The 576,716-nt window shown below is 44.8% G+C and overlaps 1 protein-coding gene across 1 annotated transcript; it reads right to left on the minus strand.

Moving 5' to 3' along the window:
• Positions 1–124,066: 124,066 nt before the first annotated feature.
• On the minus strand, positions 124,067–476,344 carry F13A1 (coagulation factor XIII A chain). The gene is made up of 15 exons (XM_085607215.1): positions 476,215–476,344; positions 473,438–473,598; positions 466,855–467,043; positions 387,354–387,605; positions 366,167–366,285; positions 359,338–359,445; positions 346,534–346,708; positions 318,292–318,430; positions 266,209–266,312; positions 262,056–262,144; positions 194,994–195,147; positions 183,139–183,423; positions 173,471–173,631; positions 145,563–145,699; positions 124,067–125,353 (listed from the first exon to the last, which is right to left on the minus strand). Exons 2-15 carry the CDS (start codon positions 473,595–473,597, stop codon positions 125,200–125,202), a joined length of 2,226 nt encoding a protein of 741 aa, XP_085463341.1. The 5' UTR covers position 473,598; positions 476,215–476,344; the 3' UTR covers positions 124,067–125,199.
• Positions 476,345–576,716: the final 100,372 nt, after the last annotated feature.

Raw genomic sequence — 576,716 nt, forward strand, 5'->3', positions numbered from 1 at the left:
ATGTATGTCTTAAACAAAATATATTAAATATTATTAATATTTTTAACAAAAGAAATTACATTTAATATATATTTTAACTAAATATAACAAATAAACTTAAACACACAAACATAAAAATGTATACATATACATATATTTACTTAAAAATATTTTATTAACTATTATTTGTATTTAATTTATAAACTTTTTAAATTATATAAAAATAAAGTATATACATATATCAATAATCTAAAATAAAATAAAACATTCTATAATTAACTAAAACATTAAAATATTAAAAGAAAATGTAAGCATTCATTTTGCAACACAATAAATACAACAGTAGGGAAAATGTTGGATAGCTGAGGGGTAAAAATTACAATTCCCACTCCAGTGAGTGCAACAGCAGGGAAAGTGTTGGATAGCTAAGGGGTAAAAATTACTATTCCCACTCCAGTGAATGCAACTGTAGGGAAAGTGCTGGATAGCGGAGGGGTAACAATTACTATTCCCACTCCATTGAGTGCAACAGCAGGGAAAGTGTTGGATAGCAGAGGGGTAAAAATTACTATTCCCACTCCAGTGAGTGCAACAACAAGGAAAATGTTGGATAGCGGAGGGGTAGAAATTACTATTCCCACTCCAGTGAGTGTAACAGCAGGGAAAGTGTTGGATAACGGAGGGGTAAAAATTACTATTTCCACTCCAATGAATGCAACAGTAGGGAAAGTGCTGGATAGCGGAGGGGTAAAAATTACTATTCCCACTCTATTGAGGGCAACAGCAGGGAAAGTGTTGGATACCACGCCAATAAAAAAAGACATCAACATTTTTATTACATTTTATTTCCATAATTAACATAATTAATATTGAATTTAAATATATTATTATTAAAAAAGATAATAAACATTCATTAATTGCACATACTTTAACACTATAATATCTACAACACACACCTAAAATGTATTACACAATTACAATTAATAATGACTAATTAATTAATTTAACTTAATTAATAAATAATTAATAATTCATCAATAAAAAATAAATGACTTCCCACCATTTACACCTATAAACACCACAACACACACCTAAAATTAATTAAACAATTACCATAATTAATTAATTTAAATTAATTAATAACTAATTATCAAACAATTATTAATACATTAATTTACACATTTAACTCTATAACATCACAATTATACAAATATGAATAAATATAAATTATTCAATACATTTAATACAATTAAATTACTTCCCACCCTATTCTCCTATAAACCCACAACCTGCTTCGGAACTAAAAACGCAAAATTCAATAAAAAAAAAAATGATTAACTACTATAAATAATAAATATATAATTAAATTACTTCCCACCCTATTCCCTTATAAACCCACAACCCGCTACGGAACTAAAAACACAAAATTCGATAATAAAAATCTTAACTACTAAAATATAACACATATAATAAAAATACAAACAATTTTCATACAAAAAAACAAACAGCCCACACAAATCAAATATATACTAAAATACATACCATTAATAAAAAATCGATATTTTTATCAACTATATTTTTACAAACGATATTTAACATTTCGATATTTTTTCAATCGATATTACTTACCTAAAAATCAATATTCTTGACCACAATATTTTTTCTGTCGATATTTCTGACCCACGATATTTTTACCTCGACATTTGTGCAAATCGATAGTTTTACATCGATATTTTGGCTCTGCAACAGTGAGATAGCTCTGACGGGATCTTTGCAGTGGTGTGTCTCTGCTCACCATTGGGGTGGCGAACATATTTCCTTGCTCTTTCGTAAAGGTTTCTTATGCGGTTACCTGGTTTGTGAAGGTATCTTGCAGTTTTTTTAAATATATTCTTGGCGGACCTCAACATTCAGTCTATGGAAGTGATGCTGCACTTAATCCTTTTGCTGTTTATAGTGTGTGCAATGCAGGCAACTTCAGTCAGTTGGCAGGCATCTTCGGAGCTTACTCTGAGCGTAACTACCTGTGGGAGATGATAGCTGGAGTCCTCCTCAGCCAATCAATCAATCAATCAATCATGGCATTTATATCGCGCACTACTCACCCGGACGGGTCTCAAGGCGCTTGGGGAGTGGGGTCTGCTACTACTCGAACAGCCAGGTCTTGAGCTGTTTCCTGAAGGCGAGGTGGTCCCGGGTCAGCCGCAGGTGGACCGGCAGGGAGTTCCATGTCTTCGCGGCCTGATAGGAGAACGATCTTCCTCCGGCGGTGACTCTCTGGAAGCGGGGGACCACGGCGAGGGCCAGGTTCGCGGATCGTAGCTGGCGGGTGGGTGTGTAGAAGGTCAGGCGGTCGTTGAGGTACCTTGGGCCCAGGTCGTGGAGGTATTTGTGTGCGTGGGTGAGGATTCTGAACGTGATCCTTTTGTTGACCGGGAGCCAGTGCAGGTCTCTGAGGTGGCTCGAGATGTGGCTGCGTCTAGGGATGTCCAGGATGAGCCGGGCGGAGGCGTTCTGGATGCGCTGGAGTCTCTTCTGAAGTTTAGCTGTTGTTCCGGCGTAGAGGGCGTTTCCATAGTCCAGCCTGCTGGTGACGAGGGCCTGGGTGACCGTTTTCCTCGTCTCGGTCGGAATCCATTGGAAGATCTTGCGGAGCATGCGGAGTGTGAGGAAGCAGGATGAGGAGACGGCGTTGACTTGTCTGGTCATTGAAAGGGTGGAGTCCAGGATGAAGCCCAGGTTGCGTGCGTGGTCTGTTGGTTTGGGTGCGGTGCCTAGGGCCGGGGGCCACCAGGAGTCGTCCCACGCGGAGGGTGATGATCCCAGGATCAGGACTTCTGTCTTGTCCGTGTTCAGCTTTAGGCGGCTGTCTTTCATCCATTCGGCGACATCTCTCATCCCTTCGTGGAGGTTTGCTTTGGCGGTGTCGGGGTCTCTGGTGAGGGAGAGGATCAGCTGGGTGTCTTCGGCGTAGGAGATTATGTTCAGGTTGTGTTGGCGAGCGATGGCCGCTAGAGGTTTCATGTAGATGTTGAAGAGCGTAGGGCTGAGTGATGATCCTTGCGGGACGCCGCAGATGACTGTGGTGGCCTCCGAGCGGTACGGGGGCAGGCGTACCCTCTGTGTTCTTCCGGAGAGGTATGAGGTGACCCAGTCCAGGGCCTTCCCTTGGATGCCGGTGTCGTGGAGGCGTTGTACTAGGGTGCGGTGACAGACCGTATCGAATGCTGCGGAGAGGTCTAGGAGGATGAGTGCTGCTGTTTCACCGTTGTCGAGCAGGGTTCGGATGTCGTCCGTGGCTGCGATGAGGGCGGTCTCGGTGCTGTGGTTGGTTCTGAATCCGGACTGTGATGGATCGAGGGAACCGTTCGTCTCGAGGAAGGCGGCCAGTTGCTTGTTGACGACCTTTTCGATGACTTTGGCCGGGAAGGGAAGGAGCGAGATGGGGCGGAAGTTCTTGAGGTCGGTCGGGTCCGCTGTTGGTTTCTTCAGCAGGGCGCTGAGTTCGGCGTGCTTCCAGCTCTCCGGGAAGGTTGCTGTGTCGAAGGAGGCGTTGATGATGTCTCGGAGGTGGGGTGCGATGGTGGGGGCCGCTTTGTTGAAGACGTGGTGAGGGTATGGGTCGGTCGGGGATCCGGAGTGGATGGTGTTCATGATGCGAGTAGTATCTTCAGGGGTCACCTCGGTCCATGTCTGGAGGGTGGCGGCTGGGTGCATGGGTTCGACCGATGGGCGCGGGGGGTGTGCGCCGAAGCTGTTGTGGATGTCGGCGATCTTGCGGTGGAAGTACGAGGCGAGGGAGTTGCAGAGGTCCTGTGAGGGGGCGATGTCGTTGTTGCCAGTGCTGGGGTTGGAGAATTCCTTGACGATGTTGAAAAGCTCCTTGCTGTCATGGGCGTTCCTGTCCAATCGTTCCTTCAGTGATTTCTTCTTGGTGGTGCGGATGAGCTGGTGATGTCTGCGGGTGGCGAGCTTGAGGGCGGTCATGTTGTCGGCGGTCTTGTCGAGGAGCCAGGCCTTCTCCAGGGTGCGGCAGGCCTTCTTGGAGTCCTTGAGTTCGTCGGTGAACCAGGGGGCCTTCTTGCTCCTGGGCCTGGTAAGTGGGTCCTTCAGTGGGGCGAGGTTGTCGGCGCTTGCGGACAGCCACTGTGTGAAGTTGCAGGCTGCAGTGTTAGGGTCCGTTGTCCTGCCGGGGGGGTTCTGGCTGAGGGAGATGGTGAGCTGGTCGGCGGTGATCTTGCTCCAGTTTCGGTGTGGGGCCTGCTTCGGGTGGTGGTGGGTCGTGTTCTTTGTGAAGCTGAAATGGACGCAGCTGTGATCGGTCCAGTGGAGCCCGGTGGAGTGACTGAAGGAGACGTGCTTGCTGGAGGAGAAGATTGGATCGAGCGTGTGGCCGGCGTGGTGCGTGGGGGTGTTGACCAGTTGTTTGAGTCCGAGGTTGGCGAGGTTGTCCAGCAGGGTGGTGGAGTTGTGGTCGTTGTTGTTCTCCAGGTGGAAGTTGAGGTCCCCGAGGAGGATGTAGTCGGTGGAGTGGAGGGCGTGTGGGCTGATGAAGTCCGTGATGTCATCGCAGAACTGTGCCCGCGGTCCCGGGGGTCTGTAGATGAGGGTGCCTCTGAGGGTCGTCTTGGGGTCGGTGCGGACCTGGAAGTGGAGGTATTCGGCAGCGCCGAATGTGTCGATGGAGTCAGCCGAGATGCGAATGGTGCTCTTGTGTATGATGGCGATGCCTCCTCCGGCCTGGTTGACGCGGTCCTTCCTGATGATCTTGTAGCCGCCCGGGATGGCTATGGCGATGTCGGGGGCTGAGGAGGCGTTCATCCAGGTTTCCGTGAGGAAGGCGACGTCTGGGGATGCGGTGTCGAGGAGGTTCCAGAGCTCGACGGCGTGTCTGTGGACGGAGCGGGTGTTGAGCAGGATGCACTTCAGGTGGTTACTGCTTCCAGTTCTGGCGGGTGCGGTGCAGGATCGGAGGCAGGAGAAGTTGCAGGATCGGCAGACGAAGGGTCCATGGGTGCGTCGTGGGGTTGCTTGGTAGCATCCGGGGGTTCGGGCGGTGTTGAGTGCGATGAGCGTGGCGAAGTCGTAGGTCCTGCGGGGGTTCTGGCACTGAGTGCGGGGGCCAGGGGGTCTGGCGCTGGGTGCGGTCCAGGCACGGACGGGCGCAGACGGGCTTACCTTTGGCGCACCTTCGGCGCACATAAGGCGCGCCCGCTGCGCGCGTCCGCTGCGCGGTCGCTGAAGGGGCGTCATAAATAAGGAGCCGGGAGGGAGGGTCAGCAGGAGACGGGAGCGGGGTGGCCAATGGGCAGGGAGGGGGGGGCGGGACAGTAGGTGGAGGCGGGACTGGGAGGGTGCGCCTGGGGCAGCGGCGGCGGGAAAACGTCGGGAAGCGGCGGACACCAGGAGTGACCAGGTGAGCAGCGGGGGTCAGCTAGCGAGAGGAGTACAGGCAGCGGCGTGGGGGTCGGCCAGGAGGCAGCAGGCGTTACCTGGGAGCAGGAGGCAGGCAGCGGCGTCAGGTAAGTGAGGAGAAAAAAAAAATAATTAAAAAATGTGGCGGCGGCAGTCAGGCGTCAGGCAGCGGAGGCAGGTAAGTGAAGGATGCGGCAATCAGGCGTCAGGCAGCGGAGGCAGGTAGGTCAGCAGAGCGGTGGAGGGGAGCGTCCGTCTGTGGGGGGCACAGCGCACAGACGGTATAAGGAGACCTTAAGGTATGGTGTTAGAGTAACAATGTGTAATCTAATGTTGATTAGGCTGTCATGGAACGAAAGGTTGCTGGAGGTGGGTTATCCCCAGAAAGCAGCCATTTAGTACCCGAAAGTTGAGATGCTCTATCTCTCTCAGGAGTTGCTTGCTTAGCTTTCTGTGCCTTCCCGTCATGTTCTCTTCTTCTGTTGTGATGTACCACTGTGATGATTGGCCAGCTATAAGTTCTTCATCTGCCAGAGTGCCGAGTAGATGCAGGTTGAAGTCCTTTGGATTTCTAATCTAGCCTTCTCACAGCCCTTGTGAAGTAAGGTGTTTTCATAGATGTGATCTTTTCCCAAATTGCTGCACTTCCTTCAGACTCTAAGGGCATATTTACAAGTGGGGCGGTGTATACTGACCCATGCTTCAACATGTGTGCTGGAATTTTGAGTTGGAAGGTATTTAATGCATCTGATATTTATCGGATGCATTAAATACCCCGACCATCATTATATTTAACAGTGGAAAAGCATATGGTATTTACAGTATCATGCAGATTTTAGTGCGTTAAACACTAAAATCTGCATGTTATCCCCCATGAACTCGAATAGATGCCATTTTTTGTGCTTGATGACTAACGTACCTCATGGTATCTGTACTTATCAGGTTTGAGAAATAGCATGAATTCGGATAATCAAGCCTATAGTGGTGAATTGTACATGCTTTGAACTGCAAACGGTTGCATGGGTTTTCCCCTACAGCATTATTACCTCTTTGGGTGTAAGACCTTCATTCTTCTTCCTGAAACTGTACTGCAATAATTCAGCAGGTCCAACGGCTCAACCCACCTGCCTTCTTCAAGTTCTGTGGTGTCTTCGGTCTTACCCATCTCTACATCTTCCAGCGCTAGTGTGGCAGCACCAGAACCAGACTCACCACTTCCACTGACAGGCTCTAGTGCTGCAAAGCTGCCACCAACCACAGAGCCTCCATAGGCTCGATTGGCATTCTTCAATCTGGGCACTAGCCATTTGTATCACAGAACTGAACCAGTCACCGCAAACAGGGCTGGAACGTGGGTACGGGGGCCAGTGACAGGCAAAAGGTGGCGTACTCCTCTATGGCCTGCTGCATTCTGGACACATGCATGGACCTCTTTAAAACCGCCTTGCAATAGTTAATTTCTTACCTCTTCAACCACCGTCAACTCTTACACATAAGAACTGCAAAGTCCTAGAAACTCCCCCTCTCCTGCAGAATACCACAGGGGCTCAACGTCTCCATCCATCTTCAGCCGCTACCTGGAACACATTGGATCAATACACATCAACAACAATATTATGATCCTTCGAAAAATTACAACATTAAACTCTACCCTAAAGTTTCATTTACCAAGAAGACGTAGCAACTTAATATCTGCCTCAGATTGATCGAGAATTGGTTGTGAAAAGCTCAGTCCAATGAAGGCTGAATGCCTCTTGTTTGCTAACAGCTTTAAACCAAGACAGTATGACACAAGCATTCACTCCAAAAGAAAAGGAAAGCCTTTCTTTCGGGGGCCGATTTTAGAGCACTTCCACAAGCTCCAGTCCTTTTTCAGCTGTTCATTGTCCCCTCAGATACCACTTGTGTCCCTAAAGGACATTCTATATATTGTGGTACATCTCATCAAAAACCAAAGTAATTTGGCAAGTTCAGCCAACGGCCAAGGAGCTACAAACACCTGCCCTCCAGACCTGCATCATCTTTAAAAGGGGCTGCATGAATTACAACATGAGCTACGAAGTGATAAATCCACAGTTGTACATGTATAAGAGTGAGAAAACAAAGAAGCCGGCCTTCTCCAACTTTGCATCCAAGGGCTGGAAAAATAGTGCTGTAGACATCAGAAATGCTCCAACCATCTTGCAGTTCAGAAAGAAGTTGAAAACCTATTTCTTCAAGGAGCATTATCCCTGCACACAGTAACGCTTGCCTACTACCCGCCTTCATATAGAGAAATGTGCAGCCAGACATAAGCATCAATATATATATATATGTATATATATATATATATATATATATATATATATATATATATATATATATATATATATATATATATATATATATATATATATATATATAGGTGGGTGTTTAAATGGGGTGTCACTCCAACCAGGTGCAACAGAACTCTGTATAAGGCTAAGGATGTCAAATATTTCAGAACCAAAACTCAAAGAGAACACCCTCCAACTTACAACCTATAGTGAACCATAAAGGTTTGCAGAGATGTCCAGGTTATGGCATTACAGATATCCTTAATGGTAGCTCCACCAAAATTTGCTCATGAAGAAGACATCACTAGTAAATCTACTTTCCACTCCTGACAGGAAATCTACCCCAGCTGACTGATACGCAGTTGAAATGGCAAACTTATTTAATCGACTTACAGAGGCTAAATTAGGACATCTTCCTCAACCTGGTAAACTAAAAGTAACAGACAAAAAACCCTTGTTCCTAGAGGGGGCTGATCTCTTTAAATATATAGAACGTGCTCCCTGCACATCAAAAATGTGCAAAGATGCCTGCAAAGCTGAGAAAGGAGTGGGAAAAATGACACAAAGCACTATATAGGAAAATATGATGTTATTTTAGGTATAAAAGACAGAGTAGTAGTACTACCTAGTCCAGAAAAAAAACCAAGAACTGGAGTTGTAGATAATAATGTTCTTAACTCTCCTAAACAACGAGCAGAGCGCATCACCTCCAAAAATAAAAACACTGTAAAAGTCAGAAATTTGAAGTTAATCCTGTTTAAAGACTTTAAAGTGATCCTACCACAGAGCTTCGAAGACCAATAGTAGGTCCAAAGGAGTGACTGAAGAATGTACCTATAGCTATTGAGTGTATACCTGTTGCAACAGAAACAAGAAACAGGAAGTAAGAAGGGAGGTTGCTTTTTTTCTAGGAAAAAGGAAGGGGCGTGGACTGCATGGGATGAAAGGGGAGGTATGCAATGGAAATATATATATTTTTTAATGTAGTTCTTATCTCGGTGAGACAAGTCTTTTACTTTTCACATGGCAACTCCAAGTAGTTAGGACTGGGACGAGGAAGGCAAGCAAGTATTATCCAGAAAGTGAACATTATCACTGGCAGAAACAGCCCCATTGCATGTCCATCGTGTCCAGTAGGCATTTTTGAGAATGTAGACACGTTCCTCATCGCCTTGTATAAATTCAACAAATACTATCTACTAATAAATAAGAGCTTAACATCTAAAACTGCGTGCATTATGTACAAGGTCTATGATGATCAGAGATGCAAAGTTTTCTCAATGAAATTCCCTATCAACTGTGCTCTGAACATCTTCCTGCCTCTAAACTACTGTCCTATTAGCAAGAGTGAGGTGTAAAAAGTGGGGAGCCAGAGCGTTCAGAATCCAGGGTATGGCTATGTGGAATTCTATCTCCACCAAGATCAAGCAAGTAGTTGATCATGATATATTTTGAAGGAAGTTAAAAACTACATCTTTATCTTGTAAGTGTTCCTTTCTGAGCTGAAAGCCTTTTGGCCACAAGAGGAGAGTTAAGCTTCAGTTGGAAAAATTCTACTGTGCCTTTCGGGATGGGTGGCACACTCAACAAATATACTAATAGCAATAATAAGAATTGATATTATTTCCAATTTCATTAACAGTTCTCTAATGTGTATGGCCATGGGAAAGCCTAACTGCTTTTTCTCTGTAAATTCCAGGGCAGGAACTACTCGAAAGTCTGGACCTTAACAACAGCGATTGGAGTGTAATAATAATGCATTTTAGTCTGCTGCTGGGGGCTATACCAGTTTTAAAATCCTTCTCCCATAGTTATAGGGGCGACCAGAACGAGACCCTGTTACTGAAGAGAGGGGATTTATTAATCACGATTGCTAGTGGCAGATGGCCTATAATGCTATTATAACATACGCAGAATGTACTAACTAAACAGAAAGAGAAGAATGCAATGTGGAAGCCAGGAAACCTACAACAGCCTTTAAAGGCCTTAACACCTTATCTGTAAAACAAAAGGACCTGATTTCTAAATGCGGATGTAGAGCTGGGTAAATAAGAGGAAAAAGGGGATGTCAGTGTTTGTGTCCTCTTTATCCAGAAGCGAAAAAGCAAAAGCAAATATGACTGGTCTCAGAGAGACAAAGAAGAGGGCTCACTCATAGGGACTTACCCATCATTTCCAAGCCCTTCTTAACCATATTGTATCTCTTTTGGGATTCACAAACAATTGATAGGTGGGGCCTCACACACCTCCTTGGGTCTCATGCTTCATCACTGTGCATGCCTCCTTCACCAGAGAACATTCTAGTGATAAATGGGCTCCCTGTTGTTGTGAGGAGTAATTTTGAGGGTGGAGGGCTACAACATCAAGATCTAGAAGATATAAAAATCCCCAAGCCCTAAACATAAGAATTTCCTTTTATCAATGGTGAACCTAAGGAACATGTTTCGGCCTATATAATGAGTCTACACAGGGTCCCAAACTTTCATCAGGACCCAGATCCTTATTTTCCTAACTCATTTCTCTAATGGTGTCCATTCATCCATCAGCAGGCATCAAACTATACCTCTTAGTACAGTCCTGTTGGGTAATATTCACTGAGTATGTGAATTTTGATGGTCCTACGGGATTATTAAAACATAGAACACAAAAATCATAATTATACTGAGGCAATACACATAAATAGAGACACAAATGGGAATAATAATAAATATATATGACACAAATCACAAAACGTAGCTTGTTTCATTCTATTCTCATGATAACTATTTGTGTAATTTGTTGTGACACACCTGAAAGGTACACACTGCAAACCAACTGCAAATCCATGAAAGTGAAAAATCTTTCATACGTGTTGTAGAGTGTCTTACCCTAACTTAAACTAGTGAGGGCCCCATGTGCAGGGATTTTTTGATGTCCTCTAGATCCTGGTTCCGTAGCCCTTTACCCTCAAATATACTCCTCGTCACTTTAGGGAGCCCATTCATCAGTAGACTGTTCTCTGGTGAATGAGGTGCGGCCAATGATGAAGCTTGACACGTGAGGGGAGGGAGGTAGGCCACACCTATCAATTTTTTTTGATTCCCATTGGTCCTCACACATCAGGAGGCACAAAATGGATAGGAAGTGCTCCCAAATAATGGGTAATTCCCATTGAGTGTGCTCTCTTCTTCGTCTCGTTGAGACCAGTTGTGTTTGCTTTTGTTTCTTGGCATATCACCATATCACAGCTGCACATTTCTAACTTAATTACCTTCTGCCTCCAGATCAAGCCACTTGCTGTGCTTACTAATAATGTTTTGATTCCAAATGAATTCTAAGCTAGTGGCAGGCTTCAGTAATTTCAATCACCTTCGCAAATATGAAAAAAAAAATATATGGGTTTTCTGGTTGCATTTACTGGGAGATATTTTGTTTTTAAAGATGTAGATACAGATTACGCATTTCCTAAGCAGTTTTCAAAACCATAGCTATACAGTGTTCTTGGAGTAATTGAAACGTCATCCAGAAACACTATTTTTTTGGAAGCACTTTCCACCTTTGTAGCTGAGTTTCCCCCTCCATTTCAATCACCAATTTCTTTAAGATGGAATACTTCCTACAATAAATGATCAATTGAAATGCTCATTGAGGCCTTTTGTTTGTTGACCAGTGCTACAATTCCAGTAAGCTTTAAAATTTACCATTTTTCGAACATTTTCCTAAAATGTCCTTGGTGGAGAAGGCCCTTCCCCTGTCAAATTGTCTGTATAGCCTTTTTAGATTTCACCAATGTTACTGGCCGAATGTGACTCAAAATGTGTAATTTGCAAAATATGTTATTACACTTACTTCATGGAAAGTTCCTCAAAGCCTCATTTACATTTGCCTTTAAATCATCCCCAAGTTTGACCTATTGTGCTTTACAAATGCTCCCTAATATATTTCCAAACCTTCACCTGCCAGCTTCTACACATTGCTTGCAATAAGTTACAAATCATAATTACAAAACTACTGCCTGATCACACTCTTGCTGGCTTTGACCTCAGTATTGGAAAAGCATCTGGCTGAAGCAACATCTAGAGACCTATGTCCCCTTGGAAGGAAACTCATGGGGAATTATTTCGAGACAGTGGCAATGATGAGGGAGGGGAGGATGGTATCCCATTGTTAAATCTGTCAACCACTTTTGATATGGTTTACCATAACATCTTGGTCTCTTATGGCAGATGCTGGCCGGCTTATCAGGCTTCACATTTTGCTAGTTCGAATTGTTTGTATAGACCCTATCCCAGACTGTTGCAATGACGCCTTTTAGATATGCACCAGGCGGCCTGATTTGTGAACTGTCACATGGTTTTGCCCCAGTTCTTATATGTCACTGGGTTATTTGGTGATGTCTTTTCTCTTTAAGACCTTTCATATGGCAATGGCACACAGGTACTGGTTAGATGTCAGCAAATGGCTGCTAAAGCCTTCAGCTGCCTAAATGATTGCCTATATGCCATTTGAATTGGATGGCAGCAAGCTATCTGGAGCTTAATGAGGATAAGACAGGTGTATTTGTAGTTGGCAATGTTTCCATGCAATGGATCCCTCCATTCTGGGCTCAGGCTTTGGTCAAGATCTTGGTGTCCTGTCCCATAAATACTTCACATTTGACAATCAATTGCAAAAGGTATGGGCTTCAGGCTTTCTACAACTTAAACTGCCGTGAAAGACTGTAATTTCCTCTCCCCCTCTTTGCTTGTGACAGTGACAGGAGCGTATGTCTTGTCACATATGGACTATTGCTATGCCATCTACTTGGCTCTCCCAGCTAAGTCTGGGAATAAATTGCAGCGATTACAAAGTCTGATACCCTATGGTGAACGTTTCACTTTATAATTAAATAAATAAATACATTTGCAACTCAAGTCCCATTCATGTTTTTTTTTTACCTTTGCCAACATATGCCCCAGTCTGTCTCCATACTTGCCAAATATCAACAGAAGAAAAGATAGACAACTCAGCAGAGGGTACCTGCTATTTTTTGTATATATATGGCAGTCTCTGAGGGAAATTTAAAAGAAGCCTTGTGGCACTTGGGTTAAGGGGCATGCAGCCAAAAATCATAAACAAGAATTATAAGAGTTAGTTGTTGCCTTGTCAGTAACCCTATGGCACAGGAATCCCTTCAATCTTTAATCTATGGGCTCAAACGAAAAGAATATAAAAAACACATAAGGGAAGCTAAAGCTAACTACATCAGCTCAGAAATTGACTTTCCGAAAATTGAATAGAAAAATGTTTGATTTTGTCCAAAATCTAACCAATTCAAGAGCTATCCTGCGAAAAAGAATACTGCACACAATTTTACAATTTTTTTTACAATAAAATAAAAATGATCAAGCTTTCTTTTGAACCAATTTTGTACACAACTCCAAATAAACTACTTTATTGCAAACCACCATCACAATGGGTGTTCTCTAAGGAAGTCTCATACTTAGTTGTTCTACCTACATTTGATAACCTCAAGCCATTCATTCACTTCCTAAACCTGTTATTAGCCAAAATACTCAAATACATCAGTATCTCTTTCTTCTCTCTTCTGAAAAAGATGCTGAACATCTCCTATCAAATGAAATTGTCCCATACATTCTCCAGGTGGATCAAATCTCCCAGCTCCTGAAAAACAGCAAATGCGTACCCGGAGACCAAAAACCTTTTAAGCAGTTTCCATTCTCCCTTTCTTTGCAAAAGTACTGGAATGCTGTGTGGAGAAATAATTGAATCTTCATAAAAGAAAATAATCTGCCCAACCTACATCAATCTGAGTTCAATAATAGCTGTGGTATGTAACCAGTGAATCTGCACATATTCAACGGTGTACTTTCTCTATAAAGCAATTCCTCCCTTCTCGTTAGTTTTGACCTATCAGCATTGTTTAACAGTTAACCATCCTTTCCTATTAAAAGTCCTCAAAGACCATGTTGACCTTAAAGGCAGTGTTCTATCATGTATTACACATATGCCGAGGCACATCCAAAGTCAGTCCAAATCTGTAGGGTAGGCAATAGCCATCATCATGAAAAAGAGGAAGTCCACAAGGTGTTATTTATTTCCTTTTATGTGTCCTTTATTTTCTTGCCACAGTCCATAACATAAGCAACAGGCAGCCGACACGTGTTTCGTCCGAAAGGACTCTCTCAAGGCTAATAATGAAAAATGTATTTCTTTTTTGTGTAGGGCAAGTCGTAGCTTCAGATAGAAGAGTATCAAGAAATGAGCGTAAAAATGTAAGTGACAGGAGACCTGTCGTATGGGAATCGGTTCGTAGCCGCTCCCGCTATGGTAGTTCATCAGTCGCAAGCCTTGATAAGCCTTAATAAGCCTGCAGTTCTGGCGACTCTGGACTCGTCCTGGTATGAAACCCCGAGGCACCGCCAGACGTGTTCTATCATGGTTCAAGTCATATCTTTGCGACCACGCGCAGCAAATAAAACTGCATAAACAACTTCTCATCCCTTCAAACAAGGGGTGCCAGAAGGGCTCAAGCTCCTTTTAATATAGTCCATTTCCAGAAACCAAATGTGATTTAGAGGCTTAGTCTTCAAAGATTATGTTGGGGGTTGCTTCCTTTTGAAGAGCCCATTCCTATGCCCTGCTCTTCCTCCAGGAAGCAGTCTATCTCAGCAGAAGCATCCCCGAGCTATAGCCCCACAACACAGATCATGGGAGTTACAGAGGGTCCCACTTTTATTTCACACACAGTGATATGTGTATCAAAAGGTCACCCCAGGGCCTCAGCTCTACTCTTTATGATTCTCTTATCAGACCCCTCTCTTTCTTGAGATGTGCCCAGGCACCTTCCTAGTGACTTCTCTGAATCAAAGAGCACGCTTTGAAGTTCACCAGAGAGCCTGGCTCTCCCTTCATCCAGTGTGTCCCACCCAGCTAACAGGAATGCAGCAATACACAAGTCTGTCTGGGGAGGATCCTCTACCCATCTCCTCATGTTCCTCCAGTCAGTCCTGGTTGTCCCAAAAAGTACCCAGAGACTTCCATGTATTGTGCATTTCACAAGCACACATACACACAGCAAATGCATAGAGCATACATGCACTGCACAGCACCACATCCTTATTTTTTCTTTTCAATAAACTTTATTTAAAGTTTTACAAAATAACATAACACAGGTACCCATACCGAAGTCCATAGTTAGAATTATGAAAACATGCCTCATCGTGGTTACAGTCCCTTCGATTGGTTCATCCGCAATCCCCCCCTTCTCCGAGAACTGTACCAAGTGTAAAGACATTTAGTCCCCCTCCCCTTTAGAACTTGCATGGTTACTCCCTGCAGACGTGCTCCGGGAACCATCAGCCAGTAGATTGTGATAAAGCTCCCTCTAAACCCTCACATCATCCTCTAATTTCTCATCTCTGCGGCACCTTTTCATGTGCATCTCCTCAGCCAGGGTCCATTTCCGCACATCTCTTGTCCATGCCGAAATCTCGGGTGCCCACAGCCCATCCAAACAATTGCAATTCGACTTTTTGCTAGCACCAGCAGTAGTTGCTGGAGCCTATACGCCATTTTGCTTTGCTTTTGGGGTTTTCGTATTAACCCCAACAGACAGTGGGTGGGTGCCAACTGTACTTGTCTGTTAACACTGCCTCATATCCGCTCCACTACCACTGACCAAAAACTACTGACCATGGGGCATTCTCAGGCCAAGTGCAAGAAATTGGCACCTTCTTTATGGCACCTGGGGTAGGAGTTTGACCTATCGGGAGCCATGCGATTGCGATGTAACTCTCCGGTGTCATATATGTGCAAAGTGTGTAGTTGCAGTGGACTAACCGGAAGCAGGCATTACAGGAAATCGTGTGCCTGAGTGCGACCGCCATCTTCCAGTCCTTGTCTTCCAGGGGCGCCTCCATGTCCATGTTCCAGGTGGCAAATGCCCCTGGGGGAAGCAATGGTGTCTGCCCTCATGGCACTATACATCAGTGATATGATGCGCCTACAATCTGTGAGTAAGATGTCTATAGTCTGTGTGGGCTGTGAGATCGATGGATGTGTGGGCCAAATTTCTTTGAATATATTGGTTAATCCAGCATATTGATGGTATTGTCCCTGCCCCAGTCCAAAATCGCCACTTGCCTGCTCAAAGTGATAAAGCTCTCTCCCGGGTACAGATCCTTGAGCACACTACAGCCCCCCTCCTGCCACACCCTCCTGAACAGCGCAATATCCCAGACCAACAGCTCCCTATGTAATGGAGCATGCTTCAAGATTAGTTCCACAAAGGTTAGCCAAATGCGCTCGGTCTGTCTGACCACATATGGCACCATGTCAGATGAGTCTGTACCCTCCAAAAGCAGGGAGGGCTAGCCTTTTCTCCCAGTTGTCCCCTTCAGCAAACCATATCGCAGCGTGCTGAAGTTGGGCAGCATAATAGTGGAGCTCTAGTCTAGGTGCCTCAAGTCCACCAGTCTCATACGTTCGATTCAGTGTGGCGAGCTCCATTCTGCTGTGACGGTCCCCCCAGTATAGATCTATCAGTGTAGAATCCAGTGGCCGGAATATTCACCAGGGTATGGGGCAAAGGGAGATCTGAAGCAGGTATAAATAGCGGGCAGCACCACCATTTTGGCTATCGCCAGTCTGCCCCTTAAGGAGAGCGGAGAGTGTTCCAAAAGCCCACTGACCCCTTTTGTGCATCTATCGTCTATCTTACAGACGTTAAGCTGGAGTGTCTGCGAGTCCTCCCACGCAACCTGTATGCCCAAGTACCTGAAGTGCTCCATCTCCCATCCTAGGTCCAGTTGGGGAAGAGCGTCCGCGGTATAGCTCGCCAGTCGAGCCAGGGGTAAAATCAGTGATTTTTGCCTATTAAGTTGCAATACAGAACACGCACCAAATTCCTCCAAGACCTGTAAAAGCCTCTGTACCGCCTCCTGCGGTGAGGAGACATCATCCGTGTATAGTGATATATGAGAAGTCCCACCGATATAGATTCACAAGCGGTACAGGTCCCTGCACGTCCATATCACCAAGGGCGTGGAGAAGGTGGGCAGCCCTGGCACGTCCGCCTCCCTAGACGGCACACGCTTGACCTACTGTGCCCCACCCGAACTCTAGCACTGGGTGTCATGTATAGGATCTGTACCCACCGTCTGAACTGCAGCACAAACCCGGCCACCCTGAGTACATCCAATAGATACCCCCAGTCCGCCGATTCGAAGGCCTTTTCCAAATCAATGGAGACCAAGGCTAAGTCTTCGTCTCTTTTCCGTGCGTCGTGCAGAATGTGCGTCAGTCGCCTAATACTCATGCACGTGTTGCAGGTTGGTATGAAGCAGCATTGATCCTTGTGGACTAGGTGTACTATATGGGGTGCCAGCCTAGCCGCCAGGACCTTACATAAAATGTTAACATCTGAATATATCATCGTAAGAGGTCCGTATGCTGAGGATCCTGGTCGTTCCCCCCTGGCTTAAGGAGCATGACTATTTCTCCTTAGCGCATTGATGGGGTAGTAGCCCTGCTTCAAAGGCCTCCTCCTATACTTGTAGTAAGGGTTGCACAAGCTGATTTGAAAAGGCCTGGAGGAAGGCCATCAGGAACCCATCAGGCACAGGGGCCTTGGCTCCCGGCATGGCCTGAAGCGCCTCCCGCACCTCTTCTGTGGTGTCTTAGCGTCTAGCTCCGTCACGCCTGTGGGCGAGAGCTGCGGGAGCACCAAACCCTCAACAATGGGCACATACCTCTCTGCTGTCACTCTGGGGTCCGCAGCATAGACCCATTGTAAATTGTGCTGGAACACTTCCAGTATCCCTGACCTGGTGTGGACTAGGTTCTCTCCCTCAGCTTTCAAAGTGGTGGTCAATGTGGGAGCCTGCTCCCTTCAAAGAATACAAACCAGTAGGCGCCCTGATTTATCGCCCTCGGCGTGTAGTCTCAGGCAGTAATGTGTTAATGTATACTTATCCAGCCTGTCCCAGATGTCTGCTATAAGCTAGAGCTGTTCCAATTTCCTTCTGCCCACATCTGGGTCAGATGGGTTCCCTGCCTGGATGGTGGTTAAGGTTTTCTCCTCACTGTCAAGCTCCCCTAGAAGTTGTCTCCTCACCCCGCACGCAAGTCCCATATCCGCCGCACGTGCCATTACCTTTAAGGCCTCCCACTCAGTAGCCCTCCCGGTAGGGCCCCCAGTTTCCCTCCAGGCAATCTATTACCGTTTTAGATAATGCAGCCCTTCCCGCTTTGTCCTTGAGCACGTTGGGTGGAAATATCCAACGTCTCGGCCCCAGTATGGGAGACCCCCACTTCACCAAACAACGTATTGGGAAATAGTCCAACAGAAATTGCTCCAAGTGGGTCACCTCTGCCTCTAGGAAGGCCGGCATACCCGACACCAGAACACTATCTAGCCTACTCTGTGTTCCATATGTAAATGAATGGCATGTGAAGATAGTAGGGGTAGGATGGGCCTCCCTCCACACATCACGGGCCCCCAGTTCATGCATAACCTTCGGAAGCCTCTGGGACCTTCTTGGTTTCGTTCCTGCCTTGGGGGGATGTCCATCAAGGGCAGGGTTAGAACACAATTAAAGTCACCCATCCATATGTATGGGGCATCCAATTAGTTGGACAGTAGGTCCTGTATGACCTGGAAGATCGTAGGGTCATCTGTGTTTGGTGCGTATGTGTTTAAAATAGCAATTTCCCTGCCATCTATCGAGCCTCGCCGGAGTACATATCTGCCATTCACATCGGATTCACTCTATATCGGAGTAAATGGTGTACACGGAGCCACCCTGACCATAGTGCCCGTGGCGTATGTGGAGAAAGAGGAATGGTAAATCTGACCTCGCCACTTCTTGGCTACTCTGACCGCACCACTGTCATCCAGGTGCATTTCCTGAAGGCAAGCTATGGATATATGATGGCGTTTGAGTAAAGTTAATACCCCGTGCCCTTTGGTGCATGTGTCCAACCTCCGCACATTCCAGGTAAAGAATTTGAACTCAGTCCCCTTCGTGGGCTGTCTTGCTTCAGCTACCACTGTTGGACCCTGCCCTCCCAAGACTGAGCTACTACAGTGCACAGCTACTAAGCAAACCAGATCAAAAAAGCTTTTAGCAACAGAACCCTTCTGCCTCCCTCTGACATTTTGTGAACAACAATATTATCAAAAATGCCTACCCCTATGTCGTGCCAGGTCGCGCCCTTCACCCTGTATCGCCCAACTGTGGCACAACCATCTTAAGCCGCCCTGCAGAAAGAAATCCGGACCCACCCATGATTTAACTTAATCAAGCGATAGAACCCAGGGGTGAGAGTCACCTTGCCCCAATAATAACATCACCATGTTACCAGCCCCAGAATATATGGCCATACACCTGCCCTTTCAGTGAAGCAGGCCTCTCCGGTCTTTGTATAGTTCTCTTACTGAGGGCCAATACTCACCGCCATCCCAGCTCTGGAGCTATCCCAAGCCCCTCGTTCACTGCTCCTCCATAGCCTCTGCCACCTGTTGGATCTGTGTCTGGAACCACATCCACGGATGGATTGAGCCATTGAGTCTGTTCCCCATTATTCATATTAGCAGAGTCCCCCTCGTCCTCCTATATCAAGGGGGTGTCTGTGCTCATCTGTAATGTGTTGTCACTTCCAACTGTGATCCTTTTGTTCGGGCCTTGCCCCCAGTGCGATAGCCCTCAGATCCCACACGCTGTTCAGTGCCCCATTTCATGCTCCGGTTTCGTGGCTCTCGCAGTGAAAGTGCATCCCCACGAATCTCCAACCATTCCCACACCTCCTCAGGGCTCGCAAAGAAATGCGCCTGACCCTGTGCCAGGACCTTCAGTTTCGCTGGATACAAGAACATGTATTGTAGGTGCATGTCCCTTAGTTTCCTTTTAACGCCTAAAAACAACTTTCTTTGTTCCTGCACCTGCTTGGTACAATCCGAATAAATGGAGATCCTACTGTTTTCAAAGAAGATGTCCTCTTCCTCTCTGACGGCCCTAAGGATGCAATCTCTGTCTCTATAATTCGGCGGGGGCACCAAGGCCCTGTGTGCCCTCTCTATAGCAAACATGTCCGACAGGCCTGCTGGGCACATCTGGGTTTTGATCCACTGCTCCAGAAACGGATCTGCTGACTTCCTTTCTGCTCGTTCGGGGATGCCCAGTACGCGGATGTTACTGTGTCTGGCGCGGCCCTCTGCATCTTCTGCGCGGCACTCTAAGATCTTTGTTGTGGAAGATAATTGCGATACCTGTTTTTTCAAGGGAGCCACTTCCCCCTTGAGGCCCGATACGGCCTTCTCCACCACTGTGACCGTATCAGCTACTTTGCGGAGGTCAGCCCGCAAGAGATTAATGTCGATGGAGATGGTGTCAATCCGGGCCTCCAGGGCCTTACGGAAACCTTGAATGACAGCTAGCAGCTGCACCCCTGTTGGCTCCACGTTCACCCCCATCCCCTTCATCTGTCCCCTTAGTTTGGCTCGTGATGCGGTATGGGGCACTGCATAGCTTACTGGGTAATGGTATTGAATGCCCTTGCATTAGTGCCTTTGTCTTTGCCCACAGTGATGCTTGTGGGAGACCAGCCGAAGTTGGACCGTGCGCGTCACCCTGCCCCTTGGTAGTTCCGAGGCTACCTGTTCTCGCTCCAACTGGCATTGCCTAGGTCCCTCTCCTCTTGTGTGATCTGCCCCGACCTGGCAAGGTTAGATGCCCACGGGTCACCTCCACCAGGATTGTCACCAGCCAGTGTCACAATACAGTATGATGCATTAAAGACGCTGCGCCGACCTTCCCTTTATTCCTCTAGGGAGCTGGGCCATAGGAGAAAGCCCTCAATGCGCAGCACACTCCCAATCAGCCTGAGTTCAGTAGATGCGCAATGACCTTCCTCCGCGAGCACACCAGATGTCATCCAGCACTCAGGCACACAAAACGTACAGTTCTCTGGTGGCCCCCTGGCGAACAGCACTCTGGATCATCTATCCTTCAGGAATGTCAGTGGGGGGCCATATCTGGGCATCAAGCTCCCCTGGCAGGGCCCACTGAAAGATGCGGAGAAGGCTCCTGCCCCCGCGGCCCACACACCACTGCTGCACTCAGGCCAGCAGCGGAGCAGGATCAGCGTGGTTCCCCCTCGTCTGGCATTGGCTCAAGCCAGGCCCATTTGCACCACTAGGCCCCGGCTTCAGGATGCAATGGAAATCCCAGTTCAGGGACCCGTCCGTGCCTGGCAGGACCGACTGGGGCCCCACCACAGTCCACACTCCGGGCCAGTAGTCTGCGCCCCCACCGCCGCTGCCCAGGTCACACACGCATTCTCCACTGCCTCTTTTCCTCTTCTGCATGTCGACTGGAGGAGGACGGGGAGGACATCAATTTTGCAGCACATCCGGGCGGACAGTCCGAATCTAGCCCCCGGCAGCCCCGCTGGTGCACCACAGATGTGTGCACCAGTTGCGCTCCTTGCAATGCCGGGCCCTCGCTGCAGGTATGTGTGTTTCATTTTGTTGGTGGGTAGGACTCAGCAAAAAAGGCCCACCGGCATAACGGAGGCAGTCCCACGGCCGACAAGGTCGCTACCTCCAGCCTCACAGGGGTTCTCTCAAGTCGATGGCAGTTGAAAGCCACCTCTCCGCCTCTATACTCGTGCAGCCTCCATGCCCAGCCCCCAAGTCTCAGTCACCGGTGGGCCCCGAATCCCTGCACTGGGCACGCTCCACGCCACGGTGGGAGGGCCGATGCCACTCACTTCTCTACAGCCGGGGACATCCGGCGCCTCAACCAGACCACACCCACTCTGCCTCAGCCGATCCTCCTCAGTAGGGCCTCCCCGCGGCCGGGATCCGTCCTGATGCCGGCCGACACTTTCCACACCAGCTGGGAGAAGAGGGAGAAAAACTCACAGAGACGCAACCTCACGCCCCAACGGTCTCGGTCCCAGTTGGCGTGGAGGCGGTCCTTGAGCCTCCGCCGTGCTCCCCTTCGATTCACCACTGCGACACAGAGCTCAGCCTCGTTTCAGGCCTAACTAGGCCCTGTGCCCATCTCAGTCAGTTTTACATTTTCGAGCCGGCATGCAGAATTTCAGGTTCGCCGTAGATTATTTCTATTAAAACAGTGTTCCAGGCTGGTGATCGGGTCCGGATTTCCGGAATTTAGCAGGATTTCATGGCAGGCTGGCAGAGAGCTGAAAAGCTCACATCCTGTCGACCATGTTGCTAGGCCACGCCAACAGCACTACATCCTTTATGTATTGTACCATTAACAGGCACATATACACCCAGTATATGCATAAAATATGCAATCCCTGTACAGCACTGCATTATACCTGTATTATTCCACTCCCAGCCATACATACATCCAACACAAGTGTACTACACATGCACTGTGCAGCACTCCACTAAAAACCGATGTAGGCCAAAGGTGAGTTAAGCACACAGCAGTGGAACTTTAAATGAGTGAGTCTGTAGGCTTCACTCCATTGACAAAGGAAAAGGCCTGTTCACTCCTACTTATCACTACATGGTGTGCAACCACCACCGTGCTTGTGCTGTTTAACTCCTGGTAAAGGCAGTAGCCTTTCACCACTATGAGGTTAATGCTTTGGGCACCCCTTCAAGTCCATAAAGTCTACATTATGTCATGGCGCACATGCATGATCCATGTTCTCCAATGACAACAAAAATCAGCATTAAGTAGCCAGACATCTTTCCAGTTGGTGCACTCGGGGCAGGGGTGCATGTCGATCACCATGCGAGGAACTTAAATATACTTAAGACTCTTATCTTCTGAGGATATCAATGCGAACGTCCCACAGAATGTAGAATATCTGCTGATCTCTCCTCAACACAGCAACTTTCCTATACAATCATAGTTAGATGCAAACCAACAATTGGTGGTACAGCGGCATACTTAGATTTCGTACTGAATAAGAATCTTAATCCTCACACACATTAACGCATTACAAGGAATATGCAACACCAAATCAGGCTCTACGGTAAAATCAAGCCCTTTAACCTAGCAGACGAATTTAATACCATAGTACAAGCTCTTGTCCTCCCTAAGCACAGCTATGTGAATGGCCTACTGCCAACTTACTCAGACCATGCCTTGCACCTCTAAGAGCGGCGCTTAAATCAGCCACCTGCTTTGTATCAGGTTCCAGACGTTATGAACACATTTCCCCCATTTTCTTCCCCTTCTTTTGGCTCCCCTTAGATGCCAGATGCCAGTTCAGACAGGACTTTATTGCCCAGAATGCTCTACGCAAAGGATCTCCGAACTGCCCCTGAACTCCAAAGCTCAGACTCCCTCCGACTTGAAATTCCGCTCTTCAGACAGTTCCGCAATTTTGAAGTTTCTTCTCGGCAGCACCCCGAAGATCTGGAACTCCATCTCCACAGCCATAAGAACGAACCACTCAAACTGCAAACTAACGAAAGAACTTGAACACTTTCTCTTCTAGCGCTTCTTTCAACTGTGATCAGTCCACCCTCTGACTACTAGGGGGTCAACTGCGTCACTGAGGAAGGACTATGGAGATTAGAAACATTATGAACTGGGTGAAGATTTAGAACACCAGGTGGAGAGATCCCTGTCCAAGAACGTCCAATCGTGATCTTTAACTTCTACCAGCATTGATTATTGATTCACGTAGATTTTATACCTCACCTTTCCTATGCCATTAACTATGTGAAACCCTCCAATACCCTTGGATCCGGTTCGCGCTATATAAAAAAAACTCAATAAATAAATAACCTTACGACTGTAACAATACCACACCTCTAAAATTGAGTACTTCACGATCAAAGCAATTGTAAGGTATTTATGCATTTTTTAGGTCTCGCCTTACCCAGCGCATGCGCTGGTCTGGCGAGACTTTTTGAGAGGGCTCCAAAAAGTGCTACCATCCCAGCCTAGAGCTACAGTGCATGTGCGCGGGCGCGCGCGCCGTGCTTGACCGGTATTACTTTCAGTTTCACGGACGCACGGCCGCTTTGATGTTTGATCGCGATCACTTTCTCGGCCGCACGGCCGCTTGGCATAAATAAAAAGTCTGCCCAGCCCTTGACCCCCTTTAAAGTTACATTCTAGTATACCTTTCCTTACAACCAACCTGCCAATTACTAGTCTTGGTCAGGTGGGGGAGGGGAGCATCATTATTTAAATGACAAAGAATTTCTCAAGATTGATAAAGAGGTAATTCGCATCACTTTTAAAAAGGATTTTCTGAGCGTGAACAGAGTTTACGGCCAACAGCATTCTGATCAGAAATGCTCTACATATGTGCGGTACATAGGTTAGATGTGGATGGACTGACATGACACAAAACAAATGAAGAAGAGAGTAAAACATTTTATTATGCTATATTATATACAGTATATTTGTGAAGAGAAATTATTATATGCAGTATATTAATAAAAGACGTACATGAAAACATATTACACTACTTTGCATGTCTACCTTGTTTGCAGCTGGAAAACAATTGTTTTGCTTTGATTCAAAGCCTTATACTGCATTGTGTTCACCGACTTTGCAAAGCCATGATAGACCCAGGAACCATTATGTCCCATGTACTACTTTGCACATTTTAGCAAACTTAAACTAGTTTTTAAACCTGGCAAGGGAAGCGGGGTTTTGTGAGAAAAATAGAGTCTGTATTTGTGGATATTAATGCTATCCTCTTTCCAAGGGCATTCAAGTGCTTCCTCAGAGGAAAAGTTCCAGACACTGGCATGTTAGATGGGGTTCTGCTGAAAATAATTAATTGTGGTCACATAATATTCTTGCATTGTTATGCTTAAAGTGAAAATGTATATACACCAGATCAAAACATGCATATTTTAGCGCAATGCTCCAACTGACCAGATTTTTAGTGTGAATCCTAGTGAGTTCAAATGACAATTGTCTTGGATATTTTTTCTTTGCTGCCTTTTTAAAACGAAACACTGTTTGGACTTGGGCTTCCCTAACCGTTGAAATACATTTTTAATATATGATTCATTGTGGCAGCAGAAATTGCTTCCATGAAAAGAGACAGGAGGGTGCGGGATCAGACTCCAGAGTCCAGACAGCGACCCTTGATGCCAGAGTAAACGAGCATTTGCAATGCAAAAGGTCTCGCATTTACGCGAGTTTGAGCTATTGACATTGCAAATGACAATGCCTTTCATTTTTGTTTTCATTTTTAAAACATAAAAAAAGGCATTGCAGAGACCTATTGCATTGCAAATGCTTGTTTTTTTATTTGTTTAGCCAAGGAGGTATGGATAATTAATGCAACTCCAATCGCATTTATGTGCACACTCTCCCAAGGAAATTAACTGCATTTTTTCAAAGACTGGCACAATGAAAAGAGGATACCCCCAAAGTCGCAAGGAAGGTGTAAAATGCACTTTTCATCTGACACTGCGGCATGGAACATGTTCCTCTAATCACTGGAGAAAGTCCTGATTTGTACTCCCGTGTGGTTCTTAATGCACGTTTTTCAAATTATACACTTGATCTGCATGTTACAAACACGTTTTAGGACATGAGATTTTGAACAGTACAAAAAAGTGCTCTTGTGCATTTCTCTTTTCAAGCGATTTGATTAGTATTTACGAAATGACAGCATCTTTGAGGTAGTCCAATCCACGGTGATGCACTAAAAAGACTAATTCCCTGGACTCGCAACTAATTGACTGTGGGCTTAGCGCCACCTGCCGGCTAACCAGGGAAACTGCTGACGGACGGCTGCCAATTGATCCTAAAAATAACTGAAGAGAATGCATCCAGACTAAAAGGAATCTCATTCATAAAGAAATGCCACAGATTCTCAAACTGATCCTCCAGCAAGGCTCATAATAAGTAACAGATTTGGTGTCTGCTACGTCTCTCGCAGAGGGTCTTTTCCAGCCAGCTTGCGCTCATATGGCAAGTACACCGCGCGAAGTCTGTCTGGGCGAGGAGAGTGGGTGATTCTGTTACTTTATTAAGCAATTCTTTAAATTGTTTAGTAACAAATAAAACAACTTCCTACTCATCAGATCCTATATTACTCCACACAGAATAGAACGTAGATTTATTTTCCATTGATCGAATGTTTTGAAGTTATAGTCAGAATGATTTTCACTGCACACTTTGGGTCTGGTCCAGCAAGTCAATATTCTCCAAAAGAGGTGCCAAAGCAGACCCACAAGTCGACAGAGGTGCAATATCAAGACAATTTGCCAAGCCTACTTCCAATTAGAGAAACTTATACTGGGCTTGGTCACAAATCTAATAGTTAAAACCGGAAATCTACAGATTAGCACATCAAAGTTTTTTCTTTTTATCATGATGTGTGGGCGTTTTTCACCTCTAGCAGAGTAAGCCTGATGGGAAATTTGTTCCTGTACTTTTTCCTTTCTTCTGCTCCCTGGAATAGTTAATCTTTGTAGAAAAAAATGGATTTTCCTACACCCACTAAAAGTAAATTTGCATATTTACTCTTTCCATTTGGTACTCGGTGGACATATTTACTAAAAGTTCACGCAATGCAGGGTAGCAAGCACAGTTGCTGTGCTGAATGAACGGGAGAGAGCTTAACAGAACCAAATCTACTAAGATATGGTGCTCTTCCTTTTCAGCTCTCCCTGCACTGGTGTACTTCAGGATGCCTAGCGGCAACGCAGGCACCCTTGCACCATTCTGGAAGGGTACCTGCATTACAGGCAGGAATGTTTTTGTGCTGGAAGGGACACTAACCTGCACAAAAACAATCCTAAGAAAATAAAGAGGAGAAATAAACATATCTCTCCTTGTTATGTCTGTCCATAGTAGGCGCAAACCAAGGTTTAGTATCTTTAGTAAATTTGGGATTGCATCACATTCCATGAGAGGATGCATGGGAACGCCGATGATCCAGCCATGGAATGCCTACACAACTGTGGACCTCATTACGATGTCGGGTGGAAAGCCTCTGCCAGACAGTCGGAATTTACTAGTCCGCGTCGGAACCCTGCCTACAATCTGCCCAACCGATTACGATATTCGCGGTCGGAAAGTAAACCGCATGGTTATGCCTAATCTATTCCAACTGCCTCTCAGGATATTCGTGTCAGTCGGACCTGCATTGTACACCTCTACGAACAGCATTTCCGACCGACCGATTACGATGTCAGTTTCCAATAGCCTTTCCGAGTCGGCCTGTCCGACACGAAAAGGTTGTCGGAAAGTGGCTTTGAGTCCCCTAGCAGGGCCCCCTTCATACTGTGGCCTCCGGTTGGGGGCCGAGGGCGTACCTAAGGGACCCCCCTGTAAAACTATGAAGTGTGTGGCAGGAACATGTGGGGTGCCTGTGTTAGGGTGCATGGTTGTACACACCCCATTTCCCCATAGGAGCCTGTGCTGTTGGGCAGAACACAAGCTCCCATTGGGGACAATGGGACTCAGACCTAACAGTGTTCCGTTGCATCATTATCAGTCGGGCAGAACTGCTAACCGCGAGTCGGTCAGTTCCCGAATCTGAGATTGTGTTCGGTGAAAAGTTTCTGCCCGACATCGTAATGAGACCCTAAATGTAATGGAACACAGCGAATACTGCTAAATTAGGTTGCATTTCTTTTCAAAGTCGCTCAAGGTGGTGCAAATAGTCCCTTCCGTGGCTTTGTACATCCCATTTAAGTCTTGGGTTTCCTTACAACGACTTCTTCACACAAGGACAATGCAAGTCCTTAATAAATCTAAATGTTTATGCCCACATTCGTTGCAATACATTCTTGTAAAGTTATTTAAAGCGCCATAAAGTTGGAAATTTCTGGTTGTTTCTCACCTTAGTCTGGCCACCTACTACTTTTCTGTTATCAGGAAATATTGTTCCCAGTCCTACACAAGTAGTATTAATGCAGAAAATTCACCTGACAGGCCGATCTCACAGGCAGTAGTTCCATCTATGGGTATGGTTGTCTTCAGATCCTGATTGTGTAAAAGAGGAGCTGCCACTTGCGTCTGCAGTTGGGATTTACGGACCTAAGATAAAGTGAGGTGTGTTAAAAGTATGAGAGAAGCAGGTAACGTGATAGAGGTGAGTTGCTAAATTGGGAAAGAAAACGTGTAGATTTGTAGGTCAACAGTTGGCGAAATTGCTGCCCTTTGCATCCGTAAACTAACTCAAGATTTTTTTTAAACTTCATAATCTTTGTGACCATCAAAAAGCTTACAAAGTTTTAAAAAGTTGGTAGCAACCCTAAGATGAGTAGATTTTCTGTGAGGGGGTGACTGAAAATCCTTAAAAAATCTTTGGTGAGAACATACTCTGGAAAAAGTGATTTATTTGAGAAGATGCTAAGAAAATGCAAAAAATAATTGATCTTCACATGGACAAAAGGCTCATTGTATTTGCACATATTTGTTCCATCTACACCCTCTTCTTTAACTGCAGATTGAGCTTTCAGAGTTGGATAGCTCAATCTAATTAAACCACATGAAGAGTCAAACAATCAATAAATGTAGACACCAGCCAACAAAAAAAAATAAGGTACCAGTTGTGGTACCCACCCAGCCCCCATGGCAAACCATTTCAATGAATCACTTTCATCAGGCACATCTACCCCTGTAAACACCATGTCTGGGACTGGACGACCTTAAATAACACTGATAAGGATGACACAGGAACATCACTTGTAGATCCAACTTACCCAGCTGCCACTCCAGTTCACCTGTTTATAATGACCAAATAGGCAACGTAGGCACTGGCCTATGGGCCCCACGACAACAAATCAAAATAATATTGATTTTATCTTGAAAGAAAATTACAATCAAGCTTTCTTGAATTGTTTCCAATTCATTTTTGTTTAATAACATTAATAATTGTTAATGTTTAGTTTTGTGTAATAAAATTGATTTATTAAAATTGTTGGTTGCTAGAATTTAAAACGTATTAGGAGATAATTTGCAAAGGGGGCCCAGAAATGTCGTCTGCCTTGAGGCCTCCACATGGTTTAATCCGGCACTGCAGTTCACCCTTGAACATGATGATATAATGGGGTTGACACTCAAAAATTCTTAAGGTTCCAAAAGTGGCTGAAAGGAAATAGGCGGGTGCTGAACAAAGTAAATAAGTAAACCCCACCAGTGGAATTTTAATTCTGCACACTCGTAACCTTGATGCTAACTTCCATGTGCACGCCTCAGCTGGTGATGACAAGAGGCATAGAGCAAAAATAAATTTGAGCTAGAACATCAGCACTTTGTGTACCAATCTGGAATTACAGTAAGGCTTTCAACATAGGTGACAAAGAGATCTTTTGGGTAGTGCCGACTTTAGGGTGGTGAGACCGGTGCTGCAGTATCAAGGCACTATGGTCAACGGGGCGCTCTCTGCATGATGGCTGAACTGAAATAAGAGCAGCCTGTAGAGATGTTTGTGTGCATAGCATTTTTCTGGAGATATTACTATGGCATGATAAGTTTGGTGGTTAACGCACTTGAGGGAAAGATCTGCGATTTTTTTTGTTACAGTTTTGACTCGTGATAAAGTGTAATAGAGGGTAAATATCCTACTGCAAAGCACAACATGTGACATGCAGATCATAGATTAGTATTTTATGTTGATTTCTCAGTGGGTTATTGCTTTTATCATAGATCCTTTTGGTACTTGGATTTCAGAAGTAATAATCCTTCTAATATAGCACATTGATCTATGAACTGGCACCGAAGTGCTGCATGCAAATTGGAAGAAATAGATTTAGAACCTTATTGTGTTTTTGTCCTCGATCTTTCTTCATTCTAAGGTTGCTAAAATGGGTGCCTTTGGAAAGCAATACAATTTTAATAGTGTGACACCCCAATCATTGTGTTGTATTTATGGAAAATATTAACTAACACTTTGCTCAAATACCGAATTGCATTGGACAGTATCCCTAAAGTAACACAAAGTACCACTATGTGCTACTTAATGTCAAGCAGGCATACCGTGGGTGGCATATGATCTTTCCCATGCACCCACCCATGGATTTTGACTCCAATCTCTATCTACTAACTTCGGTAGAAAGGGACTGGCATGAATAAATTATGCCTCCTCGAGGCAGCAAAAAAGTTTGAGAAGAGATTTGTTTTCTCCAAACCTTTCCAACTTTGTATGTGTGCTGCCCGTACAGCACACATACAAAGTGGTTAAGTGTTCAACCTTGCCAAACAATAGAATTCTGTTCTGGAAGGGTACTCTTCCAGCATAAAACCAAAGATTGACATCACTCACACAATCCTGCTCAATGATGCCATGGTGTGTGTATTGGAGCAAGGCAACTTAAGCTACGTCAGCATTAGAGGAAAGAGTAACAGCACCATATCTAATCAAATATAGTACCGGTATGCTCTCTGCTTTTCTTGCAACGCGGCACAGCAACTTTGGTTTCTGCGCATCGTAAAAATGTAAGCCCTGATTACTGGTTTGGTGGTCATCGTGTAGGACCACCACTGCGGCGGTTCCAGGAAGGCCTCCAAGCCCATGGTGAACCCGCCAACCAGATTCTGAGTTGAATCCAGTGCTGGAGTTGCGGCGGCGTTGTGGCAATGTGTATGTTTGGATGGATATGAATGGATATGAATACGCGCTACAACCTGAGTCTTTTTGCGTCGAGTTTGTGATCCTTATGAAGTTGTTTGCGACACCCTGTTGCACCCCTGAAATTGTGATGTGCACCCATGTTGCGCACTCCCATGCCCCAAGGGCATGTGTGTGTTTAACATGGGACTTTGAAAAGTGCACTTTCATTTGACGGTAAATTGCGATTCTTTGTTGCGAAATCCCATTTTTTTAAACTTTATTGCATTGCATTTAAGGAATCGCAAATTGTGATTCTTTAAATGCAATCGCACTTAAAGTAATCACAATTTTGCAATTACTTAAATTGCGATTTTTGCATTTGGGAGGATGCATCCCAAATGCAAAAATACAGTCCGCAAAGGGGCAGATTCTGAGAATCTGCCCGTTTGCGACCGGTTTTTCCTTTGATGCATATGGGCCTTAATCTTTGATAGTGTTCATACTTCAGAAATGTTAGTGGGCGATTTCAGTTTTCACTTTTGCGCTAAATGTTGTTTCTTTGAAGTGGTTAATTGGAGAGCATTATATGTAACAAACCACATTTCATTCATTCCGTGCAGGGTAAAAGATTAATTCTATTATACATGATTTTCATTTTTCTCTTATAAATCCTTTTTGCCCAGAGTTTATGCTAAGTAGGGATATCCCTATTTTACTGGTAGAGGTTGTTTAATAGCGATTGATTTTATTTTTGTTTATTGAGGTTTGAGGACACTTGGAGCGACCATAATCCTTTAACTGCATCCTTTACTTGGGGCTTAAGAACAAATCCTCATACTTGTCTTGTTAGTTGTGTAGTGAAAATTCAAGGCCATGGTCACAGACTTAAATGGGCAAAGGTCTTCCCGGACATTTTTTGTTTTGGGTTTTTAAAGGATTGTTCTTTACATGTTGACATCAGTGGCGGCTCCTCGAGGGAGTGCTGCGGGCGGTAGGGCGGGGCGGGGGAGGGGCAGGGTGGGGGTTAGTAAACACCGGCATACGGCTGACCGGAGTTAAGTAAATAAATAAATAAAACGAATTACATTGCGCGCGCTGCAACGCAAATGGCATTGCAGCGCGCGCAATGTAATTTGTTTGACTTATTTATTTATTCACTTAACTCCGGTCGGCCGTATGCCAGAGTTTAGTACCCCCCATCCTGCCCGCCCTGCAGCACTCCCTCGAGGAGCCGCCACTGGTTGACATATGTTTAGATGATAATTTTCCAGATAAAGTGATTGTTAATTCTTCTATATTAATTTTGTGATAAAGTCAAGTCTGAGAAGCACAACGAAGCCTACATGGGCCATGCTCTTCGGATGGTTTGATAATTTGTGTTCAGGGCCCATTGTGATCTTATTAAGTCTTTAAAAGAGAGGCCCAGGGACAATTGAAGAGTATCCATCTGTCATGCCATGTATAACAAAACTGTCAAAGATCGCAAAATGTCCTTGCAACTTGAGACATGGGACCCACTCATTTGTTCCAGCAGTATCAGGGACAGATCTGTATTATGGGAGATAATTAATCACCCACTATTTAAACAACAAGCAGGGCCATCATTATTTTCAAATATTCTGCCTGCTTCTTGGGTCAGACATTTTTAAGCCATTTATTACACACCCAACTCTGTATCCGAGCCCCGTGGTTACTCTTTGACCGATGGCACCACAACAATCCATTTTGAGCGGGAGGAGGTTGGGGCGCCATTATTGAGTTGCCTAAGAATAAAGCCCCGGGCCCTGATGGAGTTCTTGTAGACACATTAGGTCCAGCGTACCACTCTAGGCCCTGCTGATCACTATTTTTTATCAATGCTGCAATTAGGCAGGCACTACCATCATCTTGATCGAAATCTGTGATTGTACCAGTATTCAAAAGTGGGAGTAAAACAGACTCTGGTTGTTTAAGTTCAATATTTAATATATGCTGTAGTCAAAGCAATTGGGCAGATGGTTTTGAACAGACTGATGATATGGGCTAAAGATCATAGTATCCTGTCAGACTTACAGTTTGGTTTTAAACCCAGTCTATTGACCATTGCTCAATATGTAAACCTTCGTTTCATTGCCATTAAATATAATGCTGCTTAATAAGGATCCAAACATATGGCCTTTATGGACCTGAGATCGCCATTTGACAGGGTTAATGAGGATAAACTCTGCGGCGTTATGCTACATATGAGATTTGAGGCCAATATTGCTAATTTATTGTGTGATTTGCACTTCAACTTGTGAAACTCGGTCATATATGGTGAGAGTGGGGAATGCGCAAAGAAATTTGCATCCTGGTACCTTTCTTGTTTACTTTATATATTAAACATCTAGAACAGGCCTTGGTTGACAAGGTCGGGGGTGGGGATATGCCTTTGATTTGCATGTGTTCGATGTCAGCATTGTTGCATGCTGCTGATGCTGTCCTTTTTATTCAGAAGCGAGTTCAGCCTACAGTGCCTACATGATTGTTTCATGAGTTTGAAGGATAGCATTGATTTAAGTACTAACTTCAATAAATCTCATGTCTTAATGGTTGGCCCTAGATCAACTACATCTAGATTATTTTTTGTTAAAGGTAATCTTATTAGTCATATCGCCTCATTTCCCTATTTTGGAGTGAATTTTGATTCTTTTAAATCCTGGCCCCTTTTAGTAACTTTTAGAAGGCATGATGTTGTGCGCCCAGACACAGGATACCATCACAGGACACAACAAGTAAGTCTAAGTACCTTATTTGTGGGATCAACAAGCCACCAACTGACATTCATGGAATCCCCCACACACAAGTACTATGGCAGCACATGGAGGTTCTAAGTAGAACCATGAAGAAGCACATCTAAGTTCAACACATTACCATTTTTTGTTTATGAAAAGGCAGAATATAGAAAGCAACAATTTGAACAACTCCCCAGATGAGGAGCAACAGCAAGGCAAAAAAAACAAAGAAAAAAGGAAACTTACAAGTGTGAACAAACAACAGTATGAATACAAAGATGGTATCTAAGGTAATACAAAAATGCAGATAGGATTTAAAAAAAACTAGAATAATTTATCTTAGCTTTCAAGGGACACGTCTAACCCGTCTAGAACTCCTTGGCGCTTCACTTGGCACAGAGGAATCAGAAGTTGGAGAAGAGGGCACATCAGCATTTCTGCTAGTACAGTTTAAAGAGCCAAGGTCTCTATTGTCCGGCTGCATGAACTCTCACAACTTTCCCTGCATTCCACCAATGCCCACCTCGTACCATAATAGCACCGCAACATACTTTCTCGACAAAGACAGGATCACCAAAGGACGCACCACCCTTTTTAACAAAATTGGTGTTTCTGATATTAACCATGTCCTCAGTGTGCAAATGAACAGACTTCGTAAACTTCTTTAGATTATACCTGTCGGATATCTTCCTCTGTGCAGCTTCAACCCTGGATTCGAAGCAACATGATCCACCCAGCATGACACTTTGTCACAAACAGTTCTTAAAAGCCAAGCCGGTTATTAGGCAGAAGTGGGTACCCGACCTCTGAGGGACACAAAGGGTGCTACCTTGGTGAGAGAATGTGGCGTTGTGCGGTAAAACCACAACATGAATCTGACTGCACCTTCCACATCGTATCCATTGTGTTTTGCCCACTTAATGCATTCCACAACGGCCCTGTTCATCCTCTCAACCAAACCATTGGTTTGAGGATGTCCAACCGAGCTTCTTAAATGTTTTACACCAGATTCACTCAAAAACTCACTCATTTCCTGATTCACAAACTGCACACCATTATCAGAAACAAGCGCTTCTGGGAATCCTTCCCTCATAAAAATCTCTTTAAGGAAATGAATCGCACTGCTTGCCGTGGGAGAAGCACAAAACCGGACTTCAGGCCACTTGCTATGAAAGTCCATCAACACAAACGCAAAACGTAGATGGTGAGGAAGAAAATTGAAAGGACCCACCAAATCAATCCCCACCTTAAGCCATGCCTTTTATGGAAAAGGAGTGGGCTGTAAAGGAGGTGTAACAACTTTAAAACCCTTCTCAGCGCCACAACAGACAACACACTCTTTGACTCTTAACTCAATATCATTGTCCATAGAAGGCCACCAATAGTGCAGTCTGACTCGCCTTTTTGTCATGGTTGCCCCTAAATGTCCATCATGTGCACAGTCAACCAACTTGGTACGTACATTAAGAGGAGGAATGCACCTACCATCCCTCATGATGACCCCATCTTCAATGGACAGTTCGTCAGCAACTTTCCAGAAAGGCTGAATTTCAGGAGAGATTGAGACAGCATTAGAGAAGGTAACATGGACATCTCCCACTCCAGTGTCATTCATAGTGGAATGCGCCACTTTGACATTACCAGAAAACTTTTTCGAGTACAAAACCCAACTCTTCCACCAGTCTCAGGGGACTTCTATGGGGAGTACGTTTGCCCCTAGTGTGGCCTGCCTTTACATGGCAGCATTTGAAGAGAGTGTCATCTTACACCCTAGTAATCCCAATGCAGAAAATCTGAGACTGTGGAAGAGGTTTACAGACAACATACTCATTCTATGGAAAGGAGACATGACCACGTGCAATGAATTTTGTCGGTAGATAAATACCCAGAATGAATTTCTGAAATTCACCCACACTATTTCATCCACCAGCATACCTTTCTTGGACCTGAACATCAGACTCACTGACGGTCAGCTAAGCACCACCATATATAAGAAACCAACTGATCGTAATAGTTTGCTTTTATACAGCAGCCACCATCCACGAGCCCCTGAAAGACAATTTACCATTTGGTGAATTTCTTCGCATTAGGCGAAATTGTAGTTCTACCAGTGACTACAAGACGGAGGCCGAATCCTTAGCAAAGAACTTAATAAGGAGACAGTACCCACAAAGACAGGTGGCACAATCAATGAAAAGAGCCAGGAACAATCCTCGAGAGGCCCTATTAGAAGTCACTCCTAAAGAACCTACTGACATACTGACCTGCGTCACCTCCTATACACCGGATTCCAACCAGATAAAGAGTGTCATCAACAAGCATTGGGAAATTCTGAACACAGGGTCTCTACAAATTCCCAAACCCCGATTTGTCTTCAAAAGAACAAAAAACCTGAAAGACATGCTAATACACACAAGACCACAAACAATAAGACCAAATGAACAGAGATCACTTTGGGACCTTCCGCCAGTCCAGGGCCACTACCCTTGTGGCTCCTGTGCGGTATGTCCCCAGACCAAACCCACAAAGGAGATAACCCTTTCGGTCTCCTTTACATGGAAAATCATGAAACACACCAACTGTAATACCACTCAATGCATGTACTTGATGACGTGCCCCTGTGATATGATGTATATAGGCATGACTATGAGGATGGTCAAAACTCGAATCACAGAACACAAGAGTAACATTCGATGCCAACGTACAACCATGAAACTGTACAATCATTGCAAAGAACTCAAACACTCCCCTGACAGTCTACGGTGGCTAGTCTTAGAAACCCACCCCCAGACAACACAGGGGGCCCTCTTTAGGATTGAACAAAGATGGGTGCACCAACTTAATACTGATCAGCAGGGACTGAATGATGAGATTCCATGGGGTTCCCTTACCAACAACTAACTAATGGTAGGGACCAACACCTAGGACTAAGTGGTGATATTAGTCACACCAAGGGAGCATTTTCTCATGTAATACACAAGAACCATGCCACACTACCATGTGGTAACTCTCCTCTATTCCTCATGCCTAATGGAGTATGGAATAATAAACTCACTGACTCCTGTCAATTAAAAACACTCTCACCTGTTAAAACGAATAATTCATTAGCTCCCATGACCTGCCCAAAATAACGCGAACACTTAACACTCCGCTACCTATTTCCGCCTTAATAATAAAACAACCCACTTGGTAATAGGCAGTCGCACCACTCCAAGATGGCCGACGTGTAAATCCACTACACTCTGCCTTCTCATAACGCCGCAGAAAACGTCGAACCGGCATCCTATATGACTAGCTTTCTATCCACACTGAACAATAGAAACGTAAGCAGTAAGCATATTGAGTGGCCATCCTTGAAAATAATTTGCCTGGACTGAACACTAACCGCCACGCATCTCTCTTGGTAAATAGCACAACACTCTAAGATGGACGACGCTTCACCCCATCTCTCCCGGTTGTCCATGAAGGTCATGTGACACACCCAGTACACAGCTGAAACCATTTGGCTCCCCACGCCCCGCACCTGCAGGAACACCGGCAGGTATAAGAAGGACCCATTCTCAGAGCTAACTACCATCCCGGTTCCAGCGCTGCAGGGTAGGTCTACCACTCGGTTTCTACTTGAACCAGGTTAGTCAATGAAACACTCTCTAAGACTCCTCCGAGTATCAGCAACAGCAGAGGTAAGCGGCGGGGGTTATGTTTGTTCGAGTCTTCTAATGAGTGACTCTGTACCTACCCAGTTAGAAAAAGGTACCTTTATATCCAACCACGGATTTGTAATTATGACCACAACTCCATAGCTCCAGGGAGACAACCCATACATGTTCCGGGTCCCCTGACGACCTGTGGGAGTTGTGGCTGTTTTTTCAGGAAACCGGAACCGTGATAGGGACCTTTTCTCTACCAAAGCAGGACAGATGCTCTACCAGCCGCCCCACCCCTCCATGCTCAGCACCACTGTCTGGCCTCTGTATCACGGGGCTTTTTAGAGGCCTTTTGAAGGAAGGTTTTCTGACGAGCCTCACTAAAATGCTTACCCCCCCTTTTTACATTCTCTAGACACATATCTCCGAGGTGTCCAGAGCCTGCTGGAATTGATGAGGCACTTACTAAATAGCGATTAGGTGAGTTCTATGACTGTGGACTCACTGTTACAACTGAGGACACACATTCAGCCAATCCTTCACTGGTTTTAACCAGCACCATGTCTTTAACTTGCGCCACGTTTTTAGCTTGAGTCACATGATTGATATGATTTACACCACTTGGTATGCACATACAATGTGTATTATCAAACAGGCACTTCTGCTCACCAGAGCAGCCACCATTGATCTTCACCTAGGTATGACAGCAGAATACCAGTATATGTTCACAATTGTATTTAAGACCTATCTTGTATTTGAAATTTTGTATCTCCCCTGCAGGTTGCCCATTGAACTCTCGGGCCCATTTCCTGCTGATCCACTAAGTGGTACGTAAGTTCTCACCGTACCACTGGGTGCAGATAAGTTTCACATTAAGGTCCTGAAGAATCGCCACTGATCCCCCAGACAAATAGGCGAGAAACATGTTGACTCACCAGGAGTAGAGCTCCCTTATCGTGACCCATTATAGTCAGATAGTCGCCTCTCCCTCCCTTTTTAATCAGGCAGGGACACTGCTAGAATAAAGTCGCTTCCATAGGACCCCTGACCTGTTTTAATCATCCTACTCACTACTACATCCAAACACACTAGGGCCCTCACACCCACGGCACCAAACGGCAAGGAACAAAAGATCTCCAATAAAGAGTCCCTTTATGGGTGACCGTCGGGTACTGCAGCGCCGACCCGACCAGGAGTAGGCTCATATGATGAAGCATGACACCGAGGTTGCTGGGTGTGTGAGGGCAACAGTTCCGAAAGGAAGAATTCCTCTCCTCCCACTACTGGACTGACAGGTCAACCTGCCACAAGTAACGATAACAAGGTCTCTAACCAAGATTTTTAAGGCACCAAGGAACTTCGTACCCTTCTTTCTTTTGAATTTCAGGAGACACTCATCTCTCTCTAGGCCAACCTTTCCCAATATGTTATTTAACTCTTACAAGAATAGAGGGGGAACAACCTTTACAACGCAACTTTTACAACGCACTGCCATTACAACGAAACTGTTACAACGCAAGTGGATTTACAACGTAGGCCATTAGAACGCAAGTCTTTACATCGACTTGCGCTAGATGGCGTGTTAACATTACAAATAGTGTAGTTTACTATCCCAACACCTTCCCTACTGTTAAGTGGACTGGAGTTGGAATAGTAAATTACACTTTTCTAATGTTAGCACGCCATCTAGCGCAGGTCGATGTAAAGACTTGCGTTGTAATGTCATGCCTTGTAAATCCACTTGCGTTGTAACAGTTTCGTTGTAACAGCACGCGTTGTAACAGCACGCGTTGTAACGTCATACATCCGAATAGAGTCTTCACACAACGCCTTTTTCCATTCACTCTAACTGCAAGCCTTATTTTCTACAGCATCGACAAAAGCAATAAAACAGTCCTCCTTGTCCTTATCCACATCAAGTACATCATCCTCACTTATGGGAAGTTTGGACAGCAAATCTGCTCTGACATTTTCCTTTCCTGGGATATGCTTAACCACAAAATCATACTGTAGAAGTTTAGTAGTTAGCCGTGCAATACGAGGCGTGGCATATTTGAGACGTCCCCCCCCCCTCCCCCAGAATGTATACAAGGGGCTTATGATCAGTTTGGATGATAAATTTCCTGCCCCAAATGTAAGTCCTGAACTTTTCACATGCTCAATAGCACGCCAAAAGCTCCTTTTCGATCACAGAGTAATTTAGCTCTGGATCGCGCAGTACTCTGGAAGCGTAACTGATGGTAACTTCACTCACACCTGAAGATTGAGTCAAAACAGCCCCTAAACCATAGTTACGGTTCAACTGTAATGGTACAGGGAAGAGTCAGGTCACATGCACTAAGGGTTTTCGCATTAACCATCTCTAACTTGACCAAGGCAAAAGTCTCTTGACAGTTCTCATCCCACTCAAAAGTGACATTCGTCCTTGACATATTTGAAAGGACCTTCATTTTACTGGCATAATCAGGTATGAAATGTGAATAGAATTCACAGAGCCCCAAAAAGTAGCGTAACTCATCCTTGTTTTTTGGACATTCAACAACTGCCTTCACCAGACCTGGCCTCGGGCTGACACCTTTAGCAGAAACTAGATGTCCCAAAAATTCTATTTCTCTCTTCCAGAACTCAGACTTATTTTTTTTTACAACAGTCCCCTTCTTCTCAAAAATACTAAGCACTGTCCTCAAAACCTTATCATGTTCTTCTAAATGTTTAGAAAAGATAAGCACATCATCTTGAAAGATGACTACACCCTTTACATCCTGAAGCATTGTCTGCATTATGCTTTGGAACACGGAAGGCAAGTCCAAAGGGCATCCTACAAAACTGAAATGAACCAAACGGGGAGTTAAAAGCTGTCTGGTGGCGAGACTCATCATCCAACAAAACGTGATGGTACGCAGAGGCAAGATCTATCTTGGAAAACCATTCTGTGTCCCTCAGTTCTTCTATTCTTCTAACAGGTCACCAATTTTTGGAAGAGGATGTGAGTCAACTCAAATTTCTTTGTTAAGACTTCTCATGTCGACGCACAAACGGATATCGCCATTCCGTTTGCGGGAGACAACCAAAGGACTTAACCACAAACTAGATTCTACAGGTTTAATGACCCCACAATTCTGTAATGTATCCAATTCTATCTTAATATCTCCCCTAAGGCTAAATGGCACAGACCTGACCTTGTGCTTCACTGGTATAGCGCCTTTCTTAACTTTGATCTTGTTCTTGAATCCCACTATCTTTCCAAGAGAGTCTGAAAACACTTTGGGGAACTCATGTTCTAAACAGAGAGATTCAGGATTGTCTTTGATAATCAGGACCTGTTCGCTGGTACCAGGTCTTAATACAGTGCCTGTTAGACCTGGAATCCTTGGCATGGTTTCCCCTGACTTTTTGCCTCTACCTCCTACATTTTTGACACTGTGATGGATTTCGTTTTTGCTGGTTTAGATGCTTTGAGCACTTTGCCACTGCTGATCAGTGCCAAAGTGCAAGTGCTCCCTGGTTAAATTATTACTGTGATTGGTTATCCATGATTGGCATATTTGTTTCACCAGTAGGTCCCTAGTAAAGTGCACTGAGTGTGCCAGGGCTGGTGATTCAAATGCTACTAGAGGGCCTGCAGCACGGATTGTGCCACCCACATGAGAAGCCCTAAAATGGTGTCTCAGGCCTGCCACTGCAGTGCCTGTGCGCAGTCTGTGAACTGCCATGTTGTCCTGGCCAGTGTCCACACTTGCCAGGCCTGACCCTTCCCTTTTCTTACACATGGGACACCCCTATGGTAGGACCAAGGTACCCCCTTGGGCAGGGTGCAGTGTCTGTGAAAGGTAGGACATGTATTAGTGTGGGTAACATGTCCTGATAGTGAAATACTGCCAATTTCGTTTTTCACTATTGAAAGGCTATCTTGCCCATAGGATAACATGCGCAATGCTGTGTATATGTTTACCTGCATATCTTCCCATAACGGCAAGATAGACATATGGAATCTGGTATCCCTGAACTACGAATTTAATAACACACCTTTCAGTGAAGATGGTTTTTAAATTCTAAGTTTGGAAATAGTACTTTTAAGAAAGTGGCTATTTTCTTGGTCAGCCTTTCTGTGTGCCTCTGCCTGTTTGTGGATTGACTGTCTAGTTTGTGAGTGACAGGGGCTGGGGTGGCTCCAGGAGACTGGGTGAGTCAGCACTAGGCTGAATAGACCCATCTGCATGTAGAGTGGTGGGGAAGAGTAGCACCTGGGTCTGAATAGGGCTGTGTATGCCTTCCACAATGCTGGCTCCACCAGATGGCCCTGGCCCACACTCACAAAGGAAGAAGATGTGCACTGGCAGAGTGCACCTACATCTGGTTTGGACTGGGTCCAGAACCCCTCACACAAGAAGAACAAAGACTTTTGGGGTATAAAAGTAGAGCTGAGACACCTGTAAAATTAGATTAGGAAACTTTGTGATCAAGAAGGAATCCCTGCCAAAGAAGAACAACCAGGAAGACTGTGGAAAAGTCCTGCCATTGCTGAGTGTCTGGGAGCTGACCTGCAGTTGCTGTGATTACCGAGGAAGAGGATCAAGGGACTGTCTGCTGTGTGCTGTGTCCCCCTTGATTGAAGAGGAGCTGTGCTGTGTGCTTTGCCCCCCCTCTGAAGTCTACCTGTCTCCAAGGGCCTGAGAAGAGCTGTCCTCCTGTTGCAAACTCAGGGATATAAAAGTTTCTCCTGCAACTCCTACCACCTGTCCTGCACCGTGCCCTGCTGCTGTCTCTGAGGGTAATTGTGTGCCCCCAGGCCACCGTGAAGCCTGCCTTTGTGACCTCAACTGTGCTTAGGAGGTGCTTCGTTCCATGACAACGCTGTGTGCATCTGCCGGGGCTCAGCGTGTGCCCTTCGTGAAGTCTGAATCGGCCCCGATTGTCTCCGAAACTGAAGCATGTGCCTGCACTCAGTAGGGAACCGCCGAGGAGTAAAACCAGCCCCGGGGCCGAGTCCATTGTCGGAGCTGCAGCCGCAAAGAGTGTAAAGAGCCGCGGGCCGTTGCCTGGCAATGGAGGACTCCATGCCGAGGGAAGTCGATGCGCGGCGAGCCCCACCCAGCAGGACGTGAGCTCGAGCCGAGGGAGAGCCACGCTCGAGTGCGAGTCTCAGGGCCAGTCGGAACCAGCCACGGTAACGCTCCAACTCACACCGCTGCATTACCTGGAGCAGGTTGAGAGTGAGCACGTGTGCGGGGGGAATTGTGCAGATAATCCTTTTTAAGACCGCTACGGCCCAAACCGGCTCACAGGGGAGCTGCGGGATTGTAGGCCGTCCCTCTTTTAGATTATACTGGCATCCCCGCGCTACTAAGGAATTCACTGAGTGAACGGCAACAATTAAGGACCGCGTCCTTTGTGGTCTCGTAAAATACAGCGTGGACAATAGTTGAAGGCACTGTCCTGTTGGTGACTGGCGCCCGCCCGCGCTTTTGTAAAGGGGTGATTTCCCAAAGGTGAGAGTGAGCAAGCCCAGGTAGCACATTCCGTGCTACAAGTACAGCAGGGCGGTTATCGATACAGGCACCATTTTTAGAGTTTCCACACGCTAGAAAGAAGGGCTCACAGCCAGTCTGAGCCTACCAGTGTTTTTACTATTTCCAATACGTTTTATAAAGTGAACATTGCTAAAGAGAACTTTCTCAACAAAAGAACATTTCTAAGGAAAGGATTAAGTGTCTATGTGATTTTTATGTCGTTTTGATCTGCCTAATCTATATAAAGATAACTTTATTTGTATAAGCAACTTGTGTAGTGTCCATTTGTGGTGTTTCACTATATTACTGTGAGTGTTGGTACAAATACTTTACACATTGCCTTGGGGATAAGCCTGTCTGCTCGTGCCAAGCTACCAAGGGGGTGAGCAGGGGTTATCAACAGTGTGTTTCCCCCTTTCCCTGACTAGAAGCAAGTGTCCCTATTTGTACAAAGGTACTTACCTCTGCCAACTAGAGACCCCCAGATCTAACAATGCCAAAAAGCCCTTGATGGCACCAGCCAAGGATGTTTAATCCACGAACCGCCACATAAACTTTACCCTGTATCTTGCGCTCCCTGAATTTAACACATCCTCAATGAACCCCTCCAAATCAATTTTATGTCCCTTGTAAGAGACGGGGGCTCTATCAGGAGGAAAGAGAGATCTGTCCCCCTAAGATTTCTTGAACAAATCATATGTAATCATTGTTATGCAGGCACCAGAGTCTACCAGCAACTTCAAACAAACTCCACCCACCAACACATCTACATAGGGGTCTACACAATCAGACGGATCACCAGAGACTACCCCTTCATCTGTGACCGCTACAATCATGTCTTGAAAAGTTTGGACCTGATCATTTTCACATAACAGTTCATCCTGTATTACACAATTAACTTTGTCAGTTGTACCAACATTAGACTGACACACTTTTGCAAGATGTCCAACTCTGCCACACTTGTGGCACTTGACATTCTTACCAGGACAAAATCTGTTGTCTTTACCATGTGGAGCATACCCACATCTATAGCAAATGTTAGTTCTTTTAAATAACACTTTCTCATTTGGTTTGACTTTACTCAAAGTGTTGCTAGTGGCATTGGCAGCGGCAATCGCATTTACAGATTCCTTTGGGGTGCAATTCACATTAAGATCTTTGATCGATAGCTGTGCTAGTTCAACACTCTTTGCTACCTTTATGACATCTTCAAGGCTAGGGTTGCCCATAGTAAGCAATTTCTGTTGAATCTGCTTGTCCCAACAATGTGCAATGAAATGGTCTCTGACGAGTTGGTCACGATATTCCCCAAAATGACATTCAGACTCAAATAGGAATCAACATTCTCACTTTGTAGCTGTGCGCGCATAAAAAATGTGTGCCTTACCATAACTAAACTAGGTTGCACATCAAATATGATAACTAATTATTTTACCGCATCTTGATATTCATCAATGACTTTGCCCTCCCCCAACACAATATCAGGGAGATGTTTGAATACTTCTCTTCCCTCAAAACCTAAGGAGTGAAGGAGAAGACACTTCTTCCTTTCTGCCCTGAAACGTGAAGCCCCAATAGCACCCAAACCTGTTTTGAATGCGTCAAACCACTGCCTCCATTGGATGTGAGGAGCACCTGGACTTTCCAAAAATGGTGGTGGAGGATTGACAGAATGCATATTTGTAAGCAAAAACGTCTAGTGGAAAAATTCAACAAAACCAGCACAATTACTTTTAGACTTATAAAGTAAGTATAGCAAAGTATATGTACTATAACCAAATCAGCGCAGGGAAAAAAAAAATGGCACACATAATTAATAATGAGATAATGTCACACTTGCATTTGCAGAATAAAGGGTAGACTTATAAAAAAATATCTACAATTGTTAATGTCAAAGCTTCACCACGTCCAGACCTTGACTGCAAGCAGATTTATCTGTTACCGGCAGGCTCAGAAGCGTGATGTTCACTTGTCCGTATACCACACAGCTGTAAAACAAACAAGAACTCCGTATAAACGTAGTCCTTTCTGACGCGCAGCCACTCCAAGAGAAGGAACACTCACGACGCTGAAGATCCACCAATAGCACTGCAGCGCGTCAGAGTGTCATCGGTGGCCACACACAGGAAGAGTTGAGAGGACTGATGATGCTGAAGAATCACCAAATTCCCTTGCAAGATTCCAATGCATCATCAGTTGTTTCAGGCAGAACAAGAAGTAAGAGCTCCGGCTCCGAACGATCACAGGCAAGCTGGGCACAAGATGAGAAGCTCAAAAGAAAGCAGGCACACCGGGAGGAACTCAGACGTGCCCCAAACAGATAAACAGCTTTAAATGTATTCAACAACAAACCCCTCCCATGGACCTCCTCACCAGATTCTTCCTTAACGTTTACTGGATACCTCTAACAGCCGAGGGAGAACTGAAAAATCACCTTCTCATCAGGTATTCATACAGCCGCTGGAGGAGGTTCGAACAGGGGTGCCAGGAGATAAACATTGAATATAACTATTCGAAATGTCAGCAAGTGTGCTTTTAAATCAGCAGACATCTGACAGCACACTCTTCTGCTTCTGAAATGTTGCGGTGGCTCGTCCGCTCGTCGCCAAAAATGATGTTGTTCCCCCAGACACAGGATACCATCACAGGACACAGCAGATAAGTCTAAGTACTTTATTTGTGGGAACAACGAGCCACCACTCCTCTCACAACAGGCGAGAGGCACCAACTGACATTCATGGAATCCCCCTCACATGAGTACGATGGCAACACATGGAGATTCTAGGTAGAACCATGAACAAGCACATCTAAGTACAACATATGTCTTTGCCAGGAGTATAGCATCTGTTTTTGATTTTACCACCAGGTTGTGTCACCAACCCCTAGAGGTTATACTGAGTATTTATAAGGGCTAAATGTGTCCCCATCGCTGCTCATGGCAGCAAGATCTCAGGGTATGCAAATGCCCTATTGCTACAAACAGTCAAAAACAGTCAAACAGATAATTATCTCTTCTCCAATGTCCTGCCTCTTTTGTTATTCACGAGTAACTGGGCCAGGGATATTTGTCACATGTTTTGCAACTATAACCTTTGGTTCTATGGCTTTCAGTTTAGCCCAAACTTGATACAGGGTTAAATCGTCTAATTATAAAAGATGGAATGCTCTATGACTTTGTACCTAAAATGTCCTAGCTGAGATAAGTAAAATTTTGTTTTTAAAAGTTGGAAAGCCCTTTGATTTTTGGTTTCCTTGACACTATTGTAAAAGGTGATATGGTATGGACTAAAAAGGCCTTAATTGGCTGGATGTCAGATGAGAGAGAATCGTGTGCTAAATAGGCCATCCGCAACAGCCCATGGTCTGTTAAAATCTTCAATGTCAATTGAACTATACTTATTGTTTATTATGTGTAATCATCACCGTTTTTTATTAACTCATTTTGGGTTGAATATGTTACATTTCTTATTAGCTATCCCTGAGGGCAGTACAAGTGACTCCAACTCTGTACCTTGTAAATGTGATCATGTTTTTACTTAAGACACTTTGCATGTTGTTATGTTTTAAGCTTTCTACAAATCTCTCCGGAAGTGTTTTATATTTCCCTTGTTGTTTGATATGAAATTTAATCAAGTGAGACCTGCATTGCTGTATCTACAGTCATTACCCGATAAGCATACATGTTTTCATGTGGTGCGATTATTAACTTGCTCTGTTAGACTGACAAAGCGTATGGGCAATGACTGATGTATTGTTTCTTCTTTTTATTTCTGTCTTTTATGCTTGTACCTTGCCACTTGGTATGACTTTATAGGGATTATATAAACTACAGGACCAATCGGGCCACTGTCATAACATCACAATGCATAGTTAGAGAAAACAACTAGTAACTACTGGAAAAGGATACACTTAGCATAAACCTAGTAGTCATGAAATATCTTAGCATTACCTAGTAGAGCATGTTATGCAAAACAATCACATCAGGCCCACCTTAGTTCCCAGACCTCATAAGCAGCAGAGCACTGTATCATTATCACTGCACACATGGGTACTCAGCATAGCACATTATGCCTTAGCATCAGAAACAGTGTAGCAAAGTAAACACTTGCAAAATGCATACATTTATAAAATCCCCATCACGGTACAAGCTGTCACACAAGGGTACTCAGGGCCTCGTCCTGGGCTCGCCCCAAAATGCCCCTTCCAACACGAGGCCTCCAAACTGGCCTCTCAGCTGCCGATGCAGCAGAAGCAATGCCCATAATGCAAAGGGGGGGGGTGCAACTCACCCTTGTCTCCTTCACTGGAGAATGCCCCTGGTGCTGAGATAAGTAGGCAGCTGCCCGTGATCATGCGGCGCAGCTGTGTCCATGCCAAGGATGCAGAGCAACTCTGCTCGGGTACCTCCGTCGAGGTTTCTCCCGAGATGCCCACAACACCACAATGGAGAGCAAAATGAGGGAGGTGCCTGCACTGCTCCTGCACGGCGGGAGCCCTCCTCTCCTCAAAGGCTGGTCCCCGTGACCCCTCACTTGCCTGAAGTGCTTTCCCTCAGCATGGCCACCCCAGTGACTTCCTCGAGCGGAAACCGGGTCCGGACCGGCTCGGTGTGGCTTCTCTTCTCGGCGGCGCACTTTGGGCTGCAGGGCTTCCCTCGCGTTCTCACTTGTAGGACTTCGTCCACAATCAAGCACAGCTCCTGCCTGGCTTCCTTTACGGCTGTAGTTTCTCCTGCCGGTCCCACCCACGGTCAGGCATCCGATTCTACCTGACCTCCGAATGCAGTTCGTAGTTTGCCTCTCCTCGGTAGTGCCTAGCAACGGCACAGTGGCTCGGCGCAGGCCCGCTGTCTGGTGGCCACGCCTCTCTCTCTCTCTTGTGAGTCCAGGCACTGCCCCCTTAACGAGGTGGGGGAAACCTGCGGGGCTCGCCTCTTCCGCCCGGGAGCCCCGCCTAGGATCAGGCTTCCTTGGGCAAAGCTCCGCCCTCAACCAGGCAACACGGAGAAATCCCAGCACCGGGATTCCTTCTCAGCAGGATTTCAAGATGGGACTGGCTTCCTTGCACAGCGCTTTTGAGCGCAAAGTCCACGAAACGCTCCTCACGCTTCAGGTCAGTGTGAGCCCACACCTGAGGCTCAGGTCACATAGGAGAGGATGGCGCTGCCCACGCTGCAGGGCAAAAAGCGCTCCTCACTAAATCATCCTGCTCTTTGGGCAGCAGGATTAGAGAGCGCTCACCACTTGCTAAGACAGGGCAGAGCTGGGCCCAGGCAGGCCAACTCACAGGGCCCTCCAGTAGAGGGGAAGTCCTTTGTGGCGGTTCCTCCTGGTGCCCAGAAGTCCTCAAGTAAGTGCCAGTTTAACACAGACATGGGGTCACAGCCCCAATATTTATATCACAAATGCCTTTGTTCTACCCCCCGGCACAGGGCTCTGTGCCCAGTCCAAACCAGTTCTGTGGGGCACTTAAACATCTCTTTTCAGGTGCACAACAGCCCTCATTGTCAGTGTAGGTTCTGGCCACAGACACACCACAGGGGGCAGAGCCAGCATTGTGGAAGGCAGACACAGTCCTATTCAGGGTCAGGTGCTACTCCTCCCTCTACTCCAAATGCAGATCGGCCTATTCAGCCTAGCACTGATTCACCCAGCCCCTCTGGAGCCACTGCACCTCCCCAGCCCCTGTCATCCAGAGCCAGTCATGCAATACACAACAGGCAGGCACAAAGACACATATCACACAGAAATGGCCACTTCTAAAAGTGGCATTTCTAAAATAGTGATAATAAATCTGCGAACACCAGTACGCAGCATTTATCACCACTCTTTCAAACATACCAAACTTGATCATGCTACTCTTCTTATGTCAGGAATTACCACTGAAACACATATCAGGGAATCCCCAATGCATTTCTATGAGAGGGCAGCTTCAAAGTAGTGAGAAACCAAATAGGCTGTTTGTCACTACCCGGACATGGCACACAGTTAAGGCACATGTCCGACCTTTTACCTACACCAAACCCTGCCCATAGGGCTAGCTAGGGCCTACCTTAGGGGTGACTGATATGTAGTAAAAGAGGAGTCACAGGGGTGAGGCCAGGCAAGATGGCTGAGTGATCTATAGCTGTTAATTGCCATTCCAAACCTGATCAACCAGCCCAGGAATGTTGTGGGAGCAATTGGAGAGGCTGCCTGTGTGGAAATACAGCCAAGTTCACCGCTATTTGACCACGAACGCAGAGGCCGAGGGGCGACAACAAGATGGCGGCAGTGCTGGCGCTTAGAGAAGCAGCAAGCGAGGTCTGAGCCTCACCCGCGATCCGGCGCAAAGGAGCAGTGAGTAGATTCACCGGTTCACTCTTGTTCGACACAGCACTCTGGGAGGTGCACATTCTGTGAGGTTTGTTGCCTGATGACGACGCTCGTACACGAGCAGCAGCGTCTGTGGCTGCTGAGAGCCGCAAACATCCGACCCCCTGCAGAAAGCGGAGGTAAGGGGGATTGCCAAGCGCAACAGCGGGGCCGGCCCAGGAGGGCAAACCCCCAGCAAACACCTATATAGTCCGAGAGACTTCGAGCTGGCTGGTGGGATGTTTCTAGAGGCCTGACCTCAAGATGGCGACAGGAATGGGGCCACAGACTTCTGAAACACAGGCGCAAGGACTGATTGGGGGTCTAGAAGAGAGACCCTGATCCCTCTCACTCCATAGCAAGAGTGCGGCCTACAGAGATATGTTACGCAAGTCCCCACCTGACCTTAAGATGGCCGCCATGACATATAAATAAGGCGATGTGCTACTGACTTGGCCTCTGCTTATCAAACCCCCTCCAGTGCGCACCTACTCTCCGCCCAGAAGCTGCTCACAGACAGGGTATCATGCTGCCCCAACGAAGCGTGCGCGCTGAGCTTCACATATGCCACCGAAGAAGGCAACAAACAAGGTCTCCACCTATTTTGCTGCGGCAAAGAAAAGACATGTGCAAGGCGAAGAGGGATACCCTGGTTCAATGGCACTCATTAGGGAGGACCTGATGGCTTCGCTCAGAGACTTTAAATCTGAATTATGTGCAGAAATTAAGCAGGACCTGTGGTCCTCCATGGAACAATTGAACAATTGAAGACGGTTCTTTCCAAACGCATGGCGACCCTCCAACACGACGTGGAAGTGGTGGGCTCTCGAGTCCTGGAGGTAGAAGAACAGTCACAGGAGCTGGATGTACGTACCAACCAGTTGCAAGTCAAGCAGCAAGAGCTTCAGACCCAGCTTCAACAGGCACTCTCAAAGGCAGATGACTTGGAAAACAGATCTCAGAGGTAGAATATTTGCATAAGGGATTTGGAGAAAGGGCCAGAGGGGCCAGACCTGGAGGCCTTTGTGGAAGGGCTCTTTGCCAAGATTCTCAGTCCACCCAGTTAATGATTAAGATCGAAAGAGACTATCGCGTTGGGAACCTGCAGTCGGGCGAAAAACGGCGCGTTAGGGACGTCTTAGTTAAGCTACACTCGTTTAAAACAAAAGAAGCCATTCTACAAGAAGCGATAAAAAAGGTAGAAACTGCCTTTCAGGGGTACAAGTGCAGACTGTTCCAGGACTTGACGCCCTCTACACTGCAACGCAGGCAGCAACTTAGGCCGATCACGATGAAACTCAGGGAGGCCAATATTCATTACAGATGGACGTTCCCATTTGGCCTTGTCTTCGAACTGAATAATAAATCGCACCATGTCTCGGACTTAGGGAAGACCTGCGTGCTCTGGGCCTCCTGCTGCCTGAGGGAGAAAGCAGCCAAGGACCTTCGAAAGGCTCAGACGCAATGGTAAGGCCAAGACAGCAATGGCGAACTATCACCAAGGGCAAACCCAATGGGAATTGATGATATGAGATAGCCGCACCGCTGATTTGAAGAAAGACTGCAGTCCAAGCTGGGAGAGAGAGATAAGAAGAGACGCACGATGGACCCAGGCCGAGTGCTGAGGAAAGGGTCCCCTGCATATTCGTCACCAGTATCTGCCTGTGCTGACTCAAACACTCAATGGACTCCTTCTAATTGGATCTGTTTTTTGGAACTTTTTTGGGGAAGTTTCACTCCGGGCGAGGCTCCGGGCACGGTCCGAGTATCCCACGAACACATCTTGTCTTTCCCAGACTGAGGCGGCTGGTGGCCCGTTGGCTGTCCAGCAGAAAGATGTTGAGGTTTTCTGTGTTTTTTTTGTTAATCGGGGGGAGGGTAGTACCTGGTGGTGGGATCAAGAGTTGGGGGGATTCTCCCTGCAGGGGGATGCAGTAAGATCATGCCTAGGGGTGGGCAGGAGCATGTTTGGGGAGCATCTGGGGGGCTGAGGAGACCTTGCAGATTCACAGAGGAAGCCTTGAGAGGGACAACACTCAGGAGCTTGCAGTATGGTCTCAATAGCCTCTTGGAATGTGAAGGGTCTGAATTCACCCCTTAAACGGCAAAAAATATTGAAATATCTTACAGACCACCAATTTGAAGTAGTAGTGCTGCAGGGAATACATTTCGCAGCTCTGCCAAATTTCAAACCGAGGCCATTAAGACAGACCGGGAAGGCAGAATAGTAATGGTAAAGGGAAAACTGAGAGGCAGATTTTGTACGTCCCCAATATGGGCCAAACAGGGTTCTTGACCTCAATCTTGGACCAGATTGGTGAGTTTGCAGAGGGACCGACAAACCCTATGGGGGATTTTGATTTGGTATGGCAGGCTGAGATGGATAGTACACATGCTCAGAGGGGTGGCGGCAAGCACCTTCTCTAAGGGAAACAAGCAGAAACTACAGGCTCTGGACCTCCCGGACGCATGGCGGACGCTACACTAGACAACCAAAGATTTCACCTTCTTTTACCATGTGCACGCAACTTACTCCAGACTAGACCATATCTTTATAAGCCAGGCACTCCTAGGCTCTCTAAATGCAGCAAAAATACTCCCCATCACAATGTCAGATCATAGCTTGATAGCTACTAATTTGTCCTGGGGCCACAGTGGAGCGGGCAGGCGTAGATGGCATTTCCCAATATCGGTGACCAGGGACAGACTCCTAAGGGAAGAGCTGAGGAGCTCAATCTCGGAGTTCTTTTGTCAGGAACCTGGTGAATGCCCTTACCATAGGGCATTGTTATCCCAAGAGACATAGAGTAGTAATCAAACCCGCTACTGTGAATTATTGGTTTAATGTAAACCCGGCGAAAAAGACCATTTCAAGATGGCCGCCGCGTTGCCCACAAAGTATCAGAGCCTCCGAAAGTGACGTTCTAGTCTTGAAGGCTTTTCGTAATGATGCGGCTCGCTAGCGCGCTCAACTGCGCACTTCAATTTGAACCTGAGGTAGAGAAGTCTGAATTCGAAGCGCGCTTCTTTTTAAGTAATTAGCGGAAGCGGCGCTTACTCAAAGATATAATTTCACAGAGGGAATTATTTCCCATTCAAGTGTGCAGAGTACTAGTGTCCAATTATTAATTGGGACATTGCTAATCCGCATTGTGAGAGGCCAGTTGTTGAAGCTTTCCAGGAATTGCGAGAGTCCAAGGTTGGTGTGTCCTGATTCTTCACAGCCAAGTAAGCCAAGAATTTATCCTGCTACAGCGCTAAGGAGACTGCAAGTTTGGAGCAGCACATTTGCCTCTGTACTCTTCCTTCCTTGCGAACTTCCTTTTCCTTTCCTTCCATTCTATCCTTCCTTGATCCTTTTTGCGCGTACCTTCCAGAAGCCATTTATCTTCACTATGTCAAGGTGAACTGAACCAGACTTCAGGAAGAGAGACTTCGTGAGAGACTTCCATTCAATTAGACTAGTATCCTGAACATTTAATGAGAACCATATGAGATAGGTCTAGCTACCATTTAGGTAGGAGACGTCCATTTCCCAGTTAGTAGAAGAAAGGTAGAAAGTTGTGCTGTGATATTAATGTAGTGTCTTCTATATGTGTTAGGAAGCTGCAGTTCCAGGCCAGTTGGGACTGAAAGACCTCAATACAGAAGAGGAGCCTATACTCCAGCCATACCTGGTAGGATAGAGTAAGAAGTGAATAGTTTAGTAATGAGCAGTACTGTTATGTGTATTTGAATGCTTCTTTTCCCCTTATGTGCATTAGGAATCCCAGAAGACAGGAAAACAGAAGACAAGGGAATTCAGGTCCAGCTCGAATGTCTTTCTCTTCTCTGTCCACTCCCCTTTCCCCCTGCTTAGAGCAGCTGCTTAACGCAGTGTGCTCTGAGAGGAAGGAATTGGGAATAAGCTTCTTCTGCCTCTGTGGAGAATCGACGGCCTTGACAGATTGAAGTGCCCACGACTTCACTCCACCCAGGCAGAATGGCGGAGGGTTTTAGTTTGAAGGCGTTAGGGGACATGTTAGAGAGAATTCAGCGGGATGTAGGACATCTTAGTGCTGAGAATAAGAGTCTTAAACAAGAAATGGTAGCTTCGCAGCAGGAAACAATGATGCTATCCCAAAGAGTTAGTGAGATGACGTCCCCAGCTTCTCCTCCTTCCGTAGCAGAATTAAAGGGTTCCTTGCCAGATACTAACCCCTGAACTGTGGCCCAAGTTGTTCATTCGGTTTCCCCTCTTATTCCATTAGCATCACCCGAAAGATTTAGCGGGGATCCTCAAAAGGCCCAATTGTTCCTCACACAATGTTCCCTTCATTTCATGTGTCGCCCAACCCTATTTCCAGACGCTCAATCCCGGGTGGCTTTCATTTTGTCTTATCTTAACGGGGATGCCGCCAATTGGGCTATGCCTCTGGTTTCCCGAGATGATCCTTTCTCATATGATTTTGATCGCTGCAAGACTGAGTTTCTTCGTATTTTTGACAGGAGAAGAATTTCCCAGGCCACTGACAACGAACTTTTGGAACTGCGTCAGGGATCCAAAGATCTCCTCACGTACTTAACTCAATTTAACAAACTGTTGGTGCAAACTAACTGGCCACCGGAGAAGAGGGCTGCACTGTTCTATAGAGGATTACGAGATGAGATAAAGGACACGCTTGCACAGATTCCAAACCGACCTACTGATTTTACAGAATTTGTAGATTTAGTGTTAGAAATCGATTTTCGCTGTGCGGAGAGAAAAGGAGAAAAGAAGTCTAGAGATTTCAAATTGAATTTTTCACGTTTTGACAGACCTAGAGTTGAAGGGATAAAAACGAATGGATCCACATCAGAGAGTGAACCAATACAGATAGGAACGGTGAGGGGTCCCTTACGTAAAGAAGAAAAGGAGTCGAGGAGAGCAAAGAAATTATGTATGTACTGTGGAGCAGCAGGACATTTCGTGAAAGAGTGTCCAAAAAGACCTAAACCCGTTGTGCCGGGAAACTCTCAAAACCAGGAGCCGCTCAGATGGCGAAATGTGAGAAGAAGGTTCCAGAATCTCATTGTATAATGAACACCCTTCAAACTCAAGCGCCACATTTGATTCTACAGATGACGTTGAAGTTCCGTGAACAAGAAATCACAGGAGTAGCCATCATGATTGACTCCGGAGCTACTGGGAACTTCTGTGACATCAAGTATGCGAAGAGGATGGGAATCCAAGCGATGTTAAAGGAAAAGAAAGAGTTGGTTCGAGCCGTAGATGGGACCAATCTTTCATCGGGTCCCATCACCCATCACACTGAGTTGTTAGAATTGGTCCATTCAAATGGACATCGAGAATATCTTCAGTTTAACCTGATTGATGCCCCACAGTTTCAGATCATTCTGGGTATTCTGTGGCTCACCACACACAATCCGACTATTGACTGGGAGAATCGGACTGTTGAGATGACTTCCTTGTTTTGTTCTGAACATTGTTTCTCTTCAGACGAGAAGAATCTTGAACCTTCCACGGCCACCTTTTTGTCTTACGGGGGAGATTCCATTGGGGTTGTCGAGTCTATTCTTGTTCCGGATGAATACAAGGAATTTGGAGATGTGTTCAGTGAATGTGAAGCGGAACGATTGCCCCCCCATCGCTTTTATGATTGCGCCATCGACCTCGAACCCGGGGCCGTTTTGCCCTGCAGTCGGATATACGGATTGACGGAGGCCGAGAACCTATATTTGAAGGATTATTTGGATCGTTACTTGGCTAACGGGTTCATTAGACCATCCCAGTCTCCGGTCTCTTCTCCCTTGTTTTTCATTCCAAAGAAAGAAGGGTCTTTGAGGACTTGCATCGATTATCGAGCAATCAACAGAGCAACGATTAAAAACCGCTATCCATTACCTTTGATTTCCGTTCTTTTGGATCAGATCAAAGAGGCTCAGATATTCACGAAATTAGATCTTCGGGGAGCTTACCATCTTATCCGAATGAAGGAGGGCCATGAGTGGAAGACTGCCTTCAGAACCAAGTACGGGCTTTTCGAATATCAGGTGATGCCCTTCGGGCTGTGCAATGCTCCCGCAGCCTTTCAACATTTTATTAATGATGCCATGGGAGATTTGTTGGATAAGGCAGCGGTGATCTATTTGGACGACATCTTGATTTTTTCTAAGAACCCCCAAGAACATGTGAGGCATGTGAAGTTGGTCCTCGAAAGACTTCGACAACATCAGCTCTATGTAAAATTAGAGAAGTGTGCGTTCAGTGTTTGCACAGTAGAGTTTCTGGGGATTGTACTGTCACCAGACGGAATCACCATGGACACAAGGAAGGTGCAGGCTGTGGTAGAATGGCCATCCCCCACAGATGTTAAGGAGGTACAGCGATTTTTGGGATTTGCCAATTTTTATCGTCGATTCATTCAAGGTTTTTCTCAAAAGATTCTCCCCATCACAAGATTGTTAAAGAAAGGAGAAAAAATTCAATGGACGGTAGAGGCGGAACAGGCCTTTGTCTATCTCAAGACCAGTTTTACATCGGCTCCAATTCTCCTTCATGCAGATCCTGCTGAACCTTTCTTTGTTGAAGCGGACGCCTCAGATCAAGCCATCGGTGGAATCCTGTCTCAGCGACACCGATCTACTGGACAACTACATCCAGTAGCTTTCAGATCGAGAAAGTTGAATGCAGCAGAGCAGAATTATACTATTGCGGAGAAAGAACTGCTAGCAGTAAAGGATGCTTTTGTGGAATGGAGACATTATTTATTAGGAGCCAAGCATACTGTCACAGTATTCACGGATCATAAAAATCTTCAGTTTCTGAAATCAGCCAGAACTTTGACTCCCCGTCAACTACGTTGGTCCCTTTACTTTGCCGACTTTGATTTTGTGATTACTTATCGCCCAGGCAGTAAGAATGGCAAAGCGGACGCACTGTCCCGAATTCAAACAGAGGCCACAGAACATCTGGTGGAACCACGCCCAATTATTCCTGAATCCAAGATTGTATGCACTCTTAGTTTCACGAACTATAAGGAAGAAATTGGAAGACAAATGACTATCGAGGAAATTTCAGAATGGGCGAATCTAGAAACAGACCGAGAGATTGTCAACTCTTTGCCTTACCATCGAGGTGCGTTATATTTGCCCACCAAAGCAATCCAAGAACAAGCTTTGAAAGACTGTCATGATCAACCATTAGCAGGGCATAAAGGCATGGTCAAGACTCTTGACTTAGTCCAACGATACTTCTGGTGGCCAAATATGAGAGCTCATGTAAAACGTTATGTGGAATCTTGTGATATCTGTGCTCAAGGGAAAACCAGTAGGCAAGCGCCCCAAGGATTTTTACAACCCCTACCTACTCCCACAGAACCCTGGCACACAGTCACATTAGATTTAATTGTAGACCTTCCAGTCAGCAGGGGTTATGATACCGTTTTAGTTGTAGTGGACACCTTCACTAAAATGAGTCACTTCATTCCTATAAAAGGGGTTCCCACAGCTAGAGAAATAGCCAAACTTTTCAGTGAACACATAGTTAAGACTCATGGGGTGCCTAAGATCTTGATATCTGACAGGGGCCCTCAGTTCGTCTCTCGATTCTGGAAGGCCTTCATGCTGGGATTAGGGGTAGAAATCAGACATTCTACCAGTTATCATCCCGAGACAGATGGTCAAACGGAACGAGTAAATCAAGAGTTGGAACAATACCTTCGCCTGTTCCTTTTGGCTCGGGATGGTGAGTGGTCGGATTTGCTGTGGATGGCAGAATTCGCTCACAATAATGCGAAGAATGTCTCCACTGGGTTCACTCCATTTTACCTCAATTTTGGAAGACATCCGAATCCTTTCAGTTGTGGAGAAGAGTTTGGGGTTCCTGCAGCTGATCAGTATTTGAAAGAACTATCCCGAGCTCACAAATCTGCAGAGTCCAATATTCTAAAGGCTAAGGAGAGTTATAAGCGACAAGCAGATAAACACAGAAAGAAGGCCCCTCAGTATCAGGTGGGAGATTCAGTGTGGTTATCCTCTCGTCACCTGCGATTGAAGGGGAATAGAAAATTTCAACCACGGTATATTGGTCCCTTCCCAGTAGAACAGGTGTTAGGGCCAGTGACAGTTAAGCTGAAATTGCCCTCGCAATTAAAGATTCACCGAGTATTCCATGTATCCCTCCTTAAACCAGCAGTCTCCCATCTTCGCAAAGGTACTCCTCCCCCTCCAGTGAGAATCAAAGGACAAACAGAATATGAAGTCAAGGAAATCTTAGATTCAAGAAGGATTCGAGAGAAGCTATATTATTTGGTGGACTGGAAGGGGTATGGACTTGAAGAGAGATCTTGGGAACCGGCCTTAAATGTACATGCTTCCCAATTAATTAAACGCTTCCATTTGCAAAATCCTCTCAAACCTAGACCGATAAATCGGTCATTGAGTGGGGTTACTGTCAGGAACCTGGTGAATGCCCTTACCATAGGGCATTGTTATCCCAACAGACATAGAGTAGTAATCAAACCCGCTACTGTGAATTATTGGTTTAATGTAAACCCGGCGAAAAAGACCATTTCAAGATGGCCGCCGCGTTGCCCGCAAAGTATCAGAGCCTCCGAAAGTGACGTTCTAGTCTTGAAGGCTTTTCGGAATGATGCGGCTCGCGAGCGCGCTCAACTGCGCACTTCAATTTGAACCTGAGGTAGAGAAGTCCGAATTCGAAGCGCGCTTCTTTTTAAGTAATTAGCGGAAGCGGCGCTTACTCAAAGATATAATTTCACAGAGGGAATTATTTCCCATTCAAGTGTGCAGAGTACTAGTGTCCAATTATTAATTGGGACATTGCTAATCCGCATTGTGAGAGGCCAGTTGTTGAAGCTTTCCAGGAATTGCGAGAGTCCAAGGTTGGTGTGTCCTGATTCTTCACAGCCAAGTAAGCCAAGAATTTATCCTGCTACAGCGCTAAGGAGACTGCAAGTTTGGAGCAGCGCGTTTGCCTCTGTACCCTTCCTTCCTTGCGAACTTCCTTTTCCTTTCCTTCCATTCTATCCTTCCTTGATCCTTTTTGCTCGTAACTTCCAGAAGCCATTTATCTTCACTATGTCAAGGTGAACTGAACCAGACTTCAGGAAGAGAGACTTCGTGAGAGACTTCCATTCAATTAGACTAGTATCCTGAACATTTAATGAGAACCATATGAGATAGGTCTAGCTACCATTTAGGTAGGAGACGTCCATTTCCCAGTTAGTAGAAGAAAGGTAGAAAGTTGTGCTGTGATATTAATGTAGTGTCTTCTATATGTGTTAGGAAGCTGCAGTTCCAGGCCAGTTGGGACTGAAAGACCTCAATACAGAAGAGGAGCCTATACTCCAGCCATACCTGGTAGGATAGAGTAAGAAGTGAATAGTTTAGTAATGAGCAGTACTGTTATGTGTATTTGAATGCTTCTTTTCCCCTTATGTGCATTAGGAATCCCAGAAGACAGGAAAACAGAAGACAATGGAATTCAGGTCCAGCTCGAGTGTCTTTCTCTTCTCTGTCCACTCCCCTTTCCCCCTGCTTAGAGCAGCTGCTTAACGCAGTGTGTTCTGAGAGGAAGGAATTGGGAATATGCTTCTTCTGCCTCTGTGGAGAATCGACGGCCTTGACATCTTTGAATTAAACCAACCCCAGGCTATCGCACCCCAGAACAAGTGCGACGCCTTTAAGGCTGTACTCCGAGGCAAATGCATAGCATTAACTTCATATTAAACCATAGCGGGATTGCAGCAAGGTTAGCGCTGGAGGAGGAATTACAGATGATTGAGAGAGAACATAAGAAAACACCCACACGGGTCTTACAGGGACAACTCACTGCTTTGAAGGGGAAAGTAAAGCAATTTACAGAAATAGGGCAGAATACACATTGCTAAGACTTCGGAAAGTGTCATACGCACAGGGAGGGAAGGTGGGAGCTCATTTGGCGAGACAGTTGAGGGAGAAAAGGGAGCGAGAATACAAAGGTGGCATACAATATAGTGTTGGTACGCTTGCTCACAGAGATGATGACAAGGCAAGCATTTTTCGAGGTTTCTACAGAGACCTCTATACAGGGACGCAACCAAATTTGGCAGAGCAACAACATTACCTAGACTCAGTGGATATTGCCAGCAGAGGTAGATCAGTTAAATGCACCAATCACTGAGGAGGAAGTGGGGATAGCGATCTCAAAACTCAAACTACACAAATCTCCGGGGCCGGATGGCCTAACGGGCCCATTTTTACAAAATGTTCACAGCGGAGCTAACACCACACCTCACCCTAATATTCAATGCAATAGCGGATAAGTCGGCTGTCTCAAAGTCTATGGCAGAAGCGGCAATCACGGGTATTCCCAAACCGGGAAAAAATCCACACAACTGTGCCTCGTACCGGCCCATTGCACTGCTAAATCTTGATGCTAATCTCTTCGCTGCCATCTTAGCCGCACGAATTGACACATTAATGCCCTTACTAATCCACCCTGATCAATCAGGTTTCATAAAGGGGAGGCAGACGCATGATAACATCTGTAGGACTATCCACCTGATCGAAAAAGTCTCTAAATTTAACATTCCAGCAGTGTTGGTGGGATTGGATGCCGAGAAGGCCTTTGACAGGGTGGATTGGTCTTTTCTTTTTCTCACCATGCAAAAATTTGGATTTGGGCATCGGTTCATCAACATGGTTCGGGCCAATTACATGCACCCACAATCGAGAGTATATGTCAATGGGTCGCCGTCACCGCCATCCGCTTTAAGCAGAGGGACGAGACAGGGATGTCCCTTATCCCCACTCCTCTTCGCCCTGAGCATTGAACCCCTAGCTGTCCAGTTTAGAGCTAACCCTGAATTCAGGAGTATACCCTTTGGGGGTACAGAGCACAAGGCCTCACTCTTTGCAGATGACATTTTGATGACGCTGACTACCCCAACCACCTCACCACAGGCGCTCCAGCGAGAACTAGATAAGTTTGAGGGGGTGGCAGGTTTTAAAGTCAATACCACAAAATCATTCATATTAAATCTTACCATTCCAGAGAGAGAGGTACAACAATTACAAGGTCTGGCCTTTCAGTGTGCCAAAAATTCCATCTAGTATTTAAGTATTCAACTCACCCCGAGAGTGGAGAATCTCTATAAGGTCAATTATCCCCCAATGTTGATCCAAATGCAACACGACCTCAAACGCTGGAAACCACTTTCCATCTCCTGGATGGGCCGGATCAATGCTGTCAAGATGACGTTACTTCCAAAATTGCTCTATTTACTTCAGGCACTCCCAGTAGATCTAGATCGCGAGCTAATGTCCATACTACATTCACTGATCACTAAATTCATATGGCAGGAGGGAGGGGCTCGACTTCCATTTCATATGTTACGCCACCCAAAAAAGGACGGAGGGGTGGCACCACCGGATTTCTCAGTATACTACAAGGCGGCCCAGTTGAGAGTGTTGGTGGAATGGTCCATGAGAGAATCTGATTAACATTGGCTCCACATGGACAGGGCAATAATGGGGAAATCAATGTGGGACATACCATGGAGACTGAAGAGAGAGAGACCCGCCAATGCGTACCTTAGCACTCCCACCCGCACTACGCTCAAGGTCTGGGATGAGGTCACAAAAGAGGGGAGGCTTACTTCCTTTCCATCACTTTACACTACCATCCACTTTAATCCCGACTTTCCGCCAGCTGAACGGGAGGGCCCATTTGACACGTGGCGGGAGTGGGGGTGTTGGATGGTGTCAGACATGTTTCATAACTTTGAGGTGCTTACCTTTGAAAGCTGTCAAAGGAATTTAGGATCCCACCAACAGAACACTTCCACTACGTTAAACTTAAACATTGGATTTCCCAACCACGGGTGCGGGAGGTGGCCACTAGAGAGCACACCCTGATAGAGCAATGAGTACAGAAGGCAGGCACCATGAGGGGGGCGATCTCCTTTCTATACACGCTGTGGCTCTTGGGAATACATGCTCCACGAGCGTGATACCAATCCTTCTGGGAGCATATAGTTGGGAGAGATATCTCAGAGGAAGAGTGGAAGCATTTGTGGTCAGATGTTACCAAGAACAATCACTCGGTAACCCTAAGGGAGGCCCATTACAAGACTCTCTTCGATTGGTACCTATACCCGACTAAATTCCAGAGGATTTTCCCTAACTCCTCAGATCTCTGCTGGCGCAGGTGTGGTCTTCTGGGGGACTTCCGTCACATATGGTGGGACTGCCCTACTATTCGTCCCTTCTGGGAGGAGATTCTCACTCATATCAAAGACATGTTGGGCTACCCCATACCAACCTCTATTGCGTAAATGCTTCTGGGGCTCAGGGACCAGGAATTAGAACACCAGACTAAAGCCATAATGTGGGCCTGCCTGGGGGCCGCCAAAACGACAATAGCGGCGGCCTGGAAAAAGAGAGAGGCACCAGCTCTGTCACTTTGGCATGTACGTCTCTGGAGAATCCTGACGATGGAGAGATTAGCAGACATCTTTAGAAACTATCATAAGAACTTCAAATACAAATGGGGTCCGTTGGTTTCCTTTCTCTCGAGCGGCCTCCCCTCGATACAAGAACTACACCTCTTCCAGCTTTAGGTAGGATCTTCTCTCCTGACTATAGGTTCCCGGATACATCGGGGCAGCGATTGAACTGACTCCAGTCCTAATATCCAAAGCTGCTCTGACTAACCTTTGACGAGTAGTTAAGTGTTTCACCACCCCAGGGAAGGGGAGGGAGGAGAGGGTTACGGGGGGGTTGTTTATAGCAAGAGGGAGGTTGTCTTTTCCATTTCCCTCTTTTGCTTACATATGGTTTTATGGAAGTTTATTGTACCAAAATGACCATGACACGAAAGAGGGGAGGGAGGTATGGAGGCCTCACAACTAGAGAAACTGGACTTCAAGTAGATCTCTTTCACTGAGTGGGGTTCTCTATGTTATCCTTCTGTGAATTATAATGTTTTGTGATATGTATCTGTCATGTTGAATAAATAAAACGTTGACAAAAAAAGGGGAGTCACAGACGTGGCACGCACTTTATGTGCCACGTCACAGCGGCAGTAAACTGCGCGTACAGGGCCTGCAATGGCAGAGGCCTGCGACAGGTTTCAAAGGCTACTGTGGTTGGTGGTGCAAACAGTGCTGGAAGCCCACCAGTAGCATTTATTTCACACCCAATTGCGCTATCTCCTTGGCATGCTCCAACCTGAGCCTTTCCAAAGCCAGCTGATGCTCCCTTTCTTCCCTCCTATCCACCCACTCCTCTGGGGACAGGGAAAAGGATGGGGCACGGCCCCCGGCACTGGACCTAGCAAGAGAATCCCTCTCTACGGGGTCCTCACCATCTACTGGAGTTCCTGCCCTGTCATTTTCTCCCTCCTCTTCAGACTCTTCAGGCCCTTCCTCAAAACCACCACTTAGGTATGAGGAGGGGTAGTCTGTAAGGTCCCCCCAGGGCTCTAGGACTACTCCCCTGCAGGCTGCTTCAAAGAAGAACAGTTTTCTGTGGAAGTTGCCTTCTTTTGGTATCCCCCTTTCACTGCAGTAACTCTTTACCTCCTCCTCAGTGTACTCCCAAAGGTCATCCTCATTATAGGTCAACCCCATCCTGGCAAGATACACAACCCACAGTGCAAAACAAGAGACCGACGCATCTGAGCTGAAGTAGTACACAATTCAAAAATGTACACTTGTGCGAGCAAATCAAGAGAAAAAATAATCCCAAAGCACGTGGTGTCTAAATGCAGAGTTTGTAGTGCAACCATGCATCACTGTGGTACTGCCCACACAAGTCCTATCCCACCCCTGCCACCAATGTTAGAAATGAGATTTCTGGTTGGCCTTGGCAAGCGCCTAAGCCAGGCAGAAACCACCACTCTAGTCAGGGCAAGGGAGTTACCCACTGAAGATAACCCCTGCTCACCCCCTTGGTAGCTTGGCAGAGCAGTCAGGCTTATCCCAGAGGCAATGTGTAAAGCGTTTGCTCAACACACACACAGCAGCGACACACTAGGCACACCACAAAAGAAACTCCACGCAAGGTTAAATAAAAAAAAGCCTTTGTATTGCTCATAAAATACATTAGAACGTAATCACATATACACACTGTGCCACCTGGCCAATCGGGCCACTGCCATAACATTACAATGCACAGTTAGAGAAAACAACCAGTAACTACTGGTAAGGATACAATTAGCATAAACCTACTAGGCATGAAATATCTTAGCATTACCTAGTAGAGCATGTTATGCAAAACATAATCACATCAGGCCCACCTTAGGCCCAAACCTCATCAGCCGCAGTGCACCGTATCATTATCACTGCACACATGGGTACTCAGTATAGCACATTATGCCTTAGTATCAGAAACAGTGTACCAAAGTAAACACTTGGAAAGTGCATACATTTATAAAATCCCCATCACGGTACATGCATTCACACAGGGGTACTCAGTGCCCTGTCCTGGGCTAGCCCCAAAATGCCCCTTCCAACACAAGGCCTCCAAGCTGGCCCCTTAGCTGCCGATGCAGCAGAAACAATGCCCGTAATGCAAGGGGCGGTGGGGGTGCAACTCACCCTTGTCTCCTTCACTGGAGAATGCCCCCGGTGCTGCGATAAGTAGGCAGCTGCCCGCTATCATGCGGCGGAGCTGTATTCATGCCAAGGATGCAGAGCAACTCCGCTCGGGGGCCTTAGTCGAGGTTTACCCTGAGATGCCCACAACACCACAATGGAGGGCAAAATGAGGGAGGTGCCCGCACTACTACTGCACTGCAGGAGCCCTCCTTTCCTCAAAGACTGGTCCCCGTGACCCCTCACTCCCCACAACACCACAATGGAGAGCAAAGTGAGGGAGGTGCCCGCACTGCTACTGCACTGCGGAAGCCCTCCTTTCCTCAAAGACTGGTCCCCGTGACCCCACACTTGCCTGAAGTGCCTTCTCTTCCCATGGCCGCCCCTCAGGGGCTCGGTGTGGCTCTCTTCCTGGCGGCACACGTTGGGCTGCAGGGCTTCCCTCACAATTTCGCTGGTGGGACTCAGCTCACAACCAGGTACAGATCCTGCCTGGCTTCCTTTCCGGCTGTACCTTCTCCTGCTGGTACCACCCTCGGTCAGGCTTCCAAGTCTGCCTGACTTCTGGCTGTAGTTCGTGGTTTGCCTCTCCTCGTGGTACCTTGCAACGGCACGGCGGTTCAGCGTGGGCCTGCTACCTGGCAGCCACTCCTCCCTCTCTCTCTCTTGTGAGTCTGGGCACTGCCCCCTCAACCAGGTGGCGGAAACCCGCAGGGCTCTCCTCTTCCACCTGGGAGCCCCCTAGGATCAGGCTTCCTTGGGCAAAGCCCCGGCCACAACCAGGCACCACGGAGAAATTCCAGCACCGGGATTCCTTCTCAGCAGCATTTCGGGATGGGACTGGCTTCCTTGCACAGCGCTTTTGAGCGCAAAGTCCATGCGTTGGGGTAGTGTCAGCCCACACCTGGGGCTCAGATTACATAGGAGAGGATGGTGCTGCCCACGCTGCATGGCAAAAGTGCTCCTCTCTAAATCAGCCCACTCTTTGGGCAGCAGGATTAGAGAGCACTCACCACGCACTCGCACAGGGCAGGCTGGGCCCAGGCAGGCCAGCTCACAGGGCCCTCCAGCAAAGGGGAAGTCCTTCGTGGCGCTACTCTTCTCATGTCAGGAATTAACACTGAAACACATATCAGGGAATCCCCAATACATTCCTATGAGAGGGCAGCCTCACAGTAATGAGAAACCAAATAGGCTGTTTGTCACTACCAGGGCATGCCACACAGTTAAGGCACATGTCCTACTACACCGCACCCTGCCCATAGGGCTAGCTAAGGCCTACCTTAGGGTGACTGATATGTAGCAAAAGGGGAGTCACAGACGTGGCACCCACTTTATGTGCCATGTCACAGCGGCAGTAAACTGTGCGCGCAGGCCCTGCAATGGCAGAGGACTGAGACAGGTTTGAAAGGCTACTTTGGTGGATGGCACAAGCAGTGCTGCAAGCCCACCAGTAGCATTTAATTTACTGGCCCCAGTATATGAGATACCACTTTGCAGGGGACTGATAGGTAAATTAAATACACCAAACAGGTGTAGACCAATCTTACCATGTTTACCATAGAGAACACATGCACTTTAACACTGGACAGCAGTGATAAATTGCCCAGAGCCCTAAAACCACCAACACCAGGTCGGAAAAAATACCCGGAGAAAGGCAAAATGTTCAGGGATGACCCTGCAAAAAGGGCCAAGTCCAACAGGATGTGTGAGTAGCACACAGCCCACATACTTGTTACCAGGAAAGGGAGGTAGAGTGATGGCACATGAGTTTAAACAGTACCCAGGTTGCAAAGTTAGTAACTTAACCAAGAGGGAAACAGAATTCATCCAGAGATCTTCAACCAGACTACTGCAGCTATCCAGCTTACAGTTAGCAGATGTTTTCATTCATGTCTGGTAGCCTGGAAAGAGACATAACAACAAACATTTTGAAGGTGATTAGTTGGGATCTATCAAAGGGCATAGCTTTGTTAGTAAGATTGGTTGGGGTTAGCTTCAGATTTGCCAACAATCAGGCTGGCATACAAAATTTAAATACATTATACGACAAGCAGGATGCACAAGAGGGGCCTAGGTAGCAGTGGAAAGGGAGAGGAATGCGGATTGGTAGGAGTACTGAGAGAGAAAACACAATATTTTGTGAAATAACACATTTTTTAAGGACTTTCCAAAGTGAGAGGGATAGAGTGTGTGTGAATTTTTGTCTGTGTCTATGTACAAATTCCTGCTGAAATCTGACTGACATCTCAAAATACCAGACTGAAAGCACCTGTGTCCAACTATTTATCAGAAAATACATTTGTCAGAGGGTGTAACAACGCCCCCACCCCCTTCTGAAGTTATGCCCCTGGACTGGATCTAGCTGCTTTGTCCATAGTGGAGTTAGAGGTCTCGTAGACCACAGAGTAAAAAATCTTTTTGTCTCTGAACAGATACCACAATTTATGAGACTATTCAGCAAAAGTATTAATCCTGGTTGTATCTACCAGTGAATGGAGCATTCTCAAACTGTTATTATACACAAGAATAAGGCTTAGAGTCCCAGCTACAAACATACATCTCTCATGTATACTGACATCCAAATCAACTTGATAAATGTTTAGATGATCAAACTAAGCCAGTTGTTGCCATTTGTGTCTAAAAATCAATCCGGATCCATTAGAAGAAGCTGATGGGATTCAAACATTCTGCTAGGCTTAAACATAGAGAAGGCAACAAATAATGTTTGATTGTCTTACCTGTTTATTGTATTAGAAAGGATGATTTTTGGTTCAACATGTTGGATGATGCTTGCATCCTTATACAAACTGTGACAGATCAAATCATCATGGAAGGGGGGTGCTGAAGAACATTGGCCGTGGTTACTCACCCCACCTGATGGGACTCTAACTTCTCCTCTAACACTCATGCTGCTTACACACCTTTCTAAGCTCCACATGTACAGAGAGGCAGCATATGTCACTGAATGAAATTAAATTGTGGGTCACAAATGTAGATGTAGTCATTAAAGGGGTTCTTTGAGAAGACATGGCGCATAATGCAGAGTAAATTAAGTGGGATGTTGGCCACAACCTGGAGTCAGTGGCATTAGTTTCTTGTTATCACCTCAGAAAGTAAATATTGGGTGTTGGTAGGTGTGCAACATTATTATGATGTAGGCTGCGACATATGCAGTTGCCATAGTCTAGTTCACTGTTAGTCAGGGAGTTAAGAAGAAGGGGGTGATTTAGAGCTTGGTGGAGCGGAAGCACACTGTAAATTGTCAGCGCTGCCGCCCCACAAAACTCATGGTTCTCCTCCGGCTTTAAGAGATAGAGAATGTACTGGGTTTATACTGGCAGAGACCAAGCTGGATCCGCCAGCTTAATCTTTCCACTTGTTGACTTGTCTGCCACAGGGCCTTCAGATCACAGTGAAGACCACCTGATCCTGTTGATGATGGGGGAACCGTCAAAAGCATTACTTATTTTATTTTATTATTTTGGTCTTTGGTTTGTGTCTTTTACACCCAATTTTATAAGCTCTGTTTTTAAAGAATTTAATATAATAAAACTGTTTGGTATCCAGATATTAACATTACATTGACATAGGACTAAAGTTACTTCATGTGTTGGTTTTTCAAAAATAAATTTGGATAATATATTCATGGAAGTGGAAGTGAATTGTGTGCATTGATTTTTATGTTGGCAGATGGTGCAATAGATATTGAATGATATTTAAGAGATAGGTCATCACTTGTGAAACCCAAAGAACAAAGTTGCTGAAGCAAAGAGGTATTGGTCTATATTTACTTTAATGCTGGGTACGTAGGGTCCATTTGACCGTTTGAGCACTTAAATGTAACATGGATGTGCACACATTTCTTCTAATTCACAGGAACAGGATTTGCTGATTTTCCTGCCCTCAAAATTACAATTAGGAAATGCCTACAACTATGACATCTTTTCCACAGTTGTGGTTGGCCAGCAGTAGAAAAATGGTTCTGCGCAGGGGGACGTAGGCAGTTGGTATTTGCAGAGGGACTTGACATTCATAAGCTCCTAACATTATGGGCATTCACAATGTTTTCCAGTATATTTTGCCACAAAATGTACAATAGTGAATTTACTCTCTAGAAACTTGGGTTAAGTGTGCAAATGAGGTGAAGATGTACCCTTAGCAACCCAATTACTTAAAGTAAAATGTCACATGAACCATAGAACATTCCTACAATACTTACTGCGTGGATTGCCGGAGTAATTATGTGTCCATGAGTATGAATGTACTTACAGGAGTATTGAACTTGTATGTTTTACACTAATAGTCAAAGATTTATGTAGACATCACACAATAAAATATGTTTTATTTTCTTAAGAAAAAGTAGTTGAGACTGGTGTCTGAAAAGATATGATATATGTAATGTTTTGTTATACAAAGTAACAAAAATGCAGTCTGCAAAGAGTGAACAGAGGCCACGTTTGTTGGTGTAAAAGAGTGATATAATTACAGATATCTAGTAAAATTATAACTATACGGAAGATATTTGCATGAGCATGCTTACACATTGAATGGGTTATTATTACAGGTATTTATGAACAATATTAACAATAAAAGTGCAAAGCTGCTGTATACCCATAATAATGCACAAATAAGCATAAAATTAAAGCGAATGTAACAATAAAAAACTTCAAAATGGCATATTGCTTATTGCATTTACATGTGTACTTTGTTTAAAGTTAACATTTACACACAGTTTGAAAAGAACATACAAACTAATGGATAATCCACACAATTTCTTTCCTGCACTATAGCAATATAAAACACCTACTACAAGAAACCCAAAAGGAACTCAACAACCCCTAAGAGATGAAAGGCGTACTCCATCTAGAAGTCGAGTAAATTGTAATGGGGTAACCTAATTGCATGTCCAAGTAAGATATGCCCAGCAGTTAACATTTACGTCCATCATTGATTATATGATCTAAATTTGCACCGCAATCAAATTGTAAGTCAGAGGGGACTGTATAGTATTTTGTAAATTACAGACAGCATGGGGGTTTCTTCATTTATGAATTACTTCATACAGCCTTCAGTCAGTCAATTAAATATGCATACATTCTTTTTGAAGTATCAACTCACAGAGTTTTGACAGCTACAGAAGCATAGACAGAGTTCTTAATCATTCAAGTTGTAATGTTTTATTTTTTATTTAATTCTGTCCTTGAATCATATGACGCAGAGGCAAAATTCCCAGTCCCTTATTTATGTAGCATGTGCTTTCTTAGAAAACTAATCAAGCTCTGAAAATGATGGCTTGGAAGAAAGTGTGTAGCCATATTTTGTGTATTCAAACTGTATCTTCTGTGATAATAAATAAAGAAATAACAAAGCAACACAGGTTTAGAAATGAAAACACATCATTGTAGATATAAAAAATGAAATATTCCACGCTGTGATTTACAGAACAGAAAGGCGTGCTAAACCATCAGTAAAAATGATTTACAGGAATTAAGTGTTTTCACTCTTTTGCATTTGCACATGATATTCTATCGGGCTAAACACAGATTTAATCCTTAAAGAGAAAGGAAGGTGACACCCATTTTTTTCTGTAACAATATTCGAAATGTTTACAGAAAAGAGAACGTATGCAATATAATACATTGTGAGGCCTTCATAGAGGAGCAGCTGATTTTAAAATAACAACCTCATCGTTTAACTGTTCAGAAAAGAGTGGACAAAGAGTTGTTGCAGCAATTGACTAAAAATAGATCACATGCACAAAATACGCATATCTTTTCGTCAGACTTTAATTTTTTACTTCAGGGGGATAGGGTTTGTTTGGAAGACACCCAGATTAATGGAAGGTTATTATTTAACCTTATACTGATTGTGGCAAACTGAGCCTCAGTGATGTCAGCATCTTCCCTCGTGCAGTTCTAGAAATAAGCGACGGGCCAGATGTATAGAAATTAATTATATTTACTTGCGTATTGAAGATTAGACCCAGTATACTTATGAAGAAAGCGCATTTCCAGCCGATTGATTCAGGGATATGTAAGTAGGCATACTTTAAGTCTAAGGTGGCCATGTGGTCTCCCCTTTTTAAGAGTGGTGTCACTCTCTGCAGAGTTGTCATTCTGAAGTGTTGTGTGCGGATAAACTTGTTTATGAATCTAGGTCAAGACTGGTCGTAGGGTGAGATCCTGTTTTGGGACTGGGAAGTATGGTGAATAGTTTCCTTGGTTTCTTTCCCTCATGGGTACCCTTTCTATGGCTCTCTTTAGCAAGCGTTCATTGACCTCTTTTCTGAGTTGTGTTATTTTGTTTCCGCAAAACCTTTTTGGTTTTGGAGGCATTTGGTTCTATGCAATATCCGTGGCATATGACATTTAAAATAAGATTGTCAGTGGGGATCATTTCCAACTCCTGTGGATAGTTCCCTATTCTTCCTTCCACTGGTGTTTTGTAGGGGTCTATGCCTGTGAGCAAGTCATTTGCAGGAGGCTCCTCCTCCTTGGGGGGATATGTCCTCTCCCCCTACCTCATGCATAAATGCTGGGTGTTGCCACTGTTCGTAGGTGGACAGTAGGCAAGTGTTGGCCACATTTTACCCTTCCTGCATAACAGCTTTTGCTCTTTTCCTGTATTCCTCAGGGAAGAGTTACATAAGGGATTGAATCTCATCCCATTGCTGATGTTCATATCTGTTCATCAGGGTGTTAGAGTTGGCAATCTGCCACTGTGTCGCTGCTTCTCTCTCCAGCTTTCTACCCACCAGAACAAGGCACTTGCTGTCTCTCTCAGGTGGTGTTCCGGTGGAAGTATGGGCTTTATTGCGCATTCTGGCCATAGCCACAGTGACAGAGTCTGCGGTCACATGGAAGTATTTTGGGTCCTGTGTTGAGGGCTTGGGTTTCTTTTCAACCCTTGCTGTTACCACTTTAATAGTTGCAGGTTCTTTGAATGCCTCCCTGGCTTGATCTAAATTGCTGGGCAACATTGGCAGGTGCAGGTTATCCTTGTTGGCAGGCATTAAAGTTTCCAACAGGAAACATGAGTCTCTTTCTTTCTCTTCTAGTTGTACTCCATACGTTTCCGTAGCCCTCATGATGATGTTGTTATACATCGTGAGGTCATCGGGTGGTGATGGCCTCGAGGGGTAAATCCCCACCTCCTCTTCAGGGGATACTGCTTCGAGGTTGACCCATGATTCCTCATGAAACCCTGCTCCTCCTTCACGCTCCTCAGGCTCATAGGGCTCAGGTGTCGCTGGAGCATCGAGCGCAGATTCTTTATATTCGCCCTCAAAGGTCGTTGAAGGTTTCATGGGAATTCGATAGTTTTTTAAGGAGTCATCGAACTCCTTCTTCTGCTGAAGTAGCGCTGCCATTTCTGCCTAGAGCCTTTTGTTTTTCTTCTTGACCTCTTGCGCCCTCTGTTAGGCTTCAAGCGTGGGTGATGGCCTCTTTTTTGGCATCAATGATTCTGCAGTCTCCAAAGGCTTGCTCTTTCCTTTCACACTCTCTTGCCCAGCAGGGACCATCGATATCTTCGACGTCTTGCCGGCATCAGTATTCCGGGGCTAGGATCTGTGGGCATCTTTTGCCTTTGGCTAACCATCTGTCAATGTTTTATTCGACACCAAGGCTGCCTTTTGGGGTCTTTTCTCAAAGGTTTTATTCTCTGGGCCTTTCGGTGCTCTTGTTACCTTCTGGATCTTATTTTTGGTGTCTCTTGCTGCTTTCTTCTCAGCCTGTTTTTCTCTGCATTAGTGTCAACGATTTTGATGTCTCTGTGGGCTATCTCAGCCTCCTTGACGTTGTCGTCATAGTCGCTGGCCATTTCCTGTTCTCTGTGGGCCATCTCTTCCTTGCTAGTGCTTGCTGGCCCCAGCGTGGTAGAATTCCAGCCCCTGTCTTCTGCGTTCCTTCAAGGTTTTCTGGGTAAATTAAGAGCAGGCTTCACAGTTCTCATCTCTGTGGTCTTTCAGTAATTTCATTTATCATTTATATATAAAGTGCAAACAAATGTCCAAGGGTGTATTGGCGCTGTTCCAAACAGCAGATTAAATAATAAACTGGAGAGAAAAAACGGGGATAGTAATTGTGAAGAAGTACAATAGGCCCAGAAGTATACAATGGCTATCTTCTTTATTGAAGTTGCTTCCAATTTACAGAAACGTCCTATCCACAGGGCACCCCATCAGCAACTGACACAGTGGAGTTCTGGAGCTCACACACTCCAACAACACCAACACTCTTAAGAACACTGAAGGCTCCAACATAGAATGAGCTAAGGCTAAGGCCCTGCAGCAGCAGGCTACATACCAATTACCACACACCTTCCCCCAACACCTTAGAGAAACTAAGAAAGAAAGAAACAAAGAAAACTCAGGCCAAAACAAAGTCACGCAGTGCCTCAGGAACTTTACAGGTGCGGGAGCTACTGCGCAAAGGTGACGGAATGTCAGGGCACACCACAGGAGCGTCCAGTTTGGTTCGATTACTAGGATGCATGAGAGCAATCCTGCCAAGATTCCATATAAGGCCATTGTCAAGTTTGACTGCATTATAGAACAACTGTGTCTCCTTAAAAGGTGGAGAGTATCTAGAGGCAGCAGAATTCTGCAGATATCACACTCGCATCCTGTCACCCATGCGCACATTCGTGTGAAACAGCATGCCTCACATTAAAGTTCTCTTTCCTCTTGAAAGTCTTGAGATCTTGGCTACCCGCCAGGGGTCTCCCGCACTCATTTCTCAAGAAGCCCCGCCAGTTGCCCAGGTCCCGGGGGCATGCAGATATTCAGCGCAGTAAATGCAGCAACACTATCTTGGAGTGCCCAGCCGGAGGTCCTGAGCAGACCATAGCAGGTGCAGTGCAGTAGCAGGTACAGTGCCTGCTGTAGCTTCGGCTTTGGAGCTCAGTATGGTATCAGGTGCATCGAAGAGAGGGTTCTCGGCTCTAAAGTTCACAGCGACGTGTCATAGGCCATGTGGTAAATGCAGTGGCCACACCTTCCTTAGAGTTCACAGCGTGTTAGCAGGTGCAATGCATGCTGTGATTCCGGCCCTGGTCCTCACAGCCTGGTGACACTCCAGTGAAGCCAGTAGTTTGGGCCCTAGAGTTCACGTAGTCATGCGCTAAATGCAGTGACCTTATCTTTGAGTTCATGGTGTGAGCTCCTGGGCTGTAGCAGGTGTAGTGTAGTGTGTAGCAGACATAGTGCAGTACCAGGTACAGTGCATGCCATGATTTCTACCCTGGAGCTCACAGTGCTGTGCCACGTGCAGTCAAAACAGTGGTTTTGGGCCCAGAGTTCGCAGTGGAATCTCATGTACTATGCAGTGAATGCAGTGACCATCTCCCCGAGTTCTCAATAGGATAAAAGCTGCATTGCATGCAGTGGCCTCAGCGCTTATGGTCACTGGTGTGCCAGACTGTGTGCAGTGCAGTCAATCAATCACGGCATTTATAAAGCACACTACATACCCGTGAGGGTCTCAAGGCGCTAGGGGGGGGCGGGAGCTGCTACTGTTCGAAGAGCCTGGTTTTGAGGAGTCTCCTGAAGGTTAGGAGGTCTTCGGTCTTCGGTCTGCCGCAGGCGGATGGGGAGGGTGTTCCATGTCTTGGCGGCGAGGTGGGAGAATGATCTGCCGCCGGCAGTTACTCTTCGGATGCAGGGGACGTGGCTAGGGCGCGGTCTGCGGAGCGGAGCTGGCGGGTGGGGGTGTAGAGGCTGAGTCGGCTGTTGAAGTAAGCTGGTCCGGTGTTGTGGAGAGCCTTGTGTGTGTGGGTGAGGAGTTTGAAGGTTATCCTCTTATTGATGAGGAGCCAATGCAGGTCTCTCAGGTGGGGTGTGATGTGGCTGTGGCAAGGGATGTCGAGGATCAGGCGTGTGGATGCGTTCTGGATGCTTTGGAGTCGTTTCAGGAGTTTGGCCGGGGCTCCTGCGTAGAGTACGTTTCCGTAGTCCAGTCTACTGCTGACGAGGGCCTGGGTGACCGTCCTTCTTGTTTTGGTGGGGATCCACTTGAAGATCCTGCGAAGCATGCATAGGGAGTTGAAGCAGGAGGAGGAGACGGCGTTGACCTGCTTTGTCATGGAAAGGGTGGAGTCGAGGGTGACCCCTAGGTTGCGTGTGTGGTCGGTGGGTGTGGGGTGTGCTCCTAGTGCCGTCAGCCACCAGGAGTCGTCCCAGGCCGAGGGGGTGGATCCGAGGATGAGGACCTCCATCTTGTCCGAGTTCAGCTTCAGTCGGCTGTTTCTCATCCAGTCGGTGACAGCCTTCATTTCTTCATGGAGGTTGGTTTTGGCGGTGTGGGGGCCTTTGGTGAGGGAGAGGATCAGCTGGGTGTCGTCGGCATAGGAGATGATGTTGAGGTCATGGTGTCGTGCGACGTGGGCGAGTGGCGCCATGTAGATGTTGAACAGCGTTGGGCTGAGGGATGAGCCCTGGGGTACGCCGCAGATGATCTGGGTGGCTTCGGAGCGGAAGGGAGGAGGCGGACGCTCTGTGTTCTGCCGGAGATGAAGGAGGTGGTCCAGTCCAGGGCCTTCTCTTGGATTCCGGCGTCGTAGAGGCGTGTTCGTAATGTGCGGTGGCAGACCGTGTCGAAGGCGGCTGACAGGTTCAGGAGGATGAGGGCCACGGTTTCTCCGTTGTCGAGCAGGGTCCTGATGTCATCTGTGGCGGCGATGAGGGCAGTTTCGGTACTGTGGTTGCTGCGGAACCTGGACTGGGACGGGTCCAGGATGCTGTTCTCCTCGAAGAAGCTAGTCAGTTGTTTGTTGACGGCTTTTTCGATGACCTTGAGCAGGGAGATGGGTCGAAAGTTCTTGAGGTCCTTGGGGTCCGCCTTGGGTTTCTTGAGTAAGGCGTTGATCTCTGTGTGCTTCCAGCTCTGCGGGAAGGTTGCTGTCCGAAGGAGATGTTGATGGTTTTCCGGAGATGGGGTGCGATGGTGCTGCTTGCTTTGTTGAAGATGTGGTGTGGGCAGGGGTCTTCCGGGGATCCGGAGTGGATGGGGTTCATAATCTTGATGGTGTCATCGTCGGTGATGTTGGTCCAGGCGAGCAGGCGGTTGGTGTGGGTGGTGGTCATGGGAGCAGGGGTTTCAGCGGCTGCCCGAGGTGGTGACAGCGTCGAAGCTGTTGTGGATGTCTGCGAACTTGCAATGGAAGAAGGTGGCCAGTGAGTCGCACAGGTCTTGTGACGGTGGGATGTCGTTGGAGTTGGAGCTGGGGTTGGCGAGTTCCTTCACGATGTTGAAGAGCTCTTTGCTGTTGTGTGCGTTGTTGTCTAGGCGGTCTTTGACGGAGGTCCTTTTGGCAGATCTGATGAGGTGGTGGTGTCTGCGGGTGGCGTTGCTGTGGGCTGTGTAGCTTTCCGGTGTTCGTTCGCAGATCCAGTTTTTCTCGAGTTTTCGGCAGTTTCGCTTGGAGGCCTGGAGGTCTTCGGTGAACTAGCTGGCTCTCTTGCTGGTGTGGGTGTTGGAGGGCTTCTTGAGCGGGGCGAAGGTGTTGGCGAAGTCGTTGATCCACTGTCTGAGGCTACGGGCGGCGTCGGTCGGGTCTATGGGTGGGCTCTGGGCGAGGGCGGTGGTTAGCTGGTCCTTGGTGACTTTGCTCCAGTGTCGTGGGAGTGGTGCTAACCAAAACAATTAATACTGTTTACTAGGCTTCTCCAATGAGTAGCTTGTGAGCTACTGGTAGGTCTCTGACCAACTGCAAGTAGCTCTCCTGTGTCCATCCCAGCCTACTAAAATGCAAAGTTTTTTGGGTTAAATTAATATATGCATGCCAAAATTGTCTGTTCAAGATGACAATTTGTGTGTTTTCTGAATTCATAAGCTGATGTTTGGGGAAAGTGGCTGAATTCCCAAAACATATTTAAAGCTGATTATTTTAGTGATGAATGAGGTGAGAAGACTTATTGCTAATGTTATTATGTTTGTGCCAGAGACACCTTGCTGTGGCTGGTGTGTATGACCTACGTAGAGGCATTCTAAATAGACAAATTCCTTTTTACATCATTACTGGCAACTCTGTCTGATGCAGTGAGGTGGGCAGTGCTGGTAATCTGGTGTATGGTGGCCAATAGCGTAATCGTGTCTGATGTGGTCATTATTACAAAACTAATAATAGTAGCTCACAGTGATTTTAATGCAACATAAGTAGCTCTTAATACGAAAACGTTTGGAGATGGCCGGACTGGCCGCAGTGGTGGGCTGGAAGAGTGGGGGACTGTTTTTGACCCATGGGGGCCAGTTTTCTCACTGGGGGCCGGGTTTGCAGGCAGCAGTGCTGCAATATCGACCCCCTATTACAAAGGCAGCAGTGGTGCTTTACACTAGCAACCCCGCCCCTCGCCCCCAGGCCAGCTCTTCTCAGTATGAACGGAGAACATACAGTGCTTAGAAGCAGCCAACTGTGGCATTAATCATTCTACGTCTTCTTATTAAACAACGGTGCAAGAAATTAGCATGTATCTATGTGCGCAACCAGTGACATCGTGCGTGCCCCTGACAGACACGTGAACACAGTATGACATTTGGCACAGCTCACTGACACGTGTGCACGCAGGGTGAAATATACTGCACCTCTCTGAAGTGCGCATGCACACGGGGTTTAAGATAATGCATTACACTGAAGCACACGGACACCAGGCTGGCATATCCTGCATCTCATATGATGACACATGTGCACAGAGTGTCATATACTGCACCCCACAAAGTGAACATGCAAAGGGGCGGAATATACTGTGCCACTGAAAAGTACAAATGCACGCACGATGTAGTAGTCTACACCTTGCGCAATATTCTTGTACACAGAGTGGCATATACTGCACCTCCTCAAAGAAGATATGAACGCAGTATGTGGTGGGATACAGGTCAGTCACATGTTCTCCAAGTTCACATATACATGCCCATACGATGGAGTACACATCACCGCCATGGAGTACACATGCACACGGGGTGTTGTCATGTGCACTACCCTTAAATGCACATGCATCAAGGTGTAGGAGTGTACACTGCCCTCAAAGATATAATACAGAGGGTAGACTGTAATGCACCTCTCCCAGGTACTCGTACACACAGCAGACAGTACATACATCGCGCACATACCCATGCCACATAGGGGAATGTGATTCATCTCTGATGCACATATGCACACATGGTACAGTATTGCACACCCCTCCCTCATATGCATGCACACATCTTGCATGTGTATGCACGATGTGCGTATGTATATGCGCGTGGTACACACACATATACATGCATGCAGTATATATGTGAGTGATTGATGTGAGTATACACTGCACAAGTATATATGCACACAGGGTGTAGTTGTGTACAACTCAATCCCTTCTACAAGCGCACAGAGTGAACATATTGCACTGCATCTCAAGAAAGTACACAAGCACAGAAGGTGTACATTGTACACAACACTAACATAAACATGCATATGGAGAAGGCGCGGGCTGACCAGGGCGCGCCGCCAATATGGCGGTCGCACCAGTCCCCGGCCTCCCCGAAGGGTGGGGAGGGGGGGAGGCGCGTCAGCAAGTGACGCGGCTCCCCTCCCCGCTGCAATCAGCCAATGTAGGGCCAAGGGTGTTTGTGCGCCGGAAGCACTCCAGTGCTTCCGGCGCAGAAACGTCGTCCTAGCATCCAGGCTGACCGGTCTCAGCCGGTTGGCCTGGGGGCGCTCTCTTTAAAAGAGGTGGTGGGGAGCAGAACAGTCTCTTGTTCTTGCTCCCCACCGATAGCATCCACGGGCCGGCTGCGGGCCCGTAACGTTTTCTCTCTTTTTTCCCACCCACCATCTCCTAAGGCAGGTATTGTTTGAAGGTTGTTTTTTAGGTTTTAGGACTTGAATTTCTCTTTTATTTAGATATTGTCGTATTTAGAGTGTCTCTGGTCAGGCGGTAAGGTCATGATGGGTAAGCATAGTCTTCGGTCCTCAACGGTCAGCACCATAGAAATCCAGGGGGTAGTGACAGCCGGTAGGTAGGCTGTCAGGGTGCGGGGGCCGGGGGAGTCATCCTTCCCAGTGGGCCTGGGGCCACCCCAGCACACGCATGCACATTAAGGCGCCACTATGCAGAAGTCTGCAGCCCCCACATAATGGAATGTAAGGCACAGGACGTAGGGGGGGCTCGGGGGAAAGTATCCATCCGATAAGCTGTAACCCCCTGCGCAACCTTAGTAGGTCATAGGGACCGGGGAAGCTGCCAGTCATTGACTTTGCCGTAGGCTCTAGAGGGGACACGCAGAAAGTAAATAACATGTATTGATAGATTTACGGCAGGAGTGTCTTGTGTATTAGACTGTGTTAAGGTTAGCCGTGGAAGATATGACTGTCTAAATTGTATCTGTAAATGTATCTATACTTTCTGCGTAAAGTTTCTGTATATAATGTTTTTTAATTTGTTTTGTTAATTGTTAATAAATACGGCCGGGGAGGGGGTTACTCCCCCCTAATCCAAAAGTAAAACTATCTTTGTGGTCTCACAAGTGTTACACTAAGGGTGAGGGAAATGTTATCCATAATCACAGGGTCGGTCGTGTTAGAGTAGGGGACATGGGTAAGTACCAGACCATATAGGAGTTACCACGATTTACCGCTCCGACATGGAGTAATAATATACATCTCACTTTGATGTTCATGTACCCACTGTGTACCAGTGCACACGTATAGATATGCACAGATATACACGCACATAGGTTCAAATAACCTGCAACTTCCTGGAGCTATTAAGCATGCATTCACACATCTTGTAGTAGTGTACACCAAGTACACACGGACACAGAAGGTAATAGGCACCCTGCAGAAAGTAGTGAACGCCTCCCACACACTAACAAGATGGAATAAACTCTAGCTTTCTAAAGTGCACGCGCACACAAACTGTAGTGTACACCTCACCTACATATACATGGACACTGTATAGAAACTGCTCACCCCTAAAGTAAACATACCCGGTGGCGCAAAGTACACGCACACATAGCTTGCCACAACCAGCAGCTGTCATAAGTACACACACAGAGGGCGACACAGTCATAAGTTCTCTGAAGTACACACACTCATACAGGACGGCACAGGCAGGAGATTTCTGAACTACGCACACACAGAGTGACACATGCTGTAGTTCTCGGAAGTACACGTATCTGTGTCCAGGAAGGACCTCCTGCCACCTCGAGGGCAGTTCTGGATGTAGCAGGTGGAGGAGAGGGCCAAGATGCAGAGGAAGCAGGGCGGCTTCGGGCATCTTGAAGTTCACGAGGCGAGAGGGGGACGGCGCTGTGGCACCTGTAACCTCGTTATTAGGTTTTCCTCTCTGCCGGGCCTACCTATTTATACCCCCTCTATTTGGTCTGATGCCGACGTAGTTGCTTTATGTTGCTTTGCTGTCCTTATCATGTGTTTGTCATGCCCGTGTCACCACATAATTGGCACGTTCGCACCGTGTTTGTTCCTATCCCCTCCCCTCCCTGCTGTCTTGCTGCCTGTGACTGCCTGACCTCGGGTCAACTGAAGAGTCGAAGGCCACACCGCAGATCGCATCTCTGCCCACAAACCGTGCCACGGGAAGTGGCTTTTGTGGCTACAGAGAACACTTATGTGCTAGAAAGATGAACGGTATGGAAAGCTGTTTGCACTATTGTTAGTGAACCTTGGGGGTGATAACTCTGTTCCGACCATGTGGTATATTTTCTGGCAGTCAAGTATTACTAAGGCCATTGGAATTATGCGACAGTAACGGTCTAAATTATGAGGCAGGGTTGACTAAATTATGCGTCAAGAAATAACTAATTGGGCCTCATAATGGGGCATTGTTTGTGATAGTATTATTTCATCATTTTGTCATTTTACCCATATAATCACTGCCTTAGCAAATGTTTCACCTCATTAGAACCATCTCAACACCCAAATACAGCAATAAGCTGATGAAGGATGAGTAGCCAATCTTTGCAAAGGTCCTTCTACTACCAAGCAACACATATCACAACTTTTTAAAGTAATTTTTGATCCGTTTGAGCTAAGAAAAGATTTTTGTTAAAAGCTGCAAATTCTGCAGCAGATGATGGATTATGGGGCAAATCCAAAAATGGTGCAAAGAACTCCACAACATTGCATAATTCCAGTTGCCCTGGGTATTAGACACATATGTTGAATGTACTGCACTTCCGTGTATCTAGGTTGTTAGAGCGAAGATATGTGTTCACTTCCACACATTTGGCACTGGAAGAACCCGCTCTACATAGCCATCTGCCATGCACGGCTGGCTCTGGTAGCAGGGTCAGGCCTCTAGCCAGTTTGTGAACACAGTGCCTGTATATTAGAACCCGATGCACACAGGCACAGCACCAGAACCAAAATAGTCTTTGGACTTGTGCAGTGGCCTCTGAGAGGAGGGTTGGCGTTCAACCATATTCTTTTCCATGTGCCCACAGAATCCATTGTACATGACCTTATGCAGTGGGCTCAAACACAGAACATGACCTTTAGCCATACCCTCATTCTGCTGGTTTGTTTACTAAGTCCAAGCAATAGAGCAACAGGAAGAGGCAATCAATAGCAATCAACCACCGGCATTAGAGTGCTTTCAAATTCCCACTCAGGAAATATTTAATAACTTAGCTCTAAGTGTGTCCTCTGGTTCACCGTTGGATCCTCTTCCGCAGAGGATATGGAAAGAATTTCATTTAGAATTATCCCCTCGGTTGTGGCAGATCTGCCGCCAATGACTGGAAAAAGGAACTGTTCAAGAAGGTTGGAAGTAGGCAATAGTGACTCCGCTGCTTAAGAAACCCTCACTTGACCCTCAGTGTCCATCAAGTTTCAGACCTATCTCCCTACTGCCGTACCCAGTAAAATTTTTGGAGCGGGCAGTTAGTAAATCACTGTCCCTCTATTTAAAAGAAAATAATTTGTTAGATGAGGCTCAATTTGGTTTTCGGCCTGGGCACGGAACGGAAACGGCCCTAGTGACTGTACTTGAAACCTAAGAATGCGGGCTGACAATGGTAATCTAACTGTATTAGTATTATTGGATATGTTGGCCGCATTTAATACGATGAATCATAGTATTTTGCTGAAAAGACTCGAGAACATTGGAGTGAAAGGACTGGCACTGAAGTGGCTGCAATCATATTTGACGGGCAGGGAACAAGCGGTGACAATTCCACCTTTTACATCCCCAAAGACCCCTGTGCGCCATGTGGTACCACAGGGATCAGCAATAAGCCCAATCCTATTTAATATCTATATGCATCCTCTGATCCCTATTATCAAGTCCTTTGACATTGATTTAGTCAACTATGCAGATGACACGCAATTGGTGTTCTCTCAAGAAGGAAACCAGGGAGTTTCGCTAGATAAGTTCCAGGAGTGCATGCAAAACACTACAAAATGGCTCAGAAATAACTCCCTACAATTCAATGGAGATAAAACGGAGATATTATATTGCTCCACAACCAAAATTGTGCGGCCTTTCCCCTCTGAATTCAGACTTACCCCTACGGATAAACCGCAGACTCCAGCTAGAACAGTGTGCAACTTAGGGGTTTTGCTGGATGACAACCTTCAGTTGGAGTCACAAGTTAATAAAACAGTTGGTATTTGTCTCTCCTTGATAAGAGCATTATGTCAGATCCTTCCACTGCTGCCTGCTACTACCAGATCACAAGTAGTGAGGAGCATAATACTGAGCAGGCTGGACTATTGTAACTCATTGTATCTGGGAGCACCTAACTCAGTGTTACTGAAGTTGCAAAGGATTCAGTCTATAGCAGCCAAATTGGCTTTAAATAGGCAGCGTAGATCCTCAACTACTCTAGCCTTGAAGGACCTTCACTGGCTACCAATAAGTCAGAGAATACAATTCAAAACCCTCTATATTGTGTTTAGAGCAGTACATGGATTGGGTACGACATCCATGCAGGGAAAATTTACGTGGTATACTCCCAGGAGAAACCTCCGCTCATCAAATGCAAATCTGGTAACCACCACAAGTGTCAAGAAGACTAGGACGGGTGGCAGGGCATTTGGTGTAGCAGCTCCACGACTCTGGAACAATCGCCCCTTAAATATCAGACATATCCAAACTCTGCTCCCATTCAGGAAGAGTTAAAAGACATGGCTCTTCCCGAGGGAAGAGTAACAGGAGCTACTTAATACTTGCAAACAGGTCATTTATATGTACACTGACAACAGGGTAAGTCTCAGCGCCAGGATACCCGTGGGGTGACAGTTTGCGCTATATAAGTTCAAGTTACATACATTACATGACCAAAGGCAGTACAGAGCAGTCTATGGGAGTGGTCTTAAGCCCCAGAACCGGCTGTGAATGGCCTTCACCTGCATTCAGTGGGCTCCAGGTAAACGGTATTGCCTTTGCGACCGCTGTATGACATTACAATGCGTGAAAAAACACATGCATTTTTTACCACACAATTTTTTACCATGCATATGCCTTTACCACGCATTGAAAGTCTATTTAAGGTAAGTATTATTAAGGTGAGGATATATATATATATATATCTGCAACAACCTGAGAGACACAGCACCCATTTGGGCAGGTATTTTTTGGCACACACTACAGATCCCAGAAGACAATGCTCATTAGAGGTCGGGTAACTAATCATTCAAAGGTGTGTCAGCTTGTGAAACTCAGTATTGAGCCTTTGTGAAAGGAGCAAGGAGCTCTGAAAAGCATCAGGCTGGAACTTTAATTGGAATTCAGGTTGCAGTTTTTGTTGAAATAAAGGCTTTCTCAAGCAAGCTGCTGTTCGAGGGCATCCTTGCTCTAGGGGCAACTTGTGGAACGATATATATATATATATAGATTTTCACTGAAAAAAACACAGGTTTCACGGACGTTATAGATAGTTGGACATTTCACTCGTACAAAACCATAAAAAAGTTGGCCGTTATAGACAGTTGAGCTAGCTATAACTTGCGCCCCCGCAATGCACTGCTGAAAACGTGACATATTACATCATTCATGACATGACCAGTGACATCACTGATGACATCTCAAATTACATCACTGATAATGTCACTGGTGACATCATCCAGAGACTGGGTGATTTTTTAAAGTTTAAGAATGTTATATATATAGATACGCAAAGGTGTATTGAAGAATGAGTGGGTGTATGAGTGTCTGAATGGATGATTTAGTGGGTACGTGACTGACGGGATAAGTGAGCGATTAAACGTGTCTTAGTGAATGCATGGGTGAATGACTAATCTGTGTTATAGTTACAGTTAGCTCAACTAACTATAACTGCCGAATGTCTCTGGTTTTGTAGTGAAATGTCCAACTAACTATAACATCCCTGAAACCTGTGGGTTTTTCAGTGAATTTCTAGGTTTTTTAAATGCTAATTACTAACAATAACGTTCCTGAAACCTACGTTTTTTTTCAATGAATTTCAAAGGTTTTTTAAATACTAATTTCTAACTATAAGGTAGTAGTCGCGTTTGCAGAGTGGTGCAGAAAGGGGTCTGGACCTCCGCCGAGCGCTCAGGAATTCCGCTGCGTAGGACTTACAGGAGGTACCAAGAGGGCTTCTTGGACCCCAAAATCCCTCAGGAGTAAAGTGGACTTCATCCCCCAACCTGTAGTGTGCCAGGAGGTGCGTTTGCAGAGTGGTGGAGAAAGGGGGCTTGGTCTCCGTAGACCTCTTAGCAATCCCACTGTGCGGGTCTTACTGGAGTTAACAGGAGGGGTAGTTGGCCCCCAAGGACAACCTCGGGGGCCAACTACCCCTCCTATTACCTCTAGTAAGTCCCACATAGCAGCATTGGTAAGTTCTCATAGCAGGCCACACCCCCTTTGCCCACCAGTCTGCAAACACACTCCCTGGCGCGCTCTTGGATGGGGATTAAAGTCCCCTTCGCTTTTGGGGGTCTTTTGGGTCCAACTAGTCTACCTAATGCCTCCAGTAAGCCCCTGATAGTGGGATTGCTGAGCGGTGGACAAAGGCTACACCCCCTTTCTCCACCACTCTGTAAACGCACCTCCTGGCGTGCTCTTGGTTGGGGATGAAGTTCCCTTGCCTCCTGAGGGTCCCTGGGGGCCAACTAGCCCTCCTGTTATCTCTAGTAAGCCCCACACAGCTGGATTGCTGAGAGTGGTCCGAGGCCACTACCCCATTTTACATCACTCTGCAAATGCACCTCCTAGGGCACTGCTGCTCGGTGGATAAAGTCCACGTTAGTGCTGAGGTCCTTAGGACACAAGAAGACCTCATCACCCCACCAGCGATGCACCAAGAGGCGCATTTGCAGAGTGGTGTAAAAAGAGGTGTGGCCTCAGACCACCTCTTAGCGATCCCACTGTGTGGGGCATACTGGAGGTACCTGGTGGCTTAGTTGGCCCCTTAGGACCCTTAGAATTCAAGGGGACTTAATCCCCCAACCCAGAACTCGCCAGGAGGCGCGTTTGCACACTGGTGCAGGGAGGGGCGGGGCCTCTGGCGAGATGCCTGCTTCTGGTTTTTTTACTGTTGTTAGAAGGGCGGCAGTGTGGCCCCTCTTCTCTTAATATTTTGTGAGACCTAGGGACCCCATCCCCAAGGGCATGATGCATGTTTACTGAAAAAGAAGTTTTTGAAACGGGAAGGGGGAAGAGGGGCGGATTTTGGCCCCAGGGACCCCACCCGTCCACCGGGGCATGGCTTCGTTTTTTCTTTTTGTTAAAATATTTATACGGCGAGGCCGGTTGACCCCCTTCCCAGGGCCACTTTTGGCCCCTGGGACCCAATCCCCCGGGGCCTGACCTCGTTTTCTTTTTTAATTATTCATACGGGAGGGGGGCTCATGGCCCCCCTTCCCATTGCCACTTTTGGGCCAGTGGACCCCATCCACCGGCCTTATTTAAAAAAAAATAATAACAAAAGGGAGGGGGGCCACGTGCCCCCCTTCCCTGGGCCTCTTTTGGCCCCGGGGACCCCATCCCCGGGGCCTGGCCTCACATTGGGGACCACGGGGTAGTCCCAATGCCCTCGCGGTCCCAGCCGGCTCCCAGTCTCCTGCGGGAGCCGGCATTGCTCTTGGACAAGGGGAGCTGCTGATTTGCAGCTCTGCTTGTCCAAAAGCAATACTGCTTAGCTTCATAGAAGCGAGAGCAGGTTTTCTGCTCTCACTTCCTAGAAGCGAAGCAGAGTTTGCAATGACAGTGCGGGAGCAGTGCCCTCGTGCTGTCATTGTAAACTGCAATGTCCTGGGGGTGGGCGCCCGAGACATTGCCGGAGCCGGCACTGGGGAGTGGTGGTCCCCAGGGCCAAGGAGGGCTCCAGGAGGGGAGCCGCGTGGCCCCCCTCCCAACATGAACATAGCCCCAGAGAGGTGGTGGTTGCCGGGGGCCCACAACGGACCCACATATTACAATAATTAGTGCCCCAGGGAGGTGGTGGTCCCTGGAGCAGTGTGGAGGGGGCTTGAGCCCCCCACGTGTATTATTTGTAATAGCCCCAGGGAGTTGGCGGTAGCCGGGGTTTGGGGGGGGCCTGCGGGGCTGCCCAGCCCATATTTAAAGAAAGCCCTGGGGCTGCGGGGGGCCGCATGCCCCCCTGTGCATAATTAATAAAGCCCTGAGAGGTGGCGATCCCCGGGGCTGCGGGGGCCCTCATGTCCCCAGCATTTAGTTGGCACATTGCCTCTGGGACCTGGCCCACCCCGGGGGCTTATTAAAATGAAGCGCGGAAGCCTGCGCTTTGTTTAAAAAAAAAAAATTCGGACGGATTCGGGTACTCAGCGTGAATCTGGGCGAATTGTTTTTTTAGAGATAAAGCTTTTTTTGGCCATGGGGTCCTTGTGGGCCCCCTGACCAGGTCTAGGGGGTCAGGGTGTTTCTACCCTGCTCCGTTTTCTTCATTTTTCATCTTTTTTCCGAGTTACAAGATGGCTACCAATATTTTCTGGTTTGGAGTGTTGGCAGCCAATCAGAAACAAGCTCATGCTCGGGAGGCTTTGCAAATCCACGGTAGTCACCAGAAATCGATATTTTTTATTTTGAATTTCTAAGGCGCTACTGAACGGATTTACACCATTTAACAAAAAGAACGCTTTCTGAACCAAGAGCTACCTTTTTGCCAAATTTGATGGAATTCCGTTCAGTAGTTCAGGCTGCAGCTTTGTCTAAAGTTTCATTTGGAAATTAACATGGAGAAAGCACGTTTTGGGACCCCACTTTTTTTTTGGCCGCTGCTTGACGAATCACCCCTAATCTTTCAAGACAGGAGCTGACCGGAGTGCCCCATTAGTTTTGAAAAATTTGCGAAGATTTGTCAACCGGCGCCAAAGATATTGGCAAATCAAAAAACGCTTTTCCTATAGAAATAGGTCCTAACTATAACTACCTACTGGTGACCAACTTTTGCTGTTACAAAAGAAATCCAGGACACACAGGAGTCATTGTTGAAAGGATTTAATGGGCAAGTTTGCGCCTCACCAATGCGTTTCGCTTGACAGCTTTTTCACGGTATGGCGGACATCTTACTTTCCCGTATTTACATCATGCCTCAAACAATAACATTGAGGAAGGACTAAAAAGGTTCTATGGTTTCTCTCTTGCAAATGTAGGCGCCATTTTGGCATGTTGTGTTATGCTCTAATTTGCAATTACAAATTCAAGGGAAACCATCCAACAAAAGGCACAAGTCCTGAATACTCGGTCACACTTAATTACTTTAATACCATATCTAGACATTGTGCGTTGGGACATCATTGCGTCCATAATTGTGTATGCAGTAATATCGGCGCACAAACAAACCCTCCTTTGTATTGAGCAATAAAGCATTGTTGACTCTCTATATTATTGTCAATGCGCCTATAACCAGCTCAACATTTTTGACTGTACAATTGATGGTCATCACAGGACTATATAGACCCCAGTGGGTTACAATTCAGACAATCTAATTGGAATGTAAGATCAAAATACGATCCTACTTTGCATGCTGTTTCAATAAAGCATTAGTAACATCAACTGCACGAGAAGAATAGACCATTGATTAGTCATTAACTACAAGGCTGGTTCTCAGATCTTTGAAAAATTATAAACCCTAGTGGGTTATGAATCTGTCCTCCGCATATTACTAGTATATGGCTGCCAATCTCGCCCAAGTGGGCCAAGATTACATTATAATCAATATCCATGAATAAAGTTTAACTAACAAGCACTTATTGTTTCTGGTTTATCAGATTGACATAATGACAATTATCCTGGTCATTTATCAAGAATCAGCCCATAACCATGGTCCTTACATCTTGGGAAGTAAAGAAATCCACCTCAACATCAATTAATTAAACTGCAATAGCTAAATCCCACATACTAAAATAGTACTGAATACATCAAGAAACTTGTACAGAGATTTGTGCACTTCTAGCAAAATCTCTTCTTTTTTTACAGAAAACATGTCAACTCGTAATTTTTACAAATGTACAGCCATCTCTTCGCTCGAATTGAGTCCTTCGGGCATCACGGTGTCGAAGTCAATTATGTACCTTGATTCCAGGCATCTTAACTGGCGCTCTCTGTCACCTCCTCTTTCGTATCGTGCAATTGCATCTACAACAACATAGGATAAAAGTTTTTCATTTTGCTCATGTATGTTGAAGAAGTGACGGGCTACAGGGTATTGAATGTCATGTTTTTTAATAGCGCGTAGATGCTCTAGGACTCTTTTCTTAGCTTGGTGTACTGTGCTGCCTATGTACAACTTTCCACATGGGCAGATCAAACAATATACACAATATTCCGTTTTACAATTAAAATTTCCTTTGAGTATGAAATCCCTTTTGGTATCTGGTAACTTGAGTATCTTACAATCTGTACTATGAGCACAAGCCTTACAACGTTTACATGTTGTGAAACCAATGGGACTTGTGCGCTGGCCAGCTTCTGTAGCAACTACCATATTCTTACATAGATCATATTTCAAAGATTTACTTCTACGAAAAGTTATCTGTGGAGTGTCATTCAAATACTCATTTAGAGTCAGATCACTCTTCAAAATGTGCCAGTTTTTATCAAATAGTTGTCTGATTTTAAATGCATTTTTCGAAAAGGTAGTTATAAACCTTACCGAATCCTTAGATTCAGATAACGTAGGTTTCGAATGTAAAAGATTCGATCTATTCAATGAATCAGCCTTAGCAATTGCTTGTTTAATGATCTTATCACTGTAACCACATTGTTTGAATCTAGTGCTCATGGTTCTTTTCTCTTTATCATACTCCTCTATAGTGCTGCAATTGCGCTTGGCCCTGATTAACTCCCCATAAGGAATACTTTGAATTAGGCTAGACGGATGGGCACTCTGAGCATTTAAAAGACTGTTCCCAGCCATCTGCTTTCTATGCAACTTGGTAACCAGTGTATTGTTGGAAACTGATACCTCCACATCCAAAAACACAATCATGGATTCACTTATTTGGGAAGTGAATTGTAAATTCTTGTCATTGTTGTTAAGGGAGTCAATAAAAGTTACAGCTGACTCCTCATCACCTCTTCAAATTAAAAATATATCATCTATGAATCTTACCCATATGACAATCCTGTCCTCCTGAGCTTCCCAATCTTGGGACACCTGCTCCTCCCACCAGCCCATGTAAAGATTGGCATAGCTGGGGGCGAAGCAGGTGCCCATTGCAGTACCTTGGATCTGTTTGTAAATATTGTTATTGAACAGGAAGTAATTATTAGTTAGGCAATACCTCGTCATTTCCAATAGCATTTCAGTGTGGGCTAGTAATGAGATTGGTCTAGCTCTCAAAAAGTGCCTGATGGCCTGGATCCCCAGGTCATGTGGTATACTTGTGTAAAGACTGGTAACATCTAAGGTTACCAGTAAAAGGTCATCTTCCCACACCACACTGTCAATCAGCGTTAGAAAATGTGTGGTATCTTTAAGGTATGCTGGTAAAGCACTGACAAAAGGTCGTAGATAATGATCAATAAACTTAGATGTTACTTCAAGTTGAGAACCCATAGAAGATACTATGGGTCTACCTGGGGGTTTCTGGGAGTTTTTATGTAACTTGGGCAGTAAGTACAATATCGGGAGTCTAGGGTGTTTGCAATACAGGCTGCGAAATTTGTCCCACTCAAGCAAACCCGAATCATTCCAATTAACCAACATTTCATTATATTTGGAATATGAGGCTAACACTTCCGAATGGTTGCTGGCAGTGTAACAAGTGTTGTCATTGAGTTGTCTTAACCCTTCCTTCAAATATTCAACCTTGCTCCACACCACCACATTGCCTCCCTTATCGGAACTTCTGATGACAATAGAGCTATCATTGCGTAGATCATCAATCGCTTTGTATTGCTTTAAGCTCAAATTACCTCTAGAATTACCTTTCAAATTGAATCTCATTTTCTTAAGTTCTTTCGTGACAGTTTTATCAAATACCTCAATTGCATCACAATGTATAGATGGCATGAAGGTAGACTTCGGTTTGAATCTGCTTGGCTCAGTGGAATCAATCACGGAGCCTAGTACATTCAGATTCCTCACAGGGTCTTCATCATGCAATATATCTGCATTTAATTGTGCCAAGGTATGTAAAGTTTCAATATCCTAAATGCATAATAACCCCGGATCTACAATTGTGCTGATGTTTGGCTTAGGTGTTGCCTGAGTATGTAACCATTTTTTCAATTTGAGCTTCCTCAGAAAACAAAAAATGTCAATACGAGTCTGTACATAATCCAAACGTCTAGATGGACAGAAAGATAAACCCAAGGAGAGTAAATTAATGTCAAGAGCTGATAACTTACGGTCCGATAGGTTCACCACTTTCATTTGGCACCCCTCTTTGCTCGTGTTGACACTGTTGTTGTTTTGTTTGACTCTCCTCTTTCTTCTCCTTGACCTGGCTTCCTGGTTCCTGCGGTTCCTCCGCGCCCTCTGGTTCTCCCTCGCACGCGCCGCGTCCTCGTCCTCGCCAAAAATCCTGGTCACCTTGTGTTGGGTTCATTTTGGCTCTAGTCATCATTTGGAATTTTTTTTAGGAAATTACTCTTACCCAAGTCGCTGTCTTGTATATTGCGTGCCAGGGTCTCTCCTGAGATCTCAGAAACATTACTATCCGATACATCGCTTTCTTCTGTGAGTTCCTCCCTCGGTGGTTTCTGAGGAATTTCATTAACTTTTGAAGTTGTCGATTCATTGAATAGGTAGTCGTATTTTTTATGAAATGTCAGAGTTCTACCTGCCTGGTAGTCTTTGAAATCTCTGATAAATTTTCTTTGTTTTTTGGATGTAATTTCATCTTCCAATTTGTTAAGTTTCAATTGAACCTTGGCCATGAACCCATCAAATGTTTCCTTAGAGATTAACTTTAAAAGTTCTTCACTAATCCTGTCGATTTCTTTGAAAATCTCTGCCCGATCTTTTAAGGCATACTTGATAAGGATTCTCATCATAACTGTAGAACACTCTTTAGAGTTCCCTGCCCATTCTTCAAGCATCTCTGGGTCTGGGTTCTCATGAGTAGGGACTGTGTAAATACGGAGTCCTCTAGGAACACGGCCAACATCGATATACTTCTGCAGGGATTCAGCCTCCCACCACTTAGACAGTTCTTTTTTATGAAGCTTCTCTAATTTATCATAGAGAACTTGGATCTGTACTTCCTGATTAATGAAAATGTGCTCTTGGCTGTGTGGATTTACATTAGATAATCCATCAGACATTTGTGTAAAAAATAACTTGTTGGATGTTTCCTTGCGTTTCGCTTCTATTAGGGATGCCATTGCTTAAAGGCGCTCTTTAAAGCCCACACAAAATGTTCTTTTTCCCAAGTTCTCCTGTGCCCGCTGACTGACTTGTAATTGCAAATTAGAGCATACCGTGAAAAAGCTGTCAAGCGAAACGCGTTGGTGAGGCGCAACCTTGCCCATTAAATCCTTTCAACAAAGACTCCTGTGTGTCCTGGATTTCTTTTGTAACAGCAAAAGTTGGTGTTTGATATGAGGTTGACGGAGCCCATCCAGGACCGCCACGCTTGAAGCTCCGGACTTCCGTGATCGCGTGTTTGGATATATATATATATATATATATATATATATATATATATATATACACACCCAGTGCTAACCTTAATAAAAAGTCAGCGGGACACTTGCTCCGGGTACAAAACAGAGGATTTGTTGAGCACAGTTGCAGCGCTTCCCTGCAGTCCGTGAAACGCTTGGGCAGACGCGTTTCTGGCTTGAATGGCCGTCCTCAGTGCAGGTCTCACAGGCTGATTGATTCTCCTGGATCTCAGAGACCCCTCCCTTTTAAGTAGTCTCTCGGCTCTTCCTCCCAAAAGCAGGTGTGTAGATTGCGCTGAAAGGTCCAAGTGCACTGCATGATGGTAATTGCAGTCATTCAGTGATGTGGAACTCTAAACATCAATGATGACCCCAAATTATTGGCACTGGACTGTACACCACCGCAGAATTCCTGGATACTATAGTCCCGCTCACACCTCTAAGTTGCTGATGCTCGCAGGGCTCCAGACCGAGAGGGAGTGTCCCATGCCGGTACCAGTGAAAACCGGCTATACATCCACACCCAGTGCTATATATACAGTGCTTTAAATGTGCCAGTACAGGCCGGTACTGAGCACTTCTTAAGAGGAATGTAATACATTTAATTGGAGAGTACCAGCACTTCTCAAAAACAAGCAAGTACTCTGGTTCAGAGTACCTGCACTTCCATTTTCCATTTCAAGCACTGTATATATATATATATATTCACTGAAAAAACCATAGGTTTCAGGGGTGTTATAGTTAGCTGGACTTTTCACTTGTACAAAACCATTTAAATTCCCCCGTTATAGTTAGTTCAGCTAACTATAACTCGCGCGTCCGCAATGCACTGCTGATGACGTCACATATTACATCACTCATGACATGGTCAGTGACATCACTCATGACATCACTGATGACATCTCAAATGACATCACTGATGACATCATCCAGTGAATGTCTGTTTTTCAGAAAACTAAATATGTTTTATATATGTATATCTAAACAATGATGGAAGAATAAATGGGTATATAAGTGTCTAAATGGATGATTTGTTTTTGAAAAATTGATTGTGTAACTGACTGATTAAGTGTATCATAGTGAATACATGGCTTAGTGAGTAATGTTTAAATATGTAAATATCTGTATCAGTCTCTCACTTTGTGTATAAGTGGCTGCATGGGTTGGTGAGTAGCTACATGGGTGTCTATATAGGTTATTAGTTGGTTTTTTGAGTATCAGTCTGAGTGTCTGCATGGTTCGGTGGGGGGTATTACGTAGTGCATAGGTGCATGAATGAGTGACTCACTGTTTGTATGTGTTGAAGACAGCATGTGTGCAGGACTGTATGGGTGGATGAGTGTGTGTATGGGTGTGTTAGTGAGTGAATGACTGTCTCAATAGTGTCTTTATGAGTAACTACATATGTTTTAAACTAGTATATGTGACTATTGGTGTATATAAGTGAGTATATGTGAGAGTGAGAGATTGAAAGAGTTCCTGTATGAATAAGTATGTGTTTCTATAAGTGATTGTTTAAAAGACTAAGTATGTGTAAGTTTCCGTAGAAGTAAGTGTGGTGGTGTGTGTATAACTGTATATGTAAGTAAATGTATGTTTGATTCTTTATTAGCATGAATGACTATGTGTGTGAGTAACTCTATGGATGAGTGGCATTGTGTAACAGGATGTATAGGTGTATGAGTACATATGATGAGTGAGTACATGTATGAGTGACTATATAGGACTGTTGGTGAATGAGTGGATGTGTATGTGGATCTTAGAATTACTGAAGAGGTTGTTGTAACTGGTATTGGTATGTCCATTGTTTTGAACATTTTAGTCTCTATTTTTGAATGTGTGTATCAAAGGTTATATTAGGGTGAGAGGAGGTCTGCCACTCTATCACAAGGATGATGTCATCAGTGATGTCATCAGTGATGTCATTTGAGATGTCATCAGTGATGTCATGAGTGATGTCACTGACCATGTCATGAGTGATGTAATATGTGACGTCATCAGCAGTGCATTGCGGGCGCGCGAGTTATAGTTAGCTGAACTAACTATAACGGGGGAATGTCAATGGTTTTGTGTGGTTCCCCTTCTTATTCTAATTCATTGGCCCTGATGACCCCATCCCCCAGGGCCTGTCTCCTAATTATATTTTTTTGACCCCAATCCCCAGGGCCGGCCACTGTTTTTTATTATTTTTAAAAAATATATATTTATAGACACACCTAGGACATGCTGGACAAACCGTACGTACCTATCACCATGACGATTTGCGTGATATTCATTAAAAGGCGACTATGCATACAATGAATCCATGTGGAATGTATTTACACCACTAGTGAAGCTCTGACATGTCTGATGCCCTACCGTGCCTAATCCCGGTAGACACCCTTGTCGTTTATTTATACAAACATGGGTAGCTATTGACGGGTACAGTTAATACACATGCAAACCAAGCCATTCAAAGGGGATTCGACAAGAATTTGACCAAAACTATGCAAGAAACCCCCCTCACGGTTAATAAAACACACATCCACTGCCGGATGTGTAATACTTTTTATTTTACTCTCTGGAAAGGGGACGAACATCACTTGAGAGTCACAGCGCGCTCCTGGCAGAGCCCAATGCTGTGTTACACCCACCATTGCCTGCCGAGTGCCACACACCTCTGTGTTGTATTCCACCAGCTAGTGCATATGCTATGACACTCTCTAGCCCATGTGCACTGTAACACCACCCCGTGAATATGTCATGCCACACTTGTCTTCGCACAGGTTATATTGCCCCATCTAACGTGCCTTCCTCGATGCCTATGTTATAACGCACAGTGCTATGCCATACATATTACAATCTGGGATCCATATCTTTGTCACAGTGCATATTCAATGTTACACTCCCCAGCACATATTTTATATTACAACTTTAGAGACTAGTTAGGTTACACAACACTGCCCTGTGCATATTACACTCCAAGGCGCATATCGCATAGCACGCGCTAGTGCCTGTGCTATCTCGCGCTCTCCAATGAATCTGTCATTGCGCACAATGTATTGCATATTGTATTTCACGCCCGGTTCATCTTATATCACACTTTTTGGTGCATAGTTTATACCATACACTATATCTAGTTTTAATTTTCAATCGTGCTCTCAGGAGTATGTTCTATATAACACTGTGTTCACCTACCCTTTTCACGGGCATTACATTTTGCGATAGGGGGTGGAGGGTCAGGGGGTGTTTCTGCCAAGTGAGCCCGGAGTCACAGTCACAAACGCCCTCTTCTTCCTGAATAAAAGTGAGATTATGCTGCATACTTGTTCATATTTTAAGTAGTTCGCACAGACACACGTTTTAAAAACAATAAAGTTCCTAATACCCGCCTTCTCTGAACAGTTAGCTTGCTGCCCCATCCCCCTCCTCCCTATCCTCTGTTGTGTGAATCCATGGACTAGCCTCCTCCCTCCTGCTATGCATGGTCTGATGTGCTGCCACTGCCCTCAATTTAGTATGATGTACCAGTCCCCTCCTCCTGCCCTCCATTGCCCAATTCTATGCCCCATCATTGACCTCCTGCTTAAACTCTGTGCTTAGCTTGCTGCCCCTATTCTCCTTCCCCCTGCCCTCCGATGTCTTTGTGCATGCCCCTGCTCCATCCTTTTTGCCCACCATGTTCCATGGACCTGCAACTCCTATCTACTCTGAGTGTTCTGTTGAGCTGCCACTCCCCTCCCACCTGCCTAGCATTGTCAGATGACTGTAACCTGTCCCTGCCACCTCCACCCTGCCTGTCCACATGCCATGCCCTATCCTCTTCCTCCTGTCCTACATGGTCCATTGTACTGCCACACCCTTCTGCCCTCCCTGGTCTGTTGTGCTGCAACTGCTCCTCCTGCCTGCCCCGTGCGGTCTGATGTGAGGCCCCTTCCCCTGAACTTTCTTGTCTGTGCACAGGTCCTGACCCTCCCTTCTATCCTCCATCGTCCTTTGTGCATGCCCCTGCACCCTCCTTCTTGCCCATCATAGCCATTGTGCTGCCACTAACCCTCCCACTTGCCATGCATGGTCTTCTGTGCTGCCATGGCCCCTCCCACCTTCCCTGTGTGGGCAGTTAGCTGCCCCTGACCCCCTCCCACCTTCCCTCCATGGTCTGTGTGTATGCCATCACAGTCTCACTGTTGCTCTTCATGGTGTGTCTTGCATCTAGTGCCCATCCTGCCTGACCTCCATGGCTATCTTGCTGCTCCTGCCCTGCCCCTTGCCCCCAGCCCTCTGTTTACATGTGAAGACCCCTACTCCCTCCCTCCTGGCTTGTCTGTTCCATTGTAATTCCCCTGATCCATCCCTCCTGCCCTTAATGGTCTGTTATGCTGCAGCTTTCTCTCCTGTCTGTCCATTATGGTCAGCTAGCTACCATTGCCTCTTGCCCCTCTGTTCTCTGTTGTCCATGTGCATGGTCCTGTCCCCTCCCTCTTGCTTTCTATGAATTGTTGTGCTGCACTCCCGTCCCGCATGCCCTGTGTGGTGTATTGTGCTGCTGCAAACCCTGATGCCTGCCCTGCAGGGTCAGTTTGGTGCACCTCTCCATGTCCCTCCTGTCCTCTGTTATCCAAGTCCATGTCCCTACCCCATTTCCTTCCATGATCCAATGTACCATACTTGCGAACATTTTGAGCTTGGTAAGAGGGAGATTTTGAAAAAAAACTGGGGTATGGATTTTCCCCTTTGAGTTACATTGAAAAAGAGGAGATTGTAGACAGGAGACAGATCAAATAAAGCCCATTTGAGCTTAAAAACATTGGACGTTTCCTGGCTGAATCGGGTCTGTTGGCATGTATGGTTGTACTACCATTGCCTCTTCCTTCTGCCCACAATGGTCTATTACATTGCCACAGCCTCTCTTGCAAGTCCTGTATTGTTGGTTTGTTGCCCCTGCCCCCCTTTCCACTGCCCTCCATAGTCTGTTGTGCTGCCACGGCCCTTCCTGCCTGCTCAGTGTGGTTAAATTGTTGCCTTTGCACCCTCCTACCTGCCTTCAATGTTCAGAGTCCGTGCCCCTGGCCTCTGCCTCTCAACAGTATCCTAATGAACAACTAGATTGCTAACATTCTATATTTATTACAAAAGTGTGGAACGCCTGACGTCATCTTGATGTAATCAAAACTGTAATACCTAGAGCATTTCCTTTAGAAATTACATATATGAGAGGGTCTTATTGGCATCAAAATTATGGTTAGTGCTCTAAAAGACTAAAATAAGGACATATTTTCTGAGTTTTCAAATAGCGACAAAGCACTTTTAAATTATTTGTTATCTTTATGTTTTTTTATCCAGTTGACCACTGGATTAAATGTTGCACTTAGGGGAGAGGATGTGGTGTTACTTTCAGAACTGCAGACTTTGCAACTGGGGAACCAGGTTGGAGTTTCTGCTTCAGCTCGACATTCTGTGATTCTGGTCAAATCACTTAGTCTCCCCATGTCTACAACCAAAATGAATTTGTTCTTGTGTGATGTAACCAATGCTCATGTAAAGCACTCCAATACCTGACAAGTCTGCACTATATAACACTGCAAAAACACAAAATAATAAGTGTTTTGCACACTTCTGTCATTGGGCTATATTTGGGCTACATCTGGGTGATTTTGGGCTACATTTGGGCTCTTTTGTCTCCGGTGGCCATCTTGGAAGATTTATTTGTTATGAAGTTTCCTAATTTCCTCATGTACTGCAGTCTCCTCAGTAGGAAATGCTTTCAGTTTTTTACTTTGATTCCATCATGAAGGTATTCAGATATGTCACACATTTGCCATAAATTCTGAAAGTTAGCACTCTAGTTGCTCATTAGATCACTGTAGTAAAACTACTGTTCACCATGGAAGTCTGCTCCTGGTATTAAAAGTGCATGTTTCAGTCTGCATGTCAGAATTTTTTAATGAAATAGAAGAGGATTTGAGAAGTCACTCAAAATGTGCCCTCATTTTCTTTCTTCAGCATTAATCATAATTTGTATGGCAAAATGAACCCCCTCATTGTGTTCCTTTTTAAATTAAATGTTTTAAGTGTTACCAGTTTATTCCAATCAAGATGGCTTCAGGTGTGCCATACTTTTGTCATAATGAAGACAGTAAGCGCTCTAGTTGTTTTTAAGAACACTCTGGGACATTCTGTCATTGGGCTATACTTGGGCTACATCTGGGTGATATTTGGGCTACATTTGGGCTCTTTTGTCTCTGGTGGCCATCTTGGGAGACTTATTTGTTATGAAGTTTCCTAATTTCCTCATTTACTGCAGTCTCCTCAGTAGGAAATACTTTCAGTTTTTTACTTTGATTCCATCAAGAAGGCATTCAGATGTGTCACACATTTGCCATAAATTCAGAATGTTAGCACTCTTTTTGCTCATTAGATCACTGTAGTAAAGCTACTGCTCACCAGGGAAAACTGCTGCTGGTATAGAAAGTGTATGTTTCAGTCTGCATGTCAGAATTTTTTAATGAAATAGAAGAGGATTTGAGAAGTCACTCAAAATGTGCCCTAATTTTTCTTTCTGCAGCACTAATCATACTTGTTATGGAAAAATGAACCCCCTCATTTTGTTCCTTTTTAAATTAAATGTTTTAAGAGTTACCACTTTAATCCAAGCAAGATGGCTTCAGGTGTGCCATACGTTTATCATAAGTAGGACTGTTAGCGCTCTAGTTGTTCTTTGGAACACTCTGGGAAGCTGCAGTAGAACACAAAGGAATCAACTGACAGTCTCTGCCCTTGTTGGATGTACATGTTTTACTGAGAATGTCAGACTTCATTCTCACATGACTGAGAAAGATAATGTGAATTTACAGAAAATAAGCTCTCAGTTTAGCTTATAGATCACCTTCCAAACCTCTGTGGGAAAAGCATGAGAAAATATTTTTCTCTCAATCAGGATATCCCAGCAGAAGGCTTTTGCACATGGTGAAATCACCTTAGAACATACCACAATTCCTAAAATGAGTATGGTACCATCAACAAATGATTTATAATGTAACTAAAGTCTTAAAACCTTCTATTAACTGCAATGCTTTTTAATGAGGTGCTATCATGTATATTGGTCCCAAGATGGCTGCCAACACTTCTTGGATGAAGGGCTGGCAGCCAATCAGATCTCAGGATGAGATGTGTGGTTAGGCTCCGCCCACATATATATATGATTTTACTTTTGATTTTCTCAGGAACTACTGAACAGATTGACACTAGACCTGCAAAAGGCACATCCCTGACCTGAGGACTACCTCTTTGCCAAATTTAAAGTTATTCTGTTCAGCCGTTCGGGCTGTACCTTGGACTAAAGGTCCCTATGGAAAATTGCATGGGGAAAATGCGTTTTGGGACTCCCTTTTTTCTCAGCCCCCGCTTGACAAATCCCCCCGAGACTTTCAGGGTAGGAGCGGAGCGGAGCGCCCCACCTATTTTGAAAATTTCGCGAGGATTCGTCAACCGGCGCCAAAGTTATTCCAAATAGAATGTTGCAGATTTCCTATGGAAACATGGTCCTAACTATAACTATCTACTGGCGACCGCCAGTAGATAATATATATATATATATATATATATATATATATAACACCAGTCCCGCTTTTGCCATTAAAAACGGGTCAGACACATGCTTGAGGTGCTCTGCAGTAAGTTTTAATGCCACCATTAACACTTTAAAAACAAACGCGTTGTCCTCATATAACAGCTCCTGGCAGACGCGTTTCGGCGGATGCCTTTATCAATGCCGGTTTTCAGCTGGATAGTCCAAAAGTGAGGATTTTGGCGGGGTGATGTTTAAAATGTCTGTATGGAGGAATCTCATTGGCTGACTGGTGTACCTATCGAGAGAGGACAGAGAAAGTTCCCAAAAGTCAGTACTTTTCCTCTCCCAATATGTCAATCAAAGTTCCTCTCAATACGCCCAGTGCGACGATCTCGCCAAAAGGAACAAACAGGTACAAAATTGCGAGTGCGGTATAATAACCCGCCCGTGCATACAATTTTGCCCTGACTTAGTCAGCCTTTGTTCTGCTCGTTCCTTTAACTGGCGTGGTCGATGGCGGACTTCGTCACTGCTGAGCAACTCTATCAGCAGACCAGCTGCTGCTCTTTCCCCAGTGCCTACGCCACAATCCAGGCTGAGGGGGCGCCGCGCTGTGCAGTCCGTGCACTCAAACCACAAAGTTTGTCGGCAATGCGCGGAGCTCCAGATCAAGAGGCGTGCCTGAATGCGGAGCCGACCTCCGCCTTATGTACAACACCAGTCCCGCTTTTGCCATTAAAAACGGGTCAGACACATGCTGGAGGTGCTCTACAGTAAGTTTTAATGCCACCATTAACACTTTAAAAACAAACGCGTTGTCCTCATATAACAGCTCCTGGCAGACGCGTTTCGGCGGATGCCTTTATCAATGCCGGTTTTCAGCTGGATAGTCCAAAAGTGAGGATTATGGCGGGGTGATGTTTAAAATGTCTGTATGGAGGAATCTCATTGGCTGACTGGTGTACCTATCGAGAGAGGACAGAGAAAGTTCCCAAAAGTCAGTACTTTTCCTCTCCCAATATGTCAATCAAAGTTCCTCTCAATACGCCCAGTGCGACGATCTCGCCAAAAGGAACAAACAGGTACAAAATTGCGAGCGCGGTATAATAACCCGCCCGTGCATACAATTGTGCCCTGACTTAGTCAGCCTTTGTTCTGCTCGTTCCTTTAACTGGCGTGGTCGATGGCGGACTTCGTCACTGCTGAGCAACTCTATCAGCAGGCCAGCTGCTGCTCTTTGCCCAGTGCCTACACCACAATCCAGGCTGGGGGGGCACCGCGCTGTGCAGTCCGTGCACTCAAACCACAAAGTTTGTCGGCAATGCGCGGAGCTCCAGATCAAGAGGCGTGCCTGAATGCGGAGCCGACCTCCGCCTTATCTACAACACCAGTCCCGCTTTTGCCATTAAAAACGGGTCAGACACATGCTGGAGGTGCTCTGCAGTAAGTTTTAATGCCACCATTAACACTTTAAAAACAAACACGTTGTCCTCATATAACAGCTCCTGGCAGACGCGTTTCGGCGGATGCCTTTATCAATGCCGGTTTTCAGCTGGATAGTCCAAAAGTGAGGATTTTGGCGGGGTGATGTTTAAAATGTCTGTATGGAGGAATCTCATTGGCTGACTGGTGTACCTATCGAGAGAGGACAGAGAAAGTTCCCAAAAGTCAGTACTTTTCCTCTCCCAATATGTCAATCAAAGTTCCTCTCAATACGCCCAGTGCGACGATCTCGCCAAAAGGAACAAACAGGTACAAAATTGCGAGCGCGGTATAATAACCCGCCCGTGCATACAATTGTGCCCTGACTTAGTCAGCCTTTGTTCTGCTCGTTCCTTTAACTGGCGTGGTCGATGGCGGACTTCGTCACTGCTGAGCAACTCTATCAGCAGACCAGCTTCTGCTCTTTCCCCAGTGCCTACACCACAATCCAGGCTGGGGGGGCGCCGCGCTGTGCAGTCCGTGCACTTACACCACAAAGTTTGTCGGCAATGCGCGTAGCTCCAGATCAAGAGGCGTGCCTGAATGCGGAGCCGACCTCCGCCTTAAGTACAACACCAGTCCCGCTTTTGCCATTAAAAACGGGTCAGACACATGCTGGAGGTGCTCTGCAGTAAGTTTTAATGCCACCATTAACACTTTAAAAACAAACGCGTTGTCCTCATATAACAGCTCCTGGCAGACGCGTTTCGGCGGATGCCTTTATCAATGCCGGTTTTCAGCTGGATAGTCCAAAAGTGAGGATTTTGGCGGGGTGATGTTTAAAATGTCTGTATGGAGGAATCTCATTGGCTGACTGGTGTACCTATCGAGAGAGGACAGAGAAAGTTCCCAAAAGTCAGTACTTTTCCTCTCCCAATATGTCAATCAAAGTTCCTCTCAATACACCCAGTGCGACGATCTCGCCAAAAGGAACAAACAGGTACAAAATTGCGAGCGCGGTATAATAACCCGCCCGTGCATACAATTGTGCCCTGACTTAGTCAGCCTTTGTTCTGCTCGTTCCTTTAACTGGCGTGGTCGATGGCGGACTTCATCACTGCTGAGCAACTCTATCAGCAGACCAGCTGCTGCTCTTTCCCCAGTGCCTACACCACAATCCAATATATATATAAACTCAACTTCTCAGAATTTTATTTTACCAAGAATGACCGAGCCCAAATCTATAAGCGTGATGAAATAATTGATTAAGTTATGGCAAAATCGCCTGACGTGTTTCGGAGCAGCCGCTCCTTTCTCACGGGTCCTACATATATAAAACCTTACCTTTATATATATATACAAGTAAGTTATAGTTAGCTCAGGTAAAATAACTGCTGGATTTCACTGGTTTTGTATGAGTGAAATCTGAGCCTAACTATATCGTCTCCTTTGGTTTTTTTCGCTATAACTTATGCCTTGCAATGCACTGGTTATGACCTCACATATTATGTCACTCATGACATGGTTAGTGACATCACTGATGACATCATCTACAGAACCACTCACACAGCTACTCACACCCCCATACAACCTCTCATACATCTACTCACACACCCACAAAACCACTCACTTACCCATGCAAACACTTGTATACCCACTCACTCATTCATAGACAATTTCACACCAACTCACTCACCCATATATCCACTAAACACCCATTCACTCATCTACACAACCACTTAGATACCCATTCACACATCCATACAAGCACTCATGCACCTACTCACTCACCTATACAGCAACTGACAAAGAAACTTATGTTGTATTACAGCCACTCACACATCCAATCACTTACCCATACACCCACTCAAACATTTGCTTACTCACCCATATACCCACGTGTACACCCAGTCACTCACCCATAGAGCCATTCACACAGCCACTCAGTCACACAGCCACTCACCCACCCATGGAGTCACTCAGCACTCAGTCAAAGATGCAACCACTCACATACACACTCACTCACCCATACAGCTGCTCACACAGCCACTCATCTACCCATAGAGCCACTCACTCACTCATACAGCCACTCAAAGAGTCACTCACTCACCCATACAGCCACTCACACAGTCACTCACTCACCCATACAGCCACTCACACAGCCACTCACTCACCCATTCAGCTACTCACACACCCACTTATCCACCCATACAACCACTCACACACCCAGTCACTCGCCCATAAAGACTCAACAGAGCCACTCACTCACCCATACAACCACTCACACACCCATACAACCACACACATGTACTTTCTCACCCATACAGCCACTCACATAGACAATCACTCTCTAATACAGCCACTCACACAACCAATCAATTAACCAAACACCCACTCAAACAGCCACTCAGCCACTGACACAGCGACTTACACTCCCTCGCTCACCAATACATACACTCACACACCTACTCAGTCATCCAAAGCTGTTCATTCACCCCCTCACTCACCCATACAGCCACTCACATGTACCCAAGCAGCCACTCACACACCCATTCATTCACCAATAATGCTAGTCACACAACCACTCCCCCACCCATACAGTTACTGACACACCCACTTATTCACCCATACAAGTACTCACACAATCACATATTCACCCATACAGCCCCTCACACACCTACACAGCCACTCAGACATCCACTCACACATGGATACACACAGTCACACAGACACTCACATAATATATGTTAAAATGGTATCACTCGTTAGGAGAACTGTAAGTATAATAATTAAACTTTTGTAGTTCCTAAGTATATATGTTTAACACTCAAAAACCTTTAGAAAACACTAACAATTACTGGAGGATGCCATCAATGATGTCATTTGAGATGTCATCAGTGATGCCACTGACTATGGCATGAGTGATGTAATATGTGATGACATAAGCAGTGCTTTGGGGGAAGTAATTTAAAGTTAGCTCAGGTAACTATAACTGCTGAATTTCTTTGTTTTGTATGAGTGAAATCTGAGCCTAACTTAAATTCTGTTTCATAACTATTACGTCCCTGTAACCTTTGTTTTTTTCAATGAGTTTATAGGTTTTTTTTAATGTTAAGTAAGATGCCCATCAAAAACGAACAGGATTGAACACAGGGTCTGGCATTGTGCTGTCCTTACCCAAGCTTTCTGCTCCTGTCCCCTCCTCCTCGCCATCCATTGTCCAAGTCCATACCCCCTCATTATAGCTCTCAGTGGCCATTGCCCTGCCACTGCCCTTCCCGTCTGCCCTGAACAGTTAGCTTTCTGCCCCAACCACCTCCTACCTACCCTCTGGTGTCTGAGTCCATGCACCAGCCCCCTTCCTCCTGCCCTGCATGGTCCAATGTGTTGCCACTGCCCTCCATTTAGCTTGATGACCCTGACCATTCCTCCTGCCCTCCGTTATGCTCTATCATTGCCCTCCTGCTTAACCTCTGTGCTTAGTTTGCTACTCCTACTCTCCTCCACCCTGCCCTCCGATGTCTGTGCATGCCCCTGTTCCCTCCTTATTGCCCACCATGTACCATGGATCTGCCACTGCCCCTGCCACATCCGCCCTGCCTGTCCAAGTTCCATGCCCCTATTTCCTCCCTCCTGTCCTCCATGGTACATTTTGCCACTCCCTTCTGACCTCCATGCTGTGTTTGGCTACAACTGCTCCCCCTTCCTGTGCTGCATGGTCTGTTGTGAAGTCCTTCCCCTGCCCTCTCTTGTCTGTGTCCAGCCCCTAGCCCTTCCCTTCTGTGCTCAGTGGTCCTTTGTGCATGCCCCTGCCTACTCCCTCTTGCCCACCATGGTCTTCTGTGCTACCACAGCCCCTCCCACCTACCCTATGTGGTCAGCTTTCCGCCCCTGACCCCCTCTCACCTTCTCTCCACTGTTGACCTCTATGGTGTGTTGTGCTTCCAGTGCCCATCCTGCCCGCCCTCCATTGTCAGCGTGCACTCCTGCCTTCTTGCCCCCTGCCCTCCGTTTTGCATGTACAGACCCCAATCCAATCTCTGCTGCCTTATCTGGTCCTTGGTTATGCACCTGCCCCCTCCCTCCTGCCCTTCATGGTTCATTATGCTTCAACTGTCCCTCCTGTCTGTCCGTTATGGTCAGAATGCTGCCCTAGCCTCATTCCCCTCTGCTGTCTGTTGACCATGTGCATGGCCATGTCCCCTCCCTCTTGCTTTCCATGGTCCGTTGTTCTGCACTGCCGTCCCGCTTGACCTGTGTGGTGTATTGTGCTGCTGAAACCACCATCGCCTGCCCTGTAAGGTCAGTTTGGTGCCCTTGTCCATCTCCCTCCTAACTCCTGTTATCCGAGTCTACATCCTACCCCATTTCTCCTGTCCTCCATGATCCAATGTACCATACTTACCAACATTCTGAACTTGGTAAGGGAGAGATTTTGAAAAAAAACCTGTGGAATTGATTTTCCCTATTGACTTACATTGATAAGAGGAGATTTTAGGCAGGAGACTTATAATAAAACTTAAAAACATTGGGAGCCTCCTGCCTGAATCAGGTCTGTTGGTATGCATGGTTGTGCTGCCACTGCCCCTTCTTTCTGCTCTCAATGGTCTGGTATATTGACACTGCCTCTCTTGCCTGTCCTGCATAGTTTGTTGCCCCTGTCCCCCTTTCCCCTGCCCTCCATGGTTCACTGTGATCCCACAGCCCCTCCCGCCTGCCCAGCGTGGTCAACTTGTTGCCTCTTTACCCACCTCCCTGCCCTCAATTATTCGAGTCCGTGCCCCTGACCTCTGCCTCCCGAAAGTATTCTAATGAACAACTAGATTGCTAACATTCTTGTGGTGTCTTGTTCTAATGACATGCAGAATATAGAACTAAGAGTGCGTGTAGCAAATTTTTGAAAGAAGGTTTGGCGGTCTAGCAGGAAGAGGTTGTGACTACGGACCAGCTGAAGCTTGCGGCTAAGGTGCTAAAAGTGCATTTGCGATGCAGCAATCTTCACTCTTCATGCAAAGTATTTGTCTGAGTGTTGGCAAGGGCGACATGGTGGCGATCAGCACACATATCAGAGCGGCAGACAGTGTTTAAAGAGGGAGTGGTGACAGGCACACCTTTTGTGCATATTATTAAGTACTATTATATTTTTCCCTGTATTCTCATTGATATCAGTGCTTGATTTATCATGCTGACAGGCACATCATTACGAACAGTGCCTGCTTTTACGCAGTGATAGGCACACCTTTCACAATTCCTTCAGTGCCTTTATTTTGCCAGCCGTATTGGTACCTAGCCTATCGCGGTGTTAGCCACACCTTTCTATACCTTTGGAAAATAATTGCCTGTTGCTGGGGCATACGAGATATAATGGGTAACCCAATCAACCCTTGACGGCTTGGGTAATACAAGATAAGCAGGTAAGTATGCCAGCAAGGGATTTGTTTATGCAAATGATTTGAATTATTTTTACTTTTTCACTTAAAACAAGCTTTTATGATATGCTTGCAAATTAATCTCTTTTGGAATAATTATCTGTGCATAAACAGCTCATATAGTTTCGTTTTTAAAAAAAATATGAACACATCAGTGTATGTCAAATATGGAAAGAGTTTACCAAAGAGTAATATATCTAAAACACGGGTGTATAGTGAAAAAAGATTTTATCATAATTAAAATATATTCATGGGTACTAGATCATTAAACACACAATGTAACAGGAAGTTGCATACATGAATAGTTGTTTTTTGTACTTATCAGTAACAATTGTGTACACTTTTTTCAAAGTATAGATGAGGCAGACCCACAAATAAATGGATTTTGTCTATATTGACATTATACAGAAAATAAGTGTAGTTGTCAACATTTCGGTCAATGGGCTGTCGTCTATTCTACCATCTTCAGGACTCTAGGAGTTTGCAATGGTTGACCCTCAAAAATCTATTCGAATAGAGATTATCTTTTTTGTCTGGAAAATCAGGTATTTGTTGGATCACAAATCCTGTTTGAAGGATTGGAACCAGGTCTGAATAATATGGTAGTGGTTTTACTGCAAAATCTGTAATCGCCCACGTTGTCGGCACTTGTTAGTATTCTTATAGATATATAATGCTCATAGCAATTAATGCACGATGGAAAGAAATCTGAATAGTATTGTGGCAATGCACTTCTAGGTCTATGCTCACTCGTCGAAGTCTACGCTCGCTTGTAAAAGTTGCTGGGGCAGGCATATCAGATCAAAATGTTTGGGGACTAATATGAAGTACAGCCTGTGTGATGACGGGCATGTCATTTAAAAGACAGGTATGGGAAGCTCATTGAGGAAAGTATTGTCTGGAATATACAAAAGAAGGCTAGGCTACAGGCTGAGTGGATATGTAGTGACAGTCTTGAAGATTGGACAATGCAAAATGTAGTGCCACCACTATTTATTTTGAGTACCTCTGGAGAGCCAATGGTACGATGGGGAAAGTATAAGAAGATGTTTGGGCCCTACGCAAAAGTATGTGGTACTACTTTGAGTACCGAACGCAAGTGTACTCTATTGCTTCATTGTTTGGGTGGGGGATGGACAGAAGTTTTAGATAATTCACCAGAGATGAGCAACGTAGAACAAACCGATCTCAGTGAATACGGGATTTGCATATTGAAGCTTGATAAGTATTAGGTGCAGCGAATTAGCACCATTTTGGAAGATACCATATTGGGTTGAGAAAGCAGGGTACAGAACAGTCCATAGAAGAATTTGTCTCTGCACTTAGGAAGTTGGCTTCAACGTGTAAATTTGGGGATCCATAGAGTAAAGAATAAGGGATCAATTGGTGACAAAATTTGAGAGGAGCAATGGCTCAAAAATGAGTCGCCATTAGAAGAAGTTATATTGGTGGCAAATAGGGTTGAGCATATGATGAGATGTGTTGCCGAGCTAAAGGTGGAGAAGAGTAAAGTTACAGATTCCGTACAACTGGAGAAAGTTAATGAAATAGTATGTGAAATAAAAAAGAAACGAGGGGTGAGGGAAGATAATGTGGACAAAATTAAATTTGCAGAGGAATGTTTTAATTGTGGCAGGAGTGGCCACAAGGCTTATGCTAGGATGTGTCCTGTGGCAAATGTAGTTTGTCATAGCTGTGGGAAATGTGGACCTTTCGATAAATGTTGCAGATCCAAGATTAAAAGGGACCAAGGAAGAGAAATAAAAACAAACACACATGAAGTGGTGTTTCAAGGATGATGTTTGGAGAAAACATCTCTGTAGGGTAGTGAAAATTGATGGTGTTAAGGTGAATATGAAGTTTGATTCATGTTCACACTTAAGGATTATCTCAAACAGTACGTACAAGCGATGGTTTGAAAGTAAAACAGATTTCTGGCTATGGATGTGTGGCTATGGTGGACAACCAATTAGTATGTATGGCTATTTTAATGCATGTATTGAACGAAAATATAGGTCTGTGTTAGGAAAAATGTATGTATCAAAGCTCGGTGACAATTTAATTGTATGGTCTCATCAGCTCCTTCTTGATGTGACACTCAATCCTAATGCAGAACTCCAGATACAAGTACAGGAGGTGGAGGAAAAAAATGAGTATTTTGTGTCTGAATTTAAACAACTGTTTAGAGAAGACTTAGGATGTTTTAAGGGGGGTACAAACATCAAATAAGAATAAAAAAAGAGCTGTGCTGACAGTAGCTAAGGCAAGATGTGTCCTAGTAGCTCTACAAGAAAAAGTAGGACTAGAACTTCAAAGGTTGATAGATTTGGATATCATAACACCAGTGGAAGCAACAGAATGGTTGGCACCAATTGAAGTAGCCAGACTTTGTGTGAATCTGAGGTTGTTAAATAAAGAGGTCTAAGTTCATAAATATCTGTTCCCAAATGTTGATGAGATTGTATCCACATTAGATGGGGCAAGATATTTTACTACACTGGATCTTTGCCTCAGCGTACCATCAGGTGGAATTGGTAGAGGCTTCTCAGGAGTATGCGTCGGTCATTACACCCATGGGTGCATTCAAGTTTAGATGTATGCCTGTTCGGTTGGTGTCAGCCTCTGTTTTTTGGAGAGCGATGGCACTGGTTTTGAAAGAGATGAAAGGTGTAAAGTGTTACCAGGAAGATCTGCTAGTATATGAAAGTACCATGTCAGGACACAATATGAGGGTGAAACAGGTGTTACAAAGACTTCTTCAGGCGGGGTTAACTTTGAAGCAGGATAAGTGTTGGTTTTTAGTGAAGGAAGTAAATTACTACGGAAATTTGATCACAGGAGCTGGTGTGGCGCCTAAAAAAGAGCTAGTTGACCAGTCTCATTTCCAGAGAGGAGGTAGTATCCTTTCTGGACATGGTAGAATACTATGGGAAGTTTATACAGAATGTGGCAGAGAAATCCTTTCATCTGTGAGGGCTAGTTGTGAAGAATAAGGATTTTGTGTGGACACCTGCTTGCCAGAGTGAATTTGTGAAAATGAAGGATGAATTAAAGGCAGCCCAAATATACAGGTTTGCACTCCAGGTGAGGAAACATTCATAGTCACAGATGCCAGTTCCAAAGGTGTGGGTGCGATTTGGAAACAAAGAAAGGATGGGATGGAATGGCTGATTGCATGTGCTTCAAAATGTTTACATCGAGCTGAAGCAAACTACTCGGTGATCGAGAGGGAGGCTTTAGCCATTTTCTGGGCTTTGAACAAGTTTTGTAACTTTGTTTGGGGCACAAAGTTCCTAGTTTGCACAGATCATAAACACTTGAAAGAGATCTTTTAGAAAAAGGGTTTAGATTCTATATCATCATGTATACGACATTGGGAGATCATGTTGCAAGAATTTTAATTTGATGCGGAACATCTACCTGGTATTAACAATTTATCAGCTGATTGTCGACATTGGTGTGAACACAGGAACAGGATGAACCGATTGAGGAAGAGTTGGAAGACAGTGTTAATGTATGTGAGGTACCACTAGGTGTGCGGTCTGAAGAGAAGTGTCAAGAAGAACTAGGGAAAGATAGTGAAATGCAAGGGATTATGCAAGCAATTCAGTTTGGAAAGTATGGAGAGTTTACTAAACCTTGGGCTGGCATAAAGGATGAGTTGACAGTGGATAGAGGATTACTTTTGAGGGGAACAAGATTGATTCCTCCGGTGACCTTAAGGATAGGGATTATTTCAGAAGCACATCAAGGTCATTTAGGCATGGTAAAAACCAAAGAGAGATTAAGAGAGAATTTTTGGTGGCCATGTTTGAATCTAGGTATTGAGAAGGAGGTAGGGGACTGTGTGGACTACAAGCAGAGAGACAAGTTATTGTTATCACGCCAGATGCCAATGGTGTGTCATAAATTCCTAACAAGTCCATAGCAAGAAGTGGCCATTGACAAAGTAGGTCCTTTGAGGGGAGAACAGGGTACACCGTATCTTATTGACCTGATGGATCTGTACTCGATGTGGGTGGAGGTCATGGGAGTGTGTGAAGTGACTGCAGGTGTAATAAGCGGTTTTCTAAAGGAGATTTTCAAAAAAGAGTTTTCCTGTTTCTCTGCTCTCGTATATTGGCCCTCAGTTTGTCTTGAAGGACATTGAGGAGTATTTGCATATGTGTGGTATTGTGCATAAAACTTGCTCAATTTATCATCCTGAAATGAATGGTGCTTTGGAAAGTTTTAACAAAGTCATCAAAGAAAATATTCAATTGCAAAAATGTATGCACATAGGATAACACCACATACTTCCACCCGGAAAATCACCTTTTGAGTTGGTCATAGGTAGGGCTCTCAACACTGTTTGGTGTCCAGGGTGGATGGATTGGACCAAAGGAGTAAAGAATAATGATGTGGGTGTGTGGAGATAATGGGAATTGATGTTACAAAAGAAAAGAAAATAATATTTTGATGATAAGAACGCTGTGAGGAAACATACAGTACAGGAAAAACTCTGGTTAAGGATAAGGGCGTTTGTAGGGTGCATGCAGTGGTCAAAATATACAAAGATGTTTTGCGTAATCAAATGTTTTGATAATTCAGCTATGACCGAGGATGGCATAGTATGAAACAAAAGGCGTGTGGGGATATTTAGGAAAAGTCTGAATTTGGAAGAAGAGAATCAAAAGGTAGATAGTGATTTTCAGGAAGGATGTAGAAGATGCCTATAAAACCCCTTTAGGTCAAGGCAATGTGGGCATAAGGAAAAGGGGGCAGGAACGTAAATGTCCAACCTTTTTGGAGGATTATGTTCAGTGATGCAATATGTTCAGGTACATTGTAACCATTTGTGTGGGGCTTATGTACAGTTATGTATTTTGTCAACTTTTATGTTCAGTATATTTTTACAGTTATAATACCCCGCAGGTTCTATATATGATATCTATATATTTTCACAGTAATCTAGTATTAGCATTGTGTTTAATATGTTTCAAATGTTTTTATTAAAGGGGGAGAAATATGGTGTCTTGTTCTAATGATATGCAGAATGTAGCACTAAGAACGCTAGGCACACCTCAGGGTCAGAGTGATGGTTGCTCCGCCAGTTGTCCCCAGGGCCTGGTGGATGAGGTGCATTTATAAATACCTCTTATCTTTCTAATTGACAAAATGAGTTGTGTGAGTTTTTATCTCAAATGAGTGGCACGCCTGACGTCATCTTGATGTAATCAAAACTGTAATATCTAAAGCATTTCCTTTAGATATTATAAAAATTAAAGGGTCTTATTCCCATAGAAATTATGTTTAGTGCTCTAAAAACTAAAACGAGGACCTATTTTCTACGTTCTCAAATAACGACAAAGCACTTTTAAATTATTTTCTATCTTTATATTTTTTTTATCCAGTTGATCACTTGATTATATGTTACACTCAGGAGATAGGATGTGGCATTATGGCCAGGGCTGCAGACTTTGCAACTGAGGAGCCAGGTTCGAGTTTCAGCGCCAGCTCAACATCCTGTGATTCTGGGCAAATCACTTACTCTCCCCATGCCTAAAACCAAAATTAATGTGTGTTTGTGTAATGTAACTGATGCTCATGTAAAGCACTCCAATACCTCTGGGGCAAGTCTGCACTATATAAAACTGCAAAAAAATAAATAATTAAGGGGCATATTTACAAGCCCCTATCGCCACCAGAACCTCACTTTTTTGACGTGGTGGTGAGACGAACTTTACCTTATTTACAAGAGAGTATTAAGCCACTTAACGTGGCTTAACACTGCCTTGTAAAGAAGGCAACCTTTCACGCTATACTTAGCATGAAAGGGGTGGGCAATGGATGTTGCTGTGGGCATTCTGCCACAACACCCATTAATTTTGATGCTGCCCAATATTTCAAGAATGGCGGAAATATAGGGCAGCGCCAAAATTAAGACCAGGGAAAACCTGGTCTTAACAGGGCGTAACATAGAGAAATGCTTTATTTCTCCTAGTTTTTGCTGTTTTTATGTGTGCTGCATTGTGCAGCACACATAAAAACAGCAAAACGCCATGCTTGATTGTTTATGTGCAGGAAGGTGTCCCTTCCGGCACACACACAATCTTTTTAAAAATTACCTGTTGCAACTTCTATGTTTGCTGCACAATGCAGCACGCATAAACGTTACAAATTGCCATTTAAGATTGTTTATGTGCAGGATGGGACACCTTCCTACACATAAACAATCATACCCCACAATGCAGGCACACTTGCACTATGGTGCAAGGGTGCCTGCATTGGTGATAGGCAGCTAACTTTAGCCCCAGTGTAGGGGGAAATGCAGAGCTGCACATATTGTTGTAAATACAGTGCAGCCCTGCGTTTCAGAAGTAGCGAAGCTAACGCTTGTGCTCCGTCACTTCTTTGTAAAAATGCCCCTAAGTGTTTTGCACACTTTTGAAATTGGGCTGTACTTGGGCTGCATTTGGGTGATATTTGTACTATATTTGGGCTCTTTCTTCTCTGGTGGCCATCTTGGGAGACTTATTTGTTATGAAGTTCCCTAATTTCCTCATTTACTGCAGTATCCACAGTAGAAAATGCTTTCAATTTTCTACTTTGATTCCATCAAGATGGTGTTCAGATGTGCCACACTTTTGGCATAAATTCAGAATTTTAGCACTCTAGTTGCTCATTAGAACACTATAGTAAAACTGCTGATCACCAGGGAGTTGACTGGCAGTCTGCTGTTGGTGTTGAAAGTGCACGTTTCAGTCTGCATATCAGAATGTTTTAATGAACTAAAAGAGGAAGATATTTGAGAACTCACTTAAAATGTGTCCTAATTTTTCTTTCTATAGCACTGACCATAATTTTTATGACAAAATGTACCCCCTCCTTTTGTTCTGTTCTAAATCAAATGGTTTAAGTTTTACCAGTGTGATTCAATCAAGATGGCTTCAGGTGTGCCATACTTTTGTCATAAGTGAGACTGCTAGCGCTCTAGTTGTTCTTTAGAACACTCTGGGAGGCTGCAGTAGAACACAAGGAATTCAACTGACAGGCTGCTCCTGTTGGAAGTACATTTTCTACTAAGGATGTCGGACGTCATTCTCATATGGCTGAGAAAGATAGCATGAATTTAGAGAAAAAAAGGCTCTGGTTTTAGCTTTTGGAGAACCTTCAATAACCTCAATATGAAAATCATGAGAAAACAGTTTTCTTGCAAACGTGATTCATGAAATCCCAGCAGAAGGTTTTTTCAGAGGGTAAAATCACCTTAGAACACACCACAATAAAAACAATTAGTATGGTACCATCAACAAATGATTTATATTGTAAATAAAAATGTGTTATCACCCTTTAAATGTTCTCCTTTTTGAGACCCTCAAAACCTGCCATTCAATACAATGCATTTCCATGGAGTGTGATCATGAATATTTGTCCCAAGATGGCTGCCAGCACTTCCTGGCTGAAGTGCTGACAGACAATCAGATTCCACCATAAGATCTGTGCTTATGCTCCGCCAAGATATATATATTATGTTCCTTTCTCTCAAAAACCTCTAAACGTATTTACACCAAATAACAAAAAGGTCGCTTTCTGAACCAAGACATATCTTTCTGATAAATTTTGTGTAATTCCGTTCAGTAGTTCAGGCTGTAGTTGTGTCCAAAATCTCTATGGGAATTAACATGGGAAACACACTTTTTTTGTCCCTCCACCCCTTTTTCTCGGACCAGCTTGACTGATCACCCTGAAACTTTCCATGCGCAAATCGAACCAGGAAGGCACTTTTTATGGAAAATTTTGTGAAGATTAGTCAAACGACACCAAATTTATAAGCAAGTCAAAAAACGCTTTTCCTAAGGAAACTAGGTCCTAACTATAACTACCTACTGGCGACCGCTAGTAGGTATTATATATATATATAGTCACTGAAAAAATCAAAGGTTAGAAGGACGTTAAAGTTAGACTCCGATTTCACTCGTACAAAATCAGTGAAATTCAGCTGTTATAGTTAGTGAGCTGACTATAACTCCCGGCCTGCAATGCATTGCTTATGATCTCACATATTACATCACTCTGGGCATGGTCAGTGGCGGAGGCCGTAGGGCCTTCCCGCATTATTTTGTCAAACAAATTTGTGCCCTGGAGAGATGGCAGTCCCCTGGACTGCAGGGGAGTCTGTAGGGCCACCCTGCATCATCTTTAATTTAAATCTGTACCCCGGGGAGGCGGCGGTCCCTGACGAAACGACACCAAAGTTATTGGCAAATGAAAAAAAGCTCTTATATAACTTACTGACAGTCACCAGTAGGTAGTTATAGTTAGGACCAAAGGTTCCATAGGAAACGCCTTTTTGTTTTGCCGATAACTTTGGTGCCGCTGACGCATCTCCACAAAATTTTCACAAATTTCCCCTTTGTGCTTCAGCTGCTGTATTGACAGTTTTGGGGGGATCCATCAATAAAGGGCCGAGAAAAAAGGATGTCCCAAACGCATTTTCCCCATGTTAAGTCTATGGGGATTTTTCATTTTTTAACACAACTACAGCCCGGAATTACACCAAATTTGGCAGAAAGCTAGATAATGGTCCAGAAAGCGTGCTTTATGTGATTTGGTGAAAATCCGTTCAGTAATTTTTTAGATAGCTATCTTTAAAAAATATAGATATCTGGGGACGCAAGTCCTTGCAGTGGACTCGTGAATCCTATGAAAATCTGATTGACTGCCAACACTTCAACCAGGACTTGTTGGCAGCCATCTTGGGACTCGTCTTTCTTGAAGCTGAGTCCCAGAAAAAAAGTATTTAAAAAAAGAAGAAGGAGCAGGGTAGGAATACCCAGACCCCCCCAGATATGGCATGTGTTCGCGGATGGATCAGCTTATCAGTGGCAAAATTTTAAAAAAGCAAGCGTGGTCTCCCACACTTGCTTTGGAAAAACACCCTGGTGGGGCAGGTCCTGGGGGCATTGTGGAAATGTAGGAGGGAGCACAGGGGCCCCCCTCCAATGACTATTCAAAGCTACAGGGACAGTCACCTCCCTGGGGCAGTATCATTAATATATGCGGGGAAGCCTCGCTGCTCCCCCACTGTCCCAGGGCATGAATGTAAATAGGACCACCCCTGCAGCCTCGGAGACTGTCACCTTCCAGGTCCAGTAACTTAATTATATGCTGGGAAGCCTTGCGGCTCCCCGCTGCCCCAGGGAACACCACCTCCCCATGGCATTGGTGTATAAAAATGTGGGGGTCACTTAGCCCTCCCACTGCCCAAGGTATTCCACCTCCCCGGGGCACATACATTGAATAATAATAAATAAAACAATTCGGGGAGACCCTTCGCCTTCCCTCAGCCCTGGGAACCACCACCTTCCTGGGGCTAAAATAAATAGGAGGCTCTGCCCCCCCACGCAGCCCGGGGACCACCATCTCCCTGGGGTACACATACAACAATTAAGTGGGACGTTACAGAACTCAGAAGACCGCCACCTCTCCGGGCTTACTTCATAAAGGAGGAGGGCTGCGCACCCCCACTTGTGGAGCCCTACATGGCCCTGGGGACCACCAGGGCGGCTCCAGCAATGTCCCGGGGTGCCCTCTCCCAGGACATTGAAGGTTGCAATGGCATGGCGGGAGCACTGCTCCTGCCATACCATACAAACAGTGTGCTCCGATTTGAGCAAGCGAAAGCATTTTGCTCTCACTTGCTCAAAGCGGAGCTTGTTACTTTTAAACACAGGAAGCTGCATGTCAGCAGCTCCCTGTGTGTAGAAGCAATGCCAGCTCCCGCAGAGGCAGGGATCTGGCAGGGGACGTGGAGCACTTCAGGCTCCCTCCGCTGTCCCCAATGAAGAGACCTGGCCCCAGGGGATAGGGCCGAAATCGGCCTAGGGAGGGGGGCTGAGCCCCACCTTTTTTAATTAATTATTTTAAAAAGAGGCAGGTCCTGGGGAATGGGGTCCTCAGGTCCCAAAACAGCCCAGGGAAGGGGGCAATGAGACCCCCTTCCCAAAACATAGAGGGTAAAAAGACGGCAACTTGCCCGAGTCCCCGTCCCCTTTCTCCACCATTCTGCACTGATCATGTCATGAGTGATTTAATATGTGAGGTCATTAGCAGCACATTGTGGGGGCGTGAGTTATAGTTAGTTCACTAAATATAACATCTGAATTTTTCTGGTTTTGTATGAGTGACACCTGAGCCTAACTATAACATCCCTGTAACCTTTTGTTTTTTTAGTGAAAAAATATATATATTTTTTTCACTGAAAAAAACAAAGGTTACAGTTATATATATATTCACTGAAAAAACCATAGGTTTCAGGGGCGTTATAGTTAGCTGGACTTTTCACTTGTACAAAACCATAGAAATTCCCCCGTTATAGTTAGTTCAGCTAACTAACTCGCGCGCCCGCAATGCACTGCTGATGACGTCACATATTACATCACTCATGACATGGTCAGTGACATCACTCATGACATCACTGATGACATCTCAAATGACATCACTGATGACATCATCCAGTGAATGTGTGTTTTTCTGAAAATTACATATGTTTTATATATGTATATCTCAAGGTCGATGGAAGAATAAATGGGTATATAAGTGTCTAAATGGATGATTTGCTTTTGAAAAATTGATTGTATAACTGACTGATTAAGTGTATCTTAGTGAATACATGGCTTAGTGAGTAATGTTTAAATATGTAAATATCTGTATCAGTCTCTCACTTTGTGTATAAGTGGCTGCATGGGTTGGTGAGTAGCTACATGAGTGTCTATATAGGTTATTAGTTGGTTTTTTGAGTATCAGTATAAGTGACTGATGTCTGTATGGTTCGGTGGGGGGTATTACGTAGTGCATAGGTGCATGAATGAGTGACTCACTGTTTGTATGTGTTGAAGACAGCATGTGTGCAGGACTATATGGGTGGATGAGTGTGTGCATGGGTGTGTTAGTGAGTGAATGACTGTCTCAATAGTGTCTCTATGAGTAACTACATATGTTTTAAACTAGTATATGTGACTATTGGTGTATATAAGTGAGTATATGTGAGAGTGAGAGATTGAAAGAGTTCCTGTATGAATAAGTATGTGTTTCTATAAGTGATTGTTAAAAAGACTAAGGGCCTCATGTAGGTGGGCTTGCATTTACCACTTCATAAATACCGAATCATACCGATTCGGTATTTATGAAGTGGTAAATGCTATGTAGGTAATGAGTCGGTAAATATTACCGATTCGGTAAAATTCGGTAATTACCGAATCGGTATTTACCGATTCGGTAATGAGGCATACCTTCCCATTGATGGGAAGGTATGCCTCATTACCGAATCGGTAAATACCGATTCGGTAATGGGGGGAACACATGCAAGGGTGGCAGGGTGTCACATTGACACCCTGTTGCACCCCTGATTCGGCCATGTGTGCACATGTGGCACACATACATGCCCTAAGGGCATGTATGTCTGCCACATTGCACACTTCTAAGCGCTTTAAAATGCTTAAACACATCCATTCATTATTTACCACCAACTATTAGTTGGTGGTAAATACCGACTCCAAACAACACCCACACACTCCCCCTACATCTCATTTCTGTATTCGGAATTTACCGAATCGGTAAAATTACCGATTCGGTAATTTTACCGATTCGGTAAATTACCGAATACAGAAATGAGCCCCCTACATCTCAAAAGCCAAAATACCGGTCGGTAACGGTATAATTACCGAAAATCGGCCGTTACCGACCGGTATTTGGCTACCTACATGAGGCCCTAAGTATGTGTAAGTTTCTGTAGACGTAAGTGTGGTGGTGTGTGTATAACTGTATATGCAGGATGTTTGATTCTTTATTAGCATGAGTGACTATGTGTGTGAGTAACTTTATGGATGAGTGGCATTGTGTAACAGGATGTATAGGTGTATGAGTACATATGATGAGTGAGTACATGTATGAGTGACTGTATAGGACTGTTGGTGAATGAGTGGATGTGGATGTGGATCTTACAATTACTGAATAGGTTGTTGTAACTGGTATTGGTATGTCCATTGTTTTGAAAATTTTAATTTCTATTTTTGAATGTGTGTATCAAAGGTTATATTAGGGGGAGAGGAGGTCTGCCACTCTATCACAAGGATGATGTCATCAGTGATGTCATCAGTGATGTCACTGACCATGTCATGAGTGATGTAATATGTGACGTCATCAGCAGTGCATTGCGGGCGCGTGAGTTATAGTTAGCTGAACTAACTATAACGGGGGAATTTCTATGGTTTTGTACGAGTGAAAAGTCCAGCTAACTATAACGCCCCTGAAACCTATGGTTTTTTCAGTGAATTTCTAAGGTTTTTTAAATGCTAATTCCTAGCTATAACGTGCCTGAAACCTATGTTTTTTTCAGTGAATTTCAAAGGTTTTTTAAATGCTAATTTCTAGCTATGCCTACAGAGATAGGACATGTGAAGAAAGAAGGAAAAACGCACAGAAAGAAAAAAAAGAAATGCAGAAAGAAGCAACAGAAGTCCTCAAAGACGAAGAAAAGTGCAGGAAGAAGTATAACGTGCAGAAAGAACAAACAGAAGAGCAGAAACAAGCCTTGTTGCAAAATCATCCTGTACCCTCAACTTTTTCAGACGGATACTGGTGGTAACTGAGTCTGACTAACCAGTCCTAGAGCCAGTGCTATGTTAAAAGACACTCAGAATACAGTGAAAACACCTACATACACTAGGGCACACTATGTGTTGGGGTCCCCCTGTGATTAGCATGACCTCCTCTGTAAGCCCCTAGTATATAATAGGGCAGGGGATTAAAACTACCTCTTAAAACACACCACAGGGCGTGTTTGAACACGTCACCTCATGCCCCGTCCCCTCCCTTCCCCACTGTGTAAACACGCCTTGTAGCCGTTTTAAGTTGGGAGATTAAGTCCCCTTGAATCCTGAGGGTCCCTAGGGTCCAACTAGACCACTAGGTACCTCCAGTAAGCGCCACAGAGCTGCGTTGCAGAGAGGTGTAAAAAGTGGCACGGCCTGCACCACCTCTCTGCAACGCAGAGCAGTGGTGCTTACTGGAAGCACCTGGTGGGCTAGTTGGACCCCAGGGTCCCTCAGGATTGAAAGGGAATTATTTCCCCAATTTAAAAACGCGCCACAGGGCCTGTGGGCGTCCTGAGTTGAGAGATTAAGTCCCCTTGAATCAATCCTAAGGGTCCCTAGGGTCAAACTAGCCCACTAGGTACCTCCAGTAAGCGCCACAGAGCTGCATTGCATGGAGGTGTAAAAAGGGGCGTGGCCTCAGAACACCTGTCTGCAAGGCAGCTCCCTGGCGCATACTGGAGATACCTGTTGGGCTAGTTGGCCCTCAGGGACCCTCAGTATTGAAGGGGAATTAATTCCTCAACTTACAACTGGCCAGTGGGCGCGTTTGCAGAGTGCTGCAAGGAGGGGGCGTGGCCTCCGGCGCGATGCCGGTCTTTTATTTATTTATTTTTAAGAAGGAGGGCTGTGTGGCCCCCTTTCTTTTTCTAATTTATTAGCCCTGGGGACCCCATCCCCCAGGGCCTGCACCCTAATTTGTTTTGTTGAAAAAAATTAATTTGGCCCTCCCAAGGCCTAAATCGGCCCCGGGGACCCCAACCCCCAGGTCATGGCCTTTTTTAAATTTTTTTATTCTTTAGGAGGGGGGCTGTGTTGCCCCCCTCCTCAGGCCACTTATGGCCCCGGGGACCCCATCCCCCAGGGCCGGCCTTTGTTTTTTATTTAAAAGAAAATATATATATTTATAGAAACACCTAGGACATGCTGGACAAACCGTATGTACCTATCACCATGACGATTTGCGTGATATTCATTAAAAGGCGACTATGCATACAATGAATCCACGTAGAATGTATTCACACCGCTAGTGAAGCTCTGACATGTCTGACACCCTACGGTGCCTAATCCCGGCGCCCCCGCTGGTGGGTACTCTCCAAGTAGACACCCTTGTCGTTTATTTATACAAACATGGGTAGCTATTGACGGGCACATTTAATACACATGCACACCAAGCCATTCAAAGGGGATTCGTCAAAAATTCGACCAAACTATGCAAGAAACCCCCTCACGGTTAATAAAACACACATCCACCGCCGGATGTGTAATACTTTTTATTTTACTCTCTGGAAAGGAGACAAACCTCACTTGAGAGTCACAGCGTGCTCCTGGCTGAGCCCAATGCTGTGTTACACCCACCAGTGCCCGCCGAGTGCCACACACCTCTGTGTTGTATTCCACCAGCTAGTGCGTATGCTATGACACTCTCTAGCCCATGTGCACTGTAACACCACCCCGTGAATATGTCATGCCACACTTGCTTCGCACGGCGTTATATTGCCCCATCTAACGTGCCTTTCTCAATGCCTATGTTATAAAGCACAGTGCTATGCCATACATATTACAATCTGGGATCCATATCTTTGTCACAGTGCATATGCAACGTTACACTCCCCAGCACATATTTTATATTACAACTTTAGAGACTACTTAGGTTACACAACACTGACCTGTGCATATTACACTCCAAGGCACATATCGCATAGCACGCGCTAGTGCCTGTGCTATCTCGCACTCTCCAATGAATCTGTCATTGCGCACAATGTATTGCATATTATATTTCACGCCCCGGTTCATCTTATATCACACTTTTTGGTGCATAGTTTATACCATATACTATATCTAGTTTTCATTTTCAATCGTGCTCTCAGGACTATGTTCTATATAACACTGCGTCCACCTACCCTTTTCACGGGCATTACATTTTGCGATGGGGGGTGGAGGGCCAGGGGATGTTTCTGCCAAGTGAGCCCGGAGTCACAGTCCCAAACGTCCTCTTCTTCCTGAATAAATGTGAGATTATGCTGCATACTTGTTCATATTTTAAGTAGTTCGCACAGACACACATTTTAAAAACAATAAAGTTCCTAATACCCACCTTCTATGAACAGTTAGCTTGCTGCCACATCCACCTCCTCCCTATCCTCTGTTGTCTGAATCCATGGACTAACCTCCTCCCTCCTGCCATGCATGGTCTGATGTGCTGCCACTGCCCTGCATTTAGCATGATGTACCAGTCCACTCATCCTGCCCTCCATTGCCCGATTCTATGGCCCATCATTGACCTCCTGCTTAGCCTCTGTGCTTTGCTTGCTGCCCCTATTCTCCTTCCCCCTGCCCTCCGATGGCTTTGTGCATGCCCCTGCTCCATCCTTTTTGACCACCATGTTCCATGGACCTGTCACTCCTATCTACTCTGAGTGTTCTGTTGAGCTGCCACTCCCCTACCACCTGCCTAGCATTGTCAGATGACTGTAACCTGTCCCTGCCACCTCCACCCTCCTGCCTGTCCACATGCCATGCCCCTATCCCCTTCCTCCTGTCCTCCATGGTCCATTTTACTGCCACACCCTTCTGCCCTCCCATGTCTGTTGTGCTGCAACTGCTCCTCCTGCCTGCCCCGCGCGGTCTGTTGTGAGGCTCCTTCCCCTGAACTCTCTTGTCTGTGCCCAGGTCCTGACCCTCCCTTCTATCCTCCATGGTCCTTTGTGCATGCCCCTGCACCCTCCTTCTTGCCCATCATAGACATTGTGCTGCCACTAACCCTCCCGCTTGCCATGCATGGTCTTCTGTGCTGCGATGGCCCCTCCCACCTTCCCTGTGTGGTCAGCTAGCTGCTCCTGACCCCCTCCCACCTTCCCTCCATGGTCTGTGTGTATGCCATCATAGTCTCACTGTTGCTCTCCATGGTGTGTCTTGTTTCTAGTGCCCATCCTTCTTGACCTCCATGGTCATCTTGCTGCTCCTGCCCTGCCCCCTTGCCCCCAGCCCTCTGTTTCCATGTGCAGACCCCTATTCCCTCCCTCCTGGCTTGTCGGTTCCATTGTAATGCCCCTGATCCGTCCCTCCTGCCCTTTATGGTTTGTTATGCTGCAGCTTTCTCTCCTGTCTGTCCATTATGGTCAGCTAGCTACCATTGCCTCTTTCCCCTCTGTTGTCTGTTGTCCATGTGCATGGTCCTGTCCCCTCCCTATTGCTTTCTATGGATTGTTGTGCTGCACTCCCGTCCCGCATACCCTGTGTGGTGTATTGTGCTGCTGCAAACCCTGATGCCTGCCCTGTAGGGTCAGTTTGGTGCACCTCTCAATGTGCCTCCTGTCCTCTGTTATCCGAGTCCATGTCCCTACCCCAATTCCTCCTGCCTACCATGATCCAATGTACCATACTTGCGAACATTTTGAACTTGGTAAGAGGGAGATTTTGAAATAAAACTGGGGTATTGATTTTCCCCTTTGAGTTACATTGAAAAAGAGAAGATTGTAGACAGGAAACAGATCAAGTAAAGCCCATTGGAGCTTAAAAACATTGGACGTTTCCTGGCTGAAACGGGTCTGTTGGCATGTATGGTTGTATGACCACTGCCTCTTCCTTCTGCCCACAATGGTCTATTATATTGCCACAGCCTCTCTTGCCAGTCCTGTATTGTTGGTTTGTTGCCCCTGCCCCCCTTTCCACTGCCCTCCATAGTCTGTTGTGCTGCCACTGCCCTTCCTGCCTGCCTAGTGTGGTCAAATTGTTGCCTCTGCACTCTCCTACCTGCCTTCAATTTTCAGAGTCCGTGCCCCTGGCCTCTGCCTCTCAACAGTATCCCAATGAACAACTAGATTGCTAACATTCTATATTTATTACAAAAGTGTGGAATGCCTGACGTCATCTTGAAGTAATCAAAACTGTAATGCCTAGAGCATTTCCTTTAGAAATTAGATATATGAGAGGGTCTTATTTGCATCAAAATTATGGTTAGTGCTCTAAAAAACTAAAATGAGGACATATTTTCTGAGTTTTCAAATAGCGACAAAGAACTTTTAAATTATTTGTAATCTTAGTTTTTTATCCAGTTGACCACTTGATTAAATGTTGCATCCAAGGGGAGAGGGTGTGGTGTTACTTCCAGAGCTGCAGACTTTGCAACTGGGGAACCAGGTTGGAGTTTCTGCTTCAGCTCAACATTCTGTGATTCTGGTCAAATCACTTAATCTCCCCATGTCTACAACCAAAATGAATTTGATCTTGTGTGATGTAACCAATGTTCATGTAAAGCACTCCAATACCTGACAAGTCTGCACTATATAAAACTGCAAATACACAAAAAAATAAGTGTTTTGCACACTTCTGTCATTGGGCTACATTTGGGCTACATCTGGGTGATATTTGGGCTACATTTGGGCTCTTTTGTCTCTGGTGGCCATTTTAGGAGATTTATTTGTTATGAAGTTTCCTAATTTCCTCATTTACTGCAGTCTCCTCAGTAGGAAATGCTTTCAGTTTTTTACTTTGATTCCATCAAGAAGGTGTTCAGATATGTCACACATTTGCCATAAATTCTGAATGTTAGCACTCTAGTTGCTCATTAGATCACTGTAGTAAAGCTACTGCTCACCAGGGAAGTCTGCTGCTGGTATTCAAAGTGCATGTTTCAGTCTGCATATCAGAATTTTTGAATGAAATAGAAGAGGATTTGAGAAGTCACTCAAAATGTGCCCTAATTTTTCTTTCTTCAGCACTAATCATAATTTCTATGGCAAAATGAACCCCCTCATTGTGTTCCTTTTTAAATTAAATGTTTTAAGTGTTACCAGTTTATTCCAATCAAGATGGCTTCAGGTGTGCCATACTTTTGTCATAAGTAAGACAGTAAGCGCTCTAGTTGTTCTTAAGAACACTCTGGGACATTCTGTCATTGGGCTACACTTGGGCTACATCTGGGTGATATTTGGGCTACATTTGGGCTCTTTTGTCTCTGGTGGCCATCTTGGGAGATTTATTTGTTATGAAGTTTCCTAATTTCCTCATTTACTGCAGTTTCCTCAGTAGGAAATACTTTCAGTTTTTTACTTTGATTCCATCAAGAAGGCATTCAGATGTGTCACACATTTTCCATAAATTCTGAATGTTAGCACTCTAGTTGCTCATTAGATCACTGTAGTAAAGCTACTGCTCACCAGGCAAGTCTGCTGCTGGTATTCAAAGTGCATGTTTCAGTCTGCATGTCAGAATGTTTTTATGAAATAAAAGAGGATTTCAGAAGTCAAAATCTACCCTAGTTTTTCTTTCTGCAGCACTAATCATAATTTATATGGCAAAATGAACCCCATCATTTTGTTCCTTTGTAAATTAAATGTTTTAAGTGTTACCACTTTATTCCAATCAAGATGGCTTCAGGTGTGCCATACTTTTGTCATAAGTAAGACTGTTAGCGCTCTAGTTGTTCTTTAGAGCACTCTGGGAAGCTGCAGTAGAACACAAAGGAATCAATTGACAGTCTCTGCCCTTGTTGGATGTACATGTTTTACTGAGAATGTCAGACTACATTCTTACATGACTGAGAAAGATAATGTGAATTTACAGAAAATATGCTCTCAGTTTAGCTTATAGATCACCTTCCAAACCTCTGTGAGAAAAGTATGAGAAAATAGTTTTCTCTCAAACATGGTTCGTGATATCACAGCAGAAGGCTTTTTCACATGGTAAAATCACCTTAGAACACACCACAATTCCTAAAATGAGTATGGTACCATCAGCAAATGATTTATAATGTAACTAAAGTCTTAAAACCTTCTATTAACTGCAATGCTTTTTAATGAGGTGCTATCATGTATATTGGTCCCAAGATGGCTGCCAACACTTCTTGGATGAAGTACTGACAGCCATTTAGATCTCACGTTGAGATGTGTGGTTAGGCTCCGCCCAGATATGTATGTGATTTTACTTTTGATTTTCTCAGGAACTACTGAACAGATTGACACCATATATGCAAAAGGCACATGCCTGACCTGAGGACTACCTCTTTGCCAAATTTCAAGTAATTCTGTTCAGCCGTTCGAGCTGTACCTTGGACTAAAGGTCCCTATGGAAAATTGCATGGGGAAAACGCGTTTTGGGACACCCCTTTTTTCTCAGCCCCCGCTTGACGAATCCCCCGAGACTTTCAGGGTAGGAGCGGAGCGGAGCGCCCCACCTATTTTGAAAATTTCGCGAGGATTCGTCAACCGGCGCCAAAGTTATTCCAAATAGAATGTTGCGGATTTCCTATGGAAACACGGTCCTAACTATAACTATCTACTGGCGACCGCCAGTAGATAATAGTTTATATGTATGTATGTATATATGTTTATATTTATTTAATGTGCAGAAAGGAGGTGGCCATCATGACGAAATTAGAAAGAAGTTTGCTCAGAAATCTAATTATTATATGAGAATCCTTATACAAGAGGAATTCGCAGAGGAAGTCTCCTACAGGAAATATAGAGAAAATATAAGTAAGAACAAATTGACTGACCAGTTAAAACATTATTTTATGTGAGAAAACAAGACCTTTTTTGTGTCACAAGTGTGCATTCAAAGACTTCTTAGCCCTGAAGAAGCAATAATTTGGTCACAAAGCATCTGTCTGCTTAAGCATAGTTATTTTTCTATTTTAAAGTCACAGATATAATGATTTTAAATTGCTTCCAAAGAACTAATAAACGGAGCTGACTAACATTTCAGAATGTTACATGTAAAGTAAATGAGATTTATTTTAATTATGAATACCATTTAAAGAGTATAAAGATAACTTTAAAACAAAAAACATTATTAGTTTTACATTCCAGTGCCCATGAATATTTTTTGTATAGCCATAAAAATGAATGACCAGTTCTCCTTGGAAATCTTCGAATGCTCGTTGAGATTTTATCACCATTATCAGGTGTAAATAAACTTTTTTTTATTTTTCCTCTTGCTGCCTTATGTTGATTACCTTTTAATTCCATGTTACAGAATGGTCACTCCAATTGTTTTACTTATATTTAATTCAAACCCATGAACCAATTTGTTTACAAAGCCGATCGGATGAATGAGCAAACTAAACTCTGAGATCAAGGTGTGATAGGGTCAGGCAAGCTTACTGTATAAAGTATTTGCCGGACCTCTAGAATTAAGCAGAAATAGAGGACCAAATTATTCCACCATGGTGACTAAATTGTGGGGCAAAAAGGCAAAGTATGTGGTGCAGGATGGAATATTCTGTGGTGATATTATTTTGTAATTTTGACATTTTAACACAGATTAAGTCAGTCTGGACGAAGGATGGATTGCATTGGTATCAGTTTAGCATCTGATTACAGCAATCAGCAACTGTAAGGTGATCAATTACCTCTGCAAAAGGTCTTCCAAAACACAGCACCACATGTGTTTTTTTATAGTAACCTATTATAGCAATCAGTTTGAGCTAGAAACACATGTTTTGCCAACATCTACAAATTAGACAGTAGATATAGGATTATGTGGCAAAAGGGGTAAAACCACAATTAAAAATACAGCACCTGCATAATTCCAGTGGCCCAGGTTGTACAGTTAGGAAGATTGAAACATTTTTTTAGGAATCTAATTTTCTGATTATTTTTTTATTTTATACTGATACTGTTAACTTTATACTCGGATGCTACCACCTAAGAACAAAAAAGATGGTAGCATTTTCTTGAGTAATGTGCACAATCTTTTTCGGATATCATAAGTAGATGCCATTGAAAGATGTAAATGTTTAAGAGTCATACAAGTAGACATGTTAGTAGCAGTAAATTACAGCATGTTTATAATGTTCCTGTTGCAAGAATCCAAATACAAAGTAGTAATCAAAAAAGAGCTTCAGGAAATTTGTCCATCTTGAATCTTCAAATCAATTTCGCCATAGACATGTCTCAGGGAATCACAATCCAGGCTTGCCATTATCTTTCGATGTCCCGATCTCTGTGGGGTACATTTCCCCTCCCAAGTCAAAGTTGAATTTGCTGCAACTTCACTGAAAATAAAGAATAACATAATAACTATTAAAAAAAGCATACTAGTTGCCTACCAGAGCTGACAAAAATGTTCCACATTTTGCGACTTTCTATGAAATACTTAACATTGTTTGGATTCAGAAAAAAACCCTTCCTAATTTTCACCACATTTCACCTCAAAGTAAAATTTGCAATGTTGCTCGTTTCACTTTTTGGGTAATTGGATAGGTTTCTTATCTTCTCTCCCTGCTGGATCCAGTAAAAATATTAAGCAAAGTGTGTAACTGTTTACTTTTAGTTGTTGGTAGTGACAAATTATTATTCAGTGGTAGCTGCCTGCGACTTTTTCGATGTAATTTCTACCACAACCAAACCTTTTTTCATATTCTTGTTCCCACTTGGAGGACTTTGAAATTGGATATGCACTGGAAGTGAGTTTTTATTTATGTTTCCAAGGGCCCGCTTCACAAAGCACAGGAAAAAGTCAGAAGTGTAGCTCGGCGGGATTACTCCTGTGTTTGTACAAAGTTTCTGACATTTTTTTTTTAGATATTTTAAACAATCTCAGGAGTAGTTTTGGAAATATGCACTGTTGTGTTCTTGAACTCCTCACAGAGGTAATATTGACTCATGTAGAATTTTAACCTCAAGGAAAACTCTGCAGAAGGGCACGTTTTACGTTTTTGTTCCCATATTGGGAAATAATGTTCCATTTGAGAAACTTCTATGTCAATACAGCCATTAAATCTGAATTCATTTACTCCCTATTCCCATTTTGTGAAGAACTCTGCACAGAGAAAATAGGTTTCACCTGTGTAAATGCATATTTTTTGATTTTTTTTCCTCCATACAGAAAATATATTAATTCATGGAAAAATGCCTTCCCTTGCACCCCTAGCAAATCTGTGAATGTCCCGTTCATCCTCCTAGTCTTGAAATTGATTTACCCTAAAAAATTGATGGTGTACATTTCTGACCTTGTCAAGGATGGAAAGGGGATGGATTTCAATTTGGGAATGTCCACAGACGTTCAAGTCTATGGTTATTCCCAAAATTCCAAGGCCAACCAGCCTTGGAATGCCCATTTTCCCACCGCTTGAGTGGGATTTGCGGTTGCAGAGATCTCCACACTCCTCTGCTCATATAAAGGAGTTTACACCTGGCAGGTGTAAAAAAAAAGGTAAATTCTCTCATAATTCTACATTGAAATATACCCTTGTGAATAGAGCATACATTTCCAATTGCAGAAATTCACAAATAGTGATCAACTTTTTTTTTATGGCAAATGCCATTTGTGAGGACAAATTGATGTAAGACCTCCGACCCTCGGTCTAGGTCCACTCTCTCCCCGCAGCTCTGCTGTGCCCTCTCTTGCCTCCAGGTTCGAGGCTGCTGTCTGCTCCTGCGCCTGCTGCCCGCTCCAACTGCGACCAGACTACCTGCAACCACCGTAACCTTTCTCAGCTGTTTTCTTTCTTAATTTTTCCCTGTTGTTCCACTGTTATTGTGCCCATCTGTGTCTTGCTCTAATTCCACCACTGTTTTTATTTTCTCATGCCTGCCTGTTCCTTTCACCTTTTGCCGCTGCTGCCCCTGCGGCCCCTCCCCCTGGAATTCCCCTCCCCTGGAATTCCCTTGCTCCCGCCTCCCAGCCTCTCCTCCCTCCCACCTACCCTACTTAATGGCGGCCGCTGCATGGTCGCGCAGCGGACGAGCGCAGGATGCACGCCACTGGCACGCCAAAGGCAAGCCCATCTGCGCCTGTCCACAACCCGACCACGGCCAGCGCCAGGAACCCTGGATCTCCCACTACCCATCGCTACGACACCACCACCCTCCTCGCACTCAAACCTGGAAGACTTAGAGAATGCCAACAGGCCTCGCCGAACACGACCCACGGCCAGTTCTCCTGCCTCCACTGCCACCACACCCTCACCGCCACCCCGGCCTCCAACACCAGCAGCAGCGACACCCTAAAATGCATCCTCCTCAATGTACGCTCCTTACACAAACACGCCATGGAAATCTGGAACCTACTCGACTCTCTCTCGCCCGACATCATCTTCTTCACTGAGACCTGGACCAAAGCATCCTCCGCCCCGACATCAGCACCGCCATCCCAGACGGATAGAAGATCCAGAGGAAAGACCGCCGCAACCACCCAGGAGGAGGCCTCGCCATCGCCCAAAAGAGCACCCTCCGCCTCAACACCTCCAGCGAAACCTTCCCCTCCGCCCAACACCTGCACTTCCAGATCCAGACCACCCCCAAAGCCACACTCCGAGGAACCCTCGTCTACAGACCCCCGGCCCCCGAACACCCTTCGCCACCACTATCACCGACTTCATCGCACCCCACGCCATCGCCTCAACAAACTACATACTCATTGGAGACCCGAACTTCCACCTCACCAACCCCAGCGACCGCCAACTTCACTATCCTTCATGACAACCTCGCCAGTATCGGACTTAAACAACTCGTCAACACACTGACCCACAGAGCAGGACACACCCTCTGCCCCATTTTCGCAGCAGGAAACAGCATCCAATTCAGCCACACAACGCAGCCGCCATGGACCGACCACCACTGCGTACACTTCGCCATCAACAAACCCAAGGCACCCAAACCAGCCCCACGCCCACCACGAAGGAACTGGAGCAAGGTTACCGCCGAACAACCTAACTCCACCCTCACCCGAGGCAACAACACCTGGGCACTCGACACAAACGACGCTGCCAGAGAACTCCACACCCGAATCTCCGACTGCGCAGACGAGCTCGCCCCGCTACTGAACCCTGACAGACAACGCACCAGGAAAGCCGCCTGGTTCACCACCGCTCTCCAAGAAGCCAGATGCACCTGCAGACGCCTGGAGAAGAACTGGAGAAACACCAAGATAACCGAAAACCACACCACCTACAAGGATGCCATGACGGAATACCACAACCAGATCAGAGCCACCAAGAGGAACTTCATCCACAACAAAATCCTGGCCAACTCCACCAACTCCGTGGAACTTTTCAGTGTTATTCAAGAATTCATCAACCCACGCAGCGAAGCCACAGACATCACTCCATCCCAAGACCTCTGTGAAAAGCTTGGAACCTATTTCCACCTCAAGATCAAAAACCTCTATGACAACTTCATCGACCATCCACCAGGTGCCACAGATGGCCCCCCGCCCCCCAGAAACACCAGCCAGCCCACCATCTCCAACTGGACACCGATAACGGCCGAAGACACCACCTCGACCATGAAAAGCATCCACTCGGGGACCCCCATCGAACCGTGCCCCCTCACATCTACCACAGAGCAGCGGCTGCCATCGCACCCGAACTACAACGCACCATCAACACCACCTTCAAAACAGTCACCTTCCCAGATGATTGGAAGCACGCAGAAGTCAGACCTCTGCTCAAGAAGCCCACAGCTGACCCCACTGACCTCAAGAACTATCAGCCCATCTCGGTCCCCCCTTTGGCTACCAAAGTTGCAGAGAAAACAGTCAACAGGAAACTGACACAATTCATTGAAGAGAACGCCGTCCTCGACCCATCCCAATCCGGATTCCGAAGCAACCACAGCACAGAGACCGCCCTACTTGCCGCCACAGATGACATCCGCACCCTCCTGGAGCAAGGCCACTACACAGTCCTGATCCTACACGACCTATCAGCGGCCTTCAACACCATCTCCCACCGCACACTAGTCGCCAGACTACACGATGCAGGCATACAAGGAACAGCCCTGGACTGGATCCGATCATTCCTCACCGGAAAAAGCCAAAGGATCAGACTCCCACCCTTCCTCTCCGACCCCACGAAAATCACCTGCTGATTCCCAAAGGGTTCATCCCTGAGCCCCACCCTCTTCAACATCTACATAGCCCCCCTCGCAGCCATCGTCTGACAACATGGCCTCAACATCGTATCCTACGCTTACGCCCTCACCAAAGACCCCACCACTGCCAAACTCAGCTTCCATAAAGGAATGCAAGACATCGCAGTCTGGATGACCAACAGCTGCCTGAAGCTCAACGCCGAGAAAACAGAAATCCTCGGTACCATCCCTTCTGCATGGGGCATGGGACAGCACCTCGGAAGTCCACCTACCCCCTCAGACCATGCCAAAAACCTCGGCATTGTACTCGACTCATCACTCACCATGAACCGACAGGTCAATGCCGTCACCTCCAGCTGCTTCAACATCCTCCGCAAGACCTGCAAGTGGATCCCCCCTGAGTCAAGGAAGACAGTTACCCACGAACTCATCACCAGTAGACTGGACTATGGAAACGCACTATACGCCGGCATCAACAAGTCCCTACTCCGCAAACTCCAGACAATACAGAACACCGCCGCAAGACTCGTCCTCGGCATCCCCCGACACAAACACATCAGTCAACACCTACGAAGTTTCCACTGGCTCCCCGTGGAGAAAAGAGTCACTTTCAAAATCCTCACTCACGCCTACAAATGCCTACACAACAACGGACCCAAATACCTCAACGTCAGAATCCACTTCCACGTACCCAAAAGAAACCTCTGATCTTCCAACCTCGTGCTGGCTGAAACCACGTGCATCCACAGAGCCAGTGCAGGCAGAAGATCCTTCTCTCACATTGCAGCCAAGACCTGGAACGAGCTACCGGCAAACATCAGATGCACCCCCTCCCTGAACACCTTCAGGAAGACCCTCAAGACCTGGCTCTTCGGCTAAACAGATCTGCGGACCCCCCCTCAGCGCCTTGAGACCCTCACGGGTGAGTAGCATGCTTACAATTCCCTGATTGATTGATTGATTGATGTAACTTGTAAGTTTATGAAAAAAGATTATAATTTTATTTTGAAATTGTATTTATTTGGGCACCCAATTTGAATTTGGGAGTATGAATACATTTGCAAATCTTTATTCATAATTTTCACTGTATAAGCTTGCACAGCAGTACTTTGAAATTAAAATACTCTTCACATGTACGAGCAAAAGACATTTATTGATAAGATGTCACAAGCTGTCCACATCATATTGAAATACTGCCGCATATTACACATATTCCGCTTAGCAAAAGAAATACACTTACAGCAAGCATTGGCCAAGCACACAGGTCTGAATTTAATGCACTAATGCATGCAGTGTAATCACATTAAAGCAAGAAAAAGGAATGCAAAGTGGTCTGTATTGACGGTAAAGGCATCCTTGTCTTCAATGCAGTTCTGTTTTATATTTCTATATCAAATAAAGTTCAGCTGGAAAAGGAGTTTTCATGATAGCCTTTAGTTTCTATAAAATATTTTTGTTTATTTATTTAGCACAATCAATAAATTGGAAAAAAAGCACAGGTGAATGTCATAAAAAAAAAGAAAGACTATAAAGAAGGTTTCCTGGCCAGCCAACCTACATTTGACATAGAAGCAAAAACAGAACCTTGTTGAAGGCAAGGGGGCCTTCAATACACACCACCTTTTGTTTAGGGTTGGGCGGAATTTGCGTAGTCGCGCTGCGTAAAGCTCCGTGAAACAGTAAAAAATCTCTGCGAGCTCGCAGAGTTCTCCAACACGTGGAATTGCTTGTTCCGCCTGTTCGTGGTGCTTTTTTCCTGTTCGCAAACGCTGTGTGCGTGCTCGGTGGGAAATATCTCACAAACACGCATTTTGAAAGCACAAACAAACATAAATTTCCATGAAGTCACAGAATTTTTGGCAATTCTTCGTTCTCTGCGGAACGCGAAATTACCCAAATTCCGCGAGCGGATCGGAATTTACTGCCCAGGCCTACTTTTGTTTCAAGCAAACGAAAAAAAGAAAAAAACACGATCCTTGGCAGAACTATTGCAAAACCGGCAGGAGGCAAAAATGGGTGGGTGGTAAAAGAGAGGGTGATGAATGAGGAGACTCTTGTGCCACAGTTGAAGGGGGGACAGATGGGGGAATGAAAGAAGGTGGCAAGCTGGGGAGGATGAGGAAGACACCAGCCGCGGCCCGTGGAGGGAGTTCCGTGGGGCGGTGGGGCGGGAGAGGGGTAGGGTGGGGGCTTCTAAAAACCGGAAGATGGATAATTGCAGGTAAGTAAACAATTAAATTAAAAAAACGAATTTCGTAGCGCACGCTGCATCGCAAAATGCGATGCAGCTCGCGCTACGAAATTCGTTTTATTTATTTAATTGTTTACTTACCTGTAATTATCCATATTCCGGTTTTTAGAACCCCCCACCATGCCCCTCCCCCGCCCCGCCTTACCGCCCCACGGAACTCCCTTCACGGGCCGCGGCTGGAAGACACAGAGAGGTGAAAGGGAGAAGGGAGAGGTGTTGGTTGGCTGGTGGGGGACGAGGAGCACCAAGAAGAAAGAGGGAGGAATGAGCAGGAAGGGGAAACATTGATATGAAGAGTGAGGTCCACAAACGGGTGCAGCACCGGACAGATCAGCCCATTGTTGTGTAGTAGTCTCTCATGCAGTTCAATGGAAGCACTGCATTAGAGTCCGGAAGATACACACTAGCAGCCAATATCATCAGGTGAGAGAGATATACTCCTCTGGGCTAAGCCAAGATGTGATCGACACAATTTTAAGCCAATCAATGAAAAGGCATGGTCTAAAAAAGCAGGCAGTTGAAGGGCCATAACTTAAAGCCCAATTGACATACTATGTAAGTAGAAGGTCTTTTTAGCCAGCTGCATTGCCAACCCAGGGCTAAAAACGGAAGCAGGCAGATTCGCTGATGTGCTCAAAGGTAGGTAGGTTCAAAGGTGAAAAAGGTCTGAAAATTTGAATTAGTACCGCGTTACATACATTGATTGGATGGCGCTGATTTACACGGCGGTGCTAATTAGTTATATTACTTATTACAAGGGTGTGCTATTTTGCTTCCTTTGAAATCGAAATGAAATGAAGCAAAACACACCATAATTGTAAGTAGCCCGTAACTAAATAGTAAATTGCAGAAAATTAGAGACACTTCGAAAAGTTACATAATTCAATCTTTGTCTTTGACCCTGGGAAGATGTGAAAAGCCACTGAGAATGGGAAAATGAAAGGGATTTTCCAACAGTGAAAGCACCTGTCATATATATTCATCACTTACTCCCGTGATCCTGCTGGAACAGATGGGAAGGTAACGTGCCATGTGATCTTCCCGGCATTGCACCAATCTGACAAAGCTATGAGAGGTGCTTGTCAAGGAAGAAAAAAAATGGGGAACCGGAAAGAGTGCACGTGAATGAATGATCAGATATTGGGACGAACAGATTCATGGGGAAAAGCCAAAACACTTAACATGGGGGAAAAGGCGAATCAGTTAAGAAATAATCCTGCAAATTGAATAAAATTGCAATGATCCCTTTGCCAGGGAGTAAACATGATGATGAATGGCTCTGTGTAATGTGCTGAGCCATCAGCAGGCAGCAGTCATCCGTCACCTTCACTGCTCAGACGTAAATGGGATTATTATTTAAATAAACTGCACCTAGCGTGTCTTCGGCGCACATTTACCCTGCAGCCTTTATCAACACAAGGGGATATCACAGGAGAACCCAAGCGACAAAATCAATAAGTTTCCATTTTGAATAAATTGAGACTTAACAAGAAAGACTAGCGCTGCCACACAAAGTGAAACCATCAACATCTGCAGATGTGTCTGTGGGAGGGAGGTCCACCGCTCAATGTCAGAATATCGTATACAGAAATATCTTCCGCGTCACATCATCAATGTCATTTAGAAACATATGAGGCCCGATTACGAGTGGACTGCCAAATTCGTGGTGGAGGTGCGATGGCGGTCAGGGACAGCAACTCCAGCGGTCCAACCACCGTATTCCAAGTACGGTGGTCAGATCTCCAGGGCACCGCCACAACAGCCAAAACTTCCAAAACTGCCAGAGATCTGCGATCCTTGGCGGTCTTGCAGCTGTCTGGGGAACTCCTAATATGCTTAGCGGTGCTGCAGTGGCACCGCCAAGCATATTACAAGATTCCCTACCCCCAACCCTTTTATGGCCGTGAGCCCACCATGAAAGGGTTGGCGGTGGGGAAACCCCCTGCTGTCCCTGTGCAGGGATATGCATACAGGAGGGTGAAATGTTGTGCCCCTCTGTCTGCAGCCCCCCCTTTCCTGAATGGCATGGACTGTACAGTCCAAGCCATGCAGGAACATTAGTAGGCGCTCCCATTGCGGTGCCTTTGTAATAAGCACAGCAATGGGACTGCCGCACTGCCTGCCCACCAGACAACGAGGAAATTGGTAATCTGGCAGGCGGCAGTCGACTTTGGCAGTCTGGGAGCGGGGCACTGCCATGGGGGCCGGCTCCCAGACTGCCAAATTTGTAATCAGGCCGATAGTCCCTTTGAGTGTAGATTCTCTTATTAACTGCAATGGGGTGATATTTTTGTAAAGCATACTTAGGACACATATCTATAACAGACAATACTCTGACAGCACTATACCTCGATGGGTTTTTTAATGGTTTGCAGAGTTAGAATATGTGTTTTTTCTCCCTGTGCTTTCCACAGGGTATCCATATTCGTTCCTATGTCCCCTGAATAGGTTTATAATGAAAAGCTAACCAGTAATTGTATTCCTGGTAATGTGTTTTGGTTGAAAATCTTCCATAGTTTACATAGCATTCATAATGTTTTTAAATGGATATAGTGCAGGCACTCCAGCCCGACCAGGCCCTTTGGTCGATATGAAATAGTCCTCAAAACCATGAAATCCATAGGATAATGGAATAAGATAATAGGTCATATTGAGCCAGAATTAATGAAAAGCAATAAGTTATGTAACAATCATCATGGGCAGAGCCACTGGAATGGAGAATGAAATTCTGTGCTAGGGTTGACTAACTAATGCGATAAGAAAAGGCACATTCAGTGAATTTATCATCACACTGTTTTCTCATTTTCACACGTGTTAATATTAAGCCTGGGCAAAGCACTACGCTACGCTTGCGTAGTTTGTGAAGGTCGCGCTACTTCGCACTACGCGAACTGCACGTAGCACGGTGCGAACACGCGTAGCGTAGTGTTGCGTAGTGCTGCGGTCATTTTTTGCTTGCTCGCGGTCCTCAACGTGAAGTTGGCGGCCGCAAGAAAGCTAAATGACATCCCGGCGAGACTTTTTCCTTGTTCGCGATCAGCAACATCAAGTTGGCGATCGCGAGCATGGAAAATAAACCTCCCGGCAAGATTCCCAACGCGAGGAGGTCAGGTTTCTCATTGCGAGTGGTCGCGTATGCTCGCGACCGCTCGCGATGAGAAACTACCAGTTCGCGTTGAGAAAGCTGCCGCTCGAGTAAAAATCTACTCGAGCAGCAGAAAAGTACAGCTCGCACTGTGCACGATGCCATTTTCAATGATTGCACAGTGCCGGTTGCTTGTCCGCACTGTGCAATCATTGAAAACGACATCTGGCACAGTGCGAACAAGGTACTACGCAGTTCAGGAAATGCTACGCGTAGCTCGCGTAGTGCGAACTGCACTTTCGTAGCTTCGCGAAGTGCTATTTCGCGAACTACGCCCAGGGTTAGTTAATATGCTATGGGCATAGGTTTCACCTCAATTAGTATCAGGTTAACCCCTGAATACAGCAATCAACAAATGAAAGGTGACCAAGTAACCTTTGCATAGGGTTTGCCACTGCAAGGCACCATGTGAGGCAAATTTTCAGTAACTTTCTATATATTCGAGCAATAAACATAAAGTGGGATGTTTGGCAAATGTGGAAAAATCCATTATTATGCGGACTAATGTTGCAGCAAAATAATCGCATAATTACAGTGACCATAATCATGGGTCGCAAAACTGGTCAAGCATATTTCTCTCACATGGAATTTCTTTCCGAAGTCTATGGGCCATCACTAAGAAAGAGTGAAGTTGCACTAGGGAACCGTAGGATGTGAAAATAAAACAAGCATTGGAAATGCATTAAATCACGCATTTGCTTTAGTTAGAGCTATTGGCATTGTAAACGACAATGTTTTTTATTCATGTGTTATGGAGTGTGTGTATGTAGTGGAATTATGTTGGTTGTATTGGAATTGTTAGTTGTGAAATTTTGTTGCATGAAATTGTTTGGTGTAGAGTGGATTTGTATTGTTAGATTAAGAAGTATGGTGTGGTGTGCAGTGGAATTATGTGGATAATTATGTGGTATTGACTGTAGTGCAATTATGTGGAATGGCATTTTGTGTTGTGGAGTGGTATATAGTAGAGTTTAACTATGTGGTGTGCTGTTGAATTTTGTGGCATGATGTGGAATTTTGTGGAATTTATTGGTGTGGATTGGATGTATGTGGTGGGTTGTGTAATTGTGTTGATGAGTTGAATTATGTGGTTTAGTGTCACATTATGTGGTGTGGATTGGAAATGTGTTAAGTTGAATTCTATGGCCTGGAACTGTATGGATAATTAACACCAACTTTTGAAAAGCAGCACACCACAGAAGCAACCATGTTTAACAATTACACCAGATGACCTGCGCCAAATGGTAAGTATTGAAGAACACACACTCAAAAGCACACATCAAATGGATACAACTCCAGTACTATATCCCTATTACACTAATCCCCATGTTATTGGTGTGTGCATACCAAAACTATGCAGCAACCCTAAATTCAGGCAGCACAGAGTACACTGCTGCAAAACATATTTCAGACAGGTGAAAGCCATGCCGCACCAAGGCTCAACCAGGGGCTCTCCGTGCAGCAGTGAGAAGAGAGACTAGAGTATAGGGAATCAAGCCAAGGCAAATGGTCATAGGATAAAGTCTTAAGCCAAGTGGCATCATATTTATACAGGCGAGTTAAATGTCACGACAGGGCTTTCAGGGGAATTAAACAAATAGGGGGGGTCTCAAAGGGGCGTGGCTGATGTAATTAAGGGTGTGGCTTAAAATACGGAAGGTAAAAATCTGTGCTTAGCATAGTGTGCCGTCCAACTGGTACGTTGCTGCTTCTGTCATTGCATACAGATATATAATACAACAAATACCATTACACCTACAACAAGTCAGGGCTATTAGGTTTGCCAATGGTTGCTAGTTGTGTAAGATTAATAAACAACAAGTGTGACTTTGTTGTGTAGAATATTGAAAATGCTTCCATTCTAAAATGATCAGACTGTGAAAGAACTATAACGAGTCTCTCTGAAGCTAGCTCAAAGGCAGTGAAGGGTGGTACTGCTGCAGAGGTAAGATGTTTTTTGTACACTGAGTGAAGGACCCGGCCCACCAAAAGCCCTGCGTCACTGGTAGTCATATTGAGTGGAGCCACAATGTGAGGAAAAATAAGATCAAAGTAAAATAATTCTGGTTGAACAGCACTCTAAAAATAATTCAAACCAGTTTCAAAGTCTACTGAGGTGTGTTGGAAAAATAAGGGCAGAGAACGCAGGCAAGTGGCGCAAATGAGGCGCAGTGAATACTGACAGGTGGAGAAATAGATGAGCGGACAATTTTCAGGCAGAAGAAATGGTAACGTAGCACACCATGGCGAATACCGAAAAGTATATTGTAGTCTGGGGATGAATGGAGGTAGAGAGCGCAGTGAGGTCAAAGATGAATAGAAGAACAGAAGAAGAGAAAAGTACTGCTGCGAGTGGAGAAAAGGGGGAGCAAAAAGTACCAAGGGGAATGGAGAAAAGGAGGAACAAGTTGCCGTGAAGTCAGTGATGAAATATGAACTGGAGTAGAGGGAAAGTAGAGGATAAAGAATGGGTGCACAAAATTAGGAGCAGAAATATTGAGATGAATGGAGAAGAGGAGGAGCCGAGAGTACAGATGTGAGCAGGATACCAGCAACCCTGAGTACAGGCAGCACAGGGTACTGCTGCAAAACATATTGCAGACAGCTGGCAGCCATGCTGCACACAGAGCTAAACCAGCGGCACTCCGTGGAGCAGTGAGGGGAGAGACTGCAGTATAGTGAACCAAGCCAATGCACACTGTCATGATATAAAGTCCTAAGCCAAGTGGCATCCCATTTTTACAGGTAAGTAAAACGTCGCAGGTTGTTACATTTAGTGGGGCCACTAAGTGAGGAAAAATAAAATAAAAATAAAAAAATCTGGATCAATAGCAGTCCAAAAATAATTAAAACCAGTTACAAAGTCTACTAAGGTGTGTTGAAAAAAGAAGGGCAGAGAACCCAACCCGGGGGAGCAAATGAGGCGCAGTGAATACTGATAGGTGAGGAAAATGATGAGACCATTTTCGGGCGGATAAAATGGGGACGTAGCACACCAGGGTAAATACTAAAAAGTAGATTGTAGCCTTGGGGTGAATGGAGGCGGAGAGCGCAGTGAGGTCAAAGATGAATAGAAGAAGAGAAAAGTACCGCTGAGAGTGGAGAAAAGGAGAAGCAAGAAGTACAGAGGACAATGGAGAAAAGGTGGAAAAAGTTGCCTTAAGATCAGTGAGAAAACATGAACGGGAATAGAGGAGGAGCCTGGGAGAATTATTGGGTGCAGGAAAGAACTGAGATGAATAGTGAAGAGGAGGAGCAGAGAGCACAGAGGTGAGCAGGATAGCGGGGGGCATTGCTTCAGCTTTCCAGCGCTTACAGTGTAAACTGATCCCTTCTGAAGTTGACGTTTAATCGAGAAAAAACTTTTCTGAAGAGTTGTGTTGGGAAATATGCTCTTCCCTACCGTGTCTTCTCTTACTCACCCCTTTCCATAGCTTATTTCAGTCACAACCACAATGCTGTTAAACATCCCAAAGAATGCCTGACCAAACTTTTACTGTTCTTGCAATTACCATATTTCAATCACAAAAGTTCTGTGAGCAAGCCAGCAGCTGAGCACACCCTTAGCAGCAACAAACCAAAGCAGAGCTGTTTTCTGTTTGTTGGTTTAAGGTCCTTTAATCTCAGCACATTAAGCAGTCTGGTTTGTCCTCTTGACAGACGAACCAAATGAAAATCCCAACTGAAACAGTAGCCTGTGTTAACAGGCACAAAGTTGGCCACAGTCTGTGCATGCGTAGTGTTTTGGAAACCTGTTGAATGGTTTTATCACTGGATGTGCGTGAATTGTTTCATCTCTTTTGCTTTAGTGAGATGCCCCGTATTCCTTCTCACATGTAAAATGGGGTCTAGGGCAGGAGTGTGCACTAGATACCTAGGAGTCTCTTTAAATACTGCTCTCCGGGGGGGGACACCTTCGTGCCCATGGCTTGCCAAGATGTCATTGCCTCACATGAAGCGAGGACCTGCTGCCTCGCACATGCTAACACCGCCTGCCTGCTCATTTCACAGAGTGCTCACACGCACCATGAAGTTCTGATTCCTTGCTTCACGCACAGCCATGACCAACGTTCAACCATGTTTGGGATGGTTAGCGAGTTCACCTGCATTTGTGTCAGAGCTTGGTGGGAGGGCGGAAGCAGCAATAGGACAAAAACAAACTTTTAATAAAAAAGTTCTGCAAAATACCAGACTCAGCAAGTAAGTGCACTACCCTCCCGGACACACACCATCCTGCCCGGTACTTGCCAAGACGCTACTGGCTTACATGAAGCAAAGACCTGATGGCACACACATGTAAACACTGCCCACCTGCTCATTGCACAGAGTGCCACACACACCCCATTAACATTTTAATGCACTTATTATGCTTTACGCAATTCATTTCACTGCCGGAACGAATATACAGAATTTTACAGTTAGCACTGTATACAGAAATCAACACCAACACGTTAAAAAAATTAATTTATTTTCACTTTGAACGTTAAAAATTGTGTTTCTAGCATTTTCACGGCGCAATGTTTGTTCACTAATAACAAATGTGTTTATTTCAGGACTTAAGCACCCTCTATTGGCTTTAACTACGATGTCACCATATCCGTATTAACATTGTGTAAAAAAAAAAATGCAGCTATCTCAGCGCGTTTTGCCCCGCACACCAAAGGAGGCAAAATAAACAAGCAGTGCTACAGCCAGCAAGCCACATGTAAAAAAAGTCACCAAAATAGGATGGCAAAGTGAATTACCATATTGTGAAAATACACGCCTTGCAAAAAGTGCACGGGGGAATAGGAGGGGGTAACATAAATAGTACTTACATTACCGCGGACGGCCACTAATCAACGCAAATAAATATGTAGTTGAGCAGTGCGCCTCAGGTAGAAACGGAAGTGATCTACCGGGTGTGTGAACCAATTAGAACGCAGGAAAGAAGAAGGACGCTGATGTCAGCCTATGGTAAGCAGGGGGAGGCACTACCCTCAGTATAGTGATTGCAGCAGGTATTACAGACAGCGCATGCACGCTGATGCTCGACCTAAAAATAAAAGAATAACCATAGCCACTATCCATACTCCTGAAACTTTAGAGTCAGGGTATGTCAATGTCAGGTTGTGTCCGGGAGAGCAGTGCACTTACTTGCTGAGTCTGGTATTTTGCAGAACTTTTTTATTAAAAGTTTGTTTTTGTCCTATTGCTGCTTCCGCCCTCCCACCAAGCTCTGACAAAAATGCAGGTGAACTCGCTAACCATCCCAAACATGGTTGAACGTTGGTCATGGCTGTGCGTGAAGCAAGGAATCAGAACTTCATGGTGCGTGTGAGCACTCTGTGAAATGAGCAGGCAGGCGGTGTTAGCATGTGCGAGGCAGCAGGTCCTCGCTTCATGTGAGGCAATGACATCTTGGCAAGCCATGGGCACGAGGGTGTCCACCCCGGAGAGCAGTATTTAAAGAGACTCCTAGGTATCTAGTGCACACTCCTGCCCTAGATCCCATTTTACATGTGAGAAGGAATACGGGGCATCTCACTAAAGCAAAAGAGATGAAACAATTCACGCACATCCAGTGATAAAACAATTCAACAGGTTTCCAAAACACTACGCATGCACAGACTGTGGCCAACTTTGTGCCTGTTAACACAGGCTACTGTTTCAGTTGGGATTTTCATTTGGTTCGTCTGTCAAGAGGACAAACCAGACTGCTTAATGTGCCGAGATTAAAGGACCTTAAACCAACAAACAGAAAACAGCTCTGCTTTGGTTTGTTGCTGCTAAGGGTGTGCTCAGCTGTTGGCTTGCTCACAGAACTTTTGTGATTGAAATATGGTAATTGAAAGAACAGTAAAAGTTTGGTCAGGCATTACCTGGGACGTTTAACAGCATTGTGGTTGTGACAGAAATAAGCTATGGAAAGGGGTGAGTACAATGCCAATAGCTCAAGCTCTTGTAAACGCGAGACCTATTGCATTTCAAAGAAGTGGCCGCCCTTTTCCCAGGCTGCTTGGACAGTGAAAGCCCGCATTGGGCACTGAATGTTGCAGGAAAGCATGTGGTGCCTGCAGTAGGAGAAACTCATTAAAGAAAATAGTGCTTACAGACTAAATAAGACATACAGTGTAACAACCAAAGTAAAAGGGCCAGTCCTCATGGGAGGTTACAAATGAAGACAAGACGGTATTAAGGAGGGACTAACAAGCCTATTAACAAATCAGAAACAAGCATTTACGAAGGACAATGACGCAAGCCAATGACAAATATGGGCAGAGAGTGGGCGGGGCTTCAAGTCCATACTCCAATACAGCATGCCTCGCAGAGCAGTGCATGCGCTGCCCAGGCTCGACCTAAAAACTAGGTGAAAGGAAACCGGTGATTCCATGATGATCCTCGACCTGCTCGGTCCTGGCACTCTGGCCAGTTTGTGTAGTTGTCCTTTGACAATGTTTTGACAAAGACAGACACATGAATTGGACGAAGCCCACGAAATGCCAAAAGTCAGCCTATTTTTCTGATTCATTGTGGAGCAGATTTGGGTGTTTTTAATAGACAAATTTCACTCTGAAAATGGGTTAAAAAATAGTGAATTTCTTTCGTTTTCCAATTCAAATATTTTTTTTGAAGAAAATGCTGGTTGTGTATGTGTTTTTGAAATATTGTGATGTGGCATCAAAAATGTTATTTCTGTTTGGTTACATTATATATTAATGGTAACCTTCTGCTAATGCAGTGATTATGTTTTTTGTTGTGTTTAACCCAAATAGCAAGAATGGATGGGTGTAAATACTTCTTGAACTGCAGAGCTGCCTGTTTCTTGATCAATGCAGCACTAGCAATGAACATGTACTTCTTTTTTTTTAAACTCAGAAAACAAACATGCTGCCAGTGTAATTTTAGGTGGAACGTAGGCCTGCTTTTTTTTAACCCTTGTTTATTTCCTTAACATTGTCTGACAGGCCCACTGCCAGTGCTAGGCAAAGTAAATGTGTTTGTTTTCTGCAGCTTTCTCGTCAGGTATTACATTTTCAAATGTTGGCCGTTCTCCTGTATCCATTAAAGTTGCATGTGTGTACATTCGGACAAAATGTCCCCTACATGGTAAACAGGCATATCCTGAGTACCTGACTGAAAGTGAAACTGGTATCCTGACTTCTTTTTTATTCTCCTGGTTTTACAATAATCTTGCCTGGACTCAGAGACTCAAGACAGGCTTGATAATGTGAGGCCTAGGACCTGTCCTGTGACCTGAAGGGGAGAACACCAATTGTGTCCTCATAGTACGCAGTGGACTACTGTCCATGTCCTAGGTGTAAGACATTAAGCAGGAGGGCAATGTGCTGTATTTTTAATCTATAGTGTGACCAGACCTTTTTTGTGTGTCAGTGTGAGTGCAGTCTAGTGTCTTATGTCATGTAAAGTTCAGCTGTGAAATGTGGGAAAGCGTTATTTTGATTTCAATGTGAGGTAACGTAGGAGCGCATCATGTTCACCTATAGTTGGCACTCACATATTATTTGTGACTAACTTTACGAAAAAGGGGTATCATTTATCTAGAATATTCCATGTAGATGTAGACTTGAATAGCACTATGCATAAAACTTGGCTAATGAAAAGTATTGTTTATGAGTAAATAAAGGGCTAACATGATACTGTAATTCTGGTAATTAACATAACTGGGTAGGTTAAAGTCTAAGCATTTGAATGTGAAGTTAGAATTTATTATTAATAACTTAGTGGAAAATGATGTAATGGCGAATTACCTACATTAACTACAGAGAAAATGTGCACGTTTATGTAACCCAGAGAATTTATTAAGTTGGCTATTATTCAGGTTTAATGTGTGTTTATTCAACTTCATGTGTGAGTTATTTTAGCCTAATGCTGTATTTCAGTGCAAGTATCGGATATCATTAAGATTTGATGTGTGCTTAACCTTCAATGTGGAATTTATTTGCTGTATTTTGTCTCCGCTGCAGGTGTGGATAAAGCCTTATTAGTTAACATAGAAGATTTATTGTTTAGTTTGCTAGTGAGACATGAAAGGAGAAAGTAGCCAGAGAGAAATGTGGTAACAAGCACAGGGATGAGTTCCCATGGAGGAGAGGAAGAATGGCCAAGGACGAAGAGGATCGCTGATCTGTGTGAGAAGGGAGTTCGAAGAATCAAGACTGGCCAATGGAAAAGTGCTCGAGGGAAGGTCACGTGGGACATGCTCCTTTCGAATGCAGTTGATATTGCCTGTTATACTTGGCAGGACGCACACCTTTCGAGACTTGGTAGGATGCAGACCTATGCTTGTCTGGCTTTATACTACTTGATTCATACTTGGAGTACTTCTACTGAAGACTTCATTACAAACACCTTTCTTTCTTTTTCTCCTATTTTGGTCCTGAACCTGACAATCATCTGTTAGAATAGGCGATACTTGCTAGGATGGTGTAGGTAAGAGTAGGATTAATGCTGTCAGTTGAGACCCAATTAATGCAACTTGACTCTTCTTTCTTTTTGTTTTTTCGTAATAATTGAACTAATCATACTTTCCCTTCTGCATCGATCACATCACCTCAGGAGATTTGGACACTTCTTACTAATTTTGTATTTTTATATGCTTATGTGAGCCTATTTTTGAATTTGTAATAAACCCTACATTTTTCCAGTGGTGGACTTGTGCTCAGATTTTCTTAATTGGGAGTAATCTGGAACATATGAAACACAGAACTTGACGCTGATGTCCTGTGTGCATGTTGAGTGTGTGTTATCACATGTATGGTAATAGGACTCCCCTTTTTGATGGAGTAGATGGGGGACTGCCTAGAAGCCTCCCTGCCTTCTGAGAGAGGGAAGCAGTGTGTTTGGCCCTGCAGGAGGAGAGACTGATTTTGGGGAGAAGCCAAGTGGGTTCCTGATATGTTAAAATCTAGACAGTGAGCGACTGCCAGGGAGCAAGCCACGGGTGACACATGTGTGGAAGTATTCATCTTCAGCTTGGATCCATAATTACCGGGAATAATGTCCCAGGAGCTCAGGTGCACAGTTGCACAGGTGCAGGCAATAACGCTAAATTAGAACATTGGAATGTTGGGTGCTCCATTAAATTAATGTACTGGCAGAAGGCTAATAAGGCTGGTGTAGTACTATTCAAATATTCCAATGTTTGTTTTACTATTAATGTTGTTTAGGTTAGAACCCTCTACCCCCAGTGGCGCAAATGCTCTAATAGAATCATAATCCCTCTGCCTCAGGCCATACCAGTCGTGTAAGACACTCTTCCTTGTTTTATGCCTTTGCCTCAGGCTTGGACCTTTATCTCGAATAGAGGCCTTTTAGTGACCTGTATCTCAGCAGTGAGCTATAATGCTTGTATATAATCATGTATTTTAAGGGTGATCCTAAAGAGTCTTGTACATTCAGTTTTAGTTCACAGAAATTAGTATTCATTTAAGGATTTTCTGTGCACAGTATGTTTTTTGGGGGGGGGGGCAACAGGCATATTAGACACTTCTCTTTTGTCTTCTTCATGAGGGCAATAATTCGAGGAATGAAATTAAAGGGCCAGTAGGTTTTAACCCATGGAATCAGTAAACATTTTGAAAAAACACCAGAAGTGGGCTGGGGCTGGCATCATAATGTGGGAAAAGGGCAGAAGATGGAGAACTGGTGATGAGTGGTCAAGAAGGAAGAAGTAGCGAGGCAGGGGAAGGGACATATGAGAGGTTACAAAAAGGAGAGTTTACAAGTGTGTCACCTGTGAAAAGTAAGGATGGAAGGCATTAGCTTGGGCACAATGAGACTGAGGTGTCCGAATTGTTCCATTCCCTGCCATTTCTTGTTCAAATTTAATTATTATGGGTAGTGATTAACCTTTCAGTGAGCAGGGTTTTCACTTTAGAGAGGGAAGGTTCTCATTAAAGGTGGCAACTTGTGTGAGAGTTTTCCAGAGATGGAAGAGGAGCAACAAGACATTTAACTTTCCCTAACTATGTCATCTGCCAACTTAGCCTCCCTTTCGAATTTATATTGCACTTACTACCTGATCATGATAACAATGTGCTCCACAAGCAGTCATAAATATTGCACGCCCTGCGTCCAGAGCATGACCACATATTGAGAGGCATAGGGCCAGATTTATACTTGGGCAGCAATGTAAAATCCTCCTATTTATGGAATAAATGCAAAATTCCTAAGTACGTGCACTGAAATAATTGTGCCAGTTTAGTCTCTTTGGTTTTCCCACTTTTGGTGATCTTCTATTACCGCACAGTTAAAAAATAAGCCCTTGGTGTATTGCACCATCATAAATGTAAGGAAACATGGTGCAGTTTCATTCTTATGTTTATTGAATGAACTCTAGTTTCAGTACCACGCACTTGATCAAGCAAAGTTTATTTAAAGCCTGGCAGGCAGCATGCCAACTCGCTAGGTCAGCTAAGGCTCTCACCTCTGAACCACTAGCCGGCACCATCTGCCCTATCTAGGGATTCTCGCCAATTTTGAGGGCTCTCTGTGGCAACATTGCATCTACCTGTATGCAGCAATCTCAGCATTCTTTTTAATGTCTCTTCAATATATGCCCAAAGCTGTTGTTTGTAGCAGATACAGAAAAAAACAATGCCCCTGGTGCACAGGGTATTTACTTCCTGAGCTTCTAGGGTATTTTTTTTATTTTCTTGGCCAGGTCCACCATGCTTCTGCTGTCATAAACCCAGCGGCCTCTCCACCACTAAATGTGAAGCGGAAACCATGTGTTTGACTTGCAGGAACTGTCCCGCTCAACCAAACACTAAATGACCTTCCTTAGTGAGAGTTAGTGGCTGGGGCAGAGGGGTATCAACTCTGTAACAGCCATGATGTTAGGTTTAAGTAATTTTCAGCCCACAGCTTCACATGTTTAAGCTCCTTTTGTTCTACGCACAGACCAACAAGTTTATTTAACTTGGATATAGAAGGTTACAAATGCCATTGTATTGGGTGTGCTGAAACCTCCTCCACATGTCATCCTTACCTGAACGTCTGTGTGCTAGTCTTCATCATGCCGGGACCACCCACGCGCAACATGATGTTCTCAAGATCTTTCTTTAGCGGGTTGGTGAATTCCACACGCACTGTCATTTCTTGGCCAACCACCTTCTGTCCTTGAACCTAAATCAGAGTAAGGAATTGGAGGAGTGGAAAGGAACAACAATGAAAAATATTTAACAATTAGAAATGTTTAATAGTTTTTGATTTTTCATGTGCATTTCAAAAGTTTCAAAGGAAGTTTGTGTTTATATTATTAGTTGTTCTGGAATTTTACCTGGAATTTTACAATTTGGGTGAAAAAAGTGCTTTCTTTTTGCTGTTTACAGAGGATTTTCCTTCTTTGTGTTATGTTTTCCCTTACTGATTTCTCTAAGCAGCGCAAATGTGTCTTTTCATGGAATTCCGGAGTGAAATATTTTTGTAATAAAAATACACATTTTAAAGTTCTGTCAATACAAATACGACAGGATTGTTCGCTTACTTTTTGACAGTTCATTGGCGATTGCAACAAACGTATGAAAGCGTTCAATAATCCCTCAAGATCTTGAATTTTACTTGTAGAATATTTCTGACGAACGGAATTTTGCATATCATTAACATTTGATGGGAAAACTGGTTCACGCATCTTTACTTTTTGTTCAACATACATGCAAAAGTACATTGTGCTGGTAAAGTGACAGCAAAGATAACTGCGTTCTTTCATTCGTCTGATGACTCATTAATAAACAAAAGCAAGTAATGAATAGGTTTACAGCGCCGCTTCGACCTCCATACATGGGAATAGCATGACATTTTGTGGCAGATTTGCTGTGGATTGCTTCCATTGATCATGCCGTATACAACATCATAATTCCTAGCCATCCACACTCCAAACTAAATACTTGGCAAAACCATAATTTCCTACTTTATATATGTCTTTTCTGCTAAGGTGATCAATGACATTGCTATGTTTAGCAGCAGCATATTGCTTGAGCATTAAAAATAAAGATAATCTTACCTGCCCCTTTAGAGTCAGCCCAAAAGGAAATGGTTCTCATGACACATTGCATCATATTAACATTTGTGTAAGAGACAATGCTATATATTCCCGTTAGAATGAAACTGACTTGAGTTACAGTAATGCTGCAATGGTGGTCAAGTCCGATCCCCCGCAGAGGAGTTCAATAGGTCAGGCTCCAGAGACTTTGTGAGAGCACGAATCCTGGAAACTACTTAGTTACAAATGAGAAATTTGCAGCATTTCACGAATTTTAAGAGAAATGTGTAAAGATGTTTGGTTGTTCATGCAAGTTTTTTCTCAAGTATCTTCAGTTGCGGGGTTGATTTACCAGGAACTTTAAGTGTCTCGGGACAATGAGCTAATGAATGATATCTAAAGCTAAGACATCTTGTAAGGGTATATATATATATATATATATATATATATATGTATAATGGTCTTTGTGCTGTCCTTGCGTCACGCAACACTAAGGCTTCAGTAAGATGTTCAGAGCAACAAAAGGGGCGATTTACACCGCTTGGCGTGACTTTGTGAATAGATACAAAACAACCCAGTGTCTTGCACTGAATTGCCTTACATTTCATAGCTCAAGAGAAAACAGGGGAACCCTACTCACTAAGGAACCAGGGTAATAGTTATATAGGAAAAACAATGGTTCCTGTGGAATAATATACTATGAAGTTATGATACATAAGCGCAATCGCGATATAGAGGGTTAGATAATGGCAGAGCGCGAAGGGACCAGTAACAAACCGATTACAGTGTAGTATATTTTATGGATTTTTTAAACAATAAAGTTAGGAGTAAATATTATACATCAAAACAACATTTGTGCATAGTGTCCCAAGTAACAAAGGGAACCTAAACCTAAGTGACAATGTGAATATTAAATACAAGGTTTCCACAGTTTGTACAAGTCGACCTTTATCATAATAATTCCATGTGAACAGCAGCTATATACAGTGATATGTGCTGGGGAAATGGTTCGCTTCTTCTGTATGTCGACGGCGATTTGACCCTCAAAACAATGTCGGGTCTCTTCAGGACTATTGATGAAGGGACATGTAAATGGGATTGAAATAAAAAGAGAGCATAAGGCCCATATTCCGGCACAAATGCGAAAAATAGGAAAAATAAATAGAATAAGGCAGTTGGATAAAAGGTACATGAATATATGGTTGTGCAGCCTTGTGAAAATGATGTGCCACACGTGAAGAAAAGAGGAAAAATGTTTACTCACACGAGGACCCGTCCAGGTACTGTGATTGTGAGAAAAGAAGTAAAGAAGAATGTTGCAATTATTGATAGTTGGACAATGCGCTATGTATAATCAATTACAAGTTTCACCGAAGTTCTTACCTCAATGTGAGGACAGGCTGTCAATCCAATGAGGTATGTAGGTGGGCCAGAGGGGCTCAATTAATTATACGCCACAGCCGTAGCGTTGTAGAATCCCTTTGTGGATTAACAGTGACAATGCACTGAGAGTATTTCCGAAAATGAAAATAATGAAGGGGTCAGATTACTGAATTAAGGGCTGAGCGCCAGGGCTAAGCGGCCTGGATGTGCCATTTCTTACCTCGGTAGAAGAATAGAAAAGCGGGACAGCGCTCCGCGTGTAGATTCAGAAAAAGCTGCGTCAGTCAGCTTGATCGGGTACAATGACAGGGATCCTCATCCAGAGAGGATTGTTATATACAGGGTTTCCCGCTCTTTTTGCCAAGGGAAACCGGCAGACCTAACTAGGGAAAACCGCTGCACCGAGCAATCCAGTGCTTCGTTTCCGTGATCGGTAAAGAGTGAAAAAAGACCTCAGTGGGAGGTGAAGAGATAGAATGTGTGGTACAAAGGTGGGGCTGTTGCGCTAATGACAGTGGTGAATTCTCTGTTAAGGCACAATACCGGTGATGGGTACTAAATAGGGAAGAGCAGGTAAAATTACATATATACTTTGTATATTTACAAAATTCCGAATTACGCCAGTGTTTATAATATGCAAACACGCATGCTGGGCACTTCAGGGAGTGTGGACATTGTATGTGGGCAGACATTTCACAATTATAATTCTTAGTTAATGAACACATATTGCATAAGAGTGATTCTAATATATACAGTTCAAGTGTTGCAGCAAATATGAAGTAAATCAGCAGTATGAGCTTTTACATTGTAATGATACACAAGTGGTGTGTTTTCAACTGATCAGCGTATACGACTGCGATGTTGGCCAATGCGAGCCTTGACCGGTTGTTGTGTTTGTTCAATATAGGGGAGGCCACACGGACACCATATGCAATAAACAACATTCTTTGTATTGCAGTTAGAGAATGATTGTAAATCGTGTTTTACACTACCATGTTCAAATGTGTTGGTATTGAACGTGTCCTTTCATTTTGGGATGCCCAATGTGTTTGTCCTGTTGGTGATTAAGTCTGTAGATGACCTGACCAGATGATCTTTTATATTTTTTCCTCGTTTGTAGGCAAACAGAGGTGTGTCTATTGTGGGATCAATACTCTGGATAATATTCAAATTTTTTGTGATCAGGTTGCGGACTTTGGGACACTATGCACACAAGTTGTTTTGATGTATAATGTTTACTCCTACCTTTATTCTTTAAAAAATCCATAAAATATACTACACTGTAATCGGTGTGTTAGTGGTTCCTTCACGCTCTGCCATTATCTACCCACTATATCGCGATTGTGCATATGTATCATAACCTCATAGTATATTATTCCACAGGAACCATTGTTTTTCCTATATTACATTTCATAGCAGCAGACATTTTATTGGTGGAGCATGGACGTTCCAGTGCATCTGACTGTGGAATTTGACACAGTTCAGTCCCAGATTTACTGAAATCAGTATACCTAGGATTGCATCAAAATGGTACGCCACCCGACCATGGACTAACAAGGAGAAATATGTTTATTTCTACTTGTTACTTCCTCTTTCGGTGCGTGATGAAATCTGCATCACACATAGAAAGAGGAAATTGCCTCCTACAATTGTTTTTGTGCAGAAATGTAAATCTTCCATCATAAAAACAATCCTGGCCATAATGCGGACAGCATTGCACCATGGAGCAATGGTGCCTGCATTGGCGGTACACAATCTCAAGTGCACCAGTGCAGATAGATAGCTGAAGAGCACCACATCATAGTATATATGGCATTGTTCAGCTCTCTCCCATTCATGCAACACAACCTAGCATTTACCTTGCTGCCCTGCATTACATGAAGGTTTAGTAAATATGCTCCCAGTTTATAATGCAGTGAAAGCGTTCCTCTAATGTGGCTTATAAATGGAAACTAGAAGGTATGGAACTCAAAATAACCCTCACATGGTTGATCTGCTATTTTTGCTTTTTAAACTGTATTGCACTCAGAAGCAATTGCCCAATCAATATTCAGATCATAACCCTGACAGCACCTGGTACCAAATGGAAGCCAGCATTTGGGAGTTGTTAGGAGCTACCTCTTTTTAGGTTGTTGTGTCAGGCTTTAAGGAATGATATACTCCTAGATGATTCTACAACAGCTTTGGTACAATAGTCTTTGATATGATATTATTTATGGCCAAAGGAAGATTAGTTTAAGTAATGTTGTCATGGGCATTGTTGTAGCAAAATGTGTCTCTCAACCAATCCAATGCTTCTGCTATTGTTGGTGTATACCAATGCAGGGCCTTGATTGACTCCAAATTGTAAAAAAAAAACCAAAAGCAGCTATTGGTTCATATTTAGAAGTAATCTTAGAGATTCAAGTAGTTGCAAAGCATTGGCATCCCCATTTCAAATGCCAGATCGAAAATTAATTACAAAATCAAGCCTACAAAGAGCAACAATCATCTAGTCTACTTTTGGTTCACACTTTTCATCATCTACAGGTACACCAGATTCTAATGATCCATATTAATCCATAAACATTGTTCTGTATCCTCCAAATACTGTTGCCATTATTTGCACATCGGCTCAGTAGCCAATATGGGAACATGAAATACTTTATAACTGCACTCTGAAGGATGCAGCCACTTTGAAAATATTTAAATGCTGGAGCATGACTCCATTCATAATTATATCAGGATGTATCGAATACAATACACATCACAATGCAGTTCTCACGTGACCAGCATCCAAATAAGTACTTGTTGGCAAACCTAGTTATTGTAGAACAGCTTCTGAGCAGCAGGCTTGCCATCATTTCTGAAATGGGCACTCTTCTGTCTCACTGTAAACACATTTCACTCTTTCCTAGTCAATCGGCTTAATCAAGACATCTACTGGAAATGATTTGCAACACATCTTCTGTGAAAAAAAGCAAATTCAAAGGAACTTTGAATCTTCCTTGCATTTTTAGCTTAAGACTCTCATTCCAACACGCCAGTTACCTCTTATTTAGCCATAGCAACTATCCCAGGAGAATTACCACAGTCAACGATGTCTAGACTGGGGGGGGGGGCATAGTCAGACCACGCAAGATGGCAGTGGCGGGCTAACAAGACTCCAAATCTCCTGCTGCCGATCCTTCATCATCCTCAAGACCCGTGTCTGAAAAAGCCCCCTGTGTGTGCCGGTTAGCACGGCATGGGCAGGGCCTGATCGGATGAGTGAAGAGGAGTGGCCGGTCGCAGTCATGAAGAGTGATGCACCGGCCCTCCAGGGAGCTTGTAAGCTGCTGAAGCGCGGCCCCTGAACAGAGGATTTGCCCAGCCTGTGAGAGGCCCTGGGACTTCTGGCTGTCCAGTGTGGCAGGGGCTGCTAGAGTGCAGCGAGAGCTGCGGATTACGGCAGGGCCCAATGGGACAGCTTGGGAAGCCACAGTTGGCCTGTGCAGTGAGAGGCCATGTCCCCCTCTGGCTGATTGGCGTCTACTTCCCTGATAACACTAAATGCGTTTAGGACCCTTTCTGGCAGAAAAACAGAGACTGAGAGACTTGGGGATCCGCTATGTGCTGCTTTATCCGGCTAAACTTAATGCAATCTACCAGGATAAGGCTAATTTCTTTGATACCCTTGAAGAAGTCTTTCAATGGTCTGAAGAAACAGTCACTGTCTCTCCCCATCCTCGACCGCCCAGAGCTGTGGACTCTCCATATCAAAGGATGAGGCGATCTCCCCCAGGATGCCCTGGGACTCGTGGCAGAGATGGGAATCGCTCTCGCTTGTCCTGGAGAGACCGGCCAACATTTGTGGTTGATCTACTGGGGAATGGAGACTCAGAGGCTGCCAGTAGACCACACTGGGGTGATTGGCCTGACCCGGTTTTTAACGAGGTAACAATTTCTGTACACCCTGTGGGGGACGTTGGTACCTTTGAGGCCACACATCTTTTTTGTTCAGGTGATGGGGCATACTCTTTCTTTCTGATGGCTCAGCAGAAGAAATTGAGACCTTGTGGAGGAGTGACATGACTGTCTTAGTTGCTCGCGAGACAGGGATTGGGTGTGACCGGCACCTGGGGAGACCTGGGGCTAAATGCTGGGGTCGGTTTCATTTGGGCGTACTGCCACCCATGCCCAGTTGGCGCAGGTGGCCATCCGGCCCTGCGAAAGATGTTTCATGGTTCTTGAAGTGTCGGGTGGGTTGGGGATGTTGGAGGGTTTTGGTCTATCTTGTTTTACTTTATTTTGGTCATAAACAACTATAAAATTACAATGCAACCAAAATAAATCACTAAAAGATACATCTTTTTACATAGAATAAAAAACTTTAGAGCAAATGAATAGATTTTAAAATAATCCAATGTTCCAAATGCAAAATGTCATAAATCCCCATATTATCATCAAATTGCAAAGAAAAAGCCAGGCAGCTGTAAAGTGTCTAGTGCACCTGGACCTATGTGCAAACATACAAAGAGGTCAGCATGTGCTAAGTGCAAGCTTTTGTAAAAAAAAACAAGTGCAACTTTTGATGGAATGGTTCTAGTGGCAGGACACATTTGGTTTACATACCAAAATCATACTTCAAAGTGGCGCATTACAGTAATTCAATATATCAGTAGTCAAATAAATATGATAATTTAAAATGCATTAAGAATGTATGTGTGACGTATTTAAAAGGGAATACCATATATAAAAATGTCACACTTCCCCCATCACCATCAAAAGAAAAAGCCTATCAGCTTTAAAGTGTCTAGTGCATTTGGACCTATGAGCAAAACATGCAAAGAGGCCAACATGGGCAAAATCCAAAATTTTGTACGAAAACAAGTACAACTTATTGAGGGAAGGTTTCAATTACAGGTCACATTTGACTAATATACCAAATGCATACTTCAAAGTGACACATTTCAACAATTTAAAGTAGCAGACGTCAAATAAACATTACAGTTCAAAATTCATTCAACATATATATGCAACATGTTTGAGACGTGACATCGTTCTTGTGGGGGCACAAGTCCTGGTTTGGCAGACGCCTAGAGTATTCGGGTAGTCAAAACAATATAAAGCTACATGTTTCAAAGCAGAATTATATATTAGAATGCCTACGTATAGGTAACAATAAATTAATTAGTAGTGCAAAGGTCGATGGCGAGTGGCAATCTCAATACCATGCCTAAGCAGAGCTAATTCTTAAAGGCCATGTCCACTTTAAAAATCTTGACAGGGCAAAAACGATTGCTTCTGATGTGTCAGACTTTAGTAATCGTAAGGCCTCAATATGTCATCTTGCTCCTAAGTTGCTCCATAGTGGAAGGATCCACTTTGACCTTAGATATGTATATCTATGACAAAAAAAAGTGTGCCTTAGTTTCCAAAGTATTGTACTAAAGGGGGCACACCCCTCCGGCCCCTCCCGATTTATCCCACTTGACTGAAAATGCCTTATGTGGCAATGTGCCACGTCTACAACAAATATACAAGGTCTTAGCTTCAGAAGGAGTGATTCTGGCAAGAAATAATTCAAAGTGCGGTCTGCATTTGTGAGTTAGAAACTCAAACCATCAGACCTTGGCTCACGCCATATTACCTGAAGGATGTGGTCCCAATAAATTCTCTTAATCCGGATAGCTGAGTTTTTCCCATTTTACTGGGCTCTTCCCACACTCCTCTATTTTTAGTAGGCTGCACAAAGCTCTCAGGGCTTTCAGCCATGGCATAATACAATGTGTGTCAAAGATAATTAACTCCTCAAGAGCAGTTCTGTATGGAGACACAGCTGGCGTTATCCAGATTCTAACCCAATAGATCAAGATTATAAGTCTTCCAATGTGATCAATTGTTTTTAAATTCAAGTCCCACTTTAGGGGTATGAGAGGTGTACTAACTGGAACATTCAAGGGAGATCTCACTAATTTGTTTTCAGAGCGAATCAGTTGGGTACATCCCCCGAGACCCAATTTACTGCCCCACACAAAGTTCCTCCACGGGCCACAGCTCTGTAAACATCAAGGGCTGGTGAAACTCTCCTACTAGAAGTTGACTTGAATTTTTTCACAATGGCTGACGATTTTTACAGGAGGGTAGAGTTACTTTATGACAGCTGGAGAACCCAAGAGAGCCTATCCATAAGCCTGATCTTTAGATAATCGAAGTTCCTGACCTGCTCAATAGTGGTTCCATCCACGAGCATTTTATTCCTAAATGTATGGTGGGGTTTTAAGGCCATGAATTTAAACTTGTCAGCATTGATCTCCAAGCTCCTAAACTTACTGAATTGTACAAAATAATTCAACTCCTGCATGTCCATTGGTGTGTGTGACAAAAGCAAAGTATCATCGGTGTGGGAGCCAAGCCGCACCCATGTCTCACCCCCCACTTAATAGGATCATAGTAGTCAACTCCCCTTGGGCATTCCACCTATCTGTGCATAAGTGGTTGAATGTATGACATGAAGGGGGGGTGTGGCCAAGCAACATGGACAACAGGACATGAGCCCTCTGAGCTCCCAGCCAGCCCACCCAAAGATCTTGCCAAATCCGCTTAATCAAATCCTCAGACGGGCCTGGAAAGTACGACGCCATGCCGTGCTGCTTCCCTGCTCGCCCCGGGGCCGTTCTGCGGCCGCCTGGAGTGGGCGACCAAGTGGATCACGCCATCACTGGCTGGGCCATGCTGGAGCACAGTTGCCAGGCCTGAGGGAGCGCGGCCTGTGACGGGCAGAGCTCGCCTGCTGCGTCAAAGAAGCCGGGGCTGTCTCACCTGCTGGATCGGCATACAGTGAGGCCGAGCCCCACCCCCCCCCCCCGCTGGAGGGCACTGCACATCGCTGCACAGATGGTGGAAACTGACCTGCGGGTCCTGCGGATCGAGTGAGGACACAGCTTGGGCCTGCTTGAGGCCCTTGCAGGCCGCAGCTGATCCCGGTAGGAGCACGCGGACTGCGGCGCCTCCTCCTCCACCGGACTCCTGCATTGGGACTTGCGGGGCCATGCGGGTGTCTCCCGCGGCCCTGCCCTGATGCCTGGAGAGGTCCCTGAGATTACCGGTGGCGAGCAGCCAGGCATTTTGGGCCCAGTGACTGCATTGAGAAGATCATCTGGGCCCTGGCCATGTGCCGATAGCCTCCTTCCCACCCTCCAGGAAGTATGGACACAACTGAACAGTTTTGGAGCCGGGCAGGGCTGCTGCGTGGGGAGACTGCCTGCGGCAGTCACTCTGTCTCCCCACCCGTTGCAGCCCGCAAAGGGGTGTCAGGTGCCTGGCTGGACTGGTGAGACCCGGTGTGGCCTTGGGGACCTCAGCCCTGGTGGCTTGGAGCCGTGGGAGACTGCTTACTTGAGGATAGTGTACCAGGGCTTGGTCCAGGGGTATCCTGAGGACTATTGGGGCACAGGTTGGTAGAACTGTTGTGGCTCTTGTTCACCGGTCCTCCCCAGCAGAAGCAGAATAGCATCAGGAGCGCAGACATTTCAGGATCTCATTATTCCACTGCTCCACCTGTCTGATTCTGGGTCCCACCCTGCTCACCCCGGCACAGCACGGCTTGAGGATCTCCTGGAGAGGTGGGCCACCAGTGTGGGGAAGATCGCAGTTGGCTGACAGGGTGACTGTGGTGTCCGCCGAGGGGCTGACACTAGTCGGGCCCTGTGCAGGGGCTCCCTGAACTGCCAGATTGAAAGGGGCTTGAGAGTCCGATCTGTCAAGCCACCGCGGTCAAGGGCAAGGACAGGCAGCAAGAGCAGCCGAGCCGAACACCATAACTCAATATACCACGCTGAGACACCCTCCCCAGTGGATAACCAGACAAACGGGGTGGTGAGGCAGATGAGGAAGGGGATCGCCTGAGCCGTCCTGGGTGGAGCTCCTGGCCGCTATTCAGGGTTCTAGAAAGACCCTAGAAGACCGCAGTGAGACCATCTCGATAGATGTCAATCTGCTCTGGGCAGATCTGCGGAAGGTGGCAGACAAGGTCACGGTGGCTGAGGGAGATATAGTGGATCTGCGGGGAGAAGTGACAACTCTTAAGCAACAAGTAGCCCAAATGACGATGGCCACAAGAGCACTGGAACAACGGGCTGAAGACGTGAAGGGGCATGCCAGACACAAAAACATCAGTGTGCTTGGAATCCCTGAAACAGTGGAACAGGGTTTGGTCAAGCTATTTCTGGAACACTGGATTCGCACACAATTGCGCCCAAGAGGCTTTCCAACCTGTTTGCGATCAAGAGGGCCCATAGGGCACTGGTGCCCCTCCACCCCCGGGCACACAGCCTCATGCCATAATAGTGAAGGTGTTAAACTACTGGTGCCAGGGAGCACTAAACCTCCAATTTGAAAACAATAAAATCACCATATATCCAGACTACACTAAACAGGTCAAGGAAACGCGGAAATCCTTCTTGGGGGTCAAGCAAAAGCTACATGAGTCATAGCTGCAGTACATGCTCCTTTATCCAGCCAAGTTGATAATCCAGCATAGGGCAAGGTCCACTTCTTTCAGTCCGTGGGGGAAGTTTGGGAGTGGCTTGACATTCGGGGAGCTGGTATCCCCCTGGCGGGAGCGGCGTGGCTAGAAGCGGATATGGGGCTCTCGCCCCATCAGAGGGTTCTCGGAGGCAGCTCGGCCAACTCCATGTGTGGCTTGGATATATGGGGGTAGGCGGGGGACTCGCAGCAGGTACCTGGGGTTGGTCGTTTGCTGCCTGTTTCGGGAACTAAAGGTTGCTTTGAATGTGCTGCTCTGTGTTTGGGCGGGCGGCTGCGGAAACCTGTTATTTGCTTGCCCCTGTTGGGCTATTTGGGATGCTGTGTAAGTCCTGGCATGAGCATGGGGTGGGCAATCTCGACTGTGATGTTGTGTGTGTATTGTCCATGGGCGGAGGGTGGGGTGTTTTTGTTCTCAGTTTGTTGTTGGTTGTGAGCTGTGCGGATGTACAGCGGGTGGAGGTGCTGGGCGGCGGTTGCTGCAGTTCGAGCAGGGTGAAAGATGAGCAACATTTCTATGATACAGGGGGTTAGGTTTCTCAGTTGAAATGTCAGGAGACTGGGCGCTTGCACAAAGCAACACAGGGTGCTCTCCTTCCTGAAAAGCGATGATATAAATGTTTGCCTGCTTGCAGGAAACACATCTGGATGATACTGGGAGTGCAAGGTTAGCGAAAAAGTGGCGGACCAGGTATTCCATTCCTCCTATTCTACGTATACCAGCGGTGCGCTGGTCTGGGTGGCCCCAGGAACTCTGTTCACCCTTTCGTACATGGAAGGATGAGTGAGGGGTGCTATGTGCTCCTGTGTGGCCAACTAGAGGGCCAGGAGACAAGTTACGAAATGCTACAAACCCATTTGTGCAGATGTGAATCCATTTTTTCATGTATTTATGTCCAGTGAAGTGAAAGATCGATCATTAAACGAAGCTATAACAACCAATTTATTGCTGCTAGAGATGCAACTTTAAATGCTGTTGTTGAACATTGTCCGGTTTCAACCGATTGGATCAAAATTAATAACTGTAAGCAAAACAAATGGGAACCCCTTTAATTGTTCGAAAGATGTGTTCATCATTATTCTGGGAATTGCTAATGTTAAGGAAACTACTCAAGAATCTGTTGGAGTGGGATTTGTACAGTGTATATTGCTCAAAGTACAGGAGCCATTGCATAGTGTCCACATGGGATGGCACACTTAAGGCTTTCCGAAGTGGTTTCCTTTGCAAATCATTTTGTTGCTCTGCAAGAGTGGAAGAAAGAATCCACCGACTCTAAATTGATATCTTTGCGAAAGCAATCCTTCCTGCAAATGGTCAGAGGGAGGGGCATCCCTTCTGCACTATCCATACCCTACTTTTAAGACAGCCCGATGGGGCAACTGCTTAGTGAATGTTTTAACCCCTGTTGACCAAAAGAGGACATATATATACGGTCATACCTCATTGATGCTGGTGCTCGCAGGTTCATACTAGAAACCTATGAATTTCCCTCACTACTGCTCTCAAGCACAACAATTGAAGAAAGTGGTATTTCAAATACACGTCCCATGTCTAGGCCTTTAGGCCCAATTACAGACCAACACACTTTTCTATTTTTCTTTTAAACCCTACCTCACTGCCATCCTCCTGTGAAGGGACCTTTTGTGTAAACTAAATTGTATTTTGTTTACTACTATTGATTTTGTTATTGTGATTGTCCACATTAAAAAAGGAAACTCCCCTCTAGGTGTCCTGTGTAAAAGTAATGGTCACTGTCAAACTGAAAATATTGTGAAACACTCAAGACAATCAGTTTCTGAGTGCTTGATTGGCTACCTTCCACTTTATCGTCCAAATGTGCTAATGATTTAGGGTCAGTTCTAACAAAATCTGTAAAGATTGGAATTATCCCTATAAAAAGCTAACCTACATACCACAATACCCATTGCACCTCGAGGCAAAGGCGGGATTAGGCCAGTCATTGCTGCTTTACTGAAACAAGGGCTTTTAGCAGCAACTGTAAGTTTTGGCAATACTATTTAGCCTATCAAAAAAATTGTTAAAGAAATCTATCATTTTATGCAAGATTTACGCGCTATACATGCTATTGTATTGCCAATTTTTCTTGCTGTACCAAATCCTGCCACTATTCTGTCATATACACCAGTGACTGCTGCATGCTTCACTATTGTAGTTTTGTGGTCTGCTTTCTTCTCTTTTCCTACACATCAGTACAGCCACTTTCTCTTTTTCCCTGGCCAACTCACGTGGTCTTGACTAACTCAAGGGTATAAAGAGTCACCTTCAATCTTTTCACAGACACTGAAATAGATCTGGAACAACCTCAGCTTCCTTAATGTGTCTATGCTCATTCAAAAGTTACTAATTTCTTTTTTCTCTAGCTCCATGAACAAAGCAATGTTAATTCTCTGTATCTACTGAATGGCTAAAAAGGGATACAAGGTGTCCAAAGAGCATTTTTCTTCACCCTGTTTCAATGTTTAGGTCAGTACATCTGAGCAGGCGAGCATGACTTGACAGCTGACTACTTCACAGCTGTTTGTAAGCTATCCAGACATGTTGCTGTCTCCCATTTTTGCACTCTTTTGGGGACTGCATGGTACTACAAGCCATGGGCTTTGGCTTTTCTAGCTTTGTTAAGGGCATCCCTGAACCTTTGATTTAGCCCAAGGAGGCAAATCAAACATTTCTATCTTGGAAACAAGTCCTTTGCACCTACATTAGGATTGCCTGATTATGACAAAGCTTTTGTGTTATATTGCTATAGTTTAGGTATGCTGGTACAGGATTAATTCAACAAAAATAAACTGCTTGCATATTTATTCCTTTGATGTTGATACTGTAGTTGCAGGGCAGCCGCCATGCCTGCATGCATTGACTGCTGCCGCCCCTATAGTTGAAGCATCTGAAAACATTGTGGTAGGATCACCTCTCACTTTGGTTGTACCCCATGATTGTTACCAAGAAGGGAGGAGTAGGCTCCCAGAGTTCTACCCCCAAAATCAGTCTGATATTAACCATATCAATCCGGATGGTTTGATGCTTGCTGCAGGCACCCAATGGTTTGCTCTCTATTTCTCTTCTATTGTCTTACACTACTGTTATCCCAATGCCACTTATCAAGCTTTTAATGGGAAAATGTGTCCAGACAACCCTACTCCACACCGACCTCCATGGTAGCCCTTTGTCCATGAAGAGATAGATTTCATTCAGAATCCTCAATATTGTTCTAAGGTCTATGTTTGAGTTCTAATGTGCATGTTCTCTGGATGTATTGAATCCTACCCATGCGCCTGAGCTGATACTGTCACTTTAGCAAGGAAACTGCTCCAAGAAGCCATCTAGAGCTTCCTTTCCCTGGTCAAACCCAGAGTTCTCTTATGGTTCGAAGAGCTCCTGCACCTACTGTTAAAAGCGTGAAAAGCATTCCTGACTCTCCATTTGTTCTCTTGCGTCTGCAGACATAGTGCCTCTGTTCCTGCTGCTGCAGTGCAACAACCTCATCATAATGCTGCCCCATCTGCTACACGCAGCGATGGCCTGTGTCCCTGGTCGCGGTAAGCTTCACAGCTCACGAATCCCTCTCTTTGCTACGAGCCTACTTGATTAGCTCACTGTGTGACTGTTTCTGGAGGTGGCCGGTGAGAAGCCGTCTACTTTACTGAGCCTGCTGTCCAGCTCCAGGGCAAACAATCAATCCACACTCCTGGAGTATTTGGAGCTCTACAAGCAGTACACAAACCTAGTCGCATGCTGGATATGCGCCCGCCCATCTGAACACTGACTCTAACTGAAGGATGCCCATTGTTCTGATTCTTTTTGATGAAGAGGAGCAAGAACTACACGTACATGGGCATTTAATTCCTGTATATGACAATGTCACCTCTCTGGTTTCTTTCAAAAACAAGCATCTGTGCCTGCCTATACAATAGATTTTGCCCTCTGCTATTAATGCAGATACTGCTTATGGCCTGGCTTGCAAAACTGAAAAGGGCTGTACCCTTATGCGACATATTGATTGTGATGTGTCCCTTCCTGCAATCACTAAATCAGCTTTTCTCTTACTCTTATGTTAAACTTCTTTCTGGAGTCCTGTTTATCCACAGTGGTGCAGCTGATCAACCAGGAACTTGCTGTCTGTGGTTATCATACATATGCTTTGCCCCCGAAGGCCTAGTTGAGATCCTTTTATCCTGCCAACGTAATACGTATCTTCAGAAACCCCAAATCACCCCCTCCTTGCACACAAGATTACCTATAGACATATCCAAGACTTCCCAACGCTTTGCCATTCTGTTTCTTAGTTACGGAACAGGACTGTCTTTCTAAATAATGCAATCGAGTAGCCAAGGAATTTGAGGAGGTAGCAAACTAATATACCAAATGCATACTTCAAAGTGACACATTTCAACAATTTAAAGTAGCAGATGTCAAATAAACATCACAGTTCAAAATTCATTCAACATATATATGCAAAATGTTTGAGACTTGACCTCGTTCTTGTGGTGGGCATAAGTCCTGGTTTGTCAGACGCCTAGAGTATTCGGGTAGTCAAAACAATATAAAGCTACATGTTTCAAAGCAGAATTATATATTAGAATGCCTACGTATAGGTAACTGTAAATTACTAATGCAAAGGTCGATGGCGGGTGGCAATCTCAATACCATGCCTAAGCAGAGCTAATTCTTTAAGCCCATGTCCACATTAAAAATCTTGACAGGGCAAAAACAATTGGTTCTGATGTGTCAGACTTTAGTAATCTTAAGGCCTCAATATGTCATCTTGCTCCTAAATTGCTCCATAGTAGAAGGATCCACTTTGACCTTAGATATGTATATCTATGACAAAAAAAAAGTGTGCCTTAGTTTCCAAAGTATTGTAATAAAGGGGGCACCCCCCTCCGGCCCCTCCCAATTCATCCCACATGACTGAAAAGTGCGGTCTGCATTTATGAGTTAGAAACTTTTCAATCAAACCATCAAACCTTGACTCACGCCATATTACCTGAAGGATGTGGTCCCAATACTTTTATTCCGAATAGCTGAGTTATTCCCATTTTACTGGGCTCTTCCCACACTCCTCTATTTTTAGTAGGCTGCACAAAGCTCTCAGGGCTTTCAGCCATGGCATAGTACAATGTGTGTTAAAGATAATTAACTCCTCAAGAGCAGTTCTGTATGGAGCCACAGCTGGCGTTATCCAGATTCTAACCCAATAGATCAAGATTATAAGTTTTACAATGTGATCAATTGTTTTTAAATTCAAGTCGCACTTTTGAGGTATGAGAGGTGTACTAACTGGAACATTCAAGGGAGATCTCACTAATTTGTTTTCAGAGCGAATCAGTTGGGTACATCCCCTGAGACCCAAATTACTGCCCCACACAAAGTTCCTCCAAGGGCCACAGCTCTGTAAACATCAAGGGCTGGTGAAACTGCCCTACTAGAAGTTGACTTGAATTTTTTCACAATGGCTGACGATTTTTACAGGAGAGTAGAGTTACTTTATGACAGCTGGAGAACCCAAGAGAGCGTATCCATAAGCCTGATCCTTAGATAATCGAAGTTCCTGACCTGCTCAATAGTGGTTCCAACCACGAGCATTTTATTCCTAAATGTATGGTGGGGTTTTAAGGCCATGAATTTAAACTTGCCAGCATTTATCTCCAAGCTCCTAAACTTACTGAATTGTACAAAATAATTAAACTCCTGCATGTCCATGGGTGTGTGTGACAAAAGCAAAGTATCATCGGTGTGGGAGCCAAGCCGCACCCATGTCTCACAACCCACTTAATAGGGATCATAGTAGTCAACTCCCCTTGGGCATTCCACCTATCTGTGCATAAGTGTTTGAATGTATGACATGAAGGGGGGGCGTGGCCAAGCAACATGGACAACAGGACATGAGCCCTCTGAGCTCCCAGCCAGCCCACCCAAAGATCCTTCCAAATCCTCTTAATCAAATCCTCAGACGGGCCTGGAAAGTACGACGCCATGCCGTGCTGCTTCCCTGCTGGCCCCGGGGCCGTTCTGCGGCTGCCTGGAGTGGGGACCAAGCGGATCACGCCATTACACTGGCTGGGCCATGCTGGAGCACAGTTGCACGGGCCTGAGGGAGCGTGGCCCATGACGGCCGGAGCTCGCCTGCTGCGTCGAAGAAGCCGGGGCCGCCTCAGCTGCCGGATCGGCATACAGTGAGGCCGAGCCCCATCCTCCTGCTGGAGGGCACTGCACATCGCTGCAGAGACGGTGGAAACTGACCTGCGGGTCTTGCGGATCAAGTGAGGACGAGGCTTGGGCCTGCTTGAGGTCCTTGCAGGCAGCAGCTGATCCCGGTAGGAGCACGCGGACTGCGGCGCCTCCTCCTCCACGGACTCCTGCCTTGGGACTTGCGGGGCCATGCGGGTGTCTCACGCGGCCCTGCCCTGATGCCTGGTGAGGTCCCTGAGATTGCCGGTGGTGAGCTGCCCAGGCCTTCTGGGCCCAGTGACTGCATTGAGAAGATCATCTGGGCCCTGGCCATGTGCCGATAGCCTCCCTCCCACCCTCCGGGAAGTATGGACACAACTGAACAGTTTTGGAGCCGGGCAGGGCTGCTGCGTGGGGAGACTGCCTGCGGCAGTCACTCTGCCTCCCAAACCGTTGCAGCCCGCAGAGGGATGTCAGGTGCCTGGCTGGACTGGTGAGACCCTGTGTGGCCTTGGGGACCTCAGCCCTGGTGGCTTGGAGCCGTGGGAGACTGCCTGCTTGAGGATAGTGTACCAGGGCTTGGTCCAGAGGTATCCTGAGGACTATTGGGGCACAGTTAGGTATAACTGTTGTGGCTCCTGTTCATCGGTCCTCCCCACCAGAAGCAGAAGAGCATCAGGAGCGCAGACATTTCAGGATCTCATTATTCCACTGCTCCACCTGTCTGATTCTGGGTCCCACCCTGCTCACCCCGGCACAGCACGGCTTGAGGATCTCCTGGAGAGGTGGGCCTCCAGTGTGTTGAAGATCGCAGTTGGCTGACAGGGTGACTGTGGGGTCCGCCGAGGGGCTGACACTAGTCGGGCTCTGTGCAGGGGCTCCCTGAACTGCCAGATTGAAAGGGGCTTGAGAGTCCGACCTGTCACGCCACCGTGGTCAAGGGCAAGGACAGCCAGCAAGAGCAGCCAAGCCAAACACCATAACTCAATATACCACGCTGAGACACCCTCCCCAGTAGATAACCAGATAAACATGGTGGTGAGGCAGATGAGGAAGGGGATCGCCTGAGCCGTCCTGGGCGGAGCTCCTGGCCGCTATTCAGGGTTCTAGGAAGACCCTAGAAGACCGCAGTGAGACCATCTCGATAGACGTCAATCTGCTCCGGGCAGATCTGCGGAAGGTGGCAGACAAGGTCACGGTGGCTGAAGGAGATACAGTGGATCTGCGGGGAGAAGTGACAACTCTTAATCAACAGGTGGCTCAAATGACAATAGCCACGAGAGCACCGGAACAATGGGCTGAAGACGCGAAGGGGCATACCAGATACAACAACATCCGTGTGCTTGGAATCCCTGAAACAGTGAAACATGGATTGGCCAAGCTATTTCTGGAACACTGGATTCGCACACAATTGCACCCAAGAGGCATTCCAACCTGTTTGCGATCAAGAGGGCCCATAGGACAGTGGTGCCCCCCCACCCCCGGGCACACAGCCTCGTGCCATAATAGTGAAGGTGCTAAACTACCGGTGCCAGGGAGCACTAAGATCCCCAATATGAAAACAATAAAATCACAATATATCCAGACTACACTAAACAGGTCCAGGAAACGCGGAAATCCTTCTTGGGGGTCAAGCAAAAGCTACATGAGTTACAGCTGCAGTACATGCTCCTTTATCCAGCCAAGTTGATAACCCAGCATAGGTCAAGGTCCACTTCTTTTAGTCCCTGGAGGAAGTTTGGGAGTGGCTTGAGATTCGGGGAGATGGTATCCCCCCGGCGGGAGCGGCGTGGCCAGAAGCGGATATGGGGCTCTCGCTCCATCAGAGGGTTCTCGGAGGCAGCTCGGCCAACTCCATGGGTGGCTTGGATATATGGGGGTAGGCGGGGGACTCGCAGCAGGTACCTGAGGTTGGTCGTTTGCTGCCTCTTGCGGGAAATGAAGGTTGCTGTGAATTTGCTGCTCTGTGTTTGGGCGGGCGGCTGCAGTAATCTGGTATTTGCTTGCCCCTGTTGGGCTATTTGGGATGCTGTGTAAGTCCTGGCATGAGCATTGTGTGGGCAATCTCGACTGTGATGTTGTGTGTGTATTGTCCATGGGCGGAGGGTGGGGTCCTATTGTCCTCAGTTTGTTGTTGGTTGTGAGCTGTGCGGGTGTACAGCGGGTGGAGGTGCTGGGCGGCGGTTGCTGCAGTTCGAGCAGGGTGAAAGATGAGCAGCATTTCTATGATACAGGGAGTTAGGCTTCTCAGTTGAAATGTCAGGAGACTGGGCGCTTGCACAAAGCAACACAGGGTGCTCTCCTTCCTGAAAAGTGATAATATAACGTTTGCCTGCTTGCAGGAAACACATCTGGATGATACTGGGGCTGCAAGGTTAGCGAAAAAGTGGCGGACCAGGTTTTCCATTCCTCCTATTCTACGTATACCAGGGGTGCGCTGGTCTGGGTGGCCCCAGGAACTCTGTTCACCCTTTCGTACATGGAAGGATGAGTGTGGGGATGCTATGTGCTCCTGCGTGGCCAACTAGAGGGCCAGGAGACAAGTTACAAACTGTTTTTTGAATGCTACAAACCCATTTGCGCAGATGTGAATCAATTTTTTCATGTATTTATGTCCAGTGAAGTGAAAGATCGATCATTAAACGAAGCTATAACAACCAACTTATTGCTGCTAGAGATGCAACTTTAAATGCTGTTGTTGAACATTGTCCTGTTTCAACCGATTGGATCAAAATTAATAACTGTAAGCAAAACAAATGGGAAACCCCTGCCAATTACCTTAATTGTTCGAAAGATGTGTTCATCGTTATTCTTGGAATTGTTAATGTTAAGGAAACTACTCAAGAATCTGTTGGAGTGGGATTTGTACAGTGTATATTGCCCAAAGTACAGGAGCCATTGCATAGTGTCCACATGGGATGGCACACTTAAGGCTTTCCGAAGTGGTTTCCTTTGCAAATCATTTTGTTGCTCTGCAAGAGTGGAAGGAATAATCCACAGACTCTAAAATGATATCTTTGCGAAAGAAATCCTTCCTGCAAATGGTCGTCAGAGGGAGGGGCATCCCTTCTGCAATATCCATACCCTACTTTTAAGACAGCCCGAAGGGGCGCAACTGCTTAGTGAATGTTTTAACCCATGTTGACCAAAAGAGGACATATATACGGTGTTTATTGGCATAAAGCTCACATCATACCTCATTGATGCTGGTGCTCGCAGGTTCATACTAGAAACCTATGAATTTCCCTTGCTACTGCTCTCAAGCACAGCAATTGAAGAAAGTGGTATTTCTAATACACGTCCCATGTCTAGGCCTTTAGGCCCAATTACAGACCAACACACTTTTCTATTTTTCTTTTAAACCCTACCTCACTGCCATCCTCCTGTAAAGGGACCTTTTGTGTAAACTAAATTGTATTTTGTTTACTACTATTGATTTTGTTATTGTGATTGTCCACATAAAAAAGGAAACTCCCTTCTAGGTGTCCTGTGTGAAAGAAATGGTCACTGTCAAACTGAAAATATTGTGAAACACTCAAGACAACAAGTTTCTGAGTGCTTGATTGGATACCTTCCACTTTATCGTCCAAATGTGCTAATGATTTAGGGTCAGTTCGAACAAAATCTGTAAAGATTGGAATTATCCCTATAAAAAGCTAACCTACATACCACAATACCCATTGCACCTTGAGGCAAAGGCGGGGTTAGGCCAGTCATTGCTGCTTTACTGAAACAAGGGTTTTTAGCAGCAACTGTAAGTTTTGGCAATACTATTCAGTCGATCAAAAAATTGTTAAAGAAATGTATAATTTTATGCAAGACTTACACGCTATACATGCTATTGTATTGCCAAATTTTCTTGCTGTACCAAATCATGCCACTATTCTGTCATATACACCAGTGACTGCTGCATGCTTCACTATTGTAGTTTTGTGGTCTGCTTTCTTCTCTTTTCGTACACATCAGTACAGCCACTTTCTATTTTTCCAGGGCCAACTCACGTGGTCTTGACTAACTCAAGGGTATAAAGAGTCACCTTCAATCTTTTCACAGACACTGAAATAGATCTGGAACAACCTCAGCTTCCTTAATGTGTCTATGCTCATTCAAAAGTTACTAATTTCTTTTTTCTCTAGCTCCATGAACAAAGCAATGTTAATTCTCTGTATCTACTGAATGGCTAAAAAAGGGATGCAAGGTGTCCAAAGAGCATTTTTCTTTACCCTGTTTCAATGTTTAGGTCAGTACATCTGAGCAGGCGAGCATGACTTGTCAGCTGACTGCTTCACAGCTGTTTTGTAAGCTATCCAGACATGTTGCTGTCTCCCATGTTTGCACTCTTTTGGGGACTGCATGGTACTACAAGCCATGGGCTTTGGCTATTCTAGCTTTGTTAAGGGCATCCCTGAACCTTTGATTTAGCCCAAGGAGGCAAATCAAACATTTCTATCTTCGAAACAAGTCCTTTGCACCTACATTAGGATTGCCTGATTATGACAAAGCTTTTGTGTTATATTGCTATATTTTAGGTATGCTGGTACAGGATTAATTCAACAAAAATAAACTGCTTGCATATTTATTCCTTTGACGTTGATACTGTAGTTGCAGGGCAGCCGCCATGCCTGCATGCATTGACTGCTGCTGCCCCTATAGTTGAAGCATCTGAAAACATTGTGGTAGGATCACCTCTCACTTTGGTTGTATCCCATGATTGTTACTGACCTCAACAACTCAGCATCTTTCTATGTCAAGATTGTCGAGCTCCAAAATACTCGTATCTGCTTCTGTTATATAACGTAGGGGCGATATCCTGCTCTGACCCTGCTTCACTTTTGCCCACAGCCCTTGATGGGGAACCTCATAAAAGTTATCCTTACAACTGCTCTCTTAACTAAACCTCATATGGATCTTACCGATGCAACTTTAGTAAATTCTGATCTTGTCTATTAATTGATAGGTTGTGCTTCAGTAATGACGAAGGAATTTTGGTTGCCGTACACAAAGTACTTGAGAGTCGATGTTTACTGCATGGATATTCTACTCAGGGAGTTGAACTGGTAGCTTTCACTTGAATCCTAATTGCACATTAGATTGTAACCATTTTCACTGAGTACATCTTCGGGTAGCCATGATCGTGTCCTTCTCTGGATGCAGCAAGATCCCTCAACGCTTCATGTACTCCCGTTAAAATGAGTTTCATGAGTTTTCATGATGCTCTTCAAGTACCTTCTAAAGTGGTGCACATCACCCCACTCAGGAAGAAGTGTGCTACGTCTTTTGCTGATCTCACTGCTAAAGAGGCTGCTTTCTGTCCCAAGTCTGAAGTTTCTCTCTCAGGTTTCTCTCTCTATTTATCACAGATTGCTGAGTCCCTTTGTCCACTCTACAGGATCTCATTGATTACAAGAATGTGCTGCCAACAGAGCAAAGAACGTATGGCTGAAAAAGAATTGCAAAAGAATTAACCCCAATAGAGTTTGACTGGACAAGAAGGGAGGAGTAGGCTCCCAGAGTTCTACTTCCAAAATCAGTCTGATATTAACCATATCAATCCGGATGGTTTGATGCTTGCTGCAGGCACCCAATGGTTTGCTCTCTATTTCTCTTCTATTGTCTTACACTACTGTTATCCCAATGCCACTTATCAAGCTTTTAATGGGAAAATGTGTCCAGACAACCCTACTCCACACCGACCTCCATGGTAGCCCTTTGTCCATGAAGCGATAGATTTCATTCAGAATCCTCAATATTGTTCTAAGGTTTATGTTTTAGTTCTAATGTGCATGTTCTCTGGATGTATTGAATCCTACCCATGTGCCTGAGCTGAGACTGTCACTTTAGCAAGGAAACTGCTCCAAGAAGCCATCTAGAGCTTCCGTTCCATGGTCAAACCCAGAGTTCACTTATGGTTCGAAGAGCTCCTGCACCTACTGTTAAAAGCGTGAAAAGCATTCCTGACTCTCCATTTGTTCTCTTGCGTCTGCAGACATAGTGCCTCTGTTCCTGCTGCTGCAGTGCAACAACCTCATCATAATGCTGCCCCATCTGCTACACGCAGCGATGGCCTGGGTCCCTGGTCGCGGTAAGCTTCACAGCTCACTAATCCCTCTCTTTGCTACGAGCCTACTTGATTAGCTCACTGTGTGACTGTTTCTGGAGGTGGCAGGTGAGAAGCTGTCTACTTTACTGAGCCTGTTGTCCACCTCCAGGACAAATAATCAATCCACACCAACAGTACACTCCTGGACTATTTGGAGCTGTACAAGCAGTACACAAACCTAGTCGCATGCTGGATATGCGGACGCCCATCAGAACACTGACTATAACAGAAGGATGCCCATTGTTCTGATTGTTTTTGATGAAGAGGAGCAAAAACTACACGTACATGGCCATTTAATTCCTGTATATATGACAATGTCACCTCTCTGGTTTCTTTCAAAAACAAGCATCTGTTCCTGCCTATACAATAGATTTTGGCCTCTGCTATTCATGCAGATACTGCTTATGGACTGGCTTGCAAAGCTGAAAAGGGCTGTACCCTTATGCGATATAATGATTGTGATGTGTCCCTTCCTGCAATAACTAAATCAGCTTTTCTCTTACTCTTATGTTAAACTTCTTTCTGGAGTCCTGTTAATCCACAGTGGTGCAGCTGATCAACCAGGAACTTGCTGTCTGTGGTTATCATACATATGCTTTGCTCCCGAAGGCCTAGTTGAGATCCTTTTATCCTGCCAAAGTAATACTATCTTCAGAAACCCCAAATCACCCCTCCTTGCACAAAAGATTATCTATAGACATATCCAAGACTTCCCAACGCTTTGCCATTCTGTTTCTTAGTTACGGAACAGGACTTTCTATATAATGCAATCGAGTAGCCAAGGAATTTTAGGAGGTAGCAAACTCTACAACAGTTTCCCTGGGATTGAGCTCTGACTATTTGAAAGCCCAACAAAAATTGATTTCACAGAACAGAATTGTACTTAATTTTCTCCATTGCCATGCTTTGCTAATTACCCCACATATTACATCTCTCATGACACCTTCTATGACATTATTGATAATATAACTGCAACATTTGCAATTGAATTATTGATGAGAAAACTGTGCATGGTGTGGGCACGAGTTATAGTTACCTTAGGGCATGAGTCATAGTTACTTAAGATACCTATAACTAGGACTTTCTGTGTCTCCTAGAGTTGAATTTGTTACGCTGTTACTAAACCTTTCACCTCACTATAACATTACTTTAACCTTTGTTTTTTCAGTGGATAATATACACACACGCACACATACACACACACACAGGCAAATATATGTTCAGCTCTTTGGAATTAGGGTCATGCTGTAGAAAACACTCTCAGGATTAAATAAAAATAACCTTGATGTTTCTTTCTCTCACACACACATACGCTCAACTTCCCTCTCTAGTTACTGGAACCACTGAGCTGCATGTTACATGCAGATCACTTCAGGAGAGGCTTGATCTGTCTCAGTTGGACTGCAGCTTATAACCCGCATGTTACACTCATTATGTGGCATGTGCCAAACTCAACAATGTGGCAAAGTGCTGCTAGAATACAGTAAACTCTTTTTATACAGAAACATGGAATTAATGCATAGATTAAATACAGTCTATACAGAGGGCTATACAAGTGTTTGGAGTAGGCAGACAAAATATATAGCATTTATATAGCTCAAAGCGAAATGCCTTGAGGTACTTACAACTATTGTTGTTACTAGCTGGTACCCATGTTATCAACCTCGAAAGGAAAATAAGGTGAACTATTCTTGCCCTGATTGAAAGCTGTGAAGCTCCAGTGTAAGTAGATCCATTAGAGAAGCCCTGAATCATTATAGGTGAATGGGTGATTTGCTTCAGATCCTTAGTGAAATGTGCTGAGTCAGATTTGTTATGAGTGCTCGAGATTCTCACATTCCAGCACATGATGTAAGTTGGGACAGAGCTGCTCTGCAAGAGTACAGTGCATGTGGCAGTAATCGGATATCAGTGCGTCCTGCACAGTGGTGTAACGCACAATGATAGGGACCCCTGTAGAATGTGATGGGGCCCCACTGCAGAATGTGATGAGGGCCCCACTAAGTCTAACATATCTCACAGATACTCAAGGACCTTCGACTGGGGGGCCCCTAGAAGGGCGGGGCCCCTTGGAAGGTTGAAGACCAGCTGCGCTGCAGGGGCCTGTGTTACACCCCTGGTCCTATAGATCAGGATATAGGTGCAATGTGAAAGCTTTGGTGAACTGCAATTGGTTGAACAGGTACTTAGAAATCCCTATGAATGTAGAATTAGTGTGTACACATGCACTCTCAGTGTCAGGATGTAGGTGCTTCATTAGCGCTCGTTGGCCACTGCATGTTTTAAATTAGGATATGTGTTATGCGTGAGCTTTGTATTGTACTATAGTGTATTGTATTAGTGTTTATCAATCACGTTCCATACTCCTGGGTCTTCCCAGATGTGCAAGTTAGCAGATACTCTGGTTGGTAGATTCTTGCTTTCCGAGTAGTCTACTTTGGAAGAATTGTGGTGGGACCCCGATACATATTCCCACCTTGCCATTGTGAACTTGTACCTTTGCTCCAGTATGGCATGGAGCAGAAAGATATGTGAAGGATATAGTGTCATTTGCACGTCCATATCAAATGTACTCTTCTTATATTTGGGTAAGTAGATATGAAGTACATGGTCTGGTGGCATCCAAGATCAGCATTGGTGCACTGTGAGACGGTACCAATGGGGACCCGTAGTGTATCTGCTAATTCGGAGTGTCATGTCCAAAACTGTCCTCAATCCACGTGAAACCCAGGGGAGTACAACGCCCCTAAAACGCCGTCAGAAAGGATAACCCCGCCCCCCTGTCGTGTATCCCTACAGGAACCAACTAACCTACAAGAGGACCAGACAGACGGAAGAGACGGTGAAGAGCAGTGGAGCGAGGAGTGGTGGTACCCACCGGAGGAGGCTGGAGGGCGGCCGCAACTCAGGAGAGTTGCGGCAGAGCCGGTGAGTCACCGTGAGAGAGAGAGACAGCGGGGTCAGGGTAGGCGGGAGGTAAGAGAATACCGGGGGTGGGATAGGGGAGGGTGTGGGTGTAAAGCAAGTTGTACACACAACCCTGAAGTACATTACCCCTCATGCTCCATCAATAAGCACCATTCCAAAGCACCGATTGGGTGTGGTGAAGGGTAGCCTAATACTCCCACCATACGGTCAAAGCAGCGACTGACAGCTCCCTTTTGTTTCTCCCCTCTTTATGAGCCTCCGGGGACGCTCACTGGATTCGGAAGTGGGAAGAGACTAGACTACAAAAGAGACCGAGGCCACTGGACAAGAAGAAGAACCAAAGGAGAAAGAAGAATCATTCCCATACCGCAAGCCCAGACAGCCTGTTGTTCACAATAAACCACTTAAAATTGTTCACTACATACAGCCTCCGCGTCTGTTTATTTGGCCCGCACTCCCACAATGTTCACATGCGCCAACAGGAAAAAAGGCATTTATCACCATGGCAGTCGCTATATTGTGCCAACCATGGAGGGAAGATGACAGAAGATAAGGATAACTAGAAAAAACACTGGAGTAGACCAGCCAAGAAGCAGAGATGGTGCAACCAAGGACAGTTTGAAACACCACAGAAGTGTGGTTAGATGTCTAATCGCTGATAAACTGCTGTATGAAGCATGTCAGGGTAGAGCTGCTTGGGGGTCTTGGGAACCCTTCTGATGTATCACTAGTGGGATGGCTCTGCATGCTAGTGAAGACCAAATGGCACACTTTATGGGAGACATGCCTGTCCAAACATTCCTGGTAGGCCCTGTTACTCATGGGGCTGGTCCCAGTCAAAAGGAAATCCCCTTTGGGTAAATTAGTTCACCAAGACCTATACATCCGTACATTCATACACAAAATCATATCACCAGAACATAACCCAACCACCAGAAAAGGTCAAAGCTAAGAAAATACAAGTATTTTATTCAATATTAATAAAACATATAAAAAGGTTAAAAACACTGCATTCACAATAATTGTAAGCAGATAGTAAAAACCACACAACTTAATACAGTAATGGGAGAAAACTGCAAGAAAAATATTTCTAATCATCACAACAGGCCAGTACATCAGACAAAATTGATAATACTGACTTTTGAATTTTGTGCAAATAAATGTAACAATAATAACAAATGTCTTTCCCAGTCTACAGTATGCCTGTTGCCAAAGTGCGTCGACGCGTTTCGGTGGGTCTCACTGCTTAAATGCCACCTATATCAGGGCTAAAAACGATGTCTCCCAGAGCACAATAAGAATCTTTTCTGGATCCACGGTATCTGTGCCGTGTGAGCTACAGGTATCTGATTGCAGTCAGATCTAGAGGAGTTGTTGAACCTCACTCATCATTAGTTACCCTTATTGTAATGGTGAGATATTCTCCATATATTATGTATCTCACATCTAATAGTCGAGGGAGATTGATCCGAATTGTATCCCTTCCTTATATATTCTCAAGCTCAGTTATAGTACCACTTCCTGTTTTTCTTTTTGTGGGGTTTAAAACTGTACTGCAGTTCTACTCAGAAATTGTTCTCTCGGCATGGCAATATGCAATAGATCTTATTGCCACTCTGAAGTCGGGGTAAAGGCACCTCCGTGGTCAGGAAAATCTTTCCTCATGGGGCTGGGGCAGAGCAGGCTAGTTTGTGGTATGCCCATCCTAGACTGCTCTGCTCCCCGGCGTTCTCCACTCACCACAATAACATCACAGGCGATAGCTTTAAGCCTCTAGATCCTTTTCTTGTTCATGTTTGCACTGACCTGGATGCGCAGCTCAGGGATCAGGAGCGCCAAGCTTTTCTGTAGGGCTAGGATCTTCTTTGTCTCGTTGACCCGGGCCGTGACAAAGAAATGCAGCGAGGCCTGCTCCACCAGCTGGCTCATGTACTCCTTGGCTTTGATTATCACCTCCTCTTTGTGAGCTGCCAGAGAGAGAGAAACCATCATGTCTCCACATCTAAAATGATTGCATCTGGACATATTTTTAGCACAGTTAGGTGTAGATATCAAGTTATCAAACAGGAATGGGGGAGAGACGCTTTTGATTCTTGCTTTGTTATATTATCAAACTGAGTGATTTAAGGCAAATCAATAGACTTCGCTTTTTTTTTTTTTTTTTTTTTTTTTTTTTAAAAACCTTTATTCGTGCATCTTAAAAGAACAAATACGGGCCTACAACCGTCAGGCCGGCCACGATACAATGAAGCACTGATACCCACATTAAATCCCCCGTGCGTCAACAGTCAGGATTAACAACAAGTTATGGATCACATGCTGGAGATATCTTTGACACCCGGGGAAGGAGAAGTGAAGGTTAATTTTAAGTTTTTTAGATAATTTTATCAAGAAAAAAGTCAATGAAGGATAGGAACAAAGGAGACTCGAGTCCGCAAGATAGCCTCACCACACGGGAGAGCAGCAACAGCAGTAAGAACAACAATTGAAGTAAAAACTCAAACAGTGAGGCGGTGCAGAAATATAAAAGGATAGTCACATGAGCAAGTACGCACCCCTCCGGAGCCGCCCCCACTCGATCCACCCCACACCCGGACCCCGAATCGAAGAAAGTAGAACGCAGAGACATAAAGGAAAAAAGGCCCATAGAACTAATTAAGAACAGAGTATTACCCCCCCACCCTACACCAATGCGGAGGCTACGGCCTACCCCCCCCCCAGCATAGTGCCTGTCGCCCAATGAACCCGAAATATAGAGGAGAAAGAAAGTAGGAATAGAGGAAAGAAAGTAAGAAAACAGAAAAGAAGGCGGGGAGGAGCCCACGGGACACCAGAGCGCCCCAAACCATCAGCCAATCATGGCCCCCACACACTGAGAGCCCACTACGCCAAAAAACGGCATGCGAAGATACCATGGCACCACAGTGTAAGCGAAGGGATACAAGTCGCAACAGTGCGCGCATAACATACATACAGTTCCAGTCCCAGGCCAGCCCGTCCATAAACCATGACAATAGAAATCAGTCTAGCCCTGGCCCGATCGCGGGCTTGGGATTAAACCAGCCCCTGCATGAAGGCCCCGTGTCCCGAACAAACAAAAACAAGATGGTCGCTTGTGAAAGGATGGTGAAGTAGGATCACGAAATGGCCGCCGCCCATCGATTAAGGTCCCTCTTTGCACCACATAAAATCCAAACCTGGCAAGTAAGGTACAGGAGTTCCACAAAAAGTCAGCAGTGGGCCACCGCGAACGGTTCCTCGAAGCCGTTAGGCATCTCTCAACAGGATAGTCCAGTGGACGCGGTGAGGCAGGCAACAATGAAGCAGGCAGCCATGACCAGGGGGACAAAGCATCCGCAGTTGAGGTGTAGAGCGGTGTACCCTGGGCGCCGGGAGCGCCAGGTGAAGGCACCAGTGTAACACAGTCACACACCGCCGTTGCGTCCCCGCAAGCGGACAAAAGCACCGGGAGACCCACGCCCTGTAGATGGCACACAGTGCGCTCACGACCCGCGGCCGACAGTATGGGGTCAAACCGCTCACTCAGCGCCTGCAGGCCAGCGCACATCTGTAGTTGGAAGTCCCGCAGGGCAGCCAGAACGGAGCCGCATGTAAGCGGAGGCTGGGCCCCCACAGCGGCAGCAATCCGGGACGGCACCGTGGAGCTGGTGTCCGGAAGAGGGGGGGCGAAGTGGGCAGCAGGCGAGACCGGAGTATCGCCCCCCAGCCGCAAGCAGGCACTAAACGCCATGTTTTGCCGCTATACGGTGCAATGGCCGGGGGGGGGGTCGTAGCAAGGAGTCAATTCCCCTCAGGTCTACGCCGCAACGGGAAAGGCCAACAGTCGCTTCTCTTCTCGCAGGTTCCCTCCGCCGCTGGCTAGGCAATAGGTGAAGGGGGCAGCTGCCTCCCACAGCGCGGTCCTCAGAGCGGGGCAGGGGACCCGCCGCACCGGGGCCCACCCCACAGCTCCAGCCCGTCCGGCACAGGGTGCAGAAGGTGTCCGGCCGTCCCTCTCCGGGCTCGTCCGGCAACGATCCGTGGTGCGAGGTGAAATCGGGACCGCGGGGCTCAGGTTAGCGCTAGCTGGTCCGGCAACTGCGGAGCTTCCAGGGGGCCAGCAAAGGCCGTAATGGCGCAGGGTTTCAGTGCAGAGGACAAAAGCACCCAGAACTCGGGCATCCGGGCGGGCTGAGACTCCGGGAAAGCGGCAGCGCGGTCAGCGCGTCTTCGCACACGTTGCACCTCGAAAATCGGCGAGGATGGGCATCAGGATAGTAGTCCGAGGCCACGGACCGACGGAGCCGGGCGCTCAAGCGTCTGCTCCGGTCGCCATCTTGGCTCCTCCCCTAGACTTCGCTTTTAAATTTTACAGATAGTTCTAGGACTCCAGGGCTACTGTGGATACAGTGTTCAGTCCATAAGCTATGCTTTAACAAACCATGGAAAACCAACATCTACAGCTGCTGTATTGCAATGGAGGTGTGTGGCTCATGGTCCCACTGGTGCACACTCTCAAGAGGTTGGGTGTGCCAAGAACCAGATTGGAAATGTGTGCATGAGTGCTAACAATGTGATATCGCATGCACACTTGCTACCTGTCGGTAGTGCATGCTCTGGAAAAGTCACATGAAAGTGAACACTGCGCCTTTTTCTGCAGGTGGGACGATTCTTCAGAGAGACAATGGGTTTGGGTGTCAGTGGTATAGTGCAGGTGTATAGCCATATGGGTTCCTTTATTTGCATGTCAATGTCGTCATGTTATTTCCAATGCAAATTAGGGTACACCCACTTTGCCTTGCATAAGCATGATTGTTGCTCCTGCACAATGAATATTAGATAACAGACTGCACGTGTCTGCGTCATCTTGTGCAAAACTAAGTGATACAAAAAAAAACTGATAAACCACCCTTTGCTGTCCCTGAATGCTTTGATAATATGAGCCTGGTTAAACTGGTGCAATTTATGCATTCCAAACCTGTATACCAAGAATGCACTGTTCTGCAGAACCAACGCATATGCTGTTTCCTCAACTGACCTCGCATGGAAACAAGTTAAATGGCACCATTATGTCATGGGTGATAACTGAAAATGCATACATGCCTAAATTCATAACAAAGGTAGCTAGCTAGCTGTCTGGCACCTCACCTGAACCCTTCCCCACTGCAGTCACACTTGCACTACAATTTGATATGCGTCATCGTAGTGACAGGGAGGTAGTGGCATCCTCGTTTGCGCCTACCCCTCACTTTCAGCGGCGCGTTTTTTCTCTCACCGGGCACACCTCAAGTCTTCCTGTACTTACCGCGCGCCGCCGCCACGCCAACAGCAAGTGTGGTTGGGGACTACTCTCCCCAAGGCAGAGTGCGTCTCGAGCACCGCCAGGATCGAAAAAAGTGCTCAACTCATTACCCATGAAACACTTGTGCCGCTTGTTCGGCCCTCAGATGGGAAATATTGAAAGCAATTCCATTTCCCACTTTGGTTGCGAGCATAAGAACCATTAATTGCAACCGTATTGAATTGCTGCTCCCAGGACAACAATGCTTTTAAGATTCAAAGATTACTACAGAGCCTGCGTCTTCAAATGAAGTTCGATGGCAGTTTTCGTTTTTGCACATTAAACGCTATCAGCATAGCACAGAAATAGTACAAGTATAGAGAAGTTTATGGTCTTCGTAATCTACATTTACGAAGTTCATTTCGCGCTGTTCAGCTTCTGAAAAGGGATCAGTGTGTAAAGAGGGCACCGAGCCCACTGCCTCTCCACCTATGAGCTCAGAGAGCAGGGTTAGCTATAGTGCTTGTGAAACCATGCGACAATCATCTTTGGCACCCCCGCCCCCCTGACCCCCTCCTCAGATTCTCTCACTACCACCGGGCAAAAGGGCCCGAATCTCTCCAATCATAAGTTATTGCTAAACAAAGCACAACCTCTGAGGTCAGTGCCCCCGTCCACAGGTCAGTGCCCAGTGCGGCTGCACCGGTTGCACTGCCTGGCCCTGTCAGAGAGAGCCTTTTGCTGCACGGGTCATAATGAAGCATAACGGGATACAAACCTTCGTACCAGGGTCGGACTGGAGAGCCAAAAGCAGCCCATACAAAATTGCTCAAACCAGCCCCACTCCCTTCGTCTTCTTGTGCAATTTTTCGCTTTCCATCCATCCATTCTCTCCTCTTCTGACTGCTTTTCTCTACCTTCCTCCACCTCCCTCTCTTTGTCTCTCTCTTGAAGCCCCCTGTGATTGATGCAATTAATCTGGGGGAGCTGAGGAAAGTGACAGATTCACCAAAGGCGCCCCAGGGCTTTTACAACCTGCATCCAAGGACTCCAGCCCACTGTGGAGATGCCCATTGGATCAAAAGGCCTGTCCAGCCACGCTTCACACCTGTAATGAAGGTGAAGGAACGTGTACTTTTAACTGTGGAGGAGAGGCCTGTCTTGAGGTGAGCTGTTACTTACTCCCTGGAATCTAGTGGAAGGGTACGCCTCACAGAAATGGGAAATTATACAACCTGCCATGGTGAATTCTCTGAGGATGCTGTAAGCAGTAACTCCATTAGCAAATAATAATCGACATTAACCGACCAGACACAGTATATAGTGGACCATGGAGTAACAGAGGTGCAACCATTATATGACCAGGCGTTGTATATGCCTGAGCAGTGCACCCCAGGTGAAACCCATAGGAATGGGCATTATATAGCCAGCCATGGTATGTGTTTTGGAGAGTCAACCAAAGAGATTTTGGGTCAGATGTATAAACATTTCATTTTGCGAGTCTCTAATTGCAATTTTTTGTGACTTACAATTAGAGGCTCACAAAATGAAATGTACTAATGTGTCTCAGACACATTAGCGATTCCCAAATGGGTCGCAAGGGACTTGCCTCACCAAGATTCATGTGTCAGGTCGCAGTTTGCGACCAATTGGGAATGGGCTATAACACACGGATGGTGGCCTGCCATGCTGGGAACAGCAGACCACCATGTTTGTGTTTGCTTTTAATAAAGCAACTTTATGTTTTTTTTAATGCAGCCAGTTTTCCTTAAAAGAAAACGAGATGTGTTTCAAAAAGAAAAATGAAACATTTCTGTTTAATTTTTTAAGGGTAGGCAGTGGTCCCTTGCTCTTAAAAAACGTTTTTGCTACCATTCACAAAAGGGAAGGGGTCCCCTTGGGGCCCTTTCCCGCTTGCGACTGACTTACTACCTACTTGAAGTAGGTAGTAAACTGTGATTGTTTTGCAACCGTATTCCAGTGGCAAAACAATTGTACATTCCCCTGTGACTCACTAATAGGAAGGGAAGCCCTTTGCACGCACATTCCTAATAGCGACTCGCAAACACTATTTTTCGAGTCGGTAATCGGTTATCATCTTGCAAAATAGGGTTTGTACATAGAAAACTGCAATTTTAATGGTAAATTGTGTCCTACATCTGGCCCATAGAGAGAAACCCAAGGGAAATTGAAAACGTATAGTTTCTTAGCTTTCGGTGTAGTTTTACAGCTTAAAGAATTTTCTGGTTTCACTAGCGAACCCACCCTCCTCCACCAGAAAGATGAGACAGGAGGAAGAGATAAAGGAAACAAGAACGAATGATGAAAAAAAAAAAAAAAAAGAATCTGCAGATGGCGACCAAAGGTGTGAGCTTCCAGAGGAAGCACGTCGACGTCTCAGAAGGACACGAAATGGTGGTATGTCGACGCACACCGGCCACGAAAAAAAAAAAAGAGAGAAGAAATACTACAATTCCGGACCCAACCAATTGATGGCGGAATAATATGGAGCCAACCACTAGATGGCGGAATAATGCACAGCATAGCGAAGCCAGAAAAGATTCATGCTGCAAAGCCATAGAATCAGCCGAGGGGAGTCTACCCAAGAGTGACAGAAAGCAACCCACAGCCATGCCATATGGCCTCAGTAGTTCACGCAGGAGTGGCAGAGTAAAAGCTCATGGGAATGACTTGTAGCCAACCTGTCACAGTATATTCTCAGAGAAGTCCAAAAAGGAGCAGCATCAGAGCAAACCATGGGAAAGGGCTGTATACAGGGCCGTATACAGAATAGTGACACAAAATGCTCTGAGACATCAGCTTAGGAGAGGCAGGGAGTAATTAATTGAAATGGGTATTACAAGCCAGCCAAAATGTATGCTCTGAGGAGCCCACTCAAGAGTGGCACAGGAGCACCTTTAGGAATCAAAAGGCACCATAAGTGCTTGAGTCTGTGGGACCACTCTGAAGTGATGATGGTGTGACCCAAGAAAACTGAAATGGCCCAATGAATTCAGCAAACACCCCACGTTAATTGTCTATACGTCTGTGTAGTCCATCTAGTAACTGTGATTTTTGTGACCCAGGAAATCCTGGGACGCCATTTGTGCTCTGATGTTGCATACCAAAGGAGACAAGTAGGTTCTTAATAGGCTAGATTTAGTGAAAATGGGCCAGAAAGAGATAAAAGGAGCAATAGCATGTTTGGGGGTGAGCTATTGGTTCTGTGTCAAACTCTTTAGTATACACTCTGGAGAGATGACTGTGCTACCCAGAAGTATGGCTGCCACTTGAGGCCTGGGGTGAGGCTGCATCCATGAATAGTCTTGAAAGAGAGGATGGGAGCGAGTGAAAGGAGAAGGACTGGATGAAACCATATCAGAAAGGGATTAGAGAAAGGGAACCTGGGCCCATTAACCTTTCCAGACCATAACAGGCCAAAACAGGTAATATCAACAGAAGAGTGTGCCTTTATTATAAAGGTGGAGCACAACAGGAGAATCCAACTAGGTTCTTAATAAATCCGTCACTCACCAACCTAGTTGGTGACATGCTTCATCATCGGGCTCCACCAGGAGAGGCCGAATGCCACCCTGGTGTGCTACAATACCAGAATTACTGCGGAGCTGGTAGTTCGTGTTCAGTGAATGGGGAAAAGTGATCGTTAAAAATGTCACAATTGTGTCAAAAAATTAATTTTATTAGAAGCCAATCTGACATGGTTCAAAACAAAGTGTAGGACATTAAGGCTGAATAGATTATTTAGCAGAGTCCACTAGGAAGTGGTCAACATGTTTCTGCCTATGTGTTGTAATTAAACAGGCATTCGTCAGGACAGTAAGGAAGGTGTAAACCTCGGCGGTATGGGCGCGCTTAGGCCCACCCTAACCAGTGGTTATGAATGTGAAAAATGAAAAATATAAATAGATCTGGTATCCCTCGTGTTGAGAGGAACCGAGTTTATTCTGGATGATGTTGACATACACAAACAAACATGGAAAGAAAGACAAACATATAATAATTAGGCATGGTTGTATACGTTTGTCGTAGTTGGACATACAAATACTGGTGCTCTACGCGGTGCACTTTAACAGTAACACTGGCCATACGTGCAACTGTGAAGAAAAGAGTGCACTCAATACGATTAATCAACCTCTATCGAGTGAGAATAATTGACAAATAAATAAAATGTATGGTATGCCCATCACGGTCTCTATCCGTAAACAAAGAACTGTGTGTTAAACACTATGCGTAAAGCATTAGACATGGTGTTGTGGGAATGTAATATTTACAAAAAGGTAGAAGGAAGGATCTCACGTGTGATGTAGTCACTAACTACATCATGGGTCTCTGGAGGAGGGTGGTAGCAACAATGGCACACCCTAGGGATTGTAGAGAAAGAGAAGGAAAGGGTATCAGTTACATCAGCAAGACAGCAAGAAAACCCCCGTTACTTATGGCCTGGCAGTTCAAATTTACCACTTGCTCAGAGCAGGTAGTAAATGGGAGCGGATTTGTCCATGGATTGAGGTCTCCAAGATAGCACATGCAGTGAAATGTTAGTTAGCAGTCTCTCACTGTTCAGAGGCTCAAAAGTCAATGTTTTAGGTCCATAAAAGTGAAATTATGTGGGGGAGGAAATACAAAAAGGCAGATTACTATAGTAAGTAATCCAGTAAACAATTCTTGTGCCTCTTACACACTGTGGGGTATTGCTATCTGTATCACACCTGCCCCTTCAAAACCATGCTCCTGAACTGGGCTCTTACAGGTGAAGCGGAGGTGACTCGGAGATCCCCCGGAGTATCTCTCACTGTAATGAGGGACGCACACAGACATTCCTAGACCATGCCTTTCACCCCTGTTTGAATAATTGAACTCAGTACAAAAGTGGAAACAAATATTTACCAATCAAGTATGGAAAGATCACTTGTAACTGCACTTTCAGGAGTAGATTGGACTGTCCATGACCCCTAATAATTTGTAACTACTGGAAATATATGCTTACTATTAGAAAGCGCAATTTATTGCACAAAACATGCAAACTTGTGTCCATTTCTGAGATTTTAGTCCCCAATTCCAAACGTGGATAGATATGGAACTTTATCATTATTGTGCAAATTGCTGATCCCCTACATTACTCCTACATGATTAAAGAGAAGTTCCGGTATATAATAGCCAGCAAAAAATTATATGTTTAGTTCACAGGCTCATTGAACACAATGATCGGATTATCAAATAAATGTGTCTCCTTCTTTCTCAAAAAGGCATCAATAAAACTCACAATCTGGTTTGGAAATGGAATCTTTCTCTGTAAATCCTGTGCAAAATGAACCCCTCAAGCGCCCTCATTTCCCCCCTCAAGTCCATCTGGGTCCCTGTAGGGCACCACCATGTCATGAGAATGTGTTGTGGGTTCCTTCCCTTCTTTTTCTTCTGCCACCTCAACTATTCAGGTCCAAAAGATACGTGATTGCTCATTTCTTTACTAGACATCCTCTCTCTCTAAAAATGTCAATATTTTTTGTCTGTAAATTATTTGTAGTTAAATTGTACAAAAATATGTTTACTTTTCATTTTAAATTGTTTTTCTTTTTTAATGTTTTATATTTTTGTTATATTTAAATCTGTATCCATATATTTTTGAAAATATTATATTATTTACATTAAAAACAAAATTATATTAATATTTAAAATATTTGTTTATTTATATTTTTATATGTGCTTATATATGTGGGCGTTTACATTTTTAAAAGTAAGTTTATTTGTTATATTTGTTCAAATATACATTTAAATATGTTATTTCTATAAATTAATGTTAGTATTTAATATATGTTTATTTTAATATTTAAAATTATATATATTTAAAAATTGATATTTAATACAACTATATTTTTCCCCGATATTTTTGTACTTACCTTTTTTAAGTATAGGCAGTCAATATTTTTGTATCTTATATTTTTCCCTTGATATTTTTTACATCTATATTTTTGAGATTGATATTCTGTCAGTGACCTGCTTGACTTACTACCAACTAAATCAATAGTATCACACATATTCACAGAAAAATGGTTATGAATTGAAGCCTTGTTCCCTGGCAGTACTTGTGAGGATAAACATATTGTTTTGCATTTTTGGAAAGTTATGTGAGAAATCAAACAGTGTGAATGTCTGAACACTTTTGAAGGCTTACAGTTATAAGGGTCCAATGTCACTTCAAGGGTCTCGTTCTTGAATTCTGATTTTGGGACGCCGGTGTAGAACACAATATTCCCATTGAGATGAGCCGTTGCAGTGTATAGGTTCGGACTTCGGTTTATGAAAGTGATGATGACTTTCAAGTCGCTTCCTAGGACCACATTTTCCACTTCAAAGTCCATTTCAGCGTGTTGCCCCGGGACTGGGATTTCTTGCAAAGTTTCTTTTTTAACACCATACATCAGGGCGGTATCCAGAGCCAGCCTCTCTTCTTCAGTGCCTGTTGGAAACCATAAGGTTTAGATGAAAATAACAAAAATTATATTTTTGAGAAAACCAACATGCAGAAAAATAACTTCTTTACCACCCCATCGCAATCAGACAAGGAAACATACTTTGACGGTTTTCAAATGAAGAGGATGATTTAAAATAACTTGGTATTACACTATATCCATAGCTTTCAAGTATGTACACACAAATACAAATGTACACGCTAAGGAATAAAATACCTTTATTTTCTTCTTAGAACAGGACACGCATTTGTGCCAAAACAATCAGGTTATGTGCAACTTCTCTATTATGGTTAGCGCTCTACAAACCAAAAATGAGGTCACATTTTCAATGCATTCTGAAATATCTTCCTCATCCATTTCAGTAAAACATTCTGACATGTAGAGACAAACATGTGTTTCCACCACCAGCAGCAGTCAGCCAACTAACTCCCTAACAATCACTGCTGCACCACCACAGAGTTTTAATGAACAATTATAACACTAACATTTTGTATTCAAGACAAAGGTAAGGGACTATTGAACACCATTTTGTTGGAACAAGAACTGATGAATTTAAAGTCTTTCCTAATGAGCAGGCTGATGTAAGTTAGCATTGAGATGTTAATGTAGGCATGACACCAGAAGGTTAAATGTGTGAGGGGAGGTGTGTGGGCTTTTAGTAATTTGAGGCATAATGTATATTTAAAGGGGCTAAAATGAGTTAAAGAGAGAGACACCTGCATAAGTACAGCATCCCCTACTCAACCTATCCATCTACTGAGCCGCTTAATAGCTCCCTAAAAATAAAACTCTGAAATTAACCATTTATAGTTCACTAAGCTAACTATAACCTGTGCCCCTTCTATGCACTGATTATGATCTCACATATTACATCACTCTGGACATTTTGATTGACATCATTGATGACCTCACTGATGACATTTCAAATGACATCATTGATGACATCACTGATAACAACATAGTCATATACATCATAGAGTTACTGAGCATAAATGTGTGGGTCCATAGCAAGGAACTAGAGTAAGTCTTGAAGGCAAAAGTGATTGTGCATGTTGAAAAGTTAATGGTGCACAGTTTACAAATCACTAAGGTTTGGGGTGCAAGATAAACAAGGTAAAGGCTGAGAGGACCTGATGTGGGTTCTAGAGGTATGTTTAAAAGTAGGTTGAGGCTTAAAGCCAAAGCCTGCTCCAAACGATCTGTGAGAAAGGCCAAGTCTTCAGTTGGCAATAGGTTATCCACCATTGGATATCTGGGCACACGTTCATGCTAAACAGCTGTAATACAGTGTTATAGACAAATTCTATGTAGAAAGACGTTCATAAGATGTGAATACTTATTCCCTGAACTTCGCTGAAGAATTTGAAACATTGCAGGTTGTTCAATAATGTAAAATGTAGCAGTGTCCCTCTTAGAGGTGGTTTATTGTGCACTGGTGGTGTAAGCAAGGCTCTAAGATTGTTTGCCATTGTGCCTATCTCAGGAATGTGTGTATTGCATTTTAATTAACTACGAAGGGCTGTCCATAGGGCCTGAAAAAAGATGTCTTTTCAGTAGCAAATCTATACCTGTCAATGTCATGATTTAAAATTGTGAGCTATGTGAAGTCTTTAATAGGCGAATCACATTACCCCAGGCGAATAGAAAATTGTCCACATTACATGTTGAATTACTTCAAGTCAATAAAAACTATAGGACAGTGTCACAATGATTGTATGATGTCATCCGTGATGTAATTTGAGATGCCATCAATGATGTCATTTAACATGTCATGGGTGATGTAATTTGTGAAGTCATAATTAGTGCATGGAAGGAGCAACAGTTATAGATAGCTCACTCAGTCAATTATAAAGGTGAATGTTTGTGATTTTTTGGATTTTAAACGTTAGTTGTTATCTTATTTCAACACCTAACTATAGCACCGCATTAACCTTTGTTTTTGTTAATGAATTTCTAGGGTTTTTCAACATAAACTAAAATCTTATTACATACCTAGCTGTAACGTCACATTGGCCTTTGTTTTTTTCAGTGAATTTCTGTTTTTTGTCATTCATATGCAGCCAACTCTCCCGCGACATACATCCTTCAGCCGTGTGCAGCAGGGGGTAGTTTGCAGGGCCCTGTCTCCCAAAAGACCCTGTGCCCAACCCACCCCTGCCCACAACCATGTGCAGCGGTCAGTTTGAGCATGGCCTAGCACTCGCTAACCCGGCCATAGGTGTCCAACTCCCCCTATGCCCAGCCGTCTGCAGTGCACAGTGGGAGGTTGGCTACAGGGGCTAGACCTGCAGCCACCCCCTGCGACGAACACCTAATGGTGGTCAACCTCCGCTGTATAGGGATTTAGGTCATGTGGAGCTGGAGTTGCCTGTGGTATCCAACCCTCTGCTAACACCCATAGAGTGGGTCTGGTCCTGGAGGACTGAAATGGGGAGAAAAAATTCCCTCAGCCAATCAGAGGGCCCTATTTTAAAACAGTTTTGGCTCCACAGGCCTCCCACTCGATCAACCATCTAGATATATCTACATTTTTTTTAACTCCTTCCAGCCCAAATTGAGCACTTCTTTAAATGCAAATTTCTCTTAAACGGCTAAATGGATTTACACCAAATCCCAAAAACACTTTTTGAGTGAAGCCATATTTCCTGCATCAGAGAGCAAATTTTCCTCGAGGACTTAACCTGGGAGATCATAATTTTGGGACCTTCCCTCGATTTGTTTTTGGCCTGCACTTGACTGATCAGCTCAAATCTTTCCAAGAAGGAGCTGAGGTAGATGATCTTTTTGGGGGGAATTCTTGAGTAGATTCATCAAACAGCACCAAAGTTATTAGCAAAAACAAAAAAAGTCTCTTTCTTTTAAAAACTAGGGCCTATCTGTAACTACACAATGGCAACCACCAATATGTTATTATTTTTAGTCCCAGACATTTGCTTTGCTTTTCATGAGCTCTTCAGCAAAGCAGCATGAAGAGTGAAAAACGTGTTCTGGGCTAAGAAAAATAAAATATTTGAACGAAGTTATCAAGCCTTGCTCCATTTAAAAGACTGCAACTTTGCCATTGTAAGGGCTACTGAGTCTGGTTTCACTTGAAACTCACAGATGCAGACTATTAGAGCATGACATCCCTGTTTCGAATGCAGCCAAGGTTGTTTTGCACAAAATGGTTCCTGTGGTCAATGGATCACATCAAAAGGGGATGATCCTTGCAATACCATGCTGTTCGTTGAACAGTTAAGAAGACGCTGGTCTTTAAGTGTTATGCTGCAAACATGTTTGGTGCTCAGTTCCTGCTATGCTTCCCCAAAGAGCTCATGTAGAGCGAAAAATGTGTCTGGGGCTAAGAAAAATAAAACATTTGAAAGATGGACCACGTGGACCAAAATGCATAGGGAGGGCTACTTAGTCTGGTTTCAGTTACAACTCACAGATGCACACTGTTGGTGAATGCCAGTCCAGTTTTGAGTGCGGCCACAAGGAAGTAATTTTGCATAATATATAGGGCTCTGGGAAACTGCTGTTGTTCTGTAGTCATGGCTCACCTCAGTTGCAACTTTCCATAGTAAAAGGTTTTTCAGATTTGCTTGGGAACTGTTTGACAAATCTTAATGAAATAGGACATATTTTAACGCATCAAACAAAGTTTCTTCATCTCTATTGTGCAAATCGATCAAGAGTGTGTGAAATCTTATGTAAGGAGGTCCAGAAATAGTATTTCCCTTTCTAAATTTCATAGGGGTTTTTGCACTCGCTACAGCAAAGCATGCTGAACAGAATACTCTACACTAGCCATGAATATAGAACTTTACTTGGAATAGGCCTTTCTTATGATTTTGTGTAAATCCATGCAATAGTTTTTGATATATATATATATACAGTACAAAAAGTGATCAGGTGTGCTTAGAAGGGTTAATTTTAGCATATATTGTCAGGGATCTAGAACCTCCAAGACTATTTCTACATTGGCAAATGATCTTGATTGGTCCAGGGGGATAATCTCATCCACGATTTCAGAATCCCAGATTCCTGAGTACTGAAAGAATGCAAAGATAGACAAAGCAGCCATTTTGTGAAATATTGGGCTCGCAAACGATGCTTAAATACTAGTGTCAGGAAAAATAATGATTGGAAGCACATGGACGTTAATTGAGCATACTGCACTCCAAGGTATAACTAGAGCACACTAGAGGTGGAAGCTCTATTGAACATTTCTTCATTTTATTTTTTAAAGCATTTTCATTCCATTGTCTGTGCACTTTAAGGGAATTCTGATGACATTGCTTTTGAAAATTAAAATAAAATGAAACCTCTGCTCTTTTCCCTAAACCTTTTTTTAACAAAGAGGAAAGACTCTTGATTTGTCTAACTCATGAGCGAGAGAAAAGATAAGAGAACATAAGAGCATTAAAATATGTGGGGCTCCAACCAGGGAGACATCCGTTACATCGCTGTCTTCACACCGCAATACCTTTACAACGCAGGCATTTCAACGCAAGTCATTACAACTACTTGCGCTGGATGGCGCTCTAAGCTAAGGAATAGTAGGGTTTACTATTCCAACAACTTCCCTACTGTAATGAAGGCTGGAGTTGGAATAGTAAATTATGCTATTCCTAAGTCCAGCGCCCTGCAGTGCAAGTCGTTGTAACGACTTGCGTTGTAATGCCTGCGTTGTAAAGGTATTGCGGTGTGAAGACCACGATGTAACGTTACATATTCCTCCAACCATGGCCAACAGTTGCTGGGGTCCCACATAGCTCTGCTACCAACAATCCCCCCCCCCTTTACTTTACACCATCTTCAGTCATGAAATGGCAACCTGGAAAAGTTTACACGAGATAGATGAACTAGCTCCATCAATAACCCTGGTCTGCCTGGGACCATGGGAGGGGTGGATTCTACATGCTTCTAGTGTTCTCCAGTGGTTTTGAGCACATACCAGGATGGCTTACCCACCTCAACTACCATGTTTCTATCTCACTGACCTGGCTTTGTGGGCAGAATGTGTTACATCCCATATAATCTGTGCATACCTGCAGCCTAGCCCAGGAAGCTGAGGGCCATTCGATGGATTTCCTCTCACCTCCCCCATCACTGCTTCCTGGGCCCCCACCCTTACCCAGTGTTGATTGGGGCAATATGTATGCAGCCCACACACCTCCTCAGCATCTGACACTGCTACAATGCAAATTGGTATAGTGAATATCTGATTACTGGTACTAGTTTCTCATAAATTATTCAGTGTCTCAGTGACAGCACAAGCTAGAACGATAGCACTCTGATCTGATGTCAGTGGGATTTACCAAACTTCTCCATATTATAGGGTGGCTCCTGGATTCCCTGTGATCCATAGTATTAAAGCCTTTTGATGATATTGTAAAGAAAGACAGCTGTCACCCAACATCTCTGACCTTCTTCACTCACACTATTGGTGGTGGGGCAAGATGGACTGAACCTCTGATAGCTGTCTGCAGGCTCCTCAAGCAGGAGACACAAATGTTCTGCAAGTTCCCTAACCATACTATTAAAACAGTATTCGCAACAGTATCATGGGGCCTGTTCACACAACACAAATGTTTTGTGGGGAGGCCTCAATTCCTCACAAAACATGATAGAAAAAACACAAACAGTACAATACTGCTTAAGTGTCATGATTAAGTGAAAACCTATTGCCAAATCTTAGTTGTTTTATAATTTGAAATTTCATATGTTCATTATCTGCTCAATGGGTAAAAGAAAGGAGGTCTAAACAGCAGGCACTGGTTTCCTCTTGTGTAATCTGTATACTCTGTAAAAGCTTTGGGGTCTGGCAGTATTGAGACTACATGCCCTGCGTTATGCTATCTAAAGCTTCCAGATATACTGTTGCTTTCTCTAGCATCTCACTGTCAGGTTCAACCTAGCATGACAAAAAATTAACCGTAAGTGGGTCAAATTTCTGGCAGTGATATCACTTCATTAAACTATAAAAGACACCATTGACTCATTTTGGAATTTGAAGGCCTCCAGTAGTGCAAGGATTGGAGCCGCGTCAGTGTGGTGCGACACCAGGCTGGACACCTTCTCCCAGGTGGCCTGCGAAAGATTTGTTTCTTGCAGCAAATATAGCTCAAAGCAGTTCAGACTAGAAAATCTTACCTGCTGAGTTCCACTTATCATGGAGAAAACATGGCTCTACCACCCACATCTTATGTCCAGGTTAGCGCTCAATCACAGCTGCCTTCTGGTCATACAATTGTTTGGTCAGCTCTTGACTAGTCTCCAAATTTCTGTTGGACGTTTTCCATGTACTGGGCCGTCGTGGAGTTTGCAGTGGCGGCTCCACTGCTAAGGTGGAGGAGCGTCGCCCTACTGCTTTTTTACAGTGTCTCAAAGGGAAAATAAAATAATAACTTGCGTTATTATCATTTAATTTTCTCCAACTTCCACCCACTTTACGTTATGGGGTGGGGGCAGGGGAAAATGGTAGCACACTCCTAAAGTGCCCTTCGGGCCGCCCAATACAGTCTTGCGCACTTCGCATGCTCTCCATGCAGGCTTCATTACAGCCCAGGTGGAAAACATGCCCAGGCCCCCAGTCAGCGTCTGAGCGCCAAAACACGGCTCTCAGACCAATCACAACACTGCTACGGCAGAGTTGTGATTGGCTGACTGGTTGTGTGGGTGTGCTTCCAGTAAGGCCGAGTGAGGGAGGACTATGGAGGTGAGGAAGTGGCGAGAAGGTGCGTTTTTTATTTTTTGTATTTCCTGCGTCCTTCCCTCCCTCCCCACCCCCTACCTTCTGCGCCCTCCCACCCCCACCCCCCTAACTTCTGTCAGTGCCAGTTTGGTCACATTGTATACTCTGCCACATCCTATGTGGGCTTCTTTGGCGCATTTTCCACCTTTCACACATAAAACTCAAGGGACCTCTGACAGTATGCCAAAATATAATGTCAATTAAAGTCATAACCGAACTGCGGAACCTACCTATATACAACCAACAGCAGGGTAACATGATATTCACTTTTTATATGTAAAAGGCTCTTTCAGCCACATAATCATACCTTTTAGGATCTTGATGACGCTCTCAATGGGCCTGTTGGTCTGAGGGTGATAAGGCATGGAGAATTTATAGGTAACCCAATAATCATCCCACATCACATTCATAAAGGCTAATATGAAGGGTTTCCCCCTGCTTGAAACAACCTCTTTAGGGTGGGTAAAAAAAACAACAAAAAACAGCAAGGCTCTGGCCTTTATTGATGCCATCCACTGTGGTGCTACATAGGTGAGATCCAGAGAAGACCCTAGTAGGTGAGACAGGTGGGCGGTCAGCCTTGATGAATGTTTGACTACAGGAGTCCGCTACTTCTGGGATCTAATGTAGCTACTGCAAATACGTAGCTAGTGTTTTAACCAGACGGTGGTTCCGTAAGTATGGTTAAACCAGCGCACCTTAGCGCGTTTGCTGAAATATATACACGTGGCTTATTTTTTGCCACAGCACATTTTTTCTCAATGTATGGTCCTGAAGAAAGCCTCACTATTGTTGACGAGGCTTAAACATGTTGACCAGTTTTTGAGCGATAACGAAGACAAATTGCCTGCTTCACTCTATCACCCTTTTCTCTTTTAACTACATCCTGGCCCGCTGGGAATACAACATTTTGTCAGCAAGGAGTACCAGAGGCATTTTTAAACTTCACCACTGTTTTGAGCACACATCACACTGAAACAAAATCCGCTCAGCTGTAATTAACCCCTTCAGCGCGGCGGGAATTCCCCCGCGGTGCTGAAGGGTTCGAGCGCGGGCGGGGCCATGACGGAACGGTTCCGTCATGAGCACAGCGCAACCGATGCTCATGACGGAACCGTTCCGTCATGGGCATGGAAGGGGTTAAGACGTCGAAGCACAGCTGGGTTGCATTTGGCTGCCCAGCTGGGAACCCGATGATGAAGCATGCCACCAACTAGGTTGGTGGGTGAGGGTTCTTCTTAAAAACCTATGAGGTTCCTGGCACTCCAATACTTCCAACAGATTCTTCCTTGCTTAAGGATTAACTAGTGGGTCCGTCCACGTTGTTTTTAATAGATGCCAATTGAGTGACATCATTTATTGTACTAAAGAAAAGAGGAGTTGGCCTAACGGCTAGGGCGGTCGACCTCGAATCTGGGAAACCGGGTCCGAGTCTCGGCAATGAACAATCTGTGGTGCTGGGCAAATCACTTAATCTCCCCATGCCTAACAAAAATTAATGAATGTGTCCTCATGTAACGCAACTAGTGCTATGTAAAGTACTCTGATACCTGATACCTTCGGGTCAAGTTCGCGCTATATAAAACTCCGTAAAAAAAAGAACACCAGCATTCAAGAAATAACCTATTTTTTATCTGGAAGAGTCTCTGTCTTATTTTTATTTGCCATTGTCTGTATCAGTTAAGTTCTAATCTTTTGATGGCTTGGCTCATGCTTTGGCTCTGGGAGCCAAGCCAGAGCTCTAGCTCGGTTCTCTCTAGATTTGCTGGCTTGCCCAGCTACACTGTGAAATCAGGAGGTTAGTGGTCCTACGTCTACGTTCAATAACACAGTATATTGCTTCTCTCAATGGTGCCATAATGTCTCAAAAACATGACCTGGCACAAATGTCACCCCTCCCTTTACTGAATTCGGATTGTTTTCCGTAGTCATCAATTACAACCGGCCAGGTTTAAGATCGCTTTTAAAAATCAAAATCACAATTCTCAGGTGCTCTAGTAAAATTGCGATTGCACAAATACAGTAGAAGCGGTATGTAAAATCCCATTCTGGTGAATTAATAATTTTATAAAAAATCTTCCTGGTGGACATAGGACACTCTGGAATAAACGTGATCAAGACTAGAAATATTGATCTACAGCAAATTTGGGGATTCTGTCTGACAAAATCAAATTAAACAAACACGTAATCAACGAAATCATTTGTGACTCAAGCTGAAGCACTTAGTGCCATAGAAAATGAAATTTGCAGAACAGATAACAGACGGTTTCGCTCTGAAATTAGCCTATGTATTGTGATCCCTTCAACAGATAACTGCCTGTTGACCTCTGATTAATTGTGTGGGCGCAAAGCTCATTTGTAGGTACTTCCCCGCATGGTAACCCGCACAGCCTCAGGCAGGACGGTGGTGCAGAGTATTGTTGATTTGGACTTGTACTGGCCTCACCCTTTTGTCAGGACTAGGCTATGATTCTCTGACGTAGTCTAAGCTGCTTTTTCTCATTCCAAGTTGGTCTGGGTGTGATTTTACCACTCCGAAGCTATAATACTGGGATGGTAAAATGACTTTGGCATTATTTGGTTTGGCGTGGGTAGCACTTGCTAAAACTATGCTTAAAGGCTTAGATAAGCAAGCTTTGGCAAAGCCAATAGGTCTCACTTCTGTGTGAGCTATTGCCTTTGGCAATGTGTTTTAACCATTATGTACCCCAGTGTGGCTGCTGTTCAGCATGACTAAACGTTAGTGGCGGGGAGTGGGGTGGGGTAGGTTGAAGCGGGTTTGATTATGGTAGACCAGAACGGGGTAGATTGGGGAAGAATGGAGTGGGTTAGATTGGCATGGAGTGGAGTGGGGGTAGAGTGGGCTAGAATGGAATTGGATGGATGGGGTAAATTGGAATCGGGGAGTTGGGTAGATTAACATGGTAGATTGGAGTGAGGTAGATTAAATTGAGGTAGATTTGGGTGGAGTGGAGTAAATTGAGGTAGATTAGAGTAGGGTAGATTGGAGTGGGGTAGCTAGGATTAGGGTAGATCGGGGTAGATTGAGGTAGAGTGGAGTGGGATATATTGGGGTAGATTGGTGTGAGGTAGATTGTGGAAGTGTGGAGTAGCGTGGATTGGGGTAGATTGGAGTGGGGCAGACTGGAGTGCAGTCAGGTAGATTGGGGTGGAGTGGGGTAGATTGGGTGGATTATAGTAGGGTGAAATGGAGTGGGGGTAAATTGCGGTAGTTTGGAGTTGGGTAGATTGGGATGGAGTGGGGTAGATTGTGGAGTGGGGTAGATTGAAGTGGGATGGGGTGAGGTAGATTGAGTGTGGTGGAATGGGGTGGATTGGGGTAGAGTGTAGTAGAGTGGGGTAGATTGCAGTGGAGTAGATTAGGGTCTATTGAGTGGGTAGATTAAAGTGGGGGAGTGATGTACAATGAATTGGGAAGATTGAGGTAAAATAAAGTGGGATAGATTAGAGTGAGGTACAGTGGAGTGGGATATATAGGGGTAGATTGGAATGGAGTGGGGTAGATTGGGGAAGAGTGGAGTGCAGTGGATTGGGGTAGATTGGAGTGGAGTGGGGTAGATCAGAGTGGGGTAGAGAGGAGTAGATTGGAATGGAGAGGGCTAGTTTGGGTGGTTTATGGTAGGGTAGATTAGAGTAAAGTGGGGCAGAATGGAGTGGAGTGTGGTAGATTGGAGTTTGGTGGATTGGATGGGGTAGATCGGAGTAGGGTAGTTTGGGATGGAATTGGGTAGGGTAGATTGGAGTGGGATGAACTGGGGTGGATTGGGGTGGAGTGGGTTAGATTGGACTGGGATGGGGTCGTTTGGGTGGCATGTGGAACACTGGATTGAAGTAGAGAAGGGTAGATTGGATGGAGTGTGATAGACTGGGGTAGAGTGGAGTGTGGTAGATTGGGTGGATTGGAGTGGGGTAGATTAGGGTAGAGTGGAGTCAAGATTGGAGTGGAGTAAGATAGACTGGGGTAAATTGGAGTGGAGTGGGGTAGAGGTAGATTGGGTGGATTACAGTGGGGTAGATTGGAATGGAGTGGGGGAGATTGGAGCGGGGTAAATTGAAGAGGGATTATTTTTAGTGGGTTAGAGTAGGGTGGTGGGGTGGAGTAGGGTGGGGTAGAATAGGGTAGATTGGGATAGAGTGGGGCAAATTGGAGTGGAGTTGGTTGGATTGGAGTGAGTAGATTGGAGTGGGGTAGATTGCAATGGGGTGGATTGGGTTGGAGTGGGTTAGGTTTGAGTGGAGTGGGGTAGATTTGAGTGGAGTGTGGTAGATTTGAGTGGGGTAGATTGGAGTGGGGTAGATTTGGGTAGAGTGGAGTGTGGTGAAGTAGAGTGGATTGGGAGTAGATAGAGTGGAGTGGAATGCCAAAGGTAAGCAACAGGCAGAATGCATTCCTTGATCAGCTTTCTGAATGTCTCTAAAATGTCCTTGGATGGTAGGCTTCAACCTAAAAATGACAAAAGACTGTCACCCTTCTAGCTCACCATGGATGGCATTGTATTTATCCAATGCTGACTAATTCTGCTAGAAAAACAGATATGAAGTGAGCTCATTGAGAGTGTCATTAGTGTTGTAGATACGCTTCATATAAAGAAGTTGCTCTCCACCTAGGGACCGTCAACTTCCCAGACTTCCCTATCTCTGTTTTTCATGATTTATGAAGCACTGTAAGTCTGGAAAGGTACGGTTTGGATTTAGGCTAAGATATTTGGTAGCACAATACCTTTGTGCTCAATAGTCGGAAACCATCTGGACTAACAAGCACACCAAAATCCCAAATATTTGTCACATCAAGCCTACCTTCGGAAAACTTATATTGATCCGTAATATCCTGTATTTCATCAGATCCAATCGCTTTTGTCAAAATCTTCCTCCCAACGTGTGTTTTATCAACATATACCAGTTCCTTAGAACCATCCTTCATTGAATTGTAGTACACAACATCACTGTTAACCTGCACGAGAATAAGAAAATGGCAATTAGGAACATCGTTTTCATTTATTAACTCTAAATGTAATCAGCAAATGCGCTACAAAGGAGACATGTTAAAGACAAAATAAGATATTAGACTACTATAATACTAGTGCACCATGTAGTAACGCAGGTCAGACCACGTCTTGAAATAATGTCCTTATCGTTGAACAGTTCTACAACAATAGATTTTTATACAAACGTACTATGATCAGAGACATAGCTATCAATAGAGCAGCAGGGGCTGTGGTGCCAGGGATCAAAGGTTAGAGGGGCCTCTGCACCTTACTTATAGCTCTATTTCAGAATCTAAACAGGAGATAAAATATCAATTTTCCATGCTGGCTTTAGAGTGCAAGGCACTCTTGCTGCTAATAATCCAGCCTGCATTGTAACATCACAGTAGCATCTTCCTCTGAGTCACCCAGTGCCTCTGAGTCACCCAGTGCTTAATTTGAACCAGTAGTTTATGGTAGCGAGCACCAGTACTGGGGCCTGGGACTCTTCTTTGCAGGTGAGTGTCACTGGTCAAAAAGAGTAAATTTCAAAGTATACACCATGGCAGGAGGAGATCTTCATTCTCGCCTACTTTGCTGATCCTCTCACATCATTGCCGAGCCTCACATTTGCTGAGGGCTAGCTCTGCTGGGTGAAACGTCTTATTCAGCCTAGGTATGGAATGCACGTGCACATATTCTCTTTGTCCCCGCTGTGTGTGCTCGCCCTGTCCACCCCCTCCGCTGCTTTCCAATCTGTGTACGTTTTCAACAATATCTACGTCTCTTAATATTTGAACTAGCTAACGAGGTCATGAGAAAAATCTGAAAATTAGCAGGCAACATAACCATGGGTGTCTGTTATAATTAGTTTGTAGTTTAATGAAGCTGCTGCTTTAAACATTAGAATGTATGTACACAGGCATTCCTTTTGCATTGTCATCTGTTGTGACTGGTCAGGTGCAGGATGCACCGCGTTAAAAGCTCTTGGCTATTCCAATAACGTATAGTTTCTTACCTGTCGTGTAGTTTTGCAGCTTGAAGACTTTCTGGATTCACTATGCTGTGCATTATTCCGCCATCTAGTGGTTGGGTCCAGAATTGTTGTCTTTTCTCTTTTTTTTTCGTGGCCCAGGTGGGCGTCGACATACCACCATTTGGTGTCTTTCGTGACGTAGACGTGCTTGGTCCGGAAGCTCCCATCTTTGGTCGCCATCTTTAGATTCTTTTTTCTTGTCTTGTATTACTGTTTCTTTTCTTTAAGCTCTTAAAGTCTTATTCCTGGTTTAATCCTCATCCTCCTGTCTCATCTTTCTGGTGGAGGAGGGTGGGATCGCTAGTGAATCCAGAAAGTCTTCAAGCTGCAAAACTACACCGACAGGTAAGAAACTTTACGTTTTGCAGCGTGAATCTTTCTGGATTCACTATGCTGTGCATGGACTTTGTAGCGGTTTGTTGTTACTGTGGTGGCTGGGTGGAAGATGAGCTCTGGTTACTGAATATGTGTTGCAAGACCTTCTGTCCCACTTGCGCTTCTTTGTTCATCTGAATATCTACACAGTAGTGCTTGGTGAACGTGTGCAGTGAAGATCATGTTACGGCTTGGCAGACATTTTTTTTCAAGGCAGTGGGATTGAAAAAGGGGTTAAAATAAATCTATCTATCTATCTATCTATCTATCTATCTATCTATCTATCTATCTATCTATCTATCTATCTATCTATCTATCTATCTATCTATCTATCTATCTATCTATCTATCTATCCACGTACTCAAAAATATGGTTCTTGTAACATGAGTGCCTGTAATTCACTGACCCTGCGTAGTGAAGTTGTGGCACTAAAAAAGCTGATTTTAGAGTGCGCATTTGCAATGTTTCCTTGTGTAAAGATTCAAATGGTGCCTTCATCATTTGTGTGAGCACTACATTCAAATTCCATGTGGGTGCAGGTAACATTTTTGGTGGTGCAATTCTCTCTGCTCATTCAATGAACCTCCTTATTAAATGTGCTGTGAAGAAACATCTCCCAATGTGTCCCTTGTGTAACCCACTATTGCTGCTAAATAAATCTTTAAAGATGCATATGGCAGTTAGCAGTCTAGGAGATGCATGATATATTTCAGCACAGTCTTGTCTCTTGTGTTTCTTCTTAATAGTCCCTCTTTAAGACATCAAAATGAGTATGTTTTCCATTAAGCCATATACACTTTCTTTTTGTTGGCTTCCTTGCCTCTCTTAGGACAGCCTTTGTATTCTCTGGTAGCTTTAGGTGACCACATTCTAAGTGATTAGGAGCCATGCTGCCAGGCTTAAAGACTCTGGTTCGGGTGTAGCACCCTTCCTTGACAGCCAATCTGGTCTGTTTGGTAATCTGTGAATATTCCCATGAGATAGTTGTATCAGCTCTGAGAACCATGATTCTCTCGCCCAATGTGGAGCAATTAGTATCAGGGTCATACAGCTGAGCTTGCATTTGCAGATCACCCTGTGTAGTCATGGTATTGGGGCAAAAGCATACACAAATTTCCCTAATCAGTCTATCGACAGTGCATTCCCCATGGATAGCTGGTAAGGTTGTCTGGAGGGAAAGCGTTGGCATTTTGCATTCAGTGGTGTTGCAACCAGATGTACTTCTGTATTGCCCGATTTCTTGAAAGATCCTCTTGAGTACTGTTTGGTTTAGTTCCCCATTTGTGGGACCATGAGGCTTGTCTGCTCAGTCTGTCTGCCTTGACATTGTCTTTTCCTGGTAGATGTACTGCTAAGATTTCCATCTTTCTTTGAATCATACATTTCCATAGCTCTTGTGCTAATTTCAACCGTGGAAGTGATTGTGTCCCTCCCTGTTTGTTGATGTAGAACATGGTGGTTGTATGGTCCGTTTGGATCAATATTGTTTAACCCCACAGCTCTTTCTGAAAGGCTTTTAAAGCTAGGAACACTAAATTTAGTTGCAGGGTGAAGATATGTTTTACAGCATCTTTTTCCTACCATACTCCCTGCACTTTGAGATTGCTCATGTGTGCTCCCCATCCCATATGTGAGACGTCTGTTGTAATGGTCACTGTGGGAGTTGGTTGAGCAAATGTTCTCCCTTGTGTTATATGTGACTAGTTTCACCATGCTATCTCTTCCCTTATTTTTTGTGTGACAACAACTAGATCTTCCCAACTCCCTGTTGCTTGTGACCATTGATTTTCTAGGCATTCCTGTATTGAACTCATGTGGGGTCTTGTGTTGGGTATCAACGGGATGCAGGATCTATATTTCCTAGCAACTTTGCCACCATCCTCACTGTTAGAGCTTGCCCCTTCCTGTACAGCTTGTTTCCTTCAAAAGTAATTCTGTTCTCTTCTCACTGGGATACACTTTCCTTTGGACTAAATCGATCCTTGCCCCCTGAAACATCTTCTCTGGTTCAGGTTTTGGAGAGAACTTCTCCATGTTTAATGAAAACCCAAAACTGTATGGAGTTCTCATTACTTGCACAATGTGCTCTTTGCACTTCTTGTGTGAACTTGCCCTTACCAGTCAGTCGTCTAAGTAGGGACAAACGTTTATGCCTTGTCTCCATAGTTAAGACTCAAATAGGGAAGTGATTCGATTTAGGTAGGGAGAGGCTGGAATCTGCAATACATTTTTCACAAAAAAGGGGGGTACCATAGGGATCCCACTGACTGCGTCGTGCTGCACCCGCGAGAAAAAGAAAATGCTGCGAAGAAGACAGAGTGAAAACCAAAGAGATAAGAAGAACAACACAACACACAGGATAAGTTCCCTTGCCACCACCGATAAATCTCGGTTGAAGTTGGACTTCCTGCACACGCCCAAGAATTCCCCGTGTCCTACAAAAAGCTTCTCCTGCCCTGATGAAGACCATCTGCCAAAATATCCTATGGTCCCACTATGAATGTTGAAATGCGTGGGCATCGAATCTTTGAGGCCAAGAGTTAACAAACTTAATTATAGAGTAAAATAATGGACTGTCTAATCTGAAGAGTATCGGTATAGACAAGAAACTACTCATATTTCACTTTGACCTCATTAGGACCACCTAAGAAAAAAGTATTGTGGAGTCAAAAGCTGATAGGCCCCGACATGTAAAAGCAGAGTAGGACATATAAGATTTAGAATTGCTTTCACAGTAACAGCTCATGTGAGTGTGACATGTTTGTAATGTTTAATGTGTTTACCAAATGAGTAGTGATTTTTTGTTTTGTGATTTAGATGTTGAAGTTTTGTCTTTAACAATGCATGAATTGCTCTATGTTGATATATGAAAGCTTTCGAGTGCTTTTTTACTGTTAAAAAAGAAAATGTTTGATACAGCCAAAGATATGGCACACGATTAAAAAGTGATTTCATCCATTCAAAGTGTTTACTTAAATTCAGTACATGGAAAAACATATATGTATATAAAGCAACATCGGACATTAATTGACTAGACTTGGAGTTAATAGAAGGAACTTCCAAGGCTGAAAGAGTCTTTAAGTGATGGTGAGAGAGGTACCCCCTTTTTGTGTAAAATTGTTCTCCATAATTATGCTGCAACTGTTGCTAGGCACTTTGTGTGAATACTCAGTGCAGATTTGATCCGAAAGGCAAGTACCTTGAACTGGTAGGATGTTTTGTCCTTCACAAATCTGAGGTATGTTTTGCGTCCTCCATTCATTGGAATATGCAAATAGGTGTCTTTTAAGTCTATTGTTGCCATGTAAGCCCCTATTTGCAATTGTGTTATGACCTCGTGTAGGGTTGCCATCTTGAATTTTTTTGTTTTTTTAAATTTGTTTAGAAATCTTAGGTCTAGAATTGGCTGTAATGTTCCATCTACCTTTGGGTTCACAAAATATATTGAGTAGTTTCCATTGTTGATTGCTATTCTATTATGTTTAGAATCAATTTATCTGAAGTGATCTTCTTCCACTCCTGAAAGAAGTTTTTTTATTATGCCTTCTACTAGCGTTGTGTGTGGGAGTCCTTATTTGCAGGTGGTGCTCCTCCTGTTTGTGGTTGTCCTCTTCCACGTGCTCGCTCTCAAAAGGACTACCTTCCTGTTGGTATTGCCAACTCTGCCAGTATTGAGTTGCTTGACTGCTTCCTTGGTATGTCTGGTTGGACAGGAAGCTCCCACTGACTTGGCTGTCTCATTGTCTTTCTTCAGCTGATTTATTGTTTCGCCGACAGCACTTTGAATCCTGAAATTCTCAACCAGGCATGACGGCATTGAGTTATGCCTAACAGCATTCGTCAGCTAGATGTTGCTCCCGCTTCTATAGCTGACTTTAGGCGCGTATTGGCTATGTTCTTGCCATCTTCCACAAGGTGCGCCGCTCTCATCCAGTATTGTTCCGGCAGATGTTTCATAAGTTCCCCTATCTGCTCCCTGTGTTTGTAGGCATGGTGATTCAGTAGTGGGTTAGGATTTGTGATACACCACTGGTTCGCAGCACTCCTTACAACCTTTTGACCCATAAGGTCCATTCTTGTACACAACTTGTCTGGAGGTCGTCCTGAAGTAGTTGGTACATTAGCCCTCTTTCTCGCTGTTGATGTGATAAATCGAGTCTGCAGGCACCGTACCCCTTATGCAGGCCCGATCTTTGGACGAGTACTTATATTTTTTCTCTGCCCTTGGTGTGATGGCTTGACATGTTATAGGTTCTTTAAAGGACTCCTTTCCTTGGGAGCATAGGCCAATGAAGGGATATTGCTGTCTCTATCTACGTTGGCAGTTTTTCTCCTGATTTTCTTAAGAGGAGGACTTTCAGGCCAGGCTATGGACTGTAGCACTGTCAGCGCAGATGAATTATAAGCGACGCACACATTTATCTATACAGGCTTAATTGAAGCCCCCACATGAGATGGACCAAGTTCCATTACTATTGGGCCATCTGGCAAAACTTTGGGGATGACCCTCCTGAGATAGACTGAGTAGATGCCCAACCTCTAATAGTCTATCCCCAGGGTTTCTGGAGTTCCTTAAGGTGACTGCCACGGGGTGCAGGGATCAACATAGGGGCACCTTAGGTGCCCACCCAGCCTCCAACCGGAGGCCGTGCACCCATGGGGGCCCTGCTGGAGCCCCCAAAGTCAAGTTCCGAAAGCCTTTCTGTGTCAGAAAGGCCAACACGGAAAGGCTGCTGAAACCCGACATCGTAATCCCAGGGGTGGAAAGAGCCGCTCTTGGGATTACTGGCTGCATTCCAACTGGTGGATGGGCTCTACACGCCTGTCCGAAGCCAGTCAGAATGACCGGTCAAATTCCTTTCCGACTGCCTCCATCGTAATGAGGTGAAGAGAATCGGACCGGCATATTATGATGCGACCGGAGCCGTTTCCAACCACATCGTCACCAGGCCCATAGCATCTTTCCAATCCCTATTACCACTTTACTAAAGTGGTAATAGGGATTGGAAAAATATCAGACCTAATACTTACCTAGATTGCAAGGTATAACGCAAAACACAGGGAAACTCGAGCTGAATGCAACATGGCTGCCTTTAACTTTTGTAAAGGCAGTCATTAGCCAATCAGGTAATGACGTGTCATCATACTATACCTCGGTAGTACCGCGGTACTACTGCAACCACATAATCACTAAGTTCAAAACACTTAAAACATATAAAATACTTACCCTACTTACCTGCATAACCCCCTCAGAATCATCTGTTCACCATAATCTATAATCCTGCCAAATTTCGTCAAAATCCAACTGACGGTTTTCACTGTGCGCAAAATACAATTCTATGTAATATGCATTGATTATATGCCCGTTTAAATTTTTTTCTTTGCACCCTCTTCACCAAATGCCACAAAAGCTTCAGTAGTGCAACAATGAAACGAGTGCACTTGGTCTGCAAAGTTTCCTGTACATTCATTAAACAGGTGCAAAGTTAGTAAGAACAAAAATCCCCAAAATCCCCATCTCTGGTGACCCTATCTCTAACTGCTGCCACTCTGTGTAATATATATAATTACACAGAGTGGCAGCAGTTGCAGTTATAGCTAGGGTCACCAGAGATAGGGAATATATATATATATATATATATATATATATATATATATATATATATATATATATATATATATATATATATATATATATATATATTTCCACACACATTAGGTTGCCCTGCAAGGAAACGCCATCACAATTGGAAATCTTTCCTTCTTTAATGTGGGAAGTGGGTACAGCGCATTCACCCTCCAAACAGAAGCGCCATACGCGTTTCGGGTTCTGCACCCTTAATCATTGGCTGTAAGTCGAAGTTCAAAACTGCATTTATGGACTGTTCATTTTAACCCCGCCTCTTGTAGGATTTCAATGCAGGTAAGCTTTCTGGGTCATGTAGTCCTAGCCTTCCCATAGTGAGCGCCATTCAGAACATTATTTACAATTGCTTTCCCCAAGTGGGTTCCATGGAGGGAAAAGTTTGCTGACACCACACTTGTCCAGTTGCCCACAAAATCGGCTTTCCAATTCCTCATGGCACCTCTGATTCAAGGTGCTGCCGGCCCGCTGGATGAGCGACGGGGCGTTTCAGCGGCGAGGCGCGCCGCAAATTCAATTTCCACACACATTAGGTTGCCCTGCAAGGAAACGCCATCACAATTGGAAATCTTTCCTTCTTTTTTTTTTTTTTTTTTTTTGAAAATTTTATTGAACAATAAATCAATTACAAGCATGGGCCTACAACCACCAGGGCCGGCCGCTAGATTCAGACAGGATCATACAGATGTTAAGGCAGTAGTCGACTCCCGGGGCCCAGCCCCGTACATGGCTCCGGATAGTCCTAGGGAAGCAGGATACATAGGTTTAACATAGATAACAAATAAAAACAAAAGGCGAGGCGTAAGGGCAAAAGATGTGGGTCAGGCTACATCCGGGGGACTCTACTTCAGACCTTCAAATAGCTATCAGGAGAAAGGAGTACTGATAGGTCGGGGGGGGGGGTCACGGGAGAGGAACGTCTATATTCGGTTATTCCAAAAGTCGCAAGGAACCATCAAGGGTCAGGGGGACAAAGCAATATCGGTGTCCACTAGGGGGGGAATACAGATACCCCCACGATACGCGTTCCATTGCCCCCAGATTCTACCCCATGCCCCCGGTTTACCACGAGCCACATACACAGTCTTCTCCCTGAACATGCACCAGTCCATGTTCTCCTTCCATACGGACACGGTGGGAGGCCGCTGGGAACCCCAAAGCTGCGCTATATCTCTCTTGGCAATCATGTTCCCCAGGGCCGCCCACCGAGTCTGAGCCGCGTTATAATCATTGGGCTCCCACACATTCAGGACACAGCGACGCACCTCCGGCAGCAGCACAACCCCGGTGACTTGTCCCATGACCACGTGAACCCGGCGCCAGTATTCCGCCACCTCGCGACACTCCCAAAGGATATGGAGAAAGGTGGCTCTGAGTCCACATCCCCGCTTACAGAGCCCGTCTTCAGAAAATCCCATCGAGACCAAACGGGGACCCGTCACATACACCCGGTGGAGAATCTTGAGTTGGACCAGGCGGAGACGGGCTGGAATGGCCACTTCCTTGGGGGACGACAGTGCGGACTGCCAGTCCTCGTCGTCCAGTTCCACCCCATCCCCCGTCCACGCCTCCCGGAGGCGCACCAAGAGGTCAGCCCGATTATTGATAAGTTTTTTATAAATTAATGAGATAGTACTGTCGGGAACATGACCATCGAGTATGCGGTCCTCGAGGGGCGAAGAAGCCGGGATCTTGGTCCCCTCCCCAAAAACAGAGAGCAGGGCGTGCCGAATCTGGGCGTAGCGGAAGAACTCCCTTTCCGTAAGTTCGTATTCGCTCTGGAGCGCCGCGAATGTTTTAACCGCACCCTTAATCCATAAGTCTCCCACTCTACTAATACCAATCGTGTCCCAATGTTCAAACCCCTTCGTTGTCCAGAGGCTTCCCAGGCGGTCGGAGGCAAACAGAGGAGTGGCACATGTTAATCGCTCACTCCAGCCCAAGGCTACATTGGCCGCCTTCCAGATCCGTACCGCAATCTTAGTAGGGCCCGTAAGGGTCCGTCCAGCCGAGCTGGAGTAAAGTGCCCTGTTATAGTTTCCGCCGGGAAGCAGGAATTTATCCATCTCATACGCCGGATTCAAGCCAGGCGCATACGTGGCATGGTTAATGGCCGATAGCTGTGAGGCCCAATAATACCTGCGAATGTCGGGAAGCGCGATGCCCCCGTCGTACCAGGGGAGAGTAAGCTTTGCCAGAGCGACACGCGCCCGTCCGTCCCACACCAGTCTTCTCTGCAGGCTCTCCACCTCCCGAAAGTAGGACACAGGAATAACATCGAAGGAGTTCTGAAGTGCATAGAGAAATCTGGGAAGGGACATCATTTTAAACAGTGCTGCCCGACCCAGCGGGGACAAGGGCAGCTTACACCACCGAGCCGTGTCCTCCCTCAGACGCCGAAGTGGAAGCAGGAGATTCTGCTCATAGCGAGCCACCGGGTCCATCGAGACGTATATTCCCAAGTATTTAAAGCCGGACAGAGATAATTGGATCGGAAGCCGAGGCGGCAAGAGAGGAGGGTCACCGGAGATAGGATAGACACAGGATTTAGACCAGTTGATCGTTAGACCCGAATTTCTCCCAAAGGAAGTCAGAACATCAAAGAGAACATCAAGCGACTGCCGCGGCGAGGTGAGATACAGGAGAATATCGTCCGCGTACAACGAGACCCGATCCTCGAAGCCCGGGGCCCACCGGATCCCTCTGATCGAGGGCTCCCAGCGGAGCCAAGCGGCGAGCGGCTCCAAGGCAAGAGCAAAGAGCAGAGGGGACAACGGGCACCCCTGCCTCGTACCCCTACAGAGAGCGAAGGGCCGAGAGACCCGCCCATTAACTACCACCTGAGCCATGGGTCCCGTGTAAAGAAGCTTCACCCAGCCAAGAAATCCCTCCCCAAAGCCGAATTTGGTCAAGACAGCCCAGAGGAATGGCCACTCGATGGTATCAAAGGCCATCGTGGCGTCTAAAGAAACCAGCACGGCTGGTTCGGAGAGGTACTCCGCCCTGGCGAGGGCGCCGTGAAGACGCCGCAAGTTAAGAGCGGTGTTACGGTGAGGGATGAAGCCGCATTGATCCGGATGAATCAAATCGCAGATGACGCTCAACAAACGATTGGCAAGGACTTTAGCCAGGATTTTAGGCTCTGCATTTAGCAGTGAAATAGGCCTGTAGGAGGCACAGCGATCTCGTGGCTTACCGTCCTTGGGGATCACGACTATCGTAGCCAGACGCTGGTCGTCAGGAAGGGAGCCTGCCTCAAGGGACTCCTGAAACATACGACGGAGGAAGGGCGCGAGTTTATCCGGGCGCAACTTATATAATTCAATAGGCAGCCCGTTGGGACCCATCGCCTTGCCCGAACGAAGGGACCGAATCGCAGTTGCAATTTCATCTACAGACAAGGGGGCGTCCAGCTGCTCACGGTCTTCGGCGGACAGGCCGGGCAAAGCAATATCCCTAAGCAGAAGGCAAGAGTCTTCTTCATCCCTATCAGTCACCGGGGAGTACACGGCCCGGAGGTGGTCAGCGAAACATTCCACAATCTCACCAGGCTCAGTCACACACACTCCATCCGAGACACACAGCACCGGGACCACACGATTCACTCTCTCCTTCTTATCCAGCCACGCAATCAACTTTCCCGCCTTGTCCCCGGCCTCATACAATAGACCCTGTTGCTCCCTATACATCGTTTTGGCAGCGTCAGTGACAAGAGACCTGTATTCAAACTGTTTCAGGCTGAGGGCATGGAGCCCGTCCGGAGTGACACCCGTCTCCAAGGCCGACTCCAGCCCCGAAATGTCAGTCTCCAACTTCACCACTGCCTCACTCTTGAGCTTCTTAGCCACCACTATCTGGGAGAGGGCGTGTCCGCGGATTACGGTTTTAAAGGCTTCCCACAAGGACATTTCGGACGACACCGACCCCTCGTTTTCAAGGAAGTATTGGTCCATAGCCTTAACCAGGCTGTCGCGAGTCATAGGGTCTCGCAGGTACCACGGGTTAATAGGAGCAATCCGCCCTGCAGACCGCGGCTCGGTGTCAAAGAGCAGCCACAGCGGGGAATGATCAGAAATACCCCGCGCCAGTCTGTGCCGCGGGCATAAGGAAATAGTCTAACCTAGAAAGACTCCCATGCGCCCCAGAGTGAAAGGTGTACTGACATTGGGTCGGATGCATTAATCTCCAACTATCCACCAGGCCGAAGGTCTCCAGCAGGCCACCAAGCCATGCCTGGGCAGCGGGGAGGGCCCTGGGTGGGTGACGATCCAGGTCACCCGAAACCACCGAATTAAAGTCCCCGCCCATAAGCAAAAGACCTTCCGGAAGTTCAAGCAGCATTCGACCCTAGTCAGCGAAGGTGGAGTTCTGGAGGCCCGGGGGGACGTAAACTGAGACCAGGGAAAGGGGCTGCCCCTCCCACCTCCCAGTCAGACACACATAGCGCCCTCTGTCATCCGAGATTACCCTAGTGATATCCAACGGAAGTGAGGATCGCAGGAGAATGCCTGCCCCCCTGGAACCAGTTGTGAAACCAGAATGGGCCACGAGGCGATATCCCCCCCTGTTCATTGCATGACAAACATTGCCAACCAGATGCGTCTCCTGGATAAACACCACATCAGGAGTCAGACGACGCAAATACTGCAGTACTACCCCCCGTTTGATACGATCCCCCAACCCATTGACGTTCCATGACATCAGTCTCAACCCGTCCCCCCCCATCCCCTCCAATAGATCAAAGGCCCCCCAGTCAGTAGCACAGTTCCCGAATCTGGATAAAAATCAATACCTCGCTCTGCGAACAAAAAACACACAACAAAACAACCCCTCCCTCCCCCCAACCCCCCCCAAATCCAACTCCCCCCACCCTGCACCCCTGCGGGCCAGAAAACCCCCCCAACTTGCAGTGTGCCTGTCGCCCTACTAACCCCATTCTACGAAAAGACCCCGGAGGAGGAAAGGGACCCGTCCCCGCCCGCCCCCCACACAGGTCCTAGTGAGACAAAATGAACAAAAGAAGTAAAACCCAGCTGAACAATGCAAAATGGCAAAATCAAGGACCAAAAGTCACTCCAAAGGGGACCCGTCACCTTCGGCGCCTGCAGAGGGCCCGGGACGGTCACCTCTGTCCGGCAGCGAGTCCAGCCAGTCACTCACGGCCACAGGAGAGTCAAAAAAGGCAGTCCGATCCTCATGTTCCACTCTGAGTTTTGCAGGGTAGAGCATAGAGTACTTTAGGCCCAGTTCACGGAGACGACGCTTCACCCCCTGGAATCCCATCCGCTGTTTCTGGACAAGTTGAGTAAAGTCCGGATAAAAGTTAATGGATGAGTTCTCATGACGAACCGGGCCGTGGACCCGTGAGGCCTGCAGAATCGCATCTCGGTCTCTATAGTGGAACAGTTTGGCCACGATAGGCCTCGGGGGGGCCCCCGGCCGTGGCCGACCGCCCGGAACTCGATGGGCCCGCTCCACAGCAAAGAACTTACTTAGGCCTGCAGGGGCCAACTTTTGGAGGATGAGGTCCTCGACCAGGAGGTCAACCGGGCGGCTGTCGGAGGACTCCGGTACGCCTATGACACGGATGTTGTTGCGTCGGGCCCGTCCCTCGAAGTCCTCCAGCCGCCGGGCCATCCGATCGTTGACCGCCTTAATGTCACCAAGCGCGGCCTGCAGGTCCGACACATCCGTACCAAGGGTGGAGGTCCGCACATCGAGAGCCTGAACCCTCTCGTTAGTTTTGGAGAGATCTGCCCGAATTAGGGTGACATCAATTGCCACCGTGTCGATTTTACGGGCCAGGGCCTCGTATTGCGTGGCGATGGTTTCCCTGATGCCATCAATGGCGCCCATGATGTCCTGCAGGGAAAGCTCCGGAGAGACGGTCGTGCCACCACCGACGGCATCCGGGGGGGGGGCGGTCGCTCCAGGGGACCCTCTGCCCTGAGTGTAGCGGTCCATGTTGTTGGCCTGGACCGGTCCCCCGCGGAGGGAGGCCTTAGTCTTACGCCCCTCGGGGCCCCCCTTGCCCCCCATGTGGTCACGGACACCGAAGGGGACCGCCGATCAAGAGTCGTAGGGGCACCGGCACCGCAGACCAGCGCCTCACCAGAGACCACAATATAGCGGTGCGGGGGGACCCAAGGCAATGGGCACACTAGTGGCAGGTGGAGACAAGGCCTCGCGCAGAGGCCAAGGAAACACCCCGCCACATCAAGTGCATTCGCAGGCCAGCCCCCCGAAGTCCGAAAGTGAAACCGAAAGTGGTAAAGCGGCCACTGGCACCGCACTGCAGCCGCTGTTGTTCAATTACGACACGGCTCCACGGTTCACCTTCGCCCCGGGCACCTCCGTCGGGTGGGTCCCAAAAGTTCGAACAACGACAACTCAGGATTCCCAGGTCCGATTCGAGTTCTGAAAAGAGATACGTGCTCAGCCGGTCTTCATCTGCCAGATTCCATAAACCACATCAGGATATTCTCAGGATATATTCCGAGGAGCAGCAAGGGTCCGGGGAGCCCTGTGCTCACGCGACCATCTTGGATGCGCGCTAGGCTCCTCCTCAATCTTTCCTTCTTTAATGTGGGAAGTGGGTACAGCGCATTCACCCTCCAAACAGAAGCGCCATACGCGTTTCGGGTTCTGCACCCTTAATCATTGGCTGTAAGTCGAAGTTCAAAACTGCATTTATGGACAGCCATTGGCTGGAGGAGATAATTAGACTTTCTGCAAAAAACACGCCCCCCGATCCGAAAAGGACGGGGCCTGATCGGAGTGACGGGACCTCTTGTCCAATGGCTGGCCAGCATTGAAGAGGCCAGCCAATGGAGAACAGGGGAGAAGAGGGGCGGGTTCAAGCCCCTCTTCTCCAAGTCATTAAATCTCGGATCGAGACTGCGCAAGCGCAGCCTTCGAGCCGAGACCTAAAAAGCATTGCAGTTAATAGAAAATTTTAAGACTTTAGTTACATTATAAATCATTTGTTGATGGTACCATACTCATTTTTGGAATTGTGGTGTGTTCTAAGGTGATTTTACCATGTGAAAAAGCCTTCTGCTGTGATATCATGAATCATGTTTGAGAGAAAACTATTTTCTCATGCTTTTCCCACAGAGGTTTGGAAGGTGATCTATGAGCTAAACTGAGAGCATATTTTCTGTAAATTCACATTATCTTTCTCAGTCATGTGAGAATGAAGTCTGACATTCTCAGTAAAACATGTACATCCAACAAGGGCAGAGACTGTCAGTTGATTCCTTTGTGTTCTACTGCAGCTTCCCAGAGTGTTCTAAAGAATAACTAGAGCGCTAACAGTCCTTCTTATGACAAACATATTGCACACCTGAAGCCATCTCGATTGGAATAAAGTGGTAACTCTTAAAACATTTAATATAAAAAGGAACAAAATGAGGGGGTTCATTTTGCCATAGAAATTATGATTAGTGCTGCAGAAAGAAAAATTAGGGCACATTTTGAGTGACTTCTCAAATCCTCTTCTATTTCATTAAAAAATTCTGACATGCAGACTGAAACATCCATTTTCAATACCAGCAGCAGACTTCCCTGGTGAGCAATAGCTTTACTACAGTGATCTAATAAGCAACTAGAGTGCTAAAATTCTGAATTTATGACAAATGTGTGACACATCTGAACGCCTTCTTGATGGAATCAAAGTAAAAAAACTGAAAGTATTTCCTACTGAGGAGACTGTAGTAAATGAGGAAATTAGGAAACTTCATAACAAATAAGTCTCTCAAAATGGCCACCAGAGACAAAAGAGCCCAAATGTAGCCCAAATATCACCCAGATGTAGCCCAAAAATAGCCCAATGACAGAATGTACCAGAGTGTTCTAACGAACAACTAGAGCGCTAACAGTCTTGCTTATGACAAAAGTATGGTACACCTGAAGCCATCTTGATTGGAATAAAGTGGCAACACTTAAAACATTTAATTTACAAAGGAACAAAATGAGGGGGTTCATTTTGCCATAGAAATTATGATTAGTGCTGCAGAAAGAAATATTAGGGCACATTTTGACTTCTCAAATCCTCTTCTATTTCATTAAAAAATTCTGATATGCAGACTGAAACATGCACTTTTAATACCAGCAGCAGACTTCCGTGGTGAGCAGAAGCTTTACTACAGTGATCTAATGAGCAACTAGAGTGCTAACATTCAGAATTTATGGCAAATGTGTGACATATCTGAATACCTTCTTGGTGGAATCAAAGTAAAACACTGAAAGCATTTCCTACTGAGGAGACTGCAGTAAATGAGGATATTAGGAAACTTCATAACAAATAAATCTCCCAAGATGGCCACCAGAGACAAAAGAGCCCAAATGCAGCACAAATATCACCCAGATGTAGCCCACATGTAGCCCAATGACAGAAGTGTGCAAATCACTTATTTTTTGTGTATTTGCAGTTTTATATAGTGCAGACTTGTCAGGTATTGGAGTGCTTTACATGAGCATTGGTTACATCACACAAGATCAAATTCATTTTGGTTGTAGACATGGGGAGATTAAGTGATTTGACCAGAATCACAGAATGTTGAGCTGAAGCAGAAACTCCAACCTGGTGCCCCAGTTGCAAAGTCTGCAGCTCTGGATGTAACGCCACATCCTCTCCCCTAGGTGCAAGATTTAATCAAGTGGCCAACTGGATAAAAAAACATAAAGATTACAAATAATTTAAAAGTTCTTTGTCGCTATTAGAAAACTCAGAAAATATGTCCTCATTTTAGTATTTTAGAGCACTAACCATAATTTTGATGCAAATAAGACCCTCTCATATATGTTATTTCTAAAGGAAATGCTCTAGGTATTACAGTTTTGATTACATCAAGATGACGTCAGGGGTTCCACACTTTTGTAATAAATATAGAATGTTAGCAATCTAGTTGTTCATTGGGATACTGTTGAGAGGCAGTGAAAAGGGGGGCAGGGGCAACAAACCAACAATACAGGACTGGCAAGAGAGGCTGTGGCAATATAATAGACCATTGTGGGCAGAAGGAAGAGGCAGTGGTAGTACAACCATACATACCAACAGACCCGTTTCAGCCAGGAAACGTCCAAAGTTTTTAAGCTCAAATGGGCTTTATTTGATCTGTCTCCTGTCTACAATCTCCTCTTTTTCAATGTAACTCAAAGGGGAAAATCAATACCCCAGTTTTTTTTCAAAATCTCCGTCTTGCAAGTTCAAAATGTTCACAAGTATGGTACATTGGATCATGGTAGGCAGGAGGAATTGGGGTAGGGACATGGACTCGGATAAGAGAGGACAGGAGGGACATGGAGAGGTGCACCAAACTGACCCTACAGGGCAGGCATCAGGGTTTGCAGCAGCACAATACACCACACAGGGCATGCGGGACGGGAGTGCAGCACAACAATCCATAGAAAGCAATAGGGAGGGGACAGGACCATGCACATGGACAACAGAGAACAGAGGGGAAAGAGGCAATGGTAGCTAGCTGACCATAATGGACAGACAGGAGAGAAAGCTGCAGCATAACAGACCATAAAGGGCAGGAGGGACGGATCAGGGGCATTACAATGGAACAGACAAGCCAGGAGGGAGGGAATAGGGGTCTGCACATGGAAACAGAGGGCTGGGGGCAAGGGGGCAGGGCAGGAGCAGCAAGATGGCCATGGAGGTCAGGCAGGATGGGCACTAGAAACAAGACACACCATGGAGAGCAACAATGAGACTATGATGGCATACACACAGACCATGGAGGGAAGGTGGGAGGGGGTCAGGGGCAGCTAGCTGACCACACAGGGAAGGTGGGAGGGGCCATGGCAGCACAGAAGACCATGCATGGCAAGCGGGAGGGTTAGTGGCAACACAATGGCTATGATGGGCAAGAAGGAGGGTGCAGGGGCATGCACAAAGGACCATGGAGGATAGAAGGGAGGGTCAGGACCTGGGCACAGACAAGAGAGTTCAGGGGAAGGGGCCTCACAACAGACCGCGCGGGGCAGGCAGGAGGAGCAGTTGCAGCAAAACAGACCAGGGAGGGCAGAAGGGTGTGGCAGTAAAATGGACCATGGAGGGCAGGAGGAAGGGGATAGGGGCATGGCATGTGGACAGGCAGGGTGGAGGTGGCAGGGACAGGTTACAGTCATCTGACAATGCTAGGCAATTGGGAGGGGAGTGGCAGCTCAACAGAACACTCAGAGTAGATAAGAGTGGCAGGTCCATGGAACATGGTGGGCAAAAAGGAGGGAGCAGGGGCATGCACAAAGACATCGGAGGGCAGGGGGAAGGAGAATAGGGGCAGAAAGCTAAGCACAGAGGCTAAGCAGGAGGTCAATGATGGGCCATAGAATTCGGCAATGGAGTGCAGGAGGAGTGGACTGGTACACCATGCTAAATGGAGGGCAGTGGCAGCACATCAGACCATGCATGGCAGGAGGGAGGAGGCTAGTCCATGGATTCAGACAACAGAGGATAGGGAGGAGGTGGAGGGGGCAGCAAGCTAACTGTTCAGAGAAGGTGGGTATTAGGAACTTTATTGTTTTTAAAATGTGTGTCTGTGCGAACTACTTAAAATATGAACAAGTATGTAGCATAATCTCACTTTTATTCAGGAAGAAGAGGACGTTTGTGACTGTGACTCCGGGCTCACTTGTTCAGAAACACCCCCTAACCCTCCAACCCCCATCGCAAAATGTAATGCCCGTGAAAAGGGTACGTAGACGCAGTCGTATACAGAACACAGTCCTGAGAGCACGATTGTAAATGAAAACTAGATATAGTATATGGTATAAACTATGCACCAAAAAGTGTGATATAAGATGAACCGGGCGTAAAATATAATATGCAATATATTGTGCGCAATGACAGATTCATTGGAGAGCGCGAGATAGCACAGGCACTAGCGTGTGCTATGCGATATGCGCCTTGGAGTGTAATATGCACAAGTCAGTGTTGTGTAACCTAAGTAGTCTCTAAAGTTGTAATATAAAATATGTGCTGGGGAGTGTAACGTTGCATATGCACTGTGACAAAGATATGGATCCCAGATTGTAATATGTATGGCATAGCGCTGTGCGTTATAACATAGGCATCGAGGAAGGCACATTAGATGGGGCAATATAACCCGTGTGAAGGCAAGTGTGGCATGACATATTCACGGGGTGGTGTTACAGTGCACATGGGCTAGGGAGTGTCATAGCATACGCACTAGTTGGTGGAATACAACACAGAGGTGTGTGGCACTCTGCGGGCACTGGTGGGTGTAACACAGCATTGGGCTCAGCCAGGAGTAGCTGTGACTCTCAAGTGAGGTTCGTCTCCTTTCCAGAGAGTAAAATAAAAAGTATTACACATCCGGCGGTGGATGTGTGTTTTATTAACCGTGAGGGGGGTTCCTTGCATAGTTTGGTCGAATTTTTGTGGAATCCCCTTTGAATGGCTTGGTGTGCGTGTGTATTAAATGTGCCCGTCAATAGCTACCCATGTTTGTATAAATAAACGACAAGGGTGTCTACTTGGAGAGTACCCACCGGCGGGGGTGCCGGGATTAGGCACGGTAGGGCGTAAGACACGTCAGAGCTTCACTAGTGGTGTAAATACATTCCACGTGGATTCATTGTATGCATAGTCGCCTTTTAATGAATATCACGCAAATCGTCATGGTGATAGGTACATACGGTTTGTCCAGCATGTCCTAGGTGTTTCTATAAATATATATTTTTTAAAACTAATAAAAAACAAAGGCCGGCCCCAGGGGATGGGGCCCCCGGGGCCATAAGTGGCCTGAGGAGGGGGAAAACGCAACCCCCTCCTAAAGAATTAAAAAAAAAAAAGGCCATGACCCAGGGGTTGGGGTCCCCGGGGCCGATTAAGGCTTTGGGAGGGCCAAATACGTTTTTTTCAACAAAAAAAATTAGGTAGGTAGGTAGGTAAAGCTTTATTCGATAAAAACAATCATAAAAGCACAACATACAATACAAGATAAAAAGGATCAAGTAAAACATTGACGAATAAAAAAATTGATCATAAATGTATCTAAAAATGGACTATGTTTCAGAATAAGACACTATATACAAAGGGACACAAATTTCATTGTAAAAGGATTGGTAGAAAAGGATAAAAACCGGACCACAACAGCATTTCAATGTGCAAAAGTGGCAAGTTTTTTTTTTCTCAATAGCCAAGCGCAACCCAGATACTTGGCCTTTTAATGAATATCACGCAAATCGTCATGGTGATAGGTACATACGATTTGTCCAGCATGTCCTAGGTGTTTCTATAAATATATATATTTTTCAAATATTAAAAAACAAAGGCCGGCCCCGGGGGATGGGGTCCCCGGAGGCATAAGTGGCCTGAGGAGGGGGGCATCAGTGATGTCATGAGTGATGTCACTGACCATGTAATGAGTGATGTAATATGTGACGTCATCAGCAGTGCATTGCGGGCGCGCGAGTTATAGTTAGCTAAACTAACTATAACAGGGGAATTTCAATGGTTTTGTACGAGTGAAAAGTCCAGCTAACTATAACGCCCCTGAAACCTATGGTTTTTTCAGTGAATTTCTAAGGTTTTTTAAATGCTAATTCCTAACTATAACGTGCCTGAAACCTATGGTTTTTTCAGTGAATTTCAAAGGTTTTTTAAATGCTAATTTCTAACTATGCCTACAGAGATAGGACATGTGAAGAAAGAAGAAAAAACGCACAGAAAGAAAAAAAAGAAATGCAGAAAGAAGCAACAGAAGTCCTCAAAGACGAAGCAAAATGCAGGAAGAAGGATAACGTGCAGAAAGAACAAACAGAATAGCAGAAAGAAGCCTTGTTGCAAAATCATCCTGTACCCTCAACTTTTTCAGACGGACACTGGTGGTAACTGAGTCTGACTAACCAGTCCTAGAGCCAGTGCTATGTTAAAAGACACTCAGAATACAGTGAAAACACCTACATACACTAGGGAACACTATGCGTAGGAGTCCCCCTGTGATCAGCATGACCTCCTCTGTAAGCCCCTAGTATATAATAGGGCAGGGGATTAAAACTCCCTCTTAAAACGCGCCACAGGGCGTGTTTGCACACGTCACCTCAGGCCCCGTCCCCTCACTTCCCCACTGTGTAAACACGCCCTGTGGCCGTTTTAAGTTGGGAGATTAAGTCCCCTTGAATCCTGAGGGTCCCTAGGGTCCAACTAGACCACTAGGTACCTTCAGTAAGCGCCACAGAGCTGCGTTGCAGAGAGATGTAAAAAGGGGCACGGCCTAGACCACCTCTCTGCAACGCAGCGGAGTGGTGCTTACTGGAAGCACCTGGTGGGCTAGTTGGTCCCCAGGGTCCCTCAGGATTGAAGGGGAATTATTTCCCCAACTTAAAACACGCCACAGGGCTTGTTTGCACACGTTAACTCAGGCCCCGTCCCCTCCCTTCACCACTGTGTAAACACGCCCTGTGGCCATTTTTAGTTGGGAGATTAAGTTCATTTTAATCCTGAGGGTCCCTAGGGTCCAACTAGCCCACTAGATACCTCCAGTATGCGCCACAGAGCTGCGTTGCAGAGAGGTGTAAAAAGTGGCACGGCCTGGACCACCTCTCTGCAACGCAGCTCAGGGGTGCTTACTGGGAGCACCTGGTGGGCTAGTTAGCCCCCAGGGGCCCTCAGGATTAAAGGGGAATTATTTCCCCAACTTAAAACGCGCCACAGGGCTTGATTGAACACGTTAACTCAGGCCCCGTTCCCTCCCTTCACCACTGTGTAAACACGCCCTGTGACCGTTTTTAGTTGGGAGATTAAGTTAATTTGAATCCTGAGGGTCCCTAAGGTCCAACTAGCCCACTAGGTACCTCCAGTATGCGCCACAGAGCTGCGTTGCAGAGAGGTGTAAAAAGTGGCACGGCCTGGACCACCTCTCTGCAACGCAGCTCAGTGGAGCTTACTGGAAGCACCTGGTGGGCTAGTTAGCCCCCAGGGGCCCTCAGGTTTGAAGGGGAATTATTTCCCCAACTTAAAACACGCCATAGGGCGTGTTTGCACACGTCACCTCAGGCCCCGTTCCCTTCCTACCCCACTGTGTAAACATGCCCTGTGGCCGTTTTTTAAGTTGGGAGATTAAGTCCCCTTGAATCCTGAGGATCCCTAGGGGCAAAATAGCCCACTAGGTACGTCCAGTAAGCGCTATTGCAGAGAGGTGTAAAAAGGGGTACGGCCTGCACCACCTCTCTGCAACGCAGAGCAGTGGCACTTACTGGAAGCACCTGGTGGGCTAGTTGGCCCCCAGGGTCCCTCAGGATTGAAAGGGAATTATTTCCCCAACTTAAAACGCGCCACTGGGCGTGTTTGCACACGTCACCTCAGGCCCCGTTCCCTCCCTTCACCACTGTGTAAACACGCCCTGTGGCCGTTCTAAGTTGAGAGATTAAGTCCCCTTGAATCCTAAGGGTCCCTAGGGTCAAACTAGCCCACTAGGTACCTCCAGCAAGCGCCACAGAGCTGCGTTGCATAGAGGTGTAAAAAGGGGCGTGGCCTCAGAACACCTATCTGCAACGCAGCTCCCTGGCGCACACTGGAGATACCTGTTGGGCTAGTTGGCCCTCAGGGACCCTCAGTATTGAAGGGGAATTAATTCCCCAACTTACAACTGGCCAGGGGGCGCGTTTGCAGAGTGCTGCAAGGAGGGGGCGTGGCCTCCAGCGCGATGCCGGTCTTTTATTTATTTTATTTTTTTAAGAAGGAGGGCTGTGTGGCCCCCCTTCTTTTTCTAATTTACTGGCCCTGGGGACCCCATCCCCCAGGGCCTGCACCCTAATTTTTTTTGTTGAAAAAAATTAATTTGGCCCTCTCAAGGCCTTAATCGGCCCCGGGGACCCCAACCCCCGGGTCATGGCCTTATTTTAATTTAAATTCTTTAGGAGGGGGCTGCGTTGCCCCCCTCCTCAGGCCACTTATGCCTCCGGGGACCCCATGCCCCGGGGCCGGCCTTTGTTTTTTATTATTTGAAAAATATATATATTTATAGAAACACCTAGGACATGCTGGACAAATCGTATGTACCTATCACCATGACGATTTGCGTGATATTCATTAAAAGGCGACTATGCATAGAATGAATCCACATGGAATGTATTTTCACCTCTAGTGAAGCTCTGATGCGTCTGACGCCCTACCGTGCCTAATCCCGGCGCCCCCGCCGGTGGGTACTCTCCAAGTAGACACCCTTGTCGTTTATTTATACAAACATGGGTAGCTATTGACGGGCACATTTAATATACACGGACAACAAGCCATTCAAAGGGGATTCGACAAAAATTCGACCAAACTATGCAAGAAACCCCCCTCACGGTTAATAAAAAACACATCCACCGCCGGATGTGTAATACTTTTTATTTTACTCTCTGGAAAGGAGACTAACCTCACTTGAGAGTCACAGCGTGCTCCTGGCTGAGCCCAATGCTGTGTTACACCCACCAGTGCCCGCCTATTGCCTCACACCTCTGTGTTGTATTCCACCAGCTAGTGCGTATGCTATGACACTCTCTAGCCCATGTGCACTGTAACACCATCCCATGAATATGTCATGCCACACTTGCCTTCGCACGGGTTATATTGCCCCATCTAACGTGCCTTCCTTGATGTGTATGTTATAACGCACAGCGCTATGCCATACATATTCCAATCTGGGATCCGTATCTTTGTCACAGTGCATATGCAACGTTACACTCCCCAGCACATATTTTATATTACAACTTTAGGGACTAGTTATGTTACACAACACTGCCCTGTGCATATTACACTCCAAGGCGCAGATCGCATAGCACGCGCTAGTGCCTGTGCTATCTCGCGCTCTCCAATGAATCTGTCATTGCTCACAATGTATTGCATATTATATTTCACGCCCCGGTTCATCTAATATCACACTTTTTGGTGCATAGTTTATACCATATACTACATCTAGTTTTCATTTTCAATCGTGCTCTCAGGACTATGTTCTATATAACACTGCATCCACCTACCCTTTTCACGGGCATTTCATTTTGCGATGGAGGTGGAGGGTCAGGGGGTGTTTCTGCCAAGTGAGCCGGAGTCACAGTCCCATCATTGACCTCCTGCTTAGCCTCTGTGCTTAGCTTGCTGCCCCTATTCTCCTTCCCCCTGCCCTCCGATGTCTTTGTACATGCCCCTGCTCCATCCTTTTTGCCCACTATGTTCCATGGACCTGCCACTCCTATCTACTCTGAGTGTTCTGTTGAGCTGCCACTCCCCTCCCACCTGCCTAGCATTGTCAGATGACTGTAACCTGTCCCTGCCACCTCCATCCTGTCTGTCCACATGCCATGCCCCTCTCCCCTTCCTCCTGTCCTCCATGGTCCATTTTACTGCCACACCCTTCTGCCCTCCCTGATCTGTTGTGCTGCAACTGCTCCTCCTGCCTGCCCCGCGCGGTCTGTTGTGAGGCCCCTTCCCCTGAACTCTCTTGTCTGTGCCCAGGTCCTGACCCTCCCTTCTATCCTCCATGGTCCTTTGTACATGCCCCTGCACCCTCCTTCTTGCCCATCATAGCCATTGTGCTGCCACTAACCCTCCCGCTTGCCATGCATGGTCTTCTGTGCTGCCATGGCCCCTCCCACCTTCCCTGTGTGGTCAGCTAGCTGCCCCTGACCCCCTCCCACCTTCCCTCCATGGTCTGTGTGTATGGCACCATAGTCTCATTGTTGCTCTCCATGGTGTGTCTTGTTTCTAGTGCTCATCCTGCCTGACCTCCATGGTCATCTTGCTGCTCCTGCCCGGCACCTTGCCCCCAGCCCTCTGTTTCCATGTGCAGACCCCCTATTCCCTCCCTCCTGGCTTGTCTGTTCCATTGTAATGCCCCTGATCCGTCCCTCCTGCCCTTTATGGTCTGTTATGCTGCAGCTTTCTCTCCTGTCTGTCCATTATGGTCAGCTAGCTACCATTGCCTCTTTCCCATCTGTTCTCTGTTGTCCATGTGCATGGTCCTGTCCCCTCCATATTGCTTTCTATGGATTGTTGTGCTGCACTCCCGTCCCGCATGCGCTGTGTGGTGTATTGTGCTGCTGCAAACCCTGATGCCTGCCCTGTAGGGTCAGTTTGGTGCACCTCTCCATGTCCCTCCTGTCCTCTGTTATCCGTGTCCATGTCCCTACCCCAATTCCTCCTGCCTACCATGATTCAATGTACCATACTTGCGAACATTTTGAACTTGGTAAGAGGGAGATTTTGAAAAAAAACTGGGGTATTGATTTTCCCCTTTGAGTTGCATTGAAAAAGAGGAGATTGTAGACAGGAGACAGATCAAATAAAGCCCATTTGAGCTTAAAAACATTGGACGTTTCGTGGCTGAAACGGGTCTGTTGGCATGTATGGTTGTACTACCACTGCCTCTTCCTTCTGCCCACAATGGTCTATTATATTGCCACAGCCTCTCTTGCCAGTCCTGTATTGTTGGTTTGTTGCCCCTGCCCCCCTTTCCACTGCCCTCCATAGTCTGTTGTGCTGCCACTGCCCTTCCTGCCTGCCCAGTGTGGTCAAATTGTTGCCTCTGCACTCTCCTACCTGCCTTCAATTTTCAGAGTCTGTGCCCCTGGCCTCTGCCTCTCAACAGTATCCCAATGAACAACTAGATTGCTAACATTCAATATTTATTACAAAAGTGTGGAACGCCTGATGTCATCTTGATGTAATCAAAACTGTAATACCTAGAGTATTTCCTTTAGAAATTACATATATGAGAGCATCTTATTTGCATCAAAATTATGGTTAGTGCTCTAAAAAACTAAAATGAGGACATATTTTCTGAGTTTTCAAATAGCGACAAATAACTTTTAAATTATTTGTAATCTCTGTTTTTTTATCCAGTTGACCACTTGATTAAATGTTGCACCTTGGCGAGAGGATGTGGTGTTACTTCCAGAGCTGCAGACTTTGCAACTGGGGAACCAGGTTGGAGTTTCTGCTTCAGCTCAACATTCTGTGATTGTGATCAAATCACTTAATCTCCCCATGTCTACAACCAAAATGAATTTGATCTTGTGTGATGTAACCAATGCTCATGTAAAGCATTCCAATACCTGACCAGTCTGCACTATATAAAACTGCAAATACACAAAAAATAAGTGTTTTGTACACTTCTGTCATTGGGCTACATGTGGGCTACATCTGGGTGATATTTGTGCTGTATTTAGGCTCTTTTGTGTCTGGTGGCCATTTTAGGAGATTTATTTGTTATGAAGTTTCCTAATTTCCTCATTTACTGCAGTCTCCTCAGTAGGAAATGCTTTCACTTTCTTACTTTGATTCCATCAAGAAGGTATTCAGATATGTCACACATTTGCCATAAATTCTAAATGTTAGCACTCTAGTTGCTCATTAGATCACTGTAGTAAAGCTACTGCTCACTACGGAAGTCTGCTGCTGGTATTAAAAGTGCATGTTTCAGTCTGCATGTCAGAATTTGTTTATGAAATAGAAGAGGATTTGAGAAGTCAAAATGTGCCCTAATTTTTCTTTCTGCAGAACTAATCATAATTTCTATGGCAAAATGAACCCCCTCATTTTGTTCCTTTGGAAATTAAATGTTTTAAGTGTTACCACTTTATTCCAATCAAGATGGCTTCAGGTGTGCCATACTTTTGTCATAAGTAGAACTGTTAGCGCTCTAGTTGTTTGTTAGAACACTCTGGGACATTCTGTCATTGGGCTATACTTGGGCTACATCTGGGTGATATTTGGGCTACATTTGGGCTCTTTTGTCTCTGGTGGCCATCTTGGGAGATTTATTTGTTATGAAGTTTCCTAATTTCCTCATTTACTGCAGTCTCCTCAGTAGGAAATACTTTCAGTTTTTTACTTGGTTCCATCAAGAAGGCATTCAGATGTGTCACACATTTGCCATAAATTCTGAATGTTAGCACTCTAGTTGCTCATTAGATCACTGTAGTAAAGCTACTGCTCACCAGGGAAGTCTGCTGCTGGTATTCAAAGTGCATGTTTCAGTCTGCATGTCAGAATTGTTTTTATGAAATAGAAGAGGATTTGAGAAGTCAAAATGTGCCCTAATTTTTCTTTCTGCAGCACTAATCATAATTTCTATGGCAAAATGAACCCCTCATTTTGTTCCTTTGTAAATTAAATGTTTTAAGTTTTGCCACTTTATTCCAATCAAGATGGCTTCAGGTGTACCATACTTTTGTCATAAGTAAGACTGTTAGCGCTCTAGTTGTTCGTTAGAACACTCTGGGACATTCTGTCATTGGGCTATACTTGGGCTACATCTGGGTGATATTTGGGCTACATTTGGGCTCTTTTGTCTCTGGTGGCCATTTTGGGAGACTTATTTGTTATGATGTTTCCTAATTTCCTCATTTACTACAGTCTCCTCAGTAGGAAATACTTTCAGTTTTTTGCTTTGATTCCATCAAGAAGGTATTCAGATGTGTCACAAATTTGCCATAAATTCAGAATGTTAGCACTCTAGTTGCTTATTAGATCACTGTAGTAAAGCTGCTGCTCACCAGGGAAGTCTGCTGCTGGTATTGAAAGTGCATGTTTCAGTCTGCATGTCAGAATTTGTTAATGGAATAGAAGAGGATTTGAGAAGTCACTCAAAATGTGCCCTCATTTTTCTTTCTGCAGCACTAATCATACTTTCTATGGCAAAATGAACCCCCTCATTTTGTTCCTTTTTAAATTAAATGTTTTAAGAATTACCACTTTATTCCAACCAAGATGGCTTCAGGTGTGCCATACGTTTGTCATAAGTAGGACTGTTAGTGCTCTAGTTGTTCTTTAGAACACTCTGGGAAGCTGTAGTAGAACACAAAGGAATCAACTGACAGTCTCTGCCCTTGTTGGATGTACATGTTTTACTGAGAATGTCAGACTTCATTCTCACATGACTGAGAAAGATAATGTGAATTTACAGGAAATATGCTCCCAGTTAGCTTATAGATCACCTTCCAAACCTCCGTGGGAAAAGCATGAGAAAATAGTTTTCTCTCAAACATGATTCATGATGTCACAGCAGAAGGCTTTTTTACATGGTAAAATCACCTTAGAACACACCACAATTCCTAAAATGAGTATGGTACCATCAACAAATGATTTATAATGTAACTAAAGTCTTCGAACCTTCTATTAACTGCAATGCTTTTTAATGAGGTGCTATCATGTATATTGGTCCCAAGATGGCTGCCAACACTTCTTGGATGAAGTGCTGACAGCCAATCAGATCTCACGATGAGATGTGTGGTTAGGCTCCGCCCACATATATATGTGATTTTACTTTTGATTTTCTCAGGAACTACTGAACGGATTTACACAATTTAAGCACAATGCACATGCCTGACCTGAGGACTACCTCATTGCCAAATTTCAAGTAATTCTGTTCAGCCGTTCGCGCTGTACCTTCGACTAAAGGTCCTATGGGAAAACACGTTTTGGGACCCCCCTTTTTTCTCAGCCCCCGCTTGACGAATCACCCCGAGACTTTCAGGGTAGGAGCTGAGCGGAGCGCCCCATTAGTTTTGAAAATTTCACGAAGATAAGTCAACCGGCGCCAAAGTTATTCAAAATAGAATTTTCAGATTTCCTATGGGAACTCGGTCCTAACTATAACTATCTACTGGCGACCGCCAGTAGATAATATATATATATTACACATTACACAGCCATGTATATACATATCTATATATATGTGTAATTATATGCTTATCTTTAGCTGACATTTTCAACTAACGATAACCTCACATCACCTTTGTTTTTTAACATAAAATAAGACATTATTACCGGACCTAACTATATCGTCTAAAGTCACTTTAACTTTTACTATAGTATAGTACAATATTCCTATAATACCTAAAGGTATGTAGTAGGTTCTTGGTTGCGTAAGGAGGCTCGAGTATGTGGAGGGAGTGCCCTCTCAGTGAAGAGCTGCACAGAGAGCTCAGCCTCTCCATAGTAGTAGCTTGCCCAACTAATTGGCCTTGCGTGTCTGTAGGGAGCAGTTTCTCCATGGAGAGAGACTCAGAGGACAGGCGGTGTATAGCAGGGGCTTGTCCATCTTAAGGGCCTTTGGTGCCAGAAGTCAATGGGCTCTACACACAGTCTGTGCACTGAGCACAGACTGCTGGACTTGCCCACCTAATGGGGCTTGGATGGTGTGTGCTGTATGCTAAGTATGCACACTGAGCGCTGACTGTGTAGTAGGGGCTTTCCAGTTAATAGTGCTTGCCTAAGTCTAGGACTTGCAGCCAACCCCACACAGGCAGTCAACTCCCGCCACGCACAGTCTTCAGCCCCCAACCCTCATTATCATTTTAAAAAATATATATTTTTGGATTCCACTGGACTTCCGCTGGGGTCCCACTGGACTACATAGTAGAAGCGCGCTGGCTTCCACCAGAATACTGTTTCGATGTGAGAAACTTGCAAATTTTTTCATTTTGTCCCCTAGGTTAGGGTGGCCCTCTCGGACACCCAAACAAGGGCTGGGTGGGGGTCCGGGTATCCCTAGCAAGCCCCCTTCTATATGCTTTAAAAAGAAAAATCAGGATTCCACGACAGAGTTCCCAGGACCTGTGATGGCAGCCACAACATTTTGCTTTAAGTTGTAGTTAGGTGAAATTACCAAGTGACAACCTAACTTTTAAACTCACAAATGCACTGAAATTCAGCAGTTATACTTATATCAAGGAACTATAACTAGTGCCCTAAAGTATCGACCACTCGCGACTCACCATGCAGTGTTGTCATCAATGATGTCATTTGGGATATTGCAATTATGTTATTAATCATATCATAGAATGTGTAATGAGTGTTGTAATATGTGAGGTCATTAGTAGTGCATAGCAATAGCCGTGTGTCCCCATCCCAAATTATTGATTTTAACCCCAGTGGATGAGGTACCTGGGGCCTTTAAAAGGCTCGGGGAGAAGAGCCGCATGCTCCCTTCCCTTTTTATTAAATGGGAATCTCTGGGAGAAGGGATCCTTGTGACCAAAATCAGCTCAGGGACGGAGGCCCAACACATATTGACCCAAGGCCCACCCCATGGCTCATATTTATTTTTTTAAATGGCACCTGTCATTTTGTGGGAGTTTTTTGCTGCGATCCTGAGGGAGTCCTGCAGGATTATGGCCAAAAAAAGTGCTTTTTTATGGGCCCTCCTGGGACCACCCCGCTAGACATAGAGGGGCAGGGTAACCCTACTTTGTCCTCATATATATTTATTTTAAACTATTTCAGGACAGGGGACTAAGGGCCTGATTAGATTATGAGTTTGGCGGTGTGGGAACGGGCCACCATGCCAGCGCCCACTCCGCCAAACTCCACCGACACCCACCTGACAGATTAGGAGTTGTCTCCTTGTCTGGTGGGTGGTGCTTCGTCAGTCCCAGGCAGTGAGCCTTAGAAAGGCACCACAATGGGAACATCAACGCCCATTCTTACACAGCATGGACTGTGAAGTCTACTCACACACCCACTTTTTCACCCATACAGCCACTCACATACCTATTCAGCCACTCAGACAGCCCCTCACACACAGATACACACAGTTACACAACCACTCACATGATTTATGTTAGAAATAGTATCACTCAATAGTACAGAAAGGATAGTAATGTAACGTATGCAGTGGCTCAGAATAGGTTTTTAACTCTCAGAAATACTTACAGAACACTTACACTCACTGGATGATGTCATCAGTGATGTCTTTTGAGATTTCATCAGTGATGTCATAAGTGATGTCACTGACCATGTCATGAGTGATGTTATAAGCAGTGCATTGCGGGGGCGTAAGTTATAGTTATCTCAGTTAACTATAGTGAGTAAGTCTGCAAATAAAGCAAGTATTTTTGTATCCATAAAGTTAGTGAGATGCAGCAATTTCATAAGTGTAAAGAGAAAGTTTGTGAACATCTGTGCATATCTTTGCATCAGAGGGACTCTGATGTATGAGGGGAATACATTTTAACAACCAAAGGTAAAAACTGTGAAATCTGACCATTTTAGTGTTGTAAGAGAAAATATGTTTGTTCACTGAAAATGCAGTTCCTTGATGTTTAGACAATTGTAATGATCAATTCTAATGTTTGCATATTATAAGAATTCAGTGTTCCTTACAAAGCTGTAAGGAGCATAGCATTCATGTTCGTTTTGTTAATAGCTATATTAGTTATTTTTATATTGCTTTCCAACAGCCATTTAAAAATACATTTACTCATCGAAGAGATTTTTTTAGATTATTTCAGAAGCTGTTATATATGTCACAACTCACAAGGCATAATTAAGGCAGCTGTTTAAAGAACAAAATGCAGAAAGCAGATATTTATGGCAACATGTATATTTATGTACTCCTTAGATAATTATAAAACAATTGTGAGACTCTTTCTGCATATTTCTCCACATTCCAAGCTGCTGTGTCTTTTTTTAGAAAAAAACGGACTTGTAACAAACTAATTCAATTATCTAAGTGTTTTTTTGATGTGTTTAATTTTGCAGCAGAGATTCTACTTTTATTGTTCATGTTTGCAAACAAACTCTCTCTTTCATATGATATTGCAAAGAGTGAGGCCCCCTGCTGGAAGAGTACTGTCCCTTAAGGCAGGGACTAATCAATCTAGTGTACAGACTTAAGGCAACTAAATTATAGACATGACTGAAATTTCAAGCAATTAATACCAAACCAGTCTGGATGAAAGGGGAACCAACTAGATCTGGGTATATTTTACAAAATAGACATAATTTTTATTGATAATAATGTAAGAAAATTCATTTTTTTTAAAAGACAAGGTACCATACAAACTCAATCATTCATCTTCATTCATACTTCAAAGAAACTGATGTACATTAAAATTGCGACTGTTCTACATTTCAGATAAATGCAATAATAACAATTTCAATATTAATGAAGAGAAAACAGTGCGGCACACAAGTAGTGATCCCTTGCGTTCGACGCGCGTTTCGGCACTGAGCTGTGCCTTCGTGAGGAAAATGGGCCACAATGGATTAGAGTTGGTTTCTTGTATTTATCAATCTAGCGATTTCAGCGATCCTTTTAAATGTGGATGGCTGTGAGGCACTTCTTACCTGATAGTCGAAGCTAAAAAATATACTCAGTTGTAAATATGCTGGAGCAAGGTATTATTCTGCGATTTCTATTTTCTAACTTTGTGTCCCTGATTACGGACAGGTTTGGCATCCAGTGAAAAACGTCCTTTATACAATTTCTAATATGTATATCCAGAGATGCACACATTTATTTGTGTATCAGCTTCTGTTACCAGATAGGGGAGTCCACCACATGCTACGATCGCCACGTGAGGTCTCTCTTTCATATGAAACAGCTACGCACCAAAGATTTAAGTGGTTTGTAGGAAAGGTGATGGTGTGACGTATTATAAGGAATAAAGTACCCTGTGCCATACATGATAAAGATTTTGCAAGTCTCCTTGCAGTTCCATAACCTTATAAAGGAACTCAGCTTTCAGCCTTGTTCCTCTATAGGGTACTGCAACTCCTCAGTGACTTGCAATATTCGTATAATGTACAGCAAGGGGTACTCTATTCCATTTATAATAAGCGACTGGGTATGTCACAAGTTGCCTTTTATCAAGTAATTATAGAAAGATTTTTATACAGGTATTGCAAAATTGCATGTATTACAATACAATATTTATGGGTATTTTGCATCTTGTTATTTGTTTAAAAGTTCTTAATTTCCACATGATGTACACTTTTTTTATTCACAAGACCATTTTTTAAGAATGTCCCCAGTTACGTAGGAATTATTAAAACAATGAAATTGCTAACCATATTTGTAAACAGAATAACTTAAAATATGCTGGGATTGGTCTGTAAGCTTTCAAAAGTTATTTTTAACTTTTTTGCCATTAACGTTATTTTTTTTTAAAGTTCAAAAGATATTTTAAAGATATATAAAGTTGTGATAATTTGTTAAAAAGCGTCAAATGACCGTGTTTACTAATATTTAAGTAACACTAGTTTGTTGAAAAGCTTTGAATGACCGTGTTTATAATTATTTAAAACAATCCTATCAGTTTTAACAATTTTTTAACTGTAGCGAGTTTTTGATGGAAGTGAAATTTCACTCTCTTGTGCGGGACTTATCTCAGCTCTTCCCTTTCAGTTAACCAGCCTGGGTCCAATTTTTTTACTGTGGTATCTGCTAAAGGAGACATATTGGAATTCTTACCCACCCGTACTAACTGGGGACTGCTCAAATACTCATGAACCTCTAACAAGTATTGTACAGCGATCATGAATATCTCAGTAAAAGGCAACTGGTGGGTTCTAAGGTGTGTAAATCGTCATGGGGAAAAATATGTTTTCTAGGACACTTTTCAGACATGGAATGACAGCAATGCAAAAAAAACATATGACTGCCAAATGTTTGTGGCTATTTCAAGCTCACCTATGTTATACAGCAAACAAAATGTGGGAGCTATTTACTCTTAGCAGATATATTGAAGCATATTATTATTAATATTTATTTATTTATTTTTAAATGAAAACATGTTTTTTGTATTTTCATTTCTTCAGAAGGCCAATCGTTACCAACTTAGTAACATATTCAAATGCACAAGTTGTGCATAAAGAAACTATGGAATATGATTTCCAAATCTGATTTCTCAGTCACTGTAATAATTATTACTGTGCTTCCTTTGTCGTATACGGCAAAAATTGATAGTTTAAAAAAAAAACAACTTTGAGGGTTTAAGATCTATATAAATGCTGGATATTCAAAACATCCCTTCCATGTGTAGATAGTAATTTCTTTAGAATTTCTCCCCCCCCCCCAAATAAATCACTCTGCAAACTTCTATATAATAATTATCTATATGGTTTTAAAACAATTGTCTGCAGATTGTAATTAAACAGCAACTTCACTTGGAGATCCACAGTGTAATTTCTACCTATCAAAAACAGATTAGTTACAGTAGTTCCCTTCCTGAGAGAAGACACTGAGTAGGTCACGCCTAACTCACAGCAGAAGCTGCCTGGTTGCTAAAAGACCTATTGTCAATGTACAGTGGGCTTAGGGCACGCCCATTGCTTACCACTGGTTGACTTTACTGTCACAGCCATTTGTTTGATTTTTATTTGATAGGGCTGTCGGGGCTTTCCTTCCTCTTCTTGTATCTGACTCTCCCCTGGAGCAAAGCTTCATTACTTGTGTCCTTCCACTGCTTACTTTTCAGACAGTACTTTTTTCTTCACTGTTAAGCACTCCGAGAGGGTGCATGTGTTTTCGAACTGCCCCCTTGTGTACATCTCTTTCCCCCCACTCCGCCTCGCTCTATTTTGCACTCTTTCACCAGCGTTCTATCCCCGGACCCCTCTGTGCTGCGCTCGCCCTCATATTCCCCACCTCACTGGAATTGCTTCTTGCCTGTGTGCTTCTCCCTCAAGTACTGTTTCCCCTCTCACCTGCCTGCTCTGTTGCTTCTACCTCCCACCCACCAGCTCTCGTTGCTGAACCCCTCACACCCTCCTGCTCCCATTGTTGCCCCCTCCTCCACCCTGATCATTATAGTTATTATATTTTTTTTGACAGAGGACGAGCCCATCTGTCTTAAAAGCGCTTTTGTGCTACTTTACTTCTTTTTTTGAATTCACTGATCCATCTCCAATCAGTAAATAAAAGGAAATGGCATAATAGAGCATGCACACATCTCCAAAATGATGCAGTTGCAGGGCATTTTTATCATTGTTTTCCTTCTTATCCAGCACCTTGAAGGCAAAAATCGTTGGCAAAGCCAGCAGGTCCCACAGGCAATATCTATTGGCTTTGCCAACGCTTGTTTTACAGCATCCTTAGCTCGCTGGAAAGATAAGTCGGACACAACTGTATGGCCAAATTCAGTTACTTTATACTCAGATGGCATAGCGAAGGTACATTTAGCTGAGGTTGTAGTTGGCAATTATGGCTTTAATAAAATAATTCCTCTGAGGTTAGCATGGCACAACTGCCCCCATCTTTGAAACATGATGAGGGGCATTGCCTCATACTGAATCTTACTGTAAGGCGACGGTTCTGTTGTCGCTGTAGGATGGTTTGTGGACAGTGGAGTGGAATTCGCGATTGAGTTTTAATCACAAAATGATTACTTGCCTTCCCTTCCTGCTGGTGGTATAGTATCACAAATGCGGTGCAAGAAACCTACTTAGGCTTTCATTCCTTTAGAGGACAGAAAGGCCTTCAGGGAATATGCGCTTTACCAGTTCTTATGCGCATTCTTTTTAATTGAAAACAAAGGTTTTTTCCCCCTAATCCACCAGGATACATTTACAGCAGAAGGACTCATTCGGCCCCTGTGACGTCACACGTTTTGCATCGCTAAAAGCTTTTCTTGTTTAAATTTTATTTCAACAAGATTACAATTAGTATAGAAAGATATTTGTTATCTAACTCTGCGGTGTACACTCCGTTCCTTTCGTTTGATTCACCTACCCTATCTGTGGTGTACTCCTTTATTGCTGTGTTACAACTCGTCTTGGGGCTGCCCTCGGTACCACAGAATTCACAATTGGATAAAAAAGAAAGGGGGGGGGGGTAGTTTAGGGAGTAATCGTGTAGGGCAACAAGAAATAGCTAACATTTCCGTGAGTGTCTCTTTTGGGTGGGCTGCTACTGCGCAGCTATTCTGTGAAAATAAGTTTGAGCGGGAAGCCATTTTAGGTCCATCTATGGCCGGATACACGTCCAGTGGTCTTCTAGGGAGAAGTGTTTCCTTTAATTTTGCTCCCGGACTTGCTGATGGGCCAGCTACAATCAGAGTACAACATGCAGCTATGAAAAGTCCATCTAAATGGTGTGTGTCAGTTAACGCGAGTCTCTTAATTTTGCTTCATTTTCTCTGTGTCTACAGGGCTTGATTTACGAACCTATTTTTAAAAGTCTAAAATCATTTCACTGGAGGTTTACTTCCAGAATTTGCATACATTCGTGAAATGCTGGATGTACCACTTTCTTTAGAGCGCTCAGTATTCAAATAGTAATGTCCCCTTTTTCTGTCAGTGATGCCCTAAAAATTTGGCGGATTCTCCCACATGAACGTGGCTGGACTGGGTGTTCAGGTGATCTACATGCTACCTCCTTCCAGTAAAATTCAGATGAGTATATGTGGCTTCCCACAAAAGGCTTTGTTGCAAGAACACAAGGCAGAAGTTTACGGGATGGTGCCCATACCCTTAATGTTAACCCACATCAGGAATGCAATGGGCTGTAAGGCTGGCACGCTTGGTGGGCTCGTGGATAAATAGGTGGACGGTGGCCCTTTGCTGTTGGTGATCTGCCCTCGCCTACACCAAATGTAAGAGCATAGAAGGAGTGACAGGGATTGGCAGCGTCCCACATTCAAAGGCAGTGCTGCTCTACCATCGTCAACAGACCCTCAGCCATAGGAAAGCGGAAGACATTTCCAGTACTTCATTGGAAAGTGGGACCTGCCTGAATGGAAAGAGGACTCCAGCCCTTTGCTGTACCATTTTGAATAGGAATGGTGTCTAACTTCTGTCTCAAATTGAGAGCCTGGCTGCTTTCTACACAGTATATGCTCAGTACTGAAGTGATTCCTGCCTACAACATATTGTAAGGTAGAAGATGCTTTCACGTCATGTGGACAGTAGGACCATGGGGACATCTTCTCGACTCTGGACACCACTTACTGAGTGGGAGAAAGGAAAGAAAGGAAGTAACGCAAACAAAGTACATTCTTGTTTAGGATAGCATAAGGACAAGGGTGGAGCCAAGCTCCCCCAGAAGAGGAGAAACAACTGTGTGTGAAAGGGCATTCAGAAGAAGCCGCACCCTTCGTGTTGCTTGAGCTCCCATTGGCCCATCATGCTGTTTCTGTGCCCCCTGTTCATGTTTCCTTGCCCACCCACTTTGACCCTGCGTTGCTTCCACCTGCTGCCCATGTTGCTTCTCCATACACTTTCCAAAAAACCCTCTTTGGTGCAAGTTATTTTTTTTTATTTGCCAATCTGAGTTGGATCGGCAAATAGAAAGTAAAAAAACAGCTATGCCATTTTGCAGGCATGCACATGTGTGGTGAGCACACCTACAAAATGATGCGAAAAGCTTTTTTTCGGGACTGATGTACAGCATGGCTAACAGGCATTGGCAAAGCCAATAGGTCTGAAAGGTGAAACCTATTGGCCTTACCAATGCTTGTTAAAACTAGGCACCATCAGGAGTGCTTAGGCTAAGGAATATAAGCAACAAAGGCAGTGCTGGCAAATAAATCACTTATGCCACACATGGAGACATGTAATAAAGCAACTGTTACCATTTAAATGTAGAAAAAGGAAACAAGTGGACTTTTATTGTTTGGTAACTGAACAGCATGGGAAACAATAAAGGAAGAGATCATGCAGAGAAAAGGTCAAACAAATAAAGGTTAATTTAAATGCAGATAAAAAGGCAGATCAAAAGTCAGTGGATGATAGAAGTGCCAAACGAAGCCATCTAACAAAGTAGATTTGCAAAAGGTATCTCCTTGCACAAAACCGAAAGTGTAAATTACATAAAATAAGGTAAACGCAAGAGCAGATATATCAGGCAAAGAAAGAAAACACTATAGCCTTCTAGCCTGCTGCCGAGGGCTATACCGGTTTTTAAAGGCCCTGAGCCTGAGTTATAGGCCTGAGCCACAGGCTAGGGACTATAAAGAGGGAGAGGGCCTTTAACAATCGGTATTGTCTGAGGCAGAAGGACTATAAGGCTGCTAGAACAGTCCACCCACTGAGGGTAGAATGTTCTTAGTTAAAAAGGGCGACATAGAAAGACAATCATTTGAATGTTGGAGCAGACGGCTTATACCAGCTATTATAATCCCTGAACCACTTCATTGTCTTCAATTGAGCTCCCAACATTCCAATATTCTAATGTAGCCTTATAGGCCGACGTAGCAGGCTATACGGATTCTTAAAGGCCCGCTCCAGCGTTAAAGGCCTGAGCAAAAGGCGTGGGCCTTTAACAAGGGAGCGGGTCTTTAATGGCCATCATAGCATGCTATGGCGGGCTATACGGCTATTAGAACATACTTCCTTCAAGCAGTAGCGGCTGCTAGTTAACAGGCGTGGTGAGGCATGGAAGGGGGATCTGAGGTAGGGGATGGTGCAAAATAATTAAAAAAAATACCACTTACCTTTATACCGCCGACCTCCAGCCGCTGCCTGTTCTTTCTCCGTCCTCCTGTCTGCACTCAGCAGGAGGCACACAGCCTCCCAGAATCCCCTGACCAATCACAACGCTGCCTTACAGTAGAATTGTGATAGGTCTAAGTGCCGTAGTTCGGCGCTCAGACAGGGGCTGGGAGGCTGTGCATGTTACCCACACACGCTATGGTGAAGCCTGGGTGGAGAACATGCAGAGTGCACATGAAGGTATGGCCATCCCGAGACGGCTGGCCAAACCATCATGCGCACTTTAGGTGCTGCTACCACTTCTCCTCCTGTGACGCAGGGAGCCCGAACTGAATACAAAAAACGAAATGATAATAATTGTATTCAGCTTGCAGTTGAAGTAGTGGGGCGACACTCCTCTTCCTTAGTGGAGGAGCGGCCACTGCCCTTGTGGGCAGAATCTCCTAATTTTTCAAACAAAGGCCTCTCATAGTTCGAGGGGGTTGAAAACCCTGTTCTCCAAAGCCTTTGATTCACAGCTATTGCTGTGATTGTTCAACAGCTAGCAGCCACACGTAGGGCCATGACCTTTAGCTGTTGCTCATTAACAGCAACAGCTGTGAAAGGGGGCTGAAGTCAGACCCTGGTTCTCCCTGGGCTCAGCTCAACTGCTTTTTCTTGTTCAGCTGGGCTAGGGAGATTCAAGAGCTGAGCAGTATTCCCCCTATAGCCTTCTGAGGCTCAAATGATTCTGTGACCTACGGGAGTAGAGAGGGGGAAAGCTCTGATGTGCCCTGCACCACAGTCTCTGCCTTTGACTGTCCCCTGCCCACTCCATATATTTTGGAGAGGCAGGGGAAAGAGGAAGGATTTGGATATCATCCGCTTAGGATAAAACAGTCAGCCCCCAACGTTCCACTAGGTTGGCCAGGGGACGGACATAGATGTTAAAAAGTACCGGACTAAGCACAGATCCCTGAGGGACCCCAGAGGTCAAAGACTGCGCCATGGAAGAGGCATCAACCGAGAAAACCTGAAAGGTTTGGTCCTTTAGAAAAGAGGATAGCCATGCATGTGCTGTTCCTTGAATACCCAATTGAGACAATCTTAGCAAAAGTATATAATTGGACACAGTATCGAAAGCAGTGCTGAGATCAAGTAAAATCAGCGCAGCTGTCTCACCCTCATCAAGAAGCCATGTTAGATGTTCTGTGACCCTGAGGAGGGCGAACTCAGTACTGTGCCCAACTCTGAACCTGGATTGGGAGTCATGAAATAACTTTGGCATTCCACAAAGGCAGAGATTTGTTTGCAGACGTGTTTTTTCTAACATTTTTCCAACATGGGTAACAGAAAGATATGTCGATAGTTGGACCAGATGATAGGGTCCTAATTATATTTCTTCAAAAGCAGAAATATCATGGCGTGCTTCCAGGTCTGAGGGCTGACTTCCTCTCGTAAGGAGCAGTTAAGGAGGTTCACAGGAGGAAACATAGTGTCGGAATCTAGAAGCCGAGCTTAGGCCTTCGGGAGGGGATCACTGGGGAAGCCAGAATTTAAAGCAGGTGCCAAGGATTTAAACAAGGGTAGGTCCAGGGCATCCCAACTGTACTGTGTCTGAGGGACAGAAGGGGAAAATGATGAGGGGGAGTCCTCGGAAACATTTGCACTCCCAACCATCTGTAGTTTCAAGCTTTCAGATGCCAGATTCATCGAGCATGTCAAAACAATCTCAGGGCAACAGAACGAACAGCCACAGGTGGTCAAGAAAACACCTGTAAAGGCAACCATTAATGTGCACACCAGAATCAGAGGACCTCCTCCAATCCGAGAGGAACACATCATACTCCAATGATTCAAATCAGCCACCAACTACACAACCCAACACTTAACGTCAGCTGGAGCCACACAAGAACATGAGCATCACATCACTCCTAGAGGCAGGAGTAGCTTCACTGACTCACTGAACACTGAGTTGGCAAAACCTGATGCTTGGAAAGGCCTATCTCCACAAGTGGGGAAATGGGGGTTTGGGAATACTATGTTATAGTTCTTTAAGGAATGAGAGATTTCATGTCAGAGTTGTTTTGTTTTCTCTAAGAAGGAGGAGATGTTGTGTTGTAAGGACACTAGGACCATGGGGATGCAATCAGACCAGCTGAACACTGGACACCACTTTTACTGTGTAGATGGGCAAAGGTACGAAGTAAGGCAAACCAAGTGCACTCCATGTTAGAGTAGTCAGTGACAGTCTGGGTGGAGACAATCATTCCCCCCAGAAGTATAAGAGCAATTGTAATAGAAGGTGCCTTCACAATTAAGAAACGCTTGGGTCACAAACTCATCTCTGAGTCCTCTCTTCACCCCTGCACACAGGCTATAACAGATGCTTGCTGATCTGAAGCCTCCTTACTGTATATCACCTGGACTTCTCCACAGTGACAATCACGAACCATGGCTCATATTTGAGTACTACCAATTTAAAATGTAACCTAAGTCATTCTCTTCTGCGAATGCGGAAAAGTTATTTCCCCATCAACCTCACAATGGGTACTGTGAAGGACACCAGGCCCCCCTAAAAATGATAATTGAGTGACACCAATTATGCAATAAACTGCCATTTATCCTGCCAAATTCTACACCAAAACCTGGGCTTCTATGGGAATTCACAAGAGCATATTATCAAGCCCATTATCGCCGCTTTAGCGGTAGTTTCCTGCCGCTAAAGTGGCAATAACATTATCGCCGTTCCTGGATAATATGGCCCCTAGTGATCCTTACAATGAGGGTAAATCAGGTGAAAGAGCTACCCGGTCATCTAAACTGGTTTTAGTTAGTCCTTTGTTCTGAAACACAGCACTGATCACCAGGATGCAAGTGTGGCTTCTTCCATTCCCTCCAGGTGAGCTGCAGAGATCAGAAAGGAGAAGCAACATGCCAGTTATAATGTAAAGACTCACCATTTAAGGGAAGACTACATCTTGTGCTTCAATCCCACTGTCATTACGAGACACTATTCACACACTACGTGGACACCCTTGCATTTAACACACAGTGGAGTACCAATAGCCCCTGCGGTGCAGGGGGCCTGAGCTCCAGAGAGCCCCCTACGGCACTGTGCAGTGGTTGGCCTGAGAGCTCCTGAATGGGCCCGGAGTGTAGGGGGCCTCCTCCATGCATTTTTCAGGGGCGGGGCCATATGTTTAGTTACGCCATTGGTTCCACAATCTCTCCCCACATATTAAACACCCTGACCCACATGTGCACTTAGGAAAAGGGAAGGGGCACTCATTGGAAACTGAACAGATGCTCCGCAAGAGTGCTTGTACGCCCTCTCCTAGGTACCGCTTTCTGCACTAAATATGCAGTTGCCACCAATTAACAGTCTCCTTCTATTTTGATGAGAGAACAGTAGTTCTCTTCCACTGTGTGAGGGGATACATTTTTGATGTAACCTCTGTAGAGCAGGGACCATCTCTTGTGGTCCTACAAGTGTCAAGTCTCGTGGGGAAATAGTTACATAGCATGCCATAAAAGCAACAAGCATTGGTAAAGCCATTAGGTGTAGCCTAGGCAGGCCTGAAATTCTTATTTATTTATTTTCTCCACACATGTATAGTAGGCATTCAAAGTGTGCAAGTAAACAAAAGACAAATGCCACCATTTAAAGATGCATATATTTGCAGATTTGGGAGGGAGTGCAGTGGGCTGTTTCAAAAAGATAAACTGAGTCCATGCACCCTACACTGTCAAAGCACAAACTACCACTGCGAGGGTTAATTAGAGCTGGAGCTGCATCAGGACAAAAAGACACCATTATTTCCTCAGATCTGGGTTCAGTGCCAAGCATTGTGTTTCCTGCAATGGAGTCATGGGAAAACAGAGCTGTGGCTGTAGATAAGGAGAGTCCTTATTGCAAAAGAATCCCTACTGTCCCTTTCCCACAAAGGACATGTACATGTTAACATTCTGAAGGTAAAAGGTGGTAGCAGTTTTCCAAAGCTGCTAATTAGCTCAATGATGTCACTTAAAATTGCATCACCTGACTGGCCTGATGAAAACATGACAAGAAACCCATTGCAGGAAATGGAACCCAGATCAAAGGAAATGAAGGTTATTTTATGTTAAGTTACAGGTTTTATAGAGCGCACAGCTGCCCCAGCAAAGGGGCGTCCCAGGTGTGGCCTCTAGCCATGATCAATGTGTGTGTACCCTGGCACAAACATGAGAGGCATATAGCTAAGATGGCAAAAGGGCTATTGCATTACGTATAGCCCCATAAAAATATCGAAGACCTTCTACCAGCTGCACACTCTGTTTTTGGATTTGGAGGCTTAAAGTGCAAATTAAATTCACAAAGTCTTTTCACAGTTGACAGCACTGTGTGGATTGCTCCTCTGATCTTGCCACTGGGAAGGCGCGCTTTAAGATGACAGCAGAGAAGGAGCTCTTGGTACTAGCAGCAGCTAGGCTGTTGAAATAAAAAGCAGAAAAACCTCAAAAGTAATGCACTTGAGCTATGCATAATATTTTTAAGAGAAGCAAACATAAGCGCTTAGTAACCATTTTGTAAAATCTACAGTAAAATTGGGCAAATCTAGTGGAGGCTATTTTTTTTCTTTTGTTACAAAAATGGTGTGTAAGAGTTGACAAAGCACATGGTCCCTGTACATGAAAAGAAAGAAACATCACAAAGACAAGGAGATGATGGACAGAGCACTGAAACTTCTCAGGCACTCACACCCAGTCAGAGATCTGCGTTGAATCCATCATCGTTCTTTGGCTCAACTTGCCACCCCAGTTCAAACCCAGCCGTATGCAAATTAGTATTGACCCTGTTCCTCATGGTAACAGTCCAGTCCGAACTGCCAGGCCTTCCCTGGACCAGAAACGAGCATCCTGGGACCGGTATCGGGGTATTACCCCCCATCAGCCAGGCTAGCTTTAATCCAGTGGCAAAGTGAGCAAGGGACCCAAGTCCGGGCATACCCTGCCAACTTGGGGCGTAAGAAACATCGGACACAATCTACCGTCTTGTTAGGTTTGATCCTCAGACGTTCAATTGTCACTCAAAACCTGTCTTTAAACTGTGATAAAAGTACACTAATTTGAAGTCCCTGAGACACAACTCTTCACATTTGTGAAAAAGTTATTATGCACACTCCCAAAGTGTCAACAGAAAGGCATTCAAAGGAAATCACACATTGAACCATCATAGAAGCTAGATAGAAATCTCCACGGTGCCCTCTTGCTGCAGACACGGCTGCCAAAAATACCATATCGTGTGTCACGTACGATTCTTCCAGTCCTGAACTTTTGCCCAGTAGCCTGAAGCATTCTGGGAACTGTAGTTTACATTTAACACCAGCAAGGATTAAAAGATTAAAACATACAAGATGATGCAGGCGAAATTGTTAAAGTGTCATGCAGCCAGGCAAGGTTTGAAAGCTACGCTGTGCTGCAATCTTTGAAAACTTTGCTGTTGCAGATATCTGAGCATTTTAATCGTAGTTCCGAGCCTGCAATTGGGCTGGTGATATCACTGGTCTCTGTTGTATAATTAGATACATTGTCAGAGAAATCAAGTGCATTAATTTAGCATATGGTTGTGTTTCTGCAAGTTAACAGCTCGAGAAATCTGCAGATTGTTGAAAAAGTTGTGCTTTGAGACCAAACCAGCTGGTTGGACTACACTGCCTCAGTCTTACCCACTCGCTGTGAATCAGTTACTTATGTCAAGTAGTGTATTGCAGCTGTGATTAAAGACATTCTTAAGAAGGTTTAGAGAGTGATGCAAGCTGCACACCAAGATGGCGACTTAACAGAAACTCCACCCACCTATGTCAGTGCCGAAGTGCAGGACACCGGGTGTCCGAGCTCCCTGGCTGTGCTCCTACAAGCATACCGTGGGTCAAGCGACAGAACATGAGAAGGCCAGCCCCATCAGTGTGGCAGGAAGTACATTATCACAGTATCACAATCCCAACCTTGACGTAGTACAACACATGCTCTCTCTCTCTCTCTCGCTCTCTGGGCACAGAACTAGCTCAATCTCTCACCAGAGACAAATGCACAGCTGCAGAGGAGGCATCTAAGGACACAAAGGAAAACTATTGAAGGGCAAACAGCACTATACAGACTCTTAAACGCCTGTAAAGGCAAGCAAGAATATCAGCATAATTATACTTTAAAGAAACAGATAAAAACAACCTCCGACATACATAATAACAATAACTGTCAGTACTTCGCTGGGAGCAGCAATAGTTCAGTAGGTAAGAAATATGGCGGCCAACAATTCTTTAGGCGGAAGACAAGGACAAAAACATAAGGAGTGGGGCAAAAATGTATTTACAATGGCCCCTCTGAGACAAGATCTCGGCACCACTGGACTAACCTAAGAGAGAATTTAATTCCTGGACCCCTTTCTTCCCAAATGCACCTACAGTGAAATGTGCAAAGTATACAGTACACATGTGCATCACAGTGACCTTCCAACAAATATTTAGATGTACTCCCTGGCAAGATCATTCCACTGCGCATGCACCGGTGAGTTTCAGCAGAATAAACAAAGGCATAGGAAGGTTTCAGACTCTCAGTTGCTTTTGTGATATTGAAGCTACTTAAAAGGGCAGCAGAGAGTCTCCATGCTGACACCTCACATTGTACACCAGGTCTGGCACTGTGGTGCATTTTTTTAGGCGGATGTGCATATGTGAGCAAACAAAATGCCGTTACACACTTCTCAAGGAAGCCAATGGCTGAAGTGGGCTGACCCTTTCAAATATGATTATGGTTTTCGAGTTCCAGTTAAAATGATGATAAATGATAAAACACTACCAAACGGAATATTAGCTTTTCAGTAGAAACCAGAAACACTGGATTTTGCTGCATGTTTACGGCTTTGGGGTCACTTATGTCAAAGCAGCATAATTGTAGCCTCTTCCTCTAAGCACCTTTCTATGATAGATGCACCCGCTATGGGCCATGCAAACCACTTACAATGTCCTTGTGTCCATCGGCAAGGTCCATGGACCCCCAGGGCCTACTTTCACTCCCATTTTGGGAGAATGGCTCACGTTGTAATTCTGTTCAATTCACGATGCTAGGCAGTGGCCAATGTGTTCCCAGCTGAATTCTGAAGGAGGTCTTAGTCCATGGTAAGCGGCACCACCATATTGCCATCCTCCTTCACTCAGAGCAGGATGGTTTTACTTTCCTAGAGCTCAGGTATCAGGATTGTGGCAACAAAGATCATTGTGGATACAGTTTTTTGCTGAATCAATGTCCTCCCATAAAACTCTGCCCCAACATTCCTGATTTACGTTGTGACTTCCTGAAAAGCATGCCTATTAGAAGCCTTGAAAAAGGGCTCAGGAAGTCCCTCTATAAGCCTTCCCAACTAACCAAGTGTGTGCATCAATTCAGTACCTGGTGGACTTCTGGAAACCTGTAGCTTAGGGAATGACTGTAAGAGCTACTGACTTACAGGGAACTTAAACTGTCCACCTTGCCAGCCTGGGTGGCAATTAAGGTTATCCAGGGGTGCCCATGCTACCCTTGGTCTCAAAGGCAGCAACAGGAATAAAAAGTAAACAGGGCTGGAAGGGCCTTGATCTTCTTGCAGGTCCTATTTAGCAAATAGGATGGTGTTAAAGGGCTACGGGCAGGACAAGACATTGAGGCTGTGATATCATTGATTAATAAAAGTCACATGAAGTCACTTTTACTTCCCCAGGCATTTTCATAAATTGATGTACCTGTATGTCAGGAAAGGTTATTTGCTGATAGGGAAATTCCTCCATAACTCTTGAATGTTGTTCCACAAACGCAGGTTCAACTGTGGTAAATCAGAATCCTGAATCACAGGAACCGTGGGGTCTCTGCCCAGCAGATCTCATGGAGTGTGGGCAAAATCCTAAGCTATGGTTTGATTCAGCTATCTCCTAGACTCTTCTTTAACCTAAACCCCAGTTTATTGAGGACTTTGTGGAAACCTCTGGAAAAGGGGTCGCCAACATTTTTTTGTAGTGAGAGCTACTTTAAATCAGTGAAAATCATTGTGAGCTACTGAAGGCTAAACAGCTTGCACATTGTTACCAGACACCCCAACGCCCAGCTTAATTGACTTTAAGCCTAGTGACCATAGATCCAGATACTATGGTTCGAACAAAATACTATGACTAAGGGCACTATGAAAGGGCTGGCATGTGAGTCAGTGAGAGCCCAATCTTTGGAGATTTATCAAACTGTGGGTGTATGAATAGGATATATTTGTACTGGTGACTGAGAGCCTGTGTCGCATGTACTTGCCGCACAGGACCTACCTTTCGCCATATGTGACAGTTACATGTATTACACAAACATACAATATATCCTTATAGGTCGCCGTAGCGGGCTATACCGGCTATTAAAGACCCTCGACTCGGGCCTTTAACAAGGGAGCGGGACTTTAATAGCTTGTATAGCCCAGCTACGAAGGGCTTTGAGGCTATTAGAACATTCTGACATTAGAGGGCAGAATGTTCTAACAAATAAAACAAAGGCTTCAGGGAGCGCGAGGGGATTGAAATCCCCTCAGACTCCCTGAAGCCTTTGTTCACAGCCACAGCTGTGAGCAAAGAAACATTGTATTCAATGGAGCTCCCAACATTCCAATGCTCTAATATAGCCTTATAGCCCGCCTTAGCGGGCTATACCAGCTATTAAATGCCCGCTCCAGCATTAAAGGCCCGAGCCGAAGGCGAGGGACTTTAACAAGGGAACGGGACTTTATTAGCTAGTATAGTCCTGCTACGCAGGGGTATAAGGCTATTAGAACATTCTGCCACTAGAGGGCAGAATGTTCTAACAAATAAAAAAAAGGCCTCTCGAAGCTCAAGGGGATTTAAATCCCCTCGAGCTCCGATAGGCCTTTGTAAAACATTGGAATGTTGCTCTACGGGCCTTTACCTGCCTGTAGAAGCAGGGAGCACTCCATTGTCTTCAATGGAGCTCCCAACATTCCAATGTCCTAATCTTTTTTATTAAATGGGAAAAATGTCAAGTGCAGAAAAATGTTCAGCAAAAAAATGTCATAATATAGATAGCCCACCGTAGCGGGCTATACCGGCTATCAAAGTCCCGCTTCAGCGTTAAAGACCCGAGCAGAAGGTAAGGGTCTTTAACAAGGGAGCGGAACTTTAATAGCCGGTATTGCCCAGCTACGAAAGGCTATGAGGCTATAAGAACATTCTGCCACTAGAGGGCAGAATGTTCTAACAAATGAAACAAAGGCCTCTTGGAGTTCGAGGGGTTTTAAATCCCCTCGGGCTCCGAGAGGCCTTTGTGAAAACAATATTGGAATGTTGCTTTGCGGGCCTTTACCGGCCCATAGAAGCACGGGGCACTCCATTGTCTTCAATGGAGTGCTCCACATTCCAATGTTCTAATGTGGAACATTTTCCTGCACTTTAAATTTCTCTCATTTAAAAAAAATGGCTGTATCTTTCCGTTATACTTATGGCACACTGTCTACTGGGAGTAATGAGCCTGTTGTTTGTAAATTAGACACTTTGAAATGGGAGAAAATTGAAGTGAAGAGTTAACTTAATCATTAAGGTAACTTTCCATTTTAATTTTCTTCCATTTAAAAGCATTCAGAAACATAATTTTGTTCACAGCTCCAATATTGACTTGACAAGGACTTTTATTTAAGAGTTAAATACCTCAGTGCTTCAGTTGTTCACATGGGCAACCCAGCCCCAGCCAGGGTCAAAAATCTGACAGAGCACTGCTCATTATCAGGCCCTGCTATCTGCAGCCTGATGATAATAATGTAAAATGAACACAGCTTTCCCTTAACTTTAAAAGGAAAATATGACCTTGTGCTAATTGAAAAATGAACTAAAGTCTGTGAGGCACTCCGAAGGTGCCTGGGAGCTTGGTAGCTCTCGATTCACTGGTTTGGGACACCTGTTATGGAATCTTCTCATTGGATCAGTGATGATTATCCTTGGGGCTCTGAAGAATCTGGACAAAGATGGTGCAAGTGTCTCCTGAAAGGCAAGCAGTAACACCTACATGGGTCTCCGAATAAAATACTAGACAGTGCAATTAAAGGGATGCTGTAGAGCTATAGGACACCACAACTTGGGTCCTCAAGCATCCCAAAAATGTATGCTATTTTATTTTATGTAAATGGTTTAGGGAGCTCTATAGTCATTCAGACAATATGTGAAATAAATTATCTCCATGTTGAGGTGTTGCTTCCACACCGGTTTCCTCTTCACACGTCGCCGGTGTAACGTAGTAACGCTTGGAAAGACTACGATTAAGCAGAAAATAGGTGAGTTTCCATTTATTAACACATCAGCCATCAGTCGTTGTGACTGTCACCTCCTACCATTCTATCCCTTAACCTTGCCCCCAGAATTCCGAGATGGAACTTTAGTGATGTAATAGTCATGACAGCAACACACTGATGCTAATTCTATAGCATAAGGCATCACATAACGAGCAGAAGCATGTACAACAAATGTATTGTTTTTTCAACTAAGAAACCAACAAACTAGGAAGGAGATCTTTGTGAGTAAACAGTTTTAACTGCTTTTCATGGAGACAAATATGCAGGCAATTTCACCCTGTTCTATCTAGACTTGCGAAGCCTATCTCAGTCTTCTTGACAATATGTGTTACACCACTGAGAAGTATACAGTACGTGTGGAACCACCAGAAATTCAGAGTTTTAATGCAAAGCAAAGTGCAGATTCATACTAAATACTTTTTTAAACTATGTAGAAGTGCTTAAATGTCATGTTATGCTTTGTTTCATCACATTAATTTACATAGAGTATTTTCTGGCACTGGCATGCCTTTGCAGCAGGTTTGGTAACTTCCCACCTGTTTTTATGAATTCCATTCTGACCTTGTTTGTGAGTTGTGTAAGTAGAAGGAAGTGTTGGGTATTTGTTGTTTCGTTGTTGCTAATTAAACGCTGGTTGTTGCCTTTAGGTATTAACCAATATTCTTATGTTCTAACTGGGATATTTGGCTTCTGCATTTCCTGGCAGGTGTGTGTATGTATGAGTTAACTGTTAGTATTGGGTGGTGCTTTAGGGTTCTGATACCCATGTTGTGGTTTATCTAAACTAAATGTAAGCCTTGTATTCATGGTCGGCTAAATCAATCTCAGTCGAGATACAGTTTAATTCTCTAGACTGAAACACTTCTACAAGTTAAAGAGCTACACTTTTGTGGATTTTGAAGAATGTCATTTTTTGTGTGGTGTTTGTTTACATGAATTATATGCTACATGTAGGACTGTGAGTAATTCAAATTACTCCAGAGTAATTGCAGTAATTTTGGTAATCACGCTTTACTCTTGCGATACAAAATTACAAAAAATTACGCAATTACACCGCTTGCATAATTAAGAGTTATTTGAGGCAAGAAAACTACTGCAGGAGTTATGCACACCTACAAATATGCTGACTTCCGTTTTCATGAAGCTCCCAACAAGTGGCATGGAATCCACCAGAGAGGAAGAAAGATGTGAATACAGAGTTAAAGGCTGTCACAGTGCTCAAAATTCACTCATTTATGTTGTTCTGTGCCAAAAGCCGCTGGGTTATTTATTCCGACCCGGCACCCATGTCATGTGATGTAATTTCCCATAATATCCAGGGGTGGCTTCTCAGAGGAGTGTAAGGGGCGTTGCCCCCCTCCCCGATTCAAGCCTTTATGAGCTGCCACATGTATTATATTAAAGTGGCAGCTATTTTTCTCTTAATGCTTTAATCCTGCCACTGTGCTGTGTTCATCTATGGTATCTTGCCTGAGAGCAGTGGGAGTGGAGCCAATACTGTTAAATTGGCATTAGCAGGTAGTAGGAATGAAGTGCGCATGTCAGGTTGGACAGGTCTCTTACTGTGACCAGCCCGATGCGCTCTTCTATCCTCTGGAACCCATGCGGTGTTAAGGAGCCAGGGGCACACAGCATAGCCCCCTGTTCTCATTTGGAACGCTCGGTTCACCTGCTCTAACCTATCCATGCATTGCTCTCATGCTGTTTACAACTGTAAACAGCATGAGAGCAATGCAAGGATTGGTTCTGGACATGTTAGGTTGGCCTGCACAGGGAATACGGAGAGAGGCCAATGACTGTGTGGCTTTATTCTGAAGCCTCACAGTGATTGGCCATGTGTATGTACCTTGCAGGAGACACATTGCTCACAGCACCACCAGTGCATGATTTCATTGTGCAGGAGGGGAGAAAAGATGTGATTGATGTGGCATCTTGTTCCCCGTGTCCTTGCCGCAGAGCAAGTGCATTCAAGTACTGCTTGAGATAGTCCTGTCCAGAGCAGTCACAGAGATTTACTTTGGTTCCGGTCTTATACTGGTAAAAAAAAAACTAAACTTAATCAGGCTGTTTTTATTATTGTTTCAGAAGGCCTGAGAGGGTGTCCTCAGACACCCCCTCACACTCTTTATGTAAACAACGGTTGCTTTTCCTAGCTCCAAGTTCAATTTCTGAGTAGAATATGTGTGCGTAGATTTGCAGTTGTGATAATTGCACTTATTTCCTATGTATTAAGCTGGGAATAAGGGAGTGGGAGGCAAAGGCACAAAAGTGACATAAAGGATGAACAAGTAAATGCATGGGCTGTAACTGGTATAGAGAGAAGTGCTGGTGAGTGTGATTGAGGAGAAAAAGGCACTTATCGGTTGTCCCGAGAGCAGTGGGAAGAGCTAGTGGTAAGGTGTAATTAACAGTGGATCCTAGCTCTCAATTTATTTAAGAAGGAGCAGAAAAGATGAGTTAGGAAGGAGGGGGTGAAGTATGAAATGAAAAGAAATTAAGAGAAGCCAGGCAACAATATGGATAGAAAAGGAGGAAGAAGCAGTAAGACTCAGGGGTGAGGAAGGCAGGAGCAATATAAAACAGAGATAAGTAAGAAATTGGTCTCCATCACCAAGTGTAGCACAGGATTGGCTGCACAGTGTGCTCAAGAATAGTTAGTTTCACTTCCTGTGCTGTAGATCACACATGTGCCCTAGAATGAGAGAAACAATCCTGCTTCACATCCTGGGAGTTTCTGTGATGTACAGTCTTAGACTGCCTGTATTCCACATATTGTTGTTCCGAAGAATGCTGGTGTGCAGCTTTTTCCCAAGGAGGCTGTGAATGGCACTGAGATTTCAAAACTAATCTTGTTCTTCTAAATTAATTACATTCAGGGTGCTTGGAGGGCTCTGTTTTCTAATGCCTCTAATCCAAACCTGCACTGCACATCTTGAAAGCACTGTTATTTTCATTGATCTTTCCAGGTAATCCAGATTTACAATAAACATGTATATGCAGGGTGCTTAAATATAAGTATGGCTGGCACGTGTCAAAGTTGCTTGAATAGGGGGCGTGGCCAACTGCTGAGGAAGATGGCCACACACTAGCGCAGCTCCGGCACAACACGCCCAGCAAGATCCAAAATCCGTTCACTAATCCGGAATGTAAGAGTCACTATACGCGACGCCAGTGCCCGTGAGCACCAGGAAGTCCCCGAAACAAGTGCAGTGCAGATCGAGCGCCGAGGACCGGAGATATGCCACAGATATCGGCGTTGTGGTCCGGCAGTGATGCCCGTAACAATGGCACCGAGGCAGCCCTGAGAGGCGCTGCCGCTGGGAGGAATTACCGCCACCTACGGAGCAGAGGGAGAAGTGAGCGTGGTTGTCCTCTGCAGCGATGGAAAGTTAAAGCGGCACCGACGGAGGGCTGGCCCCGCGGCAGCAATTTCTGAGTGAGATGGTGAGCGCCAGTGGCAATTCTGAAGGCGGACGGCCAGTGAAAGGGAGGGGAGCGGCTGGGCCCAAGCTGTTCAGATCCTTCCCGTGCTGCTGCTAGATATTGACAAGTCCCTCCGATCTGATAGCAAAGGGACCGGGGACAGCGCAGTGTCTACCCACAAGAGGCAGCGTGGCACAAGAACACAGCCTAGGCCCAAGAGGGCCTGGGGAATAAAATGGACCGTAGACTAAATTAGCGATCTACGCCCATGTGGGGGTGGTGGCGCTGGCCCTGGCAGCAGCAAGAACTGAGTGAGACGGTGAGCACCAGCGGTAATCCTGAAAGCGGGCGACCGGTGAAAGGGTGGGGGCTGTCGGATCTGGGCTGCTCAGATCCTGCTTGTGCTGCCAGATATTGATTAGCCCGCCGAACTGAGAGCAAAGGGTCCGGGGACAGCACAGTGGCTACCCACAAGAAGCAGCATGGCACAAGAGCACAGCTTGGCCCTAGAAACCCCTGGGAGTAAAATCGGACCGGCGACTAAATTAGTGATCTCCACCCACATGGGAGCGGTGGCGCAGGTGCATACGTGGGCTTTCGGATCTGCTCCTGGGTCAAAAAAACAACCCTGATGCGAAAACATCACGAGAGTGGTGGCACCCCTCCGCTGGGAAAAAGGTACGCAAGGGGGGCAGCGCCAAGGACGATACAGGACTTGGCTGGCGAAACCCGACAGGCCGGATAGGGCCTAGGGCCCAGACCAAGCGTCAGAGAGTATCCGGTCAAGCCCGAGCACCCAGGCTAACTTTACGCACCCACTAAGAGAAGCAATGGCTGGAGGGAGAAGTGGCCACGCAACAATGCAAGCAAAACTTTACAAATATGCATGGCAAAAGGGAGCTGACACAAAAGAAAAAGGATCTGAAGGTGCACACGACATAACGCTCCCGGCTGAGGGGCAATCGGACCCGACCCTACAAGATATAATGTTAGCCATCACTACGGTCCGAACATCTCTGGAAGCCAGGATGGACACAGTCTCAACCGAAGTTTCCCTGATTAGGGCAGATATCCGCAATTTGAATGCCAGGATTAAGGAGGTGGAAGCCACTTCCAACGCATTAATCAAGGATTATGCCCTACTCAAAAAACAGGTCAAGGAACTCCAGGCCAGCAACGATAAGATGGAAAATCAGCTGGATGATTATGAAGGTAGGGCTCGAAGCAACAATGTGCGAACTTTAGGCGTACCTGAACGAGCGGAAGAACAGGCGATGGACTTGCTCATTGAAGAGCTCATAACGAAGCATTTGCAACCCAAAGGCCTGTCCCAATACTTCTCGATCAAAAGGGTGCACAGAGTCCCAGGGGAGTGACCGAAACCTGGAGCGCCACCCAGGCCCATTATACAAGCGGCACGCATCGCACCCTCGGTCCACCTAGAAAACAGCAAGATAACATTCTTCCCAGATTTCACACTGCCAGTGCAAAAGCAACGCCGCAGTTTCCTTGAAGTCAAAAGAACGCTGCGTAAAAAAGAGATCAAGTATGTTATGATGTTTCCTGCCAAATTATGGTTCGAGTCAGAGGGGAAGGTGTAGTTTTTCAACAGTCCAGAGGAAACATGGGACTAGCTTGATGAATGGCGCACGGTCGGGAAACGGCTGCATCTGGACCAGCGTGTGCGAACAAACAGGACCAGGCCAGAAAACGAAACAGCGGACATGTCAGGCACCAGCCCGGAGCGAGACCCTCTGGACGGGGGCAACAGTGGATAACAAAATACAGCCAACAGTGCAGCGGTGAAAGATCCCGGGGGCTCTCCCCATGCCGACGCAACCTAGAACTCTGTTGGACTAAGAAGATGGATTGAGGACGAAAAAGACACAAAAGGACACCCTTGAAAATCTGAGGGCTAATACGCATAATGAAGGGACTTGATTACAATGTTTAACCAGGCTCTTGAACTGATGGACGCCGGGGGTGGGGGGGTTGTATCACGCACCACCCTTTCTTCAGTGTGGGCAATAGGCACTCTGCACAGTTGGGGTGGTGGTACGTTTAGTTCCCATCATGCAGGGAGGCAAGGAGGGGGGATGGATAGGGCACATTGGGGGGGGAATTCAGTTAATCAACATTTCAGTCTACAGGGTGGGGAGGGAGGGGAACTCACAGCAGCAACCCTGCAATTGGAATGCGGAGGGTAGGTCCTAGTCCCAGAGTCAAAGCACGATAGATAGCACCGGCATGTCACGCTATTCAGTTGTTCCCGCCACACGCAGGACAGATGACACTTAACCAGAAGGGTAGGTCCCTCTGATTCCTCACGTGGAACATCAATTGGCTTAAGGACTAATTAATAAGAGGGCTTGTACTACAATACTTAAAGTGACAGGCGCCTGAGATCGTCCTACTACAGGAAACCCACCTGCTGGTCAATACCTGCAAGGCATTAGACAGGTGGGGATATATGCTAGCAATCCATTCGGGATTTACCTCTGGCTCTAGAGGGACATGTATACTTATCCAGAAAAACTTCCCCTACGTAATATACAAAACATTGACAGACGCCTAGGGTAGATAAGCTGCAACAGTAGATTAGCTGGGAAGAGAAATCGATCAACATACTCTCAGTATATGTGCCCCCTGCCATGAAGAAGACGACACTCGCAGATCTCCTTAGACTCCTACTAGCCCTTCCGGCTGGTATTTTGCTGATGGGAGGAGATTTTAATCCAACGGTAAATGAGCAAGTAGATCATCACCCCCTCCCCCCCTCCCCCGAGGGGGCAAACATGACACATCGCAACTCGGTTTTTGGTCTTGCAGATATTTGGAGGCACATCAGTCCACAAACATACCAATACACATTCCACTCGGGGGCCCATGATAGCCAGTCCCATATAGACTACCCACTGACACACACAGAGGACATCCCCAATTTTACAGAGGCAAAGAACTTAGCGAGGGGTCTCTCGGACCACTTCCCAGTCGTCACTCAAGTAATAACACACCCAAACACTGGACGCACTGCTCTTGTGATCAACCCATGGTGTCTGCAAATCCTGCATGTAAAAACAGAACTCATAAAAGACACAGACTGTTATTACAATGAAAACACAGGCACAGTTAAGTTATCACAGACCCTGTGGGGTGCATTTGAGGCAGTGATCAAGGGCCGAGCTCTCGCTCTCGCTCTCACAGTTGGCTACAAAAAAGAGTTAGGGGCTCGCATAGAGATGCTAGAGAGGGACATCCTGAGGAGAGGTAAAGATTGCAAACACTGAGGATGAATTAGCTAGGCACACCCTTAATATGAAAATACTCGACTACGGGCAACTATTAACGGAGGCAGCCAGAGCCAAACAGATTGCCATACAGCATAACATATACGAGCTAAGTGGCAAGTTGTTGGCTTGGCTGTAAAAGCAGGACTGGGCCCAGAGATGGGTTCCCCTAATACGAGGGGAAAAAGGGAGAAGAGTTGAGAGATCCACAGGAGAGTGCAGAGGCCTTTGCCTCTTATTTCGCCCATATATACGCATCCACAACTACAAATACACCCAAGGACTCTAGAGACCTACTGGCCACCATCCCAGTTCCTTCCTTGGCCACGGAAGACAGCGAATCCCTGGTAGGGGACCTCACTGATGAAGAGATATTGATGGCCATACGAGGTATAAAGTCAGGTAAAGCCATGGGACTAATGCGCTCCCCATTGAACTGCTGAAGTTGACGGCCTCTAAGATAACACCTGCCCACTGTGCCATGTACCAAGAAAGTTTTTATTGGGGTTTCCTACCAGGAGATCTAAGATTAGCATCAATAGTGGTCATCCACAAGCAGGGTAAGCCAGCGGAGGAGTGTGGGTCCTACCGACCCATCTCTTTACTTAATGCAGAAACAAAGATTTTAGCCAAAGCATTGGCCAATCATCTAATCCCTATCATCAGCAAACTTGTACTCCCGGACCAGTCGGGCTTCATGCCCGGACGTAACACGGCCCTTAATCTCCGCCGACTGCACGGAGTGCTGGAAAAGGCAGACACAATACAGGAAGATACAGCCCTGCTTTCATTAGACGCTAGAATGGTGTTTGACACGATCGAATGGCCCTATTTCTTTGCGTCATTAAAAAAACATGGGCTTTGGCCCTACGTATATCAAGTGGATCAAACTCTTTATAGCAATCCGACAGCAGAAGTAGTTGTCAATCGCCACACATCCCGGCAGTTCCGCCTCAGGAAGGGTACCCGACAGGGCTGCCCCCTGTCACCTCTTATATTCGCTTTGATTCTCGAACCATTGGTGACATGGGTGAGGGGGGACCCCAAGATCAGAGGGCTGAAATGGACAGAACAGCATAAAGACAGAATCTCGTTATAAGCCAATGATATACTCTTATATGTCGCGGCCCTGGCAGCTTCGATCCACCGGATCCTGCACATATTTGCGATCTTCAGCAAACACTCAGGCTGCAAGATAAATTGGGCAAAATCCACACTGTATATGATTCGGGGACCCACACAGCGAATACCTTTAAACCACAAAATTATGGTGGCGACGACAGGATTCAAATATCTTGGAATCTTTATAACACCTGACCCACTCCTCTTCTACAACGCTAATCTTCATGGCCCTCTGAAAAGGTTAAACAATGACGTGCGACACTGACAAGCACTTCCTCTCACCCTTCTGGGCAGAGTGGCACTGTTCAAAATTTTGGCACTGCCCCGGTTTCTCTACGTGTTGCAAAACACCCCCTTTGGTGTCCCGGATTAGAGGGTGCTATGATGGGGGGATCGCCCTGCCCGATATCAAACAATATTACTGGGCTTCCCAACTAGCAGTAATTAACCAATGGATCTATGGCTCGCAACTAGACTCAGCCTATCAAATGGACAAATGGTTAATGAGCCCGGGAGGCCACCAAAGAGCCCTCTACACAGACCCTAAACGCCAGCGGCTCACAAGACCCACGGCCCATACCATAACAATATGGCACCAAGCATCCAAGAAATTGGGCTGGCACAGGAAGATAAAAAAAGCAACACCGTTATGGGATGCAGAGCAACTGAGTAACTGTCCCGGGATCGATAGATGGGATATGATTGGCATGTCATCCATCAGTGATCTGTAGAAAAGAGACGGTGTAGTCCCGTTCAGCGAGTTACAGGCAGTGTACCAACTGGCAAGTACAGAGGCTTACAGATACCTGCAAATAAGACATGCCATAAAGTCTCTGGTCCCGAATGGGGTGGCCCTTCCTGAGGCATCCCCACTGGAGGACAGGCTCCTTGCAAACCCAATGACCAGTAAAGCAATATCCCTGACCTACCGAAAATTGATAAATAATAGACCCGATCTGCTTGTGTGCCTTAGGCACCATTGGGAGGCAGATATAGGGAGTTTAGAAGATGATGAATGGCAGGATGGCCTCTCATCCCCGCAGGAGGTAGCTGTACCAATGAGGTTAAGGCTTATTCAACTTAAAATCCTCCTTAGGAGATATTTATTGGGGGGATCCTGTTCAGGATTGGGAAAAGGCCAGACGAGTGTCTAAGGCATTGTGCCCAGGAGGCAGCTTTGGGACTGCCCCGCAATTCAACCCTACTGGGAGGGAATTATAGCCAAACTCAAAGAGACTTGGGGGAAGGGTATTCCCGGCTCCTCAAAACTTTTCTTGCTTAATGTATGGGAGGCCACCGACTTAACACAAATTTAACAATCCTGGGTCTCCGTGGGACTGGCCCTGGCCAAAAGAAACATCGCCCAAAAATGGGGCATGGCTGACGCACCATCACTGAGGGGATGGGAAAGAGACATGGACAGATCCATGATTGCAGAGAAAGAGGTTTTCAAGATCAGAGGCTGCCCGAAGAAATGGGATCTAAAATGGGCAAAGTGGGTAAGGTGGAATGTAGCCAGGGGCGGGCTGTGTATCTCCCCCACTGAGGAATTGCGAGGAGGGAGGATGGGGATTGCCCTAATGCAACTGTGATGTGTGAATAGGTCATATTATAAACGACAAGCCCGGATGACATGTAACACTGACTATAACGCAGGCTATCTGTATATCTGGAGCTCTATTGCTCAACTGACTCTATGACTGATGTTTGTTTCAATAAAAAGTGTTTTAAAAAAAAGTTGCTTGATTACACCTATGCCCATTTTATTGCCCCATGAAGAGTATATTGAATGCTGTGTTGTTTTTTCTAAGTTTTCTCTTGGAGAGAACCCCTCCCAATCACCTCCTTATATCAGTTCAGCTCGCTCGCTTTGCTCACTCACTAAGTCCAACTAACATCCAAAGTCGTTTACGCCACACTACTGAAAAGTCAGCATCCACCACTGGTAACATCATCCTTGGCAAGAGACCTTGTTTGCTTGCTTACATCTTATGTTGCCCCCAGTAACACAACTGGCCTACACCACTACAAAACCGCTCCCCACCTATCCGGCCTCTTGGGGAAACGCCCGATGCCCGCTATGGCCAGTCCGGCCCGGCCTAGTTTAAGAGCAAGGCAGGCCCAAGTAAGAGGTTCTCGAAATACAGACTCGAGCACTAAATCATAAGAGAGAAGGCTTCTTCGCGGGCAAAGGGATTGCATCTTAAGAAAACATAAAAGTATTTCCTTCACCTTTTCCTACAGCGAATATTATAACCAGCATATATAGTCAGTCTTTAGTAGACTGAATTAGGGTTCCGCAGTAACCATTTCACGCTCTCAGTGGAAATGATAGGAAAATAAATATTACCGAAAATACTCAGATTTGTTTTCTGATCCTAAATTTCGCAGGCTTATGTTTGCATCGTGGAAAATTCCATAATTTTGTCAAACCGGTTTCGTGGGGTTTTCCTTAAAATAATTGTACTTTTTATTTATTTGAAAAAATGGTTAATTATAAAACGGTTTACCGTTGAATTAAAGTTGAATATATCATCCCAATTATTTCTTAATTTTGGGCACCGCTTTTTGCAGTCATTACATTCCAACAGAGTCGCATCATGTTCATTCTCAAAGATTACAGGAAGCAGACGTCAGCCAAATGATTCCTTGTTCCCATTTACAGCGCTTTGTGACTGTAGGGCAGCCTTTAGAAGCTCTCAAGGCCTGACAGATAATCATGCCCCGCGTGCCATCTTTTCCGAAATGGAATTATCCATTGAGTTAACGCCAGTCATTAAAACCACTTTCCACGAATGCCTGCCATGTTCCATGAAATCACTATGCAAGTTAGAGCGGATGTCTGACGTGCATTACTGTGTGATCACTTAGCTTCGTGTTATTGATTTGTGTCTCCTGTGGTGAAATTCGACACATCCTTCCTTTTTCTATCAGAGGAAACTTAGCATGCATTATTGCGGTAAGCTGTTGAGGAAGTGGAAAAAGACAGGTCTGGCGAGTTTGCAACCAGCCATAAAGTGCAAGAGGGGTATGTCTATCGATCAATAGTGCAGTAGGTGCAGTGGCACCTGGGAACCACTTAAATCCAATTAATGCCTGTTTTTGTAACTAACACACCAATAGTGAGGGCGTCAATTGTCCTTGCTCCCCTTGGAACCTATGCAACCCACTGAAGTGCACTTACTCAGTTGATAGTACAAACAGGAATATAATAACAGAAGAATCTGGCCTGAAAATGTCTGCTCTCTTGGTAAGAAAGCCAAACCCTGTAGTACACATTTTCCAACATTTGCTCCTGCTAATAGCTCAGCTCTTGTTCACTCTGATGCCCACATCCAGAAATGCTGGCCAAGTGCTGTGCCTGTCTAGGTTTTATTACATAGCTCTCTTCCAGGTATTTTTAGGTCTTGACTACAGACAGCTGTAAGTACCTCTAGGAGACCACATATATATATGCATACAGTACAGAAGACAAGCCATTGACTGGGTGGGCCGTCCTTAAAGCCATGGCATTTTGTGTAAGGTTACCTGGGACTTGAACTAGACTTCCCTGTGTTGACCTCTGCACCCTTCTGCTGTCCCCTAACTGTCTCTACGCCAGGGCCGTTTCTAGGTGTTTTGCCGCCCTAGGCAAGAATTGAGAAATGCTCCCCTCACTATTACCACCATCACTCTCTCCCCGTCATCCAGGCTAGAAGAATGAATGCATTAGATATAAAAGAACTTGTATTCAACCTTAAAAAATAAAACACATCAACAATAGTATTGAAGTACAACAGGTTTACATATGTATAATGGGATTGTTTTCTTCAGACCTAGGCAAGCTCTGTATATAATTGCACTTAAACATATTCCACGGCTTCAGCTCGCTGCAGCCCTTCATTTCCCCAGCCGCTTGGCCTCTGAGAGCAGAGTCTAGAAATGGTGCCACATTGTGACAAACTCCGGTATGGCGGTGGCATGTGAACGTGTACTCATGGGGACACGCTGGGACCACAAATTAATTTCACTGGGGACAGACGATATTTTAAAGGCCCACATTGTCTTTCGGTTCAAGGATGTTGTCATTTTTTGGACATTCCAACTGAAGGGTGATAAGCAGAATGTTCGATGTAAAATTATGGTATCCCCTGAGAAGACGAAACATGTGAGAGGTGCAAGGTGAGAGCAGGTGGTTTAATTTATGAAACGGATAGTGATAGAATGCCCTAGATTCTCGGCTGTTTAAGCATCCAAGTGACAAAGAGTATTGCATGCTGCCTACTGCTTCCTGTACCTGACCCACAAATGGTAGTAGCTTTACCTCGGATTGGTACGATTCTTTGTTATTGCAGTATCACACTCACAAGTATTCATTTGAATCTTTCAGCTGTGGGAGCTCCCTATCTGATCTATCCACGTCAGAGCCACGGTATTACGTTGAAATCTTCGACCACAATATTTAGAAAACCATGGGGCATATTTACAATCCCATATCACCACAGGCACGTCACTTTTTATGACGTTCCTGTGGCGATAGGGGCTTCGCCTTATTTACAAGGCAGCGTTAAGCCACTTAAAGCTGCCTTGTAAATAAGGTCTCTCTTACAGTGTGGCGGGCTGGGCAGACGTATCCCCCTCTGAAATGTTGGTCCCTTTCTCCCCAATTTTGCCATGTTTACTTATCTCCGGCCATAGGGTCTGCTCATGAATTGCACACCGGCAATTTCCACTGTCAGCCTCCCTTCCCCTCCACTCCACTATCCACACTGCCTGGGGTCAGCACTTGAAATTGCAGTGAGCGGGATGGACGGAGATCCCCTGGAACATAGAGCTGAATAAATCGGAGCGGACATTTGTGTAGTCCTCAAATCGATAAATCTCTTATTTTTTTAAAATTAGGAACTCTCTATTTAGGTGTTATTTCTCGGTGAATCCGATATTTTGATTTAAAAACTGTCTCTGTGTGACACAGACGGAAAGCCTTCCAATTGGCAGTAAACTGCCCTGAAATGTGAAACTACCGGAAGAATGCGAGCAGCCGGAAATGAAAGGTGTACATTCCAATCGTTTTTTCACGGAGGAGGACAGACACTGTTTTGGTCTTTTTTTTCATACATTACTCCAGATTTATTCCTTCCGAATCCTTAGCTATTGATTGTTATTAAAGGGATTCCCAAACTCATGTTTTTTGCCGCCCTCCGCCCTTTGCCGCCCTAGGCAGCCGCCTTGGCTTTTCTAATGGTTAGAAACGGCCCTGCTCTATGCTGACTCGCCCTCTAACTACCTCTCCTCCAGTGCAGGATGTAGTTTTGCCACTATCCTCTGATCACCCGCTGCCTGCTATCTGACGTCCGCACACTCATACGTTAAGCTTTGCTATTGCTTGTTGAATTGCTATGTAAGGATTGACAAAGCCAAAGATCCCTAAATAGCCACCGAGCTTGCATGCACATACGTGATTGCCTTCTTTCCTTCACACTGGAATTTATTGGCTGCAGATGCGTCCCCAGGAAAGCAGTTTTGTGGGCGCTTAGAAGTCTAATTTACTATTCTAATTTCAGCCCTAAAATAATCAGAGAAAGTCCAACTTCCCCAAAATAGTCATGGGGGTTTATTTGCTATTCTAACTCCAATTCTGGAATATTTCGAAGAAAGTTAAACATTTCTAAAATAATAAAAAAAGAGATTAAATGTTATTATTTAGTATTCCAGCTAGGAGATGAATAGTTAAGAACTTGTAGTGGATTTTCAAATAAACATAAACAACCTCTGCTACAAGATGAACGCCATGCATGCAAACGTGCACATAACTATCTTGTAATGTAAACACCCTGCTTGACCCACTGTTGGACCTGGCCCTTTTTGCAGGGTTATTCCCAAAACATTTTGCTTTTTTCTACTATTTTTTCTGACCTATTTTGCTGTTGGCTTCAGGACTCTGGTCACTTTACCACTGCTGATCAGTGCTAAAGTGCATATGCTCTCTGAGTAAATTATGATTATTGTATTGTATTGTATATGAATTTGTATAGTGCTCTGTCACCCAACGGCTATCCTGGCACTTTTTATGATTGGTTATCCATGATTGCCATATTTTATTTACTGGTAAGTCCCTAGTAAAGTGCACAGAGTGTGCCAGGGTCTGTAAACCAATGCTACTACTGGGCCTGCAGCACTGATTGTGCTACCCACTTAAGTAGAATTTCAAATATAACTCAGACCGGCTACTGCAGTGTCTGTGTGTGCATTTTTCAACTGCCATGTCGACCTGGCAAGGGCACCCACATACCAGGCCAAACCCTTCCCTTTTACTACATGTAAATCACCCCTAAGGTAGGCTGAAGGTAACCACGTGGACAGGGTGCAGTGTATGTTAAGGGTAGGCCATGTACTGGTGTGTGTTACATGCCCTGATAGTGAAATACTGTGTATTTCGTTTTTCACTATTGGAAGGACTAGCTCTCCCATAGACTGTCGTTGGAACTGCCTTGTAACATTTTACATATGCAACTTCCAATTGGGAACAGCTAGAGACTTGGAGTTTAGACTCTCTGAACTCTGAATTTAATAACACACCTTTGTTTTTCAGAAAGTTGGAATTTTTTTGTTTAACCAGCCCGTGTGCCTCTGCCTGTTTGTGTATTCATCGTCTGCTTTTAGACTGACAGGGGTTGAGGACATGCATTTACTCTAGATAGTCACAAGGGGGGTTGATGGCTGTCCTGTCTTTCCTGGGTGGCTCATAGCCAGGCTGAATAGATCTTTCTGCAACTAGAGTGGTGGGAGGAGTTGCACTCACACCTGAATGGACTGTGACTGCCTTTTACAATGCTGTCTCCACCTCCTACAACATGCCTGGCATGGGCAAGGCAGAACTGGTTCTGGTGTATAGCAGACACTTTCTTTGTGCTGGCTACAAAGAGAAAAGTGGTATAAATATTGGGGCTCTGGGCCCAGAACTTTAGATTACTCTCTACAAAGAAACCTGCCAGGAAGAAGAGCTGGAAGAGCTGTGTGAGGAGCGCTGTCCATGGATGTGTGTGGAGTGGGTTGGTCTGCAGTTGCTGCTTCAGTTTGGGGCAGAAAAAGGACTGGACTGTTCTTAATGCATTCCAAGTGTCCCCAAGGATGCAGAGATTGCCTCCTGTTGGAAGTCTCAGGGAAATCAAAGACTTCAAAAGATCACTTCTGGATCAAAAGCAACCTGACAGGAAGAAGAGCAGAAAGAACTGTGTGAAGAGCACTGCTCCTTGATGTGTGTGGGTGGGGTGGGTTGGCCTGCAGTTGCTGCTTCTATATGGAGCAGGAGAAGGACTGGACAGTTCTTTGCCTTAAAAATGGAATTGCGTGGTTAGCACTCTTGCAGTCGAAGGACCGGCGTGCTGACCGAAGCACGCCCCACCTGGTGCCCCCGGGGCACAAACAGGCACACATTCCGGAACTGAGGCTCCTTTCAGCTGCTCATCACCGCTGCGATCCAAGCAGACCCACCAGGGCCACGCCCACACCACAAGCCAGTGAGGATAAACTCCCTGGCCAGGAACGAGCACGCCAGCTCGAAAATCCATTTACAGAGTCCCTAACCGTTCAGACCGCCTCGACGAAGTGAGTTGAAGCTCTGCCTGGTCTGCCTGTTCCCCCCATGGAGGCAGCTGACAAGAGGTATGGCATAAGCTGGGGCGCTGCTGTCCCATGCTGCCCCATGACTATGTGTCCTCTGTGGCTCTTGTGGGGAAAGCTGAGGCTTGTTGTGCGGCTGCAACATGTGAACGCAGGTAGCGGACTTTCCTAACTTGGTGTGGTAGACCCAGCGAGGTCGCTCATTGCGACCTGAGGCATGGGGGTGTGTTTGCACACACTCAGGGGTATTTACCCATCTGGCTAGTGGCATTCCGAATGAGTCCTCGACAGAGTTCCCCATTGGGAGATTTGCCGCGTACTCGTCGTACACTGCCTCACAGGAGCACAGGTGCGCCATGCCATGTATTCGTGACAATTTAGTGGTGTAGCCCCAAAATCACCTAGGAGGAGGGCAGGATCGCTGCATCCTCAGTGGTTATGAGGTTACTTAGGGGACCATGAGCTTGTAAGGATGTATGATGGTTCATGTGTCTCTGGTGCTAACCAAACTACTGCATTTCATGACCTGATGTCAGAACATATGTAGTTTTTTTGCCTGCACTGACAGGATAACGTGTATAATCTCAGAAAGTTACATTGATGTGTACAGTGATGGTGTTTTTATGATGGGTGCAACCTATAAGTCGTGATCTTATTGCCCTAACTGTGATGTTTTTACCATTGCAGAGTTGGCAGTGTTATTGCGATATATGTATTTTGGATTTTTTGTTGGTTTAGATAAAGATATTGTATTTTTCTAAACTGGTGTGGTGTCCATTTGGTTGAGTTTTCACTGTGTCACTGTATGTTTGTGTACAAATGCTTTACACATTGCCTCTGAGATAAGCCTGTTCGTGCCAAGCTGCCAAGGGGTGAGAAGGTTATCTTGGGCGTGTAGCTCCCTTTACTGACTAGAAGGAAGGGTCTCTACTTGGACAGGGTGCATATCACTGCCAATTAGAGACCTCCATTTCTAACACCCACTCAAAAGAGATTATATGCTTGGATCTGAGGAGAGGAGAATTCTCCCTGTTTGCAATACTGAGAAATTTCTGCCTGCCAGAGGTCATTGGAGAGAGGTGTTGCCTGCTCCGTCAGATCTGCTTCCAGCAGTTTTCATTTTGACTGCTGACATACAGAGGCAAAGTGGACCAAGATCCTGCCAGTAATCCTGTTTGCCTTATGTCCTTCCTATGGGTAGATGATGCTGAAGGCCCTGAGATAAAGGAAACTGTTGCTAAACAGTTGGAAATTGACGTTTCATGTCGATCTGACAGCAAAAGTCTTCTGAAGCTCAGTCCCATAGAATCTGATGGCTTTTCTTTAACGTGGCACTTCTACCAGTACTTTTGAAACATCTTTAGATTTTGTTAAATAAAAGGAAAAAAACGTTACCAGGGGAAATGGCAAAGACGGAGCCTTGCTTTTGAAGGTCAAATATGCAACGCTCAACCACACTCCATATTTCATGTGGAAGGTGTTGGCGAATGATGGACTGCAGTAAGGTCAAATCAACAGCAGCCCATCTATGTGTCATGGTGAGGGATACAACATGCTTAGACTCTTTTCAGTTACCCGGGACTCCACAGTCTGGCTAATTACAGCAATGCGAACACCTGGGAATACCTTTAAATAGGTCAGCAGAGATCAACTACTACATATGCGGGTGATATTATGGTGAGAACAACAATCCCTTCGCCAAATGTTCTTATTTTGATCCTATTTGTTGATCCCTTTATGGCATGCAGTAGGTAGGGATCCAGTACTTGGTTGGCTAGCCAGTAGGTCTGATAGAGAAATATTTATTGTTAATTGTGAACCCCACATTTTCCTTGGCTGATGCTCCTGAGTGAACCATAACACCCCCAAACCTGACGTTTGTCCACCATACCTTCACATTCATACAGACCCCAGAGACAGCCCTTTAATTGCAGGTACAATTCAACACTATAATTGCCATTATATTTTGCTCTACTTCTCATTGTTTTAGATGCCCCTCAACCTTTACCGGTGCAAACCTTAATTAATAGCAAAACACCCCTTTTGGTAGAAAGATGACAATTATTCATTTTAGTAATGTGGAGAAAGTTGGTTCTGTCGGGTAACAGAATTGATTCTTGGTATACTCAATAATAAACAATGCAAAACAACAGTGCTCACATTTTTCAGTAATAACCAATGAAAAAGGAGAAATGTCAAAGAACATGAATGAACAACAGACCAAATTTGAACCAATCACAGTCTGTATTTAAGGAAAAATCCATATATTCTTTTACATTTTATGGTGTTGAACTGACATTACACGGCTGTAAGAGTTCATGAACATACACTGTGTTCCAACGGCGCAAGTGCCATGGTGAGAAAAGTGCAAACAAATGTGCTAAATGTGAACAGGATATTTACAGTGCTGGATGAATTGTTGAAAATGATCATTCAGAGGAAATCCATCCCTAGGTACATGAAGCTCCGAACCTTTTGGGTTTTAAATTTCCATTTCACTTGCAGTAGGATCAGGATTATCGCAAGCACGTCGACGTTTCGACCCCAAAGGTGCGTGATTTATTAATAAGCACGGCGGGTTTTCCTCAGGACAAGGCGATACAAGGGACAGCCAGAGTTAATGGAGGAAAGTTCTTCAGCGAATGGTCCACTGTTGGTTGGACTCAAGGGGCAATAAATGAAGCAAGTTCCTTGATGGTGATAAATCACATCAAAATGGCAGCATAGTTCAGTCGCTCTCCCCTTTGAAGTCGAAACGTCGACGTGCTTACAATAATCCTGACCCTACTCTTTCCGCCGCAAGTGAAATGGAAATTTAAAACCCGAACGGTTCGGAACTTCATGTACCTAGGAATGGATTTCCTCTGAATGATCATTTTCAACAATTCATCCAGCACTGTATATATCCTGTTCACATTTAGCACATTTTTTTGCACTTTTCTCACCATAGCACTTGCGCCGTTGGAGCAAAGTGTATGTTCATGAACTCTGACAGCCGTGTAATGTCAGTTCAACACCATAAAATGTAAAAGAATATATGGATTTTTCCTTAAATACAGACTGTGATTGATTCAAATTTGGTGTGTCGTTGATTCATGTTCTTTGTCTTTTCTCCTTTTTCATTGATTATTACTGAAAAGTTTGAGTACTGTTGTTTTGCATTGGTTATTATTGAGTATACCAAGAATCAATTCTGTTACCCCACAGAACCAACTTTCTCTACATTCTTATACACCCAGGTTCTGAGGGGCACTGGGTCACCCCATTATACTGGATGTAATTATTAATTTTAGCCACAATAACCGTTTAAAGCTTCTTGAACATTAACTCCTTTCAAACTTTGTGTGTCTCTATCTATATGGAATTGCTGGTACCCCCATGAGAATATCATTCTCATTGAGAGATTATTCGTTCATTGAAACAAAAAAAGGTGAAACCACTGCTCATGAACGTTTATTGCAATTGCAGCAACTGGTTATTAGGTGGTGTGAAGAATTCCCTGGGCCAAAAGGGGGAATAATAACACTCACATTAAGAGCACTCAAACGGAAAAGTCTTCCAATTTCTTTTAATTAATTGATTGATTTCCAGCAAAGCAGTTAACATAAATTCCAGGTTGATTTTCTCGATTTCAAACAAAACAATTATGTAATAATACAATTAATATCTTCATTCAACATATTTCAGGTAATCAATAAACCACTCCACCCTTCTTGCACCAGTAGATCAGCAGCGAATGTTATTTGCGCAGCTGCACAGCTTCCCCAATGTAGTCATTTTTAAAGGGATGCATACAGCATTCATATTGGTTCCTTCTGCTGTGTTCTCATTAGCACACACTAAACGTTCTGAAGGAGAAAAGCAAACAGTAAACTCTGAAGGAGAAAAGGAAACTGTAATTCCCATCACTTACCTCTGAGTACACAAAAGGCACATCATACTGGAAACAGGCGTGGCCATGCTTTATAGCTTGAACCGAGGCAGGCCCGCATCTAAACATACCTACAACAACACAAACAGAAATCAAACATAAATACCCTTACTGACCTTCCCTGGGGAATCCTGATTTATGTGCAAACGTTTGTCCCAGATTCAGGATTCTAAATTTCACAGATATTGTTGCATCCTGCTTATTTACTTCACAAAATCCAGCAGGTAAAAACTAGCAACATTTAAGAGGTGGGTGGTGCAGCAGTTTTAAAATTTTGCACCACAAAACAAAAGAAAACACGCAATATTGCAAAATGATGAACCATTCCGAGGTATGCAGCTCAGAATTGTGCAGTAATACCACACCCACTAAATGCAACTCCCAGAGGTATCGGTACTAACCAGATGAACTATTAGCACCTCGAATACAGCTGAAATTGTGGCCCCAGATTCAATAGTTTCTCACTTTTCTAAGAAAATAAAGGAATTAAACGGGCTAAAAAATGATGCAGAGTGAAATGTGCACCCTTGATGTTTCAAGTGTGTGAGAGAAGAGGAGATTTCTCATGGAAGTGAAACTTTAAATTTTTTTTGTGCAACTTTCCAAATCATACGCAGAGCTACAGATTTTCTGCAGTGCAGAGTGTTTGCACACTTAGGGCCAAAGAAATGTTCACAATTCTATGCAGAACTCAGCAATGAAAACCGGTGTTGTTCTCTTTGTTTATCTTATATCCGTCACTGTGCTTCCCCCTTGGTCAATTTGACCCTAAGAATATCGTGCTCTGCCCCTGTGATGAACGCTCACCCCAAACCCTAGCACATTTTATGTTCTTCTGTACATTTATGAGGTACTGAGGAAATCCTTATTATTACTAGTACTCAAAAACGTTGGCTTCTGTCAGTACAGACCAGCTTTATATTTCCTACGAATGCTCCTGCATCCGGTTGTACGACAGTACATCGCATGCAATTACTTTGCATGCCTTTTACATCCATTTTTTAGCGTGCCTGTTTTTACTGCGAAAATACATTTAAAATGCATGCCAATACCACGCATTGTTTTTATATTTAAAAACAATGGGCCTCATTTATGAGAAGTGACGATCGCTGCGTGAACGCAGTGATGCGTCACTTCTCAGTGCGCCCTCCTTGCGACACCAATGATGCGTCATATTTATAATATGACGCATCATGTCGCAAGGAAGGACAGATACGTCAGTATAACTGACGTATCTGTCGGCGCAAAAAGTGGCGCATTGCTGGAGTTGTGTCGGAAGCCTGACACAACTCCAGCAATGTTCCTTTCACATGGGGCAAGCCCCATGTGAAAGGGCCTGCGTCACAGGTTTTGACGCATTGGCGTCCTAGAAGTGGCGCAGCGAAATCTCATAGATTTCGCTGCGCCACTCCTACGACCCTTTCTTGCGGGGGTACGCCCACCCTGCATACATTATACCTTGCGCAGGTATAATGTAGCGCAGGGGTTTACGAAGTGACGCATCTACCTAGATGCGTCACTTCATAAATATGGCGCAACATGGCGCATGTTTTACGCCACTGGTGCTTCACAAATAGTGACGCACCGGTGGCGCAAAAGTGACGCAGGGGCTCATAAATGAGCCCCAATGTATTTGTGAGGGGAGATACCCCACGCCCCTAACTTACCTTGAATGTGTTGTATTGGCATGCGTTTTAAATGCATATTTGCGGTAAAAATATCTGCGCTAAAAAATGCGCTGTAAAGGCTTAACAAGGTAAAAACCTAGTTCTAAAGGCTGTTTCCCCTGAATCCCAATGTGACCCATTTGGTGGGCACATTTCTGAAACATGCACCTTACTGGCACAATTCTATTGCCTTTTAGGCTGTGCAGACCATTTTAAAAAACATTTTAATGCAATATTATGTATTTCTATTCACCATTTTTACTGCGTCTGTGTAAATAAATGTTTTGTGTTTTTAGTTAAATTTAATGATGAATGTAACCTGGTGTTTTTAAATTTGAAGCCCTTTTATGATTATATTGCATAATAGAAATAAAGGATTATTGATTGATTGAACTGAGTTGATGAAACAGATGGTTTCCTAAAGAAGGGAAAATATCTGCAAATGTATTGCGGTTTAGGCTGATCTACAATACTAATATTGTCAGATTAGTATATTGCATTCTATAGAGGGAAAACCTGTTAGCTTTCAAGCGAGTGTAATTTTATTTGATAAATAAATATGGAAATCTACTCATGGCAGCACAATTGTTGCACTAAACACTGTAAGAATATGAAAAAATATGGAAAAAATGAGCAAAAAATAAATATGCATAAATACAGATGAAAATGTTAAAACAATACCATAATATCAGGGTTGTTAATTAAAAACTATGGACCTGATTCACATAGGTAAAGTTTACGATGACTTGTTATTCACAAAGAAATGTTAGTAGTATCTTTACGACTGCAAGGTCTCCACAAATAAAAATTTAGGATAGTTCTATATTTTCATCACCGGAGACTCCGCAGTCGTAAAGAAAACTACATGTAGAATACCTCTGAATAACAGACAATCATAAACTTACACAAAAGAGTAAGTTTGCCTTTCTAAATCCTTAAAGGAAAACGGGATGCATTTAAAAAACAAAAACGAAACTTTTCAGTTTCATTTTTTAAGGGCAGGCAGTAGTCCCTGGGACCACTGCCTACTCTTAAAAAATATTTAGAAACACACTCACAAAGGGAAGGGGCCCCCTGGGGACCCCTTCTGGTTTGCAAGTGGTTTACCACCTACTTGAAGTAGGTGGTAAACTGCAAGTGTTTTGCGACCGCAAATGCGGTTGAAAAACAACAGTACATGGAATAATGACTCGCTATTAGGAAGGGACGCCTCTTCCTAATAGTAAGAGTTTCAAATGCTATTTTGCGAGTCGGTGACTCACAAAATAGCATTCTACATGCCTGGAACCTTTTTTGCAGTTGCAAATGGGCCGATCTACCATTTGCGGCTGCAAAAAAGGGTTGCACATCTGGCCCCAAAAGGGTAGATCTCACAGCACTTTTGGAAAGCTATTTGATCAGGATGTACTTGTATTCACCATTTTTCGTACCAACATGGGCTCAAGAAAGCACAGCATGAATGCCACATTGACGAGAAGAGAGCCTAGTATGGGAAGCCAAGAACTGCAATGGATAGAGAAGGCATCAGTGTGTTTGGAGCTCTACGAGGCATTGGACAAAAAAAATGTGTCTCAGCAGCTGTATATTTTGACTGTAGCCTAGAGCGTGCAACACACCATCATGATTTACTCATTGGTTTGTTATGGTGTCCTGAATTGACCCCAACACTCAGAGCTTCAAGTACTCCAATCAGGCAAGGGTGTAGGTCTGCCTGGGCAAATCCTGATACCGCATTACCGGTCGCATTGCCGTAGGGACCCGCATCCAAGCTTTGTGTGGTTGTTGCTTCATGCTTGCTCATTCATAATGGGGGTTGGATGTTACTGGGCTATGGGTCTTTCGATGCCTCTTCAAAAGTTGCCTCTTGTGTGAACTGCTTAATATCTACCACCTCGCCAGCTGTAGCAACTCAGTGTATCTGTATGGGACTCTTCTTGCTTTCATAGGCTATTGTAATTGAAGTTTCCACAACCAGGGTATTCCCTCATTTACACAAAAAACATCCAGGTGCAAATGAGAGAATGCCAATCTTTGATAGCACTGATTCTACCTTCAATCAAGCACAATTGCTAAACAAGGTGATGTTCACACACCTTCAGCCCCTTCTGCAAAGACAAACTCTGCATGGATTGGCAAGAGTAAACTGCTCTTGCTGTTTCCACTCCATGTAATATTTTAGTCCTGATACCCCATGCCATCAAAGTTCCTATATGCTATGCAGGGTTTACTCTTTTGCTGTGCTAAATCTGCTTCCTTGTTTGCATTTGTCTTCTAAACAGAGGATGTGTTCTTGTACTCAGTTTAATGTGTCTTAATAAACTATTAATCTCTCTCTTGTAGGATGCTTTGTGACCTAACTCTAAAGATGCTGGATCTGTGACTTATGTATCATAGTTAGGGTAGATCAATATTAAAAATTGAAGGTGCCTTATAAGCAAACAGTAAAGGGTAACATACTGCAGTGTTACCTTCGCTTGTTTCCTGAGGTGTAGCATCTACAGCCTGCCATCCTCCAAAACCCACTGGCAGATCACCACGAGACATCCAAGCTTCATTCCAACAATGATAGTTCCTGTGAGAAAGAAATCCATTACAACAATGACTCTTTCATAAGAAATATTTTCAAGCACAGACCTTTCAAAATAGCTGTTTTTCAGACGGTATGCCTAAGAAATGGAGCAACTTATAAAAGAGAGGATGATGAGCAGGAGGAGACGCAGTGGCATAGCTAGGGGGAGTGGTCCGTGGCACTGTTTTTGGGGGCGGTGGAGGTGAGCAAGTCGTGTCTGTCGACTCCCACCATCCCCCTGCCCCCGAGACCAAGTCGTCTGTCGACTGCCACCCCACCGCCTCCCCAAACAATTCATCCGTCGGCTGCCAAGTCCCCCCCAGCACTCTTACCTGCACCGGACGGCAAACGTAGGGGGCGCCCGGGTGACAGTAGGTCTAGCTGTGCCACTGAGGGGAGGGAAGGTAATAGTGCCAAAGGGAAGCAGGGATGGTGGGAGAGCAACATTAATGAAATGAGAGAGAGCAAGGTTTTTTGGAACTGAGATCTAACGTCATTGTTACTATTTATTATTGGTAGCTATCTGTATCCATTGATTTCAATCAACCTTTGTCCATATCCCTCATTTGTTTCTGTGGTCTTTAGTCACACTTCCATAAACCTTTACGCCGTAACAGAAGCCAGTAGAAATAAAGTAGTGTAGGAAGTACAACTTTTTATCATGATTCCCCCATTTCTTCAGCTCTGGTGCTCTGTTGTTTTTACCAGTAGAGCAGCAGATACTTTCTAACTAGGCATCAGGTACATATGCTATGCTTTAAAAAGACAAATATTTTGACTAAAAGGATGTCATATTTGAAGCTGGTTATATCTACTGTATTTGTGTTCAAGGGTATTGCACATTTGGACAAAGTTCAATTATGAGTTGAAGAAGTGAAGTTACAAATATTTTCATGAAAAGTATTGATATAAAATGATTTAAAATATTTGTTTTCAATCTAGAAAAAAAAGTAACATGTTACAGAACATTAATTTAAATGTGAATTAAATATGTAATTTATTAAATCATATTAAAAGTATAAATAATATTCTTTTAAGTACTTTTATTTTTTTTAATGCACAGCTAGAGTACATTTTTATTTGATATGTATTAAAATTAACTCAAATTTATGTATAGAATAAATTTAAAATATTTGGTTTTTTTCAAAAGCTTAAAAATTAAATTGAATTGTCAATTAACAAAAGTGTAATATTATATTGTATATTAACATATTGATTTATTAAATATACATTCTTTTCAACATAAAATAGTAGATATGAGCCAAAAGTCAAAAGAAGTTTATTTAGATATCATCATTTACAATGGGGTTCTATTTTAAGCGCCTGCCTCCATTATTTTCTAAAGGTGTGCATTCCAATACCTCTGAGTGACCATGTGTGCAGCAGGACTTACTCCGAGGCTGAGCTGGAGAACATTTACAACTATTTTGGGACTCTTTTGGCTGTAGTAACATGAGAAGTGAAGTTTATAAATAGCAATGGGCTTACCTTTTTTGTGGGCAGATATCTGTCCATCCCAAAACCCCACCTTATCCCTCCCTAAACCGCTTCCACATAAGTGTAAATAGTTCCCATTTTCTAGCTGCTTCCACCATTCCCTCCCACATTTACTATTAAAACCTATATTTTTGAGTGCAAAGAGATCAGTATAGAAAAAACTAGGCAATGTGGAGGTGGAGGTCTCTGCCAGTAGGTTTGTTTATAGCATTTTGTAGTGCATGAGTAGGGCTTCTGTAGTACTTCATGTACTACAAGGAGCAGTTGGTGAATTGGTCACAGCTTTTGTAGCCCATTACTACATTAATTACCTACAATAGGCATTATGGAATGTTGCTTTGTTTGATGATGTCGCTTGTGTTTTGAGATCTATTGTGACATCAGTCACAGGATGGCCCCTTTAAAGAACATCATGCCAAAGAAGGGTGAGAACAAAACCAAGCAACATATTCATTCATATTTATTCATATCTTCAGACACACACATGCTTAATATATGTCATTTTTTGTAAGATGGCTGTTAGAAATGGGGGTTTCTAGTTGGCAAGGGCTTGCACCTTTGTCCAAATAGGGACCCTTCTTTCTAGTCAGGATAAGGGAGTTACACTCCTAAAATAACCCCTGCTCACCCCCTTGGTAGCTTGGCACGAGCAGTCAGGCTTATCTTAGAGGCAGTGTGTAAAGCATTTGCACATAAGTAACAGTAATACAGTAATACAGTGTAAGCACTTCAAAAGGACACCACACCAGTTCCAATATTTTTATATACTTAAGACAAGATCAAAACGATCAAAATCCACAATACAGTATTTAAAAATCTTCAGTTATCAAAATAACCTTGTAAAACAGTTCCTTGATGTCGATAACTCTGTCTGGGGCTATCACGGCGTTGTGAGCAAACAAATCCAAACAGTTCTTGCTGATGCGGCATCGCAGGCTAGCTACGGCGTCGGGAAGAACCGCAAACAGTACCTTTCAGAAATGCAGGGCGTTGATGACCTCTCGATGAGCTTCCGAACACACGGCGTCCGCAGGTGTCGGTTCCGGAGGTCGGTGCAGGAGTCATCTGGGCCCTCGAAGTCACACATGTTGCAGATCGAACTCCTCTTTGTTGAAGTTAGGAGCACTGGCGTCGGCAGGCGTCTGGTGCTGCGGTGCGAAGTGCAGCGGTGCGGCGTGCGGTGCCCTCAGGTCGCGGTGCGAGCAGCTGCACAGTGGCGGCGTCAGATGGCGTCGTTGGTAAGACCAGGGTCGCGTGTGAGATGAAGGCGGTGCTCATCATGGTGCGGGCAGGTCATGGTGCAAGCAGCGGAGTCATCATTGCTGGAGCGCTGTCGTCGGCTGACGAACTGGAGACGATGGCACCGGCGTTGGTAGGCCAAGGCTGCATTGCGGGATGAGGGCGGTGCGTCGTGTAACTTTATGAGCGGTGCCCATGGTGCAAGCAGCGACGTCGATTCCGGCGTGGTGCGGCGGCGTCTGGGATACCAAGGCGTTGTCATGAAGCGAGGTGGTGCGGAGTGCGGTGCCCACAGGTTGTGGTGGGAGCAGCGGCTCGGTGGCAGCATCAGCAGGCATCGTCAGTGAGACCAAGGTCGCTGTACGGCGTTGCAGCGGTGCCCTCTGCGGTGCCTTCAGGACGTCTGCAGCATCGTCGTAGACGACGTCGAGCTTGAAGTCTTTGCTGTTGCTGAGACTTCTTGAACAGGGGGCAAGCTCTACCTCAAGCTCTTGGAGAAACTCACAAAACTGGATTGCAGAAAGTTCAGTCCAGTCCTTTCACTGCCCAAGACAGAAGCAGCCACTGCAGGCCAACACAGCAAAGCACACAGCAAAGTGGTAGTTCCTCCTCACAGCTTCTCCAGCTCTTCATCTTGGCAGTCTTCTTGATCTAAAAGAGTTCTAAAAGCTTGGTGTCTGGGCCCCAATATTTATACTAGCAAATCATTTGTCCTCTGCGGGCAGAGGGTCCTGTACCTAGTTCAAACCAGTTCTGGGTGCATTCTGCCAGTGTGCACCTTCCTCCTTTTTCCGTGTGGGGCAGGGTCCTCAGACACACCACAGGAGGTGGAGCCAGCATTGTGGAAGGCAGGCACAGCCCTATTCAGGCCCAGGTGGTACTCCTCCCACCCATCTACATGCAGATAGGTCTATTCAGCCCTGTGCTGACTTACCCTGTCTCCTTGAGTCTCCCCCAGCCCCTGTCACTCACAAACCAGACAGACAATACACAACCTAGCAGAGGCAGGCTGGATGGTTAGGCAAGAAAATACCTACTTTCCAAAAGTGGTATTTTCAAACACAGAATGTTAAAAACCAACTTCACTAAAATAAGTATTTTTTCATTCTGAGTTCAGGCATACTAAACTCGAATTTCTACCATGTTCCTGGGTCATTTAGGATTATAGGATGTTATAATCAAACTACCCATTCTGGCCTATGGGGAACAGGTAGCCTTGCAATAGTGAAAAACGAAGTAGGCTGTAATTCACTATCAGGCCATGCCACACACCAGGGCATTTCCTACCTTTCACAAACAATGCACCTTGCCCATGGGGGTACCTTGGGTCTACCTTAGGGGTGACTAACATGTAGAAAAGGGAAGGTTTGGGGACTGGCAAGTGTGTGCACTTGCCAAGTTGACATGGCAGCCCCAGGCTGCGCACAGGCTCTGCAATGGCAGGCCAGAGTTACACTTTACAGGCTGTTTGCGTGGGTGGCACAATTCAGTGTTGCAACCCACCAACAGCATTTGATTTATAGGCCCTGGCACTCGCAGTGCGCTTTACTAGGGACACATAAATCAAATAGGCCAATCATGGAAACACCTATCCATAACACATTTGACAACAGGAGCACTTGCACTTTACCACTGGGCAGCAGTGAGGAAGTGCACATAATCATTACACCAGCAAAAACAGAGTCAAAACTGGGAGGTCAGAAAGCAAAAACTAAGGGGAAACACGCCAAAAGATGCCAAGTCTAACAATGGCTGGTTCTCAAAAGTAGAGTCAGTCCTAACCAACAAAGAGCACATCTCGCCAAGCTTTCCAACAGTACAATATGGCCAGATTTTCAGGATACCAATCCAAAATTGTAAGAGGACCTTTTCATTTGAAAGAGGATCTGTATTTATCATTCTGAAAACCTGACAGATTGTTACTATTCAGTGGTTCAATGAACTCTGCCATAGTTCCAGGCATGTCAAGGAATTGTGTGAAAAGATATAATATTAAGAACTGCATTTAAGGACTGTCAGCCTTGAGGATCAATATTGAGCTCAAAGCTGTAGGTGAAAAATGTTTTTGTTCTCGAGGGGAGCAATGACCCAGAACCTCGGTTTAGGCATATTGTGCTATGGCTGCCTACACAGCTGATCACAGGTTGCCCGGTAATGGTTGGGTGATAACGCTCACCTGGAATTAACAGTAGTGTGAAGTATCACACTATTAATGTGTAATTCCAAGTTAATGAACCAGTAACATGAGTTTACAGTCTGTGGAAAAACATTTCACATTTGATCAGACCCTTGCAGATATTGAAAGATTTATTTTTACTGGAACCTACTGTTGCCAGCACTTTTTGTGTCTGTTATTTAAACTCTGTGCTCACGTAATTCCAAGTCTTAAAGGTGCATTAACATAAGAAGAATTAATGAGTCACAGATTCAATAGACCAGTAGATATTACCTGGCAAACCATTTTGGAGCCATCTCAGTAAGCACAGGTAAGACCCCAATATGTAACATACATAGAGGCTTCCAATGAGTATCACATGTCTTCATAAAACAAAGGGAGTACACAGGTGCCCAGGTCTGAGATCATGAGAAATGAAGGACAAGACCTTTGCATGTAACACAAATGTACCCTTTTTTGGCTGAGCAAAGTAATCAACACTTTCTTGTCTTGGGAGTCAAGAAGTGAAAGACAGGCTCAAAACATCTTAGATAGGCACTTTCTTTACACTTGTTTAGCATGAGCAAGGATAACTGTCTGCATTAGTCAGTTATGCTAAAGCAATAATTTGCAATTCACCTGCCGAGGAGGGTGGCATTAAAAAAAAAACACCAATCAGAAGTGCCACCAGTTGATATGTTCTTCATATGGCCATTTCTAGACCTTTTTCACAGTTTGATTACTCCAGAGCAATTTTATTTTCCAAGAAACTTTATTGGTTTAAAGAAATATTAAATAGAAAGTACATAATTTAAGAACTCCATCTCCAGTATTCCAACAACCCGCAGCCCCCTTCCACCCACATAGGCAACACACTTATTAATGCATGTGCGGTGATTATAGATAAACCCAATACAGGAGAATGCAAAGGCAATACAATTCCTCAAGTGTAAGGTCTATGGCAGCCGTTAGTATCCCATGAGATCAGGAAAATCGACCTCACCGAAAATACAACCACAAGGGGAAAGGCACATTCCACAATAAATGTAACTCCCAAACTCCCAAAGCCAATACACAACAATTGAACCCCCCCCGACCATCTGCTTTCATATTAGGCCTATACAACAAATAGAACAACAAACCATGTCAATTGATCCTTAGTTGCCTGCGGGACTCTCAGCCTTTACCCATATCCATTTCCCCCTTGCACTCATGCCTCTCAAAATTAGAGATGTTTAACATGCAATTTACCCTCCGATCTTGCCGTTCCTGTAACACAGCCAACATAGTTGACCAAGCTGTCAAGTCATCTTCATGTTTGTTGTCCCTACGAACATGATGCCTCTGACCCTCCTCCGCAGTTGTCCAATCACAAACATCCCTCAACCAGGCCGTGTAAGTGGAGGGTGTCGGACTGAGCCAGGCTATAGCAATATACATCTTCACCAGGACTAGTTCAAGGAGGAGAAACTTCCTGCTTAATTACTATATTGTAGGGGATCGGAGTAGTCCAGGCAGTACTTGTTGGATCTCCATCGGCACATCCCAGCCCGAGGCTTCATTAAGATTGTCAAGAATTTCTTGACAATAAGAGGCCATAAATGGGCAAATCCACACCATGTGTAGAAAGTCCACTGTTGGGGCTCCGCATCATGCACAGCCATCTGGGCAGGTATCATAAATAGCATGTAGTGTCTGTAGAGTGAGGTAAGTCTGTCGTACAAAATTGTATTGCAGGAGCTTAAAGCGTGCATTAGAACTGACTGTCCGTACTCCTTCATGAGTGCTCACTCAGTCTTTAGCCGGCAGGGGTTCCCCCAACAAGGTGTCCCACCTGGTCTGTATAGGAAGTGCTGCCCATGGCATGTCATCGCGTAGAGCTCAATAGAGATGGGATACCAGCCGGTGGCCCTGTGCCTCATGCCCAGAGAAAGAGTAGCTACCCCTTCCTCTCGTGTGATAAAACTCTGCTTAACATAGAGGTCTCCCATTAGTTCATACCCCCTGTCTCTCCAGTGCCGCACCAACATGGATTTGGCGATGCGTAAGAAGGGCTGTATTGACCCTAAGGGCATAGCCGGTGCGTATGGAGCGCGCCAGATGACCCGCCAGGACTGCACCCTCCCACACTGCTGCCACTTGTTGAATAATATAAGGAAATGAGGAGGGGACTCAGGAGCCAGACATCAGAAGGACCGTGAGTGCACATTAAGAGTCTTTTCTCCCAATTGTCAGCATCATCCAACCAGTGGCAACATACCAGGACTGGACTCAGAGCACTCTCCGTATCGAGTACGAGGATTTTAAGGACAAAAACCAGTTTATATATGGTGTTTCTGATTGATGACAACAAACTAATATTCTCCCGGCATCGCCTCGGATGGATGCACTTTGAATTTTGATCCTATGAAATCTCATAACGGCGGTAGCCATCAATTCCAATTGTGTATTAGATATTGCAGTTGGCGCCCTGAGGAAGTCTTTGGTTAATTCCAGAGGACGAAACACATGTTGGCACAGTCTGTGGCTATCTGTTCTGTTGCTGAAGAACTGAAACGTGAATTGTTTCGCACAAGATACAGAATAAAGAATAAAGAAGAAATACACTGAGAAGATGGGGCCCCTCAAGTCCTTCCTGACTCCATATTCTCCGTAGGGTGGTAAGTCTAATCTGCTTGCGTTTGGATCACCAAAGTAGGTCCACTATTAAGCTTTCCAGAGTTAGAAAATAATGTCTGGGGATCGCAGAGGAAGTGCTCTGTAGGGCATACAGGTAGCGCTGTAGTATTATCATTTTCACTATAACAATCCTGCCGATAAGGAACAAGGGCAGTTCCCTCAAAACCTGGTCGACGCCTGCACTCCCTCCACCACTCTCCCAATATTAAGGTTCAGGTATGTGAGCCAGACGAACCCCCAGATAGCAGACATCGGCAAACATCCAGGGAAATCCCACTTCAGGCAGCTCGTCCGCCTGCCCCCCACCAATTTCCTTAGTGGGAATAACTTAGATTTGTCTGGGTTAATAGACAGCCCCAAGATTTCCCTAAATGCCTTCACAACTTTAAGCAGAATAGGCGCTGAATAGGTAGGCTGCTGAAGATATACTAAAGTATCATTGGCATAGAGGGAGACCACATGATTGGTCTCTACTAAGGATATACACCACGGGCCCATCGTACGTCGCATGGTCAATGCCAATGTCTCCATGACGATAGCATATAGAAGCAGAGAGAGAGAGGGCACCCCTGTCGAGTACCCCCTATTCAGCCTAAAGAGCTCAGAGACCACCCCTGCCGAATGCACCCTAGCATATGGAGCAGATTAGAGTACTTGCCATAGGTAAGACCAATTTAAGGAGTCGAAAGCTAGCTCCATATCAAAAAGCACTAAAACAAAATCATCCTTCAAGATCCAAGGGGCATGATAGACATGGGCCAGTCGCAGTAAATTCTGGATGATACTGCGCTTTGGGATAAAGCCCGATTGATCAGAGTGGACAAGGTGGGGCAACTGGGGAAGGAGGCACGCCGCCAATACACTGCTGAGAACTTTCACATCTATTTTTAGGAGCGATATCAGCCTGTACGCCGAAGCGGATAAAGGGTCTCTGCCTTGCTTCAGCATAATGACCACTAGAGTCTCCCACATAGAGGCCACCAGAGAGCCAGTATCCAGGGCCTCATTGTAGACCTTCAGAAACTGATCAGTCACCTCTACCATGAATTTGTGATAAAATTCCACGGGCAGTCCATCACTACCTAGGATCTTTGCAGGCTTGAGGTGTCACATTGCTGGGAGGATCTCTCTCTAGTAAGTGGGCATAGAAAGCCTCTCTGATGTCAGGGTAAAGGCTCAGGAGTGTAAAATCATCCAGAAAACTGTGCAGATTCCTGGGCGAGGGGTGCACTCATTCCATATATACCTTGCTAAGATGGGCGCAGAACACCATATTGATTGTTCATTGCCTATGTACCAGTACTCCTGTGTCAGTGCGCAACTGCAGGATGGGAGTTTCAGTGGACTTCCGCCGGACCAGCCGGGCCAGCACGGCTCCCGTCCTGTCACCCTCCATATGCAGCAGTTGTTGATAGACTGTGTATGTATGCTTCTCCAGTCTGTGCCAATCCTCTAGCAGCGCTTCTCTCTCTGCACACCAATCCTACTGCCTATAATGGGAAGAAGGGAGCGTAGCCTACAACTTGCCCAGTTTGTTTTCCTGGGCACAATGTTCCATTCCAACTGATGTCAGGCCCCCCAAACAGTTTTTTGTACACACCCAACAAAAAGAATGACCTTCATTGCCTCCCAGTCGTGTGCCCTACAAGATGCAGAATCCGAATTCTCAGCAAAGTAGTGCCCTAGTATATCCTTGACCAGTGCTGCAAACAGGGGGCCCGCCAAGGCCTCTGCACGGTGGCGCCATAGGGGGATCGCTAGCCAGGCAGGCGACCTTCCGAGGCACAAGTCCAGTGAATGGACCATGAGGTACCTGGTTAAATAGGTAACGTCCATAACCATGGGTGCTAGTCCGGCAGAAATTAAACAATAGTCCAATCGACTAAATGTGCCTGTTGCCGGGGTATGACATGAAAACAGGTGCTGTCCGGGGTGGCGCTCTTGCCAGATATCACATAGATGCAAACCATCCAACACATGCCCCAGTGAGACGGGGTTTAGTATGGTCCTGGAGAGGTTCCTGATCCAATTTCCCGTCCAGAATACAATTAAAATCCTCTGCCATTACTACAGCCATGTCCAAATAGGGAGACACCGCTGCCAATATCCCAGAAAAGAAGTCCGGACTGTCAGTGTTTAGGGCATAGGCTTTGATAAAACAAAACGTCTGACCCTCAAGAGTCCCATGTCGAATAACAAACCGCCCCTCCAGGTCCACAGCATGGTTCTTATGTCTAAATGGGACCCCGGGTTCCACCCAAATAAGTGTTCCCCTTGCGTAGCCAGAGTAAGAAGTAGCATAAATCTGCCCCCTCCATCACTTTCTCAGGTAGGGGATGCAAACTCCCCAGACATGTTTTTCCTGTAGGAATGCCACAGTCACCCTATAGCGCTTCGAATAGGCAAACACCTGCCTGCGCGTCTCAAAGTAGGATATTTCCCTTACATTCCAGGTAATCAATTTTCTCATGGAGGCAGTCACAATTCACAGATCCCGTACCCACCTCTCCCCATGGTCTGAACACGCTTGCATTCGCTGCACCAACAGACCTGGTCAGCTCAACATGCATGGTCTCTTGACACAAAAGCAGAACCAACATCCCCAACAAAGCCTCAGCATGAAAGTCATATCCCTCCCTCAACTCACCCCTCCCCATGGACAGTACCACCATACCACCACAGCACCCTGTCCATGCCTAGACAAGCTGGGAGTCAGCGAATTCCATCCCATACCACAGCATTTAAGTTCAGAAAAAGATAAAGACAAACGGAAACAATACTCTCACCTCCCCGCTCCACCCACAAACGTGGGCTTTGTGATAAGTTGTCAGGGAGGGTGTGAGGCGTAAGCACTCTAGCTCCCTTCCTCTGCTATCATCCCCTCTGAAGTAGGCACTGCTGTCGACACAGGTCACACTTCTATAAAAGGAGATACATAAGTATATAACAGCTTCCCATCATACTTGCATCTTAGGAGAAAGTACCTCACAGTACATTAGATATTCAACCACATTTTGCTTCCACTTTGAGACAGTTCTGGGTCCCCACTCATGCCCCAGAACCAGAGGCAGGGTTCCAAGCACAACAATGGCGCTAAGTCCAGCGATTCAAGCCCATGCTTCTCAAGGTAGCCCTCACCCGGTCCTCATGGTCAGACCGCACCATCTCCAGTGTGGCCCCGGCCCTCCTGCTGCTCATGGGAGGCCACATCCGACTCAGGGTCCACGTCAGTGGCCTGAAAAGTACCATCAGGGCAGACCATAATCCTCTCCGATCCTCCACTATCCTCTCTGTTCTTCCATAGTCCCTGCTGTTACAGGATGTGCCCAGATCGACCTAGAGCTGATGGCTGGGATGACCAGGTCAGGGATACAAGCCGGTTGGAGGAGCCTCCTGTGGAGTCCAACCAGTCCCTGGCCTCCACCAATGTGAAAAAGAACAATATTTTCCCTTTGTGCTCAACTCTCAATTTTGCTGGGAACAGTAGGCTTTATTTGATGTTGAGATCACAGAGCTGTCTTTTTACTGACAGAAAGGTTTTCCTCTGGGTGTAGTCAGGGACAATGGATATAGGATGTCCCTCAAACAATAAGGGTCCTCAGATTCGGGTGCTTTGCTGGATAGCATCCCTGCCTTAAAAGTTAAACAACCAAGCTATAATTTCTTGAGAGGAGGGCGCCTGTTCAATTGTGAAAAATTTAGAGAGTTTCGTACATGCCAGAATGGTAGTGATCCAGTCATCCAAGAAGAGTTCAGTGGATTGACCTTCAACTATCTCCAGGAACCCCACCAACTGCAGATTATTTCTGCGATCTCTCCCTTCAGAGTCTTCTATCTGATCATCTAAACAGATTGCTTGTTTCTGTAGATGGATGACAGTGTCGTGGAGAGCACCGACCTCCTCCTGCAGGGCGCTCACAGTTTATTCTGTGGTAGTCACTCACTCCAATACCCCGCGCAAATCAGTCTGCACCAGATTAAAGTCTATAGCGGCAGAGTCAATCTTACAACGCCGCTAACAAATCTGCTAGAGAAGGAGCCACAGCTGCCTAATGTACTAGTGACTCCCCTCCTTCAGCCTGGGTCACTCTTTGGGGTTGGCACTCCGGAAGAACTGGCTGCGCATAATTAAGTACTTTATTACTCTGGACCACCCTACTCCCTTTCTCCTTCACCATCATTGGGCTCGGCAGATCAGTGACCACAAGACACCAATATCAGCCATGGAGGACCCTGTGTAAGTCTCCCGGTCGATCACCGCTCTCCAACTCACCAACAGAGGGCACTACAGAATCTCAGCACAACACAGGAGTCCCAGAAGCAGAGAGGTCATGCAGCCCCCAAGCTCAGGTCTTTTAGAACTGTCACATAGGCCCCTAAGCCACAGGGAGGTGTGTCACAGCGATCCTCGGCAGGTCCGGTACCACCACCATGGCCAACCACGCACATACACATTTGTATGAGACACAATCAGCATACCCTTCTCGTTGCAGCCTTCGATTCACTTCCACTAAGCCCTGGGGCGGTCGCCCCAAAGGACCCCAAGCCTGAATGACACTGTCCACAGGTCTCAGATGAATCGGCAGCCGGGGTTCACCATTGTTGCTGGGGAGGGGGCAACCCTCTCGTGCCTCTCTTCTCTCACGCACATGTCTCCTCACCTTCAGAAGCTATGCAGTTCAGGGCAACAGTCTCTCCCCCTCGGGCACACCTTCAGGGGCCCAAATCGTCGATCGTCTAGTTTTTGCACGCAGGGCTCTGCATAAGCCACCTCTTCTCCTCAGATGAGTACGAGCGCACTCCCCTTGCGGTGCTCGCCTCTCTAGTCACAGACCTCCACCTTGCTGCTTTCAGGGCAACACCACCAGCTGCTCCACTGCATCTCTAGAGCTCTCCCTGCATCAGCTGGGACCTGCAGAGTCCGCACCCTGCCCTTCAAGCAGGCCTCCTTACCTCAGACGGGGGTGAGCACACCACTCTTCCACCATTAGCCACCCCGCCAGTCGGCCTCATCATCTACTGTTCACAGACCGATGCAGGAAGTCTCCTTCCGCAGCCCTGCTTTGGCAGCCCCTCTTAAGGATTTACCAGCGGGCCGCCGGAGCCACTGTTTCCCCCATATAAGGACAAGCACACCTCTTCCACGACTTCTGCCTCCTCACCAGCAGGCCTTTTCACCGTCACTGCTTCGGTTGTCCAGCACCCCTTCAGGGGCACTCCCTAGGGGCTCGAACAAGCCGAGGCTCCCAATCACCTTGTCGGATTCCGCCGGAGCCCCCACTTTGTCACTTATTGGGCCCAGTTGGCTCCAGCCAGGGAAATGGCACTGGCCCACATCATCAGGGCCGCGTCCACTCCCTCACCTCTGAGGTAACCCAGAGCCCCAGCAGGGAGCTCCGGGCACACCCCAGCGAAGGGCTGGTGCAAAGGGAAGCTGTCGGAAAAAAGTCCCTTAAAAATTCTGCAGGATGCGGGCAGGATTGTGCCTATGGCGGCACGAGTGCCAAGAGGAACGTCTACTTGGCCATCTTGCCTGACCACACCTGCACTCCAGTGCAAATTATGTCTCTAGGTGCACTCACTTATTTTTTCTCATTGATATGTGACAATCAGTAGAAAAGGGTCAATCCAGTCATGTGACATATATGCCAGGCATATGGTTAAACAAGAAAAACACAGCCAGACTTTGGTTCTTATAGAGAACACAGTGAGTGAAGGTCACCCTGCTGCCACAGGGAGTCACTACCAGAAAATGTGTGCTTCATTCATTCTATTCAGATTCAATTTTTATACTTTTATTTCACTGAATTTTAGCACAGTAATAGGTTAACTAATTCTTGCATATTACAAGAAGAGTAGGACAAAGGGCAGGAAGTGACAAACCACATTGTTGGACTTAGTCATTTCTGCAGGGTCATCCCCAAAGTTTGTGCGTATACCATCCTGTTTTATGAACCCTTTCTGTTGGCCTTTAGGACTCAGTGCACTTTACCACTGCTAACCAGTGCCAAAGTGTTTGTGCTATCTCTGGTAAAATTGGCTACACCCAATTGGCACATTTAATTTACTTGTAAGTCCCTGGTAAAGTGGTACTACATGTACCCACGGCCTGTAAATTAAATGCTATTAGTGGGACTGCAACTCTCATTGTGTCACCCACTTAGATAGCCCTTATAAATATGTTTCAGGCCTGCCATTGCACCCTGCGTGTGCAGTTTTAAACTGACATTTCGACTTGGCCCTAAACAGCCTATGGGGGAGGGTGCAGTGTATTTAAAAGGTGTGACCTGTACTTTTAACATTTGTTATATGTCCAGGTAGTGAAAACCCTTAAATTAGTTTTTCACTACTGTGAGGGATACTTCTCCCACAGGACAACATGAGTTACCTTATTACCCCTAATAAGGATTAGCTTTCAACTAAGAACAGGTAGGAATATTGAGTTTGGTGTCTACAAATTCGGAGTTTAAGTCACAATTCTGAAAATGCCTCTTTTAGAAAGTTACAGCCTGGAAACTGGGTCACATGACTAGGTGTAGATGGCAGTTTGTTCTTTGAGTATTACGCTCACACAGTGAGACAACGGGGGAATAGGTGTTGGCAGGATTGGCCAACTCTGTCTGGATAAGGGGGAAGGAGCAGTCCCTTCCACACTTGCACATCACAAAGACTCTGACTCAGCACACTCACAGAGGGTTCACACTTGTCTTTTGTGCCCCCAGACAAGCTGGGGCCAGGGCAGGACATAAGGAAATTCCAGACACCTCTGTAGGGTAAGAACTCTAGAAGCTTCTCCCAATTCAAAGTGAGCACCAGTGTAAGTAGTGGACTCGCAGACCTTATTCTTCAGTACACTCCTGGACCGGTGGATACTACAGAAGGAAGACGCCCTGCTGCTGGATGCCTGCCCTACTTGCTGAGACGGAACCTTCATCTCAGGCTGCAGAGACTCCCACGGCCTGCGGACTGACCTCCTTTAAAAGCTACAGGGGCATGACAAGCACTAGGGTGCATCTGCCCAGCTTACCCACTGCCTGGTCCTGCAATTGGACCTGCCTGAGCCCTGTTTTGAGTGGGTTCCTGATCTCCAAGAGGTGACCCTCAGGTCTTGAACCCTTGGTGTGGCATCAGTTGAACTCCTCCTAGAAGACAGAAAGAAATCCTGGCTTTTGGGCTCTTCACCACCGCAAACATTCATGTTAGTTTCAAGATGTTGTGGCCCATGCTACCCGCCAACACGAAGCTCTGGTGAACCTAACCCTTTGAACTACAGCGACCACCAGGGATGACTGGTAATGCAAAACCTGCACTTTGCGCTACAGCATTCGAATCTCCAGCAACGACCGTCCGTAATGCTCAAACGGATCTTCGTGGTACAGTAACGACAGTCTGCGACATCCAGTCTGCTCTTTGCACTACGCTATAGCGATGACCATCCGCGATGCTCTCTCTGCTGGTTGCGACATTCTCCCATGTGAATGGAACTTTTCATGCTGGACCTGAGGAGGCAACTTTTCCAGTAGGACTAACTTGGGTCCTGTGTCTGGCCTCTGCTCCTTCGCGGTCAGCCTGAACTTGTGACCTTCACCCGGTTTCATATGATCAGAATATTGCGTTTAGACACTATACCTACCTTATATCTTTCAAGTTGCATTTCTCTGGTTCTGTTGATTGGATGTTTGTTGTTTTGGTCGTCAAATAATTTAATAAACTGTACTCTAATTGTTTTTTAATTGCTGTGGAATTGTATCTGTGCTGTGTATTCACTTTATTACTGTTTGTATGCTGCATACATACTTTACACGTTGCCTTTAAATGAAGCCTGACTGCCTTTGTGCCACGCTACCAGATTGCTGAGCATAGGTTAATTTGGGGGTGCGCTCGTGTTTCACCTTCACAAGAATTTTGGTTGCTGCTTGAGTAGGGTTTCACCCACCTCAACCAGTAACCGAGTTTCCTACATACATTATATGACCTGCTTCTGTTAAAGAGCTGTGCAAAATGATTTGATGTGCTTGGCATGGGGCATTGATCATTTTATACACATTGGTTCTTAATACCACCTGAACAACTTTGTTCTGGCATTCTTATTACGTACATTATTTTCAGGAACAGGCCCTTCTACATATGAAGGCACATTTTCGCAAACAATCAAAGTGTACCTACAAACTGCATTTGCAAATGGACAATGGGAAAACATGCACACAAAATTAGATGAATGAAGAAACAAAGCTATGGCCAATGTATTACTTCCAGAGTTAGAAAGTCAAAGACTTTAAAATTCCAAAAGCAACTAGACATGACTTCTGCATCTTTCCTACATCAATTTATTGTCTTGTTTTGTGGAAAGGGATGTATTGGCTTAATGGTATCCAGGGTACACCATTGGTTTATACCCATCTTCTTAAGTTGTACAGCACATCATTACGAGTGAACTTGGGGCATGCCAAAGTTGCTGGATTGAGAGTTTGAGGATGAATCTCTCACTCTCTCAACTAGTACATGTGTCTTATAATAATCACTAGTGTCAGTTTTACACACTGGCCACCAGAACTAGATTCGGCACTCTCCACCTGTCGTACTACCTTACATTGCCCACCCGTGCAGTTCCTTACACTGCCAATTGTGCTATATCTTTACTGTCCACCAAATCAAGTTCTTCATACTAGTGTGTGTTAGCTCCACACTGCCTTCTAGTGCCTGCTTTACACTGTCAACAAGACACTGAGTCTCACACTGACTGCAGTCACCTACTTCGTAATAACTGTCAGAGTCAAGCACATATGGTCCCAACTTCTCACACAGCCCAAAACGTACCTGCTTTTCAAACTAATCACCATTGCCTGTATGTCATACACACCGCTAGTGTCACTAGTGCCTGATGCTCGTATACCACACAACAGTATTACCTACTAGTATCCATTTCTTGCACAACCCACCTGTGTCCATTCTAAAAAATACTCTGCACCAGTGCTTGAAACTGACATACTGGACTGATACTAGCTGCAACCAGAGCCTAACACGGCCACCGAAGAAAACTCCTCACACTGCTCATCAGCTAATCCTGCCCACCAATGTTAGTTCCTCACACTGCTTACTGGTGTTAGGTCCTCACACTGTTCACCAGGACCATATTCTCACACTGATCACCAATTTGAACATATCACAATTTTCACCATTGCCGACTTCCCATACTGCCTTCCATTGGAAACTTTGTCCAGTGTTGCAAAGCACCAGCTGCTCACACTGCCCGCAAATGCAAAAGACACACAATTGATGGATGCAATGCAGAAAAAATCAAAACATTCACCCCCAGTCAAGAGATCTGGGTTAAATCCATCGTTCTTTTGCTCACCATGCCACCCCAGTTTAGACCTGGCCATATGCAAATCAGTCTTGACCCTGTGCCTCATGGGAACAGTCTAGCCCGAATTGCCAAGCCAGGTCCTTCCTGGACTGGAAACAAGCATCCTAGGAACTTCTGTTATTGTCCCACTGTGGCAACTTCTCCGAGTTCCTCCATGTTAGCTGCTACCACTGCCTGCTGGTGCTAGCTCCTCCTACTCTCATCCAGAGCCTTCTCCCTACTCTTGCCTCTTGTGTCTATGAAATCTGACCTGGAAGGTGATGGGGGAGGTAAGGCACCTTAACCATTCATTTTCTTTGTCTTTTTCTGCGATGGCAGTCATATTGTTGATGGTGGTTTTCTTTGTAAGCAAAAGCATATTCATATTCCTGCTCTCAATTTCCCTCCCCCTTTTCTATGACATTATCCCCATCCTCTTCTGCTCAAAAGTTTACTTTATTCTTTAACTCTTGCTCAGTTGTTCTCTCTACCTCCCACTCCTTCTTCCGCTCCTACACTCTCACTCTCTCTTGCTTTTCTTCTCACTTATCCTCCTTTCATCACTCGTGCTCTACTATCTCCTTTTCTATCTTTTTTTACCTCTCCTTTACAGGAATCCACATCTTGATCTGTCTTTTGCCTGGCTCTACTCACAAACCAGGCACTAGGCTAGCTGTGTCGTTAGTAACCAGTCTGCGCTGTTGTTACCAAGGCATGAGATGAGCGGACATTGCAGTGCTCTAACAGAGCTGCCTGCACCTTTAGAGTTTGTGTCAGTGCAGGAAAGGTTGCCATTAATTTACCTGATGTCTCTCGCATTACTGTTCCCATCACTATGTGCCAATAATCCTGCCTTTGGTGCAAGTAAGTGCTGGTGTGGAAAAGTGCAGACTTTGTTTTCCTTACGCAAACATTACAACATAAAACCTAGCAACATTTGGGTTAAATCACAGCATTTGAGTTTTTCAGCTTCTGTGGTATTACCACATTATTCCCTATTCTGACCTGCAGAACTAGGATTAGGATGGCATTACTGCACCAGGGAAAAACCAAACTCAATTGAATTGGCAGTAGCACCGCCCATGCCAAAGGGCCTAAAAGTCCCAATTTGTACTTTAAAACCTGTGTATGTGATTTCCTCAAATATTGGCTCAGCAAGCTTTTTTGCTCATCAAGTCGGCATCCTCGTAGTATGACTCTTCAATTTTATCATTTCTTTTTTCTTCTCATTGTTATTGAGGTATCCTACATCGAGTAACTTATTTATGTATCAATGGTGGCATACCCTCAGTATCTATCGAAATATGGACCAATTTCTTAGCCTCATTAGTTACGTAAAATTTTGGATAAAGAAAGTAACCATGCACCTTCAAGAATATATGGAGGATAATTGTCCACTATGTAACTTGCCATCAGGCTTAAGGCCATGAACGTCATTAAGGGGTCAACTTTGACCCTTGACTTTCCCCTTGTGATCCCTGACACTGCCTTTTCAAACCCTGGCATCAGAGGTGGCGAAATCAATGCCAGGGGCACAAAATCAGCTCCACTTTTGTCAATTATTTATTACACTAATAGTGAATAATAATTTATTATTCACAATTAGTGTAATAAAGAATGAATTACAATTTGCTGGAATATGACCCTCCCTGGCAGCTGGCAGCAAAAAACGATTTTAAATGTATGTTATTATATGGGTGCTTGCGGTAAGAGTGTGTTTATGCAAGAACAATTGTGTGTATCTGTAAGCATGCATGTGTGAATTATAGCAATGATTAAATGGTGTGTGATGTCACCTCTGCTACCCCATGGGCCATATTACAGAAGTACTGTGGGGGCACAACGGGCGTTTGCACATGCTTTGCGCGTCCCTAGTGCTCTTTGATATTACAGAAGGGGCTGCAGAGTCTTGCGCATCCCCTTTTGTAATACCGAAAGAACTGGCCCACGTACAACACCAGCGCTTCCTCAAGAGGGCGTACCCTCATTTGCATGGGGGCGTGGCCCCCTGCAAATGAGGGAATCCCTTTGCCGTATTACAGACGTGGGCGCAGAGGCAAAGAAGCTCCCAGGAGGCACACTGACCGTGTGCCATTTAAAAGGTGGTGCAATGTCAGCGCGCACCCTGATAGCAGCACTTTGGTGGTTGGAAAGGGGGTCCCATGGACCCCCCTAACATTCACTTGCAGGGAGGTGCAGTCACTCACTGCATTCACTTGCAAGGGGATCTGTAATCCCCTTTAAAAGTGCAGGTGGGTTGCTGCCTGCACTGTGAAAACATGGAGCGGCCTGAAAGCAGCTGCCCTGTTTTTCATGTGGATGCGCTGCCTCTAGGGCAGGGCAAGTTCGCAGCTGCCCTGGCGGCAGGGCATTCACCCTAATACGGCGCATTTTTCCTTGATTGCGCCGGGTGCACTTTTTAAAAGGTACACCCGGAGCAATCAAGGAAAATGTGTTGTATGTGTAATATGCCCCCTAGCAGAGTCCACTGTGGCCAGCATCAGAAAAGACCACCTCATCACCCAGTTAGAAGGTAAATATGCTTTATTGAAACTGTTGAGCTTCTCTGCAACCCATGACACTAGATGACAAAATTGTACAGAAAAAGTCTCAATGAGTTGATAGACCTGTCTGGAATGGCTTTAAAGGGGCCATCCAATGTAGAGAAAAACAATTCTCTTTATCCAGGTTTGTATCCCAAACAATCACCAACAAAATGCATTCCATAATTAAGATTATTTTTATAACGTCTGGATGGGTCTTGATATCTATTGTGCTTTCATTCACAGGATGGCCCCTTTAAAATAATAATTTCCTTGAACAAAAGACAGCCAATGCATTTAAGGTGAGAGGAACTATTAATTTGAAGGGTGAATATAGTGGTCTAGAGGGATCCACTCTCTCACTCCTGTTGTTAAACATCTGTGTGCTTCTGTTGCCATATATAATTGGTCCACTTATAAATATGATTCCATTACATGCAATCCTGAATTGACTCAACAACGAATTAGATATGCAAACAAATTGTACAGATTACTTAGACCACTCACACCGTTAGATGAAAGTAAACTTCCTCTGCTTGAATGAAGTAGAAGCAGGATCTCAGCTAGTAGGTGGGTCAGACTATAACATCATTCCTTTTAGGTGGCATGCAAACCTGGGGTCCCTTAACCACTTCACAGAATGTAGGACACATGGATGTCACTTTAATTCAGAGCTTTCATTTGCTTCACAAATCAACCTAGTTTTAAGTCTATTGTGTCAATCTCCAATGTACTAACTCACGAAATGAATCGAGCTGACATGGACCCTGTTGATGTGATAACCAGACTGTTTTATCTTATTTGTACCGGGCTCCCCAAATGCTTGCTGATAAAAGGCAAAAGTTACACAGTCAGGCAGCAAACAATATCTAAACCTTTGGAAGCACGATCTTTAGGAACAGGCCATTAGCACTTCTCTGTCTCACTTGAAAAGCATGAACAAATATTATAGACCAAAAGCCTGACACCCTGCAAGATGGTTACCCACCACAATCCAGCCAGAAACCGATGGGTGGCCAATTTGCACTTAATTTACCAACAATCTTTCAGATTATAGATTCCTAAAGGGAGAGCACTAGGCATTCTCTGGAATGCTTTCAATTCTAGAGTGTATCATTGATCGCAGTTACCACCAGATGCACCTTGTACTTGATCTTAATATGAAGATGGAGTCATTCCAACAAACCATACATTCTTATTAATGCCTTCTACAAATTATGCCATTACTAGTACTTCTGCTGTCAACTGATGAACAGCTTCGACTACACCACTAGCCACCACCAATTGAGCCACCATTCATTCACTGTTTGGGAATGATGTAACTATCAAGCAAATATAAACAATCCAACAAAGACATACACTCCTTAGTTTTCCAATTCTTGAAAGCAACAGTCGTTAGAAAATATTCAGTAACATAAATAGGATCCTCAGTGTATCCTTATATAAACAACTATGTGGTTTCTAAATCCACAACCCCATCAAATGTTTCACTCACAGTGTCTTTTGACAATAGTCCTAAATCGATTGGCAAGTTCACCAGTCAGCCATTGACAATTATGTCACCAAAAAGCACCATTGCCTCCTTTTCTTACTTATCATTGTCCAATAATAAAAAGGCTATTCAAGCTGTGACTTGCTATTGTTCCTCCAGGCAAATTACCATTAAGGTACAAAAATGAAATAGCAGCTGGAGAAATCACATTCGTACCACATTTCTACACCAAATCTAGTATTTCCTAATCATCTTGACATCAGTCAAATGCTGCATGCCACCACAAATCAAACACAAATTTAAATCACAGTTTTTTTCACAAATGTGGACCACTTTTCTACCCCTTTTTTGTGCTCACGTTCACCATAAACGATGGACTGGAATCTGGCAGCGAAATTGCCAGTTGCTGCCATTAATTCAACAACAGTTACCCACAACTGTTTTATTTTTCCTCTGTCACACATTCTGTGATAGGTTTTACCAGAACAAGGGTCTATGCGCACTGTGCCATAGGACTCGAGCTGCATCTCACTGAAATTGGCCCGGGGTTCTTGTGCAGTTATTCTGAGGGGACCTGGCCTAGCAATTCATATTGCAGCAGGACGAAGTCCGATTTGCATGTAGTTAGTGTAGTGTCATGTAAAGAATTACACCTTTTTTGGTTCCGGATGGACTCCGTAGAACTCTTGCGCAAGCGTTGAAGGATAATGAAGTGAGTGCAGGTTTAGAACATTGAGTTCTTGCTTACTCGCTGAAGAATAAACACTTGTATAACTATTCTCCGTGTATGGTGTACGCATTGGCGAGTACCTGGCCGGGGTAGGACGATTCAACTGGCAGTAAGTAGGGAATAAATATCCCGTAATATCTCTCTTCAAGAGAGTTTTCCGTAGTCCCACAAACTGCTTGTGCGTGAAACGTGTTGCCGCAGTCAAAGTGCAGACTCAACGCTGGCACCTGTAAAGGCTCACCAGCTTGTGTAAAGCTTTTGCGAGCAGAGAAAGCATCACTGAAAATCTACACAGCGGTGTCCGAAAATTGAATGAAAAGGCAGCCAACAGAGGTACAGTGCTACTACGTAATTTAATTCTATATGTCATACGGAGTGTGTATTGTGAAGATTCAGTGCAAGTTAAACAGTAGTCTGATGTGCTAGGAAGCAGAGATCAATCAGGTGGTTCTAAGAGACATTTAAGCGCAAAGCCAATTGAATCTCATAAGGTTATCTGCTTATCAATTCATTTGAATATGAAAATACTTGTCTTCTCACCAAAACAACTAAAGAAAGTTATCACAACACTGCCTGCTGTGGAATGGCCCTAGAGAGAGGGCTAAGGGTTGTGCTTGTGGAGCTGCCCATAAACAAAGCAGCCACCACCAAAAACTGCAGAGTGCGGGCTCAGACCAACTCCACTAATCTCCATCAAAATAAAGATCTTCAATTGAGATCAAGGGCGGGACCAAAGCTCCTCTAACTGTCAAGATTGACCCTGAAGCCAGCACGTCATAAGGCTCTACAGATGGGTTGCATGAGCAAGCTCACCAAGAAGCGTTAGAGAGACCACTGTTGCCCACAAATAGTTATACAGCTGCTGCTTTGTTAAATCGCAATCATCATTTGATACTCTGAAAAAAACACAACAGTGGCAATAGATGTTCTGCTTGGATAGAGACTTCTGAGAATTTCAAAAACGCAATTGAGGAAACAGATGATGAAAGATTATCAAGTATCTGATGAACATGAGAGGTGAAGGTGGTCAAGAGGCCATAAAAAAGATACCTCAAGATGATGAATTGACATACAATCACATCAAAGCAGCCTTGAATGTCAAGTTCAATCCAGTGCCAAATATAGATTATAAATGATACATCTTCAGTCAAGAACAGCAGAGAGTAGGTGAAACCGTCAATACATTTTTTGAGAGACTGGATCTCCTCATAAAGCACTGTAAGTTCCCTGAATTTAATGATCAGGAAGCTACATGCTTCAAAGTGAAAGACGGATGTCTGTCAGATTATTTTCAATGAAGAATGCTGAGGGAAACTCTGAGCTTGGAGCAAGTTCTCACAGCTGCACACGCTGAAGAGCATGTTAATCGACAAGTGGCTGACATGGCGGCCGGAGGTGCTCAGAGTGCATCAGTCATGAACATTAAAAATAAGCCAGAGCATAAAGTTAATTGATGCAAAGTGGTCTCCACTGGAAAAAATTATGCTGGTTTGATTTTGAATACTGACAAATGTGAATTTCATAAGACAAAATTGCAATTCTTTGACCATATCTTTTCTGATGGGGGTATGACATCTGATCCAGCCACAGTGCAATCGCTATCTACTGCTTATTCCCTACAGGGTATTTCTATGTTATGTTCATTCCTTAGGATGGCCAGTCACTGTTCTAGATACATACAAGACTTAGCCACAGTCCGTGCACTGTTACAAGAATTGACGAAAAAGAATGTGGTGTTTCAATGGTCACTTGAGTGCTAGGAAAGTTTCAAGAGAATCAAACAAGTCATTAAAAATGCTGCTGAAATGGCCTACTTTGATCCTAAGCTTCACACAGAGGTTGTAGTTGATGCTAGCCCTGTCGGGTTGGATGCAATTCTTACACAGCACAATAGACCGCTAAATGCACAAAGGCATATTGTGGCTTACGCCAGTAAAAGCTTGTCCAACTGAACGTGCTTATTCATAACCTGAGAAAGAAAGCTTGGCAGTGGTGTGGGCTTGTGAATATTTCTATGTGTTCTTATATGGAAAGCCTTTCACAGTAGTGACCGATCATCAAGCACTATTGACAATAGTTGGCAACCCTAAAGCCAAGATGCCCCCTGGTATTGAACATTGAGATCTGAGATTACAAGAATACAACTACACAATTGTTCACTGTCCAGGGAAAGATAAAAATCCTAATGATTATTTTTTCAGGAGTGCCATTACAAGGCCCTGGAACTTAATCTAAGACAGTTGAAACCTACCTAAATTACATTGTAAAATCGGGCACACCAGCTGCCATCTCTTTATAACAAATTGTCACTGCTACGTGCCAAGATAATGTTTTGCTGAAATTAAAATACATTATTGCTCACCAATCTTGGAACTAGCACTCTCAACTGCTCATCAGAGACAGTGAGTACCTGAAATTCAGAAATGTTAGAGATTAACTATCTGTAATTTAGGATGGCCTCATTTTGCGAGGTACACAAATTGTCATTCCATAGAGTCTACGACAACAAGTAATCTAATTAGCCCATGAGGGACACTAAGGAATGGTTGCCACAAAGAGAGCTCTTCGAAACAGAGTCTGGTTTCTTCATCTCAACCAAAGAGCTGAAAGAGAGTTAAAGGTCTGTCGCTTATGCATCTGTCTCTCATCACACATTACTCAGCACATGTTAAACATGTCAGATTGCCTAACCATGCTTGGGAGAGAATTGCTGCTGATTTCTTTGGTTCTCTTGAGAATGGACATCATCTAATGGTCATTGTTGATGAATACTCCAGTTTTTCACTGGTAAAAAATCTTTCATCCATCATTCACGAAAAGGTTATTGAAAGATTAGATGGCATATTTGCAACATGGGGTATCCCTGTGATCTTGAAATCTGACAACGGCCTGCCCTTTAATAGTCAAGAGATCAGAGATTTTCTCAGTCCTCTCAACATAAAGCATCAGAAAAGTACTCCTCTCTGTCCCCAGGCCAAAGCCCCGATAGAACGATTCATGAGTAAAAAAGCTGTGCAGCATCCTGCATAAGAGGAGCTCAACATCAAGGTTGTTTTGAATACCACTCTACGCGCTTACCAATCGACCCGTAATAAAGCAAGAACATACAGCTGAAAATAACGCTATTAGCTCGTGAAACATTAACATGAATTATGTAAAAACGTGTTTAAGCAGAATATGGCATAGTGCAATAATAAATAAATAATTTACGTTAGCTTTAGAAAAAAATTCATTCTTGTAGAGTATGCCAACTTTGACAAATTATTTCTTTCCCTCCTAAGCTACATGTTCTCATCCCCTATGGATAGACTATAGTTGTCATTTGTTCTTAATGATGAATAGTCAATTGTTATTAAATAATATGTGTATGAATATAAAATGAAGCTTATGATGAAGATCCATAGAAGCTGCAACTAAAATGTTGCTGCTTTAGACTAGTTCATTGTCACACAGTGTAGTTCTGAATAGCTGATAAAGTGATCTACAGAGTTCTCATGGGAACTCAAAGTGAAACCATTGTACATAAGCGGTTGCAACTTAGGGCCTCATTACGATGTTGGTCAGAAAGCCTTCGGACCGACTCCTTGTTGGAACCGTTTCTGACCATCTCGGCATCGGGGACTCCACCCACCGATTACGATAGTTCCGAACATTGTTCGGTCGGACTCCCATTGACTTCAATTGGAGCCTGTGTTGTCGGATGGAACCTTTGTTCCAACCGACAACACAGGCTCCCATTGAAAGACAGGGTGGTTGCGGAAAACCTTGCACCCTGTGTCAGGCACTCCATGGTGCCTGCCTCACTGTGCATGGTTGGAAAGAGGGGATCCATGCATACTCCCACGGGCCCCGACCGGAGGCCTACGGGTGAAGGGGGGCCTGCTAGGGGACCCCAAAGTTTGTTTGCGACAGCCAATGCATGTCGGACAGACCGATTCAGAAAGGCTGTCCAAATCCAACATTGTAATCGGTCGGACCGAAACGCGGTCCGTAGAGCTCTACGATTCGGCTCCGATCGACTCGGACTCTCCAAATGCCGGTCGAAACCAATTCGGAATGACTGACCGGTCGGAAACATGGGTTCTGACATGGGTTCGGACAAACCGAATGCCATTCGGAGCCTTTTCCGACCGCATCGTAATCAGGCCCTTAGTATTTCACTTGAAGATAATGTTAGTTTGTTTCGTATGTTTCTGTGGGTATGAAGAAGGAAGCGACAGACCATCGGCTGATCTTTTCACCATTGAATGATGATGACCTGACACCTGACAGGATGGATACATACATTTATTTGTTTAATATACATGCCTCTTGTTAGAATTCAGTCAGTCTAGCAGACACTTTCCACCACCCATTCCTTAGAAACGTGCTGAGAGCTTTATGCTGATCAGACTAGTGCAGGTTAAGTGCTTTGTGACTATCTCTTACTTTTACACTATAAGCTACTGCTGATGGTGTTTTCAGAACTTTCTTTAAGTATAAAGCTACTGCTGTGACTAATTCCTGATTGGGAGAGGACTCAGATGAAGTTTACAGAACTACTCTTCATGAGATGTTCACTAAACTTTAATTGCCATTTCTAGATGCTCCTTAATATTCTCGCTCTTTTCTGACAGGACTCTATAGGTTCTGATAGGTTAGGATCTATTAAAGTAGAGTAGGGATTTAGGTAAAATTCCTTTATCGAACTATCTATTTGCTGCTAACCCTAATTTTCCTTGACATATCTGTAAACTGATTTAACTGATTTGTATTTAAAATAAAGAGCATAAAACTCACACAACTAAACTTGAAAAGATAAATAAAACTTTTAACATTTAATTGAACACTCATTATTGACTGAACATAAGAAGCAGTGTTGAAATTTGATATTGATTTATGCTCCATACCAAAATGGTGGAAAAAATTCAGTTGACCTGGACAAGAGCAATTTAAGTTAAAAGCGGTGAACTGATTTAAAACTACTCAAGCGCCAGCACCCCTCAATCGACTACAGGGGAAAGCCCTGCAGCCTTAATGTTTGGGAGAGCCATAATGACCAAGTTAACTCAATGTACCAAACTCAGATCAAAGACTGAGAAAGACATTTGCACAGAAGTTTCTGGTTGCAAACGGAAAATGAAAATCTATGTTGACAAGCGACATCATGTGAAAGATATCACTTTCTTCCCTTAACCTAGGGTAAGATGGCGGGCTGATCCCACAATGAGGGACTGACTCCTCCCACTAACTTTTCTGAACATGAGTGGACCTGTAGTGTGGAAGCAGCTCAGCTCCTGTTTGGCACCCGATGCTGAAAAAAAGGGACTGCTGACAAAATGCTCACATGACAACTTTGCTTTCTAAGCCGCTGATACAACTCAGCTTTCACTTTACATTTACCACAGGCTGTAAGCGGTGGCTCCTGGCTCTGGTATCGATCTTGGCTTCTCGGCAAGAATATGGTGCTGCCGTGCTCTAGCACACTTCGTGGGGGGCATGGAGCCGATGGAGCAGCGAGGACGCAGGCTGAAGTAAGCCAGCTGAGAGGCTGCTAGCAGTGCACTCTGCTCATCTTCTGACACCGCCTCTCAAGTGGGGCAGCTGATACTGAAGCTGCTGGGAGGCAGTACAGCGGCTAGCCTGTTGCAGGCATTTTCTAGTGAGTCTCTAGCTACCGGAGAGGAGACCTCTCTGGTAGACGGCAGCAGCTCCCAGAGGGAAAATTGTAGCACCAGCGGCAACAAATTCAACACAGCATACAGAAGGCAATATTGTTGCAGCTGGCGTGCCAGTGATTTCTGCGGAGCAACATTGTAGCAGCGTGTTACAGTCTGTGTTATGTGAGACACAGGAGGTGGAAGTTCAGGTCACTCCTTTGAAGTCTTGTGAACCTGCAGAGACTTCAGCCCCAGTAGGTATGATGTACAAGACAGGAAAGCATTGGGCTGGGGGAACATGGCTAGCTAGTAATGGTCGCAAGCTCTCCGACACTGATGGTGGACTTGACAAGCTAGAAGTGGCAGTTTGTGCTTACCGCAATAGATTTTGGACTGTAAACTCAGCGTGAGGGTGCTGCGGGGTCGAATTCCTCCTTTTTTGCAGGACAGACAGCAATCTCTCAGTTGGGAGGGCTTGAAATCAGATAACTTTAATCTGACCTGTGGCATTCCGCAAGGTTCTGCTCTATCCCCCACTCTGTTTAATCTCTATGTGAGACCCCTGGCGGCTGTTGTGAGGAAGCACGGCTTTTCCTTTGTCTCTTACACGGACGACTCGCAACTGGTCATTTCGCTAGTAGATTCTCCAGAGTTAACTGCAGGGCGGTTCCATCTGTGTCTTAAGGACATTATGGCTTGGATGTCGCTGAGCTTTTTAAAAATCAACACGGAGAAAACTGAAGTTATGGAATTCGGGAAGGGACCTCCAATCTGGAACAACCTCTGGTGGCCACCGGAGGCAGGACTTTGTCCTCTCCCTGTGGTAAAGGTTAGAAATCTGGGCGCCTTATTTGACACGAAGATGAATATGTCAGCGCAGGTTAATAGCATAACTTCTGCTTGCTTTCTCCTGCTCAAGTCTCTCCGTAAGATCTTTCCTTTTATTCCCGTTGCTCTTCAGAAGACGGTGCTGGCTGCTCTTTTTATGTCAAGGCTTGACTATTGCAACGCTATGTTTTTGGGCATGGACAAGTTCCAGATTAGTAAACTTCAATCCCTTCAGAATGCTGCTGTCAGTGTCCTGTTGCAAATACCCAAGGGCCACTCCACCTCCTCTGCTAGGAGATCGTTGCACTGGCTTCCGGTCCAACAGAGAGTTGAGTTTAAGGCATTATGCCTTGTCCATAAGGCACAATATGGGGGTGGTTCTACCTACTGCCATAATCTTTTTAAACCTTATGTTCCCCGTCGTGATCTACGTTCGGCCAATCTTGGCCTTATGTGCATCGCCAGATACAGACGTGCCAGATGGGGCGGTCGCACATTCTCCATCTGTGCCTCTCAATTATGGAACAGGCTTCCAGCTTCTCTTCGATTGGAGCCAGACCTTCTTTCTTTCAGGAAAGCTTTGAAGTTCAGGCTGTTTAATGTCCTCTAGTTCTCCAGCCCTTCCTGTTTTCACTGCCCTCTCACACCTCAGCGCTAGACGCCCTCTGGCATTAGAGCGCTTTATAAGCCTTTTTTATACTTTTTTTATACTTATACTTGGTGTTTTTTCTCTCTTTGCCGTGCTAGCCCCTGGCAGTTTCAGCAGTGCTGCGCGGCGGAGGAGAATCGCTGGTGAAACACTGGGAGGAGTGTGGGCGGAGGTGATAGTGCTGCTCGGGCAGAGCCGCTGCACCGCAGCAAGGACCGGTTTCCCGCGGAGAGGTACCAACGGTCTGGGAATACTCTGCGCCGCCCAGGACTATGCAAAGGAGAATCGCAACGGGAAGTGCATGTTTAAAAATCCCGCTTTGATATCAAATCAGAAGGCGCAGGAGTAGGGGAATGCAAGATGAACAATGCTGATGACCTCGGTAAGGAGGCGGGGGCAGGTCTCACCAGAGAACGGTGATTCTGAAAAGCGGTCTGAAAATCCTGGTATAATCACATTCAATATAGCGATTAAGGAGAAAAATGAGAAAAAGGATAAGAGAGTGGGGTCTAAGATAACAACAAGTAACAGCAATACCATAAATAGGTACACACTAAGGATGAGAGGGGTTTGGGGTAAGGAGGATCTTGCTTCAAGCATTGCGAATACTAAATCTAAAATCCAGGTGATCTCTCCAACCACGCAACCCGAATTTCTTCCAAATAATACATCTGCATTTGCATCTGCATTAGACTTGAGCAAAGGGGCTGTAGGGAATCAAGGGCATAATCAACCTAAACAAATAAAGAAGGGGAAGCCCAGGAAAGTTAAAATCACCCCCTCTATGCGTTCGTATTTCAAGGTACAAACGCAGGAATCCTCTACTAAGACAAAAGACCAGTCCAGCCCAGGTCCACAACAACCCCTTAAGGCCATACCAAAAAGTCAAAAGGAGGAGAGTATGGCTACTGCTACAGGTTCCAAGGAACTATCCGTAAAACAAATAACAATAAAAAATAGCTTTGACCCCTTAGTAGGTCTTAAAGACGGTCCAGACTTGGGCTCGGACAACGTAATACCGAGGATCGAGCAGATCCTCTCCGGAGCATCAAGCACAGGCTATTTTAGAAGAGTCAAGAACAATGTCAGCTCAATCGAGCTTCCCCGATTTAGAGAACATAATGACGACAATGTTATCTGAAATAAGGGAGAGGTTTGTTATTTCTGAAAGTAATCAACAAAAAATACAAGGGCACTGTTAGTCGATGGAAGAAAAAATCAATAGTTTAGTTGAACTATTCAGAGCTATTGAATTCGCACACGAACAGCTCTCAATGAAGGTGATCGATAATCAAGAGGAGATTTTGAAGCAAAAGAAAAGCGAACAAGAATTGAGAGACAAGTTAGAAGCCCTTGAAAACAACGCAAGACGAAATAACATAAGAATTTTTAATGTTCCTGAGGGGTTGGAAGGTGGGGACATCAAGGCCTTCGTAGTTTCTCTTATAATGGAGCAGAATAAGGATCTCGATCAAGCTTCACTGGAGGAAGATATACAGAGAGTTCATCGCGATCCTTTTGTACTGCGTGTAGGTAGGAAGGCATTGAGAAGGATCCTCGTAAATTTCAAAACCTACTCACTGAAAGAAAGTATTCCTACCGGAGCATTAAAAGTGGGGTCAAATAGGAAACATGACTGGTCGTTCCGTATAAGGTCGGATATATCCCGTACAACTCTGGATAGACAGTGGGAGCTTGGCAAATATATTCAGGAATTAAGAGATCTTGGTGCCACTGCGAACATTTCATTTCCCGCATCCCTAAGCGTCATGCGGAATAACAAGATGCATAATTGCCTTCGGTATAATAGTGATATTAAATAAGCCCATCAGGAAGTAGGAGAGCTCAAATATGAGGTGTCACCAGTATACCTCTAGTTGACAGGGAGGGTTACCCAGGGAGGGTGGAGTGGGTCACGGGCATAAATTGTAAAATTAGGAAAAAGCAAAAAATAAGATTCACAAAGGGTGGGGGAGCATGTGGGAGAAAATACAAAAAAAGTCCTCAAATGTCATCTATGTTTTATTTTGCAGTTAGTTCAGATGTGTTATGGGTGCCTTTATTGTCTGAATTTTGGAGCTACTTAGAAAATTATAGGAATGTTATCCCTCTGAATGGCTGATATAACTAAATCTAGATGTCTGAAAATTCTGCCATGGAACGTCAATGGGTTGAGGGTGATTCCAAGAAGGAGAAGGCTATTAGAGTATTTGAAGTTGTGATTCAGATGTTATTTTTATTCAAGAATCGCATCTCTTAAAAGATGAATGGTCGGATATTTTAAAAAGTCATCCACGGATAGAGCATTGCATTTGTACCACTCAATCGGTCACAGTAAAAAGGGATGGCAAATGTGTTTAAAAAAGCTTCCCAATGTATTTTAGGTGAAACGTGGGTTGACCCATTAGGTAGATGGGTAATAGCAAAGGCAAAGATCCAGGGAATTTGGCTCGCATTTGTAGGATATTATGGGCCAAACCTGGATGATCCGACTCCCGTAAACACATTATTTTTACGTTTAATCGAGTTAAACAAACCTATCGTTATGGGGGGGGATTTTAATGTACCCCTTAACCTTGCGCAGGACACAACATCTAAGAGGGCGGCTGTCACTGTACCAAAAATGAGATTGACCCTAAAACAAATGATTCACGACCTAGGTCTTGTCGATATTTGGTCCCTAAAGGATGTAAAGGCGGGGACAGAACCAGGGAAATATACTTTCCATAATAAAAAACACGGTCACCAATCGAGGATAGATTTTTTCCTGGTAACAGCCGCCATTAGTGACCATATTAAGAGTGTTGTACATATTCCGTAGCATTTATCCGATCACTCGGCAGTTTCACTGTAATTTTCGAAAAAAGAAAAGCCAGCTGAAAGGCATTGGACTTTGAACCGATCGCTACTTTTAGATACTTTAATAATTGATAAATTGAAAAACTCTACGAATGAGTTTTTTCTTTTCAACCTTGACTCAGCTCCCTTAAATAAGGTATGGGACACGTGTCAAGTATAAAGCTTACCTTAGAGGTATATTAGTTAGCATTAATGCGTCACATAATAAAAAGGTCAAGAAGGAGATCATACTTTTAGAAGATACAATCAAAACAATACAGGGGAATAGGGTGCAGTTCAAATCTAACTAACGGCTTAGGTCTTGAAACGGAATTAGTAAAAGCGAAAACTAATCTAGCTGATTATCTGGAGATTAAGGTAAAACAAAAATGGGAAGCAAGTAAACTCGCCAACTGTGAGTACGGGGAAGGATGCGGCAAACTCTTGGCATGGAAGGCTAAAGCAGATCAAGCCAGAAATGCTATTAAAAATTAAAATGTAAAGCTACTGGGAATAGAATCGCTGAGAACTGGGAGATTGAACAGGCTTTTGTCCAATTCTATCAAGATCTTTACAAAGAAGATATAAACCTGGACAAGGATCGAATTGCAGCTTTTTTTAAGGATATTAATCTCCCACTCCTCCGTGATGAACTTAGAGAGGAATTATCCGCTCCCTTCACAATAAAAGAAATTTATAGTGCAATGAAAAGCCTAAAGAAAGGCAAAGCTGCAGGGCCTGATGCCCTGCCAAACAAAATTTTTTCCCATCTTAAAGAAGAACTGGCTCCCATTTTGCTTAATCTTTTTAATTCGGCATATATTTTAAAACAAGAGCTTCCTACATCCTGGGACCTAGCCACCATAATTATTTTGATAAAACCTAATAAAGATCCAGGGTTATATGAAACATATAGACCGATCTCCCTTCTTAACAGTGATTATAAATTGTATACCCAGATAATTACTAAAAGGTTGGATCGGATGGTCGGTCTTTTGATTCACAATGATTAGAGGGGTTTTATGAAGGGTAGGCACTTACATGACTTAACCCATGAGTTGATCGGTACAATTGACTTAGCAATGGAAAGTGCCAGCCCCCTTATGGTGATGACATGCGACGCTGCTAAAGCGTTTGATAGGGTTAGTTGGCCTTTTCTTCAAGAGGTAATTCAACACTTTAACCTGGGTCCCACTTTTGTTTCTGCAATTAAGACTCTATAAAAATCCATCAGCTCGAGTTTTAGTAAACAGCATTTTATCAAAGCAGGTTACAATAGGTAGGGACACCAGGCAGGGGTGCCCACTTTCTCCCCTATTGTTTAATTTATATATAGAGCCACTCGCCATTAAACTAAGGGCATGTAGGAACATCATACCATTCTCCTGTAACGGGTGGGACAAGAAAATCGGCCTTTATGCACATGACCAGATGATATTTACCTGTCAATTACAGGACTCAATAGTGGCCATTTGGGAAATGTTAGAGAGTTTTGGCGAATTATCTGGATATGCTGTTAATCCAGCCAAAACAGAGATTATGCAATGGAACACAGATTACAGGTGTAACCTAGTCCGACATAGCATCAGGTCCTAGGGATTGAGGGGGTCTAGAATCTTGATCTATTAGTAAAAAGACATTTTGATAAAGTTACTTCTAAGCTCAGTGTAGGAGAGTAGGATCTGCACTTATGTTGCCCCCACTTTTTTTCTGATGTTAACACTGGTTTCTGGCTATAGTCTGGCTGAGTCCCTGCTAATCAGGGCCCCAGTCTCTCTGTTCTCTCTAAACAACTTGGAGTGCATATTAGATGCACTAGTGATTGGATACTGTGGTACCTTAGGAGCCTCTAGTATATGGTACCTTAGGTACCAAGGGCATAGGTACTTCACAGGCCTACCAGGGGCTGAAGCATGTATTATGCCACCCCTGGGAAGCAGACTAAATCTGACACCACAGGCCTGCTACTGCAGCCTGGGTGAGGTAGTGTTAGCACTCTTCACTGGGGTATAGGTTCCCTATATCTCACCATACATACACATATAAACCTATCAGTCACCCCTAAGGCAGGCCCTATCAATCCTGAGGGCAGGGTGCTTGGTTTACAATGTGAGGGGGTGCCTCTGCATGAGCTGGGCCCCTCTGCAGCTGGCAGAGTCTATTCTCTGTGGCTGTTTGTGGATGCGGTTAAACCATATACTCTTAAGTGCATTATAACCTAGCGGGAATGACTGCATCAAAACATGTCGTGTTTGGTGTCAAACAACTTGGAATCATACCCCCTCACCAGTAACTGGTGTGGGAGTATGATCCCACCCATCTAGAGCGGACGACATGTACCTACTGTGGAAACACGGTAGAAATCTGAAAGAGCCCTGGCATCACAAAATGATGCCACCAGCACAGACACTGGGCTGCCCTCCTGCTGCTGACTGAAACTCGCAGTGGAGGAGGCCCAACAATAGGCATCCTGTCACAGGGAGGTGTCACCACCTTCCAGACAGGATTTAGTGTATTGGGGCTGGGTGGGTGCACTCTTAGAGTGCTTTGAAGTCCTGCACTGGGGGAGCAGTAGGCTCCTCTGTGCATATGCCAGCTCAAACCAGTTCAGGGGCTACCTGCCCCTGATCTGGCGCGAAACTGGACAAAGGGAAGTGGGTGTAACCACCCACTCCCCTGACCCTCCCAGAGGAGTGGTCATTGAGCTAGTCCCTCCCTTTCCTTTAGTATAAGTTAGGGAACCCTTGCCATTGCAAGTTAGATATCCCTGGACGACGCTCTACAAGAAGAATCCTGGACCTTCGACGTTCCACTACCTTTGGAAGACTAAAGAATCTCCCTTGGAGTCAAGGAGTGACTCCCCTGCTTGGCAGGCACCAAAAACTTGAATCAACCGTCGCAAACTTTCCCACTCCCGCTGGAGTCCGAAGTCCCTGCAGCCCTGGAAGTGGATTTCCTGACTTCTTGACGGCCATTGTGAGTCCCCAGCAGAGCTGAGGCGAGTGGACCCCACGAGTGGCGAGGAACAGCAATACCCAGGTACCGTGCACTATTGTCAAGTGCAACCCCTTCACGACATTCTACGAACTTGTGCATTAGACCACGTGTGGTACAAGCCTCCAGCAGAATTTCCCTTGAAAATCAGAGGCCTACCTCGTCCCGAGTGACCGTGGGCTTCTGTGAAGCGAATCCTCCCGAGGCGTCTTTGCGATCCCTTGCCGGCTGGCTTGTGGGTCTCCTGAAGACTTTCTCATCAAACCAAAGGGCTCTTCTAGTTGCACCAGGCCTGCCCTGACTTACCCTCGCTGGGTGAGTCCCTCAGACCTTGCTGGTCTGCATCGCTGACTTTCTTCAATTTCCACGAGACTTGCTGTTGCCAAGGCTTGTTGGTTCCAATCCGGTTGCCGACACGTCAGTAAGCTGCAGACTTTGTGGGACACTCCGAATCCAGCTCCTGGTTGTCGTCGACGCCTCCTGGACCTCGTGGCTGAAGAGTCAAAACACCCTTGATCACCTGAAATCACCCGACATCCGTGGGCATCCATCCTCCTGGCCCCGGGTCACTGGCAAGTGACTGTGAACACTGTCCCTTCTGCTTTCAGGTCTTCTTCTTCTTGAGTCCAGCCTTGGGTTCCACCAGACACTTCTCCAGTCTTCACAAGCAGCAAAACTTCTTCGGCTTCCATTGAAAACGACGACGCGACCCGACACCAAAAGACACCTATGCACCCGGCTTCCCTGGGTCAGGTAACTCGCGCACTCCGGTGCTCCTGTGGGTGTTGGCCCTCTAACTACTTATCTTGTAAGTGGCTTGCTTGTAGACTCTCTAGAAGTACCCTAAAACTTTAACAATCCAACCGCGACTTGCTCCATTGAAATCAATTGGGAGCTGTAGCTGTGTTCTCACACTACACGCGTCTCCCGTGGGTCCTTTACTTACCTGCCTTGGGTGACTTAGTGAAGCCCCAGCGATTCTACAGGCCCTAGGCCTTGTCCCCTTGCAAGTCGACTTTTCTAAACCTCTTTTTTAGTATATGGTCTGGTACGCCCATTGGGCCCCAGCCATATTTGTGCTTAACTTATTGTGAAACGTTGATATTTGCATATGTTCCTGACTTCTAATCTCATAAAGAGATTAGTAGAGCGTGTCTAGTAATAAATACATATAAATTTAATATATATACCTGTGTGGTGTCCTTTCATTTGGTAATTCAAGAGATTATAAGGTAAAACAAGCTGCTTTACATTCCTCTGAGACTTAGCCTGAAGGCTGCTCTCCACAGCTACAACTAGGATAGCTTTCTTTAAAAGGTTGTCTTAAACCTATCTACCATAAGAGTCGAATTGGACTGGTGCAAGGTGGCCACTATAACTAGTGACCAGCATATGCCAGGCCAACTTCTCACAGTCAGGAAACAACTACAACAGTGGGAATCGTTATCTCTATCTTTCCTAGGCAAGTCTAATCTCCTGCAAATGGCAATTTTACCTAAATGTACCTTTTTATTTAACTCCATTCCATTAGCGTTTAATAAGGACTGGATAAAGAAAGTGGAAGGCCTTTTTTCTAGTTTTATATGGGAGAAGAAAAGACCTAGAATAGCTTGGCGGAAGTTCAGGGGAAAAAAAGGAAAATGGTGGAGTAGCCAGTCCAGATCTCCTTCAATACCAGAGAGCCTTCCATCTAAAAAATTTCAGGCATCTATTAAGAGACACCGCTGATCTTTCACCATTTTTTCAAGCTCTCACTTTTGGCCCTCCCGACCGATCCAGCTTCTTTCTTTTTAAATTTGGCGACCAGAAATTTTTAAAAGGGTGAGACTAAAAATTCTTCAAGCAGCATGTAGGTATGGTTCCAAACGCGGGGTATATTGCAAATTTCGTATTACAGCAACCATGCCCTAATTTGGAGATCGTCTGGAACACCAGCTTGTCTACAAGACCTTCTTGCTGTTTCAATGCAGGACATTACAGAAGGTTCCGTCTCCAAATTCAAATACTACCTGTTGCTAAGTTGGGCCAAAGCTTTGAGAAAATGCCGAAAGGGAAACAATTTTTTTGAGTCAAAATTAGATTTGTCCCCACCGGGTCGAAAGGAAGTTTCAACATGGTACTGGATGTTGATACAGCCTCATGAAGATTCACAGCCCTGGTTTAAAATAACTTGGAGGAAGGAGCTGCCGAACTACGATCTTTACATATTATGGCAAGTATCTCTATCTCTTTTATGGCTCAGTATTAGGTCTGCACTTATTTACCATCCACAAGGCATCTTGGACCCCTCAAAGGCTCTCCAAAATGGGTTTACAAGTCGTGAAGAAGTGTTTAAAGTGCGGCAAAATAAATGCAGACAAAGCACATATGTTTTGGCGTTGTCCTTCCATCCAAGTCTTCTGGGAAAAAGTGGGCAAAACAATATCCAGTATTGTGGGGCATGAAATTAAGGTGAGTCTAGCGCTGGTTATTTTTGGAGTAATCCCAGATGAAGACTCGACAACTATTATTACTAAACAATATAAAACCCTTATTTTTGTTTTTAATTTTATTGGCGCGTAGAGAGCTGTGTATTAAATGGCTTTTTCCTGTCTCACCTTTAGAATGCGAATGGCTCAATTCTATACATAGAATTGCAAAATTAGACAGGGCTACTTATAACACGGAAAGAATAACATTTTGGAGCTTATGGGATAATTGGTGTAAGAATACACCTCCTTAAGAGGAATCTTTTGTAGCATTCTTTTTTTTCTTTTTTGATAAGTTTTTCTTCTTCTATGTTATTTCCCTTTTTACTCTTTTAAAAAGCTTATTATTTAGTCCTATGATTAAGAAACAGTAATGCAGGTTGTCAGGGACTGTCCAAGATGGATTGGCAGCCCTGGGCCGGTAAATCCAAATGCGCCTGTAGTATTGGAGAAAAAGGAAAGCGGCTAGGCCAATAGAGGGCCAGAGATGTTATACATTCCCTCCGAAAAGGAGTGATCAGACTCCTCATACATTGTATGCCCGAAAAAAAGCCGAAAATCCATTTTCATCTCCATTCTTTAACTGTTTTTGACAAATAAGGACAAAAATAAAAGACAAAAAAAGACAGGAAAGCATAAGACTGTGAGTATTCCTGAGACATCTGCCGCGCCACTGGGGGGTGAGTTTGAGGCAGTAGAGGTTGCAACTATTGGTTTTGCTGTTTTGCTACAAATATTCAATAACAAGGCAACAAGCAATATCCCCCTTTCTCTGGCAGTAGTGGCATCTGCATTAGCTAATGCAGACTGCTCTCTAGAGGAGGAGGAGGTAGACTCTGTGGCAGACACAAGCCTGGGGACTTTAGAGGAGGCAGAAAGGGTGCTGCCAACTAGGCGACAGTCCTCAACCAGCAGGGGCAACCCTAAAAAAAGAATGGAACACTAAAGGGACTGCAGGTCAGTAAAAAACAAAACCGTCCGGGCTAAGAACCGTTCTGTCAGTGGTGGTTTTAAAGGCAGCCCGCTACAAGACCTGGTGATGTCGAAGAGTGATGTAAAGGCGATTGTGTCTCGCTTATCTACAGCTAGTATAGAGGCCCGGCTGTCAGCTCAAAGAGGAAGCTCCGAAGTTCACTAGCGGATAAGCCTGGATCAGACGCTGTTCCCCTATAGGGTATACGTCTAAGTTCTGTTGATAGCCTTTCCTCCAGTTTCTGCGCTTCCGGGGCGCTAGAAGATTCTCCAGCCAGAGATGAAACTGATGAAACTCAAGAGCCATCTCTCAGGGCGATTCTACCGCTCTTGCAGTCCCAGCGGGCAGAGGCGCAGCATCACTATGAGCAAGTAAAGGCAGACAATGTGGTAATTCAAAAGTCAATAGCAAAGGTCATTAATAAGCTAACAGCCCTGTCCACAAAAGTGGTAAAACTACAGCAGTGTGTCACAGATGTGGAGGAAGTTGGATCAGCAGCTGTTAAATCCTTTGAGCATCATGACCAATGGCTGGCTCTGGTGCAGAAGGAAATGAGGAGGATGACCCCAGACAGTACATAGTGCAGCTGTTGGGAAAAGCCTTTCCTGACTCTATGGATTAGGACATGGACTTTCAGGTGCAATGGGCACATCGGCTACCTATAAATCGGTATAGTTAAAGGTCCCTCTCTAACTCTCATCCTGCGCATCCAACGTCTAATTCTAGCCTATATAGGCAGTTTCTTACTGAGACAGGTGATTTTCATGAAAGCTCATCCTGCTCTACCATTGGCAGTAGATGTCATGTCAATTTTTGTCTATTCACATCTTAGCAAAACCACAATGGACAGGCGATGGAAGCTACGTCAACTGATTGATCCTCTGAAAGCAGTGGGGGCACAAGTCTTCCTGCAGGAACCGGCAAGGCTCAAAGTAATCCATAATTGGTGGACTTGGATGTACATTACAGAACCAGATGCTAAGATGGCTCTCAGTAACATCAAAGGGACTGCTGATTGATCAAGTGATCAAGATTTTGATAGCAGGAACATTACAAATTGTTTCTTCTTTAATCTAGCAGAAATTAAAGAATGGCAAAATAATGTTTTTCAAATAGAGGATTGGTCACTGCTTGGGTGGCTGGTTGGGCAGGGCTCTCTTTCTTTTTTCTCACCTTTTTTTTTCTTTCTAGCAGGGTAACATTGGTGCTAGGCAAGCGCTTGGGAGGTGGGGTGCTCTCTCTAGGGGCTGTGCCAACCATCTACAGCCCATAAAGATATCCCTAGCAAGTCACCGGGGTTCTTGTGCCAGGGAGGGGTTAGTTTGGGGTGGAGCGGTGTTTTTGTCTAAGGTGCGTGCATGAAAATATTTGCATTTGTCAGCCAGAAGTAGAAGAATCACATCACAGGCAGTATTGTTAAATAGGGATGTAACTGCTGGGGAGTTAGAGGCTGCTTTTACTGTCTTGCCCTCAGGCAAGGCAGCAGGTGGCGATTTAATCCCCTTGGAATTTTATAAAGCATTTAAGTATATTATAATTACACCACTTTTAAGGGTAACACAATATATAGATGAAGATGGCAAAGCTCCAGATACTTGGAATATGAGCAAGATAGCAATATTTGTAAAGAAAGGCAAACTGCCAGAGGATATGGGTTTGCAGGGATCCATCTCTCCTATTAATGCTGATGCGAAGATCCTTGCTAAAGTCTTGGCAATACAGCTTGCCCCAGTTCTACCAAAATTAGTAAGCAAGTGGCAACACAGCTATATTCCAAGCAGGGTCACTAAAAGCCATATTAACACTGCAATTGCTGCTTTTGACATAGCGGACAAAAGGGGCACAAAATTGGCTATGAATTTATTGGATGCTGAGAATGCTTTTGATTGAGTTACCTGGGAATTTTTATGGAGGACGATGAGGGCCTTTGGGCTTGGCAAACAATTTTGAAAATGGGTACAGGCTTTGTATAAGTCCCCTTTTGCTATATTGTTATATTCTGGCATATCTTTATCACCTTTTAAGATAGAGTGAGGCACGCCGCATGGGGGCCTGCTCTCTTCTGCTATTTGCATTGTATTTAGAGCATTTTTTCTTGTCATTAGAGAGGAATGCTGGGATCAGACCCATGGTACCTGGCAAATGTGAATTAAAGATAACTGTATACATGGACAATGTGGCAATATACTGTAATGAACCAGGAAAGGCTATGAATTGTATAGTTAAGGAGAATGGGAAATTCGGGCCAGTTTCTGGTTATAAATTGAATATAGCTAAAACTCAGTTATTGCTAAACTATGATTTAGCCATGTCAATACCGGGGATAGTAAATACAGCTACTTATTTAGGAGTTAAACTGAGTGCCAAGATAGATGAGATTCTTAAATGGAATTTTGAGCCCCTGTTAAAGTCTGTGATTCAAAATTTGTGGTTTTGAGATAAGCTTCCAATAAGCATTATAGGTTGATGTAATGTTATAAAAATGAATATCCTTCCTAAATTACTGTATCTTTTTTGGGCTACTCCATTAAGGATGCCAACTGTGTTTTTTAAGAATTTATAGAGGCTTTTAGCAGTTTTATTTAGGGATATAGGCAGCGATATGTTCTAAAAGTCTATTAAAACTACCATACCAACACGGAGGCTTGCAGTTACTGGATTTTAAGTTATATTTTCAGGCAACTGTTGCCGGTCGTCAGTGTACTCTGCGTGCTCTATTGGAACCGGATCTATCCGCATTTAGTTACTATTTGGCATTGGGTGCTGAGAGCAGGCTTTTTTCTATAGAATAACGGACCCTAACTATTACAAACGGGTAAATTTCAAGTTTGCTAAGGACACTGTAACTATCTGATGACAGATCTGTGCTAAATACTCTATAAAATTAATACATGGGGACACTTCGCTCTTGGATAACCTGGCTCTTCCTAGGCTGTTTCATGATTCGGCTTGTAAAGTATGGCATATTAAGTATCAAGTTAAATGTACCCATTGGCTTTCCAATTGAGTGTTCGATCTGATTAATACTGACTTAATAAAAAAATATCAGTTTCAAGTGAGGAGATCGACTCCTAGTTCGACAATCCAGAAAACAGAAATCTGATGCTTTTTTCGAGGCTAAGCTCTTACTGTCACAATCACCAAAGCGCACATGGTGCCTGCCCAACGTCCTGGGAAGTCCCTTACGAGAGATTATTCTCATTTCAGATATGTGACTCACCACTCACCAAACATCGATGTCACCATAGAGACTGGGTTCAGACAGACAGTTAATGATTCTGCAACTGCTGTTGTTTCTACCTCACCTATGCAGATCATTGACACTCAGCTGGCAGCTCCCTGTTTCCAATGACCAAATCATGATGTGTGATTCAAGGGCCATGAAGGATCATTGAAGAGGTATAAGTGCATATGTATTTGTAAATATTTATGTATTTATTTATTTATGTATTTATTTATTGTAAAAAGTTGTAATTTTGTATTCAACAAAGGGGGAGATGTAGTGTTGTGTAAATAAAGAATGACAGAACTCTTTTGGTTCCTAATGGACACTGTAGACCTGTGATGCAGCGTTGGAAGGTAATTAAGTGAATGCAGGTTTAAAACGTTGAGTTCTTCCTTACACGCTAAAGAATAAAGACATGAATAACTATTATCTGTGTGGCATAGTCATTGGCGAGTATCCGGTATGGGTTGGACACTACAGTAATCTTCTGCCTATCGAAGTACGATACTAAAAAATTGGACTAAAATACAGTCCGAGTAATTACCAATGTCTGAGATTAATTAAAGCATTCTATTAATTAATTTTTCTTTTTCATATTTACATTAATGGAATGCTAATCGGGTTTCTCTCCTTGAACTGATCTTCATTCATGTCTGAAATGCATTTGAGAGCATGCTGAACCAATTTGGTTACATTAGTCTCATCTAAGCTGGGGTTGGTGTTGTGCTGGAATTCTTCCATAATTGCTCTACTTTTATATGTCAGTCTAAATTTATTACTAATGGTTATCACGTAGAATACCACATAGATAGCTTACCACTAAACACACAAGGACTATCAAATAACTATCAAATACTCCTCAGTGGGTTCACCAAATTAATGTTCCTCTTTACAGAAAAATGCAGTGATGTGCAGATATAATTACATTTGTCATATAAAGATAGTCCAATTTCTGTAGACAATCCTCACATTGAGGTGTCCACCCTCTCACTACTTACTGTTGGCAAATTGCGAAAACCCCCTAAGCTCCTGCTCATAAATTGAAAGAGTCTCTGGCGCCTGTAAATAGCCTGACACACTTTAATCACATAATACAAAATAGCTTTTTTCTATCGGCCCAATTTCAATAATGGTTTACGAGGGCTTAGATGATGAAGGAATCAGTACAGTATGAATGGTGATCACAAACCACAAAGGACAACACTCCATCCACATGCACTTCACACTGAAAATATGTAATAACCTAAACGCTCACTAGTGTCCGATTTAGTACTTGAGTATTCTGACAAAAAATTGTTTCAAAAATATTTTTGATTCAACAATGTACAAAATTGCATCTGAATATTCTCCAGTAGCCAAACTCCTTTTCCTGTTTCTGGAGTAGTGCCTGCATTCCTTTTCCATATACAACACCCATTCCAGTGTCTCACAATATAATCTCTTAGCACAAAGCCAACAATGCAGCTAGGATTCCAGGAGCGGCACATAAGTGGTTTCAACACAACTCATGTAAAGTCTCAGAACATTCTTTCATGATTGTGCACTATGAACACAATTATGCTCTTTAGACAGAAAGGTCACTCGGATGTGTACCTCTGCACTGAGCGCAACAGCTGCAATGACATCTGGACCCTTGGTGCTGATTTTTGTTGTCAGAAGTGAACATGAATCGTATGTGCACCATCACCTAGGTCTGTCTTACGGATTGTGGTCTTTTTGGACTGGGAGGGGCATCCAGAGCACTACCCTCTTATTGCTGAAAAGCTTCTGCCTTAGCCAGGAGTAAAGTAGTACCAGTGCGGCGAATGGGGGTGGCAGCATACGGTGTAGTGATGAGTAGCGGTGAAAAGACCCATTTTACCTGTGTCTCTAGAGTGAGGCCTACAGGCTCACTCATGTAAAGTCCAGCTCTTGTTTACTTACATCACCCTTGGCCTACAGCAAGTTAGTATGTATTGCTGTGGAGTGTGTGTGTGTTGTTTTTATGCTGGGTGTATGTGTGCCTGTAAATGGTACAATGCATGAAGATTCTGGGTTCCATTTTCAGAGACTCAGGGCTGACTGGAGATAGAGGTATCCCCTGAGATGGATTTGTGAATTGCTGCATTCCTGTAAGCTCGGTGCGCCACACACTGGAGGAAGAAGAGCCAGGCTCTTCAGCACACTTCGACGGATGCTCTTTGATTCAGGCAGAGGTCACTGGAAAGGGACCTGGGGACATCTCAGGAAGGAGACAGGGCTCCAGTGCTGAGGCCCTGGATTAACCTTTTGATACCCATATCACTATGGCTGACATGCAGGTGTGAACCTCTAGTTATTCCCATGGCCTGTGTTGTAGGACTATCAGATTTGGAGTCACTCCTGCTGTTAAAGACTGCTTTCTGGAGCATAGGCAGGGTAGAAGAAAGGGCACTTCAAAAGGAATCAGACTCCCAACACAAACTTCAAAAACGTAGACCTTAAATCACTTTTGGTGTCTGCAAATGGACTAGAACTCCATCAGTAGGCCCAGTAGCTCCTGCTTGCCCCATGGCCCTCTGAACGGGGTTGTGACAGATGCCTCAAAAAATATTTAGCAGCAGGAGAGAAGCAATACGTGTTCTCCTTGAAGATGATCATGCTCCTTGAAATAGGATAGATTTGTTTTGAGTCCAGAGTTTTATTGGCAAAAGTCCATAACAACCAGTGCAGCTGCACCATATACCATTTTCCTTAGTTCCTGGAAATTCCCCTTTATTTTTGCTTACGGGTAACACTCAGTGAGGCCCCTAATACTAACACACCTTTCAGAACCAAATTGGTACTCATCTGGGTAACCCTTCTGGGATATCCTGCAAAGGTATCTGGCCTCTTTATCATGTAATCTAACGTGTGTAAGCCCCATACCTCTTGGTAAACACTTCCTGACTAAAGGCAACTTACTCATACTTTTAGAGTGCACAGTTGTTGCAAGGGAATCTGCCCACTAGTCCCCCTGTCTACACTAAGTTTAGAGGCCTGGGGCAAATGGAGACTCCTTTATAATAATTTGTTATTGGTTTATTGCTTCCTCCATAGTAGGAACAAACTAGAAGGCACCTTCTAGAGCTCTGATGACCTAGTGTTCTGCTGGTGACCTCAGCTGAGAGTTAGTCAGGCCAAGAAGTCCATAGATGGCATCACAATGCCTTGAATCCCTCCCTACCCCTCAACAGAGAATGAGTGCCCAAGAAACATGCAAATACAGTGGCTGGTGAGCTGAGTGATAAATGCTGAATTAGCGCCCTCCCTCTCTACGCCACCTTTTATAATTTTCTTTGCTCTTTATTAAGCCTACTGTATTGTGATAGTTCAGCACTCAGTTGGCTGGCTGCTAGTGTGATCGTGAAAGGCATGAGTGTCTCTTGAGAAGCCGTTTGTGAGCTTGTATTCATCCTCTGGGTCAGTCCGAGGTATGCTTGCCACCCTCGTTCGAGCTTGGACCACTCCCAGAGTTTGGGCCACTGACCTGTATGTAGGACCTCAAGGATTGGGTAACTGATACCACTAAGCCTAAATTTAGGAGGTAGGCTTTCTTTCCCAGTGCCAATGACAGTACTTTTTGAACTTTGAGATCCTGTACCTCTTCAATTGTACATTACCAAGTATGCTGTCATTTGCCCTGTTTTTGCTTGTTCTTTCCTTGGTTTGGGGTTTTGCAAACACTATGGTGGCAAAAAGTAGAAATTGAAATTGTATTTTAGCATGAGCGCATATCCTCCCTACACTCTAGTGATTTTGATCATTTTATTGTCTACCTACATTGGCTAACTTTTATATCAATTTTAATTCCTTCTGTGCATTTCAGGGAAGAATTGTGCCTATGTTCACAAGCACATCGTGATCTCAAACATTGTAAAGTGTGCATAACCATGTTTAACACACATGTTCGTTGTGTTGCATGTATCGTGCTATGTACTACTGATGATTTGACTTGCCATTTATACTGTGAATACATTTTGATATTTCTGAGTAATTATTAATGTATTGTGAACCCACGACTCTAGCTAGACATTGACATCTATTTTTCAACTGGCCTACACCACCTCCTTTGAGCTAAGTCTTGACTACTTGCCTGTGTCTACCTGGAGAATCATAAATGCTTAGTGAAGCCAATTTTCCATCACCTATTAAATACCTGGTACCTTGGTTGGTGGGGGTGCCTCACTTTTCAATTTTAGAGAGCTTAGTGTTCCCTACAACAACAGGTCACTGCTGGGGCTGCGTAATTAGCAACATGCTGTACCAGTACAGAAGCACCGGTGTTATGACTGCAGGATCCATGCTACATGAGGCAAGCATAGCATGAGCAAGACCAATGAGAGGAAATAGGTTCCAAAACCAGGAGCAGAGGTGGGAGAATTTGGGAGGCAGAGGAACTGGGCAGCCATGCAAGTTGACACAGCCAAAGACATATATATGTTAAAAAGTAAGTCCATGACAGTAAGAGTTCCTAAATCCCACAACAACGTCAATGTAGGCCAGGAGGAAAAAGAAGAACCCCAAAACGTCCTTGGGGAAGATCATCCAGAATGGAAGATGCTCTAATACGCTAGCTGTTTGGGTACCTCCAACTAATGTATGGTCCTCATTACCAGCTAAATAATCCTCAATATTCAGGGGAGGCAAAAGAAAAACATGTTTTTTAAAGAATTGTAAGATGAAGATCCCTACCAGAAGCAGAATTCTGGCGATCCTGACACTAAAGCTCTCTTTACAGTTGTCCCTCCATGCACCTTCACCTCATTCAATGTGCAAGATTTTCCTTCCAGATGGTATTCACTTGCAATCAAACCTCAAAAGGGAACTTGTTCTAATCACAACATAGCCCTCGCAGCCACACTCACAGAATGTCACATTAAATTTAGACGGAACACTCCCCATACCAAAATGTTCTCTTTTTCTCCTCTTCCTTTTATCCAAGAGCCTTTCAGTAGTTCTAGGCCCTCATTGTGAGTGCCTATTATTTCTGATGGGCCTGGTGACAGCAGTTACATTATCTGGCTAGTTTGATTTATACATTCTACGTTCAGTAGGAACACCGCTGCTGAGTGGAATTCCACTCAGAGATCTACATTTGGGAGTAAATAGGATTCCCACATGTTATTTCTAGGGTTGCCACCTGGTTGCTTTTTTACTGTCATGACCAGTATTTTAATGTCGCAGACGGTGCAAAATTTAGGACTATCACCTCAAGTCGATATTTTTTCCCTTCTCACTATGTAGTGAAAAAAGTAACCATACAGAAGATTACACTTTAAAATGTGTTTTAGAGCTGCCTTGGTGACCCTTGATTGGTAATTAAAGTAAACAAAGACAGAAAGGCCATAATAAAATCCTAACTGAGAATTTTATTTAAAGTGCTATTTAAGTCTCATGGTTGGGCCTTTTCAGAAACTTAAAACCTAAATAAATGGCCAGTATTGTTCTCTAGGAAAGGAAACAAGCCTAGTTATTCCCCGAAAATGTATAACCCCTGTTATCTCACCCCCCAACTTTACCAGAATAAGGATAATTCCCAAGTAGGGATGCCAGGGAATAACATGCCTCTCACAGTGAGGGCCTTAGTACACACATGAGCACTTCCGGTATGAGTCTATAGGAGCACACAACCAGAGTTATCTACTGCTCACGAGTTTAAGGTTATTCCAGTAGCACGCGGGCGCTCAATTGGAAAACGCCATAGGCCCTCCTTTCAGGTGACAGAGAGCTAATTCCATTCATGTATCCACTTATAAAGTCCTGATACATGAAACCGTATCCCTAATAAAAATGTCAATGAAATGTGTGAATGTTAAAGCCCGTGCACTTCATTAATAATAGCTGAAATCAGTAAGTGAAAGGGGCCCGCGCCAGCCGAGGCTTGTCTAACAAGGCCTTTCAAAGTAGAAATGAAAGCTTAGATCAGTGGCAACTTGTCAGCGAGGAAAGAAAGCTAATGAGGCCAAGCCGCAGAGAACGAATAACTCCAGAGCAGTGACGAAGGCTTTACATCTTTGATGCGAAGGAGAGCTCTGTGGAAGCCAGTGGTGAGGCTCGGAAGAGGTGGGACGACGCAGACCCGCAGGCAGGTTCGGTGTGCTTCCATTAGCCAATCCGCGGCCAGTGGCGTAGCACGGGGACAGCACTGGTGTTGCAAAAGTGCCGTGTGCCCTACTGCAAGCAAGGACAGTGGCTAGCTAGACCCTGTGGGAAAGGGGGGCGCCCCCAAAACTCCCATTCTACGCCGCTGAGGTAGGAATTTCGGCACCCATACCCAGGTGTGGTAGCAAAAAGCAGCCTCTACTTGGAGTGAAATGAATCCCTCAAAGCACTGTAGCCCGGTGTCTACTGCACCTGGGACACAGCTACGCCCCTGGCGGCAGCTGAGGCACATGAGTCAAGCATCGCTTCTTTCGATTACTTGATTATAATAATGCAGTGTTTGCACTCCCTAATGACATAGGGCCACATTTATGAAGTCCTACCGGCACTATTGCGCTGCCAGAACGTCACTTTTTTGACGTTCCAGTGACGCAATGTGCCACTGGCATATTTATAAACCCAAGTAAATCCAAGAAAACTCCATGAAAGGGGCGTTCCCTGGGTGTTGCTGGGGGCGTTCCCAGCAACATCCATGGCTTTTTGACACTGTCCCAGATTTACGGGAACTCGTAAGTCTGAGGCAGCGCCAAAAACATACGCCTCCCCAGGGGAAGCGTAAGGGAGGCACCAGAAGGAGAAATATCTTTATTTCTCCTCGTTTTTCCTCTTTCTATGTGTGCTGCAGAATGCAGCACACATAGAAAGAGGAAAAGACTCTTGTGAATGTTTTTTAGCAGGAAGGTTTCTCCTCCTGCACAAAAATAAGCATCCCTGCAAACCACCCTTGCACCATGGTGCACAGGTGCCTGCGTTGGCGCACAACAGCCAATCATGCGCTGGCACAGCGTAAAAGGACAGGAATGCCCCGTATCTAATAGATACAGCACATTCCAGCCCTTTTCTTTTGCCATAGGGCAGCACAGCCTGCTGCGCTGCACTACGGCTAAAACCCCCATACATTAGGCACATAATCTTTAAGAACATTTGTTAACATTATTGCCCTGCACATTATACCTCTTTACGCCAGCAAGGACTGATGTGATGCCTTAATAAATGCTTAACTGAAAAGGTCGTCAGACATGTGGCCCTGTATTAGAATTGTCAAGTAAGATAAATGGGAATTTCAGACTCTGCACACAGGCTCTGTGCATCACCTGGGGAAAACACCGACCGATCAGTATCACACATTCAAGATAAACAATCCACAAATACTAGGACTTTGTGGTTCTTGCCTTATATGCACACTGTGAAGTATACTAATGAATCTTATGGCCTCACTACGAATAGGCCGGTAAAATGGAGTGGTATTACCATTACCTTGGGGTATTTCGACTCCATTTACAGGTCATTTTCCGGTTTCTACTTCCATTTGCTCAGAGCAGGTGGAATTTGTGACCGAAAAAGTATGTGGTAATGCTATTGTCGTCTCTAAAAGCCAACTATAAGGGTGAGCACATTGGGCCACACACACAAGCACACACACACACACACACTTGCTTTAAATGTTTATGTCAGACCAGACCCCGTTCAGAACGTCAATGGGCAGGTAGGGACAGGGATACCTTAAGGATTTGGGGGGCCCTGGGCCAATCAGATCTAGTGGACCCTTTGTTCGCAACAACTTTGAATTCATTATCCATTTTAAGCCCATTCACACCTTCCAAGGGAGCAAACAAATGGGAAAACCATGACTAAAAACCTGATGAAGAGCATTATCAAGGGGCCTCAATTTTGCATTTGGAAAAGACACCATGTTGTCAAAAAATCACAATTGTCATGATAGTTATGATTTTTTGCAAAAAAGGCTGTGTTTGAGAAAAGGCACTAGTAGGGTTCATAGGCATGTGCTGCAGTTTTTGTTAAAGGCCAGGTCCTGCAGCCAACACAGGCTGTTCTTGACCGTGGAGGTGAGCAGGTTGCCGGCAGTGTCCCGTCAACTCCTTAAGTGTCCCTTCAAATTCACTTGCACCCTACTGTGCCTAAGGAGCACTGTTCCACCCACCTTGGTTGGCTTTATTGTGCTGCAACCATTCTGGAGAAGCCTCATTTAACAAGAGCGACTATCCCTTATTAGAAGGGAGGTCCCTTGCCCCTAAGAGGGTGCTTAATCGCACATTTTTTTATGGGTCCTGATGAAGTGCCGTCTGATACCTGGGCTCGTTAGGCAGGAAACATGTTGACCTCACCCTGCTAACTGCTATCTTGGTACATTGTGACCTCACGATAGCTTCACTGTTTTAACTTCTTCCTATTACCCTCCTACTATCAAACTTGTTCTAGAATTAATAGAGGCTATTTTAGATGCCCTATACTCTACACCTAAAATTCTTCTCATATAGCCCCCCCCCCCTCATGCATTCACCTTCACGGTGTTACCAGATCAAAAGATCTCCGATAAAGAGTCCCCAGGCATGTCAGGCATTGCAGCAGCGACCAGACGAGGAGCGCCTAATGATGAAGCATGACACCCTAACAGGTGTGTGAGGGCATTAAGATCTCAGTTTCAGATCTCCCAGCGACAGATGCACTAGCTATGTGGTCCCACCTTGGTGACCATCTGGCTGACGAGGAACTACTCCTACCTTTGATTACTATTGAGCGTATGTATAGGAGGAGCATTGGTGTAGGACCTTTATAAATATTCAACTCTTCATTCCCTCTTGTGATTTAAATACGAAGGCCATGTGCACCATGAGCCACCCCTGATGGACTGTTTTTTACCCAGTCTCCACGGAGCAAATTCCGAATGCTGCGTGCAGCTCCAAATGGGTGCATGGCAGGTGTAGGAGAGCTTTTTTTAAACCTTGAACACACACACACACATATAGAAACATAGAAATTCAGCAGTTATAGTTAGAGTTATCTCAACAAACTTTAACTCTTACCCTAAGGTAACTAAGGGTAACTAAAGTAACTATAACACACACTCCCATCTAATAAAGCAGAGTGCAGAGCACACAGAAAGCGGAAGTAACAAGCAGAAATAAAAAAAAATCCCCTGATCACGCCTCCCCCGAGACGGCGTATCTTTTTGGCACATTCCCAGGTGTACCACTTTGGGTAAATCTGGGAATACATAAAAAAGCCATGGGATTTGGATGAGAACATCCATGCAATGTCTTCCCGGGGCAGAGTAACACAATGCAGCGATTTGAGCTGTGCTCCATTACTCCAGATGTATGGAGCTACTCGAGGCCATGCAAGGTTGCCTTGCGTGGCTTCATAAATCGCATTTTGGACTTTCCTTGCGATTGCACCCCGTTGCATGGGGCAAGATCGATGCAACTCCCCTCATAAATATGCCCCATAGCACCTAGGTGAAGTGACTGAGAGAAACCCAGTTGCAAATAAACGCAGGGGCCTATTCACAAAGGTATTTTGTAGTATGTAAGGTAGTCTCCTGTAGTACTCTTTTGCACACGCTCACGTGCCTTTACGAATTGGCCCGATGTCTAAAATGGAAATTAAATGAAAATATTCATACAGAATTAGTAGAAATAGAAAAGGGCTGTGCTCATATTTAATTTTTACTGACAAAGAGTTGGAACTTTTGGGCCGATTCATCAAAGGCATGTAAGAGTATGTAACAGAGTACTCCTGCAGCACAACCTCTCTTACTAATTAATGCTGTTCTGATTGTCCCTTCAGTTTACAGACTCCCTATTCACAGGTAGAAGTGTGTGTAACTTGGGCAATTCTGTGTAGTGTAATCACACAGAATTACCTAGGAATTCCACAAGATTGTGCTTGAATTACAGAAGAAGAGTAATTCTGCATTTAGCACTATTTCCTAGTGCAAAAATATCCCCTCTCATTCAAAATGGATGCATTTTGTGCTAAGAAATGCTGCTAAATGCAACGGAACATGAATATCGAGTGCAAGCTGCTCCTCACGCTCACTAAATGTGCTCTTAGGGTATGAAATTCCCCCAATTTATTACCGGCATTTAGAGCAATTTTCTTACCAAAAAATGCACCTTTGCGTCCAAAATGGACACGAGGATGCATTTTGCTCCAAGAAAGTGCTAAATGCAGCAGAAGACAAAAATGAGGGCTAGCTGCTGCTCATGCTTGCTAAATATGCTCTTGCAGTAGGATTTTTCCCCCCAAAATTACTGATAATTAGCCGAGCAGGTGTAATCGTGTAATTATCCATAATTCTGCGTTAAAGAGTAACACGGAATTACGGAAATTAGGCAAATTATTCCGGCGTGATCAAAATTCAGCTCAGACCTATTAAAGGCTGTATGTAAGTTAACTTTGAGGTCATGCATCCTTCCTCAAATTTGTATTGCATATCAAAAACTCCTGGCCTACCATTTGCGATCATCTATTTAATCACTCGAGATACTCTGTGCAGTTTTGAGTCAGTGCAGGGTTATCAACATGAAAAAAACGCAATAACAATTATTCATAAAAAGTACAGAATTTCCCCACAAATTAGAGAACTACTGCTCCAAATCAGTTTTTACAAGACCCACATTTTCCCTAAAAGTTACAGAGCTGTATTTAATAACAAACTTCTAGTATGGATGTTAAAAAGGTATTGGAACCAAGTGCACCAATCAAGCTGTCTGAACTCACCAGATAGAGTCCTTTGTGAGTTTGGGGTTTGGTCTCCCCTCTTCATCAAGGTACACGTCAGTTTGCAAATTGGCGTCATTGTCATGTGCTGAGAAATAATTGGTAACCACTCGAGCTGGAATGCCAATGCAACGCAGAACTGTAGTAAAGAAAAAAATACAAATCTGAGCCTAAAGTCATGCGAGAAGAATAGATCTAGAGATACCAAGTGACTACAAATTGCATATGGCTCCATATAAAGATTATCACACATCGAAAAAAGTATGAAACTGTATGGAGCATGCAAGAAAAGTGTCCACTTTATTAGCCCTCCACAGCTGCCAAAGTAGGTGGTGCTATATACGTTCATTACATAAATATATATATATATATGTACATACAGGAGGTCATTACAATGTCGGGCGGAAATCATTCATGGGACCCACCGACACCCGGTCTGCATTAGGATGCGACCGAACACTGTTTAGTCACATTCTTACATTTTACTATGGCAGCATGCATTCCGGCCGTAAACCGGCCATTATGCACGCTCCTATAGTGAAATAGGAAGTGCAGTTCATCCCTGTACACCATGGCAGGCACCTCAAGGTGCCTGCCACAAGGTGCAGGCATCAACAGGAGGCCGTGCACCCAAGGGAGTCCTGCTGGGGGCCCCCAAAGACGCTTTCCGACATGGTTTCCATGTCGGACAAGCCGGCATGGAAACCATGTCAGAAACCCTCATCATAATCTCAAGGGCAGAAAGGCCCACCTTTGGGACTACAAACCTGATTCGGATTGGTGGATAGGCTCTCCGAGCCCTTCGGAAGCCATCCAGAATGACCAGTTTCCTTTCTGACTTCCTCCATCGTAATAAGGCGAATGGAAAGGAACCGAGCGGCCCATTACGATGCAGCTGTAAAGGCTCCGACCTGCCTTTACAAGCCGCATCGTAATTGGACCCACAGTATGCATGTGCTTTCACCTAAATACATTCAAATCAGTATATTTTTGCCATGACCTTATGCTGTCAAAATACACATTTTTCACCACCATGCAGAGGTCACATTCAAGTTTATTACCACAGTGGAGTGAAACTAACATGAGAACAAGCGTTGGCAGAGTCAATAGGTCTCACCTATGCAAGAGCTATTGGATTTTCCAATGTGTTTTAGTCATGTTGTACACCAGCATTGCTGCTGCTCAGCATTGCTAAAAGTTAATGGCATAGAGGAGAGTGTCGTAGAGTGGAGTGTCATAGAGTGGAGTGGAATGGAGTGTCGTAGAGAAGAGTGGAGTGCCGTAGAGAGGATTGGAGTGTTGTAGAATGAAGTGAAGTGTCGGGACCCCATCTCCTGGGGCTATTATAATTTTTAAGAAAAGGGGGCATGCAACCTCCCTCTCCATGTCTTAAAGGCCCCTGGAACTCCATACCCTGTGGCTGTATTTATTTTTAAAGGGGGGGGAAGGGGGGCCCCCCTCTCCGAATCTGTTCAGGCCCCGAGAACTCCATCCCAAGGGCCAACTTTATTTTAAAAGGGTAGGGAACCGGGGGACCCCCTCCCAGAGCTAATATCGGCCCTGGGGACCCCATCCCCAGTGCCTGGAACTTAAGTATTCTCGGGTGCCCTATGGACACTGTTTTTTCCTGCCTGGGAGAGTGCGGGCATGCCCAGTAGGAAAGTAACGCACAATACTCGCCTCCATGTCTTTAATAAAATTCGGACTTTCCATCATTAACACTTGAAAAATCCACATTGTTTCCAAAAAACGCAACAGTCAGAAATCAATATACAGCATACACTATAGGTACACTATTGATACTGCACTGAACTTTGGGACACATAGAGCTCTTTATTTCTATGACTCATTGAGAGGAAGATTCCTCATGAAGATGTTATATGTATTGTTGGCAATGGAGTAACTGTCCTTTCATTGCACTGTGAAGCTGGACTTACAGGCCCTTGCAGTGCACACACATCACAGAAGAGAGAAGAAGAAAGTTTTAGCACTGCAAATGCCGCTCCATTGTTAAAAGACAAATTACCTGGATGTGCCTGGTGGCATATGTATGTATTGATTAAGCTTAATTCAAATGCTCTCATAGGCTTTCAGGCGGTGAGCCATCAGGGCCCTTTGAAAATAATTAGACTGACAACTCCAAGATGGACGACTCCGCTCACTTTTTCACATGACGTTTTAGCATTTATAACTGATGACTAGTGGCACTATTCAATATCACAACCTTGGAAGGCCTTATCTGATGGAGTCATTAAGTACTGGAAGATTAATGGCTGGCAATTAAAGGAAAAGCAGACAGTCCTCTGCAGTGAATGCTACTTTCCAGCCAGCAGCCCTCCAATGCTGCCCTGGCAGAGGTCTGTGATGCTACTTCTTGGTAGATGAGGAAGTGGGAAAGGCGAAAACTGAAATGAATAAGCATTGTAAACCTAGCTGCACACAGGAGATAGAAATGTTATTTATTTATTTATTTATTTATTTGAAAAGTTTTATAAAGCATGAACAAGAACCAGACGGGTATCAGAGTGCTGTACACAAAGAAACTAAAGTTGACATGAAGAAACAGTATGAACACAATACAAAAAGGCAACATAGGAGGAACCAGAAACATAAAAGTCAATGTGGTTGCTAGTGGAGGACAAGGTAGCACATGATCAAACAGGAAAAGCCCTTATAGACGTGGCAGTGCAGTATTAGCAGCGCACTAAGACGACAGAATACCAAAATACATTTCAAAGCACAACGTAAAAATGATTGTCAAGCATAGATTTAAACACACTAAGAAAAATGATTGTCAAGCAAGAGAAGGAAGTGTCTAGCAAATGGCATAAAGGCTATTGCTGGTGAAGTTCATCCAAAAGTAGCCATTTGACCTGTTTTTTTAATGAAGCAGTCAAGGGGTTGGCTCTGATCTCCGTCGGCAGGGCATGCCAAATTCTCGGACCCAGCCCTCAGAAGGTACGATTCTAAGTTCTTTTTTTGTTAAATTTAAGCGGTTTCAGTAATAGGGTATTGGAGCTTCTTAAGTTTTGACTGGAACCGGAAAGCTCAAGTGTTTTTTGCCAGGTAAACAGGTCTATTGAAGTGTATAGCTTTAAGTGTCAGACAGGCTATCTTGAAGCGGATTCTTGCTTCAATGGTAAGCCAGTTAAGTTGAATTAAGTCAGGAGTAATATGATCATGCTATCTGGAGCATGTGATTAGTCTGGCAGAGGCGTTCAGAGTAGCTCTTAGCGTAGCTAACCTAGATTTAGGAAGCCCAGCTAGGGTCTCCAAGCCATATTCCACTCGTGAGATAACTAGGGATTGGACTGCTGACTGGATATCCTCGGGAAGTAGGAACGGTTTGATTTTCCTAAGGGTGTTGAGCTGATGATTGGCACTCTTAATGGTGGCACTGATGTGCCCTTGCGTGTGTAGGAATTTGTCCAGGGTGACACCTAAAGAACAAGCGGAGTCCACCATATGAGGGGTGCAGTTGAGTGCTGAGTTTTATTTGATCCAGTTTTGCATTGGGGCCCCATGGTTGGGGGGGGGATAATCAAGAGAAATTCTGTTTCGAGGGTATTTAGTAACAGATGGTTATGTGTTAGCCATTGTTGAGTTTTTTGAAGCGCACCATTAAGAGTTTTAATGTCATCTGGAGAGGAGATCTTCAAATAAAGTTGAGTGTCATCCACGTACATATGGTACTGAATGTTAGAACCATTCAGAATAGCAGTTAGTGGTTCCATGAAGAGATTAAAGAGCGTGGGCGAGAGTGCAGATCCTTGAGGTACCCCAATAGAGACCTTGGTGCTGGCAGCCAAAGATTGGTTGACTTTGATTCTTTGTGTTCGGTTATGCAGGAAAGAGGCGAAACAATTTAAGACAGGGCCAGATAACCCCATCCTATATCGAAGAAGGTTAATCAAGTTATCATGTTTGATAGTGTCAAAAGCAGAGGATAAGTCCAGAAGAATTAGAAGATAAGGCTCATCTTGGTCAAGAGCTCTCAAGGCGTCATCAACAATGTGAGTTAGAGCTGTTTCTGTACTATGACCTGATCTAATGCCTGACTGATGTCGGTCTAGGACAGTGCTTAATTTGTAAAATATGAAGTGCAGGTGCTCAAATCTTTGTCGGAGTCCACACCTACTTTTGTCTGGCTCCACCCACTTCCTCCACTGGCTCCACCCACTTCCTCTATTAGCTCCACCCACATCCTCAAATGCCACTGCAAAAAGCCAGATGAATTTCAGCAAGGGAGCCTTCCTCATAGTAAGGTTTTGATAGGAGGTTCCCCTGCCCTGTGAACATTTTGAAAAAGATTAAATCAAAAGTGCATTTAAAGCACAATTTTGGAATAAATTAGCTAAAATCACTAATGCATTGAAAAGGGACAATTCCAGTGCTCTATGTGCAATGTCTGATACTTGTATGTTTCTCTCGTCTTCATTGCTTGATTTTGCTCGCCAGAAAGTGTCCTTCTTAGTTGTTGAAATGCCACTCATAATTACACTAAATTGACTGAAATTATGAAAATGGCACTCATAGGAATCTGAAACCTTGGTTGCTATGCGGCGGGTGTCATTGCTACTGGGCGAAGGGTGCGCACTGCAACGAGAGCAGAAGGACTTCACTACCTGGCAAATGAAACACAGGCCTATATAAGAGAGGGCACCCTTTAATAAGTGGTATTGGCATACACAGAAGGTTAATAAAGCTGTTAGAGCAGCATTTCCGCCCTATGATAATATGATGTTCTAAAATAAACAAGGGGAGGAAGGAACAATAGGCAAACACCGGAATAGTGGAAACATTGGAATGTTGTAGATCTATACCAGTCATTACTGGTCATCAGCATTCAATTGTCCTAAAAGGAGCTCCCGGCATTCCAGTATGTGGAATTTCATTGTATTAAGAGCAAGCTGGGTTAGGATTGGAAGAAAAATATTGTATCACATATACAGAAAATGTTAAATGTCACAATGTAAAAAAAGGGCTCTATGGAAATTTGAGGCAGCAGAACCGCTGGGCTTGTGGAAATTAGATATAGGCTTTATTAGCTTTACCTTATGCCCTCTTTCAACTTTCAGCTTCAAAGTACCCGAGCCAGACACAAACCAACACACACAGGCAACACGCACAGACAACACACACACAGCCACCTGTACACACCGCTGTGTGTGTGGGAGGGAAACCTACCCATATTTGTACACGTGCTCCACCTCTTTGCATTCCCTCACCGGCGCACCCCTGGGCCCTCTCCCTCATAGAGACTGAGTCAATCAGTTTGGCTGCGGCAGCATATAACACAGGTATAGTTTTGACAAGAGCGCAAGCTTCCCTAGCGCAAAGAACAGTTACACAACAAGACTCAGAGAAAGCAGTGACAGCAGTGCAATATTCACAAGTGTGAATCACAAGCTGTGTCCTGCCCCCACTGCCATGTGCTGCCATCACCTTATGTGCATTACTTGCGCTTGCAAACTTTTAAAAGTTATAAATCAATAATGAACATGTCGTTCAAGTTTGTTCATAAATCCCTCTGCTTGCTGCACAGCACTAAACAACACTGCAGTCTTCTCTTGACAGACCACAAATGCACGCATGGATGTGAAGCCACCAGGGTATACATTTCATCAACTCATCAACTGGGCTGGAGGGCATTTGCATTCGAAGAGAGGATGAGGATCACAAAGTTGTATACGTAATTGGGGTGGTTTGTCACCCACAGATTCTTCAAGGAAAAGTGGGTAATTAATCTGGCCCTCACCTCTCAAGGCCCTCCTCGGTATTCTTTCTCTCTCTTGCTTGCTTCTATATTTCTCTCTAAATCTCTCACCCCCACCCCCTGTCAGCCTTTAACTCTGATTGTCTTTCTCTACCTATCCCTCCCTCAACACCCCGTCTTTCTATTTATCTTCTTTTCTCTCCTTGCCCATCTCTTGCTCCGTCATCTCTCTCTCTGTATCTGACCTCACCCCTCTTTACCTCGGTCTCTCTGCTGCCTACCCTTCCTCCTTATCCTCTTCTAACTAAAGTTATTCTTCACCTCACCTCCCACCTCCCTCTTGCTACCATGCTTCTGTGGCTGGTACTCTTTCTTCACTTTATCACATTTCTACCAGGCTGGTAGTAATAATAAAGTGAAGAAAGTAGAGGCATAAATAAACTTAACTAAGCCCCAGGTTTTTCTGCAGTAGACAATTCAGCTATGCCAGCCTTCACCAAAAATAAAGAAACAAAGAAAGCCAGTGGCACGGAGAGTCCACTATCTACGGGGCCTCCTGTTTAATCAAATGCTGTTATGCTCAGGTGGCGCGCGGTATTCATTAGCCCCTCTAGCATGCCCCCCCACCCGCTGCTAGGGCTGGCAGCCACTACGTCGTGCAATGTAACTAATTAAATTAATGCAGGACATTGCAGGCTGCCTGACGGACTTACTCCGGTCAGTTGTTTTTGCACATTGTCTTCTTTAACACATATTAAGGCACCATTACAATACTATACAAGCACAAATGGCACGATTAAAGAGCTTTACCTGCGTCTACTCTATGGGCTCATTTATTATGTGTGCCAGCCGAAGGTGTGCGCAACTACTTACTGGTAGAAAAGAAGGCAATCAACCAGTTTATTTAACATCTTTTAATGGCACATTTGATTACTGGCCACTCTAAGTTAAGATGAACTGTTAGGGAAGGTATGGAGCCGGAGGAGGATACTTCAAGACTAGGGCAGGGCCTTTAACCTCTTAACCCCACAGAATCCTGGCTGCAACACTACCAGTCATGGTTAATTGCCCATTGTGAATAATTTTGCAAAAATTACGTATTGAGCAAAAGTAAATTATGTCAGTGTGCAGCTGCCATTTTACAGTATATACTTGCATCTACTTTTCGTCGCTAAATATTTTTGCAAGCAAAAGTTGGTCGTCACCGCAGCAAGTGTATCTGCAGTTCTGCACTGACGCAAAAGAGAGGTGTAAATCTGACCCTAAAGAATATTTCAGAGCTTTGATAATTATAGTGTGTGTGTCAAGCAGGGTATTGAAACGGAGATCACACCCAGTGGCAGAGAACATGAGGACACAAGCAGGAAAGACAAATCACATAGCATGCGTAGGGGCAATAAAACAAACTGTGGAAGTAAAACACACGATAAGCAGGACAACGAACACTAGCAGAAGGAGCAAATCACAGAGCACAGGCATGGATCGTGAAACAGAATACAAGTATTGGCAGTGAAACTGAGGTTCACAAGTTGGAGAACTGAAAGAGAGTGCTTAGGTAGAGTGGGTGAAAGAGAGAGCATAGGCAGGTGTGGCGAAACAGAGAACAGAGGTAGGGATAATGAAACAGGCAATATGAGGACAGTGAGGATGAGACAGAGCACAGGCAGGCAGGAGCAGAAGAAAGAGCATATTCAGTGGAAGTGAAAAAGGCCACAGACAAGGGCAGAGGAACAGTACACAGACATCAGTGAAATAGCACAATCAGGAGAAGAGAAGTAGAAAGCACGGTTAGGGGCAGCAAAAAGAAGAGCACATGTATTGGCACTGAAAGAGAGAGCACCTTTACAGGCAGTGAAGTAAAGAACACACACAGGGCGGAGAATAAGATTACTCTGTCGTGGACAGTGAAATAAAGAGGCTAAACAGGCTAGTGAAACAGGACACAAGTGGGAGAATTGTGACAGATTAATAGGCAAGATCAGTGAAACACAAAACAATCTAGGGCAGTGAAACAGAATATCAAATGTATCGAGAGAGAAAACAGACACAGGCAGTGAACCAGAGAGCAAAAGGTGTGACTAGAAAGCACTGGCAAAGGTGAGAAACACATGGCATGGGCAAGAGGCAGTGGGTCAGAAAGCTCATGTAAGAGGGGGCAGTGAAACCCAGAACACAGGACGAGGAAGTGAAATAGACTGCACGTGCAGTGCAGCAGAGAGGACAGGCAGTGTGGCAGTGAAGAGCATAGATAGGGGATGGGAGACACAAAACAGACATGGGAGTACGCCAGAGAGCCCATGAAGGGAAGGGAAATAGATTGCACGCGCAGTGAAACACATGGCGCAGAGAAGGTCAGGGGAGAAGAGGGGCATGGCAGTGCCACCCCTATCACACGCATCACACCCATCAGATGACAACATTATAGAGGGGCAGGCCACCTGCAGCACTCGGTTTCATGCAGACGAATGTGCCGGCCAAGCTCTGTCTGTGTGAAGGGCACTCACAAAAGAGGAATAGTTTCGATCTGCCGCGTTTATCTAATATTCAAGACAATATCACACAAGGGCTCATCATGCCAGACTTATACACATGCAAAGTACCCACATATGAGAGTTGATAGTGTAAAATCAGGGGCTTTCTCTCGTCACGGATAGACACTTTTTATCATTTAATGAATCATAAGGCCTCTTTCAAAACATATCCTTTATTAATGAATAGGCCATTAGCAGAAGGCGTAAAAGGAAAATATGAATATATTGTTAAATAGCTATCATGCATGCGTGATATAGAAAGATATATAATATATACGGTGTCACATGAAAACAGAAGAGTGTGTATACTCCAACCCGCATTTGTGTACCCTATATAGGGAAGCATACATGTTTATGTGACCATCCATAGGAGCACACACAGTCTTGTCTCCCAACAATGTAGACCCTTCTCCTTACGTGACTCCTCCAGTCCCAGCCTCAAGTGCCATCTAGGCCAGGGAGGGCAGGCGTCATCAAATCTTGTGGAGCCACCTACGGAGCTACCACAGTGCCCGACACGTCACCACGTTCAAACAAAAAAAATCAGCTTTGGTTTGGAACGGGCATGGAAGGACCTGTTTAGTTAGTAAAGTAGAATATTACTTATCCTGGTGAGCCGGGCATCCGGGGCTCTGACTTATTTATTACACTGACTGACTGGGTTATATAGATAGGTAGGCCTGCCTGGTGCTGCTGATGCCTGCCTGGTCTGCCCCACGTCGTGGGTCTGATGATGGCTTGTGGGGTGCGGCCGGGTGTGCTGTACGGCCGTGGCAATCAGAAAAAATCTGTGCGCACCGCGCTGCCTGTTCTACACAACATCCTGCTTTTCATTGCATTATTTAGTAAAAGCGGAGCCACTGTTAAGCACTGAGGGAGGATATCATAATCATACTAAGTTCAAACAAGACAGGGCCAGGGGCCGGGCAGGGCTGCGCCGCCTTTAACTTTAAACCCGCCAACCTGGCCGACCGCCGGCCCTATAACGTGATGATACTACGTCAAGGCTTCTTTAACAACTTAACCTCGGCCGGCCAGCCCTGGCCTATTCTGATATAAATAAATATATATACTAGTATTAGGTGTACCGTTACCGTACTACCGTGGGGCAGCCGCAGGCCAGGCACACAGTGGTGCGTCATCGTATCTTGCCCGAGTCCGACACGCTACCACGCTAAAATAAAAACATGGAGGCATGGCATGATGACTGATTCTTATGGCGTGCGTACTACTTACGGTAATGCTCTGGGGCACTGCCTTTATCAACTACTGGACCCGCCGCCTGGTGCTACTGCTGCTCTGCAGCCTTCCCTCAACGTGGTCGTGCTGATGACTCACGGGGGTGCCGCAGGGGCGTGGCAATTGGATAAAAATCTGCGCGCGGCGCGCACAACCAAATCCATCCTAGGCCCAGCCCAAATTGCCCAATCAGTGCCTGACTCCCGCCCACCACCCGGCAATACTGAACTAACGGCTGCCATCACCATGACGCTCCGCCATCACACATAAATGATTGATGCAGTGACTGTCTGAAATTATGCAGTGATATTTGCTCAATCAGTCTCTGGCTCACAAGTCACAACGTAGCACTCACCGGGACTCGGGAGGGATCGAGAAGTTACAACAGCACTCTGCGCCGAGTCAGTAAGCTCTAACACCATGCAAAATGGGACGTCCTGTCATGCAGACTCGTCCCCTCGTGTAGACCCGGCCCTGAAAACGAAGTGCCGGTGCTAAGCACCGGCAAGCACCGGCACAAATTAAGCACTTGTCTAGGAGCTGACATTTCTCGATGTGGTTGCAGAGCTGTGCGTGAAGAAATTTCTCGAGCAATTTCGCTAAAGACATGATGCTGGTGATCGGCTGGAAGTTATTGGGATCCGTTAGGTCTGCATTAGGCTTCTTGGGGATGGGTTTGACTTGCCCCATTTCAAGGCAGTCTGGAATCCTCCCCTGTAAGAGATATTGTTGGATGATCCTGGACCAGAGAGGCAGAATGGCCATGTTGAGGTTTTTGAGCAACTTAGCGGGAAGTGTTTCACTGAAATGGTTGGAAGGTTTAAGATGCCAAGGAATGTGACAACTCCTCCAAATCCGGAAGCAGGTAGGTATTCCAGCAGGCATTGTTTTTGAGGGTGTATTCTGTAGGGTATAGTGGAGCACACACTGCCGCAGGTACTGCTGAATCCAAGGCATTCATAGACAACAGGTTAGCAGCGGCACGTTGAAGCTCCCGATTAATACTCTTAGACTTTTCAGAAAAGTGCGCTGAGAAGTCCTCCTCACTGGGTCCAGAGGTTTTGATTGCTGGAGTAGGATTGGTATATTGATTAGCCTGTTGTTTGATGAAATACACATGCATATGCAGAAACGCACATTTTGTGGGCAGCAGCAGTGAGTGAATCAGTTGTGACAAGACCAAAAGTCTTTCTGGCTTTAGGTAGGGGTAGGCATAACTCACGTAACTCAGTGTAGTGTAATCATGTGGAATTACCTAAAAGTTCAGTGAGATTACGCTTAAGTTATGCCAGAAGAGTAATTTCTACATTTAGAGCTATTTGTTAGTGCAAAAATACCCCCTCTCATCCAAAATGGACGCAAGGGATCATTTTGTGCTAAAACATAGTGGTAAATGCAACAGAACATGAATAGAGAGTACTAGGTGCCGCTCGCACTTGCAAAATGTGCTCTTGGGGTAGGATTTTCCCCGATTTATTACTGACACTCAGCACTGCCTTTGTAGTGCAAAATGCACCGTCGCAACTAAAATGTGTGCAAGGATACATTTTGCACAAAGAAACTTTGCTAAATGCAGCAGAACACAAAAAGCAAGCACAAGCAGTGGCTCGCACTCCCTAAATTTGCTCTCGCATTAGGATTTTCCCCCCAAATGACTCTTAATTACATGGGGAGGAGTAATCACGTAATTATCAGTAACTCCACGTCAAAGAGTAACGCAGAATTACCAAAATTACCTCAATTACTCTGACATTATTGAAATTCCACCCAGGCCTAGTTTTAAGGTGGTTCATAAAAAGAAAAACTAATTTTTAAAATACTTATGAAAATCAATGATACAAGGACCAATTCACAAATGTAAAAGAGTAAAAAGAAAAGAGTGAAAAAAAAGATCTCTGCTTTTAAAAACTGAAAGCTTGATTAAAAAAATGTGTATTTTGGGTTGGAAATTAACATATGTACTCATGCAGAAAATGTTGTCAACATGAGACTTACATAGTAAGCTATAGAGGTGAGACTCACTCTTGGTGAAGGAGGAAGATAGGGTCAGTTAAGGGAAGGGACATTTTTGCTTCTGACAACAAAGTCAGAACTTCACAGGCAGCCAGCCCCCCAAATATTGTAGGGGGTTTCACCTTTGGACATGCCAGGCTTAGTTATATTTCGAAGTTCCTTTTTAGGAAAAATCCCACAAAGACCTCATATGCAGATTGTTCATAACAAAAGCATTTAGTTATCTCTCCAGGACCAGATGCTCTTGAGTGGCTAGTTATGATAGGGAGGGCGCATTGTAGTCCATGTTAAAACCTGCCACTTCACCCTTTTGTGTTTTATATTTTGTATACATTGACCATACTCATATTTATCTTTGACAAAACTGGTGAGTATATCCCTCAAGAAAGGACCTGCTTCTTGCTGAACCTCAAACATACAACCATAAAACTACTCAATTGTGGCAGATCAAAGGATCCTTGCCAACTATTGGCCCAGTGCCATATATCCAAGCAAAATGCTAAAAAGAGAGGTAACAAGACAAAAACCACAATATGCATAATTAGAGCACCTTCCACATGGTGATCAAAGTACTGAGAGTACTCTTCTACTTAAAAAAGACCTTGAAGCTCTTCTCTGTGAACGACACCTGGCCTAACACCACTCCTACCCTGTTATGCTCCCACCAAGTGCATATGAACCTCAACCAGCATGAATAATTCATGATCATCTCATGGTACTGTATTACCTGCTTGTCATTGCTATGTTCTACAATGAATATGTGTGAAGGAATCTACCTTTCGGAGAGGCTAACCTGGTGTTCTCTCCGCCTTTAATGTACATGTGTATTTTTTATTTGTTATTGATTCATTCTGCTTTATTGTAAAGAGCTCTGATGCGTACAGCCCATGTCCACACTATATATAATCACAAAAATAAATAAACAAACGAGTGTAACTGCAAAGATGCTGGCAAACATAGGACGGACCTCTTCTAAGCCTTTGAAGAAGAAAGGAAAGCAACATTGATGCTCCTTTGTTTTTCAGCAATCTATGGCATAGCAGAGCATGACATAATTAAAAGGTTTTGCATTGCTGATAATATATGGCAACTCTGAATCAGTGGATCAAATGATTTCTCTAGAACTTCAGCCAATAAGTAATAATATAGTCATAAGAGCTGACCAGTTGTAAAGTGTTTTTTGGGGCCGTATTGCCAGAATGCCCCAGGGGCACAATGGGCATTTGCGCCCGCTTTGGGTGCCCCTAGGGCACTTTGGTATTACAGAAGGGGCTGCAGACGCTTGTGCCTTCTGTAATGCCAATAGCACTGGCACACCTAACGTGCCAGGACTATCATCATAGAGCCTTCCCTCATTTGCATGGGGGCGTGGTCCATGCAAATGAGGGAACCCCCTTGCTTCTGTGCCCGTGCCCTATTGCATATGCAGTCGCAGCACAAAGAAGCTGTCAGGAGGAGCACTGGCAGTGCATAACCAGGTGGCGCAGTATCAGTGCACCCTCTGATAGCATCCCTCTGGAGGGGGAAAAGGTGCCCCATGAACCCCCCAACACCCTCTTGCAGGTGGGTGCAGTCACTCACTGCACCCACCTGCAAGGGGATCTCTAATCACCTTTCAAAGTGCAGGCGGGTTGCTGCCTGCACTGTATAACACAGAGCGGCTTCAAAGCAGCCATACGGAGTGGCTTCAAAACAGCAGGTCCGTTTTTCACCTGAATGCACTGCCTCCAGGCAGTGCGAGTTCGCTGCTTCCCTGGGGCAGCGCATTTACTATGTTGCATCACATTTTCCTTGTTAACGCTGAGCGCACCTTTTGAAAGGTGCGCCCAGCGCTAAACAGGAAAATGCACTGCATACATAATATGGCCCCAGGTTTGCAGGAAATCTTCATCTCACCTGTATTGTTCAGTATCAACACACAGCTAATAACACAGGCCATAGACCAAGAGTGGAAAAGGATACAATGACATTTATACACTCTCACCATGAGAGAACTTCACTGGCCTCACTGCCAAGCAACTAAAAAGGCAGTCATTTCTGAAAGCCACTCTAACTAGTGGAAAAAACAGCACCTTTGGTGATAATGACAGGTAGCACATGTCCACATCACTCTCTAAAGTGATCTGTTGTCTAGCTTTGTTTGTGCTACATAAGTACCGACACATGCCTACACACAACGCTGATGACACTCAAAAATACCTATTCTTTGTCCACAAATTGAGCACATAGGCAAATATCACAAAGTTCTTTGGCCATGCTGATTTAAGGAAGAAGGAATATGTTCTTTAGCTGAAAGGCTAATGTGGTGTTCTGTGTTTCTATTCTGTGTCCATGTTATGATGCAGTGATCTAGAATATAAGGTGACTGTTACCTGTGGAATGTGGTATGAGTTGATTTCACTTTACCTGGTTGTGGATGGGGTCTCTGCAGACTTCTCTCCTAATAAAGTGGATTGCATTTACCTGAACACGGTGTGCTGATTCTTTAGCGATGAGCGACGTGCTGCACCACCTGTTATCCCGTTGTGATTGTTTGGACTTCGTGTGAACGTTAAAGCAAAGAACTCAACAATACATCTTGTTTGTTGATACCTTGCCCACTTAAAGGCACTCATCAGAAACAAACAGTGCCGTATCGCACCAGCCCAATGTTGGTCTGATTTTGTATTGGATTTCATGGTCTGGAGCTCCTGGGCTGCCGTGTGAGAACTGCTTAATGGAAAGTGGGAAAGCAGCCTAGAAAAGTATCCCATAGTGTTGACCGGCTGATGTGATATCCTGCAGTAGGTCTCAGGAAGATTTTGACACATTTCTGTGCTCCTGAGGTATGGATGACAGCTCGTGACCTGGGTTGTCTGTTACGAGCACGAATGGTGCGGTCACCTATGGCTCGTGTCGGGTTCTGTGACACGCTTCTTTGGTTTGGAAAGAGGAACTTCCATTGCGCTGACTCAGCTTCCGGTGTGTTCCCCTATGCCTCATGTCACCTGACAGCATGTCATTTCACAAAGCATTCTGGGATTAAAGTTTGATGATGTCACACGCAAGGCGGCCATCTTGAATTGGGAGACAACAATTGTTTCCACGGATGTCGTCTTCTCAGTTTGTTTAAATGTCCGCACCAACTTTTTCCCAGTTCAATGGCTGATGCTGCATTGGGAGGTTTCCGCTTTCTTTGAGGCTTGAATTTTCATGCCACTCAAGTGCATCTGCGGTGATACACTCACCAGTAAGTTTTATGGTGACACGCTCACCTACTTTCCATGCAAAGTGTGTCACAGATTGTATCTGCAATGATACGCTCACCATTTGTGACTTGTAAGTTGTCTGGTGACGTGCTCACCTATTATTGCTTATTGTGATGTTGGCTTATGCTGCAAGAAACTTTAGTTGCCATTATTTTTGAAAGTCTGTTGGTTAATTTCTCTGTGTATGAACACAGTGTAACATTGATATTCTCCATTGGCACGGTGCGAATCATTATAAGTGTGTGTACTTTTGTTGTTTTTCAGATATTGAGCCCAGGCGTGTGGGACTTCTCACAGTGTTGAGAGGAAGTCATCTTTGCTTATGCATTGCTTTGGTCTGGAAGGGCAGGAAGTCTTCCAACACCTTTGAATAGGTATGAGATTTGTCTCAAAATGCTGGATTTACATTATTTTCCAGAGGTAAGTACTGTTCTGTAATGGTATCACTTTGGAAGGAGAATGCAATGGCAAGGTGAGACAGTAGAACAATACATCACTGTATTATGTAAGTTGGCTGCTACCTGTAATTTTGGGGCATCTGTGGAGGAGTGCCTGTTGGGTCAACTGATGCTTGGATGTCTGTTGAACAAAGCTAGAATGAGCATGTGGCAAAAAGATAATCCACTCTTACAAGAGGTTCTTACAATTGCTAAAATGATTGAACACTAAAAAGCCTGCGTGGATGTCATACCCAAGGATGCTGCTGTTGTAGAAAAAGATTCTGTAGACAAGAGTAATGGGGTGGCTGTAAAACTTGTTAAGGAGAAAAGTGGAACAAATAAGCCCTCCACTAGTATGATGCCTTTTTCGAAGCTATTTCAAGACAAGTACTGGGCTCACTGTGCCACTGGAATCAAGCTATCCTGGCTGAAGAGGGGTGAAACCCTGAAACCGAACCTAGGACGCTTGTTTCCGGTCCAGGATGGACCTAGCTTGGCAGTTTGGGCTGGACTGTTCCCATGAGGTACAGGGTCAAGACTGATTTGCATATGGCCAGGTCTAAACTGGGGTGGCATGGTGAGCAAAAGAATGATGGATTTAACCCAGATCTCTTGACTGGGGGTGAATGTTTTGATTTGTTCTGCATTCCGTCCATTAATTGTGTGTCTTTTGCTTTCTCGCCCTAAGTGTGCAAGGTATACCCAGACGTGGGTTCTGGGCTCACTGTGCCACTGAAATCAAGCTATCCTGGCTGAAGAGGGGTGAAACCCTGAAACCGGTCCTAGGATGCTTGTTTCTGGTCCAGGGAGGAACTGGCTTGGCAGTTCGGGTGGACTGTTCCCATGAGGCACCGGCTCAAGACTGATTTTCATATGGCCAGGTCTAAACTGGGATGGCATGGTGAGCAAAAGGATGATGGATTTAACCCAGATCTCTTGACTGGTGGTGAATGTTTTGATTTGTTCTGCATTCAGTCCATTAATTGTGTGTCTTTTGCTTTCTCGCTCTTAAAGGAAATGCCACCATTCAGTCCTGTGTCAGCTGGAAGCAAGATTTAGACAAAAGAATTTCCTGAAGTATTTGCTAATAAGCTTGGTTGTTTTAAAGATTACAATCATATTATGAAACTCAAACTCAATATTTAAACAGTTAAACACATTGATTGATACAGGTATCATACAAGAAGTGGAGGCTACAGAATTGTCATCTCCAGTCGTCATGGTTCAGAAAGCCATGCTTTCTGAACCAGGAGGCGATGCTTTGTGTGGACTTAAGGGAACTCACCAAATCTGTGGTGGTGGATCACTATCCATTACCCAATATAAGTGAAATGTTGAGTTCTCTTCATTTTGATAGACACTTCTCGTCCTAGTACTTAACCTCAGCATACAACCAAATAAGGTTACACTCCTAGTCCAAAGAGTTGACAGCATTTGTGACACCCTTTGTCACCTTTAAGTTCCTCTGAATGCCCTTTAGTCTTATCTCAGTGGCCTCTGTGTTTCAGGGGGCAAAAGAGCACATTCTTAGGGGAATTGAGGGTGTCAAGGTATATCAGGCTAATGGCTGATTTTTGGTGTTGATCCGAAGGAACATGATGGCAAGCTAAGAAAAGTCTTGTCAATGCTATGTGACGTCGGCCTGGCATTGAGAGATGACAAGTGTAAGTTTGACGTCTAGGAAATTGAATATTTGGGACATTTGATAATGTAACCTGGAGTCAAATCAAAGTCGGCTCTGATGAACACTCTTTGTAGTCTTTATGCATCTCAAAATAAGGATGAACTGGTGAAATTACTTGGGATGGCTGAATTTTCTAACAAATTTGTGCAAAGATTTGCAGAGAAAACTTGCTGCATGGAGCATTTCCTAAAAAAGGGGAAGAATTCATCTGGAGTCAGGAAAACAATCATACATTTGAATGTATGAAGCCCGAGCCAAGCTCGACGGGACTAGGAGCTGTCCTTATGCAGAAGGTGAATAGGAAGGAAAGTATATTATTAATTTCTAGGTCTTTGAAAGGTGCAGAGATTAAATATTGGGTTGTAGAAAAAGAGGCACTGGGTGTGTTCTGGGCTGTGCGTAAATTGAAGAAGATTCTGTGGGGAAGGAAGTTTGAAATCAAAACGGATCATAAGCCCCTGAAGGAAGTGTTTATGAGGAAAGGATAGACTTTGTCTCACACAGAATACGCAAGTGGGTTGTAGCCTTGGAAGAATTTGAGTTTGTTGTTTCTTCTTTGCCGGGAACCAACAATATCTTGGCTGACTGTTTATCCAGATTGGGAGACAGGGAGAGTGAAGTTTTGGATGAAGGTGATTTGTTTGGTGGAGAGGACGTTGATGAAGAGCTCAATGTGTGTTCAATCACGGAAGGAATTGTTTCAGAAGATTGGAAAGGATTGATGATAGATGGGGTATTACAGAAAGTCATAAAGATGGTTTCTACTGGATGGTGTGAAAAAAAGATTGTGATGATGACGTAAGAGGGTCCTGGCAGGTCAAAGACGAGTTGGTCATTGTGGATGGTTTGCTGAAGAGGGGTAGTAAGTTAGTTCCCCCAGGTAGTCTTAGGAAGAGGTTGGTTGATAGTGCTCACGCTAGCCACGTGGACATTGTCAAAACAAATGCGAAGATCAGAGATGGCTATTGGTGGCCAGCAATGGACCTGAATAATGAGAGAGAGGTAAGGAGTTGTGTGGACTGCTCACGCAGTGATAAAGTAATGCAGTTTAGAACACAACCCATGGTGTTGAGGGAGTAGGCGAGTGGTCCCTGGTCTGATATTACCATTGACATTCTGGGTCCGGTGAGGATAAGGTCGTGTGATCGTTATGTTCTTGTGTGCGTGGACGTTTTCAAGCTGGCCAGAAATTAAGGTGGTAAATTCGGTTGAGTAAGAAGTGGTCATAAACTTTTTGGAGGAGTTGTTTGAGAAGGAAGGTTTTCCTTCGACACAACTTTCAGACAACCGTGTGCAACTCACCTGTGGAGTGGTTGAGGAGTTTCTGAAAGCTAGAGGAATAAAACATAAGAATGTAGCTTTGTACTACCCAGATAGTAATGGTGTGGTGGAAAGGTTTATAAAGGTGCCAAAAGAAACCCTACAACAAGCCTTGGTAACTGGTGTAAAATGGGAAACAGCGATGATGAAAAAGGTGAGTGAGTATCGCTTCACCCCACAATCTTCTCCAGGAGTAGCCCCTTTCCAGTTATTCAAAGGCAGAATTGCTAACACAGAGGTGATCCCCTTGTGGGTTTCTAGAAAAAGGATGGTGGTGGATGACCAAGTTGGGAAAACTGAAGGATGGAAGGAGAAGTAAAGAGAGATTATGTTGAAGAGTAAGAAGCAGTATGATGTGAGGAAGGCTGTCAAAACACTGTGGTTCATGTGGGTGACTGGGTGAAGATTAAATCATCCCCTAGGAAGAATGATAAAGAATTTAAGTTTAGTCAACCAATCAAATATATAAATGTGTTCACAAATGCTGTAAAAACAAGTGACTAAAGAATTTGGAACTTGAACAGAGTGGCTAAGTTCAGTTTCAATAAGGTGCACTCTCCATGTCAGGATGAGACATCAAATAAATGACAGCACATTGTGAGACCGCAGTGTGTAAGGAGGGTGCCTCTTTGCCTACAGGATTGTGTTAGGAATGTGTCTTAGATTCACTGGGACTTATAACATATATTGCACATATGTTTATTGTGTTAGGAGTTCTCATTTATATTTTGTTGTTGTAATATTTGGTGAGGGAGGTGATGTGGTGTTCTGTAGTTCTATTCTTTATCCATGTTATGATGCAGTGATCTAGATGTAGGTTGGTTGCTACCTGTAGAATGTGTTATGAGCTGATTCCATGTCAGTTGCTCTTTTACTTGGTTGTGGATGGGGTCTCTGCAGACTTCTCACATAATAAGTGGATTGCATTTGCCTGAACATGGTGTGCCCTCTTCTTTGGACTTCACAAATTACAAACCGAAAATACAATGAAGCCAACACCTAAGCAAAATCCATGCCATTTGTATGGTATTCATCTTGGGTAGATTGCCACTCCCTAGTCAGAAAGCTAATAATCTGAGTGACTCAGTGTAATTTATTAAATTGATTACCTGTGCCTAAAATAAACAAAGTTGTCAAAGGCTCTAACAACCCACTGTCCACACTATGAAAAAGAGTGGGTTGGACATGAGCACTGGTATTGACACAGCTGGATAATTGCAATGTAATTTACCAAAGCCTTTCTAAAAACTCCCAACAATATCAGAGAGGGGGTTAACGTCACCCTCAGATAAAGTTTTTCTCTAAAAAAGCTAGTAATTTCATTTATCACACTAGAGTGTGAAGGACAAGTAGCAAACACATGGACAATATCTGCCCCATGGAGAGCGCACCGAGGGTAACTGCTTCCTCTGCCTTCCCCCACTTAGCGATCCTACATGGTGTGTAATATAAAAAAAACAGGTTTTATAAAACTGAGCTTGCAGGCTGGCAACCAACCATTAAAACAGACTGCGCTTGTGAAAAGGCTTGCTAAAATACCATTCCATTAGACCTAATCTATCTTGCCATTTTAATGCATATTTTTGCAGGTCATCTTTCCTGAAGTTATGTAAAAGAATATATAGAGTACCAATTCTGCATTTCTCCTGACCCGTCAGTATATCTACCAGCTCAGTTTTTTAAAATCCTGTGGGCCCACCCCCCTTACGTTGCAAAAAAACCCCTTATTTAGAGATATTTAAAAAAGTTCCTCTGATTAATACCAAATCCTGTTCTAAGTTCATTGAATGGTATTATATCAGTAGAGGAGAAGAAAAACCCTAGTTTATTCAGTCTGGCTGTTATCCACGTAAGTCTGTCTTGATCATGAAACCATATGAACTTTCATTGTATAATATGTATTTCCAGTGATTTCAAGAACTGAAGTTCCACTAAACCAAAACATTAAACCTGCATCCCTCACATTTCCAGTAACTTAACAAGTATGGGCCCTACTCACAAAAATGTGTCTGTGAGTAGGCGTGTAGGTGAGTATGTCTGACTCACTCTTGCAGTGCTTTGATAATAGATTAGGATTGTATTTGTATTACGCATACTTGGTGCAAACTCAAGACTCCGATATGTCCTATCGGTTGAATCTTTATCTCAAACTGAGGCTGAAATCACAAAATCAGTAAAATTGCAATGGCAATGATGCAGAGTTTGCCCCACAGTAACGACAGAGAGGAGTAAATTTGCAAGTTTTATTAGCAAACTAGTAAAGTTACAATCTCCGATCAATTCAATTGGACATAAACCGAGATTCAGCTGAATACAGTGTGCATGAGTATAATCCAAGTAATTCAGTTTAGTAATGTGAATATTGTGTTATTAAAGGCAACATTTACAAATCAAAGTCAAGTCTCATTTCCATAAACAAACTCCCTAGGGCTAAGCTAAGGTTTTGGCCAGGTTAGGTAAATTCAGGAGCAGCAAGTGTCAGCAAACATACATCAAAAGAAGAACCAAATAAAGGTACTGATTAGAATGAGAAGGAATGTGTTTGCTCTCGAGAGAAACTCTAGGATCAGGAAAGTAACGAGTATTGGTCTCAAGACAAGGGACAGGACATCTGTCTGCTATGGTGGGCAAGGGCAAGAGACCTAACTAACCAACAGGCTTCACACAATTAAAATGTAAGCTCCATCCAAGGGATACATCCTTCAGGTTCCCACGAGGAAGGAACTAATCAAAACAGTGTTCTGCATACTTGGTGCCCGCCTCCGTCTCACGGATAATACAATGGCAGCTTCTTTTATCATCATGGCCTTCATGATATCTCACAAAGGAGTATTCAGCTTCTCTCCTCCCAGCCTGAAGGTGCTGGGAATCATTATCCAAACTAACTAATTGCTACTCTACAACCATCAAAATGTAAGCTAACAATGAACAGCATTTGTAAATGAGAACACAGTGACTCTTGCCTTAAACAGAATAAAATGTTATGCACATCAAACAGAAATACAACGTTTATTTCAAATGGAGTAGGGCACCCAGGCCTACTGACAACAATTTTAAAATTCACATATGTTTACTAAAGTTAATCAAATATTTGATTTATTTCGTTTACGCAACCTAAATGCAAAATAAAATGTAGAAAATGTGTGAAATAATGGATAGATAATTAATAAATCAGGTGTAAATCATATAAGCTATGGTTAAGTGGATTACAGATTAATATATCAATAAATGCAAATATATGACGGTGACAGAGTCACCAGTGCTCCTGGAATTCAGCAGAAAAACAGGAACACTACTATCTTGCTGCTAAAATTCATGAGTAAGACAGGAGCACTACAAGAGTAAGTCATGCTTAATCTCAGATACACCCTTGTGAACAGGGCCTGATATTTTTAGACTTGTATAGCTGAAGATAGTTTCCCATGCTGTATTCTCAGTACAAGGGTATTGCCCTCTTGTTCTTATTTTTGAGGCAGCAAACCTTAGAGAAATCCAATGCAGGTTTGACCCATCATGGCGATGGTGTCACTTAACAAAATATGTTTAATGATTTGTGCAAAAGCACATTTAAACGTTTTGAAACAGTCTAGAATGAAGATGATTGTCCACTGTATTCCCACAATGCACTGCAGCATAAAGGTCACGGATGCGTCCTACATTTGTTAATTGATGTCATTGGCCGCAATAAGTTGAGTGATAGCAGGGGCTAGCTCCAGGTGAAAACTATCACTGCATTACACACTGGCTTAAAGCAATGAGTGTGGACTCCTAATGGAAGCTTCCACTGGTTTACGAGGGGAAGACCTACCGGCAGGCCCACCTTCTCATAGGTATCCCGCATATAATAGGGTCACTCCCTTCCCTCTGCTAGTTCAAAAGCTAGACCGGTATTAAAGATCTCGGGTGGTAGGACCCACCTATACCATCCAAAAACAGACCCTATTTTGCAGGTCTGAATCTTGTCACTGAGTGTGTGCCGGGGCCACCAATTTTCCTCTCACAGCTTGGCTGGCAACTATGGAACATTGTTCATCGAAAGGGTGGGGTCAGAAATTACTTCCCACACTCGAAACTCTCTTGGGCATACACCACACAGCCCATTTACACCTGACACCTCTGAACCAAGTAGGCCAATGGACTGGAGCTGAGATATGCGTGCACGGAAAAATCTGTGCTGCCTTTTTTCAGATCTACCGAGGCTGAGAGGAATTACTTCTTGTAACCGCCCCCTCCTCTTCCTGGGCATTTCAACCTAGTTAATAGAAATATTGTTATTCTGAGCAGATGGCAAATTGTGTTATGAGGATCAACGTGTCAAACGGGTATTGAAACCACATGAGAAGTATTCTGTTTGTATTGGTCTGAGAAAAATTTATAAAAGAAACACCTGCCAGAGAGAAGTCTAATTTGTATTATATTTTAATATGGTGCACATAAAAATAGAACTTTTGCAATATTAATGCAAGTTTGGAAAATTACCTTTTTATTGCCTTCTACTCCCACATTTTACAGTTAATGTTTCACTCCTTTATTATGCATTTCAGATCCAAGGCCAAGGTTAAATGCTTGTATGCAGACATTAATAATTTCTCTAGGGGCACCGAAAATGCCTGCACACAATGTCTGTGTTCTAATCAAGTGGGCTTGTAAGAAAATTAGATTTTCACAAAGTTTGCAAAAAATGCAAGAACAGTAGCAAGTAACAGTCTGGGGATCTTGCTGTTTTACTGTGTAAATCAGTTTCATTAACCAAAGGCTATCTAAAAACGCAATTGTACTGCAACGGGGTTTTGATAGTGGATGAAAGACAGAATTCAGAATAAATGGCAGGCGAGCAAAAGCACTGCTATATTTATGTCAAACAGTCACTCGCATAAAATGGTGCACATATTGGCCTGTGATGCTGATTCAGATTAGGAGTCAGTGGAGGGCAGTGGATCAAAAACCTAGCCCAGCCCAGCACCAAGGCTGGCATTTATGCACATCAATTTACAATTTACACTATTGGTGAATGCATCTATTTGTTTGTTTGTGCAACACCACGTTTAGCTTGATAGACAGTTCATGGTGCTGGGAAGAGTCTAGTTTGCAAAGGTAAAGAGTAAAGGACACTCTAACCATAGGAGTTTGCATCAAGTCAGATGCTAGAAGTGTTTCCCTATCCGGCATTCCTCTGTCACTCTCCTTGGTGTGACAAGTCATCAATTAAATGCTGACTACAAGATCTCAGTTTTCAGGATTCTACTGAAGTGGAGGGAGATAGGTTGTGCTGCAAGACATAAGTGCAAAGCAGTCCAGAATGTAGGGCCCTGAAATTCCAAGACCCGACATCTGTCTCGGATTAAAATTTTGGTGATCATGTACTCTGTCACAAATATGATAGATATCCCATCCGCCTTATTACAAGTACATTATACTGCTTGGCAATTTTAATAAGGCGGACGGGATGTCCATCACATCGTGAAAGAGTAACCTGTCTGCCAAACTTTAAAGCAGACCCCCTATGTTCTGATATTTTAAGGCTTGTTGGTAGATTACGTGTAAAGGCTGGCCACAGGATCCTGGCAAGGATATTGTAGGGATACAGATTCTGACGTAAACCAGGAGCTTTGCAACAGCAGGCCTAGTGCATACTACCTTCATTTTCTAGGTGGGTGGTAAGGAATTAACATGTTAGTTAGTTTCCAGTTGAAATGTCATGTTTAATTCTGTGGACTAATAAGGAGATTGCAGAGCGTGATCGTTTATCAGGAGCCAGAGGAGGGACTTTGGCACTAGTGTGATATGGTCCTAGTGTTTCAATTTGACCAAGAGACAATCAGAACAGTTCTAGAGTTTTTGTAATTATGAAAGTAAATTCTTTGAGACTCCTGGATCTATGCCATCACAATAAACCATATGGATATTACCACTGTAATGACTGGTGTTTTTTGTGAAAGCATAAGTCACAACAGGAGCCATGCATTGTTGATGGAAACCTGGTTTAGTGACATAGTAGTATAGAAGAGACCTCATTATCAGATATCAAGCCCAAGCTTCAGGCATGCACTATAGAAACGTCCTCAACTAGGGGGTTAACTTCAAAGGTTTTTCCTATAAATGAGACACTGAAGGCACATGTATCAAGGGAACATCAAAGGTCACATCACAACAGATGAACAACACAATGTATGGCATCATGCTTACTTTATAACTATGCTTTCCTCCCCTCTGCACTATTTGCACCTTTAAATAACTTTAATATAAGAAAAACATTTAAAAAAATGTTTAATAAAGGGAAAACCTATTTTTCATATTAGAAACACAACCTTCCTTATGGTTGAGGTTGCTGATATATGGGCTATGGTAGGCCTTCTACAGCTAAGCTGGCGCTGTGTGCAGGAGTGTAGGTGATGTTTTAAGTGACAGAACCACCGACAACATGAGGTTCTTGAATATGAAATTGAAATAGTAGATACTGTAGACCAGTTCTGAGGCTGGGGAGGTTCATTCAATTAATACAAAAATTCCAGAGATTAAATTGCACTCCTCTATTGATGCTCAGATCACAACTAATAACCAGCTAAGTCTGGCAAGAGACTCTAATACTTCAGAAAGTTGCCAAAGCTTGTGCAGAATCAATGGTATGCTCCTTGAAAAGTTACATTGTCGATATTATGATGTTGATTCATAAAGGTTTTGAAAGCTCCAACATGGTGCCTTGCACAGTTCAGGATCTGCTCAAATGCCAGGTGTCTCAAATGCTGAAAAGACTTTCAAAATAAAAAGAAACCATTTTCGGCAATCTTTTTATTACCATGAGTTTGACACATCCCTGATTTAACCTTGGCATCTGGCAGTGAACTGACAGGAATGAGTTTAGGAGAACAGTAGCCTAAATTGTGGCATTTTTTCTCATGCAATGTTTGTTTAACTAAATGTAAATGTAAATGACAAGGTACTTATAGAGCGCACTGTCACCAGACGGCCACCTTACGGTGTCGCCTTTTCGGTTTCCTGGCGCTGATACTCATACCGCTGTGGAACCCCTCCTGGCTTTCCCTGTGAAATGTCCACTCCTGGGCACCCCCAGGGTGAAACCAGGCATCCTTAGCGCTGTTGGGGCCGGTGTGGAGGCACTTATGAAAGAGCAGAACAAATCTGCGGGTGGTTTTACTTTTTGCTCATTCTATCATGAGATGAACATCAATGCTGTCTGCGTAACTCTATATGGTGAATATGATTATGATTTTTAGTTATACTTGGATTAAATTTCACTTTTGAAAATGAACGTATTGAGCGAACAATATCTGTAGTTAATAAATCGGTAATAACGTAGTCTTAATTCTAAATTACAGTGTGAAAGACATAAACCAAGATAAGAAGAGGAGACAAGAGCTATAGAAAATGCTGCAAGATGATAATGCTGAGAGCATTTGCTTTTGTTTACTAATGAACATATTTTAAGTAACAGTCATAAAGATGTTAGCAATAGTGCTAGTCGATTTAATAGTTGCCTTTTAACACAGTGACTCGAGTGGAGGCAAAGGCAGCTGTAAAAGGCATTATAGCTAAAATAGAACTAAGTACCCCTAACGCCCTGAGAAAGGGCCATAACAGTTCTAACTCTAAACGTGTTGGTCTGGGATGGAACGAAGAAGATGCAGGAAAATAAAATTTAAGGGATTAGTAAGAGTTTGGCAGATACAAGATATTCACGAAAAATTGGCAGACGTCCCTTACACCTTAGCTGTGGTGTATAAGTAGGTATACACTCTAAACAGGGCAGACTTTACACCCACCGTTTTTTGGAGGATATTCTAAATAATGCCCTAAATTGTTTTATGGATAAAGACAATTTGTGAAATAGTGATAAGCTATGGAGGGTTTTTCTGGGCACCTGGTGGGTGCCTGGTATCAATAAATTAATGTTGGAGAACAGCCACACCCAAACAGCTAAACCAGCACCAGGGGTGGACTGGCCCTTCTCACTTCAAAGGAGGCACATTGTGTTTGAGTGTGAAAGCTATACACTCAGAATGTACTTACTCCATCTCAAAGATAAACCTTATTGAGAACCAAAGATCCTAAGCCCAGCTCTTACTCAACCTCCACAGCCTGGACAACTTCAACTCCCCCTTACAATGTATGTAAATTGCAAGATATTCCTTACATGAAATGTTATTCTTTTTGTATCTTCCATCATGCATCATCACCACCACTAAAGGGACCCAACCAAACTGATGATGCCATTATATATTGGATGCTCTGTTCTGAACAGCATTTTTGATAGAAACAACAGAAGCTGTATAATAAATATTCAAATATCAAAACACCCTATGTTTGAGTAGGGTCACCTTACGAAAATTCCCAAGATGGTGAACCTCTGTGACTTAATGGAGAAGGAGGCTTCTACTTCAACATTACAACTATGAATGCGGATTTATTTTAAAGGGATAGCAACACATCAAGATGTTTATGCTATTTAAAACATTTGTGGGAATCCAAGAAATCTGCACGGTTGTTGTTGTGCAGTTAGGTATACGAATTACTTTCTTTTTTGTCATGTTGATGATGATTGCCACCTCACCTCATATGCCCTTTGTAAGGTTTCGGAAAGTACTATTATGTCTGGTAAGAAAAGTGTATTGAAGAATAACTGGCCATCAAGTAGGAACTTTTCATAATTTAATAGTTTTTAATAGTTCAAATACGCAAAGACAGACCTTCATAGAAGAATCAACTTTACTTAAAGCCTACCATAGCTTTAGATACATTTTTGCTGTAAGAGAAACTCAATGTGTGCATTTTTAACTCTAAATACAGTATGAATTCCAAATGGTGGGAGGTAGGGCTCATGTAAAGACTGGCAACTAAATGAAAATATCCTATTCAGTTGTTACCCACAGTAAGACTGAAACCTACACCATACACCTACATCATACACCAAAACCTGCTTACTGTGCCTAGGGACTCGAAAGAAGAAATGGGGAGACTCAGTAACTCTCTTCCACAGAGCCTGAGGGCTATCCCACAGTTGTTGCCTTTCAGGAAACCACTTAAAACCTGGCTTTATGCTTTATAGACAGCTTTTTCAGGTGGATTTACAGTTAGGTTTTAGCTCTGGATGGGCGGCTATAGCGCCTTGATGCTGAACTGTCACGATCTACAAAATAGAATAAAATCAAAGATGGAGTTAGGTAAAAGCAGATGGTAATGATGGAAATGAAAGCTGGGAAGAGGAAGTTGCAGGACATGGTGAAATACTGAAAATTATTTGATTATTCTTATTTCTAAAGGAATACAAGTAATTACCTGTTAGACAGGTGAACAAAGGCACACTGATAGTATGGTATGGTATGGTCCTTGCTTAATATTTATCTCCAAGGCACAAAGGAAAAAAATGGTAAATTGCTTATGAATTATGGGGGGTTTTCACGTGTTTATACTGTCACTGACTGCAGTCAACAGGTTATGATATTTAAAGTCATAAGGCTTTTGATTATATGATAAAAAGAACTCAGTAAACATGTATTTAAATGTAGTGGTAAATATTGTGAAACAAACTTTCTGGCAAACATATATTTCTATTTGAATTTGAAAAATGTAGTTATAAAAAGTCAGTTTTACCATCTCTGCCGTTAAAAAAAGAAATTAAACCTTAACCTAATAACATATGTCTACTCCACTTAATCCTAACCCTCTAACGCTTACCCCATCCCTTAGCCTGACCATAAACAACAACCCTGACACTAACATATACCATAACCTGGACACATCCTGTACTGTCACAATGACTCTTACCTCACCACTAAGCCAATTTTAGCTCTAACTTTAAATCTCGCCTTTACACTAACCTTTAACCTACCCTTGATTTCCCCTATCGATTATCCAAACCCTTAACCCAACTCTAACCCTTAGCCCATAATAGTTGGAGGGCTAGAGGGAAAGGAAGGAATAGGATGCTCATTCGCTCATTTATAAAGGCAAGTTAAGTATCTCAGTTTTGAAGTTTAGGGCAAACAATACTTTGAAAAACATGAAAATTGTTATTGAGATAGCCAATGCTTACAGGTATTGAAGACACCAGCAAAAACCCAACACTGCCCATATCGTACTGGCATTCCTGAACTGCGATACTCCAACAGTATGTCCACGCTACCGGTCCAGGCAGATGGAGCTACTCCACCGGTGTACTCATTCTTCCAGCTCCCCGCAATAACCCCATCATCATCTTTAGCATTTATCTGCAGAGACAGAAATAAGACCTAAGGATATATCACTGGGTCTAACTTTTACAAAATATTCTTAGCATTCAGAACATGAATATCCTAAAATTGTGATAAGAACATTGAAACTGGGGAGCACAGATGCTGGAGCTGGGAGGCATAGACTAGACCACAAATAATTAGACACTGGATCAAATGATGACACATGCACTAGGACAGGAAGTCATGGACTCTGGGACAGAGACATAGGGGCAGGAAGTCATGGACCTTAAGACTGGGAGATATGAACTAAGTGACGTGATACATAAACAATGGAACAGATTAAGATGAACGATGAGGCTGGGAGACACAGACACAGGGACAGGAAGGCACAAAACCTGGGACAGTGAACACAGACACAGAGCAACAAGAGCTCCAAAACATCTAGACACAGGCAGCAGGAGAGGGAGACAAGGGAAGTAGGACAGAGAGGCACTGATCACACAGACAGTCGGGCACAGAGACTAGAACTGGGAGACAAATATATACACACACACTTGGAAAGGAAAAAAGAGGCCCTCATTATGTGTGTCCTAGTAACTTGAGTGCTAATTACCACACCTGGTAATTACTCATACCTGATATGGGGTATTTACTAAGATCAGCAATTACCTCCTATTAAAGTTACACCAGGCTGATTGAGGCTTAACATCTACAGTTGCTGATGACTGTACTCATAACCGCACAGTTCACTATTTTATTCAGCCATTTTCCCCTGATACATTTTGCAACACTTCTTCTGGTGAAACCTGCCTGGGAAAAATTGTGGGGAATCAGCAATTAACAGTAAACACGTATTTCTGATCCATGTGCAACCTCCCATGTGTGTATGGAATGCAGTTTAAATCAGCACGTGTAATATTGCTGAGAGACTGGGACAGAGGTCCTGATTTAGATCTTGGCAGACAGGTTATTCCTTCACAACTGTGAAAGATATCCCCACTGCCGAAATATAAATCCCATTGTATCCTATGGGATTTATATTCTGTACGGACCGGATATCCATCACCGTTGGGACGGAGTAACCCGTCTGCCAAGATCTAAATCAGGCCCTGAGTCAAAGATAGAGCATCACAAACATTGTGACAGGGATAAATGGGGATAGGGTGACAAAGACTACAAGACATGGAAACCCTGCTACATGGGCTTGGGAGGCACACACTTTCAGGAAGTGTGGCAAAAACAGCACTAGCACAGGGAAGCAAGGACTCTTGGACTAGAAGAGATAGACACTCGAACAGGTGTGGTACATGCACTGCAACAGGAAGGCTAGAATACTGACAGAGACGGGGACAATAGTACTTGGAGATAGGTGCAAAGGTGAAGAAGACAGGATCAGAGGTGAAGCTTGACAATGACATTGAGACAAAGAGAGAGGTACACTGGAACAGGGTGACTTGTGCACTGCAGCCAGGAGACACTCACACTCGACAAAGACACCAAGACATGAAAACACTGAAACTAGCACACAGAGGCACAGACAATGTGGTAGGGAGGCACATACACCGAGGTAGAGAGACAAGGATATAAGGAAATGGGCCCATTGACCCTAGGCCAAAGAAATGCATGAGGATGCTTGTTGAGGGAGACACAGCCAAGCGTGTTGGGTCTATGACAGGAAGACCAGTAGAGAGAAACACCTGACCAAAAAGAAATTAACATCAGTAAGAGGAATTGCCATTCAGCAAACTACCATAAAACAGACCACACTTAGTGCTAAGAGTTGGAGGCATTAGGAGACCTTTACAAAAATAATCCAGCATTACAAATCATAGTGAATCAACTCTACAGACAAGGAGATTTTGATATGTGTTGCAGTAGTTCCTCTAAAACAGGTATCTCCTACGAGTAGCTCGTGAGCTTCTACTAGCACTCCATCTACCTGTGAGTAGCTCTCCTGTGGGCAGCTCAGCCTACTAAGTTTCATGCATTTGCTTGTTTGAATAAATAACCGCATCCCAAAATTGAACCGGGTGTATTTGAGACAAAAATGTGTGTATTTATTGGTGCTCTAACCTGTTGTTTGGAGAAACTTGCTTGGATTACCAAAATATATTTAACACATTTAAAGCTGATATCTGAATGACAAATCATGAGACACTGGGGAGAATTATTTCTAATATTATTATATTAATATAATTGCAGCTATAACTGTTATATATTAACCATGTAGAGGCATTCACATTACTGCTGGTAATCCTGACTGACGCACCAAGGTGATCACTGCGGGTATTATTGCATGGGGTGCCACTAATGTAAACTTGACTGACTTGCTCACTATTGCCAAAGTAAAATCATTAGTAGCTTAGAATGATTTTCATTGAACATAAGTAGCTCTTATTACAGAAAAGGGTTGGAGACACCTGCTCTAAAGCCAAATGCATGTACGATCAAGATTGATGGGTGCAGCCATTTGACATTTTCATCTATTGTCACATCAGATATTTATAAACTATCAAATAGTCCAACGTGGCCTCGATTCTGCTAATGTGGCAGATAGTTGGTGGGTAATTGACCAGGGACCTATGGTACAATTGTATGGCTTTACTCTTTTGTTAAAGAATAAAGTATGGGTCAGCAGTTCATTTAGTCCTGAATTTTAGTCAAATTAAATATGATAAGGGAGCTTCTACAATCTCCAATTAGTAGTGGTAATTACATCCCTTTAGAACTGGGAAGCATAAGCTCTATCAACTTCATTAGTTTAATGATCCTGCCCTGACCATATAATTTGAGATTCAAGAAGCCATTTCTTTTTATGTGCACTGTAAGACAGTGCAGTAGATGATCATGAAGAATGTGTAGTTCCACTGCCCTTACGGTGGACTATTTGTCATTTGTTTTACTTAGCGTAACATTTAGATTTTTTATTCAAGTAAGATTAAACACAGTCATCAAAATTAGATATAGAGAAAAAGGAATAAAAGGACATTTTAATAGAAACAAAAAAGGGGAAATTTGCAAGTAAAATTCACACTTCTTTCATTTATATTAAGGGTATGTGAAATGTGTGTGATTTTCTTTCGCATATTCACACGAAACGTCAGGAAAATTAGGTGAAATTACACCAAATTGCAAATCTGGCATTTAGCGCTATATTTCAGTGTGAAATACGTTCTCGCCTCATTTAAGACTCAAAAGCACATTTTGCTCTAAATTAATAGTGCCAACAACACAAGTGTTGAGAAAATCGGCTACTCGAGTGCTGGTTGTTTGTGTTGTTCCTGGGCTCCCATGCTCACATTTTGCTATGAATGCAGCGTAATTATGGGATGTGCCATAATGGCGTCATTGTGGGAATTTTATGTAACAAGTGTAACACAAAATTCCTGAAATTACACTGAAGTAATTGAATTTTTTGTTGGGCCTGATATTAACCACCTCTTGTCCTAATGTTGCAATCAGTTGATTGAGTAGATTGGTTGAACTAATGCTCACATTACATGATCACCATTGCTCTTACTCCAGACTCACATATTATTCTAATGCAATACTGTCCAACTTAGGTTACGGAGGGCTGAATCTATGCCTCACTTTCAGAATATCCACTAACTACGTAAATAGTCTTCATTTATCTCATTTGTAGGTAGATGTATTTTACTTGGACATTGTGAATATCTGCTATGGCCCTCCTAGATCTACGTTGGACACCCCTGTTCTAATGTATTTTCTCAATTTCACATGACACACTGTGGTTATATGCAATGTTCCAACTTTTGCACACCTATGTAACTACATTTTCTCTTTCCAGCAAACCCTACACACATCTGCTATTCTTCACCCTCCTCCTTGCATCTGATGAAATAATACCCAATCAGGAGTAATTTGAAATTCCTGCCCTTCAACGTTTCATGCAAGACTTCACTTTTGGACACTCTGTTACGCTTCAAAAGCACCTTTAACAAGGTTCCATCAGGCGCCTCCATTTTTAGGAATCAAGTACTTTGCCAACAATGTCTGCAACACCTTTACGAACACCCAGAAATCTCCCTGATCTCATCAACTTCGCCAATCACTTCATCACCAGTAAAGCACATCTGTCTGACATCTTATAAATGTGGATCTCTAAAAAGGACATTTTTCGGCCTACACTTCACTGCCACTATCAGCCAGCTAATAAGTTCCACCTCATTTAACATCTACATGATATCATTATGATCTCCGCTCTATGATCATGATCCACCCACTCCAGCATCCCTCTCGTCCATTTTAACGGACATTGGCTAGCTACTTTTCGTTCACTGTTACATCTTCGCTGATCTTAGATTCACTATGGGCCTGGAGTTTAGACACTGCTCTTTAGGGCAAAATTCACCTCCTCCATTGCAATTTTGCTAATTCAAGTCCTAGGTAGAGGGGCATAAGGAAGATGTTGGCAATGTTGCCTTTGGACAAGGAGTGAGAATTTCAGCCTCATCGACATTCTGTGGGCACTCACCTTGTTCATTTTGGTGTAGCGGATCTGTGGATATTTAAAAGTTCTGAACTGGTTGACATACTTGCAAAGGTAGAGTGCTAGAGATTTCATCGTAGTCCTCCATCGAGCCTCCTGAAGCTCTTGACCAGGAAGAGTTTACCCTCTGGGTTATTTCATGATCTATGGGTGTCTCTTTGAGATTCACGTGGATGCTGGGTTGTACAGATTGGTTAATGCAAATCAGTCACAACACTTCAGACTAGCGTCTCATAACCTAGTTTTAGTACAGAACTAGACCAGAAGGTGCCAATGGTTTTCAAAATCCTCAAAAGGACAGAGAGAATGCACAACTTTTGTGCTTTTAAAACTGTCCGCTGCAGATCTCTGATTTCTCTGTTTCTTATAGACTCCACAACTACCGACCAACTGGCTTCTTTGTACTTGGTGGTCCAATAGCAGGCTAGCATGGAGCCAGAAGTAAGCAGAGGTCTATACTGTCGTGGGAGCAGATCAGGAAGCTGACTTTGACACAATAATAAGTAGGTTCAATTCAGAAGAGAGCACTGGGGCAATCTACAGCATTTGTTCTGTGTTTATTTGTCTGGAGTTTCTTCTTCATTCAAATCTGTAAGGAGAGTGAGTCGAACTGAGCATTGTATAAGAAAAATCTCTAATCGTATTAATAAAAGTTTTTAACTTTTAGTGAACTAAACCCAGATTTTGCTTTGGCTGGTCTACACCCCCATTTACCACATTTCCATATGTCCTATAAATTTACTCGGTCAAGGGAAGTTTCACACTACATGTCCTCACGAATACAAAATGTATACAGGGATTCACATCTAAAGAGGTCTCTGCCCCCTTTGTTCCCAGCCCATGAAAAAACATTAGAAAGTTATTTTGCCAGTGAGAGCAGGGAAAAGTAACCACTCTTTGGTTACTAAAGTCAGGGGTCTGTTCTGGTCCGCATAAAACAATCCCTCTGCCAGCAAGGTTGAGTAGTACATTGATAGGCTTTCTCACTTCATTAACACCGTAATGTCCTAAAACGTAGACTGAAGCTAATACATTCCAAGTAAGGTTCATCAGCTGTTTTAACTAGTCAAGGGAAGGTGTACGCCGAGTTAGAGCCTGAACCAAAGTACACTTTTAACATACTAACAATAGAACAAATTCACACCATCTAACTGAGTTGATTCCAGAGTGATATATTTTAGCTAACAATACACAGACCTCCCCACTGGACTATATACGGATGCTTCCGTCAAGATTTTCTTAATATTAACTTTTAATTCTCTTCATAGATTAAATGACACTGAGTCCCGTAGGTTCTGAGTGCTAAGTGTGGGCAAAACGAGCACAGAGGGAAAAATGAACATGGAGGGAAAACATTTTTTTCCAGAATTCTTTCAAATGAATTCAATATTTTGGATAGAGTAGTGCCTTGATTCAGCAGAAACATTTTTTTTGCACTGTTACCTCAATGTACACATTATTGTGCCTGATATGCACAAGGCCTCATCGGGCTTAACAGTAAGATGTGTATTGGGGTGAATTTTATACAAGTATAAAAGAGGCAAAAATACAGAACTTGCCCCTCAAAGTATGTCAAAAACAAAGTACAGCAAAAGTATAACATTTGTATTCAACACATACGGGATGCTTAGTAATATAAGTAAAATTGTTTATACCTAAGATATCTAAAAGTAAATATCTAAAAGTGACCAATCAGACAGCACAAGCTCTCTGGATGGAAAATACCTATTGTGGCCTAACCAAGAAGTTACAGTGACTTACACCCCATTGCTTACCATTGGCTGACTTTGACACTCTCATTTGCCTGATATCTTATTCAGTGGCTTGGCTTCCTTGTCCATACTGTGTCTTTCTCCCTACCTTATTTATTACATTTTTGTCCATACACTGTAACATATGAACATGCATATCTTGACGCTCGTTGGGTTCAGGCATAACACAATTATCGATACAGTGTGGATACAATTCGTAATCATAGCATATGTGAAATCAGCACAAACAGTGACCTGCCCACTTAGTAAAAATAATCAAATCCAGTGGTTGGAGCATAATTCAGTCAAACACAAGCACCTTAATCCCCTTTTACGCTCAGAGTTTAGGGCACTCTTCCATGTCCGCAGGAGGTAAGATCTTAATGTGCCCATATATCCCGTTGACTGGCTGTATGGTGCTGTAAGGCTGAAAAGTCCGATGCCATGGTCTCTCTTGAGGCCGCATCTTTTAAACAGTCCGATACCCTGGGAGAAAGGCCCTTCTTTCGACCCATCACCAACGTACACTTCGCTAACAGCAATAGCACAGACTCTAACCTGGCCGATGATGGAATTAATTTAGTGTGTCCTTGCAGCTTCACCCAGGGACTACATGGCAGTGATATTTCCACAATGTTCCTTGTAACATTTGCAACCTGCTCTTAAACGTCTACTAAGCGCCACCTCTCTCTCAGTGCGGGGATCTGGTAGAATCGATCTTGTATTGGAACTGGAAGAGTAATACAATCTACTAGGAAACACAGCTGAATTTCCATCCTAAGAGAATGTGTGTATGATTTATGGACTTGGGAAACCCATCCCCTACTAGTCGGAATTTTAAGAAAGTGTGTCGGGGGGTCCTAGGGTCGATCTAGGACAGTAGGCCAACAACTCTTCCATGTTTGTCTATATGATCGTGCAGGTTATCCCTGACCGGGCCGCAGGTATCTTGAATGACCTTTTGTCTGTTTCTGTCAATCATTATCACCGGATACTTAACTGACCCATCACATCATCGTAGTATGAAGTCTAAGTGCAGCCTAGTAGCAATCCCAGTTAATGGAAGCATCTCTGATTTAGCCCAGTTTATACGTATCTTTGAGACTTCTCCAAATCATTATTTCTTCGATCAGGTGAGTTCAGTTTATAGCTAGACGACTAACATAGAGCATACTATCATCCTCATAGAGGGCTAATGAGACATGCTTATACGGCAAAGCAATGTCTCTGCGACTGTGACGTTCTCGCGACCAGGAGCCAAGGACTCCATAGTTATCGCAAAAGGGAGCGGTGAGAGCAGGCAGCCCTGCCACGTAGCCCTATGTATCTGGAAAGTCAGTGAGATGCAACCATTAAGGCAGCTCCTCGCAATCAAGGCCTCAGACAGTTAATTAATTAGCTCTGTAATGTTAGCACTCACAGCCAGCCTACGAAGCACTGCGAACAGACACCACCATGCGAATGATTTGAAAGCCTTTACGTCATCTAAAAATACCAACAATGCATCAATTTCAGGCCTAAGCTGGTGCATAAGTGCAAACAGCTTCCTAAAGTTGTTGCCCATGGCACTGCCACAAATGAAGCCAGCCTGCTAAGAAAGCGCAAGGCTCCACATAAGTGGACTAAGCCAATTTGCTATTATCTTGTTATCTAAATTAATTAATGTTAATTGGTAATACTACCTGCGGTCCTACGGGTCTTTCCCTAGTTTTCACATAACTGTTACCATAGCTTCTCTAACAAAGGATGGGAGAACCCCCTTTTGAATTGTTTTCTGACAAATGTCCAGCAGGCGAGGGGCAACAAGAACTTAAAAGTTTTGTAGAACTTAGCAAGCCATCAGTGCACCTATCCCTGGGCCTTTCTCTCTCTAGAGTCCCTCTATTGCCAGTAAAATCTCCTTGGAGTCTATGGTTCCTGTAGGAAAGTTCTAGCCCCACCTTCTATCCATGCAAGCGCAACTCAATTAAGGTACTCCTCTATATGTTTGGATGTTGATGTCGATCTGCTGGCATATGACTGCTCATAGTAATGATCAAATTCTTTAAGGTCCGCTCACTGCCCACCACTGTTTTTCTACCTCGACCCTGCATAGTATGTATTAATCTAATTGGGTGTACTTTCTTTACCCGCCATAACATAGTTCTACTAGGGGGTCTCCCTTCCCATAACTGCGTGTCTGGGCATCACATCCCATGTAGAGGCATTCTGGTTGCACCATAAGCTGAAAGGTGCGTAACATATCACCTAACTAATTTTGAAAGACCGGATCAGTAAGTGTGTGTGTGTAGGGAAACACCGTATCCTGCAATGCAGAGGAGTATCGGGTAGCTCAAACAGCAGTACTACAGGGGAATGGCCAGATATTGTGTGGGACTCCCCACCCATTTATCATTGTCTCAGTCAATACCAGTCAAAAATCAATGCAGGAGTGGATATTTAGACCAATGACTGAAATTAATATGCCATCATTCTCCTTTGCCCTTCAGACATCTACTAGCCCCTCCATCTCAATCATCTAATTCAAAAGGCAAGCTGCCTGTGGGTAATCTACATGGGAGGGGTTATTGCTATTAAGGTCGTTGTGTAGCATTACATTTTAATTCTCCCCATACAATATTTACAGGCCCTAGGTGTCACCATGATAGCCTCAAAGAACTCAGAGGAGTCTGCATTGAGGGCATAAACATTGATAAATAGGGCTCCTATCACAATAAGGCATCTGCTGTGAGGATTTCTATGTATATGAAGTGGTTTAACGCTTAATTCTTTTTCTTAATAAGCATTGCCACACCTCTCATGTAAGTGCTGTAAAAGGCAACATAATTGGACTGTCCCTAGCTCTCAGCAAAAGTATAGGTCAGTCTAGCTCCAAGGTGCTCCTCCTAAAGCATTACAACCTCTATGCTGTGTCACTTCAGGTACATTCTTATCAATCCCTGCTTCTTATAATTACCCAGCCCTCTGCTGTTCCACAATAAGACTTTAAAGTTCCCCATCACAATGTGCAATAGCACCAGGAATGGAGGTCAGTGGATTGGGCCTTGCGGTGTCAATTCGGGTGCCTAGAGATATGGCATCACCCGGAATTAGAGTATGTTGAGCCAGTGTATTACATGCAAAACGAAATGTCCCTTTTGAACACTTTGACTATAGGAAATAAACATTGTAGAGCATTTAGCACAAAGAGAAAGCATCATTCACCACCCTCAAGTCCCCAACAATAGTACCTACAAGCAAGGTAAGTGTGTTGCCATTTCCATATAGTTTGCCTAGTGTTCTTCAGCCCCAAAGGTGTGCGAGTGTGCCCAGGCAGTCTTCCATTCCCCCGCGACCTAGAGCCACCATCTTGGAAACAGAACAACTATCCAAAGTTCCAGGACCTCGCATATATGGCATTATATATCACAATGTTCATCTTCTGTGTTCTTCTCCAGTCCTCGGTCGCCAGGGGATTGCCTCTGACACCTGTGGTGATCCTGCATGTGGTGGATCTGCACCTCTAGTGGTTTTAAAAAAACACAAGGCCTCTTTTAAGTTCAGGAATATTTTTGTTCGGTCCTGATTTGGAACTTTCAGCTGAGCAGGGTACAACATTGCGTATTTAATGTTCTGCTTTCTGAGCATCTTCTTGATTTCTGTGATGGCTCTCCTCGCCTCCTACAGTGAAATAGTGAAGTCAGGGTAAAATGATAATTTGCTGCCTTTATACCTGAGGTTTCCCTTCTCTCTAGCCAGATGCAACACAGTTTTGAGTGCTGGGATATGAAGGGCCGTGGGTGGTCCCTGATGGGGGGCCTCGGTCCCAGATATCTAGGTGACTGCTCCACCACCAGCAAGCTCGAGAAATTGCTGCAGTCCATCAAAGGGTGTTACAATAAATATTTCTGTTGGATTGGTGGATTCTGGGGGACCCATTAAATGAAAATGCCATTTTAGCGTGATTGAGCTTTGACAGCTTCGTTCCTCATGGAGACTCTGTGCAGTTTACTCTCCATACTATGCAGACAATTTTGAAAGTCCTGGGTGATATCACCCTCACTTCTTGAATTCCACAAGAAACTGTAAACCTGTCTTTTTGAGTGGTACCACTATGCACTAGGCTTGCTTAGGCTAACACCAGCTCAGTACCAGAATACTCTCTCAGGTGATAGTGCATTCCACAAATCTGCACAACATAACATACCATATCCTTCAGGTTAGAGATGCGATGTTCCGATTCATCAAGACAGTCCCCATCCTGGTGGGAGGGATGGGAGGGGAGTAGTTGGGGCGGAGGGGGGGGGGGGGATAGAGTTGATTTATGATAAGTATCAATGTCGAACTGGGCACTGACTGACCCTGAGCTAACGTAGAATGTTTGTAAGATGGGGGGTGGAGGGTAACTTGAATAGGGATTAGTTATTTTAAATGTGATACCACGGAGATATTACTACCCATCTCAGTTATGTAAGCTATTGTGATTCTATGGTAAACTTTGTGTATTCAGTATAAAAACTGCAATAAAATCTGTTAAAAAAAAAAAAAGGAAGTCCCCATGTTTGTCCAGCCGATCCTTCATGAGATCCATCCGCCTATTCATATGGTCAGTTTTAGCATTGATGGCCCGTAGGCTGGACTTCATGTTGAGGGGGATCACCTTGATGTCTGTGTCTGTCGGATCGTTGGTATCAGTGAGGGAGCATGTGATCGGAGGGGAGCTAGGTCTTGAATGTGTGCTGCCCAACTCAAACGTGAGATTCCCTTGATTGGCGTCGGTCTTCTCCATATGACTACGGATAGAGCCTAGCCACAAGCTACCGCCATGCAGGATACAAAACATAGTGGAAGATGATCAGAATTGCAGTGAAGTAGTTATTGACGCCTCATACGAGTCACAGAGGCAGTGTCGGACCTCTAGCTCCCAAGCCCCAATGCAATGAATTGGGTATAATTGTGCCACACTCACATCAGGCTGCCTGGGGCCTCCAAGGCCTCCCACTACACCCTAAGAGTATCACTGGGGCATCTATCATAAGGCTAACACATCAAGGCTTACACATTGCAGTGGGAAATATTTTCAAGTGAAAGTGACATAAGTGTTGTTGTGCAGAGAGGCCTGCCACTCAGTCAATCCCCACTCACAGCAGGGCTCAGTATCCCACAGTCACAGTGACCCACTCTATTCAGCCACCATTTTAGGGGATTGTGCCCCCAAGCGATTCCCCCTGGGATCCAGACACTTCTAGCTCTCGCACTCAATTGCTGTAGTGAGCTCTATATCAGCTGTGAGGCGAGTCACTCCCGAAAAAGCACATAAACAGAGCAGCCAATTAAAGTGCTTCTCAGCCCAGGAGACTTTAATGCGACCATGGCGCTCCTGCAAGTCAGGGGTCCCCTCAATACCCCCTCCTTAGTCAGATATGCTATACATGGGCAACAGCTGTTCTAGTATCTGCTCCTGGGGTTAATGGGGTGAGACGTGATCAGATGGCAGGCGATTACTGAAATATCAAGGCTGGGGAGCAAGAGCTCCACTAGAGCACAACCATCTGGATGGGCAGCTAGCCATCCATCTTGTGTTTGACCCTCCCATGGAGCATAGCCTCTTTACCATCCTCTTGACTTGCGGACTTGTATCCTTCCAATGATCACTTTTAGTTAACTATATTTTTCTTTTTGTTAAGCATTCCATCAGAGTGCGTGTGTTTTCCAACACTCTCCCTGTTTTGTTCCTCTCCACACTCTCCTGCCAAACACCTGAACCCCCTACTATGTGTTTGCTTGCAATCTCTCCATGTACTTCTTCACCCCACCCCTGCTCTCCATGATACAGGCCCCCTTGGGTGCTTCTTTCCCACCCCTTTGTTGCTGTCTCCCTTGTGTGCTTGACCCTATTTTGCTCTCTCCCTCTTCCACCGCCTACTTTGCTTCCTCCCAACTTGCTCCCCCCACCTGCCCCTCTGATGTTCCTTCACCCCAAACATTGTTTTTACAAATATATATATATATATTTGAAGGGTCAAGCAGTAAATTACTACCAGATTTCCCCAAAATCACTTTTGTGCAATTTTTTTGTGGCTGATCTGAGTGACATCCACCGTTTTATATCGGTCAATAAAAAAAAAAGAAAATAGCTCTTGCATCATGCTGTAGCTGACGCATGCGTGTGCCTACAGAATGACACAATTGCCGGCAGTGCCATTGTGTTTTTTTTGTTGGTAATAAACAGCATTGGCAAAAAAATTGCTTTTGACCAATGCTGATCAGCATTGCCAAAAACACAATTGGTAGAGCCAGTAGGTCCCAAAGGCAAGGCTAATTTGCTTTGCATGCTTGTTTTCTTTGCCAAGGTGCACACCCAAAATTTCAGAAAGACATATTAGATTTAATGCACATTCTTATTTACAGAAAACAGGTCATACCATTGCAGAAGCTATGCGACTGATTTTGATAGGGTTTCCACGTCCAGAGAGATCCATCTGTGCTCGATCCATCACATACAGGCAGATATCCAGAATCCCTTCTTCGAACTAAGACCCAAAGAAAGATTTTTACAAGTTACTTAACAGCAAATATATACAGTTGGCTTCAGTAAATAAGAATCAAGTGCTCCGTTCCATTTTAGTAAGTTGAGCAGTATGGTGCAAACCTTGTCACGATGAATTATGTAGAGACACCATAGACTCAAGTGATGTGTGTGTTTTTCACCACTTTGGCAATCCCTGCAGTCCTTACTATGATCTCTTTAAAGAGAATAAATATATCTGCTCATCACTTCCCTTCACAGGGTTCCAGAACAAAGTGGCCTCTCGAAAAAATATGAAGGTGTGTATGGTTGATCAAGTCTGTGGAATGCCATTTATTCTCTTCAGTAATCCTTTCTGACTCTGCCAGCCTCTTTGAGGTGTAAATATGTTTTTTAGTTTTACATCTATATTAAGTTTGACAACTTTATATCCACACTAACAAACAGAGAATCAATAGAACAATGAATTTCAAATCGACATGTTGGAAAAACACAGCAATAACCTATATTACAAATTCAGCAAATTGCCCAGCGGTGGCTCCTCCGCTATGGTGGAAGAGCGTCACCCCCCCCCCCCACCTCAAAACGGCAGGAAAGGAAAAATAAAACGATAATAAACACGTTTTATTATCGGTTGATTTTTCCTTTCCTGCCAAGTCTTGGGGGTGGGGCCTGTGGGGAGTGATTGGTGCACTGCATTCACTGCACATGATGGTTTGGCGGCCGTCTTAGCCCGGCCAAAGCATCAAGCGCCGTGAAGCTCTCTCCAACCCCAGCTGCGTTGCTGGGTGGAGAGAGCAGGCACAGGCTCCCAGACTCTCTGGGAATGCAAATTCAGAGTGCTCAGCCCAATCCTGAGGCTGCTCTCGTGACATGAGAGCAGGGCCGGCTCTAGGGCGGTGCGAACGGTGCTATCGCACCGGGTGCTGACTGCGGGTGGGGGCGCCATGTACTATGGTTTGGTTTTTAAAAGCACCTGTTTCTTTGCTCTTTGCCTCCAGCAATTTTCAGCCAACAATAAAAATGTCAAAGTAACTCCAGTGATTAATGTTCTTTCTGGAGAGAGAGAAAGGTCAGAGTTTTGTCTCGTGGTCGTTTTTACTCATCCTGAGGTAACACAGAGGATTAATGTGCCTGATGCAAAGATCTTGTACCATGCAGATCACAACGTGCCTATAATGTACATAGGTCAGTGGGTTAATGCTTTTGTCACAGAGATCCGTGTGCTACTTGCAGTTTATAAGTTAGAATCATAATGTAGTACAGTGAGCTATTAACTGTCATCAAAGAACTGCAAGAAAACTACAAGATATAGGCTGGAGCGTTATGATTTTCCCCAAATCTTTCATTATACTAATGGTACATCAGGGTAAAAATAAATTCTTATTATTAAAGATAACCTCCAAACGTGTTTTTTTCAAGTTCTAAGGGCCTCATATATGAGAAGTGTTGCATCGTTGCGTGAAACCAGAGATGCGACACTTCTCAGTGCACCCTCCTTGCGACACCAATGATGCACCATGTTTACTGTATGACGCATCGTATCGCAAGGAATGACAGATACGTCAGTATTCCTGGTGTATCGGTCGGCGCAAAACTGATGCATTGCTGGAGTGTGTCTGAAAACAGACGCAACTCCAGCAATGTGTCCTTTCACATGGGGCAAATCCCATGTGAAAGGGTCTGCGTCAGTCTTATGCCTGAGGCAGGCGTCAGATATTGACGCAATGGCGTCCTAGAAGTGGTGCACTGAAATCACATAGATTTCAATGCACCACTTCTGAGGCTTTTTGCAGGGGAACGCCCACCCTGCATACATTACACCTGACGCAGGTAAAATGTGGTGCGGGGTTTTACAAAGTGACGCATCTGCCTAGATGCCACTTTGTAAATAGAGCACAACATGGCGCATTTTTTACCCTGATGGTGCACTCTCAAACTATCATGTCTACCAGTATGGATGACGTGACTCCACCTTGTAGTCCTTTGTCTTACGTAACATTTCATGTACACTGATTTACACACCTATGATTGACTGTCTCTGTGCAGTTAGTGTGTGTGCGATGTAAAGTGCTCTGACACCCTACAAAAGTATGAGTGGCGCTATATAATTAATTAAAAGCATCAGAGAGAGAGTGGTTATGGAGACTTCAGGAGTACTGTGAAAGGATGGTAGTGAGGGAATACGTGGCGGAGGTGGTCATTAGGGGGGGCGCCAACAAACATTGTCGCACAGGGCGCCACCAGCGCTAAAGCCGGGCCTTCATGAGAGCAGCCCCAGGATTGGCTGCAGTGGAGTCTGGGAGCCTGTGCCTGCGAGGAGGAGAGGCACAGAAGAGCGCTAGGCAGCTGGCTGCAGTTAAGTCTTTTTTAATTTACTTATTTTTTTATTTTGTTCCCAACACCCCATCCCCCCGGCCCGCCCCCCCAGCCACTCCTCCATAACCGGCTGCTTCTGATATTGCCACGGCTGGTTCTGCACTCAAAATTACTGGGTCTGGGGACACCAGGCTCGATTTTACTGGTTGCAGAAGTGCATCCAGCAAAACCACTGGCGCTCCGGGCCAATCAGAAGGCGCGGGTGGAGAAGCATGCAACGTGCCTCAAGACCCTTACCACTGCACGGCCTCTGCACAGCAGCCTATGCACGCTCTTCCCCCTCCTATTCACATGTACCAACTGCTCAGAATTGCTGGGAAGGGCGAGCAATAAAGTTCCTGAAAAGCATTTTTGGGTCTGTATGGCGATTGCCCAGCTGGAGAGTTTCATACCAGGAATTAAGGGGGAAGATGCTGGACAGAATCGATGCCTCCGGCTTTGGCATCTCCACCCTTTAATTCTGGGCATCTCGTATTAACAAGAGAAAAATTAATATTATTCCACAACTTTTTGTCGACGTTTTTTCAGCATCAATAGAAGAGGGGTGACTTTAGAAGGTCCGAGCCCAGTTTATGTGCATCAAGAGCAGCGCCAGCCTCTGTGGTCCTCGAGGCGCACGGGCTGCTTTGAGCACAGCAATGGGTATAAACAGCTCGGAGCTATAAGATGATTGGTGACCCCAGGTGGCCTTTCATAAAGACCAAAGCCAGGCATTCTGGTATTGCTTTGATGACTAGAGCAAACATTGAATGCAGAGGGCAAAGGTGCCTGAGCAGACACGAATTCATCATCAAGTGAGCTGCACTGGGCTAAAATCCAATTTACTTGCAAAAGTTACACAGCACTTGAAAATATCCTCATGACCTACAAGATGGAAGGGAAGAAAGTGTTTGGTGAAGGACGGTTAAATGAGGAAAACATTGCATGAGAGAACTGGTCACCCTCCTCTTCGGAGTGAAATCGAATTTTGCATTTGCCTTGTAAGAGATTTCAGCTTCATTTCACCAATAAACAGCCCAGAGGTTTTCTTATTGAAGAGATGGGGTTGTAAATAAAAACAATAACAAAATGATCAATAGTATTGTATTTGAAGGAATATTGCAGGTCAGAATAGCAAAACAAGGGAGAACACCTAGGCTTGCAGGCCCACTCAAAGGCATGAACACGTGGTAGTTTGTCAAGCCCAGATGTCATGTCTAAAATGTTCAATGTATTCACGAACCGGTTCACAAATATGTTGAATGAATTATACAAATCTAAGCATTGCAGGCATGATCCAATGAATTTACGAATCTTAGGGGATTTACAAAAATATCTAAGAACATACCTGGAAATCTATGCAAGTCATATGCATTCTCTAACTCTCTCACTTTACATTTGTGGACTGCAGGAAGGAAATTAGCTTTTTTTTCTTAAAGTGTTCTCCACCTTGAAGTCTTTATGTAATATAATCATTTTCCAAATGCAGAATTCCCTTTTCCCACGTCCCCTGAAAAATGAGGCGTGTAGGACACTTTCACTACCAATACACACTTCCTCCAGGATTTTAAGCATTTAACATAAAGTGCCGAAATTGGGTTTCAAAAAGGAAAACACTGCGAATAACAAAAATATCGGATTTCCCTACAGCAGCATTCCATCTTACAGAGCATTTTTCGGCTGATCCTTCGTTTGCACTCGCAGATTGCACTTTTTTGGGAACCAAAGCAAGACCTAGGTGGCTGACAGTTTCTGAACTGGACCAATTATATGGTGGATTGAAAAAAAGAAAAAACACATTAGACCCATTTTTCATTTGTAAATGCAAATTAAGAACTTAAGGTTTTATTACGAGGGCCTCGGTATTTCGGGAGGTAATTCTGCTCCTGGTAAATACTGATACCGCTGGGTGTGATATTACCTTTAACATGAGGGAGAATATAGTGTAAATATATCTGTTTCCTGAACCTAAATAATCAGTTGGAAGTACTAGTTATTTTAGTGTTATAGGATAGATGGGACCTTTGTTCCTGCTCTGTACACATGCAACAGGCCCCCGGGAGTATGTGCACCTGTCTATTCTGTGCATTGGATCATATATAACACACTGTGCAAGTTAATTCCCACACTAACACATTGTTTATATGTGTGGTGTCCAAACGGAGGCAGATCAGGCCTATAAGTTGCTGGTTAAAGATGGCTAAAATATTGAAGTTTTATTTTTACTATTTTATTGTTTGCTTAATATATTTTTAAGTAGTGCAAACCAAATCTACAAAAAGAGATGGCAGAGCTCATTACAGAGTAACACAGTGATTATTATAAATTAGAGGTAACTGTGAGACAGAACAGAAAGTGAGAGAAGCCAATACCATTTACACCAATCGAGCAGTGCTAAAAAACATGTTTTTATAAAGAAAAAAATAATGTTTTCATCTGGTAATAACTGCACGTGCCAATTAATCCAGCAATGTCCTCTGACTGTAAAGGCACACCCATTCTTAAAGAACCAGGGGGGTATGTACGAAGAAACCTATAGGTAAAAGTGGTCACAAATTGGGAAATTAACTTTTACCGAATCGATTTTTTTATTTTGGAAACTATGTAAATACAGAATCATAGTTTGAACACAGGGATGGTGTCCTGCTAGGATCAGCAGACCACCATGTCTATGCTTGCTTTTAAATAAAGTATTTTTTTTTAAAAGCAGACCATTTTCCTTACAGGAAAACACAATACATTTACAAACAAAATGAAAAGTTGCACAAACCTGTTTTAGAACCACAGCTGCTCCTAAACATTTTTTAGACAACCTACACCTGGGGACCACTTTCCTTTTTGGAAATGCCTTAACTCTTGAGTTGGTGGTAACAATTAATGTTTTGTGACTGGATTTTTGTTGCAGAACTTTAGTACATACCATAGGAGATCGGTTTCTGGAAGGGACGCCCTAAACACGCCCATTCCAAATACCAATTTCTTATTGCTTCCTTAACCCATTTAACGATTCGGAAAACCTTTTCCAAATCATTAATTGGGTTTGGTACATTTCTAAAAATGATTTAACAGTCACAAACCCTCAGATTTACCAAATATGTCGGTTGGTGACCATTAAACACATTGTACAGGAAGCCCCATAACACAAAATACCTAAATATCATAAGAGTTAGATGATAAGTTTCAAGAAATAAGTACAGGAGTAATAATGCATAAAAGTGAGAAGGGTATACGACAATAATAAACTGCACGGGCCTGATTCACAAAGATAAATGTACACTTTTGTGTACATTTCTGTGCAGGAGCGGCCCGTGCAGGTAAGAGCGGTGGGGCAGGTTGGGGGACTCAATAGACGCCGATGAGGAAAAATTAATTATTTATTCGATTTTCCCCAGTCGTCGTCTGTCAACCACTCTTTGGCCACCTCTCTGCTCTTACCTGCATGGGTCGCTACTGTTTCTTTGGTATCCATAATCGACAAGTAATAGTAAGTTTAGGATTTCGGAGACTCCGCAGTCGTGGCGGAGAATTCCACACATAAAAAGACAATCCTGACCTGTCATAAAAGCGTACGTTTACCTTTGTGAATCAGGCTCCAAGTGTATACACTAGCTGATAGTGAGCGGAAGTAAGTGGGGCCGTCATTCAACAGGGGATTCTTTGTGCCCTTCTTGAATTGATCCAAGAAAGGATATAGTTCAAACTGCCTTGAGAGACAATACGAAGTCCTTGGGGCATTTTCTGAGAGTAGGGTTTTTATATTAAACCTCTACTTGAAGAGGAGAACTATAAGATGTTGATATCTTGAATTATTCATGTACAATGCTTTGCATGCAATGCATGCCATCTTGGTATATATATTGCATCCTTCAAGAGAAACCCATTTGAGGAAAGCCGACCATGAACCATAAGATCAAATGTTGTCCTTAACTACGATGAAAAATAAGACATTTTAAAAGTTAAACGTGATCCATCTCTGAGGGTTTCACATTTCATTTCTTTAACAATAGTTCGTAGATTTTACCATCCCAGGCAAAATGAGATGATAAGAAAATGTGCTGGAATTATAAAAAAGAAAAGACCTATAAATAAATAAAATGTGTCTTGGCGCTCAGCGTGATTACATGCACTCTATCTTTAACTTTTGTGACATCAAAGCAGTGAGAATGAACTTTGCATATCAACGCTACCATTGTGGTAGGAAAGCGCCTTTCCACAAATGACCAGTACTAAAAAAGATTATCCCAAAAAGTATGCTTCGCACATACATTTTTTACAACTTGCTAAATATATCTTTTATTCTGTGGCCCAATGCTTTGTAGTGGGTCGGTTTTAAGATTACAGGATATCAGAGGTTTTACATTTCTTACCTGTCCATAGTCCCAGCTCCTACATTTGATCCCATTGGCTTCTCCGTGGAAAATGACTCCCAAATCATTCAGGACGTATTCTTCCCTTTCTCGCTCATCATCCAGGTACACAGAATCATCTGCATCAAAAGATGTACACACAGGTTCTATTACAAATATGAAACTGGGTGATCCAATCTGACTGAAAACGTATAAAGCTCTCAGCTGGATGCATAAAGTGTACCATACCAAAATGTAAATCAAAGACATGTGGCAAGATTATGTGGATGCTATTGATTCATGTTCGTAATTTTACACCAGTGCCGGGCAATTTTGAATTGACTTTGCCCTGAACTGGGGTGGCGTAGTGGGCAAAAGAGCAATGGATTTAACCCAGATCTTTTGACTGGGGGAGAATGTTTGCCTTGTCAGCATTCCATCCATCATTTGTTTGCTGTAACACTTTTCTCCCTAAGTGGGATGGGTATGCCCAGACGTGGGTCCCTTGCTCACTGTGCCACTGGATTCAAGCTAGCCTGGCTGAAGAAGGGTGATGTACCCTGAAACTGGTCCCAGGATGCTTGTTTCCGGTCCAGGGAGGACCTGGTCTGACAGTTCCAAACTGGGGTGGCGTAGTGGGCAAAAGAATGATGGATTTAACCCAGATCTTTTGACTGGGGGAGAATGCTTGCAATGTCAGCATTCCGTCCATCATTTGTCTGCTGTAACACTGAAGTTTTCCTTGACGGACGGGTGCAAAATGTAATTTTGTTCTGTTGACTAAATGCAAATATGATTTTTGCACAAGTTGCCGGGTGGAAATGTTATCGCAGAATTACCCAGCCCCTGCTGATTTTTCGTAGTTTGGGGCTAGATTGCATTCATTTTACACTGGTGAAAAAACAGAGCAGATTCGATTTTGCACTGTTTTTGATGACTATAGAGGACGGACACACATTTTATTTTAGTTAACATTGCATAATTATTTTTGTAACAGGCAAAAATGTCTTAAGCACAAAAGAAGTGGTAATGCATACATACATGCACTACGCGGCACCCTTAAACGGGTGGGCTGGGTGCAGATTGGGTCAGTGCATCCCATTGCAACCAATGCACTGCTAACAGAGCAGATGCAAACACGCGCCTGCACTGTGAGCAGCATGTTACTGAACAGCGCACCGGACCTGTAAAGACTTCAGGCAGAAATCCGGTCTTATGTTTGCATGCGGGAGCAGTGAGCAACTATACACACCACACTACTGGAGCACAGTGAGGGTCCCTGGAACCGGCATGCGCTCCTCACAAAGCACACCTTTGGGGGCGGGTCGCACTGACTGTGCATCATCTCAATGTGGCACACAGTCAGTGTCATCTTTGCCTCTGTGACCACATCTGTAATTTGCAAAGTCAAGGATGCCCTCATTTGCATAGGCTATGCCCCCAAGTATATGAGGCAATGCTCCCTTGAGATTGTACAGGGCACTTTTAGTAGGGCCCAATCCATATTACAGAAGAGGCAGCACAAGTATCTGAGGTCCCTTTTGTAATAGCAGCAATAATATTAAGATGCCCAAGGGGCATATTAAGGGTGCACATCATATTTGTGCCCCTGGGGCACCTTCTATAAATCGGCACCTGAAATCAGTTGTGCAGAAACCACAAAAAGACCCACCAATACAGGTTTATCAAACATAATTAGCTTTTCAGCTAACTTTTATTGGAATTTATATTTTCTACAAGCACGAAAAAAGGGGGGAAAACATATAACTTCCCGTAGAAGAAGCAAGCATTTTCCCTTAACTAAAATTTTGTCTAAAGTCGACCACACTGCTCATGTAAGGTAAGCAAGTGAGAATCTAGTCACCTCTGCCCGATAGCTTGTATCCTATTCTTCTATCAGAGTCCAATTTCTCAGGATCGCACATCTTGGGTTGGCAATCAATACAAATAGTTTTTTCCCCATGGAATTTCAGCATTATGAGGTTGAGAATTGCGCTTATTGCTAACCTCTCATTTATTAAGACCTAAGATGTTCTAATTCTATCATCTAATAGGGCACGTGCATTCAAGCAGAACAGTTCATGGCAGTTGGGGGGGCCTATCTTCACCAGCAAGATGGTGTTCTGATCGCCTTCTCAGTTGCCACCTTCTATCTCCTATGGGTTCGCTAAATGGGATGCTGAGGGCCATGAGCTGTTTATTTTTCAAATCTCTGCGAAGATGGAGCATTCCTAAAAGAAAAAATATCACCCAGACTGCCAGTATTCTTCATCCTAGCAGTTGATTATCTACTTCCAAACACTTTATTGATTTTAATGAAGTCACGATACATAGTAACTCAAAAGGAAAATGACAACTATGACACACCAGTTTGCATAAATGCGACCAGTATGCAAGATGCAATAGCGTAGATGCACACAGACTTCAAACTAGGCCTGGGCGGAAAACTATGCTATGCTCGCGGAGTGTGCGTAGTTTGCGCAACTACGCGCTACGCGAATTGCACATAGCACAGTGCAAAAACGCGTAGCGTAGCGGGCATTTTTTGCTCGCTCGTGGTCCTCAACGTCAAGTTGCCGACCGCAAGCAAGCAAAATCAACATCCCGGCAAGACTTTTTCCTCATTCGTGATCGGCAACATCAAGTTGCCGATCGCGAGCGTGGAAAATAAGCCTCCCAGCAAGATTCTCAACGCGGGGAAGTCAGGTTTCTCATTGCGAGTGGTCGAATATGCTTGTGACCGCTCGCGATGAGAAACTACCAGTCCGCGTTGAGAAAGCTGCCGCTGGAGTACAAATCTACTTGAGCGGCAGATAACGACCGCTTGCACTGTGCATGATGCCGTTCGCGATGATTGCACAGTGCAGACAATCATCCGGCACTGTGCAATCATTGCGAACACCATTTCCCTACCGCACTACGCAGTTCGCGTAGCTACGCGTAGAGTGCGTAGTGCAAAGTGCACTTTGCGTAGCTACGCGTAGTGCGACTACGAGAACTACGCCCAGGGTTACTTCAAACGTCTCATACAGAAAGAAGATACCACCACATAGAGCCAACAGGGCTGGACAGCCCTTTTATTCCTGGACAGGCATTTCCCCGATGGGATGGAGCCCTTGGAGGTCGGTTTGGAAAGCCCAGGACTGCTTCTGGTGTCTCGGTCATCCCCCTACTCCCCAGGGTTAATTGCAAGATCCACAGGGACGTTTTTAAGAGAGAGAGAACAAGAGAGGGAGGGAAGAGGAAAGCAGAGAGAAAGTGATCAGAGAAGAGAGAGATGGATGGATGGAAAGAGAGATTGTGCTAGAAGATGAAGGGTGTGGGACTGGTTTGGGCATTTTTGCCAGGACTACTTTTGGTTCTCAGTCCAGCCCTGGAAGCCAATATACATATATATATCTCAAAATAGAAGAAAACAATGATATGACACTCATTTATAGGAATAAACATTGGTTATACATGGATTTTAGCAAAACAGCTCCAAACATCATCAGCATACAAGAAGGGTGACCTCATACGGTATCATTACTCTTAGAGGACATGATTATCTGATGGCTAATCTAATAAGCGAAGGTGTATAACGTCTGTGCATAATGTGTTCCACACTCAAGTGCACTATTGTATAAACACAATTCTACTTCGTTGCATTTTGACCTATGTGTGATCACTCAGAGTAATGAGAACATCACTGTTCGATATGCTAGCTTTAGACTCAGCCTTAGACCACTGCGCCTTCCTAGGCCTGGTGGCCCCCACGCTCCTCTTGCCTCCTCTTGCCTCCTGCTCACCGCTGTTCCTGGTTTGCCGCTGACTTCTTGACGCCGACTCCATTTCCCTGCAGGCGCCCCAGCCGCCGCTGAGCCGCCCGCCAGCCCGCACTCGATTTTCCTGCCGCTGCCTCCCTGCGGCCCCGTCCCCCCGCCAGCCGATTGGCTCCCACGCTCCCGCCACCCAGCGGACCCTTCCTCCTGCCTCCCTTCTTAAGGGGACCCTGCCACCATTTCAGGAGCGACCACTGCGCCTTCCTAGGCCGGTCGCCCCCACGCTCCTCTTGCCTCCTGCTCACCGCTGTTCCTGGTTTGCCGCTGACTTCTTGACGCGGACTCCATTTCCCTGCAGGCGCCCCAGCCGCCGCTGAGCCGCCCGCCAGCCCGCACTCGATTTTCCCGCCGCTGCCTCCCTGCGGCCCCGCCCCCCATCCAGCCGATTGGCTCCCACGCTCCCGCCACCCAGCGGACCCTTCCTCCCGGCTCCCTTCTTATGACGCCCCCACGCACGCGCAGCGTTGACGTGCAGTGGGCGCGCCGATTGTGCGCCAAAGGCGCGCCAAAGGCAAGCCCGTCTGCGCCCGTCCGTACCTGGACCGCGCCCAGCGCCAGAACCCCTGGCCCCCGAGGATGCCAGCCCACCCGCCGGACTTACGACGCCGCCACCCTCGACGCACTCAACACCGGCCAAACCCCCAGCTGCTACCGAGCCACCCCGAGACGCACCCACGGACCCTTCACCTGCCACTCCTGCAAGTTCTCCGGCATCCGGACCTGCACTGCACCCGCCAAGCCGACCCCCAGCAGCAACCACCTCAAGTGCATCCTGCTCAACACCCGCTCCGTCCACAGACACGCCGTGGAGTTCTGGAACCTCCTCGACTCGACATCTCCAGACGTCGCCTTCCTCACGGAAACATGGTTGAACGCCTCCTCAGCGCCCGACATCGCCATCCCGGACGGCTACAAGATCACCCGGAGGGACCGCGTCAACCAGATGGGAGGAGGCATCGCCATCGCCCACAAGAACACCATCCGCATCACGACCAACACCGACTACACCTTCACAGCCGCCGAACACCTGCACTTCCAGATCCACACCGACCCCAAGACCACCCTCAGAGGCACCCTCATCTACAGACCCCAGGGACCGCGCACACAATTCAGCGAAGACATCGCCGACTTCATCAGCCCGCACGCCCTCCCCTCCGCCGACTACATCCTCCTCGGGGACCTCAACTTCCACCTGGAGAACAACGACGACCGCAACACCACCACCCTGCTGGACAACCTCACCAACCTCGGACTCAAGCAGCTGGTGACCACCCCCACCCACTACGCCGGCCACACGCTTGACCCCGTCTTCTCCTCCAGCAAGGACATCTCCTTCAGCCACGCCACCGGACTCCACTGGACAGACCACAGCTGCGTCCACTTCAGCTTCAGAAGGAACACGACCCACCACCACCAGCAACAGGCTCCACACAGAAACTGGAACAAGATCACAGCCGACCAGCTCGCTGCATCCCTGAGCCAGAACCCTCCCGCCAGCTCAGCGAACCCCAACCATGCCGCCATCAACCTCTCGAGGTGGATCAGCAACTGCGCAGACGACCTCGCCCCACTGAGGACCCCTCCCAGCAGACCCGGCTGCAAGAAAGCATCCTGGTTCACCGACGAACTCAAGAGCTCCAAGAAGAACTGCCGAGCCCTCGAGAAAGCCTGGCGCAGAAACCCAACACCAGACAACATGACCACCCTCAAGCTCGCCACTCGAAAACACCACCAACTGATCCACACCACCAAGAAAACAGCATTCAAGGAACGACTGGACAACGCCCACAACAGCAAGGAACTCTTCAACATCGTCAAAGAGCTCTCCAACCCCAGCGCCGGAAACAACGACATCACCCCATCGCAAGACCTCTGCAACTCACTCGCCTCATACTTCCACAACAAGATCGCAGACATACACAACAGCTTCAGCATACAGCCGACGCACCCTACGACCGCACCAGCGCCCCCCACCACCACCCTACGCGCCTGGACCCCGGTCAACACCGAAGAGACCATACGCACGATGAACTCCATCCACTCCGGATCTCCAACCGACCCCTGCCCTCATCACGTCTTCAACAAGGCCGACTCCGTCATCGCACCCCATCTCCGGGACATCATCAACGCCTCCTTCGACACCACAACCTTCCCGGAGAGCTGGAAGCATGCCGAACTCAGCGCCCTCCTAAAGAAACCATCAGCCGACCCCACCGACCTCAAGAACTACCGCCCCATCTCGCTGCTCCCGTTTCCTGCCAAAGTCATCGAGAAGACCGTCAACAGACAGCTGGCCGCCTTCCTCGAGACGAATGGATCCCTCGACCCCTTGCAGTCCGGCTTCCGGGCGAACCACAGTACCGAGACCGCCCTCATCGCAGCCACTGACGACATCCGAGCCTTGCTCGACAACGGCGAAACAGCAGCCCTCATCCTCCTGGACCTCTCCGCGGCGTTCGACACTGTCTGCCACCGCACCCTAGTGCAACGCCTCAGCAACGTCGGAATCCAAGAGAAGGCACTGGAATGGATCGTCTCCTTCCTCGCCGGAAGGACACAGAGAGTCCGCCTCCCCCCATTCAGATCAGAAGCCACCGAAGTTATCTGCGGCGTACCACAAGGATCATCACTCAGCCCCACGCTGTTCAACATCTACATGAGCCCCCTTGCGGCCATCGCACGCCAACACAACCTCAACATCATCTCCTACGCCGACGACACCCAGCTGATCCTCTCCCTCACCAACGACCCCGCCACCGCCAGAACCAACCTACACGAAGGGATGAAAGACGTAGCCGAGTGGATGAAGAACAGCCGCCTGAAACTGAACTCAGATAAGACGGAAGTCCTCATCCTGGGATCTTCGCCCTCCGCCTGGGACGACTCTTGGTGGCCCCTTGCCCTGGGCAGCGCACCCAAACCAACGTACCACGCACGCAACCTGGGCTTCATCCTGGACTCCTCCCTCTCCATGACCAGACAAGTCAACGCCGTCTCCTCGTCATGCTTCAACATCCTACGCATGCTACGGAAGATCTTCCGGTGGATCCCCACCGAAACCAGGAAGACGATCACCCAGGCCCTCGTCACCAGCCGACTGGACTACGGCAACTCCCTCTACGCCGGAACCACTGCCAAACTCCAGAAAAGACTTCAGCGGATTCAGAACGCCTCAGCACGACTCATCCTGGACATCCCCCGACACAGCCACATCTCCGCACACCTAAGAAACCTGCACTAGCTCCCCGTCAACAAAAGAATCACGTTCCGACTCCTCACCCACGCACACAAAGCTCTCCACAACCAAGGCCCAAGATACCTCAACGACCGCCTCAACTTCTACACAAACACCCGCCAGCTTCGATCGACCAGCCACGCCCTCGCCGCGGCCCCCCCGCATCCGAAGAGCCACAATGGGAGGAAGATCCTTCTCCTACCTGGCCGCCAAGACGTGGAACTCCCTCCCCACCCACCTCCGCCTGACCCAAGACCACCTCGCTTTCAGGAAGCAACTCAAGACCTGGCTGTTCGAGCAGTAGCAGGCCCCCCCTCCTCAAGCGCCTTGAGACCCTCCGGGTGAGTAGCGCGCTATACAAATGCTTGATTGATTGATTGATTGACTCAGTAATTAAAGCTGCATACCTTATGGTCTGGTCTGTTTCTCTAAAAATGCTCTGTGACTGTAATGTATCCTGCACTGCAATACTTTGTGTGGTGTATTTGGAATACCCAAGACTAATTTAGGCTTTAAAGAGTAGGAATATTTTTTGATTCCAGAATGAATATATTTGACTGATCACTGACTATCATCTAAAATATGACCAGTCGTAGTCACACAGAGCCATTGTTTCGTATATAATTTATTAACCAATTTTGTTTTGGTCTATTGGGTTCTCCTTTTCTTAGATGTCTACATGCAACCAGGATGCATACCTATGCACATGGCTGACTAGCAGGGCCAGGAGATCCACAACAATTACTACAATAAGGGACGAGTATAGTCAGTAACTGATGGGTTATGTGGACATCAACTGTGGGTTTAAAAATTATTATGAACATTATACACATAAAAAGTGCAAATAAGTGAACTAGTGGTATTCGGTGCTTAGCACAGGCCCTTATAGCGAGACCTCGACACAAAGGTGCCCTTTTCATCAACACATTCATTTTTCATTTTATTGCAGGCCCGAGGAGATTAAGGGGCATATTAATAAGGCCTTTATCTCCGCTTTTTTGGCTTTAAAAGCCAAAGAAGCGGAGATAAAAATATCACCCTACCAACAACAGGGTGCTAACATGCAAAATCGCATGTTAGCACCCTTTTTCACTACGCTTTTCTTTGCATCTCTAATGAGATGCAAAGTGGGCGTTCCAGAGCAAAATAATAGGAGAAATGTCGCTAAGCGACATTTCTCCTATTATCAAGCTTCAGGCTAACCCTGTTAGAGACAAAAAAAGCAGCGCTAACCACGGTTAACGCTGCTTTTTTACGTCTGCTAATTTTCAGACTTAGCCATGTAATCCAATGGGAGATGGATTACATGGCTAAATCCACCATGGGCTATCAACAAGGATATCCCTATCCTTGTAGTGTTATCGCTGCATTTCCAGCGATAACCTCCTAAAATGCCACTATCGCTGGATTTTTTTTATTGCCTAGGCGGTTAGCGTTGTTAATAACACGATAACCAGGCGATATTATCCAGCGATAGCGGGTGTTAAAAAAAATTAAAGCTAAGAGCCCTTAGCGTTAATTTTCCCTGTTCCTTGTTAATATGCCCCCAAGTGATTTGCCCAGAATTACAGGATGTTGAGCCTACGCCTTTACTCAAACCTGGTTTTCCAGCTCCCAAGTTGGCAGCTCTGGCCCTTATGCCACATGGTCTCCCCACTTGTAGGGGTTTGGTTAGTTCTGTTATAGGCAACACTAATAGGAGCAATGGTCTAGTGGATGCTGCCTCTTGACGAGAGCCCCGGCACTTATTATTTCACAAATTAACCACTGGAGAGACCATTCCCAAAGTGAAAACTGGTATGTTGTGAACATGGGATATCGGCTGTCATCACTGAGGGGAGAAGATAGGAGTTCTCCAGGTGAAACTAATCAGATGGGTGGTGTTCCCATGGATCTCATATTAAAGGTGTGGCTGGTCATTAGAATTCAGAGGATGCTCACAATGACAGCTGTAGTGTCCCATAAATGCAATTTATTCAGCATAATTTACTCGCTCTAAATGCACTTCGTAATGAATGTCCCATCACAATTAGAGCTATTCAGTTTTAAAAATACTTTTCTGAGATCTGAGAAAAGGCACCTCGAAGCAAGCACACATGGCACAGTTTGAAGACCCGCAATGCTTTATAGAGGTCTCATTTCTAACTTCTCTCTTACTTGAAGGTGTCAGTAATTGTTTGCGGAAACGGTGAAAACTATTTATGTCATCTCCACAGAGGAAAAAACAGATGAGGCAGAACACCATTTTGTTTGAAGAATTTTACTGAGAAAATTGCCAAAGTGGAAAGCTGTTTCCTAAAATTAAGATAGATCACCTGTGCCTGCTTACTGCCTCGTGGCATTGGATACACTCCGACAAAGTGTGCATGCTGCTATGTGTTAATGTTCCTCGTGCTTTGTGGGATTACTATAATTTGCCTTTTTCCATATGTTGAACAACTACCCATAGTTATGCTGCATTTGGCTGTTAATTAGCATAATAATAAATACATTGATGAGGTCAGTTATCTAGTCCCAGTACTATTCACAACTGACCTCATTATTTCCCTGGCCTGTGACCCCTCTGTTCATTTTCCTAATTAAATGATGACTTCAGGGCCCTTCCAGAGTTAATTACTTCACAATCTACAGGGAGAGGATAGCTGAGCACTTCTACCTCATTGGCTGAAGTTTGGATGGTTTTAAATGAGGTCGATGTGCTACTAAACAAGCCCTGTTGTTGGGCTTATGGCCTTTTAAACATTTTTTATTGCTGTTTTAGAGGTACTGGGGATTCCCAGTCTGATGATTTCGGTATGTGAATCAATGAAAGATCCAATCCTGAGGAATTATGAAATATATAGCAATTTCACTTTTGAGTTTCAATGGTAAGCTGATGTAAGCACAGGCTCCTGAGAACCCTGTACAACTTAAAGTCCTGAGGTTCAAATCCTAGCAGGGACATCTTAGTCCTTCATTCTTCTTAGGTCATTAAACAGAGTATTGTCCATGTACGGAATTCACAATCTCTTTTTTTGTTACCATAGCTTGCTCCATTTTATAGAGCTGCACCAGGTCTCTCGTACCTTTATTGGACACTAACACAATGAACTTTATCATTAGGGGTGTGCAAAGTGCACTTATTTTGCATTGGCGTATTTATGCTAGATTTTGGGGAAATGATGCAAAAGTATGCAGCATTATGTGAAATGCAAAACCGAAACCGACATTAGGTGCTATAATTTAGCATAAATGCATTCTCGCCTTCATTTTGGATTTAAGGACGCCTTTTGTGCAAAAAAAAAAGGAAAAGCACAAAAACGCAAACAACAGCCAATTGCATTGTGATCGTTTGTGTTGTTCCTGTGTGCACGCTGAATTTTTGCTGCAACAGCACATAATTGCAGGATGTGACTTCATAGCATAATTTCGTATAACAAACGTACAGCGAAATTACGATATGCAAGATTTCAGCAGCGAAACAGACATTTTGGCTGGGCCTAATTATCATTCCCAATTCTTATGTGCAAGTACCTACTTTGAGTGCACAGTTCAGGGAAAAGCATTGCAGGATCGCTATAATTTCATAGGGCAAATCTTTAATAATGTACATTTTTGAGAGATAACTGCAAGATCCTTGTTATAGCTTCAAGATTTTCCTCATTATGTCAAATGTAGCCGTATCCAGGCTTGGCTCTGACCAGGCATTTGAGATAATGATCTTTTCACGCCCTGCACTCCCTTCTGGAGGTCACAAAGTTTGTACCAAAAGTAAATAATCCATCACTTATTCTGTAACTCAATGCAACATAAGTCTCTTTAGGACTCAAAGAAATTCTCTCTGTCTCATTTTAAGGAGCTCTTTATTAGTGCATTTTAGGGTCCATGTGTGCGCTAAAGTCAGGAGCATTTGATTATAGAAAAAATATAATAGAAAGTAAGATCACTATTACATTTAAACTCAAGAATAGTGTCCTACAATTGAACATGCAACATTGAAGACAATATCAGTGTAGTTTCCTCCATACAATTCCTCAGTCTTTTTTTTCCAGACACAAATGTTATTGGTGCCATCAGGCTATCTGGCCATGCAGTGCCCCCAACAGTATTTCTTGTATGACACATAACAAGATAAACAACCAACAGCAGTCAGACACTGTACTGCTCCCAAATACTCCAATTTTCTTCTCTTTGAGCCAACGCCCAAGATAGTTCTGGTCTGGGTCATGTTCTCCACTGTCAGCGGGCTCTCCATAGTTCCTGATTTCCAACTCTAAATGGTCAACCCCAGACTATATGAGCTTTAAGCGTAGCTCTCTGTAATCAGCCCACACCTGCCAATCTTTTTTTGTATACCCGAGGACAATCCAGGTCTCGTACACTGATTTCTCCAAACCCTCACAGTGGTGTAGTCCCTTTATCCACTCTCCTGCCGACCGGGGAGCTGCATCTTTCCAACGTTGAGCTATATCTCATTTGACGACTAACAACCCCAGTTAAAGTAGTGCCCATTTGCATCTATTTTGTTTTTGTCTAAGTCATTGCTTGTGTGCAGTTGGACGAGTTTGGGGTCCATCTGAATCCTCCAGCCCAGGACAAAGCCTAGACAAGAGGTGATGCTCATCCAGAATGGGGCCAGTCTGTTGCAACCCCAGACCATGGCATTGGAGGCGAGGGGGACATCGATCACCCCCATTGTCCACAACCTCTGCGTGGTGAGGTACACCCGGTGCAGGTAGTTTAATTGTTGTAAACGGAATCTGGCTGCTATTACTGAGCCCCAGGGAATGCCCCAGCCTCTGCCCACTCCTCCTCCGTAAGTTTCCCTACATCTATCTCCCAAGTATTGCGCAGTGCACTGAAGGGGTCGGGCTGGTTGAGGAGCAGCAATAAAGCTTTGCCAGTTTATGGTCCCCCAAATCTCCCATTAGCAATTTGCCCTCCACTGGGTTGAATTAGGGGAGATCCTGTACAATTCCCCAGTCTTGATCTATATCAGGCTCTTCAGCTTAGGTTCCAAACATCTTTCAACCCATGTATTCCCAAAGCCAAACATGGATAGCAAATGGATGCATTTTACAAAAATCAATTTATCAGGGTCCCCTTTGTCCTGTCTGTTTATAAAGCCTTCAACCGTATGTATAAACATTGTGTGGAGCCTTACTCTCATAACCCCGCTAATGGTCTGTAATAGTGATCACCACTCAGGTTCAGAGCACTACCATCTAAATCTTATTTGCAGATCAGGCTGAAACCCATATGCTGCATTAAAAATGTAATCTGTGGCATTTCCAGGTGCTGGTAGTTCCCTCTAAAGACATGCATACTCACCCCTATTGAAAGGACTTTCTGAAATGTTTCCCATAATGTCAGCAGCTCTCTGGAAGATTTTTGTATGTGTTCCATTAAGGCTCATCCGTGTTACACATGAGTGGCCCACATCACGCTACCCATAAACTCAAAAGTTGTGATTCACTATGTTTAAATACTAAATCTAAATAAAGGGATTTTCCCTGGATGGTCTTTCATAGCTTTGGTACATTTATTAGAATATCTATCTAGTTTTAATTAAAAAGCATTCCAGCCGAGGCCAATATCCTCACTGAAATGCATATCCACATGACAGCCAAAAGAAGCAGCATGTTTAACCTCATGGTCCCTGAGGGAACATTTCTGTGGTAAAAGACGCATGAAGTGTTGATCTACTGAGGTTTTTGTGGGCCTGGCTCCCTGGACATCTTGAAGGAGTCTCCCCTGCTGGATCAATAAGTCCTTTATTCCACCCTGAGTATAAACCTTTTACACACTATAATTCCTAAAAAGGTCACAGTATACGAGCTTGACCTAGCTGCATTCTTGTAGCACCATACTAACTGAGAGTATGTTCTTAATTACCTCTAAATTGAGCTCGTACACTTTCATGATAGTGGTAACTTTGAGGTAGATATCTGCTGAAGCCCTCCCTCTACTGTCATTGATTTCAAGATAACTAGGTGCTCTTTTCCTCTGAAGGGATGAGTATATGCCCAAAGCTGACAGACATCCTCAGACCAAGCCACTACATTTCTGTCAGGCCAGACCTTCAGAACCTTTGTGACTTAAGGGCAGGTCAGCAAACCTTGTGACAAGTACTGTTGTTGTCATTGAAAGCACAGGGACCAGACACTATTGCAGACTCACTGAGGTGCTAAGTATTGCCATGATGTTCAGTGGGTACTGAGGGAAGCATTGAAAGCCTATTCTTGGAGGGTGATGTGGAGCTGAATGACTATTAGGTAGAGCATGTATCACTTGCAATGAATATAATGGACAAGCAGGGTTAATCGTGTAGAAAAAGGTAAAAGGTATTTATTATCGTTAAGGTAGTTGCTTTGCAAGTTTAATCATTTTCATGGCATTAGAAATATTTCTGTGTAATGTGATGAATTACTCGGTAATTACTGAAGCTCAGAGGAGCTGGGGGAGTGCACACACAGGGAAAGAGGGAGCCAAAGGCCAGCCTTTCGCGTGCAAGTGTGCTGCCCATGGGAACACTACCCTCCAGGTTCAGGGGCTTTCAGCTGTGATGTGCCAACAACTCGGGGGTGCCTCAGAGATGTTCCACATACTGGCCTCACGCCTGCCAGCAGATTCTTGTTTGTGTGCACTAAACTTCTTCATATCAGGCTCTGCAATGGCACAGTGTTTCCGGTACCATTCAGTACCATTCTGGATTAGCAGCACTGAGTGCCCCACTGCTGTAAGTCACAATTAGCTCTCAGGCTCTTGCTTTGCAGGACAAGGTCTCAGTCTTCCAGTGGCTCTACCTCCTTCGCCAACAGGGCTCAGAAGCCCAGGTATGCTCCTCATTCCTGAGGATATAGCCCTAACCTCTCAAAGGGTGACAGCCAAGAATTCTATCCCAGGTCTTCGCCTTCGCTACCCAAGTGTTCAGAGCTTCTTTACCCAAAAACGGAACACTGAATATAGTACAGGGTAAACCTATCTAGTCCTAGGGCAATTGGTATAAATCCAACTTTCCAGGCAAATTGAAAGTTTTACACAGACCTTATGGTGAATAATTTGGATAGACTGTGTTCTCCTTCCAGTGTACGGCATCTCTTTACCAACCAGCTTCTAGGAAAACAGTCACTCCCCGTGTGTGCCTTACTTCCAGACAACTCTTCCACGACAAGACACATAAGGTGCAGGACTTGGATAGGCCGCCCCTCTTCCGTATATAAGCTGTGCAGCCTTGGCCTTTGGATAATTCATTTTTTAAGATGGTGCTTTTTTCAGGCCACAGATTGAACTGCTAAAACTGGCAAGGCCCAGGACCGATGAGCAACAAAATGGCATTCATACTTGTTTTTCTAGGATGACGATGATTCAAGCCGCATACTTGCACTTGGCTTAACAATGAATTCTAGAGAGTAGAAGGAATGAGATGGGAAGCACCTGAATGGAGATAGTTGACTGCAAATCTCACTATCACTGAACCACATCAGGCACACTACAGCCAAAGTGGCTGCAAACATTCAGGCAGGACCCAAGTCCAGGTGTATACCGACTCTCATGTACCGAAGCACACTCATGCATACAACTTAAAATCAACTGGAATCAGGGGGCCCAGTCCTGAGTGACCACTTTAGTGAACTGAGGAAAGGTGGGAGGCAGACTCCCCACAGAGAGTATTTGTTTCGAGTGGACCCGGTCACCCAAAGAGTCTAGCACGCTGATAAGCACAGTACTTAAAACACAAAGAACCCTTGTCAGGAGACCTGAGAAGCCTGCCTGCAGCTCACAAAAACACACTGGAACTGCCCAAATGATGGGGTGAGCATCAAGTGGTTACACGTACACTGCTCCAGGGAGCCCTCAAAGGTACACACATGTGCGAACTGCCAAGTGATCCTCTATGACCTCCGGTCTTGGAACATTTTATGAGAGGTGCATTTGAACTGTTGACTTTGCTGTACGTTCCTTAATAAACTTGTGTTGAATTACAACCCTTATTAACACCCAATGATTGCTGGTTATGATTCAGTGTCACATTGCTGTGGTGCTTTGGTAACCTGTTACAAGGTGTTTCACTCTCCAGCACCTTCCATTTTCCTAGCACCCTTTCTATGCTTCCTTCTCCATAGCTGTCGTTTTGAGTGCATCACCAAACTGTTCAAACTACACAAACTTTTATGTGAAATATCTCAAATGTTGGTAGGTTCCAGGACTCAAACAACGGCCTAATACAATTTTGCCCAGGAAAGGCAAGTGACACCACATCTGCTGGATCTATTTTTTTTTTTTTTTATCAGAGTTTTATATAGCGCGAACTTGACCCGAATCCAATCAGGTATCAGAGCGCTTCACATAGCACCAGTTACGTTACATGAGGACACACATTCAATTTTTTTTTGTTCGGCACAGGGAGATTAAGTGATTTGCCCAGAATCACAGGATGTTCAGCCTCGTTACCAAGAGTGGAACCCAGTTCCCCCAGGTCCGAGGTCGAGCGCCCTAACCGTTAGGCCAACTCCTCTCCCCTCTATTGTCCCTTGTAGGGTGTAGAATTCCTTTTGGTTCAGTTTACACTGGTTTCTATTCAAATAACTGCATGTTTGGCGCCCATAAAAAATTCCTGCTTTTGAGACTGGTTAATATCCCTGTTGTTTTGCATAAGTGTATATTAAGGTCTTTCTTTCAGGGATAGTTGGTTATACATTAAAAAATTGTACCTACAAATGTATTTTGGTATGCACAGTTGCCATGTGTTTCGCTCTTTATAGATTAAGATTGGCCAAGGGAGCTTTATCAAGGCTGAAACAAGAAAACACAGTAGCTGTCCATTTTCAAATACAATAATTACTCTTTAGAAATGTGCCACATATAATGAGGACATTGAAAATAGGTACTTACTGAAAGTATTTTACCCAGAAACAATCTATGTGGACTTTGGATCACCAGCTGACAGACTTGAAAGATTAGTCACATATTCCAATTCCTGCTGCCACTATCTCAATTACCTAATAAAATAGTTCAGGCTAATGTGGGAAATTGGCACTGGGTGTTAATAGCAGCCAAAGTGGTGTTCAATGTTTAAGACAATTAGTTCAGTTTGTGCCTCCACTTCATCCAGGAAAACCTGGGTGGGTGGATTTTGTGGCAGCCCACATATGCTCACTAGTTTTACAGGGATTGCATTTTAGGGCTGCCCTAGAGGTAGCTTTAGCAGTCTCACCAGCCTAATGTAATTTGAAAAAGAATACAGGCATCTATACATACATAGGGAGTATTGGGTCAGCCCTCTTCAACCATTGGTCAGTTACAATGTCATTCATATCTTGCTTCCACCCACCACAGCATGTAGCATGGGGCAATAGGCCAGCACATTATAGCCTTTGGCTTGCTTGCAATGTGAGTGATGGCACGTCACTTGATCACATCTGCACATCTGCTTTGTACTTCACTTTCAAGATCGGTAGGTCTATACTTTACATTGTCAATGCTTTTTTCTTTCCATTCTATATTCTTTTTTATTTATTTTAGTCATCCTTGTGTGTTATAGTACGTCTTCAAGTTACAGTACTTACCACATTTTCTTTCAACCAATAAGTGTCATATTTTCCTGTGGTGTGCATTAAAACTAAAAAGGGTTTCTATACCTGTTCTATGTACAGCCTGCAGCTAGCAATCACTCATTCTGTACCTTTAAAATGATGTACACGGCTGACTCTTTTACTACAAATTCTCATTCGAAGCACTTGACCCATATGCTTGGATGGTAGCATGTTTTCTTTTTTCTTCTTTCTATTTTTGTGTCTTATCCTTGCAAAAATAAAATAATAAAGTAACCATTGCAACAGCTTGTCAAGACTAGATCTATTACCATTGTAACAGCTTGTCAAGACCAGACCTATTGAATTTGGCAATGATTATTGTAGACTTGGACAGCTCATTGCAAAGCATGCATGTAAACTCCTCTGCTCTTCTTTCAAGGACCTCTGAGTCACAAACACACGACTACAAAGGTATGGATTCCCACAGCTACTGCACTCCAGGTGTGTGCCCCAAGTGAGCCAGCCTTCTCTGCCCATAGTCTAAATAGGCATCCATCTTTACCTCCCGCCCCTCCTCCTCTGGAAGCCTGCCCAACCCACAGCGTCTGGGAGCACCTCATTCACCTGCAATTCTTTTGTGAATTTATTTCGATAAGAAATTTGAAGCACAATACAATGTAATGTTTATACTATTCAAGGAGTCTGTAATGCCAATGCTAGTGGAAACATAAAAGGACACAGTTTCTGCCTTGCTTTAAGGGAGGGTGCCCTTTTTGATAAGACACGTGAGGCATAAGAAATAATTTACTGAGTTAGTAAGGCAGCAATTTCGGAACACCTTTACAGAGCCAGCTCATTATGTTTTCCAGAGACAGCGACACCATCTGTATCTTGCAGGTGTGAACATCTTATCGTAGTCTGTGCACAATATTTTCAATGTCATCCAGATAGGCAGGTGATTTAAATATATTTGTTAGAAGACAACACACAGGCCCCATACTAATAGTCTAGGTTTTAACCAGTCATTGTATGTTTGCTAGTTATTTCTTATGTGTTTATAACAGCAAGTAAACAGCAGGTAAGGTCTGTGAGTGTTAGGGAGCGAAGGTGGGTACAAGTGAGTCAAGAGGTAATGCCTAGCACTAAAAAGGACAGGAAAAATACCAGACTGCTCATAAGATGAAACTTTGATCACACAACAACAGAGGACTGGATGAAGAGACAAAGGAGGAGACTGGAGACCAGCAAGAGTTAACAGTAACAAGTTTTAAAAAAAAGTTAAGAGGGTACTGATATAAGGCAGGGGTCGGGGTCTCCTGAAAGCTTAGAGAAAACAGGTTGCTCTAAGCAAATTTATATAGCAAAGTCATAGTTTGGGCCTGTTGCTAGAGAGTAGGCTGTGCTGAACAGGCACTGAAACAAGGGATGCCCGATTGGCATAGGGAAAATATGACCATGGCTCCAGAACAAGAAACTCTACGATGCTCCCAACAGGCACAGGATAATTAGTGCCCTATTGGTACACATACATTGACACAGAAATATACATAAAAAGGTAACAGACAAAAGTACTAAACTCAAGGTAGACAAAAACTGCTATCAACTTAGCAAATATATGGTCAAAGGCCCAACATGGAAAAGACAGAATTGCAGGATATCAAGATAGGAAGGAAACACAGAAACAAGTAGAGATTGTGAGGCAGGGAGAAACAGATAGAGCAGAATGCTACACAAGGCAGCCCTAGAAAAGAAGGCCGAGCACTTCAAAAGCAGCAGCAGGAATCAGGATTCTTTTCAGGATCTTACAGATCTGTTCAAGCATGCAGGCAACTAGAGTAGAAAGAAATAGTCCCAATACCAGCCCAACTTCCAGCTCTCTGCCTAATGGAATGCATGGTGTTTCCAGGATGGAACAAGAGGGCAGAAGTAATCTCCGGAGTGGAACGTGGAATGGATCCTGTTTTATGACAAGCATGAAAAGGAGCACAGCAGCAATGTTAAAGTGATAATAGTTCATTCACAGGTCATTAAAATTCACTGAAGAGCTCTCCTCCAGCTCTCAGACTTTGGGAAGGCACACAAGGACCGGTGCAACAGGAGTTGGGAAGCAATCCCTGGACCAGAATCCGGACTGGCTCTGGCTTAAAAAAGGATCAAGATTATGAAAGCTGCAATTGAACATTTCAGCATGGCACAAGTTCTGAACCAGGAATTCTTAATAAATTGTTTATTGCAGGATTTTAAATGTCCTAACTACAAAGGGGAAACAACCTTTACAACGTAGTGATTACATCGCACTACCTTTACAACGCAGTCATTACATCGCAACATCCTTTACATCGCATGTCATTACAACGCAGCCATTACATCGCTGGTCACTACAACGCATGTCATTATAACGCATTTCACTACAAGGCAGGCATTACATCACAAGTCATTACAACGCATACCATTACAACGCATAGTACGCTTACACTGTCCGACACTTACCCTACTGTTGCACTCACTGGAGTTAGAATACAAATTTTTACCCCTACACTATCCAACACTTACACTACTGTTGCACTCACTGGAGTTAGAATAGTAATTATTACCCCTACACTATCCAACACTTACCTTAAATGCAATGTAATGGTATGCCTTGTAATGGTATGCCTTGTAATGGTATAATGCGATGTCATGGAATGCGTTGTAAAGGTCGTTTCTAAAAATATGATGTAATAGCATGCGATGTAAAAGAATGCGTTGTTAAAGATGTTGCAATGTAAAAACTGCGTTGTAAAGGCATGCGTTGTAAATGTATGCGTTGTAACGTCATACATTCCTACAAAGTAGTTTGAACAACTTGGACAGTAATAAGACAGTAGTATGTGACTTAAATCAGAAGATGACCTGCCTATTAGAATATTTACTTCTAGATAGTAGAATACATTTATCCGTTAGCACAGCGATGCCACTGAATCATGTCATTTTGTACAGAACCAGGAAAAAGAACTCCAGGAACTGTTTTAGTAAACAGCTAAGCCGTGTTTAACCTGTAAATAAAGTGCAGGAGCCCAAACCTTTTATTAGGCACCTGCTACCAGTACTGCCAAATGCTATGGTTGCGAATATCAAAGAGCCCTAGTGATGATTCCATCTCCTGCCTTTTTTGTGTAGCAGATTTATATAGCGCAAACTCGACTCAAATGTATTGGAGCGCTTTACATGAATACCAGTTACGTTACACAAGGACACATTCATTTTTGGCAGGCACGGGGAGATTAAGTGATTTGACCAGAATTACAGGATGTTGAGCCAATGCCGAGGCTTGAACCTGGTTCCCCAGCTCCAAAGTCGGCAGTTCGAGCCATAAGGCTATGCCTACCTTCACTTATGCTACACTTTGGGGCATATGTACAAGCCCCTATCGCCACCACAACGTCTCTTTTACCGACGTTGTGGTGGCGATAGGGGCTGTGACTTATGGACAAGGCAGAGTTAAGCCACTTAACGTGGCTTAACGCTGTCTTATACATAGGGCCTCCTTTCACGCTATGGTTAGCGTGAAATGGGTGGCCAGTGGGTCTTGAGGTGGGTGTTCCACCGCAACACCCATTCATTTTGACGCTGCCCCCTATGCACAAGGGTGACGTACATAGGAGGAAGCGCCAAAATTAAAACCAGGTAAATCCGCGTCTTAAGTTGGCGAAACGAGGAGTTCTCCTTGTTTTTGCAAAATGCCTTGGTTTGTTCATGTAGAGGAAGGTGTCCCTTCCAGTACATAAAGAAACCTTTAAAAAATGCCATTTTGTCACTTTCATGTGTGCTACATGAAACAGCACACATGAGGGTGACAGAATGGCATTTTAGGATTGTTTATGTTCAGGAAGGGACACCTTCCTACACATAAATAATCCTCCTCTGCACGCAGACACCCTTGGTGCCGGGTTGGCGCAAAAGTTGCTAAACTTAGCACCATCGCAGGGGGAAACGCAAGGCTGCACCACATTCTTGTAAATATGATGCAGCCTTGCGTTTCAGAAGTGGTGAAGCCTGGCGTTAAGCCAAGGAGGCTAACGCCGCACTCCGCCACTTCCTTGTACATATCCCCCTGTGTTTCTGTATCTCAGTTTTGTAAATTCTAATTCAGCCCTGCTTTCTATCTTTGCCACTGCCTTCCTATCTTTTGCTTCCACCTTCTGTCTCCATTTTCTTCTTTTCTATTTGTTGTTACAAAAACACAGAGGTTTTACATATACATATAGTTAATAATCGTGCCTTCTTTTAGTTTCCTTGAGTATGTTTGCAACGACACCGTAAATTGATACAAAACATTATCTATCTCTGTCCACTGCATAAATAAAATAGATTTTGTGTCCAACACAATGTGCAGAGGAAATTAATATTATGCCCGCTTACAGTAAAGAGGAAAGTGTAACTGACTGTAAAAATATATCTCAAGATAAATGCAATATCACTCAAACTGATGCTGAACTTTACATTCAGCGAAGCAGTAACATATGCATCTGCTGTTTGGCCTGAGAACCTTGGGAAGAGCAGAAAATTCCTGTGATCAATACAGAACCCAGGAGAAATATAAAGTACAATAGTACAGGTCACAAACACAAAGAATTCAATCATCATCGGTCACTCACCTTTACACCAGGGATTAAAGAGAATGTATGTATCTGTATCAACATTCCTGTTTGATCGGAGGATCCCGAAGGGAGTCGACACCGCGACATACAATCGGAATTTACCCACAATGCAGTCAGGAGCAGACATGATGGAGAGGCTGACAGAATTGTGCTCAATACGCAGGAGCTTGGCTCCCCACTTGCCATCTTCCAATTCTTGAACCAAAGGGATGGGAATATAGGTGCCTTTGCTTTGCTGAGGGTATCGACCTGCAACAGACAATGAAATGCATTAATCCCAATGGACGGATTTGTTTTAATTTTAGCCAATATCTTTATCCTGGGAAGTGGTCAAGCCCACATAGGGATCAGATTTATCAGTTTTATGCTGTCTTGTATGATTAAATAGAAATAATCCACAAAAAGAGAGAAAAAAGCATAGAAACTAACCACAGATGGCACAATACCTTACTGGTTAAGAGTAAGGTGCAATTGAATGATGCACTCCGACTGAAGGCACACAACTTTATGTATAACTGAGGACAGGAAATGTAGAAAAATTGACTTTGCATAAGTCGCATCTTCTTTTAGACTATATGGGCAAGCATCAAAGAAAACATATAGGGGCATATTAGCAAGGGCCAGATCTCCGCTTTATCAGCACTTTTTGCTGATAAAGCGGCGATTATTTTATCGCCCAATTACCGAGCAGTCGCTAACAGCAGTTAGCGACAGCTTCCAGGCGATAGCGACCGGTTTGGGGCCCGCTTTGCATGTCAGCGATATTTATCGCTAATGACATGCAAAGTGGGTGTACCCAAACTGGTAGCGAGCTATCGCCTATTAGCAATTCCCGCGGTGCGATAAAAAAACGCGTGCTAACCGCGATTAGCGCCAGGATTTTACACCTGGTAAGATCCTGACTTAGCTATAATAGTCAATGGGAGGTGGATTCTCTGGCTAAGTACCCACCTGCCTATTAGCAAGATTTTCCTTAACGATAGGATTTTTAATCGCTGGAAACCTCACGTTGAAGATGGGATTCGCCGCTATTGCTGGATTTTTCTCGCCGTGGAGATAAACGTTGGTAATACAGCATTATCTTCGCGATAGAATCCAGCGATAGGAGGCGATAAAAAAAAATCGCGTTTAGCGCGGTTTGCGATAATTATCACAAGTTGTTGCTAATATGGCCCATAGTGATTCATTCAAGTCCTTAATGATGACTGGAATTCTACCCACTTTCTAGCAACAAATTTGCAAGCATGTGCCATATGTATTAAAAAAACACAAAACCAGCTTTCAGGAAACCTATGTTTTGCACAGCAACATGTTTGCAACCTGATTTTTTTTTTATATGCGACAGGCATCTTTTGATAATGGTGAGAAGAGTATAGATAATGGGGACGAGGCCAGGCAGCCATTTGTTTTTTAGCGTTTGATTGTACTTTGGGAAATGCTTACCTATGCTGTTTTCTATCACATTTCTCTTAGTAGTTCAGCAAGGTGCGGGCGTGTCATGCTCTCAGCCATTGGAGCAACTCTCGGTTAGTCGGGAGGTAAGATTTATCTCGCTAGAGCCCTACCCACAGACTTGATGTGAGAGGTCATGAGATTGTGGGGACCATTGTGTTTAGGGGTTTTGTCATCCGTGACTATGCAGAGCATGATGACTATGGAAGCAGGATGTTGTGAATCTGGGCTTCCTGATTACTTTGCCCAACATTTTGATCTCTGGCAACGTAATATGTCCTAAGTTTATTAAGGGGAGTTCTTATTTCCAATTGGTCTCGTGCCTTCTCACTTCTCTTTTTCACAGGTCTGTTGTGCACACGATTGTGGCACGCTATGTAGCATTAAGCTAGTCTAATGCAGATCCTGTGTGTGTGTCTTTTCCTTTCTGTTCTAGGTTATGATCAGGAGCAGCACATTTGCCCGCCCTGACATGCTTCATGGGTATTTATTAATTTTTAACTACAATCACGTGCACTTCACAACAATTCCATAATTCTGGTCCTGAAGAAGCACCAATGACCTTTAGAGGCAACAGAGGCACGAAACATGTTGACCGTTTTGTGTCAACAAGGCACAATATGCTCTTTTGGGATTATACTTCATTTCGGAGTCTTTTACTCTGTCAAAGGGGGAAACTACCTATTTTTACCTTTTCTAAGGTCACCCCTTGCCAGTTTTAAATCACTATGCACGCACATTTTGTGTTACCCTCATATAGGACCCACACACCCTCATGCACCATCCGGCATGCCTCAAAAGATCTCTGACAAAGCGACCCTTCGGGGGACACGTTGGGTATTGCAGCGCCGGTCCCAACGAGGAGCAATTGCCCGATGATGAAGCATGACATCTCTAGGGGCGTGTGAGGGCAACAAGAGGCAAGATATGTTCTTTCCCTTGATTGAGGGGACCTCCCCGCCTAGAACCTCTGTACCTTCTTCTTCTATTTTTGAAGGCATATGGATGACTATTCACATCCAACCTTTGGAACAGTGTCCTCTATTTGTTTTGATGTGATTCTGGGGAGCATGGACACTGGACCATTAATGGCTCCCAGGTCCCCCTTCTTCTTTTTGATAGTGAAGATCCTGACTTAGCCATAAAAGTCAATGGGAGGTGTATTCTACGGCTAAGTCCCCACCTACCTATTAGCGAGATTTTCCTTAGCGATAGGATTTTTATCGCTTGAAATCTCTCGTTGAAGATGGGATTCGCCGCTATTGCTGGATTTTTATCGCCGTGGAGATAAACGTTGGTAATACAGCGTTATCTCCGCTATAGAATCCAGCGATAGGAGGCGATTAAAAAAATCGCGCTTAGCGTGGTTTGCGATAATTATCGCAAGTTGTTGCTAATATGGCCCATAGTGATGAATTCAAGTCCTTAATGATGACTGGAATTCTACCTACTTTCTAGCAACAAATTTGCAAGCATGTGCCATATGTATTAAAAAAACACAAAACCAGCTTTCAAGAAACCTATGTTTTGCACAGCAACTTGTTTGCAACCTGATTTTTTTTTTATATGCGACTGATATATTGATCATATTGCATAATGAACCGGGCAGGTGGTGGCAAAATCTCCTGGTTCATTAATATGTATGAGCAAGGAAGTATTTTGTGACCCTCGGTGAATATCTGTGAATGCAGTGACGGAGTCCTGTTATAGACCGCAGACTCCCATCCCTGCATTCGCATTCCCTGCATGTTGACATTTTATTTTTATTTGCCTATGGACAGGGGCTCCTGCAATGTTTTTCCATAGTGACTGAATTCGCCTTTTGAATGCAGTTTGCATTTTACTTTACAGGTTGCTTGGAGTAGTTGATAGCTCTAGAAATAATGTATTTTTAAAATAGTGCCTTTTCTTGCAGTTTTGCATTTTCGAAGTGCTGTTAACAATATGTGTTTGGGAGCTGAACTTTCTGGTGATTCCTTGCTGGAGGGAGTGGTCAGCCCTGACACATGAAAATATATTTTCATATTTTGACTTTCCCAGTGCTTTGGATACCCATTTGTATATTGCTTCAGACCTGGAATTGCTGTACTGGGCACCAGGGTTTTCCCTGTAGACTGGCAGGGTGGTACCCAGTTTTACTACTGAATGAGGTCGGTTGTGTTGCTAGGGGCTGGACCAACCCCGTTTCTTGCCTACAAACGATGCAAAGCAAATGGTTTTCTACGTGATTCAAAACTGTGTATTTTTTATTATGTGACTGTTGCAAAGCATTTAAGTTTATTATATTATATTTTACCATTGCATTGGATGACAATTGTTAGAAGTGATTCTAATCATGAACTTAGAAGCAATAATGCCCTACTGCCACTGCCCTTATGACAATGCGTTTAGTGAACCAAGAGGAAAGTTAGTTGTCTTTTGTCCCTTAAATGACCTAGGGTGTCACTGTAGACTGCATAGCATTACAGTCTTTTGGTTTTGTGGAGCGAACACCCTGAATTAATGTATTTCAAGGTGCTCTCATGTGATGATGAAGGAAAAGGAGGCAGTGTCGAAAAAGTAATTGCCTAGGATGATACAGTGTGGCCGAGTGGATGCTGGGATTGATGTTTCCTCGTTTCATGTTGTGCAATTTTGGCCCCTTCAAGATTATCTTTCTTTCTCCTGTTTTAGACCAAAGCTTAATGTTTTGTGTTTAAACCTTTGCAGCACTAAATCAGCGCACTGTGTTGAATACTTCCAGACTATGCATGTTTTGCAAGAATTGATGGTGGTCAGGGGCGTAGCTTAGTAAGTGATATACAAGGGGGGGTGGTGTGAATCTCAAATTTCCCAACTAAAAAAGCAGTGGGCTGCAGGGTGGAGGTGTGAGATGACCAAGGTTCAGGATGGACTGTTTACATGAGGAGCAAGGTCAGCACTCATTGGTATTAGTTGGGCCTCTGTCTAGAGTGGCACAGTGGGTGAAAAACAATGGGATGGAAAGCTACCTGAGTGTCTCCCTCTGGGTAGACTATTTTCAACCCATTACCTTTTAGGTGTTTGTTTGAAAGTAGTATGCATAGAAATCTGAGACTGGTGCAGCTTTCCAAGCCTGCTACTGACAATGTTTAAGAATTCCAAAAAATAGTAAATTTGCTCACAGTCAATGAGTACTTCTTTGGACGCAGATTTGCAATTTTTTGGTAAACCCCTCATTAAAACTTTCTGCACCAAAATGTTAAAAGCTCTTGGCGAAATAAGAACAGCAATAAAAATCGATGCAGACATAGAAGACCCAACTCTGTACCCCCAGATTCAATTTCCAAGCCAAGAATACATTTGGGGGATGCCACACCCCCAAACACTCCCCCGGAGCTATGCCCCTACCTGTCCCACCTGGGCCTAGTAGCTCTCCCGAGGAACTCATGACTACAGTTATGTACAACACAACATCCTGTAGTCCCTGTCCTGGGATCATTGATTTTAAATGTATTTTCACTGCATGCACTCTTCTTCATCCCCCCTACAAGAAACCTTGATGGTAGAGTTGACAAATTGGTGCATTCAGGGCTCCATATTTCCAATCCTCACCTTTTACATATCATTTTATGAAGTGTCTGTGGGCCCCATGTACTACATCCAAGTTGTAAAAAGCGGTTGGCGCACCACCAAATTAATAATAGGGTGAGCCGATACAGAGCTGAGCCAAGGGTCTCGCTTGGCTTTAAGAGTCCATTCACAAACCAAGCCATGAAAACATTTGCCATGTATAATATGCAGCAAACACTTCCAAATTCAAAAAAGTGTATTGCTTTAGCATGCTGAAGCATTTCACCTTAGTACGTCAGATTATATCACTGCATAGATGGACATTTATTAAAAATGATAGTTTTTAAACATGAACTTGGTAGCATTAATGGCTACTACCCCACCCAAGTAAAATGCCATTAGTGAACTAAAATGTAAGTCAGTAGTCATGTATTGTAAATAGTAAACATGGCCTAGATTTTTATGCTAGATGGAGCAGCTTTAGAGTCTATTAAAAAAGCATAAGAGGTGTTTGTACAGCACACAGCCCAAACTCAGCTACTTAAAAGTGCTCCCATTTGTGAAAATAAAGAAAAAGGAGGCTCTGTGAAATAAAATATTTGCCTAGGATCACACAGTTTGGGCAAGCACAGAAGCTGTATTGATTTCAGATAAACTGGTTTCAATTTTGGAAATTCAGCCACAAGTTCTCTCTCTCTCTCTCTCTCTCTCTCTCTCTCTCTCTCGCTCTCTCTCTCTCCTCTTTTACATCAAAGGTCACTCTTCTGTCTTTTATTCTAGCTGCATGCTGAGTAAATTAGACACAGACAAAGCAGACCCAACTGAGGGCCCCCTGACCCAACTATAAGGTCACAAATACATTTATTCGGGGGCTATCACACCCTAAACACCCCCTTCAAGTTACGCCCCTGATGGTGGTAGTTTTTGAAGAGGGATAATGTTTTAATTCAGAAGCTAAAACGAAAATCAGAACACCCACTCCTGTTCAGTGCATTGAGACCATTTGCTCCACATAGCTAAAAGTCTTTATTCATTGTCATCCATCCTTGAATTAATTTAATTCATGCACCCTCTCCTTACCCATCCAATTATTCATCCATTCTATCTATGTCATTCAGCCAGGTCTTCAATCTCCATCCATCCATTGAATGATTGGACAAGGTTCTATTATGAAAAATGTATTGTAAAACGCACCATATTTGCAAAAGTTTTAAAAACCTCTTGGGTGGAGAACCACAGCCCCCAAGGTTGTATGTGATTTCATAGAAAAACAATTGCCGGACTACCATTACTGAGAAACCATTTTATCTAAACTGTTTAATTGAAATATTCAGTTGAATGGCATTTATCTTTTCAGAGAAACCAAGTCATAGAATGTCTTTTTGGTCAAAATTGGCTTTTGAATGCTTATTTTTAAGTGTAAATGCGATGGTTGCAAGACTTATTTTCAGAAGCAGTTTTGTTGGAGATATTTATTTCAGTACTTTACTTCATGGGACATTATTTCATATTTATATATTTTACATTGTCAAACAATTACTTTTAATTCGCTGACCCATGACCACACGTAAACACCATCCATTGCTGAACCCTCACAGCCCCTAAACACCATTAATCCCTGCTGCCTAAAATACCTCACCACAACTAAACTACACTCATCCCAGAAGCCTAAACTCCACCCTTCTCATACCCCTTAAAACCGTTAAGCAGAAACTCCACCCATCCCTGAACCTCAATTAACCCTCACCGCCCTTAAACATCAGCTATCCATGACCCATAGAAACTCATCTGCCTGAAACTACTCATTCCTAAACCGTAAAAACCATGTTCTACATCTAAACTGCACCCATCTCTGTAACTGCTCGCCACCACAACCTCCCCCATACTGAACCCTAAAAACTCTTTACCACCCCAGCTGCAACCAATAATTGAACCTTAAAAACCCTCAACAGCCTTAAACCATGCCCATCCATGATCCCTAACCCCCCTCAACACCCTTAGCCTCCGCCCATTCCTGAAACCTAAAAACACCTCACAAGGTTAAACACCACTCATTGGTAAACCCTAACACCTCCCCACACCCACTACACTCCACCCATCTCTGAACCCTAAAACACACTTTCTATGCCCAAACTCCAATTATTCCTGATCCCTAAAACCCCCTCAAACCCCTTACAATCAACCCATTCCTGCCACCTAAATACCCTTCATCACACTTAACATTACCCATCCCTGAACCCAAAAACCCACAGTAGTCCTAAATTCCACCCGTTTAATGTAATTTTGGATTTTTCCTTAAGATTATCTTTCCTTTCAAATGTTTCCTTTAATTTTCTATTTTTTTGCATTTCCATAAATTGTCTTTCTTTACAATTGGTTTTCAATGATTTGGTTTCTTCCAATGTGGTTTCTCAGTTTTCGTTTTCATTAATTTAACACATATCACTCCCCCAAACCTCCATATTAGTGGAGGACTGAAAGTGGACTGCTTAGTATTTTATTACTTCACCTCGTGTGTCAGATTATTGTGAGTGCTGAGTGTGTCACTGCTATTGCAATGTTTTATTACACAACTGATGGCACAGTTTGAAAATCCCAGCTAGCACCTCATACTTTTAAATACCTGGTACATTCCTCACCCAGCAGTATTGGTATTTATCAAGCCCTGTAAATAGCTCATGCATTATGCCCCACTTGTGATCAGGACATTATAGAAAGGCACTCAGCGAGCTGGGCACCTGGGGCCATCTCTCTCAAAGCAGAGCTACCTCAGTCAGGCCTGCCTCACTGCAGCTGCGTGGCCTGCACCATTCAGCATTCAAGTTCCAATCTTACGGTTTTGCTTTGAGAACCATGTAAAACATAAGCCTAGCTGGCTCTTTTCGAAGCCCTTCACTCACACTTTATTTAATATGTGTCTCAATGAGTTTCTGCGTTTCCAGATCTAGATATGCATTTTGTACGCCTAACACAACAATGAGGGCAGATGCATCAAACGTGTTAGAAAAATGCAACTACATACATATTGGTATTTATGTGGCACAAATCTAGCTGTCGAGGAATGGAGCACTCTACGTTTTGAGTGGTTTCACATATTTACATTTTTAGGCACAGGCAAATGAGTGATTTGTCCAGGATCATAAGATTCTCTGTGAGGGCCAAGGACGGGATTTGAACCGGGGTCCCCACAGCTCCAAACTCAGCAACTTACCTGCTACACCCCTTCTCTTCCTTAGGTAGGCAGCATGGACAACTGCGGTTACAATTTCATGTTGACCATCTTCAAAGCTCCTTGTCTGATGGTCAGTAAGTTCAATGTATCTCACTGACTGGGAGACCTGCCCCATTTTTTGTGAGATGCAATGGGATTAAAGAAAGGTGTGCGAAGAGGTGTGGTGTCCCAAGTCTTTCTTTGGCCACAGTTGGCTTAGAGCTGAAAGTATATACCATAAAAGAAACACCGCGAAAACAATTCCATATTGCTGCAAAGGAGCCTGATAGCGAACCTTAACCATGGCTTCAGCCCTGCATAGGGCCTACTATGCTGTTGCAGTTCCTCTCTATATAAAAGAATGCTTTTCACAACTCTTTTTGTGCGTTCCATGTTTCTTCCAATAGAGCTCTCAGGTCTGACTAGACCTCCCGAACAGCAGTGCCAGACGTTCCACATGTGTACTTGGGTGCCAGTGGCAGAGAGCCCCACTACCAGGGCATCAAAATGTTTTCATAAAACCCCATAAGACACTGAGCATACAAGGGGAACTTTTGCCAGGGTTTTAAAGGGCTGGCCCTTCAAATATTTTTTATAAAAAGGCCAGTTTGGGCTGCCACCCTGTAACGGTAAAGCAATGACAACTGTATGTGTAAAAATCAATAAAATACTTTGCAATAAAAAAAGGGCCAAATGAGTTATTTTTAAGCACGATTGTCCAAATACAATGCTTTAAAAACAAATCTTTAAAAAGCAATAGGTTTACAGGCTTTTCTAAAGAGTCTTCTGGATTTGACAATTTACTTGGGAGTATTATTTCTCTGCAACAGCAAATCATGTATGTGGCTTCTAAGAAAAGTATGTGCGTCTCTCTCAGGGCTGGAGATCAGACTTGTAATAGGTCTTATAACCACCAGCTTCCTGTGGTTTTCCACATGTCCAGTATGGCCCATTCAAACCTGCATATTACTCCACCCGTGGCAGCCTTATTCATTGTTATTGCTCGTGGATTTTATACTGCTAACAAGCTTTGGCAAAACCAATTGGTCTGACTTATTTTAGGTGAATGTTCATTTGTGTGTGATATGTCTGGCTACAGCAACAGAAAATGCACAGAGAAACACTTAACCCCTTCAGTGCCCGCCCCTTTCCCCGCCCTGTGCCGGCCGTTTCATTAGCGGGCGGGGTTTATGACGAGCTGGTCTCGTCATGGGCACAGTGCCACCGCGGCCCATGACGAGACCAGCTCGTCATGGGCATTGAAGAGGTTAAATACTGGTCATTGCTTTTGTTTACTTGTGAGAAAGTATCACGTGAACTGTCACACATTCAGCAGTAGAATGTCACTCATACGCCAACTAAAACCATAGAAATGTCACACGTAAGCAATCTGAAAACTTGGCAGCTATGGGTGGGGGTTTCCACGCTACCACTAATACACACATGGTGCTGCGATTAAACCAAGGCCTAGTCACACTGCAGCAGAAATTAAATTACAGCCTCCTAGTGAGGCTTGTATGACTAGTGGCAGGCTGAGGGAGCGGCGAGCAAAGAGGCCGACTCCGCCGCTTCCCAGCCTTTTATTGTTCCAGCCAGGCCAGTTCTAACTGGCCTGGCGTTAGCCACAGTGCGTGACCCGGAAGTGCTTTCAATCACTTCCGGGTCACGCCCCCAGACCTTGACCAGTTAATGGCGGGGGGCGCACCTGTCGCATCATCAAAGCGCGCGACAGGCCCGCCCCGGTATGGTCATTGGGGGCCGGCACGCCCGCCATACCTTCCCCCGCCTTTCTAGACTGCGGCTGCCCTTTCTACACCTTATTTTCAGCCAGCACTAAATGAAAAAGAAACTTTGGCACTTCTGCATCTTTTCAAAACACAAGGAAACAAAGATACTACAATTTGAATGAGAACATCACATCCGTAAATGTCAAAGAAAGGCTGGTTACTATGGAGATTTAGGGAAAAGATGTAAAAATGCTCTACGGAGTGCTCACGCTGGAATGTGATTTATCTGAAGAGTTCCTTAGCGATTACTCATCATCCAAGATATCTTATAAAACAAAATGTGATTGCATCGCCTGACTTTAACAACGGAGAAATTTATTATCACACATAAATTGTTCATCACGGCATGGGCTCTTGTGAATTGTTCCCAAAACCAGATGTGTTTCATGGAATGTTTCTATCAGTTAAAAGACAGACCCACCCAATGGAATTTGGCATTAAAATCTATTTCATCACGGGGAAGCTTGCATCCTCCCTTTAATGGAAACTGCGCACCTTTCTGCATAATAGCCTTCTGCATTTATTGGATATGTTCTTTCTTTTTGTTTATTTTAAATTTAGTGTTTGTAAAACAAATGTTGGCTACATATGTTCATCAACAACAAAATCAGCAAGTTATTGAATAATGGATGACCTAGCAACAAGAATACAAATCACCCTATTCAGAATGTATTGAAGGGTAGAACATGGGCCGGGGCAATGGGTGAACCAGCATTAAAATATCTGCCACACTGAGAGTGGATTGCTCAGGGCCATATTTGAGAAGCAAACACAGGGGCAAATGGCCCGTGTTGACTTACTAAACTTGCACCACCTTGAAGTGACACTGTAACAAGTGGCAGCTCACGTTGTTGATTGAAAACTGTTGTATTGTCAAGTACACTGACAAAACGCCCCTGACCCCAACATTCTGAGGAAGCTGGTGGCCCTTACATTCTATAGTGGAACCGTAGCATAGAAAACAATAGCCCACAGATACCTATGCTGAGTACCCGGATATGCAGGGTACCTAACAACATGCCCTGCATATAACTGAATTACATGAATACTACAGACAAACTATTCGTTTGTCCTATGAAGGTTTCCTATCAGTGGCGGCTCCTTGTGGAAGTGATGTGGAGCGGGGGAGGAGCAGGGGCAGGGCGGGTGGTAGTAGACTTCGGCTTATGGCCGAACGGAGTTTAGTAAATAAATAAATAAAACGAATTTCATGCGCGTGCTGCATCGCCGATTGGCGTTGCAGCACACGCAATGCAATTCGTTGTATTTACTTATATATTTACTAAACTCCGTTCGGCCGTAAGCCGGAGTTTACTAAACCCCCCCCCCCCCGCCCCGCCCACCGCCCCACAGCACTTCCAGGAGGAGCCACCACTCCTATTGGAAGAGAGCGCCAAGCGATCCTGCCATACCCCAGAGGACGGAGTAATTGATCACAGCCTGCAGCACCTGTGGCAATCTCTACATGCTGACTGAGCTCCGAATTGAGCTGTGTTTTTAGCACGCTCTCCAGTGATGTGCCAACTCAGAGTTCATTCACGCTCCGAAGAGAGTGTTTTTAAAATGTTTTCAGGCACATGGTCCCCACCTGAGCAGGCCATGCCAAATGAGGATGTGCACTATGTGGAAACCAGGCCAGTGTGTGCCAAGGTACACAATCCTACACAAAGGGCTGTATTACAGTAAATGCCTCAGTAGAGCAATAGCTGTTTCCACTGACTTCTTGTAACGCCGGGCCACTTGATGGGTGCACAGAGGCGAGTGCAGCCCTCCTATAATGCAGATTGCCGCTGCCCGCGTCCCAAGCAGTGGGACATCAGCAGGGCAGCATGTTAGTGGCCGCCCGTCGGAGCCTTCCCCTTTGCTGCCTCGCGCGCGAGGATACGCCCACCAAGGTATGACTCCCATAGTTTGGAGCTGGAGGCGGGCCGTTGGGGGTGGGGGGCGCGGCTTGCCCCCCCCCCCCTACTTAGGAGGCCCGCTCGCCCAGTTCCTCCTCTGTTCCCTGCGCCGCTCCAGCCTGCACGTGGGAGAGCGTCAATGACCTGTGCATACTTCAACCAGACACACCCGTGTATGGCATGCCCTCAGCTACAGAGTAATAATTGAGAGAGCAGAGAGCGACCATGAGCATGACCAGAGACGTGCTGCCCTCCACAGACATTTGACAGGTTAATGGGCAAGGCTAGCGGAAAAGCCAGATGTAATGTCGTCATTTAAGGCGGACGTGCCCCAGGTATTGGCAAGATAGAGACACTGTCAACTATGAAGATATGAACGAAATCATAACTGGGGCTCACAACAAATCATTTGATAAAATAGACGTTTCATTTTCAAGCCACTATGGCGGCACCACGAATTACCTATAGCACAGCAACACCGGTATAACAAGGACTATAGGCACACCTATTGACCCTTTCCAGCAGCAATAAAGTCCGAAGCTAGCTTCTATTTATCAAGCGAGGCAATTGATACGCTGCCCAGTGGGGAGCAAGAAAAGATTGGGATGGACAGCGGGACTAGTATAAGACTCTATCGTCCAATTTAATGTAACTTAATTTGCAAGTAGAAAGGCTAAAACGAGGAAATGTTGCTAAGATATGGGTCAGTTTGCAGTACACAATAGGATAATACCATGTGAAAGGAAACAAATTTATATACCCGTGATGTCAGCTTGTGTTTATATACGTAGGTAAAGTGGCTGACTCGCACGCTACCTTCACCCTGCTTGTTGGGATGTAGCTGTTGGGAACACAATTACAAGCCAGGAAGGCACTTAATTTGGCCAATTGAAGAATCTTAATAGGATTCCAGGTCCATGCCTAATTCACCATGCCTTATTACCAATGCCATATTTCCCAGCCTGAGAAACAGATTTAGGTGTTGCCCTTCCCGCTCATGCCTTTCTGGGAGCCAGGGAGTTGGGAATCATTCACATATTTGGGTCCCCGAGCTGAGAGATGTATTCTTCGGCAGCTCAGTCAGTCAAATTGGCTTTATCCGGATTCATGATAAACGGCGTCCGATTAGCAGTTGCGTTAAAAATGTTTTGCCCAGCCGACAAATCATGCAACCCTCGCAGTAGCAACTCAGGAACCATGACGCTATCAATACATCACCTTTGTAGATAGAGTGGAAATTAAAACCTTCGTGCTAGGATATGAAGGGAATCGAAGGATTGAGGAATTCAGTTATGGTTCAGTTCTGGCTCCATATGGAGGTACTAGATCTTCCCATAAAGACGTTAGGACGATCTGCTGTGGCTTCGCTTAGAAGGTTAGGAACACCAGTCACGTCTAAGTTTACGGCAGTGGGGCCAAAAGACATCCTTTGTTCGTCTGCCCTGGGCTTCTGTGTAAAGTTGCACATTAATGCCGTCTTTTACGGGTTACAGAACAGGACCCCTAATTTAGCCCATTAAGCTGGATCGCAGGGCACATATAACAGCAAGGGGAGGAAGGGGGGCTCTGGCAGCGACGGTAGCCTCCCCAGAGCTGTGGCGGAGTTACAGGGCGATCTGGATGCAGACGGGTACAGTAAGGGTACCTCTGCGACAGGCGGTACAGTAAGGGTACCCCTGTCCGGCACAGTAAGGGTGCCCGAGCCAAGGTCCAGGAGCCGAAGGGGGTTCTGGGAAGACCGCGACGGCGCCCCGTTAGTCCTTCGGGCGGTTGGGGGGCCTGACCAACCGGGGGTGTGCCACAACACGCTCCGCCCCTGTCGGAAGGGGCGGGAGTAGGAGACAGATCACGTGACCCAGTGGATGATCTGTAAATAATTATGTGCCACACTGCCGGGCATCGACCCACCGTGTGTGCTGGCTCACCAGGCGGGCGGAGCAGCAAGGGGCTGCCTGCCCTGGATCGCCCGTAAGATAACCCAATTTTATTATCATACTGTGTTGTATGAAATAAACCTGCAGCAGTTCTTCACCCACAAATAAAGTGTCAGTGTAATCTTTGGGTAACGTCTGTGTATGCGTGTTGACTGAAGCGGATGACGGTGTGGTCACTATGCCGCTGCCCGCGTCCCAAGCAGTGGGACATCAGCAGGGCAGCATGTTAGTGGCCGCCCGTCGGAGCCTTCCCCTTTGCTGCCTCGCGCGCGAGGATACGCCCACCAAGGTATGACTCCCATAGTTTGGAGCTGGAGGCGGGCCGTTGGGGGCGGGGGGCGCGGCTTGCCCCCCCCCCCCCTACTTAGGAGGCCCGCTCGCCCAGTTCCTCCTCTGTTCCCTGCGCCGCTCCAGCCTGGACACGCGATTTCCCACCCTTTCCACTTACCCCACGTGTCAGGCACAGCGCGTTAGTTGGAATGTTTTAATGGTTTTCTTTTGCGTTGCAGGCGGAGTTACAGGGCGATCTGGATGCAGACGGGTACAGTAAGGGTACCTATGCGACAGGCGGTACAGTAAGGGTACCCCTGTCCGGCACAGTAAGGGTGCCCGAGCCAAGGTCCTGGAGCCGAAGGGGGTTCTGGGAAGACCGCGACGGCGCCCCGTTAGTCCTTCGGGCGGTTGGGGGGCCTGACCAACCGGGGGTGTGCCACAACACGCTCCGCCCCTGTCGGAAGGGGCGGGAGTAGGAGACAGATCACGTGACCCAGTGGATGATCTGTAAATAATTATGTGCCACACTGCCGGGCATCGACCCACCGTGTGTGCTGGCTCACCAGGCGGGCGGAGCAGCAAGGGGCTGCCTGCCCTGGATCGCCCGTAAGATAACCCAATTTTATTATCATACTGTGTTGTATGAAATAAACCTGCAGCAGTTCTTCACCCACAAATAAAGTGTCAGTGTAATCTTTGGGTAACGTCTGTGTATGCGTGTTGACTGAAGCGGATGACGGTGTGGTCACTATGCACTAGCTCATATTTTGTACTGGCACTACCAAGATGGGGTGTCCCCTCATTGGCATTGCGGCATGGCCCTATGCACATGAAGAAACACTTTGCCTCTGAGTTCAAAGCATATTACAGATGCAGGCTCAGAGGCAAAGAGTTCATTAGGACGCACACTCACTCACTGCCACATAGGGCTGGTGCACCGTCAGGAGTCCCCAAAGGTACCGTTTGAATGGGAGAAAGAGGATCCCATGCACTCCCCTCTTCATTCCCCAGCAGTCAGATGCAGACACTCACTACACCGCCTGCATCGGGGATCTCTGTCCCACTTTGAATTTCAGGCTGGGTCGCCACTTGCACTTTGAAAGTTGGACTGGAAGTTTCAATCACTGAGTCCCCCTTCCACTAATGATTTATTGCATGGGAGCTCAAGTTAGTGCCTATGGTGGGAACAGCAGATTACATTTAATAGGGTGCACAGTCTGTACCCAGTTAAAGGGGCACTGCTGCTGTCTAGGAACAAAAATGATGGTACAAATTATTAGCTCTTCAAACATGAACCAAATAGCACAACAGATTGCCTGGCATGCCTGGTGTCCCTTCCTGCACAAAAACAATCCTGTCTGTAATGCAGGAACCAATCGTTACTTTCAATTATTTACATTTACACACATTATCGTAGGCTTATTCTAAGTTGTGCAGTAGCACAAATCAACTCCTACGTAATTGCAATATGATGAAATATTTTAAATTTTAATACCTTTCCCATTCCTTAGAAATTCTCTGCAGGGTGTGGAATTTAATAGCATGTATAAACCCACTAGAAGAAATGATTGAATCCACGCCGAGCAGTATCCAAGAATTGTCCTGAATATCTAAGGCTTCAAGAAATCAGTTCTGAAACCGCTGGTGCGAGCTAAAGACAGCGTCATAGAAGGCACCACTGGCTTTCACAGGACAGTGCATCACACTGAAAACAACCCAACAACCTTTAGACAACCATGAATGGAAATGAACAATCTGACAATTGTACAAACAAATGATAACCTGGATGGGCTCTTCAGAAAATGCCATCATCTTCCTCAGTGAGCCATGGTGACACTCCACAGCTTGTTTTACAATGTTTAAATGGCAGATGATGAAACTGGCATAAGAATGGTGCCACAATACTTAAAGACCTTCATGCCAGTGCTTAATCTATAAATAAATGTCAGGGCCCTCATCAGGAGGCCACGGCAGCTTCGACCACCCATAGCCCCTGCCAGCACTGCCAATGACAGTACCACCACAATTACTAACCATCACACACATACGAGTGTGACATTTTCGACTATACCAAGCCGCCAAAGCTATAAGAATAGGATGGACGGCAGGTAGTATCATTTTCAAAGTATATTGAACAATAAACAAATGTTGTTGTGTTGATCTCTAAATTAGATAAAGAGTGCCACCAGGTGGCAGATTGCCATAAATGCCAGTGTTGACAATTAAGTACTGGTGCTAAGCACCGGAAACCACCGGCTCACATTAAGCACTGCTTCATGCCCAGCCAAGAAGATGACTTCCTGAACCAGTAACCACAATTACCTACCTTTGTTACTTTAAAGACATTCCTGGTTTGTACACATTGGGATCAATACAGTGCTTTCAATGGGCAGGTGCTATCAGGTACTCACTATCTGCACTTCTTTTAATTTGAAAGGGAGAGCACTGTTAATTCTTAGCACTGTTGCAATGCTTTTAATGGGAAAATACCACATTTCATATTTGAACTTAATGAATTTAAAGAATATAGGGTGAAAGCATGACACTGGTTTTATGGGCACTCAATAAAGGAATGTGAACTCTAACCTGCCAATTATTTTAAGCCTAAAAACCCCTGTATCTTTCACAATGCTGTGAGTTGTGACTTTAGAAACATCTTTGATGGACACGTTTCCATCGTTTCAGAAATCCCAGGTTCTGATTGGCAGGAAGGACCTGTAGCCTGGTGATTGCCATGTTTTAGCTTTAATGTACATTATAAATGTATACTACAGCATTGCCCTCCCAATAATAAGCATTCTGCACACCCAAAAGCAGAATAAAGTGATTGCCTGGATGCAGTGAAGCTTTCGCTTGCTGACTTGCTGATTGCCTGAAGAACTGCTTTGGCTAATTGGGTGCATGAAATGCGCATATTAACGCTAGGTTGGTTGGGGCGTAAGTGCCTGGGCACACCTCAGATGAGTTTAAGATCCCATATTCAGAATAAAAAGATTACATGATGCAAGATTCTCAACAACACTATTCTCACAGCTCACACAAAATTTTAAAAAATGGCTGCCTTGGGTTGAGATTTCTGCCAGTTCCCCACCATTCACTCCTACTGTGTACCAGGGGATCCCATAGGGCAGTTAATAAGTGTCCCATTTGACAGCATCTGAGTGATAAATAGTAGAACACTGATCTCTGGTTTAAACATGGGCCACTCACCAGCATGCATCACTCTGTTGCACCAGGATGGGACACTTGTGAACTTTTGCAAATGGGTGAAAATGGTAGAGACAGCTGCCCAGTGCTGTTACCATTGTTGTGCAGGATAGTGCACGTCCCAGCAGAGCATCTAATGCTCATCATTGAGATCATTGATACAGTAATACTTTAGAATCTGTGCTATCATGTGTGAGGTCAGGGGCAGTGCATTGGTGGGATACTCTTGAATAGCTCACCATAAATTGATTGCCAATTTTAAGAGTTTATAGATTTTGAAACATAATCTTAAACCATAACCTGAATTTCATTTAGGGAATTCTTTTTATCCAAAGACATCAATTACATTTTTTTCAATCAAGAAAAACGTTGGCCCCCATCCACATATCAAGAGGGTGACATGCATTCAACAATGGTAAGAAATATATAACTCTGTACATTTGGACATATGCTGTGTATATGTGGATGCTTTAAGTGTTAATAAGCCATGTATTACAATTATGGTTACCGGGGACATGGTTTTAATGCCTCCCCTCTTCTCAGAAATGGTATACAGTCTACCAGTATGGATGGCATGTGACTCACATTGTAGTCTCCTGGCTTATGTAACAGTTCCTATACACTGATTTACACATATGATTGATTGTCTCCGTGTAATGTGTGTGTGATGTAAAGTGCCTTGACACCCTACACTGGTAAAGGTGGCGCTATATAAATAATTAAATACTTCTGAGAGAGACTGTGGTTATGGAGACTTGAGGGGGCACTGTTGAAGTGTAGTAGTGAGGGAGTCTGTGGGGAGCACCCGTGGGGGGCGCCAACAAACATTGTCGAACAGGGTGCCACCAGCGCTAAAGCCGGCCCTGAATTTTACAAAATGCCTTTGCCAGTAATTTGAGTGAAAACTGAACTGATCAATAGATTTACAGTCTCCCGAACCTGGCAGCTAGAATTGGTCAGAATCTTCAGTGCTAAAACCACATAAGGCCATCCTTGGAAGCTCGATTCTGACTCCAGGAAGAAGCAACAACGACGTTCAGGGTTGGTAGTGCCATGTACAAAGCTTCCTGGGGAACAGGTCATGGGTATGTGCAGGAACTGGCCACCCACTACGTCCTCGACAGAAACATGTGATCAGCAACGGCAAATCACACCGTCAAGCTATCCTTCAGATTAAATAGACATGGGAGCTGATCCTGGGGAGTCCAGTGACCCAGACTGGGGATCTTGATGAACTCACGTTACAGCGAAAGTGATACTACGAACTTTTCGGAATATGCTTGTCCACTGAACTGCCCCAGAATGTATTTAACTAAATCTTACACATCTGGGGATGTTGGCTGAAGAATATCTGACATCTCCCCTGCCAAATGGATTCAAACACCCCGATTCAGTTTCCCAATTATCACTGTCAAGTAGATGAAAGGAGCTACGAACTGACATAGGCATGAAGAAATCAAGCAGCGCAGCAAATCACCTTGCTGCTCTGCGTGATAGGGAAAGTGCACGAATGTGTCGTATTGAACATAGTACAGCGCATTCCTGCCTTTTCCCTGCGTTGGCTGACAATGTCCTGTCTAGTGCCATCGCTGGTACCCTTGCACCATGGTTAAAGGGTGCCTGCATTGTAAGCAGGATTGCTTTTGTGCAGTAAGGCACACCTTTCTACACAAAATCAATCCTCTGAGGCATTTACCTCTTTCTATGTGTGCATAGACTGAGGAAGCAACAAGGAGAAATAAAGATATTTCTCCTCATTGCGTCTCACCTACGGAGGTGTAACATTTTGAGGCATCCCAGACCTACTAGTAATGGTAAATCCCGGAATGCGCCAAAATCCAAGGGCGGATGTGTGCGAACACCCACGTCCACCCATGGAACGCCTCCCTGCAGCAGAGTAACGCAAAACATCAATTTGCACTGCGTTGCGTTACTCTAGATTTATCAAGTCATGCAATGTCAAGCAGAGGCGCAACTAGGGCCAAATTTCGGGGGGGGCTAAGAAATGTTTGGGGGGGGGCTGAATCTAAGCAATAGGCACAGTGGAGCTTCAGGGGCTCTTAGAAGGGGTGAAACAACAGCGAGGCCTCATTAGCATGCAAATGGTCTTTTAAAGACCTGTGAAGTGCTCGGGTGCGGCTGTGTGGGTGCCTGGGAAGCTGTCTCAGCCCGGGCTGCCACACATGACGGGGGGGGGGGGGCTGAAGCCCTTTGAGTCCACTGGGTGTTGCGCGCCTGATGTCAAGCAAGGGGGCCTCGCGTGGCTTGATAAATCTAACTTATAAGTTGGGTCACTCTTGCGCCCCGTTGCATGGCGCAAGGGCGACGCAACTCTTTTATAATTATGCCCAATAGTGTTCTACAAAAAACACTCTAAATAATTAGGTAGTCTGAACTCCAAACACCCATATACAACAACTGCATTCACAAGGCATCACTTGAAGTAGAAATTGTAACTGGCCAACTGGAACTGCCACAAGGGTGCAAGGCGCAATATAGATCACGTCTGCTCACAGTGAGAATCCCGCCTGCTTCGGCCTGGCAAACCATGTCTGCTTTTAAAATATAATTTCAATATTATATGAAATAGGGTTTTGAATTTCCTGCTTACTAAGGCTCAACGACGCCAACAATATTCTGAGGAGAAGATGAAACATGGCATTGATTGGCACAAAAATGAGCTGGAATTCTCTAACAGTGTAAATTCACTTGTAATTCATATACATACATTGGCCCATGTACAGGCGTTCCAAAACCTTTTCAATAAAGCCGCTCGCAGCCTCGCTGTACTGCAAAGAAAACAATCCACGCGAATAAAGGAATATAAATCCCTCCACGCCTTGCGGATTCAGGCAGTGCATAAACATGCGGCGTTTCCTGATGCCCAGCTTTGTGGGTACGTGAATTCTCGCAGAGGGGGGTGGGCCTCACGTGAAAATGAAGAGAAATGAGGCCTCAAGTGAATAATGAGAGACAGCAATATCGACGCGGGAGCGAGCACGGCGGCAGAGGCGCGTTGTACTGGGCGCGCCTTCACTGCGGCATCCTTGCTCAACTATCGGTAATAAATCAACAATTAGCAGCGGCCCAGGAGTTTCTCCCAGTAGCGCAGCCTAACTTGTTCATCAATACCTCGTCCATTAAGATAAGTAGGCGGATCAATGACGATTTGATTCAAGAGAACAATCACCTGAGAAGATCTCGTGACCCCGCACATGGTAATGGATTGCCACGGTCTACAGCTGTACCTGAGAAAACTGTCTCTTTAACACTCCACATGCAATGAAAACAGGCATAATTATGAAACCCCAAGTACAGCAAATCACAACAGTGGGTGCTGCCATTTTTTTGCAAAAGTTTGTTTACTCTGTAGTTATGTTGATTTATATAGTGCACTAATCACCCAAGAGGATATCAAGGCGCTTGGGCAGGAGTGTAGGTGTGGGGTCCTCGATGTCCTTATATGAATAGCCAGGTCTTTAGCTTGTTGCAGGACTCAAGAAGTGAGGAGGTGGCTCTGATGTGTTGCGGGAGGTCATTCCATGTGTTGAGTGCCATGTAGGAGAATGAGCGACCTCCAGTTTTTCGCGAATGCGGGGAGTGTGTGCTTGAGAGAGTGAGACCGAGTGTAGGTGTCTGGTGGGGTGGTGAAAGTGTATGCAGCTGTTCAGGTATTCTGTTCCTGTGTAGTGTAGGTACTTGTATGGATGTGTGAGAAGTTTGGATTGGTTGCACTTGTGAAAGGAGAGCCAGTGAAGCTTCTGCTTCTGAAGGTGTGGTGTGATGTGGTGCAGCATGAGGGGTCTAGTATTAGTCTTGCGGTGAGGTTCTTGCTGGTATGGAGTCTATGTCGGAGTTGTTTGGAGATTACGGCATAGAGAGTGTTGCCGTAGTCCAGTAGCAAGATTCAAATCAAAAACAAAACTGATCACTGTTCTATATGTGTTTTTATAAAATGCAATTACCATACCCTTAAAATGGGTGTCCACAGAAATTAATAGAATGCCCTCTACAACATGAAAAGCTAATGACAATATATCATGGTTAATAATATAGGCCTACAATAATAATGTGTCCACTGTAATGCCTACCACCTCATTGTCATGGTAAATAGTTATTATTCATACGGCCACATCTACTTATGTATGTTTACTTTAAGATATATTAGTCCTGCCAATGTAGAGGATACAATATAATTGCCGTGTTGTCTGACACATGATATAGTGAGGATATACCATTTTCAAGGTGCAGAGCTCTGTCAAAAAGGAAGTGTGGAATTAGAAGTATTTGGTAAAACATGACTCTGTGGCGCATAATATTAATTGCCATTTTTGATGCCTTTCCAGATCCTAACATCAAATAAGAGATCCAGCTGAACTATAAAGAGTGCAGTATGACCCGATTCAGACGGGAGACTCACAATTTGTAACACCAAAAATGGCTTTATTTGAGCTATCTCCCACCTAAAATTGCCTCTGCTTGAATAGAAGTCAAAGGGAAAATACATTCCCCCGATGTATTTTCAAAATGTCCCACTTTCCTGCTCTAAAATGTTAGCATGTATGCCTTCATGAAAAGCTGAAGAGCCACAACCGAAATGCCTTGCACATGTGTCAAGACAGTCTTCTGGAAAAGACTTGAGTGAACTGGAAGATCTAGAAGACATACAACAGTCATGGAGAATGATAAAACGATGATTAACATCTCTGGGGAAGAATAAGTAGCATGTCGGCTACCAGCACCACTACCACCATATCGAGCAATAAGAAGTAGTTTATGGTGGCCGCTATATCGAATGCCAGTGCAATAATGGTAATGAAATCTTATATTGCAGATGGTTAAGAGCGCACCTTGGACGATTGGGTCACAGTGGGGCACACATCTATTGAGCCTCGAAATTGGAAGAACACATAGAGGAAAAGAGAGCAATTAGCTATCTTAGCCAAAAAGAAACTGTAAACTTTAAGCTTAAGATGAGAGCTGCATTTGCTGAACAACATGCAATTTATTTTAATTGAGAGGAAATCAAAATGTTTGGCAAGCACATTACCCAGTGAGAACTACCAGAAAATGATCAAGAACTTCTTGACTAATAGTGAACTAAGACAGTACAAGGGCACAATGATGAACTAGAGAAACTGTTGCTTGGAGAAGAATGAGATGCCCTACAGCCTTCATATAAGTTTGTATACAAACATGCCACTGATGCTTAGCACATGCCGGTTTTTACGTGGTTGGTCAGGTTCATCAAAGAAGTAATCCAGGATAACCAAAAATGAATTCCGTGTTCATAAGGACTACTTTGCCACTGTGTGAGAACGCAACACAAGTCTATATAGAATTTAGGGCCAGTGCAAAAATGTTTGGGGCCTACAACAAGCAACCTCAAAGGGGAACAAGGGGGTCTTTTGCTAACAATTGTTTTCACCTCCTACATATATGACATAGATGATACTCTTACCCATTATCGAAAGTAAATGAAGCAAAAACTCTGATCTTCCTTTATGCTGGTGGTACAGTGCTCCTGACTAGGACACTAAGCATCACGCATGCCCTGCTGCAGTCAAGAGAAATCTATTGTATGGAACATGAGAAGAAAATCATACTTTGAAATCTAAAGGGAAAAGAGACAAACAAATAAGCTTTTACATCCTCAAACTTCCTGAGTAAATGGTCCTGAAGTTGTTTATCTTGGTTGGATAGCTAGCGCAAAATCTAATTGGAATTCTCAAATGGGTTATATCCTTGAAAGAGGAGGAAATACTGCAGTGTGAATAAATATATTTGAGGGTAGGCCACAACACAGCGGCCTATTAAGGCATAAATAAATATGCAAGATTCAAATGGTCAGTACATTACAGAGCAGAGATATGCGACCAAGACCAATACCTGCAGAATAGCTTAGTTGGAAAGGAGGGTACCAATAGAGCAACTACATTTCTTGAAAGGGTTCCAAGCTGCAACCAAGGAAGCAGAGGAACCCTCTACCACAAGATCTTAATGTGTACAGAGAATGTCAATAATTTACAACATGCAGAGGTGAGGTCTTTTGCAGCTTCTGCAAAATACAGCCCAAGTTAAAAACCCCTGACCCCTCTGGCCTAGCACAGGGTCAGGTCCAACCTAACAATTTTATAGAGGGAACACGATGGACTATAAATCATGAACCACCTGCACATTACAGGAGGATGGTGCATTCTGGGTAATGATATGTCCTGTGAGACTACAAGATTATTTGTTTGGTAGTGAGTTCCAAATCTCCGTTCACCATGGTGGCACACACACTAGAATCCCCACTAAATACTTATATAGTTTAAGGCTGTACTACTCTGAGCACTAAGAATTCTACCCTCCTCCTTAGAGACTCCTGGGAAAATGCCACTTCATTCCCCTACCTGTCTAATATACTGAACGCGGAAATGTGGCTGGCAATTCTAAAATTTCGCTCAGGGTTTTGCACTGGCAGGGAAAAAGTAAGCTATTCAAGATATAAATGGGAACTGGAACTGTGGTTTAGGTGTTCACTGTAATCAAGTACATGTATTAATGGAGTATTTATACTTTTTTATCTTTTAGACGTAACATTTGTATTACAATTTTTAAGCAATACACAATTGTGACTAGGGTGGATGCGATACGACTTCTTTATAGCATGCAATTCTTAGACGCAACTTGTGCCGTGGGAAGGTTTTTATTGGTTTTAAATAGGAGAGAGGGATGCAATTTGAATTTGATTTTTTTTTTAAATGTGTGTTCTGTGCAGCTTGAAAAACAATGTGGTTTGAATAAAATAATTTTTTACTACTACTATTAAGACTTTACTAAAATCCTAATCTAGTGCAGATAATGTGTACAGATGTAGCTATAAAAACAAACAACACAGTGGCAGTGAAAGGAATAAGTAAAATATAAAAAAGAATTGACACATTGCGACAGTTGTTCAAACATTCATTGCATTGAATGATGGAACCAGCCTTTGTTAACTGACCCATCCCTTCTAGCCTCTAGTTAAGTTGTATTAGCACCAAGTTGAGTTGTCTTAGCACCAAAAGTGCCCTTCTGAAGTTCTAGAGTTGACCTCTAGCCTGCATATCTTAGCTGAACTATAAGCAAGTTCTTCTTTTTTTCAAGAAGGTCACTCCCTGTCTTAGTTGTGGCAGTCCTGAGAAAGCAGATAAGGCTGCACTGGCTCCGAGGAGCAGCTGACCTTTGCTAGGGATGTGTCTGGCTCAGCTCGCCCAAATAAATCTCCTAAGGAGCAGCCGCGGCCCGTGGAGGGAGTTCCGTGGGGTGGAAAGGCGGGGCGGGGGAGGGGCAGGGTGGGGGGGTTTCTAAAAACCGGAATATGGATAATTGCAGGTAAGTAAACAATAAAATAAATAAAATGAATTTCGTTGCGCGCCCTTCATCGCAAAATACGATGCAGCGCGCGCTGCTAAGGAGAAAACTAAAGATTCCTCTCCACCCAACAATTGCACATACCAGGCTTATGTACACTTGTCTGGTTATTTTGAAAAGGACAGGTATCTATCACACATTATACATCATGTGGATACATATATGAATAATTGATGCGCTATCAAACTATAATAAAGCAAATGGTATATGTTGTAAGTGTGCAATCAACACCTAACACAGCACAAGTTCATAAATGAAAATGTGCTCTCCAATACATGAATTTATAAACTGTAAAAACTACATCAGAGACACACAGTTCTCAAAATATCAAGATGGTATTTTTGAAAGGGAGTTCTTAAAGCAGACCATTTATCAGAAAGGAAGAAACACTTAATTGAAGAAATTAGGACATAAAGGTCAGAAATATTTTTTTTTAAATAACAACGACCCACACCAAGCTGTGGGAAGGTTAGCAGGTGGGTGTCTGAGGGAAGACACACAGAATATTGACAGTGAATATATTGGTTTGTTCTCCCTAACCAATATGTGCTTCCCCCAGTAATACAGTGTAGATTAAATTTGAAGATAATTGAGGTCAACAATGTGTGGCTCAACTATGTTCCAGTTGACAGAAGACAGATGTACATTCTGACAGCAGTCATTACCAAGAGTGAATATTTTTGTAAGACCTCAAGGAGGTGTATTGCTAGACAAAATGGCTAGTATTTCTGCTGCCCACATTTGTGTGAAACATGCAGATTGTAATCCTGACTCACTGCTTTCAGTTAGTCAAACAGATCATCAGTTATATACAGAGTTTCAAAGGTGCAAACAATTAGCAGAAAGAGCTATTAATAACAAGTTGTCATAAACATTTTTATTTTGCATTGTAATCTGTCCCATCTGTATTGCTGCGACTGAGGAGCATAGATTGCATTGTTATAATGGTAGACTGCATGGAGTCCACATGATGCATGAGGAAGGGAATAGCGATATTGGATTGGTCTTGTCTGTTCTTGTTGGCCTATCACTGAGGGAGTCATTGAGGTGCTGGATGGATTAAATAGATTGAAGGGATCCAGTCAGTGACAGTGGGGGGGATTAGATAAAGAGTGGCTAAGGGCTGTAGAATGCTTAATTGTGCTGTATTTGCTGACATAACTAGCATTGGCAAAGCCAATAGGTCGAACCGATGCAAGAGCTATTGGCTTTGCAAATATGTTTTAGCCATAATGTACACCAGTGTAGCTGCTCTCCAGCATGGCTAAAAGTTAGCGGGGTAAAGGATAGTGGTGTGGAGTTTTGTATAGTGGAGTAGAGGGGAGTGTTATGGAGTGGTGTGGAGTGGCGTAGAGTTATGTAGAGTGTTGTTGAGTGTCATGGAGGGAGTGGAGTGTCGTAGACTGGAAAGCCATTGACTGGAGTAGAGTTGAGTAGAGCGTCGTAGAGTGGAGTGGCATAGAGTGTCATGGAGTGGTGTAAAACAGAGGAGCATAGGTGGTGATGTGTAGTGTGGAGTAGAGTGGCGTAGAGCAGAGTAAATTGATATAGACTGGTGTGGCATAGTGTGAAGTACCATGCCGTTGAGTCAAGTGGCATAGAGTAGAGTGGAGTGGCATAGAGTTTCATTGAGTGGAATATCATAGAGTAGAGTGGAGCAGTGGAGTGGAGTGGTGTGCCATAAAATAAAATGGAGTAAAGTAGCATGGAGTGGCATAGAGGGAGTTATCAGGAGCGTCGTAGAGTGGGGTAGTGTTGTGGAGTGTCATAGAGTAGAGTAGTGTGTTGTACAATGGAGTGGTATAGAGCGAAGTAGAGTTTAGTGGAGCAGAGCACCATAGATTAGAGTATCATAGAATGTAGTGTCGCAGAGTGGAGTAGAGTGGCTCAGAGTAAAGTGGCGGAAAGTACATTAGTGTTGAGTAGATTGGCGTAGAGTGGAATGACATAGAGTGTATTGGCTTTAAGTAAAGTGTTGTAGATTGCATTGGCATAGAGTGCAGTGACATAGAGTAGAGTGGCGTAGAGTGCAGTGGCGCAGAGCAGAGTGGTGCAGAGTAGATTGCAGTGGTGTAGAGTTCAATGACGTAGAATGAAGTGGCATAGAGTAGATTGTTTTAGAGTAAATTGAAGTGGAGTGGTGCAGGGTAGAGTTGTGTGGTGCAGGGTAGAGTGCAAAGGTGTAGATTGGAGTGGCGTAGAGTGCAGTGGGATAGAGTAGAGTGGTGTAGAGTGCAGTGGTATGGAGTGCAGTGGTGCAGAATATATTCAAGCGGTATGGAGTGATGCAGAGTGTAGTGGTGTACAGTGCATTGATGTGGAGTGCAGTAGAGTTGCGTAGAGTTGAGTGGTGCAGACTAGCATAGGGCAGTAGTGTAAAGTGCAGTGGCATTGAGTAGAGTGGTGCAGAAGAGAGTGGTGCAGAGTAGAGTGCTACAGAGAGCAGTGGCGTAGACTACAATGGTACAGAGTAAATAGAGTGGTGTAGAGTGTGGTGACGTAGAGTGCAATGGTATTAAGTGGTGTAGCGTGCAATGGCATAGCATAAAGTGGTGGACGGTGCAGTCTTGCAGAGTTGAGTGTCAGAGTGCAGTGTTATAGAGTTCTGTGGCGTAGAGTTCAGTGGTGCAGGGTAGACTGGCGCAGAGTAGAGTGGTGCAGAGTAGAGTGGTGGACAGAGCATTGTTTCAGAGTACAGTGGCATAGAGTAGTGGTGTAGAGTGGTGTAGCGTGCATTGGTTTTGAGTAAGGTGGGGTTGAGTGCATTTGCATAGAGTGCAGTGGTTTAGGGTATAGTGACATAGAGTGGTGCGGAGTAGAGTGGTGCAGTGTAGAGTGCAGCGGCATTGAGAAGAGTGGCAGAGAGTGGAGTAGAGTGGCACAGAGTGCAGTTCGATAGAGGTCAGTGGCGTAGGGCAGATTGTTTCAGAGCACAGTGAAATAGTGTAGAGTGGAGTGGTGCGGGATAGAGTGCAGTTGTGCAGGTTAAAGTGGCATGGTGTAGAGCACAGTGGCATATAGGGGAGTGGTGCAGAGTGGAGTAGAGTGGCGTAGAGTACAGTGGCATAGAGTAGATTGTTCCAGAGTACAGTGAAGTGTTATAGAATGGAGTAGCGCAGGGTAGAGTGGAGTGGTGCAGGGTAGAGTGCAGTGGCATAGAGCAGTGGCATAGAGTACATTGGCATAGTGTGCATTGGCGAAGAGTGCAGTGGTGCATAGTAGAGTGGGGTAGAGTGCACTGGCATAGAGTAGAGAGATACAGAGTTGAGTAGAGGCTTAGAGTGAAGTGGCGTGGAGTGAAATGTCATAGAGTGCAGTGGTGCACAGTAGATTAGAGTGGCGAAGAGTGTGGTGGTGTAGATTGTGGTAGCACAGAGTGCTTTGGCATAGAGTGCAGTAGAGTGGCGTAGAGTAGAGTGGTATACAGTAGAGTGACAGAGAGTTTAATGGCGGAGAGTGCAGTGCTGCAGAGTAGAGAGTTGTAGAGTGCAGTGATGTAGAGTAGAGTGTCGTAGAGTGCATTGGTCTAGAGTGTAGTGGCATAGACTGGTGCAGCGTAAAGTGATAGAGTGAAATGGTGTAGAGTGGAGTGGCATAGAATAGAGTGTTGTAGAGTAGAGTATAGTGGCGTACAGTGCAGTGGGGCAGAGTAGATTAGAGTGGCTTAGGGTGGATTGGTGTAGAGTGCAGTGGTATAGAGTGAAGCGATGCAGAGTAGAGTGCAGTTGTGCAGAGTAAAGTGCAGTGGTGCATAGTGGAGTGGCCCTGAGTGGAGTGGCACAAGGTTCAGTGGCGTAGCGTAAATTGTTTCAGAATAAAGTGGAGTGGTGCATGGTAGAGTAGAGTGGCGTAGAGTGCAGAGTAGATTAGAGTGGTGTAGAGGGGATTGGCATAGAGTAATCTGGCATTGAGTAGATTGGCATAGAGTGCAGTGGCATAGAGTGCATCGTTACAGGGTAGAGCATAGAGTGATGTGGCGCAAACTGTAGTGTATTGACGAAACGTGCAGTAGTGCATGGGAGAGTAGTGTGGGGCAGAGTGAATTGGCCTAGAGTAAATTGGTGTAGAGTTGAGAGGCATAGCATGAAGTGTCGTAGAGTGGAGTGGTGTAGAGTAGATTGCAGTGATGCAGTATGGAGTGGTGTGGCGTTGAGTGGAGCGGTGTAGTGTTGAGTGGTGCAGAGCAGACTGCAGTGTTCTGGAGTGGTGCAGAGTACAGTGGACTGGGGTAAAGTGAAATATGCATGGTGTGGTATTGTACTGCCATTACAAACAACATATCTTCAATGGAAATGACCATTACATTTGCACAGACATACAGTTTTACTGATAAAAATATACAGCACACAAATGATAATGGGTGGAAATGTCATTACCTACTGTATTGATTTGTTTTGATCGTATTTAAATATTTGTTTCAACCACACCACCACACTTCAGAATTACCAAATGAATGTGCTTCCTTTGTGGTTTTCTAATTCAGATATATTTTGAAATATCTGCAAAGATATTTAAATGTTGTTGTGTGCTGTTAAGAAAATAACATCCTACAGCTTTCTTCAAGCCTACCCCCAGTGGACAGCATAATTGTCACATAAATCCTCTCACTTTGAAGTCAGAGAAAGAAAAGTAAACGCCAAGCTCCCTGGAAGACAGAGCCTGACATTTGATCTCTGTCTTTGAGCACATAGCAAATGTAACAAGATAAGAACAAGTATAAAGGCCTGTTTACAGAAATCAAGTATTGGTGGAAGAATACAGTAAATAGGTTTAGCAACTGAAGGGATGAACTCAAGCTGGACAGTCTAAAACAAATAGAGCCAGTAAAAAGAAAGCAGGCAATTATGATTTACAAACCACAAAGCCAATGGTAAGCAATGGACAGAATGCATTACCTGGGAAGCTTTCCGAATGTACCCATAATGTCATTAGCAAACCAGACAGCAGCATTGCCTGGTAGGCTTCGATCTAAAAAGGACACTGTCTACAACCAACAGAACAAATCTTTTGTGATCATTAAACCTTTGGTGTAAACTTGAGATAAAAAATAGACTTGCACAAACAACGTGTGCTAAGTTCTCATTGTGTTACAACTCCCCATTTAGTGCTTAAGGGGCCATAAAAGCTCCCACTTTTATACATATATAATATGGTTAATAGCTTGGACTTTGAGCCTGCTCTCTTTATCTATTGGTCTCCTGCAGTGTCAGTCACATATAGCTCAGTAGCAGCTGCTAAAGGACCCAGGTGATCTGAGCACCATGGTTCGGCGCTCAGACAGGGAATGGGAGGCTGGACATGTACCTCTCCAGGCTGTGCATTACAGCCTGGAGGGGAAGATGCAAAGTTCGCATGATTGTTTGGCCGGCCCAAAAGGGCTGGACAAGCAGTCGTGCGCAATTAGGGAGTGCAAACCACTCCTTCCCCTGCTCTGGCCAGCTCCGCCCGAGAGCCACTGACTGCAATAGGAAAACTAAAATGATAATACCGATACGTTATTATCATTTTATTTTTCCTTTTGAGCAGTGGAGCGATGCTCCTCCACCTTAGCTGAGAAGCCACCACTGGTATAGCTTCTGCCAGTCACACCACACAATATGGGGCAGCCCACTTGAGTCATTGGCTCCCTTTACAGTGTGTGATGGCATGATGCCTGTGCATAAAGTTGACTGCCATAAAAATGTAGTTCCTTTTAGAGTCTGGAAGTTAGAAGCCAATGTATTTCTTTAAAAAAAAAGTATTTCACTTTTATTTTGCAAGTGGCTGCAGCTCTTCTGTCACTGCTACTGGCCCTTCATCGTTCCTTGCAGTGTGCCACACCCTGCATGCACACTGCAAGCAGGGCCCATATCTCAATGGGCTCCAAACCTATTCTAAAGTGGCTGTCAGTGGATATTTTAAAAATGTTTTTGTTAAAATGATTATAAAAAATATTGAAAGACATTTTTCTCTGTGCATATGCTGGCATGTGCATGCACAGTGTCCATTTATTTTAATGATTTTGTAATAAAGATTTACAAAGACATTATAAAATTAGTCATTGGCAAAGCTAGTGGATAGCAGCTAATGCCTGACTTATTTGCCTTGCTAAGGCTTGTTTAACTCTATTTTGTGCCCAGTTTCACAACTACTAAACAACTGGTTATTAACCAGAACATTAATCCCCTTGCGTGAGAACTAATAGCATTCAACCTGCACTATGCAGTATGGTACTGCATGCATTGTTCCCACTGCACCCAGCTCTATTTGACATCCTTTCTTCTTGACCGTCACAAATGATTCTTCTTCTATTACTGGTGGTACTTGGCTTTCACCATGATGGCCATGCAGTATTCTTTGTCCATTCCACATCTTGTCCATCCATCAGACAGAAGGTGGTGTCCTGGTGTCCACAACCTTAAGATTTGGTTCAAAGATCCGGCATGGACATCATTTAAAGATAGGGATTGCTACATCTGGTTTGGCCTTTGTTGACCTGGTACTGCCCTTGCTACCCATGACTTTCAGGGTCATGAAAGCAGGGTCACACTCTTAAAGCCTTGTGTAGTTTCCATTCCTTTTCATTAGCATAGTGAAGGGTGGAATAAGGTGTCAACCCTGTATGGCATTTTTGTGAATTGAACTACATGGCCTATATTTGAGCTCCTGGCATGACAGAGATGCATCAGACAAGTCAGGAGGTGGGTGGTGACTAAGGTGCAGTGGGTGTCATTGAGAGTGAACGAGGGAGTAAAGTCATAGCAAGAAAGAGAAGTATCTGAGTGGAGTGTAAGACCAGAGTGTGCACATTGGAAATCTCTGGCTACCGCTCTGGTTATCTTTGATGATCAACTTTGGGCAAACTCCTCGGTCACTGCCATAGCCAAACCTCCCCAACAGCTTGATGGAGTAACAGTTGCAAGAGAAATGGCTATATGTCTGCCCACAAAATCAGGATGGGCAGACATGTATCCATTTATTTTTGCTGTCGGTTACTGCCAGACAAACCCTGGTGGTGAGATAGAGTAAACAAGCATTTACAATGCAATGGTCTCGGCATTGGTATAGTTAGAGCTATTGGCATTGCTCATGACATTATTTTTGTTTATGTTTTGTCCCTCCTTCATAGGGATGGAGTAATTTATTATGTCTCCGGCCGTACATCAATATCTAAATCAGGCCTTATGTCACAGCTCTTAAAAAGTTTGTGTTAAATTGTAGATTTAGTTCACTACAGGAAGAGCAGTGACTCAGAACTGAAAGACAGTTCAACTACTGTACAGAAGGCTAGAGAAGGTGCACCAGTGAGTTAAAGGATGATTCTAGACGCTATGATTGTGAGAATTGTGAGGTGGTTGTAAAATAAAAGGCACCCATGAGAAATAGGATACATTGTATACAAAAATAGTATAAGGAAAGAATAATTCAAATATACTACAAGATGTTATCAAGGAGATAAAAATGAGCATTGTGGGCCTGTTTCACCAAGGTAAACTTACACTTGGTGTAAAAAGGTAGGAAAGGTCTACCTTTTTATGTGCGTAGTTCCCCACCCCAACAGTGGAGTCTCTGCAGTCTTAAACTTGCTATTAACTCGTCGTTTGTGAATACCAAAAATGTAACCTTAAACAAAGGTGTAAGTTTGCCTTTGTGAATCAGGTTCTTAGCCTTTGGTAAAAGTGGTCCTTCATTAAAAGAAAAATGTAGCAATTGCAGATTATGAGAGTGCTATGCTGAAATATGTTGCAGAAGAAGGAATAAAATTAAGTATGTCCGAGATGAAAACGGACTATCTAGATAGGGTCAAGCTTTATAGCAATAACAGCTTGAGTTTGCATGAAAACTTAGGGCCAGATTTATCAAAACTTTGGATCACCCTTGCACATCGCACGGGGCACAAGAGTGACGCAAAACCTAAGTGAGATTTAGCAAGCCACGCAAGGCCACCCTGTGTGGCCTTGCATTGCTTAATAAATCTAGAATAACGCAAGGCAGCGCATATTTCTGCTGTGCATTACTCTTTATCAGGAAAGCGTTCCATGGGTGGATCAGTGGCGGTGCGTCCATTGGGGCGCTGGGGCGTTGCCCCACTAGCCACATGGCCCTCATTTCAGAATCCATGCAAGCAACTCATCATCATAAATTTTTTACGGCACTCGTTCTCTTGACCGTCAGGTTGGGACCCGCCCGAGGCAGCCTGGCAATCAGCCGCTGAAGGGGGTGGGTGGGGCTGGCTGCGGCAGCGCAAGGGTTGAGTGACAGGCTCACTGACAGGCAGCAGCGCTTGCTAAGCGCCGCTGCAAAAGTGTGCATGCTCGATTTTGGGTTGGTTATTTTTATGACCAGCCCGAACATCCGCACTCAAAGCCACCTAATGCCATCTGTACTCTGTAGAGAGCGAGGGGGGACCCGAGGCCGAGGGTTGCCAGCAGCAGCCCCCGGTCTCCTAATGGGTGAGCCCTCTCCATGCCTAGCCAAACCTGGCGCTGATTGGCTGAGACACCGCGCAGCCTGAGCCTGAGGGCAGGCATTAATAAGCAATGGGTGCGGCACTGCCGCATGTGGGTGTGGTGGCACACTGCCTCCCTCTAATCTACAGATGAGGGAAGAACTCTCGACACACTGGTTCCAAACCATCGGGGAAGGCCTAGGGTAATTCTCATGAGACTCAAGGAGGGCCCAGTAAGCACGGTTATCGTAATGGTGTATCCGGAAAGGAGCATCATGAGAAGGGAGGGCAGAAACCTCCTTCCAAGTCCAAAGTGGTGACTTCCTTCAAGGGTTACCAGGTGGGATACTTTGAGAGATTGTTAGGCAAAAGAACCTGACCCAGCGACACTTGTGATACAAAGCATGTTAAAATGGGTGAAAGTACCCGTGAGGGACCTGTTAAACTTAACCTAGTAGCTATGGCCATTTTGGAGTGGGACCCAGATGCTCTAAAGCACATACATCCTAACACAATGGGAGTTATTCAGGAAGTTAGTATCAATGGGAGGAAAGTGCCTGCCCTGAGAGATACTGAATCCTTCTGTACTATGGTTGAGAGGAAGTACCTTAAGCCTGAGGAGGTACTCCCTGGAACCAAGGATACAATTTTGATCACCAGTGGAGAGGGCCAGGTTTAAGAATGAGCTTGATGGCAAGACGGCCATGAATGATGTTGGGTTAAGGGAAAAGGTAGGAACTGGATGTCTCTTGGGCAATGATTTGATTGTCCCTGATGTGGTGCCAGGACCAGAAGCCTTCATGGCTTGGACAGCATCAGCTGTGTTGACTAGAGCACAGGCTGCACATCAGTTTCAGAGTAGGACTGGGATCATCTCTGATTTGCAGGACAAGGTAGTTTGTAAGAAAGGGCAGACTCCAGGAAGGCAATGGCCATGGAGGTCACCACTTCTGCTCCACGGGGTGGGGTGAGGCTCCCAAAGTGAACCAGTTGCTGGAGCCTAGATCACTTCCAGAGGAGCTGCATGGTTTGCTAACTGCTTCGGAGTGGGTGCCAAGAGCCTCGGTGACACAGTGCTCGGGAATCGGGATGCTGCGATCTTTCAGTCACACGACAGGTGCTGAGAGTTGATGCGTGGATTTTCTTGGTTTCCTTGCAGCAAAGCCACCTCCAAGGGCCAGAACTGTAATTGGCACCACTTGGCAGGTCAGAACTCAAAGCAGAGGAGTTTATGGGGCTGTAGATGAAGTCATTGATGGTCCTGAGAATTCTTATCAGGGCAAGCACACACAAGCCCTTGGAGGACTTTGGCAAGCAGGATACTGAAAGCAAAAGTTCAGTCCTTTCTCTGCCCAAGACCGAAGCAGCAAGCAGTTTCCACAAACATCATCCAGCTCTTCTTGGCATTATCTTCTCTTAGTCCAGAAGTGTTCTGAAGTTATGGTGTCACAGCTCCAGTACTTATACCGGTTTCTGCCTTTGAAGTAGGCAAACTTCAAAGGACAGTCTTTGTAGTGCACAAGACCCAGCTTTTCCTAGCACCACTACAGGTGGGTGAAGACAGTTTTGTGTGATGACAGGCACAGCCCTACTCTGGTGTTAGTAACAACTCCTCCTACCACTCTAGCTCAGGAAGACCCATCAGCCTGGTGATGGGCCATCAGGATATGCAGGGCACACCTCAGCTCCTTTTGTGTGACTGCCTAGATTGAATGCACATACAGCCCAACTGTCACCCTCCCTCAGACATGGATTCCACAGGCAGAGGCACAGAATGGTAAAGCAAGAAAATGCTCACTTTCTAAAAGTGCCATTTTCAAACATGCAATTTAAATACCAACTTCACTAAAATATGTATTTTTAAATTGTGGGTTCAAGGACCCCAAATTCTGAATCTCTATCTCTTCCCAATTGGAAGTTACACTTGTAAGAGGTTACAAGGCACCTCCAATGATAACCTATAAGCAGGCGCGGTCATGCAGGTAACAGTGGTGGGGCGGTGGGGCCGGGTGGGGGGGATTCCGACAGACGATGCCAAGGGAAAATGAATTATTTATTTAATTTTTTCTCGCATCGTCCTTCGAAATCCCCCCTCCCACCCGGCCCCACTGCCCCACCTCTGTCACCTGCACGGGCCGCAGCTGCCTATGAGAGAGATAGTCCTTGCAATAGTGAAAAAGGAAATACGCAGTATTTCACTATCAGGACGTGTAAAACACACCAGCACATGTCCTACCTTTTAAATACGCTGCACCCTGCCCATGGGGCTGCCGTGGCCTACCTTAGGGGTGCTTTATATGTAATAAAAGGGGAAGGTTTGGGCCTGGCAAGTGGGTGCACTTGTCAGTTCGATATGGCAGTTTAAACTGCCCACACAAATCCTGCAGTTGCAGGTCTGAGACATGGTTGCAGGCTACTTATGTGGGTGGCACAATCAGTGCTGCCGGTACACCAGTAGCATTTGATTCACAGGCTCTGTGCACACATGGTGCACTTTACTAGTAAATTAAATATACCAATCATGGAAAACCCAATCCCCAATACAATTTACACAGAGAGCATTTGCACTTTAGCACAGATTAGCAGTGGTAAAGTGCCCAGAGTCCTAAAGCCAACAAATACAGGTCAGAACATTTAGGAGGAAAAAGGCAAATGTTTGGGGATGACCCTGCAAAAAAGGCCAGGTCCAACAGTACAGAATGTCTGACAGGGTTCAGGGATACATTAAGGCAGAAATTGTGAAGATGTTGAAACTGGGGGTCATTGAGAGCTCTCGTAGTTCTTGGTCTAGTCCTGTGGTTCTAGTACCAAAGCAACTACCGGGCCCTCAATGAGGTAACCAAAACCGATGCCCATCCAGTCCTAAGAACGGATGAGCTTGTGCAAAGTACTTGGGCAACTAGGACCTGACCAGTGGATCTTGGCAGATCACTTTAGCAAAAAATGCCCTGGAGAAGACTGCATTTTCCATTTCAGAGGGGCTGCATCAGTTTAAGGAGATGCTTTTTGAGTTGAAGAATGCTCCTGCTATTTTTTAGCACCTGGTGAACCATGTTCTCGCAGGGCTGGGACAGTTCTGTGTGGCTTATCTGAGTGATATTGCGGCATTCACCAATTCATGGCAGGACCCCCTGAGGCACCTTGAGCAGATGTTGGCTTGGATACAGAAGGCAAAACTGGCCATCAAGGCAACTGAGTATCAGTTAGGGCAGTTCTCTGTAGTCTACTTTGAACATGAGGTGGGGAATGGGAAGTTTCGCCCGTAGGATGCCAAGATTCAGTCTGTGATGGAGTGGAAACTGCTTACTACCCAGACTGAAGTGAGGGTCTTTGTAGGACTCACTGGTTATTTCAGGAATTTTGTGGCAAACTATGCAAGTATAGTTACCCCATTGACTGCTTTGAACTTTAAAGAAGCAGCCCAGGAAGTAATATGGACGGAAGAGTATCAAAAAGCTTCTGAAGAACTGAAGAAGGCAATAAGCAGTGCACCAATACCGAAAGCACATGCCTTCATTCAGGTTTTCAATATGTTGACAGGTGGCTCTGACAAAGGATTTGGAGCAGTGTTATCTCAACTGGATGACAAAGGTAGAGAGAGTCGGGTATCTTTATTAGTAGGAGATTACTATTCAGGTGAGATTGAGTTGTAACATCGGAAAAATTGTGAGTCTCGTAATTTTGGGACATGGGGTTCACTGTGGAATTCTAAGAACAAAACAATTGGTCAAGTAATTATCGTGATTGAAATAGACATGGTTGTGGAAAGATTTTTAAGAGTGTGATGTGTGTTTTATGGCTGACAAGTCTCTGAACACCCCCTGCATCCAATGTGCCAAGTTACTGTTCCAAGTGGCCCTTGGGAGTGGGTCGCCATTTATATCATGAGTCCTGTGGTACTAACCAACATTATACATACATTTTGGCCTTAATTGATCACTTTTTTGTTGATCCATAGTTAAAGTGGTAGATAATAAAGCTGATACCCTGTCAGTTTTTTAGTGTTTTGAAACAAGTATTTGTAGTTGAGACTATACCAGAAGCTATTGTGAGTGGAAATGGGGTTCTGTAATTATCGAAGAAATTTATTTTGAAAGGTTAGGGATACAATACAGGCTACTTTGTTATACAATTCCTGTGCTAATGGAATGATTGAGTGATTTAACTGTGTTATTAAGGTGGTTATTCAACTTGCTTCTCAAGACAGAGTGAATTGTGACATTCAATTGGAGAAAATAGTCTGAGCATACCAAGTATCTATCAATGATGCCACAGGTGTATCTCCTTCTGAGATCATGAGCGCTCGTACACTGAAGACTAAATGCAGCCCTAGGTTTTTATCTAAGGTTGAGGCTGTTTGTCTGTGGATGAATTAAAGGAAAGGATTAAAATACTCATTAACAATATAAAGAGTATTGTGACTTTAAGAATAATGCCAGGAAGGTTAATTTGTATGGGGGGAAATGGTTTACAGTTAAGAAACCAGGTCAAGTAGAGTACCAGGGCATATCATCAAGGTGGCGCTAAGAAATTATCGCCGCTTTTGCGTCCGTTTTCGGGCGAAAAGCGGCGATAATTTCATTGCCTTATCAGCAAAGACACGCTATCGCGTGTTTTGCTGACTTAGCGCACGTCACAACAACGCCCCGCTTTGCATCTCTAATGAGATGCAAAGTGGGTGTTCACTCCCAAAATAACTGGAGAAATGGCACTAACCGACATTTCTCCAATTATCAATGGGCACGCTAACAAGCATAGCGATAAGAAAAGTAGCGCTAACCGCGGTTATCGCTACTTTCCTTACGCCTGCTTTTATTTTGACTTAGCCATGATATCCAATGGAAGGTGGATATCATGATTAAGTCTGCCCTACCCTATCAGCAAGCTATCGCCAAACGTTGTGCGATTATCTCTGGATTTCCAGCGATAATCACACATTTGGCAGCTTGCGCCAGGAATTTTATTGCTTTTGAGATAAGCGTTGCTGATAGCACGCTATCCCAGCGATAAGATTCAGCGATAGCCAGCGATAATTATCCTAGCGCTAAGTGCTCTTAGCGATAATTATCGCCGGTTCTTGATTATATGCCCCAAAGTAAGTTCTACGAACCCAAGGAAAAAATGAAATGCTGAAGAATTCTGTAGAATAGATTGATGGCTGGGTGTGGCATCGTACACACATTGCCATAGGTTTGAAGGAGGGTGGAAAGACTATTTTGAGAATATTGGCTGAAAACTTGTGAATTCACTGGCGATTCCTTGGGGGATATACAGCCTTCAGGTACTAATGTCCTCGTGAGAAAGGATAAAGGGCCATCTGGTGAATATGAAATGAAATTAGCATTGGATAGACCCGCTGGGGCATGTGTGGTTGTGGAGAAAGAAGCACTTGATTTAGCAGTTGAGGCCTGTGAGTGTTCAGAGGCAGGTGTTAACATTTAAGATAATGATTGCAAACAAAATGGCGCACCTGGGAATAGTGGGATAATCCTTTGTACTCATAGCAAGAATGCCACCATGAATTCTGACCCTACAGGTGGTGCTCACTCACAGAGTAGGAGCAGAAAACCTCCAGCATTTTTAAAAGATTGTGTCTGAGAAAATGGTTTCCTATTTCTGCCGTAACAGCTGTAAAACCTGAGAAGTATTAAGTTAATGTGTTTCTATTGTGGTTTTTAGTTTGTATATTACATTTTTTAATGTTTTTTTTTTGTAGAGGCAATGATGTGCAGCTGGTGCTTCCATTGTGGGTGTTATCCTTATGAGATGTGATAGTAAGGAATGTTATATATGTAAAGAATGCTATGATGTGAGGTCTGGTATTGCTAGGAGCGTTCCAGGAACTAACCATAGGCTCCTGCCTGCAGTGTCATTTGAAGGCACGGGCAATGCGGGCCCTGACCCAGGGCCACAGTCTTTTAGGGGTCCCCTGGTAAAGCCAGCTCAGTTCTGTAGAGTCGTACGTTGATGACCTCGAATAATTCAGAAAAAATATTTTTTAAATACCTTTTTTCTTTAATGTACTTTTAATGTGGGTGATGTGTGAGAATCTATTACAGACATTTTGCTGAGAAATGTTGTGTTTATGTTTCATGCAACATCCCAAAAAAAGTTCTTTTATATCAAAACAGGACCTCACATATGAGAAATGGGAGGGTGTCACAGAGATTATTTGCAGTAATGTTAGTGAGCAGCTGCTGTGCACTATTCCTGAATATTACATGTAAACACCTTTAGAATTTGAATGAGTGTGCCTGTGCACTGTCATAAAACTTCCTTTTATCTTCTGGTGACTCGTCCAACTCTTGCATTGAAAGACACCTGCGTAAAGTTTGTCCCCGAGGAAACATTTCCGGTAAAAAGGCAAAAGGAAACGTTTCCCTGGCCTAACTCCAAACAATTTATAGCCTCGTATTCGAGTTTCCCCTCACAGACTTGCTTTTACAGTTATTCATTGGAAGCATACTAATAAATAGGGGCTGAGGGGCGCATTTAGCGGTAATCCAATTGTCGCGAGATTTATGAACCCAGCTTGGAGTTTAACAATAGCCCTCAGACTGGTGATGACACGCATAAATAAACCGGGAGCTTGAGACTGCTAAATATTATGACTATTATTGACTGTAGCAGAGAGATGGATGGCATATTAAGATATCTGATGACCGAGCCTCGTTGTGAGGAGCGCATTATTTAAAAGTGACGCTTGGATGAAAGGGGCCACTGTTTATCTCATAAAGCTTTGTGATTTAGGTAAGATATTATGTGCTAATAAACAGTGGCATAACTAAATGGGATAAATTGTGCTCCTCCGTTAAACCAATGCATATTTGCTGACTTGGAATTGTCACCCCAGTTTAAAAGAAACATAGATTAGCATCCTCTATGGAATGCTGATATCGGCTCAGCCAATCAGAATGGTTAGAAGGATTGTCTGGTACAGAGTAATGCTGCAGGCCTGCATACTTAGTTCACTGACAGTGTGAAGAATGGCCTACAGCAGACACCGATGCGTGGCCTGTTTATCCTGCATCTCAGCTTGTTTGAGAGGGATGAGTGTAGTAAGGTTTTAGCCACAACCTCTCATGTGTTAACAGCTGTTAATTGCCCTTCATCTCATTATGTGCCCACACCTTCAGACCAGACCCATAATTGTGAACAGGCAATTAACGGTGATTAATCCCTAATAATGCCCTGAGCAGTGATAATAACAATTGTGACAGAAAGGATGTAGTTTTTCGGTGGTTTCGCAGATGTCACCCTGCGTCCGATGGTGACTTTAAGATCTCTGTAGCATCTGGCACGTATTAAGAGATTTAATAGCCGAACCTCACTGTCAGGCGTGCATTACTTAAATGTGATCCTTGGATAAAAAGGACCCACTGTTTATCTAGTAAAGCCTTGTAATTTCGGTAAGGTATATTGTAATTGTATTTATATACCGCTTACTATATCTGACGAGGCATCAAAGCGCTTTACGCCAGGAAGCACTCTGCTCCGGAACCCAAGGTTAATGGTTAGTTCAGTGTTTTTGGTTACTGTTTGTTATTGGGATTAGTCTTGTGTGCTCAGAGCAAACCATTCCAGGCAGTCACTTCAGCTTTTTATGGTGGACTATAGTAATAGTGGTTGGCTGCAGTTATTAGTAAGGGGAAGGGAAGGTGAGCTCAAGCACATGGTTGGTGGGATTAATACAGGAGTTAGAGGAGATTAGGTATTGTTGGGTTGCATAGGTATGACTTTCAGCGGAAGAAGGAGAGATTGTGATCTTGTAAATGAGTTGTGGGAAATTTGCTGAAATACAGAAAAGTCAAACGTGCATGTGTCAGAGTAAATTGTGCTCAGGCAGAGAATGGAAGGGAAGGAGAGGAGAGAGACATTGAAAAGAGAAGAAACAAGCATTGGCATAGCCAATAGGTCTCACTTTTGGGACCTTCTAAGTATTTAGTTATGCAGCACAATATCCTTGGTGCAACCACATCAACTGTTGCGTGGCTAAACACTTATAAGGTCCCAAAGGCGAGACCTATTGGCTATGCCAATGCTTGGTGTGGTTGTGTGTGTGTGTGTGGTTGTGTGTGTGTGGTTGTGTGTGTGTATGTGGTTGTGTGTGTGTGTTTGTGTGTGTGGTTGTGTTTGGTTGTGTGTGGTTGTGTGTGTGGATGTGTGTGTGGTTGTGTGTGGTTGTGTGTGTGGTTGTGTGTGTGTGGTTGTGTGTGGTTGTGTGTGGTTGTGTGTGTGTGGTTGTCTGTGTAGTTGTGTGTGGTTGTGTGTGTGGTTGTGTGTATGGTTGGGGTTTTGTGTGTGGTTGTGTGTATGTGGTTGTGGTTGTGTGTGGTTGTGTGTGTAGTTGTGTGTGGTTGTGTGTGTGGTTGTGGTTGTGTGTGTGGTTGTGTGTGTGTGGTTGTGGTTGTGTGTGGTTGTGGGTGTGGTTGGGTGTGGTTGTGGTTGTGTGTGTGTGGTTGTGGGTGTGTGGTTGTGTGTGTGTGTGTGGTTATGTGTGTTTGTGTGTGGTTGTGTGTGTGGTTGTGTGTGTTTGTGTGTGTGGTTGTGTGTGGTTGTGTGTGTGGTTGTGTGTGGTTGTGTTTGTGGGTGTGGTTGGGATTGTGTGTTCGGTTGTGTGTGGTTGTGGGTGTGGTTGTGTGGTTGTACGTGTGTGTGTGTGTGGTTGTGTGTGTGATTGTGTGTGTGTGGTTGTGGGTGTGGTTGTGTATGTGTGGGTGTGTGTGTGTGTTTGTGTGTATGTGTGTGGTTGTATGTGTGTGTGGTTGTGTGTGTGTGGTTGTGTGTGTGTGTGTGGTTGTATGTGTGGTTGTGGTTGTGTGTGTGGTTGGGCGTGTGGTTGTGGTTGTGTGTGTGGTTGTGGTTGTGTGTGTGGTTGTGTGCGTGACAGTAATACTAAAAGCATCTCAAAATAAAGGAACACAAACATCGAGTTTGTGGAAAGAGAAAGCACGTTGTAAGTCAAACGGGCGCAGCAAAGCATTAACACAACAACAAAACAAACAAGATCACTTAGCGAAGACTGAGTGCTGATAATGGATACACACAGCCCATCATCTTAAGAGTTTGATTGCAGCCAATGTGCACTCAAACCTGACCCCTCCTTGTGAGTTGCACCCCATATTTCATGAGTTGTAACTGCTGCACCCACCATAGCGCTTTGAGATCTAAAGCGCTACATAGGTCTAATCGATTAACCAGTCGCCAACATGCTGTGCTTTTAAAGAGAATGTGCCAAAAGTTTCCAGCTTCCTCATCATGTCCTCATGAAAGCGCCAACGAAAGGACTCCCTGAGTGGTGCAACGGACATGAAGCAGCCGCTGCGATCAGAAATAAACACTGTGGACGTTGTCCAGTTTCACAGTAACATTTCCTTAATGTTCTTTAAGTCACAAAACAGTAATACTAAAAGCATCTCAAAATAAAGGAACACAAACATCGAGTTTGTGGAAAGAGAAAGCACATTGTAAGTTAAACAGGCGCAGCAGAGCATTAACACAACATGTTCTTTGATGTTTGATGTTCTTTGAACGAGAACATCAAAGGGGCGCCGCGAAAGTGAAAGTGATCGCGGGCGCTTAATGAGCATGACGAGGTTTGCCAGCCTCTGCTCCTAAGCGCGCGCCCGCACACATGCACTTTAGCTGTAGGCTGGCCATGGTAGCGTTTTTTGAGCCCTCTCAAAAAGTCTCTCCAGACCAGCGCATGCGCTGGGTCAGGCGAGACCTAAAAAGGACAGGCGACAAATGGAAATTTTTATTAAAGAACAGTTTTTTAATGCCAGATTTAAAGAAGGTAGTTGATATTTTTGAGACAGCATACAGTTTGAGGGTGCAAGAATGTAGAAAGAAACAACATTATTTACTTGTTAAGATTGTGCTGTATTGGAAATTTGTAATGGGTACTAGAATCAGAAAAAAACATCTTTCTGTTTCAAGAATGTATAAAGAAGAAACATTATTTACTTGTGAAGATTGTGCTATAATGGAAATTTTTAATAGGCACTGGAATGCGATAAACCCTCTCTACGTTGCTAGACTATTGCTAGACCTCCGATTCAGCCAGGTCAGTTAATCAGCTCAAGAGTTGAAACCGAAAAATAATGGCTGGACGAATGTGTTGAGAAAATACATGGAAAATAATGTACACACTGAAAAGATATTCTGGCGTTTAACCACCGTTTTGACTTAGTGTATTAATTATACAGTGGAGTAGGAAACATTTAAATGCCTCTGGTTTGCATTTGGCACCAGACGGAAGATGAGGACAGCTTCTTGTGTGATTAAAAAGCGACACAACTAATTAGGATAGATTGTGCTCCTTCAAAAACATAATGCATGTTTACTGGCTTAAACATGTCACTCCAGAATAAAAAAAACAGATTAGTGCTCCCAATAGCATGCTGAGATCAGCTCAGTCAATCACAATGGTTAGAAGGCTTGTCTGGTAAGGACCACTGTTGTATGCCTGCATAGTTAGTTCACTGACTGTGAACAAGGGCATACGGCAGACATGGTTGAGCCGCCTGTTTGTCTGGCATGTTGGATTATTTGAGTGTATTAGTATTATTGCCACTTCCTCTCACATATTAACATCTGTTAATTGACCTTCATCTCATTATGTGTCCCCACCTTGGGGTCAGACCCATAATTGTGAACAGGCAAGTAGCAGTGCTTAACTACTGTCATCCCCCCATGGAGTGTGCAATAACATTTAATTGTGATATAATAACACAGTGATTTTGTCTAATCATAGACATTCTGGCGTAGACAGGGACCATCTGGTGAATGGCGTCATATTAGGTCTCAAACCCAAGCACACATCCTCAAAGGAACATTTTACTGACCAAAGAAAGGAAATTATAGTGGTTTCTCCCACAGTAACATATGACGAAGCTACTAAACTGAGAATTCCTAATTTTCTATCTTTGCAACTTCATTGGGTGCAGAGAGTGTCAATGCAAACATTTTCTGACTTTTAGTTTGACCACAATCCTACACTGAGACATCAGAAGTTGTTGCAATATTGAAGGACAGACCAACAAACTCTACACATTCTACCGTCACACGAGTATAAAACCATATTTTACATAGAATTTTGTGCACAGCTCACTGCTATCGCGAGGCAGGAATATTCTCCAGCCTGTGCAGCTGTACTGAGATTATGCAAAGGTGGGAAATTCCAAGCATTGCAGATCCACACAAAACCAATAGCCTGTTCTATACCCAGATTTGAGACATACAAGCCCTCTTGTAAGCCCTTTAAAAAGTGGACTCTGTAGTTCCTGGACTGATAGCATCTCATTCAGTCATTTAAAACCGGGGAACAATGTGTACCTCCTACACTGGTGCCTGAGTGGTTTTTAGAATTTAAAAGATAAATTTAGGTAAAATAGCTGTGGGGAATGAGAACAGTCCTGTAGCACAAGCTACTGTTAGTGGGCTTGCCGCATACAATGGTACCTAGAAGTGAAGGAATTCATTGTAAGGGTTCATTAAGTCTATATTAAAAAAATCACTGTGTGGCCCATCCTGTTCAGCGGCGACCCGCCAACTCCTTTGTACCACTGTTTCAGTCCACTCACCCATCCTCTCTGTGAACTGGCAATACCTCAAGAAAAGATTGTGACTGTAGTAATGACCATTCGAGAAAAAGTTGCTTGCACGATTATGGTGTTCCCAACCCAGAGGCAGTTCTGGAAATCATGAAGTCCAGCACTGCAAAGGGAGTTCGGCAGGTAAATGTACGTCCCTGGATGTATTTTTGGGTTGCTCCCTCAGCCACTTTGCTAATTTAATGGAATACAATGCTGATCCTCCTTCTGTAGATGGTGCCTGGGACGATCACCCAGAATCATTGCCCCCGACTCTTGTGTTGTTGAGTTGCAGCCTCACCTCTCACGAGTTTTCACCCAGTCAATATCACACTGTATCTGCTGCCACATTACATATTCTAAGATTAAGAAAATTACTAGATTTGGGAACCACAGGAAATAAGCCAAATCCCTCACAGTCTTCATCTCACCTTGTAATATGGTGAAGCAGCTGTTGGATGACCTCATTTGAGAACACTGACCCTTATCTTGATGCTAAAAACTATCAAGAGATGTGCTGCTTCCATCACTGTGGTCAGCTCTGCATTCATCTTTCTAGTCATCAATGACAAATCTACAACTTCACACAGTGGGAACACAGACTCCTAACCATCAGTTCAAATATCTCTTTATACATTGGTTATCCATATGATTCCAGTACATATTTTTATTTTAGGACCCCCAGGCCGTACCAAAGGTTTTACTTACACACCACTCAGCCATTTCTTCCTCTGAGCTTCTTGAATCTATTGATTACTGTTAGAACTGGGGGTCTCTAGTTGGCTGAGGTAGGTACCTTTCTCCAAATAGAGACCCTTGCTTCGAAGTCAGGGAAAGGAAGGACACCTTCTCAGATAGCTCCTGCTTACCCCCTCGGTAGCTTGACACGAGCAGCCAGGCTTCTCTCCAAGGCAAATGTGTAAAATATATGCACCCACTCTCTCAGTAACCCAATGATAACACCACAAATGGACTCCACACGAGTATCATAAAAAACAATTATATGTTTATAAAAAAAAGATATACGATGAGACCACACGATAAAAATCCAACATATGCGTATTTGTAATATGTCACCTTGCCGATTATTAGGCCAGCAAGCCCCTGTAGGTTCTCGCAGTATTAATGAGCAATTCTCGATGATCCAATGCAGTCCTAATGCAATGCTATGCAGTTCGTAATGCAAGAATCAGGCACTTCGTCATGTAAAAATAATGCAGTTCGTAATGCAACAATCAGGCACTTCGTAATGCCAAAATAATGCAATTTGTAATGCAACAATCAGGCAGTTCATAATGCCAAAATAATGCAATTCGTAATACAACAATCAGGCAGTTCGTAATGCAAAAATAATGCAATTCGTAATTCAACAATCAGGCAGTTCATAATGCCAAAATAATGCAATTCGTAATACAACAATCAGGCACTTCGTAATGCAAAAATAATGTACTCCGGCACCGATCGCAGTGCTCTGGACGGTCTCTATGCCACTCCTACTGACTCACGGTCAGCTACTGCCAAAATATGCCCCCAACACCATTCTGATGGAAAACAAAGTGCAGCTCCACACTCCAGCCCCGGTAATGCCACTCCTCGGCAAGTACGGGCCGCGATACGGACTTAAGCGGAGGCTGCAAAGATGGGAAAGGCCGAGAGCATTTCTCTCGTAGTCCCCAGGCGGTGACACACGCTCGCTGAGCGTTTCCTGGAGGGGAACGATCTCACTCTCCCCTCCCCTCCTCGTAGCTTGAGCCTCCGATGCAACTTCGTTGATCTTGTGCAGTGGAACTTGGACCCCCAATGGTGATGGTGCGAGGTCTCTCCTTGGCAAAGGCAGGCTCGGGCTGGCGGCGGTGAATTCTCACAGCTCCTCTGGGTATGCCGGTCAGGGCCGATGGCAATGGCGATCGCAGCACTTCTGGTCACGCTGTCGATCAAAGCAGAGAACAAGACTGCTCTGGGACACACAGTCACGGGGCAATTACTCATGAAGGTCTCAGGCTGCAACAGGGCGCACTCACACAGCGTCGCTGAGACTCACTTGAGCTCTGGGTGCACACGATCACAGGGCAATCCTCACAAAGGTCTCAGGCTGCATGAAGCACATGCACACAGCGTCGCTGAGACTCACTTGGACTCCGGGTGCACACGATCACAGGACAATCCTCACGAAGGTCTTCGGCTGCACGAAGCACACGCACACTCCGTCGCTAAGACTCACTTGTACCCCGGGTGTACACGATCACGGGGCAGTTCTTACGAAGGTCTCAGGCTACAAGAAGCACACACACACAGTGTCGCTGAGACACACTTGAGCTCCGGGTGCACACGATCACAGGGCAATCCTCACGAAGGTCTCAGGCTGCATGAAGCACACGCACACAGCGTCTCTGAGACTCACTTGGACTCCAGGTGCACACGATTACGGGGCAATTCTTACGAAGGTCTCTGGCTGCAAAAAGCACATGCACACAGCGTCGCTGAGACACACTTGGAAACTTTTATGTTTCTGAGTTTCCACAACAGGGAGAAAGCTCTCATTGGGCCCTTGGGGACAAGTTACTTCAGGACACAGCACACAGCAAAGTCCTTTCAAGCAGGGGTGACACAGCACACAGCAAAGTCCCTTAGCCTCTCCTTAGTTAAATCAGCAAACTGCAGGCCAGCCCCGGAACACACAGCAAGGGTCAGTCCTTCTCTTCAGTCTCTTTAGCTGTTCTTCCTTGGCGGAGGTTCCTCTTGACCACAAAGTAGTTTCAATCATTTTCAGTCTTGATCATTCTAACCTTCAGGGGTTTCAGCTCTCATAGTTATACCCCTAAATGTCTTTGAAGTCTTTGTGTTCAGGGGAGCACTGACCCCTGTCCAAACCAGTTCTGGGTGTCTCCCTGCAGTGAAACCTTCTTCCATTGATAGTGGGGGTCTGGATCTTCAATCACTCAGCAGGATATGGAGCCATTGTTTTATGGCAGCAGCCCCGGTCTCTTCACCTCCAGGGGCTACTACTCCCCCCTACACTCCAGATGCAGGTCAGCCTGTTGCTGTCTCACCCCCTCCCCTGGATCAAGACATTCCCCAGAGCCTATCACATTCAAATCCAGACAGTCAATCCGCAACCGGGCAGAGACACACAGAATTGTTAGAACAAAAAACCCAATCACTTCTAAAAGCGGAGTTTCTAAACACAATTCAAAAACCACCTTCAGAAAAAGATATGTTATGATATGTTATAAATTGTGAGTTCAGGCACACTAAACTTCACCTTTCCATCTTAAGCCTAAGGGAAGATAGGCTGGAAACATATTACACAGTCTTCCCCATTCTGTCCTACAGCAAGATGGCCTTGCAACAGTGAAAAACACATGTGGCAGTTTTTCACTGTCTGGACATGGTACACATCTTAGTACATGTCCTACCTTTCACATACACTGCACCCTGCCCAGGGGGCAACTTGGGCCTACCATAGGGGCGTCTGATGTGCATAAAAAGGGAAGGGTAAGACCTGGCTAGTGAGTGCACTTGTCAGGACAACAAGGCAGTTTAACAAACTGCACGAAGGCACTGCAGTGGCAGGACTGAGTTCTCTCTTTGGGGCTACTTGTGTGGGTGGCACAATTAGTGCTGCAGGCCCACTAGTAGCATTTGCATTACCAGCCCTGGCACATATAGTGCACTTTACTAGGGACTTTACTAGTAAGACAAACATACTAATTATGGACAACCAATTACCATACCCCTTTACACAGGGAGCACTGATTAGCAGTGGCAAAGTGCCCAAAACATCTAAGTTGGCAACACCATGTCAGAAAAAAGGTTTAGGGGGAAGACAAACAGTTTAGGGAACTTTTGCCAAAAAGGGCCAAGTCCAACAATTACTTTTACTTAGATAACATTTTGCTGGTTCAAAGTGCACAGGGAAGTGAATGATGGCAAGCTAGCAGCTCGGACACTTTTTCTGTATGTCTATACGATAGGGATGTCCTTTTTCTGAATTTTCCCAAAGGATGCACAGATCATATTAGCTTCTCATTAAAGTTGCTCACACTTCCTCATTGGCCTTTGGGAGGGTGGTGCGCGGATGTAACTCCTACAGAAACCTCTGAACTCTTCGCCAATGGAACATTCAAATCATCAACATATTCAACCAACGTCTAGTGTAGACCAACTAGTGTGCCCCTAGATGTTTATCTAAGATTCCTGCACCAATAGCAAATAGTACAAGCAGAGGTATCATTCTCACATCATCAGTACCAATAGTATGGTCAAATTTCAGTTATGGGGTCTCTTTCCACTCTGACTCTGTTAAACTTTGCATGCAAATAATGGGAAATATGACTTTAAAAGATTATGTTGTGGTCCAATACATGTAAGGAATAGACATAACCCCCTTCTCTGTTCTGACATTGCAACTGTTTAAATAGCATGCAGCTTAATCTCAAAGGAAGATGCTCTGTACAGCTTTCGCCAACAGACAACAGTATGAACACTTTATCTAAAAGTATATTCTGTCTAAAAGTAGCTCAGCACTGCAGACACTATGAGGGAACCTGTCCCTCACCTTTCCAACTACACTAGGCTCAGACAAAAGCGATCACTCAACTCCAGTAGGCATTGCAGATGCTCAAACTGGACAGAGTGGGCACTGCATAGTGAAGTCTTCTTTGCTCCATACTGAACAGCACGCAAGGAAGTGTTTAACTGAACGGATGCTGTGTAGACACCTTTGGTGCAAGCCACGATTCCTTTGCCTCCAGTTGTTTACACCTAATTTCCATGCAATGGTGTGAATCCTTTTGCAACACATCTCCTACATAAATTAAATCTTCCTTATCGTTACCAGTGCATGCTTGATGAAGCCCTTGTTCTCTTTAGGACTTCCTCATATATAAATCCTTTGTGCCATTTATTGCCCTGCGATTCTCTAACAATTCACATTTATAATGAGCTTTTCAAGCCTGGACTGGCTTGCCAACTTAGGCCACACATACTTCTCTTATCCTACAGTTTCATGCACTCATGAAAAACTATGAAGAGCTATGTTCTCAATATGAATTTTATGTTCTCAAGGTGAATTTTCCTGCTATGAGTTGTACCCAGGGTGAGGGCATTGATTGGGGGCCACATGGAGCATACGTAAACAACTGACAACCTCACTTACGAAATTAGAAGCCCAGCTACTGGGGTGCGAACGGGAGGGGGAAGGGAAGGGTAAGGATTCGAGGTGCCTGGAACAGCTGCGGGCAGAACGTGCTGCCCTACTGGAGCGATTAAGATGCCATATTTATACATGCATCAGCCGATCGAGCGGGCTGACTGCTTGCCTGGCTGATATGACAGGAAAGCAACCGCGCTCTGATAGGGGCCATAAGTACACTGGCATGGACTCTGGTATATACAAAGCGTGAGATACACAAGGCTATGACGGAATACTGCACCCAGTTATACCAATCTAGAGGACGCTGTCCGGGTCATGAATTGGAAGGGTTTCTGGGCTCCGTACAACTGCCCACAGTCTCAGGGGAACACCAAGAGATACTCAATGGCCCGCTCACATTGGAGGAGATTGGAGGTGCAATCGGATTCATGGCATCTGAGAAAACACTAGTGCCGGATGGCCTGCTAGCTGAGTATTACAAGGAATACCATGAGTCCCTTACGCAAAGCCTCCACGCTCTATACACTACAGCTCTAGAAGAGCGAGAGCTAACTTCCTCGATGCGCGAGGCATATCTGGTGTCACAGCTGTCCCATTCACATTCCATTGTATCTTGCTGTAACTCTGCACAGTGTGTAATGATGATTGGAGGGCAGATGTTGTCATTGCTTTCTCAAAGGAGAGAATGTTGGATACATACGACCTGCACGTTACAGACTGTGTAATTGATATAAAACAAATTTTATATTGTACTGATGGCCAATGGTTATGCATGCATTACAACCTAGACTTTTACTGTAGAAAACAGTTTTACATGCAATTGTTACCTTTCACAAGAATGAAAAAATCGATAAAACAGACTACCTGTCTGCAACATTATTAAAATATGATCTGGGCCTAGGGTTCCTCCAAATGGTTAACTTACTGTACACAAACCCTACAGTTCTTGTGCGAATGGGGCCGTACATATCGGACTCTATACCGGTGCGCAGGGGCACCAGGCAGGGTTGCCCTTTGCCCCCCTTCTGTTCGCACTCGCAATAGAGCCCCCGGCGGAGGCGATGCGCACCACACTGGGAGACGGTATACCTCTGGGTGATGCAATACACCAAATATCACTCTACGCGGACGATCTCCTAGTCTATGTTAAAGATATAGAGAGGGTTCCTGCCAATTGGCACGCCTCTTACAGAATTTTGCCACAATCCCTGGGCTGCGAGTGAATGGCGAGCAGACAGCATGAAGTCCACATACCATTAGGGGATGCGCCGCGGTACTCCATGAACACATATTGGCCACTTAAGTGTCTGCGCAGGCAAGGACACCACAAACGGGAGATGGTAAGTGCTGGATTCACAAGGAAATACGACGTAGGCATGTACGGGGACAAGGGGAAAAGATCATATGGGCAGGTCACTGTTATTGTTTTCATTATTTGTTATTTCTTCTGTTCAAAAGCCCAAGGTGAATAAACTGGAAGGACTTTTGCGAAAAGCCACAGCTGTCCCATTCACATTCCATTGTATTTTGCTGTAACTCTGCACAGTGTGTAATGATGATTTGAGGGCAGATGTTGTCATTGCTTTCTCAAAGGAGAGAATGTTGGATACATACCACCTGCACGTTACAGACTGTGATATAAAACACATTTTATATTGTACTGATGGCCAATGGTTATGCATGCATTACAACCTAAACTTTTACTGTAGAAAACAGTTTTACATGCAATTGTTACCTTTCACAAGAATGAAAAAATCAATCAAACAAATAAAAAATAAAAAAAATGAGTTGTACCCAGGGTTTGTGAATCTTTTCAGCAATATAAATGCCTGTGAAAAGTTACAATTCACTTTTCCCTGCAATTTTAAAATATAAAAAGATATTTTAATGTTGGTAATTCATTTTTTAACTTTGAAGTTGACTTCTCTAAGGCTGAATTTCTCATGCATTTTTAGCACTCAATACTCTTCTCATTTTGGTGATTTGCTACAATCTGCTGCAGTATTTACTATCCAAAGATGGGAAGTGTTTGATCCATTCATGAATCATAATAATTGGTGATCAGCATCTAGGATGCCTGTTCACATAGCTGCTGCCTATGGCGCACTGCTCTTCTTTCCATGCGTGTCCACTTCCCCATCTTCACCAGTTGCGCCATCATCTCTGTACTCATCCGTTTGCCCACACTAAATTTGGACTCTGACAAATCATTCCCCCGCTCATCTGATTCTTTGCTACTGGACTCACTCCGAATTAACACCAGGTGGTGCAAGTTGCATCCTACAGAGTGTTCTGTCACCATCATCTACAGCATCTTCATGAGTGGCATCAGTTTTCATCCTTTCGCCTTCGCCTTCAATGATAGCTTTAACTTCTCCTTCACCAGTGTTGCCAGTCAGCAGTACCTTTGATAACACTGACCTGGATTGTTCATCCCTGTCTCCTACTGCAACATCACTGTCTGGTGCAAGCCGGCAGCTTAATCCAAGTTGCCCACTTTTTTATACTTTTTTTTTCTAAATTTTATTTTTAATGTTTTGAATACAGAGGGTACATAATCAAGAAATAAGTAAACGAACATGAATAACAATTGGTTGCATTCATATAGAAAATAATCATATCAAGCAAAAGAAAAAAAATTAAAAGTAACTATATGTGTCTAGGGAATCACACAAATCACAAAAGAAATTTCCATACGTGGCTGAATTTTTGCAATGAGCGCATAGCTCTAGTTTTGGCCAGTGCCCATTCCTTCTCATATATGTCTTTCATGAGAGCCAACAATTCAAAGAAAATAGGCGGGTTAGGCATAATCCATACTCTTGCAATACAAAGGTGGGCAGCAACTAGTGCGATGGATAAAAAAATTATCATGGCACGATTCTCACTCTCCTTAAATCCTAGATTAATCTCTTTGTTAGTATGCAAAAAATCAGTACCCAAGCATTGAGTAATATATTGTGTGACTTTCTCCCAAAAATCAGACAACATAGGACAGGTGCAGAACATATATAGAATATTAGCTGTAGCTGCCATAAGATCACATTTAGGACAGCATGATCTATCTGCTCCATCTCCCAGAGACGGCTGTGCTTTTTGTTGCCATTTACTAATCCTTTCAGGAGTGTAATAGAGCATAGATAGTTCTAAATTGTTGCAGCTTTCAACTTATAGAGAGAATTGAATAATCTAGAGTGTCCAGAGCAGGGACTACCTCAGAAGCATACGTAATAGCATCTAATGTCTGACTCCATTTGGAGGCCAGACGGCAGGTGTCATCGCCCCTGAAACAGCAGAGTTGAAGATATATTGAACTAATTCTAGCTTTAAGAGACATATTTAAAAAGTATGTCAATAATTCATGAGAGTGAGGGAGCTGCACTCGTTGTCGTTTTAAAAAAAGAATCTCTAATTTGTAATTATTTAAAAAAAAGATAGTTGTGGGAGTTGTGCGGACCATTTCCCTAATGGTCTTAAAACAGACCCCTTTATAATAGTTAGGATTGTTTATCCTATACAAGAACATTTTGCTGTCTGTGCCCAATGCCAAAGAGAGGCCAAAATATGGTTGTTTATCAGTTAGTAAGCTTTGCAAGCGCCCTGTAAATGCTGCCCAAAAATAAAGTTTGAAATCAGGAAGTTATAATCCACCCAGCTCATAGGGAAGTTTAAGAGAGCGTATCGCTCGGCGTGCTTGCTTATAGCCCCAAATAAAACTGCTGATGGCACCCTCCAATTTTTGAAAATAGTAGTTGGGACACGTATAGGGATAGCTCGGAAGAAATATAGAAACTTAGTTAAAATTGTTATCGTAATGATATTAGTCCGACCAATAATAGTTATTGGAAGTTTATTCCAGTTCTTCAATTTTTTTGTAACCGAGTGAAGTAATGGTTCATAATTAAGTCTCCAGATTTGTTCAATAGTAGCAGATAACCAAACCCCCAAGTAAGTTACAACAGCACAGTATCCAGTTAGAGGGGTAGGCAAATCCAATTTATGGAGAATTTGAGTTTTATGGGAATTAAGTTTGTAACCCGAGTTGTGACCTGGGGGCATATGTATCAAAACCCGATTTTGCGAATCTCAAATAGCGATTTTTTGAGAATCGCTATTTGAGAATTGCAAAATGGGATGTATTTAAAATATCGCTAATATTTAGCGATTTCTTAAAATTCCTTAATTGCGATTAGCAAATTGCGAAATCGCAATTAAGGAATACCTGCCCATTCATTTCTATGGGCCAGGAGACCCATAGGAATGAATGGGAAGTAATTCTCAAATTGCGATTCGCAATTTGCTAATCGCAATTTGAGATTCATTTCAAAGGTGCAAGGGTGTCAAGATGACACCATGATGCACCCCTGAAATCAGCATGTGTGGACATATGGCGCACATACATGCCCTAAGGTGCGCCACGTGGCACTTATTAAAATTTAAAATAGCGCATTTTTAAAAGAATTTGCAAATTACCACCAACTAGAAGTTGGTGGTAATTTGCGATTTCTTACGGATTTTTCGCAAAACTTTGTTGCCTGTTACATTTCATTTAAGAAATCGCAATTAGCGATTTCTTAAATGCTTCCGAAAAGTTAGGAAATCGCAAAATTAGCGATTCCCTAAATTTGCGCAGAAAAATGGCTCATACATACCGTTTAGCGATTTTTTATTCGCAAACGCTGTTTTTTGCGAATCGCAGCGTTTGCGAGTAAAAAATCGCTTGATACATATGCCCCCAAATGTTTTAGCTTCTTCCTGAATTGCACTCAATGCTGACACTGGGTCAGATGTGAATACCGCAATATCATTGGCATACGCAATAGCCTTAACTTGACACATCCCATTGCTAAATGAAATAATGCGAGTATTCCGATTTAGTGCTTTAACGATTGGCTCTCTATATAAAGCAAACAACAAGGGGGAGAGTGGGCACCCCTACCGGGCACCTTGGCTTATCAGAAAAGGAGCCGAATGCAAGTTGGTCTAGCCTGTGGATTGATGTATAGCGCACAAATACATTTAAAAAAGTGTCCTGGTAGTCCGTTGTTAATCAGCGTTGCCCATAATGCATCCCACACGACCCGGTCAAATGCTTTTTCAGCATCTAAGAGGCCCATCCCTAAATTACGAGATGTCTTTTTACCAATATCAAACGCTGTTATGGCTGTATTAACATGAGCAGTGGTATCTCTACCCATTATGAACCCATGATGTTATCAGATACAAGGTCCGGCATGGAGGGCGCTAACCGGTTAGCCAATACTTTGGCAAAACTGTTTGCGTCAAAATTAATGAGGGAGATTAGGTGGTAAGACCCGTAGTCCTCCTCAGATTTCCCCTTTTTAAGAAAAAAAACAATGTTCGTCATATCCCAGGACTTGGGAGCTTCCACACCTTCCCCTATCTGATTATAACATCATGAAGTAACTAAAGAATAGAATTTTTAAAGGTTTTTAAAAATTCTATTGGCAGAGTGCTGTCCCCAGCAGCCTTGCCGGAAGGCAGCGCAGCTATAGCAGATGCGATTTCTTCATTAGTAATATCTTGTTGAAGACAGTCCACTGCCTCTAGACTCAGAGATAAGGATTCCCCAAGTTGTAAGTATCTGTCCAGTGCACTTTTAGCTATGTTACCGGAGAGGGTATAGACCTCCATATAGAATTGAGTAAATTGTTCTAAAATTGAATCGGGGGATATATTTAACCGGCCATCTCTACCTTTGATTGTGTTTATCTGCGTTTTAGATTCTTTATCCGCAATCTGGTATGCCAAAATCCTCCCAACTTGGTCCCCATATTCATATTGGTGAGATCGGTTTTTATTGAAAGCAGCTGCTATCTTTTCCTTGAGCTTCCTGCTCAGAAGATAGCGCTGTCAATTAGTGAAGCACTTATTAGATCTCTGTTTGGGCCGCTAGACTTAAGTTCCTCTGCATGCATGATTTCTAACCGTTTTAATGTATCACAAGTTAATTTCAGATTGCTCTGTTGAGTTTTATTTATGTGATAAATATACTGTTGAGTAGTACCCCGTATATAAGCTTTCATTGTGTCCCATACAATGAAAGGAGAAGCAGTATTAATATTGGACCATAAAAACTCTGTAAGCGTTGGTTGAGTGTATGTTCTAAACTCCAGGTCAGTCAATAAGTATCTAGGAAACGAGAAAGATCGCTTGTTCTTATCTTCAACTGCTGACTGAAAGCTTATCAAAACAGGGTTGTGATCAGAGGTTATCCGTGGGCAGACCTCTATTTGAGCAGTTACTAAAGTACTATTACTAACGAAAGCCAAATCCATTCTTGAATAATGTCGATTGGACGCAGAATAATAAGTATAGCCTGGCAGAGCGGGATGCAGCGTCCGCCATACGTCTATCAAACCATGAATCTGAGCCAGTTCATAAATTGACTCTTGAACCCTCGGAAAAGCTGACCTATTAGTTGAATTGATGTCATAGTTTAAAGTGCAATTAAAGTCTCCTACAATAATTATTTCTCCTTGCCAGTCAAGCAGATCTAGCATTAATTTATTAAAAAGGGTAGGATCATCCGAGTTCGGACCATACACCGTGCAGAAAACAAATTTTTTATTATAAACTTCAAGTTGTGCCATGGCCCACCTACCGCCTGGGTTGGAAGCGGATTTAAGTTTTTTGCAGACTAACCGCTTATCCTTAAGGATCGCTACCCCTCTAATTGCTACACCCTGTGAGGTACATACAATTATTTCAAAGCCTAGCTGTTTGAGCAAACCTCTATCCTTATAGGCCAAATGAGTCTCTTCAAGAACTACCAAATGAGATTTATAAAGCTTAAGCTCTTCCCTAACCAGCTGACGTTTAGATGGTGAATTGTGCCCAGCTACGTTCCAACTAATACACCAAATTCTCCCCATTATGAGGCACGTAACAATTCAGACTATGCTTAGCTTTTGCCTTTCCCCAGACGTTATCTCTTTAAAAATGTTGAGAAAAAGAAGTCCAAAATACAAGCATTAGAAAATATAAGCTCACTACATAAAGCCATTGAACATCACAATTTATCAAATTGTTTACATCTGATGCAATCTGTACCCCCTGTACTTTAAAACCCCAGTACACTTCTGTATTCCACCTGTGAACCCCAAGAAAATCAGCTCCAACCCTAAGGTTCAAGAAAAGGAATCACCCCCAATAACCCGCTGTTGATCTAAGACAGCCTAGAGGAGCAGCACCCTCAAGAGCCTCCCTGCTATATAATTAATTACATAGTAATCCAGTAAGATATCTTAGCAAAGTAGAAAAAAAAGAAAAGAGAGCACCACTCAAATGTCAGAGGTCCCAGAAGAAAAGAAAAACCTGAAATGACAAAAAGAAACCTCCTGGGCTGAATAATAGATCTGTGAGCGACCATCCTTTATAACTTTCAATCGAGCCGGTTCTTGTAGATAGACCAGGGCACAAAGCATCTTCCAAGAATGAATCAGCTGTCGCATCCTCCATCTTTTGTCCATGGTAGTTTTACATAGATCGTATCCTCGTTGTCAGTCAGTCGTTACTGGAGTTCCATCACCTCGTTAGTAAGTACAGCCACCTTACTAGTTACTGTGGTTAGTGACTGCTGAATCATGGCATTGTCTGCCCCAAGCTATATATAGTACTTCTGCGCCTCAGTTCTTTGTGCTGATAGTGTCTGCAAAATTGAACTTAACGAGGGCTCTGATGTTGGCTCTGAGATTGGCGCCATCCCCAATGCAGTTGTACCTGTATTCACTGCCAAAGCACTACTCGCAGACATGGAGACCTCCTTTGCAGTTTGTATAGAACCAAGCGGATAAGCAATGGGAGAGCCCCCAATAAAAATAACTTCTTTTGATGGATGCTCCGTTGTACTTTGAGAAGGAGAAGTGTTTTTACCGCTGATAGGCACCGGGGCCTGCCCTGAACCAGATAGTCTCAAAATGATAGCTTTAACTTCTCCTTCTTTCGAGGTCACCCATTTATGTAGAGGGCTGTCCTGGGACTTTACTTTCGAGTGTACTGATGCTGGTACATTGTCTTGTTGATGCATCCCATTTATAGGTTCAGAAGCCTTTCTGAGAGATCTAGCCTGTTTAGTAATTTTAAAATTAGTTTTTTTCTTTTTAGATGATGAGAGGTTAGCTGCATCCTCAGGTAGATCACCAGGTGAATCATCTATATTTGTTGCAGGTGAGGAGGCAGATAGAATATCAGCTCTAGTAACTTGCTGTATTGAATGTTCATTTAAATGTTTGCCACCGTCCGGAGTAGGTAAGTCTGTCAGAGCTAAAGATTGCAAGGGCTCTAGCAAAGGTGTATCCCCACTGCTCAGCAGCTTCAGTTTCAGAGGTTGTTAACTCAGATCCTGGGCCTCTCACAGGCTGTGGAATAGTTCTCTTATTATGAGCTGTGTCGCTTAAGTCAAGACCGCCCGTAGCTGGAACAATGTGGGAGAAAAGGAAGATGGCGGATTGACTCCACCACGAGGAGGAGGCTTCCGAGAGGTCTTCTGAATGCTTCTGAATGTTTTTTCTCTCGCTATTACTATCGCTGAATTCTAACTGCGGTAAAAGAGAAGATACCACTCTCTATCTATTTATTCAAGAAATATAACAATACAAAACTAAAACTTTATATTCTTACGATATTTACTTACCTTTGATCAGGCCCAGTTCTAGCGGGTGGGCCGGGTGGGCCAGGCCCACCCAAACATGAGCCTGGCCCACCCAAACAGAAGCCTTGGCCCTCGCAGTGAGGGCTTGAAGGCAGACGCACAAAGCAAACGTCGTGTGTGTCAGGCCGGGACGAGACAGCTTCCCGGGCGCACACACACAGACAGTTTTAGAGATTATCGCAGCCGCACCCCGGTACTTCACAGGTCTTTAAAAGACCATTTACATGTTAATGAGGCTTTGTTTATTTTATCAACCCTTCATCTCCACAAAGGCGACAATGTTCTGCTGCGTGGATATTTATTTTATTATGCAGCGCAGGAGAAAAGAAGTGTGTTCATTCCTATCACCTTTCCTGACCCCTGCAGCTGCTTATCACATCAGACTGGGACACAAAGTTTGACTAATGGAGTAGGTAAGAGAATGGGTTACTAGTTGTTTTTCTTTTTAAAATCTGCACAGGACCAGCAGGACACATACTTTGTGCGTGCTTCATTTAAACAGTTTTTATCATTATCATGGCCGATGCAGGACAACAATAAGACAATACAAAATGCCCAGATAACGCTGGTGATTAATGATCCTGCTGGAGAGCAATCATTTCTCTGTTAGTAGTTTTTAAATGCAGATGAACTGTATTTTATGTGGAAGCTCAGTGGGTTACTGCCTTTGTCACAGAGATCCTTATGCTACTTGCAGTTCAGAAGTTACTATCCTAACATAGGACAGTGACCAGTTAACTGTCATCAAAGAGCTGCATACAAACATGAATGGTATAGTTAGAACTTCGCTTTCTGTTTTTTGTGATATAATTAGAACTTCCCCAGTCTTTCATTATTCTAATGTTGCTAAAATGAGTATGTTTGGGCAGATATACATTTTTATCAGTAAAGCTGACCCCCCATGGAATACTCTTTAAATCCTAAAGTTGTGTTTCCCCACACTAAACCCTCTTAAAAATATACTGCCCACCAGTATGGATGACGTGATTCATACACCTTGTAATCCTCATTGGTTTATGTGACATTCCCTGTAGACTGATTTACATACTTGTATAATGTGTGTGTGGTGTAAAGTACTGACACACACTACACTGATATGAGTAGCGCTGTACAACAAATGGAATGCATATGAGAGAGGGGCTACGTAAAGATGAGGAGCACTGTTGGAGGGTGGCAGTGAGGGAATTCGAGGAGGAGGTCAATAAGGGGAGGGGCTATGGAGCGATGAGGGGCACTGTTGGAGGGTGGCAGTGAGGGAATTCGAGGAGGAGGTCAATAGGGGGAGGGGCTATTGGTCGATGAGGGGCACTGTTGGAGGGTGGCAGTGAGGGAATCCGAGGAAGAGGTCATGGGGTGGAGGGGGGAGCTAGGGAGAGATGAGGGGCACTTGTGGCGTGTGGCAGTGAAGGAGTCTGAGGAGGAGGTAATGAGGGGGGGGGCATGGAGGGACGAGGGGCACTGTTGGAAGGTGGTAGTAAAGGTATTTACGGAGAAAGAGGTTATTGGTGGGGCGCCAAAAAAGACTTTCGAATCAGCGCTGAAGCCGGCCCTGTCATGGCCTTTCTGTTTTTCTTTATTTAATTAGCAATTGGGACATTAGGGCAACTGTGGAACATACTTTAACGTGTGTAGTAATTATATTTACTGCTATATTCAATGTTTTAAGTTTGAAGGTGATTTTACTAATGTTTTTATTGGGAAAAATGAAAGTGGAGCCCGATGGTACCTGATATGGGGCTGGGGCCCAGGGTCAGCTGTGAGATAAGGTGCACTGGAGAGGAGTAGTGGATAATCAAGCCTGCAAGGGAGTGCGCTGCAGAGTCCGGGGTCAGGTGGAGGTAGTAATGAAGAGGGATTCTCCCTGAAGCCTCGCACAGAGAGAGCCTGATACTCCCACCTCAGAAACCTCCTCTTCCCATCAAAGGAACATTACATGGAAAAAACACTTTTTGAGAGTGATAATATTTAGAAAGAGATTTGGAATAGAGTGCGTTTTACTGGACCTTGTAAGACTAAGATGAGATAAAGGAGGGCCCTGAAGCAGGCCTGCCCAGTGCCTAGACATATATGCGACAAATCGAGCCCACAGTGGCCCACCCAAAGGCACCCTTGGCCCAACCAAATAAAAATTCCTGGAGCCGGGCCTGCCTTTGATGCTCCGGCGCAACGCTTGGCTCTTGCTCCTCTTCGGGAACACCCGGAGCTGCATCCATCGACGGAATGGTCAGCCGTGTTCTGTGCTCTACTGGCCTTGTCTGCCCCCTGCTTCACATGCCATGGCTCCTCCGAAGGTCACTGCTCTGCGTGGTGGACGCTCAAACCGAAACTCCGCTGCTGCTGCTGCTGATAATCCTACAATCGAGCTGACCGGTGGCGCAAGCACGAAGAACGTGCCTAGAGTTGACAGACCGGTAACGAGGCTATTACAGTCGGGGAAGCCAGCGGATTTCCTTGTTGCTGCCCCAGAAGCTGCAATGGCTGAGATTGTAATGGAGGCGGTACAGCATGGGCTTGGGGGATCGCCCGATTTAGCCTGTAATTCGAAGCTGGTATACCCTTCAGAGAGTCTGGCTGTGTTACACCTCGAGGGTGCTTTGATGTCTTCACCTGCACCAGAGGGTATGCAACTTCCCCAGCTACTTCATCCAGATTTGAGTGATGCCCCTGCTGCCTCCATTGGCTCTACAGGCGTTACAGGCTTAAGTGTAACTGACATAATATCATCGCTGATGCAAACATACTCCTTTGTACAGCTGCCTACTTTTTTATACCAACGTTTTGACCATGCTGCTTAGTTTATTCAGAACTTACACCTCCTGCTCTGTTTCACATTTATAAAAAGGCAAGACTTTTTATACATGATTTTTCATATGCCCATTATTGCCCTGAGGGTGTCTGGTGTACACAGTTATTTTTTATAGTGTTTTAGATTTGAGTGATCTCTAACATATGACCCCCCAATCTTTACATGATATCCTAAAGACCTTTCCAATATGTCCTTTGCTCTGCTCTCCTGTATTTTTTTACAATAGTGTACCTACATTTTAGTATGCAACCCAGATGTATGGTACTGCCATTTATAAAGTATATACAGTACTGTCTCTTGTACTATAAGGTCTATGACCCAGATCTAATAGGCCAGTAAGCCCTATAAGTAAGCACACTTCAATCACAAATTCTTATGCCACTGTTCTCACAGAGGTCATGAACTGGACAACACCTTTTCAAACACTTTTTTCATTTGAGGCGAACTAATGCAACAAGCAGTGCGAAAACGAATAGGTCTCCCCTTTATTGGTTATGCTGTACAGCATTGGAAAAAAAAAGGATTTTTGCCGATGCTCTGCGGCATTGGACAAAATGGAAAAAGAAAAAAAAAAGTGCAATGACGCCAGCGTGCCGTGTCATAGGCACACCCATGCGTGATGACGGATGCCTATGAAAGGATGAATGTGGCAATTTTTTTTATTTACTGATCCAAGATGGTTCACAAAAGCTGCCCAAAAGAATTCTGCTCTATATAATTTTCCAGTTTTCAAGGGGCCTAGATGTGAATTCACAGCATCTCACAGGAGCTTCTGCAACGTGAAACCTGTAGGGGCGTTGCCCAATAGTTTTATTGAAAAATATCAGTGCTAATAGAGATGTACAAAGTTGTGTTATTTGAGCAGCGTTGCAACAATCACAATTATTGCCCTACTGTTAGTTAACAGAGGTTTCTGATGTTCCCGTTGAACACCCTTTAGTAGTAATCCCTGCAAATCATCAATATTTCTTCATGAGTGGCAGTTTACATTGAAAACAGTTGTTCCTTTTGCTCTTCACCGAGCTTCAAAGACTTTTCTCTTGCGACTTCAAAAGTGGGTGGAAGTTTGTGATCTTTAACCCCTTGAAAGTACTTAGAATGGGTGAAAAATTCTCTTTTGGTCTTTGTATAGCACATCATGCAATGCAGTCATCAGACAACAAAATCACCAGGTAATAACAAGGTGATGATGCTCAAACATTATCATGCAGTTCAGGTGAGGTCCATTATCAAACATGCCCAGTGGGGAACACAAATAGTGCCAAGCAGGGTGCAGTTTGCTATCTTTCCACTAGACTCCTGCATGCATCCCCTCCCAGCCCAGAACTGGAAGTACATCACCACGTTGGGAGTGACGCAAACGGAAGCCAGGCAGTCAGGCAGAACAGAAGATGCTACGGTCTCAATTGTGCTGTGAAAACACACCCTTCCAGAAAATCAGACCTGCCAATTTATAAATAAATGTCACTGTGTGAGTAGGGGGCAGGGTCTTGGTTAGGGCAGGGCAGGGCATCATAAGGATGTTAAAAAAAAAAAAATCTTCCCTTTTATCCAGTGATCAGCTAGGACACAGGTAACACTGGCCCTGGTAATGTCCAGACTTGATAACTGTAATGCTCTGTACCTGGCTGCTAGTAAGAGCTTGCAGCACAAACTTCAGGTACTGCAGGACGCTCTGGCAAGACTCATTCTGGACATTCCCCAAAAACAATCTGCCAGGAAGGGTCTAGAACACCTGCATTGGCTTCCCATTGAACAACGCATTAGTTTTAAATCTCTCTGTATGGTCCATAAATCATTGTACGCTCCCTACCCTTCAAGGCTGAAGACTATGTTCAAATGGCACTCTCCTAGCAGACCACTACGCTCTTCGCTTCAAAAGCAACTATTGGTACCAAGAACCAAGAGGAGGAAGTGGGGGGACAGGGCATTCTCAGTGGCAACAAGCAAACTCTGGAACTCCCTACCCCTTGCTCTCAGATCTATCTTTCTTCTGCTCCCGTTCAGAGAAGCCCTTAAAACCTGGTTGTTCACAGTTGAGCGGTGAGCTGGAGTTCTCTCTCTTTTTTTCTAATCTCCGTGGCATGAATGGCTGGTCTCTAGCGCCTTGATGCCTTTGGATGAATGCTGCGCTCTATAAATTTCAAAATCAAAAAATCAAACACTCTGCCCACCTCCCCTCATCTAACTCCCACCCCTCTCCCTCCCAGTAAGAACAAAGGGTTGCTAAGACCATCACCCATGTTCTGGGTTGTTTTCACACCCCTCAATGGACTTCAGCTCTATACAGCCTCCAAAGACAAGCTTAAAAGCCACTCTGTGCATTGGTTTCCAACTTCTCTCCCCTGCAACCGTTTGATTTTGTCTCATTACTGTGTGACTGTGTGAAAGGAGCTGAAATCAGGTGACACACGCTGGCACCAGCAAGTTGGCAGGTCTGGAATGTTCTTGAACTAACTACAGCTGGCAATCGTAACACTAACAAGAGATCCTGTAAGTTTATGAGAGAAAGTATTTTGCAACCTTACACACACCATTGTTAAATATTGGGCTTTAACTTGGGATGAAAAAAGTGAGGGTTCTCTAAAATGACAATGCCTATATTATTAGGGGCGTGGCTTGGACGTGTAAACTAAATTGCTGTAATCCCGATTGTGGGCCACCTACTAATATTTCAGTTCTTCTCTGAGCTTTCTGCTATTGTATCCCTATATATAACACAACAACAACTACCTTACCCCTTGGCTTTGTCAATAGTTGTTAGCTGTTTAACATAAATGAGTAACAACAATTATTTTGTTGAAAATAGGTAATTTTGAAAATGTTTCAATTCTAAAACTGTGAGACTGTGAAATAAACATTATTAAGACCTGTGGAAATGGTAGGGGTCTTCATATTGTCTCATTCACTTCTGTTATGTTCCATGTATGTAGGTCCTTTTTCTCTCCATATCTTACACCACATCTCTTTCCTCTTCAGCACCCTATTTTCACTCTCTCCTGAATGCATTTTTACTCATCTACTTCACTTCACCACCTCCGCATAAACACAACACACTCGCTCACCTGTAAGCACTTGATTTTCTTTTACTTTCACCATGTCAATATTTTGACAACTGTGCGCCTCGTGCACCTGGCACAGTGAGCAGACTCCGGATAGCGACGCAGCCCACAAGGACGCCATCCGCAACCACGATCACCTCATCAGGACTGCCAAGAGGACCTCCTTCAAAGACCGCCTTGACAACAATGCACACAATAGCAAGGAGCTCTTCAACATCGTGAAGGAACTTTCCAACCCCAGCTCCAACACCAACGACTTCCCGCCGTCGCAAGCCCTGTGCGACTCCCTCGCCACTTTTTTCCACCGCAAGATAGCAGACATCCACAACAGCTTCAACACCCAGACAGCCCCAACAGACATCAACACAATTGACTCTCCGCACGATCACGACGCACGACCACGACCCCCTGCTAGCCTGGGTCAACGTGAGCATCGATGACACCATCAAGACCATGAGCACAATCCACTCCGGCTTCATGTCAGACCCATTTTACGCACCACATCTTCAACAAAGCCAGCAGCTCCATCGCACCCCATCTGCACAACATCATCAATCTCTCCCTCAAGAACGCGACCTTCTCAGAGAGCTGGAAACACGCCGAGATCAACACCCTACTCAAAAAACCCAAGGTGGACCCAAGAGACCTCAAGAACTTCCGGGCCATATCTCTGCTTCCGTTCTCGGCCAAGGTCATCGAGAAGATTGTCAACAGACAGCTAAACCAATACCTCGAAGAAAACGGAGTCCTGGACCCTTCCCAGTCAGGGTTCCGCAGCAACCACAGCACCGAGACTGCCCTCATCGCCGCCACCGACGACATCAGGACCCTGCTGGACAACAGTGAGACCGCGGCCCTCATCCTCCTGGACCTCTCCGCCGCCTTCGATACCGTCTGCCACTGCACACTACGCGCACGCCTCCACGCCGTAGGGATCCGAGACAAGGCTCTGGAATGGACCACCTCCTTCCTCTCCGGCAGAAACCAGAGCGTCCGCATCCTCCCATTCTGATCCGAAGCCTCCGAGATCATCTGCTGCGTACCCCAGGGATCTTCCCTCAGCCCGACACTGTTCAACATCTACTTGGCCCCGCTCACACACATCACCCGACAGCACGACCTCAACATAATCTCCTATGCCGACGACACTCGACTGATACTCTCCCTCACCAAGGACCCCATCACTGCCAAATCCAACCTCCACGAAGGAATGAAGGCCGTCGCTGACTGAATGAAGATCAGCTGACTGAAGTTGAACACGGACAAGACGGAGGTCCTCATCCTCGGCTCCAACCCTTCAGCCTGAGACGACTCCTGGTGGCCGACAGCATTGGGGGCAGCCCCGACACCCACCGACCACGCACGCAACCTGGGAATCATCCTCGACTCAACACTCTCCATGAACAAGCAAGTCAACGCCGTCTCCTCCTCCTGCTTTAACATCCTGCCCATGCTCCGCAAGATCTACAGGTGGATCCCGACAGATAGAAGAAGAACAGTTCTCCAGGCCCTCGTCACCAGCAGACTCGACTACGGAAACGCCCTCTACGCGGGAGCCCTGACCAAGCTCAAACGACTGCAACGCATCCAAAACGCATCTGCATGACTGATCCTCGACGTACCTCACCACAGCCCATCACCCCCCACCTGAGAAACCTGCACTGGCTCCCCGTCAACCAGAGGATATCGTTCAAGTTCCTCATCCACGCACAGAAGGCACTCCACAAGACCGGCCCAGCCTACCTCAACAGACGACTTTCCTTCTACATTCCCACCTGCCAGCTCCGCTCCGCCGACCTCGCACTCGCCGCCGTCCTACGCATCCGAAGAACAACCACCGGCAGGAGATCCTTCTCCCACCTCACCGCCAAGACCTGGGACACCCTCCTACTGAGCCTACGACAGACCCAAGACCTGCTGACCTTCAGGAGGCTACTCAAGACCTGGCTGTTTGACCAGTAGCGCCCCCCCTCCCAGCGCCTTGAGACCCTCGCGGGTATGTAGTGCGCTCTACAAATGATTGATTGATTCACACTCATTTGCACAGAATCACAATTGCAACTGAATACATGACCTTTGCTCTGTGAACTCTGCAGTGAGGCCAAGGATTGGATGATTATGTTTTCTGAACAAGTTTTTCACCCACTGGCGGGCATTGTGAGAAACTCACACTGCGGTCTGCCTCAACTCCAAAGCACTAAATAGTGGCCCTATAAACACCTGAAGTGACTCAGTTCAAAGTATGCTCTATATAAGAGCAATATTATACACCAAAAAAATGCAGAAACACCACATCCTGGAAATTGCCAACATTCTTATGGGAATGAAAGCTTCTGTAAGATGTGAAATATAAACAGGAACTAAATCGCTGACATGAATGACCTTAACTATTTATACATTCTTTGTTCAGAAATAAATCAGTGTTTTAGGCAATAAAGCTAAAAATATGAAAATATATTGTAGCACTTAGAAAACCTTACACTTAGATGCTTACAGGTATTGAAGTCCACTATGTACATCAAGCTTAAGTCTCGCTCCAGCTTACCAGTAAGCACTTTAAGTACTAAAATGTGGGAAATATTGGGTCAACCTGCTCGTTTTAACACAACATTAGGTCGCACACACTCATGTACAGTTGCAGTTTGATCGCCTGTGTTGTCTTCCAGATACTATCATTCACAAAAGCAGTTGCTGGGGATGGTGGCTATTTCTTGCTATGACTACTAATCATAAACATACATTTGAATGTTGTATGTGCTGCCAAAAAGTGAATTAATGCAATCACTTACCCGTTTGTTTACCCTGAGGTTCTGTGTCTTCTGGGTTTCCCCCATTCTTCCTCTTCTAGCACTGCTAATTCTTTTGCTCAGCCCCCTAGGTTATTTTTAATTCCACTACCATCCCCACGCGCATATAAAGCATGCTCTCTTTAAAAGGCTGGTAGATCATTTCTAATGGGCCCCATGAATGTGGTGTTGGGCCTCAGGCCCACATGACAGCAATAAGTGACACGGACACCTGGCTGGACTGTGCAGTAAACTGGCCACGAGCACGTGCACCCGGGCCTTTTTATTAGCGGGGCCACGTCACTCGTGACACCCGTGATGGATGGGTGTCGGGTGCAGTGTGTCCAGCCCTCGAGGGAGTGGCTGGGATTACAGCTTCCTGTTGAAACACTAGAACGGGTCTCGCAGGACACTACATTCCTCCCCAACTTTATTGAAGGACAAAACAAAAAGTCAGGTCCAACCTGCGGGGAAAAACACAGTTGATGAAATACCACAGGGTCCATCAGCTTCTCGAGTCAGGTGGCAGGACGACATCAGACGTTGGCTGGTGGCCTTGGCTTGCAGCAGAACCTTCTCCGCGGGCACTCGTAGTTTAACCTGAGGGACTCAGGGCACGACCGCTGGCTTGGAGACGTCCGCTGCCTACCGTCCGTTCGCTGACAATGACGGGTCTTGCATGGCTTCCTCTTGGCTGACGTCGGTGATGGTCTGTGGTGAGATCTACTAGTTCTTTTGGTGGGCTGCGTCATGATCATGGACGGGGTCTAATGTGAGAGTTCACGGAGGTGTTGCTGGACCGACTGTCCCTGTGGAACACTTGGCTGTGATCGGTACCCTGTCGGTGGGCAATGTCTCTTCTCGCTCTCCCGCCTGGGGAGGCCCGTCGTCGGGGTTGCTGCGGGACTATAGGAAGGCTGCGCTGGAGCCGCTGCTTGTGTGCCGTCTGGGGCAGCTGCAGGACCGCCGAGGAGCCGTTGCTTGGTCGCACGCACAACCCTCACGGGTGGATGAGTCTTGGCCAAGACTTGCACTCGCTGCCGCGGTTCCGGTGTAGGCCAGGTTCACAGGAGGTTTTGGGTTCCCTTTAGTCGGCTGGTGCGGTAACGGTTAGGGACTCCAGTCCATCGGTACTCAGGGAGTGGTGCTTGACGCATGTGCCGATGGCTGGCGTGGGTGACGGTTGCCAGCCATGTGGTGATTCGGAATGACAGGTGTTGGTGATTTGCTGGGAGAGTTCGGATGTTAGGATGGACCTGGGTAGCCACGTGCTTCCGCCTTGCTGATGGTGAGTGTCCATGGCGGCTTAACACGTAGAGTGTGTTGATCCTCTCTCGCCTGGCTTGGGGGCCACTGCCGACTCCATCTTGAGGCGGTGTGAGGACGGACACTCAGGGCAGATCTTCACCCATGGCATCTGCGGACAGGAGCAGGGATGCCCCTTGACTTGGACAGCCGACGCTTGGGCAGTGGCCGTTCACCTGAAGACGTGTTGTGGAGAGACGCGGTTTGCAACTGCTGCGGCTTACGTTCGGTTCTCCTGTGAGGCTGTGTCCAGGGACGGTTGTCCGCCTTGGTGGCTGTCAGATGTGTCAGGGTGAGTTCTTGGCTTGCTGTGAGTCCCCGGTCTTCTCCTTTTTCCGGTCTATTCAGTCTACCTGTGTCTTCCGGTTTTTCAGGGTGACATGGCTGTCACTCTTCTTTCTTCGAGGGCGTTGCGCTTGGACCTCGAGGCGACGTGACGTCCAGTCGCGTGTCGCTGGCGTTGGAGCGCCTGTTGCTGTGGCGGCCGCCACGTGGAGTGTGTGACTCCTCTCTTGCCTGTCGTGGGTCATCGCCGACTCCATCTTGAGGCCGTGCTGAGGAGGACACTGTGTCACGGACACTGTGACGCTTCCGGGCCGCTGCGGGTGCAACTCCTTCCTTGCCTGCCGTGGGTCACCGCCGACTCCATCTTGAGGCTGTGTGGAGGAGGACCCTGTACTGTTTTTCGGCCCTCTGCGGGGCTTCGCTGGTGCAGTGGGGACATGGTCGCTCTCTGTGCTGCATTCAGCTGTGTTTCGTTGCGGAGATGCTTCTATCTCCCGGGCGCCTGCCCGTGTTGTCGGATTCCCTGGTGTGGTCTTCTGCGTGCTTCGGACCACGTGCGCTCCGCCTTCGCCTTCGGCGTTCTCTTCTGGCAGCTTGCGTGCCTGTGTTGTAGCTTGCGATTGTTCTCTTCTGGCAGCTTGCGTGCCTGTGTTGTAGCTTGCGATTGTACCTGTTCACCAGTAGGAGCGGGTGGTGCGTCCCCTTCCCTGGCAGTGGCGTTGGGCAGCCATGTGTGGTGCGTGCTCTGCACCGGTCCCTCTTGTGCTGTTGCTAGGGGCAGCTCCTGTGGGACGTTGTTGTCTTGGCTGGCCGTCCATCCATTTTGGGGGAGGCGGTCCGTGCTTAGCTCTGAGTTGCTTACAGCTCTTTGCGAGGCTTGCCAGTCTCTCCGTGATTTGCGGAGGTGGTAGGCAGTGCTCATGCCTCCGTTGTGCCGGTTTGCGCTGGTGCAGCTTGGAGTGTCTGGGTGGCCTCTGAGTGTGGCAGCTGCCTGGAGACTCCGCTGTCTTCCAGGGCGTCCTGGCTGTTCACTTTTGCGGGGTACCAAGGGCCGCTCTAGGCACAGACTCCTCTGTGGGCACTTCTTGCTGTGCCTGTTACAGTCCGGGTCAGCCACTGGGGTGAGCAGGCAGTCCTCCTGGTGGTGGCGGTGCGCACTCTTGGCTCTGTTGGCTGTCGTTGCTGGCTGGTGCGCCGGACGCTATGCTGTGCTCTAGTACTGCTGGTCTGTCGGGGCAGCGTAACCACACTTGACGCTGACCTGCTGACGTCGGTCGCGGCGGGCGGTCAGCATGCTGGACCGCTCTCTTGACGTGCCGGCGCAGACCTCTTCCACGGAGCCCTTCGCAAACCCCTCTCGCTGATCCTGCCGCTTCTGGCAGGGTAGTGGGGTGTCAGGGGCTCTCCTCCAGTCTCTGGTGCTGCTCGGGCGGACAGTTACGGGGCACTGCTGGCTAACTGCTCTTACCGGGCAGAACGTCTGTCTATCAGCGCAGATTTGTCGGGTGTCACCGCATTGGGCTGGGAGTGACTCGTGATGCACTTGGCGCCAGGGTGACATGAGCTGCTCCCTCTCCTTGCGTGGGGGTCTGAGGCATTTGCGATAGCTCAGCCTTGTGTCTGGTTGCAATTGCTTTGCGGATGTGTGGGCTTGGTTTCCCCCCTGTCCTTGTTTATGTACCGTCCTGTTGGAGGCACAGCAGGCTGTTTCTCCTTTCCGTTCTGGGTGGCAGTACTGCTGGTGGCCACCGGGTGGCAGTGTAGCACTCTGTGTTGGTCGTGAGTCCGTTCGTGCAACTGCAGCTTGTGTGGCTCCTACCCGCCTGCGACGTGGTGAGGCCACCCTGTGGGCCGTATGTCGTCGGTGGAGGTAGGTGAAGCAGTTTGCCACAGGGAGATGCAGGGGGTTTGCTGCCCAGGGTGTGTGGTGGCAGGCTCCTCACCATGGGCTGATGCTCTTTTGCCAGGACATTAGAGCTTCGTTTTTTTGTTTTTTGTTTGTTTTGGGGCACTGAGGCAGCGCTGTTGGTGACACCAGGTGTTGGGACTTGTCCTGGGGGAGCTGGCTGGCGGCAGTGGGACGGCTTTGCTGCTCGTGCTGGCCGGTGGGGCGTCGTGCAGCTGTGTGGGCTTTTGCGTGTGAACACGTACGTTGAGGGTGCAGGGCAGGCAGGCGGCCACTAGATGGCACTGCCTGCAGGTTCCTTCGTTGCTGACAGCGGCGGCCTCCTTCTCACTCACGGGCCGTGAAGCGCGCTGCCAGTGATCAGCGCAGGGCCTCTCGCGGCGTTGATGCCTCTTCTGCCTATTGTCCCTTCCCGCTGGGGAGAGGCCAGTGCTCACGGACTGACCGACGCTGCAGGCAGGAGGGAGCAGGGTGAGTAGGGTGAGGCTCTGAGCGCTGCCGGGTGGGGTCATAGTACCTCCTAACGGTGTAGGTGATCGTCTGGGCGCAGCTGCGGGCTCATTCTCACCGTCTCAGGGCTCGGTGCTCTCCCGGGACTGAAGTAGTTTCTAAGAGCAGTCTCTTCACCCTTACGCTTTAGGTGCGGGCACGGTGGCCGGGACAGCTTGTGGTCGCTGCAGGGCTCCCTGGGATTTTCACTGACCTCTCGTTGTCGGTCTGGCTGGTTCCCGGATTGTGGCGACGGCCGTGTGTGCGCATCACCGGGCCCTTGCTGAGATCACCTCCTGTGATGCCGGTTCAGGCACACGGTGTCCTCCGTCCGACGCAGCGCGGCCACGGCTGTCTTGCAGGCAAAAGATCGCGTGTGTGAGTCCCTGTGCGGATCACGTAGATGTTCTCGGGGCCTCTGGGTCGGAGACTGGGTGACATGCGGGGCTCGATCCTCACCGCCGTCACGGGTGGCATAAGCAGGGTGCCGGTGGGGTGCCACCTACTGGGCTTCTCTCCTCCTTCACGCGAAGCGAGGGAGCGTGGAGCAGCAGGCATGCGGGGTCAGCTGCCCATCCTCGTCGCCAATGTGGTGTTGGGCCTCAGGCCCACATGACAGCAATAAGTGACACGGACACCTGGCTGGACTGTGCAGTAAACTGGCCACGAGCACGTGCACCCGGGCCTTTTTATTAGCGGGGCCACGTCACTCGTGACACCCGTGATGGATGGGTGTCGGGTGCAGTGTGTCCAGCCCTCGAGGGAGTGGCTGGGATTACAGCTTCCTGTTGAAACACTAGAACGGGTCTCGCAGGACACTACAATGAAGACCTGGAATGGCCATGCATTACTCAAGGCAGCGTAACATGACCCCAGTCCACTGGCTATATGTGTAATCGATATTTCAAACCAATAAAAGGTTACTTGAATTAAGTTAAGCTTTAAAGCATTAAGTGAACTCCTTCATAAACGCATCTGTCACAGGTCAAACCCTCTCCATGATACGTCACATGTTTACCTGATAAACCTTTTTTGTGCTGGAAAGTTGCCCTAACAGTAGCACATTTAGCACTTTGTGTTGCTCAACTGTGCATTAAGAGGGCCTTGCATGGGTGGTAATGTTCAGTCCCACACTAACCCTCATGATTTCTGATGCAAAGCCCTATCTACTAAAATTGGTAGACAGAGCTTTGCTCCAAAGAATAATCCTAGACAGAGGAGCTAATTAAAAGACATTTTTACATTTGCTCCTAACTTTTCACCGTACATCACATGTCCAATGTGTGAAATGTTCAAAAAATGTTCTGGGCTTAGTTTTTTATGCTGGGATCGTACATTTCAAGTACAAAACATATGCACAGTGATATCCCTTTGTACTGTACAGTAAGTAAGGCTCTTTTGCTGCACTTGCTCCCTAGCGCAATGCAGATCAGCAGAGGAATGTTGGGTGCTCTGCTGCTTTTGCTATTTTTCTTTTTTTAAATCATTGCCCAAGTGCGGCAACATCTTTTAAACCATCATGATGAAATACCTAACACCTCCCCTAATAAAACCAAGAACATTAAGAAAGTGTGCACCTCCTCACAAAGAATTCAGGGCCTCATTTACAAGCCCATTGCGCTGACGGTGCATCACTTTTTATAACGCACCGGCGGCACAATGGACTTGGCCATATTTACAAGGCCACGTAAAGTCACCGTGCATGACTATTCATGGCCTTGTAAAATTGGGTGGTGAAAACAGGGGTATGCAGTTCCTAGAGGAGACAGGGAAAGGAGATGCAGAAGGGGGTGAGGGCAAGGTGGAGTGATGTGCCAAGTGTCAGAAGGAGGAAGGATAGAGGGGGGAAGAGCTCCTTTTAGGAGCAAGGGCCCTCACACCCCGAGAGGTGTCATGCTTCATCATCGGGCAGCTCCTCGTTCGGCCTATGCTGCAATGCCCAATGGGCCCCGAGACAGGGCTCTTTTCCGGAGGTCTTTTCTTTTCACCATAGTGCAGTCTGAGGGGTGGAGGGGCATATGTGTAGAGAGTAAAATGAGTAGAGGTGGGAAAGGGTAAGTGCAGTATAAAAATAGCTATAGGGATCCCACAGGATTCCTTTATTGACTGGGCTCCTATGCTTTAGTCAAAACAAAGGACTGTAGAGTCGTGGCTTGAGAGGGGGGATTTCAGCCTCTCGAGTTCCAATTAGTGTATATTCAGTGAAGGGGGTCAACATGTTTCATGCCTATTATCGTCCAAGGGATCTTGTCATTTCGTCAGGACCAAGGGATCCTCATCTACTCAAGTAGGGACAGTATCAGTGTGTGTTTGTGAAGTGCCGTGCCCTATATTTTGGACTTGCGATGTAGTCTAATATAAGCAGATATACAATATACCTTCTGGATTCACCTAAAGGGAGGGGGCTAATTGCCCCAGTTGTGACGTCCGCGATGCTGGCATATTAGCAAGAAAGGAGCTGCTACTAGAGCTTCTGGAGGTGCGGGACCTGCCCAGCGTCCGGCTGTCTTGGAGTGTAAATATGGGCCCCTTTCATGCATTACTCTGCATGAAAGGGGCGTTCTGTGGGTGTTGCTGTGGGTGTTCCCATGCAACATCCTTGGAACCTGACACATTCCCAGATTTACAACGTTTTGTAAAGCTGGAAATGGATCAGAATCCTATGCCTCGACTGGGGAGTAGCACAACGAGGAGAAATACTTTTATTTCTCCCCATTCTTTCCTGTCTATGCAGGCTGAAATATGCAGCACGCATAGAAAGAGAAAATACCACCAATGGTTGTTTTTGTGCAGTTAGGTGTCCTTCCTGAAAAAAAACAAGCATCCCCACAATGCAGGCACCCTTGCAACATGACGCAAGGGTGCCTACTCTGGCTCATGTTAGCCAATTGCGCGCAAGCACAGGAGAAAACACAGATGAGTCATATTGTTGTTAATACGACGCATCCCTGTGCTTTTAAAATGACGCAGCTCGGTGCAGCAAAATGGCTTGCGGTGCAGCGCTGCTTCATTTTGTAGGAAATGAGGCCATCAATATATAAGTTTTGAGAAAATCCTACACTGCTTAATGCTCCTACATGATGCTTAACATATTGGCTACAAATACAATGTGCAATAAACCAAACCTACACTTCAAATATTGTTTCAAATATGCAGGCTTCCTGCTTTTTCTCCCTCCTGTTCGCAACTGAGCATCTACATAACTAGCATGCATGTACATCACAAACAACCTCTTTGCTATCTTGACCTATGTATTGTTCATTTTTATCAAATCTGCACCGTTTGACTATTCTATTTATGTTCCATGGTTTTGAATCTTCCCTTTTGAATCTTCTGTTTTGAGTGTGTTGGTCAAAAATGTAATAACTCTCAGTGGAACTATATATCTTGACCAATCTCTGTGTCTCTCTGTGTCCCACTGGTGCTCTTATTCTCGCCAGGTCTCCGGCTTCCACCTACGTTTTCTTTGCAGGTTTTGTATTAATAAAGTTTTCTATGTTGTATCTCATTTTACTTTTCTCTAACCTCCTCCAGACATTATCGTTAGAATTGCCTTCCACTTCTCTTCTTTCATTTACCCCTGCTGGGCACACTGTTGTACTTTTCCTCCTAAACAGCTCAAATGGAATCCTTCCCTTTGTATTATGTGGTGCCATTCTACACAAATCTATCTCAATCATTAACGCCACACTCCAGTTCTTCCCAAAAACACTTTTCAAATTGCATAGCAACTTTCTATGCTGTATCCCCCATTCCTGTAGGTAAGTTAACATTTCTTTTGAAACACCATGGTATGTTAAAAATGTCCTTGTGAATCCATCTTCCCTACATTTCTCCTTTAAAAACTCTATGGCTGTCTTTGTAACAATATTGTTAACAATTGCTATTTCTGGCTGGCCATCTTGAAAACAAATCTACTAGAACCAATATTTAATGGCCATTCTTAACATCATGTTACAGACTCACTAAATCAAGAGAAGTATCCTCCCATGGTTTGCTGGATAAAGACCTTTCAAACATGGGCAGTGTTCTTGTCTTACATATTCTGTCACTTGCATTGCATACACTCTAATTATTCCCCCAATAGTCACTCCTTATTCTGTCTTTAGTTTAAAAAAAAATCCACATATGCCACTCATGTGCCAACTGAATGCATTTGCCTATTAGGGCCTATGATAAATTAAGTCTTTTATCCCTGTAGAGAAAGCCATCCCTCATGGACATTTCTTCCTGTACGCTCCAAAGTTTTTGACAAATGTTGCTACCTGTTTTCCTTTCAACCCAATTTCTTTTGTTTTTTCTCATGTTACTAGCTCTCATTACTAATCTAGAGAGGCAATCTTAAACTTGATTTTGAATACCTGGAATATATTCAACTTCACAAGTAAAGTGTAGCAACACTATGGCCAACCTACAAATCCTGTTTAACACAGTGTCTATTCTTTCTGTGTTAACACCTCTTTCAGAGGTCTCTGGTCAATTTTGATTTTGAAACTCCTCTCCAACTCAAAGTCTTTAATTTTCCTACTGTTCAATATACCGCACAAGCTTCACTTTCAATTAATGAATAATTAGTTTCTGCCCCTGTTATGCTTCTAGATATGAACATTTTGGTTCTTTCTTTCATGATGTGAGCCTTATAGCACCACTGCACCAATATCGTTTGTGCAATAATTTGTCAACAAAATGATGTTCCCTTTGGGATCAAAGCTCTGTAGGGACACAACTTTTTCCAATCCTCTTTTTAACTTTTCAAACTCTTCATTACTTGTACCATCCCATACAAATTCAACTCCTTTGAGTAACTCTCTCGTTCGTCCCGGGTTAGTTGCATGCAAAGTTTGCCACAAATGTGGTTAAAATGCAGCTGTACCGAAACATTTAATTCATTAGTCCTTGTTTCTGGTGTTGGCATATCACAGATTACATCCACTAAGTTTATTTTGTTTTATACCGCCCCAGTTAAGTTATTAGCTAAATAATCTATTTCACCCTTGCTGAATTTACATTTTATTAACTTTTTAAGAAGACAATGCTTATATGGCAGGCATAAAATCTGATTGACTCTATCATCATGTTTCTATTCCTTTTATCTGACTCCCGTAAATAAATTATCATCCTGATATATTCTTATGGCTTAAATTCCTCTGAAAATGTCCTCCATTGTCCATTGAAACACTAAGCAAAAAATACAAAAGCCCCATAACCACTGCACGAGTCCCCTATGACTCTATGCGGACAGAATCTGTCTGATAAGGGCAGGAGGTAGAGTGTGCCACACCTTGGAAACCAGGTTCTGGAATGGCACAATAGAGCAGCCACTCATAAATGATATCCTAGTAGATGCAACCTTTTTTCGTAGTTGGCTCAGGAATGGTTGTTAACCCCCTGTGCTCAGGGTGCTTGGATGCTGTAGGATTGGAGTTCTATATAAATCACTAGGATGCAGATGGGGATGATGATTACTGCTACAGAACTGTCAATAAGAGAATACATCAATGAGAGGAGTGGTTATGTGGATACAGGGAATGCAAGACTGCATTTGTTGAACTTACAGATGACAGGAAATGGGTTCCTAAAAGAATGATTGGTCACAATAGAGAACAGACAAGCTGAAGTTTAAAACTAAGTGACCTAAGAAACTGAGGCCTGTCAGCAAAAACTAAGAATTCCTTCAATTTCAACAGAGATGGTTCAATTCTTGCTCTGTTTAACTGAATAGATTTGTGGTTAGGACTTTTTTTATTTTTCTTTCTGACCAAATTGCAATTTCATTCCCATACTGAAAATCTGCATTTCTGAAAATTTCGTCCTGGTGCACATTCCAAAGCTATGATTTTTATCATAGAGTGGTAATTTTCTGTCCTGAATGCTTTCGTTATTGGAATACCCTGACTTGAACCAATTGAATATTCTAATGCATTGAATACATTTGTAGACAATCAGAGTCCGTTTCTTAAAGACAGAGTCATGTTTACCATAAATCAACTCATCACAAAACAAATTATTTGGTTCTACGAAATGTACAGAGTCAAACTCTTGGTAAAACTGGAAGGGTTTCACATTACCTAGGATATACAAACTGAGGTCAAAATCATGCTGTTTTTGCATAGTGGAAAATTGTTTAACTTGCACTACTTTATAGATTCTCTCCATGACAAATTACCTATTCTATCAAATAAAGTTACTGTGAGACCTGACTGTAATTGCCATGCATGTTGTCCACCTATTTGAAGTATGTTCAATAACAACTAAGCCTCACTTTCACCTTTTGTCAAATGATTTACATGATGAACGATAATGGTCCCATTATGAGATGCCTATTAATCCTTTCTGTAACTCTGCTCTACCCGAGTTACCGATGCTGGGGCTACCGATAACTCGGGTGGAATCAGTGGAAGTGCCACTTGCACTGCTTCTTAGATAAAACTGTATTAGGACAATGCTAGAGCAGTGAGCAGTAGCGGCCCGATTCACAAAAGTACTCTGAGACAGAATCCTAACTTTAGTACTCCTAAATGCCTTCTGCTAATACCGAAAGTCGTAAAGTTAGGATTTTGTCTCAGTTAAACTTAAGTTTTGGTTTTAAGTTAAACTTAAGTTTAACTGAGACAAAATCCTAGTTGTTAAGTTAAGATTTTGTCTCAGTTAAACTTAAGTTTGTCTTAAGTTTAACTTAAGACCAAAACTTAAGATTAATTGAGACAAAATCCAAACTTTAGTAAATGCCTTCTGTGAATACCGAAAGTTGTAAAGTTCGAATTTTGTCTCAGATTACTTTTGTGAATCGGGCCCTAGGTTATTAACTGAGCCTCCACCTGAGGCTGTTACTTAAGTTGAGTAATTATATCATGGCCATTGTGTACTGATGCACATACTATTACATTATTTGTAGTAAAGGTGTCTAAATTCAGGACTTTTTTGCAATCTACGATTGTCTCACGGCTTGTGCAGCTTTGTTTTCACATAAAATTGCAATGCACCTTGGCAGACAATGGGCCTGATTCACAAAGGTAAACTTACACCTTTGTATAAGTTTACCATTGTTAGCTCTTTACAAAGGTATTTTACTGGTAGAATCTTTATGTCTCAGTACATAAAAAGATAGAGCAGTTCTATCTGGTTGTATGTTGGACGCATGCCTTTAACACGAATAGCGTTACTTTGCGGGCATTTCAATGAACGCGCCTTTAAAACGCATATCTTTACAACAACATGCCTTAGAGAAAGTGTTGAACTTTGGAGAGGTATAATTTACTATTCCTACTCCGGTCTGCACAACAGTAGGAAAAGCGTTGGACTTTGAAGTCCAATGCTGCTTTCCCTAAGGCATGTCGTTGTAACGATATTCGTGGCAAAGACGCATTTGTTGTAATAATATGCGTGGTAAAGAAGCATTTGTTTTAGCGCTTGCAATATAACGCCATGCTTGGTTCTGGCATTGTTGTAAATGCTGTTTCCTGTGTTATCTTTTTATGTGTGGAGAGTTCGCAGTCGTAAAGCTACTAAAAGTTAAATACATTCGTGAATAGCAAACAATTGTTACCTTAAATAAATGTAAGTTTATCTTTGTGAACCAGGTCCAAAAATTTCAAGAGGATTTGTATAATTGTTTTCATCAAAAGTGGAACATTTTTCTAAAGACAGAATTGTTTTATTTGGGATTAGCTAGATAGCCTTGTGGACATCTCACTCTCTACTTTCTGAGTACCTACTGATACATACCAGTGATATAAGCTACTTATCTTCCCTCATTATTTAATATCCACTGTACACATCTCTTGCTTTTAAAAAGCCTAATAAACATCTGTCATTTGCCATGGTGTTTTGGAAATCAATTTATATCCACATACCCTGGGCAGAGGGGACTGGACATTTTCAGTTTGGCAATTAAAGAAATATCTCATATGCCAGCCAGTTTCCTGTCTTCCGTTATCAGTGACTATGGAAAGTTTTTTTAGATAATGCAGAAATGGTGTGTGATGTGGTACAAAATGGCGGTCCAAATTTATTGTGCATTTAATATGTTTGTACCTTGCTGTTTGTTTGATGGATATACTAATGATTCAAAATTTTAAAAAAACAATTAAACAAAGTAAACCACAGATGTTCCACTGAAACGACCAATTATACATTTAGAATTCCATACTTATTTAAGAGTGAGGCCTAAAATGACAGTTACTGCCCAGTCTAAAGAAAGTGTGCTTATTCCATTCTTATTAATTTAACTGCTTTAAACGTGTATAAACCATCATTTAGTTTCATTGTAATGGTTGTTTACACCAATATCCCAATCAGTTGCCATAGCACTTACCTATGACAAATTCCACCCAAAACTGATCCTTCTCTGGATTGTAAGGTCGATTAAACTCAATCTGTATGTAGAAAGACTGCCCACGGCGTACAATCAGCTTATTGTTGTAGTACTTCTCTGTGTGGTGTTCCCGTTTGTTATTTTCATATTGATTTTTGAAGAGACGAACTTCTCGGACCTCCAGAAATTCTGCAAGACACAAAGATGGGATATGAAGTAATTGAACATAAATCACAGATAATGAGCATTCCACAATATTAGGACATTCTCACAAAATTGGCCATATAGTAAATTTAAAGAGCTAATCAATTACTTTTTTTTTATATATGTTTTTGGTCTTTTGGTGTCTTGTAAGGGTATTTAACCTTACTATTGACTACAAAATATGGTGCTATCAGAATACCATGCAAAAAATATAAAGCACCAAAATATCATTAAGGTAAGTTTATAAAGGAGGTATAGCTTGACTTTATTTAACTCCACATATATGTACCTTGATGATAGATAAATATTCAACAAATGCTGATGTGGAGTATCTAATAATAATAGAAGCTACCGTGAAATAAATGGTCACTTACATAATGTAACCGTATCCCCACAAACCACTAAATGGGTTGAGTGCTGGACATCTCAAAAAATGTAAAGGACTGTCCTCACACAACACCAGGTGTCATACTTCATCATAGGCAGTCCTCGCTCTCTAAAAAATCGGTTTGATAGAAAGCGGGCCTACACCTGGAGACAGGGAGGCACTTCAAATGATAAAAGTGGGGGCCCATGCAATTGTGATATAAAAACCAATGTATTATCCCAAATTACATTTAATCGTAGGGTATTACTTAGTGTTAAAAACTAGTATGTGGGGATTAGGTTAACTATTACCCCATCACCACTCTTGTCATCAACATGTTTCTGCCGTTGGCTCAAGTGAGTCTGTGGCATTTATCAGGACGGGCTTACCCCGGTCGAAGATTTTATCTTCTGACGTAATATTTGTTATGGAGCTCATAATCGTTTATCAGGGCAAGCTTGAAGCTTGAGCTGAGGAAGGTGCAACTGTGCTGCAAGGTCCCCCTGACAGCTCTGGAGGTCTTGGAAATCCCACATTTTCAGTCTCCACTTTTCAGAATTTCTGAAGCAGCTCCTCTGGGTCATGTCTAAGGCTCCCAGGACCTCACGGACAGCATATACGGGCCAGGGCTGGTGCCAGCAGAGGCAACCAGCAAGGTCCAGTCCAGGTCCAATCGGTACCAGTCATCGGATCGCTTAAAGAAATATAGCCTCTTGAATCCTGTTGTGTCCCTGTAGCCACACAGGAGGTCAGCCAACTGTTAAGGTCACACATAGGTCTAGTACTCTTCTGATATTCTACAGGTCCAGAAAGTGTTCTGAGGTAGGTGCTCTGGTTGCCACATTTATGGTTGGAGCTTACTAGTGGGTGTGGGTGACACCTGGCTCCTGACCTAGCCAGTGGGGTAAAAGTTCCCTGGGGTAACCCTATGCTCTTTGTCAGCGGTTTCTGTTTGCCTTGCTGCAAGCAATCCTGCTGTGCCCCTCACTCCTAAAATCCAAAATGTTGAAACCCTGTCTCCCTTGTGCCGAGCTTATGGGTCCAACCAGATGTGTGGCCAGGGAAAGAAGCAGTCGCCTTCCCTGTGTCCACTCGAAGCCAGTTATGAGAGTAGCAACCCTCTCACTGGGTTGAGAGCCAGACTGGCTAGTGTTGACCTTGACGACAAAGGCTTTGCCTTCTTCAGGTTCTCCTTACACTACACTATGTATGGGTAGGCCTCACATCTGTCCTTTTCGAGTTAATGAATTGCCTAGGCCCACTTAAACTATCCTTCCTAACTAATAGGGATCAAATGCCAAACACCTAACCTATCCTGTCACTAAGCCTAAGCCATTGTTCTGCTCTGCCAGGACTTTTCGCACCTCATTACGGTCAAGCACTTTCTAATAGTTACTTTAGCCTAAATATTCATTAAACCTATATCTTCATTTTCCTACACTCGGTGTGGGAATGCCAAATGCTACAGCAGTATTAATCTGAGGTTGCTAAGTTTTTATTGACAGATATAAATCTCACCATCATTCTCATGCCTAGTCTTGCTCTACTGAACATCATGGACGAATCCAATCTTAACAGATACATGGAAATTCTTGCATTTTAGGTCTGCTGGTAGCAAAGCGAGATATAGCACAGACTTGCAGGTCTATTGGGGCCCCCAGACTTGGAAGTGGAAAGCAGGAATGGACTGTTGCAGGATCCTCAACTGGCAGCTCTGTGAACTCAGAGGATGTCTGAGGAATACAAGTATGTCGGGGGATGTGGGTCGAGCAGTATAAAGCACTGGAAATTGACTCGTAGAGAGAAGTTGGGGAGAGGAGTTGGCCTAACGGCTAGGGCGCTCGACCTCGTACCTGAGGAACTGGGTTCGAGTCTCGGTAATGACGCTGAACATCCTGTGATTCTGGGCAAATCACTTAATCTCCCCGTGCCTAACAAAGAATGGATGTGTGTCCTAATGTAACGTAACTGGTGCTATGTAAAGCGCTCTGATACCTGATTGGATTCGTGTCAAGTTTGCTCTATATAAAACTCTGCAAAAAAAAAAGTGTATGCTTGGAAGTCAACAATAAAAATGTGTATGCTCGTCCCAGTGTCATTATTCTGACTTGTGGGATTACTCGATGAAGACAGCGTTGCAAGGCCCAAAATTCCATGGCTCACAAAGATTGTTTCTGTCCTCTTGGGAAATGCCATAGTTAAGGGTCCATATTGCTGGTTAGACAACACAGGACAATGGGCCTCTGGTGGCAGCATGTTGTTGCGGATCTCATATGGCATTATTATGTGGAGGCACCTGACAGTGTTGAAGAAAGGGTCAAAATCAATACAATTGGAACCATCCACAACACTTACAAGAGCTCAATATACCAGCATAAGATTGAACCCTCTACACCATGAGTTGGGAAATAAAAATTGATTAGTCCAGCTAAAACTTGCTGACTAAAGCACACGGGTAGCATTCAGTTTGCAACTCTTGAATACCTATAATGCACACCTGAGGAACCAAACCATTCAGGCAGCCTTCAATAAAACTCTTGAAAAAGGTCTCCTTCTAAAATGTCACTTCTGGGACCACCTTCCTTCTAGATGAAGGGATCAGGCTCCTACAATTATAACACTTCGAATGCCAAGCTATCCGCTGATTACAGAGCTCAGGCCGGCTGCCGTCCCGGCTACCTGTTTCGACATTCAAATCAGTCTGACTGCATCATCATGGATATTTGTTCTACCAAGAGTAGCAATGTTGACATTTGATGACAAGGCGGATCTACACATGTTCTCTCTTCCACATTGCAGAGTGTTTGTCCTCCCCTCCCATTATTTCCAGTTAGTTACATGTCTGCGCAGGGCCATTGATTCCATACAGTAAGGTAAGGCAGGGCTATAGAAGATTTAGGACACACCCTGGGGGTGAAGCCATTTTACCACAAAAAGGGTTCAGGTCCTACCTTTTTTCAGTTTATGGGGACCAACTCAGAATGCAAAATGTTAATTTGCCTACAGCGCTGAAATCCATTTGGGGCCTCTAAGGTCATTCCTAGCAAAAAAACAAGCATTGCAATGTGCAACTGAGCTTAGCAAGTAAGCATGTTCCCCTGCTGAGCAGTGGGAGGCAGACAGGAGACACTATATCCCCAAAGATTTTTTTCTAGTCCAAACAGTGGAATTATGAAACGATTCTCAGACAGCCCATCTAGCCTTGCCCAGGGGAGATGGCGGAGAACACAAAAGGGTAGTTGGGCCCTGTGTACTTGTTAACGGATTGTCATTAACATCCATTTCACATGCTGGCAAGCACCCATACAATTGCTAAACAGACTTTATACAGGAAAGTAAGCAGGGCTGTGCAAACTTTTCCGTTATGTTCATGCAGTTTGCGTAAATAGAGCAATTTCACATTATGCAAACTATGCACAATATGATAGATTTCACAGTTTTCTACTCGTTAGAGCATCAAATGCGTCAAGGTAGATAAGACTGAGCAGAATGTTTGTCACAGGGGATGTTTGGTCCGTGAATCAGTTCCCTTCCCGGTACATTAGTGACTTTTGAACGTGAGGTATGTCTGCACGTTTAGTTTTCACTGAAGATACCCTAAAGTGTTTTTTGCACAATTCTGCAAACTTTTCCTGACCTTTCACGCAATTTTGTTAATTTTTTTTTGACAAAGCACACCCTTAGGAAATTGTACAGGATGTACTCCCTGCTGTCCTCGCGCTGATGCAATGGTGTGTTAACCATTTGTTTGTATCTCTAGCAAACATTTGTAGCATCCGCCGTGCTAGTATAGCCGCTATTTTTAGAGAATGAATTGCATATTGTTGCATAAGCGAAAATGCGGTTTTCACAGCTGTTGAACTGCAAAGGCCAGCAAAAACGCCCTTTAAAAGAAATGTCCCAACACTTCTGCCCAATTTCCACATTTCCTCTCCCTTAAGCTCACGCATCGTTCCTTCAATGGAGTTTAGTTCTTCGTGCTTGTGAGCGGGACATTACATAGCGCCACTGTTCTTTGCTGTGCTCTAGTTTATTTAGGAAGCTACTGAGAATGCTTTCTTCTCCGACAGTGCAGACTCGAGATCGTTTTTAATTGTGAACGTCAAAGGCACCCATCTGTGCACCAGTGGTTTGGCTCCATCCACAGCGAGGCTCGAGATTCCACACAACACGCGCTCTTTTGCGAGCTGCCTCGAGGCTGCACTTTATGAGGTGAAACATTCTCAGCGTTAAAGGGCACATGATGAAGGAATCCTACAACTCTGCATATTGTGGCAGCCACGCACACAATCTAACTAACTACCCATCCTTTATCTTGTTATGGGGCTTGTGTGGCGCTTTCAAATACATTTTGAGATGCTTCAATAAATATGCTCAAAAATCAAAAATGGAATATTGGAAACAAAAATAATTTAGATCCGAGGGGGGAAGAAGACTAGGGGCATATTATCAAGGACGGCGTTAAAAATTATCACCAGAACATGGGCTTCTACAGCATATTATCAAGCCCATTATCAGTTTACTGCCGCTAAAGCGGCGATAATGTTAACGCCGTCCTTGATAATATGCCCCAGAGCCTTATATCTCAAGAGTCCCTCCTCTAAGGAAATGGGGCAGACTAAAAATATCAGCATAGGTGGGTGAACACACCCTACCAGGGTCTGAGGGAGCCCTTCTCCCCAACAGCTGGAATGTCATCCTAGGAGAACCCCTGGCAGATCAGAGCACAGTAACCCTGTAGCAGGGAGCACACTCTAACCAGCAGGACGCAGACATGTAGTAAGCAGTCCAATAGCAGCAGAGAAAAACCAAAGAAAAACATAAAAAAGGATAGCAAAGTCACCAAAAGGTCCCTTGTTTGGGTCAGCATCATGGAGGTCAAACAGCAGCAACAGAATGGTTTCACTGCTTGTAAAAACGATGGGACCTGTTTACGAGCCGGTTTGCGTCGCGTTTGAGTGGTGCATGCGTGACGCAAACCTTAAGTGGCTTTATGAAGCCACGCAAGGCCACTTCACGTGGCTAAGAGGGGCTCCATAAATCTGGAGTGAAGCAACGCAGCGCGAATCACTACGTTACTATACTCTGGACAAGGGAGGGGTGACTTTTGACACATTCCTGGAATTACCAGAACTAGAAAACCTGGGAATTCGCCAAAAAGATACACATTTCCAGGAGAGGCATAACGAGAAGTATCTTTATTTCTCCTTGTTACTTCCTTTTTCTCATTCTGCAGCACACATTGAAAGAGGAATATGCCTCTGGATTGATTTGTGTGCAGGAAGGCCTTCCTGCGCACAAACGATCCTGTCTGCAATGCAGGCACCCTTGCACCATGGTGCAAGGGTGCCTGTGTTGGCGCTAGGCTAACAAAAGGGCACCAGCGGAGGGGAAAAGGCAGGACTGCACCGTATTGCCTTAAATACGGTACTTTCCTGTCCTTTCCTTTTCATGCAGTCCAGCTCAGCAAGGTGACTTCATACTATTACCCCCACTAGGGCACTACAACTTGACAACTCTGCATTAGCTCAATAACTGCCACAAACCATCTACCTCCTCAGCAAGGCATTACTACTTCCCAGTACCTGCAATTGATTTATCGCTTATCTACCCCAACATACAAGCACTCATAAGCAAGACACTACTACCGAACAGCACTTTACAGCCACCCAGCACCACGCTACCGTCCTACATAAAGGCATTGTCGCTTACAGTTACTTCTCTGCCATAACTCCTTTTTTGGCACACACAGATGTGTATTTTATGTATACTTTCATTTGTGTACGTTCATATTGGCACTTTCGCAAGTGAAGACACTTTCTGACTATTGTCCACGCCCACTGACAAGGAAGTGCCAGGGCAAAGCTGCTGACCATCTTTTGCTTCTCTTAGAAAAACGAGATGGCAGATTCATAACTTCAGAGGAATTGTACACCATGGTAGTTTCCAAATTATAAACAATATCTGAAGAATTGTGACGTGTCTGACACTGCACATTTTGCATGCTCCCACCTTTCATGTTGACACCTCTCGGCATGAAGCCAAAGACCTCCATGGTGGGGACCTCATCCTCGTCTTCGTTTGAGACATTGGGCGGTATGGCTCTGCGCCCTACGTCACCAGTAGGTTTCTTCTCCTTTGGAGGGTTTACGGGGATCGGTTCCACAGACATGCTAAAAGCAATGATGAAAGAGGAAAAACCTGAGCTGTTATCACTTGGAATAAAAATAAATTACAATACAAGATGAATTCACATAACCAGTACCTACATCTTTACAATCCTGTGCTTTCATTTAGGAAACCAGTGCACTCTGGGAATCGAATTTTTGTTTCAGTCCAACTTCACTAACAGAATTAATACATATAAAAACAATAATTTGTAAAAGGAAAGACCAGGGCTTGATAACTTTTGTCCTGGTACCATGGAGTCATCCAGCAACCACAATTATAACAAGAGACGTTAGTAATATCTAATGCAACACTGCTTGTTGGTATGTATATGAATTATTTGGCACAGTGGAGGTGAGTGATCAGACATCATGTCTGCAAATGCATCGGAGTCCAGGTTGGGCGTCAGTGGAAGGGGTCGGATCTGTTTATGTGTGAGTGTGCCCAGGAAGGCATCTTAGAAAAGTGAGGCATGGACAATGCTGAGGATGTCTGACATACCTTCCTCACAGATTTCCTCCAACATTAATGAAGGGACTGTATCTTCCTGATATTTTCTGGCCTTTTGGGAGTGGAAGATTGTTGGCTATATCAGAAGCAAAGTTATGGAAGACAGTCCATTGGTTGATCTTGGTGGTGATGTGGGTGTGGTGTCAGATTTTGTTAATTTTATCTTTATATTTTCATTTAACTACTGTTGGTAAAAGTGTGTTTTGTTTGAGGTTGCATCAAAACTAGAAGTGGTTTGTGTGGGAAATGTTCCCATTGGTTAAGTGTGGGTATTGCCTTTAACGTGGTCAGATGAGTTAGTGGCACTGGGTGGCATTTTTCCAGTCTTGTATTTGCCTCAATACATTACTTCAATCTTGCAGTAGTTATAAGTATAACTTCAACCAAATAAAGTATACCGTTGTTAACAAGGATTTGCAAAAAGAAGACCCCGGACTGAAAAAACTAGTGTCCCTGCGTCATCTGGTTTCCCTGTAAAAATGGCATTTACAGATATCTCATGTCAAGTGTAAGTGATTCCCTCAGGTTTGCTTCCTTCCTTGCCTTCTGGTATTTGTGGTCCTCGGCTTACAAAGGGAGGATGAATACCACATCACGTGTCAATCATGCCTGGCACAGGACAACTTGAGAGCTCCCGGTTCATAGGTCAGAGTGATTCAAAGCATGGAGTCCATGAAGCGCCACCAGCGAATAAATACATATTTTAGTTCCGATTCTCAAAGCTTTTTGCAGGCATTAAATTAAAAAAGACTTAAAAGTCATGTCTGCAGGCCTACATTACACTGCATGCGGTCATGCGTGTGCATAATGTATGTGAGCAGTGATTGTGGACACGTAAATTCAACTTGCTTTTGGAAAATTGGGTGTTGTCACATGAGTGTGAGTAGAGGGGTGTCGCGTTCGACACCGACAGTTGGGTAAATGCATTGCAAATTTGCTTCCTACCCACAAGCCATTAGCCACGATCAGCTCATACATACCCTCATGCATACAGCGCGCGCACGCACACACATAGGCGCGCGCGCATCGGTTGGAAAAATGAGTGTAAGATGAATACCAAAAATATTTGTCTGAATCACAAGGGAATGCTCATAAATAACCAAATCAATCATAATGTGCACGCATTTAATGTATGCATCTCATAGTTTACATGCCTCAGAGCTCTTTAATCTCCGGATTTCATGCACAGGTAGATCTTTCAGAGCAGATTCCTTGTTTGCATTTTGCACTTGTACTCCTGATAAAATGATGTTTTCTACCGCACTACAAGTACCAGCATGTAAATAAACTGCCCTAGCTTTCGTTTTTTTCCGTCAATTAGTCTATAGTACTCAATGCGCTTTGTTAGCCCACAATGTATGAATGCTGCATTTGACACAACTGTTATATATTCACTTAAAATCATCATACTAATGTAAAGCGCTCTGACATCCCTGGGTGGAGCCAATGCTATATAAAACTTCTTAAATATATAAATAAATAAAAGACATCTGGCTGGCTGGATGCGCTGCTCACTCAGTGGTTTTGTCAGTTTAAGGCCTGTTCTCCATAGCTTTGTGCATAGGCCCTTTTGCCTTTCATGTCTGAGGGGCAGACAGGAGTCTTGTGTACTTTCAGAGTGGCTGCACGCCTCTTACTCAAATGACATTATGCATGCATAACCAGTCTCTGAAAACAGCAGCAGTTCCTTTCATGCTTTTCAGTAGAATTTAAAATATTTGACTTTAAAAAAGTATCCGTTTTCCTACTGTCCTCAACATTGCATTTAATACAGTCCAAGCCTATCCCTTTAATCAGGCAGAGATCCTGTCTTTCATTCATCAGAACGAAGAGAGGGGTCTGTAGCACAAGTGTAGGGTACAGAAGCAAGGGCAGAACTGCCAACTGGCTTTTAATTAGCCATGAAAGGAATTCTTAATCAACTGGAAAAAAAGGTTATTTGAAAATAAGAACGATAGGGATGTTTAGGTATTTACACCACAGTTAGCACGAGACGTGCGTACCGTGATGTCAGCAGCCTTGCAAAACATTATTTGCATGCTCCTATATTGACATATTGGTGTACACTTGCTATAAAAAGTAATTATCAGAAAAATGCGCAAAAGCGGTACCTTCCTCCACTCAAAGGCTGCCTCGACCCTCTTTTCTTCTCAGATGCTGTCTCGCGCCGCGAGTTTGGGAGCTTTGTGGCAGATGTGGTCAGCCTCAGGACTGAAGTTGCTTGTTTGACTCCACCCCTCTCCAATTAACTCCAGTTGGTTTCCCTCCTTGTCACTTCCCCCAGCACTGCTGAGTAATGAATGGCAGCTGGATTTGGCTGAAAGACTTCTATGTTGTCACAAACAAGAGTTAACCCTTTCTTTCCCATACACCACCCTTTGATTTATATTTATTAGCCAACCTTCAATTCACTTCTACGAATGTATACAAGCTTGTTCTGCTCCCCTTTTAGTAGTTTTATGGCTTAAATTGAATTGGGCAGATAATTTCGACAAAGACTCGAGATTTTCTGTGCATGAATAGCAATAAAGTGTGCCAAGCTCGGAGACAATGTTCAAAATATATCTCAGTACACGATGACTGACATTTATTTTACCAAACAGGAATCCCTCAAATTCTAAAAACAGATATTTAAAGTGCCAAACATTGTCAAATTAGTTTTTTGGGGCTTTACTAGTGACGTTTAACATGAAACTGCTTGGCAGCAAGGAGATGAGAAAATCCGGGTGGGGCAGGAGGCATGTAAAAACACTCCCCATGAATGATGGCAACTGTGGCCAGTAGTGAGTGCATGAAAAGAGTTTTAAATAAGTAACATAATTTCACACCAAACATTGGTAATGCCAATAGGTCTGGCTTATACTTGAAAGTGCTTTTGACACTCAATAACTAATCACCATACATGCACTCACGCATCCATTCATCCTCCCACTGACACATTCTTGCATTCACACACTCACCCATCCATAATTAAACAAACACACGCAAACTTAATAAAAATCTACCCCTAAAGGCCTACGGGCCATGACAATTGTTTTTCCGAATAAACAAAGCAACCTATTGCCTTTGATGTAACTTTTCATATTAAATTCATCAGAACATCATGTCTTATGTAACTTTTCCCAGATAAACACTGAGGCCTACAGCCTTTATCTGCTGGTTCTTACAACAACCAGATCAGGCCTGCTTTAATGAGCATGCCCTTTCCCACAATGCAACCATTAGGCACACGTCATAAAACCACAAAGTATAATATTACACTTGAAAAAAAAAACAGTGTTAACAAGGATTATCACAGTGCACATGTTTTACCCCCAGGGTTTCTCAGGTGAGGTAGCCCACACCAAATCCTTTGTCTAAAAGGGTAGTCTATGAAATTCTATGGAATGAAATGTCTGTCTACAGACTTTTGCACAATCTAGCCTTTAAAGTCTATTGTCTTTTTTCATAGGCTTTTCACAATAAAAAGGTTAGGCCTATTGTCTTTGTCGTAACATTTCATAAAAAACAGATACACTTTGATAATAGGCATGTCACTATAAGACACTCATGTTTGCTGTAATAGAGGCACATGTAGTGACTATATAGCAACTTCATCTGGACACCACCCCCCTACATCTAGGGTAGCCTTAAAGAGAGCACTGAGACAAATATCAACACCCCAACTTCAATCCCACATTTGTGAAATTGCTCTCTGTGCCCCATTTTTGTGCCAATAGCTCATTTCAGCATATGCGTCCAGCCCACTGGATGCTCTCCTGAAATATTTAGAAAAACACAACTGCTTTCTCTGCAACCAGCAGACTGTGAAGTCCATTTTGACATACTTGGAAGTTTCCCGGATGTGGTTATGGCCTTAGATCGTGCACGTATCCCAATCGCTCCCTCAAAGTCAACCGAAAAAGTGTACCACAACCACAAGATATCACACAGATTCATCTCAAAGAGACCTCTGTGCTTATTAAATGCTTACATAATTATTTTGTCTTGTATTAAAGCACTGTAGAGAGAATTGTGATCATCCACAGTGGTTTTTCAAAGACGGTTTTAGATTTTTTGGGACAAAGGTCCTTCGTTAGGAGGAAGAGCATGCATTTTTTGTAAAGTGTATACTTTCTTCCTTCAGTGTTTCTTTTTTATTAATGCTCCTCTACAGGTTTTTTATGGCTTAAATCTTTTTATTTTGTATTTTTAGCAAAAAAAGGAACAATAGGCACCACCTACATCCATTGGCAGTGTAAATAATATCACATTAGATGGAGATAGAGAGGAATAGGTCAGCAAATAGTTATAAAAGTGAAGAGAGAAGAAAGTAGAGATAGAACCACAACAGCCAGTAAAAGCGATTGGTCAGGGGATTTAAGAGTGCCGCATCTACGCTCTATGCATGTCCCAGTGGGTTGTGTCATGCAGTTGCTGAAGGCGCGCCAGTGAGTCGGAGAACGTGCAGGTATCTTGGGCAGGTAAGTTCATTGAATTCCAGCGCTAGATATTCTATAGTGGAGCCCCATGTCTTATCGAAGCGGGGCAGTGTGTACGAAATGCCTGCCGTCAATTTCTCCATGCCTACTACTTCCCACAATTTATGTAGTCAGCCAGTCTAGTCGGAAGCCCTTCAGTCCCCCACCTAGAAAGCAGCACCTGCATGGCAGCACCCAAGGCCAAGGTAATGCCCCCTCCCCCCAGCATGATTTAAGAGGGTAGGGTAAAGAGTTTAGGAGCCCCAAAAGTATGTATCTCGGGAATCTGAGTATGTCTGTACTATAGGTGGCATTTATGTTAGACAACAAAGTTTCCCAGAAGTGTTGTAGCTTCGGGCAGTGCCACAGTACGTGTGTAAGTGTGCCCTCCTGGCTGCAATAGTGCCAGCACTGTGTGCCCTCTCTGGGCTTTCAACATGGCGCCCTAACTGGGGTATAGTGCCATTGCATTTCTTTCCAGGCAGCACTGCAGGAGGAGGCCCTGTTTACAGTGTCCTGCCACTCCTTGGGGGGAAATTTGCATTCGCACTTCGACTCCCATCTACGCTGTGCTGGTGATTTGGAATGTTGTGCGGGTGCAAACAGGAAGGAGTATATGTCCGAGAGCAAGCGTTTGTCCGAATGGCGGCTAACAAACCACTTCTCAAATTTCGTTAGCGGACGGCCCGCATGTGGACGAATGTGCCGCAAGGCAAGGTATTGCCATTAGGTCTCTCTGAGTAGGCCATAGCCAGAGCAGAGCTGGGTGAAGTCCGTGATCCTATCAACATCAAAGAGGTCTCCCAGCTGCTTGCAGTTGGCTTCCTGAAATGTGCCCTCTCTGGCTGGGGGGAATTCAGGATGACCTATAAAGCGAGTCAGGGGAGACGTGCGGGTGGAAAGGCGTCAGCCTCTTGTACTTTGTACCACACACTCAGCGTGATCCTGAGAACTGGAGAGATGTAGACCATGACTGGTTGGTGCTTTTTAAATAACTAGTGCACCTTCCAGATGTGGATGCCCACGACTTCCCGATCGATGAAACACCAATGTTTCTCTGATGTAAGCCTGTACCATTCAACCTTATAGCGCAGCCTGATAGTATCTTTCCAGGTGCGGAGCCCCCAGGCCCCCATCTTCCTGCTTCAGGTATGTCTGGGCACGGGTCATACGAGCTTTCTACCCACCCCAGATGAAGTCAACCACACGGTGATGCGGTTTAGGCAAGCCCTCTTCCCTTGCAGTCCTGCGGATCGCGGGCTTGCCAGCCCCCAGTGGGGCCCAGTGCCGCCATCCAGGCTTGGTCCCCAACCTGGCCATCTGCTCCTGCAGGCCCGCCCGGTGCCATTTCTTTGCGTTTTCTCTCCACCGGAACCAGGCTTACCGGCATCTTTTCTTAGCTCATGTATAAGAACAAGGAAAAAGTGCTCAGTGCTCAAGTGATCACACGTGTGAGCACTGAGGTTCGAATTCAGACATGAATCATACAAACTCAAGTAATTGCTCTATAATAGCTTAGTCATAACAGTACACTTAGAATACATCTGAATTTTTATATATGTCCACTTTCCAGTTAAGTCGACAGTGTGTTGATCTGGGGTCAGTTAGAGGGCCATCTTCAGGACAATAGATAATTGAGCAGAAACAGAAATCTGTGAATTGTAAATAATTAAAATAAAAGTTTAGAAAAGGGCAAAATTGAAAGGGTTAAGAGTATGAGAATAAAAATTAAATATAGTTGCTTGCATAAGTGTCTTGGGGGTCCACATATGCTGAACAAATTGGAAAGGACCAAGCAGTTAATAGCTGTCAAAAAAGTACCCATAATAGGATGTAATTTGAAAGTAAAAATTGTGTCAACTTAAAAGGAGCAAATAAATTGAACAATGTTGCACCAATCAATATATGCACACATTTGGATTCTTTTCAGCTTGTGTGATTATTTGAGTGCTGAGCATTTCTTTCTTGTTTTTAAATATGAGCTATAAAAATAAATATAGCATTAATGCCACTGAAAGGCAGTGGTTGGAATATCGCCTATGTTTATCATGAACATTAACCAAATTTGTACATATGCGGAATATTGAGTAAGCTGTGTATTGTTAGTTACATTGATTGATTTAGAAATATTTTGTAGATATACAGCTAGGAACCTTTATGTTTTTTACCAATTCCAATGCAGTCATGTGGATAGGTAGGAATATAGGTGGGTAGTGATGGGCTATCTTGACAAGTCTGTGTGGATACATGCGGAGAGGTTGTACTTTAGTCAGTGTTCTTCTTGATTTGGGGGACTGCCAATCTTTACTATTCCTTTGAATAGCGTGTAGAGGATCAGGCCCTCTCTCCAGATGAAGTGCGCCTACCTAACCCCTGCACTCCCTCATTGAGACTCTAGAATGTAATTGTACTATACAATTTACTTGATTATTAATGAGTGGTAAAAATGTATATAGAATTTTTAGTGATGAATTTGAGTTCAATTAATTGTTGGAATTGGATTTTGAAGTTATGTTTAGGCAATAGTAGGGTTCGGACCGATATAGAGTTTAGGAAAGCTTTTTTGCTAATGGATGATGTTTTAAACTTATTGTATCTATAGTGACCAAGGGTTCTAATAACACATGTTGGCCAGTTGTTGTGCTTTATAATGAAAGAAATTGATGAAAGAAAGTCTTTAGAGCCTCAATTTTCAGAATATGGAAGAATCTCTAGAAGAGGACTTCTAAGATGCTCCAGCCTGATTTAAATTCTGTTTTATACACTTACTAAACTGTTCTGTGGAAACTTAGGGCCATATGTATTAAACTCTGATTTTGCGATTCTCAAATTGCGATCTTTTGTGAATCGCTATTTGAGAATTGCAAAACGCCATGTGTGTAGGATTTGCAAATGATTTTGCGAATCCTACATATTCCTTAATTGCGAATTGCAAATTGCGATTCGCAATTAAGGAACATCTCCCCATCCATTCCTATGGGCCTAGAGGCCCATAGGGATGAATGGGAAGACATTCTCAATTAGCGATTCTCAATTAGAGAATTGCAAATTGAGAATGCAATTTCAAGGGTGCCAGGGTGTCAAAAGGACACCCTGTTGCACCCCTGAAATGTGCATGTGTGCACATGTGGCACACATACATGCTCTAAGGGCATGTATGTGCGCCACATGGCACATGGCACTTTGGTGGTAATTTGCGATTCCTTACGGCCAAATTGCACTTTTTCTGTGCTTCTTACATTGCATTTAAAGAATAGCAATTTGCGATTACTTAAATGCAATTGCAAAATAGGGAATCACAAATTTTGCGATTCCTTATTTTGCGAGGCAGTTTTCCTTCATACATATCACTGACCCCTGTTAATGGGATCTGTCTTTGGCAAGATTGGGTTGCTAAAGTGGGTGGGTGGAGGGAATTCGATGCAGTTCCGGATGATTATGAGGAATATGGTCAGAGTGTTTACTATGAAAAGTACGCTGGACACACAATATGGTCAGGGTCGGGAGAGGGCGGTCAAGTTTACAGCAGAACGTCTACACAAGGTTAATGGGTGAAGAGTATAGGTGCCTGACATGGAATATTCGCGGGCTTAACACCCCAAAAAAAATACGACAAGTACTGCATTATCTGGATAGGCACAATATACAGATTGCCCTTTTGCAGGAGACGCATCTGACTAAACACACGGAAGTTAAAATAGCTCACAGATGGGCGGGGTTTCGGCTTGCATCCTCCTATTCCGCCTATGCACGAGGCGTGCTTATACTGATTAAAAGAGGTGTTTCATTTATACCCACACACACTTACACTGATTCAGAGGGTCGGTGGGCTATGACCTACATCACGATAATTAATATATATAGTCCTGCAGTGGATGACCCTTCACCTTTTATACAGATGCTTGCTAAGCTACGCACTTGGACGGACACAGCTATTATCTGGGGGGGAGATTTCAACACACATCTCAATCCACAGGTCGACAAATCGAACCCAACAGGCGCCCGCACACTTAAGGTGGCACACTGCATCCGCGAGGCTATGGCAGAACTAGGATTGGTGGATGTTTGGCGGTTGCGGAATGGGCAGGCACAGGTAGGCACACATATCACACCCTCTCATAACAGCTGGTCCCGCCTAGACTACTGGTTATTAAATGAAGATGCGAACAAGTGGGTGACCCATGTCAGCAATCTGCCCCGCACCCTGTCAGATCACAACCCTGTATATCTACACTTGCGAATCCCTACTAATCCCTATCGCCCCTTCACATGGCACTTGTGAGCGGAGGCATTGCAAGACCCGATTTATAAGGACACCATTAGAACCGCCATAACTAATTACTTCGCCGATAACACGGGTTCAGTGGACAGTCAGGCATCATTATGGGAGGCGTTCAAAGTGACAATAAGGGGTGTCTGCATCAGTACCATGTCAGGCATCTTGAAAGATATTAAGAGTCAGCTCGGTAAAACGGAGACTGCTCTTAGCAAGTTGGAAAAGGAATATTGCGCGACACCGTCTACTGCTACGCTCGCACACATACAAGAACTACTGATGGAATATGAAAAGTTAGCAGACACCGAAGCGAAATATAAGGGGAAAAGATTTGTGGCTAGTGCATATAGCGAGGGAGGTCGGCCAGGTAGAAATGTAGCTGCCAAATTGCACTATCGGGCAAACCATCAAAATCGTCGATTGTGACGGGAGGGAACATTTCTCTTCACAGGCCATTGTGGACCAATTCAGGGACTGGTTAAAGACGCTCTACACAACACAGGGCGGTGTAGATGAAGCTGGCATGGCGGAATATCTATCGGACATAGCATGTGCATGGCTATCAGACGCCCATAGGGAATACTTATCTATGCCTATAGACGAAATTGATGTCAGAGAAGCTATTCTCTCCCTCCCCAACAATAAGGCACCAGGGCCAGATGGCCTAACGGCGGAATTTTATAGGGCATATGCGGACCTTATTGTCCCACACTTACTAGAAATGTACGCTGAGGTGCACGAGGCTGGCACCCTGCCCCCGTCTCTAAGACAAGCCATGATCATAACCCTTCTCAAGAAGGACAAGCCGCATTCTCTCTGTGAGTCCTACCGCCCCTTGTCACTGATTAATCTAGACGCAAAAATATTGGCAAAGATACTGGCCACTAAGATTCAACCTTTGATGACCAGACTGGTGCTCCCAGATCTGTCTGGGTTTGTGCCGGAAAGATCCACTTCTCACAATTTGCGCACTATATTCTCAATGTTCCACATACTTAACCCTGACCTGCCGGCGGCCGCTGTCATGCTCGATGCGGCTAAAGCATTCAACTCCATCGAATGGCACTATATGTTTCATATATTACGTAAAATGGGTTTTCCAGGGGTCATATTGCAGTGGATACGGATTTTTTACACTGGCACATCAGCCAGAGTGCGCGTGGGCAGCCATACTTCTGCGCCGTTCCGGATTGGGCGGGTACGAGGTAGGGTTGTCCGCTGTCCCCTCTCCTGTTCGCTCTTGTCCTTGAGCCACTTGCTTGCAAGATTAGACAATGTCATAGAGCATCCGCCCTCAACTTCAACCATCGGCCCGTCGGCATATCAATGTACGCTGACGACATGGTCCTGTTTATAAGAGATCCCCAGTAGCATCTGTCCCCTGTCCTTCGAGAATATATTAGATTCGGACTGTTCTCCGGACTCACGATCAATTGGGACAAGTCGGTTGTTATACCATTGACGACGATTACTCCCCAGCCCCAACTGGAATACCCCTTACTATGGACAACCGACCCTGTTAAATATCTCGGGGTATGGGTACATCGTGATCCCGAAGTAGTGATAAGAGAAAATTTTGGTCGAGCCTATGACACACTGGTTCGACAGGTAGATGGATGGTTACACTTACCGTTGTCCCTGGCGGATCGCATTGCTGTGATAAAAATGGTCGTCCGTCCCCGCTTTCTATATTTGTATTGTAATATACTGGTCAAACTGACTCAGCAATTTTTTAAAACACTGTGCACCCAACTGCTACGTTTAATCTGGGGTGCACGACCGCCTAGAATTAGCTGGCAAACACTAACACGATCATATGACAAAGGGGGTTTTGCAGCGCCGGACTTCTATGTATATTATCTTTGTGCTCAGGCCCAGTATGCGTATTATTGGTTCAGAACGCACAACTTTGTTCCACATGTTGTGGTGGAGGATGGGGCCGCCCATCCCATTCCGCTCAGAGGAGTACTTACACACGTTGCTAGGCATACACCACAGATGGAAATCAACACACTGGACATGACCATTGCTGCCTGGCAGTCGATTGGACGCAGGGCACACAAACTACCACTGTATGCGCCTGCGCTACCTCTGACACATCACGCGGCGTTATCTGTCACCCAGGAGGCGGGTCCCCTAAAATCACTAAAAGAAGCTGGCATCACTCACATGCAGGATTTATATAATCAGGGACACTATCTCGAAAATAGCGATTTAGATTACATACAGAACCCCACATCTCTGTTTTTGTACACTTGCCATCGTCTAAAATGTGCCATAAGAGATCACTACCCGTGTTTTCCTACTGAACCTCCAACGCTGCAGTCCTTACAGTTATTACTAGTGGCCCCAACTAAGAAAAAACTGATTACTAAATTATACAGGGCTGTGCAGGAGGAGACGATTACTGACCATGATAAAAGTCTCGTAAAATGGACTGATGTATTGGACCTCCAGCTCACGGGGGAGGAGTGGGAGTGTATCTGTCAGTTGACGGGCCGCCTTACGCCCAATGGGAACCTACGCATTATTCATTTCAAATTCATGCATCATGTATATTACTCCCCATCCAGGCTACACAGAATGGGTTTGAGGGAGGTGGATCAATGCAAACGATGTAGACAGTCGGGTGCGGATTTCTTGCACCTCGCCTGGAGTTGTGGCCCGGTATTTAAGTATTGGGGGGAGGTGCTGGACCACGTTCACAAAATGAGGGGGCTCTACTTCCCTGTACGCCTACAGTGTGTCTGCTGACTTATGTCCCTCAATTGAAAGGCATTGCAGGCATATTTGTAAGGGTTGCTCTGCTGTTAGCCAAACGTCGCACCTTGTTCACGTGGGACAGTGCAGTTAGTCCGAAGCTGGATGGGTGGCTGAAGGACATGGTATACTGCAGGTAAAATCTGGAACTATACGCAGAAGAGTTGCCTGTGTCTTCCAGGCCAAAGGATTTCTGGGGTCCGCTCAAACATTTCCTTGCAGGAGCACCATCTATGGATGCTGATTGACATTGTAGCACCATTTATAATGCTGCTACTGTTGATACGCGACTGTACTCCCTGCGGGGTTACCACAGGACCTGCACTGGATCTGTGTTATATACTCTGGCTTTTGTGGAATTATCTGGAACTGTACTGCAGTTGTAATGTGATGTTCATTATAGTTACGCTGCTAAGGATGGCGGCATGATGTATTGTATTTCAAAATAACAAACAGATTTAAAAAAAAAAAAAAATACATATCACTGAGCCCAATTTCAGCATTTGCGATCGCAATTTGGAATGATACATATGGCCCTTAGAGTTGATTCTAGTGGAACTAGGTATTGGAGCCTAATGGTGTGTATTGGTTTTTGAAGCACTTTTAAATAATCAATTTAGTCTATCAGCTTTATTCTGACAAATATATTTATATGTCCAAATCTCCATATATCACAGCTTAATTCAATACAAACCATTTGTAACTAGCTTTCAGTAATTTCACCATGATGTCTATATTTTTTCTACTGGGTGGCCAGAGACTTCTTCAACTTGCTGCTTACAACTACAGACAAATGGTGTGTCTGACCTGAGCCCAAACTTTGCTACTTGTACCGCAGCTCTTATTTTCAGTCGAGGAGGCTGCTGATACTCCTAACATTACTCATCGTCATAACATCATGCCCCAATGGGCAGAACTTCCCTGAAAACTAGACCTTTTAGGTTGTTCACAGAGGTGAGGGTTACAAATTGATCTAGGTATGATTTTGAGATCCTTTATATTCTGTTCTTTATCGCTTGTCATCTTGCAGCACAGGATAGTGTGTGAGAGCTAACATAATCTGTGGCAGGGTTTATTTATGATTTTTATAGATTTCTTGCTCCAAGATTCACTGTTGAGTGCAGTACTCCTGATCAAATAAATTCAATATTATTTCTTCATCCTTTTTACATCTCAGTTAATCACCTTATCTTTGTTTTTATATAAATGTACTCACCATCTTGCTTTAAGTTATTGATTTTACTTTTATTTTAATGAAATGAAATGATTAAATAATTAATACCAAGGCTCATCCATGTGCCCTGTCTAAGAGGCAAAGTGCTTACAAGGCATTCTCAAGGGATGGGTGCACATGACCTGCCAAACAAGAAGTTTAAAAACCATGAAGCCAGGCCAAGTTCTGGGGGTCCATGGTAGAGGTGTTCACAGTTATGTTGGAAAAGTCCAGAATTACAAAAAGGATGTAAAGGTTTTTGCTTTGCAATTCACATATGAACATTGTCACTGTTGCAAAAATATCAGTAGCACCCATACTAATTTAACCCTGTCAAAATGGACTTGCAGAAGGTATACATTGTAGAAAACACTTAAGCCCTAATTGTGAAGTAAAAATTCATGTCGGGATCACCAGTTATGCAGGAACACCATCTTCCCTTTTTGTTTCCCTGCACAAATTTCACTAGGACAAATCAGGTGAAATCTGCATGAAAAAAATCAGCTAAAATCAGAAAAATAAATGCATGAATCGCAGCATAAACTTCAATTTCCGACTTTGTTCCTTGTTTCTCAGGGGCAAACTCATAATTGGGAGCTAATACTGCACCCAGAGATCATAAGGCACTATCAGGATTATGCACTGGCAGCATCGAAGACCTCCTCATGAGATCTTTACTGTTATTTTTTGTGCAGTGCCATTGTGCGTAGACAAATTCTGTAAACCACTGCCATTGTGCATAGAAAATCTTTGCAAATGGTAAACTAGCACATGAATATTTCTGGCTTGGCTGTCTTCAATTAGAGTTAAAATTGTCACTATGTGGCAAAAATTAGCACGCAATGCTGAAAAAAATCTTCAATTGGGCAGAGTTGAATGTGCAATGAGAAACACTGGGAAAACTCCCAGCCCTAGCAAAGTGAGGCTGTTGGTAACTTTGCAAAACTTCTCAATTAGAAACAAAACATAAAACAAACTTTGCACATAAGTTTCCCTATGTGATAAGTTTTTACGTAAATACTTGTTCACATAGATAGCGCAGTCAGTTGTGTCTGTTTCTCACTGTCTCGGACCTTGTGTCCAGATCCCTGTCTAACCTGAATAGCCACCATATTCCAGGTCAATTGGCCATTATAGGGCGGCACAATCACCTAAAGTGCAGAAGTGTGGCTCAATGGTTAGAGCGGCAGACCCTGATGCAGAAGTCTGACCAGGGTTCAATTCCCGCCTCGGCGGGTCTTGGGCTCAATTTCCTCAGACCTGTTAATTCTCGCATCGGTGCCTATTCTAATCATGGGTCCCACTCTGCAACTCTGGGCAATAGCTTGCTTAATCTGCACAACGGCCCCAACAACGCTAGGATGCCTGGCCTCACCTTCGGGGGTGCCCTGGAGTGGACACTTCACAGGGAAAGGCCAGGAAGGGTTCCTCAGCGGTATTTGTACAAGTGCCGAGATGCCTCCGGGTAGTCGTGCGCTATACAAGTACCTTTACATTTAAACAGTTGCACTCTTAAATGGGGGACCCTACAATAAACTTCACTTGAAGGCACAATTCATGTATTTAGTTAACATTGGGGTAAAGCTAGATTGCATTGAAAGACCAGTGATAACCTAAAAATCTCCAATTTCGGGGGGAAACTCTAAATACAGAGTAGAAATCCAGCCAGTTAAATCCTTTTCACATTTAATCTTCGCTATAGAAATGAAAGAATTTTCAGTTAGCTGAACTCTAAATCAGGCCTCCAGCATGATTCCCCAGGTGATGCACAAGGCATGGAAATCTCTATAATTAATTTGCCTGGTTCTCTCTTTCTGACCTAAACTCATATTCATCTATTTTTGAGCGTAGATGTTGTTCTCTTATGAAAGCATTAATGCAGGCATTATGTAATTTATTTTTATGTGCAGCACAACAGAGAACGTGGGCAATTTGTAAAGGCTGATGATTTTGTATTACAGAATAAATTCAAATCAAATAGTGATAGAAGTGACTTATATTGACTCCAGGGGGTTCAGTAATGCTGTTATTGGTTATATTTTGAGTAATGTCAGTAAATACGCCGTTTTAGATGATATATGTGATCATATATTTTGAAGCCCTGGGGTTTTTCGAAGCGCCACTTTGTAGAAAATGCATGGAAAACACAAGAGAATTAATTTCATTCTTTAAGTTAAATTTAGATCCACTTTTCATTGATTTAAAAAAAAAAAGAAACCTAATAATCTTGTAGAAATCATCAGCAAAGCACTTTAACTCGCTAGAAGCATCTCCATCATGGCACACAAGAAATGTATTACATTTCCCTCAGTTTATCACGTATATTTTTGCAATTTGGAATTTCTATGATCCAAAACATCATTTTTGTATTAAAGTAAAATTTGAGTAATAGAAATTCTAGACGCATGGGCACCTTTAACTTTGACTTAACACAGTGCCCCATTACATTACTCAAGTATTGATAGGCAGTGGCAGAGCAAATTGTGAGGATGGGATCATAACCATGGAATCTTAGCCTTATTAGACTATCCTTTCCCCTCATACTGGTGCCATATCTAACATATTATGGTCTGTTTCTTGGCAATCACAACTCCACCTTCTTTTTCTTCCCTTCCCTTTCCTCATATGATAAGTGCATCATGTCTTAGGCAAGCATTTTGATTACTCCTTCTATTTTTACAACTACAGAATTGATCAAGTGCATCAAATAGTGATATAGCATTTACGAGGGATGGCATTTCCAATGCTAAAACGTAACAGTACATTTTGATGCATTGATGTTCTCATGGCTGCTTAATAATGTAGTCATCATACTAGAATGTACTGCACATATGCTATTATGTTTTCAGTAGAATGTCTTAATGTCGGGAAATGCCTGTCTCAGGGAGCAAGATGGCGGCTGCGTGAATCGGCCGTAGCTGGCTCCCAGTGGTGGTGGTCTCAATGTGAATTACGGGTGATGCAGTGATAAAAATGCTTAGCCCCCGACATGTTTTTGGATCCCCCGATACCGCCAGGATCTTACCCTGGGTCGCAGTTCTGGTGGAGCAGGCGGAGCGGTTGATCGTCGGCTGTAGGTGTCTGGAGCGTGCGCTTGTTGCTTTGCCTGGGTGCCACGACGCGAATAGCTTGTTGGCTGAGATGGGCCCGAAAACAGGCATGAGAGGGAGAGGTGCTCTCCAGCAAGCATACACCAAGCATCCCCTCACATGAGCACGACGGAGGCAGAAGCGGCTCCAGCGACGGGGCAAGTCGGACGAAAGCAGAAGGTCCGGACGGAGAACTTCCAGGACAGGAAGGGGTGGGGTGTAGTACCCCAGCCCCAGCCACAGCGGACCGGCGCTTCAGGTCTGGATATGCTAAGAGGAGCAGGGAACAGCTCTTCCACAGTGGAAACGGAACAGCGGGCTCAGACTCCGGGACAAGGAAGCGGTCAGTGCTCACCACAGACCGGTAAGTCTTTGTTGGGCTTAGAGGTACCGGGGGGCCCCCATGGAGATGGAGTTACTTGTTAGGCTATTGACTGGGGAGTCGACAGAAGTGGAGCAAGGGTCCCAGGACGCATCCATCTCGGGACATTTACAGCTTACACAACAGACTTCACAAAAAGAGGGTGGACACTCAGAGCAGAACATAGTGCTGCAGACCGGGGAGGGTGGAGGATCCACCGAGCAAGATCAATCAGGCAGGCTGGAGTCAGCCCAAACCAGTCAAATGCAAGTGCAAGTGCAAGAGCAATTTGATCAGATCGTGAAGGAGAAGAACTCAGGAGCTAAGAAAAAGGGCTCCACTGAGGTGCAAACTGTGTTTGTAGCGGGTCGAGGGAAGAATCCTTCCAAAATCAGTACCCAGATCCCGGGGGGTAGCGCAAGAACCCTTAAGACCCTACATGCAAGGAGTGAACGGGAAATGGACTCAGAGACCAACAAAGTTGATTTCTTCTCATTGTCAGATGTCACAGGGTCAGATGAAGGGTCTGGGACAGGGTTTAATTCCGAGCAGAGTGAGACGGATAGTGTACCCGATACCTGTGGCATAGAGTCAGTTGCTACAGCCAGGAACAATTCAAGAGGGGGAAGGTTAGATAAACAAAAGCAGAGGTAATTGAAGTGGAACTACTCTATGGGAGGTCAATTCCTTTGGAGCTCCACTAAAATCGCTGGTGACGACCAACCCTCAACACCCCCTTCACTGGAAATCATATTGCGATGTGTAGTAGCGCATCGAGAGGAGGCCCGACAAGAAAATAGACGATCACAGGCAGCAGCGTGTAAATTACAGGGAGCAGTTGGGAAAATAGCTAAAACCTGTAATACCATTAGTGATAGGATGTCGGATTTGGAGACTAGAACAGCCTCCATGGAAATGGACGTCTCAGGCTCCAAGGGTCAGGTGGATAGCCACAGAAATCAACTAATACATATCCAATGGAAACTAGAGGAGAGTGAAAATCGTCAGAGGCGAAATAATTTACGTTTTCTGGGAATCCCCGAAGGGAAAGAGGGGTCCGACCCACGAATGTACATGATACAGCTATTGCAAAAATCATTTCCTGAAATGGAGGGCTGGGACTGGTCACATGAAATTCACTGGGCGCATCAAGTCCCATTTACAATCCATCAGCCAGTTAGCTTAAACGCCAAGCCCCGGGCATTTCTCGTATATTTTAGAATTTTTTTACTGAGAGAAATGGTGTTCGGCAAATCTAGACCAGAAGCCCAATGTGCTGCCGAGGGATTCTCATTTTTTACAAGACCGAATTTCTGTCACTTTACAGTCGAGCTCCGTTGGCGCTTGTGCCAAATGATCAATCTCTTTCAGGAGAAGGTGGCTCAAGCCTTCCTCCTAAACCCAGCACGACTGAAAGTCATCTGAAACGAGCGTACTAAATTTTTCATTTCAGAAATCAAAGCCAAAGAGTGCCAAAATGCAGGAGGGGTTTTATTCCGAGACTATAAGAATGCCAACTCTCACTCTGACTCGGACTCAATGAAGACCTGGCGCAAAAAAAAAAAAGTTTTGACTCAGAATGAACGTTTGCTTCCTTCCACCTTTATTTTGGAGGCTGGAGGATTCAACTATAATAGGCTTCCATGACTGGATTGGATGGCTCTTTCTGTTTCTCTCTTTTTTCTCCTTTTTTCTTGCCTCCTTTCTCACATCCTCTAATATTCTTTTACATTCTCGCTTACATTCTCACTCTCTCCACTTCTCTGAAGTATTTATGTATCCTATTGGGCGTAACAAGGGACACTAGAATGAAAGGGGAGTACTGGGGAGTACGAAGGTCTAGATCTTCTTGAAGGGGAGAGGGGAGAGGGGGAAGAGAAATGTTGTCTTTTCTTATGTTTTGTGTTCTGGCCTGTCTACTCCTAAGGGGAAGGAGGGAAAAGGGGGAGAAGACTCAGGAAAGCAATGTCAGAGTAACATAAGAAGTAAGACAGGAAGGACTAGGAGGAAATGGTACAACATTCAAGTCGGGTGTCCCAAGAAACTTTAGGATGGGTAGACTGTCTATTTGCTCTATAAATATCGGGGGCCTGAATGACAGGGGAAAGAGAGACAGGGCAAATCAGATATTACGAACTATGGGGGCTGATATAATTTGCCAACAAGAAACACACATTCCATGGCAAAAGAGAGGGCTTAATGCGATTCAAGGATACACCCAGGTGATCTGCTCATCCCAGACCACCACGACTAGAGGGGTCTCAATCCACCTGTCCAATCGAATGCCACAAGTTGAACACACACTATCTGATAAATGGGGTCGGTGGACTATCGCTTCAATAACAAGGGGACTAACACTCTGTACGATCTATGGGTCTAATTTTGATGACCCGGACGTACTGAAAGAGCTTTAGCTATAACTAGCGTCATGGACACCCTCCCTCATTATCTGCGGAGATTTTAATATCCATTTGGATGGAGATAAGCCATTTACGAAAAAATATCAAGGAAGGAAGCCACAAGTTTTTAAGGCATTAGAAGCTACGGTGATAAGTCATGGGTTAGTCGATATGTGGTCTCTTCAAAAGCCTGGGGATGCAGGTTACACATATTATTCCTGCCCCCATAAAAAATATGTTAGATTGGACTATTTTTTTTATTTCCGCCTCTCTTATTGAGGGTACTAACATCAGGAAATTACCTAAAGTACTGTCGGACCACAATCCCTTAGTGTTGGAAATACCGATACAGGGATGAGGGTTGATCGGCTAACTACTAAATGAACATTCGATAGGAAACTGTTGGTCACCGAAGGGTTTACAGAACATATTAGGGGGTGGACCCATCAGTACTTCGAAATAAATAGGTATAGCACATCGAGAGAAATGGTATGGGATGCTTTTAAGGCTGGGTTAAGGGGAGAGATCGCTAGTTTTGTAGGTTTCCGTAGCAGGCAGCAGAAGTTAGAAATGCAGCAAGTAATGGAAGAACTGTCCAAATGTGAGGAAGAGCATACGGTAGAATTCGCGCAAAAACAAGAGTAGCGAATACCCCAATTAGGACTTGAAGCCTTAAAGATTAAGGCTAAAGTTAATGTTTTTTTCAGTAACACCGTGGCCGCAATATATCAAACGTATGCCGGAGATAACTATGAGTATGGCAAGCCCACAGGAAGACGTCTGGCACTACGTCTTAGACAAAGGGCATCAGCAAATATTATTGTGAGGTCAAAGGGAAGAATGGGATCATGGAAGTTCTTAAAATATTTGAATATTTTTATAGGGAGTTGTATCTCTCTAGTCATAATATATCGGCCATGACACAGCTGGAAACTGAGGCAAACCCCCAACTCTTATCATGTAGGAACTAGAGGAAGATAAGAAAATAGGGGAAGTTAAAGATGCTCTTCAAGGGATGGCTTCAGGAAAGGCAGCAGGCCTGGACTGTATCCCTATGGAAATCTATAAGATTTTACAGACGGAGCTTGCCCCCCTTCTTTTGGATTTATTTATCGCGGTTCAGCAGACGGGAATCCCACCTCAATCATTGCAAGAGACTAATATCGTCCTCTTTTTAAAGAAAGGCAAAATGGCAGACGACCCGTCCTCATATAGACCGATAACCTTGATAAATGTAGACAAAAAGATATATTCCAAAATTATTGCGCATAGACTGGCTAGAATTATTACTCCTTTGGTAAGCCCGTGGCAGCACAGCTTTATACCAAGGCGAGAGACCACAGATCATATTCGTCTGGGAATATCATTGTTTGATATAGCGGAAGCTTCTGGGGAGCAGATGTCCCTTATATTGCTCGACGCACAAAAAGCCTTTGATCAGGTCGAATGGACATATCTTTGGGACAATCTTTGAAATAAGGGTTTTGGTCCACGCATATTAACAGCTATAAAAGCTATGTATATACAATCTGCAGCAAGGATTCAAATGATGGATAGGCAAACAGAAAAGATTCCGATAGCCCGTGGAACAAGACAGGGCTTATAAATACAATCCTACAAGATAAAGATATTAGACCATTTGAGGTCAGGGGGTTTAAAACCAAGGTGTTAGCGTATGCTGACGATATAGCTGTCATCACCCCTGACCCAATAGGTGCATTAGCAAGTATTGAGGAGCTGGCCCTAGAATTTGGCAGGGAATCTGGGTATGGCTTGAGTACAGACAAGACCAGGATTTTGTGTACTAAAATACGGCCTGCCAGGATCCACGTAAAACTGAGACCGCCACCTACCTTGGGATAGCTATTTCTGCTGAGGTCGACTCCATCTGGGATATTAATGCGGCACCTCCTATAGAGAAGATAGGTAGAGATTTAAAGAGAATAGATCATTTATGTCTCTCTATTATAGGAAGAAGCAACGTGATAAAAATGACGATGTTCCCAAGGTTTTACTTACTCCGATGTATCCCACTGGAACCAGCAAATCATTTTTTAAAGAATATAAATGGGATGTTCTCACAATTTATATGGAGCTACAGAAAGATCAGGAGATCTATGTCATATATGACATTACCGCAAGATAGGGGGGCTGGCAGTCCCTAACCTTCTTTTATTGGGCCATAATGTTGCAGCAAATGGGCATATTGTTTAAGTACAAGGTAGAACCAACCCTGCGAGGGCTGGAGGAAACCCCTCCATCTATCTTCAAACTGGCTATTGGTGGTGCAGCACCCGGGATCTTTTTGAGACAACTGGAGGGGAGCTACTTTGCAAAAACACGGTTTAAGCCTCTTAGAGCGGCCTGGAACGTTTGGCACAGATTTTGCAAACACTTAGAAATTCCAAAGCTACAAAGATACATATCTCTGTGGCATTCACCAATTTTTCCTGCTCCATTATATGATTTAATGGGAAAAAGATGGGAACAGGCAGGAATTAATAGTATAGGTGACATGCTCGATATGAATGGGGTTATCTCATTCTCAGAACTTCAGGTGAGATGCGGGGTGGAAGCTAGCTCTTTTTTTAAATATGTCCCAATAAGGGAGACAATCCGACCCTGAGTGCCAGAGGTTATAAACAAGGGCAGAATACAGCTGTTAGAGTGCCTGGTTTTTAAAGAGTCGTCTATTAAGGATTTATACTCTATCATGCTTGTGGCCAACGTGGATGACATACCCAAAATTTAAACCGTATGGGCAGACAAACTGGGGAACTCTGATGTTGACCTAAGCAGATCACTTGGGTTGTCTACAATGGTGTTGTTATCAGCTAATCTAAAGGCACAACATTTTGAAACAGTTTTCAGTCTATATTTTACACAGGCAAAACTATTTGCCTGGGGGAAACGGGAAAATGACCACTGTCCAAGGTGCACAAAAGGTCCTGCAGATATGGTGCACATGTTCTTTGAATGCACTAAACTCAACAAATTAAAACAGGGGGTCGAATCTTTTCTGCTTAAAACTATTTTGAGGCCAGTCCCATTACCTCCAACATTGATGTTATTAGGCTGTGATGAAACTCTACAGCCGGAACCAACTCATGTTTGTTTTTGTTATATGGTAACTGCAATACTTCGTATATTGATTGCAACAAAATGGAAGGATGTGAATCTCCCTACTTATCAAGTTTGGTATGCTAAACTGTTTTATGTATTTAATTTTGAGATGGGGCTGTATAAATGTAAAGGCCATAGGGTGAAGAAAAGGGGCATACAAGTGTGGAGCCCGCTCACTGAACAATAGAATAGTTGGATTATCCAGTACCTTGTATTATATGTATGATTTGCTACAATAACGATTGCTTGTTTTTGGCTTACTGTATTCTATTCTTTCCTGAGAAGAAATAATAATTAAAAAAAAGAAAGTCTTACTGTCTTCATGCCCTCATTATTGTTTTTTCTTTATGCACCTTCAAAATGAGAGCTCATCGAATTGCTTTTGAATGGAATCACATACACATATTTAGGGTTGAAGTGACTTCCACCTAAGAGTTATTTTCTGTGAAAGAAAAATTACTTGCAATAATTGTTCCACTAGGAAATTCAATTCAATTAATTTCCACATGACAGACATGTGTAAATTTGTTGTGATGATTAACATGAAGTACCAGGCTCCACTCACGGTCTCTTAACATGACGGACCATGCTCCACTCACAGTCTCTTAACATGATGTACCATGCTCCACTCACAGTCTCTTAACATGATGAATCATGCTCCACTCACCGTCTCTTAACATGATGTGCGATGCTCCCCTCACAGTTTCTTTCGTAGGGATGACTACATACATGAGCAAATAGTTCTCATTCTTACACTTGCTAGTGATATCTTTGCTGAAACATGGACATTTGTATTGTTATTTGCATAGAGCATATCTGCCACCTGTGTTCCCCATAGCACTGATATCTTATCTAAGGCCTAGGAATCCGGAGCTTGTGCGAGTTGAAGAAGTGCACAAGGCATGTGTATCTTATAAGGCAACATACATGGCTTATTTCACATTCTTACATTTAGCTACCTATACCTACCATACATGTAGCGCCTGACAATTGTATAATTATTCAGGTGAGTGCCTGATTAAAAAATAAAATTTGCACCAGGTCAATGATTCAATAACATTCTAAGATTTGCAAAGATATTGATCACATTTAGAGCATTGGCTCGCATAAACCAGGTGCTCATGAGAAATCTTTGCAGCATGTGTATATCCTCAACCTTAACGCAGCCAAATTTGCGATACATTTACCACCTTATTCACAAGCTGGTGCAAACAGCCCATATCACCAGTTTTCCGGCGATAGCAGCCGCAAAAAGCATCGCCAAGGATGACCCCGGCAACTATCGCTAATGAGATGCAGAGTAGGCGTTCCCCAGCAAAAGCCGCGACAACACCACACCACACCATTCTCAACAACCAGTCTGATTTGCGATAAGAGCATAAAACATGCGATAAGGCATGTTAGCACCAGGAAACTAACACCTGTTCCGACCTGGTGCAAAGTCGGACTACAACCCGCACCACAAAAGAGAGCCTAACCCAGAGCCACACCTGAAGAACAACAGATGCCATGGAGCCACAGAACATGCATCCCGGAGCCCCAAGAGGGCAACAACACCCACCGCCATCACCCCCAGGGCCCCACTCCAGGCACCCCCTACCCACCCCCGGACAAAGAAATGTCACATCAACCACACAGAATCATATACCAAATAAACGGCATGATGTCGCACAATCACATCTGGTGACACGCATGTGTCGTCACAAAAATGAGCATCACACATTCACCTTCGAAGCAACAAATATAATTTATTAAAATAAACACAGAACAGGAATGAAGACACATGTCGGCTCCCCTCGGGACAATCCGTAGGTCACAGCCTGCAAGACAAAAATCATGATGAGAAGGTGTGCCTTGCGCACATCAAAGGATAGAGAGAGAGCAAAGGAGAGAGAGAGAGCGAAGGAGAGGGGGCGAGAGAAAGACAGTCAGAGAGCGTGAGCGAGAGAACGACGGACAGAGAGGGTGAGCGAGAGAACGACGGACAGAGAGGGTGAGCAAGAGAAAGACGTGTTAAAGTTCAGTTTGCGACGTGAACACTACCAGCGCCATTTTGTCCCTTCCTAGGCCTGTATGAGCGCGTAAGCGGCAGCCATTTTAGACACCATGGCCTCTCCTCGCATTGCCAGCCGCCTGCACGTCTCTCTGACGTCGCTAACATCCCCCGCGCCCAGGCAGCCCCCGAACACTCCTGCTTGAGCCATAAACACATCTTCAGCGCGACCCTGCCTTGGAGCCACATCCCGTGCCGAACCCACATACCCTTTCATCCCTTTCATGCGAACGGGCCCTTTGATAACCTCTTCCTCCCTGCCCGATTGTCCGAGCTGATCCCAGGCCATCACCTAGCCCTGCGGATGCAGTTTATTGTCCCCTACAGTAGAAACTTGGCCCTCTTCAAAGGAGCTGAGATTAATCAATGTCTTCACACCACAAGATCCGACCGATCGCACACATTCCTGTTCCCAGCAGAATGTCCAGCTGCGCGATAGCCATCACCTGCTGAAAATGGGGTGGGGACTTCTACTGTAGATACATGTGGGAATGGGCCTGAAGCGGGGATTCCAAGGATGTCTTTCCATACTTCAAAGTATCGTCCAAGAATGTGTTGTGTGTAATAAAGCAATAAACCTGTGTATAAGAGGCCAGGCCACAGAGATGCGAGGAGAGCACTTCGAGACGATACCCTGTTTGTCCGATCTGATGTGTTCTGCTCCGGAGCGAATTAAAACCTGTTTCCTGCTTTCCAGTTTCCAGCGCCTGCCTCTTTATTTGATAATCATCGAATGGTTTAGAGGCGACTAACGCCAAGCAGTGTTCGAAAAGATTGCCCAGAGAAAACTGCTCTTTTAGAGACGGACAGAGAGGGGGAGAGAGAGATAGACAGACAGATAGGGGAAGAGAGAGAACGACAGACAGAGAGGGGGAGAGAGAGATAGACGTACAGATAGGGGAGAGAGAGATAGACGGACAGATAGGGGGAGAGAGAGATAGACGGACAGAGAGCGGGAGAGAGAGATAAAGAAAAGAAGAGTGACAGGGAGAGAGAGTGCCAACACTGTGCACTCAGGCCACACTGTTCACCTGCTGCCACCGGTGTGTCTCCAACCAAGTGTCGGTATGAAGTGCAGTTCACCAGGTCCCACATCTGAGACAGACCCGTCATCTGGAACAGAGTCCAGATACATCAATGGCACAGTACATACAATTGCACACAACATCATCCCTTGTATGCACCTGCGCACCCAGGCAGCTGCACCCCAGCCCCTCCTGCCGCCCAGTGGTGCATGCCCGCCCCTGCACACCCAGATATCACTGCTCACCTTCCGCCCATGGCGTGTAGCAATGAGGGCCCACCACATGCCGCTGCAAGCCACAAGCCCGGGGCCCGTGGACATGGCACCCTCCACATCATGCAGCCCCGCTCCGTAGGCCACCAGGTCTCATGTTTGGTGCTGGGTCTTGATTACTCCATGGCAGAGGACATACCAGTGCACCCGGCCTCATCGCAGGCTGCACACCCGCTCAGCCTCATAGGTGCCACTAACTCTGTGATCCATGAGGCGACGCCACGTGGCGGTAGGCCCGCGCTGCCCGCTGGCTCAGGCCTAAACTGCTGTCCAGCAGGTCACACAAAACCTGAACCGTCCGGATCGCCGGGACGGGGCAACATCGCAGGCTGCACATCCGCTCAGCACTTAAGGTGCCCTTACCTTAGTGCACCCAAAATCACCATCCCGTGGCAGTGTGCCAGTGCCGGTCGCAGTGTATCCGGTGCCACCAAGTCTGTGTCCCCACTGTCATGGACCCTCTATGATTGGGTATCGTGGTGCGGACGCCACCATGTCCCCTCCAGGCCTGTGGAATGTGATGTTGCAGACCCGCTGTCGGAGGAAGCTTTTGTAGACGCCTATCCTGAGACAAATCCAGCTTTGAACGCGGATCTACCTAACCACCGTGGGCCTTCCCAGATACCAATCCTGGCTCCCTTGGTGAATTGGCGAGGAAAGAAAAAGAAACTAAGTGTCTTCCCTATCTACTATATCCATTGATGAGAACCCATATACTCAGCTCGTATCCTGGAAACTGATTATCTTTTTTCTCTGACCTATATTGATATAGTGCAAGCTCGTCTTACCTCCTCTGAAGTTTACCACATATACTGTGGAACCACTGGAACCCTATTGCCCTTAAAGAACTCGACCTTTAGGTGTGTTTGTCCCACACTATTTGCTTATCTTCGCCCTAATGAAGGTGTAGCACCGGCCGGGGTTTGACACCGAAACACGCGTTGGCATTTTTTAGATCACTGGGTAGCTGAAACGTCACTACCCATTTCTTGTGAATGTCAACCACTAAACTGCCACTTAATCACCTTATGGCAGTTCTACGATTTCAACCTGTTTTTATTTATGTGAACCAAATGTGTATATTATATGCTGTGGTGAAAATGTTGATGTCATTGTGGAATGAGTGTTAGTATGATTGCGATTTGAGAATGAGATGTGTGGGACTTTGTTTGTTACATTTTTGTGAATTCCGAAATGTTATTTTATTAAATCAATTAAACAATTTTGATCACACTAGAAAATGAATAAAGTTGTGTGTGATTCAAAGACATTGTTGTCTATCTGAAATTTGTCCTGGTTTGCCTACGGTGTGTGGTCACCCATTCTCGGAACCTTTATAGGGCCTTCTTGAATTATTCTGACAGGTAGTTCTTTCTCTTTGTTGCGGGCCCCAGGGCCCCCATGCCTACATGCACACCACACGGATACACCCCTAGAGAGGTTGAAAATGCCGTCGTGCACGTGTGCCCGGCCCTTTTTATTGGCAGGGCCACATGTGCTGTGATGCGTGTGCTGGATGGGTGTGGTGTGGGTGTAAACCAGCCATGAGGGAGTGGCCTTGGCATGCTGACAACTAGACCTGTGAGCAGCAGATCACTACAGAGGAGCCCTGGAGCGTAAGCGTAGTGGGCTTGCCTGGCGTATGCCAGGCCAGTGTAAGGGTTTGAACGATGACCCCGGGGCTCTGGACGTGGTTCCTTACGAGGCTGGACAAGGAAGTAACAAATGTGCGTGTCGCTGTTGTTGCGTCGAAAGCAAAAGACACACAATTGATGGACGGAATGCAGAGCAAATCAAAACATTCACACCCAGTCAAGAGATCTGGGTTAAATCCATCATTCCTTTGCTCACCATGCCACCCCAGTTTAGACCTGGCCATATGCAAATCAGTCTTGACCCTGTGCCTCAAGGGAACAGTCCAGCCCGAACAGTTCGGGCTGGTCTGTTCCCATTGGGCACAGGGTCAAGACTGATTTGCATATAGCTGGGTCCAAACTGGAATGGCATGGTGAGCAAAAAAACGATGGATTTAGGCCCAGATCTCTGTACTGGGGTGAATGTATGACATTGTTCTGCATTCTGTCCATCAATAGTTCTTTTTGCTGTTGTTTCATCGGCGCAACCCGCACGACAATCGGCAATGTGTCACCCTGCGACCCTAGTCCAGCGACATGAGCCACATGGACGTGAGAGGAATTCACTGACCCCACATTCATCCATACTAACACACTTGAAAGACCATAGACACGACACATCTGTGCTATTCGGAATTTTTTATGCACATTCAGTGGAGTGTTGCATCTGGAGCAGTACAGGGCCATGCAAAGCCCACTTTCAAAGGTTGGCCCGTGGAGGGCCAGCCAGAGTCCTTCAGGGAATGAGAAGTCCAAAGGAAGAGGAAGAGTTCAGTCTGCAGTCTGATAGCTGTGTCATAGGCGATCACAGAATATGGCAGTCCATTGCGAGGTCCAAGGTGAGTGTCGCAGAGTGTATCGGGGGACAATGGAAGGTGATGATGCAAAGGGCAGAACCAAGCTGAAACCGACCATATGGCGGATATGAATGCTACAATTTTCTCCATACCATTAAGATGGTTTCATCCGCATCTTCGTCCTCTGCTGTCTCATGTGCCTCACGTGTGAGTGGTGCTAGCCTTTCTCCAACACTGTGTGGCAGTGACACCTCAGGGGCCGGAGATGTGGATATAGTGCTAACAGCAGCATGCATCAGTGCCAGGCCTTGTGGCAGCAATGCCATGAAGATGGTTTTGAGGTCATTGTGGAACCCAGCTACTTCTCGCTGGTGTGCAGCCGTGGCAGCCGCTCTTTCTGCATTGGCCCGCTCCCTGTTCTCCATGAGCCTCCGCATGAGTCCCAACTCCCGGGCGAGCTCGCTGGAGCCACTCTGACTAGACAGTCGTTCTTGTCTCACAGTCAGGACTCTAGCGATGTCAGCCATGGTTCGTTGGAGAGCATGGAGTGGACTGTTAGTGTCCGTTAGGGACTGTGAGTGGTCCCTGATGGGACTTAGACATCCACGTATGGCGTCTAGTTTGTCTGCCATGTGGTCGAAGCCCACCCGCACCTGTTCAGCCAGCTGCTCCTGGCATGCCAACACACGGTGTTGGAAGGCCATGTGTTCTTTGTGGGGGTCCTGCAAGGTAGCCGTGGTGGTGGGTGCTGCCTGTTGTGTGGTCTGTGCAGGGGGTGGGGTGTCCTCGTTGCAGCTGGGCTGCCCTGACCCTGGAGGTGGGCTGTGGAGACTGTAAAAGAACTGTTGGATGGCGTCGGTGTCGAAGCTGTGATGGTCCTCTTCATCATCAGAGAAGAGAGTTTGGGACTGCTCTGCAAGAGGTGTTGATTGTCCCTCTGCAATGTGAAGGGGAGATGCAGTTTAACAATGTGTTCACATGTGTGTTGTTGCATTGTACATGTTTACATACAGACTGCATGACTGTGTACATCGTGGCTATTTTGGAGGGGCTGCCCATTTGCTGCAGGACAGTGGACATTTCGACAACATCACGGCTGTGTGTTTGTACTTGTACATTATCAACTCACATTTCCCTGCAATGCCACTTGTGACTGGCCCGTGTCTACACCCAGTCAGCACCAGATGTGTCCTGTGTTCTGGTGAGGATGTGTTGCGGTTTGTGCCACATTGTTGTCAGTGTTGATGTGCTCTGCATGTGATGTGTGTGTACCGCATTTTGGGGGAGTCACCCCTGCATCTCTGATTTGGCTGCCCCTTATCCCTTACATGTGGTGTGCCTCTGATTTCTGTGCTTCTACAGTGCTGAGATGTTGCATACTTGGGTACGTTGTTCTCTTGGTGAGAGTTGGGGTCTGGGGCATGGTTTGTCCGCAGATGTGCTCAGCTCAATTGTGCATGTGTGCCATTTTGCTCATCTCACCCTGTACCCCCATTCCCTGGTCATTACTCACCCTGTTGCTGTTGTGTCCGGACCTGTTTAGCAGCATCCGGTCCCCCAACTCCTGCCACCGTCTCCCCACTGATGACTATGGACACCATTTCCTCCATCTCGTCCAGCTCCTCCTGTGGCGCTGGACTCCCACCTCCAGTCTGCATTGCTGCCTTCCGGTTGTTGGCGAGTGTCAGCTTGGTTTTTTGCTTGACATCATTCCAGTGCCTCTTGACCTCATCCATTGTCCTCTTCAGCACTCCGACTGCATTCACCATGTCCACGATGGCCTGGCATAGTCAGTTTTTTGTTTGCCAATGACACGGTGGAGGTGACGAACAGTTGTTGATGGTGTTCGACCACCTCCGTTATCAGGATCCTGTTCTCCTGCGGACTGAAGCGCTTCTTCCTACTCTTCTTGTCCTTGGCCTTCCCTGACCCAGAGGTCCCAGGCAGGTCCTCCGGGGGGCTTGTGGGGTTCTGGTTCTCCTCCGTACTTTCTCCGGCAACATCCATGGTTCCTCGCTGTTGTTTGGCATTTGTTTGTCAGTTTTTTCTACTTTTATGGTTATTATTCCCGCCTGACGAGTGTGAATTGCAGGCCTGTGGCTGGTTTTCGCTGATTTTTGTATCGCGATTGGGCTCATCGCAGCTTTTCTTGCGTTTGTGTTTCGCATTTTGCGGCTTGGCATTGATTTTATTGCGGCCATTTGACTTATCTGTTGACTATCGCATGGTACCTCCATGTTGTGAATACCTGGTTAACACGGTGTAAATTTCCCGCAATGGACTGCGATGTTGGAGGTTGCGTTAAGTAACTTTTGCGATGGTTATCACACGTTTTTGAGAATATATCACATAGTCTGAAGTCATTGGTCATTGTGGGTGTGCAGTATATTCTTGCTTTCAACTTTATTAATTTTAGCTGTTAAAGACTAGGGGCCCGATTCACAGAATTAACTTAAGACAAAATCCTAAACTTAGTACCATTTTGGTATTCACAGAATGCACTTACTACTTCTGGTATTCACAGAATAAACTTACTACTTTTGCGATTCACAGAATAAACTTACTACTTTTGCTATTCACAGAATGGATTTACGACTACTAACTTTACGTCCGCACTCGGGCCGGAATTTCCGGCCCGGAGGCGGAGTTTCCGGCCCGGAGGCGGGGCCTCCGGGCCGGAGGCGGAGCTTCCGGCCCGGAGGTGGGGGATTCCGGCCAGTGGCGGAGATTTAACCATGGCCAAAATCTCCACCTCTGGGCCGGAATCTCCGCCTCCGGGCCGGAAGCTCCGCCTCCGGGCCGGAAGCTCCGCCTCTGGGCCGGAAGCCCCGCCTCCGGGCGGAAGCCCCGCCTCTGGGCCGGAAGCTCCGCCTCCGGGCCGGAATTTCCGGCCCGAGTGCGGACTTAAAGTTAGTAGTCGTAAATCCATTCTGTGAATAGCAAAAGTAGTAAGTTTATTCTGTGAATCATAAAAGTAGTAAATTCATTCTGTGAATACCAGAAGTAGTAAGTGCATTCTGTGAATACCAAAATGGTACTAAGTTTAGGATTTTGTCTTAAGTTTGTTCTGTGAATCGGGCCCAGATAGTTCATCCAAGCTGTCATGGTCAAGATCACTAATCTGTATCCTGATGAGTAGCTGCGAGAATGACATGAAGTCCCCCATTCGCCCTCCTCACGACTTAGCAGATAGGAAAAGAGGAATGGTATAAGGAGAGAGGATAGGAAAATGAAAAAATCTTCAGTGCTGATATTCCATCTATGCAGGGCTTATACAGATATTCTGAGGTCACCTCACCAATGATAGAACAGACAAATTATAAATGATGTATGGCTTTTGTTCATAAATATATACCAGTAAACAGCAGTGTGCTCAGGTGACATAATACCTCAACATATACACTTTTCAATGCTTGTCAACCTTGTGGTGTTTCTTCACACAATATCTCCTAAAGGAATGGGATGCTGTGGTAGAGTTGTAGTAGTTCCTTCACTAGAGTCTTTAGCTTCTTGTTAATATTACACTTGAATGAATGTCCAGAGTGTTATATTACACCGCAATGTCCAGAGTGTTACATCAAGCTACAGGATTTTCCTTCCTTTGAGTTTGGTATCCATTGGTTTTAAATTGCTGAGAGCCTGATAAACAGTCCAGCTAACAGCTTACTCTGTCATAAACATGACGCATTTCCCACCTCCTAAATTATACCTGCCATTGGATATAATGTACTCATAATACAGCGGACGGAATATCTTGTACGCCAAACTCTAATTCAGGCCCTAATTTTTTTATGTGAGAGCAGTAATAATGTTGTGAGGGCATTTGTGTCTTTTGCTAGTGCACTAACCTCTTTGTCCTCTAAGTTGATGAAATGTGATTAGCAAATTGAGAAATGGACCAAGCAAGAGTGTCCCCTCACCAAGCAAAAGTAAAGCCAAGCTGTGAACCACGTTTTGGGTGTGTTTTCAATAGATTGCACTCAAGATGGCTGCCGCCTCGCGTCAGACTACAAGAAGCCAGGTAATCTTGTGAGGGCTGAATCTTTATTCACTAGGACATGGGCGGAAGCTAATGGAACTTCTTACATCCAAGACAGATGTCTGCAAGGTCATCTTCCGAGGTTACCACATATGCAAAACAGAAGAGGAATGTTTTTCTTCCTTGTCTTTTTGGTTTAAAAGGTGTCAGAAAACATGGAGTTTGTAAACTGATAACATGGCAAATTAAGCACTTATTCGTTAGTAACACCATTTAAATTGTCCACTTTTCTAGACCCTACATCCATTACATACATTCTCTAATGTTTGCATGCAGGCCTGTCTTGCATGTAACATGCATTATTAACATATGAAAGCTCTGCCACACACCACACCTGCATCTTGTAATTGACAATCATTTTCCCTCATTATTCATACAGACTAAAACCTTTGGCATTTTTTAATTTCCCAACTACTAGTATATGGTGCAGTATATTCCCAGACTTGGCTGTCCAGTTAAAATAAAGTTGCTCAGTGAGTATTCAAAACATTGCTCAGTACTTCAGCATTTCTCCATAGTACTACTCTTCAGTGAATCAGCAGAGTATTGAGTTACCCTCCTGTTGCACATCTGTAGAATATCCACACTCATGTCCAAAACACTCAATGCACAATAGTTTTTCAGACTATCGATATCCTTCAACTCATTCTATGTGCTTGAAGGTTATATTTAACTCATCTTCATTCATTTGCTGAATCACACTTCAAGTACCGCCTTCCACCTACTGAGTTAATTAATTTCTTTAGCAGTTATTCTACCACAAGTGCAATGCCCCCCACTATTGGAATATGAGCCACTCCAGTGAAAAAATAGATATTGGACATCCTATTGTTTGTGAAGCCAGGCCTAATCTGAATACATATAATATCCCCTTACTGTCTAATTATATATGGGAAATGAACACTGTTGTGTTTGAAGCATTAAAAACAATTTCTAAGCTTTTTAAAAAAACTAGAGTGTAAGTCCTTTGCAACAGCTATTTTTTGTGTTGCTGATTGTATGTCCCGCCTCAATAGGAATTAAACTATGCAAGCTGATTTGTCAAAGCTTGCATATGAGAACGTGTTAGGGTCTGGTCAACAAACCAAGTTAACTTCTCCTTGTGATGGTGGATGTAACTTATAACCACAACATTCAATTGTTTCACTCACAGTCACTAGATAACTGTGAGTTTTCATTGAAGAATAGCAGCTTTTTGTGAATCTTACTAAATAGGTACAGCTTTTCATCACTGAAAATATTTCAACTATTTCTTGTCCTGTGGCACCTTTAATGTGCACGTCATTCAAATAAATTGTGTTGCAGTCATTACAAAAAGCAGGTTGTTTATGTACGGAAAAAGTTCTTAATGGACCAGAACACGCCTTTGCATTCAAATATATAATTTTTTAACAAATGATACAATGAATTGGCATTCTCCAGCAATAATATAAAATGAATTCCTCAATTAAGTGTACTACCCTATCTCTCGTTTCAGAAGGCAACCTTCAAAGTGCAAAACATTGATTGGTTTAATAATCAACCCATGTATCAATCACGTAATACTTGATTTTGCAAAAGTAGTAAATTATGACAATTCAACTTTTTACATAGACTAAACTATGTTTACTCAACATTCTTTGATCTTTGTTCAGTTCATAATGTTAAACAATTATAAAATTATCAACAAAATTGCAAGGCACTCTGTGTGGTTAACACCGGCAGGGAAGGATGGCACAGTGTACAGCAACTTTGGAGTCAGCGCTGTTCAGCTGTATAGGATGGGTCACATATCATGGATACACTGAATCAAAGGACATCTGTTAATTTTAATGCTCCCAGGTAACGGAAGAAAAATATGGATTTCCCTCTTTAAAGATCCTGTACATAAATCTTGACTCCAAACTGCATTTCAGAAGGTGCACAAGTCAACAAAACATATCTTGTCATTTTATTTAAAGCTCTCTGGGGTATATTCACAAGAACGTGTGCTAAACATCACCAAAAAATGTTAACGCAACTTTACACATCGCAGCCTATCGCGGAAAAATAACCCTGTGTCAACGTGGAATTCACAAAAAGGCGGTACCATGCGATAGTCTGCCGAAACCGCGGACAATGTCCGCGATACAACCACCTCGATGGAGATAAAAACACAAACCACTGCACAAAATACCCTGCGATGGGCCAAAGCTCGATGAGGAAATCAGCGATAAGCAGAGCCAGGCCTGTAGCACACACCTGGCAGGTGGGAAAAATCACCATAAAAGTAGAAAAAACACCCAAACACATACTGACCAACACCCAAGCACCATGGAGGCAGCCGGAGCAGGCGCAGAGGACAAGCACAACTCCACAAGCACCCCGGACGACCAGCCGGGGACCTCGGGGGCAGGGAAGGGCAAGGACAAGAAAAAGAGGAAGACAAAGTTCAGTCTGCAGGCAAACAGGATCATTGTCACGGAGGTGATGGAACACCATCAACAACTGTTCGTCACCTCCAACGTCTCATTGGGCACCAAAACTGGAATATGGCGGGACATCGTGGACAAAGTGAATGCCGTCGGAGAGCACAAGAGGACAATGGACAAGGTCAAGAGGTGATGGAATGACATAAAGCGAAAGACCAAAGAGAAACTCGCAGCCAACCAGAAGGCAGCAATGCAGACTGGAGGTGGGGGCCCAGTGCCACAGCTCGTGCTGGATGACATGGAGGAGCTGGTATCGACAGTCATTAGTGTGGATACTGTGGCCGGAGTCAGGGGACTGGACACTGCTCGACAGGACACAACACAACCGCAACAGGGTGAGTGACCACCAGATACTGGGGGGACGGGTGGAGATGGCCACGATGGCACACATGCACAATCTAGCAGAGCGCAGTGCACACCCTCAATGACTCTGGGTCATCGCCCAGATCTATAGACTGTCACAATGTACAATGCCATGCTGTCTGAATGTCAACATGTACTATGCGGCTACATACATGTGGACACATTGCAATACACCATCTCCCCTTCACATTGCAGGGCCACCGTCAACACCCCCTGCAGAGCAGTCCCAGCCACTCTTCACTGATGACGAGGAGGACAACCCCAGCATCTACACACAAGCCTTCCTAGACATAATTGACATCATCCGCGACTCACCTCCAGGATCAGGGCTGACCAGCTGTATCGAGGAGACCCCACCCACCACCCAAACCACCCAGCAGGAGGCACCCTCAGCCCTGGCAGTCTCCCAAGACCCCCAGGAACAACACATGGCCTTCCAACGCTGTGTACTGGAGGGCCAGAGGGAGATGGCTGAGCAGGTGTGGGTGGGGTTCGACCTCATGGCTACCAAACTGGACGCTATCCATGGGTGTCTAGGCCCGCTCCATGGTCTCCAACAAACCCTCACTTGAAAAACCGGGACCTTATGGGCCTGGCGGCACAGGGTACGCCTTAATCTCCTGAGTTCACCTTCTTTGTCGAACAGAGACACGGGACACTCCGTTAGGCGTAGAAGGTTTGTTTTATTAGCTGCAGCTAAGTACAGTTGTCCCAGAAGTACACTTGGTATGTTCTTAGGACACTGCCACTTTACTTCGTGGCGCACAATCTTTTATAACACACATATTCACAAGGAACACTCCCAATGCATACAGGGTTAACCAATGAGAAGAATGTGAAAACAAGATATTAAGTAACTCAAATAAGCCTCTCTTCAACTGTGTTTGTCACCCTTCCCCACAAGTTAATCAGTGGTAGTGTTTATAAGTCGACTTGCAGGTGGCAGGACACATTTGTATGCCCCGGAGGACAGTTGTGAAATGAGAGAATACGAGTAAAGAATAGCGAAGGCCAGAGGATAAGATAAAGTCAGGAAAGAATGGTGCGAACCAACAGATAGTTGAAACAGGGATCAGTCAAACCAGACGAGGATTAGTGGAGTCGGCCGGACCCTGACACCACCTTTAAACAGAGGCAGGAGGTCATTTGACACTTTGTAGTAGGGAGAGGGAAAACAACACCTCGTTCACCGTGCTGCCTGAGTGAGGGCAACACAAAACGGCGGAAAGACACAAAATGGTGTCTCAATACGAACGGGATCGGAAAACTGAATTACCTCAGACCCTCCTTTTGCCATTACTCAGGCAAGACACACAGACTCATTTTAATCTGAGTCGACGTCAAGGGCCATGAGGTCATCAAGCTGTTGCTGCAACATCATTTTAATACTCTCCGTCTTCCGTGGCACAGGCCTGGGGACACACATAGTGGCACAAAGACCACAGATGGCGGGGCCACACTGTGACACACAGAGACAACAGGAAAAAATGATGGCCAAAACCACTCCAAGGAATGTTAATACCTTCCATCCCCATTTGGACAGTAATCCCCAAAACCATTCCAATAAAGACCAATCTCCTTCGTCCTGATGAATCGACTCATAGATCACATGTAATTTGGAGATGGCTTGGTATACCGTAGGGGCGTCGTCAGGTATATAAATGCAACAGCTAGATCCGATCAATTTACAGACTCCACCACGATCCGCAAGAATAACATCCAGAGCAATCCGGTTCTGCAATGTCATGAGACGATCCGCCTGAAGTTCAGCTGTGAGATCACTCAAGGCTCCCACAGTGACATCTATGGTAGTCTCAACAACACGAACCAATTGTCTCATGTTTCTACTGTTGGCCATTGGGCCCCAAAAAGGGAGAAATCCTTTAAGGAAATTCCCTCCCCCCTTATCCTGCCGTGTCTTTAGAATCAATAATCCCTCTGCCATATCTGTTTCTGTGATGTCCCGAAGGAGCAGTGTATGTAGGGGGAGAAGAAAGGCAATATAGCACGTTCCTGAAAAATCCGTCGGTAGCCACGTGTAGGCTCTATCGTGGCAGACAAAATACGTGCCCTGGGATGGCACTAACGGTGGTGAATTCTGAGTTGTATGAATGAATGTATGGGAACAAAAACCCTTGTCCAGTGTCAGTAGTCAGGCCATTCATTTGTAAACAAAAGTTACCTTGATGAGGCACAGTCCAAATTGGTGGAGATTTTCCCTGTTTAACTCTATCTGTAAGGCTAGTAGCGTAACGAGTCACGTTCCAACCATCATATGCCCGTTTCTCATCAACAGGAACTCTACTATTCTCCATAATTCTAGCCATAGCCACTATTCCTTTTATCAGAGAACTATGACTAAAATTTTGCCCACTACCATATGAACCAACTGGACGTCTAAATCGGTTCTGATATGCATTTGAAAACATCACAAAATAGGCCCAAGCGGAACCTTCATAAGAAAATGGAAGGGCTAAATATGGCATCCCTTTGTCTGTGGTATGAGGCATAAGCCCACACACCCAACAGTCGGTTGTGTTGACTACCAATTGGTGTTGATGCAACAACTGGACAAATGAATTGTTAAAATATTCTGTTCCCCTGTCAGTTCATGTTGGGGAAGCGTATATAATTGATGTGAGGAGATAGTAGAATGAAGAGGCAAGGAAATAGAAGTAGGGACAGATTTGTGCTGCATATCATCAACAATCCAACCTGCACAAGCCAATAAGATACTAGAAAACATAAGAACACACAATGTTATGCCACATTGACTGTACACTAATTTACAATATTTCTTTCTCATCTCTTCCTTCTTATTATTCTTTCCCAATTTGACATCCATCCTCTAAAATTGTTGCTCACGGCAATCTTCCTTACTCACTTGGCTGTGATTATTAGCCGTCCTATGACACTGCAAGTCCTGCGGGCCTAGCCACTATACAGGTCACGAACCAAGACTCCTACCGTGACCCTGCAACCTGGACAGATGATACATGTCACGAAAGAGATGAAAATCTCAGGTGTCCTTGACCAGTCTAGGCCTTAAATTATATCGAGTTCTGTTCAGTACAGTTTGGTCCTGAAATAGTGTCTGTGGATCTGTAGTGTTCAATCGGAGATGTGGCGGTACGGCTTCTTTTAAAACGTCGTCATCTTCTTTATCCGACCGAGCTCCATCTAGGTGTGCACTACTGAAAGGTACAAACCGAGGGACCCTTTCACCTTCAAAATCACCTACACCCTTACGGACCCACTGGTCAAAAGGCAAGGGCACCTTTTTGCAGTGCACGCCATGGATCCAGTTCTTTTTCCCTTCGACTTTCACTGCTGTACGTGTCACCAGAAGAACCTGTCGAGGCGCCCTCCAACGAGGTTCCAAATTCCTTGGCCTCTGAAAAATTTTCACACAGACCCATTCTCCCGTTTGAAGAGAATGACCTGGGTCTGTGGAGGCCTCTGGTAAAGCGTTTTGAACCTGTTGGTGGAGAACTCGTAATTTAGTGGTGAGGTCATGTAAGTAGTCAATCAGCATTGGATACTGTATGTCAGAATACTTTTTAGGGTGAGGGACTCCCCAAACATTAGCCGGGCGCCCAAAAACAACCTCGTATGGGCTGAGACCCAAACGAGAATGTACAGCTGTTCTAGTGGATAGGAGAGCCAAAGGTAAAGCATCGGGCCAGGCAAGTCCCATGCTAGCCTGTACCTTTGCAAGGTGAAGTTTGAGAGTGCCGTTATAGCACTCTACCAAACCCGCTGATTGGGGATGGTTCACCGCATGGAATTTCTGCCGGATACCAAGACCGGCACACACCTTTGTCATAATTTGGCCCACAAATTCACTTCCATTGTCACTCCAGACAATGCGTGGCAAACCAAACCTAGGGAAGAACTCTTTCAGAAGAACTTTGGCAGTGGACAAAGCAGTGTTGTCTTTCAGGGGGTAGGCCTCTATCCATCTGGAGAAGGCACACACCACTACCAAAACATATTTGAGATTGTTGCATCGCTCCATGTGAATATAATCAATTTGCAACACCTCAAAAGGATATGTTGGGGGAGCAAAATGACCTGCTGGAGTTGGGGTTCCCTTTCCTGGATTATGCATCAAGCAAACGATACAATGCTTCACTAAATTATCTGCACATTTTGGAATCCCTTCATTCAGCCACACTGGAGCCAGAAGCTTACATATTCCTTTCGCACTGGTGTGGGCTGGACCATGTGCCATAGCAACTACAGGCAGTACATAGGCATCTGGTAACAGCCAACGCTGATGTTCTGACAATTCTATCCAACATCCCATCGCGTCTAACATTCCTGTACTCTCTTTCCACTTACTCAACTCTTTCTCTGTAGCCTCTCCTTGAATCGATCTCACACTTTCTATTGTATCCTCACACATTCCTTTTTCCTTGACCCAATTTGCAGGGCCCGCAACATACATGCGACTCTGGCTGTTTCTTTCGCTACCTCATCCGCAAAAGCATTCCCGCGACCAACATCATCAGTAATCCTCTTATGCGCACTACACTTTATGATTGCTATCTGGGTAGGCAAAGCAAGTGACTCAAGAAGATCAGTTACCAACTGACCATGCTGTATTTTAGTACCATGGGAGGTAGAGAATCCTCTTTCCTTCCACAAACGACCAAAACTATGTGGCACACCAAACGCATACTGGCTGTCGGTATATACATTCACTCTCTTCCTCTTAGATAACACACACGCTCTGGTCAAACCTATCAGTTCAGCTGCCTGAGCTGAATTATGTCTGATGCGTGCTGTCTCCACGATTGTATGCAAGGTGGTAACAGCATAAGCTGAAGTTGTTTCACCATTAGGGAGTTTAAAACAAGAACCATCCACCCATAGGATCCCATCCGGGTCACTTAGTGGTGTGTCTTTCAAATCAATTCTACCTTTTGTCTCCTCCTCAGTACGGAGAAAACAATCATGTTGTTCCTGAATACCTTTCTCCTCTGGGAGAGGTAACAATGTGGCTGGATTTAAAGTGTTACATCGTTTGATGTGCACATGACTAGCCAAGAGCGTCAGCTCATACCCAGACAAGCGAGCACTGGTAAGATGCTGCGTTTTCGTCCTGTTTAGCAAGGTATCCACTGCATGTGGTACCATGACAATAAGAGTGTTATCAAGCACCACTCCAGCAGACTGACGAATAGAAATTGCTGCTGCTGTAGCTTTAAGACAACTAGGCAATGCCTTGGCTACTGGATCTAATGTAGCCGAAAAGTAGGCACATGGCCGCTGCTTGTCTCCAAATCGTTGTGTTAAGACTGACAACGCACAACCCTCTCTTTCATGGACATAGAGCGTGAAGGGCTTACTGTAATCCGGAGTACCCAACACAGGAGCAGAGCACAGAGCAGCACGTAAATCAGAAAAACTCTTCTGACATTTGTCAGTCCAAGGAAGGGGTTGGGGTGTGTCTTTCAAAGTGAGTGCCAACAAAGGTTTAGCCAACACAGAAAAATTTGGAATCCACTGTCTACAATAAGAGGTAATGCCCAGAAAGGCACGCACTTCTCTTTGTGTGGATGGCACAGACATTTGTGCAATTGCTTGAATACGTTCTGGGGTCAGTCGCCTTCCCTCCTTCGACAAGAGATGATCTAAATAGGTAACCTCTTGGCGGGCATATTGTAATTTAGAAGGTGAAACCTTATGGTGAAGGTCAGACAAGTGACGCAATAGTGCAATAGTCACGTTCTTGCAAATATCCTCTGAATCAGCAGCAATCAATAAATCATCCACATACTGAATAAGGGTAGCACCTGGCGGCAAAGGAAAAGCATCAAGCTGGCATTTCAGAGCTTGGCTATAGATGGCGGGACTTTCACAAGAGCCTTGGGGTGCGCGCTTGAACCGGAAACTTCGGCCTCCTAAAGAGAAGCCAAAAATATCCCTACTCTCTTCAGCAATGGGGATGCTGAAGAAAGCATTTTTCAGATCAATAACAGAAAACCAAGCTGCCGAGGCAGGTATCATAGTTAACAGGGCAGTGATATCTGGAACAACAGGAAACTGTGGTACAACAATTTTATTAACCTCCCGGAGATCAATAACAAAGCGATAAACAGGAGGGTGAGAAGGATCAGTGCGTTTAAGAACCGGGAGAACAGGACTATTGCAAACATTTCCCCTCGTCTCTTCAACCACACCCTTCTGAACCAAATCATAAATAATAGCAAAAAGTGTCCTTTCACCATCATTGGAAATTTTGTATTGAGGGATGCGTGGCAATTTAGCATTGGACTTGAGGGTAACAACATAGGGTGGGATCTCAAGACTCCCAACATCATTTGGACCCGTAGCCCAAAGTGTTGCAGGGAGAGAGAGCAATTCAGGTGGAAATTGATCTTTAGACAAGTACATTGGAGAAGTCAGTTTCTGCCCCAAAACGAGATGCACACCAGAAGGAGAACAATATATCGTTGCATGCAATCTTTTCAATAAATCCAAACCCAACAGATTTTTGCCGCAACCAGTCGTTAAAAGAAGCGGCGCTTCCAAATCATAAGAACCAATTGAAATAGGCAGAGGACAAGAGACCGGGCTATGAACTGGGGCGCCAGAAAATCCTAAGGATACGTTTGTTAAGCCAGAGAAAGGTGCCCCAGGGAGTTTGGAGTGAATAATAGAACTTCTCATCGCACCAGTATCTAAAAGAAATGGCTCTGAAACACCCATTGTAGTGACATTAACATAAGGCCCATTCTGATCTACTGGAATCGATACAACTCCCTCACTTTGTCTATGGCTGTCCTAGTTAGCGTGAAGACCGTCATTCTCACCTTCAACATAGTAATCATCATTGTAATACTGTGTAGACTGAGTATTTTGCCGATCAAAGTAGTTCATAGAATGTGGAGGTGGAAGGGAACGCTGTGTCTGGGGCGACATACCTCGACCTCTACCCCTGGGCGCTAACTGGGAACCACCACGACCTCGTGGAGTAGATAGTCCTCCATTACGCTGTAATAAAACCGGGCAGCCATTCTTAAAATCACCTTCCTCCCTACAATAGGCGCATTGGTTAGGACCTAACAAAGGCCGCGGAATATAGGGCTCAGGCTTTTGAAACACCCTCTGAAATTGGGGAGGCTGTTGAAACTGGCGCTGAGCAGAGCGAGGAGGATAAGCTTGTTGCAGAAGAACCTTCGTTTTTAATTCTTTAGTCTTCTTCTCTCGCTTGTCTTTTTCCTCTTTGTCCCTGTTTTAGTAATATTGAGCAGTTGCCAATATCTGAGCAGAAGAAGAAACAGCCCATGAACTTTCAGAGTCTTTTAACTTATGTGACAACACGGGGAGCAAATTAAATACGAATTTATCTACAAATAATCGCTGTCCACCCTCCGTAGTCATATCCTGACCACTGTGATCAATAAACGTCTCCTCAAAACGAGTGAAAAAATCGGAGACACTCTCATCTTTCTTCTGTCTACACGCAGCTAATTTATCCTAATTAACTCGTAAGGTGGGCATCATTGTTTTCATTAAAGTAATAATCCTACCAGGGAGTTCTGTGATCAAAACATCAGGCTTAGCACCACCCATTTGTGCTCTATCCGAGGCAGTTATAGCATTCCATGTACCACCCAATTCTTGAACGTGATCCTCTCTACGAATCCGAGCCCATAACGCTTGTGGGATTACATTTCCCATCAACATGTCAATATCGGCTAAATTCATAATACAGGCATCAACAGTCTGGGACAATTCTTTATAGTAACCAGGAGGGTTTTTACGGGGATCCGGTAAAGATTGTTTGAGGGCCAAAACATCAGATCTCTTCCAGGGCACATGTACCCATATACGCTGGAAGTGAGCGGGAATAGCTGGATTATTACCTGCTTGCGCAACCTCTTCCCTCCATATCGGAGGAACCTCTCTCATTGGGTAATGTTTCAATGTCTGCCGAACAGCAGGATCAGAATCAAGAAAAGTTTGTGAAGAAAATAAGGACCTAAAAGTAACAAGTGTTCTTACGGCGTCTTCAACCTTAGAACCCACAATGAGTCCTTTATCGAAATTAGCCTGAACATCCAACAGACCCTGGGGAAGTAAACCCAAATCCATATCCTCCCATCCTTTAGCAAGAGTGTCACACATAACATTAAATACATATCTCTGCGTGGGCGCATCCCACTGATGAAAGGTGATCATGATATCTTTCACACTATACTGGGGACCCTTCTCGATCCATTTGCGAGCGAGAGAGTCCAACACCACCCGTTTGTCGGAACCTGGAAGTTGACTACGAGACTGTCTTCGAGAAAAAGCCGGAGACATGTTCAGAGTTCCAAAGAAAGGGGACAAAAAACCAGAGACAGTATCTTTTATTCGTTTGCGCACAGTATGAGAATTAGACATAAGGACAGGGGACAAGGTATTAGGCGATACAGGAGAGGAACTGGCAGTTATAAGGGGAGCCGAAGGCAAAGAAGTTTGATGTTCAGGAGATGGAGACAAAGGAATCGGTGGCATGAGAGGTGGGGAGTGGCAATACCGGAAGGGGCAAATGTGGAAGAACCGGAACAGGTGGGGGGACAACAGGCAACTGAACAGGTTGTAACAACGGGGGTGCATAAGCACCTTGTACATAGGGTGGAGGCAATCTCAATAGGTGAGACATCAAAGGGTCTTCCTCCAGATCCTTACTTTTATCAGAAGGGGAATTAGGCAACACCGGATAGCATCTATCTATTGCCATACGATGCTATCTCTTTGAAATTTCCATTGCATTATCAATCTCATTATCTTTAAACTGCTGGGTAGCCTGTATAATCGTCATATTTTGTGCTTTCTTATCTCGTTTTGCCTGCTTAATTTCTTTCTGTTTGGCTTCCTTACGCCAGAGGCGGAAAGAGTCAAACATTGCCGGCTGGGCTTGTCTTTTGAACAATATCGCTTCCAAATTGTCTAATATGTCAGGCTCAAAACTACCATTTTGTGGCCACTGTAGAACGCCATTGTTCTTCGTGTATCGGATCCATGCCTTATTAAAGGCAATGGGGACGACACCATGTTTTGAATAAAGCTCATAGGTGGGAGTTCCAACCGGAGGAATCGGACAAGAGTCCTCCAGCTGGGAATCCCTATTACAACCAAAGCAACAGAACTTCCTAAACTTACTCAGACCAGGCATCGTTATTTCACTGGACTGTTCACAAACATCAAGGGGTTAAATCAAATAATACAGCACAAACTTACTCACCCCTCGACTTCTGCTTTTGCAATAGCCGAATCAAAGACCCAAATCAAAACAAAATAGTGGGAGCTACCCACCAATACTTAACTAAGTGTCTTCTTACGCCAACAGAGGCCCGTCTAATGTCTCGTGATAACAAACATCATCAAAGGGACCAAAGCAGGGCGGCAGTCAGGGCAGCAGTCATCAGCAGCCGTCAGAAAGGAGAAACCGCGCTGCAAAAGACCTTCGGACCACTTCGACATACAGGGGTCGCTTGACGTGGTTCGCGATTCCTCCAGAATTTTCTTGCGGGGCTCCTCACAATCCTCGGGCAGAACTGCTACCTCTGAAGCCGCCCCACGTTGGGCGCCAATTTGAAGAACCGGGACCTTATGGGCCTGGCGGCGCAGGGTACGCCTTAATCTCCTGAGTTCACCTGCTTTGACACGGGACACTCCGTTAGGCATAGAAGGTTTGGTTTATTAGCTGCAGCTAAGTACAGTTGTCCCAGAAGAACACTCGGTATGTTCTTAGGAGACTACCACTTTACTTCGTGGCGCACAATCTTTTATAACACACATATTCACAAGGAACACTCCCAATGCATACAGGGTTAACCAATGAGAAGAATGTGAAAACAAGATATTAAGTAACTCAAATAAGCCTCTCTTCTCTTCCAACTGTGTTTGTCACCCTTCCCCACAAGTTAATCAGTGGTAGTGTTTATAAGTCGACTTGCAGGTGGCAGGACACATTTGTATGCCCCGGAGGACAGTTGTGAAATGAGAGAATACGAGTAAAGAATAGCGAAGGCCAGAGGATAAGATAAAGTCAGGAATGAATGGTGCGAACCAACAGATAGTTGAAACAGGGATCAGTCAAACCAGACGAGGATTAGTGGAGTCGGCCGGACCCTGACACCAGCTTTAAACAGAGGCAGGAGGTTATTTGACATGTTGCAGTAGGAAGAGGGAAAACAACACCTCGTTCTCCGTGCTGCCTGAGTGAGGGCAACACAAAATGGCGGAAAGACACAAAATGGTGGCTCAATACGAACGGGATCGGAAAACTGAATTACCTCACACTGACAGCGCTGGAGTCATGACGCGGAGAGAATAACACAATAACAACGAGAGGGTGAGGGAAAATCACTCTTGATCCCCCTGGTTAATGATACATCAACAACAAAAGAGTGAACAATGCAAGGAGCAAACTAGGAGTAACAGCGTGAGCAAAAAATAGTGTTTTTAAGAGAACCCTCACTCACCAACCTAGTTGGTGACATGCTTCATCATCGGGTTCCACCAGAGAGGCCGAATGCCTCTCTGGTGTGCTACAACGCCTGAACTACAGCGGAGCTGGTTTTGGTGGAAAGGGAAGTGAAAATTTAAAAGGTGAATGGTTTTAACCAATAACCAATTTAATCGTGGCAAACCAAATACCGAAAATAAAAACAAGTGGGTTGGACAAGAGCCGGCCAATTAGGTGGGACAAGGCTCATCCAAATGGGGGAAGGTCAACATGTTTCTGCTTAATGAGCCCAGTCGGCTAAGCATTCGTCAGGACCATAGGAACACCACGGCGGTATGCACACGCTAAGGTGCACCCTAACCAGTAGTGTATTAGAGCGGTAAGACTCACTGTTTTACCGCAAAAGCCATCCTGTAATTAAGGGGCTAGTAACGCCTGTAAGGAAAAAAAGGAGCTGGCACACATGCGCAGGCTCATGGAGGACATGGTGCGGATGGAGGCGGAAAGGATGGTAGCCACCGCTGCTAACCAGCGAAATGTAGCTGGAATCTACCATGCCCTGCAGATCCTCATCATGTCATTGCTGCCACGAGGCGTGGCGATGATGAATGCAGCTGCCCCCACACCATCCACATCTCTGCCCCCTGGTGTGCCATTGCCTCACAGTGCGGCAGACGTATCCACTCCGGCACCTGATGTATCAGTGGCACACAGTGCCACAGCCAGTACTGCAACACCCACAGGTGGGGCAGAGCACACATCCGGGGATGAGGACGTGGATGGGTTTGTAATCAGGAGGCACTAGCATTCATTTCCGCCACCTGGCCTTTTTCTGCTTGGTGCCGCACATGGCCCCATGACCTTCCACTGACCCCCGATACACTCATCTTGGACAGCGACATGGACTGCCATATCCTGTTTGATGACCAATGACATGGCGACCAGACTGGGGACTGTACCCTTCCTCTTCCGCAGTACTTGTCATCCCCGGATGGACTCTGGCTGGCCCTCCACGGGCCCATATTGTGTAGTGTGCTTGCCATTGCCCTGTACCGCTCCAGCTGCAAAACTGCACTGGATGTGCAATAAACACACTGCACTGCTGTGTTATGTGTTTCATCATTCATGTATGAATGTGTGGATGAATGTAGGGGCAGTGATTTCCCTTGGGTCAATGATGCTCTTCCTGAGGGATGCCAGTCAGAGGGTGCTACATTGCATATTGTGTTTCGGGGGCTGTGGACACTACAACAGGGACACACGCATCAGTCACTTCCATGTCCGGACATGGACTGAACCACGCCCAGAGCCCACGAGTCATTGTTGCAATCCCTGCGCTGGTCCGGCGTACAGCAGGCCAGACCACTTTGCTTATGCTCCGAGGGGGGACCCTCATTGCTACCCATCGCAGGTGTACTCGCTGGTGGTGTGCAGGTCACTGGTCTAGTTGTCAGTATGTCACAGCCACTCCCTGAGGGCAGGTTTGCACACACACCACACCCATCCGGCACAGGTGTCACAGGCCATGTGACTCCGCCAACATAAGGGGCTGATGATCTCACATTCCCCTCTGCCGGTGGTGACTGGATGACGGATGCTCCACAGTTCTCAATCATAAAGGGCCCATGAGTTGTTGCACACAGGGTAGTGGCACCCGAGACCTTGCGGCCATCACCGGCCTACCACCATGTGGCGCTGACTGGGTTTGCACAGGGTTAGTGGCACCTGATGCTTTGCGGCCGGCACAGGCACCCCGCCACGGGACGTTGACTTTGGGTGTACTGAGGTAGGGGTACCATAAGTGCTGAGCGGGTGTGCAGCCTGTGATGATGCCCCGTCCCGGCGGTCCGGACAGCTAAGTTTTTGTGTGCCCTGCTGGACCGCAGTGTAGGCCGGAGACAGCGGGCAGCTTGGGCCTACCACCACGTGGCGTCGCTTCCGGGATCCCAGAGTTAGTGGCACCTATTGGGCTGAGTGGGTGTGCAGCCTGCGATGAGGCCAGGTGCACTGGTATGTCCTCTGCCATGTAGTACTCAAGACCCAGCACCAAACGTGAAGCCTGGTGGCCTGCGGAGCGGAGCTACATGGTGTGGAGGGTGCCATGTCTGCGGGCCCCAGGCTTGTGGCTTGCAGCGGCACGTGGTGGGACCTCCTGTCTGCACGCCGGTGGCAGTGAGGCCTGGGTGTGCATGGGTGGGCATGCTCCGATGGGCAGCGAGAGGGGCTGGGTGCCTCTGCCTGGGTGTGCATGAGCGGGCAGGCGATGTTGTCGTGTGTAATTGTGTGTACTGTCTCAATCATGTATCTGGACTCTGTTTCAGATGACTGGTCTGTCTCAGATGTGTGACCTGGTGAACTGCAATACATACCGGCAAGTGGTTGGAGACACACCGGTGGCAGCAGGTGAGCAGTGTTGCCTGGGTGCGCAGGGGCGGCACTCTCTCTCGCTCTCTCTCTTCTTCTTCTCTCTCTCTCTCCCCTCTCTTATCTCTCTCTCCCCCTCTCTTCTTCTCTCTCTCTCCCCCTCTCTTCTTCTCTCTCTCTCCCCTTCTCTTCTTCTCTCTCTCCTTCGCACTCTCTCTGTCCTTTGATGTGCACAGGACACACCTTCCCATCATGATTTTTTTGTATTGCAGGCTGTGACCTACGGATTGTCCCAAGGGAAGCCGCCATGTGTCTTCATTTCAGTTCAGTGTTCATGTTAATAAAGTTTCATTTGTTGCTTCGAAAGTGAATGTGTGATGCTCATTTTTGTGACGACACATGCATGTCACCAATTGTGATTGTGCAACATCATACAGATTATTTTGTACATGTTTAGATGTGTCTGATGTGGCATGTCTTTGGTCATGGGGGGGCCGGGGAGGGGGGGTCCTGGGGGTGGTGGCGGTAGGTGTTGTAGCACTTTCGGACCTCCGGGCTGCAAGTTCAGTTGCCCGGGTGCATCTGTTGTTCTTCAGGTGTGGCTGTGGGCGGGGCTCCCTTTTGTGGTGCAGGCTGCCGTCCGACCTTGCACGAGGTCAGAGCAGGTGTTATTTTCCTGCTGCTAACGCGCCTTATTGCCTGTATTGTGTTCTTATCGCAGATTTGGCTGGTCATTGAGAATGTTGTGGAGTGGTGTTGTCGCAGATTTTGGCACAGGAACGCCTACTCTGCATCTCATTAACGATAGTTGCGGGGTCATCTGTGGCGATGTTTTTTGCGGCTGCTATCACGGGTAAACTTGTGCTGTGGGATGGTAACACCAGCTTGTGATTGGGGCGACAAGTTTATCGCTACTTTGGCTGCGATAAAGTGCCGTTAACTCTGCGAGAGATCCTTGTGAATATGCCCCTCTGTGCACTAAATAAGCCATTACATAACAACCTTGCTCTCAAGGCTTGTTTGGCTCTCTTAATGACCCAGGCTGAACTAGACATAAAGGGATGTGAGAATTGGAAACGTACTCCCACTTTAGAGAATGCTTCAGCTAATACCTTAAAAGTAAAAGTTAGCTCCTGATCAGAGAGAAAGTTGAAAGCCATGATCACCACCCATCGCTACTAAGTACATCAAGTCTTTGCAGACTGCATGAGCTTTGACCTGGAACTGTGGCCAACCCCACTTAAAGCATAAACAGAAATCTACAGTAATTAATAAATACAGGTATTTATTTATTGGTAGGAACAGACTGACATAAGCAAGGTAAACTACATTAAAAGGTTGCTTTGCTATCTCCAATGGAGTTTGTGGAGGCATCAGTCTGGTGAAATGTTTTATTTGCTGGCAAATCACACATTATAAGACATATCACTTGTTGTTTGTTTAGGCATTCATTTTTTTTGGGAAAATATATTTATTGTGTTTTTCTTTATGAACAACAGTTACAATTGGCAGAGAGCATCAGAAGGACGCAACACAGCAGTGTGTGGCATGAGCAGTACATAGTAAATGAAAACACAGGAATTACAATTAACAGTATGCATGCAAACTTGGCTCTTGAGTCAATATAATGGACAGGAGTATACTGCTGCATTGATGCAATCTTGGGGCAAACTCATGAACTGGGCCAGGAATAGGATGAATGAACTAGGAGGAAGCGGCAGGTTGTGTCTGGGCAGTGGAGAGATGTGTGCGGGTGTTTAGAGAGGCTGGCAGTTCTGTGGTGGAGGAGCATGTTGGGGTGCAGAAAGTGGGCACGTGCAGATGTCCCCATCTCAGAGTTGATGGATCACAGGGGGTGCAAGTGAGTCATGGGAGAAGGTCGTCGTTCCCCACACTATGTAGAAACTGTGAAAAGAGGGTAGCCCATTGGGGGATATAGGCGGTTTGCGCAGATTGCAAACTTCTTGATAGTGGAGGGCGTCCTCCTCAGCTACACCCCACTTGCATACCACCCCGTGTCATGTGCCCCGGTGGGGCTGTTGGAGAGTGCCCTTGAAAGGTAAGTGCACGTTTGGCAAGGAGGTGCAAAGCAGGCACGTACCTTGTGTTGCTTGCGGTGTTTGAAAATGCCTAAGGAGCATGCTGCCTAGGTGTGTTTGTCTGGCAGTTCCGTGACCTCCGATAGGATGCTGTGCACAGACTTCCAGTAATTGCAGAGAGAGGTACTATATCATGTGGGTAAGGTCTGCATCTGGGACCTGGCAGTGTGGGCAGCCCACCCTCCCATATCAGGGAAGTAGCTGTTTAATTGGGCTGGGGTATGGAACGCTCTGTGGAGTATACAAAACGGTATATTTTTAAAACAGGAGTTAAGGGATACTAGTTGGGGGAATTTTAAAGCCTGTTCACATTCCTTATCATGGAGCACTTGTCCAAAATCGTTCTCCCACTTCTGTTGGAGAGCATTGAGGGATGCCATCATTGGTTCACAAATAGCTTTGTATAACCAGGTGATAAGGTGACAGCCATCACCCATGGTAAGTAGGGTTTACAATTCTGGATGTGTAGCAGGTTTCATCTCAGTGTAATTCCACAGGGTGCAGCATGTGTTGGTAAGTTGCCTACGAAGGAGGAATTGCCCCTGGGGGATACCAGAGTCTGCAGCCAGCTGGTTGCATGGGAGAAACTGACTATCTGAGAAAAGGTCAACCAGTGTAAGCAGCGAGTGTTCCGTCCAGGCTGCCATTTACGGACACATGCAGAGGTCCAGGAAGCAGGTGAGCCCGATCTGGGGCAACGCAGGCGTATGCCGGTGTTTCCCGAGAAAATTGATGACCACGGACCATACATGTCTTGGCGACCCTTACCTGCAAATGCCAGGCGTCAAGACCTTCGGCAAGAGAAAGCCTCGGACAGTTGGCATCGGCAGGATTCCTCGTTCACTGCATGTCTAGCCCAAATAGTACCCGGCAGTCCAAGGCAATAGCCATTGCAGTTGGGCTGCTAAAAAGTATGCTTCAAAGGCTGGGACGCACAGCTCTCCTTGGTCTATCGGTAACTGCAGTTTCCAGAGGACAACTCGGCATCGTTTATTACCACAAATGAAGGTGTTCAACAGGGAATCCAGTTCTTTAAAAAAGGAACACGCTGGACTGACTGGAAAGTTGGTAAAATTATATAGAAGGCCAGGTAGTATGACCATCTTTGCCAATGCTAATTTGCCTATCGGGCCAGGTGTAAAGATTGCCAGAAGTGTATTTGAGATCTCATACTTGCCAATGTCGCACAGAGGTTCCCCTCGTACATGACCAATGGGGCGTGGTAAAGGCGAATCCCCAGATAGTTGCTTGCCACCTCGTGTCAGCAGAGGGGGTCTCACCCAGGTGTACGAGTTGTGGTGACTGATGGAACAGAGCGGGTATATGGCTGACTTAGCTAAGTTTACTTGGCGCCCTGCTACCACGGTAAATGCAGTTAGTGTGTCCCGCAGTGGGAAGAGGTCAGATGTGATGTCTCTCAGAGACAGTAGTAGGCATCTGCATACAGGGACTTTGCGTGTGTTCTGTCCTCCAGAGGTATACCCCACTCCTGGCCCTTCCCTCGCAGGCGTATGGCCAATGGTTCTATTGTGAGCGCAAAGAGTAAGGGAGAGTGTGAGCATCCTTGCTTCGTCCCTTAGTCTTCCCCAGAATCTTTTAGTCTACTCAAAGTATGGCAATAGGCCTAAAGGATGACAAGTGTAGGATCTCTCTCCTGTTTGGAAAATAGAGACCAGAAGGGACTCTCGAAGTGAGTGGGGGATCTCTCCAGTATGTAGTGCCGCATTGCACATCTCCGCGAGGTGGAGCGCCAGGAGGGTGGAGAACGTGCTGTAGTATTCCAGTTGCAAGTTGTCGACTCCTGGTGTTTTGTTTCAGGTTAGATTTTGTAATCCTGTGTCACGTCTTTGGTCGTTATGATGCGTCCTAGATAGTCTGAATGTTGCAAAAGAGGTACCAAGGAGCCAGATCAGAGAAAATGGTCAAGGTGCGTGTGAAGACTATGAGGCACTGTGTGGAATGAGTATAGTTTACTGCTACGGTATAGGGACCTCCAGATGTCGAGCAGGGACTAGTGCTGCACCCAGTTTCTATAGCGATTAGCCTGTGCATAAGGGGGGGAGCACAGCGGGGGAAGTGAGATCTATCTAGATTGAGGTCCAGGATGTAGTTCTAGTTGCCCCCTAATACCCAGGTAATGCAGATTTATGGGCCAGTACGGTGAAGAGGGTGTCCGAGAAGTTCCCCTGTTTCGAGTTTAGGGCACAGATGCTCCCTAGGAGTATGGCTCAGCCATCAAGGTGGCTCTCAAGAAGCACGTATCAACCGTCTTTGCCTACTATCACTTCCAAGTCCCGGAAGTTGAGTACAGGCCTAATCCAGATTAAGGTGCTGCATGCGTACGATGAGTAAGTAGTTGCATGAATAAGGCCCCTCCACTGTTTACGCAAGCGTCCCAGCTCCTCCCCATTTGCGTGTGTCTCGTGTAGAAAAAACTATTCATGCGTGTTGGCATTTAATACAATAGTTGACTACATACCACTTCCGAGCAGTATGCAGTCATTGCATGTTCAGTGTATGGAGTCATTGTGTGGGCAAGGAGCAATGACTAGCATGGCGGGGGAGCCACTCATGGCACCTACTAGTCCACTGCCCTACCCAGTCTCCGGCGCGAGGGTTGTGTAAAATTCGCCTATTGAATCTGGCCATATGTGTAGGGATAGCAAGGGGAAAAGAACTGTAAGCAACAGGTTGAAAACACCAGATAGAGCCTACTACAAGCAATAGTAAGCCCAAACAATGCACATGAAGGAAAACTCTAGTGTATTGCTGGGGGTGACTAGGTTCTTGGGTGTAGTGCGGTGTCCTATATGCCCTAAGAACTGAGGGCTGAGCTCGACATGCTCTGCGGGTACTGCTAACAGGACCAGGATCCATCACAGTTAGTTAGTATCTTAGGGGCCAAAGTGGGAGCGCAAGGGGCCGCTCCAGGGAACCCGTAGGGAGGGAACAGGGAGATTTGGTGTTCATTGTGACGGGGCAGAGTGTGGGAAGTGCCCAGTTGTAATGGGCAAATGCAGTAATGAAGATAGGGCAATAACAAGTCTGACATCAGTTCTTGCCTATGAAAACAGTCCAAGCGGAGGAGGAATTGGAGGAGGAGGGTCAAATAAGATTGTCTGCTGTTTGTGGTATCACAATCGGGGGAGTTTGAGAGCCCTGTTGAGAGTCGTCAGAGGGTAGGGTGTCATTGTCAGTTGTGAAGAGGTGCGGACATTCTCATCGCATGTGGCGGCGTCATTGGTCCTCAAGGTGGCTGCAGCCTGCAGGTCTTGCCATTGGCTCTCAATAATTTGCTCAAGGTTTGGAGGTGTCATTGGAGATGAGCATGAGGTGATTTCTGCTTGGGATCTGCCAGACATTTCCAATGTGAATTGGGCAGAGGTGGAGCAGGTCTAGCATGGTCCGATGTTGATGTTCCGTGTTGCTGATCTGCCCAGTCCCAGACATCCTTTGGCTCGGTAAAAAGGTTGAGGTTCCGTCAGCCATGATCTTGAGGCAGGCTGGGAACAGCAGTGAATATTGCATTCTAAGTATGGGTGCAATCCAGGAACAGCATGATCACTTTGTCCTGGCAACATGCAGAAGAGCATCGCGATCTTTTCAAGTGTAAGAGTTTTGCCAGCATTGGGCGCTAAGAGGCCACCTGGGGGGCTGCGAGCAGGCACATGATGAGCCCTCTCCAAGCGGAAGAAGGAGGTGAACTCTGATGCTGAAGTGAAGGACTTGAACCAGGCTTCCAAATATGCAATGGCTCCTGACCCGCCACAACCTCCTGCAATCCTAGAATTCATATGTTATTTCTCTGCGAGTGACCTTCTATGTCTTCTGCTCTGTAATCGAGTTTTTGGGTTTATTCCTGTAGATCCCAGAGGGCTTATTGGTTGAGGGTCACCAGTGGGTGTAGAGTAGCAATGTCTTTTTCCCCATTCAAGACTTTATTGGAGAATTTGCGGTGGTCGGCCCGCAGGAAGCTCAATTCAGTGGCCAGAGTATTTAGTCTGGTCTCCATAGAGACCCAGGAGTGTTTTATCGTAGCCAGTACTTTATCCAGCTTGTCTGAAGCGACAGCGTTAGGGTAGGTCCCAGCAACGGAGTGTCCGGGATGGCGGAAGGTGGATCTGCTGCCGATGGCAGTGAGGGTGTGGCAGAGCATACCCTGCCCATGTTGAATAGCACCACAGAGATACACCCTCAGGTCTGCAATGGATGTAAAATGGAAATCAAGGAGAAGCGGGAGGGCCAGCATTCCCCACAACAGTAGAGATGCAAGCCAAAGAACTCAACAGTACCTCCTAGTTAGAGATTCACAGGGGAAAGTTCCTAGTTGCTTCACAGTGGAACTGTGAGAGTGCACTGGGGAGAGAAATCAGGGGGAAGACGCAGGTGCCCCATAATGCTGGGGTTGCAGGTTGTTGCGCTGCTGTCCTCAATGTCAGGTGGTAGTCCCCTGGAGTTGTCCACCAACATGTGTTGTCTCTCATACTGCTTAGGAAGTGTGTCAATCCAGAAGGCTTGGGGACGGTAAAGTCAAGGCTACTTCCAGAGCGCCCCAGCTGCCCAGTGAGTGACAAAGTGCAGAGGTGTTGGGGGTTGGAGAGCAGGAGGTGCAGAAACTTACAGCGGGCCTCATGTCCTGTGTCCGCTCAATCTTCAGGGGCCATCCAGGGGGATAGTCAGCAGGGAAGTGTGGATGATCGTTGACCTCAGGGCCAGCAGAGTCAGGGCTTGCAAAGTGTTTACCCCCACACACCTCGATGCTAGCGTCAGAGCAGGCAGTTAAAGTGTGAGATCTGATCCATGGGTTTGCTTAGGCATTAATTCCCACCAATAATGCTCTTGAAAAATTTGCGGTGAAGCTGAGATTTCTGCATGCACTGAACCTATCCCTTCATGGGTATCTTTAATCAGGCTTTGTAGGTTTGATTGATTGGGAATTTCTAGATCACCAATTTGTGGAATCATGACTTTCCAGTCAATCCTAGTTTATGACTCAGTTATAGCTGCAACTTTTCATACACAGCTTGATCAGTGGCAGAATTCTCTTTACAGTAGATTCTCTCACTCTGGGGGGCTTTTGTATGCTGTACTTTCACCAATATAAGATAGCTTTTAAAGCCAACAATTTATGTCCAGAGCTGTGTAGCTCTTATCATCTTACCTCGTGAGTTTTTGTAAGCAATGAGGACTCAGGGGCCCTTTTCACAAACTGCATTTTGTAGTATGTTTTGTACTACTATATAGTACTACAAAGTTCTACAAAATACTATTCACAAACTACATGCAGTGTTTCTGCCTCTCTTAACTTTTTCTGTGTGTAGATCTCAGCCCCAACTGCAGAATCTCCACACACATGAGTTTACTTTTTAGGGGCCGATTCTGATCCGGGTCGGAAGGGCACCGAACGCGATCCGGCCGGAAAAACTACGAGCCGTACGTGTGTTTTCCAGCTGACTCGTACAGCTGTACGAGCGAGCAAGTATGATGCGAGCTACATGAAATTCACCAACCGAGTCGTTTCCGGGTCCCAACCGCTCTGTACGTCTCGGTCGTAAGCTAACCGTGGCGTGCAATGGATGCGATTCACGACCGAGCCAGTACGGTGTACGCGTCGGACAGCCTGTGCGAGCCGGAGTGTCTGGCTCACAAATCGTCCAGATGGTTGCCTTTGGGGGACCATGTCGGACCCCCTGTCACCCGCAGCCCTACGACTCGGACACAGGGGGAGACCCATGGGTCTCCCCAACACAGGCATGTACGGTGCGGATGGCACCGACGCGTACCCACTGCAGGGGGCGCACTTGTCCGCGACGTACCCATTCAGTCAATGGGAGCACATGTACGCGTCGTACGACCAACTCCCATTGACTTCTATGGGAGTCCGACCGAACCGAGGCCGGCAGCATACGGCCGCATCGTACTCGCTCGGTCGGACTGCGGGACTCCGGCTCGGTAGGAAAACACTCCGGATCCGGCTCGGTCGGAGTGCTTTCCGACCCGGATCGGAATCGGCCCCTTAGTAGTAACTATGGGCGGGACTGGGGAAGTGGCTGGAAAATTGGGAATACTTACTACTAAAGGGGAGGAGTTTAGGGAGGAGTAAGGTGGGTGTTTAGGGAGAGATGTGTACCCACCCACAAAAGGTTAAGCCAATTGCTATTCACAAACTGCCCTTAGAAGTTACTACAGGCAAACACAAAGCCAAAGCGGTAGTAAATTACTCTAGCTCGGAGCTGTGGTAAGTCAAGCACCATGCATTGTTAACAACTGCCATGGCACTACCATTCCTTAGAAATCAATAGATGTAGGGATTTGAAATAAAACACCATTGAAAAATGTTAGATCACGGGTACTCACAAACATTTTTCCAGAAGCCACAAAGTATGGTCTGTGGTGTGACTGAGGGCCTCACTGATGCCAGCACGGTGGCGGTCGGGCGATATGGGGTTTGTAAAGTGGGTGTAGAGGAAGCGAAGCATGTACATGTAGTGGCTGAATTGCACAGTGCGAAACCAGAAAACCTCGCAATCTTCCTATCTTACCCACTTGACCAAATTGTGTGACCCTTTACAGTTGTTTTTTTTTCACTTTGCCTCCGTTTCCTTCTCTTGTGTTTGATTTAATAAACTCTGATGTTGACCATTTATAATAGCAACCCACACCACCCAGAGGGTGAACATGACAACTGATTTGCCTCTTGGTTCACTATTGGCATTGTTGTCAGGGTCGGTGGAAGCAATAATGTTTCTAAATTCATGTTTGAAAATGATCATGTTGAAAAAAATACCTTTCAATGCAGTGATATCATTGGATATACTAAGATGAAAAGGTTCTGCATGTTAACAAAATATACGTTTTTGAATTTTGAAGAGACTTTATCATAATTTTACATGTTTGTTTTTAAAATGTCTTCATAAAATGAAGGTATTTCTAAAGTTAAGTGGTGCAGGACTTTCATTCTGAATGTGTGTGCTGAGTGAAGAAAAACAGTAGACCAATCCTGCTGTTCACTAAGGCACCGCAAGGAAAGCTCAGGAGGGCCGCAAGTGCTCCCCGGGCTGTACTTTAAGTATCACTGTGTTAGATTATTTTAAATTATTTAAAATGGGTAAAAGTATTAATAAATATAATTTATTGCCAAAAATGTATACAAGTAATACATATTTATTGGTAATTATAACATATATTTGCAACCTTTTCTGCATTTAAAAGTAACATGATTACATTTTAATTAAATATAAATAATTATTAATACATAATAAAACATTTGTTTATTTATATGGGTATTTGTTTTTTGTATAAAATAAAAAAATAGTTTGAATTTAATATATATAAATTAACTAATGTTATTAGTTAATTAAAAATTAAGTTAGTGCTGTAGCTATTTGTTCTACAGTTCTACATTTAAAATAAATACATAAAAATAATTTACATTCATATTTAATAACGTTATTACTTTTCCCTATACTTAACCGTAGGGAGACTCCGCATTCGCTGGAGATATGGATGTGATAAAGTATAGAGAAAAGGTCCTTATACATTATCATTGGGAGATCTCTGCAGTTGGGGCTATGATGTACGTATGGTAAAGTATAAGCAAATGTTCCCTATACTTTAATATAAGGAGATCTCCATCCCTGTGGTGCAGATATTCATATGGTAAATTATGGGGAAGATTTTAAAAGTTTTTTAAACTTTTGTAAAAAATGTTTTAATTTAAATATTAAGGTACATTGTTTTAAATTTCTTTTAAATGTACAATGAAAGAAGAAAATACTACACAACTATGAACTTCATTTTGAATTACATTTTTATTAACGAAATATACAAAATGAAATTAAATGTATTTTTCTGAGGTTGCATTTGAAAAATAGATTCCCACCTAGGTGCCGATTCCGATCCGTTAAAACAAATATCCATACGACTCGTATCCGTATTTTTTTACGTATGAATCGTACAAGTCCCGTACAACCGGTGAAGTACGATTCGTACGTGAAAAATACATACGAATCGCTTCGGGAAAAGTCTACGAGACGTCCCCGGACAGTTTTACGTACGAGTTATAAAACTGAAGTCTGAGCGCACAAGTCTGATCCGTACCGGCGTTCCGAATACACAAGCGTATGGAAAACGTCCCGTACGGAGCGAACTTTGAACGACCCCTACCCCGGGTACACTTGTGCCCGGGGTACGAGTCGTACGGCACCCCCAGCATCCACCCCCACCCGCGTATGTCCACACCGTATCCCAGGCGTACCCCAATCCTCGCGTATGTACGGTCTGTACATACGCGAGGATTGGGGTATGCCTGCGGTACGGTGCAGACATACGCGGGTGGGGGGTACGGTGCGGACATACGCGGGTGGGGGGTACGGTGCGGACATACGCACCGTACATACGCACTGTTGGCCTATGTACGGTGCGTACCCCAACAGCACGTATGTACGCACCGTACATATGCAATGTTGGGGTACGCACCGTACATGATGACATGTACGATGTGGTTGATGGCATGTACGTCGCATACCGGGCACCCTTTTCGTCGTTCATCGCAGCGTACTTAGCTTTTCCGGCACTTTTTGGCTCCCGTAAAAAAATAACCGTGCGGAGTGCTGTAAGTACAAATCGTACTTGCTGGTCTGTAAAACGCTGCCTGACTCCGTGCGGACGTCGCGTACGCACTGTCCAGGATCAGAATAGTAGGTATTTTTTAGCCGTACGGTGTTTTTTACGATTCGTACGGAAATGGTATTTCTGTACTAATCGTACTTGCTGGTTTGTAAGGTGGAGTTCCCGGGTACGAGTCGTACGGAGAATACGCTCCGTACAACCATTCGTACCCGGGTTTTACAGTATCGGAATCGGCACCCTAATGTAAAAAAATGTTTTTATCATGCATTACTAATTATTAAAATTGGATAGAATTAATTAAAGGTAATTTAATTAAATTAAGAAAATCTATTGTTATATACATTTTTAAATTAAAAAAGGTCATTAAAATGTTATAATTAAATAATAAATATGTACTTTTATATTTTTTAACATTAAATTGTGATTATTTATATTTTAAACTATTGGAAATACTGCATTTTCATTTAACATCATTTCCTGTTGGTTTAATAGTTCTCTGTCTCCATTATCATGGTTGGCCATGTGTTTTGTTAGACTTACTATTGTCTTTTTATTAAGCAAAAACTTACACTTATATGTTTGACCCCACCCCCTTTTTTAGGTACACTCGAATTTTGTGTAAATCACCTTTTTGAATAGCCTCCATAATGTTTTTAATCTACATAGTACGGCTGTACACAGAATCATGAGTTGGTGCTATTAATGTTGGAAGAGAAGCATTAGCTTTCTGCGTGTGTAGGAGGAGAGAATTTAGTTATGCTATTTGAGTAGTTAAATCACCTAAGGGTTTAACATGTATTTATTCTATTTTAACTTCAGAATCCACAAAGGCTCCCTGCACAGCTGTGTAAGACACAAAGTACCACAGTTTATTGGCCACTTCAGATCCATCATCTGTGCTGATCCATCTTTGTAAAAACACTCACAATATACTTGTAATGGCTTCACTGACAATGTCTCTGGACTTCTTTGTTGACTTTGAAGGAATTTCTCAGTTTTTAATGCTTGGTTATACCCGGATTGTATGTTTGAACTAGCCTAACTCAGAGCACATAGCATCCAACGTGCATGAGCATTTGGTATACTTGCTTGAGTAGCAGCCTTCAAAGATCTGTAGCATTATAGATTGATAGATCTGTTGCGTTATCAGTATTATTTTCTTGCCTTTTGCAGGGGTTCATTCTTTAATTATTGCTGTTTATACTGATGTGAGAGCAAAGCACTCTTCTGCTGCAGAAAATAATTGTGATTTGTATGCAATTGTTGTGGCCTGATCTTCATTGTACAAGATATATGTGTATCCTGACTGGCTTGGAACTGTTTATATATCCTTTTGCAAGTCTTAAAGGATTTGTGTGCATTCATCCTTCCAGTCTTTCCCTGTAAATGTATGGGTAATCAATTGGTATTGTGGTTTTCCTTTTCCCAAATAATGTGGGAGATATATTTGCCCAAAATTCAGAAATCCTGTTAATGTTTTTCATTTCTGAAGAGTGTACCGTTACACATTCTTCTAAGAATCATGGTGCCAGTCCTACAGCCAACTCATCGTATTTGGCCTACCCCCAGTGTGTATGACCAAAGGCCACTCGTGCTGGGGGTTGGCCACAAGGCCTTTGCTCACACCACTGTAGGTGACCAACCACAGATGGCCTGTGACCAGATTCTTCTTTCTTATGCTTTACAGTTTTTTGGTTTCCCAGATGCAAACGGGATGAACAGATCATGGCAGGCTTCTCAGCCCTGGTACCAAAGACCCATCCAAGCTTCACTTGTTGTTGGTGGATCCACAGATTCGGCCATTTCCTGTGCCCAAAACTCCTTGGGCAGCCAACCCTCGTTGTGCACAGCATTTGGCCGTGAGCAGCAAAGCTTGACCTCAGGGCTTGGTCTATGGCCAGACCCTCAGCCCAAACTTCAATTTTCACCCAACCCCGCAGGTCATGGCCTACACATGGCCTGCACATTAGCATTTGGCTGCAGTATTTAGTCTATGACCCGCTCCTTCTTCCCTTTTTAAAACATCATTTTTGGGGGATCTGTGGATCCAAAATGGGATTTGGGGATCCCGCCCTGGTGCCGCAGACCCATGCAAGCTTTCCTTGCTGGTGCCAAATTTGAGGATCCTTCAAGAATTCTTGGCACCACAGAGCATCCTCGAATCAACATGGAAGGGCCTCGCCGTGTTTTGAGGATCCACAGTTCCTGTGAGAAAATGGAATGAAATTGTTTTTTAAACAATTTGACTGCGGATCAGGGTGTGATCTCTCTGCACTGTTTTGTGCCCTTTCAAAAAAAATGTCAGGACTTGGGACCAAAACGCAGAGTTGTGTAATGGCTGTCACAAAATCTTCTTTCAATGTTGTAGTAGCCAATCAGATCCTTTCGGATCTGCGGATCCTTCACTGGATCCACAGACCTGAAATGGCGAAGGGAGAAAAAGCTCCCTTGTCCAATAGGATCTGAACATTCTTTGAATTTTTGGATCAGCAGATATAAGCAGTTCCCTTACTGTCAAAGTGTACTCTGTCTTCTTCTAAAATCTAATCACTTCATACTCAAACCAAGTCCCTCTTCAAATGCTAATTTCTCAAAAACTACAGAACGGATTTACACCAAATCAAAAAAGGCACTTCCTTGAGTAAATTTCTAACTTTGTGCAAATTTGGTGAAATCCTGTTCAAGTGTGTTATCTGCATCTTTTGGAACCCCTTCTTCTTGATTGATCTGCACAAAACTTACCATGATGGTCCCAAAGTGGGTGCGATTTATTTGAGAAATGTTCATGCAGATATGTCCAACAATGTCAAAGATTACTGCTTGTTGGACTGAAACCCACTGGGGTAGTACTATGCTTGATGGTTTAAAGACTACAGTCACCAGCATGCCTTTCGCATCACGTCACTTGTAAGCTTAAACAGGTACAAATAACGCATGCGTGATGGTGCTTGCAAGCAGTTCAGCTGACAGCAGTTCTCCTCTGACGAAGGAGCTTTCTAACTCTGAAACGCGTTAGGATCTTATCGTCATCCAACTGTGAACACCGGATTTCGTTAAATAAATGCCTTTGAAGCATCCTGCTGTCGGAAGTGTCCTTGCCTCAGGGCAAACTTTGGATGGGATACTGTGCGGCAGCCCGACCGCAGAGGACATGCCACTACGGTATTTTGTAGCGTGGGGCAAGAGACACGAAAAGTTTCAAGTCGCATGGATGGCACAGCATGGGATTATGCTTACAGACTTTCCTGGTTGGAGGCCCACTGTGGAGAAGTATTTGTATTAAGATTACTGCTTGTCGGACTGTAACCCACTGGGGTAGTACTATGCTTGATGGTTTAAAGACTACAGTCACCAGCATGCCTTTCGCATCACGTCACTTGTAAGCCTAAACAGGTACAAGTAACGCATGCATGATGGTGCTTGCAAGCAGTTCAGCTGATAGCAGTTCTTCCTCTGAGGAAGGAGCTTTCCAGCTCTGAAACGCGTTAGGATCTTATCGACATCCAACTGTGAACCCTGGATTTCATTAAATATATGCCTTTGAAGCATCTTGCTGTCGGAAGTGTCTCGCCTCAGGGCAGACTTTGGATGGGATATATGTTACAATATATATATATATATATATATATATATATATATATATATATGGCGCCTACGAGAATATGAATTACGGCTGCAACGAGGGGTGCCCGACAACACAGGATCTTCTAAGTGGGAGGCCCACCTGGGAAACGATGGAATGTGGCTGGGGTTGTATTAACAGAGCTCCAAATGGATGCGGAAAAAACGACATTCAAACCGACACCTGAAAAAACATCCATTACTGCTGAGCCAATTACATCGAAATTGCAGCCCTCCCATTGGCCACCTATTCACCAATCAGAATGAAGGTGACTATTTTTCAACGAATGAGTGACTGTGTTGCATTTCACGAGCCTGAACGAGAGCACTGAGGAAGGCGAGAAGCGCCGAAATGCATTTGCTGTTCATGGTTTTATTTGAAATAAAATGAACTTTCGGACACCCCGTGAGTGCTCCTTAATTGTGGCGGAGTTGTTTTAGAAACACGCGAGTCCTACCCTCGCGCAAAGGAGTCACCCGTTACGGAGTTCGGCAGTGGCACATGGTGGGAAAACGTGGAAGCGATATATATATATATATATATATATATATATATATATATATATATATATATATATATATATATATGTATATTACCTACTGGCAGTTGCCAGTAGGTAGTTATAGTTAGGACCTATTTTCCATAGGAAATCCGCAACATTCTGTTTGGAATAACGTTGGCGTTGATTGATGAATCTTTGCAAAATTTTCCAAACTTTTGGCCAGCTCCGATCCACTCCTATCCTGAAAATTTCACGGTGATTCGTCAAGCGGGGGCTGAGAAAAAAGATGGGTCCCAAAAAGTGTTTTCCCCATGCATTTTCCCATAGGACCTGTTGACGCAGCTACAGCCCGAAGTGCTGAACGGAATTACACCAAATTTGGCAAAGAGGTAGTCCTCAGTTCAGACTCGTGCCTTTTGCTTAAATGGTGTAAATCCGTTCAGTAGTTCCTGAGAAAATCAAAAGTAAAATCACATATATATATCTGGGCGGAGCCTAACCACACATCTCATCGTGAGATCTGATTGGCTGTCAGCACTTCATCCAAGAAATGTTGGCAGCCATCTTGGGACCAATATACATGATAGCACCTCATTAAAAAGCATTGCAGTTAATAGAAGGTTTTAAGACTTTAGTTACGGGGCGTGGCTTGGACGCCGATCAAGATGGCCGCCTGAGTCCGGAGCTCCCTGCGCCGCGGCGGTGTTTTTCATCTCCCCACCGCTATCTGCGACTGTTTCGGCTTCTTCCTTGTGGCTCCTGCATGCGGATATCTCCGAGCTGAGGATGTGACCGCCGGACTTCGTCTTCTGGCAGTTTTTCACCTGGTTCCCGCTCTTCGGTGTAAGTGCCTCAGCGCGGCCGCCATTTTGAAGTAGGCGCGATGCATGCGCGACGCTGAGGTAACTCCAAATATGCTCTCCTTGTCTTTCCTTCTGTTCCTGGACTTTATTATTGACAATTGATGGCCGTTCTGTCACCGCGCTATGCCTGAATGATATTTTTCACGCTGCTGCTGCTTCCTGGGAGAACCCCGCATCCATGTTCTCCTCACACGATGTTCCGTTTGCTGTGCTCTTCCCTGATGTCTTGCTTCAGTTCTACTGCGTAAATCTCCCTACATCCTCATTGCGCTCCCATGCTGGATTTCTGCTGCAATTTTACCATTAAATCTCGGCGCATTTGGCGTTTGCGCTCACTGGTGACTTCTCTGTCAACACTGGAAGCAGCCTTTCATTCCTTGCTTGCATCACCTCTGTGTCTTGGGACTCTGGTTTTTGCTGTTATTGCTTAGTGCTTCTGTTGATCGCTGTGTTTTTCATCTATACTTACTGACACTTGCGTACAAGACGTTGCATTGGAGCACTTCTTTCTCATCCTGCCCCTGACTCCTTCAAGCTTCTATGGGCAAACTACGCAACCCAAAGTTTGTCTTTGTGCCCTCGAAGAGCTCTCCTTCTTCCGCCTCTTCCTCAACGGCTGGTCACTCTTCCCATCCTTCTCCCACGGAGCAAATGGCGACGTCATCATCCATCCGTTCTTCTCCGTCACAGCCTGCCCTAAACAAATCTTCTCCTTCTGCCTCCGTGTCTAAGCGATTGAAGCAAGACTCTCCTCCACCTCCACCTGAGACGCCCTCGTCCCCTATATCTATGGAGCTGATATTGGAGGAGATTCGCGCTCTTCGTCCGTTTGTGGAGGAGACTAATGCGAAGATGCAGCTCTTTGAGGCTAAATGGTCAACGATGGAGACTCGTGTTTCTTCCGTGGAGCAGCAGGTTACTGAGATTCAGTCAAACTCTCAACGCATCTCTTCTCTGGAAAAATCTCTTCTAACCCTCCAACAACACACTGAGGATTTGGAGAATAGGAATAGGAGGAACAACCTGCGTATTTATGGCCTGCCGGAGTCCTTGGAAGGGGATGATCCTGTAACGTTCTTCTCCTCTTTTCTTCTGAAACTTCTGGATCTCCCTACTACTACTGCTCTGAGTATCCAAAGAGCTCATAGACTTGGCCCTCGCTCCTCCTCCTCAACCAAACCGCGAGGGGTCATTATCCTCTTCCTCAAGTTTACTGATCTGCTTCTGGTCCTCTCTACAGCTCGAGTGAAGCGCCAAGTGTCCTGGATGGGTCAGAGAGTTTTTCTCTTTCAGGACGTTTCTAATGTCACTGCTGCCAGAAGAAAATAATTCTTATCTCTTCGTGCTCCTCTGCGCTCTATTGGAGCTAGATATGGCCTCTTTCACCCCTGTACCTTCAAGGTAACTCATCAAAACAACACCTGGACTTTCCAAGATCCGGCTGAACTTAAGAATTTTATTCACATTCAGACCAATGCTGGCATGGACACATCCAATCCCCCTACTGGTTGATTATTTATCTGTTTGGCTTTTTCTCCTTACAGGTTTTTGCTGGAATTTCTCCCTCCTTGGTTTGATTCTTCTTCTGCTTGATGTGATTATATAATGGTTGTTGCTTCCGTTTTCTGTTTTACATATACTGTCTGCTTTTGTACTGTTTATCTCACCATGACTTCTGTATAACACATTTCTTTTTCCCTCCCTTAGATTCTTATTCGATAAACCCTCTTGTATCCCTCTTCGTATCATACGATTCGTCTTCCTCATATTCCGTCCTGGTGCGGTGTGTTGCTCTCCGGCTTAGGAGGCCGTTCTTGTCGAATCCTCCCATACCCCATCGTCATCTTGTCATCTCCCTCCCCCCTTCAGGTATGTTTTCCTCAGTCATCCGTTTTGGATATGTACTGTCTCTTCTTCTGTTTCTCTTTTCCCCCCTTTTTCCTCTCTTTCCTTTTTCTTTGTTTTCTCTTACTGTATCTCCTGACTTTCTTTTGTCTTGCTCTTTTCTCTCATTCACTTGTTGTTCCTCTTTATGGTGTTCTTGGTTTTATGCCTTTTCTCTGTTCTTTACATATTTTATTGTTATTTAATTCAAAGTTATCTCATGGAATGTGAAAGGTTTTGTTAGCCCTATTAAACGACAGAGAGTGCTTTCCCATCTAGCCTCTTATACTCCTGATTTAGTTCTTTTACAAGAGACTCACCTTTCTGAGGCGGAGTCTCTTAAATTAAAGAGAGGCTGGGTGGGAACGGTTTTATTTTCTCCTACGTCCAATAAAAAGAATGGTGTGGCCATTTTGTGTCACAAGAAGCTCAAATGTAAAGTTCTCTCTCAAGAAAATGATACCGAGGGTTGTTGGGTCTTAGTTAAGCTGTTAATCAATTCTGTTTCCTTGACTGTTTTTAATGTATATGGCCCCACTCATCCTGATTGTAATTTTTGGCCTCTAATAACTTCTAAGTGTTTTCAATATAGTGATTCCCTGTTCATTTTGGGGGGGGATTGTAATCAAATTGTTGACCCGTTTCTTGATCGCAAATCCTCTGCCCGCTTTACCCCCCACAAATCACATACACAATTCCTTGACACTATCTCTAAATCTCACCTTCTTGACTCATGGAGACTGTCCCACCCTGACGCTCTGGACTATTCCTTCTTTTCACCTCCTCATGCCTCTTTTTCTCGGATTGACTACATCTTCCTTTCTCAATCTCTTTCTCAAAATCTTCTTTCCTCATCTATAGAGCCGATAGTTATCTCAGATCATGCTCCCATTGTCACAGTTCTTGATCTTCTTCCTCCTCATCCCAAATCCTCCCGCTGGCGTTTCAATAATTCTCTTCTCCTAGATCCCCTCTTTTCCTCTTCTTTTCTTTCCTTTGCTATGGAATTTTTTCTACTCAATTCTGATCCCTCTTTACCCCCTCACGTTATTTGGGACTCTTTTAAGGCTACCGCTCGCGGTTTTGTGATTGATTTTGTCTCAAAGAAAAAGAAGTCTTACCTTAAGAAACAGAAAGACCTTCTCTCCCATATTAAATCCCTGGAGCATAAATTCTACACCTCTTCTACTAAAACGGTTTTACCAGACCTTATACGCGCCAAACTTGATTTTAACAAAATCACCACCGATAACGCTTCCTCTATATTACTTCGTAGCAGCGCCCGCTACTACGGAGGTCGCAACAAGTCAGGTAAACTATTGGCCAACTACCTTAAGTCTCGCAAGGAGCGCAATCTGATCGATTCGATATATTCCACTGATAATCTTCTCTTGCATAAGGAGCAGGATATACTCGCCCAATTTCAACAGTTTTACCAATCTCTTTATACTCCTGAGTCCCCCCCTTCGGCTGCCCTTATTCAATCCTACTTGGATAAAATCCCTGCCCCCTCCACTTCTCATCTTAACTTCCCTGATCTTGAACTTGACCTTTCTATTACCGAACTAGACAGCGCCTTAACATCTCTAACCAAAGGTAAATCTCCGGGTCCGGATGGTTTCTCTGTGGAATTTTACCTGCATTTTTCAGATCTTCTGCTTCCTAAACTTCTCTCCCTCTTCCAATCCTTCTTTACCTCGGGCACAGCTGCTGGTACCTTTCATGAGGCTACGATCTGCCTAATACCTAAAGAGGGTCGCGACCCCCAATTCTGTAAAAATTATCGCCCAATATCCCTTGTTAATGTAGACTATAAATTATTTGCTAAACTTCTCGCCCGGCGCTTAGATCCTCTCCTCCCTCATCTCATTGGTAAGGAACAATGTGGATTCGTAAAGGGCAGACTCACCTCGTATAATTCCCGCCTTTTTCTTAATGTTCTCAATAAGGTACCTTCTCTCAACATTTCTCTAGCTGCCATCTCGGTTGATGCTGAGAAGGCTTTTGATAGAGTAGATTGGTCCTTTCTGTTTGCCTCCCTGCGTTGGCCCGGTTTTGGTCCTAATTTTATTTCTCTGGTTTCTTTACTTTATTCCTCCCCTAAAGCGTCTGTCTTAGTTAATGGCCATCTATCCCCTTATTTTCTCTTGCGGCGTGGCGTCCGTCAGGGCTGCCCTTTGTCCCCTCTACTCTTTGTCCTAGCTTTAGAGCCTTTTCTTACGTCTATTAGAAACAACATTTCTATTTCTGGCTTCCCTTACGACAAGACTCATTTGAAACTCTCTGCATATGCGGATGACATTCTTTTGTTTATTTCTGACCCTGACCAATCCATCCCGGCCTTACTACTTGAGTTTAACTCCTTTTCCCAAGTTTCTGGTTACAAGATTAACTCTGATAAAACTGAGATTCTTCCTCTTACTAAATTTTGTCTCCCTCATCAGTTTTCGACCACTGGTTTTGCATGGAATTCCTCTAAAATTAAGTATCTTGGAATTTGGTTCTCTAACTCCATCTCTTCATCTCTTCGGTTGAACATGTCTGCTGTATTGTCCCGTATTGATAAGGTGTTCTCCTCTTGGAATCCTCTCTTTCTCTCATGGTGGGGTCGGCTGGATTCGATCAAAATGATGATATCTCCCATTCTTATATACATCCTTTCCATGCTCCCCATTCATATCCCTGATATCTATTTTAAACGCATCGATTCCTGTCTCTCCAAGTTTCTCTGGAATCATAAAAAATCGAGAGTTGCTCTAGTTGCTCTCCGTAAACCGAAATCCAATGGCGGAGTCAATTTTCCGGATTTCCGTCTCTACCATAAATCTTTTTCTCTCCGTCAGGCTTCTAATTGGCTTGGTCCTGCACCCTCCCCTCTTGCTCCTCTTTGGCTCTCTATTGAACGTTCACTCCTCTCTCCTTTCTCCCTATCTGAAATTGTACATTTTTCGGCTAAGAACTTCACCACTCCTCTACCCCTGTTCAAACACACTTCTTCTCTTTTGCATACTCTGGTCCGTCCTGACCCGGTCTCTCGTGAATCCTTTCTGGCTTCCCCTATCTGGTACAATTCGCTTATTCTCCTCAATAACCGTCCTGTTTGTTGGACTGTGTGGAGATCAAAGGGTCTGATATGGGTTAACCAACTTTTCGATGGCCTTCTCCCATGTTCTTTTCCTCGATTCCGACTTCTGTTTCATTGTCCCCAGTCTTTTTTCCGCAGATTCACTGTCCTCATGGCCATCATACTTGATGTTTATTATTCACTCCCCCTATCATCCTCTTCCGTATCCCATTCCCCACTTCTTCAGATCCTGTCTACTCTCCCTAAAGCCTCTCTTATTTATAAATTCTTCTCCTCCCCCAATCCGACCCGCCCGAAATCTAAATTGGAACTTGCTTGGGAGCTTGATTTGGGCTGCGACTGGTCTATAGCTGTTTGGGACAAAGTCTGGGCCAGGTCCTTAAAAATTTCCCGTTCCGCCTCACTAACTCAATCTATGTTCTTTCTATATCATAGACTTTATCTCTCTCCTGTTTCTATTTCTCGTTTTTCTCCTAATAAGGACTCTGCCTGGCGGACCTGCTCTGCCCCTAATGCTGATCTTTTTCATCTACTTTTTCTGTGCCCTTCTGTTCTCGCACTTTGGGATCAGGTGTGGTCTCATATCTCTCGTTTATTTTCTATCTCTATTCCATACTCTATCCCTCTTCTTTTTTTAGGTAGTATCTCTGATACTCTTGATATTCCTTCTCGCTCCTCTGGTCTATTAGATCTTATGTTGGCTCTGGCTTTCCAACATATTTCTTCTAATTGGAAGGACCTCTCTAAGCTCTCTATACAATGTTGGTGGAATTCTCTCTGTCACTATCACAGGCTTGATGTTCGTTTTGCTGCTGCCGCCACTCCTACCCTCAATAGAGATTTATTCTGGTTGCCTCTCACAGCATATCTTGACCGCATGGCTCTGAAATCTAAATCTATCTCTCCTTTATCCTCTGAGAATTTCAAACCCCCATAAGTGACTCTTTCCCCTTTTATATCTTCTATATTTGCATTTCTCTTTCCTGCCTTTCAACTATTCCCTACCCTTGGCTTGTTTGCTCTTTCTATTCTACTTAGTTTCTCTCTGATCTCTTTAGCTATCCTTCTCCTAACACCTCATATTTACCTTTCTCTTTCTCCTTTCCCTTCCTTCCCTTTTTCCTCCTTTTTTCTCCTCTTTCCCCCTTTTCCCCCTGGTTGCCTTTAAAATTTTACAAAATGCTTTTTAATTTTCCCTCTGGTTTCTTATGTTTAACTCATGATGATCCTCTATTTTTTCTCTTTTTGATTCTGTATGACAATGTTCTTTCTATGATCTGTATTTTGTTGTTCACTATACTTTTTCTTCAATAAAGCATTTCAAACATAAAAAAAAGACTTTAGTTACAATATAAATCATTTGTTGATGGTATCATACTCATTTTAGGAATAGGGGTGTGTTCTAAGGTGATTTTACCATGTGAAAAAGCCTTCTGCTGTGATATCATGAATCATGTTTGAGAGAAAACTATTTTCTCATGCTTTTCCCACAGAGGTTTGGAAGGTGATCTATAAGCTAAACTGAGAGCATATTTTCTGTAAATTCACATTATCTTTCTCAGTCATGTGAGAATGAAGTCTGACATTCTCAGTAAAACATGTACATCCAACAAGGGCAGAGACTGTCAGTTGATTCCTTTGTGTTCCACTGCAGCTTCCCAGAGTGTTCTAAAGAACAACTAGAGCGCTAACAGTCCTACTTATGACAAATGTATGGCACACCTGAAGCCATCTTGGTTGGAATAAAGTGGTAACTCTTAAAACATTTAATTTAAAAAGGAACAAAATGAGGGGGGTCATTTTGCCATAGAAAGTATGATTAGTGCTGCAGAAAGAAAAATTAGGGCACATTTTGAGTGACTTCTCAAATCCTCTTCTATTTCATTAAAAAATTCTGACATGCAGACTGAAACATGCATTTTCAATACCAGCAGCAGACTTCCCTGGTGAGCAGTAGCTTTACTACAGTGATCTAATAAGCAACTAGAGTGCTAACATTCTGAATTTATGGCAAATGTGTGACACATCTGAATGCCTTCTTGATGGAACCAAAGTAACAAACTGAAAGTATTTCCTACTGAGGAGACTGTAGTAAATGAGGAAATTAGGAAACATCATAACAAATAAGTCTCCCAAGATGGCCACCAGAGACAAAAGAGCCCAAATGTAGCCCAAATATCACCCAGATGTAGCCCAAGTATAGCCCAATGACAGAATGTCCCAGAGTGTTCTAATGAACAACTAGAGTGCTAACAGTCTTACTTATGACAAAAGTATGGCACACCTGAAGCCATCTTGATTGGAATAAAGTGGTAACACTTAAAACATTTAATTTACAAAGGAACAAAATGAGGGGGTTCATTTTGCCATAGAAATTATGATTAGTGCTGCAGAAAGAAAAATTAGGGCACATTTTGACTTCTCAAATCCTCTTCTATTTCATCAACAAATTCTGACATGCAGACTGAAACATGCACTTTGAATACCAGCAGCAGACTTCCCTGGTGAGCAGTAGTTTTACTACAGTGATCTATTGAGCAACTAGAGTGCTAACATTCAGAATTTATGGCAAATGTGTGACACATCTGAATGCCTTCTTGATGGAACCAAAGTAACAAACTGAAAGTATTTCCTACTGAGGAGACTGCAGTAAATGAGGAAATTAGGAAACTTCATAACACATAAATCTCCCAAGATGGCCACCAGAGACAAAAGAGCCCAAATGTAGCCCAAATATCACCCAGATGTAGCCCAAGTATAGCCCAATGACAGAATGTCCCAGAGTGTTCTAACGAACAACTAGAGCGCTAACAGTCTTACTTATGACAAAAGTATGGCACACCTGAAGCCATCTTGATTGGAATAAAGTGGTAACACTTAAAACATTTAATTTACAAAGGAACAAAATGAGGGGGTTCATTTTGCCATAGAAATTATGATTAGTGCTGAAGAAAAAAAAATTAGGGCACATTTTGACTTCTCAAATCCTCTTCTATTTCATAAACAAATTCTGACATGCAGACTGAAACATGCACTTTGAATACCAGCAGCAGACTTCCCTGGTGAGCAGTAGTTTTACTACAGTGATCTAATGAGCAACTAGAGTGCTAACATTCAGAATTTATGGCAAATGTGTGACACATCTGAATGCTTTCTTGATGGAACCAAAATAAAAAACTGAAAGTATTCCCACTGAGGAGACTGCAGTAAATGAGGAAATTAGGAAACTTCATAACAAATAAATCTCCCAAGATGGCCACCAGAGACAAAAGACCCCAAATGTAGCCCAAATATCACCCAGATGTAGCCCAAGTATAGCTCAATGACAGAATGTCCCAGAGTGTTCTTAAGAACAACTAGAGCGCTTACTGTCTTACTTATGACAAAAGTATGGCACACCTGAAGCCATCTTGATTGGAATAAACTGGTAACTCTTAAAACATTTAATTTAAAAAGGAACACAATGAGGGGGTTCATTTTGCCATAGAAATTATGATTAGTGCTGAAGAAAGAAAAATTAGGGCACATTTTGAGTGACTTCTCAAATCCTCTTCTATTTCATGAAAAAAGTCTGATATGCAGACTGAAACATGCACTTTTAATACCAGCAGCAGACTTCCGTGGTGAGCAGTAGCTTTACTACAGTGATCTAATGAGCAACTAGAGTGCTAACATTCAGAATTTATGGCAAATGTGTGACATATCTGAATACCTTCATGATGGAATCAAAGTAAAAAACGGAAAGCATTTCCTACTGAGGAGACTGCAGTACATGAGGAAATTAGGAAACTTCATAACAAATAAATCTCCCAAGATGGCCACCGGAGACAAGAGAGCCCAACTGTAGCCCAAAATCACCCAGATGTAGCCCAAATATAGCCCAATGACAGAAGTGTGCAAAACACTTATTATTTTGTGTTTTTGCAGTTTTATATAGTGCAGACTTGTCAGGTATTGGAGTGCTTTACATGAGCATTGGTTACATCACACAAGATCAAATTCATTTTGGTTGTAGACATGGGGAGATTAAGTGATTTGACCAGAATCACAGAATGTTGAGCTGAAGCAGAAACTCCAACCTGGTTCCCCAGTTGCAAAGTCTGCAGCTCTGGAAGTAACACCACATCCTCTCCGCTAGGTGCAACATTTAATCAAGTGGTCAACTGGATAAAAAAACATAAAGATTACAAATAATTTAAAAGTTCTTTGTCGCTATTTGAAAACTCAGAAAATATGTCCTCATTTTAGTTTTTAGAGCACTAACCATAATTTTGATGCAAATAAGACCCTCTCATATATGTAATTTCTAAAGGAAATACTCTAGGTATTACAGTTTTGATTACATCAAGATGACGTCAGGCGTTCCACACTTTTGTAATAAATATAGAATGTTAGCAATCTAGTTGTTCATTGGGATACTGTTGAGAGGCAGAGGCCAGGGGCACGGACTCTGAAAATTGAAGGCAGGTAGGAGGGTGCAAAGGGAACAATTTAACCACACTGAGCAGGCAGGAAGGGCCGTGGCAGCACAACAGACTATGGAGGGCAGTGGAAAGGGGGGCAGGGGCAACAAACCAACAATACAGGACTTGCAAGAGAGGCTGTGGCAATGTAATAGACCATTGTGGGCAGAAGGAAGAGGCAATGGTAGTACAACCAAACATGCCAACAGACCCGATTCAGCCAGGAAACGTCCAATGTTTTTAAGCTCAAATGGGCTTTATTTGATTTATCTCCTGTCTACAATCTCCTCTTTTTCAATGTAACTCAAAGGGGAAAATCAATACCCCAGTTTTTTGTCAAAATCTCCCTCTTACCTAGTTCAAAATGTTCGCAAGTATGGTACATTGTATCATGGTTGGCAGGAGGAATTGGGGTAGGGACATGGACTCGGATAACAGAGGACAGGAGGGACATGAAGAGGTGAACCAAACTGACCCTACAGGGCAGGCATCAGGGTTTGCAGCAGCACAATACACCACACAGCGCATGCGGGACAGGAGTGCAGCACAACAATCCATATAACGCAATAGGGAGGGGACAGGACCATGCATAAGGACAACAGAGAACAGAGGGGAAAGAGGCAATGGTAGCTAGCTGACCATAATGAACAGACAGGAGAGAAAGCTGCAGCATAACAGACCATAAAGGGCAGGAGGGACGGATCAGGGGCATTACAATGGAACAGACAAGCCAGGAGGGAGGGAATAGGGGTCTGCACATGGAAACAGAGGGCTGGGGGCAAGGGGGCAGGGCAGGAGCAGCTAGATGACCATGGAGGTCAGGCAGGATGGGCACTAGAAACAAGACACACCATGGAGAGGCACAATGAGACTATGATGGCATACACACAGACCACGGAGGGAAGGTGGGAGGGGGTCAGGGGCAGCTAGCTGACCACACAGGGAAGGTGGGAGGGGCAATGGCAGCACAGAAGACCATGCATGGCAAGAGGGACGGTTAGTGGCAGCACAATGGCTATGATGGGCAAGAAGGAGGGTGCAGGGGCATGGACAAAGGACCATGGAGGATAGAAGGGAGGGTCAGGACCTGGGCACAGACAAGAGAGTTCAGGAGAAGGGGCCTCACAACAGACCACGCGGGGCAGGCAGGAGGAGCAGTTGCAGCACAACAGACCAGGGAGGGCAGAAGGGCGTGGCAGTAAAATGGACCATGGAGGACATGAGGAAGGGGATAGGGGCATGGCATATGGACAGGCAGGGTGGAGGTGGCAGGGACAGGTTACAGTCATCTGACAATGCTAGGCAGGTGGAAGGGGAGTGGCAGCTCAACAGAACACTCAGGTCCATGGAACATGGTGGGCAAAAAGGATGGAGCAGGGGCATGCACAAAGACATCGGAGGGCAGGGGGAAGGAGAATAGGGGCAGCAAGCTAAGCACAGAGGCTAAGCAGGAGGTCAATGATGGGCCATAGAATTGGGCAATGGAGGGCAGGAGGAGTGGACTGGTACATCATACTAAATGGAGGGCAGTGGCAGCACATCAGACCATGCATGGCAGGAGGGAGGAGGCTAGTCCATGGATTCAGACAACAGAGGATAGGGAGGAGGTGGATGGGGCAGCAAGCTAACTGTTCAGAGAAGGTGGGTATTAGGAACTTTATTGTTTTTAAAATGTGTGTTTGTGCGAACTACTTAAAATATCAACAAGTATGCAGCATAATCTCACTTTTATTCAGGAAGAAGAGGACGTTTGTGACTGTGACTCCGGGCTCACTTGGCAGAAACACCCCCTGACCCTCCACCCCCCATCGCAAAATGTAATGCCCGTGAAAAGGGTAGGTGGACGCAGTGTTATATAGAACATAGTCCTGAGAGCACGATTGAAAATGAAAACTAGATATAGTATATGGTATAAACTATGCACCAAAAAGTGTGATATAAGATGAACTGGGGCGTGAAATATAATATGCAATACATTGTGACTCTAAAGTGAGGTTTGTCTCCTTTCCAGAGAGTAAAATAAAAAGTATTACACATCCAGCGGTGGATGTGTGTTTTATTAACCGTGAGGGGGGTTTCTTGCATAGTTTGGTCGAATTTTTGTCGAATCCGTATTGAATGGTTTGGTGTGCGTGTGTATTAAATGTGCCCATCATTAGCTACCCATGTTTGTATAAATAAACGACAAGGGTATCTACTTGGAGAGTACCCACCGGCGGGGGCGCCGGGATTAGGCACGGTAGGGCGTCAGACACGTCAGAGCTTCACTAGCAGTGTAAATATATTCCATGTGGATTCATTCTATGCATAGTCGCCTTTTAATGAATATAATGCAAATCGTCATGGTGATAGGTACATACGGTTTGTCCAGCATGTACTAGGTGTTTCTATAAATATATATTTTTTTAAGATAATAAAAAACAAACGCCGGCCCTGGGGGATGGGGTCCCCGGGGCCTTAAGTGGCCTGAGGAGGGGGGCAACGCAGCCCCCTCCTCACATTTTTTTTTAAAAAAAAGGCCATGACCCGGGGGTTGGGATCCCCGGGGCCGATTAAGGCCTTGGGAGTGCCAAATTAATTTTTTTCAACAAAAAAACATTAGGGTGCAGTGCAGGCCCTGGGGGATGGGGTCCCCAGGGCCAGTAAATTAGAAAAAGAAGGGGGCCCACACAGCCCTCCGTCTTAAAAAAATAAAATAAATAAAAGACCGGCATCGCGGCGGAGGCCACGCCCCCTCCTTGCAGCACTCCGCAAACGCGCCCCCTGGCCAGTTGTAAGTTGGGGAATTAATTCCTCTTCAATACTGAGGGTCCCTGAGGGCCAACTAGCCCAACAGGTATCTCCAGTATGCACCAGGGAGCTGCGTTGTGTTCTGAGGCCACGCCCCTTTTTACACCTCTATGCAACGCAGCTCTGTGGCGCTTACTGGAGGTACGTAGTGGGCCAGTTTGACCCTAGGGAACCTTAGGATTCAAGGGGACTTAATCTCTCAACTTAGAACGGCCACAGGGCACGTTTACACAGTGGTGAAGGGAGGGGACGGGGCCTGAGGTGACGTGTGCAAACACGCCCTGTGGCGCGTTTTAAGTTGGGGAAATAATTCCCTTTCAATCCTGAGGGATCCTGGGGGCCAACTAGCCCACCAGGTGCTTCCAGTAAGCGCCACTGCTCTGCGTTGCAGAGAGGTGGTGCAGGCCGTGCCACTTTTTACACCTCTCTACAATGGCGCTTACTGAATGTACCTAGTGGGCTATTTTGCCCCTAAGGATCCTCAGGATTCAAGGGGACTTAATCTCCCAACTTAAAAAACGGCCACAGGGCGTGTTTACACAGTGGGGAAGGGAGGGGACGGGGCCTGAGGTGACGTGTGCAAACACGCCCTATGGTGCGTTTTAAGTTGGGGAAATAATTCCCCTTCAATCCTGAGGGCCCCTGGGGGCTAACTAGCCCACCAGGTGCTTCCAGTAAGCGCCACTGAGCTGTGTTGCAGAGAGGTGGTCCAGGCCGTGCCACTTTTTACACCATGTCATGAGTGATGTAATATGTGATGTCATCAGCAGTGCATTGTGGGCGCGCGAGTTATAGTTAGCTGAACTAACTATAACGGGGGAATTTCAATGGTTTTGTACAAGTGAAAAGTCCAGCTAACTATAACGCCCCTGAAACCTATGGTTTTTTCAGTGAATTTCTGAGGTTTTTTAAATGCTAATTCCTAACTATAACGTGCCTGAAACCTATGTTTTTTTCTGTGAATTTCAAAGGTTTTTTAAATGCTAATTTCTAACTATGCCTACAGAGATAGGACATGTGAACAAAGAAGAAAAAATGCAGAGAAAGAAAAAAAAGAAGTGCAGAAAGAAGCAACAGAAGTCCTCAAAGACGAAGAAAAGTGCAGGAAGAAAGATAACGTGCAGAAAGAACAAAAAGAAGAGCAGAAAGAAGCCTTGTTGCAAAATCATCCTGTACCCTCAACTTTTTCAGACGGATACTGGTGGTAACTGAGTCTGACTAACCAGACCTCGAGCCAGTGCTATGTTAAAAGACACTTAGAATACAGTGAAAACACCTACATACACTAGGGAACATTATGCGTTGGGGTCCCCCTGTGATTAGCATGACCTCCTCTGTAAGCCCCTAGTATATAATAGGGCAGGGGGATTAAAACTACCTCTTAAAACGGGCCACAGGGCGTTTTTGCACACGTTAACTCAGGCCCCGTCCCCTCCCTTCACCACTGTGTAAACACGCCCTGTGTCCGTTTTTAGTTGGGAGATTAAGTTCATTTGAATCCTGAGGGTCCCTAGGGTCCAACTAGCCCACTAGGTACCTCCAGTAAGTGCCACAGAGCTGCGTTGCAGAGAGGTGTAAAAAGTGGCACGGCCAAGACCACCTCTCTGCAATGCAGCTCAGTGGCGCTTAATGGAAGCACTTGGTGGGCTAGTTAGCCCCCAGGGGCCCTCAGGATTGAAGGGAAATTATATCCCCAATTTAAAACGTGCCATAGTGCGTGTTTGCACACGTCACCTCAGGCCCCACCCCCTCCCTTCACCACTGTGTAAACACGCCCTGTGGCTGTTCTAAGTTGAGAGATTAAGTCCCCTTGAATCCTAAGGGTCCATAGGGTCAAACTAGACCACTAGGTACCTCCAGTAAGCGCCACAGAGCTGCGTTGCAGAGAGTTGTACAAAGGGGCTTGGCCTCAGAACACCTGTCTGCAGCACAGCTCCCCGGCGCATACTGGAGATGCCTGTTGGGCTAGTTGGTCCTCAGAGACCCTCAGTATTGAAGAGGAATTAATTCCCCAACTTACAACTGGCCAGGGGGCGCGTTTGCAGAGTGCTGCCAGGAGGGGGCGTGGCCTCCGGCACGATGCCAGTCTTTTATTTATTTTATTTTTTTAAGAAGGGGGGCTGTGTGGTTCCCCTTCTTATTCTAATTTATTGGCCCTGATGACCCCATCCCCCAGGGCCTGTCTCCTAATTATATTTTTTTGAGAAAAAGAATTTGAAAGGGCGCCGCGTGGCCCCCCTCCCATGGCCTTAATCGGCCCCAGGGACCCCAATCCACAGGGCCGGCCACTGTTTTTTATTATTTTTAAAAAATATATATTTATAGACACACTTAGGACATGCTGGACAAACCGTACGTTCCTATCACCATGACGATTTGCGTGATATTCATTAAAAGGTGACTATGCATACAATGAATCCACGTGGAATGTATTTACACCACTAGTGAAGCTCTGACATGTCTGATGCCCTACCGTGCCTAATCCCGGTAGACACCCTTGTCGTTTTTTTATACAAACATGGGTAGCTATTGACGGGCACATTTAATACACACGCACACCAAGCCATTCAAAGGGGATTCGACAAAAATTCGACCAAAACTATGCAAGAAACCCCCCTCACGGTTAATAAAACACACATCCACTGCCGGATGTGTAATACTTTTTATTTTACTCTCTGGAAAGGGGATGAACATCACTTGAGAGTCACAGCACGCTCCTGGCAGGGCCCAATGCTGTGTTACACCCACCATTGCCTGCCGAGTGCCACACACCTCTGTGTTGTATTCCACTAGCTAGTGCATATGCTATGACACTCTCTAGCCCATGTGCACTGTAACACCACCCCGTGAATATGTCATGCCACACTTGTCTTCGCACGAGTTATATTGCCCCATCTAACGTGCCTTCCTCGATGCCTATGTTATAACGCACAGCGCTATGCCATACATATTACAATCTGGGATCCATATCTTTGTCACAGTGCATATGCAACGTTACACTCCCCAGCACATATTTTATATTACAACTTTAGAGACTAGTTAGCTTACACAACACTGCCCTGTGCATATTACACTTCAAGGCGAATATCGCATAGCACGCGCTAGTACCTGTGCTATCTCGCGCTCTCCAATTAATCTGTCACTGCGCACAATGTATTGCATATTATATCACGCCCGGTTCATATTATATCACACTTTTTGGTGCATAGTTTATACCATACACTATATCTAGTTTTCATTTTCAATCGTGCTCTCAGGACTATGTTCTATATAACACTGTGTGCACCTACCCTTTTCACGGGCATTACATTTTGCGATAGGGGGTGGAGGGTCAGGGGGTGTTTCTGCCAAGTGTGCACCATTTGGACTTCTGTTTCTGCCAAGTGAGCCCGCAGTCACAGTCACAAACGTCCTCTTCTTTCTGAATAAAAGTGAGATTATGCTGCATACTTGTTCATATTTGAAGTAGTTCGCACAGACACGCGTTTTAAAAACAATAAAGTTCCTAATACCGCCTTCTCTGAACAGTTAGCTTGCTGCCCCATCCCCCTCCTCCCTATCCTCTGTTGTGTGGATCCATGGACTAGCCTCCTCCCTCCTGCCATGCATGGTCTGATGTGCTGCCACTGCCCTCAGTTTAGTATGATGTACCAGTCCACTCCTCCTGCCCTCCATTGCCCAATTCTATGCCCCATCATTGACCTCCTTCTTAAACTCTGTGCTTAGCTTGCTGCCCCTATTCTCCTTCCCCCTGCCCTCCGATGTCTTTGTGCATGCCCCTGCTCCATCCTTTTTGGCCACCATGTTCCATGGTCCTGCCACTCCTATCTACTCTGAGTGTTCTATTGAGCTGCCACTCCCCTCCCACCTGCCTAGCATTGTCAGATGACTGTAACCTTTCCCTGCCACCTCCACCCTGCCTGTCCACATGCCATGCCCCTATCCTCTTCCTCCTGTCCTACATGGTCCATTGTACTGGCACACCCTTCTGCCCTCCCTGGTCTGTTGTGCTGCAACTGCTCCTCCTGCCTGCCCCGTGTGGTCTGTTGTGAGGTCCCTTCCCCTGAACTTTCTTGTCTTTGCACAGGTCCTGACCCTCCCTTCTATCCTCCATCGTCCTTTGTGCATGCACCTGCACCCTCCTTCTTGCCCATCATAGCCATTGTGCTGCCACTAACCCTCCCACTTGCCATGCATGGTCTTCTGTGCTGCCATGGCCCCTCCCACCTTCCCTGTGTGGTCAGTTAGCTGCCCCTGACCCCCTCCCACTTTCCTTCCATGGTCTATGTGTATGCCATCACAGTCTCACTCTTGCTCTTCATGGTGTGTCTTGCTTCTAGTGCCCATCCTGCCTGACCTCCATGGTTATCTTGCTGCTCCTGCGCTGCCCCCTTACCCCCAGCCCTCTGTTTACATGTGCAGACCCCTACTTCCTCCCTCCTGGCTTGTCTGTTCCATTGTAATGCCCCTGATCCGTCCCTCCTGCCCTTTATGGTCTGTTATGCTGCAGATTTCTCTCCTGTCTGTCCATTATGGTCAGCTAGCTACCATTGCCTCTTGCCCCTCTGTTCTCTGTTGTCCATATGCATGGTCCTGTCCCCTCCCTCTTGCTTTCTATGGATTGTTGTGCTGCACTCCTGTCCCGCATGCCCTGTGTGGTGTATTGTGCTGCTGCAAACCTTGATGCCTGCCCTGCAGGGTCAGTTTGGTACATCTCTCCATGTCCCTCCTGTCCTCGGTTATCCAAGTCCATGTCCCTACCCCATTTCCTTCCATGATCCAATGTACCATACTTGCGAACATTTTGAACTTGGTAAGAGGGAGATTTTGAAAAAAAACTGGGGTATTGATTTTCCCCTTTGAGTTACATTGAAAAAGAGGAGATTGTAGACAGGAGACAGATCAAATAAAGCCCATTTGAGCTTAAAAACATTGGACGTTTCCTGACTGAATCGGGTCTGTTGGCATGTATGGTTGTACTACCATTGCCTCTTCCTTCTGCCCACAATGGTCTATTACATTGCCACAGCCTCTCTTGCAAGTCCTGTATTGTTGGTTAGTTGCCCCTGATCCCCTTTCCACTGCCCTCCATAGTTTGTTGTGCTGCCACGGCCCTTCCTGCCTGCTCAGTGTGGTTTAATTGTTGCCTTTGCACCCTCCTACCTGCCTTCAATTTTCAGAGTCCGTGCCCCTGGCCTCTGCCTCTCAACCGTATCCTAATGAACAACTAGATTGCTAACATTCTATATTTATTACAAAATTGTGGAACGCCTGACGTCATCTTGATGTAATCAAAACTGTAATACCTAGAGCATTTCCTTTAGAAATTACATATATGAGAGGGTCTTATTTGCATCAAAATTATGGTTAGTGCTCTAAAAGACTAAAATAAGGACATATTTTCTGAGTTTTCAAATAGCGACAAAGCACTTTTAAATTATTTGTTATCTTTATGTTTTTTTATCCAGTTGACCACTTGATTAAATGTTGCACTTAGGGGAGAGGATGTGGTGTTAATTCCAGAACTGCAGACTTTGCAACTGGGGAACCAGGTTGGAGTTTCTGCTTCAGCTCGACATTCTGTTTTTCTGGTCAAATCACTTAATCTCCCCATGTCTACAACCAAAATGAATTTGTTCTTGTGTGATGTAACCAATGCTCATGTAAAGCACTCCAATACCTGACAAGTCTGCACTATATAAAACTGCAAAAACACAAAATAATAAGTGTTTTGCACACTTCTGCCATTGGGCTATATTTGGGCTACATCTGGGTGATTTGGGCTACATTTGGGCTCTCTTGTCTCCGGTGGCCATCTTGGGAGATTTATTTGTTATGAAGTTTCCTAATTTCCTCATGTACTGCAGTCTCCTCAGTAGGAAATGCTTTGAGTTTTTTACTTTGATTCCATCATGAAGGTATTCAGATATGTCACACATTTGCCATAAATTCTGAATGTTAGCACTCTAGTTGCTCATTAGATCACTGTAGTAAAACTACTGTTCACCATGGAAGTCTGCTCCTGGTATTAAAAGTGCATGTTTCAGTCTGCATGTCAGAATTTTTTAATGAAATAGAAGAGGATTTGAGAAGTCACTCAAAATGTGCCCTCATTTTTCTTTCTTCAGCATTAATCATAATTTCTATGGAAAAATGAACCCCCTCATTGTGTTGTGTTCCTTTTTAAATTAAATGTTTTGTGTTACCAGTTTATTCCAATCAAGATGGCTTCAGGTGTGCCATACTTTTGTCATAATGAAGACAGTAAGCACTCTAGTTGTTTTTAAGAACACTCTGGGACATTCTGTCATTGGGCTATACTTGGGCTACATCTGGATGATATTTGGGCTACATTTGGGCTCTTTTGTCTCTGGTGGCCATCTTGGGAGACTTATTTGTTATGAAGTTTCCTAATTTCCTCATTTACTGCAGTCTCCTCAGTAGGAAATACTTTCAGTTTTTTACTTTGATTCCATCAAGAAGGCATTCAGATGTGTCACACATTTGCCATAAATTCAGAATGTTAGCACTCTTTTTGCTCATTAGATCACTGTAGTAAAGCTACTGCTCACCAGGGAAGTCTGCTGCTGGTATTGAAAGTGCATGTTTCAGTCTGCATGTCAGAATTTTTTAATGAAATAGAAGAGGATTTGAGAGGCCACTCAAAATGTGCCCTAATTTTTCTTTCTGCAGCACTAATCATACTTTCTATGGAAAAATGAACCCCCTCATTTTGTTCCTTTTTAAATTAAATGTTTTACGAGTTACCACTTTAATCCAATCAAGATGGCTTCAGGTGTGCCATACGTTTATCATAAGTAGGACTGTTAGCGCTCTAGTTGTTCTTTGGAACACTCTGGGAAGCTGCAGTAGAACACAAAGGAATCAACTGACAGTCTCTGCCCTTGTTGGATGTACATGTTTTACTGAGAATGTCAGACTTCATTCTCACATGACTGAGAAAGATAATGTAAATTTACGGAAAATAAGCTCTCAGTTTAGCTTATAGATCACCTTCCAAACCTCTGTGGGAAAAGCATGAGAAAATATTTTTCTCTCAATCATGATATCCCAGCAGAAGGCTTTTTCACATGGTGAAATCACCTTAGAACATACCACAATTCCTAAAATGAGTATGGTACCATCAACAAATGATTTATAATGTAACTAAAGTCTTAAAACCTTCTATTAACTGCAATGCTTTTTAATGAGGTGCTATCATGTATATTGGTCCCAAGATGGCTGCCAACACTTCTTGGATGAAGTGCTGACAGCCAATCAGATCTCAGGATGAGATGTGTGGTTAGGCTCCGCCCAGATATGTATGTGATTTTACTTTTGATTTTCTCAGGAAGTACTGAACAGATTGACACCATATATGCAAAAGGCACATCCCTGAGCTGAGGACTACCTCTCTGCCAAATTTCAAGTAATTCTGTTCAGCCGTTCGGGCTGTACCTTGGACTAAAGGTCCCTAGGAAAATTGCATGGGGAAAACGCGTTTTGGGACCCCCCTTTTTTCTCAGCCCCCGCTTGACGAATCCCCCCGAGACTTTCAGGGTAGGAGCGGAGCGGAGCGCCCCACCTATTTCGAAAATTTCGCGAGGATTCGTCAACCGGCGCCAAAGTTATTCCAAATAGAATGTTGCGGATTACCTATGAAAACACGGTCCTAAGTATAACTATCTACTGGCGACCGCCCGTATATTATATATATATATATATAGGGACCAGGATTTATCTTTCGTCATCAAACTGTGACCCAGAGCAAAACAGAGAAAGACAGAAAATAGGGGGGAAAGGAGGATCAGAAAGATAGGAAAACAGTGCAAAGGGAGAAAGCGGAGATTTGTAATGTCGTGCCTGTGACGCAACAGGCACCCCACGTCGGGTCATGTGACCCGGGTTTAATAAAGTAAGTCGGCCCGTACATACGTCAGTAAGGCGAACGGTGGGTACCGTCACTACAAGCGCCTCCTGTGATTATTAGTGCGCCAAGACATTCCAGTAAACCCGATGCAAATACCCCCGTGAGGTCCCTTCACACGCGATCCTCACAACACCACATTGGCGACAAGGGGTGGGCGTGCCCCGCACTCGCACTGAGTGGCGGCCGCGAGGGTGTCTTACCTGCCCTGCGGTGCTCGTGCCACGGTGCGCCAGTGCTTGCAGTGAGGAGCCCACCGCATGCTGTGCCCAGAGGTGAGGTCGACTGCCAGCAACATCGCCGCTAGCGAGTGTGCCGCTCTGCTCCCCGGCGCGTCCCATCGCGCGTCGGTGCACACGCGCGCACCTGACCACGTGTGCTGCGCTGTGCCCAACAGTTGAAACAGCTGATTTCCCCGGAGACTCGCGCATGAGGCAGAGCGCGTCGTGCAGCATGGGGAGCGCTGCAATACAAGGATGGCCCAGCGGGGGATGCAATCCAAATAATCACAAAATAAAAAATAAAAAATAAACACAAGGGAGGAAATCAAGGGCACAGAATCCCACAGAGGCACAAGGGGGAAACTGCACAGCTGTGACTGCTGCAGCAAAAGGTCTGCTCACCAAATGCCAGTCTGGGCTCAGGCTTAAACCAAATCCTCCTGGAAGGAAAGCACATAACAGCATAGCAGGGGGGTGAGGAAAGTGACCCCCAAGAACAAAGTTGAGAAGGGGAAAGGCACTACAAACACTCACTTACGGTGAAGCAGCAAAGGACTCAAGCGGACTGTCAAGTGAGGGAGGACAGTAATGACAGCAGTCTGGCGAATGCTTCCACCACGTCACACAGACAACGTAAGCCCTCATCAATAGTCACTGTAAGCCACCATGTCCACAATTCATAGTAGAAGGCTCCCCATCTTCGTTGGCCCCAAAATGGAAAGACTGGGTGGAACGGCTGCTGATTTTCTTTGAAGCCACCAAGGGACACCGAAATCAGAAAAGAGCAATGCTGCTACATCTTGGAGGTAAAGATATACACAACATCTCCAAGACGCTCAACGAAGCCATGCCAAAGACCCACAATACCCTGATAAATGCTCTCAATGGCCACTTCGAGCCAATGGCCAATCAAGACTATGAGCGGTTTATCTTCCGGCAGGCGTGTCAACTCCCTGAAGAGTCCCTCGACACGTTTCACGCCCGCCTCAAGAACTTAGCGTTGACGTGTGGATTCCGCGATGAGACGGAAGAAATTCGAGGACAAATCATCCAGGGTTGTGCATCTGCCAAGCTCCGTGAAAGAATCCTGGAGGAATCAGGAAAGCCTCTACAGGACATACTAACACTAGGGCGTACAAAGGAGTTATCTAAGGCTCGGGCGGCACACATGGAAGCGGCGCTCCAATCACCAGTCAAGGTGGAGCCAGTGAATGTCGTAGCGACGAAACCGACAAGTCGCTGTATGAGAAAAGACGTGGGTGCAGCGCCCCAAGGCCAGGCGAAGACATGTAGTTACTGCGGAGGACCACCACACAGGGCAGTGGACTGTCCAGCAAAAGGGAAAAGATGCTCAGGATGTGGGCGATTTAATCACTTCGAAAAAGTGTGCAGATCAAAGAGATATCGGAAACCTCGTCAAGTGGTAAATATGGTCCCGGAAGAAGAGAAAGGGCCCAGCGATATGGACGACGACGAGGTGGAAGAACGTGTCGTTCACAAAATACACATGACCGGAACTGCTACCCGGAATTCTCGACGGCTACCTCAGTGCAACATCCAGGTGGGCATTCAGGAGGTACTAGCGGTGGTGGACACTGGGGCCACCATCAACATCATGGCCACGGCGCTGTATGAAACCCTGCAGCCGGCACCCCCACTGAGTCACACGGGCATTACAGTGTTTGCCTACGGCCAAGACTCACCCCTGAAGACGCGAGGAAAATTTAAGACCTCGATAGCCCATGGGACTTGCTCAATCACTACCAATGTATATGTTACGGAAGATGTACAAGGCATGCTCTTAGGGTGCCGGGCCGCTGAAGACTTGGGGGTCGTCAAGTTTGCATTTGGAGTGCACCAGGAGTCTGTGCAACACATACTAAATGAGTTCGCGAATGTGTTTGAAGGAATTGGAAAATTCAAAGGCAAAGAGGTGCATCTACACATTGACCCCACAGTATGACCGGTGGCCTTGTGCCACAGGCGGATAGCATTCCACTTATGTCCTCTGGTGGAGGAGGAACTAAAAAAGTTAGAGGCAGCAGGCATAATAGAGAAGGTCTCGGGACCCACGCCGTGGGTCTCTCCAATCGTCGTCACCCGCAAGCCAAAACAACTGGGCGCAGTGAGGATTTGCATGGACATGAGGCTACCAAATGCCGCAACGGCACATTACACCAACTACAGATGACCTCATTGGGGAAATGGCGGGAGCCTGCTGGTTCTCCAAATTAGACCTAAGGTCAGGGTACCACCAACTTGTACTGGACGACTCCTCTCGAAACATAACCACATTCTCAACTCATGTGGGCCTACGGCGATATAAACACCTACGTTTTGGCGTATCAAGCGCAGCAGAGGTTTTCCAAAACACGATACATGAACTGATCATGGATATACCGGGAGTTATAAATGTCAGTAATGACATCATGGTGCATGCCAAAACAATACCAGAGCACAATGCCAGACTGACTCAGGTGCTTCGTCGCATTCAGGATGCTGGGCTGACACTGCACTGAGAGAAGTGAGAATTTTTAAAAACCAAACTACAAAATTCTTCGGATATACCTTCTAGGCAGAAGGTGTAAATCCGGATCCTGAGAAGGTTTGTGACATCAAGGACGCTGTCTCCCCCACGAATGTAACAGAAGTCTGAAGCTTTTTCGGAATGGTAAACTACTGCGGGCATTTCATTCGTGATCTCACCACACTCACCCAGTCGCTGAGGGAACTCACAAAAGATTCTACCCCGTGGAAGTGGGACAAAGAACAAGCAAAAGCCTTCGAGGACATCAAAGAAGCGCTGTCAGAAGCAACAACCCTAGCATTCTTTGATCCCAAGAGAATGACTCAGATCGCGGTGGATGCGGGTCCCACCGGGTTGGGGGCGGTGCTCCTACAACAACGAGCCCCAGAAGAAGACTGGGCCCCCGTGGCTATTGCTAGCCGGTCCCTCACCGACACGGAGCAAAGATACTCACAAATTGAAAAAGAAGCAATAGCAATACACTGGGGCTGTCGACATTTTCACTTTTACGTGTATGGCAAGCCATTTGTAGTCGCAACCGACCATAAACCTTTAGTCGCTCTCTTCTCAGGGACATCCTCCAAGCCGCCGCCTCGCATTGAGAAATGGATGTTGCAGCTCCAAAATTACAACTGCAGGGTGGAGTATCAGCCAGGGTCCCGAAACCCTGCGGATTACTTGTCGCGACATCCTCGAGCTGCCACGGCTCAAGAGCAGGAAGAGGCTGCGGACTCGGAGGAGTACGTGAGGTGTGTCATGGCTCGGTCCTGCCCCACTCCCCTCTCCATAAATGACTTGAGAATTGAGACGGAGAAGGACGACTGCTTACAGCATGCCAAGGCGGCACTGAGGCATGGGCACTGGCACCGAGCCAAAGAGGAGTGGAAAATTCTGACTGTGGAGGCCCAGCGGATTATGGACAGCCTATATCATGTTCGAGACGAGCTCACAGAGGACTCCTCAGGGTGTCTGCTGAGGGGACACCGGTTGGTTATTCCGACAGCCCTTACTAATAGGGTCGTCCAGCTAGCTCACATCGGCCATCAGGGGATGGTCAAAACCAAGTCCAGACTCAGAACCAAGGTATGGTTTCCGCTCATGGATGAGATGGTAGAGGCCACCGTTCGGTCTTGTCTATCATGCCAAGTGACAGGGGATGCTCCCCGCCCGGCTCCCATTATCACGGAACCCCGGCCATTAACACCCTGGACATGTGTCAGTTTGGACTTCGGCAGCCTACCTGATGGCCGGCACCTATTCGTACTTATTGATGACCATTCCAAGTATCCTGAGGTCGAAATTGTGTCATCCCTCAGTGCTGCGAAAGTATTTCCCAAGCTCGAAAAAGTAATGGCTAACCGTGGACTCATTCAAGAGCTGAGAACAGATAATGGTCCCCCTTTTCAAGGGCAAGAGCTGATGGGATACCTCAAATCATTGAACATTCCACACCGGAGGATCACCCCAAGATGGCCCCAAGCCAATGGGGAAGTCAAAAGGTTCATGCGAACCTTGAACAAGGTGATAAGGATTGCGTCGGACAAAGGACATTCCCTGGAGCTTGCTACATTTTCATTCCTACGGAGCTATCGTCAGACACCCCATACCACTACAGGAGTGGCTCCGGCGATTTGGTCATGGGCAGAGTCGTTCATGATTCCATCCCTCATCACCCCCAATGGCGCCCTGACGTCCTTGGTCACCATCAAGTGAATGCTAGACGACTCCGAGCGCATGCTCGGGCCAGTGAGAAACGACACGCGAAGGCTCGATGGTTGGCCTGTGGGGATCTGGTGCTGCTCCGAAACCGGGTGATGAGTGGAAAATTCTGCCTGCCCTATGAAAAGAGTCCCTGGACTATCGTGGGCGTCAAAGGTACCCGGATCACTGCGTGGCGAGGAGGAGAGACTGTGACCAGAAACATGTCTTTCTTCAAGAAGTACCAGCCTTTGTCCTCACCAGCGGAAGCCAGACAGGGGGATCCAGAATGGCAAGGAATGGCACCTGCGACTCCCCGTAGAGAGCTACGTGTGGGGTCAGACTCTCCCAGTGGTCAAAATAGAGAACAGGAGGGTAATCCTGCTATGGAAAGTGAATCCAGAAATGACATCTCTGAAGATGAGACAGGTGCCACGGTCGATGGACCAGGTGTCTTGCCAGCTGAGGGAACTGTCCCAGAGGCTGAGGGACGCAGCCAGGTCCGGTATCTGCGAGAAAATCCGGAGCCCAGTCGTCGGCTGAGGGACTACTTCACGTAAGACGGTTCTTATTTATATGGTGAAATGTTGATTCTGGAGAGTTAATAAGGAAGAACGCACTTTGAACTGGTGGCGTTGTAGTTGATACTGTTGCCTTTGTTTTTCTGTTTGTTGGGGAGGAATGTAATGTCGTGCCTGTGACGCCACGTCGGGTCATGTGACCCGGGTTTAATAAAGTAAGTCGGCCCGTACGTACGTCAGTAAGGCGAACGGCGCATACGACTCATGATCACTACAAGCGCCTCCTGTGATTATTAGTGCGCCACGGCATTCCAGTAAGCCCGATGCAAATACCCCCATGAGGTCGCTTCACATGCGATCCTCACAACACCACAGAGATGTAGACGAACCTGCAAGAGTGAAATAAATAGGTAGTTAAATGTGGCGAATGAAATACGCATGCCATGGATTCTGGAATCAAGGCTAGGGAACATAGGCATTCAGCACCCTAGCGCGCTGCAGCACCAACAACGATCTCCTAAGAAAAACTCAGGGCAGTTAAAAAACTGAAAAAAACAATAAGCACTGTGTAACATTGACCCACGAAGTACATTACTCGATTCAGCAATGACAACAAAACATCCTGTATTGGGAAACTAGAGAAATCGGCGCTGGGCAGTATTTGTTGACCTGTGTCGAGCCCAAGCAAAACCACAAATGGAACTCCTTTTCGAACATTTGGAACCCAGTTTGATTTTTGCATACTAGGCACTGAATGAACTGTTCCCTCAAAAATCAAAAATAAATGTGTTGTATTTCAGGTTCATAAAACTGCTTCTGTATTCGTGGAGTGTGCAGTGTGTTGTCTATGACGTGATGTATGCTTATAGTAACATTCGATGAGAGATGAGGTCTCTCGCAGCGAAGGCCTTCAACTTTCATGCTCTTTAGCAGCTTCGTGAAAAACTCAGAGGCCTCTTGTCGCTGCAATGCAAACATCTGATTTGGTTTGTACGTGACAAGTGCACCGTGCAATGCTCTGCTGCTGTTTGCTTCATCTGCATATGTATTGATTTTCTGTAAATACTAATGCAGAGCTTTGCTTGAAATGCATTAACCATCAACCGAACCAATTCACAGAAATCAGGTGCGTTTACTAAGGCGGCACATATGTACAAACACAACAGTTCACGGCTCCTCAATTTTCAAAAGCTGTTCACTATGTGCATGTTTGATTTCGCTTGCACCTGCTCATGTTTAAAGCAAGTGCTGTTTTCCTTCGTGCTGATGACAACTCGGGTTTGTTTTATTTCCCTTTACTCTCCAGTAACAGTTTTCCCACCGGCTTTTAGAAATACTACAAAATGGAGGGCGGTTGTTTTGGGAAGGATGTACCCCGGTGCTTGAAATGGAAAAATAGAAGGGAAGGTATCCTAGGCTTTACTTAAATATCTACTTGCTCGGCCGCCCCCCCTGGAGGGAAGGGGGGGAGTGGCCGAGCCGTGTACTAGGGCTGGTTCCACCGATTTTGTTACAGGGGGCCGATATTGCCGACCCCTGGTAACAAGAAAGGCTCCCCAAGGCTGAAAACTGGCCCCCACCCTAGCAGCCAACCAGGAAAACACCCGGTGCCCACTACGGCCAGTCCGGCTCTGGATATTACACCTCTACAGAAAAGTGCAGGTACTCTCTCTCTCGAAATAAAGAAGTGCAGGTACTCAGCACCTGACAGTACCGACCCATTTAAAGCACTGAATTGTACCTGCTAAATCGGGCCTCCCACATTGGCATAGCTGGGCCTTCGCCTCATGCAAGCGCAGCTGCAGGAAGACGCTTACATGTCGGTAGGATGCTAGCGGGGTCTAGTCTCGAGTGACTAGCCCGCCTTTATTTATTAACTCTGGCGGCACTCGGCCATCGGTATGAGTGCGAAACGTAACATGCCTGTAGGAGCCGGGTGGCTCACTACATCCCATCCAACCTTTCAACAGAATAAACACGCACAGAAAACACTACGCACGGGCGTGGCTTGGCGCCTGCGGGAGATGGCGGCGCATCGGTGAGGCTCCGTGGCGGTGTTGGAAGACATGCCGGTTCCTGCCCTGGTCTCCGGATGACGAATGACGGATGAAGTGTAGGAACATGCCCTGACCCTACCCGTTGTTCTCGACTATATTTTGGAGGCTTCGTGACGCTGCAAACTGCATCTGTAAGTCCTGTCAGGTCACGGCCGCCATTTTGAATTCATACAGCGACGCGCATTATGAGGCTGCTGTTGTGATGCCAGCTCAGCACTCTTCATGCTTGTAACTCTAAGCTCTTAGCGACTCTCAATATGCCAGTTTTCCTGTTTCCTCATCCTATTATGACACGTTGCCATTACTGGACTGCCTATTTCTTTTAAGGACGACGTTCCTTCATGGAGTGGTCTGTTTTCATTTGCCCTTTTTTTTTCAGTCATGAACTTATCACTATCCCTCTCATTTGCTTTCATTTGTAAGCAGCAAATTGTTTCACTACACCACGCCTGGAGGCCCTCTGCTGTTGGCGCTTTTATGCGTTGCGGACTTTTGTGAGGTATGTGAGGGGATTTTTCTTTTCATCTTTCTGTTCCTCTGACTGAGTCCACTCTGAATTACGTAACGAGTTGGTGCCACCTCTCTACTCTACATTGACGCATGGATGATATTTTGATCCTTCTTCGGACGGCTTCACTCACTTTTTTGTGTGCGCTCAGATGATTGTTTTCATTGCGTTGCTCTGAAACTAGCTGTACTCCTTTTTTGGGACATCCAGACGTCGTTGCTCTCCTGCTGTGCTCTCTCTTGTGCTGTCTTCATTTTTGCTTCCTGTGACCTCCAGTGAGTTAGCCATTCCACGGATTCACCACATGGGCAGACTTAAATCAATGTCGCGCCTGCCTCGTTCTACCACGCCCCAATTTGTGAAGAATTCTAAGGTTTTCTCCGCTCTGTCGCAATTAGAAGACTCTCTTAACTCATCTGGTTCAGATACGCCAATGGAGCCATCTAAGAACCCACAAGATACCTCCAAATCTAACACAAAAAGACTCAAGTCAAATTCTCTTTCGCCTCCAAAACATTCGGGGCCTGTATCCATGGAATTGTTGTTAGAAGAGATAAGGTCCCTGCGTCCTTTTATGGAAGAGACTAATGTTAAGCTCCAGGTCCTTACTGATAACTGGTCGCAAATGGAAACGAGAGTAACTTTAGTTGAAAAATCTGTTCAGTCGTTCCAAGAAACATCCTCTGTGGTCTCCAACTTGAAATCCCAAGTCTCTGATCTTCAACAGCAAGTGGAGCAGTTAGAAAACAGAAACAGGCGCAACAACCTTCGTATTTATGGCCTGGTTGAAGGACTTGAGGGATCTGACCCAATCACTTTTTTCAAGTCGTTCCTTCCTAAGCTCTTACATCTGGCACAGGACAGGTCCCTCAACATTCAGCGAGCTCACAGGTTGGGTCGACCACCTTCCTCAACTTCTCCATCTCAGAGACCCAGAGGGGTCATCATCTACTTTTTGGAGTACACTGACCTTTTGATGGTCTTGGCGGCGGCCAAAGCCTCTCCGAATCTTACCTGGTCTGGATCCCCCCTGTTTTTTGCGCAAGACTATGCCAAGGCTACGGCTGCCCGGCGGAAGGCTTTTCTGAATCTAAGAGCGGATTTGCGGGCGATGGGGGCGCGATACGGCCTCTATCACCCGTGTTTATTCAAAGTCACCCACAACAACAAGACTACAACCTATGAGGACCCAGTGCGCCTACAAAGTTTCATCAATGCGCACCACTCCTCTGCTATGGATGCTTCCAGACCGTCATCCTCTGCTTTCGGATGAATACTGTTTTTATAATTCTTATATGGCTTTGCATGTTATGCTGTGTTTCTTTAGAATTTTTTCATTGCTATAGCTCGCCTGTATTTCTCTGCTCCTTCAGACGCCGACGTTAATGTTTCTTTTATTGTTTAACATTATGGCTGTTCCTTGTTTTTCGTGTTCAGTCATGGTTCCATCTTGACTTCCTGGCACATTTTAACCCTTTGTTTTCCTTTTTCCGTCTTACAGGAGTTTGTCCTCGTGTTTTGACGATGTCTCCCGACCCCAGCCTCGCTGCTCCTCGATGTGCTGCCTCACCCTTGTGGTTCCTTCCTCCCTCCACCCTTTCTCGTATCTTCCCTTTGTAGGTATGTTTTTCCCCCATTTCCTTATTTACCCTCCTGGCATATCTGTTGTTTTTTCTCCTTTCCCTTCCCTTTTATCTCTTCTCATGTCTGTGTTCTTGTCCACATATTTTCACGTTGATTTATTATTACTGATCGACACTCTTTGCTCTTATGAGGATTGCATTCTTCTTTTTTCTTGCTACACTCGCTTCTCAACCTTTTTCCCCTTTCTGGCTCCTTACTCCAATGTCTTTATTTTTCTCTTATACTCTCTGCCCTCTGCTACTGCTTTTGCACTTGTCTTTTGTAAGAATTGCATTTCTTGTCCTCCTGACTCCATGTTTCTCTCTACTTCTTCCTTACTTCTAGCTTTCTGGGTCACTTACGACGTTGTTGCATTTTATTCTCCCTTTCTTGGTATGGCTCATACTTATGATCACTTGTTTTCTTTCCTTCTCTTCAACATGTTTCCACTAATTCTTCTTTTTTTCCTTCTGTACTCTCTACTTTTTATGGGCTTATCTCTCATTGGATCTGTCATTTACATTTTTTATAAATAAGTTGATAACATGTCGTTGAATATATTGTCATGGAATGTGAAGGGTATTAATTCTCCGATTAAGCGTCAACGGATTCTGTCACATCTTGCCAAATTGAATGTCGATATTGCATTCCTCCAAGAAACGCATTTAACTGAGGCTGAATCTGTTAAGCTTAAGCGTGGTTGGGTGGGTGAATTGTTTTTCTCACAAGGTGATGGCAAACGCAATGGTGTGGCAGTTCTTTGTCGCAAGTCTCTTCCCCTCCAGGTTATCACCCATGAGTCGGATACTTCTGGTCGTTGGGTCTATGCTAAGTTGTCACTTAGAGGTGTTCTAGTCTCTCTTCTCAATGTATATGGTCCTACCACTGGTGAACCTTCTTTTTGGGCTGATTTTTCTCCACTTTTAACTAAATTTATGGACCACAATTTTATCCTGGCGGGGGATTGTAATCAACCCCTTGATCCCTTTATCGATAGGGAGTCCAAAGCCCCTTATGTCCCCAACAAGCCCCACAAGCTGTTTAGTTATGCCATTTCACAGCATAAACTAGTAGATTCCTGGCGCCTCTCCAATCCAAAGTTGCGGGAGTATACTTTTTATTCTCCCTGTCACCGTTCCCAGTCACGACTTGACTACATCTTTCTTTCCCACAACCTCGCTCAGTCACTCCTACACTCTGAGATAGGCCCGATTTTGCTCTCTGACCATGCCCCCGTCCTTACTAGTGTTGATGTACTCCCTAAAAATGTTCGCCCTAGGAGATGGCGTTTCAATAATTCCCTCCTCACAGACCCCAAATTTACAGCCACCTTTACTTCCTTTTTTGATGAATTTTTCCTCCTTAACGATGACGATACCCTCCCTGACCACACTATCTGGGATGCTTTTAAGGCGGCAGCACGTGACTTTATTATAAGTTATGTCGCGAACAAGCGTAAGAACGCCCGAAGGTTTACTAAAAATCTCCTTTCTGACATTAAAACACTGGAACATGCGTATTTTACCTCACACTCTGCTGACAGCCTGACAGCCCTCATTGCAGCAAAAATGAAGTTTAATGAGAAGTCTACAGAAGATGCCTCCTTGTACCTGCTGAAATCTACTGCTAAATTCTATGGGGGTAGGAACAAGGCTGGAAAGCTCCTAGCTAATTATTTGAAGATTAAGCACAATAAGTTAAATATTGAATCTATTTATGACTCTGATGATAATTTAAAGCATACGGATGTTGATATTCTTGCTGAATTTTCACGTTTCTATGAAACCTTGTATACCTCTGAAACCCAATCTACCCCTAGCTCCCTTGATCGTTTCTTCTCCACCATTCATACACCAGCTGACTTTCCTCCAGATCTTTCCTCCTTAGAATCAGAAGTCACACAACAGGAACTACTTACTGCATTGCAACATCTCAAACCCAACAAAGCCCCCGGGCCTGATGGCTTTACTGTCGAATTCTACCTTCACTTTTCTAAACTGCTGATCCCACGACTTCACTCTCTACTTCGTACTTTTATTTCTTGTGGTGCCTCCTCAGGGACTTTCTCCGATGCCCATATTTGTCTCATACCTAAACCCGGAAAGGATGCACAATACTGCAAAAATTACAGGCCCATATCTCTAGTCAATATTGATTACAAACTCTTCGCTAAAACATTAGCGATTCGACTGGACCACCTTCTCCCCGACCTACTAGGAGAGGAGCAATCTGGGTTTGTTAAGGGCCGGTATATTACGGACAATACTAGACTCTTATTTAATATCCTATCAAAGTCCTCCCGCTACCAGCACTCACTTGCAGCGATTGCCCTTGACGCCGAAAAGGTTTTTGATCGTGTTGAATGGCGCTATCTCTTCCACACCCTCACTTGGTTTGGTTTTGGTCCTAGATTTATCTCTTTAGTTTCCCTGTTATATTCCCATCCTAGAGCGGCAGTTTTTGCTAATGGTCAAATTTCACCCTATTTTGACCTAGGCAGAGGCGTTCGCCAGGGCTGCCCCTTATCCCCTTTTCTTTTCAACCTTGCTTTGGAGCCCTTCCTTTCTAGGTTGCGTCAAAACCCTGCCATTCATGGCTTCCAGATTGCGGATTCGCATGTTAAACTCGCTGCATATGCAGATGATATATTACTCTTTCTTTCTAAACCTGCAGAATCCATCCCTGCTTTCATGACTGAAGTAAGAATGTTTTCCTCTATCTCTGGATATAAACTTAATCATGATAAATGTGAGATCCTTCCCCTAACAAAATTTACTTTCAAGCAAGAATTTATTGAATCTCGGTTTACTTGGAGTCCGTCCCACATTAAATATCTAGGTCTATATATTACCCCCTCAATTTCAGACACTATTTCTTTGTGTATGTCCAAATGCTCACAGAAGATTGCAGACCTCACGACAAGATGGCATCCTTTATACCTCTCCTGGTGGGGACGTCTCGACACTATCAAAATGATGATATCTCCTATTGTTCTATACACACTCTCCAATATTCCACTCCCCATTCCAGTGAAATTCTTTACCAAGATTAAATCAACGTTATCTTCGTTTTTATGGAACTCCAAACAACCAAGAATGTCTCGGGCTAGGCTCATACGTCCGGCTTCTGAAGGTGGTGTCAACTTTCCTGACTTCCCTGCATACCAGAAGGCCTTTTTATTGCGTCAAGCTTCCCTTTGGTTACAAGATTCCACTCCCCCCTGCCCTTTATGGCTTAAGGTTGAGCGTACTTTACTCTCCCCCTTCTCTTTTGCAGAATATCTTGCTTTTTCCCGTAAGCCTTCGTTGATTCCCACTCCTATTCACAAGTATACTCTTAAGCTCTTACTGTCAGCTGCTCCTGGCCCTCCTATGACCGTGGCTGATTTCATCTCTTCCACTATCTGGCATAATAAATATCTCCTAATTGGTAATAAGCCCTTTTACTGGAAATCATGGAGAACCCGTGGTTTGATTTGGATTTCGCAGCTCTTTTCCGGTTCCACCTTTGTTTCTTTTCCTGACCTTTGTGCCTCCTTTGGCTTACCCAAATCCTTTTTCTCCAAGTATCTTCTCCTCAAGGCTGCTGTTCTGGAGATTTATCTACGACTTTCGGCTTCTTCTCCTCCCCCTATTTCTACCACCCCTATTGTTCGACTTCATTCTCTCCTTCGCATTGCCCCCAAGGCATCTCTTCTTTATAAATACCTTCATACACCCGAGTCACTCAGACCTAAATCCAAGGTTGAACTTCATTGGGAAAATGACCTTGGGATAGATTGGCCGATATCCTTATGGGACAAAATTTGGACAAAATTGCGCAAAACTTCCAGAGCGGCTTCGTTGACACAATCCCTATTTTTTATTTACAACAGGCTACTTCATACTCCTTCTACACTACATAAGCGATTTCCTACTACTCCAGACAAGTGTTGGTCATGTGATGCTCCCAATGCTACCCTACCACACATGCTATTTCTTTGCAAACATGTACATGACTTTTGGTTACAGGTGTGGGCCCAAATCAATGTTATTTTTCATACTAGCATCCCCTTTTCTCTTACTCACCTTTTCCTGGGCAGTTTGTCCACTAGCTGGAATAATGTAGATATGTCTGCTCGCATTGTTGATCTGCTATTGGCTGTTGCTTTTCAACAGATTACTGTCAATTGGAAAAATGCATCCAACATTTCTTTCAAAGCGTGGTGGTATAATGTCTGTTACAACCATAGACTTGATAATGCATTTGTCTTCCCTGTTCACTTGGCAGCTAAACGTGCAGACTTGTGGCTCCCCATTACGCTATATTTAGATAATTGTGCTGCTCGCTCTTCCCTTCCATCGCCTGCCCAACAAGAAGTTCCCAAGCCCCCATGATACCCTTTTCACGTTCTGCATATTTTACCCTGCTGTTTAATTTTTATGCTCTTTGTAATTTATTGTTTGATCAGGATTGATACAATTTCTTTATTTCTTTTCAATGCCCATGTTCATTGTTTTTGTATGCAATTTCTCTTATACGTTTCATTTGCAGTCCCATTCCCCTCCCCTTTTCCTACCCCTTTTATCTCTCCCTCTCTCCCCAATTGATATCTTGTATTGCATTTACCTGTTCATTGTTTAATAAAACTCTTTTGAACTGAAAAAAAAAGAAAACACTACGCACATAAAACCAAAACAGGTAAAAGACAATACTCGAGTCATCATCCTCTGGGGTCTCTGGCTTTCAGGAATCAGCACATAAAGCCTTGGAGTCTCTGACTCGGCTGGGTGTTAGCCCATAGTCCGTAAAGGTGGCACCGGGTGCGACTCTCAGTTGGAGAAAGATCCTGACCTCCACTCTGTGGTAATGTCAAATTTTTATTCTCAGGGTAATATAACAAAGAACTTGGCAAAGAAGCTGAAATATGAAAAGACATCTTTATTAAACTCAAATGAGTGAGGCTACGTCGCCCAGGAGCACCTAAAGCAACTGAATGAGGCAGCCTCCAGAATGGTCTTAGCTCAGACCTTTTATACCATTTATTATGCCCTAGGCATACAAGGGAGTTGTACCAGTCACATTCCTAAACAAATGAAAAAGCTAGAGAGGCAACATTATAATTACAGGGTTTCATAAAGGTTACAGTTGACAAAGGTAAAAAAACGGACAAAACCAACATTCTTCTTTAGACAAGCTGGATAAACCCATGATAAAAATGGTCACCTCCCTATCGTAAATAGACCATAAAAGCAGGAACAGAAACAGATAGGAATAGGGTAAGGCATGTTTGTGTGTAATAAATATTTACAATGTCCTGTGCTCTGATCCTTAATCTTGATCAGCTAAAGGGAAGGAACTGGCTTGGCAAGGTCGGCCTCAGGCAATAGAGTCAGCTTTCGCCAGGTCATGCAGGAGTCAGCACAAACCCAAGCTAAGGTGTATGTGTCCTAAATACTTGTTCAGCCACAGTCAGGGCCTATGTAAAGGGCAACCACAAAATGGCTGCCATGCACAAAATGGAACCCAAGGGTTCAGAACAAAACCTTCAAATACACAGTGAATCCATTGGTGTAACATGACGAAAACACTCATGCATACCACACTCATCATTTGCGGTTCGCTGAAACCAAAATCGTCATGATACGACAACCTTTATTGAACGGGTTCAGAATTCACGGAACCACAGACCCTCCTTTTGCCCTTACATAGGCAATAACCTAAACTCATGTCAATCTGAATCCAGGTCTATATTCATCAGATCATCAAGATGTTGCTGGAGCATAATCCTATTACTTAGCAACTCTCTCTGGACACGTCTCCTTACACATGTAGTAGCACAAAGGCCACATATGGCAGGACAAAATAAGGAATACCTCTATCTGTAGTAGGTGACATAAGATCACACACCCAACAATTGGTGATGTTCACTACTAACTAGTGTTGATGCAGAAGCTGTACAAAAGAATTGCTTACGAATTCTGATCTTCTAACCTGCTCATGTTCAGGAAAAGGGTGAAAAGAGTGCAAAGAAACAGTAGTAGGAAAAGACATAGGTTGGGAAGTGGGTGCAGAAGTCAATTGAGTAGAGAAAAACAATCCCACCCATAAATGACAACGTCATGTTTAAAAAAAAAAAACTCTAGAAAACACGTTATTAACCCCTTCGATGCTCATGACGGAACGGTTCCGTCATGAGCATCGGTTGAGCTGTGCTCATGACGGAACCGCTCCGTCATGAGCACAGCCCCTGGGGGAAGCGCTGGCGCTCCCCCCCTGGGGCATCGATCGTGCCCCCACAGAGGGGGATGGCAGCGGAAGAGTTTCCGCTGCCACCCCCGAGCCCCCCCACGCTTCCTTGTGACGTCAGCGCGCACAGCGCGCGCCGGCGTCATCAGGAAGCGTTGGACGCGCTGGTATTCATTTCTTCCAGCGCGTCCAACGGGAAGGGTAAGTGTTTTGGTGCTGTGTTGCGGGGGGGGCGGAATTCCAGGGCCTTGAGGCATCGGGGGAGAGGAAAGAGTATTTCCTCTCCCCTGATGTCTCAATGCTCGGCATTCCTGTCCCACGATCGCGCACAGCGTCGCGATCGTGGGACAGGAATGCCCCCACTAGACCCCAGGGATGTTGTTTTTGGCCATTTGGGTCGCTTCCCTGGGGGTGAATTTGTGAGAGACTTTTCTGCCCCCCCTGGGGGCAGATCGGTCCACTTTCGGTCCGTTTCTGCCCCCAGGGGGGGCAGAAAAGCCCACTAGACACCAGGGAATTTTGTTATATCGTTATGGGAAGCGACCCCTTGGGCAAGGGTCGCTTCCCTGGGGGAGAATTTCAGCACAGACTTTTCTGCCCCCCTTGGGGGCAGATCGGTCCACTTTCGGTCCGTTTCTGCCCCCAGGGGGGGCAGAAAAGCCCACTAGACACCAGGGAATTTTGTTATATCGTTATGGGAAGCGACCCCTTGGGCAAGGGTCGCTTCCCTGGGGGAGAATTTCAGCACAGACTTTTCTGCCCGCCCTGGGGGCAGATCGGTCCACTTTCGGTCCGTTTCTGCCCCCGGGGGGGCAAAAAAGCCCACTAGACACCAGGGAATTTTGTTATATCGTTATGGGAAGCGACCCCTTGGGCAAGGGTCGCTTCCCTGGGGGAGAATTTCAGCACAGACTTTTCTGCCCCCCCTGGGGGCAGATCGGTCCACTTTCGGTCCGTTTCTGCCCCCAGGGGGGGCAGAAAAGCCCACTAGACACCAGGGAATTTTGTAATATCGTTATGGGAAGCGACCCCTTGGGCAAGGGTCGCTTCCCTGGGGGAGAATTTGAGCACAGAGTTTTCTGCCCCCCCTGGGGGCAGATCGGTCCACTTTCGGTCCGTTTCTGCCCCCTGGGGGGGGCAGAAAAGCCCACTAGACACCAGGGAATTTCGTCATTTTGTTATGGGAAGCGACCCCTTGGGCAAGGGTCGCTTCCCTGGGGGAGAATTTGTGCACAGACTTTTCTGCCCCCCCTGGGGGCAGATCGGTCCACTTTCGGTCCGTTTCTGTCCCCAGGGGGGGCAGAAAAGCCCACTAGACACCAGGGAATTTCGTAATATTGTTATGGGAAGCGACCCCTTGGGCAAGGGTCGCTTCCCTGGGGGATAATTACTCCACAGACTTTTCTGGCCCCAGGGGGGGGGGCAGAAAACTCCTTTGTGTCGCTTCCAGGGGGCAATTTTTATAATATGTATTTGGCCCACCCACCCCGGGACAGAGTAGCCTTTTTTTTCCCTTCTGTTTTTTCCCTGCTGTTTTCTGCCCCACCTGGAACATAACCCGATTGACCATTTGGGTAGTAATATAGCATGTTGTAATGTTTATTGTTTTATTTTTTGTGAATCGCAATAGTAATTTTTTGGGTTTTTTTACTTTTTTGTTCTAGGTGAAGGCTTTTGCTCTTTTCAGTTTGCCGTGTTGTTTCTGGCGGTTCTGCTGTTTGTGTAGTTTGGTAAGAGACTCTTTTTTGTACACTGTAAATGTGTTTGATTTCTCTGCATGAATTTTTTTTGCAAATGGTGTAATAATAGCAGTATGTTTGTTTTTTGAGTGTCAAAAACTTTTTGCATTGGTGCTCGATGTGTATTTTGTTGTCTTGTGAGTAATTTGTTTTTTTTTCTTCTTTCTAGTTTGATATCGTTGGTTTTTGCTGTGTCACTGCAGAGTTGGTTTCTGGTGAGTGCAGCTGTCTCTTGTAATTGGATTGTATAGTTTTTGAGTACATTGATCTTTGTGATAAAGGTACACATTTCTTTACTTACTTGGTTTGCACATTGTTGGTTGTTGTTGACTTGTTTGTGCAGTCTTCTATCTTAGTAAGTATAATGGCTAGCCGCAGGATGACTGCTCAGCAGGTTGTTGGTTTGCTGTTTGAGTCTTCCTCTGATATTGGTTCAGAGACTGACTGCATCTGAGGGAGAGGAGGCAGGGGACGATTCTGGCAGTGAGTTGTCTCTCCGTATGGAGTCATCGGATGATGAAGATACTCTTAGTGCGGATGAAGTGCCTGTGTTAGAGGAGGAGACTGATGTGCCGATAGTGCGGCAAGAGGCATCTGGGTTGCAGGCTGGGGCTGCAAGGCTTCCCGTTGGTGTAGTGCGGCAAGAGGCTTCTGGGCTGCAGGCTGGGGCTGCAAGGCTTCCCTTTGAAAGTGATGACCTCTGGGTTGCCCCTGGCATGGTGCAGCCGGCATTGCCAGAGTTTACTGGTGTTCCAGGGTCTAGAGTGAATACTGAAAACTTTTTGCCGGTCAATTTTTTTCAGTTGTTTATGGACGATGTGTTTTTTGCAGAGATTGTTGAGCAGACTAATTTGTATGCCGAACAGTTTTTGAGGGACAACTGTGCCAGTCTTAAGCCACACTCTAGAGCTACCCGGTGGACTCCCACAAATGTTGAAGAGATGAAGAAGTTCTTGGGTTTAACTTTTTTGACGGGCTTGCTAAGGAAGCCATCAATGTCTTCATATTGGTCTAGCAGTCCCTTGATGGCAACGTCTATTTTTCCGGCAGTCATGAGTCATGATAGGTATTTGCTACTGCTTCGGATGATGCATTTTGTTGATAATGGTTTAGCGTTGCCACGAGATCACCCTGACTGTGACCGTCTTTTTAAGATTAGGCCTGTCCTTGATCACTTTGTTGATCGATTTCCTGAGATCTATGCTCCTGGGAAACAAATTGCAGTGGATGAGTCTTTGGTGTTGTTCAAGGGCCGCTTGGTTTTTAGGCAATACATTCCTAGTAAGAGGGCACGCTATGGAATAAAGCTGTATATGCTGTGTGACAGTAGGACTGGATATGTCTCTAATTTCAGGGTGTACACCGGTAAGGAATCTAGGTTTAACCTCCCTGGTTGTCCGTCCACTTTTGGAGTGACTGAGAAAATTGTTTGGGAACTTGGAAGAGGATTTTTTAACAAAGGCCACCATTTATATGTAGATAACTTCTACACTGGTGTGCGGTTGTTCAGGCAATTGGCCAAAGTGGACACTCTTGCTTGTGGCACAATCCGCTCTAACCGTAAAGGTTTCCCGAAAGAACTTGTTTGTCAAAAGCTTGTGCGGGGACAGTGCAGTGCGTTGCGTTGCCAGGAGCTTCTTGCTGTGAAGTTTACAGACAGGAGAGATGTCTACATGCTGACTACCATCCATGATGAAAGCACTGCACCTGTGACTGTTTGGGGTCAGGTCGCTGAAGCGCGCAAACCTGTGTGCATTTTAGACTATAATAGGCACATGGGTGGTGTTGACAGAGTAGATCAGAGGTTGGAACCTTACACTGCTCTTCGTAAGGCTTACATTTGGTACAAGAAGTTGGCTATCCATCTTTTCCACATGGCAATGTTTAATGCTTTTGTTGTGTTCCAGGATTCTTGCCCTGAGTCAAAGATGACTTTTGCTAAGTTTCAGGAGTCTGTAATAGGCAGCCTTGTTGTAGTGGAACAGGCAAGTGTTCCTAGAGTTGGACTGGTGGAGGATGTTGCTAGATTGAAAGAACGCCACTTTCCAGATCACATTCCTCCCACACCCGCAAAAGATTTTCCCAGTAGGAGATGTAGAGTCTGTTGGCGAAAAGGTTTGCGGAAGGAGAGTCGTATGTACTGCCCCGACTGTCCTTCTCATCCTGCACTGTGTCTCTCTGCTTGTTTTAGAGCGTACCACACACGAAATAATTTTTGGGAGGATTCTTGAGTGGTAAAGTGAACTGCCTGGTCTGTATTCTTTGGATAATTTGATTCTGTTTCAAGGTTGGTGTTAGTGCAATGTATTTAGTTGCTGATTTTCTGTTAGAAGATTTGTATCTATTTGCAATTTGTTTGTGTTTTTATTTTTTTCTAAAAAAAATCCTAAATGTGATGGCGGTGTGTGTAGGCTTGCGCTTGGCTGTTGGTGTGTGTGGACTGGCACTTGGTTGGTGGTGTGCGTGGAATGGTGCT

The sequence above is a fragment of the Triturus cristatus genome, chromosome 5_2 (assembly GCF_964204655.1).
Source record: "Triturus cristatus chromosome 5_2, aTriCri1.1, whole genome shotgun sequence".
Classification (NCBI taxonomy): Eukaryota; Metazoa; Chordata; class Amphibia; order Caudata; family Salamandridae; genus Triturus; species Triturus cristatus.

Excerpts from the sequence above, each read along its gene's own strand:
- F13A1 (XM_085607215.1), bottom strand. The coding sequence starts at position 473,597 with ATGTCTGTGGAACCGATCCCCGTAAACCCTCCAAAGGAGAAGAAACCT. Across the intron at positions 467,044-473,437 it reads GAGAGGTGTCAACATGAAAG|AATTTCTGGAGGTCCGAGAA; the intron begins GTGGGAGCATGC and ends TGTGTCTTGCAG. Across the intron at positions 387,606-466,854 it reads TTGGGTGGAATTTGTCATAG|GTCGATACCCTCAGCAAAGC; the intron begins GTAAGTGCTATG and ends TGTCTGTTGCAG.